At 33.8% G+C, this 576,716-nt stretch overlaps 35 protein-coding genes and 2 long non-coding RNA genes across 39 annotated transcripts; 19 read left to right on the top strand and 18 right to left on the bottom strand.

Moving 5' to 3' along the window:
• Nucleotides 1-72,772: 72,772 nt before the first annotated feature.
• On the bottom strand, nucleotides 72,773-73,506 carry LOC143914691 (uncharacterized). The gene is made up of 2 exons (XR_013260846.1): nucleotides 73,278-73,506; nucleotides 72,773-72,952 (listed from the first exon to the last, which is right to left on the bottom strand). It is a non-coding gene; the product is annotated as an uncharacterized LOC143914691 (long non-coding RNA).
• Nucleotides 73,507-73,555: 49 nt separating this feature from the next.
• LOC143914103 (uncharacterized) lies at nucleotides 73,556-92,150 on the bottom strand. Its single transcript, XM_077434195.1, has 4 exons — nucleotides 92,087-92,150; nucleotides 75,087-75,271; nucleotides 74,827-75,010; nucleotides 73,556-73,713 (listed from the first exon to the last, which is right to left on the bottom strand). The coding sequence occupies exons 1-4, from the start codon at nucleotides 92,148-92,150 to the stop codon at nucleotides 73,556-73,558; spliced, it is 591 nt and encodes a 196-aa protein (XP_077290321.1).
• A 22,868-nt stretch (nucleotides 92,151-115,018) lies between these two features.
• LOC143914102 (baculoviral IAP repeat-containing protein 7-B-like) lies at nucleotides 115,019-115,786 on the top strand. Its single transcript, XM_077434194.1, has one exon. It carries the CDS (start codon nucleotides 115,019-115,021, stop codon nucleotides 115,784-115,786), a length of 768 nt encoding a protein of 255 aa, XP_077290320.1.
• A 22,903-nt stretch (nucleotides 115,787-138,689) lies between these two features.
• Nucleotides 138,690-142,586, top strand: Axs (Abnormal X segregation). Of its 2 annotated transcripts, XM_077434573.1 has the most exons (12): nucleotides 138,690-138,800; nucleotides 138,998-139,271; nucleotides 139,350-139,743; nucleotides 139,824-139,999; nucleotides 140,074-140,232; nucleotides 140,332-140,539; nucleotides 140,608-140,828; nucleotides 141,002-141,034; nucleotides 141,210-141,437; nucleotides 141,510-141,653; nucleotides 141,727-141,981; nucleotides 142,078-142,586. In XM_077434573.1, exons 2-12 carry the CDS (start codon nucleotides 139,056-139,058, stop codon nucleotides 142,150-142,152), a joined length of 2,109 nt encoding a protein of 702 aa, XP_077290699.1. In that variant the 5' UTR covers nucleotides 138,690-138,800; nucleotides 138,998-139,055; the 3' UTR covers nucleotides 142,153-142,586. The 2 variants fall into 2 exon arrangements, with proteins under 2 accessions (XP_077290699.1, XP_077290700.1); XM_077434574.1 differs by lacking the exon at nucleotides 141,002-141,034.
• A 61-nt stretch (nucleotides 142,587-142,647) lies between these two features.
• LOC143914322 (low molecular weight phosphotyrosine protein phosphatase 1-like) lies at nucleotides 142,648-144,065 on the bottom strand. Its single transcript, XM_077434505.1, has 4 exons — nucleotides 143,909-144,065; nucleotides 143,522-143,709; nucleotides 143,296-143,457; nucleotides 142,648-143,213 (listed from the first exon to the last, which is right to left on the bottom strand). The coding sequence occupies exons 1-4, from the start codon at nucleotides 143,949-143,951 to the stop codon at nucleotides 143,133-143,135; spliced, it is 474 nt and encodes a 157-aa protein (XP_077290631.1). The 5' UTR covers nucleotides 143,952-144,065; the 3' UTR covers nucleotides 142,648-143,132.
• Nucleotides 144,066-145,988: 1,923 nt separating this feature from the next.
• Nucleotides 145,989-147,531, top strand: LOC143914672 (GTP-binding protein Rit2-like). Its single transcript, XM_077434966.1, has 4 exons — nucleotides 145,989-146,196; nucleotides 146,454-146,719; nucleotides 146,782-146,919; nucleotides 146,992-147,531. The coding sequence occupies exons 1-4, from the start codon at nucleotides 146,049-146,051 to the stop codon at nucleotides 147,115-147,117; spliced, it is 678 nt and encodes a 225-aa protein (XP_077291092.1). The 5' UTR covers nucleotides 145,989-146,048; the 3' UTR covers nucleotides 147,118-147,531.
• A 2,968-nt stretch (nucleotides 147,532-150,499) lies between these two features.
• Nucleotides 150,500-162,699, bottom strand: LOC143914176 (uncharacterized). The gene is made up of 16 exons (XM_077434282.1): nucleotides 162,449-162,699; nucleotides 158,875-159,006; nucleotides 158,637-158,796; nucleotides 158,410-158,571; nucleotides 158,280-158,333; nucleotides 157,681-157,803; nucleotides 157,288-157,569; nucleotides 157,125-157,198; nucleotides 156,179-156,401; nucleotides 155,859-156,107; nucleotides 155,033-155,133; nucleotides 154,826-154,945; nucleotides 154,447-154,746; nucleotides 152,036-152,095; nucleotides 151,789-151,965; nucleotides 150,500-151,691 (listed from the first exon to the last, which is right to left on the bottom strand). Exons 1-16 carry the CDS (start codon nucleotides 162,677-162,679, stop codon nucleotides 151,569-151,571), a joined length of 2,571 nt encoding a protein of 856 aa, XP_077290408.1. The 5' UTR covers nucleotides 162,680-162,699; the 3' UTR covers nucleotides 150,500-151,568.
• Nucleotides 160,385-162,484, top strand: LOC143914177 (uncharacterized). The gene is made up of 2 exons (XM_077434283.1): nucleotides 160,385-161,503; nucleotides 162,333-162,484. The coding sequence occupies exon 1, from the start codon at nucleotides 160,392-160,394 to the stop codon at nucleotides 160,776-160,778; it is 387 nt and encodes a 128-aa protein (XP_077290409.1). The 5' UTR covers nucleotides 160,385-160,391; the 3' UTR covers nucleotides 160,779-161,503; nucleotides 162,333-162,484.
• A 4,591-nt stretch (nucleotides 162,700-167,290) lies between the features above and the next one.
• LOC143914101 (uncharacterized) lies at nucleotides 167,291-173,541 on the bottom strand. The gene is made up of 10 exons (XM_077434192.1): nucleotides 173,537-173,541; nucleotides 173,292-173,367; nucleotides 172,957-173,185; nucleotides 172,800-172,908; nucleotides 172,694-172,754; nucleotides 171,989-172,109; nucleotides 169,708-169,945; nucleotides 169,449-169,638; nucleotides 167,594-167,764; nucleotides 167,291-167,524 (listed from the first exon to the last, which is right to left on the bottom strand). Exons 1-10 carry the CDS (start codon nucleotides 173,539-173,541, stop codon nucleotides 167,399-167,401), a joined length of 1,326 nt encoding a protein of 441 aa, XP_077290318.1. The 3' UTR covers nucleotides 167,291-167,398.
• A 13,951-nt stretch (nucleotides 173,542-187,492) lies between these two features.
• Nucleotides 187,493-215,925, bottom strand: LOC143914100 (sodium/potassium/calcium exchanger Nckx30C-like). The gene is made up of 6 exons (XM_077434191.1): nucleotides 214,870-215,925; nucleotides 211,024-211,186; nucleotides 207,739-207,953; nucleotides 207,491-207,620; nucleotides 205,861-206,113; nucleotides 187,493-187,733 (listed from the first exon to the last, which is right to left on the bottom strand). Exons 1-6 carry the CDS (start codon nucleotides 215,923-215,925, stop codon nucleotides 187,493-187,495), a joined length of 2,058 nt encoding a protein of 685 aa, XP_077290317.1.
• A 12,282-nt stretch (nucleotides 215,926-228,207) lies between these two features.
• Nucleotides 228,208-230,089, bottom strand: LOC143914099 (caspase-8-like). Its single transcript, XM_077434190.1, has 2 exons — nucleotides 230,042-230,089; nucleotides 228,208-229,742 (listed from the first exon to the last, which is right to left on the bottom strand). The coding sequence occupies exon 2, from the start codon at nucleotides 229,708-229,710 to the stop codon at nucleotides 228,208-228,210; it is 1,503 nt and encodes a 500-aa protein (XP_077290316.1). The 5' UTR covers nucleotides 229,711-229,742; nucleotides 230,042-230,089.
• Nucleotides 230,090-231,865: 1,776 nt separating this feature from the next.
• On the top strand, nucleotides 231,866-252,555 carry Bre1 (E3 ubiquitin-protein ligase Bre1). Its single transcript, XM_077434404.1, has 15 exons — nucleotides 231,866-233,179; nucleotides 234,908-235,094; nucleotides 235,172-235,360; nucleotides 238,937-239,169; nucleotides 239,246-239,512; nucleotides 239,598-239,771; nucleotides 239,846-240,103; nucleotides 240,179-240,382; nucleotides 243,965-244,161; nucleotides 244,236-244,389; nucleotides 244,474-244,644; nucleotides 244,738-244,929; nucleotides 249,820-250,012; nucleotides 250,091-250,185; nucleotides 250,264-252,555. The coding sequence occupies exons 1-15, from the start codon at nucleotides 233,021-233,023 to the stop codon at nucleotides 250,546-250,548; spliced, it is 2,958 nt and encodes a 985-aa protein (XP_077290530.1). The 5' UTR covers nucleotides 231,866-233,020; the 3' UTR covers nucleotides 250,549-252,555.
• LOC143914258 (uncharacterized) lies at nucleotides 237,092-238,320 on the bottom strand. The gene is made up of 2 exons (XR_013260803.1): nucleotides 238,252-238,320; nucleotides 237,092-238,183 (listed from the first exon to the last, which is right to left on the bottom strand). It is a non-coding gene; the product is annotated as an uncharacterized LOC143914258 (long non-coding RNA).
• Nucleotides 252,556-253,351: 796 nt separating the features above from the next.
• On the bottom strand, nucleotides 253,352-333,132 carry corn (microtubule-binding protein cornetto). Its single transcript, XM_077434405.1, has 8 exons — nucleotides 332,998-333,132; nucleotides 285,569-285,651; nucleotides 256,428-257,946; nucleotides 255,993-256,358; nucleotides 255,775-255,916; nucleotides 255,072-255,690; nucleotides 254,903-255,002; nucleotides 253,352-254,828 (listed from the first exon to the last, which is right to left on the bottom strand). Exons 3-8 carry the CDS (start codon nucleotides 257,919-257,921, stop codon nucleotides 254,604-254,606), a joined length of 2,946 nt encoding a protein of 981 aa, XP_077290531.1. The 5' UTR covers nucleotides 257,922-257,946; nucleotides 285,569-285,651; nucleotides 332,998-333,132; the 3' UTR covers nucleotides 253,352-254,603.
• On the bottom strand, nucleotides 258,435-261,836 carry LOC143914098 (CGG triplet repeat-binding protein 1-like). The gene is made up of 4 exons (XM_077434189.1): nucleotides 261,816-261,836; nucleotides 261,242-261,311; nucleotides 259,991-260,224; nucleotides 258,435-259,914 (listed from the first exon to the last, which is right to left on the bottom strand). Exons 1-4 carry the CDS (start codon nucleotides 261,834-261,836, stop codon nucleotides 259,631-259,633), a joined length of 609 nt encoding a protein of 202 aa, XP_077290315.1. The 3' UTR covers nucleotides 258,435-259,630.
• A 2,817-nt stretch (nucleotides 333,133-335,949) lies between the features above and the next one.
• On the bottom strand, nucleotides 335,950-336,572 carry Pop5 (POP5 ribonuclease P/MRP subunit). Its single transcript, XM_077434188.1, has 2 exons — nucleotides 336,478-336,572; nucleotides 335,950-336,394 (listed from the first exon to the last, which is right to left on the bottom strand). Exons 1-2 carry the CDS (start codon nucleotides 336,495-336,497, stop codon nucleotides 335,950-335,952), a joined length of 465 nt encoding a protein of 154 aa, XP_077290314.1. The 5' UTR covers nucleotides 336,498-336,572.
• A 181-nt stretch (nucleotides 336,573-336,753) lies between these two features.
• Nucleotides 336,754-339,469, top strand: LOC143914319 (FGGY carbohydrate kinase domain-containing protein). Of its 2 annotated transcripts, XM_077434503.1 has the most exons (5): nucleotides 336,754-337,165; nucleotides 337,261-338,129; nucleotides 338,208-338,433; nucleotides 338,505-338,717; nucleotides 339,359-339,469. In XM_077434503.1, the coding sequence occupies exons 1-5, from the start codon at nucleotides 336,977-336,979 to the stop codon at nucleotides 339,371-339,373; spliced, it is 1,512 nt and encodes a 503-aa protein (XP_077290629.1). In that variant the 5' UTR covers nucleotides 336,754-336,976; the 3' UTR covers nucleotides 339,374-339,469. The 2 variants fall into 2 exon arrangements, with proteins under 2 accessions (XP_077290629.1, XP_077290628.1); XM_077434502.1 differs by lacking the exon at nucleotides 339,359-339,469 and having other exon boundaries at nucleotides 338,505-339,046.
• Nucleotides 339,470-350,244: 10,775 nt separating this feature from the next.
• Nucleotides 350,245-352,095, top strand: Gas41 (YEATS domain-containing protein 4 Gas41). The gene is made up of 4 exons (XM_077434409.1): nucleotides 350,245-350,366; nucleotides 350,495-350,776; nucleotides 350,852-351,050; nucleotides 351,128-352,095. The coding sequence occupies exons 1-4, from the start codon at nucleotides 350,319-350,321 to the stop codon at nucleotides 351,301-351,303; spliced, it is 705 nt and encodes a 234-aa protein (XP_077290535.1). The 5' UTR covers nucleotides 350,245-350,318; the 3' UTR covers nucleotides 351,304-352,095.
• LOC143914255 (uncharacterized) lies at nucleotides 351,737-373,280 on the bottom strand. Its single transcript, XM_077434407.1, has 6 exons — nucleotides 373,100-373,280; nucleotides 365,218-365,375; nucleotides 357,980-358,217; nucleotides 355,960-356,068; nucleotides 353,831-353,898; nucleotides 351,737-353,754 (listed from the first exon to the last, which is right to left on the bottom strand). Exons 1-6 carry the CDS (start codon nucleotides 373,157-373,159, stop codon nucleotides 352,264-352,266), a joined length of 2,124 nt encoding a protein of 707 aa, XP_077290533.1. The 5' UTR covers nucleotides 373,160-373,280; the 3' UTR covers nucleotides 351,737-352,263.
• Nucleotides 373,281-376,080: 2,800 nt separating this feature from the next.
• LOC143914256 (uncharacterized protein F54F2.9) lies at nucleotides 376,081-381,484 on the top strand. The gene is made up of 7 exons (XM_077434408.1): nucleotides 376,081-376,392; nucleotides 378,780-379,100; nucleotides 379,192-379,433; nucleotides 379,512-379,689; nucleotides 379,772-380,005; nucleotides 380,082-380,252; nucleotides 381,104-381,484. The coding sequence occupies exons 1-7, from the start codon at nucleotides 376,249-376,251 to the stop codon at nucleotides 381,245-381,247; spliced, it is 1,434 nt and encodes a 477-aa protein (XP_077290534.1). The 5' UTR covers nucleotides 376,081-376,248; the 3' UTR covers nucleotides 381,248-381,484.
• A 2,962-nt stretch (nucleotides 381,485-384,446) lies between these two features.
• Nucleotides 384,447-409,844, top strand: LOC143914434 (uncharacterized). Its single transcript, XM_077434650.1, has 14 exons — nucleotides 384,447-384,918; nucleotides 387,580-387,711; nucleotides 387,810-388,007; nucleotides 388,875-388,997; nucleotides 389,107-389,244; nucleotides 389,787-389,930; nucleotides 390,053-390,190; nucleotides 390,300-390,431; nucleotides 405,597-405,728; nucleotides 405,827-406,024; nucleotides 406,602-406,751; nucleotides 406,869-406,985; nucleotides 407,091-407,612; nucleotides 407,691-409,844. Exons 1-14 carry the CDS (start codon nucleotides 384,661-384,663, stop codon nucleotides 407,973-407,975), a joined length of 2,667 nt encoding a protein of 888 aa, XP_077290776.1. The 5' UTR covers nucleotides 384,447-384,660; the 3' UTR covers nucleotides 407,976-409,844.
• Hml (hemolectin) lies at nucleotides 392,514-429,840 on the bottom strand. The gene is made up of 75 exons (XM_077434649.1): nucleotides 429,630-429,840; nucleotides 429,434-429,547; nucleotides 427,494-427,663; nucleotides 425,904-426,089; nucleotides 425,484-425,643; nucleotides 425,181-425,404; nucleotides 424,919-425,110; nucleotides 424,684-424,841; nucleotides 424,448-424,611; nucleotides 424,090-424,226; nucleotides 423,873-424,015; nucleotides 423,627-423,789; nucleotides 423,335-423,529; nucleotides 423,153-423,254; nucleotides 422,837-423,083; nucleotides 422,572-422,767; nucleotides 421,181-421,376; nucleotides 421,015-421,103; nucleotides 420,258-420,477; nucleotides 420,010-420,180; nucleotides 419,640-419,919; nucleotides 419,406-419,556; nucleotides 419,149-419,330; nucleotides 418,893-419,076; nucleotides 418,621-418,751; nucleotides 418,433-418,553; nucleotides 418,218-418,361; nucleotides 417,893-418,142; nucleotides 417,691-417,819; nucleotides 417,397-417,614; nucleotides 417,131-417,313; nucleotides 416,859-417,048; nucleotides 416,447-416,785; nucleotides 415,988-416,062; nucleotides 415,784-415,896; nucleotides 415,552-415,695; nucleotides 414,938-415,341; nucleotides 414,695-414,822; nucleotides 414,427-414,617; nucleotides 414,134-414,358; nucleotides 413,897-414,061; nucleotides 413,402-413,696; nucleotides 413,141-413,324; nucleotides 412,963-413,068; nucleotides 412,674-412,884; nucleotides 412,255-412,458; nucleotides 411,881-412,124; nucleotides 411,656-411,804; nucleotides 410,356-410,606; nucleotides 410,078-410,289; nucleotides 409,173-409,399; nucleotides 408,912-409,100; nucleotides 408,599-408,834; nucleotides 398,755-398,874; nucleotides 398,396-398,680; nucleotides 398,135-398,304; nucleotides 397,921-398,053; nucleotides 397,578-397,812; nucleotides 397,306-397,422; nucleotides 396,999-397,217; nucleotides 396,818-396,921; nucleotides 396,530-396,745; nucleotides 396,315-396,434; nucleotides 396,080-396,235; nucleotides 395,853-396,002; nucleotides 395,660-395,779; nucleotides 395,419-395,577; nucleotides 395,200-395,346; nucleotides 394,985-395,104; nucleotides 394,752-394,907; nucleotides 394,531-394,677; nucleotides 394,239-394,455; nucleotides 393,987-394,160; nucleotides 393,763-393,915; nucleotides 392,514-392,956 (listed from the first exon to the last, which is right to left on the bottom strand). The coding sequence occupies exons 1-75, from the start codon at nucleotides 429,746-429,748 to the stop codon at nucleotides 392,694-392,696; spliced, it is 13,482 nt and encodes a 4,493-aa protein (XP_077290775.1). The 5' UTR covers nucleotides 429,749-429,840; the 3' UTR covers nucleotides 392,514-392,693.
• Nucleotides 429,841-434,375: 4,535 nt separating this feature from the next.
• Nucleotides 434,376-436,787, bottom strand: LOC143914580 (glycoprotein-N-acetylgalactosamine 3-beta-galactosyltransferase 1-like). The gene is made up of 3 exons (XM_077434844.1): nucleotides 435,958-436,787; nucleotides 435,595-435,779; nucleotides 434,376-435,510 (listed from the first exon to the last, which is right to left on the bottom strand). The coding sequence occupies exons 1-3, from the start codon at nucleotides 436,706-436,708 to the stop codon at nucleotides 435,172-435,174; spliced, it is 1,275 nt and encodes a 424-aa protein (XP_077290970.1). The 5' UTR covers nucleotides 436,709-436,787; the 3' UTR covers nucleotides 434,376-435,171.
• A 2,027-nt stretch (nucleotides 436,788-438,814) lies between these two features.
• On the top strand, nucleotides 438,815-442,063 carry LOC143914096 (uncharacterized). The gene is made up of 6 exons (XM_077434186.1): nucleotides 438,815-438,995; nucleotides 439,846-439,979; nucleotides 440,068-440,169; nucleotides 440,274-440,339; nucleotides 440,479-440,622; nucleotides 440,699-442,063. The coding sequence occupies exons 1-6, from the start codon at nucleotides 438,926-438,928 to the stop codon at nucleotides 442,061-442,063; spliced, it is 1,881 nt and encodes a 626-aa protein (XP_077290312.1). The 5' UTR covers nucleotides 438,815-438,925.
• A 1,567-nt stretch (nucleotides 442,064-443,630) lies between these two features.
• LOC143914399 (U3 small nucleolar RNA-associated protein 14 homolog A) lies at nucleotides 443,631-446,285 on the bottom strand. The gene is made up of 3 exons (XM_077434608.1): nucleotides 445,526-446,285; nucleotides 445,226-445,418; nucleotides 443,631-445,149 (listed from the first exon to the last, which is right to left on the bottom strand). The coding sequence occupies exons 1-3, from the start codon at nucleotides 446,155-446,157 to the stop codon at nucleotides 443,653-443,655; spliced, it is 2,322 nt and encodes a 773-aa protein (XP_077290734.1). The 5' UTR covers nucleotides 446,158-446,285; the 3' UTR covers nucleotides 443,631-443,652.
• Nucleotides 446,286-449,200: 2,915 nt separating this feature from the next.
• On the top strand, nucleotides 449,201-451,277 carry LOC143914252 (nudC domain-containing protein 1). The gene is made up of 2 exons (XM_077434403.1): nucleotides 449,201-450,490; nucleotides 450,588-451,277. The coding sequence occupies exons 1-2, from the start codon at nucleotides 449,272-449,274 to the stop codon at nucleotides 451,079-451,081; spliced, it is 1,713 nt and encodes a 570-aa protein (XP_077290529.1). The 5' UTR covers nucleotides 449,201-449,271; the 3' UTR covers nucleotides 451,082-451,277.
• Nucleotides 451,278-453,887: 2,610 nt separating this feature from the next.
• Nucleotides 453,888-460,027, top strand: slv (sugar transporter SWEET1). Its single transcript, XM_077434402.1, has 5 exons — nucleotides 453,888-454,163; nucleotides 454,271-454,348; nucleotides 454,418-454,644; nucleotides 454,721-454,896; nucleotides 454,979-460,027. The coding sequence occupies exons 1-5, from the start codon at nucleotides 454,084-454,086 to the stop codon at nucleotides 455,078-455,080; spliced, it is 663 nt and encodes a 220-aa protein (XP_077290528.1). The 5' UTR covers nucleotides 453,888-454,083; the 3' UTR covers nucleotides 455,081-460,027.
• On the bottom strand, nucleotides 460,016-469,742 carry LOC143914249 (sugar transporter SWEET1). The gene is made up of 5 exons (XM_077434401.1): nucleotides 469,620-469,742; nucleotides 462,615-462,788; nucleotides 461,747-462,026; nucleotides 460,750-460,869; nucleotides 460,016-460,669 (listed from the first exon to the last, which is right to left on the bottom strand). The coding sequence occupies exons 2-5, from the start codon at nucleotides 462,782-462,784 to the stop codon at nucleotides 460,562-460,564; spliced, it is 678 nt and encodes a 225-aa protein (XP_077290527.1). The 5' UTR covers nucleotides 462,785-462,788; nucleotides 469,620-469,742; the 3' UTR covers nucleotides 460,016-460,561.
• A 1,279-nt stretch (nucleotides 469,743-471,021) lies between these two features.
• On the top strand, nucleotides 471,022-472,446 carry Sbds (SBDS ribosome maturation factor). The gene is made up of 2 exons (XM_077434400.1): nucleotides 471,022-471,270; nucleotides 471,480-472,446. Exons 1-2 carry the CDS (start codon nucleotides 471,140-471,142, stop codon nucleotides 472,102-472,104), a joined length of 756 nt encoding a protein of 251 aa, XP_077290526.1. The 5' UTR covers nucleotides 471,022-471,139; the 3' UTR covers nucleotides 472,105-472,446.
• A 773-nt stretch (nucleotides 472,447-473,219) lies between these two features.
• LOC143914095 (uncharacterized) lies at nucleotides 473,220-482,800 on the bottom strand. Its single transcript, XM_077434185.1, has 5 exons — nucleotides 481,206-482,800; nucleotides 475,105-475,295; nucleotides 474,574-475,022; nucleotides 474,273-474,491; nucleotides 473,220-474,188 (listed from the first exon to the last, which is right to left on the bottom strand). Exons 1-5 carry the CDS (start codon nucleotides 482,798-482,800, stop codon nucleotides 473,220-473,222), a joined length of 3,423 nt encoding a protein of 1,140 aa, XP_077290311.1.
• A 1,530-nt stretch (nucleotides 482,801-484,330) lies between these two features.
• On the top strand, nucleotides 484,331-487,072 carry LOC143914093 (protein claret segregational-like). The gene is made up of 2 exons (XM_077434184.1): nucleotides 484,331-484,397; nucleotides 484,741-487,072. The coding sequence occupies exon 2, from the start codon at nucleotides 484,746-484,748 to the stop codon at nucleotides 487,017-487,019; it is 2,274 nt and encodes a 757-aa protein (XP_077290310.1). The 5' UTR covers nucleotides 484,331-484,397; nucleotides 484,741-484,745; the 3' UTR covers nucleotides 487,020-487,072.
• A 3,519-nt stretch (nucleotides 487,073-490,591) lies between these two features.
• LOC143914247 (plasmolipin-like) lies at nucleotides 490,592-516,385 on the top strand. The gene is made up of 4 exons (XM_077434399.1): nucleotides 490,592-490,879; nucleotides 513,569-513,736; nucleotides 513,833-513,946; nucleotides 515,026-516,385. Exons 1-4 carry the CDS (start codon nucleotides 490,736-490,738, stop codon nucleotides 515,110-515,112), a joined length of 513 nt encoding a protein of 170 aa, XP_077290525.1. The 5' UTR covers nucleotides 490,592-490,735; the 3' UTR covers nucleotides 515,113-516,385.
• Nucleotides 516,386-518,688: 2,303 nt separating this feature from the next.
• Nucleotides 518,689-529,732, top strand: LOC143914245 (uncharacterized). The gene is made up of 5 exons (XM_077434397.1): nucleotides 518,689-518,757; nucleotides 526,561-526,707; nucleotides 528,136-528,318; nucleotides 528,401-528,514; nucleotides 528,592-529,732. The coding sequence occupies exons 2-5, from the start codon at nucleotides 526,594-526,596 to the stop codon at nucleotides 528,664-528,666; spliced, it is 486 nt and encodes a 161-aa protein (XP_077290523.1). The 5' UTR covers nucleotides 518,689-518,757; nucleotides 526,561-526,593; the 3' UTR covers nucleotides 528,667-529,732.
• A 629-nt stretch (nucleotides 529,733-530,361) lies between these two features.
• sing (MARVEL domain-containing protein sing) lies at nucleotides 530,362-534,964 on the top strand. Its single transcript, XM_077434805.1, has 5 exons — nucleotides 530,362-531,626; nucleotides 531,695-531,877; nucleotides 533,328-533,468; nucleotides 533,546-533,804; nucleotides 534,640-534,964. Exons 1-4 carry the CDS (start codon nucleotides 531,489-531,491, stop codon nucleotides 533,621-533,623), a joined length of 540 nt encoding a protein of 179 aa, XP_077290931.1. The 5' UTR covers nucleotides 530,362-531,488; the 3' UTR covers nucleotides 533,624-533,804; nucleotides 534,640-534,964.
• Nucleotides 534,965-540,312: 5,348 nt separating this feature from the next.
• On the top strand, nucleotides 540,313-554,943 carry LOC143914246 (uncharacterized). The gene is made up of 3 exons (XM_077434398.1): nucleotides 540,313-540,558; nucleotides 553,611-553,785; nucleotides 554,082-554,943. Exons 1-3 carry the CDS (start codon nucleotides 540,483-540,485, stop codon nucleotides 554,245-554,247), a joined length of 417 nt encoding a protein of 138 aa, XP_077290524.1. The 5' UTR covers nucleotides 540,313-540,482; the 3' UTR covers nucleotides 554,248-554,943.
• Nucleotides 554,815-575,673, bottom strand: r (carbamoyl-phosphate synthetase 2, aspartate transcarbamylase, and dihydroorotase rudimentary). The gene is made up of 11 exons (XM_077434378.1): nucleotides 575,585-575,673; nucleotides 572,571-572,716; nucleotides 572,346-572,484; nucleotides 571,999-572,275; nucleotides 571,614-571,927; nucleotides 568,391-571,532; nucleotides 568,212-568,316; nucleotides 557,889-558,131; nucleotides 555,983-557,764; nucleotides 555,313-555,696; nucleotides 554,815-555,241 (listed from the first exon to the last, which is right to left on the bottom strand). The coding sequence occupies exons 2-11, from the start codon at nucleotides 572,704-572,706 to the stop codon at nucleotides 555,035-555,037; spliced, it is 6,729 nt and encodes a 2,242-aa protein (XP_077290504.1). The 5' UTR covers nucleotides 572,707-572,716; nucleotides 575,585-575,673; the 3' UTR covers nucleotides 554,815-555,034.
• LOC143914239 (uncharacterized) lies at nucleotides 559,367-568,118 on the top strand. Its single transcript, XM_077434379.1, has 4 exons — nucleotides 559,367-561,186; nucleotides 564,773-565,116; nucleotides 565,195-566,969; nucleotides 567,080-568,118. Exons 1-4 carry the CDS (start codon nucleotides 560,870-560,872, stop codon nucleotides 567,623-567,625), a joined length of 2,982 nt encoding a protein of 993 aa, XP_077290505.1. The 5' UTR covers nucleotides 559,367-560,869; the 3' UTR covers nucleotides 567,626-568,118.
• Nucleotides 575,674-576,716: the final 1,043 nt, after the last annotated feature.

The raw sequence follows: 576,716 nt of genomic DNA, 5'->3' as shown, positions 1-576,716 counted from the left end.
CCGAAAGCTGTATTCATCATCGCGATGCGTCCTCCTCTGTCACCGCGTGACTTGGAGGGAACTAAAATGGTACGTTTGCCATTGCGTAACATCGCATGATAGGCGTCGCTGCCTATCACCATATCCACTGTACCGGGAATATCGAATGACGGATCGGCAAGGGGGAGATGAAGCGGCAAATGGCTCCGAATCTCGGACACGTTGCGCGATGGAAGTTGATTCGCGATCTCGGGCATGATTGCGCAATCGAGATCAACACTGGAGCCCTGATTGGGGATGCGCGGTAGAATTCGAATTACCGCGCCACTAGTAATGGACGTCCTATTTGAACCTATTCCTACCAGGTTGACGTCCATCCTTTTCGACTTTAAGGCGAGTCGCCTTCTTAAGTCTTCAGAGATGAGGTTGAGTTCGGAGCCGTTATCTAACAATGCTCGAACCTTGTGCGAACGCCCATCTCCGCCGCGAACTTGTACTTCCACGGTGGATAACAGGACAGTTCGGGCGTGAGAAGGCGATACGCGTCTCACCGAGTGTAAAACCAACGATGATTTTACGGGTTTGGCGTTCTCTGATTTCTTGGGGCTCCGATAATGTTTGGCCTTATTTGAAGGCGAAGTTTGGTATGGAGTTGAGTCATGTAACATGGTGTGATGGGCATGACCGCATTTGAAGCATCTCTGCTTTGTTTGGCACGCGTGAACTATGTGCCCTGGCCTCAAGCAGTTGAGACATAGTCGACGTTTTATAGCGTTCGACCTACGCTCATCACCGCTCATTTGGCGGAATGATGGACAGGCTAGCAGAGAATGACTTCCGCTGCAACTGATGCAGGAGGGGCGTTCCCTCCTCACATGCAGAACTGCTGCCTTCGGATTCGTAATGGTTCTTGGTCGAGGATTCGACTCGCCTTTTAAGACGAAGTCGGCATTTGCCATCGATTGGCACTGGCACGTTAGAAAATGCATTATTTTGCTAAACGTGCAGTCTTCATACTTGGGAGTCTGAAGCTCCCATTGCAGAAGTGTACTCCGGTCGAGTTTTCTGGTGATAAACATCACCAGAATCTCGTTCCAGGTCTCGACCCGGACGCCCAAGTTAACGAGCGCACGTACATGCATGTTGGCATCATCTATGAGACGACGCAGACTGACGTGATTGTTGCTCACGACTGGCTCGGCTTCAAGCAATGCCTGAAGGTGATACTGAACAACAATTTTTTTGTTGTTATAGCGTTGATCCAAAATGGACCACGCGCTCGTAAATGAATTTGAAGCTAATTCCAAGCCGTCAACTAAACGTTGGGGCTCTCCTTTTAGGCTTCCTAGTAAGTATTGGAACCGGGCGATTTGCGAACTCTCGCCGGCCATAGCGGCCAAGAAGCGTTGTGAAAAAAGCGGCCAATTTTGGACGTTGCCTTCGAAGGTGGGCAACTCCAAACGGGGCAATTTTATTGCCGAATTTGATTGCGGTACAGGTGACATTGTGAGGTTAGCGCCATCTAACGGTGAAGCGCTCAATTGCGGCTCACGCAAATTGATTGCTTCGGTGCATCGCACGAAGGCGGCCATATGCTCCCTATCAAATAGGTCCACGACGGATTCGGAGGCCTGCGCCTCTTCTTGGTCCAGCTCGTTTATCTGAGCTTGGATCGCTTCGAATTCAGACAGTAATGGTCTGATTGTTTCGAGCCTGATTCTGAGCTCGAAGATGCTCAGATCGTCCCCCAATTGATTCGCGTTTCTCGTTAACCGAGCGCGAATTCTTTTCCGCGTATTTTTAAGCGTACTCAAAGACGCCATTATTGAAATGCGACGAAATCAAACAAAGGAAAAAATGGACGCGGGAAAAAACAAAATGGACGTTGACGACCAAAAAAATAGCAACAACAACAGAAAAATGCTAATTACGACCAACCTGGATTCGACGACGTTGGAAGACCAGCTCTGAAGACATACGGAATCGAAGGACCAGATGTTCAGACTCCAGGGATGTTCAACTCGAGAGCACCCCGGAAGTCGGTTTCGTAGAAGCTCGTGGTAAGCGTGGGCGGGGCTGGTTTCCTCCAAGGGATCTACAGGTCGTCGTCTGCGGTCTGGTCTCTGCTGCTGTCGGCTCGGCTCGATGTATATCTCTCTCTCTCTCGTACAGTGTGCGTAAGTGAGGGTGATACGGGACAAAGGCGGGAAATTGAATAGTAATGAAAACAGGTTATAATTCTGTTTGTATGGTGACTGTATTTTATATATATATGTATATACAGAGATCAAGCAGGGGGGACAGAAAAGGGGGGGGGGGGAGTCCGACTTGAAATTAGCGCGCACGTGTTCAAGAGGTTATGATAACCTCACTCAACCACGTGGCTACGTGATCTGACTTCGACGAAGAGAGACCAGGAATTCCTCACTTCTCACCGGACGTATACTGAAGCTGTACTTCCAGTATCGTCTGCCGATCAAGGCTGAGCTGATCGGGACTCGGTGGTGGGAACCAACTCGGTAGCGAACAGAGATGTTCACTCGACCGAAGCGGAAAACGAATAGGAGGCGGGGACGCGCGCTCGGCGCCGATCTCCCTCCAAAACGGCTCCTTTGGTCGTAACGCCACGAAAGCTGACCATGAAGACTTGGTCGGAACAGGTGCTAAACATAAACGCATCCACCGAGCCATACTGCTGGCCTATGTACTTACATATATTACATATATTATGTACCTTCGACTCTTCAAAAACATTCTTGAAATTATTCAATATTCATATTTAATATCATATATGTATTTATAATGTGTTAGGCCTATAATACGATATTGCCATAATAAATGGCATATATTGAAAAGTGATGTTCTTTCCCAATAGACAGATGCGCAAGGTAAGCGTTGTGCCTATAACGAAATCGGAAATACTTCAAATATTGTCTGAAGGCTTTCGAGCGGATATTGTGATACTTCTGTTTGAATTCGGCGGGCTATCGACTCGACGTCATATTGAAAAATTGCCTTTCGCAGTGATACGCTCTCTTTCACCCGAAAAACTTATATCAAAATCCAGTCGTCGTCGTCGTTGTCGAACCGGGTTTTCCTCGTCGTCGATGCTTCCAAGATTGATACTGGTAATTTCTCATTGGAGAGGAGAGACCGGGAGCGGGGCGGGGCGGTGGTGTTTCCAAAGTGCGTTTTCCTTTTATTTTTTCCCATTTACTATCCGTCGAAACTCTTTCGTGGGGCGCCCGGCTCGTCCGAATCTCGCCGTCGTAATTCCGTTTTAATATTGAAATATAGAGAGTATTTGAGTCTCGGGACTTGTGAAGACGTCCATCAGACCCTTCCCGATACGGATGGCCTTCATCCCTTACACACCTTTGATCGGTGGAGACAAATTCGAGGATATTACCGTCACGTGCAGGTAGGAGGGAACTAAACGAGCTACATACATACATACATATTTCGTTTATATGTGTATGTCATTGAAATGTATTTGGTTCATGAACAATTACATATATAGCCTATGAGTGAAGTAAAAATATATACGAGGGATAGTGAGAGTCTATAATGCAAATTTTATAAGATACTAGCTGAACCCGACATGCGTTGCAATGCCACTGTAATGCATGCAATTCCCGTTTCCGTTTCCGTTTCTCGATGTGTTTTGATAAGTGAATGTTTCAGTTTCCAATTAATACTTAATAATCAAATTAAATTACAGTAATGATAATTTGTCGGAAAAACTATTGTTTAATTGTTTGTTTGTTTATTAAGAAACGATCGACCTCGACAAACCAAGGGCTGGCCAACAACGAGACTCTAGTGGGAATCGAACCCGTGACACCTTGCACGAAAGAATACAACACTCACCACTAGACCACGCTGTTGGTTATAAAAAAAGTTTGTAAAATATCGCAAAGTGGTTTAAAAATAGTTATTTACTAAAAATAGTGGTTTTAAAATAGTTAATAGTAAAAATAGTAATAGTCAATAGTAAGTATAGTTAATAGTAAAAATAGTTAATAGTAAAAATAGTCAATAGTAAAAATAGTTAATAGTAAAAATAGTAATAGTTAATAGTAGTTTTAAATAACTAAAGTAATAACTAAAGTGGTTTTAAAATATAATAGGTAGTTATTATATGCTTGTAAAAAGAAGCTGTACCTCTTTCGCGCGCTTCTGTGTATGAGAACGCGCCAACTCTCGGTAACAGACCTGTATCCCTTTTGCATTATCTCGTGTTTCATTCTAGTACTTCTTTTGTCTACCTTGTGTCCATTTTCCTAGCTACATGACCCACCCATTCATATGCTTATGGCATTAATTTTGTTAGTACGGGTGCACTCGCCACTATGACGTCATGTCATGCGTGAATATTTCCCAGTGCACAAAGAAACCCGGGTTTGCTTGATACATTTTGGTGACATGTACTGCTCAATACATTGTGTTGGTAGCTGCTGTTTTAATATGTCGCATACCCATTGCGGAACATAGGAATGGATTAAAGAATTTCGTACTACTGTTTACGTGTTGACGGTATAAATGAACCTTTGTAGTAGCAGTTTTTTTTCAACCATAAATTACACTGTTCGACACGAAAAATAATTCAGACACGAGATATGACTTTTCTTATAGATCTATGACCAGTAAACACGAATCTGGTAATAAAAAAATGTTGATTGGCTAGAGATTCGGAGATATATGTATGTGTTTTTTAAATGGCGTGATTTATCTATATCTTGGTGTTGTTCGGTCGATGTCTCAAAATCTGTCAATTTCCTGTTTAAAATGAATATTGGAATCTACATATAGTCAGGTATTTTATCTTTCATTTGTAGTACTTTTTAGCTTTCAAATCTTTCTAAGTTTGTCGTCCAGTTCAAATTAAAAGTCAAAAGTACGTATTTTCACTTGGGACTTTTTCCCACTGTTAATAATATTTTATATTGAGTATTTTTTATTAAAACATGTTTATTAGAATAGTTTTCTGGCCACACTATTTTTTGTTTTTGTTTAAAAGGGTTAATTAGAAGTGTGCTGAATTTTAAATCGGTAAAATTGCGAACTAAAAGCTCGTACTAGTATTTACTCGTATATACTAGTACGACATCGACCGAACGAAACCAAGATATAGAAAATTGCGCGATTAAAAAAGCACATATATCTCCGAATCTCGATCCAATCAACATTTTTTATTACCAGATTCGTGTTCACTGGGCATAGATCTATAAGAAAAGTCATATCTCGTCTCTGAACCAAAAAAAAGTTGTCATTTGTCGAACAGTGTTATTAGTAATTTAATTTCTTTTTCAAGTAGTTCAATTAATATTCAATTTTACAAACATTACGAGCTGAAATTCAGATTCAACACCCATTTTCGCTGATTAATGTTATTTTGAGCGATTTCCATAATAATTAATATTATTTGTGAAATATCCGTAAACATGTTACTAATTTATGTGAATTTGTACAAACTGTAATTAAATTTAAATTATTTATAAAATTTCCGTCATATAACAGTTGAAAATATTAAAATTACATATGTACATACATATATATGTACATACATAGGTGTACTTTACGGGGTCTGCGTCTGTTGAAGTCGGTTCCAATTAACATTTCCAACTTTTATAATTTCGTGTGGGTTCGTATAAATTTTTTAACATCGGTCAAAGTGAGAGGGGATCCTCGCAAATAGGCCAGACATCCTGGGACCAATCAGGGACCTTTTATGCCTCTTTTTCATCCCCCGCCGTACTAATTAGATCACACTCGAACGCGACAAATATGTGAAAGCGCATATTTAATTCGCGGCACTCGTGAATAAATTAAAAGCTGACCAAAATGAAGGTTTGTACGTATTATTTTATAAATACATATGAAACGTTCCATATTTGTATACCGTATGAGCGAATATTAGTCCTGTTGTGTTGTATCGAGTGAATGTGCAGACAAAGTACGATGGAGTGTCTATACTCTATGTATTCTTTATGGTCTCTCTTTTATTCTCTTTTTTTTGCTTACCGCCTCTCGGACCACTATTTTTGTCTGGGTTGTTCATAATGAAGTTACGAATGGAGAAAATGGAATGCTGGGAGATTTTCATAAAAGCTGAATGTGTGTTTTGAAAGCTTACATTTTTTTCCGTCCTAGCTCTTTCTCGTCATATTTTTCTTTACGTTATATCAAATTTCATTTTAGATTTGATTCTTTTTTTGAAGAAGAATAAGACATATCTAACCAATGTTATGAAGCATGTGTTCATTCATATATACATATGTATGTATGTATGTACATATTTCTTAATACATATATACTTGTATATATGTATATGTACATGTATTTAATTTAACCAGCAACATACGTAGATCAGTGCTAGCGTGTTATGTTTTCAATTGTGTGGTCATGGGTTCAATACCGGGTTATGTGCTGGTGGTCAGACCTTGAATATGTGACTCCAAGGTCGATCGTTTCCTATCAGAGTTTGCCACTTTTTCTGATTTCATTGAAACAGTTCAAACAAATTGGCAATACTGTTCAATTTTTTGCAAAATTTGAGTTTAGAGCATATCGAATTTGTTGATTTATACAATGCTGTAAATTTTCCCATAGATGTCTCATACGATTGTTGATCAATGTTTGTTATTGGCCTTGAATAATACTTACAATACTTATTTACAATGTTTGACCATAGATGTTGTGTAAAAATATAAAAATAAATGGGAGTATAAAAAAAATAAAGAAAAAATGCATCAAAATGTTACTAAAGATATGCTACTGCTATTTTATATTTGAATTAAAAATATATAAAACGGAGTTTAGCTATTCAATTTAAATATCAATATATCGTTTTTTAGTATTCTTTGACTGATATTAATTACACTGAGTAACAAAATATTATGTTTTCGAGTTACCAGAGCAGAAATTAATTAATCTTTACTAAGTTTGAGTAACAAAATTCGAATATCATAATGATTGTTGTTGGTTCGCTCTCATTTATGAGATATGAACGATTAAAAAAATGTGTGATTTTTAGCGTTTGCGGTCTTTAACTCAAAATCTACATAATATCTTTTAATACTCACTTGCTGTGCTCAAAGTGAGTATTAGAAGCTATATTTGTAATTTTCTATGAATCGTGGTTTTTTATTGCTTTAAAATACTTTTAACAAGTCAAAAATATTTATTTTACATACATTTGGCCGGTTTTTTTACCACCACGTTTATAAAAATTGTTTTTTCCATTTCAGTATTTTTTTTTATTATCTAATCGTACTAATTCGAGCGGTAAATGATTTTAAATTGAGTTAAACTATGCTCTCGTTGATGCCATAAAATTTAGAATGTGAGATTCAGGTAAATATTAAACGAAACATTATAGGCATGCTATGATGTACATATATGTATGTACATACATACGTTTAATACATATTTCCACAAATAATTTCTATAAAATTTAGTTGAATAAATGGTTTTTCATTCGTGATTTGTTGTTGTTGTTGTTTTTCATTCATGATTTTGATAACTGTTTTTTTCCCAACAAAAAGTTCTTTTACCACATCATCCGCATAAGCGCACCGGTGCGTGCTCCTTCGTATTTAAGGTTATGACTCAAAATTAATTTTGAGTTTTTCACAGTGACATGTAAAAATATCCTGTGATACTAATGAAATTAAAAAAGTCAATATTTTTCGTTAGTTTGTGATATATGTATTCAAGAGGTAATGTCGAGGGTTGGCACTAAATACATAAATAGATATAATAAAACAATCTGTTTCTACAAACGCGTGGCGATATAGTGGTTAAGAAAATAAAATATAAATATTATATTTTTACTTATTTTGTATTCAATAGTAAAATTAAAATATTTAAACTTTTGAGTGTTTGCCGAGCTTCGTTTAGTACACATATAATGTATTGTACATACATATGTATGTACCCAACAAAGTTGCATACAACAATATATTGTTTGGTCGAGCGCATATTTGAATTATTATATTATTACACACGAACAGCAGAATAATGAATGTGATCATTAATCAAAATTTTATTGCAAATTACAATTTTGATAATACTGTCTAAATAACGTCCTGCACCCACCAACGAAATTAATCCAGATTAACAAGGAGCGTGAAAATATTATTATATACACATATCAGACATACATACATATATGTACCTATGTATATGTTATTTCGTGCGTGTATATTTCAAACTGTCAAATTCCCTACGAATTGGAGAAGCGTATATGAAATTTTTGTTGTCCAAAATGGAATACTCTCGTGTATGTTCAATAGTTGTGAACTAGTTTAACACAAGTAGACGCACATAGAATTTCATGGGATTCCACGAAGAGGGAGAGTTATGGGAGATAAATATGGGGTGTGGGCTTTAGGGGAGGCAAAAGCAGGTCCCCAACAAACAAAACTCATATGAACTACCACTTCCTCTTAGAGATTGTGTTTTAAATGATGTATTTTCCACTAGCCAGACACGTTAACTTTAGATTGAACCGACTGCTAACCCATAACAGTCGTTCTCACGACGCATACGCGTCGAGTTAAATTTAAAAGTTGTCATACGCGCGTATACATTATTTATGACCCCCGTGTGCCAAGTTGTTGACAGCGAGTCCTGGTGTGACGTTTGATCGTTGTTAACCCGTTCTCGTCTCGTTGATTGAATTTTAAATTTGTATTTATATTGTAGGCGCGCTTTCGTGCCGAATTACGCGGCCAAATCAAACGTGTAAATCGCCGCAAAGGCCTGCCCATTTTGAAGGGGTTTTATAGGGAAGGGAGGACGCCACGGCAATAGAAATGAATTTCCATAAAAGACCATAAAAAGGGTGGGAAAGTGGGCCGTAAATGGAAAGACTAGGGGAAGTATTGAGAAATATGCAAAAGTTAAGTGTTGAACGAATCTGTTTTTTTTTTCATTCACTTTTGAAAGCATGAAATGTTTGAATTCACAAATTATAATTTTGAAGCAAAAATATATATTTCCTTTGGTAAATCATCGATTTCGTATTTAAAGTTAATTAATTCTGTGGGTTTAATAATTTTTAATTTTTTTCAATGGTTTTATTTAGCTCGATATTTCTGTTGTAATTGTTCAAAATGTTGAAATCAATTTTGGAATCAATTGTCTTGAAATTTTGCACACTTGGACGTTAATACAATATTCTGAAAAAATTGCATTGACCCTCTCCTTATTACCCCCCTCCCGCCCCTGCTCTAACAAGATATATTAAAAAGTATTTGAATTGTTGACGAGATGTATTTAGGGATTTGAATACCGGTACTGTCGATTTTTGGTCAAAACTCGACCTTTTTATCGGGTACTTTATGTTGATTAGTCAAAGAATGAGTCAACACTCAATATCATTTTTCTCTTGTTAGTCAAAGGAGTCGCTAAGATTAAGTATACCGAAAATATACATATGTAAATATAAAATATACATATACATACATATGTACTGAAATTATTTACGAAAATATATATTGATATATTATATAACTGACAATATTCTGATTTATTGTTTTGATCGGAACAAAAACTATACGTATGTACTTAATAATACAATATATGTATGTATGTATGTGGTTTATAAAGTTTTTCTTACATGGTATTACATATGTACATATGTGCACGGTACATTTGAATTTAGAAGATTTCTACGGAAAGAAAGATATAATGATGCTAATGGCCAAAATTAACATATTTATAACGTGAGAGTTTGATCAATTTGATGAATAATGTGTTTATACGATATATACTTTATTAATCTTCAATTTCAGCACTGATTGTGATAGAAAATATGACGTTTCTTAATTAAAAATAATTATTATTGCGGTATTCTTATACTTTTCTATACACTATATTATACATATGTACATATATACATACATACATACGTTTGCCCTATCTCAGTTTGTACAAAACTAACATGAGCTTTTACTCTGGATCTGCAGAAAGAGACAAGTTTCACCATTGCTAATGATGATTGAAAATACTCACTTTAATGTTTGTAGGATGAAATAGTTAGTTAGTAAATCAGAGGTTACATATACAATGTAATGCTTTTATTATATTATATATTCACCTGATGAACTTAATATATCCATCCGTAACTGTTTAACCATTCTTTATTACGTATGTATATTATTTGTAAGTATTTATATATTTAGTATACATTTTGAACGCTACACAAAGAACTATGTATGTATATGTTTATATGTTGGGCTTTGTAATTTATGTATAAAAGACGTTGTAGTGTAATTTTGCATTTTTATTAAATTTTCTCACGCGAAATGGCATTTTGTAGTATGGGGACACGTGCGTCTACGACGAGCGTCCGTTTTCCGGAGCGTCGCGACGCCACTTTTCCGACTCTCGTGATTTTTCACTTCTTCGTTTATTTCCACAGGGACCGACGAACAAATTTTGATGGGGTTTCTCTCCACACTCGCGACCGTCCTTGTTTTCGTTTCGTCATTTCCTTTTTTTTCCTCTCCGTCCGTTCGTAGCGATTTATCGAGTCCGCTCGAATCAATTTTTTACGTATACGATTTCCGGGCCGGGAAAACTTCACATTTTTCTCGCGCGCCGTAGTTTTCAGTTTGCGGACAGATTCTACATCACGTATCGACTCTGAGCCTACCGGCTAGCTATCCATTACTACACACTAGTGGTTCTAATGTGCTTTTTGCTCGCAAAAAGATTACCGGGCATTTGTCGGTCCGGGGGAAGGGTCGCTTTGTGATTCGCGCCGAGACGTCGAGTTCCCGTGACCGTACACGAGCTCGAGAGGAAAATTCAATTAGGCTAATTTCTGAAAGGATCCCATCCTTCATGTACACCCTCGTTCTCGTCCCGCTACAGGCTATGGGGCTAGCGTGATCCGTGCGAAAAAGGATCCCTCTAATTATTTGCACATGGCGGACAAGTGATGCGAGAAAAATGGTCCCGTAACAAGCTCTCGTGAATAATGCGGAATATATCCAGTGTGTCAGTTTTATTTCAACGTAATGCGAGATGGGAAACATCTTTTTTGATTTATTCAGAAGAAAACATATTATTTATGAGTGTGTGCTCATTTTGATTACAAACATTTATGTATATATAACCAGCTATATAGCTCAGTCAGTAGTGGGTAATTCTTTCAATTGTGTGGTCACAGGTTCACAGTTTCAACTACTGACTTTGTACTGCTATGTAGCTAGACCTCGAATATGTGACTCCAAGATCGTTTCCTCTCATTGTTTGCTAATTTATCTGATTTCAGTGAAACGGTTCCAACAAATTGGCAAAATTTCCTGTCCCTCAAATTTATAGCATCTCGAATTTGCTGATATATACCTAAATATGCTGTAAAAAAATTAAATATGATATACATATATACACATTGTATAAATATTGTTTTTAATTATTCCAAATTCCGAATTTTAATATTAAAAGCAAAAAATATACGTATATATATATATATATATATATATATATATATATATATATATATATATATATATATATATATATATATATATATATATATATTCCGAATTTTAATATTAAAAGCAAAAAATATACGTATATATATATATATATATATATATATATATATATATATATATATATATATATATATATATATATATATATATATATATATATATATATATATATATATAATATATAAGAACAACATTTAATCGAAGAATTATTCTGATAATCTAAAAGGGTTGTTTTGATAATAATGTTATGCAAACTGATATAAAAAGTATACTCTTCTTATTAACAACTTTCAGTATGGATTCGTCTTCACAAAGTTTTTATTATTATAAAATTATTATTATAACATCATTCTTGAGAATGAAAATACCTTAACATAAATACAGTAGAATCGAGGAATAATTACGTATAAAGGATTTTATGTAGTACTTGTTTGATTAAATAAATATAACAAGTATTAAGAGGAAATTGGAGATGGCGTATACGGTCTTCGAAAAGTACATGTTAACAACATAACGTTGTATAAATCAGTCCAAACTTTGTAGGACGAGTTCCACATAGAAATATTTTAAGTACTAGGAAGATAAAAAAATTGTAGCAATTTATTTTTCAATTTATAATTTTTTAGAACTTGTTGCAATTTGTGATTAATTTAAGATGCAAAGAGCGGACGTGAGCTACATTCTAGCCAGTGTGCTTTAGATTAGGTCCCCTGATTAATAGTTACATGTGTCTATATACATATGTAATTGGATAATTAAATTGGAATTTTTATATACAATATAATATATCACGAGAGATTTGTAGGCTTTGTAAATTATTTTCACCTGTCATTCCGAACGACGACTTTATGTAAGGAGAACATTAATCGACTAACTTTTCCGAGAGTGTATTACGCACGGTGAGTCAAAAGGAAAACTATATATACTTTATACACACCTAAATATATTGGCAAGTTGGTATAACTTGTCAAAGTCGCTTGATCGACACATCCAAAAGTCTTTAGATTGGCTTTTCCAGCACCGGGGATTATCAATCATACAACTTTTGGACAGTTTTTGTCGTGGCGTGCGTCGGCGTACACACTCGTATATGTGCGTACGCGAAATCCGGCAGGCTCCGATTCAGACGCTCTTTCACGTACGGGCGAGAACACGAGATGATAATTTGAAATATGCCAAAATGCGGTGAATTGACTCTAATTTTCATTGCCGTGGTCGAAAAATTTCAACGTAATCGCGTTTGGCGCCGTCGACAATTTAAAACGTTCTGTAAAGTTGAACGCAGTGTTGTCCAAGCGGTTGATAAGTTAAACAGGTCACGTTCGTTTCCTATTACGGCACTCCGACACTTTACTGGCGCTCACATATCTCGTCTTTTATACACCCCCTCATCCCCCTTCTCCCTCTCAAATGAGTGTATGTGTGTGTAAATTTATTTTTTTATTGCATTTTTTTTATTTTCCATTTTTTTAGTGGAAACGCTCATTTTTTCGCCGCAACATATACGCGTCGAGATAAAAAGTGTAACGATCGTCGGAGTACGTGCCGCTTGGAAATATAATTATTAACCCATTCGGTGGCCGAATAAAGACGAAAAACCTCTATGTATGCATCTTATATAATCTTGAGAATCTTCGGTAGAATTAGAAAGACTAGATTATTAAAATTTTAACAACAATCTTCACTATCATAATTATTACATATTATTTTTAACACTTGCTTTATTGTGCTAAGAAAATCGTTAGCCAACCGCTAACCACTGTGCTGGACGCCAAGCGTCCAGTTGTATTTTTGAAGTTAAAATTATACAAAATCTGTGAGATTAATTATTGTAATTAGCTATAAAAGTCATTACTTCGTATATTTAACGTTGGATAATATAAAATAAGTAAAAAAAAATAAGTGAAGCAGAGCCGTCATTTCATAGTGGATATCATTGTCACACTGACCGTTGAGCACGGCGCGTACTGAATTCCCCCTTTCTTTTACATCTGTGTATAAGGGGCTTCCCACGAAAATAATAATTTATGTTAATATTGATCAATGACTTTATTTCATAATGACATAATTTGAATCATACATGTTTTGATGAGGAGTACACAAAATATGAAGACTCGGAATTCAGTATTTTTGTAAAAATAACATAAAATATAAGTCTTGGTCACTGGCAAGTGTAAATGGACAGGAAAGCCAAAGGTTTATACTTCTTCAACTGAAAAGTTAGAAATGAATATTTATCAAATCAATTATATTCAAAATAAAACTTAATTTATATTATTGATATATACGATTTTTTTTAAATGCTTTTTATTATTACGAAATTATGTTCACAATACATCTTATATCTATTTTAATAGCTACTGATCTACTGATCATTTTCTATTTTACAATTTAATTTAATTTGGTTGGTATTCATAGTATTATATTATTCTAATGTTAATCTACAGCATAATAGGAAAAAGAGCTCAAAAACCTATTTACAATCCTTATAAATGCTTATAATACATATAATACATAATATTAATTAAAGACTCACTAAAGTCGATGACCTCAAGCAGACTGTGTTTATACCTGAAGGGTATAGATATTTTGTTGTAAACTTGTTAATTTTTTTTATTTTTTTAGTTAATATTTATATGTTATAGTGAATCTGTATTCGACTGAGAAATTGTACTTTCACTAGTAGAATAATCAGGACATTGAAAACATGCTGTCAATTTGGATGCTTGATCATAACAGCACCAATTGGAAGAAAGAAGTGAGTTTCTGTCTAATTTATGAATAAGTGGAATTAAGAATAGGTTAGTAAAAGTAGGGCAATCCACTCAGGAATCAAACGGCCCCATATGAAGCTGGTATTTATGTAGATAAACTGCAAAAGTTTGTACAAAACATTATTTGCACCAAAGAAGATATCTAAAAACTTTTTTGGTGGTAGAAGAAGAAGACACAACATTAATAGAAGTATCGGAAGTAAATTTAAAGTATTCGGAATATGAATTCCCAAAAACTCCAGTAAAATAATACTTTCACTGCTAGTATGAAATAACTGAAATATGTATGTATGTACATATTATAGGAAAGAAATAAGAAGAAGATAAAAAGGAAAACTATACCAACGTGCCAATATATTTAGGTGTATTATAGACAGTCGATAGATAAAAACAAAATGTCCTATATTTCAAATCCTACTAAATAGTTATTATAAAATAATTCATTTTATAATATTTTCTGAATGGCTTTTGAATAATATTTGGATGATGCTAAGAAAATTAAACTTAAATTTAAATTAAACTACGAAAATTAAAAGATGTACAGTTAATGTCTCAAGTCAATGTAAGTCAAAGTATATGTACATAGCCGATAGAAAGATTTTCCGTTTCAAATTTTCTCTGATTTTTTATTAAAATCGTTCGAACAATTATCAGCATTAAATGTAAAAAATATTTAAACAATTCAGTATAAATTAATCGATTTAATACCCTGAATTGCTTTGAGCCGTATCTTTATGCAAAAAATTGTCCTTAATTACATGAGCACGGTCAGAACTCGTTGTTAAACTATTCGCATCCGGGGCTGGCCAATATTTGCTAGGTCCAGGGGTAAACAACCCGAGAGCACGCGGTCAAGCGACCTTTTGTTGTTGCCGGTGAGTTTGTTCGAAGATTTCGATGGTATCGACGGTTGATTTAGGCGCCATTAGGGTTTTTGCTCGTTCTATCTGAATATTCGGTCGTAGAACACATGTACTGTATACGCACATACATATTATATGTATCTATATAGGGTGAAGGGATAAATAACGTCACGATGGAAATCAAACTTAAGATACGGGGATCAGAGGTTTATCTTTTTGCTCGAGAAAGTCCTTGGAATGACATCGTTTTCAGATAACGTTGAATCAAAATGACGCAACTTAGATTTCACTAGTTGTACATAAATATGTACATATATTATCACTGATATGAGCCTCTATATTTGAAAGACTTTCACTTTTTTTAATTCGATATGTTAAGAATCTCTGGAAAGCAGAATAAGCGTATTACAGGCCACCAGTATTTTTTATATTGTATTTATTTAATGTTTTGCGAGATATTTCTCGAAATGGAGAAAAGTGGACTTCAAATATATTGGCTTATACATATATTAATATACTGTTAATTTATCAGCATAGAGAATTTTCATTTATATTGCAATTGCTATTGAATGAAAGTTTGAAAACATAGCACCTAAATAGGATTATCGAATTATGATAAAACTTTTACGAAAGAATTGAAATCGGATAAGCAAAATTTGCTTTGTCTTCAAGATTTCGTTCTAAAAAATAATGGACCACTCGTGACGTTACAAAATCAAATGGGACATGTTAGACAAAATCAGACAAGACTGTTTCTCAAACTGTGGAATTATTTGAAAAATATAACAATATTTATTTAAAGTAACTTCATATTATAATTTTTGGGCGAAAGAGCTCTTTATATTTCTGAATTAATTTAATAATAATCCAATTTATGAAAACAAAATTGACTCATTGAAAAAATTAATTCATTCAATGCTTTTTACAAAGTATAATAACCAGCAGAATAGACTAGTGGTTAGCACATAATGGGCTTAAATTCCACTGGTTTCTGATGGCCAGACCTTGGATTTGTGACTCCAGGTCGATCGTTTCCTATCAGAGTTTGCCAATCTATCTGATTTTCATTGAAATGGTTCCAACAAATTGGCAACCTTACCCATTTTCTCGCAAGTCTCGAGTTTTCAGCAATCTCGAATTTCACCGAATTGTATAAAATGCTGCAAATTTACAAATCTAAACATATATGTCTCTGTGGGTGTTAATTGATATGTATTTACTTTGTATAATACTTGTATCAAATGTACAATGTTTCTGGCCAGGAGGGCGCATTGGGGTTACCTGATAGTCCTTTCTGGTTTAGATAAAAAATAAAAATGTATTGTATCTATACATTTTATTATTATTTACATGAATTTTACATTTCTTCATGCTGTTCAGTCACTTTTGAATGAATGAATTTCAAATATTAGTATGGGCTAAGGATCGTTTCATTATACATAGCTGAGGAAAAATGATAATTTTCGCAATTTCGTAGAAATACAGGTGACGTGATGTGCTTGAGAACCAGTGGTTCTGCTAGTGCTGGGGCAGTTATCTGATACATCAACTGCGTAATGATATCAGCCCTTTGTGTTTGGAAGCGGAGCCAGAGGCAATATGGCCTTTGTACGGCTCAACTTAGATGACTGGCAGGAAATGTACGGAAGAGGAAATCTCTACACGGACGAAAAAACTATATATGTGGAATTGTGAGGAAAAAGGAAAAGCGGAAAAACCGCAACGATACGTGCGTGACCCTCTCTCCTATCCGTTGACTATTGACGACCTCTATTTTCAATTTGACGGTGAAATTCAGACTTCGATTTTGTATTGTATGCATAGTCCTAAAATGCATGCAATATTTTTATTGTGTTCGGATGTTTCACTATGTATAAGTGAAACTTTATTTTATTTATTTATTTATTTTATTCTAGACAGACCATTGTGGCATTATAGGAATTCCTAAAGCGCCACAATGGTCTGTTTTTATTAGTAAATAAATTGACGTAATGACAGCTGGCTATTCACAGGTTACATATGTACATATATATTTGAACCGATCTCCGTGACTTGACAGAATGTTAAATGACAGAAAACGCAAATATCGGAAGGCAAAGATCGAAAATCGAAAGATCTTAAGTCGAAAGATCAAAAAAAAAAATGGTGCATGGTAAACGGTACATACTCACTTAATTTGTGCGAGCAGGATACAACAGGAACAAGAGGAACAGGCTTTTCCTCCCGTATTAATGTGCGCGCGCAGAATACGGGAGGAAAAGCATGTTCCTCTTGTTCCTGTTATATTCTGCTCGCGCAAATTAAGTGAGTATGTACGTGAGTATGTACCTTTTACAATGCACCATTTTTTTTTGATCTTTTGACTTAAGATCTTTCGATTTTCGATCTTTGCCTTCCGATATTTGCGTTTTCTGTCATTTAACATTCTGTCAAGTCACGTAGACCCATATTTGAACACAGTATTTTTTTATATTATCTCATATACATATCTAATATATAATTTCAAAAGAGACTTTTTATGTATGTAGCTTTTGGTTCGTAGAATCTGTGACGTTATCGAAAAAATCAAATTTTGTATGACGACGATATCTATTTCGATTCCGTTTTCGATTCAGATTTCCGATTCCGATATCACTTTCAATATCCGATTCCGATTTCATTTCCGATTCCGATTTCAGTTCCAACTCCCGGTTCTGATTTAAATTCCGATTCCGGATTTCTATTGATATTTCAGTTCCTGTTCTGGCAAACTCCATTTGTGCTCAACTGTCAAAAGTTTTAAGTTCTCGTATCTGATGTATGATGCTTGGTAGTGGAATTGGAAAGGATGTAAAATTATAATTATAATCATATATTCTGGTATGTGAAACGATACCTCTCAAACTCTATTAATTAATTTTAATTTACATTCTACTATGATTCCATTACGGATATCTATAGTATTAAACTTGTATATATGTATATAAATTTATAGATCATAAATTTGAAATCATATTCAAATAGTAGGTATAGCTCGTGCAACGAAAGCTGGCACGTACCAATACAAACACGTATATTGTATCCGTGAAGATATGAATAAGATTTTTTGTATCTGTTTTCTAGGACAATCAGTTGGTCCCTTTCATACGCACCCACTTTCCGAGCATGACAGAAACAACAATTATTTTTTGTATTGCTCGGTGATTTTTGCTCAGTGATCAAGTGTGCACTACAGGGTGATTTTTTCCAGTTTCACTGGTCAGTCACCGATCAACCCCCACAAACTGACGTAACGCGTTCTTATATTGTTTGCTAATTGGTTAATTGGAGTTAGTTCATTAGAATTAGTGGATATATGATAATAAAATGCTTTGTAATAAAATTGGATCTGGGAAAACACTAACGGGACAATCTCGCGAAATTGTGTATAATGTTTTCAACTATTTCATGGATTGTGTATTGAATAGTGAAAGTGACGAAAGAAATAGTTTTATGAAAAATTTATATGCTTCAACTGCGGAAGCGACTGGTGTTTCTAAAAGAAGTGTTCAGCGAATTGTTTGTGAAGTACGAAATCAATTTGTGGTGGCTAATAAACCGCCAACATCGCAACCTTCAATATCGGAGCCATCAACGACACAACCTATATCCTATAATAAAAAACAATAAACAAAATCATCAAGAGTTTGTACTTGATAAAATCTTGGAAGCTCACAAAATCTTGGAAACATGAAGAAAAATTTATTGAACTGGAACCAAAACTCGATAATTTAACGGACAATTTCATTGACATTATAAAAGTAGAATATTCTGATAGCGAATATATGGATTCTTCAAGTGATGGAGAATTAAGTGGCGTAGAAGAATTATGATACGACATTGTATAGAAACAGAAGACTATCCAAAACGAGCAAAGAAGTAACTAATTAAAGAAAATCAGAAAAGGTTAGTAAAACTAGAAGTACGTTTAGTAGTAGAGTAGTAAAAGTAAAGTCTTATAATAGAAAAGTTTGAAATTGAAATTCAAAAATTAGATTATAAAATGAACAATGTATTTATTTAGATTAGAAACACTTCCAGTTCGGGTAGACTTTCTGGGTGTAAATGTACTGCGGCATTATCCAAAGATCGCCGCAATATTTTTTTTGTAAGTATATTTTATTATTATTTATGACAAGTTCTGACTTAGCTACAAAATTCTGAAGCCGACAAACAATTCTATGCAAAATAATGAAAAAATATTTTGATGGTCTAGGCACCCAACAGTAAACAAATTTGAAGTGAGCAAATAAACAACAAAGTGTAGCGCTTTCTTTGCGAATTTATTTTATTATCTTTGTAACGGTCGGGACTTAATACTAGCCGACAAAGAAGAATGTCTATACATAATAATGAAAAGGACTGCATTATTATCAAAATTCGAACACTTTTAAAATCACTTATTTCCTGTTTAATATAATTTATATCCTATATTTTTTTCTCATTTTTTAATTCGTATTAATTTTTGCATACGTACGTTTGTTTTACTTATAATTTTAAAAAATTCTATTTATCATTTTATTCGTGGTACGTATTAAAATATTAAATAAATATGCCACCCAAATTATATCATAGATCTTAAAAACATTACACGATCGGTTGAAATAAAATATATAAATAACAGCCTGTATATGAAAAATGCATTTGTATGAGTACTGTGCACGCGCCTTCTGTAGCTAATAGACCTGTAGGATGATTTTTTAATTTGATGTGGAACCGTTTCAACGGTGAAATCAGATAAATGAGCAAACTCTGATAGGAAACGATCGACTTGGAGTCACAAATATCCAATTGAGGTAAACCCAGGGCTTGAACCCAGGAACCTCTCGGTGGTTAGCATTAAAGCAACTATCGAGCTATACTGCTGGCTAAAAATAAAATATAATATCAAGGATCTAAATTCTTTACATTCCGATTTTTAATTATAAATACGCAATTCTTAAAATATAGATCACTTTATTTAATTATGTGATTATAAGATTCCTCGTGCTTATGTATAGTTCGAACTAACATTACATATGTATGTAGGTGTAGAATTCTATAATTATTTACTATCAAAATGCTACTCACATTTTGTTACGTCTAATATGAATATAATTCTAATAAAAGTCTACATAGTTTTATCCCGTTTGAGAAGCACTGTATAAACATTACCAAAAATTTTCTTCGCGACAAGTTGAGCCGAAGAAAAACCTAATTAAAATCGAAATTTACTGTGCATTGTATGCTAATGAAGTAATTAATTTTCTCCCCACGTAAGATAACATCGTCGGAATAAAGCGCCATTCTAGACGATTTTTTTTTATCCGTATTGTATTTACACAAATTCATTAGAGTCGAGAGTTTTAATTCAACTTTTCATGTATAGTGTGTAAGCAAGAAAATATTTACCTATCTGAAAAAGGACAAATAAATTCCGCTGATTTATTAGCTGATATATTCCGGTTACAAAAATACGCGTAAATATATTACGTAGACTGAAAATTTATTATCACATTAGAATCAGTATCACATTTACGACATACAATAGTACCACAAAATTTATTATAGTAATCCTCTATATCCACAGCGATAACTATAATAAGTAGCTAAAGCACCTGACACTATTATTATAATTTTGCTTTAAGTTTTTACAAAAAAGATTTATGAAATTGCGTACGTCAAATAATAATTACTCATAATTCTTTTAATATGTATTTTCAAGCAAATACATACGTATAAGCCGTAATAATTTATAGTATCATATGTCCATTATCTTCACTTCAAAAATATAGGACTAATGTTTTGCATTTAACAATATTTAAAAATACTGATGGCCTGTAATACGTTTATTCTGTTTTTCCTAGATTCTAGACATATCTAATTGAAAGAAGTGATAACGGTTTAATAATTAAGTCAAACAGAAATAGTGTTTTTTGTAACTGAAAATTGGCTTTCCGCCTCTTTCAAATATAACGTCTCATACATTGAATTTTATTAAGAACATTTATAGAATTAATTATTAAAATTCAGGTACTACAAAAGATAGTGGATATGTATGTTCCTACATAATCATACAAAATGCATACGTCAGTTTTAGAGATGAATGATTGTACTGTATTATACTAATGATTGAATGTGTGACTTCAAAATTGATATTAAACTTATTATTAGGTAGTAGACGAATCAACGTCTATTTATACGTATTATATTATCCAGCACTGCACGTAAATAGATCGCCACAACACAGCACTGCAGTGCATATAAAATACTAGTTCTATTCATACTATACAGTACCGTCCTGTTTCTAGCGCGTTAATACTTGTTTTGGACGTGTGCAAGGCAAAATCAGCTTACATATAATATTGCTTGCATCATTTCGTCGAGTCTATAGTGTCACAATATGACGTTTACGAAAAAATTCATATGCGCATAGAAAACACTTTCGTTAGTACGGGTGCACTCGCCAATATGACGTCACGTCATTCGTGAACATTTCTGCAGTGGCTAAAGACAACCAGTTCTTCTTGAATTTCTAGTTATATTATACATCACTGCACGTCAACAACCCAGTAAAGCAGTGCATGGGGACGATTAATTATATTCACACTGTACAGCACCACCCGTTTTTGTCACGTTCAAATTTATTTACTCGGATTACATATACATTACAGAGCGCGACGATACGGCGCAATATTGCTAACATCGTATCGTCGAATCCATATTTTTGAAAATATTCATATGCACCTGGTAACACTTACGTTGGTACGGGTGCACTCGCCACTATGACGTCACATCATGTGTGGATATTTCTACAGTGGCCAAAGAAAACGGTTTTTCTTTATACATTTCGATGACACATTACGGAACATTTTTTATGACTTGCATACATTCTTGCATCATGTAACCGAAAGCTATACTGTGTTCATTATATATTCATTGTACTTTCTGTTCAATAAAAATCGATAGTCTTTCCCCCCTACTGCCTTTCTAAGTAGAATGAAAATTGAATTGATTGAACAATGACATGTCTTACGCATTAGTGTCGGTTCACTTTTTCAATGACAAAAATGAGTGGGACGATCGAATACTACCAATTAATTAAATCACGTCCACCGTTCGTTTGAGGTGCCTACGTACGACCTTTGGTACCTGAGGCAATCTTCTCAAGGCACTCGCTTTACAAAGGGCGGGTTCTAAGATAGGTATAAAGGGAATCGGGCCGGTACTACCGACTCCCCAGGTATACAATGAACACTGCTCAAATTGAATAAACACCCCGGTTAATTACAGACGGGTGTGTTTTTTTTTATTCTCTTGCAGCAGCAACAGCCGAAGCAGCAGCGATCAGAATGCTCTGTAGACGCGAATAATTAGGAACAATAGGGGTTGCCGAGGGTGAGTTTTCCGCCCGGCCTTTGTTGCCGTACAATTCACCTTTATAAACATCTCATTATGGACCAGTAGGAGGGATAGAGGGAGCTTTTGGGGCGTAGGACGGAGGCGTTAGAACCCATTCATCCCCTGAACTGTACCGCGTCGCGACTTGATTAAGATAAATCAAGTTATGTTGTATTAAAATCACGCCGATTTCAAATTTGTAATGGATTTCGGATATTATTAAAATTGACTTAGTGTTAGAAGAATAATACAATAGATATAACGGAAATGAGACGTATCGGTCGGCTACAAGGTATTTATTATATACATATATTATTTCGGTCTCCGTGACGAGCCAGAATGTTAAATTACAGAAAACGCAAATATCGGAAGGCAAAGATCGAAAATCGAAAGATCAAAAAAAAGGGTGCATGGTAAACGGTACATACTCACTTAATTTGCGCGAGCAGGATACAACAGGAACAAGAGGAACAGGCTTTTCCTCCCGTATTAATGTGCGCGCGCAGAATACGGGAGGAAAAGCCTGTTCCTCTTGTTCCTGTTGTACCCTGCTCGCGCAAATTAAGTGAGTATGTACGTGAGTATATACTGTTTACAATGCACCCTTTTTTTATCTTTCGACTTAAGATCTTTCGATTTTCGATCTTTGCCTTCCGATATTTGTGTTTTCTGTAATTTAACATTCTGGCTCGTCACGTAGACCCATATTATTTGTATATTTTATTTTACTCAATCAATCAATCAGGCAAAGTCGTCTGACGGATTGTTCCAACACAACGAGTATGCAATACAGATTGAGAATTATTTATTATACCTAATTATTAATGATTAATTACGTTAATCAGTAGCCTCATATTGAGGGCTTTGGTGGTCAAATTCCTTGACCAATAAAGTGGGCTTTAAATATATTTACGTTAAACACGACATCTGTGGTCAAATATTGTATTGTAAGTAATATATAAGGCAAATACAAACATCGATTAACATCCACAGAGACATGTTTGGATAAATTTTGCAGCATTTATACAAATAAGCGAAAATTAAGATGCTGGATAATTCGAACTTTTGCAAAGGAGATAGAACAGGAATGCTAATTCGTTGAAACCGTTTCAATGAAATCAGATAAATTGAAAGACCTTGAAGGTACATACATATGTATGCAAGGTCTGGCCAGCAATACACACCACGAATTAAACCCGTGACCACACAATTGAAAGCCATTAATATATGATGCTGGTTAGTGTTTATGTAAAATTTAATTACATAAAATTAACGGAGAAATTGATGGTAGTCCAAAAAAGGAATTTCCCTGAATTTAAATTAAATTTGCAATTTCCCATGAGTTTTCAAAACCTCATATTTTTCGAATTATGATGACCACGTTAAAATACTGAATATTTTTTTTATAAATAATATATACAGTGCTTCTATTTCTTTGAGTTCTTGTTTATATACATACATACATGTATATGTAGTAAAATATAAGACATATATATATATATATATATATATATATATATATATATATATATATATATATATATATATATATATATATTTTGGTAATTCGAGTTCTTTAATGTAAAATCAAAAAATACATACAGCTATCTGCTTTTAAGTAAAGTACATATGTATATGTATGTACGTATACATATGTAGATAATTGCTATTTTAATGCATTTGAAAATATTTCAAAGAAAAATTATGATATCTAATCGATTTTGATAAAGTATCGTTTTCGATTTGATTTTAATTTTGTCAAATTTATACCGAGTTGACACGATACGAGTGCATTCAGACCGAGTACGCTAATTTGGTCAATCGGACTCTTAACGTGACAACGTCTGTTACGTGCAAATCTTCGGGATGTACATATGTTTAATAAATGCTTTATTTAACTTCTTTAAATTCTATATGTACATATTTTTTAAATTTGGTTCATTCGTGAAGTTAATTATTGACCTTGACATACCTAATATGAATGAAAATTTGTTTATTACGTGTAATTTTGAGCAATTTACAGAATTAAAATTGACTCGATTGACCTTTTCCGTTTACTCGGACGCTCTTGATTCGTCTTTATTACAGTAATGATGATTTTAGTGAGTATGTGGCTATTTTCGGGTTGAAAACCCCATTAACTTAAAGCTCTTATGCGTTTTCTTATATTACTTAGGTCAGTACATAATCGTGAAAAGCAAATTAACCCTTTCTTATTGCTCGTAAAATATTATTTTAATAACATTAATAAAATGAAATTTGTAGTTTATTATTCATAAAGATTGTAGAAATTATTATAATGATACGTTTTGAGATCTCTTATCATAATTATAGTATTATTTTATTTTTTATACTAAGCAGTGCTAATTTATTAATTTTTTAACTAGCTACTTGCAATAAATAGTAGGTATTACAATAAGTTTTGAAAATCATTTTTACACCATTTTTTATACCACTTGTTGCAATTAAACTGGTATAGAAATTAATCTCAGGAGCTTTAGTTTTTATATCTTAAGATTGGATCTGGATCTTTGGTTGTGTATTGGTATTTGGTTGAATGCTATCGTTTTACCATTTTTGGAAAAATTCCTTAATAAAATCCCGTCGCTAAAGAGAGGTAAAATTTAGCATATATTATACAGGTTTTTCATTCCAAATTGACCCTTTTATATTCCAAATTGACCCTTTTTCATTTAAAATTGACCCTTTTTCATTTAAAATTGACCTTTTTTCATTTCAAATTAAAACTTTTTCAAATCGACTCCTTTTCAATGTCAATTTGAAATGAAAAAGAGCCAATTTGAAATTAAAACGTTTTAATTTTAAATGAAAAAAGGTCAATTTGAAATGAAAAAGAGTCAATTTGAAATGAAAAGGGTCAATTTGGAATAAAAAGTCTATATAAATATAATGAGTGGGTCTAAAGTGTGTGCATATTACAGCCAACTTCGTTCGGTTGCAAATTTTACTTTAATTACATGCTAAAAAAAATCGCATGTTGGCCTCTAGGAAAAGCTTTACAATTTGCATAGCGTACGTGTTAAAGAGGCCACAATGGTACTTTCTAGTGGGTTGCTAGTTGGCTAACGATCCAGTCACGCATTTTTACCCGGTTGCCGCATTGCCGGGTCGCAGATGGGACAATGGACATTCCCGGTTAAGGGGTGAGGGATAACCCAATGTACGAATCTCAATATTTACTAGGTAATGAACAAGGGGTCGACAAATCAAAGCGGCGATACAATGAACAGCTCATCACAGAAATGTGTATGGATTGATACTTCAGGACGTCGTCTAATGCTGATGATCGTATCACTTTGGATATATGACAAAAGCACCTATAAGACATCGTCATACGCATGACTGATATTGAGCATCAAAGTTATAGGATTATGGCGTTAGACAGGATATACAGGATGTCATTAATGCTGATTGGCATTGGATTTGCTCGGGAGATGTACAATTACGTGTGCATACATGGAAAGTGGAGGGGTTGAAGTATGAGGAGATACTAGAATGGCAATACAAGTTGAAAGACACTAGAGCCTCTTAAAAGTTATGGCAATATAAATGAAAATTGAATTGGAGCATATTAAGGCACGTCCAAATTATGTAGGACACAATAGTAAAAGTAAAAACGTGTAAATATGGACGAGGATAAACTCTATGTACATATGTAACTGATAGGGGTGGATCCTCATGCTATAGGGGTTGATCTCAGAAAGACACTATCCTAGTCGGCCAGTTTCCTATCAGAGTTTGCCAATTTATCTGATTTCATTGCTGAAGCGGTTCCTCCATCAAATTGGCAAAAACCATCCTAACCATAAATTAATTATCTATAACATACATATATACGTATGTAGATTTCTCGCTAATTCTTATATATAGTATATTAGTGATTTTACCCGGCTTGGTATTTGTAATATAAACCGCTTAAACATGACTAATCTAATTGTAAACATTTTATTAAATTTCTTTGAATAGTTTTTTTTTTATATAAAATTATTTGAATACTCATTTTTATTTTATTAAATTGACTGTCACGGACAAACAAACAGGCAAATAAAGTCTCTTTCGTAATTATATGTATACCAGAATCTGGCGACCTCCCCCCAGTGCCTTCGCCCCCAGCGCGAAGGCGCCTTCGCCATCAGTGCCGTCGCCCCCTAGAGCCTTTGCCCCCGGCGCTTGCGCCCCCTAGGGCTTGGCCATCGGCCCCTGCGTCCCCGGGGACTTTGAATCCTTTCAATCTAAAATTTTTCAATCATTTGTTCGATGACGTCACGGATTTACGAACGGACCGACCAATGTTACATACAAAATCTCTTTCCAAATTATATATTAGAAGATGTCTTATCCTTATATGTCTGTATTCTTATATACATATAGTATTTGTATTATGCTTATATATATACATATGTCTAATCACAGTGACGCGTTAGTGTTCTGTAATGGCACTGTGAGTAATATGTAAAAAATAAATACATAGTATAGATACATGTGTACATTAGGGTTTCTGACCCGGGTCGACCCGGTACAGACATTCCCGGGAATTCACGGAATTTTTGTTGTCCCCTGTCCCGGGAATTCTTATCTTTAATCCCGGGTATTGTATTTAAAAAAGTCTTGAAAACATACAACATTTTCACGACTGCACGAAGGGAAATAATAAATCAAATACACAAAGAATCGTAAAATATTCTCAAAAAATAAAATCGAAGAAAGAAGAAGCCTGAAAATGATTTTTTAGCACAAATTTTAAATAATTCTGATTTTATACCGAACATAACATTCTTTAAATGTTGCAGTAAAGCGAATGTACATATATTCCACGGTGAAACTATTATGAAGCGAGTATGTATGTATATCCTTCTTGTATTGACGATTCCACAATGAAATAAACTCTTTTAGATTCGGATGAAGATGAAACAATTGTTATTAAAAATAATCTCGACTTTAAAAAATAAATTAAAATATACATGCTGACGGGAGAAAAAACCGATAAATTAAAATAAGAAGAGGTAAGTAAAAATTGTTTTCGTCCCTTTTAACAATAAAACCAACTTCGACCAAAAATGAAAGACATTTTTCCATTGCTGGAAATTTTTGTACCAAATCTAGAATTAGACTTTCGGATTTTCATTAAATATTTTAGTATTCTTAAGAAGCTACTTTAAATAATTTCACTTTTATAATTATATTTTATCAAGTTAATAGTTATATTATGTATTGTTGTATAAATAAATAAATATTTTTTTATTAATAAAAAATTAATTAAATTGAAAAAAATAAGTATTTTACATGTGTCCTGGGATCCCGGGAATCCCGGGATCGATCCCGGGCTCCGTTCCGTGTCCCGGGTATTGGAAAAGTCCGGGAAATCAGAAACCCTAGTGTACATACATGTCATTTTAATTTAAAATACAGAGAAAAAATCCAGCGTCTAACGATACCAAAGATTTTTTTTATGCATTCGCAAACGCATTGGAAATATTCACGCATGACGTGACGTCATAGTGGCGAGTGCACCCGTAGTAACGAAAGTGTTCCCAGGTGTATATGAATATTTTCAGAAACGTTATTTTGTGACAAAATTGACAAACGATATTGCGCCGTATCGTCGCGCTCTGTCATATACATAAAAACCAATTTAACCTTGCACTCGTCCAAAAAAAGTATGAATGTGTCGGAAACGAACGGTGCTGTATAGAATGAATCGAACTAGTCTTTTCCGTGCAGTGTTGTGCTGAACTGTTAATATGGAGGGCTAGATAATATAAATGTTAGATATTTAGATTCTGGCGTCAATTAACACAAGTTTTTAGAATTGAAACCGAAGAAATTGAAGATTCCAACTACAGAATATATGTATATGTGTGTTCTTTCTCGATAGTATTGATTCAATAATGCTTCGTAGATGGATTTACTAATTTATTATGTCATTTATAGCCAAGGGATTTGCTAGAGTTTGCATCTTCTCGCAGGCCTAATGGCAATGTCGACCTAAATGGCATTCCTCCAAATCCCGTCCGTCAAATGTCCGCAATCAATGCTACAATGAATTATATATATTATATTATATACGTATATATATATATATAGTTCACAAACAGGATCGGAATTTTCAAATCCACCTCTACGTCGAAATCGAACCGGTTTACCCTCAACTTAGTACCCGCGATACGTTTCCGACGGTTGACGTTTCGACTTCGGTATGGTAATGTCCGTCTGTCCGTCTGTGCGGAACACGTACGTATCTACGAGCCCGGCTAACAACATTACCATGTAAATATATTGGACGTGGGCCGCAAATCCTTTGAGCGATGTATAATTTCAAACTTGTCGTAAACCGCCCCAGCCTACATCACTCCCTCGCGGCGTCACTTCCGGTGGCGGTTTTCCCGCGGGATTTCCCACCCCTGCGAGAGGTGTCTCTTCGCAAACGGCAAACTTCCGTTTGGCACACGTGTATTTTGAAATTATTGTAATTGCCGACTAGAACATTTGTTGCTTCGCCTGCGTGCATACAAATGCCCAGCTTAAGGCGACGTGACTTACGACCTTACGGCTGTGGAGTCGGTGTGAGTTGGTGAGGGCCTGTGACGTCAAATAGTATATCAGGTAGTGTTCTACGTGTTCGCAATTACACGCGGTGTATTCTTTATTAAATTTATATTGGCATTTTTACACACATAAGTTAATATATTACGTTTTACAATCAAATCATGCAGATGAATATGTGTTATACTTCAAAATTTTATAAGAGAATCAAATAAAAAGGTTCCAATACACTCTGTGAGGAATGATAAAATAGTGACGCAAAACATATATATTTATTCCACTTACAATCTATAATAATATTAATTGCGCACAACATATATCTTTACTCCACTTACATTTAATGGTGCTTACGGAATAAACCAACGACGATTTTGGGCCAACATTTTAACAAGCAGTAGCGTACAACATATCGAAATAAAAATTAAATTTTAAAATTGAAATTAAATATCAAAATCAAGCTAAAGAGTGAGATTGAGCTAAAATTAGATCATCGTTGATGTTTTGAATTACAACAATGTTTTGGATTACGACGATGCGCATTTAAAACCAGAGAAATATTATAATTTCTCTGCTTACGAGCGAAAAAAAAATATTGTTAAAGTCGTCACGAGATGTTACTGTATTTCTACCGTCGAGGATCGATAAAAAAAAACAATTCATAAAAAAACGCGGTGTCGGATGTCGGTGATTTGTCAAAGGGTTTTTTTTCTTTCGTCGAAATAAAATTAATAATCACACATTATCCGATAAAATTTACCTCTGAAATGATTTAATTAATTGATTTATTTCGACGAGAGAAACAATTGAAGACTAAAAAAATTTCATTTGATAAACCGACAACATACCGGGTTGGGACCATCGCTCGGTCACCCATACTTATACATGAGATATTCTCAGTAACTGCGCATTACGGGGAAGTAAAAATAATAATTCTTTGATTTTTTTTTCGATCTTAGTGCGTATCTTCGTAAGTCAAAACATCTTCGACAAACAAAAGTCGAGGATTACCTGTATGTGATTGTTGATGATCTAATTTTAGGTCAATCTCGAAAATTTATTTAAATTGGGCATGTTCTGTTTTAACTTTCAATATTTTATTTTAATTTTAATATATTGATTATAATTTTATTTTGATATTTGAATTTAATTTTAATATAATAATAATATTTTTAATTTTGATATTTAATTTCAATTTTTAAATTTAATTTTTATTTCGATATTTTGTACGCTACTGGTTTTAAAAGTTGGCCTGTGGGCCATTCGTTGGCTTGGTGCGTACGCACCATAAGACAACCTGTAAATGCACATCGTTAAAGGATGATCGTGTATCCTTAATCAGTAATAAAAAAAGATTTGTAAAATTATCTTTATTCGACAACACACTTCAATTATAAAAGGAAAATAAAACATTCATAGGTTCCTGTGAAAATATGAATTCTCCGTTTTTAAATAAGTACTATTGAAAACAGGCTGGAAAATGAATTTTCTATACGTCAATATTTTTGTATGCGATATGTCACCTGTCAAATACATTTTCGCTTTGAAATGGGGAAATTCTATTTATATATATGTACATATCCAAATATAAATTGATATTTTCTACAATTAAATTTCAGATGATATATGTACCTATATTGTATATGTAGATTTGTTTGTATAAGTATGTACGTATGTACATATACGAGTATACATACTCATGCTATGCATATTATATATCTACGTTGTATCATAATTTCTCTTTTTTCTTTTATAAGATATTTCCTTCTTTGTTGTTTTTTATAATTTTTAATTGTTATTATTATCCACTATTATATAGCTTATTATTTTTATGATTGTGTTATATGTGTTGTTTGTGTATATACATACATATATGTTTGTTTTTGTTATGTCTAATTTATTTAGTTATTATTTTGTTTCTTTTCTTTTCTGTTATATTGTGGTGCAATAGGAATTCTTGTAATGCTACAATGGTTCAAACTTTAAATAAAATAAAAAATAATTGAATTATTATATTCCAATATATCAATAAAAGATTTCAAGGAAAAAAACATGGTAAACTAATGACAACAGCAACATACATACATATTTATTTATTTATTTATTTATTTATTTTATTAATTGAAAAATCAACAGACAGGATGTACAGAGATAGGTATAAAAAAAAACAAAAAGTAAATAAATAATATATGTAACATCCGAGTCCAATAATAGATTTTTACAAAAATGAAAAAGATAAATATAAGGAAAACAAATTAAAAAGTAAAGAATAAAGGCATGACAAAATATGTAGTACATTGCATAATTAAACTATAGTATTAAAATATTTGGAAAAGGTTATAAGATAGAATATAAGAAGAAATTGAAATTTACAAATATAAAAAAACAAATGAAAAAGGTAAATACAAAATAAACAAATGAAAAGGAAAAGAATGAAAGCTATAATATGATTAAATAGCACATTACATAACTAAACTAAAGTATAAAAATAATGGAAATATTGAAAAAATAGAATAGGAGAAAAAATAAATCAATCGGTCAAGATTCTCTTGATGTTAGACCTGAATTGATGTAGGGAAATACCAAACAGATCAACCTCATTCAGCTCTCCGTTAAACATACGATAAACGCGCTGCAGATAAAAATATTTTTGGGAATTAGTATTGAAAGGATCAAGTGAAAAGAGTGCAACGCGTCTAGAGTATCGAACTGGGATTCTGAAATTAACCTTATTCAGTAAATCAGAACAATCAAGAAAACCATTTATGAGCTTAAAGAAGAACATAGCATCAGAATGTCGTCGCCTGACAGAAAGATTGTTAAAAGAAAGGATTTTTAAAATGTCGGAAACAGTAGAATGGGTATAGGTAGGAAAAAGGTAGCGTAAGGATTTAATAAATTTAAGTTGAACTTTCTCAATACAATTAATATGGGATAAATAAAAAGGTGACCAGATAATTGAGGCAAATTCAAGGTGAGACCTTACAAAGGAAAAATAAAGTAATTTTAGTACATAAGGATCATTAAAGGGTTTTGTTGAGCGGAGTAGGAATCCAAGAGATTTAAATGCTTTGTTGGTAATAAAAGAAATATGTTCAGAGAAATCTAGTTTATTATTGAGTATTACACCAAGATCCTTAATAGAAGATGACGTGTTAAGGATTGAATGATTTAATTGATATTGATTAGTAATAATTGACTTATTTCTAGTGAAATTTAAAATAGAGCATTTTTCTAGATTAATAAAAAGATCATTATTTAAACAATATATAGAGAATCTATCTAGATCTTCTTGTATCCTATGACAATCGTCTATGGTGTATATAGGTTTGTAAATTTTTAAATCATCAGCGTAAAGAAGTATAAAGGAATGTTTGAAGATGTATGAGATATCATTAATATAGAGTAAAAAGAATAAGGGACCTAAATGCGACCCTTGTGGGACACCGGAAGGAATATGTCTAAGTGATGATCTAAAACCATTGAGAATTATGATTTGGTGACGATTTAGTATATACGAAGTATATACTAAATACTACATATGTATGTAGGTCAGTGGTTAGCATATAATGTTATCATGGGTTCAATTCCTGGCCTGGTGTTGCTGGCCAGACCTTCGATATATGTACGAGTATGTGACTCCAGCTCAGTCATTTCCTACTGAAGTTTGCCAGTTAAACATTTCGAATGATGTTGATTTTATATATATACAGTTTATTCTAAAAAGTATCCTCCATCAGTTTTGGTAACATTTTACATTGATAAGGTATTTTTTCGAATTTTCTTAAAAATATTTTAAGCTTTCTGACAAAGAATTTAAGATGGTTTTGCATGTGATAAAATATAAGGTTGGTAGCAAATTTGTGAGGAACCATTTCAACTATCAAATCAGATAGATTGGAAAACTCAGAATACGATCAACTTGTAGTCACATATGTACATAACCAGCAGCGTGGACTTGTGGTTAGAATATTATGCTCAAGCAGAGTGGTCACGGGTTCGAGTCCCATTAGAGTCCCGCTGCTGGCCATACTTTGATTTGTGACTCCAAGTCGTACTTTGCTCATCAGAGTTTGCCAATTTATTTGATTTTCATTGAAACGGTCCCTGTAAAATTTCTTTCTTGTCTCTCTTGCTAATTTCAAGTTATTCAGCGTCTTGAGATTCGCCAATTTGATTATAAAATTCTGCGAAAATCCACAAAACCACTTAAAATCAAACAACGTATTATTATTTTCATCTCAGTCGCTAATACACGCTATACTGTTAATAATACTTATATAATAATATATTATCTGATTTACCACCGTAAAAACATGGCGTGCATGAATTGCTAAAACGTGCAAAAACCTTCAGTTATAATCACAGAACACGAATTCAGTCATATTTCCAAAGGGGTAAAATCGACCCACCACCATTCACTACCATGTTATAGTGTCCGACGGTCTTTGAACTAAGCGAAAACCCTCCACCTATTTTATTTAATCATCTCAAATTAATAAATATAAGGAAGCGAAATAAATTATGGTTACGCTCTCGAGGGAGAAGAGATCCGCCTCCGCGCCGTCGTTTAATTTTTTATTATTATTATTATTAATACTCCACCATCTTTAGGGTTACGCTAGTTGCTTATCCCGTAGGACCACAGTTATTAGCCCTCGGGGCCTGAGGTCTTTAGCTTTTATGTCGGCGGCCGTTTTTGAGGCCACAGCTGTCGGCGCTGCGGTTGCCCAGCTAGGGGTGGTTGGGTAGCCCTCGCACGACCGAAAGGGGTTTATTAAGCCCCACCGCATACACACGCAAAATTGCGGATATCTTGACCCCAAGCTCTACAGCTTTTGCTCATTTCATAATAGCCACCGTCCGAGAACAAATCGTAGCGTCGTTTGGAGGATCTCTTTGAGTCTCAAATGCTCGATTCTTTCATTGGAGTGATATTTTTTAAAAGTTTCAGTTTTACGGTTGAAGATTTATAAACTAATTTTTATTAGACTTTCACTAAGAGACGAATACTCATCGAAAAACAAAAAAAAAACTATTTTTAATGTGATCTAATGATATTAGGTGTCATGACGGAAGTTACCCCAAGGTAACATACATATGATAAGATTATTTTTTGGACATAAGTACTAGCAATTTCAAACATTACAGTACAATTATATACCAGCAGTGTGGATTAGTGGTTAGCATACATGCTTTCGAACATATTGGACACGAGTTTGAGTCCCACTGGTTGCTGCTTGCTAGACCTTGATTCGTTACTCCAGGTTGATCATTTCCTATCAGAGTTTGCCCATTTATCTTATTTTCATCGAAACGGTTCCAATAGATTAGTAACTCGCAATTTTTGAGTTTTCAGCATTTTGAATTTCCCTGATATCAAATTTGTCCATAAATGTCTCAAAAATTTCGAGCTTTTCCGTAGCTCGAAATTTGAAAATTTATATTAAAAAAAAATGCGCCGAAAATGTATCCATATATGCCTCTATATATGTATATTCTTAAAATTTTATGTAGATGTTTGTAATTGGCCAGGAAGGCGCATTGGGGTTTACATATTAGGCTTTCCTGGTATATACATATATTCGTATATGTATGTATGTACATAAAAATTAAAATAAAGTAAGAAATATAGAATACAATAGAGAATCCTATGGACAAAATTTTATATACAGATAATTTTTTCAGAAATACATTGTACAGAATATGTAGGTAGCATATTTATAATATAAGAGATGCTAAAAACTCGAATTTGTGAGAAACTGAGTGGGAGGGTATCGCTTTATTGGATCCGTGATCCAGAATTTATGCCATATAAATCGTAAAATTCTATCAGAAGACGATCAATCTGTGTTTTAATCACCACCAAGATCTCGCCACCAGCGTATTTGGCCGAGACCTCTCTACCTTTATGCAATTCTGTCCTTTTTTTCTCATTTTTTGCAAAATTTGTGCTTACAGCACCTCGTAACTTATTGATATTTAAAAATGCTGCAAAAAATTGTCCATAGATGTCTCCATGATGATCGTAATAATATTGACCTTTAATAATACTTATATACAATTTTGACGATAGATGTCGTGTTAATAAAATAAAAATGGGTGTATACCCGGATAAAAATAGCACTTGGAGTAAGCTACGCTGTGACTCCATTTCATGTTAAATCATTTTATTATATTTCTTCAAATAAAAAAAATATTATATTATTTATGGCGTGATTATATTATTTATCCATATAATATAATATTATAAACAGTCCAAAAATGATTTATTATTTAATATGCATATAAAATAACATCGACTTCCCAATTTTCGAGAAATCGGTTGTAATCCAACTAATATTTCGCTTGAGATAACATGAAAATATTAAATTCCCAAAAGATAAAATTGCATTTAAATTATATTGTATCCTTATAATGCTCAACGAGAAATAATCGAAATATTATAATATAATATAATAAATTCGTCCCGAAAAAAATACATATACATACATACATACATACATAAGTAATTTTCACTGCGCATGTTATTTATTTTTTTAAGACGTAATTAAAATAATAAAACAATAGCTTATATCAGAACTATTTTAAAATATAGACTGGGTAGCCAAGCTAGCTTATTTGACAGATATTTTTTGCATTTTGAATGACCTTAACTTAACTTAAGCAAGGAAGAATATCATCTTGTTTCACAATGGCAGACAATACAGATGGGTTGAAACGAAAACTAAAAACATGGAAGATTCGTGTTTCAAAATATTGCTATGACATATTTCACAATTCGGCTGATATTATTTACGAAGTACGAGAGGAGCTTAATTTGGCGTCTTTGTGCGATATATTCAGTTGTCTAGTTATATGTTGTCTAAAAATCTAGTTTTATGCCAGTGGAAAGAGTATTTTGTCAAACGTCTATACACTTGTCCAAAACAAGAATGAACGTGCCGAAAATGGGTTGTGCTATATAGTATGAATAGAAGTAGTCTTTTACGTTCACTGCTGTGCCGGGCGATTGAAGTACGCTGCCGGATAATATTGTTGCGTAGGGGTGGGTGGAGGATCCAAGTAAAAGGCCAACAGTCGTTTCACAGCATTTATTGATGATTCAGGAGATACACGCATTGCCAGTGCTAAGTCCAGAATGACATGATATCGCCTACGTACCGCCTTATAAAGGGTAGATCTCTCAGGAGGCCTAATCTGTTTACCTGTTGTATAGTCACGTATTCGGATATGTATTTCCACGACATTGGGTCTTCCCGTACCGATTCTGAGAAATAACTAATAACGGTCATTGTTTAGCCTAAATGCACTTAGAGTCCAGATATAATCTTTGGAAGTAAGTGCATGCATTTAGTTAATCCGATAACAGATATCCGTTGGTCTAAGTGCAATTCGCTCAATCCGCGGCGTACGTAACAATATTATATGAATGACCTTTACACGTCGTAAGAAAAACATGCCAATTTTCATTGCAAAGAACTAACCAACCAAATGAAACCAGGGCAAACTTTCATTGTTACGGAGAAAATTTCCTGAAAAGTACATGTATTTTATGTAGAAATTTCCCTGCAGCTCATTCGTCAGTCAGGTTACGCTACAACGGGAACGTAAATTACGCAATTACGACAAATGCGTATGACGCAGAGTGCTAATATCGTCCGTAGACACAAACACACATACACACATAGGGTTTTATTTCCGGAACGATTTAATGAACCTTGCGATCTTTACGAGGGAATTCCTCGCGGAGCGGTTGAGCGTAACGTTTCAGTGCGTGAGTTACGCTCGTATATTTACGGCACATTTTGCACAACAGAGCAGAACTACATGCAGTATACGTACGCGTGTAATATGTATGTGTATTACATATGTATACGTATGAACACACTAACCCTAGGTATACGTCGTTAAAACGCGTCATCGCTCAACGGCGACCCGGGAAAATTACCCCGAGCGGTTGTGATAAATATTGCACGTTACACCGGAAGCGCTCAAATTATAGCGCTTGGCGGGAAGGGGGTTGGAAAGTTTACCGAAAGTGGTGCTCTAGTTAAGGAAGTATGTACAAATTTGGGGTGCATATTGCAGGTATTGATCTAGGTGCTTCAGTGTATTGTATATTAATTACTAATTTTCAAATGGACCCAGATGAAGACTTGAGAATTCGGATCGAGATCAAAATTAAGGTGGCGCTTACAAACAAGCATCTTAATCTTTGTACGTGGTGAAGTTTCGTAAAGGGCTACGTCTGGTCAGTGCTGCTATTCATACATACATATGTATATACCAGCAAGGCCTACCACGCAAACCCCAATGCGCCTTCCTGGTCAATTATAAACATCGATATACAATTTTTAGAATAATTTTAACAATGCTTCATAGAGACATCTGTAGCTAAATTTTTACAAATTTTTGATAAACTAACATTTTCAAAGCTTTTTTTATATATACATATGTACATATTATATCATCGCCTTCTACAAACAATCATAGAAGGGAAAATAGAAGACAAACGGTGGCTTGGGAGAAAGAAGCTCTCTTGGCTCCGGAACATCAGGTCATGGATGGGACTCGGTCTCGAAAAGCTATTTCGGCTTGCCCATGATAGGGAAGAATTCGCACGGGCCATAAACGATGTCTGCCCATGGTAGTCGCCTACGTCTGAAAACGGATTCGGCATAAGAAGAAGAAGAAGACATATTATAGATCATCAAATTTCGAATTGAAAAACTCGCAACTTGCTAGACATTTATGGACAAATTTGCAACGTTTTTATACGAATTAGCGAAATTCCAGATGCTAAAAACTCGAATATTGCAAGAAATGGGTAATGGTTGCCAATTTATTGGAATCGTTTCAATGAAAATCAGATAAATTGACAAATTCTGATAGGGAACCATCGTGCTGGAGTCAAAAATCAAGGTCTGGCCAGCAGCAAGCAATGGGGCTCGATCCCGTGACCACTATGTTTGAAAGCATATATGTATGCTAACCACTAGTCCACGCTGCTATTTATACGGATGCGAAACGTTGACTCTGAAGATGCGAAACGTCGACTCTGGGTTTATTATATACGTATGCTGAAGATTCCGTGTACCAAAAAAGTCACAAGTGAAGCTGTCCTCAACATGATAGGGAACTTGTTTCTGTCATTAAACGGAGAAAGATGAAGTACCTCGGACACTTGATACGGGGTCCAAAATACGATTTTATCCGTTTAATAACCATAAGAAAAATAGAAGGTTGAATAGAATGGATTGGCAGGATGAATTTATCTTGGCTTTGAAACATGCACATGTGGACTGATATGATCGCCAAAGACTGTTCGTCGGAAGTTGTTCGCCGAAGGTGAGAATATCTGCAAATGATCGACGAGATGGTCGCCAACTAATGCGGACTAGGCATTAGGAAGAAGAAAAGTAATTTTCGTATTGCTTGAGTTGTTATACTTTTTTTGAAATTCTAATTTAGTTTTGAAAGCTATTCTTGAAAATCTCCACAGAAGTGGATTCCGGAGTTGGAGTAATAGAGTTATTATTCACATTTATACACAACTGTATATCTTTGGATACTACATACATACATACATATATGTACATACGTATATATATTTTTTTATTTAATATAAAAAAATATTTTTACCGTGATGCAGTACAGGATCGCCCCAAGGTGACACTTATGACCAACTTTTTTACATGTGCTATACATATGTATATAAATTTATAATATTATTATAAATTTCAAATTAAATTCGAATAATGGTGACAAATAAGGTTGGGTGGCCAATTTAGTAGTAACTGTTTCAATAATGAAATCAGATAAATTGGAAAAATCTGATAGATCGACCTAAAGTCACTTATATCCAAGGTTTGGCTAGCAGCAATGGATCAGGACTCGAACCCTTGATCCCTCAGTTGTTAATATTATACGCATGTTTCTGGTTTGATTAATTTATCATTTTTAAAACTGGATCAAAATATTCAATGACTCCCAACCTTTTTGTTTCATTTCACCATTTTTCAGATTACAGTCCCCTCCCCCTTTTATTATCTCTAATCCAATTCCCAACACAATTTCCACCCATTTGAAGACACAGGGTTTGATCAAAGTTTCCCCAATTTAAAATGGTTTTTCTGCTTTGTTATTTCTAGTGATACAACATAAGAAGCTTCAATAATATTTTCGTTTTTTTCTTAAAAATCTCCTGTTGAATCCAGCTTCATTTTTTGAGAGTATTCACATGAGGTTTATAAAAGCTTATAAGCTTAAGCTTAATCAAAAAGAATTTTTCTCTATTATTGTGTTGTAGATGAACATTCAGTAAATGTTGCTTCAACTTTGCTGGTTTCATAGAATTATTTGACAAACATTGAGGCTTTTCTTCTCCATTGATATAGTGTGTAGCTTTTTAACACATCGATAGTAGCACCGCGCATTTCCAATACTATTTTACTTTATTAAATCTATTAGTATAGTAAAAATGTATATGAGAAAATGTTAAGGCTTGTAGTACAAAGTTTTATGAGAAAAAAGAAGAATAAGACTTCAACAATTCACCCTCTCGAACTCTAAATGTGTGGAACTAACTCTAAACCTGTGTGGAACCCTTGATTTAAATCTTCATTGTGTATAAGCCTATTGTTAATTAAGTTAGAAATTATGAACTTGTATTATAATACAATAGTATTACCTGTTCAAATTTTATTTTAAGTTTTTTTTTATTATTCTCACTTATCCCATCTATTATGTATGAATATATATTTACATATACCTGCATACCTGTTTAATAGTTCACATGTTATATTTTTATTTACGTTATTCAAATGATATATGTATGTATGTATGTACATACATATTTTAACACGCACAGATGGACAAAGGCAGAAATGCACGATATTGGGCTAGTAGCAATGGTTTGGATGGAAAATAAGTTATAATAAAAGTCTATTACAATGTTTCATGTCAAATAAAAGTCGATTATATACATATATAGGTATATTTTAAAAGACTGAAATGTTACTGTCAAGTCAACAGTTGTTCGTCGATATCATGTCAGTGAAAAAAGCTTACACTTGAGAGCTACCATGGAAAATTAATTATTTATATCTGAAATAAAGCTCAAAATATTTGTATTATAATATTTCAGCACCTTTGCATGTATTATATTTAAAATAAAACTACCCACAGCTCTATTTTAAATAGCACACAAAAATATACATATTTATTTCGAACACATATGTATGTGAATGTATTTTAAACAGATAATAAAAATTGATTTTATTTTTAAAGTAACATCTTATATTCCAGAATTCATACGAAGATTGAAAATTATACAAATTAATTTTATTCAATTTTACAATGCGTTCATTCAATCGAGAAAATGAAACGTGATTGAATTTCAGTAGATATTGCAAAAAAAACAATTTCAATCATACAGCAGTGATATTTAACAGTCTTACGTTTACAAATCATCAATATTTTTGTGGAATTTAAATATGAACAATTTAGTCGATAATTTTATTTAGTATTATATTGCTCTCTTTGTGAATTTGATTACGTATTTTTACGTTTAATATATGAGTTCATATGTGTGTGTATATCTTATGTATGTACAGTTGATGTATTTGACAACTTGGAGCGTTTTATCACATTCCATTTACATTTTAAAATATGACTCAAAAGTAAAGGAAAACATACAGATATCCTAAATATGATTTTTTCTTTGAAAAGGGTACCTTATGCGAAGAAAAGTGCGTACGAAACTTTATGCGTGTGAGCTAACAACTTTTCTCATTTCATTACTTTGTACATCCTCGCATAAATGTCACGTTTTATTGCCCTCTTTCTTATTTATATTATTCACTCATTTTGCTCAAATCATTACTTTCAATATACGTGAGACGAAACGGAAAGGGCCAGGGGGAGGGAAAAAAGGCTGAAACTTTCTTCATAACATTCGCCATAAATTTTGTAGATTTTTTTTTGGAGGCCTATTGAAACGCAGGCAGAAACGAGGGCAATAATTCAACTCGTAGCGTATTATGAATAATTTTCGCGATGACCGATTCCCAAATGTATAAAATAAAATACGTATTTTTTCTCATCGGACAAATATTACTACTGTTCAACTCTAAAAGTACACTCGAAAAGTTATATCTCAATATTAATCTTTACCGTTCTAATTTCATGTTCAACAACGTGTAACTCTATTCTTACTAAATATAATATTACAAATACTCCTACTCATCTCCTCTCCTTCCATCCAATCAACTCGAAACCTTCAATATTGTAATTGATATATTGATCAATTTGCCTTTTATCGGCAGGGCTATACAAAATAAGCTTAAACTTCCAGATATGAAATCTCAGTTCAATAAACCAAAAGGTTTCTGAAAAAAACATTAAAAACCTCGATTCTCTATAGGAAAAGTACTACTTCCGGCTGAGGTAAAAATATTCAAAAAATATAAGGCTATAAAATTAATAATTTCTATACATGTAAAAAAATTTCAGTCTGATTTGGTTAGAGGTTTGGGAGATAATTGTATTCAAAAACTTAAAAAAAGAGGATACCTATAAGGAGAGGTACCATTTCCGGTCAACTTAAAAATTTAACGTCGTATCGATAAGAATTTCAGTAACCGATACTAAGTTTCAGTTCGATAAGACTGACGGTAAGACACACACACATTCGAATCAGTCAAATCAGTCAAAATATCGAGTTCAAATCTTCGCATGAAACTTCACCTATTGTTACTACGTACAAAGATAAAGTAAAAATTGAAAAAGCATGCCTTTTTTAATTTAATCTCTAATCTTCATTAATTTCTTCCATGTTTACTATATTATTTAACTAAAAAATACACGTAGAAACTTTGAAAAATAAATTGTATGTTAACTTGATTAAGCATTTAAGTATACATGAGATGCTATATTTTTTTCAAAATTTGCTATAGCTATATCATTGCTATAGCTACATAAATTGGTATTGATTTCTAGAGCTCGACACTATACTTGAACAGGCAATATAATGAATCGTTCCCCGAACAACCAAACCACTAAATTTCACCAACAACACTCAAGGATTTATAAGTCTAAATTGTACATTACAAACTTTATCGATTGTTGTTTAATAATCGAAAACACTCGCACACCTACCCACTCCATAGACGAGAAGAAGGATGAGAATAGGGGGTCTGGTAATGGGGTTGTTTTGACCCTGTTCCACTCCTGGATCGGGAATAAAGGGAGGTAATACGAAACAGGAAACTTTCGCGATTACCCATTGAACCGATTTATCCTGAAACAAATTAGTATTTCGGGATATACCTATAATTGCTGCGAGTATAGTCATCAATTTTCAATTATTGTGTGATCCATTTGTTATTGTTTTTACGCTGGAAAGTCATTATTGAAAACACCCGTCAATATTACGCAATTGGATCTGGCGCAGGGATGGAATAAGCCAATGAGAGGATGAAATTTTTCAAAAAAAATCAATTAACAAACATTTTCATTGTAGAATATGTACAAATGTTGTACTTTTCATTTCATTCTTATTATTATATTAGAAAAATAGACCCTATACCAAAATATTCATGCGTTTTTACATATATATATTATCATATGTTTATGAACACAATTACGGCTTAATTTCATGGTCGTACGATGGGTTCTAGTACCACGTTTGACTATCGCTGACTCGCGTCAAGTATACTCAGCCAACATAATTTCCAGTGGATGGCTTCGAACAAAGAGGCGCAAAACCAACGAACAAGTGTTTTTTTTTTTGTGTGTTCTGTTTCTTTTGACACTTGTCCATAATTTAATTCGTACGCCACAAAACCAAATGGCCATCAACCATCCGAATTTTCTTTCCACATTACTTCCCGCCGCCAAATTCTATGCGAAAATTTCGTAAACAACTTCAATACTCATACGTATTTGTAAATAAATAATTAATCATTATACTTGTCAAAATTTTATATTAAACCTTTATGAGTTGAAAACAGTCCGTGTAATTAAAATGTATTAATTAAAAGTTATAATTTTTAGCTTCTAGAAATTTCTCTTCTAAGTGAAGTGGCAAATTAAAGACTCCGTGTTTCATCTGAACTTCAAGAGTGGTTCAGATGAAACACGGATGTCAGATTTCAAGAATTAACAAGTATGCTGATGTATGATCCTACATTTAACATATTTTTGAGATTATTCACTTTATTCATTACGTTATTTCCACGCATTTTTGCATTCTTCTTTGTATATATTATGTATGTACCTTACATTATTATTTTTTTTTAATTTAATGGTTAAACATTGTATTAAACATATCAATGGCTTAGTGCACAGATATTGTATGTTCATTTTTTAATGTTAAGTTTGTAGATGCTGGAATTATTGAGGTTTTTCCTTTCTATGTAATGTATGTATACCACATAAATTATCTTGAAAGGAAAAAGTTGAATTATTCCAGCATCTACAAACTTAAAATTCGATTCAAATTCAAAAATGGACTTACAATACCAAGTCATCGATATGCAAGTATTGTTAGTACATATTATTACCAAACATCGATAAACAACCATGTTTATACAGTATCATAAAGACAAATGTATACCGACAAATTAGATAATACTAATATTTTCGAGAAATACATAAATACATTTTTACAAAGTGAATACCATATTTATATAGTCAACAAATTCGATATGCTATAAACTTGAATTTGGGAGAGACAGGAAAAGCTTCTGCCAATTCGGTGGAACCGTTTTAATTAAATCAGATACATCTTTAAATTTAACTTAATTAAATTTTCTAACCAAACGCATATACTAGTGGTTAGCATATAATGCTTATGAACAAAGTGGCCACAGGTTCGATTCCCACTGGTTGCTGTTGACCAGACCTTGGATATGTGATCCAAGTTCGATCGTTTCCTATCAGAGTTGACCATTTTTATTTGATTTTCACTAAAACGGTTCCTGTAAATTGACAACCCAGCCCCATCTCTCTCGCGAAAACATTCGAGTCATTCAGCATCTTGATTTTTCGCTGATATCTATAAATGCTGCAAATTTCTCCATAGATGTCTCTGTGGATGTTAATTGTATTCGCCATGTATAACGCTTACAATGCTTCTGTACAATGTTTGTTCATATATGTCGTTTTTAATATAAAACGTATAATAATTATGTATAATTGATATTACTTGATCTGCATAGTACACTGTTCGCATTAGAGCGATCTCTAAGACGAGTGTGCATGAATCATTGAATAAAATAAAATAATAAATTGGCAAACTCTGATCAGGAGGAAGCGATCAACCTGGAGTCACATATACCCAAGGTCTGACCAGCAACACTGGGCCAGGGAATAAACCCCCAACCTAACCTAACCTAACCATTTCACTATGTTGATATTATTTACTCCTATGACTCGCCCGGCCGTCCTCATATGTATAGGCACATATGTATGTAAATATGTGTGTTCTTGTCAGTATTCACAGCACAATCTCCTGCATTCGAATAAATCTGATAATTGCAATATTTATTTTTAGAAACCTCCATACTTGCCCTTGCAAAAAAACATACGTACACCCCGCGATCAACCTGGATACGAACATATATCCGAGGTCTGACTAGTAGCATCGGGCCAGGGAATGAACCCATGACCACTGAGTTGAAAGCATTACACGCTAACCATTTAGTTTTGTTGCTAGTTACATACGTACATATATGCATGACTTTGTATTTTAATCACAGTATTAAAGCTGAAGCTATTTTAAAACTCTTCCCAGCACTTATGTTTGTTAATTATGATCATAGTTTTAAATTCAAACAAACAAATTTTACATACAAAAGTTGTACCATAAAAGTTATAGCTAAAATCTCTCATATTAATTTTCCCGTGTATTGCGAATAAGGCACACATATTCGTATAATATACATGTATGGAAACAATGTCTATATTCAATTCCTTGATATATTTCTGTTTTTTGTGTCTTCCTTTTTGGACTTCGACTTCGGCCTAATAATACCCGAGAGCCGCTACCGAGTTATGATGGAGTATGAAAATAATGGCGTAGATGTAGATTATATCGTCACCGGGGAGAGCCTCCACTACACTTTTTTTTATTACGATAGTAAAAAAAATATACGTATGCCGCAACTGCGAGAAAAGACGAGGAGTCTGAATGAAATATGCGCCGCGAAAATATTCGAGATCGCTGGAAAAATAGAGTGAGGATATCCACCCGTCCGCTTTTCCTCCCTCGTCTAACATTATGTTTTATTGTGGAGATTTCCCGCCGGCCAAAGATAGTGAGAATTGTCTACTGGGTTTTTCTTTCTTCTTCGCCATCGAATTTCCACGACGTGTACGACCCTTCTTCGGCAGTTTGGAAACGTTGACTGCAAAATGGAAACGAAACCCAATATTACATATTCCTTTGTCCTTTACTTACCCATCCGCGTATTATACAAATGCTTAGGCATGTCGAAAATATCGTGATAGATCAGTCGAGCTTGCTTTGCATCGTAAAAATATAATAGCGATTTCTAGCAATATGAATGAACAGGGTGAACTGAAAATAATACAAGTAGAAGCATTTGTTTTATTGTTTGAATACATATTTCAACGCGCAAACATTTACTATGAAATTTGGTTTGATTCGAGAAAACTGTTTAAATATATACATATATTATTAGTCAGAATTAAGTGTTCCACATACGTCTATTCTAAGAAAATTGTTTCCAAATATATATTACCTATGTATATATCGCTTTTGATAATATTTGTTAGCTCTTCTATTCTCCGAGTTTAGCCGTATCTGATTTTTGTGGAGCTATATCTGAATATTGAATCCACTTCCGCGAATAAACTTCTACATATATTTATTGGAAAAACTCTCATATAAAGCTGACATCCGGAAATATGTTGCAATAAAAATTGGAAATATACATATGTAGGTACTCTAAAAATTAAAATAGTGTGAAAAATCTCATAGAACTTATTTGTAGGATATATTTTTTAATATTCCACTAATAATTACACTGAGCAAAAAAAAATACCGGAGCGGAGACATAAATTTTTACTAAATTTTAATATGATATTTTAATATGCAAACTGAACAAAAATTACAACTATAATTTTTGTCGGTTTGCTCTTCTTATTTATGAGATATGAGGGCTTAAAAAAATGCGCAATTTTTTTTTGGATTTTGCAGTCTTTAATTCAAAATCTAGTATAACTGTGCTAAAAGTGATTATTGGAATAAATAGTCAAATTTTTCCTTAAAAATACTTATAAAAATTGGCTTAAAAATACTTATAATTAATTATCTCGTGAATTTTAATTTCAAAAAAAATCAATTGCGGCTCAAATTTAAGTAAAAAAATACAGATAGAAAACCAATCTTTATAAACGTATCGAAATATAATGCAGGCCATGTAATTGCATCAGAGCACATGAAAAAAATGTATAAAATAATATATGTATACATATTTTCGACTTCTAAAATTCGCTAAGTAATTATGTATTTATTTAATTATTATTTATTTATTTAATTATTATTTATTTATTTATTTTAAACAGACCATTGTGGCATAACAGGAATTCCTAAAGCGCCACAATGGTCAAAAAATATAACACAAAAAAGAAAAAAAAACAAAATAACAATTAAACATAAACATAAATACATCCATACATACATAAAAAATAGCATTTATAATAACAGATAAAGTAAAAATATCAAATAAAATATAGCATAAGGAATGCCTTGCACCTACAGCCAGTTTCAATAAATATGTAAGAAACAACTACAAATACAAAACATCCCTGTAAGGCCCAAATGGAAGAGAGTTAATCAAAATTTCACTCATAAATCACAATCAATCATGAAAACAATGATGAGCGCAGACTACCAGATAAATGGGTTAGAGTAATTTCCGACAATTTACGCTCACTAAGGTGGAAAATATCACATTCAGTCTCGGCAGCAACGATTTCATTAAGAAGTCGGATAGCTCTTGGAATAGGAGCCATTCGAAAAAGGACTGTGCGGGCAGGAGGTACAGCCAGCAAATGATGATGTCTACCACGCACATAGTGAATAGGGACATAAAGCCCCAACTGCTCCAGCAACAACGGGCATGACGTATTACCACGTAAGAGCAGGAGAACGAAACGAATTAATGAGAAGTTTCTCCGAAGTTCAAGGGAATTATACCCAAGCATGCCCAAAAGGAAAGGAGTGGGGTAGAGATATGGGTAATACCCATATTCTTTCCTATATAGGAAACGAAGAAATGCTTTTTGCACTTTCTCAATCATCAGAGAGTAATTTGCTTCATGCGGATTCCACACAATCGCATTATACTCTAGCTTACTTCTCACAAGCGAATTGAAAAGCAAGCGAGAAGACAAAGGATTGGAGAATAATCTTGCATATCTCAAAACAAATCCAAGTCGACGAAAGGAAACGTCAGCGACTTTTTTGATATGGTTGTGAAAGGTGAGCTGAGGATCAAAAGTGATACCCAAATCGACAATAGATTCCACACGCTTCAACAAGACGGATCTAATAGAATATCCGTGACAATAGAGTGAATGTGCACGTCCATAGCTCATAATTGCACATTTGTTTAAATTAAGTTCAAGGCCTAAACTAGAACTGAACTCCAAGACAGCGTTAATATCAGCTTGAAGGAGAGAGGCTTGCCTCTCATCCTTAAAAATATTATGTAAGGAATTAAAATCAATAAAAAATCAAAACCATAATTTAGAAAAATCTAACTATTGATTTCAATACTCGCTTTGAGCACAGCAATATTAATTTTGAGTTAAAGACCACAAAAGCCAAAAAACTGTAAAAATTGCTCATTTTTTTAAACGCTCATATCTCATAAAAAAGTGATTCAACAAAAATCATTATCATATTTGAATTTAATGGGTCAAAATTAATAAAAATCGTCTAGTCTCCATTTTGGTAACTTTGTTGCTTATTATATGTAATTACATACACTGAGCAAATAAATATGTAAAATAATATATATTTTTTACATAACAATTCGCTAGATAATTAATTATAACTATTTTGATGCAATAAAAAACAAAATTAAATTGAACATTACTTACTTATTGATTCGAATACTTACTTTGAGCACAGCTATTTTTGGAGTAAGATTTGTAGATAAAGACCACGAAAGCCAAAAACTAAAAAATTCCGCATTTTTTAAACGCCTATATCTCTACCAAAGCGAACCAATGAAATTCATTATCATATTCGAATTAAGTGAGTCAAATTTAGTAAAATTTGATTACCACGGTTCTGGTATTTTTCGCTGATTAATTAAGGATCCAACAGTAAATAAAGCAACAAATTCGTTTGTTATTTGCGAGCGAATCCAAAGGTAGTGCAGATTTCGATATTATAGCCATTCCATCAAAATTGAAATGTTATATTTTTAGCTCAAATAAATCCTCCTCTATTTATTTGAAAACATTTCCATTTAAAGCCCTAGCTATATAAATACAGATTTCGATGTTTACACGCGCGTATATGTGTATGTATAGTGAAATATGAATCGATATTTAAGCATACTTTGAACCGTATGTTATTTTGTACATATTTTTGATCTGAGGCACCTATGTACATGTGTATTTGTTCACTATTTCTACTTATTTGTGTATAAAAACATGTAGATAACGAAAACAATAAGTTTTCACCGTACAGATAAGGCCGTCATAGTAACAAACAACTGTCTTTTATACGATCGTACGAATTTATGGTCTATCGAGTGACGTTTGAAATATATGAGTTTTATAGGACAGGGTTGCCCAGGCGTTTTAAATTTATGGTCACATTATAGACTGGATGTACTCTCACTTTATTCGCCATTATCGAAAGGAGAACTGTAGAATTTGCGAATCAATTCAATAGATGTTCGCTTAAATACGAATTCAATTAAATTTTGGTACTTTGTATTTATATACGAGGAAGAAAATCAATAGGAATCTGCAGTCAAGATTTTACGCCTACTTTGTGCCTTACTTTATGCCTACTTTTTCACAAGCAAAAACAATGAATATACATGTACCTACATATAAACTATTGTAATCTATTATCTGTACCTAAATTTACTTTCACTTTTTTACAAGATTGTATGTATATTATTAGAATTATAATCTGCATTGTTCTCATCACGATATCATACATTATTGAAATGAGCGAAAGGGAAAACTTACAGACTACTCATACAACCAATGGGAAATATTTAAAGTCAACTTTCTTAAGGTGTCTGTAAACCAATCTAGAGTTCAATAAGGTCAATCTCGCTCCCACATCTAAAAATTCTTATATTTCTAAAATTCTCATATAGCAAAATTTTGATCTAAATCTACTATGTTCTATATTTGACCATTTCACTCTCTGTATGGTCAATCTATGGTGGTACATAAAAAACGAATTGCCATAGAAATAAAGGTTAAAGTATGCCATTTTGAAATGTCTATGTATGTGCAAAAAAAATATCATTCAAATAATGAAAATTGTACTAACACATATACATATGGTATCGTTTTCGAAAATCCACATCCACACTTCCTTCCCAATGTTTCCATTTGTCCGATTTGATTTTGTATTGTAGTCTTCAGTTCATCGATGGTTTTCTTTTATTCACATGTATGTACATACTTTAAGATAGCACAAATAAAAATCATGCATGGAAAGTTCAGGTGAGTGGATAGGCCAGGGGACATCACCAAAGTGTGAAATTAGCCGATTAGGGAACAACGCTCGAACTAGCCCAACATTCTTGCTGGAACCATACATTTTCCCTGTTGATTCCTCTTCTTCGAAGTTCTGGTTATATTTATTGTTACTAGCATGACGAATAAATGGCATTGAGTGAGAAGACGAGCAATCATCATCACAGGTTATTGTTTTCTCTAGACACCGACTACTCATTACAAAAACGTCTATTTACCGTGGACCGCCCTGTATGTATGTAAGTATATAATTATACTTCAGTTGAAGATGGAAAAAATTGTCCAAACTTCTCATTTATCTAGATTCTACGTAGAATGTCAGTAGATTAGCATTGAAACGGCTGCAAAACTTTTTTATTTATTTATATAGCAAACTGCTAATACATATAACACAAAATAACAACAAAAAATTATAAATCATCTTCCACAAAGGTATCAATTAACACCCTTCAAGAAAGCATCAATGTTATTAGAACGTCTAATGCTTTCAGGAAGGGCATTATACATTTGAACACCTCTGTGAAAAACACCTCCTGCAGTTTTAGCTTTCTTAACTCTCCCTATAATTAATTTATTATTATTTCTCGTTTTATAATTATGTATATCTCTATTCCTAACTATATGATTATTAAAATATTTGGGTAATAGATATTTATCGAGCTTATATATAAACTTTAAAGTGCTTACTTTAAGACTACTTCTAATGTCCAACCATTTCAATTCATCTAACATACTTCTTACATTCTTACGCTTCCTCACATTCAAAATTGCACGCATTGCTCTATTCTGCACTTTCTGCAGTTTATCAATACACAAACCACTAAATAGATTGAGCACTGTAGCACAGTATACAGTATGAGGCCGTACAATACAATTATATATCAATATTTTTCTTTTTATACTTAATAAATTTCTTAACCTACAAAGTACACCAACTTTTTTTGCCATTTTTTTAATAATATAATCTGCGTGCACCTTAAAACTTAATTTACAATCCAAATAAATGCCTAAATACTTAATATTATCTATGTACTACTTCTACCACTCTCCCATCCATAATCACATCACTCACAACTCTTTTATTATTCATCCACATCATCTTAGTCTTACTTAAGTTCACTTTCAGTTTATTCTCACATAACCAATCACTTAAATACTGTAATTCCCTAGATAAAATATCACTCATAAAATATAAAATTGATTTCAAAGTACATATGTTATTTCAACTATGTACATACATATGTAAATCCATTCAAGAGGAAGAATTTTATCTATAGTTACATACAAATGTAGTACATTGTATATATTTTTATTGAAGATGAAGGATGCTTTTGTACGGTTTTAATTTCACATATGTATGTATGTATGTACATACGTTTCACACGAATCGAGATATTATACCAAAAAACCAATGATAAAAATATATTTAAATAAATGCTCCAAAAGAGATGAATGGATGGGAGATGAGTAGTGAGTGCAACGCCTGAGGCGTTCGGCTTAAATTAACGACTTGAGACTTTAACGAGCTCAAGTGCCAACAAACCAAGCCCACGTTCAAAATTAAACTCGAATCCACTTTGGAATGAAGATGAGTAAAGACACCGCATAATGAGCCTTAATTGAACGCAAGAACGTGACGACAGATATTAAAAATTATATTTCCGTTCTTAGATTTCATTCGATCTTATCACTTACATACATAGCATACGTATAATATAATAATAGAATAAAAAAAAACATACGACTAAGATAAGACTATATTTTATTGATTTGAGAATTTGTGATTTCACCATATTTCAAATTCATTCATAAGAATCTCAAATGTCTTTTGAGTTGTGCAATATTTTTCTGATGTATGTAATATGATACGATCTGGGGCATATTGCACAGCAGGAAAATAATAAAAATACATTGTAGGTCTTTGTAATCCGGGTTTTCCGGCTTTTTAATTCCTTTTTCTGCAGATTGTACCCGCGGGGCCCATAATCCGTCATGTAAAACCAAATTGGATAGTCGATTCAATACGTAATATAATATGTTTACACATATGTACATATGTATGTGCACATACACACATCCATTCTCATAGTAAATACACATATCTGTGTGATATTCGGGCTTAACTCGTATCAATGTTTTAAATTTGAAGTTGAAATAATGAGTTATTATATTTTAATATGCTAAAACCAAATATTTATTTCTAAGTATGGAAAATATAATAATAATAATATACAATGTACATAACATATTTATTTTCGATAAAGTAAAATTGTTTGTTTCCGGAATTGACGTAAGCATGTTCGTTATCTTTCCATTTAAGTATGTATGTACATTATAAGACGATTGTGTAAGTTCGTCCGATTACATTTATCACCATATATGGAAATCAGGCACTAACTTATGCATTTTTCCTATATATGTAAGATCAAGTCTCGTACATAGATATGTATATTCACCAAGTTTAAAATCTTATATGCTTACAACTCATTTGCCAAATTGATCGTATTATAAATAAGCCGGTATTTTATTCCCAATTAATTTTTCCTTAAGTAAGTTAAATGAAGTGTCCAATTATTGTATTAATTCCTTATATAATATGTACTCCAGACTTTGGCAATGATTTATTTATGCTTTGAATTAATCAATAGATCAAAATGTCAAAGAAATTAAATTTTGAAAGGCTTTTATTTAAATTCGGTGTTCCCTCGAATGAAAAAGTTTGTGATATTAAAATAATTTATAAGCCAATTTACTATTTTGCATAATAATATAATCTCTCAAGCTAAAATATTTTTATATAATTTCATTGAACGATATTTAAAGCTTCCATTAAGTATCGATTTTCCTTAATCCCATCAAATTTACTTCTCAGAGCTAATTTATAGAAATAATTCTTCGAGCGAGGTTCTCTTACACTTAAAACAATTACTAGGATTTTAGCCTATCGACTCCCATGCATTGTCAAAAATCTAGGTGTCTGAATTGATTATACATATGTATTCAACCATCATATTGATATAATAATCCAAATTTTGTAATCACACAAATCATCACTATTCACTGCTAGATGGAGGCCTCACCTCATCTCTGTTTTGAGCAAAACTCATTCACCTCATCCAACTTTTTTTTTAATTCATCCACCCATCTCCTCTTTGACCTTCCTTGCACTCTTTTACATTCTCTCGGGTACCATTTGAGCACTTCTTTCGTCCATCCATCGTCCGTTTTCCTAGTCACGTGACTCGCCCTTTTCATTTCTCTACTCTCACCATTACATAGTATATATTTCTATAATCTCAACTTTGTCATATTTCTAACCCACGTATTCCATTTTCTATCTCTCTTCGTTACGCCAAGCATACAGCGTTCTATACTTTTTTCAGTACACTGTACCTTATACAGCATAAAGCTGAAAGATTGAAATGTTCAAATCTAATATATAAGTATAATTTCGAAAGAGACTTTGTAACTACATATGTAATGTTGGTTAGTAACATCGAAAATAAATCAAACTTTCTATGACGACGATTCGATTTTTTTTTCGATTAAAATAAATTTAATAAAAAAACGAATGAATATTAACTATTAGATTCGCCATGTTTAAGCTGTTTATATTACAAATACTGAGCGAAGCCGGGTAAAACAACTAGTATTTTCTTTTTGATTTTTAAATGCTTTTTATTATTACGAAATTATGTTCACAATACATCTTATATATATTTTAATACCTACTGATCTACTGATCATTTTCTATTTTTCAATTTTAATTTAATTTTTTTAGTAATCACAGTATTATATTATACTAATGTTAATGTACAGCATAATAGGAAGAAGAGCTCAAAAACCTATTTACAAAAACAACTAGTATGATATATTTTACTGTACTGTACAGTTGTCCTACCGACTTATTCTTATACAGTTACAGTGTTTAAAAGTTCGTCTACTCAGAGAATACAATCTTGCGCATTTTGTGAGAGGATCACCTTCATTTTCACCCGACCCAATTTTAAGCTATTTTCCGATGCAAACGCGTCAGTGATTTCGCGTCGCTTTAGGGGTTAACGTGCACATAACGTCATTAATCAGGCGTCCCTCCGTAGACCCGAGGTAGTTTCACCAACACGGTTGATTACGTTGCCACAACCGCACTGGTATACTTGGTATATACGAGTATACCATACTGTAGGTAGAAATCAAAATAGAGCCCGTGTTGGCGTAGGTTAAAAGCGACCGTGATGGGATTAGTGAGAACGATGGGGTCCGGTGAGAAGGTCAGTTTTTGTTGCGTCAATTCGGGTTACAGCAGTGTTGCGGTAACCGCAGCGATTACCAACTTATCGATCCGCGTGCTTACGGTTCAATATGTCCAAATTTATATTTGGACTTTAATGCTAGGAATGCCTTAGTCAAAATTCAATGAATTCCGACTAAGTATCGGAAAGTATGTATTTGAAAATCGTTACATTTATAGAGCAATAAATATGCCTATGGCATTAGTATAAAATAAAAAAATTTCAGTCCGATTGAGTAAGTCGTTTGGGAGATAATTGAATTCAAAAACTTAAAAAAAGAGGACAACTATAAGGGGAGGTACCATTACCGGTCGATAAAAATTTCAGTAACCGATACTAAATTTCAGTTCGATAGGGCTAACGGTGTTCAAAAAATCCCCAAAATACACAGCCACACACACACACACATTTTTTCTAGATCATTAAAACGTGATCAGTAATCGATTCCGAGTTCGAATCAGTCAAAATCTCGAGTTAGAATTTTCGCATGATCACAAAACTTCATCTGTTACTACGTACATAGATAAAGTAAAAATGAGAGGAAGGTACACGTGTTTAGTACATGTCTATAATAATGTAAAGTCTATAATACTATAATAAACTTTGTCTTTAGTGGTTTTTCTGTAGTTTCCAAATAAGTGTCCATGCAATTGTAATGCTTTTTTTCCCAACATTATGTACATCCGGTGGAGTGATCCTAAAATATTATCAATATTATCAGTTAAAATATTATCAAACCTAAATTATTATCAAATATTAAAATATTATCAATTGATCATAAAATATTATCAATGGACCGAATATTTTCTTCTTATGATTTTTTTTTTATAAAAGTATAATGTAACAACGAATTTTGGTCATTTTGTCAATGCAATTTCACTTTAGAACAGATTTTTTGTTCGATATAAGATTATCAGATACTAAATCCAAAAATTTATCTCTAGAAATGTCTGTCGTGGCATTTTTAGCTACGATAAAAATCGTATCCAGAAACCTCCAGAGAGATTTGTTTGCAGACTTGGATGGCTCAACATTATATGTACCAACAATAAATTAAGGATTTTTTTAAATCTTAGTTTTTTGTCACTCATTTATAGCTTGACAAGTCTAAAAATATATCTCAACTTCTATATTAATTATATTTTGAAAGGATTATAATCGCGTGAAAGCATATATATAATCGCGTGAAAGCATGTATATACATACATATACATATGTATGTTAATTTAAATAACGTTTTAAAACAATTGCGTTTTTAAATAGAGTATATACATACATATATGTACATGAGGTTTGGAGATTTAATTTTATGCAAAGTCTGAGATAATTTGTAGAGGATTTCTTTCTCGGATTCCTGGGTGATGGGGCTGGAGAATCGTTAATCATCGTCAGTGGCGTTTGTCTCCCCTTGGTCTAGAGATCGTATCTTCCGGTTGACCCCTGAATGAAATTAAAGTTAATTAATGTAAAAGCAACGAGAACTTTCTACACGTTCAAAAAATTACCGTATTGTTGTTTGAGTGTGAATATAGAGGCGAAGGAGTAGGGGGAGGGGGGGATAGGAACAAGATAAATTAAATTTTTCCCATCGGACGCGCTACACGAAGAAGAATTCCATTTTCGTCGCAGACTTTCTAATAATAATTGAAGTGTTCGCACTTAATTAATGACGTCTAATATTAGCCGGGTACAGTCATTTGTAAATCGGTCGTGTCCTCGAGGAGCGATTAAACGTCATTAAATTGTCGAGGGTACCATCTCTCACGGCCTGGGTGAGACGAGACTGTCGATTCGTTTAGTAATGCTCAAATAACACCAAAGGATATTTCAATTTCGACGGCAATCGTGGAAGGACGAAATCGTTATTCAAAGGAAATTGTAAAATAATTACAACACAATAGTATATACCCATTAATAAATAGCACGCGTAAAGGTCTGTTTATGTATACTATTCAGCGGTGCGCGTCAACAGCTCGGCACAACACTGCATGGAAAATACTACTTCTATTCATACGATAGAGCATCGCCCGATTTCAGCACGCTCATACTTGCTTAGAGTACAAGGCAAAATCAGCTTACATTTACATTACAGAGCGCGACGATATTGCTAAATTATTGCTTGCGTCGTATCGTCAGGTCAATATTGTTACAATTGTTTGCTTCTTAAGGTTTGGGGAAGCACTGCGTAAAAGACGATTTTATCAAATTTGTTTTGTCGATTTCGACAAAACAATTTTTTAATTTACTCGTCTCTTTAAGCATTTGTGGAGTATTCTGATTTCCGTCTATTAAACATCATTCTGAAAAAATTTTTTTTGTTAAAATAGCACACATTTACAAATAGATTTTTGAGTACAAATATGGCAAGGAACCCGGCTCGCAAAACGATTCCCTCAGAGTAAATCAGTGTGGAATAAAACAAATAACGAGGCCTTGGAATGTTGCATCCTCGATCGACTGTTCGACAAATCATTCAGAAGATTAAGTTTTGAATACAAACAAAATTTTATTAAGAAATGTTGGGTATTAGAAATTTTACAAGCCTGTTTTAAAAGCCACGACACGCCACTGGTACATATGTTCGTATAATCTTTCCAATGCGTATTTTTATATTTCGTAAAAAGAATATATCCAGCATATATCTTTGATGGGTCATCGGAAAATTTCACGCTAAATAAAACGATAAGCGAAAAACGACCGTTTGCTAACTCTCTGCTTGGCTTGTTACTGACTTTCCGTGTCAGGGGCGTATTTCTTGCCGATCCCATTTTTGGAATGTGTGTCTGTGTGTTTTGGGATAATCCTGAGAATGTTTCCTCAGGCTCACAGGCTAAAGCAAAGGTTCGACTCCGAAGAGCTGTTTTCCAAATGACACACTTTTATAGTCCGGCCAGTGCCTTCTTCGGGCCTGTATTTTTGATTACATATGCAAAATTAAATTCGACTTATATCAAAAAATGAAATTGCACAGGAACAGAAATAAATACTCAAATAATCTATATATATATATATATCAAATATATGAAATGAATACTTAAATAATCAATGAAATAAATACTCAAATAATCAATGTTTGTCTGTTCGTCTGCCTTTCACGTACGCGTTCCTATACCATTCAACCGATTGCGATGAAACTTACACGAGCGATTGTGTGCATGTCCGCGATGGTTTCTGTAAAAATAAATCGGAAACTGGAAAAACGGGAATGAGTGGCATTGCATTAACATTGCATGGCATTAACCAGCAGCGTGGTCTAGTGTGGTGAATGTTGAATTGTTTCGTACTTGATGTTACGAGTTCGATTCCCCGCTAAGTCTCGCTGTTGGCCAGACCTTGATTTATCTAGGTCGATTGTTTCTTATCAGAATTTGCCAATTTTTCTGATTTTCATTGAAACGATTCCTGTAAAATTGGCGTTTCCTTCCCAATTTTCTGTTGCGAACCTTTAGTTATTGTTATATCCTAGGTTTCGCCATATTGCTCACCATAGATGTCTCTGTGGTTGTTTATCGAATATAAAATTCGTATTGTTACATGAAAGTTATTCATCGTTATTTATCGTATTAATACGATGTTTGTAATATATGTATACTGACCATAGATGTCAGATATTGTTAGATTTACATGTATCTATGTAATAATTATGTGGACCAGGAAGGCGCATTTGGGGTTTACCTGTTAAGCCTTCCTGGTATATTTGTAAAATAAAAATAAATAAATAAATTGCAACGCAATAGTTACAAATGTTTTCGCGTCGCTAGCTGCGTTGTGAGGGTAAAATAAAGAAACAATTGCTTAATTTCAAATCAGTTCGCCGCCTGTCTTTTCCCGACAAATTATCATTACTGTAATTGAATTAGATTATTAAGTATTAATTTGAAACTGAAACATTTACTTATCGAAACACATCGAGAAACGGGAACGGGGACGGGAATAGCATGCATTATTGTGGCATTACATACCGGGTTCAGTATAATATAAATAATTGATAATCGGGTATAGTATATGTAATATAAATAATTGATAATCTTTTTTCTATATGTAGTACTAATACAATGCAAGATTTATATCGATTTTTATGGCATATATTCATATATTGGCATACTTTTAACGTATCAAATACATATGTAGCATCATCTCATCATTTATTGAAACTGGCTGTAGGTGCAAGGCATTCCTTATGCTATATTTTTTATTTGATATTTTTACTTTATCTGTTATTATTAAATGCTATTATTTATGTTTATGTATGGATGTATTTATGTTTATGTTCAAATGTATTTTTTATGTATAATTGATGAGTATATTATTTTGTTTTTTTTTGTGTTATATTTTTTGACCATTGTGGCGCTTTAGGAATTCCTGTTATGCCACAATGGTCTGTTTAGAATAAATAAATAAATAAAGCTCCCCTATGCATCAATACAATTATTAATCTGAAATTAGATATAGTCATTACACAAATAGTTGTCGGTGAGAGTATTCGCGATGGTCAAACTAGCAAACACATATTTCTCAGACCCAATGAGGAGCACGCGTCGCTCGGTCATACTAATATGTACCTACCGATTGATAAATTGACCAATAAACATAACGACCCTTTCCTAATCGTCGAAATTGTTGTACAGAGACGGTCGTTTCCTTCAATTTAGCTTGCAATGAGATGGTAGGTCGGTACTGTGGTTCCCCCAGCAAGCAACAAATTAACCAGTTGCGCTCTCAAAGGGGGAAAAATTTATCACATAATTATTATCCCTCGTTTCGAATTAAAATACTGGAAATAATTTGCACATGGGTATGTGTCGTTGAATCGACTGGTTAATTTGCTAAAATTTATCTTGGGTCTGTATGTACGTACATACATACATACATAATTCGCATGTGTAAATATTCACATACATAATTCACACGTGCATTTCGAATAAGATTTTTATAGTATTCATCTTCATGGTTAACCAGCAGAATAGACTAGTGGTTAGCATATAGTGCTTTGAACAAATTGGTCACAGGTTACAAACCCACTAGTTTCTACTGGCCAGACCTTGGATTTGTGGCTTCAGGTCGATCGTTTTTCAGAGTTTGCCAATTTATCTGATTATCCAGCAAATTGGCAACCTTACCCATTTTCTCGCAAATCTCGAGTTTTCAGCAATCTCAAATTTTGCTGAATTGTATAAAATGCTGCAAATTTACAAATCTTACCATAAATGTCTCTTAATTGTATGTATTTACTGAATTGTTTGAAAATTCTGCAAATTTACAAATTGTACCATAAATGTCTCTGTAGATGTTAATTGATATGTTTTTACTTTATATAATACTAATAATACTTGTATCAAATGTATAATGTATCTGGCATAGAAGGCGCATTGGGGTTACCTGTTAGACCTTCTTGGTATAAATTAACAAAATAATAATAAAAAAATAAATTATGAAAGTATTATTCAAATTCTATTTCAATTAAAAAATAATCAATTTACTTTCATATTTAAATGGGCTAGATCAATGTTTCTCAACCAGGGTTTGCTTGGCCTCCTCGGAGTTCCAAAAGATTAAAAGCGAAAGACAAGCTAAAAACCAGCTTTTGGGGAGGAATAGCAAACTCTAATATAAAAATATTTTAACTAAATAAATATAATTTCTAGATAAGCACTGAAATAGCAAGCACATTTCCACAGCTCAAGGAGAGGGCTAGTTTATATTTCATTGCATTTCCCACATTTTATCTCGTTGAATCTGGATTTAGTCGCGATATTTATCTCCGCTGAAAAGCTCGTAACCGTTTTGATATTGTCAATAAAGGCGATTTCCATTTTTGTTGACAATATTGCAACCAGACATTAATAAACCTGTTAGTATGCATTAGGCAAGAGGATCACACTTAATGAAATAAACTTTCAATTTATTACTATTTTTTTTATTTAAAATGAATGTTATTTTTATATTTATTTATTTATTTATTTATTTATTTATTTATTTATTTATTTAACATATTAGCCAAAGTGACATTACAGAGATCTCCAACGCGTCACTGTGGCCGGTCATTCAGTAATAATAACATCATAACAGTAATAATAACTTATAAAAATAACAATATTGACACAACATCATTAAAATCATAAAATCATAAAAAAAAACATAGATAAAGTAATAACAATTATTCATATTTATAATAGGCAAAATCAACCACTGGCATTCCTCAACAACCACTCAACCAGATTAGTATATTTTATATTGAAGAGGTCAATTTCACCAGAAATCCGGTTGAGCAGATATATATCTGCTCTATATATATATATATATAGAGCAGATATATATATATATATATATATATATATATATATATATATATATATATATATATATATATAGATATATAGATATAGGAGCCGTTGTCAACATATTTGTGCGAGCCACAGGAGGAACAAACAAATCACGATATCTCAAGTCCCTGAATTTGCTAGGTGCATTAAACCTAAATTCATTTAGAACCTGAGGATTGTGAATTATCCCATTCAACAGCTTAAAAAAGTGCCTTCCCAGTAACATATTCCGACGAGACTCCAATGAGTTGAAACCTAACGCCCCTAATAGGAATGCACTAGGATATAGCCAAGGATATATATACTTTTTCATTTATTTTTCTTTGGAGCAACTATTGTAGATAGGACACAGAACAATGTTAAGTTCCAAAGGACGTCACAAGCTCAAAAAAGTTGAGAAACGCTGATCTAACTGAACCGTCTCATTATAATAGTTTGGCTCGGTAGAGTGAATCGGTTTAAACGTCTAACGAATCACTGCATAGAATGAAAACTAAGAAGATTACCTCTCAAATTTATAATAAATGATAATAAATGGTTTGGGGAAAAAAATTTCATTGAAGTTAGTGTACGGATTGATTTAATATCACATCTTACTTACCTTTGACATTCATCCTAGCACAGGTTCGTTATCCAAGTTACAGTTACAAATTATCATTACGGTTCGTTTATGACCATACTAGTTTGTTCACACACGAACATGTTAAAAGATGCTTACCTTTAAAAAGACTGACAAGGTGTCGCATGAATCTTTTAGCTGTCAAATCTTTTGAAATGTTAAAGCCATTGAAATGTTAAAATGCCAATTATTTGAAATGGGAAATCTTATGAAAACTTAATTCCCGTTTTCGCTCATTTTTTACATACCTCTTCTTACTTCGCCTTATTAAATATTACAGCCCAGGGTAAGCGTACATATGTCTGTACATACATAAAGGATAGGATAAACAATCGAGAATATGTACTTATGCCAAATAGGTTGTGCATGAACAAACTAGTTCTGTTATGTTATGCAAACCATAACTGGCAGGATTGATTCATATATGAACAAAGTAGTATATATTATGTACATATATGTATGTACATATGTACATACATATATAACGTACATATATATGTATATGCACGATTTTTCTTGGTGTGGATTCTTTCATTTTTTGAGATATGGTTGAAAAAAAAGACAGAAAAGCATCAAAAGCAATAAACATATCCCCAACATGCTAAATCGATTAGTAATTTTGGGGACAGACTGTGATACCTTTTCGTACTGACACTTTTAAATCACGAAATCTATTGTATATTTACATTATCTATAGATGAAGTTTTGTGAAAATTCGAAAATTTATGCTTATACCAAGCTATGTATAAAATTTGGTAAGAATCTGTCAACCGGAAGTGGCAGTTTACTCTTGTTTGATTTTTCTTCCACTATTTTTTTTCGTCCTTTTAAATTATTTTTATTTTCTTGATATTTAATGTGTATAATACGGATAGTGATTTTAAGCATTAAAAAATTTTTAAACAAAATCCGACAACCGGAAATAGAACTTTTGTCTTGTGCAAGTTTCCATACATTTGCGCTCAATTTGTATCGCTGTCATATGTATGTAGTTATTAGTATTTCATAATCTGTCTGTACGGTTCAATATCGAATTTTGTGTTGAAACTTTCTTTTATTCCTCAAATACATAATGTTGTAAAATGTATTTATTGATAGTGATATTAAGTAATAAAAAAATTTTGAACAAAATCCATCAACCGGAAGTAGAACTTTTGTCTTGTGCAAGTTTACATTTTGTTTTGAGACCTTCTTATATTCCCCAAATACATACATAGATAAAGTCATGTGTTGGTCACATCCGAATTTTTTTTATACGCTCCTAATTAAACAAATAAAATAATTAAATATACATATATGAATCAATTGAATCTTACCAATAGGGTAGATAGCTTAAGCTGTCCACTTTATTTTAGTATTCGTATTTTTTAACCATTATACTTGCAGAAATTCGTATATATATGTTATACGTATATATTTAGGTGCTTTGTATGTATGGATTTTTCCTCTGTAGCTACTCCTGGATTTAATTTCACCCTTCACGTCATTTTAATATTAAAGTTCGTTAAATATTTATAATCCGAGAGCGGCGCGCGGATTTTCACAGTCACGTTGTGCCACTGGTGCATTAAAAATATAAAGTTTTGTAAATATTTGTATTTAAGAAAATATCAAACATGTTGGGAAAATGGCTGTTTTGACATGACGTTTCTGGTTTATTTGTATTTTTATATATGTATTTATAATATTTTTATTATTATGAATATTAAATAGTAGTGACATAGTGGGATAAGAAACTGTTTTAACAATTAAATCAGATAAATTGGCAAATTCTGATAGGAAACGATCGACTTGGAGTCACAAATATCCAAGTCCGATCCGCAGCACTACAGAAAAACACTTCAACCTAGGGTTTGAACCTAAGAACCTCTCTTTGGTTAGTATTAACTTAACCATCCAACTATGCTAGACGAGGTCGGAGCTTTTTTCCTCTAATATAATAATAATAATTTACATCTATTTAAATCTTCTTTCAATTCCTTTTCAATTGTGAATAAACTGTTTGCTTAAAAGTTGGAGTAATTTAATATATATTAATATTTATTAACTTATAAATCGTACATATTTTAATGTAAATTTAAATTTTCATATCATTGGAAAAAATATGACTGTATAATATATCTACATATATACATGTTCTGATATAATACAAGAAATTATTTCAAAATATATACATATATATTTTTTTAAAACCGTTTTTTTATCTCATTGTTTCGCAATGTGCTTGCAAAAGCTCACGGTTAGCCATTGACGTCATGAATTTATTTTTAACCAATTCTGACGTATTGTAATTGAAAGGAAAAAACGCGGTTGGTTAAGCAGCGCATTCGATTTCGCAAAAGGGAACGAATTTTCCACTTTTCCGCGGAAAAATGGGGGCGTTGTCGTCGTCGGTCTCATTAGCGATTTCGCAGGCGAGACGCGTCGAATTTTCTCAGCTCGAAAAATTTCCACCGATTCGAACAACACCTGCCAGAGAACGCATCGCGATGAAAGGGGAAAAAATTCGGTCGGAAAATTGAAAATTTTCCACAATTTCATATTCGGAGCCGCCTGAATCAAGGGGAAAAGCGTCGGGCTCGAATCTAATAAGGTGAATGTCATAAATGAAATCACGTGTCATTTACGTGTTAGCATTCGAAAAAACGTCCTACTCGCGAGAAAATTTGATTCTTTTGACTTTTTATCCTAGATCTGCGTATGAAGTTTTTGGTTAAGTTTTCTTTCCAACCATTTTATCTTGAAATATGTATTTTAGAATATATTGAGGGAGATCCAAGGTTTTTCTCGAAAACAAATGAATTTTCAAACAAATTACACAACTATGTATTATATATAGTGTTTAACTTTAAACAGACTCAAGTCCTGTGTAAAACACTTTTAGTATAAAATTAATTTTAATTGAAATCTTCACATTCAAATGAACTTGAATTAAAATTATGTAAGTAATTAAATTACTTTAACTTCAACGACATTTTTTGATTGACATTCAATTTAATTTCGTTATTTCGTTCATGAAAGAACAACTTTTTAGTTCTCAGCTTATTCTTGATATATATGTATATACCTATATATGCATATATATATATATATATATATATATATATATATATATATATATATATATATATATATATATATATATATATATATATATATATATATATATATATATATATATATATATATATATATATATATTGGATATAAAAATCAATGTAGGTCTGTCTGTCACGTATGCGTTCCTATACCATTCAACTTATTGCGATGAAACTTACATGAGTTATTATGTGCATGCCCACAATGGTTTCTGTAAAAACAATATCGCCCAAAAACGGGAACGGGAACGGGAATTGCATGCATTATTGTGACATTGCAACGCGTGCCGAGTTCAGCTAGTTTTATGTACATAGATAGTTTGAATCTATATATGTACATACATAGCTTGAAATATATAAATATATATACATACATAGTACAATAATCAGTAGATTATGTATAAACATCAGTTTCAGGAAATCTATTGTTAAATTTCTTCACAAGTAATACATCATTTGCCAAGAAATTGTTCCTGAATTATAAGCAATGGAATTGTTTTATGAAAAGACGAAATTTTAATTGTAATCTCAATGGCCAAATATAAATTGGTTCCGATGAAAAAACTTCATGTGTAAAAAGAAATCAGTTTGCTTAAAATATTTAGATATTACATTGATAGTATATATGTATGTATGTAATTCAATTGAAAGAAGTAATGTATAGAAGATTTTTTTGTTGGAAACCCATTATGCAAGCTAATGACACCACTTTTTTAAGTATTTTTTTATTATACTTCAAATAAATTGATTTTTGAGCTTAATTTTGCTTTTGATTTGCTGCCGTATAAAGAGAAAATGATTATCAAAAAAAAATCAAAATTTAACGCCATCCAAAGCTGGATATTTTTCCGATGTATAAAACATCCAATCCGTCATTTTTGACGGGCAATTTAGCAGCGAAAACATTATTTGACCGATGCACTCGAGAGTGTCGACCCTGCGATAGCGGTTTTGTACGTTCCGCGTCACTTCAGAGCTCATAAATAAGAAGAACAATGGGGTAAGTTCCCTGATGGGCGGCTGTTTTGTTCCCCAGAACCTATCCAGACGGCGTCAATCTATAAACCCTTTGTCTGCGGCCACTTCGAAAAGAAAAGGCTGCTGGGGGGAAATTGGAACGGACGCGCAAAATTGACGCGTCTAAAATTTCCGATTTAATTTCAAACAGGGCAACTTTTCGACGCTTTGATGCTTTGAATCCAACAACTAACTATCTTTAATGTAAACAAAGGTCGTCGATCTCTGAAAAACCCTTTAGTTCAATGAATTTTTTGAACAAATTTTGATGTTCAAACTTTGCATATATTATATATTATATATTTACATACATATGTATCTAAAGTTTGAACACACATTATTCACAAAGTACAACTCTATAAATTGTTTAACATATAATTTAGCATACGCAGTCGATGAACGTATCGGTAGACCACATATAATTAATAATACAATTCTGTTCGAGAACGATCCATTTGTTCCTCTTAGTCCACGGTGTAATTTACCTATACATTTTGACGTAGATCTTTGTCTGTTTGTTTAAGGTACATTTAATAAGATATTAAAATCGATACAGATCTGATACTATCTCCTATGATATTCACAAGGAAAATTCACAAGACGATGATGACAAATGGACAATGATAACGATGAATTAAATGAATCTTTTTCAAACACATATTTTTATATACATATATATGTATGTATGAATATACAGAGGGCAAATGCATACATAAGCTCTTTCTACCTTGCCTTTTATTCAATGAAATTCGTTCGTGAGAGCCTATCTATGGTTGCTACTGGAATTTTAGTCCCAGCCTTTCAAAAATTAGGTTCTTGTTTCTCGATACTCTTAAATATTTGATCCAACCTAGTAACTTGCATCAATCCCCTGAGATATCTCATTTCCGCAGCCTGAACCTGGATCTGACACTCAGTTCCTATCCAAAATTTATATCCGTGAATAAATTATCTTACCTTCATTTTTGCTTTTTAGCCGAGTTCCTTGTTTTTTGTAACGGTATATTTAAAAACATCGATAACCGAAATTTTAATTTCCTAATCACACTTTTTGTAGCTTATTGTTTGATTTCAATTACTATAATTTTCTAATTTAATTTATTTATGTTTAAAATTAATTTCTTAAGTTTATGTTTCTCTTCGTTCGTAAATAAGGCATCCCTTCCTCTTGCTCTCTACCGATTGCTTTGAAATTTGGCCAACTTTGGCCAACCCACGATTAAAATTCCAATTGCTTTCGCTAGAGAAATTTAATCGTCATAGACATGCTCAAAGATCCAGAATTTTTCGAGATGGTAACAGCTGACGTGACCCCATTTGCCCACGACGATTGCTCACACAAATAAAATAGATAATATTAATAATTTCAAATAAAATAAAAATGAATCTAGATCTCTCCCTAAAAATAATATTCTAAATAATATTCTTATCAATAAAATTCTTCTACATTCTGATATAAAAATAAAACAATTTTCTTCCCCCGTATTCAATATTAAACCCTGAAACCAACTCTATCTCTCCTTCAGCATAATCAAAAGGAGTTCGATTACACTCATCTAAAAAAAAAACTAAAAACTTGCTTGGTTACTTGGAAACAAACGTCGATGTTCTGTTTGTCCGTAATTCAAACTAAATTTCACAATATTTGAGTCGCGTAAAGTGTTGGAGTTTCGAAAAAATTATAATATACATAAACAGTGTACTTAATTTTCATTTGGAAAAACGATGAATTGATAATCAATTGTTTTTTAAAAATTAATTTGAAACATTTTCAATTTAAATTTATTTAATAGCATCGTATTAAAAATAATTGATAGTGAAAGGTTTATTCAACAGATTGAATAAAATATTTAGTGTTTCACAATTGTTTATTCGCATCTCAACATTTTTCTTTACAAGACTGGGCGATGAATATAATGATGTAATGTCAAGACAGTCAACCTACCTAGTTGAATTGAGTGAAGAAATCAACCCTTTAGTTTTACTCGATGAATTGGGAAGAAAAAAATCTATGTACATATGACGGAGCCGCTATAGCAGTTTACGCAGTGGAAGAGGTGAGTGGCAGAAGTTGTCACACAGCGTTTTCAACTCATGTTTTTTTGTGTATAATATGTGTAATTATGTTATTTGGTACTTACAAATATACAAAAGTTTGATCATAGGTGTCGCCTTGGGCAACCTGCAGTGGCACCTATGGTCGAGGCTAATACATTATATATTGGATAAATAAATAAATATGTAGAAACATTTTGGTGTCAATGTTTTGAAAAAAATATTGTAATACTGTATGCTTCTAAGTTCTTAATAAATAAATATCCATATACAAATTTATATATTATAGTTTTAAATTATCTATATTGAATCAGATAATGGTGACAAAATATTGTAATAAGACGCTCAAGATTGTTGGATTGTGTATGTACATATAGTAAATTTTAAACCAGAACGAGCAGCTTAGTTAGAATCAAACTTTCTAATACCGTAATATCTGGGATGTTTTCGCAAGCCACAAGCATTTTGAGATTAATAGTTCGAATTTGTATATCACGAACTTCGTCTACCACACATATTATACTCACTATATACTAGGTGAGGGGCTTAAGACGGGCAATAATTTCCTCTCACTGTAAGCTCTCGGATGGCAATACGATCTCGCCGTAGAGGCGTTTGAAGAAGGAGGGAGGAAATGGGGTGAGTTGAGCATCTCGATACCTTTGTTCTTCATCCCAGGGACTATTTACCCTTCGGTTGAACGACCCTCACGCCCTCTACCGCAATTGAAATCCGATACAAGCAATAACGCATATGTGAAGATGGATATTATATTAATTCGTCCCGTTGGCTCACTCAGAAATTCATCACGTTAGTCGAGAGCTCTCGGGAAAAATCGCACTCAGGTGTGTTCCGGCACAGATTGGCATCGGGGGGAATGATTGATATTTATCGTATTGATTTTTGGCGCTTTCGAAACGAAGACAATGAATATTTTAACACACTTCCGACCGGTCCGTGTAATGGATTCCAATAATAGCGCGCAAGTAACGCAAAGCGATTGATACGATCTCTACACGCATATGAATCATACCGTAAAGCGCTCTCGGAAAAATTGCCAGATTTCCAACGTCGATTTTCGTAATCATCGCTTTTTAATTCGACAAAACAAAGCGTACGATTTTCCAACTCAAATTTCAATGTGTATCAGGGGCGTGCGAACAATAATAAATTTTGAGGCTAACCTTCGGAACATATTATCATCATCATCACCGACCATGAAACTTTCATCCATCATATTTCAAAAATTCGACCTTACTAATGTGTATTATTTGGAATTTTTGAGCACTTCCGTTGACCGATATCCATTAATCAATCTAGCCATATTCTAGTCGTTCTTTAGATCCGTTCTCGGAAAAGCGATGTAACGTTTTCCATATTAAAAAATCTTAGTAAATTATGTTTAAATTATGTGTAATTATAGCTAAGCTACTTATTATAAAATAAAGATCTACAAAACATACTATTTTTATATATGTATATTAGTAAAGATATAGCAATTTAGAAAGAAACCTTGTTTTGGTTAGTATTTCGTTCCTATAATTTAATTGTTCTATTTTTCTATGATGACGGTCTATAATTTCTGGGTCAAATTTCAGTTCCGATTCCAGTTCCGATTTCAGTTCCAATTCCTGATTCAAATTTCAATTCCAATTCCTGATTCCGATTTTCGATTCCAGTTTCAGTTCCGATTTTGATGCCGATTCCTGGTTCAAATTTCAGTTCCGATTCCTGATTCTGATTTCAGTCCAATTCCTGATTCTAATTGCAATTCAAATTCCGGTTTCCGATTCTCGATTCCTTTTTCAGTACCGATTCTAATTGAACTGGAATTTCCTGTTTCCATTTCCTAATTCCAATTTCAGTTCCGATTCCCGGTATTACAAATACCAAGCGAAGCTGCGTAAAATCAATAGTATTATGCATATAAGTATGTATGATTATATCCTTTATATGTAAGATTTAACAAGTTCTTTAAAATTTGTACATTTTATCTTAAAAACGGACCAAAATGAAAATTTTAGCTCCAAAAAGGTGATTTAGCCAGGTCTCAACGGGAAATTTAATTAATGTAAAGGGCGTAATGAGTAAAAGGCGGCGTTTGGACGACGCTTTATGGACAAAAAATGGTTCACTAGTATTGTCAATTAATAATTAATATCAATTAGTATTGCCAACCATTTTTTTTCCTTTCTTGCTTTTTACGATAATGGAGAGGTCTATTGTCTACTAATGGTTCAATTTCTTAGAAAAACCATGATTTTTTGCTTTCCTGCTTTGAACACTAATGGAGAGGTCTATTGTTATTTGAAAAGCATCCATCGTTGAGTAACAGAACTGATATTTACACACCCCCACGTTTTAACCTAATTTATAAATTGCTTGAAAATATTTTACCACAAATCTTTAAAAACTCGGTTGTGGTCAACCTATGACTATCAGAGCGTGAGTTGCACGGTGTGGCCGATCTCATGCAGCTGCATACAATTTATCTGGTCGCGCGACAAGTCAGCTGAAAAAGTTGCACGAATAAAGAATTGCAGACGAACGTTTTGAATAAAAAATAATGATTTATTAATATATTCAGTACAAGAGCTGATTACGGACTAACTTAAATTCTAACAGTATCGATTTTATATACTCTTATTTAAAACAATGAAGCGTTGATGACACGTGTCGTACAATTTCAGTCAGTCAGTGCGTGAGGTGTGCCACAAATCAATGGTGTGTATTATCCCTACTGGTTAGTCGTTTTAATTGTTAACATTGATTACACATCATGTGACAATGAAGGAGTCATACATGATGGTGTCATACTAGTGACGAATTGGTGATATCTGAATATATGTAATGGTAGAGGGTTGTCCTCAGCCCTTAACTCACGCACGTCGCATGGTGTGGCCCAGCTCCTATAACTTCAATGTTTCAACATTTGTCTTATGTAATGCTGTGTATTTTATGTTTAATTCAATTATATTTTTTATTATTTAAAAATAATGCAGTCAGAATGATAAAAAAAATACGTACGCCTCTGAGTGTAGGAATACGGAAACGAGTCGGAAATACATATGTACACAAAATAGATACACATATGTATATTGGTATATATGTAAACGAATATTTGCTTATACATAAATACACATGTGCGCATGTTCGGGACTAAATTAAAGTCTGGATATTGTTTCGGCCAAAGTTAAATGAGGGACCCATTTCCTGTGCGTAACCCGTTGCGCGCCGAAGAAAGGGTCGGCTCGCGCGCAATGTGTTATATTTGATTCACCTTACAAAGGACGAGACGGATATTACAAAATTTCTATTAAACTTGGACAACTTCATACGTATAAAAGCGGGGCAAACACCCTTTTGTAAATTTGAAAAACACACCGTGAACGATGTGCGCAAAAAAAGCGCGGAAAATTTCCAGTTCATGTAAAATGCATGGCGCATACGTAATTCAAGCTCTCGCGTCGAGAGTGCGGCGGAAATGTGGGCGACTTTATTATCAAATATTATTCGAGTATAATTTCACAATGGGAAAAATATTATACACCTTACGTTTATTATTATATACAATTTAATAATAAAAAAATTTTGAAACAGATTTATTACGTTTAATATTGGAAAATACAAGTTATATAATTGTTGCCTCATAAACGTTTTATTATCAGTATTGGAGTAAAAGTAAAATGAATACTAATTCAAGGTTGTTTATTCATTTTACTTATAAATTGCTTAAAAAGGTAAAATTTAATATGTATCAAGGGAAATATTACTTGATATTATACAAAAAATACATTGAGTGTATCCATCACTATGCATTTATATACATACATAAATAAATATTATCATATGGTTTTAGCCGTGTAAAAATCTCAAATCTAATTTCAATATCGGTGTTTTGAAGTTTCAATATTTTAATAATAATATAGTGTATATACATATCAAATCAGATCTAATATTGATAAATTATAAAAAGATACCCACCTGTAAAAAAATACAACACCCCATTTTTCTGCCGCACATTGTTTATAATATAATATGTATAATTAACTTGTCGACATTCTCTCTATCGAAATATCGTAGCTTTAATGAATGTCTTTATTCCAATAGTATTTCAAAATAAGTATGTAATATTCCATACTGACTAAATTTTAAACAAAAAAATCTTCAAAGGAAAACGTCACGCGATTTCGAAATCAGTGCTCAAAATTTGAATGGAATATTTCAATTACTCATTTTTTTTTCAATATTATGACGCGTTATTATGCTGCTATAAGTGTAAAAGTTTGAATATAGTTATGGTGACTCACATCAAGTATTATGGTTTGATTTTTGGTCAGATTATTTCATGTATGAATTACCTGTGATGTAATACAGTTGAAAATATATTTTTATTTTTTCAATCATTTAGACAATTTAAGGTAATAAAGGCAATTCTCATTATAATAAGGATATATTCAAATAAAACAACATATTAATATTTACATTATTTATTTCATATCAACATAAATAATGACGGTGTTTAAAATGAATCAAAAATTAACATCATATCGTCTTTCAAATCTTGACAGTCGATTGATTCAAATAAATATTAATCATAAAAATAATAAATAATCGTTGTAAGCGATCACAATAGAAAAATACGAATAGTTAATAATATAAATACATATAATATATGTAATAAATTACATCTCGTCCTGTTATACACATTCATATTCAATATAGATCGGTGAGATTGCACACGAATAAATTAAACATATAAAAATCTATATAATATATTAATATAACTAATTACACTCAATTTATTTTATATAGTGAGCTTCATTTTGTTTAATATAAATATAATGTAAACTTGTATTTTGTTCCTAGCATTCGCGCATCCTCTTAGGCGCTGACAGATTATTCAAATCATCTGTCGTCTTTGGACGAAATCAAACCTTACGCACATATTGCATAAGACTCACTTTAAAATGGAAAATGATATTTCCGAAAATCTATGTATATACACATAGGTACGTTTATATCATCTAGTCGGTGTGCACGAAAATTCAATTGAAATGTGTCGAAGCTGTCGCGATGACAGATAGGTGGACCTGATCGTGGATTTGAACAAATGGTCATACATTTGTCAATCATATGGTAATCAAAGTCTCCCGAAATTAGTTCATGTCGATTCCAAAATCAGGCCTGCACAACTGACATCGCGATTTTTTCGAATATTTATGTAATTTAAACACGCATATATTTTACCTATACGAGTATATCACATATACGGTAACGTACGAAATACATACAATTGTATTTTTCTTTAAATAACAATATAAAATTATACAAACGAATAATTGACTTCTCGCATGCTGTATATGTGTAAAATATAATAATTATAATGAACAAATTAAAATTACCAAAATAACATACAATACAAGTTTTTTTTATTATACATACATATTTGTATTATATAATGTATTAAATATATTTTTTATTTATTTTATATCATATATATTTGTCTTTGATAAATTTGATATAGCCTTACGTTTGTACCTATAATATCACTTTATACAAATTATGCACTTCATTTAATGTTTTTACGTTTTATTGTACGTTTATTTTAACCAGCTTACAGAATTATTCTGCTCAATAGTTGTAGGCTGATCAATATTACAACGGATGCTGTTGATACTCTTTTTCTAGCTGTAATGTAAAAAATAAAAAAATAATCATTTAATATGTCATTAAAATTTATTAAGTAGTGAAAGTATTACACGCGTATTTTTTATCGTAATACTACAAATATATAGGCGTATCTATGTATATGTATGGCATAATTCACTATTGCAGATAATCCAACACAAGATTGATACGCCGAAGACAATGACTGATCTGATGTTCGAAATTTCGGATGTATTAGCAATAGTAAAAACCGAAACTTCACTCACGAATGAGACAACCCGGAAAAATCAATTAAAAGATACGATCTCACTAGATATCCGGAAGTTTTTTACAAAATGATACTAACCAGCATCGTTGGGCCACTCCAACTTCTGATTGTGAAGCAGTTGATCATCATTAAGGACGGCCATGGCTGCTGAGGATCTTGCAGGAGCAGGAACAGCTGCCAGAGCCGCAGAGCAGACAACTCTGACAGCCCCACCTGTGAAATCGTCCTTGGAGAGGACTTTCCTCACTCGAGCAGACGTACTTGATAAGTCGTCCACTGGTACTTCAATTTTGGTCATGTCGTTTTGCCCCACCTGAATGTATGATATAACAATTAATCATGTGTAGCTTAGACACTTAGACTTCTGAAGTTAGACTTGCCTCTTTATTGTTGACGAACATTGTCAGTTGAGCTGCAGGAGCTGAAGGAGCTGATTTGCAAGTTATGTCTAGAACGTCTCCTATCGTATACGCCGACCTCAGTCCTTCTATTCTAGGCTCCTCCAAAGGAAAAGCTGTAAATATGAAACTCACATTACTAAATTCTGAGCATTGAATTCAAACATGTGGTTCAATGCACTCGAAGAAATATGATACGCTCAATATAACAAGACAGTGGCGTAGCATGAATTCCAGGCGCCCTCCCGCAAAATATTTTAAGGCGCCCCCCCCCCCCCATATATTCATATTATTTCCTTACAGCAGAATAACTTTCCGAATTAATAATTCATACCTTTTTTACGTATATACATATGTATATATCGAAGTACAATAATAGTCTAATCTGGACGACCAACAAGCAGTGCACAAACTGTTTAAACTTTAAAGTAACTGAGTATGTACATTAAGTACATACAATAAAACGAGATGCAAATAGATAATAAAAAATAGAAAAATAAGAGAAGTTTTTAAAAAAAATATTACAAAGAAATTCAGAATAAATTAAAAAATCAGTGAAAAGGGCGCGCCGCTTTGTGGCGCCCTCCCGCATTGCGGGGTTTGCGGGCACGGTAGCTACACCACTGTAACAAGGACATACAGGAAGCGAAATAAAGGAATATCCGATATAGTGGAGCGAACGTACATATGTATAGGGTTTTCAATACCGGACAAAATATCATTACCGGTATTATAAATACTAAAACCGGTATTGTAAATCACTATGGCCGAGCAGTTCGATCCACGGTAGGAAGATTTTTTTATTTACGTCAACTTAAATTCCAGGCTCCCTATAAATTATTAATATTTAAGATATTTTAAAGTGAGACAAATAGATCATAAGCAAATAATTATATTTTTTACAAATACCTTCGATTTATTGATTCTATGAATTAAAATATGACCTTAAAAAGGCCAGTTTTTCAATGCTGGAATCGCTCAATCTTGATGGGATCTTCGTGGATAATTGAATTTACATTCAAGTCTTATTCTTTTGAAACCGGTATTTCGGTATCTGTAAATTGCCTAAATTGACCCCGAGGTCCCGGTTTCGGTAATACCGGTATTGCAAACCCTACATATGTATAGGTTGAAAGTCAATGGGTGAATGTGGACAGAAGAATGGACGAAAAATGAATAAAAAAAGAAAATATGTAAGAAAACCAACAAGTGACTTGAATTTTGCTTACCAGCCACTGTCATATTTCTGGTTTCTATTGCCGTTCTGAAAGTAGGCGCTTCTATAGAAACTTCACAAGTGTAAGCACCCGATGCTGACGGCGACAGGTGCTCCAGTCTCACGCTGCATTGAGATTTTCCGCAAGATTTGTCTCCCAATTCGGCACCTTCGAATGGAAACGTCAGCACGCTGGGCTAAAATTGCATTGCAAGTTTAGTATGTACTTTCTCCAAACGTATCGTATTTACATAGAAGCATACTGTTTTCTACCTTGTGCATGGGCATGTATCTGTAGAATTCGTGATCGTCTTTGTACCATTTGACTGAAAACAGGGCATCTTGTCCAGTGTCGTAGGAGCAAGCTAAGTTAGCCGGTTCCCTCAAATCAGCTAAGGGCGGCACGGCAACACCGACAATCTTCAGAGACGAACAGGTACCTGCTGAAATCCAACACACTTTAACAAATCAAAAATTTGGGAAATTCCAACATTATTTTTGAAAACACATTCTTGTTATGCCTGCATTGATGTATAATACACTAGATGGGCCCAGACGTGTTATTTTGGTCGGAGATCTTGTCTTCACTAACTGAGGGGTGAGGGGGCTTAACTACCGGGGAAGTTGGGTTTTTTTCCCTACGACGCAGCGGTACCTACCTACCTACTAAGAGAAACTGTGCATGCGCCAAGTATTTTGCATGCGCCAAAAGGGGGACAAGTATAACACGTGAGGGCGGATCTAGTATATTCTAGATCTATGTATGTATGCCTGTTGATATTTTAACGGTTGCTTTTTTAGCAGAATTACAGTTTATATGTACATATGTATGCTACAGTCCAAGTGTACATTTCGTTTGTTCATGATCTCACTAGTTTTTTCATGAACTTACTAGTTTGGTCATATGCGAACCAATTTTCCATTCTCTGTCTTCTATGTATGCGTATTCTCGGTTTTTTATTTATTATAACCTAACCTAACCTAACCTAACCTAATTACACACAATTTTTATTACACGACACATTGTTATCATTGCAAATTATTCAAGGCTAATAACAAACATCGATCATCAAAAATTACAATCATCATAGAGACATCTATGGACAAATTTTTGCAGCATTTTTAAATATTAACAAATTAGGAGATTTGGCAAGCTCAAATTTTGCGAGAAATAGGACAGGATTGTCAATTTGTTGTAACCGTTTCAATGAAATCAAATAAATTGGCAAACTCTGAAAGAAAATGATTAGGGCAAAAACACACAGCGATGCACGTGGTACGATAGTTTTAATGCGAAAAAAATGGGCCGTGCCTTGCACATATTCATGGAACGCCCAGCATGCCCCGCCCCAAAATGACTATCTGGAGTGTTTTCGGTAAAATCGTATCCTTATATTTATCTTTGCTTGACAGTGATCGGTAACGGTGTATTTGAAGAAATGTAGGAGACCACCCACAGCGGGGAGCCATGCACACGATGTGCCGTTCTTCTCTGTGTGATTTTGCCCTTAATCTTGGAATTACATATCCAAGGTCTGGCCAGCAACAAAGCCAAGAATAGAACACATGACTACACAACAGAAATCATCACATGTTTACTACTGATCGACTTATGTACATATGTTGATGGTTGAAATGTTTTGAAAATAATTGGAAATGGGAATTATAGCAACGTTGTAATATAGTTTCCATGGGATTTTCTTTTTAAATACTTGGCCTTTTGACATCTCAAAGATTGTGACACCGAAAAGTTTCGTGCGACACCTGGTGAGTCTATTTGAAGATAGTTTTTGACTATTAGCACCAATAGTTCGTGTATGAACCAACTGGAATGTTCAAGAACAAACTGGAGTGAACACTTGGACTGTGACATATGTACATATACATATATAAAATATCTGAATTTGATGTGTCCAATAAACAAACTAAATTGCACAGTGATAGACATCGACAAACACACATTTGTATACAATTCAATATATTTATGTCATTTTTAAAATATTCGTACCATTCTGTTTGTGTGAATATACTACAAAGGTTAAAAAAAAATATAAACCGATAGTGAAATAAAACATTTTATATTTCAAGTGTATTTTAAAGTTTTCTGTGCAAGACCTATGTACATACATATATGTGAGCATATTTATACCTATACATACATTAATAGTTGATTTGTTTTTTTTATACATTGATCCATATGTATGTATGTTTAGCATTTCAAGGAAAGAATGACCACGAGACTTGAAGAATGGACGAAAGGTTGACGAAAGAAGTGCTAGAATGGTACCCGGAAGAATGTAAAAGGATAAAAGGAAGATCGCAAGGAAGATAGGTAGACGAAATTAGGAAAAATTCTGGTATGAGATGGATGAAAGTTGCGCAAAACAGAGACGAATGGAAACGTATTGGAAAGACTTTCATCCAGTTGGTGAATGGCTGTAAATATTGATGATGATGACATACCCATGTAAATATATATGTATATGATTATCAATATTTTAACTGAAATAAAATAATGTAATTATATTACTTATGTATGTACATATGTATGTATATATTAAATTATTGAATTATTTTATAAAATATGTATATGTTTGTTGCACGACGAGATGTGTCCAATTATATTGTTTTATACTGTAACAGGCAAGATCAAAGGAAGCAACTCAGCTATGTGTAATTCTAATTAGTCAAATGATACGGAAATGTATAATATAATGAACGAACAGACTACATACATATATATGCATATATATGTATATGTATATGTAGGTAAATATAGCATTAAAATTTGAGATAAATATAATATTATACCCGGATCACTGAGCCTCTCATCTGTACACAACAATTTATAATACAAGTTTGCTCATATTATAAACCCAATATAACTTTCCCGGTATATTTTGAATTGATATTATACAGATAGAACGCGAGCGCGTAGGGATATTTTTTTAATTAAAAAAATTAAACGGAAAAGTCTATTTTGCAAAACGTTTTTGTGAGTAGTAAATAGCTTAGGATTATGTATTAGTGAATTTTAACACATTCAACTGTACCCACGCACATACATATGTATGTATATATAATATTTTAAAAGTTACCTTTATTACAATAGATTATGCAATATCCTTCTCTTCTTTTCATGATAATGAAATAAAAAATATTACTCCTTCTCAATAAAAAATAAAAATACGATTAATAATATTAAACAATACAGATTTTTATTGACGTACATTTATTCAAAAATATTTAAAAATTTTAAGGGCTCTTGATCTAAACTGTTAAAAATATTTTAAAATTAAATTGAATCAATATAATAATTACCAAAAAAAAAATCTACAACAGAGTTTTGTGAAAACTTATAACGGGTAAAATCCAGCCAACAGAATAGTTCGGTGGTTGCGTTAATTGTAACCACTGAGAGATTCCCGGGTTCAAACCTTGAGTTAACCTCGATTGAAGAATATTTATTCAGAGTATTTCTGCAATGCGACTGGTCAGACATGAATATTAGTGACTCTAAGTCGGTCATTTCCTGTCACAGTTTGCCAATTTATCTGATTTCATTGTTAAAACGGTTCCTCATCAAAATTGGCAAAACCATTCTACCCACTATGTACATATGTCACCACTATTTAAATATTATTTCAAATTTATATATGTAAAAGTTTAATTCCATAGGTGTCGCTCAGGGACAACCCGTAATGGCATCATGGGAAAACATAAATTTAAAAAAGCAATGATTATCATCATCATTTACAGCCATTCGCCATCCACTGCTAGATGAAAGCCTCTCCACACGCTTCCATTCGTTTCTGTTTTGGGCAACTATCATTCATCTCATCCCACGCATATCCCATGTGGCCCTTCTTGCACCCTATTACATTATTTCGGTTACCATTCGAGCACTTCTTTCGTTCGTCTATCGTCCGTCCTTCTATGTACATATGCAGATAAGTGACCAACCCATTAGCATTTCGATCGTTTTACTCTCATAATTGTATTAACCGTGTATAAATAAAGATAAAATTTTCATTGATTTATAAATACAATACTTTCTACTCTATTTTTTACTTATAGAATACAAAAACGTCTTTCGACCTATTATTCTCAAAGATAAAAGCGAAATGTTCGCCGGAAGTATTCACGCGTGCAATACACACTATCCTTATATAGCAGCGTATAACGATCGTAAAGAAAGCGAAACCTGTTAGGTGTTAAGGCATAGGATACTTCTTTTCTTTTCGTCCTTAAAGAAAATCGATCCGCACTTGAGGGGCATAAGGTGAAGTGGGGGGGAGGGTTCTTCAAAAAAGAAGAGTGAGGAAGATAAGGTGGATGGAAGGAAGTTTTAGAGATGCTAAAATTCGATATTTTTTATGACCGCAGACGAGGATTACCGGTGTGGAAACAAACTCAATTGCGTAGATGGAATTTCGTATTAGAGAAGAAGGTGGATGCGGGTGGGGAATTTTCATTTTGTATCGGGGACCACTTTGAAAACTGAGCGTAAACAAATTAAGACGTTCGCCGAAAGAGAATCGATCGCCTCCCTTCCTCCCCATCCCTCCCCTCGCCACCCCCTCATCCCAACAAGACTTTGTGCTTAGTAAGTAAAGCAGAGTATCTCAAATGGGGCGCCACGATAAAATATAGCACTCCATAAACGTCACACTCGGCTTAGGCATTTGGCTAGCTGACGCCAATTTGAGAAACGGTGGTTAATATAGAGCCGTTGCTAACTATTATAGCGTGTGCAGGTTGTTTGATTGATTGTATCTAGAGGGCTATGAAACTGGGCATGCTATGTAATATGAATTTCCCGGTGAATTTTTAATGTGAGGTAGTTTTTCCAACACTTTCCGATTCATAACATTAGTATGAATACTTAATGGCTTATGGGACAAGTGAATGTGTGGAATATTAAAAAGTTTATCATTTTAAATATTTATTTCAATAATATACCACACTTTCAATAATCGGTGTTCTTTGATTCCAAGTACTGCAAAATACAACGTTTAACTCTGAGCGCCAACTTCCACGCCCACAGTGAATAAACTTGTTTAGATTAAGATTATCTTTTGAATGATCTATGTATGCTGATTATCTATACTATATGTATGTTTGAGTTATTATTATTATTTGTTATTTATAGCCAGCAGCATGGATTGGTGGTTGCGGTTCATGCTAAGCACCGAGAGGTCACCGGACTCGATCCATGAGCTGACCTCGATTGAAAAGAATTTATATGGAGATTATAATCTAGATTATAAGCATTGAAGATTATAATCTTCAATGCTGCTGGTCAGACTTAGATATTTGTATTATATTTTTGACTCCAAATCGATCGTTTCCTACCAGAGTTTACCAATTTATCTGATTTTATTGTTGTAACGGTTGGCAAAAACCATCCTACCCACTGTGTCGCCATTATTTGAATGTGATTTCTGTACAAGCTTAAGACCATATTTGTTTTTCAGTATCTCTAAATTCAGCGATTTATCTAATAAAAATGCTGTGATGTTTGTAATTGGACAGTAAGGTGCATTGATTGGGGTTAACCTGTTAGGGCTTCCTAGTATACATTAGCCAGCAACATAGCTCGGACGTTAAGCTTCTGCCTAGCACCGAGAGACGCCGGGTTCGATCCCATGAGCTGACCTCGATTGAAAAGAATTTTTCTGAGTATATATGTAGTGCTGCTGGTCAGACTTGGATATTTGTGACTCCAGGTCGATTGTTTTCTATCAGAGTTTGCCAATTTTTCTGATGTCATTGTTGGAAACCATGTCACCACTATGAGTATGATTAATGTACAATAAATTCATAGATGTCTCCTTAATTACGAGTTTTCAGTGTCTCGTAATTCATTGACTTGTGTAATAAAAATTCCGCATTGTTTGTAATTGGCCAGGAAAGCGCATTGGGGTTTACCTGTAAGGCCTTCCTGGTATATATGTAAAAAAAATAATAATAATAAAATAAATAAAAATATATGTATGTAATATAAAATAAAAAATATCTCCTTTGACTACAATTTTCACAGTTCGACTATTTTCTTCAGAAACTTAAGTTGACGGTCTCCACTTTGAAACAGTCAAACAATTGAAACAATTATTCATTCACAAAGAGTGTTTTTATTTGTTCTACATATTATCTCTTTAAACATTTGTGATTGCCTTAATTTAAATAAGAATTTAATGATAGCGCGCTTTTCAAATTTCACCGACTAACAAGGTGATTACAAACTGACAATATCAATTGCTAGTAAGCATGCAATACTATCACAAGTACCTGATAAAACATGTTCTAATTTGAATTAATTAATTATATATAAAGTTTTCCATTTACGAACAGTTTCAATCAACAGAATCAATTTTTTTAAAGTCTACATTATTGCTGTATGTTAAACATACATACGAATGTACTAGAGATTCCAAAAATAGCAAAATTCGGTAATACCGGTACTACCGAAAATAAATTATCTCCTACCGGCAGAATAGGTATCTTTCGGTATTACCGGTATCTTTCGGTAGTGCCAGTATCTACCAGCATTGATTTATTTAAGAATTTTTTCTATAAAATTTAATTAATTGTCAGTAAAATACTAATATATATATTTTTAAATAACCGATTAATCATTATTAATAATAAATTAATTAAAAAATAATATTTTGAGTCCTTCTACACCGCGAGAATTATCGATCAGCGAGTTTTAAAAATTAAGTACATATACATATATAATTTTTGGGTGCTTCTTGCTTTGAAGAACTAGTAAAAGAGATTATTTTAAATATTATGTGTATGTGCAATGTTCAAATAGTTGTCAAGTGAAAAAATTTTTCAGAAGAAATCGAAAGGTGACGAGGCTTATCATTGATAATAGTCAGTACATGTATTCGGAATCAATACATATATTCGGAAACAGTCTCAGATACGATATTTGCTTCATACTTTACCGTTGAGTTTAAATTTATGTTAAAGTTAGCAGCTCCTTTAAATAGCAAGTCAAAAAAGATGTTGAGTGTTGACTCGTTCTTCGACTTATCCAAACAATTCCAAACAATTCAACTAACATTAAATTGAAATTATTTTATTTCAGTATTACCGATAGTCTATTTAACGCAAGTTAAATTGTGACAAAAAAAACGGTAATACCGGTATTGTAATAACCAATGTGTACATATATCATATATGTATGAAGTATGTATGCAAATACATACATATGTAGATTGCATCAGAAAATGAACTAGTATTTGCAATAGGCAAACTCTAAATCTGCGATTCTTATTGGTCAAAACATCTTGATTGACCAATAAGAATCGCATATTTATCTCCTAACTGCAAAAGACGGTGAAATGAAATTGAATATATTAACAGTAATATATACATTTGTATAGTAATATTAAAAGCGATACTATTTACATTAATATTAATAGGAATAGATTTACAGTAAGCTGGGCTATTTAAGTTAAAGTCACACAAAAAACTTCACTCATAATACAAACGTATACTTTATGAGGGTCTGCGAATAATTTTGAAGTGTCTCTTCTATTTTCACACGACTCTCGGGGGTCCGAAATCTCTTCGCGAAACAATCCTTAGAAAGTTTTCCGCCGCTTAAAAGGATAAACTCGGTAATACTTTAAGGAAAAGGGAGGCGTGTAAAAATCTTAAGCACCTCGCTAAATGATAAGCTAAAATATATCCAAGCTATTCAGACAGCCCAGTATCGCACTTTTCAGTGTCGCCCATCGGACATTTTAACTCTATATTCTTAACAGATGTATGTATTATCTATGCTTAAGTGTCTCGGACAAAGTTTTTCGATTTGTGTTCTAGCATAATTATCAGTGTAAATATAATATACGTATGTATACTTAAGTTTGGTGGCAGCCGGACACTGAGAGCAATTTCTCGAAACATTTTCCTTTCTTGAAATTGTTGAAAATGGGCGACGAGAGAGATAATGCCGAATTTAATTAAAGCATGCCATCTCTGTCACTTGCAACTCGTATTAATCTTGCCTATAATAAATTAATTCCAAAATTCTTGGTTTAATTTGAAAAACAATAAAGCAAAATGTATTCATTGTATAGTGTGCTCTGATTTTATTTTATTTTATTTTATTTTTATTTATATTTCATTTATACCAGGAAGGACTAACAGGTAAACCCAATGCGCCTTTCTGGCTAAAGACAATTATATAAACATATATGTACACCATCCATATATACACAAATACTTACACGTATACACAAATACACATACATACATACATAAATATAAAAATACACATATATACATATGCATACATGCACACCTACACATGCTGTTTTCACTTTGTAATATTATTATTTAGTATAATGTGTATGTATGTTGGTTTTATCTTTATTTATATATGTATGCTATTTTTTATTTTTATATATATGAGTAATTTATCTTTATTTATGTGTTTATGTGTTTATGCATGTATAATGTGTGTATGTATATGGATGTATGTATTTGTATGTGTATGTATGTATTTGTATGTGTATGTATGTATGTGTATATGTATATATATATATATATATATATATATATATATATATATATATATATATGTATGTATGTATATATATATATATATTTATTGTGTTAGAGTGTTATTATTACTCTACATATTTTGATTAATATACATATATGAGAATATTTGAAAACTGTTTAATTTATTTCATTTTATGTTGGTTTGAAAAATATGTTAAATACTTCCCAAACGTTGGTAAATATGCTGAAATTTAAAGAAATATATCTAATAATTATTCCTCAAATATGTACATGCAAATTCTTCTTCTTCTTAATGCATTGTCCGTATCCGGGCGTTGGCGACCACCTCGTCAATTATTTGAAGATATCCTTATCGGTCTTCAGTGGCTCGGAACACATCTTTGGCGCTCATATCGGTTCACATGCGCATGTTTCGAAGCCAAGATAACTTTTTTCTGCCAATCCATTTTTTCCTTCTATTTTCCCCATGGCTATCAAACGGAGAAATTCGTATTTTGAACCCCGTATCATGTGTCTGAGGTACTCCATATTTCTCCGCTTGATGACAGAAACAAGTTCTCTGCCTCTCCCCATCATGCCGAGGACAGCTTAGTTTGATATATTTTTGGTCCATGGAATCTTCAGCATACGCCTGTAGACCCACACCTCAACAGTTTCGATGAGGCTGATCATCTTGGTCTTCAGAGTCCACGTCTCACATGCGTGTAGTAATACTGTCCAGACGTAGCTCTTCGCGAATCTCAACCGCGTATGAAGATTAAGATGCTTGTTTGTAAACGCTGCCTTCATTTTGATAAATGCTGTTCTAGCCATCTCGATTCGGATTCTAAGATCTTCTTCTGTGTACATCTCTTCATTCAACCAGGTGCCCAGGTATTTGAATCTTTTTACTCTTTTTAACACCTCTCCATCCAACGTTAGATCACCGGTGTCTGTTTGCATTCTATCTACTATCATAAATTTTGTCTTCTTTAGATTTATGCGTAAACCTCTTCGATTGCTTTCTTGATTTACATGGTCTAGAGATCTTTGCAGGCCTGCTAAATTTTCAGTGACATGCATATAATAATATGTATAAAAACGGAAGGAATGTGTGTATGTACATACATACATATGTGGGTTTGTGCGTTTTATTGTATCGAAATATGGTGATTTCAAAAAAGATTTTACATGATAATTTATATTTGTACTTTTTACGTGTTAACTTAGAGTTGATGAGATTTTGGTCAGAATTCGTAGGCCGGAAGTAGTCATTTTTTTAATGAATATTTTATTGTTTTATTTTGACCTTTTAAGCTATTTTAATCTTCTTAATATGTTATGTTTATAATACTTTTGCACATTTACATCACTACAATTGCGCTCGATTTGTATCGAAAATACTCTCATAGCCGGTATGTGTGAACGTGTACGTTTGTATGTACATATGCTTCATTATCGAACTTTGTTTTTTACACTTCTGATATTCCTCAAATGCATTGATAAAGTCTTAGGTTGGGCACATACGATTTTTTTTATATTTGGAACGTTTTCAAAAAAATTTGCAATCCATGTTCAAGTTATAGTACACTAATTGTTTCACCCGGCTTCGCTCAGTATTTGTAATATAAACAGCTTAAACATGGCGAATCTAATAGTAAATATTCATTTGTTTTTTTATTAAATTTATTTGAATCGAAAAAAATATATATCAAAACGTCGTCATAGAAACTTTCATTTGTTTTCGATGTTACCAACCAACATCACATACTTACATACAAAGTCTCTTTCGAAATTATATATTAGATGAGATAGAATACAAAAATTTGGTAGCTTTGTACATATACGGCTCCACAAATGGTATTTTAAAATAAATCAAGAATTTTCAATGTGTGACGTCAAAGTTATCATCACTTCTTGTTCTTAGGAATAGAGATATACATACTTATAAAACTATAAATAGGAATAAATTAATTGTAGGTAGAGTTAAGAAAGCTAAAACTGCAGGAGGTACTTTCCACAGAGGTGTTCAAATATATAATGCCCTTCCTGAGAGCATTAGAGGTGCTAGTAACATTGGTGCTTTCTTGAGGTGTGTTAATGGATACCTCTGTGGAAGATGACGTAATTATATATGTAAATTTGATAAAATGCTATGTTTGTTAACTGTGTTATATTATAGTTGTTAGTTTAAGTTTGAAATTGTTAATTGTAAATAATTTATTAGCAATTTTCTCTTTAATAAATAAATAATTTTATGTACATTATCGTTCGAATGATGTTCGTACGATAACAAGGTCTAATCTATTACATTATGACAATGAAAATTGTCATAATAGTATATCGAACCACATCGCGCGATTCATGATGCAATTCAATCGAACGTTTTACTTCGCTTTATCAAAAAATAACCAAAATGAAAACGCATTTAAGCACTAACTCGTGTACTTTACGATACTAACGTTTGAGTAAAGCATCTCGATGTGCAATATGCGGTCGACTTTGAGCAACACATTCGACTCGACCCAGTTTTAGCTTAAGGACGTAAAATTGCGGTTTTACTGCAAACACATAAGACGGGGGGGTAGAAACTGAAAGAGAGATTGAATAAGATGTATACGTTCGGCTAAAGTATGTACATAGAAACGGAAAGAGCCGAGCCCCGAGTTTTCCCACAGGAATCCGCAAGAACTTAAAACAAATATAAAAATGGTTAGACGGAGTGGGAAATACGCACTTTCGAAAAAATAGAAAGTCATGAAAGCAGTACATTAAAATAATGAAAAATTCACGAGCAACGCAAAAGAGTCAGTGGGAATAAAATGATAAAGAAAAAAAGTAGAGACGGCTCTCGTCTCCGAAACGTTTCGTGTAGGTGGTGTCGGCGACGAGTTAATAAGTTCTTTAGGTTTGCTTTAAGTTTCGGTCGAGTTTTGGACAGTTTTGGCGCACTTTATACGTTAAAGTCAGAAGACGTGCAATTTAATACGTGAACTTGTTTCGGGACTCTCGCGAAGTTGATAAATTTCGCACGCAAAAGATTCCCGCTCGTGAAATGTACCCAACGATAATTCGACCGAATCGGTAAATATTTGTCTGCGTATATAATCAGATTATTTTATTTTGCTTTTTCAATAAACGAATATGTGGTCTTTATTTTTAATATTTAAATATCTGGAAGATCGGGCTTCGCTTGACTGGTAACAAATTGTTCATTAACCCATTTGAACCCAGAGCTCGCGTGAAAACACATGTCCCATGTGCCCAGGACTATTTTTTCGTTTATTTTCCAAAATCTTTGAGTTATATCATGGGAAATATTTTTTATAGGATAGGGATGGATAATTAATTGATTTTTCAACATTTTTAATTTTTTTCAAGGTGGTGTCGTGAACGACCTTTGGGGCTAATGAAACATGTTTTTTAAAATAAAACAAAAATCACAATGGAGTCACATAATCAGTTATAATACTTTCTCACTGGTTATTTGTAATTTTATTGTTAAGAAATTTATAAAATTAATTTTAAAAATAACAAACACTCATCTCTTCGATAAAATGATATTTTCAAATCGCATAACATAACACACGTAGGTACATATATTGTGACATATACACATCGTCAACAAAAAAAAGGGTGCACCCTTTTAAAAGAAGAAATGTCATAAACGAGATTTTGGGTTCAAAAGTCGTAAAAACAAAATACATGAAGACAAAATAATTAATTATTATGATACGGTACAAAACATTTGTCATGCAATGGAATTTCACAGTTATCACAAGCGGAAAACGTTTTGTTTTTACAGTGTCCACAATTTCTCCTTTTCTGTTTGATCAATATCAAATGTCTTCCAACTTCCTTTTGATTTTGATTAACTTTGCCGGGTCTGAATGGGACCAATTGTTTTCGTTTTTGACCATAACACTTGCACAACGTCTCTTACCTGTCTGATAAATCCTAATTTATCAAATTTACAACCAAAAATTTTGCTTAGAATCCAAGCGTTATTCACAGCTACATCGATGTTCCAAAACAGAATAGGCATGTACCATTTTTTCCCTCTAATACTTATGTTATAGTTAGAAATATGGTTATCCATTTGATCAACCCCACCCATATATTTATACTAAATGGTTGATTGATTTCCACCCTACTTTTTTCTTTAACCGAATATCAGTTTCCAGGGGTGGTAATATGTATGTATGTGGAATCCGGAAGTTGAGACTCGTCCCAATTATCAATTTCTTCCCGTATCTCTGCAGTAGTAAAATTGCATTCTCTGGAAAAAAATATGTGTCATTATCCCAAGGAGTCATATACGACTCCGTCGACTTTTGATTTTTTTTTTCAGGAATATGAGATATATAAACGCAATTTCTCTTATGCATATTATACAATAAGTCCTACTGTATTAGAAACATAAAGATAAATAAAAAATATGTAAAAATAAAAAACTTACGAATGTTTTCTCTTCGACATATCTGTAAGTCGAAAAGCGCTCGATGTTATTCCCTCAAAACTCCAAAAGGAACTGATTTAATTTCGTGTGACTTTCTTAAAATTCATCACCAACATCTAACCAAGCGTAACGAAAGATTTTACGGCCGGCCTGAGTGATCCCTTTATTTTACGACGCAAAATTGTAAAATGCCGTGAATGACCGCGCTGGCATACATCGTGTAAGTTCATAACTGACCGCGTGGGTTCAAATGGGTTAATATTGTTACTTCATCTAACCAGCAGCGTGGACTAGTAGTTAGCATATATGTATGTTTTCGAATATATGTAGTGATCACGGGATCGAGTCCCACTGGTTGTTGGTGGCCAGACATTGGTTTATGACTCCAGGTCGATCATTTTCTATCAGAGTTTGCCATTTTATCTGATTTTCATTGAAACGGTTGCAACAACATGGTAAAATTTACCCATTTTTCGAGTTTTTAGCATCTCGAATTTTGCTGGTTCGTATAAAAACGTTGCAAATTTGTCCATAGATTGAAATTTGAAATTTGACGATTTATATAAAATGAAAATGCTTTGTAAATGTGAGTTTATCAAAAATTTATCCATAAATGTCTCTATGATGCTTTGTTAAATTTATTCTAAAAATTGGGGTAAATTTATTTTAAAAATATGGAGCGTTGGGGTTTACCTGTTAGGCCTTCTTGATATATAGATGTATGTAAAAATAATAAAAAAAATCTATTTACGTTTGCACAGCCATGCGAAGGGGACGATAGCCATGGGCGCCAAATCTAGGTGGCGCCAAAATCATAAAATGGAATGCGACGAATTTCCAAATTTGACACTGAATTCCCAAGTGAAAAACTTTGACCCAAAAAAAAAGAAAAAAAGTTTGACCCACATAATTTGAATATGATAAAGATTTTTGTAAGTTTGTTTTCGTTTAAGAGATATGAGCGTTTAAAAAAATTGGGCAATTTCACAGACTTTTGGCTTTTGCATTTTTAATTCAAAATCTAGTATTGCAGTGCCAAAAGTGAGAATTGGAATCAATAGTCAGATCTTTTTTTCTATTCCTAGTGATTTTTTATTGCTTTGAAATTTTACAATTAATTATTTAGCGAATTTTAAAAGTCGGATATTTAAAAGGAAAATCATATGAAAATCACGTTACAGCGTAACTATAATTCCCTCTATCAACTACATTTTTTAAAAATTGCAACTCAGGATAAACAAACATATACAGAGGATGAGACAAAGATTGAGAATACTTAAACTTATAAAAAATAGTTAGTGCATCGTTTGTTAATTTGTTATTTTATACTGATTTCTTAATAAAGTATATATTTTATATGATATTTATTTCGTGTACGAACAAACTACATACTCGTAGTATGTTCATGATCAAACGAAATGAACACTAGGACTATGATATACATATATGTACCATAATATAATATATATACATAAAAACGGATGGGATATATGTATGTTTGTGAGTATGTAATGGCGAGTGCATTGACAAGTATGAAGACTTCAAAAATACGAATCTTAGAATACCAGGGGTATACGTAATGCATAGGGATGTGGCGTGACGACCGATCGAGTCGAGGAGAGGCGGGGAAGTGGGGACCTGAGCGCTTGAAATGCGCTCCTGATATAGATCGCCTGATTTGGAACGGGTAACGTCAGCGTCAGATGCGCCAATGCATGCACAGAAGCGTGCACATACACACACATTCATTCATTATTTCGAAGGAGTGAACGGGATGGATCTCTCTACTATTAATATGTTAAATAAATTACGTTACATTATATTTATATCTTCGGGCACAGCACTAAGGATAATAAATAAGAGGGGTAGGGGGGGGGGCGTGCCAAATTTAAGATTTTGCCCCCGGAGCACCTCTTTCTTTGCTCTGTTCGTATCAATAGATGAAATTTTGCGATCATTTTCGCAAGTTTGTATAGATATTGAACTGAATAATTTCACCCTCTTCAAAATTCAATTAAAAATAAAATAAATAATGTATTATTAAAGAAAAAATTACATTTTCACAGAAATTCTTTTCAAAAATAGCATTGATATCAATTTTCTCAAATTCATGCGTTTCATTAGAAAATAAATCATTTAGCATGAAATCTGATAAAAAATATACAGTGTACGAATTTCTCAAAATACATACTATAAATTGTATACAATCTACAAATACACACTCGTGTATTTAAAAAAACACAGACCGTTAATTACGAACCCATCAGTTCTCTGTATTTCCAAAACTGTTATTACGCTTCACGCGTATGCAAATTAAAAATAAAAATAAAACCAACCCAACTCGGACGAGGTTATTTTTTTCAATTTAATACATTTATATTCAGTTTATCTACTATGTACATATGTATATATGTATGTATTTACACACACTAACACATACAAATGTGCGATATCTACTTGTGTAATATATTCGGAAAATTTACACAATACGTTTCCGTGACGTGTTCCTCCCGAAAATATTTTATATGGCAGGGGTAACGAATTCGTTTTTAATTAAATTTACTACGGTCATAAAAGTCAGTGCTTTGTTTTCTAAATAGCCGAGAGTCTTAAAAGTGAATTCCTTTTTAGTTCGGTCCGTTCATAATTTCCTACTATGGCATAATATAAACGCGTAACGACTTTATTCAAATGAATTACAATTTTGATCTACATATTGTATCTATTGCACTTTTCCAAAAAAAAATTCTTGGAAATTTATGTATGTACATGTGTATTTTATCTACATACCTTTGCTATCGCAAAGGTACATATGTAGATAAAAAACAATTATCAATAATAACATACATATGTAATCTTTTTATTGATATTATTCAAATAAATATGAAACTTCTAGAATGAAATTTTCAAAACATCTAAAACGAAATTACATATAGATAAGTGTCATATTTAATGATAAAAAATACTGTACATAGCCAGCAGTATGTCTCGGTGGTTGCGTTTATGTTTAGCACCGAGAGGTTACCGGCTTCGATCCCATACTAATCTTTAATGCTGCTGGTCAGACTTGGATATTTGTGCTCCAATTCGATCGTTTCCTATCAAAGTTTGCTAATTTATCTGATTTTATTGTTGAAACGATTTCTCCATCAAATTGGCAAAAAAACATCCAACCCGCATGTCACAAATATCTGAATTTGATTAATTTACAATATGTAAAAATGTATGTTCAAGTCTACATCCATAACTATCTCTATGGATTAATTCATTAATTGATTAATTGTTAATTTCGTGTTCTTCAGCCTCTCGAAATACAGCGATATGTGTACTAAAAAAATGCTGCAATTTGTAATTAATTGTCTATGAAAGCGCATTGGGGTTTACCTGTTAGGCCTTCCTGGTCAGAGAAATGTTATCTTAATAGAATTTTAGCATCAGTCGTAATTGATGCTTGGTGCTCGACATATGTATGTATGTCCGATAAAAACTTCTCTGTTTGTTTTTATTACTCGCAAGATGGGCAAGCATCGGTAAAAATTGCACAATGCATTCAAAAACACACAATAAACAACATGGGATACATTTTTATAAGTAAATTGATCCGATTATATTCCGTGCGTAGTAGCATATTTATAGAGACGTACCGCGTAATATTGACAACAATTATTTATGCCTAAGGGCCCTTCTATTATTATTACATTTCTCTGTTCCTGGTATATATCTATGTAATAATAAAATAAAAATAAAATAAAATTACTCTTTTGTGTTTAATTTATACCATATAAAGATTTTATTATTCTGACATTACTTTTATTTTAAGAGTCACGCTAATTAAATTGTATATATGTACATACATACATATAGTATTTAGTACCTAATTAAGTTCTAAATTTTTAATGAATGTTAATAAGATGTAATTTTAATACTGTCAGATTAAAAAATTGAGTCAACAGATCCAATCATACGGTAATTCGATGCGAGGTCGTGACTCTTATTACACTAATGGACTCAAATCAACATATTTTTGTTCATATCTACATATGTATATTGCTTATACTGCATTCCTGAATGAAAAATAGGCAAGGAAACATTCATTTATAGACTTCTTGATACATATTGAAAAAATACTATTAGGAATATTAATGTATAGTTTACTCACATTTAACGAGAACATATACATATATTATATTGATGAAACTGAATATGATTATAAGTATGATTTAACAAATATTATGAAACTTTTCTATATAAAAGATTCAAAGCAAAATAAATTTGTCAAATTTTCACTTACCGCATAGTATGACAAGTACGAAGGGCGTGACTGTGATCCTCGTCAAGCAGTCTAAGTTTACCATCTTGAAGTGGTCAGGGTTCGAGGATTTTTACCATCTCACAACACCGTTGATCGTCCCTTATTTCGATCATAACTCACTCACAACCCACGTTTTATCACTCAATCACATTTTGCTCACTTTCACTTGACACTCTGGTACGTGACGCGCTCGCTCTTGAACTCTCCCATGTTTTCCGCTCAATTTCACCTGCGAACAAAACGAAATTCACGCACGTTATACACGTGATAAAATTTCAAAACACACGGAAAATTAGACGTCAGTTTTCCAATTCAATTATCGCACAATTCGTACGGTTCGAGTTGGCTTTGATCGCTACCGCCAAGTGAATGAATTTAATACCCGGAACAAACACTTCAAAGACTTGTCTTCGCTTGTATTCTATATTATACATATACATACATTTACCTATATATGTACTGCTAAAGCATGTCTATGAATCATAACCAATTTCAAAACAGACCCACCGTGAAAGACGATCCTCGAAAGCCTTAATTTCGCCATTCGAGACCGTGGAATGCGTCATAGAATTAATTGCGAACGCGGTTTACGAGACGAAACGTGTACAAATTTCCAGCATAGCATCTCTGAGATCAGGGGCGGGTTTAAACGTCATAACCGGGTTGGAAAACGTCCAAAATTTGTATAGTTGATGATACAACAACTGTAATGTAGATGGATTTAAATTTTGCCGATAAATTCAGTTGGAACAAATCGAGAGAAGTAAAAATTGGATGCGTCGTTTTTGATTGTTAGTTTATAGCAAAAGTGGCATATGCATACATAAATACTTAATTGTTTTCAAAATACTTATTAAACGAAGCGTGACACCACTTATTATTAGCTTCAGGCTTACATTCCTTTGATATTTTACCTGAAACCTTAAGGTTCATATAAGAACAATAGTGGATTATTTGCTGCTCCATTGCGTTGCGTAATTAAGTTATAAACTTTCACATAATTGAATCCGAATGTAGCATAAATTTTACGCATTTTCCTGAATTGTACTTTACTTAAAATTAAGCCTCAATTTGTCACTTGATATAGAAATATATCATAAAAGGAAAATATACGTATTATATAAGGAAAATAAAAATATTTTATACCAGGAATAGTTCAGGTATACAACAATATACTATCCGATTTGTCTCTGTGCGTTCGTTTCACAACGGAAGTTGAGCCTAGGGGGTACTGTGGGTATTCAGCTGGCGTTTCACCGGATAAACCGGATGAATCTTTAACGGGACCATCTTTAGCATCGACCTCACGATCTCAATCTGGATACCGTCCCAAAGACGCCCTCTAATTCCTCGTCGGCTTCCCTCGCAATAAATTTCCAAGTTAGCGGAGTATCGTGCCCTCATTATCATACGTATTGAGCCAAATCTCACGGTGTTTCCGTGAGCGTTTCCAAGGCTAAGTATAGTCACTCCGACTCACACAAAAGTCGTCAGTTGAAAGGGAAATGTCCTGTTTCGATTGAGTTTTGTGTATAAATTCTCCATGAAACACTCGGGAATTATCCCTGACTAATAGTTCCGTCGGGGACTTTTCAATATTACATACATTTATATGATTTATTTATTTAAAGTTTGGACCGTTATAGCATTACAGGAATTCCTAGTGCGCTACAATAGTCAAAAATATAACAGAAAAGAAACTAAATAATAACTAAAGAAATTAGACATGACAAAAACAAAACATACACAAACAACACATTTAACGCAATCATAAAAATAATAAGCTATATAATATCGGATAATAATAATGATTACAAATTATAAAAACACAACAAAGAAGGGAATGTCTTATAAAAGAAAAGAGAAAGAAAAATAAATATAAACATATGTATATATGTTACACCGAATCCATGAAATTGTCTATTACAAGCATTCGGCAAGAGAATTGCCGAATGCGTGAAAAATTCAAGCACGTTGCCCAGTTCACGGATTCCGTAAATTCTTTGCCGAATGCGTGAACTGGACAGCGTGTTATATTATAACCACGTGTCAAAGTGACAGCTGAATAAGGATGTTTACTTTAGTTTAATTTACATATCATTATGTATAATATTTATTTTTTTATTTATTTTATTTTATTGTCACAAATCAATACACACTCGCCATTACAGATTTGCTCCAATGCGACGGGTGTACGTTAATGAAATACATAAACAATCAGAAATCAGAAATACAGTAATACATACATATACAATCAGAATATATAGAATATAACAATTAATCAGAAATAATAATCATAGTGACATCTATGGATTTCAGATTACTGTGTATAATTAATACAAATTATACACAGGCAGATTTTTGTGACAACAGGATTAGATTTAATACCAATTTTCAGGAACCGTTTCAGCAATGATCAGATAAAATTGGCAAACTCTGATAGAGAAACGATCGATTTGGAGTCACAAAACCCCCAAATCTAACCAGCAGTGGCGAGGACACGAACCTATGACCTCAGTGATGCTAAATATATACGCTATCACTAAGCCAAACTGCTGGCCATATGACTACATACATATGTTTCACTGTTAAAATATTGATCAAAATGTATAAACATGGCATTAATTTATGTATAAGTCATACGAGATGATCGAAACATATGTATGTAGTCATATTATACATAATAATATGTAAATTAAACTAAATTAAACATCCTCATTCAGCTGGCACTTTGACACTTGTCCACGCTGTCCAGTTCTAAAAAACAACACCGGAGCGCTGCTGTCTATTTGCCGACTCCATGCTTTGAGCAGACAAGTTCTTGCCGAATACACGCATTCGCCAAAAAATTTGCCAAATCCGTGAACTGGGCAACATGCTTGCATTTTTCACGCATTCGGCAATTCTCTTGCCGAATGCGTGTAATAGACAATTTCACGGATTCGGTGTAACATATATACAGACAAATATACATAAAAAACAATAGCAATTAATAATAGCAGATAACGTAAAAATATTATATTACAACTAGTGTTGTACCCGATGAAACATCATCGCATGGGTGTTGGCGTATTAAATTATTCGATTTAAAAAAATGCGTCGGCCTAAACGCCTTATTAAATTACAACTGAAAATACACCTCGACTGTAGCATATTTTTAATAATATGAAAAAAAATTACATTTATCGTGAAAAATTCGGGTTTGGTGCATCCGCTCTAAAATCGCCAGATTAACTGAATGGCAGCTTTAAACGTAATTCTCGTTTTCTCGAATGATAGATTGCACATCAGATGACGAGTAACCTTTCGATGTGCACAGATGCAATTATTAAAATTGAGTTGGATCTTTCTGGCGAGTTTAATAAGGCAAGATTCGGAACTTATCGAATCTTGCCTTATTAAACTCGCCTGAAAGATCCAACTCAATTTTAATAATTACCATTTTAATAATTGCATCTGTGCACATCGAAAGGCTACCCGTCATCTGATGTGCAATCTATCATTCGAGAAGATGAGAATTGCATTTAAAGCAGCCGTCCGTTAATCTGTCGTTCAATTTGTCTGGCGATTTTAGAGCGGATGCACCGCATCCGAAAAATTCAACTGATTGGTTTGTTCCCCGCTAAATTGTTCAATTAAATTGCCGTTAAGTTGTATTTATAGACCCATCGACCCGATGAAATATTATATGCATCATAATAATTAAAAAAAAATTCGGGTGTGACCAACCCATGACTTTATCTATGTTTGAGGAATATAAGAAGGTTACAAAACAAAATTCGATATTGAACTGATGACTATGATAGCGATACAAATTGAGCGCAAATGTATGGAAACTTGCACAAAACAAAAGTTCTACTTCCGGTTGTCAGATTTTGGTCAAATTTTTTTTATTACTAAAAATCACTATCAGTAAATATCAAGAAAATAAAAATAATTTTAAAGGTCAAAATAAAATAATGAAATATTATTTTAAAAAAAAATACTACTTCCGGTTTACAAATTCTGACCAAAGCCCTACCAGCTCTAAGTAAGTACATAAAAGATAGAAATATAAATTTTCAGCTTAATACGTTCAGGGGTGCGGACAGAGTAGTGGGCACAAAATTTTTGACCTTTCTACGAGGAAAAAAATTCAACATCCGGTTCATTAAATTAAGTAATTTTTTTTATTTTTACTTAAAACCACTATTTTTATTATACACAATAAATATTAAGAAGCTTAAAACAATTTAAAAGGTCAAAATAAAATAATGAAAAAATAATGAAATATTGTTTTTTAAAAAAATACTACTTCCGGTTTACGAATTCTGACCAAAACCCTACCAGCTCTAAGTTAGTACATCATCATCATCATCATTTACAGCCATTCGCCATCCACTGCTGGATGAAGGCCTCTCCAACACGCTTCCACTCGTCTCTGTTTTGCGCAACACTCATCCATCTCATTCCGCACATTTTCCTAATTTCGTTCACCCATCTTCCTTGCGGTCTTCCTTTTACTCTTTTGCCTTCTCTCGGGTACCATTCAAGCACTTCTTTTGTCCACCTTTCGTCCATCCTCCTAGCTACGTGACCCGCCCATTGCCATTTCAATCTCTTCACTCTATCCACTATGTCCACTACCCTTGTCATATTTCTCACCCACGTGTTCCGCTTCCTGTCTTTCCTCGTTATGCCAAGCATACAGCGTTCCATACTTCTTTGAGTGCATTGGATTTTATTTTGCATCTTGGCGTTCAGTGTCCAAGTTTCACATCCATACGTCATCACTGGCAAAACGCATTGATCAAAGATCCTTTTCTTCAGGCAGAGTGGCATTTTTGATTTAAAAACAGCATTCATCCGTCCAAATGCACTCCACCCTAATTTCATACGTCTCTTTATCTCTTCATTTTTACTACCAGACATGTCAATTATTTGACCTAAATATAAATAATTATTTACTACTTCTACTGGTTTATCATCTAAGGGGATGCTATCAGGCATGCAATAACTATTGAACATTAGTTTAGTCTTATCTACGTTAATTTTTAATCCTACTTTTCTACTTTCCCTGTCCAGCTGTGTTAGTCTGATAAGTAGGTCAGCTGAATCACGAGCTACTAAAACTATATCGTCTGCGAACCGAAGGTGACTCAAAAAGCGACCATTGATGCTTACTCCGGCTGTATCCCAATCCAATTTCCTGAAAACTCCCTCAAGCACCGCATTGAATAACTTGGGCGAGATTGTATCTCCTTGTCTTACTCCTTTTCCTATGCTAAATCTATCTGTACCTGAAAAAATTTTAACCGAAGCTGTGGCATTCTTATATATTGCAGCTAACAGTCCCACATAGGGTTCCGGCACTCCCTGTGTTTTTAGAGCGTTAAGTACTGCATTATGACTAACTGTATCGAAGGCTTTCTCATAATCGACGAAACCTAGGCACAATGGCCGTTGATATTCGTTGGCGCGCTCGATTAGTTCGCCAACTACTTGGAGGTGGTCCATTGTGCTGAAATTTGCCCTAAACCCTGCCTGCTCTATAGGTTGGTTCTCGTCGAGGATATTTCTCAGCCTTTCTGTAATAACCTTCGTGAAGAGCTTGTAGACCGCTGAAAGTAGACTAATGGGTCGGTAGTTCTTGATATCGCTTTTGTCGCCTTTTTTGTGTATTAAAATGATAGTTGCGTTATTCCATCCTTCTGGTATAGCTTGGTTCTGGATGCATTTGCTGAAAAGCCTAGCTAAGATATTAATTAGGGGGGGGCCGCCACATTTTAGTAAGTCAATGGGAATATTATCTTCCCCTGGGGTTTTACCGTTCTTTGCAGTTTTTAGCGCGGCCTCTACTTCGCTAGGCAATACTGTAGGAACCCTTTGGCCGTGTGTCGATTCCAGAGCGGGGAATTGGCCGTTGTCGTTCTCGTATAGTTTTGCATAGAACGTGTAAACTCTGTCTATGATTTCTTCTCTATTCCTAATTATTACTCCGCTCTCTGATCTGATTGCGATCATTTGGTTTTTGCCTAAGAAAAGATCCTGTTTGCACTTTTTCAGGCTACGGTTATTCTTAATGGTATTTTCTATTAGCTTGCTGTTAAAATCCCTGACATCCCTGACTATTCTCTTTTTAATTTCCTTATTTACTAGATTGTATTCTTGCTTATTATTATCCCTATCTAAATTCCTTTTATGCTTAATTAGGTTTTTTGTTTCCGCTGAAATTTTGCTTAATTTAATCTGTTTCCTGAATCCACCTAATTTCTTACCTGTTGAGGTTAGAACCGAACTAATTACAGTGTTCAATTCCTCGATGTCTGCTTCTGGGTTTAATTTCCCGTATCGATTTCCAAGTTCGAGTTCGAATTCCTTTTTCCTAGACCTTAGTTGAGCGAAATCTGGAGAGTTACTGCATCCTTTTATTAATTTCCTTCGTTCGCAATTTATATTAATGGCCATCTTGGCACGGACTAATCTGTGATCGCTACCTATATCTACTTTACTTAAAATAAATTTTCAGCTTAATAGGTTCAGGGGTGTGGACAGAGTAGTGGGCACAACATTGTAAACCTTCCTAAGTGAAAAAAATCCCACTTCCGGTTTATAAAATTTAATATTTTTTTTTATTTTCATTACATTGCTACAAGAATTATACTTGATTTTTTTTGTGACGAACACACATGTTTAAGAGGTCGAAAAAAATAGTGGAAGAAAAATTGAACAAGAGTAAACTGCCACTTCCGGTTGACAGATACTTACTAAATTTTATATATAACTTGGTATTAAGCTTAAACTTTTAGATATGAAATTTCAGTTCAATAAACCAAAAAGATTCTGAGAAAAACAAAAAACCTCGATTCTCTAGAGTAAAAGTACTACTTCCGGTTCAGATAGAAATATTTAAAAAATATAAGGTTATAAAAATTATTATTTCTATCATATTTAAAAAAATTCAGTCTGATTCAGTTAGTGGTTTGGGAGATAATTGAATTCAAAAACTTAAAAAAAAGAGGACACCTATAAGGGGAGGTACCATTTCCGGTCAACTTAAAAATTTGAAAAAAAATTACAACGTGTGGATAAGAATTTTATTAATCGATACTAAGTTTCAGTTCGATAGGACTAACGGTGTTAAAAATATCCCCAAAATACAAACACACACAGAAACACACACAAACACACACACAGACACACACACACACATTTTTTCTAGATCATGAAAACGTGATCAGTGATCGATTCTGAGTTCGAATCAGTCAAAATCTCGAGTTTGAATTTTCGCATGATCACAAAACTTCATCTATTGTTACTACATAGATAAAGTAATAATATATAAAATACAAATGTAGTAAAAGAATTGACACATATTAAGCCGAATTGTAGATCCGTAATTATATAGTTCAACGGTAACGCGTTCAAGTCATCAGTCCTCCTGCCTAACGTGTTCGACACTCGCCCTGCGTGAATTTATTTTTCTCTGATTTTTATATCGTAATTCTTATATTTACATCTAATAACAATAATAATAAGTAAGTTTTATATTATGCATTTAATAACGTTTCCACAATACGGAAAAAACAAACAGATAGAATCAGGCTATATAATATCTGAAATTATAATGATTTTATAATAAAAAAATTATAGAAATTTTATTTCCACCCCGCCTATACATAAGTAAGTAATTTCTTTTACATTTAAAAAATTGTCACGTGCAAAATGTCATATTACGGGTGACGAGTGAAATATATGTCTTTCAGACACTTGCGCAGTATAAATTTTTACCTGAAAAGGTTTAATAATGGCCCTGAATTAATTTGAAAAACTGCCAGTTTCAATTTAATCTTAATACTTGTATCTGTGGAAGCCAGCAGTATAGCTCGGTGGTTGTGTAAAATCTATCCACCATTAAATTCTCGGTTAATAGCCCTAGGTTGACCTCGAAAATAATAAATTAAAAATTATTTATTCGGAAGTATTTACATACATATAGTTATGCTAGTCAGACTTGAATATCTGATTGACTCCAAGTAAATCGTTTCCTATCAAAGTTTGCCATTTTTTCTGATTTCATTGTTGAAACGGTTCCTCATTAAATTGGCAAAACCATCTTCACCACTATTTGAATATGATTTCAAAATGTATACTAGTGTTTTTACCCGGCTTCGTTTGATATTTGTAATATCAACCGCTTAAACATGACTAATCTTATAGTAAACATTTTATTAAATTTATTTGAATAGCTTTATTTTATATAAATTTATTTGAACAGTTTTTTTTATAATATTTAATTGAATATTCATTTGTTTTTTTTTTAATTAAATTGACTGTCACGAACAAACAAACATTTATACTGTCTCTTTCGAAATTATATGTATACCAGAATCTAGCGCCTGCACCCCGGGGGCGAAGGCCCGTCCCCCGTCCCCATGTCGTCATGAATACTTTGACTTGTTTACAAAGTTCCCAACGAATGTTACATAATACACACATACAAAGTCTCTTTCGAAATTATATATTAGATTTATATGTATATCATATGTACATATGTATGTCACTCAGGGGCAACACGTAATGGCATCATGAGAAAAATATTGATTTAATTTAAAAAAAAATGTATATCTATTTAAACTTTCACTTCCTTTAACGGATATATTTCAAAAAAATATACAAATACACATACATGTTTTCTAAACAGGATAAAAACGGGATCGGGGATTGATACTCAAATACATATAAATAAATAAATAAATAAATCACAATAAATATTTAATTCATTGATACATCTTATATACAATACGAGTGTAGATTTCGACAGATTTTCGTAAAAAAAAAAATATTTGAAACTAACAACAATAAATCAGATTAGCTTTGTGTTAATTGTGGAACCTTAAGCTTGACGGCCACTATAGTTCGACCCACCTCAACTGTCGATGGTAGGCCGTAGCGATGAGACGCGCGATATGAAACCCTTTTCTTCTACAAATTTGAAACAAATTATAGTAAAATGCACATTATCGGACACCGGGATAATCCGTGTCCTGTTTACGTAATAAATTTCGCAGATAGCGTTCGCTAGGTCGTCGTTATCGTCTCTATTTATCCGTACATAATGTAGTGAACAAGTTTTCGCGAATATTGCCGCCTCGTGGAATATAACACCAGTTGTTGTAGGCAATAAAATAACCCCTTAATCCCCTGAAAATATGTTACAGCGCCTCTATAAACATGCAATAAGGTGTTTGGGCCAGTTAAGTTTAGTCTCGTGCGCGTAAACATTACGCATACGCCGCGTTTTTAATGTGATTTTTTACTCACTCTCCATTTTCCTATTGGAATATTCGTGTTTGCGTTGTGTTAAAATTCCAGGGGTGTGTGCGCTATTTTATTGTAAAATTATCGGTTTGTAGAGTAATATAATAACACCCACGGAACGACGTCGTTTTATGACTAAATTCATAAATTGGGAAAGGGCGTGACGTTTCATCGAAGAATATGTTTACATATGTATAGTAGATATAAAAAGAATACAATTTATTTTGAAAAAATCAAGTTGTTTTCAAAAATATATTTAATTTCAAAAATTTATAAATTTCTTTTCAGATAGCGCTTATCTACGTTTAATATAACTAGTGATAAGCCCGATTAAATGTCATCGCATGTGTAAAGGCAGATAAAACTATTCAATAAAAAAAAATTAAAAGGAGTATGTCGGTCATGCATTCGAATCGCATCGCGGTCGTATTTTTCCAAATACCCTTAAAATATAATTAATTTAATATTTATATTTAATCGTTTGGTTCAAAACCTAGCTAAATAAAATTATCGTTACATTTATATGGCGTGACGTAAGCAATTTCGATTATGGTGATGAAATTTTCATCGGGTGTATTATATGTAAGTAAAAACTACCAATCTATAATATGCCCTATAAACAATATAAAACTACTACTATTATTACACTAATAAGTTACTACTATCAAATATGTAAAGACGGTAATCTGCGTGTGTGTGGCTGTGCGTGTATGTGTGTGTGTGTGTGTGTGTGTGTGTGTGTGTGTGTGTGTGTCCTAACGCTAGCCGAACATAATGAATGAATCGATGAAAAGCCTAAACTTTGTATAAATTCATTCGTCGAGAAAAGGTATTCGACACGGTTTGGCACGATGGACTCATTCATAAGCTCCTTATTAACAAAATACCAAACTACCTAATTCTCATCATCAAATCGTACTTAACTCGTAGAAAGCTAGTGGTTAGCGTAAATAATGAATTATCGTCTCCAAAAATAATCGCAGCTGGCGTTCCGCAGGGGAGCTTGCTTGGCCCACTCTTGTTCTCCATATATATAAATGACATACCTATTCCAAAAAACTGTCACATAGCCCTATATGCAGATGATACAGCTTGCTTCACAAGTAGCAAAAAACCAGACACTATCCTTAAAAATCTTGAATTTGCAATTAAAACACTTCACTAAGTGGAAAATTCAAATTAATCAAACCAAAACAGACGCCATATTCTTTAGTGTTAGAAAACATAAGCCAAGTTCAGATCTGAAAATCCCCTCTGGAGAAAGTCTGAAATGGCAGTCAGTAATAAAATATTTAGGAGTAACGTTTGATAAAAGAATGAGATGGGCACCTCACATTGAGGCAGCGAAATGCAAGGCGATGCGGGGTATATCCTCAATATATCCAATATTTAATCGCCATAGTTCTTTATCAACGCTAAATAAAATAAAATTATATCGCGCGCTCATATTACCATTATTAACCTATGCTTCACCTGTATGGAATAACGCCTCGAATACTAACCTTTCCAAGCTCCAAGTAATACAAAATAAATCCCTTAAAATAATTTATAATACACCCATATATACTAACCTGAAAAAACTGCATGCTATATATAATATTACGTTTGTTACAGACATTACTAACAAACTAACCAGTAGATTCTATGAAAGAATCACTAATAACTATACTAACACACTTGTGAAGAGTCTCGGTGATTACAACAAAATGTCTATACCCTTCAGGTATAAACACAGATTACCTAAACACAATCTGCTTTAGGTAATCGACTTTAGATAGTCTTTAATTAATATTATGTATTAGATGTATTATTAACATTTATAAGGATTGTAAATAGGTTTTTGAGCTCTTTTTCCTATTATGCTTTAGATTAACATTAGAATAATATAATACTGTGATTACTAACCAAATTAAATTAAAATTGTAAAATAGAAAAAGATCAGTAGATTAGTAGCTATTAAAATAGATATAAGATGTATTGTGAACATAATTTCGTAATAATAAAAAGCATTTAAAAATCAAAATCAAAATCAAAATTCGTCGAGACTTGCGGCGGTGTCGAACTGGTGAACTCTCGAACACAAATATCCTCTTATAGGTATATCTGAGTTTGATGAGCTAACCGACTACGCCATCGTCCAATTTTGAAATCGTCCTTTTTTTTAAACATTAATTGAAAATGTTTCCTTCTCGCCATATAAAAATACGTAATTATAATAATTTTATTTAGCGAGGTTTTGAACCATTTTTTTTCTTTTCATATTAAACCATTAAATATACATTAATTGAAATGAATTTATTTTTTTAAGGTGATTTAAAAATTACTTCTAAAGAAAAAAAAATAATAAAGACAATCAGTTTAATAGTATAATTTGTGGGATTTAAAGAATATTTAGAATATAAATTATTTAAATTTAACTTAGCACAAACTGGTTTTTGATAACATTTTCAATGCTTTAGCTCGCATCTAATTTGGAGTCTCGAAAGGGTAAAATAAAGACATGCAACGTATGTGAAACTAATGTAAGTATTAATTTCTTAATAGACGTCAATATTTGAGCAGTTATATTTTATAGTGACATAAGTCCATTTTTATTCGTTTCGATAAATATTTCGCAAAACATTAAATATAATGTTTTACCTTTAACAATATTAATAAATACTGGTGGCCTCTAATACGTTTATTCTTTTTTTCCGAAATTTTATATCAAAATAAAATAAATGATATCAATTTGTAAATTAAGTCGAACATAAATATATGAAGGCAACATCTGATACAGATTGAGCCGTAGAAAAAGCACAAATATTTGCTTCGCAATACTATTGTTCTCGTAGGATGTTACATAGATACTGGAATGGCAAGTGTAAGTATAGAAAACATTGTGCGGTTTATTTTTAAGTCCAATCTTATATTTCTAAAGAAACCCTGAAATTTTTCCATCTCTATTTCCTATACTAGCGGCACGTGACTCGATTGCTCGAGTGGAGGAAAAACACAACCCCCTGTGAAATGATGAGTACGGTACGAGTTTTCCCCGCACGAAAGTTTTCCGTTGATACAGCGAAATTGATAATACAAGTTACGTTTTACAATGATACATACCTAGATATCGAATAAAAGCAAGATTGACGTAATATTTACACAACGAAATAATTATCCAATCGGAAAAATTAATCACATGAAAAATGTACCTGGGCTACATTTAAACATATGTACATACATATATCTTTATGGACAATCGTTTTTTTTTTAATTTGTTAATAATATTACTATGATAATAGTTGAACAAAAAAAAAAGAAAATTTTAATATTGAAACGTAGAAATTCCGGATGAATGTAAAGTGGAGTATTCCGAGTTTGCATGGAATTCTTAGTTTATGGGGAATGCGGGTGTTGTTCAGACTACTGCATGTCCGAACGCTCGGCTACCTGCCTTTAAAAGGAGGGTGCACACGTTTCGTGTGTCGAGCTGTCTTTGTCCTGTCATTTGGATCCCTGAACCTACCTCTACGCAACAATATCATGAACTATTTATCATTCAAAATCATTTACTATATTAGATTTTTTATATTATTTTTATTTTATAATTATCTAAAATATAATTTCGAAAGAGACTTTGTATGTATGTTTGTAAGTATTTTTGGTTGGGAACATCGAAAACGAAACAAAGTTTCTATGACGACGATTCGATTCCAATAAATTTAATAAAAAACAAATGAATATTTACTATTAGATTCGCCATGTTTAAACTGTTTATATTACAAATACTGAGCGAAGCCGGGTAAAACAACTATAATATATTACCATGTATAATATATTACCATGTATAATATATTACTATTGTATAATATATTACCATGATGCCATTAAGCGTTTTACCCCCTAAGCGACACCTATTTATAAATTTTGAAATCATATTCAAATGGTGGTGACAAATAGTAGGTAAAATTATTTTGAAAATTTGGTGAGGAACCGTTTCAACAATGAAATCAGATGAACTCTGATAGGAAACGATCGACTCGGAGTCATAAATATCCAAGTTTCACCAGCAGCACTGCAGAAATACTCTGAATAAATTCTCTTCAATCGAGGTCAACCCAAGGTTTGAACTCGTTAGCCTCTCGGTGGTTAGCATTAACGTAGCCACCGAGCTATACTGCTGGCTTTAAACATGTACAACTGTACATGCATAAAGCCATATACCAGTCATACATGTAAAAAATGTACAACTGGTATGTGTACCTTTTAAAAAACATACGAACAATTCTCCAGGTACGACATAAGCACTAAACTGTAACGGAACATCCTTATACAGAATTAAGTAAAATTTAGAATACGGAACACGGCAGCGCTATTAATTCGAATTAAGCGCGAGAATATGACAAAGGGTCCAATTTGACACGGAAGGGCGGAAGGACAGAATATGAATAGCATAGTCATCTAGCTTCAGAGGGGAATATGTGGAGAGGAAAAAGATAACCGCATGAGTCACCGGGGATTCACTCATTTAACACACACCCCTGTCTAACTAAGAAGTTCGGCTAATGTTTGTAAGTTTAGCACTCGCCGGGGAATGTCTACCAAATTGAATAAGCTCACGGTGCTTATATTACACATATGTACATATGTATATATGTATGGGGTGTGTTTGTGTGTGTCTGTTAATGCCTAAAAGTAAGAGGGGGAGGGGGTGAGATTGTGGGTGGGCAAATTAAAGGAAAACGGTGCTTCGACCGACCATCGGTCAATGTCAACGACGTCCACTTCGGTTCAGAAAAAGTAAATTGTTTGGGTGGGTAATGGGCAGCTGTAACTTCGCATGTCGCTTATGAAATCCAATGTGCGAGCTGCGATCCTCAAACTGTGTTGCGTCTAATGATAATGCGTTCGAGGGTGCGTTTGAATGGTGGGTTGTCGATTTGGTGGTTCGAAATAGTGTATCGTCTGATACGCTAAGTGTTCGAGTGATTTGGGGTGATTTTGTTACGTTTATGATGTTTGGATCTGGATCATGTATCTCTATCTTAGTTCGATTTAAATTTTATCGTTCAAGTTCCAGGGAGCTCGACTGTTTTATTGAACGAACTGTTTTCGGATGTAAAGTACCTAATCGAGATGAAGATTAAATTGGATGAATTCGGTTGAATGTATTTTTTATTGGGTGAGATGCGTTGTATGAAAATATAATTCATGGAATTGTAATGAATGAAATTTCATTTTAATGAATTAATCTTTCTTTACGAGAATAAAAGCTTTTTTATGATACAAGTCTTTGGATAAATTTGTGAAATGTTGTCAAAACGAACGAGTTTGAGTGTATTTTTATTACATAATAGAAAAGCATAATAGATTTTTTTTGTAGGAAAAAAAATCATATAAAGAAATATATGACTTTCTTTTGCCTGAATTCACTCTATAGATAACTAGTTTTTACCCGGCTTCGCTCAGTATTTGTAATATAAACAGCTTAAACATGGCAATTCTAATAGCAAATATTCATTTGTTTTTTTATTAAATTTATTTGAATCGAAAAAAATATATATCGAATAGTAATAGAGACTGGTTTGTTTTCGATTACCAACCAACAATACTTACATATATACATACAAAGTCTCTTTCGAAATTATAATATTATGCTCATACATATTCATATGTAATTTTAAAACAGACTTTGTATGTATGTTTGACAAATGAATATTCAAATAAATTTAAATAAAATAAAACTATTAAAATAAATTTGATAAAATGTTTACTATTAGATTAGCCATGCAGTTTATATTATAAATACCGAACGAAGCCGGGTAAAACCGCTAGCATAAAATAACACGAAGCTTTTTTTTACCAAAATTATTCTATTTTATGCTTTTCAGATTTCCAGAATTTTGTGTTTTGTCATCTATAGTATGCATAGAAGTAGTCTTTTCCGTGCTGTGTTGTGCCAAACTGTCGACGCGCAGTGCTAGATTGTATAATATAAACAGACCGAAGTTGTAAACAAACAGAAGTTGAATGTTCCTATTGGATTTTGAGGATTTTTTTTTTCATTGTCTCAACATTTTCGAATTAGTTTGATGTAAGTTTCTAGTTTCAATAAAATATTATGAAGAAAAAAATAACCAAGTTATTGTCGGTTTCTTCATTTCAGTCTTACATACTCAATTAGACTGCCTACCAAATTGACACAGAGACTTCAAACATTGAAGATGGAAATAAATGTCAAATAAAACTAGATACACATACCTACATACATATGTATGTATGTATACATATATTTACTAAAGCATTCTGCAAACCAGTTCCCAACTGATCCAAACTTTCAAGAGCGTAAACAAAAATAACAATGCGTTCGTTATTTTTACCACTGTGCGAAGTGCACATCTCTTTGTTTGTTTATGGACCACTCCCTCATTCCAATACACAACGCAGAAACTCAGTAGATAGGGGATGAAAACTGACGCCGTTGTTGAGTTTTCATCTGCGAATGGAACCCCAAAGTGCACCCGGTTTTTGTCACACCCCCTTATTTACGGACGACACGTCGATTCCACTGCGAAGTGCACAGCTTCACCACCCCCTCCAAGGGCCATTTTCCGAGCGGGGTGGGGGTTTTCCGACAATGTGAACAAAGATCTCGCCGGTCGTGGAAAACCTCGTCATTTTTTAAGCCGTGATTTATCGAGGCCTGCTCCTTATTGTCGGCGCGGGTAATAAATAAATGAAAATAGCCATTAAGGAGATGACAAGAGCACATTAATCTCCCGGAAAAGCACTCGTTCAACGGTGCTCCAATACCTGCGACGTGTCCGATACACACCGCGACTTCTTAAATCAGCTAGAAACCAGCCTCCATTTTGAAAATCATGACTGTACAAATGCTAGCCGGTCAAGGACGAGGTCGCTTTCTGCTTATTAAGATTTAAGAGAGGTGGTTTTTCCGACGGATGGGGTGAGGGTTTTAGGTGGTTTTCCGAACGATTTTAGGGTGATTCGGTGGGTGTTTGATTTTCACAAGCACCATTAATCAAAATGTTAGATACAATAAAAACAGAGAACGTCCAAGTGTTCGGAAAATTCGATAACAAGAGAGTATAAAAGTTTTATTGGTTTCTCCGGTAATTAGTGCTAAATTTAAGATTATGGATTTTACGGTCCGCAGGGCACAGATGTTCTCTCAGAATTCTCAATTTGAATGGATAATTCGATGCCAGAGGAAATTCTCCTCAAAAATCTTCAAGCGGTATCGATTGTTAGACGAAAACACGTTTAGAATGTTAGAATCTATAATCCATATTGACTTGTGAATTTAATAACAAAGTTAGTGTTTCTTTTATGAAAAAGAATAATATGACTGTTATTTTGAAAACAATATTTATCAAATTGTATGTTTCAAATTTAATGGACATTCATCACATTTATTCATTTCTTGTTTTTATTTTTTTGTTATAAGAATTTATTTTACTTAGTCTAAAGAATCTAGGATTTTTTATGTTTAAAGAATCACCTTCGCAATAGCGTAGTAAGTAATAGCAGAAAATTAAATACAAGCGTCTAGTCGCAACAAATATTGAGCTTAAAAAAGCTTTACAGCCGTAGCTTCCTTACCCGCGATAATCTTTTTTAATCTTCCTTTTCGAAATATATTTTCTAAAGCCTTTTTTCTTCTAGAATAAGAATCACGACAAACAATATTGTGTCGATTTAAATCGTAATGTATGTCTTTCTTAATGTACCAGTACAGTTTACATTTTACTTTACATATTAATTAATAAAAAAATTAATTAAATTGATAATAATTAAAATAAAAACTGCATAACGTACACATAAACATTACTGAAATCATATTTTTTACGTTAAAACAGAGTATAAACTTCATAAAAATATATAATAAATACTGTGATTCTTGAGTGCGTCAGTTTGCTCGAAATATTGTAATAAATATATGGCAATACATCATAATTTTACTTTTAAATAATAATTATAACGGATTGGAAGTCCGGTGAAGACGAACACCTAAAGTTTAACACTTAAACGTTCATGGGGTGCTAATCGCCTATTACTTGACTCTATCACCTGCCATTAATTGGCTCGTTTATAGTCAATTTGCATCATGAACCTCTCCGATTCTAATAAATGGCCTATATAAAACCCTTCTCAAATTTTAACGAGCCGAAAGAATTCGATTCGACGTTGAAAGGATTTTCGAGTAAAATTTTGATTGAAATAAAACGAATTTGAAATTACAATTCGACCCTGTTTTGCGAGACGGTGTTTGGAGACAGGACGAGAACTCGTTCACCCTGAACATTATGCGACGATTTTCAAACTTTTTAACGTTTTAATTAAATTTTATCCTACAATGACTGTGTTAAGAAAAATATATTAACATTTGCACATCAATGATATAAAAAATAAATTGGTTTATTAAGTCTATAAACTGGAAAGTATTATTCCAGATTAGATAAATCTATAGAAAATATATTATGTAGAGGATTTATATAAAAGCGATCGAAAGATTATAGGAAGTTTTTCAGACTAATTGATGAAGTGAAACCTTGTAAAAAATAATGCCTCAACAATAAAATGTGCAACTTTTAGTTATATTTTTGTAATTAAAAAAACAACCGCGCTCATTTATGTGTATTTAATTTAAATAAAATATCATAATTTGGTATTCTTAAAATTTATACATAGATGAATTAATATTGAGAATCTTGATTGCCTTCGAAATATCGTTGAAAACTGCAAACCTTAAACAAAAAACGTAATCAGCTTCAATCTAATCTAATACATTAATTTCGCATTCGCAATAGTACAAACATATTTATTTTATTTTTTAGGAATGTATTTATTACATATATGTATATATTTACTTATCATTAAATTTTAATTAAATACATAAGCACGATTGTAATTTTTAATTTAAAAAAATATTAACAAAAACGTCACGACCTTTTGGGGTTGAGGTTTAATTTTTAATGTACACAAATCATCTACATAATGTTTTATATACATTTTTCTAATCAGATATCTTAAGAAGTTCCTGTTTCATATTATATTACATACATATATATGTACATACACCTATTTCTGTTTTTACACGGTGCATAAATTCTAAAATAAATTCCGTATAAAAAAACACGTTTAGAAGAAGTAAAGCGAAAATAAGAAAATTGTAGATAGGATCTTCCATAATTTTAAAACCACATAATAGTTTAACTTTTTTTTTTAATATGTATTCAATCATCCGGCAAAGCTTTTTCGATAGTTTAAAATTTGATTCTTGCTTGCATGCCATGCAATATATATTAAATATCCCGTTGGCGCAAAAAATCAATAGAAATGAATGTGAAAAGTGTAGCTTTTTTAAAAATAATCTTCCGTGAGAACTTGAGCGTTTGACCTTATTCAAACTAATATTAGAAGTTACATTTCAAATGACAAATATTATAACACCGTCGCTTTTTATATTATTTTTTTTATTTAAAATTCATAATTACCAAATGAATTCCGCAGATGTGTTAAAGACCCACTCACAGTTTAGTATTCTTCGGTCCGTTCCAAAAAGTCACGCACAAACTTCACTGTCACTCTATTTAATTTGATTTCTTCAACGAACACTAGTTTGAGACTTTCGTATTTGGCGCGAAGCTCGTTCGCTCGAGCCTCGGATCGAGAGGGGGTGCGTCGGGCACCACGGTTCGGGAACGACTGGCCAGGACGAGGACTCGGACTGCGTGCGCCACATACACAGATGGCGATCGTCAACTAACGACACGCGTGCTACATCTACGTAACATGTGTCTGTCAGTAATATGGACCTAAAACCACATTCGAAACCTCAATGAAAGATGAGAAGAAAAACCACATCATATATGTACATATGTACCTATACGTATATTCATGGGAATATTGATGACGTTCAAGATCCATTATACAAGATTTTTTTACCTCATTTTTAATTGATGCTCGATTCCGAGCTTAATCATGTCAATCGTGTATTCTCTTTTTGAAATAGTAAAGCTGTCTTGTGAAAGATTATCTCCAGTGGTTTCCCGTTTGCCTTCTAGAGAGGAAAGAATCGAAACCCACATGGTAATATTCATAGTGTTTAAGATCCATTTTTTTACAAGATTTTTTTACCTCATTTTTAATTGATGCTCGATTCCGAGCTTAATCATGTCAATCGTGTATTCTCTTTTTGAAATAGTAAAACTGTATTGTGAAAGATTATCTCCAGTGGTTTCCCGTTTGCCTTCCAGAGAGGAAAGAATCGAAACCCACATGGGAATATTCATGTTGTTCAAGAGCCATTTTTACCTCATTTTTAATTGATGCTCGATTCCGAGCTTAATCATGTCAATCGTGTATTCTCTTTTTGAAATAGTAAAGCTGTCTTGTGAAAGATTATCTCCAGTGGTTTCCCGTTTACCTTCTAGAGAGGAAAGAATCGAAACCCACATGGGAATATTCATGGTGTTCAAGATCCATTTTTTTACAAGATTTTTTTACCTCATTTTTAATTGATGCTCGATTCCGAGCTTAATCATGTCAATCGTGTATTCTCTTTTTGAAATAGTAAAACTGTCTTGTGAAAGATTATCTCCAGTGGTTTCCCGTTTGCCTTCCAGAGAGGAAAGAATCGAAACCCACATGGGAATATTCATTTTGTTCAAGAGTCATTTTTACAAGATTTTTTTACCTCATTTTTAATTGATGCTCGATTCCGAGCTTAATTATGTCAATCGTGCATTCTCTTTTTGAAATACTAAAGCTGTCTTGTGAAAGATTATCTCCAGTGGTTTCCCGTTTGCCTTCTAGAGAGGAAATAATCGAGGGTTTGCTACAAGCTGCATGATCATTTTCAGCATGTACGAAAGACGAGATATTCATGGGGTTGTCCAGATTACATTTCGATGTACAATGTACATTGATGATTGGCAATTCTTAAAAGTGAGTTGGATCTTTCTGGCAAGTTTAAAATGGTAAAAGCTGAGACAAAAGTATGAAATTAGCATGCAGCGAAATGAACGTGGTTTGCAATCATTTGCAGCGGAGCGAATAATCGAACGTGGAAATAGATTAAGATTTTGGTAGCAGTGGTGTAGTGCTAAATTTTTAGGTGCCGGTACGCTCGATTTTGCACAATTTTTTTGCAAAATTTTTTGTATAATTTTTACAATACATGCATTTTTACATAATTAATTTTGACTCTACTTAAATGACTCTAAGCTTGAAACCGCTACATGCCGGAAGGCTCTTCCTTGTCAGTAGATGATTTAAAATTACTGTTCGGTAAGGACCACGTGGTGGAAGGTGGAAGCCCAACACCTTACCGGGAAAGGAAGCAAATGGAAAAGGGAAGTTAATTTAGAAGCTGGAATGCTATTAAAAATTAGTAAACATAATGATACTACAAATAAAAAAGCAAAGATAAACACTATTATACAATTTCAACGAAACAGCTCAAATGTTTCTTTTTGAAAAGACGGTACCATGTATGCCATATTTTTTCTATATGCTTAAAATATCTAAAAAAAAAACCACGTCCCACATCCCACGCTTTGTGATTTCGCACTAAAAGGTGGCGGGGCGCCGTACCGGCGCGTACCGTACTATTCTACAACCCTGCTTGATAGGTAGTTTGGATTTTTAGTAGTGTCAATTTTGACTAGAACCGTCTCAATAATTACTGTTGGAAAAACTCTAATAATCCAAATGCCTATTACAGCTGGACACACTAGGCACACCGTGCCGTACTTTTGAGTGTGTTCTTACCATTTTGTACATTTCGCTGTCCATATTTATTTTTTATTGTGTTTAAGACTATATAAATTGAAAAAAGTATTCGATAACACGTTTTTTACTAAGATTTGAGTATTATTATGGTTAGATTGAAATATAAAGGTGAAAGGCGTCAAGCGTGTCATACTAATTTTTATTTTTGGCAATTCGACTATATTACGATCGCGCAAAGCATGATATGAAAGCTGCGTTGACGTTTGCATATGAAAAGACGTTTATTAAATTTCGAAAAAGGAAGCAATTCAATATACAAAATATTACATCAGAACGTTTCAAATATTATAATATGTATATATGTATGTATGCTGTTCTTTGTCATCATTTATTTTTAAATACATACATACATATGTATATACGTACACTGTATATAAAATAATAACATATTATATTGTAATATACTATATCTACATACAATATAGTACTATGTAGTATATATAAATGTTAAGAGATCAAACGATTCAAATTCAAATGAAGTCTCTTGGTTCAACGGTTCTTTATCACCGTGATGGACATCCTTAATTATATTTTATTTGACTAGTGCGACCATTTTTTTTTGCGAAAAGCATCGTCCCAACGCTGATCATTGCTAATGACTACATTTAAAATAGAATAAATCTTATTGAACTTAAATTCAAGTGATTTTTATTAAAGGAAACATAATAAGTGTTTATCTGGTTTGCTCGTAGATCAAATATTGATAGTATGTATATATTTATACGTAAAAAAATTTGGTTGCGAACAATGACTGTGATAAGTGTCAAAAACAAAATTCGATACGAAGCCTTTCAGTGTATTGAAATGAAACTTCATAACTAAAGGCTTTAACTCAATACTAAGTAACATGTAAAATTTAATGAAGATCCGCATACCAGATGTGGCGGTTTAATCTTGTTCGATTTTTATTTTACTATTTTTCTCCAATCTTTAAATATGCGTGGCCTTCGTGAGAAAATTCCAGTATAATCCTTGTATCCATGTACATAAATTAAAAAATCGGATTTTTTCTTCTTAGAAAAATAAATGTTGTGACCACACGATTATTCCACACTATTGAAAGTATTCAACTAAAAAATTATATTTTAATTTTTTATGTACTAACATACAGTTTATAAGGCTTTGGATATAATTCGTAAGCCGGAAGTAGTAATTTTTTTTAAACAATTAATTTCATTATTTTATTTTGCCATTTTAAATTATTTCCGTGTTCTTGATATTTTATGGTTATAATTTATAATTTATAACCATAAAATATCAAGAACACGGAAATAATTTAAAATGGTAAAATAAAATAATGAAATTAATTGTTTAAAAAAAATTACTACTTCCGGCTTACGAATTATATCCAAAGCCTTATAAACTGTATGTTAGTACATAAAAAAAAAAATATTTTTTTAGTTGAATACGTTCAGTAGTGTGGAATAATCGTGGATAATACTTATGTATAGTGATATTAAGAAACAGAAAAAAAATTGAACAAAATCTGACAGCCGGAAGTAGAACTTTTGTCTTGCGTGAGTTTCCCTACATTGACATCCAATCTTGTATCGAAAATGCCCTCATAGCTATTATTTGTGTATATCATTATCATTTTTTTTATACTTAAATATACACATTCCTCAAAGGTAAACAAAGCCATAGGTTGGTCACAACCAATTTTTTTTAGAATGCCTATGATTACCCGTATCTCGCGATAAGGAAGTCTATATATATGATGTGTGCGATAACATTGTGCAGTAGTGCTTATTAAGAGTTCACAAAACGAACAATACATTTGAATCCCCCCCCCCCCCCCAATTAATGAACACCAACATGGATCCCGCAAATAGAAGAGATCGGCTGAAGACGCTAAAACTGCTTAACCTAAACCCCAAAAATAAAAGAAATATAGCTAAAAGTGGATTCTATTACAATATTATCATTGCGAAAATAGTCTGCTTCACGTGCAACCTCCAACTTGACATAAAAGAACTGAAGAAAAAGAATCCAGGTATTATACACACAACAAGACAACCGAACTGTGATTTCATTAAGAAACCAAGATGCGAAGGACACACACGAATAGGAGTACCCGTTAATCCAAATTACACCACTTACGAGGCTCGGTATAAATCGTTTGAAAACTGGCCGATTCCAATGACTATGTCGGCTGAAGAGCTTGCTAAAAATGGTTTTTACTATTCCGGCATCGCTGATAAAGCCCAATGTTATCACTGCGACAGTATTTTCAAGCACTGGACAGAAGGAGATAATCCTTTGCAGGAGCATGCGAAGGGCTACCCGAATTGTGATTTCTTACAAGTTGTTAAAGGCGAACAGTTCGTTACCGAAGTATTCAATCAATATAACAACAATCAGGAAGAAGAGGAAGAGAACTACGAAGAAGAAGAGGATTACGCTGAAAATTCGGAGGCGTCGGGAACTTCAGATGTCAAATGTTCAATATGCCTAGAAAATGATTTGAAAATTATCCTAGTTCCTTGCGGTCACACAACATGCGAGACTTGTTCTGTTCAAATTACGGATTGCCCAATGTGTAGAGAACCTATAATGCTAAGAAATTTGTTACAATTACAATAATTTCAAGTGCTTTAAGTGTCATCACATTCTTCTTTTCCTATACAATTCATTTGCGGCCTGGATTTACTTTTACAACGGCTTTTTTTGATGTACACTTTTATCTTATCAATATTACGCACATTTTACGTAAAAAATAAATTTGTGATACAATTTTTTATTTTGTTGTTATTTAAATGCGGTATTGTAAAACAAAATGCTAATATCGTTACGTAAAATTATTCCAATATTTGCACGCTTAAATTGACGACTATATACTAAAATTTTACATAATTTGTGATACATGTATGTAAATGCATATGTTTTATTGTGTAAAAAAATGTGGAAAACGTATTTATTTAAATAAATACACAAGTATGCTTCATTTAAAATTAAATTACACGTACACATACATACATACATACATACATTTATGTGGCTTAAGACGAGAGATAAAACAGAGATTGAGTGATATTGAAAGAATTACCATTTTTTTTAATTCAAATTGTGAAACAAAACATGTGTGAATAAGAATGATTTCAATTAATCAGTGTTATCAAGTAAATGCAATGAAGTGCTAAAAATTCGTACTTAGAGAATCATGAAAAGGAATTTGGGTGGAGTGATACGAATAGACCAAAGTAAAATGCAATGATGAACAGATCTTAACACTTGCCGCACTGTGATGTCAATTTGAAATGAAAAAGGGTCAATTTGAAATGAAAAAGAGGTAATTTAGAATGAAAAATCTATATTATTCGACATAATACATGATAAAATGACTTTTACAGCTAATTACAATATTTAACTTTGCAGATTTTGCATTATTTTAACTTAAAGCACACATTTTCAACTGGACGCTTGGCGTCCAGCACATTCGCGAGCGGTTTTTTTTAGCACAGCAAGGCAAGTGTTAATATCTTCGAAGATAAACATTAGTTCACGAAGTAAATACATAATATACATATCATAAACTAAAAAAAAATACTGTGATATCTACAATTGTAGCAATTACATACATATGTAGTTTTAATACAATAAAAAAAACCATAGTAAATCAAAGCTTGATAGGTATTCAAGAGGACTGCAATAAAAATTAAATGAATGTTGATAGAAGGAATGTGTGGAATTCGTTAAAAATATTAACAGTGACGTAAACGAATGTGAAAAATCATAAATCAAGTTTGTAAAATTATGTTTAAATTAAACTATCTCCTCTGGGAGTGAATATATCGACGTTCGGACAAAAGAGGAGTTCCTGGAAACCCTATCTAGATAGGAATCTTTGCCGATAAACAGAGGGGCACCTCCAAAACGACAGAAAGAATAATATACCTACCAGTCGGAGGGGCCTGGGGCCCTTATCGCCCCCGAATATCAGCAAGGGCCTCACTCCAACCTAGGAAAGGGCTCGCACAACAAAAATGACAAATCTTGGACGTCGTCGACGAAATGAAGAGAAACTTCTCGACGACTCTTTCCGCATCAAAAGAAGACGGACACGGTTTGTTTCGATGTTTCCTTTTGTTTCTAACACGAATGTACTTTTTTTCAGTAAATATAAACAGCGTTATGTTCGACAATATATAAACATATTTATACTAGGTATATCGAATTATCGGCCGATGTTTTCTCGTTGATCATCTCTCAAGGTTCTCGCAGTCTGCTCTTCTGCGGATGAATTGGAGCATATCTAATTTACTTAGAGGTCTAGAAGCGGAATCTTCACTCTTTTTTCCTCCCCCGTCAAAGAATTCTTATTGATTTACCGGCAACGGCACAGAGCAGCCGGGTCCAATTCAAAGGAATATATAATCTAATAATGGGATATGGCTCCTGGTCTATTGAATCGGAACTATGGTCCAATAAGTTTCGCTAGACTACCTCATTCTGACGACTGATGTGATTTCGATGCGAAAGGCGAGCCCTCATCGAATTTTCGATCCCTGTCTCGTGAGTGAAAGTATATGTACAACTACAGACGATTTTTTTCTTTGGCGCTCTTTCAATTGTAATACAAAGGATTAAATATTAAACGATTCTATTCAAAGCAGCGATAGGATTGCAAGAGTTAATTTAAAGTCGTACTTTAATGTAAATAGCCTTGCGCGATACTTCTATACATTAATTAATACTCCATTGTCTGGGAAGGATCCTTGAAAAATAGAAGTAACCAAGTAGTGGGTCGCTAGCAAACACGCACATTCTCTCAATTATGAAAAATACCATCACACTTCCGGAAAAACTTCCCCGGGGAGAGTTCATAGTGGCCGGAAAATTGAATTCGCTTTTTCCCTTGTCCGTGCACAATGGTCGCGTAACAAGTGCATATACGAAAAAAAACAACAAAAAACTTTTAATCGTACGCTATTTTTAAAAAATATTAATGTAAAGAGCAAATCTATGACTCTCTTTTCCCATTTAAACTTTCGGGAATTGTGTGTGATTCGCTGCGATAAAAAATTAACGTATGCGGTGATTATGAGAAGATATATAACATTATTAAACAGTCACATTCGATAGAATATTTGAGCACATTCGACTGGCCCAGATCCAAATGCGAACATAAAATCCACTAGAATTGTTAATAATAAATGTATTATGGTCGGCATTATGAAACTGGCTCCTACACGAGACTGCTATTACCGAGCGAAATGCAAATCTACTTCCGTGAAGAAAAAAATTGCAAATCCGATAACGATCGCCCGTAAGTCCCAAAATAGGTGATTTATATATTAACTTTGTGATTAATTATTTAAATCGATACAAAGCACTTAATCATCCTGTGTGTATGGACTCGAAGCATGAACGAATTGTGTATATACGTTTACTATGTATGTTTGTACTTCGTTCGTACCGTCAGTTTAGGGTTGTAGTACACGAAGTGGGTGTGCCTTTCACATTTCACTTAATTGGTAACGTGCAAGGCAGTCGTCGAAAACCATACAGGTTTAGTTCATATAAATAAAATGTATCAAGATAATAATAATTTTACTAAAAAAAACTTATGATGAATAGAGAAACTAAGCCTTGTTACAACAAGGAATATAATTTATAATTTATACATATTTTTTATGGAAATATTAAATCTTAGTATTACAAATAATGCACTTTTCACTATTGTTATATATGTATGTACATTCATAGGTATAAATATTATACGTAATGAGACTCTCATGAAAAACATGTAAGTTTACAAAAACAGAAAAATTTGTATACTTTATTTCTATCGCGAAAAAATTTTATATTTTCAAATTTAAATAAATTTTCAATTAAAAATAAAAATCAATTTTAAATTTTGATTATAACTGCTGGCATAAATAAATTATTGGTCTATTATGTGTCTGGTAGCCTGCGCTCATCGTTATTTTCATAATTGGATGTGATATATGAGTGGAATTTTGATCTTCTCCCTTCCATATGGGCATCAAGGGGATGTTTGGTATTTACGCCTTGTTTTTATATATTGGTGCTAGCTGTCAATACTAAATTAGAGTTGATAAAGTTTTTCTTAGAATTCGTAAACCAGAAGTATTTTTTTTTTAAAACAAAATTTCATTATTTTAATTTGACCTTTCAAATTATTTCTATCTTTGTAATATTTATACTTATAATCAGTGGTGTAGTCGGGCCAGTTCACCACCCTACTAGTTTTTTTTGAGCAAGGTCGCCGCCCTGGCACTTTGATTGATATTAAAATTGTTTTTCGAGTACAATTAAAAAATATTTTGGGTAATATTTCATATAAAATTTTCTATACATAATATTGTGAGCAGACTTTCGTTCTAACATTTGGTGACCACAACTGAATAGCAATCTGAGCATATTCAAAGCTTAAAAGACAACTTAAAAAACGTTTTGATGAAATTCATAGGCTTTTTTATATAAAACCATCCAAAACGTTTTTTTTTAACTATTGACCATGCGCACGTGAGTATAGATAAAATAAGGGAACAGATTAAATAAACAGTCTACTCTAAATTCACATTTTAAAATTTGATAGTTTTTTGACATATATGTACATACATATGTATGTACATCGCTTAAAGTAAATGTAACTGTTGACATACAAACACGGGTTTGCAAAATCAAATATGTTTAAAAGAATGCAGTTTGGATGTTTTTATAAAATATAAAAAACATCAAATAATATCAAAAAAAATATTTCTTAATTAGCATTTGATTTTTTTCATTAATATTTGAACTATCAATTTTAGAATACGTATTTTTTAAGTATCGAAAAAACCGAGAAGGGGAAATCGTAAAAATTAAACATCACCCTGGTCCTTTTTTATTTAGCACTACACCACTGCTTATAATATATATAGTAATATTAAATAATAAAAAAAAATTGAACAAAATCCTACGCCCGGAGTAGAACTTCTTCCTTGTGTGAGTTTCCCTACTTTAGCGCTCAAACTTGTATCGAAAATGTTCTCATAGCTGATAGGCATGTTTAAACGTGATTATGTGCATCATTATCGAATTTTGTTTCCTATACTTAATTCAAATACATATGTAGATAGGTTGGTCACATCCAAATTTTTTAAAATATAAATTTTTCCGATTTTGATTTTTTCTTTTTATTCTTATGTATTTTTTTCTTGTTTTCTTATGTAGACCATTGTGGCGCATTAGGTTCCTCCTGTAATGCCACAATGGTCCAAAACTGCGAATAATAAATATAATGCTTTCTTATGATGAAATTGTTTAATTTATAGCATCACATTATAATTACAATACATTACATAGTATGATGAAATTCATTAAATCCAAATTGACGTCATCATCGTTATCGATGAATCACCTATAAATTTTTATTCTTATGGATTTTTTTATTGTTTTCTGTAGACCGTTGTGGCGCATTAGGTTCCTCCTGTAATGCCACAATGGTCCAAAACTATGAATAATAAATATGAAGCTTTCTTAGGTGAAATTGTTTAATTTATAGCATCACATTATTATTACAATACATTACATAGTATGATGAAATTCATTAAATCCAAATTCACGTCATCATCGTTATCGATGAATCACCTATAAATTGATAACAATTATTGCAATAAAAATTAAGCATTGTTTTTTCATCTTATCACTAATTATAATTATATCCAAAGTCCAGCGCAACATCTCACACATCGGAAATTTGCAAAGAATTTTTCATGTAAGTACGATGGTTTATCTATTAGCAAAAACTACGACGTCGTTAAATTTTGATTAGAGGAAATGTAGTAAATGAACGCTCGACACGGTTGTAATGTGGTTTTGTTTTTGCGCTCGTTTCGTCGACTCTGACATTAAAAATAAACAAAGCGTTTTGTGATGGCGAGGGGGTGGAAATGTCGCAGCACACAATGAGGACTCGTAAAAAATGATACGAAATGAAGAGCAGGAAAAGGGGTGGAAGGAAAGGAGAGTGAGGAGGGACAAAAAGGTTTTGGCAACATCCCAATCCGTGTCTCTACAAAAACTATTATACGTGCTACCATTCTTCCATTACATGCGGCTAAAGAAACAATGTCCTAATACTGCACGAAAGAGATATGAATGCGTGTTAGTAATTAAGCCCAGTGGCGTAGCTACCGCGCCCGCAGACCCCGCAATGCGGGGGGGCGCCAAGACCTGGGGGGCGCCACGAAGCGCGCCTTTTTCACTGATTTTTTAATTTGTTCCGTAATTTTTTTGAAATTACTTTTTTAAAAACAACTCTTATTTTTCAACCTATTTGTACTATATGTGTATGTACTATATGTATGTACATACATTATTATACATATTTTGAATTCATCCTCATTGTGTAATTGATCTATGCCAATAGGGCTAGAAAACTGCCGTCTTTTCCCATCTTTTGAACGTCAGTGCCACTTCAACCTATTTACTGAGAATTCTCTTATTCTTGTATACATTTTTATTTTTCAATGTGTAAACAATAAAACAAAATTATATGATTAAAACCAATAAAATTTATAAAATTTTTGCTCTCACCATTAACCGCTTAGACGCCCAGCCGACGCGCTGAGCGTATAATAGATACGGCTGTTTGCGCCTTAAGGCGCTTTGGGCAGCTAAGCGGTTAACAGGTGGGAAGTTTTTAAGGAAAATCACCATCAGTTACATACTTTAAACAGATGTTGGTCACTGGTGCACTGCTTGTTGGTCGTCCAGATTAAACTTGCTTAAACTCTATTAATGCACTTCGATATATATGTATGTAGATACATATACCGATACGTAAAAAAGGTATAAATTATTAATTTGGAAAGTTATTTTACTATAAGTAAATAATATAAAATACGGGGGGGGGGGTGCGCCTTAAAATATTTTGCAGGGGGGCACCAGGAATTCACGCTACGCCACTGATGAAGCCTGATATTGTGTATATTTTCATACATAGTACTTACCTCATCATATGTCACGTCATAGTATAACCTTATTATTGTGAATAAATTTGGCATTTGATCTGCTCTGCTGTAAACATAATTTTACATCCAAAATGTGGTTTTAAACTCAATTTCTGGAACAACACACACACACGAAGGCTATGAATCTTTCTTATAGAATAAACTTTCGAATATACGAATGATCAAACTTGATATGCATGTATGTATATGTATGTATGTATGCATGTACTACCAAAGTCAAGATAAGCTTATCTACGAAGGTCATATTCATTTTTTAACAAATTGCTATAGAAACCAAACAACAATTAAAGAATTAATACATTTGTATGAATATGATTCAGCTTTAGTGTAGTCTATTAAAAATATATTTATTTAAAATACTTTGGAGAGGTAGCATAGCCAATGCGCCTATGTGGTATGCTTATTTATATGTAATGTCACAAATATAAAAAATAAAAACAGCTTAAAATAAAGTAGAGTGAAAACAAAATCAAAAATTAAAGTAAAATAAAAATAACCTGCAGCACAGATCGATGGTTAGCGTGTAATGCTTTCAATTGAGTAGTCACAGGTTAAATGCCTGTCTGTGCTGTGCTGCTGGATGTGACTCCAAGGTCGATCATTTCCTATCAGAGTTTGCCAATTTATCTTATTTCAATGAAACGGTTCCGACAAATTGGCAACGCTGTCATATTTCTAGCAAAATTCGAGTCTATGTACAGCATCTCGAATGCGCTGATTTATAAAAAATGCTGCAAATCAGGCCATAATAAAATGTTTACTATTAGGTTAGTCATTAGACAACTAACGAATGCGCTAGAGCCGAACAATTTTACCGATTTTTTTTTTACTATTGAGATAATCGAACATCTTCTTCAACGTGTGAAAATTTTATTTTGCATGATGATTTTCAAAGTCACATGATATAAATATTAAATTTAACGCAGCATGCACAGCACAATGTCGTCAGCATCTGGCACGATTGCAGTGATGTATGGTTTTGCAAGTGCAACTTGCACCGACAGGATGATTTCTCGGTTGCATCCACTTGGCATCCGTCAGACCGGGGAGCAGTGACGCCTCCTACCACCCACCCACCCACCCACCCCGTCTCTCGCGCTCCGGTAGACTGCATAATTCAAAAACGCCGCTCCTTATCGTGGGAGACATGCGGTGAACATTTTTAACTGACAACCACACATATTTTTCATACAACCGACTCGAGATAAAAGCCACACACGCCAACTTGGAAAAGCACTACACTACACAAATACAACGATCGATCTGAACACATTCCGGTCTGACTCTATGCGTGAATACACCAGTGCATATTTTTGCATCATATTGAACTGGGTTTGTAAAAATCTCGCACTTTGATTCTTAACCCTTTGAGGGCTGACGTATTTTCTGTTGAAAACCCGCCACGCTGAAAATTTCACCAACATTTCCAACTAGAACTGTATTTGTAGGTACTTATAATAAAATTGTACCTAATCGAAACAAACCCCAGATCACTACCCTAGATAAGTACCACCGAGGATTTCGAGATTTGTAAAGGTGTGTTTAGACTCTCTAATATATCTTGCAATAATATAAAATAAATAAAAGAAATCTATTAACGAATGTATTTTTTTTCCAAAACTAGTTCCATCTTCTTCATTGTTGTTAAAATGTAATGCTCACAATCTAAATACCAAGCGGCAATATAAAATACTCAGCAGTTAGGAATTTCCATCGGGAAATTCTGCTATGGTTATAAATTAAGATATTCCGGTGTAAACCAGCCTTTATAAACGTTGACAAATGAATGACATGGATTATACGACGCATGTTCAATGCATTTTTTTTTCAATGTTACCTGGAAAGGCAGTAGCATAGTAGTTAGCGCAGTAGTATTCTTGTTTATTTTGTATATGTTCAAAATACAACGCCTATCAGCGTTTTTCAGGCCCATGGACATGTTGGCAAAACGCCGATTGACGTTGGTCAGCATTCAAAGGGTTAAAGTGGTATATTTTTTTTATAAAGTAGAGTTTGTAGGGAATACCTTTTGTGGGAAATAACATTTATGGAGAGTGTCGGGGCTATTTGGACTGCTGCGTGTCCAAACACTGTGCTACCTGCCTTTAAGATGAGGTAAACACGGTGGACTGGACACTATCGAGCGAGCGGCAGTTCCATGTGGACTACCAGAGTCTTAGAATAAATGCTGTGAAGGGACCTTGGGCCATCATTTGGATCCCTGAACCTACCCACCCCTACACAACAGTATAACTCAGTGCTTTGCATGTGCGCATTGACAAATATGCTAGACATGTATGGACAAATTTGCAGCATTTTTATGAATCAGCGAATTTGAAATACTGTGGACTCGAAATTTGTGAGAAATGGGACAGGGATGACTATTTGTAGGAACATTTTCAATGATAATCAGATAAATTGGCAAACTCTGATAGGAAATGATTGACCTGGAGTCACATATACAAGGTCTGGCCAGCAGCAACCAGGGGGATCGTTGTTTGAAAGCATTATATACTCAGCACCTGTCTATGCTGCTGGTCTATATACAAGTTTAGCCAATTAGCATAGATTTGAATCAATCTATCATGACGCTATGGTAAAAATAAAATTGAAATAAATCAGGAATTTGAATGTTATCAAAATATAGCGTGATTCGTTAGTACGAAAAATTATATAGAGCCCTAATGATAAATTTGAGTATATGTATTTACATATATGGTAGTTTACGCTCAATATCCTTGTTTATATTCTGATGCCTACCTGCTGGGGGCATATGGATGTAATTCTCCCGAGCCACAAAGTTGAATATATCATATTTGGGATATATATTTGTTTTTAAAAATTATTGGTTGGTTTGGTGAGCAATCCTCAAGTCCTTGAAAAATTGAGCTTCAATATTCCCAGATAACTCAGGTACATTAAATGCCGTAATTTGTTCAGTTTTCCTGTGTCACGTACCAACTTGATGGATTCGTCACCTGTCGCAAGGGGCATCAAGCTTCTCAACAAGTCTTGTGTTAGCTTGAATTTTTTTAATTTAAAACATGCTGTACTGTTTGAGGGGTTGCTAAATTTGAGATCATAAATGTGTCATTTTGAATTTTTGAATTCATATTGAATTTTGATCATATTGAATTATTTAAATATTTTTATTTATTTGTTTCATGCGTTATCTTTATCTTTGTGTCATACGTTATCTTTATCTTTGTTTCATACGTTATCTTTATCTTTGTTTCTTATATTATTTTGTTTTTGCTTCCATATTTTATTAACTGTCATCATTTTTTGGACTGCGATTTTTTTTTAATAGACAGTCAAAACTTGAACGATTTCACACAGTTTAAGTGTAAAACATGAGAATATTTATGCAGTACTATCGCCGTCGTGGTTGCCTTAAAGTGAGTCAACGCCTTAAAAACAACTATGCCACATAAATAAAAAGACCTTATCACGTCCAATTGTGAGTGGTTGAGTGGATTCGTCTGTCGGAAAATCCGTCTCCAAAATTTTTCCGGTGCAGCGCGCGAGTTTTCGCGATTCGCGCTCGCGCTTTTCCCGCCACATGGTGCTACAACGCTTTTATTGAGTATTTATTGCGTGAACGCGCACTTTTATGACGAAAGGAAGTTATTACGTGGGGGTAGATTTATATTCATGGCGTTTTTATTGCGCGGGATGGGCTCGCTTTTCGCGCCACGTGATTTATGGCGCGTTCCATTTTTCAGTTAAACTTTCAACTTGGAGTGCTGCCATACATCAAAACCAGTGAAAAAGTGAGTGAAGATACCGAACCTGAAACCGGTCCCAGAAAGAAGATATCGTTCAGGACGGATGAGATTTGTCCCACCTTGCAACTGGCTATAAAACATCTGGATGGAAAGTTTGACTTTGATAACATTTGTGGACGATTTAATATTTTCTTTAATAGCTCAATTTATTCAATTTTGGATTTATATATGTAATTTCATCATAATGCATACAATTTTTTAAGAATTATATGTTTGTTACGGTGGCTTGCCGTTATAGGACTAGAGGGACTAGGCTAGTTCCCAAAAATCTTTCGAATAAATTTTAAAAATATCAACAATAAATTCAAATCGTTGTCCATATTGAAATTGTTCACTCGGATTGGTAAAGTTCAGAAACCGGAATCAGTCCAACCTGAAGTAGTGGTAGTGGATTGTTATAGTATGGTCCACCGTGTCGTTCGCTTGCACGGACTCGCCGTCTCGATTCTGTTCCCTTCGCGGTACTAGCGAATTGTAATGTTTAGGCATTCCGTCAAAGGTAAACATTTTTTTTAATTTACTCGTCTTTTCAAGCATGTGTGATTTTTTTAACTGAGAATATTCTGATTTGTGTCTATCACACATAATTCTGAACTTTTTTTGTTAAAATAACACACATTTACACAGATCTCCCCGAGTAGAAATATGGCAAAGGACTCGGCTTACGAAACGATTCTCTCAGAACAAATCAACCGATTATGAAGATAATGATGAGCGAAGACTACGAGACAAATAAGTTAAAATAATCTCCGATAACCGACGCTCACTGAGATGGAAAATATCACATTCAGGCTCAGCAACGATTTCATTGAGAAGTCGGTTAGGTTTTGAAATAGGAGCCATCTGATAAATATTATTTATTTATGTAACTTATGACCATTGTGGCATTACAGGAATCGCTGATGCGCCTCAATGGTCGAACACTAATATACACAAACAAAAAGACATTAATTAATACATAATCATAAAAAATGAAAAAAAAAACTAAAGCATTATGATAGTAGCAGATAAAATAAAAATATTAAGTAATAAAATTAAAAATAGGCAATTTCTTGCATCTACACCCAGCACCCATAAACATTTAAGAACCAGCCGCAAATATAAAAAAATCAGTAGGAAATTCAGAAATGCTATTTTCCACAGAGCATTTGTTAATTTCTGAAATATTTTCCACCTCAGTGAGCGTAGGCTATCAGCGTTTATTTGAACCTATTCGTCTGGTAGCCTGCGCCCATCATTATTTTCATAATTGGATGTGATCTATCATTAGAGAATATTGGATGTGATCTATCATTAGAGACTATTGCTTCATACAGATTCCACACAATCCCATTATACTCTAGCTTGCTTCTCATAAGCGAGAAAACAAAGGGTTGTAGAATAACCTTTCATATCTCTAGACCAGGCCTGGGCAAGCTTTCTTACTGAAGGGCCAAATTCGATATTTTATATGAGTCGGCGGGCCGCATATATGTATATATATATATATATATATATATATATATATATATATATATATATATATATATACATATTTATACATACATGTATGTGTGCGTTAAATAACTACAATAAAACAAATTAATAAGGTTAAAATATTAATGACAATGATTAAGTTGCTTAATTTCTTTCGACATTTTCTGTATATCAGGTTTAAATTTGGTAGTAGAAATTTTTAAAACTGCCTATAAGTGTTGATCTGTAATGCTTGATCTTAAGGAGCTTTTATTTAAATTAATTACGGAAAATGTCTGCTCACATATATGTATATGTATATGTATGTATATGTCGATCCGAAAATGAACAACATTTTTCTCGCAGTCTTTAATTTTTCCGAATCTTTCAGAATTCAGGGAATTATAAAATTTGCAGATTTCTTCACGGCGGTATAAATCTTTCAGATCTGTATCGCACTGTAAATCTAAAATTTCCAGTTGTAGTTCACTCGGAATGTTGTCAACATTTGCTAAAAACGGATCACGGGTTATTGCTAGGCTGTTTTCAATTACTCGGAAGTCACTTAAAGCTTTGATGGTGTCTCCGTATTTTTTAATTTTACTTTCATCAATATTTAATGATTTCAGTGTTGGGAAGTGATCCAGTTTCTTAATTAATATTTGACGTTGAAACAGTTGGAGTTTTAAATTAAATGCATTCAAGCTTTTTATCGAATCGTGAGCATATACATTTTTACCCTGTAAAATGCAGTTGAAAGTGTTCTGGTGTGTTATGATGTCCAAAGTAAAAGCAAAATCACAAAGCCAGACATTGTCAGTGAATTCAGGAAAATCAGTTATATGTTTCATTTCTAAAAACAAAATGATATCATCCTTTAATTTCCACACTCTTTGAAGTACTTTCCCTAAACTTAACCATCGAATATGGCTGTGAAAAGGAATATCTGTGTACTCTGCATCAAGATCTTCAAGAAAGCTGATATATTGTCTGTTTCACTACCCGTGTTGGCCAGTCGAAAGATACTCACAAAATGGTCAAAAAAGTCTTAGGGATTATTTTTATGATTTAATACCTGACGAATGGATGGTTCACAATGGAATTACCATGAATTTAGGTAAAAAAAAAGCCCACTTCGTAGGACTTCCAGCGCTAATTCGAATCGCACGAATTGCAGATAAGACTATCCGCACACAACCCAACCCCGTGACAAGTCACAAGTCGATAAATGTGATTGAATTATAATAAATTATACTCACGGATACATTATAATCCATGGGATTGTATTATAATCACTTCACGGATATATTAAAAAAAATGAATAAACACTATTTTAAAAAAATTGAAGGAAAATAAGTTATTTGGAAATAATCACGCGGGCCGCGTGGAATTGCGTGGCGGGCCGAAGTTTGCCCAGGCCTGCTCTAGACAAATCGTCAAGTCGATGAAAGGAAATTTCAACGACTGTCTTGATGTAGTTGTGAAAGGTAAGTTGAGGATCAAAAGTGATACCCAAATCGACCATAGATTCCACACGCTTCAACAAGACGGATCCAATGAAATTATTACTCATTAAAATTCTGAAAATTAATTACAATTACGTATCAAAATAGTGAAATATGCACGCTTTCGTGTTTAGTAACAGTATAAATGGACCATAAAGCACTACATACATACATATTATACATACATCGTAAACAAGTGACATTCAAGAAACTTTATTCGAGGACTTGCTGTAGGCAACAGTTAAGAGCCGGCAAGTTTTAATACGACAAGTGACATAAATGTCATAAAATTACAAAGACCATACCATCGTAAAGGGTTAAATTGGTAACTAGGCTAAGTGAAGTGCTGAAGGATTAATGAGAACAGAAAATTCAAAAATATTTTGAAAATTATGTGTACATACATATATGTCAGAATTAATTTTAAAAAATATAGAATTATTGCATAGCAACTCGTTTCTCTTCACCATTTTTAATGCTAAACCGTATTCAAAATAATATAATTCAAAAGAAACTTTTTCGAAAGTGTTTTTCATTCTATGTATTGTGTTGTATACTTAACTTAATAGAAAGAACATCGTCAGGCTGCGTATGTTATTCTTTTCTTTGGCAACTTCTTTTATTTATTTTATGTGAAAAAAACATATCTTTCCATCTTGATGAGGCTTTTACGTTAAAAGATAACGCTTCCGTTATAACGAGATATTTATATACATATGGGTCTCGTACCATACTTATCGTCAGACGTTCAAAACATATTACCCATAAAATAGTGAACTACATAGACTGCTATGAAATAACATGTTATTACGATACCGAATCTTTATTTTATAAACAGCACCTATGGACGTATTATATATGAACATACATATGTATGTATATATTGATTAAAATCTAAAACGTCTTACACAGACATTAAACATGTAAAGTCGTAATTCAATTTATTTTTACCAAGTTGCCATTAAGAGGGCTGGACACTAGCGCCATGTCCATACAAACGCATTAGACTTCTCCCTTCCTCAATTATGGCACTAGAGAAATTATTTTTTAATATGCTATGGATATCTACCATTGGGATGCATCTATCGTTTTATTTTTTTGATTAGTAATTTTTTACAGAAGCTAGGAACCGCCAAACATCTATAAAATCGCCTCTTTTTACATCCACAAAAGGAGTCCAGCGTGCTTATTTAACAGTCGGTTCAAAAAAAAATACGCGCATAGTTGCACAGAAAATATCTTTCTCATACCAATGATTAAATTTTTTTTAAAAATTGGTCCAGTTTCGGAGGAGAAAATAGGAGAATACGAAACCTCGATTTTGTCGATTTAAAATACGTTTTATCTGGTCGAAGCGCAACTGTCGCATTCACTCAATATATGTATATATATCGAAGAAAGGAACGGCAACAAAATTAAGGTTTTAGGTGTACAGCCCTCTTAAGGGATTTCCCCAAGGCGACACATATGGCCAATTTTGTGCATAATATATGTACTACATATATGTATATATAAATTTATTATATGTATATATATATATATATATATATATATATATATATATATATATATATATATATATATATATATTGGTATTACTAAAATTTGAAATTAAATTAAAATAATGGTGACATATGAAGGTTGTGGCCAATTTGGTAGGAGCTGTATCAACAATTAAATCAGATAAATTGACAAACTTTGATAGGAAACGATCGACCTGTAGTGACTTGAATATATCCTAGGAATAGCCAACAATACTGGATCGGGATTTGAGCCCGTGACCTCTCAGTTGCTAGCATTATACGTTTATCACTGAGAAATGCTGCTGGTTTTACATTCATATATAAAAATATTCCTTCGGTTTGGAAAGAATAAAAAATCATATTTTAGGCACCTCCTCTTTTACGGCGCCTGTGTGTACCAAGCACTTCACTCACGCCATGAGCTGGCTCTGCATAACATCTTCACATCATGATAGAATGAACTGATTTAGGGCATAAATGATATTATAGTCTTCTTACATTTTTTTTTTCAGTATTTTACAATATAATTAGTGCGAGATTTTTTAAAGGATACATATGAAAGTTGATTCTCTGGAAAAGTATGGGAAATATCTGAAAATAAATAATGATTCTCCAGCTCTTTCAGAATGAAGGCAATTTCATTCACAAGCTGTGCAAACATATTTAATATAAGAAAATAGTTCATAAGACACATATCGATGGCTTGGTGCATAAATGTTGTATGTCCATTTTTTAATTTGTATCAATTTTAAGTTTGTAAATGCTGGAATAGTTCAAATTCAAAAATGGCCATAAAATATCTGTGTACCAGGCCATAGATGTGTACATAAAAATGTATAAATAAATATATAATCAGCAGCATGCACTAGTGGTTAGCATATCTTGCTATGGTCAGTGTGATCAGTATGAGTTCAAGTCACACTGCTTTCTGCTGGCCAGACCTTGGTTTGTAACCAGGTCGGTCGTTTCTTATCAGAGTTTGCCAATTTTTCTGATTTTCATTTAAACTACTCCTGCACAATTTGCTTTGCTTCCCTATTTCTCTCGCGAAATCTTGAGTTATTGTTATATCTCAGGATTCACCGGGCTTCTCTCCATAGATGTCTCTGTGGATGTTTATTGTATAAATTCGTATTGTTGTATAAAAATGTTTATTGATCGTATTGTATTCAATGTTTATTGATCGTATTGTATTCGATGTCTTTTGATCGTATTGTATACGACGTTTGCAATGTCTGACCATAGATGTTATGTATGGTTTCAAATTAGGTAAGGATTATGTATTAAATATAGATAATTTCTTGATGTGTATAGTACACTCGTCGCTTTGGAGCGATCTGTAATGACGAGTGTACATACATTTATTGATTGAATAAAAGTAAAATAAAAAATAAAATGATAATAGATAGTTCCATTTTCATTCTGAGGGATGGCATCGATTGATAGATATTTTTTAGCTCAATCTGTGTATGTATGTATGTAGATATAGTGCAAAGAAATCGGTGAGCGGAAAGCCTCGAGGAAACTCGCAAACAGCCGAACCGGCGTCAGGGGTTTCAAAATGAGGGATCGCAGCGGTTAGGGGATGGCAGCATCCGGTAGAAGCACTGGTCCAGCCCCGAAGGGAGGGTAATTGCCGCCGCAGGGGATGACGCATAACACCTCCCCTCCCCGTGGCTACTGACTGTTATCACGCCACCGAGTCCTCCCCTTTGTTTGCGGGCCAACCACAAGGTATTGTTCGGTGGCGAAGGTGTTAAAGCGATACCGGCGCCAATATATGCGGTAAATTTATGGCGACAACAACCCCCCTGGATCTGGTGAGACTTTCGTCACAATGCGCGCCCGAAAAGCTTGATATTGTTTGCGCACCCACGAGACTAAAATTCGAACGAACATAATATAATGGCCGGTGCTAAGTAGCACAATTCAAACATTCAAAGCTAGGATTTAGTGCTGCGCTGGACCTTGAAAACGGTGGTTAAACCCTACCTATGGGTACATTTATACATTAACCAGCAGTGTGGACTAGTGGTTAGCATATTATGCTTATGAGCGGAGTGGGAACGGTTCAATTCCCACTAGTACCCGTTGGCCAGATCCTTAGTTTGTGACTCCAGGTCGATCGATTCTTATCAGTCAATTTTTCTAATCAGTCCGATCTACTACTTCAGATCGGCTTGTCAATTTTTCCGATTTTCGTTGAAACGGTTCCTGTAAAATTGGCAACTAGTTCCTGTCTCTCTTGCTAATCCCAAGTTATTCAGCGTCTTGAAATTCGCAAATTTGATTATAAAATGCTGCAAAAATTTCTCCATAGATGTCACTGTGGATGTTTGTATGAATTCGCATTGTATAAAATGTTTATATATATTTTGTATGGTATCTATGTATATACTTACTCGTCGCTTTGGAGTGATCTGTAAAGGCGGGTGTTCATGTTCTATGAAATAAAATAAGATAAAATATATATGTACGTATATACAAATCTGACTAACGGTTCCTGTAAATTGGTATTTCCTTGCCAATCTCTCTTGCAAATCATGAGCAAATCAAAAGTTATTCAGCGTCTTGAGATTCGCCAATTTGATTTTAAAATGCTGCAAAAATTTCTCCATAGATGTCACTGTGGATGTTTGTTTGAATTCGCATTGTATAAAATGTTTATATATATTTTGTATGGTATCTATGTATATACATACTCACTCGTCGCTTTGGAGCGATCTGTAAAGGCGAGTGTTCATGTTCTATGAAATAAAATAAGATAAAATATATATGTACGTATATACAAATCTGACTAACGTTTCCTGTAAATTGACATTTCCTTTCCAATCTCTCTTGCAAATCATGAATCAATCAAAAGTTATTCAGCGTCTTGAGATTCGCCAATTTCTTTAATAAAATGCTGCACAATTTTGTCTATAGGTGTCACTGTGGATGATATTTGTATGAATTCGTATTGTATAAAATTGCTTGTTCGTATTGTATAAAAGGCGAGTGTACATGTTCGATTGAAATAAAATAAAATAAAATAAAACATACAGAAGTAAAACATCAGTGTGTAGATCAGTAGCTACATACGTCAATTTAGGGCTAACCACAAGGATGGAAAATAATAATGAACCTAGGACAAATTCTTGTTCATATTACGGATAGTATAAGTAGCATACGTTTATTTATATAGGTATATACCCATTTTTATTGACATCTATGTTCAAACATTGTACATACATAAGTATTGTAAGTATTATTCAAGGCTATTTACAAACATCGATTAACAATCATAGAGACTTTGATCGACAAATTTTTAAATAATAAACTCAAATTATGTGATAAATTTCCGACAAAGGACAGGATTGCCAATTTGTCGGAACCGTTTCCAATTAGATCAGATAGTCGAACCGATCTACCAAGAAACGTACATAAAAGGTATATGCTATCGCATTCACCCCCCACTCGACCCGCAAGGGCCAATTATTAAAGAATAGAGATTGACAATTCCAAATTATAGATAGTTACTTCATGGAAGATAATATACTATTGTAATGGCAGAGAGAGTGTTACATACATAGATCCCTTTTTCATAACTTTTGCCAAAAATTGTGACTCCAATAAAAACAAATTCCATTCATACATATATTAAACTACTGGTTTTACCCGGCTTCGCTCGGTATTTGTAATTATAAACAGCTTAAACATGACTAATCTAATCGTAAACATTTTATTAAATGTATTTGAATAGTTTTGTTTTATATAAATTTATTTGAATATTCATTTGTTTTTTTTTTTATTAAATTTAACGTCACGGATTCTACACTCTAAACCTTGCATACATTAAACCTTAGTCACTTTCGAAATTATATATTAGATGTATCAATTACATTTCGGAAACTTTCTACATTGCTATTGTCATTTTACATATTAAGTATACTGCAATAAAATATATTATCAAGGTCTATGTAAATTGATCGAGATATAAGCACTCTCTCTCTGATGATTCGGTCGTACGATTATTAAAAAATAAAAACACCGTCACAATGCATCGAACGATTTCATTTCAAGTATTTCGCCATTGCTTAGTTTTTGATAAGAAATAGTGATAACGTTTAATAATTGAATAGGATTTTCTGAAGTAACATACGTTCGGTTGGCGGAGTCACGTCGTCGCTTTGTTTTCAAAATTCAAAAGTGACTCTGAGGTCAAAAATATTCGCGAATGCCTCACGCAATAAAACTTACAATAGGTGTAGGGGGTAAAAAGGGAGGCAGAAAGGGGTGGCCATTTTGTCGTATCTTTCGCGGCAGCCGAATAAATGGCCGCGTAATGGCGGCAATATGCAAACGGAGCACGTACGCAAAAACAAACAGCCGACCGAAAACAATGTTACAAACTCGAAAAGTGCGCCAAAGTTCTCATATAAATAATCTGTTGTATCATTTCGAGATTAATATCGACATTTTATTGTCGGGCATAAAAATACGGCGCATTATTATTATCTATCCACCTATTCGTGAAAAGATTTCATTCTTTCCTCACAGAAAATAATACAAAACTACCGGAGAATCTTTACAAAGGAAATTTGCTATGTATATTCCATACACACAAGTCACCTGCCGATATTCTTGGATATTAAGTTGGGTCTCAGCATGATATATGTAAGTACTTCAAAACGTGCCATCCATTTGTTTCATTTTTAATATTCATTCATTGATAGAATGCGTGCATACTATGTATGTAGGTACTTATGATATCTCAATTTTCAATTTAAGTAAAATAAAAACGGCACATAAATAAAATTAATTAAAATGATTGCATTTACATAACGGATTTGAAAGAATAAATAATAGTAACATTGACAGAAATGTCGATTTTAGCTATGCTAACAATTACGTATGAATACGTTCAATTTGCCGCCATTTTATTGCGGTTATAGAGGTGACGAGCGTGCTAGGTCGAAACACATCGAATTTATTTGCCCTTACCCTTCTTTCAGGGAAAAATATTAACTTGTATCGAGACCAAATCACGGGGGTCGAGACATATATAAAAGAGTTCCCTTCCGTGAATGGACGTCGCTGCGAAAGGGTGACCAAGCGTTCAAAATGCGAGGACCGCTAGGAGAAAACGTGACCAGAATTCGGAATAAAGAAGATGCCTTTGTATGCCAGCAGTGAGTCGTTCCAACTTGAGACACCCTCTTTTGAGAAAGCGGTTGCGGATGAATCTAATCCATATGTGGATTAAAACACACAGAATCTCACATTTATATAAGAAATATCATCCGATGAGTGTTGTCATTTAAGTTATTAAATGAAAAATAAATAAAAGAAATGTGTCGGTCCTGTGTTCGATCCGCACGCGGTCGAATTTTTTCAAATACCTTTTAAATATATTTAATTTAATTGTTTATTTATATTTAATTGTTTAATATGAAAAAAAAATGGTAAAAGCACCTACCTTCCTACCTACATATAAACAATATGAAACACCAATAAATAAAATTGAAATAGATGGCGCTAAATGCCCAAAGACTTGCCTAGAGGAAACATTGATAGCAAAGAGTCTATATATAATATAAGTTTTTTCTTTTGTTATTATATTCGTACGTTTAGTTGGTATTTTTTTAGATGTAACGTACATATGTATGTCGAATCCAAACGACTATTATAGTACGGTGAGCGTTATCTCGCACAGACACAGACAGAATAACGATATTATATACATATGTGATACAATATGATAATCGAATTGTGAGTATTTATTTAGTCCGGAAATATTTTCAACGATAAATTTCTATTAATAAAATAATAGTCTGAAAATTTACATTACCTTAAATTAAAAATTTAACATCTATACATATTATATTATACATATACATACGTATGTGCATATGTACATATGTATGTATATCTTCAGGCTTCGCTTTTGTAAATATGGAAATATGACTAAAATAACTGATATATCTGAGCCTATATGTACATACATATATACATATTATATACACATACACGTATACATATACATATGTAATATAGCTAATATATCTGCTGAAGACATTGTACATATACGTATTCCCATTGTATGTACACATGAATATACATGTGATATGAATATTAAATTGATACTCTGCTTAAAAACGTAATTTTATAAGTTTCTAAGAGGAAAAGCAACTTCCCGAATATATTATTTGCTAATATACTATTTGTTACTGGTAAGCTAAATAATAACTTGCCATTGAAGGCAGTCATATAGAGATAGATTATTACATATTATACAACACAACCTCCCTGTATTAATCGATCTCGTCGCATCCCATTTCAAAACTACTATATATACAAATACATGTGTATGTATGTATAATATATGATCCTGACACTAAGCAATTACATATGTAATTATCTACACATTGCATGTTCTCATTTTAAATAACCTATAAAATTCTTGAATCGGCTTATTCGATTATTTTGACATGTAAACAAAAGATAAATACAGTATCAGGCAACACATTTATTAACTTTAAAAAACAAAATGAAGCGATATATACCTACGCTATACCAGCCAGGTGTGTTTTGCGACAGTAAGCCTGGCTTTACACGGGCAGGATGAATTAGACCGACACTGTGTCTGCGCCAGTTACTAGGTGCTGTATTGTATGGGTGAGTATGCAATGTTTCAGACGGGCCGTCTGAAACATTGCATACCCGTCAGTGGTGGCTCGTCTATGTGGGCTACGGGGCTACAGCCCTCCCAGTATAGTACAAATTCATGCTATTTTTGCCGTCCATATGGGCTGCAGGGCTTCAGATCTCCCAGTAGAGTACATATGTGTGCTATTTTTGTCTGCATTTGATCACCGGTATGGTCAACGAGCTATTACATCCCGATTAATCCCTGCAGCCCCCCCCCTCTATGAATTCTCACGAGCCGCCACTGATACCCATCCATACAACACAGCGCCTAGTACCCGGCGCAGGCGTAATACCGGTCTAATCCATCCTGCCCGTGTAAAGCCGGGCTAAGTTTACGACGAGAGTTTTGGAACTTCTTCAATTAAACCCCAAAATATATTTGCTTACAACGATACTACTTCAAAGATTTCAAAGACCGTTTAAATTTATGATATTGTATTGTATCCATTTACATATAAAGAGAATAATCATGAACATAATAAATTTATATTATATATGATCGGTTTAAGGTCTGTTCATACTTAACAGCACTGCACGGCTTCAGCACTGCACGACTCTAAAATATGTCATTTTATTACATTTCTATTCATATCTACCTACACGTCGCGGTCACGTCACGCTTACATCACTTTGGCCGAGTGCAAGGCAAAATCGGCTTACTTATACATTACAGGCCATGACGATACGGTTCAATATCGCTTACGTCGTATTTTCGAGTACTTACAATATGAATGTATACACGTGCATTCGTAGCTACGCGTCAGAATACAAGTCAGCAAAAATGTTTCGGCGTTTATGGAACGAAAAATTATGTATAATCGCGTTTTTGTTGGAAGAAGAAGCTCAAGAAGGCAATAAAAAAGCTCGGAGGCGTTTTGATGTGCATCCCATGTTAAAAAATAGAAAAACCGAAGGAGAGTTTTGGACACTGTATAAGGAGCTTGTGGATGATGGACAAATTTTTTTTTTAAATATTTGCACCAAAACCATGTCGAAAGATTGAACAGCTGTCAACTGTCACTATCGATAATTGGTCCAAAACAGCAAAGCGGCAGACTCATGGCACGTAATTCGCGTGTATATTTCCACGATGGCCAAAAAAACGAACACGATACATTGACGGATGTTGTTGTAAGGTATGAACAGGAAATGTCGGGTACTGCTGTAAGCCTGCCGTGGCGTAAACGTGACGGTTGGTATGAATATACCCATACAAAATGTACCAAAGAATACTTTTCGTACGGCCGGATACCTGCTGAAGTCGGTACGTGCTGACTCGGTATGAACAGACCTTTAAGCATTCATAAAGACGAGATCTTTTTTAAGACGTTATTACTCTTTTAGAAACGATTTATCCTAATTCTGAAACCCCTCATTTACAGCCATTATTGTATCCTGAAAAAAATGTCTAGAATAATTATTTTTAAATTGATAATAATAATAATGATAGATTTTTTTCTATTTCACTTTCTTATTCACAAAATTAAAAAGTAAGCCAAAATGAGATTTTGTTAAATATAAAATATTGAGAGTGGTCGAAAAACATAGTCTTGCGGCCAATTATGTCATAATCAAATATGGGGTTATACTATTTTTGACGTTGCTCTTCTCGGCCAGAGAACATAGATAACCAAACAAGATAACTATTTAGCGATGTAATAAATTTTTAACCATTATTGTTGTATTAATTTTGTAGAAACAATTTATAAATATTTCAGTAAATTAGACAAAATTCCTAAGCTAGACATGCTAAACATATCGCTTTATATATACATATGTGTGATGAATCATGTGACGAAAATTACACGTATTGAATCGACCACGTAGGTATAATATTTCTTTCAAATTTCAGGAATATATGAACAAAACTCATGCAATCGTTTATAATCAATATATAAATCATAATAAGCATGACGTCTCGCAATATTAAAACGAAGTTTCGAGATGAAGATGCCAGTTCGTCTGATGAAAGCGTGTGCGTATTTCCTCAAACGTACATAGTCATCAAATTTGCACCTAAAGTTAAAGAAAAAACTTTGGCATGGTTTATAAGTAAAGTACGAGGAGAGCGACAAAACGGAGGAGCTGAACTTTTAGTCCGAAGACAACCTTACAAAGACAAAGAAGTAAGAATTACATATATCAATTGAATTACTAACACTTAAACTGTGTATAAAACATGTATCGTGTGTGAAATATTCCAGGGCCTGATATTGCACATCTCCGCTTCCAAAATAAAGTTCTTACAAATCGCAGAAGAGATCGAAATAGTTAAGAAGGATCGTAGTGGCATACTCAGAGAATTCGTGGTGAGTCGTATGGAAGACTTCCTCGAAGAAGGTATGCACGTGGACGACTTTCTGACCACAGCCGAGCGGCAGACCATAGTGAGGCACGAATTAGAAAATATAAGAACGCTAGAAGGGGAACATTACATTCCCAGTTATAATACAGCCGGCCTCTACACCGGCAAATCCATTTTGCAATCATTCATTCAGGAAGGACTGATAGAAAAGATTTATCCTTTGCACGATTTGGACGCTTTGCGTAAACTCGGCAGCACTTGGTTCCTAACACTGTTCACCAAACAACCATTTGGTATTGGTTTATTTATTTATTTACGCAAATATTGTTTTCCATTTCTTTATTTAATTATCGTTTCATTTGTTTTGTTTCAGAGGATATTAGAGAATATTTTGGAGAATCGATTGCCTTGTATTTTATATTTTTAGAATTTTATACGGTGGCTATGATTGTGCCGATGGTATTAGGTTTCATACAATTTTTTGTCAGTCACGAAACCCTAACATTCTTTTGTATTTTCAATGTTCTTTGGGTTATTGTATTCTTAGAGGTAAATCATAGTAAACTTTTCAATTCAGCATAACTGAAATTGAAACATCTTCATTATAATAATAAACATTTTAGGTTTGGCGAAGAAAAAGCAATGCATTGGCTTTCAATTGGGGAACAATTGGTATGACGAGCTTAGATGAACCGAGAGTAAATTTCCGTGGTAAAATGGGTATAGATTCTATTACCGGAAAAATTCAACCGCAGTCACCTCGTTGGAAGACAAATCTCAAGGTTCATTTTTTGAAGCGAAGTACAATTTTATACATACAAACCGAAAAAAATTATTGCTTCCATTACGAGTGATATAAATGAAATGTTTTTGTATTTCAGATGTATTGCGTATCTTTGCCAATTGTATTCTTATGCCTGTGTGGTGGGTTTGTCGTCATGTTGTGGTCGTTCTGGGCTGAAGATGAAATGAAAAAACACTTCGATCCAGACAGTTGGATGATAATGATACCTAGTATCATTTATACAGCTCTAGTCTACATAGTCAATCTGATGTACAGAAGCTTCTGCACATTTCTGACCGAATGGGGTGAGATTTTCGCATTGCACGGATTAATCGTGTTGCTGAGATTTTAGAATGTTAATACGTTATTTCAGAAAACCACCGAACGCAGTCTCAATACGACCGACACCGAGTCATTAAGCTTGTTTTGTTCGAGTTCGTGAACAACTTTATGTCGTTGTTTTACATAGCGTTCATATTGAAAGATACTGATATGTTGAAACAACAATTAGCCACCATGTTGATCATACTTCAGGCGATAAATCATTTCCAGGAAGCAATTCTACCGCTCATGATGCAAAGCTCATTTTACACGGTTAGATTCCGAGACTTTTTATAATGCTTTCGTCTTAGTTTCAACTTCTATAATAACCCATTTTACTAACACATAGAGTGGTTCTTATTTATTTTTTTCGTTCTAAACTCTAATTCTGCTACCACAAATGGAAATTTGGACTTCTATTGGACATTGCTATATTAATAAATCAGAAACTTCTCCCTAAAACGAATAAGACGAGTTCTGTATGTATAACTTGTTGCTTTTTGATATTAACTATTACTATTTCTAACGCGTGAATATTAATAATAGATATATATATATATATATATATATATATATATATATATATATATATATATATATATATATATATATATATACTCATGCATATTAAATCCGATGAACATATAATTTCAGAAAGAAAACTTGAAAACATTATTCACAACTGAAATTCCAAAATTGCCAACAAAAATGAGTGCATCATTCGACGATGACTTGGCAACTTTGCCTGACGTTCTTCAGGATGTTGATTGCTTAACGTACAATGATCCCAGAATACATCAAGCTAACGTAGAAGGTAAATTGGATGAATTCGAAGGCACTTATGATGATTATTTAGAACTTTTCATACAATTCGGATACGTAGTGAGTAATGTTGCATTATATATAATAATTTTTAATCTGTGCAATTTTGTGACAATGGATGGTTGCCTTCAGGTGCTGTTCTCGTCGGTTTATCCATTAGCAGCTTTTTGGGGAGTTTTAAACAACATATTAGAGATAAGAGCTGATGCTTTTAAATTGTGCAAAGTGTACCAAAGACCGATGAGCAGAAAAGTGAAAGATACCGGTGCTTGGCAGGTTTGTATTACACTCTCAAAATACATTTATATAATATGCGCCATGTTTTATAATAAAAAACGATTTGTTTTAGAGATCATTCGAAATATTAGGAGCCATGTCAATTATGACTAATTGCGGACTACTGTACGTTTCCCCGCAAATAAAATCTTATGCAGCTAGTATTAACATTGAACCGCCAGAGTTGTTCTTTTATTTTATCGTCCTCGAGCATTTATTGCTCGGCATCAGATACATCCTTCATCAGGCTATTCCAGATAAGCCGGAATGGGTTAGAATAGCATTGGCGAAGAAGAATCACATATTTAAAATGGCTCTCAAAAAAGAGGTTCAACTGCTATTATATAGATTAAAACAAATTCACAATTATAGCAAAAGTATATTCAAATAATATTTTTATTACAATATGTTTATATTTTTACAGAGACTACAAAAAGATAAAAAGACACTTTTGAGACGATATCGATCCGTTTATGGAATGTCCAAAATTGATATGTAAAAAGTTTATCTTATGATCCAAATACGTTTGTATGTTTATGCCAAAAATTCGCCAACCATTATCATAAACAAAGATGTGCCTTGAAGTTTATAAATTTATACACTGTCATATTTATATACATACATATTACATAAATATGTACTCCTTTCAATTTTACCATACAAAACCAATTAAAAAGAATTTTGTACCCCATTAATGGCGACTTTTAGATAAAAGGCTACCTCATCCTATCGCTAAGTCACTAACGCTACACTAAAAACTATTAACTTTATAAATATTCAAAAATTATTTATTTATTTATATATTATATGTACGGCAGGCTAAGTCATTAACTGCATTTAGTAATTATACCTGTTCTGATATTAATAATGGTTGTGCCTTATATGTATATTGTTATTTGAAATTTATTGTCTAATATATTGTGTTAAAACATTTGTAACTGTCTTTTAATTCCACATCCATAGTATATATGAAATAAACATAAAAATAAAAAATCATTCCATAATATCATTAAATTTATTGATTCAAAATCAAATTACATTTGAAGCAACATATATATGTAGTAAGAAAAATAAATAAAAACTTAAAATAATTAATTTATCAATAGCGTCCAAGATGAAACGTTTGGTACTTTTCAAAAAGTAAAATATCTTAAATTTGCCAATATTTCTAACCTATGAACTCAAAGGAATTGTAGAACCTACATATCACACGGGAATAGTCATGAGTATTACATATTATATATGCATTATAGGAAGATAGATGGATTCACTTAGCTTCGTCCATTCAATTTAATAATTAAATATAATTTTCATGTACGTTTCAATCGATCGTACATACATGTCCTAACAGGTGTCGTTTCTAAATCTTACATTATCACGCGATTTGTACTCTTGTTAATCGTATAAAGCTTTAAAGCACGTCAATTCCAATATGAACACAATTCTCGATGAGAAAATTTGGCAATGTTTAAGCGTAGTTTATGAATGTTTCTCGAGGAATACTTTACAGCATCGTGTCGATTGCTGATAACACTTTTCAAAACCGTGAGAGTCATCATCCTATTAAAAAAAAAAAGAAATTAGTAATAGAACATTTTCATCCAGCAAATCAAACAAAATTTAGTAGAATAAAAAAACTCACATAATAAGGATCTCTTATAATACGATCACCTTCAGGATCAAAATCACCCAACATCAACAATTGGGCTTTGCTGTTTTTGGGCGACCTCCTCTTCAACTCTCGCATATTCTCTTCATCCATCCCGAATATGAAATCATAATGATGAAAATCATTTTCTTTTATCTAAAAACATAACATACATTTTAGTACCAAAGTATAGATATTGACGATGAAAATATATACATACTTGTCTAGCTCTGTTGCTGTACTGGACATGATGGCTTTTCATTACATCGAGTGCCCTATAATCGGGGTGATTTCCAACATGCCAAGATCCCAACGCTGCGCTATCAATTTCCCATTTATCAGCTTGTCCGCTATCTTTGACGGTTTTTATGAATACGCCTTCAGCTATCGGCGATCTGCAGATATTACCTGCAAATTATAATTTTGAAAATTGCGCAATACGATAATTACATTTATATACTTTTAAATGCCGACAATTGAAGGAAAAATTTGTTCGAATTTTTTACACACATTATTAATAGATTATAAGTAGATTACCAATGCAAAAAATCAATACTTTCAAGTAAAATTAATAAGACATTTCTATTTAAATATGAAAGAAACGAACCAAGACATATGAAAAGAGCTTTCTTGGTGTCAGCAGAGGCCATGGTGATCGTCGAAAGTGAGCCAAAAAGCACCGGAAACAACACGCGGATTAATTATCCTACTAACACTTGACAGCCACACTGCAGTGAATCTTGACACGTCACAAAGCGGCCAGTAACCAATCGATATATCATTATTGTAAAATTTAAAAATATAAAAAAGATTTATAGCTTTCTTATTCAATTGTGAGATTCTAAAATTTAAAAAATATTCAGCTTTCAATATATTTTCTAAAAATTAAATAGTTATTGGAATTTCATAATTTAATATACAATGTATGTTACAGTATAATCAGCCCAATTTTAGTGTAAGTAATGGAATTATTTTTGATCTTGATATAGGATGAGATTAGCCTTCTCCTTGAGTAAATATATTGCTCACATCCACAAAGATCTTTGTTTACGATTTTCGTTGTTAACAACAGTTTTGTTGCTAAGCATCTTCTTTATGACAACTGCATTACCAACACATATATGTCCAATATAACTACTAAAGAGCGAACCCAGAGCACGCTGTTCATTGTTCACATGTTGTAAATGCATCGTTAAAGGTTTGCCGAACCTTTTTTACAAAGCATTTACAATAATGGAACAATAGACGGCACGCTTCCAGTCCTACCTCTAATAATTACATAAATCCCACTTAAAGGTCTGTTCATACCTATACAGCACGACCCGTATCTTGCAGGTGTCATGCAAGTGCGGATAGTATTCTTTGGTACTGTGGCAACCCCAAAGGCTGGCCGTAAACGGAGGTGTTTTTGCCCCGAGGGCGGTCAGCGCGTCACGGGAAGCTAACTCTTCCCTTCGGACCTCGCAACCGACAACACCTCTCTCGTCTCCCACACTCGCTGTACCTGAACCAATAAACATTGTTTCCCGAAGCCGAACACCGCGTTTCAATCAATCGCCTGCTCTCCATAGTACATTATATGGACGTATTCATACTTCATTCGCGCATGCGCATTTACGCATTCATGCGCGTCCATATAGACTGTACTAAAGAATACTGTCCGTACTTGCAGGATACGGGTCGTGCTGGATAGGTATGAACAGACCTTAATTAGCCTTTTTTTTAAATACATTATAAAATTCTACATTCTTAGAAGTTATAGCGTATTTTATTTGTAAAAAAGCAAACTAATAAGAGGCTTGTAAAAATAGAAACAGTCTTGTTGATGTAAATCAATGCTATACTGTATTTTATACACCAATAAAGGTCTGTTCATACCTATCCAGCACGACCCGAATTCTGCAAGTATCCTGCAAGTACGGATAGTATTCTTTAGTACATCCTATATGGACACGCATGAATGCGTAAATGCGCATGCGCGAATGGAGTATGAATACGTCCATATAATGTACCAAAGAATACTAACCGCACTTGCAGGATACGGGTCGTGCTGGATAAGTATTAACAGACCTTAAGGAGTATGTATGTTATTCAAAAAAAGCAAAAAAAAAAATTAATCACCGAAGAAGAATTTTTAAAGATTCATTTGATTTACGGACAGCTTTTCAAAAATGGATAGATATCTTTCATAAAACAACAAATTGGTGTAACACCAAAAACTCATCAACAATTTAATTTACAGTAATGAATTAGAAATATTTTAACTGCTATACTTGTGCAATGAAAGGGTAAACGGATTACTAGTCATATGTGAACCAATCACAGGACAACCGGTCGCTTTAGATCGGTCACACATGATCACCCGTCACACTAAAACTGGTCACGAGAAAACTGGTCACACCCGAAAATTAGTCACGAAAAAACTGGTGACACCCAAAAATTCAACCAATTTTTAATTTTTGGGTGTGACCAGTTTTCTCGTGACCAGTTTTAGTGTGACGGGTGATCACGTGTGACCGATCTAGAGCGACCGGTTGTCCTGTGACCGGTTCACATTTGACTAGTAATCACCGAACCCTTGTGTAAAGGAGGAGAACAAAATGATGGGTTTTTATCAATGATTTTTTTATATGGCAATAAAAGTGGTGACTTTGGCAACCCTGCCGTTGACAGCAATTGTCAGATTGTTGCAGGCGTGCTGCCGGGGAGAGTGGGGCGGGAGGGAGAGTGGCGGAGCGGGGCCACACATGGAAGGGGGCGGAGGCGGCGGGGGCGCCGGCGTGGGGCCGCGTGTCTACAAAGTGGTCGTACTTGGAGATGGCGGTGTTGGTAAATCGGCCGTCACGCTGCAATTCGTCAGTCACAGCTTCCTCGATTATCACGACCCAACCATCGGTGAGTAAATACACCCTACTTACGTATTTTATTTATAGTCATATATTCTATTCAAATTGGCATAATTTATTAAGGTTATGTTTCCGCTATTGTTCCAATTTAGTCATGCAATTCTCGTTATGATCCAGTGATAATTCCAAAGATTAGAAGTGCATATGTATTTAAGAAAAAATGTTACTCCAATTTTGATTGAGAATCGGTCATGCTATTTTATCATGCTATCTGCAATTATGAATCGTTTCTGTTAACATTTTCAGAGGATTCATATCAACAACAAGCCGTCATTGATGGTGAACCTGCTCTCTTGGATATTCTGGATACAGCTGGTCAAGTGGAATTTACAGCAATGCGTGATCAGTATATGCGGTGTGGTGAAGGTTTCGTCATATGTTATTCCGTGACTGATCGACAAAGTTTCCGAGAAGCAGCCGAGTATCGAAGATTGATTGCACGCGTACGACCACATGAAGACATACCGTTGGTTTTAGTCGCCAATAAGCGAGATTTGCACAATCTCAGAAAGGTAACATATTTTAAATTTGACATTTTACCATATGAGATTTATATCGTTTTTATTCATTCTAGGTGACGTTTGAAGAGGGCCGACAATTAGCTGCACAATTAGGTTGTCCGTTTTTTGAAACTTCAGCTGCCCTTCGTCACTACATAGACGATGCTTTTCATGCTCTTATTAGAGAAATACGCCGTAAAAATAATAGACAGGTTGATAATTCATGTTTTGAAAGGAAAAATCGTCATTTTGAAAGTTTTAATTTGATTCTTTCTATTTTTCAGAGTGGTAGTGGACGTAGACGTTGGCGAAGATTAAGAAGCATATTAGCGTTAGTGTTTCGTTGGAAGTCGAGACGCTCTCGGCATCATCCGAACTCTCCACCGAGTCCATCGTCTACCATACCCTGACTAACGCACCCGTACAAATGCTCGACATTTGGTTGTTTTTGAATCCCCCTGAATTGCGAATGAAATTTGAATTTTTTCGGTGTTGAACGATAACGAGCAATGTACATAAATATATTGAAAATTTTTGAAATTTATAATCGTTCAAGCAATGGAACCATGTATCAGTATTAAATTTAAAAGTTGTTAATGTTGAATGTGATGTTATTATTATTATAAATAACTTATTTATTGACGTTCAATTGTATAGTAATTGAACATGAAAAGTTTGCTATTATTACATATGATACATACTATTGAAAATTTTAAAGTTAAATTTCCATTCTAATGCATTCATAATACCTACCGCTATTATGATTTTTTAAATACTTTTTCTATTGAAAATGCTTTCTAAAATTTGCATTAAATTTTCTTCATATAAACTTCTTATATTGTAATTTGAATATTTCCTATTGTAATGAACTCACATTACGTATTTTTAAATCAAAGCTTAATTTTTCTTCCTTTACATTCTTCAAATATCTATACAATATTTTACTATTCGTTCAAAACTACCATTACAATCAGACAATTTTCATTCTTAGTGACACATGATAGTATTATATCGGCTGTGATTTTTTTATTTGCTGTTAATATTGAATCTCTTCATAACTTAGATCTTTATTAAAAACTACGTTAATTTTTAATCCTTTTATGTGCCTGTAAATATTTGTAAAAATATTATTCGGCACTTCAAGCAAGTATGTTTATGCTACAGTCCGAGCGTATACTCCGGTTCATTCATGAACATACTAGTTTGCTCATACACGAACCAGTCTGGCCAGTTATAGTGTACACAAAGTAACTACATAGTTTGCTCATGAACAAACTATTAGGAAGTTTCAGTAATCTCAATCTATACATGTATGTATGCGTAACCTGGTTTGCAATATTTTTAATATTGACGGAAACAGGAATTATAGCAACGTGGTTTCCATATGATTTCCCTATTAAATACTTGACGTTTTGACATCTCAAAGGTTTTGATTGGTTAAATTTTCATGTGACACCGGGTGAATCTATTTGAAGATGACTTTTGACTGTTAGCACCATAGATGTATAATACATAGATACGCCCTCACGCTTTATGCCGGTCTCCCTGCTGGCGCATGCAAAATACATGGCGCATGCACACTTTATCTCAGTAACTAGTTAGCTTCTAAGAAGTAAGGAGTATGCATAAACAGCGGTCGACAAACTCTGCCACAGGTGTTATTAAATGCATGCTTGTGGAAGTTACTAATGTTTAAATATTGTAATAGTTAATGATGGTTTTATTATAGTAACAGACATTTGTAGTTTAATATAGTGTATAGCCAAATATTTTTTTCTTAATATGGCTTTATTAGTTTGGTTTACTGTCACGCGGAATGTCCAATAAAATAAAGTTATAAATAAAATAAAACTTCAGTGCATGTACATATACATAAACTGTATAAAAATTGGTTGCCGACTGCTGCGTCCTTTTTCACCACTTCCCCGCTAGTTAAACCCCCTGCACCCCTCAGTTAATGGCGGCAAAAATGTCCGTAAGGGCGCATCTATGTATTATATATATATGGTTAGCACTTAAACTAAAACCAACAGTTTGTAATAATATATAAAAAAAATACAAACTAATATGTTCAGGAACGAACCGGAGTGAACTCTTGGACTGTAACATATACATATGTATTTATTAAATCTATTATATAAATGTATAGAACCATTAAGCGCAAGAAACGTAAAATGTTCATTGTTGATAGTACGTATTGTCCCTTGAGCTCCCTTTAAACAAAACGTAATTTATTATCAGTTATATGTAGATGTGCCTGTATGACAAATGTTGTAGTTTAAACTTATCGTTAGTTAATAAAGTATCTGTTTTGGAGACATACATAGTATGCAGAACTCCATAGCGAAGGCCTCCTAATATTTAGTAAATGTAATAGCAAAACTGTGAAACGTTTTAATCAGTAGAGTAGACCACGCGTGTACACAGTGATGTCTGCCAAATTGTGAACATTCCAGAAATACCTGTTTCATAATCTGAAAATGTGAACCATCTCCCCAAACCGCAACGATTGTGTAATCCACTGTTGAATATATATATATATATATATATATATATATATATATATATATATATATATATATATATATATATATATATATATATATATATCAAGCTGTACAATGCGAATTCATATCAGTATTTATAATAAGGAAAATATTGAAAAGTCTTCCCACTTACAAATACAATTACAATTAGTGAATGTTTTACCATAGTTTATATTGATTTATCGCGTTATTGTTGAATAGTTTTTATTAATTCTTGCAAACCTTATGGTGCTGAACAGCAATAATTCAAATGTATGCCTATGTATGTATAATTTGTGCAATATTTATCTCGATGTGTACAATTTTATAATAGAAGGGTCCAAAACATTTTAAGATTCGTTTGGCTTTTGATGTAATACATTTTAATTCAGAGTTTGTTGTTATATATGTATGTATGTATACCTTTTTATAATTCATAGTATATGTAGGTTATATTATATGTGTTAGATTTTAGCTGTCAAGAATCTAAACCTGATGATATTGATTTTACATTATTATTATTTTATCTAGTCGTTAAAATTACATAGCAAATAAAAATACAATCATTACAAATTCAAATTACTACATTCATATAATGAAGAGATAAGTTAATATATATGAGCTTATAAACACACGAATATACATTTATAAATTTTTATATTATACAATGCTTTTTTCCAGACTGAAATATAAAGTACAATTATTTGATTCCTGTTTACTGGGTTTTTAACATTAATAATACATACATATTTGAATTTTATTTCGAGTATATTATTTATTTATACATATATTTTGATCAAATTTTGCTGTATTGTTATATATATAGCATATGTGTGTTACTAATCTAGTCTATATGTTGTGATTTTATGTTAATATTGAGCTGTTTTATGCAATCTTGTGTGTATATATAATAAGTATATTAATACTATTTATTAAATACATAGTCACCTGTTTTAGTGTTGTTATATTTTGTAAACTTTATTTATTAGCAAGAGTAAAGTTAATAGCTGTGCTATTTTTATTTAAGTATTTATTAGAAGCAGATTTAGAATATAGTTTAGGTTTTTGGTTTTCATTTTTCCACTGTGAGATGATTTTAGCAAATGTTATATAAATAGTACTAAAATAACTTAAACCCAAATGAGTAATAAATAATCTCGAAAGTTTCTTCCCTGAGAATAATTCCAAATCCCGTATATGTAAATGTAAATGTGTATGTCTCCCCAAAATACGTATTTAGATAAATTCAAACATCAGTAATAGTTTTGTAGCTCGATTGTTAAGTATGTATTTAATTCGTAATATGATGTAGAGTACAAAGTATTGTTGAAGCAATAATTTATCACATGTTTCATTTTATTCACGTTAATAATGTATTATGAATACAGACAGTATGGAGAATGTATGCAAACATGTTATGTAAAAGACAATACGTTAGAACTTTGTGAAAGTGGAAGGTTCATCTTATTTCCACTCGAACTGTAATTTTCAAATGAAATTGTTATTGTATTTAATTGAAAATGTGAATACGGCAAGGTTTTACAAGTTTGGAATAAAAAAATGTATTGCTAGCAACGTCGAGGGACCAAGAATATAATTGCTTGTGCTGGTCACATTTATATTTTTTCTCAAATCGGTTTTATGTACTTTTACATGTGTACACTTTTAACTGACTTATAAGTACAATATATTGCATATGCTAAACTGAATGTGTCAACGATCCTCTGTTTATTAGAGGAGTTCATTATGCTTTGTTTTCAGACTATGGATAAATGCGTGCATTTACATATTTCATTTGCATGACTTGAGTTTACTATTCTAAGGATTTTCATTGTGTAAATGTGCATGTGTACATGCACCTTTCTTCCGACTCATACAAACTAGACATTTATAAATCATACGTACGTTTATGGAATAAAAAATTCAATGTAACTATTGTATTTAAATAAATTGTTTTTGTATCCCCCTATTATATGTTTAATTTATTTTATACTAACTGAAATGCCTGGCGTTGCTCGGCAGGTGAGATCTAGTAAGGAAATTTTGTATAGCAGCCCCTTGTTCGGTTAAATAAAACAACTTTTAATAATAATATTTTTACTAACAGTAGAATGTGTACTGCAAAACGCTAACGATAATTGAATGATGATTAAAAATATTTACAAAATGTCATATAATCATGTCGACATGCATATGATTTACATATATATAGAAAAATTAATTACTCGGTTGTAACGTTTGATACAATACATACTGATCAGTCTTCTTTATCTACACTATTATCATGTAAAATACTAATTTTTGTACAAAAAAAAAACAATGCCAATCTTGAAAATTTATGAATCAGATGATATCGGCGATTGAAGAGATGAATCTGGTTGTGACGTTGAGTTATAACCAATTTCGTGATAGCGCACCGGATACGTCAGCTGGTTTCCTCGATCCCAAGAGTACAGTTCCTGAATATTTATAATGTTTTTATTGTAATTTCATTGGCTCAAATTTGTAACACATTAAAACTACGGTCATATTATTCAAAATCTGTCATATTATTACCTTATTCCTATGATTGTAAGCGAGAGCTGTTGTTTTTCTGAATGGATTTGTAAACGGTAAACTGACTTCTAACAATGTGTTGTGGTATAAGTCTAGAGCTAATCGAACTCGGGTACTCCGTTCTGTTGCTGAATCCACAGCATATAACACGCCACACGTGATAAACATTTCACCAACCTTAAATTGTTCAATTCAATAATAACAATCTAATAAATACGCGTACATTTTATATGTATATATATATTACTTTATGGTGATTTATTGATATGTTCCAAATATACTGCGCTTGCATCGTTTCTGGATCTATCTGTAAATTAAAACTCCATATATTAGAAGAATACTATAAATAATGCTGCGTACGGACCAAACCAACGACGATTTTGGTCCAACGTTTTAACCAGCAGGATAAAACCAGTAGCGTACAAAATATCGAAATAAAAATTGAAATTTAATATCAAAATTAAAACTATTATTATTATATTAAAATTAAATTCAAATATCAAAATAAAATTATAATAAATATATTAAAATTAAAATAAAATATTGAAAGTTAAAACAGAACATGCCCAATTTAAATAAATTTTCGAGATGACCTAAAATTAGATCATCAATAATCACATACAGGTAATCCTCGACTTTTGTTTGTCGAAGATGTTTTGACTTACGAAGATACGCACTAAGATCGAAAAAAAATCAAAGAATTATTATTTTTGCTTCCCCGTAATGCGCAGTTACTGAGAATATCTCATGTATAAGTATGGGCGACCGAGCGATGGTCCCAATCCGGTACGTTGTCGGTTTATCAAACGAAATTTTTTTAGTCTTCAATTGTTTCTCTCGTCGAAATAAATCAATTAATTAAATCATTTCAGAGGTAAATTTTATCGGATAATGTCTTCAATTCTTTCTCTCGTCGAAATAAATCAAATAATTAAATCCATCTCAGAGGTAAAATTTATCGGATAATGTGTGATTATTAATTTTATTTCGACGAGAGAAAAAAAAACCCTTTGACAAATCACCGACAGTTTTTTTGTTTAATGTCTCATCGGCGGCGGAAACAGTAGTATATCGTGACGACTTTTAATAAGAAATAACAACAAGGGTTTTTTCGCTCGTAATCAGCGAAATTATAATATTTCTCTGGTTGTAATGCGTATCGTCGTAATTCAAAACATTGTTGTAATTCAAAACATCAACGATGATCTAATTTTAGCTCAATCTCGCTCGTTAGCTTAATTTTGATATTTAATTTCAATTTTTTAATTTAATTTTTATTTCGATATTTTGTACACTACTGGTTTTAAAAGTTGGCCCAAAATCGTCGTTGGTTTGGTGCGTACGGACCATAAGAGAAATATTTTATGGTTGTGGCTATTTGCAGGTACTGTATCTGCGAATTATTGGCTATTTGCAGGTACTATATCTGCGACAGGCGCAAAGCCTTCTGCGCATGCGCGTGAACTGTCACTGTCAGCGTGTTTATTGTTAAAATTTTGTTTTAAGCCTCTTATAATTTAGTTCGAACTCGTAAAGTGACGTAGAGTAAAAAATATAGTCCAAATTAGTTAATATTATTAATTGTTAGCAAATTATTATCATATACAACGTATAATACCTACATACAAGTACAAGCCGCGAACTAACTAAATGATATAAATCTATTATAATAACGTGCGAAATTTATTTGCCTCAAGTATAATGATCGATTGATTAAACACGTATAGCATAAATTAAGAGGGCTGTACACCTGAAATCTTAATGTTGTTGCCGTTCCTTTCTTCGATATATATATTGAGTGAATGTATATATTGAGTGAATGCAACAATATATATATTGAGTGAATGCGACAGTTGCGCTTCTACCAGATAATACGTATTTTAAATCGACAAAATCGAGGTTTCGTATTCTCCTATTTTCTCCTCCAAAACTAGACCAATTTTTAAAAAAAATCATCATCGGTATGAGAAAGATATTTTCTGTGCAACTATGCGCGTATTTTTTTTTAAAATCGACCGTTAAATAAGCACGCTGGACTCTTTTCGTGGGTGTAAAAAAGAGGCGATTTTATAGATGTTTGGCGGCTCCTAGCTCCTATAAAAAATAACTAATCAAAAAAATAAAACGATAGATGCATCCCAATGGTGGATATCCATAGCATATTAAAAAATAATTTCTCTAGTGCCATAATTGAGGAAGGGAGAAGTGTAATACGTTTGTATGGCGCTGGTGTCCAACCCTCTTAAATATAAGAAATTATGATCGGATTATAAGTTCACGCGCATGCGCAGAAGGCTTTGCGCCTGTCACAGATATGGTACCTGCAAATAGCCAATAATTCGCAGATACGGTACCTGCAAATAGCCACAACCATAATGTATAAACAAGTAATGTTAACATTGATGTATAATACACTAGATGGGCCCAGACGTGTTATTTTGGTCGGAGATCTTGTCTTCACTGACTGAGGGGTGCGGGGGGTTTAACTGCCGGGGAAGTTGGGTTTTTTTCCCTACGACGCAGCGGTACCTACCTACCTACTAAGAGAAACTGTGCATGCGCCATGTATTTTGCATGCGCCAAAAGGGAGACAAGTATAACACGTGAGGGCGGATCTAGTATATTCTAGATCTATGAATGTTAATATCATAAATCAACCTTGGCTACTGCAGTGTTGTTCGAATTCTCCATGGAATAAATAATCCAAATGCCATTATCATCGACACTGAAGTCCATGAAGGTATGACCCGTCGAATACAAAGCAGCCGGGGACTGATATTCTCCGACCAGCGTAGTATTGATGCTTGACTGAGCTGTGGATGATGAGGCAGGAGTTATCACCGTAGCACTAGGTAGTTCCATTACGCTGGTTCGAGTGCGCGCCAAATCCAAACGTGCCACATGGCCGGTTCGTGCATGATAATAGAATGAACCGTTGAACAAAACGTGACCATTACCCTGAATTTGATATACTATTACAATAAAAATCATATTATATTTATCGAATTACGTTTATAATATGTCATTTTTAAATTACCACATATTCTGGATCTAAATTGTAAGTTTTTGTCGGATGATCTCTACGAAAATCGTTTTTATTTGAATATTCAAAGAGGTGCTTAGTGTCCATTTCTCTTGTGACCCATATTTTTTCTCCCTGCGAGTATTTAAAATTTATTATTCATTTTATAAATTACAAGTACATAGATGTTAAGTATGAGAAACATTTGAAAATAGTCGATACAGTTGGTTCTGAAGAGGCGGAGGCATCTCGTAACCAAGCACCGAACGTCTGCTCTGAATAACGATGGTATACTGGTTTTCCAATTGCATATAAGACACAATCTATAAAATGAAACATACAATTATGATATACAAAAATAAATTGGATATTATTCGTGAACAAAATGTTATATTTAATTGATACGAGCCTAAACTTATTGATACTTGTTTTATTTAACGAGCTCAGATTTTATACATCTGTAGGATCAGCCGAGCATTTTAAAAGATAAGCTAAATTTAAGCAAGTTTTTAAATACTCCGCATATAATTTAAATTTAAACGCCAGCAGTTTGGCTTAATGGTAGCGTATATATTTAGCACCACTGAGGTCGAAGGTTCGAGTCCTCGTCAAACTGCTGGTTAGGTTTGGGGGTTTTGTGACTCCAAATCGATCGTTTCTCTATCAGAGTTTGCCAATTTTATCTGATCATTGTTGAAACGGTTCCTGAAAATTGGTATTAGATCATTTCCTGTTGTCACAAAATCTGTGTGTATAATTTGTAAAAATTATGCACAGTAGTCTGAAATCTATAGATATCTCTATAGACATCTCTATAGTTTCGTGTTTATTATATGTATAAAAATTGTAATAATAATTGTACACAAAAATCTAAAAATAATCCATGTATCTATGATTATTATTTCTGAATTGATTAATTGTTATATGCTATTTATTCTGATTGTATATGTATTATTATATTTCTGACCGTTATCGTACACTCGTCGCATTGGAGCGATCTGTAATGACGAGTGTATATTGATTGTAACAATAAAATAAAAATTGCTACCTGTTACACGTGATGGTAAACCTCGATAAATCTTTCCCTGAGCGGCCAAAGGTTCAATGTGCAGATGATCTAGAAGATCAGCCAGTGACAAGGCTGGGTCTGAGCATCGCGGACATGTGGGACAAGCTGGTGCAGCTGGACAGAGTTCATCCAAGGTGACGAGCGGTGGAGGACTTGGTCCCCATTCGTTCCCGTTTGGATTCAAACTCATTTCAATTGATGGTGGAGTACCCAACATTGGATCTTGCTCTGAAATTATAATTCATACATGTAATGTGATGTGAAATTCGCTTGAATACACACAATCCACAATGTTGTACCATATAAAGTAAAGATTCCTTTAGTAAGTCCGAGTTCGTTCTTAGCAATGCAATGGTACATTCCAATATCGCTTGATGTTAATCTGGACAACCTGAGCCTCATGATCGAACGATAAGGAGCTCCTCCTCCTAAAACGTCTGGTTGTGCACCTCGATCTTGTCCTTCCAAAAGTCTACCATCGCTTCGTTCCCAATAACGCAACGGCTCCGGATAAGCCTCTACCTATTATATTATTTATATATTATTTTATATACGGCCGCAAGGACCATTGAACAATAATAATATAGAACATACATAATAATAATACATAGAACAATAAATGATACATATGTAGAACAATAAAACAAAAAAACACAATATTAATATAAGAAAAGAAAAGAAAAAATATGATTTTTAAAACTAATTTAATAAATAAATGAATTAATTAAAAAAATAAAATAAAATTCATTTAGCATTTGTATAAATTAGAAAAATGATGATGCAACAATTATTTTTACTAATATTAAAAAAATCAAATTGGCTAAATTCGTTTCCCAGTTTATGAAGTCGGGGTAACGTTGAATTTTTTTTTTTAACTAGTGGCATAATTTTTTATGTGGAATAAATAGTTGCATCTGGTAAATCTCCCCGGTGTATGAAAATTTATGAGTTCCACTAATTCACTACAGTCCATAACTCCGCCGAGTACACCAAACAGACACAATAAATCATTGATTATTCTCCTGTCACAAAGTTTGATCATATTCAATTTAATATGCTTCTTGGTGACAGGGTCAGATTTTGTAAAAAAAATTAAAATCAATGAATCTAATAAATCTATTCTGAATCCTCCCAATGGAATTACTATGTACCTGTGAATTAGGGGACCATATTGGCGAATCATATTGGATCATTATGGGAATCGTTTTATTTTATCATCTAAAACAAAGTAGGTTATTAACTTACTTCACATTCTAAATGTACAGACGATCCATTGCGAACGGCAATCATTTGATTTTTTATACGAATCAGAGGAGGGACTGTAATATTATAAATTTATTAATCCTTTTAATTGTGAATAAACTTAAGGAACTGTAGAAACGTAAGATTGTCATGAAAAAAGGCTCACAGTGCACCTCAAGATGAATTGTCCGATTAGCTTGGGGTGGTACACCATTGTGTGCAGTGCACGTGTAGGCTCCAGCATGTTGCCTGGATACTTTTGGCATTTCGAATAGTGGACCAGGATGGGCTGAAACACGCCATGGTCCATATCTCAAAGCTCCTCCAGTGCTGCCGGTAGCCAGTGTTCCAGAGGACCACTGCACTGATGGTGGTGGTTGACCAGCGGCTCCACATCGTAATTTAACACTCTCACCTTCTTGTACTATCACAATCTCACCATCTTTACCTATGAAATAGAGAATTATTTAGCTAATAAACTTTTATATCAAAAGTGTCGCATCCATAGTCAAAGAAGATAAATACTTGTAGTTTATGGGAAAAAAACCATAATATTTACCGGCAATAGAAGGAGGCACTAGCAATTGACCTGTAGAATTGTGATACCAAGCAGAAACGCCAGGCAAACCAGGAGAACCATCACTTCCCGGTCGTCCAGCTCGACCTCTAGGTCCAGAAATACCTTTACATAAATACAAAATTCTGATTATTTTATTAACTTTGATATTGTTACGTATACTAAAAAGAGCCGCCGAGTAGTTACAATCGTATTAGCCCGAGTAGCATCCCAGAGACCGTGTGACTGTTATAATTGGTTTCAAGGATTATATCTAGACTCTAAGTGCATGTAGGCTAAACAATGGCCGCTATTTGGTCCCTTCTCAGAAGTGACCTATACCATGGTACTGTGGGACCGAATGTCGTGGGAAGACATATCCGAGTACGTGACCATAACAATAGGTAAACAAATCGGACGTCGAAGATGTCCTGAGAGACCTGCCCCTTATAAGGCGGTACTTGGGCGATATCTGGACTGAGCACTGCCAGTGTGTGTATCTCCTTAATCACCAATAAATGCTGTGACACGACTTTGGCCTTTTACTTGGATCCTCCACCCACCCCTAGGCAACAATATTATTTGAATAGTTATATGCAAACCTCTTGGTCCAGCAGGCCCTTCTGGTCCTCTTGGACCTGGAGCACCTGGTTTACCTGATCAAAAAAAAAACCGATTTAATTAAAATTGGACTTATTTATAATATAACATGAAAATTAAACTTGAATTTACCATCAGTTCCATTGCGACCATCTGCACCATTGATTCCATGCCGTCCAGGCGCACCAGCTATTCCATCAGCTCCACTTCTGCCTGGCACTCCATCTAACCCTGGCTCACCTGGTACTCCATCGCGCCCATCTAAACCGGGATGTCCCGGCCAACCTGGATCTCCTAAATTTCGCTTCACATTATGTTACCAAGTCATTTATTAAACATTTGATAAAATTTATATTTACCTTTTGGACCAGGAGGACCTATGGGACCAGGACCTCCACGAGATCCAGCAGCACCACGTTCTCCTCGTTCTCCTCGAGGCCCAGCTATTCCGGGGGGTCCAGCAGGACCAGGTGGACAGTATTCCTGGGTGGCTCTGCAAAATCCTTGGACGACTTGATACTGCAAATCAAGTATTTTTAATAAAAAAATAATCATACCAAAATTATCATTAATTTATGGGCAATAATATAAGCATACTGGAATTCGAGAATAGCTAGTGAGCCAAACCCATGAGTCTCCATCTGGTGCAAGTTCACCTTTTGCTTGTAGTTCGCCTCGAACTTTAGGATTGAAAAATTCAACATGGGGACCCACTTGATTGTCTTCTACCTTAAAATAATAACAATAAAAAGAATTTCTGATCATTCAGTTTACCTATCACATGAATATGTCATTAATACAATATTTTAGCTCATAGTGCTATTAGTGCTCCATATTTTATATTTCAATTGTGCGTGAAGTGTATGATTTTTAACAAGTCAAAAGGTTATTGGGTTATCGTCCTTTCAATGATGACTGTTATATTTAAGCTTCGTGACATACAACAAAACCCATAAATTCATATCAATATACATATGTACGTGCATACGCATGTGATTTTCATTTTGCTAATATATATATATATATATATATATATATATATATATATATATATATATATATATATATATATATATATATATATATATATATATATATATATATTTATATTCCTTGTACTACAAAACTTCTCGTGGTTTAAATTCAAGCTTTAAACAGATTGAATTTAAAATAAACGACAGTATACTAAGATACATCACAAGTCTTCAAAAATACGACGTCTTCTTTATAACTTTCCTTCCAGTTGAAATAAATAAATTACGTCTATTGAGATTAATTGGATAGCAGTTACTTTCATTGACAAAGCAGGAAGCCGCCGCTTCAATCAATAGTACCAAAGGATCCAACACTCTCGAACTACATTAACGTTTACTAGACAACGTGTAGGCAATACCATTTACAGTTGAGAGCCTCATATAATATTACAAGTCGTACAAGAAACTTTTGAGTTCGTAGAATTTTCTTTCTACACATAAAAATAGTATCCAGATGCCAAATATAGATATTCATTAAGATTTATGACCTCATAAATTTTCATGTACATTATAATTAAAACAAATTCTATTAACATCAACCAATAAAGCTAATAGAAGAAACGAATTAAGCAATTTAAAAGATTGATGGACCTAATTGAGGAACTCTGATATAATTATTATTAAAAGATAGAGGTTTAAATCAAATCAAAAAGATTGATGGGCCTAATTGAGGAACTCTGATATAATTATTATTGAAAGATAGAGGTTTAAATCATATCAAAACCATAAAATTCGATGACCTTCTATGACAATCTCAATACATTTCATTCACTAATTTTTAACAAATGATCTCTTTATGTGAAAAACTCCACATGATATGTACATAGATTCCGATCACACTCATTAATTAATAATGTAATTCTTCAAAAAAATGTTACTTTGGATAAAAATAGAAACAAAAGACAGCCATTGAACTTGAAAGATGTATTTCGAGTTCATTAAAACAATGGAACAGTTGAAATCTGTACTACAAAGTAGAAATTTTGAAAGAATAAATATTCTGTTGGGTATCAGGACACATATCCTGTTTTTATCCATGGTGAGGGTTTTTTTTCAGGGGGTTTTTTGCACGGGGGGTTTATGTCTAACACCTACACCGAATCCATCTTCCACGATGCTCTCCAAGAGGCGGAGGGCATCAAGATGGGCGGCGAGACGATCACCAATATAAGATATGCTGATGACACGGCACTAGTCACTGAAAATTTAGCAGACCTGCAGAGATCTCTAGACCGTGTACATCAAGAAAGCAATCGAAGAGGTCTGCGCATAAATCTAAAGAAGACAAAATTTATGATAGTAGATAGAATGCAAACAGACACCGGGAATCTAACCTTGGATGGAGAGGTGATAGAAAGAGTAAAAAGATTCAAATACCTGGGTACCTCGCTGAATGAAGAGATGGACCCAGATGAAGATCTAAGAATCCGCATCGAGATTACTAGAACAGCATTTGTAAAAAAATGAAGGCGGCGCTTACAAACAAGCATCTCAATCTTCATACGCGGTTGAGATTCGCGAAGAGCTACGTCTGGACAGTATTACTACACGGATGTGAGACGTGGACTCTGAATACCAAGATGATCAGCCCCATCGAAGCTTTCGAGATGTGGATCTATAGGCGTATGCTGAAGATTCCGTCGACCAAAAAGATATCAAACGAAGCTGTCCTCGGCATGATGGGGAGAGGCAGGGAACTTGTTTCTGTCATCAAGCGGAGAAAGATGGAGTACGTCGGACACATGATACGGGGTCCAAAATACGAATTTCTCCATTTGATAACCATGTGGGAAAATAGAAGGAAAAAAATGGATTGGCAGGAAAAAGTTATCTTGGCTTCGAAACATGCGCATGTGGACCGATATGAGCGCCGAAGGACTGTTCCGAACCGCTGAAGACCATTGATGTATAATACACATAGATGGGCCCTGACGTGTGATTTTGGTCGGAGATCTTGTCTTCACTAACTGAGGGGTGCGGGGGTTTAACTAGCGAGGAAGTTGGGTTTTTTCCCTACGACGCAGCGGTACCTACCTACCTACTAAGAGAAACTGTGCATGCGCCATGTATTTTGCATGCGCCAGAAGGGAGACCAGTATAACACGTGAGGGCGGATCTAGTGTATTATATTATACATCAATGCTGAAGACCGATGCAGATATCTTCAAATAACACTGTTCGACACGAAAAATGTTTCAGAGACGAGATATGACTTTTCTTATAGATCTATGCCCAGTGAACACGAATCGTTTATTTTATCGAGGTAAGCCAGTTATCAATAGAATTTTTGTTATTAATCCACAAGAATAGTCGAAATATGATTTTTCGAAGTGGAATTTTATTTAATTCTCATATAAAGATAATTTAATATATTATCCCTATTAATTCAATTCAGATTCGTGTAAATACGAGTAAACACTAGTACGAGCTTTTTGCTCGCAATTTTACCGATTTAAAGTTCAGCACACTTCCAGTTAACCCTTTTAAACGAAAACAAAAAATAGTGTGGTCAGAACACTATCCTAATAAACATGTTTCAATATAAAATACTCAATATAATATAGTATTAACAGTGGGAAAAAATCCCAAGTGAAAATACGTAATTTTGACTTTTGATTTTAACTGGACGACTACTTAGAGAGATTTGAAAGCTGAAAAGTACTACAAATGAAAGATAAAATAGCCGACTGTAGATTCCAATATTCATTTTGAACAGAAAATTAACAGATTTTGAGAAATCGACCGAACAACACCAAGATATAGAAAAATCGCGCGATTTAAAAAACACATATATCTCCGAATCTCGAGCCAATCAACACTTTTTTTTACTAGATTCGTGTTCACTGGGCATAGATCTATAAGAAAAGTCATATCCCGTCTCTGAAACATTTTAAAAGTCGTCATTTGTCGAACAGTGTAATCGATGAGGTGGTCGCCAACGTCCGGATGTGGACAAGGCATTAACAAGAAGAAGATGTGTCCAGGGGGTATGTGTCCTAGAACCATTCTGTTGAGTTGTAGATGTTCAGTTATAACCGACAAGTATATAAACTTGAGTATCACAAGTAATTTGGATTTAGTGTTGATGTTTGTATGTATGTATGTATGTATGTATGTCGGCGAAATTGATTGTTTACCTGGTCGGCGTCTCGTTTGTAGCGATGTTCAGCAGTGGTGGGACAGTGACGACGGATGTTCTCCAGAAACCTTTCCTCCAAGTGTTGGCACTCATTTCGCGCCGCTAGTGTTGCCACACGTTGTGCTGCGGCAAGCGCAAGCAGCGCGCTCAAGCAAAGAAGCAAGCAGAGGCAGAGGCAGGCAGCGGCCACCAGCGCCGCGTACCTCCACTGTCGTCCGCTGCCCTCCATGTGCCTATACTGACCATATCGCATACACAATATCAATGCCCACCACAGGACCGTACTACATAATAACTTCAATTTCACATTTAACTTTCAAATATTTATAAGCCGGGCTTTTTTCCCCATGTAACGCGGTGGAACGGCGTTCCGGCACCTTTTTGTCTCAGCTTTATGTCTCAAACGAATATTCTATATAATATAATATTTTCCAATAAAAAACTTGACAAGAAGTGAGTTCCGGCAAAAAAATCCCTGTTTTTAACCTTCCAGCGGGTGTGCTGTCGTAAAATTTACGACAAATGCGATTTATCGCATCTCCTACTTTAACCACTTAGTGATAAGCATCGAGCTTCGAGCTATTCGATGGTCAGTGTTTCCCGAAACTGCAGGCGAATCGGTTGTGCTTAGAAGTTTTTGTGAGTTATCGATATTTGGGAATTTCCGTTGAGCGTTCCGTTGAATCCTTTATGTACATGCAAGAAGCATTCTGCAGTTGATGTGGTTTGTAATAATTGTAAGGATGAAAATATTAATTCTGACTAATACTAATTGATTCTGATTAATAATTCTAACTGATGATCGAATAATATGATTGTTTTGAAATGTTAGCATATTTAGAGTGTTGTTTAGAAAGTAAAATATATATTTTTTAAATTATTGTCATTTATCATTTTTCATAACCTTACAATATTTCCTTAAGAGGGCTGTACACCCGAAACCTTAATTTTGTTACCGTTCCTTTCTTCGATATATATATTGAGTGTATGTATATATTGAGTGAATGCGACAATATATATATTGAGTGAATGCGACAGTTGCGCTTCGACCAGATAAAACGTATTTTAAATTGACAAAATCGAGGTTTTGTATTCTCCTATTTTCTCCTCCAAAACTGGACCAATTTAAAAAAAAAAATCATCATCGGTATGAGAAATATACTTTCTGTGCATCTATGGGCGTATTTTTTTTTAAATCGACCGTTAAATAAGCACACTGGACTCGTTTCATGGGTGTAAAAAAGAGGCGATTTTATAGATGTTTGGCGGCTCCTAGCTCCTATAAAAAATAATTAATCAAAAAAATAAAACGATAGATGCACCCCAATGGTGGATATCCATAGCATATTAAAAAATAATTTCTCTAGTGTCATAATTGAGGAAGGGAGAAGTATAGTACGTTTGTATGGACAAGGCGCTGCTGTCCAGCCCTCTTAACATTTACATAAAGAAATCACCATTTACATAAATAAAACAGCATTTAAATGGTGAAAACTTGATGACGTAAAATTTACGACATGCGCCCGGTCAAAGGAAATAACTCCGCGCGCCCGCTTGAAGGTTAAGCATTCCTTTACAGCTTATTAACATTATTAGCAAAAAACCAGACACTATTCTTAAAAATCTTGAATTTGCAATTAAAACAATGACTGAACACTTCACTAAGTGGAAAATTCAAATTAATCAAACCAAAACAGACGCCATATTCTTTAGTGTTAGATAGCATAAGACAAGTTCAGATCTGAAAATCCCCTCTAGAGAAAGTCTGAAATGGCAGTCAGTAATAAAATATTTAGGAGTAAAGTTCGATTAAAGAATGAGATGGGCACCTCACATTGAGGGAGCGAAATGCAAGGCGATGCGGGGTATATCCTCAATATATCCAATATTTAATCGCCATAGTTCTTTATCAACTCAAAATAAAATAAAATTATATCGCGCGCTCGTATTACCATTATTAACCTATGCTTCACCTGTATGGAATAACGCCTCGAACACAAAACTTTCCAAGCTCCAAGTAATACAAAATAAATCCCTAAAAATGATTTATAATACACCCATGTATACTAACTTGATGTCATATATAATATTCCGTTTGTTACAGAAATTACTAACAAACTAACCAGTAGATTCTATGACAGAATCACTAATAACCATTACTAACACACTTGTGAAGAGTCTCGGTGATTATAACAAAATTTCTATACCCTTCAGGTATAACACACAGATTACCTAAACACAATCTGCTTTAGGTCATCAACTTTAGACAGTCTTTAATTAATATTATGTATTAGATGTATTATGAGCATTTATAAGAATCGTAAATAGGGTTTTGAGCTCTTTTTCCTATTACGCTGTACATATTAACATTATAATAATATAATACTATGATTACTAACAAAATTAATTAAATATTGTAAAATAGAAAATGATCAGTAGATCAGTAGCTATTAAAATAGATATAAGATGTATTGTGAACATAATTTAGTAATAATAAAAAGCATTTAAAAATCAAAATCAAATTAACATTACGGAACAAATAATGTCTGTACTAGCATTACGGGTTGAACATACACATATTTTAAAATAAATTTACTGCTTAAAATATTAATATCATTATATTGAAGTTAAGTTTGACGATGCTTTTTTCGAATTTATATCAAAATAAGACTATTTTATGTTTCATAGGCGGCCATTATGAAAATTAACCATAGTTAAAGACTCACACAAAGTTTAACTTAGCTTCATATGAAACTTTATTATGCTCTTCAAGATAGCTTTAAATCTTTCTACACGATTAGTTATTTTTAAAGAAAAATATATAATATATCCATTGCATACTTCATTAGAATAATGTTTTCTTTCCAATGAGACTCTGTTGAGTGGTTAATTTCATCATTGTAATAAGAGGGATACCTCTTTGTGTGCTGTCATACGATAACACTTAACGTTGTCATGTAACGACCCTCAAACTTTAATAAAAATAAAGACTGTGTTAGATTTTTATTTAATATATTTATAAATAATAATTCATATGTAGTTGTTCATAGAACTTTTAACAAAAAATCATACATATGTACATATTTATGTATTTGTATAGTATTTATATAGTACATACATATATGTATTTGATAAATTTTTTTAAAGCCAATCATTTAAGATGTGTATTTATAATACATAGAATAAAAATATTACTATGAATATGATATTTTTGAAAAATATTAAATATACATCGTGAATACTAATCATAAAATATTTTGAAATTGGGATTTAATTTATTTTCGGTTGGACGAACAGTGTTCAGTACATAATTTTTCAGAATTTGCAGATCAATTTATGAAAAATATCAAATGCATAAACACCTAAAAAATAACTGTGTTGATATACACTTATACAATATAATTTGTATTATTTTAAATTACTTTCTTCATAAATAATAATATTTCTTCAATATTAAGTGATTTTGTTATTCAAATTTAATTATAAATTTTAGTAATTCGTTTGATTTAGCATTGAATATTTTACAGAATCAACACATTCCTATCTACATATAATCTTATCGAAAATCCAGTGGTACCGTCAGACAAGTGAGCTTAAAACCATCATTTTTAAGATGAAAAGTTTTGAACAATAGTTGGTCCGCAGTAGGATGACACTGTAGACAATAGAACAATGTGAGTACAATATACTATTGGTCGAGATAGGGTGAAAGGAACAGCATGTGTGTTTTATCCTATTTAAGGTCTGTTCATACCTATCCAGCACGACCCGTATCCTGCAGGTGTCCTGCAAGTGCGCATAGTATTCTTTGGTACATTATATGGACGTATTCATACTCCATTCGCGCATGCGCATTTACGCATTCATGCGCGTCCATATAGAATGTACTAAAGAATACTGTCCGTACTTGCAGCATACTTGCAGGATTCGGGTCGTGCCGGATAGGTATGAACAGACCTTTAAGTGTCATCCTACAGCGTACCAACTATAGCCAAACATTAACATAATTTTTATTATCAGTTAGTCCCCCTGGATAGTCTGTAATATTATAAGTTGATATTTTATTTTGGCACAAAAATATTTTTGAGTACAATAGATACAAGGCATAATAGTCATTTTTTTAATACATTAATTATTGTGTGGCGAGAATGTTCCTCAAACCATACATATATCAACAAAATATACCTTTCTTTAACAATAAAAATTTTTATTTGTACATACATACATTAATAAGTATATTTAATGGGGTTTGGTGCAAACGATCGACAAGCGCCAGACAGACTGAACCACAGATTAACTGGATGGCTGCTTTAAACGCAATTCTCGACTTCACGAATGATAGATTGCACATCAGATGACGAGTAACCTTTCGATGTGCACAGATGCAATTATTAAAATGGTAATTATTAAAATTGAGTTGGATCTTTCTGGCGAGTTTAATAAGGCAAAATTCGGAACTTAAGTATCAGAAGCACAGAACGTATACAGGGTAGGTATGTCGGGACTTCGGGTAGATTTCGCTTAGTGTAAGTGCGAGCAGTGCGCACGCATAAGGTAAACGTGTCGTTAATCTGTGGTTCAGTCTGTCTGGCGCTTGTCGATCGTTTGCACCGCATCGCATTTAATGACATATAAGTTATTTTTCAGAACTGAAATTGTTCAAATAAAGAAATTTAATCAAAAGTTTTCGAAGAAATGATAAACGAAATAAACATATATTACTCTGAAATACAATTTCATATAAAATATTACATGCATAAACAAGAAATATTTTGTTTTCTAAGGATTTCTTTTACTATATACATACATAGTCCTTAATAATTATTATCTATATGGGAAGTGTACGTTTGTGTTAGTTTCAACAGTGCTATTTGATTAAGATGGAAATAAATGAAATACTTTTTAAAGTTGTGCAACAATTCTATGAAAAAAATTGGGAAACGGCGTGCTAGAGTATAGTTGGTCTCGGCCTGTGAAGCAATCTGTAGAGACAGATGACAGCGAAAGTACAAGCAGCAGCAACCAGAGCGGCCTCTGGCCCCACTAAAGTGCTCTCAGCGCCAATCACTTGACCCTGCGATAACATAAAATTTGGACAATTTATTTAATTTAGGACTGTATTTTGAGTTCGTTTGATTCTTACCCATCCACCATGTCTGGCAACCCATGGTGTGGCGCAATCGGTAATATGTCTAGCAGCCCAATGCGTCAACCGGCAAAAGTGAGCACGGGCACCACCTCGTAATGCTAACACCGACAAATCACTTAAGAAATAAAACAGAGCCAGTACGCGCTCCCTACTAGCTCCACCTTCCTACAAACAAACAAAGGGAAACATATTATGTAAATTTAGATTAAAATGATTCAATTCAAACAATGAAATGCACTGATGTGTGCATGATTGAGCTATTTATTCCTTGCCACCAATGGCGTATGCTCTTTAATAATGTTATTTGTTGTATGGTTGATGGAAACAATATTGAAACATAGATTGATGGAAAAAGTGAAAAGTGATCGAACTCTTAGTAATAATATATATACATAAATATATATCCAGCAGTATGGCTCGGTGGTTGCTGTTAATAATCGGTAGTTGCTATTAATAATAATAATAATATTAAGAGGGCTGTACATCCGAAACCTTAATTTTGTTACCGTTCCTTTCTTCGATATATATATTGAGTGTATGCATATATTGAGTGAATGCGACACAATATATCAATATATATATTGAGTGAATGCGACAGTTGCGCTTCGACCAGATAAAACGTATTTTAAATTGACAAAATCGAGGTTTCGTATTCTCCTATTTTCTCCTCCAAAACTGGACCAATTTTTAAAAAAATTTCATCATCGGTATGAGAAAGATACTTTCTGTGCATCTATCGGCGTATTTTTTTTAAAATCGACCGTTAAATAAGCACGCTGGACTCGTTTCGTGGGTGTAAAAAAGAGGCGATTTTATAGATGTTTGGCGGCTCCTAGCTCCTATAAAAAATAATTAATCAAAAAAATAAAACGATAGATGCACCCCAATGGTGGATATCCATAGCATATTAAAAAATAATTTCTCTAGTGCCATAATTGAGGAAGGTAGAAGTATAGTACGTTTGTATGGACAAGGCGCTGCTGTCCAGCCCTCTTAAGCACCGAAAAGTCTTTAATGCTGCTGGTCAGAATTGGGTATTTGTGACTCCAAGTCCATCGTTTCCTATCAGAGTTTGCCAATTTTTCTAATTTCATTGTTGAAACGGTTCCTATCAAATTGGCAAAAACCATCCTACCCGCTATGTCACAAATATCTGAATTTGATTTATGTACAATATGTAAAAATGTATGTACAAGTCTAAATCCATAGATGTCTCTATGGTACAATTAATTAATTGCTAATTTCGTGTTCTTCAGCCTCTTGAAATACAGCGATATGTAATAAAAAATGCTGCAATGTTTGTAATTAATTGTCTAGGAAGGCGCATTGAGGTTTACCTGGTATATATTTATTTAAAATAAAATACAATAAATAAATAAATTATGAATCTTTCCCAAGTGTCGTAACCTTCACCCTAGTTAATTTTATGTTAGGTAAGGACATTTTTTTTATTAACAGAATTTATTTGTCTTTTATATACATAGTGATCGAGCTCTTAGTAATAATATATGTATATTAATGATATTATTATTATTATTAACATTATTAATGTTATTATTATTATTAACAGCAACTACCGATTATTAACAGCAACCACCGAGCCATACTGCTGGCTATATATTTATATATATATTTCTATACAGAGACATTAGTCTTTTGTTTTCAGCCAAGGTTATATTTCTGCTTTCGAAGATGTTCAAAAAATGTTTTTCGAATATTTTATGTGTTTTAGTCACACCGAATTAATAAAAAGAAGAGTTGAAATCATAATAGTAGCATTTTGTACTATTTTACCAGTGACGTCTTTCCAACAAGATGCATTCTAGTTGGAAAGACTGGTTTTTCTTACTTGGAAAAGGGTCTGTAGAATGTGCTGAAAGGCTGGGTAGTCGAGTGCAGCTATCTGGACAGAAGCAGCTCTCACTCTGAGGGCAGCTCTTTGTGGAGAGCTTGCGAATTGACGAGCTGCCCTAGAAAGAGCCCGTGCTTCCACCCACGCACGCCACCATCCTCCAGTTTCACGTATCACTGTTTTGCCACTTTACAAGAAAAAGAAACATGAAACTAAATTTTGAGCTGAATGGGTTTTTCAAATGGTTTTTTCATACCTTAATGGCATGAGAGCGCATGGTGGTGGTCGTATGCGATCGTCTCGAAGGCCTCTTAGCAGATGGACTCTGTATAGTCGTAAGCCATCTGCAGCTCCAGGAGTAGCTTCAGCTCCCAAAGCCGCTATTGCAGGAGCCCAGTGACCTCCGCATCCTCTCTCTTCGTCTACAGATAGCTGCCTCCTCAGAGGGGCTCGCTCTGACGAGCCCCTCTCCTCCAACGATAATACACTGCATACTGAAATACAATTTAATTTTCCAATCAATCTTTTAGTTGAGTAATTATAAAACATTTTACAAAATATTACAAAACTCAACAGTATATATGGATGAGTATTAGAATTAGTCTAAATATTAGTACATTGTCTTTTGTTTATAAGTTAGATCATAAGTTATTGCCTAAGTTCTTTGATGATTATATAATAATGAATAGGGACAAACTAGTTTTAAGTAGAGTAAGAAAAAATAAGACAGCTGGGGGTGTTTTTCACAGGGGTGTGCTCATGTATAATGCCCTCCCTGAGTGCATCAGGTCTGCTAAGACCATGGATGAATTCTTGCGAGGTGCGAAGAGACACCTCTGTGAGGGACAGTACAAATAAGTAGAGGTAGGACTGGAAGCGCGCCGTATATTGTTCCATTATTGTAAATGCTTTGTAAAAAAGGTTCGGCAAACCTTTAACAATGCATTTACAACATGTGAACAATGAACAGCGCGCTCTGGGTCCGCTCTTTACATATAAGTTAATTATAAATTTTAGAGTTAAGTAATTAAGATGTATTTTTTAAATTAGCTTGATAACTAAGATAATATATAAATAAAATAAAATCAATAAATATAATATATAAAATAATTATTGATTAGAATTCTGTAGAGGTCCAATCTACATACATTTAATTTATTTATTTTAGATATATGTATGTATGTATATACCGAAAAGATCTAACAGGTAAATTCTAATGCGCCTTCCTGTCCAATTACAAACATCGATATATGTACAATTTTTATAATAATTTTAAGAGAGCATCATAAAGACATCCATGGATAAATTTTTGATAAACTTACATTTTTGAAGCATTTTTTTTTTAACATAAATCGTCAAATTTCGAGATGCTTAGAAACTCGAAATTTGCGAGACACTTATGTACAAATTTGCAGCATTTTTATACGAATCAGTGAAATTCGAATTGATGAAAACTCGAAGATTGCGAGAAATGGGTAAAGGTAGCCAATTTGTTGGTAATGTTTCAATGAAAATCAGATAAATTAGCAAACTCTGATAGGAAACGATCGATCTGGAGTCACAAATCAAGGTATGGCCAGCAGCAACTAGTGAGACTCGAACCCGTGCCCACTATGTTCGAAAGCATATACATATGCTTACCACTAGTCCAACCTTCTGGTAAATACATACATACATACATATAGGTTTTTGAGCCCTTTTTCCTATTATGCTGTACATTAACATTAGAATAATATAATACTATGATTACTAACCAAATTAAATTAAAATGTAAAATAGAAAATGATCAGTAGATCAGTAGCTATTAAAATATATATAAGATTTATTGTGAACATAATTTCGTAATAATAAAAAGCATTTGAAAATCAAAAAAAAAACATGCATAAATATGATTATACAATTAACAACTAAACTTTTTCATAAACAATTATTTTAAATAAATCATTAGATGGATTTTGAGTTATAGTCATCTTACTTGTGTACATATATTATATGTATATATATATGTACATACTATACTAAAATATCACCATTAGAACATTTTCTCATATATCCACATAAATTTGGTAGGTACATATATATATAATATATAAAATAATACAAATATTTCAATTTTCATTAACTTTTCAAATATTTCTTATACAAATATGTATGTATATATCATATGTAAATAATAAAAAAAGTTTTTTAATATCGCATGTTTATTTTCTAAAGGGAATTAATTTTTGACAATAAATGTTGAAATTGTACAATTATACAATGTACATGCATACATATGTACATACATAGGCTAACATTCATCTGTATGCAAACGCATGAGTAAATAAATAGGTCAAGTATTTAACCCAAATTTGAGCGTCTGTGATATCTTTGCAAAAATCAATAATCTTGCGTGCGAACAAGCGGATAGACACGTGTTGAATGAAACTAATAATTGTTTATTGTCACAACGATTCAAATTCGATGTACAGTTTTAGTTATTTTTATTTACCTATTTATTTTTTGTGTTAAATTTGAAAAATTAATATCGCACTCACCTCTGGAGGAGATATCTTGGGGCCGACGCTCGGCCTGGTGTCCCGGGGGCCACATGTGAGGCGGCTGCGCCCCCAAAGCAGCCTCGGCCCCCTCAGGGCCCCCGCGCAAGCGCTCCAACAACTACAATCACTCAAATGCGACCAACCAAACTAAACAGCCTTTTCGCCTTTTACCAGATACAATACTCGATATGCTTACCTGTGTATGGACGTAATTAATTTAAATTTCCGACTACCGAATTATCTGATTTCTTATTTCACAGTTGTATCAAATTCTCTTACCCTATTTTATTAATTGTATCACCAATAATGATGATTACATTATTGGAAATTCTGTATTATATAATAACGAAAAATAGTGTCTAGTACGCGGGACAGGTGTGTTGATCGTGTCCTGGTCTAAGAAAACACCATTTGTGTTTGAAAGAGGATCGTATATTTTTGTTCAATTGTTACAATGGTTATTGTATGTACTGTTGCGTAGAGGTGGGTGGAGGATCCAAGTAAAAGGCCAAAGTCATGTCACAGCATTTATTGATGATTAAGGAGATACACGCACTGGCAGTGCTCCGTCCAGAATGTCTTGATAAGTACCGCCTTATAAGCGGCAGGTCTCTCAGGACATCTTCGACGTCTGATTAGTTTACCTATTGTTATGGTCACGTACTCAGATATGTATTCCCACGACATTCGGTACCACGGTACCACGGTATCGGTCACTTCTGAGAAGGGACCAATAACGGCCAACTCGGTGGCATTGTTTAGCCTACATGCACTTAGTAATCCTTGAAACCAATTATAACGGTCGCACAGTGTCAAGGATGCGCCTCCGTCTAATCCTATTGCACTTAGCTGGCGGCTCTTTTTAGTATACGTAACAGTACGAAGATGTTGAATTTTGGAGAAGTTAGCTGGTTGAACTCCAGAGGTTCACTCTGATGTTGGAGCTGGTGCGTCCCTTTATATACGTTCTGGCTTGAAGCGTGCCGTGTGCATGTGCTTTGTCTTCGTCTCCAGGACACGTGTTTTATCCGTGTGTTGACCTGTTTTCGAGGCACGTGTTTTCGGGACACGTGTGTTGATCTGTTTTCGGGGCACGTGTTTTATAGCTATGGGGTCAGCGCCAGGACGTCGTTCATTTAAATATGTGGTCGTGTGCCACGTGTAAACTTCTTTCAGGACACGTGTTACAATTTTCTGATGACATCACTGTTGGGTTTCGTTCTTTTTACGATCGAGCGATGAACTCTTTCTTCTGGAATGGTCAAAGGAGACGTTGCCCTTGAGTTGTGCATGTTTGTACAGGGGCGATGATGATTGGTGTAAAATGTTTGAGATCATTGGTTTTAATTCGTAATAGTACAAGTTGTGCTATATTCCTAAAAGTGTAAATTAGATTTCCACACATCTGCTTAGTATTCCCCAGATATGTTCTTTATTTTGAAGCCTAAAATTTCCGTCTCGCCAGGTTTTTGAAATACATATGTACATTTGTAAAAATACCGAGACTTTTTCTTTATTCGCCTAGTAAATTAATTATTTGCATACTTCATCTTTATCAAACTGCCAAGAATATATTTTTTGTACACAATTTCATAGATGCATCATATCTACGCTGACCATACGTCCTTCGTTTAAGAGGATAGTTTTTTAAATTCAATGTTCTGTCCTTTAGATTTATTTCTTTTCTAAAATTGCCCCCTTTGTCCTTTATTTTGTAATATTTAAAGATGCAATTCATTCATTTTATCAACTTGTATTGATTACACTGAACAATAAAAATAAATTACCGGAGCAGAGACCAATCAGTCTTTACTAAATTTGACCCACTGAACTCAAATACGAAAATGATTTTTTTTGTGAGATATGAGCGTTTAATTTTTTTTATAGTTTATTGGCTTTTACAGTATATAACTCAAAATCTAGTATTAATAAGCCAAATGTGAGTATTAAAATTAATAGATGGATGTTTTTCCTATTGATTACGAGTTTTCAATGCTTTAAAATACTTATATTTGGTTATCTAGTGAATTTTAAAAGTTAAAAACATACTCATTTTTTCCGTGATATAATGAACTTATTTCGCTAATTCTTTACTAGGATCACGTTTATTAGGATCGGCTTCCTATCGTAATACTTTTTTATCTAAACATACTAATTCGAGCGGTGATTGTCTTTTAAATTTCAATAATGTCTAATAAATATGATTGATTAAAATTCTAAATTTTGTATACTTATATTATATAATAAATTTTATAAACTTGTAAAACATTTTTTTAAGTTATAAACCGATCTAAAAAAAATATGGTCCTAAGTATTATAGGCACGAGAAGATAAAGATATAAATATAATATGTTTGTAGTACCTCGAAGCAGTGGTGTAGTGCTAAATAAAAAAGTAACAGGGTGATTTTTAATTTTTACGACCCCCCCCCCCCCCGGTTTTTCGTTACTTAAAAAATATGTATCCTAATATTGGTAGTACAAATATTTATAAAAAAAATCAAATGCTAATTAACTTGAAAAGTCAATCAAAATGATCTGAGTAAGGCTTATTGTTTTTTGCAATATAATAAACAGTTCTGAAAATTTTGTTTGATGATGTAAAATGATTTGTTATATGATGTAAGGAGACGCTGAAGGTCAATAAACCAAAGTAAAACAATTATAATTATTATATTCCGTTAAGAGGGCTGTACATCCGAAACCTTAATTTTGTTACCGTTCCTTTCTTCGATATATATATTGAGTGTATGTATATATTGAGTGAAAGCGACAATATATATCAATATATATATTAAGTGAATGCGACAGTTGCGCTTCGACCAGATAAAACATATTTTAAATTGACAAAATCGAGGTTTCGTATTCTACTATTTTCTCCTCCAAAACTGGACCAATTTTAAAAAAAAAATCATCATCGGTATGAGAAAAATACTTTCTGTGCATCTATTGGCGTATTTTTTTAAAAATCGACCGTTAAATAAGCACGCTGGACTCGTTTCGTGGGTGTAAAAAAGAGGCGATTTTATAGATTTTTGGCGGCTCCTAGCTCCTTTAAAAAATAATTAATCAAAAAAATAAAACGATAGATGCACCCCAATAGTGGATATCCATAGCATATTAAAAAATAATTTCTCCAGTGCCATTATTGAGGAAGGGAGAAGTATAGTACGTTTGTATGGACAAGGTGCTGCTGTCCAGCCCTCTTAATATTCAATAGCAAATAATCTTTCATTCAAAATGAACTACAAATTCTCAACTAATCTAGATTAATGCATCCTAGTTTCTTTCTCTAAAATATGTTTGTATCTCAAAAATATTTCTAGATATTATGTTTCAGAATAAAATTACAATATAAAAATTTTATAAAAAAAATTCACCAATAATATAAGTACATATCATATTTTTAGAAATGTCGGCTTTTTGAACATTGCCTAAGGGCGCTATACATACATATAGCCTAAGGACGTCACTGATTAGGATTTGGTATAGTTCAAGCTACAAGATATACTCTAAGATCATGAAAAGCCGTTGGCCGTTTGAATTTCAAAGTCAAAAAATTACAACCCTGTGACATTATTTTGTGCCTTTGATGTTGCTTCTATTCATAACTAACTGATAGCAATATAATTATCTACCATTTAATACATAATTTTAATACTTTAAGATTTTAGTTATATGTATTTTCTGATTGTTAATACACTAAACTAAATATATTTTTTTATTTAATTGAGAAAGGGATAGTATTTTAAGGTTAGCACAGACTAATTGAACGTGACAATTACAAATCAAAATACATATAAAAAACATTGTCTTCATATTTGTCATTGATATACATATGTATTTACATATGTTCCTACAATATTATATTTATCAATACTCACCAACTAACGTGCATTAATTTGCACCTTTTCCTTTCAGCATAATAGAATATTTGGATATGGGTTTGGTGCAAACGATCAACAAGCCCCAGACAGACTGAACCACAGATTAACTGGATGGCTGCTTTAAACGCAATTCTCGACTTCATGAATGATAGATTGCACATCAGATGACGAGTAACCTTTCGATGTGCACAGATGCAATTATTAAAATGGTAATTATTAAAATTGAGTTGGATCTTTCTGGCGAGTTTATAAGGCAAAATTCTGAACTTAAGTATCAGAAGCACAGAACGTATACAGGGAAGGCATGTCGGGACTTCAGGTAGATTTCACTTAGTGTAAGTGCGAGCAGTGCGCACGCATAAGGTACACGTGTCGTTAATCTGTGGTTCAGTCTGTCTGGCGCTTGTCGATCGTTTGCACCGCATCGGAAATAAATGTGTGAAGGGGGGGGGGGGGTAAATAAAACAAAGTGTGATCTGGTAATATTTTTATAATATTGTCGGCAAAATGGATAAGACGCTGGAGCGGGCACTAGTGTCGCTGCGATTGGCAATGGCGACTATCTAGAAATATGTCATGTATCGCTCCATTTTACATCACCATCATTTGCAACTAAATTCATTTATACATATACGCATACATATACACACACACGTATATGTATGTATGTACGTGTATATGTATCCACGTTAACAATTAATAGGAAAATATACTAATATTAAATATCTTTTAAATTATACAATGCTAAATAGTCAACAGTATAGGACGTCTACTTTTTAAAAACAAATTCATTGAAACGCTATCACATCTTCTTTTGATTTTTTTTGTTTTTATTTATTCTTTAGATTGCAATGCGAGATAAATATATGATTCTTAGATTGCAATGTAAGATTAATAATAAGAAATTTTCGAGATTGAAAACGTTAGATAAGGGATCAGCTTATTCGTATAAAATGTATAATAGATTTAAGTGTGCCCCGGCACGAGGTAACATTTGTCGTTCGTGCTGCATGATGGAAACTTAAAAATTAATCTAATAAAATACATTTAATGTATATATATAAATTTCTTTTCATAATAACAATAATACAATTGTATAATATGGATTGCATGGCATTCTCATAAAAACTATGTTCTGCTTCAACGGCGCAAAAAAAGGCAACTCTACGTATCGACAAATTTTTGGAAGTACTCATTATCGCTAATGAAATTATTACTATATGTTATTTATTTACTCTCTTTAATTATTTATCTGACAAAATCTTACATAAATATTTTTTCTAAGAATACTCCATATAAAATATGTACCATTAAAAAAACACTGATATGTATTCTTAATATTTATGTAATTTAAAAAACTCTTTTTCAGTAAGTTCGCATCATTCGCACGAGTAGAAAAATTTTCATACGTACCAAATGACAAATGCTACCTTTCACGGTGCACTTAAGTTATCCAAGTACACAAAAATCTTAATGTAAACTGATAAAATTTGCATAAGAAGCGTGAAACAACACCATAAATACATACGGTGAAATTCCGAATTGCATATACAGCAAATTACAAAGACAATATACAAGTATAACAATTGTGTAAGTAATAATATAGAAGAGAATATTTTATGATAGTAAGTAGTTATTAAGTATTACTAAAGAATCGATAACCGAAAATTAATAACAAGTGTAGTAAGTACACATTCAGAGCTTATAACTTTTATGACGACACCGATCGGACTCGTTTCTGCACTCGAAATTGACAATTCAGCGAAACGAGGACTAAGATTACATTCATTGTATGAATAAAGCGTGTGGACAGTCGAAAACTCTTCAAAGTATCTAAATAATCTAATATTATGAATTATTCAATACATATTTTTTTCATCTTCAAACATGACAATTGACATTATTAAATTCAACTGTTGTTTAAAATATACATCAATAACTTTTGCAGACTGTTTAAAATTATAAAATTTCGTTATAGTATTCCGAAGTACGCCATAAAAGTCATAAACCCTACATGTATATGCATGAGTATTTGAGTATGAAGCAGTATGCTTGTGCTATTTGAATTGTGCCTCGTTTTCGATTTTTTTACTTTGTTACACATATATATATATAAGATACGCATTCCAACTAACTATTCACAACTTGTATAAAAAATGTTCAAAAATAGACGAATCAAAAGACACAATATATATATATATTAAATATATATACTGCTTATAATGAATGACCACTGTGTGATCAAAATTGAAAACACGTATCCATTTATGCCTTGTTTTGTAGACTAACAAACACATATTATATAATAAAACTTTCTTTTTGTGTATAAAATATAATATACATATACATATATATAGTATAAGCATTCTAAAGACTTCAGTGTATAACGAAAAGATGTAAGCAAGCGGATATACATATGTATGTATGTATATTCAGTGACTGTTTGGATTTTTTTTCTTAATATTTCATATTTGTGAATGCAATTCACTAATCCATATGTTTACGTAATATTATAAAGATCGAAAACATGCAAAGTCTTACTCTCGAATTAATACATACAATCGTTTGTTTCCGATCAGATTTCAGATGTCAGATCAACCCTCAGATGCTACGTATGCAATACCGATGTTGACGTGATAAAAACTTGAGCTATATAAAACATACTAAATAGATTATATATACTGATTCAATGTCTATAATACATATTTGAAAATTGAAACATTTTTTTGAACAATTACATATATAAAAGTTTTCATTTCATTAAATGACTCTCTATCTATTTTTCATTAGTGATACTGATAAGGAATAGGTAGCTTAATTCAATACTAATTTAGTATTGAATCAAATCGTCTGCATATTGGCTAAGAGTATTTCTAACAATGTACATACATATATGTATATGTATTCAAACTGTAATGCTATTTATTTACAGTGGCGGCTCGTGAGAATTCCCTGATGAATCTGGCTTTAGTAGCTCGTTGATCATACCGATGGTCAAATGCAAACAAAATAGCATATATATATGTACCAAACTATTAGGGCTGCAGCTCCGCAGATCATATAGACGAGCCGCCACTGTTTATTTATCATATTTGTATGTATGAAGTTGAGATTTGAGATGAAATCGGTCTGTTTATATATTGATATATATACATACAAATTTCACTTTAAATATGCTTGAAAAAACGTGAAACTTCTACTTTTGTGGAACATTTAGAAAGTTCATATTAATATCAACAGAATTAAATATCCATGGTAACAAAAAATATATAAATGTATTCACGGGTTTGGTGCAAACAATCGACAAGCGCCAGACAGACTGAACCACAGATTAACTGGATGGCTGTTTTAAACGCAATTCTCGACTCCACGAATGATAGATTGCACGTCAGATGACGAGTAACCTTTCGATGTGCACAGATGCAATTATTAAAATGGTAATTATTAAAATTGAGTTGGATTTTCTGGCGAGTTTAATAAGGCAAAATTCGGAACTAAAGTATCAGAAGCACCGAACGTATACAGGGTAGGTATGTATGTCGGGACTTCGAGTAGATTTCGCTTAGTGTACGTGCGAGCAGTGCGCACGCATAAGGTACACGTGTCGTTAATCTGTGGTTCAGTCTGTCTGGCGCTTGTCGATCGTTTGCACCGCATCGATATTTTGTATTTAAAAAGTACCAAAATCTATTGTAGCCGCACAAACAATCGAAGGGTCAATCCAACATCACTCCTGACCTGATCAGGCAAGAATCAGAAGACTAGTAATTTTGAGACGAGACACACTAGCCTCTATATTATGAAACGAAAATTAACACACACAAACACAACATGTACACATGCCTAACACACAAGTTGACTAATGCAGTGCAGGACCGGCCAGACGAGACGTCCCTACGTCCTACGTCTCCAGCATCCCTTCACAAAGAGACTGCAACATTGGCGAGGAACGAACGGGACGAACGGTCGAACTGATAGTTATAACGGGAAACCGGCCCGATACAAACATACACGTGTAAAACGTAAAGTTTAAAGCTTTGTCCTCAATCTAGTAAGCTGGCGTGCAATTTTATGCACATCGTAACATATACACGTAATAAATATACCGAAATAACTTTACAATATACATCTCATTGTTTAATAATAAATAAATTAACAGAGCTATAACGAAACATATGTATGTATGTATTTGACTAAGATGCATTTGATGCAATACCCATAATATAATAATGATAATATTCATAAACGAGGGCACCGTAACATATACATATATATATTTATTACATATCGACATGGTACATAATTAGTCTCGGTACTTTAAATCTCTCTGGTAAAATACACTGGCCTACTTCGACTAGTGCATACTCCGCGGCGGGAGACTGTCACACTTAAGCGTAAATGAACTTCACCAACTTCTGATCAAATCATTAACCCAGATATGCCTATCGATATATTATATATGTATTTAAAAGAAAAATCAATTTATATTTGGATAAAATGACAAGTCAATATATTTGTTTAATACTCCAATTGAAAAATTGTATTGCTATGGAATCAAAATCATGATCGAAATATTTCATTTCACGACTGAATTTGAAGGGAAATAATATATTGTTTTATCCAATTTATAACTATTGAATTAGTTGCGTTTTGAAAATGAAGTTGAAAATCTTTTAGGCGTATCTGGGTCGACTAAAAAAATAAATTGGCGCAAACTGGCGGTGATTGCGTGAATACTAATTTAAACTCTAGTTAATTGACATGGAAAATCAAAGCTACCGTCATTGAAAATCGAAACGAATCCCTTAACTTTCTCGCAATGGGAAGTCCACGGAGAGTGCACAAACATGCGACGCGCTTTAAGGAAAAGTTAAAATTTTCATTCAACAACAAACGCTAAAAATAAAACCTTAGCTATTCATCATGAATGATAACAAAAAAAATGTAAGCAAATCTAAAAAATATGTATATATTTTGTTGTATATATATATATATATATATATATATATTGTATATATATATATATATATATATATATATATATATATATATATATATATATATATATATATATATAATATGTGAGATTTTATAAATATCATAATAATTTATCATAATCATTCTTAAAAATTACAAAATAATGTATGCATATATATGTATATAATATATAATGTACGCAACAATGTAAGCTAACCCAAATATGTATTATATATATATATGGAAGTCATCAAATACTTCATGCATTTATTTTTTTAATATTATTATTCATTTTTTAAATACAAGAATTATCATAAAGTAATATTTTATTTTTGAGTATTAATAATAATATTATTTTCCTTATTGTTTCTGCGAATAACAACGTGAAGGTGCACGCACGCCCCTGGATATGAAGATGTATTTTATATATGTATATATATATATATATATATATATATATATATATATATATATATATATATATATATTTATACATATATATGTATGTGTGTGTGAGTGTATTATTATATATTTATCGTTCGTATTATTTGTGATCGTTTTAACTGGTGCAAAGAAAATTGTCGTCGTTGTCAAAACACTTTTTGTTTTTATATAATGTCATTTTTCAATTTTAACAATCCAATACATATAAATACACGACGACAAAACTTCTATGTATTATCGTTGATATAATAAAGGAAAACAAATACATACTATGCAACGATTGTAAAATTTATGTTACGATGAAATTTGGCGTTTTGCCTATGCGACAATTTGTGCAAGCCTGCATCTCGTAATGTAATCCACTCCCCAAATCTAACAATCACACAAGTCTCACCTAAGAACATAGGAATTTTTTTTCAATGTCTCAATATGGGACACGGCATGGCAGCACTGCAGACATATCTATGTTGCAGTTTAATGGTTAGCTCTTTTGACAAGTTTTTATTTAAAAATGGAAATCGATTCACTGTATTTAAGCTAGAAATGTTATAATACTGCTGTATAATACCTATGTATAATATATCAATTTTTATAAGATTTGGAGGAAAGCGAAATACAAATAAAGTGCACGCATACATAGTAATACAAATTTTACAATCGCTCACTTTCCATACATATGAGATCTAAAATGTTATTTTTTTTTATTAAACTGAAGCTCGCACGATAAAAATATACCCTATACAATATACAAAAGAAGAAGAAATAAAAAATTCTATGTAAAAAGAAAAATTGTAATATAATTAATCTATTTTTTTTTTTGAGCACCGTAATAATCATTATTTAAAAACTTAATAGTTTTGTACGAAACATAGCCAGGCGTAAGGCGATAAAGGCATTGATCATCGTAAAAATTAACTTTATATATTATATATATATGTGAACGCACAGGGACGAATCCGGCTATTTTTATGCCATCGTTTTTTTTTTTGATTTTCTACAAATTTCTTTTGGGCTAATAATCATAATTCAACTAAAATAATGTAAAAATTAATACAATGATTTTTTAGTTTAATTGATTTTTGGACCCTCTGAGGACACAGTCCTGTGCCTGGTCAGCAATCCGCCCCCGTGCGTCTCACTACCGAACAAATAAACAAAAACATGACACTTTATAAGAAGTGACCCGACTATGTATAATATCAAACGGAATAACACTGAAATCTAATAATCTGCGATAGTAAAACGAAACTGTTCTAAAAAACATCTACGTCAGCGTTAACCCCTGCCTCTACTTTTATATATATATATAATATTTTAATAATACAAATTTCGTGTTTTACAATATATCTAATCGCTTGTAGAATTTATACTTCGTGTTACTTAAGAACTATTTACAAAAACACAAAACCAAAAGTAATACAATATATATATTATAAATATAATATATATAAAGTGTGCGAATCGTTACATGCTTGCAAGCAACAGTCGGTTTTATATTATTTTATTTTTCATTGAAGCCTACGTTTTACAGAGGCGGACTCGTGCGTCTCGCCTCTCATTTTTACATTGATTCAATCGATAAATCGAACCAGTCTCAAAACCATAAAACGAATAACATTCATAATTTGTGCTCCGAATTCATACATCTATAATATTTAATATATATATATATATTCACACACTCGCGTATAAAATACTACATAGTGTATATACTATATAAAACATGAATTATCGACGGGCATAGTTTTACAGTCAAAGGTTAAAAGCGAGAAACAAACCAGATTTTTATTACTTAATAGTACGTACGTTAAAATTTTTCATCGAAAAACCTATCATCGACAGTCTCGTTCAATATAGATAATACAGAATGAGGTGGAAACAATTAAATAATTTGCATCTGAAAATGAACATTTTAATTCAGAAGTAAACATTCACCAGCAAAATAAAATCAATATCTATACTAAACCGCATATTTAGTATAGGAATATGCCTACAAAGTCAGTTTTTGAACATTTTACATCATTTTCTTTTACCTATATATCTGAAATTCTTTGAATTTCCATTCGGATACTATATGTATGTACATCAGCGTTTCTCAACCTGGGTCCACGTGGCCCCTTGGGAGGCCCAGACACTCTCAAGGGAGGTACAAACCAATATTCTACTTTTGTAGAGGCATAACGAGCTCTAGAGGAGTCGGAATAAAATTATAAATTTTTTATATTTAAATAATATCGACAGAAAAGCTTAAATGTTTTATTTGTCATCAAACTGAATATACATACGTTTGTATTTCGGAAAATATTCTAGCTTGTGATCATATACTAGATAGATGGGGGCTGCTTCAATGGTTGGCAAATATCGAGAATTTATCGCATATCTGAAGAAAAATGTGCCAAATATTTTTTTTAATACGGTTGGGAAGGCGTTCACATGAATATGGATTTAGTCGAGTTATGCATCTCCTCACAAAAGCTCTTAACCATCTTGATGTTGTGAAAAAAGATCTCCATATGTCACTAACAACATTTGATCCAGACTCGTTAACTCGCTAATTTACATCAGGCACAAAGATCACACTAAATAGTTATTTTTCAATTTATTATGTTTAAAAATAAATATTACGTGTGTATGTTCAAATTTGTATATATATATAATATTTTTAATATGTACTTCTATTTTCGAGACAAAATGGGGGGGGGGGGAGGCACAAAAAAATATTACACGCAAAAGGGGGCCACGGTCCAAAAAAGGTTGAGTTCCGCTGCTATACATCAACTCCTGGATAGTCTGAGGTCGATGAACAAACACTTTTTTCTTGAAATACCCCCAACCAGAGAGATGTAATAAGAATAGAGGGGCCCTTACCAATAAATAATTGTTGTCAATTTTACGCGGTACGTCTCTATAACTACACTACATCGCACGGAATACAATCGGATCAATTTACTTATAAAAATGTATCCCATGTTGTTAATTGTGTATTTTTGAATGTATTGTGCAATTTTACCGATACTTGCCCATCTTGCGAGTAATATAAACAAACAGAGAAGTTTTTATCGGACATACGTCGAGCACCAAGCGTCAAATACGACTGATGCTAAAATTATTTTGATCTGTCCGTGGACAGAATGTCACTTGACAACATTAATATTACATTTCTCTGCCCCCATCAGATAAATCAGACAACATCTCCAAAATGAGATTTACATACATACATACATACATACAACGGTAATGGTAATGAAATTTTGCGCATTCTGTACCCATCCAGTTGTGCCTCATCTTTTGGAATTAAACCATTCCAGAATTTGGAATCATTCTTAAGAAAATGATGGATCATGTGTGACATTATGTTCAAAGAGTGACATTGTAACATAATGCTAGTTCGGTTTTATTTGAAATGGTGAATATATACTTTTCAATTCAAGTGTTCATTTCGGTCGTCTAATTGCTTCTGTCCCATACTATACCTACTTTTATCTGGTTCGATTTTCCGATGTAAACTGCGAAGAGAGATTAAGAAGATATATATATGTATATATGTAGTTAGATACATGTAAAGATGGAGAGCGCGCGGGATGTCCCAGGAGCGGGACAGGACGCCTTCCAACAAATCTCGAACACATTGCCTTACAAATTAGATTAATCTTAACTTCATAAAACGTCTCTAGTAACAAACTAGTTATGTCTCAATATATGACCTAAGTTTTTTTTTATATATATAATAATTATATATTTATCAATGAAAACAAGAAACGCCTCGGGCGCTGTATACACATTCGATATATACATGTATACGTACACACACACGCACACGCACACACACGTATACGTATACATGTACACACCAAAATTATTTACAAATCCGCTGCGACTAATAAATCTAAACAATTGTATTAGTCGACCCACATTTGTGAATTTATATATATAATATATATGTAAGTACATAATAAAAACAATTTTTTTCTAATAACAATGTACTAACTAATATTATATATATATATATATATATATATATATATATATATATATATATATATATATATATATATATATATATATATATATATATACATATATACATATATATTATTATATATTCGTTTTGGGTAATAAGAATTGCAAAAAAATATTTATATCCTTCACAACCTGCACTTTGCAGTGTGAATTTTCATCCACACTGCACACCTTTGCATATATTTTGTATAAATATATACATATGTAAATATAAATATATATTTATGCATATATCACATAGGTGGAATCCCAGAAATACCAATACCGAATAACCACCGAGAGGAAAATTCACACGCACACTCCCACCCGAACGATTCAAACGCCGACTCTCAAGAACATCATCGCTTGTAATATAATAACAATGACTTATTATTAAAGCGTGAATAGTTTGCAACGAATTTAGCTTGCGTCCATTTATTCATATAAACAGAGAATGTATTTAAATAAGTTGATATAGTATACATATATTTTTTAACAAACCTCAAATAAAGAACGGTGCTATATTATTAAAGAGGTATTTATCTTAGACGAATTTAAATATCACCCGTGAAATTTTCATTGAAAATGGTACACAACAGTGTATGTAATTATCCAAACTGTCGCATAATAATACTCAATACAGTCAACGTTTGAATCAACCTGTATATAAAAACATGCAAAATGCAAATGAAACTCGCTTACGACACATCCACCTCTATTACAATCCACGTTCCACTAATGTATGTATATAAAATTCTAATTACACATTAAGATTATACGGAATAACTGCTATAACAATCCTCGCCATACATATTGTGTCCGTTATAACTAGACTTACCATATGATATCCAAAAGGAGGACATGTCCTTTTTCAATTCATATAATAGTGTTCCGTTTAGGAACTTTCCCAGATTTTGGAAAAGATTGAAACATTTGTTTGATGATCCAATACTGTGTATTGAAATTTTGAATGAAATAGATATAATTTTAGGTGACATTAAATTGTATAACAAATTTTGTAATACATCTTAACATTTTGAATATGAATACGGAAACTTTTATTTTATAATTTAGCTGCAATGATAGCATAGAAAGATAGATACTTATTAAATATAGATATTATCAGTAATTGAATCTCAATAGACATTTGAAGTGATTAATAATTAAATTTGTAAAAGTAATAATATTGAGTAATATTCTTATAACGATAAGTTTTATTTAATAAGAACTTACACTACTACTTTTCGTTAATTGTATTTCATTTCAAATCTGTATAGATCTACCATAACGTCCTCCATTCCATGTTATTTGTCCTCCGATTGTATTTTTTCATCTGGTAAATCTTTGTTATAACTAAAGAGCGGACCCAGCGCGCGCTGTTCATTGTTCACATGTTGTAAATGCATTGTTGAAGGTTTGCCGAACCTTTTTTACAAATCATTTACAATAATGGAACAATATACGGCGCGCTTCCGGTCCTACCTCTAGTTATAACTAGACACCGGATAGTCACAGTGCTATCCATTGCTCCATTGTTGTAAATCCTTTATAAAAAAAAGTTCGGCAAACCTTTAACAATGCATTTACAACCTTTGAACAATACGCAGCACCTTCTGGGTCCGGTGACTAGACTTATAACCGAGTTTCATCTGCGTATACACAAACACACACTTTCGAATCAACAGCAAACCATCATTGACCACCGAGCGGGTAGCACTCGTCTCTACAACCCATCAAGATTGTACCTTGCAAATCTACTAAATCACATTTAACATGATATGTCTCCGCTCTGAGTTCACCGTACACGTACATGTACATACACATACACACATTCGCATGCATAAACACACCGAAAAGGATATACTATATATATATATATATATATATATATATATATATATATATATATATATATATATATATATATATATATATATATATATATATATATATATATATATATATATAAGAGGAGGATGTAAAGGGTGGAATTATAATATAGGTCGTGAAGGAGATAACTTTGGAGATCCTAAATACATATAACACGTGTGACTATTGTCCGGCGGGGGTAGTAAACAGGGGAGGGGATGGCCGCCGGTGGACTTAATCTTTTATCTTTAACATTTTATTGCTTATGTGGCCGGCGGGCGAGTATTACAAAAAACAAACAGGTACGTAGCGTGGTCGGCGATCGACTACACCGGACACACGAGCAGCTCGTACTCGAAGGCCAGACTGACCGCCACAAACACGAAGTACAACAGGAACATGGTGAAGCCGAGACCCTTGTTCATCCTCCAGTGGAAGCAGGCGATCGACATGATCACGAACAGCAGCATCATGAACAGTATCGAAATGCTGCACACCATACCCTTAGAGCTGACCTCCACCGGCTTGCCGTAGAAGATTCCGTACAACAGCCAAGGCACCGGCAGTCTGTAACATGTATTAAACACACAATCAATAGAAATGTTCCATTATTTTCACAATTTTAAATGTCAATCATTAGCAAAACTAATGAATGAAGTGAGTAATATTTATGGTTGTGGCTATTTGCAGGTACTATATCTGTGACAGACGCAAAGCCTTCTGCGCATGCGCGTGAACTTATAATCCGATTATAATTTCTTACATTTAATGTATGCTAGACTTGTTTAATGAATCGTTCATTAAGTAAACGGACTACTATATGTATTACTATATATATACATATATATACGGACTAAACGGTCATATGTGAACCAGTCACAGGACAACCGGTCGCTCTAGATCGGTCACACGTGATCACCTGTCACACTAAAACTGGTTACGAGAAAACTGGTCATATCCTAAAACTGGTCACACCCTAAAATCGGTCACGAGAAAACTGGTTGACCGATTTTAGGTTGTGACCAGTTTTCTCGTGACCAGTTTTAGTGTGACGGGTGATCACGTGTGACCGATCTAGAGCGACCAGTTGTCCTGTGACCGGTTCACATTTGACTAGTAATCACCGAACCGTTCATTATACATGAGGCAAATAAATTTCGCACGTTATTATAATAGATTTATATCATTTAGCTAGTTCGCGGCTTGTACTTATATAAGGTATTATACGTTGTATAGGATAATAATTTTCTAACAATTAATAATATTAACTAATTTGGATTATATTTTTTACTCTACGTCACTTTACGAGTTCGAACTAAATTTTAAGAGGTTTAAAACAAAATTTTAACAGTAAACACGCTGACAGTGACAGTTCACGCGCATGCGCAGAAGGCTTTGCGCCTGTCGCAGATATAGTACATGCAAATAACCACAACCAATATTTAAATTTAGACCATTGTGACATTGCTGTTCAATCCTTGTGCCACAATAGTCATATAACAAATATATTGTAAATAAAAATATAAATTGTAATAAAAATATTGCAAATGAATAATAGTAAGCATTTAAAATGTGAATATGTATATGTATAAATAATACAAATATGGTGGGGGTAGGGGAAATGGTTGGTATTTTGCAGCCAGCACTAATATAGTGCAATCCCGGCTGACAGTGCAAAACACTATGGTGGAAAGCTGTTCAGAAATTTGGCACATTGATATTAATGTATTTCTACAAAAAATATGTGCATACATATATATGCACACTGTTACATACGTATATACATATTTTATAATATATTCACCGGTTCCCGGAAAAATGCACTGAATAGTGGCGCAGTTTCGAGGAGACCTAATTTTCAAAGGCGCTCAAGAAGAACTTACGCAATAGAATTCCACAGAAAAGATTAGCACCCGCGGATAACATACAAATATCCCTTAACGCTTTTTTGTGGAATTCCATTGTGTTAGTTCTCTTTGAGCATCTTTGGAAGTTTGGATGTCTCGAGAGTGCAGCTATCTCGAGTGCATTTATCCGGTCACATTACAGGTTGCCCCAAAGTGACAGCTACACAAGGTACATGTCTATTATATGTGAATTTATATAAATTTGAAATTACATTATATTCAAATTATCATCATCATCATTTACAACCATTCATCATCCACTGCTGGACGACGGCCTCTCCAACATGTTTTCATTCGTCTCTTTTTGCGCAACTCTCATCCGACTCACCCCACACATTTTCCTAATTTCGTCTACCCATCTTCCTTGCGGTCTTCCTTTTACCCTTTTAAATTATCTCGGGTACCATTTTAGCACTTATTTTTTCCAATCTTCTAACTACGTAATCCACCCATTTCCATTTCAATCTCTCCTCTATATCCACTTTCTATCCTCCTCGTTATGCCAAGCATACAGAGTTCCACACTTCTTTGAGTGCATTGGACTGTGTGTAGCATTTTGGAGTTCGATATCCGAGTTTCCCATCACTGGAAAAACAGAGTGATCGAAGATCTTTTTTCTTTAGGCAGTGGCATTTTCGATTTAAAATGGCGTTTATTTGTCCAAATGGTGACAAATTGAGGGTAGGTTGCCAATTTGGTGAGGAACTGTTTCAATAGTGAAACCAAAAAAAAATTGTAAAACTCTTAAAGGAAACGATTGATCTGGAACCACATACATACATATGTATGTATAGTCTACCCAGCAACATTCCGTAACTGAGCTTAACTTATGAACAAATTTTGGTTTGCATATATGTATGTATGTGCATATGCATATAATCAAAATTTGTCAAGGAATATCCTCGGGTAATCCATAATAATACGATTTAATAGAACAATAATTTTTTCAAAGAAATTGAATTTCTGCAAATTTTGATTTGCAGAAACTCAATCTACTAGTACCAGGTTTTAAAAACCAGCACCGGCAAATCGAATACATTGTACATTTATGTACTTCTGAATATTTTAGTTAATAATGCAACACGCTCTAAAGAAACACCCATTAATTGTTATTTTCGTAAGTACATATATCTTTAATTCAAGTAAAGTATAATTGACTTGTTCGTCTGTAGTAACTTAGTTTTATTTATATCGTGACATTTACAAACTTCCAAGGAATCAATTGAATTTTTAGTAGCCTAACACATCCTTTAATTTCCTCATAGTTCGTTTTCGATCACGCAATCTCGAGAGTTTGTCTGTGAATTGATCAATTTTGGGCACGATATGCGCACACCTGTTCGGTTAGTTTGCGCACAACCCTCGGAAAAAATTGCGAGCAGGATAACCTATGTATTATATGTAGTTCAACTGCTGGGCTAAACCGGCCCACGTATAGTTATAAAACCCACGCAACTTAATACACCCACTTAAACGACTTTACGATTATGCTTTCGGCCAATTTCAGATCCAGCGTGATAAGCGATAAAGAAATGCCAGAAGAAAAACTAAAAGCCGAGTACTAAATATTACATTTCTTGTTAAAATTATAGCCACTAATTGCTTTTTTAATGGAGTATAAATTTGAAGCAAGGCCACTATATGGTGACAAAATTGCATACGTACATACATACATACTACATACATACATACATACCTACATGTTTCAAATACATGTATATGTAAGAGATTTCATTTCATTCATATTAGTTGCCATTACGGGTTGCTCATAAACGACATATACATATGTTATTAAAATTGTACATATGTATATATATATATAAATTTATACATTATAAATTTTTGAAATCATATTCAAATATTGGTGACATAGTGGGTAGCATATTTTTACCAATTTTAGGGGGAACCGTTTCAATAATGAAATTAAATACATTGGAAAACTCTGAGACGATCGACTGGAGTCACAAATTTTCATAATTTTTTAAATCATATTCAAATAGTGGTGATAAAAAGTCTTGCCAATTTGGCGAGGAACTGTTTCATCAATGAAACTAGATAAACTGCTAAACTATGATAGGAATCGATCGACTTTGAGTCACAAATATCCAAGTCTGATCAGCAATACTACAGAAATACTTATAAACATAAATACAATCGAGGTCAGCCCAGGTCATGAACACAGGAACCTCTTGGTGTTTAACATTAACGCAACTTCCGAGCTATACTGTTAACTATTTATAGAGGAAATCAGGAAATAACAAAAATAATTACAAAAAAATTCTAATTATAATACAATAAAATCTGTGAATTATGTAATGCCTGAATTTTCCTACAATATTTTAAATATTGAAGTATTTTATACTATGTTATATAAAAAAAAAGCACATAAATAATGTATAGAAGAGGAGCCTTGATTTTTTTTCTGTTTATATTGTAATTTTAAACACCGTCCCTTTTAAGTGGCGTATCTACTTGATTTTAAGTGTCCAAAGATACTTCAATAGGTTCGCTTTACATTTTAAAAAACAAAAGATGAGAGACAACAAGCAGAGAGAATTTCAAGTATAAACAATATTTTAAGGAACCTTTCCAAGAACTAAGATAAAATAAACACTGAACGATACCTACCAGTCAAGTTGTAATAATTTACAAAAAATTTGTAGTTTATTAATTTTTAACACTACATATACATATAATTCAACGATTACACATTTGCTAACAACGATTCTACCCCCTCAATGTTAAATCAATGTTTTTTTCATAAATTCTACAGATTCCGGAAAACTCAAACGTCCTTTGAATTCACATCAATTTATATAATACGAAGACCATAAAATATACAATGTATAATATTATATCATGTGTATACGATAGGTTTGTGCGTTCATATAACTAAACATCGGATTTTGAACGAGGCAGTATCCTTTTGGAGCGGGGTAAGTTGCCAATGGGTATTGGTAACACATTATATAAATTAAATGATTTGTATAGGCTAGCGGAAATATAACAAACGTGATTTTCTTCTTCCACTTTCAACAGAAACATGTCCTTGGCACATGCACCGTTTCTACATGAGATCTTTCGACTGGCTCACTCATGCTCGCGAAGCGAACTTATTTAAATATTATGACCGATAGCCCTGCCGAGAATATCTTATGAAGTCAATTAACATAATTTTCCACTCAAATTAGTACGTTTAGATTAAAAAAAAAATTTGAGATATAAGTCAAATCCTTTTAAACGTAATAATATGTAAAACTGGTCATAGATAAACAGAAAAAAATGTGTAAAAAAAATTTTTTTTTGACTTTTAAACTTCTCTGGATAATTAATTGTTAGTATTTTAAAGCAATAAAAGTCACAATCAATAGAAAAAATCTGTCTAATGATTTCAGTACTTATCTTTGTCACAGAAATACTAAATTTTGACTTAAAGACTGCAAAAGGCAAAAGTCTGTAAAAATTGGGCATTTTTTAAATATTCGTATCTCATAGACGAGAAAACACCAGCAAAAATCATTGCCGTATTCTAATTTATTAAAGTTTGATTAGTCTCCGCTCCGTTAAGTGAAAAAAGTGAATTTGTTGCTTAGTGTAATTACAACCAACATAATGTTCATTTCTTGTTTAAAATAACAATTTTAATTTTATAAGGGAATAGGAACTGAAATTAGAATCGGGAATCGGAAATGGAACTGAAACACGAATCCAGATCCTAAACTGAAACAGGAATCAGAATCCGAATCTGAAAAAAGGATTCTGGTACCGGAACTGAAACAGGAATCCGGATCTCGAACTGAAAAAGAAATCTAGATCCGGGACTGAAACACGAATCCGGATCGAGAACTGAAACACGAATCCAGATCCTAAGCTGAAACAGGAATCCGGAACCGGAACTGAAAAAGGAATCTGGATCCGGAACTGAAAAAGTAACCTAAATTAAAAACGGAACCAAAATCGATATCGATATCGTCGTCATAGAAAATTTGATTTTTTCGATAACGTCACTGATTCTAAGAACCAAAACTTACATTTATACATACAAAGTCTCTTTCGAAATTATATATTAGATAATAATCCCTGAATAATATAGATCAATTGCCCATTTCCGCCTCTTTAGTGACCATTTTTTCAACCGTGTTATTATAGCCAGCAGCATAGCTCGGACGTTAAGCTTCTGCTTACCGTCAAGAAGGTGCCGGGTTCTATCCCTGAATGAAAATGAATTTTTCAGAGTATGCTGTTGGTCAGACCTGGATTTGTGACTCCAGGTTGATCGTTTCCTATCAGAGTTTGCCAATTTTATCTGATTTCATTGTTGAAACGGTTCCCGGAAAAAAAAATTGGCTAAAAATCCTTCCTACCTACAATGTCACCACTATTTGAAAAATTTGATTGATGTACAATAAAAATTTATGTACAATTCATAGATGTCTCGTTAATTTGTGAGTTTTTTCAGTGTCTCGCAATTCAACGACTTATAATAAAAATGCTGTATTTGTATTTGTAATTGGCCAGGAAGGCGCATTGGGATTTACCTGTAAGGCCTTCCTGGTATATATGTAAAATAAAATTTGAATAACCATCCGCCCTCTATTAATTAAAAATAATATTTTCATTTTAACCCACTTGGAGGCAATTTATCATCGCTTTACATATGCATATGAAGTGTAAATAGTAGTATTTGTGAAAAAAAAACCCTCATTGAATTATTGAAAATTAGATTTCCCTACTACTTTTCTAAGCCTTTCTTCTTCTTTGTATGTATGTATGTATATAACCTCGATTCAAGTAAATCAACCACCTCGGAACAACTTGCAAAGTAATTCTGAAGAAGTGAAACTACTCCAATGTAGGCATATAGGCATCGTGAATGGGGAAGTTTTGCCAAGTAAGCATCTGCCTGCCCGAGCTGATGCTTGCGAAAATTCTCACACAGGGTTGGCTCAAACCGTCGTTAGTGGGCACGTGTGCCATAATCGAGTCGTCTGGGTGTGTATATGTCGTAGGATCGGGTCGTCTGGGGTGGCGGAAGTGGTCCGCGACCCAGAAACGGCATCGATCGCCAGCATGACCCTGGCCTCATCCCCCTCAACTACCCCAAACCAGTTCCTGCTACACGGAAACCACCCCGATCCTCAACCAGCGCTCCATTCACACCACCCGTGTGCAGCTGCTTTATCTCGCCACTTTTTACCGGTGTAATCTTCCGACTCGAAATCATGCGAGCGAACAACGTAGGTATCCCGAGTTTTGTGCCCTTAAGGCATAGCACGCGCCGCGAACAAAATAAAGAGAGGAAAAAAATTGAAAGCTTGTTTGCACAGGGTGCGATAAGGGATGCGCAAATTTAGAGGTTCTCGTAACTTTAAATTGGGTTCTCGGTCTCTTCACACACGCCTATGTACATATATGTATATGTGTGTGTGTGTTGTCTCGGAAAGCTTTCGTTTCGCAACTTCTTCGCCTCGAGCTTGAAATTCTTAAATAATCCTTTCGGCTTGTATGTGTCTTTCTTGCATGACAAAATAACGAATAAATATGAAACGAGAATAGCCTACATACATACATACATATATATTGAACATTTTAATGAAAATTGAATTTTTATTTATATAATACTAATGGTTTATAACCCGGCTTCGCTCGGTATTTGTAATATAAACCGCTTAAATATGGCTAATCTAATAGTAAACATTCTATTAAATTTATTTGAATACTTTTATTTTATTTGAATATTCATTTGTTTTTTTACTAAATTTTACATTATGAATTCTAGGAACCAAAACTTACATACATACAAAGTCTCTTTCAAAATTATATATCAGATGATTGAAACCATTAACTATTACCAATTTATGACTGACAAAGATAGCATTAAGAGTATTAAAGCTAAACAGAAGTTTTTACTTCTTTCAGTTCAAAGATCTTTTTAAGAATTTATACAAAATCTCCTACTAAAATAAATCATTGGAAATATCCCTCATCCAAAAGTTAAAAAAAAACCAATATATACATAATTATAACTTATACATACACATATCTGCATTATTTATATATTTAAACTGGTATACACCCATTTTATTTTTACACGACATCTATGGTCAAACATTGTAAATAAGTATTGTAAGTATTAAACAAATTTTAAACAAATGAAGGTAAACAAATTTTAAACGTAAACAAATTCGTAAACAAAATAGTGACCAAACGATGCAATGAATTTGCGAGAAACTGAGGAGAAGGATACCGATTTGTGAAGCTTATAAAAAGCTTGTACAAATCGTAAACTCTAACAGAACGGCCGATCTTGATTAATTAATAATCCAAATCTCACCAGCAGCGTACCGGCTGGGATTTGAACCCACGAACTCTCTATTGTCAAACATTATATTTAACCAGTGAGTTACCCAGTGGCTTGAGAAATCTAAAGTGAAAAACAAATTATAGCATAGTTCAATATTCGTAAGAGTAATTTTTTTAAAACAAATAAAAAAAATTGATTTTTGTAACAAAAAAATACTTATCCAACATTTCTTATTTAAATTTCCTAATGTCAAGCTTCTGAAATCAAGTAGGTAATGATTACCAAGCCCCAAAATCTTAGATGAGTCTTCTGCTACCTAATCTGTCGTTTAAAATATAGATCAGCCGTCTTATGTAATATATGTATGTATGTACATATGTCGAGAGACAGTAAACGAGGAGAAATTGGTACAATTCGTTACTAATTCTACACACAAAATAATTGTCCAATTCTGTCATACCCCCTCCAACAAAAAGCAGAATATTTATATAAAAATCCGTTTGAAAATCTATTTCAATACATTACAAAGAAAAAAGTGTTTGACGTGGCTAAACACTCAGAACAAATATGAAAAAGAAGTCCAAATTTGAAAAGGAAAATGTAAAAGACAATGTAAATTCAGGTTAAAAATTCTTTCTATAAAGTACATCTTTCATAGTATAATACGTATTCGCATAAATTATAAATAGCCAACGTTTGATAAAAAGGTTTTACTGAATATTGCAGTACAACTTTGATAACTTAACAATTCAGACTCGGCTATCATTCAGCTTTGTATATTGTCATGTGTTGTTATTTTTAGTAGACTTTATTATCTTAAAAATTGAATCCACCAAATAACAATACATTGCCATAGAATGAAAACGCACAAGGCGAAGGAAATACAATAATGAAGGAAATAGTGTATTTTCTATACTATATCTCTATCCTCCGTTGATTTCTCAACGGTACACTTAGCTCACACCCTCTCAAATGAACAGACATCAAACACTACACAATATTGAACGTAAGTATCAAAATCAGCAATAAATTCTGAATCTGTACAAGTTACCTATAGGACCAAACCTTACTCCATTTCGCCTTCAACTTTATGAATGCGAATTTTCAATTGAAAACGTTTTATCGTTTCTGAATGAATTTATTGATCATTTTTTCATACCGTAGCATGCATAGTACTAGGCGCTTTTAATTCATATTTCTCACGAAAAACCATAAATTGTTATTATACGAGAGAGGCCCTCTTATGTTCGCAATGAACGAAGCGCTAAAATTCAAATTTGTGCCGAAATTAAATTGAATTAATGCGATGAGAACGCCCAACGCGTTTATTTCAACACGAGAACTAACCCTAATTGAAACTGCAACAAGTGCTACGAGCAATTCAATGAATAATTCAACAATCCATATCCATTGTATAAACACACAAATCGTGCAAGAAAAAACGTTACCAAACCCACAGCAAGTTAATTTCGATAGCGCAGGTACATATTGTACTTTTATTTTTTTAACTGTGCCACTTTGTGGCATGTCACGGAAAACGCAAGTCGGGGACACAAACTACCTGGCACTGAATCTGAGGAATTTACATTAATTTTTATCATTCGATGGGCAACTATTAGAGGGTAAAATGTAAATTAGCGTTCAAAAAATCAATACGGGAGGATAGGAGGTGGGTGGCAAAACAACGGACGTGCAGATTCGATCGTGGTTTAAATTTGGCACGGGCATCGCGTGCCACTTGCGAACGCACCGTTTGCGTACGTACACACACACACACATCCCCCTGGTCGGCCCGATCAATCTTTTATGACTGTTGTTACGTAAGCGAAAAATAAATAAATTCAAGGGTTGAATGTGCGGGGGTCGAAGTGTGCGAATGTACTAGTCGGCGTGTTTTGACGCAACCTGTTCCGTGTTCGGCCGATCAATCATCGAGGTAAACTTTCACGTGGAGTCATTAAAAATGCCGTGCAATCATCGTCCGTTTACTTATTTACATTGATTCGCATTGAGACGTGTGAATTGTTAACGCCATTGAAAATGGGTTTATATACATATTACATATTTCTATTCCTTCGGGGCGCAATCCCTAAATTTCCATACAAGGTGAAAAATCAAGATGGCCGCCGTACGGGTGGATTTGACAGTTCTATTATAGGTCGCAACTCAAAATTCATACGAGCATATTAAAATGTAAATGATGTTAGACTTCTCCGATCATATTTGAACCTGACCAGAAAATTTGAATCACACTTTTAGTAGAGGCTTTACTTTTTCCAATATATTCGTTTTTTAGTTAAAATTCTTTATTTTTCATGTTTCATGTTATTTTTTCCCGCACAAAAAATATATAAATAATTGTTGCTGCAATTTACAACCATCTCAAAATTTCAATAAACATATTGTAGCGTGGACGTGAAGAGGGGGCTTCCAGAATCGGAGAGAAAGACGCAGGAGGCCTGTAGAAGGTGTTTATTCGTGTGCTCTCGTCGGCGCTCCGAAATGGTTTCCAGACCGAGAGCGCCCCATATTTATACCCGTTTGGGCTCCACAACTATTGGTCGATGAGTCAGGCGATCCCATTGGCCGTTGCATATGGCTCATTCATTCGTAGAGGCCATTTTGGCGGGAACGAGAGATCAGGTGATCTGCGCTAGTAAACCATCGGTCCACGAGCGCCACTCACCTAATCTCTACGTTACAATATTAATGTATAATATATCTTTAGCCTGAAGAGCTTAGTGGTTAGGTTGATGCTAACCATCGAAATGTTCCCGGGTTCAAGCCCTGGGATGACCTCGATTGAAGAAAGTTTATTCGGAGTATTTCTGTAGTGATCGTTTCCTATCAGAGTTAAGCAATTGATCTGATTTCATTGCTGAAACGGTTACTCATCAAATTTGGCAAAACTATTTATCACCACTATTTTAATTTAAAAAACTTATAATCAATGTATATATTTACAAGTTTAATACCATAGGTGTGGCTTAGGGATAAAATTCGTAATGGCATTATGGTAAAATATAAATTAAATAATATAAAAATAGCTATAATGAATCTCTTGTAGAAGTAAGTATCCATATGTTCATTTTAAAAGTGTTTACATATGTAAATATGTACAATGTACGTATGCATAATATGTTCATATAATTTTGACGTAGCCATTCAGTATAAATAAATTACATATATGTAATATACATATGAAATATATGTATGTACATATTTATTATGATATATGTATATACACATACATATATTGGTGATAAAACTTGTAATAAAAAATGAAATAAATCATATATGAGATTTTTAAATGTGGCTGTCTGAAAAAATACGTTAAGTTCATTTGTTTTTTTTTTTCTATTTCCTTATTTGAATAATTATTTTCAGATTATTCAGTGATTACGGGATTTTTTAAGGTTCAAATTTCTTAGAGCTATATTTCCTGGTAATTTAATTCTAAATAATATCAATTTCGATTTGAATTTACAAACATATAAAGGTTGCTTCACAATTCAAAATAATATCCAAATATTGATTAAAACTTCTTCGCAGTTGTAAAGATATACTTATATAAACATTTTCATATAGTTTATTAATTCGATTGTCTCTTTCCTCTGCCTTTCCTTACTTTCTTCTTTTGCAATCTTCCTCTTTTTCATCTTCTTTACATTTCTTTGCCCTACATTTTCCGACCTGTTATTACGCAAGCAAATACATACATACGTATGTACATACAAAACAAAGTAAAACAATATACACACACGAAGTCGCGTGTTAACTGTCTGAAAGCGACCCTTATTCTAATATTATATACCTCGTATACGTAATTACACAGCCAGAAAGAGCAAGAATTCTAATTATACTCACACACAATTCAAACGCTTAGTTGAACGAATATGAATAATAATTCTCGCTTCATAAAATTCGCAAAAGTTCAATTTGCTCAAACGACCCACCATTTTTTTCATATTATTTTCCATGAAAATTACTTAAAAGAAATGGCCTCGTTTTTCAGAACTGATTTCAATGAAAGCTCGCCGACTCGAATTTTCCCCTCTAATTTATTTCGCCTAATTAAAAAGTCTCCGAAGCGGAAAATGCGTTCGGCGACACTTATCAACACAATATGTATGTAAATAAGGGCACATTATCCCGAACGACATTGGCGATCAACCTTTTTTTTTCAATTAAGCAATTATCGTCACCGTAAACGCGATAATTATTTAACGATCGACTTGGAAATTGAAAAAAACAAGCAACTTCGGAGCAACTTTCACGATCAGATACCACGATCGCCTACTCGGCCAAGTCTGAAAAACTTTACAGGCCAGGTATAGATATATATTATACGTATGCGAATAAGTGTGGGTGTAAATTTGTATAATTCGACCTCAGCACGCTACTAATTCGAAAGGCTTCGCTTTTAAAGTGGAGAAATATTCCAGCGTTAAGTGCGTATCACCGTGACCCACGATTTCGGCGAAAGATTAGCGACCTGGCCGTTAACGGCGCTGCGTGGGCCACAGGATATTTCGGTCATTTGCCTAATCGACGTGCTTTAATACCGACAAGTTCTCCCCTACGTTTCGGGGGTGTAGGGATACCGATTTATACCGAAATTATCAATAGGCCGAGCCGAAACTCGACGCTCGAAACGTGCCCGTATCACGTACTTAAAAGTTCGAGCGATCATAAATCGGCAAACGAATGTAACAAATCGAAAACCGTTTCAATAATCCAACTCAGCATATTCTCGAATATACATATACATTACAGCACAATGCTATTTCCGTACTCAATATCCGCGGGAATTAGCGAAATTCGCTACACAATGACGGGCTCCCTTCGACGCTGTTGAATCCGTTAAGTACTCCTATAAAACGATACTCGTGTCATTTCCGGGAAAATTCCCGGTGATTTTCCCATTAAGGTCGGCGTTTATTGCGCTCTACATATGATAGTGAGAATTTCCTCATGAATTTCTGATTCGTCATCGTTAATGCAACGTTTTTTTTTTCAGTTACAAACAGTTAGCGCTCTCTTATCAGGCGAATTTGGGCGTTCGTGGAAAACTCAAATTTTTCCGAACGCCCAGCTATATTTTCGAAATTTTTAGGCTTTCAAACTCAACGATGGACTCTAAAAAAGAAGTGAGATGATTTCATACTCCAAAATAGGGAAAAATCAAGATGTTCCACAATGCAATGGTTAAAAGATCAAACACAAACATAAACTGTTTCATTTTTCTGAAAAATTTTCTATTAAAGATAGTTTTATCTACATACCTATATACGAAGAATCAATAGATAAAGTATTGTATCGTGAACAAATCAAACTCTGACCCGTTTAAACACTTGACGCACAGTGACCAGAATTATATTTTATTTCTCCAAATATATTTTATGTATTCCTCATCAAAACCCGTATGATTCGAATTATCTCATAACGAAATAAAAACATTAATCAATATCAACAGGATATTCAGTACGTGCCGCGTTCAATGATCAGTATGATAATGATATCCACCTTGGAATGACGGTTGTACTTCAGCCGCTATTTTATTCATTTCTTGCACTATTTTACATTATTCGACACTTAATTCACGATAAAATGATTTTTATAGTTGATTAAAATAATTGACCTCGCATTATTTCAACTTAAAACACTTATATTTAACTGGACGCTTGACGTCCAGCACAGTGGCAAACGGATTTTGTTGCACAATAAAGCAAGTGTTAAGGTCTATTCATACTATGACATCACGTACCGGCAACTGCACGCAACTAGCAATACCAAAAGTATTCATTGGTACATTTTTTATGGAAACATTCATGTCTAACGTCGCGTAGACGTAACAGCGAGTAACAGCGTTCGCCGACAAAATCTATTCATACTATACAGCAGTCATGTCACCGTAACATATCAAGCAAAACCAGTTATCATTAGACACTGTAGAAATATTAACACACAAGTCATGTTCGTGAATGCACGCGTACTAGCAAAAGTACGCATGCGCGCATATGAATATTTTCGGAAATATCGATGATACGATGGTATGATAGATGATACTAAGCAAGCAATTTTGCGCCGTATCTTTGCGCTCTGTAATGCATATGCAAGCCGACTTTACCTTGCACTCGGCCAAAACTTGCCGAAACCGTGAGGTTATAGATAGTATGAAAATAAGCTGTCGTTTACGTGAGCTGCTGTGCTGTGCTGTAGTCGTGAATTCACTACCATGGATAGCATGAATAAATCTTTAATAGTTTATAAACCTATATATACATACATAGGGACTATAAAAATAGCTCATCATTCATTATTCAATACCATTACCAGCAATGTCTCAAATATACATACATACATATACCACGCTTTCAGTAAACTTCCAGTTGTCACCCACTCACTACCCATAAATGTTATGTTGATAATATGTATTTAATATTAATAAGTCCATAAACATCCAAGATAAACAGTGACTATGTAGATACATACATACATATACGTACGTGTCATAATGTCGTATCAGTTAGTACTAATTTTATCTCGAATTATTCTACGTTAAACTTTGGCACGACACCCCCACTACTTCCGGCGAGATTTGACCCGAAACTTTGTCGCAAAACTTTTTGCTAAATAATTAATATTTAAATTTACACGGAACAAATGGTACGATATACTAACGACCCGCCTAAAATTATACTCTCTACATACGTAATATTACCTACCTATATAATGATATCAAGTCGAAAAAAATTGAGCCTCAAATCTGTCCTTGTATCTTTTCCAAATTAAAGGCAATAAAAATAACGATAATATAACATTGATATCCGTAATAATAGCATGTGGTTTCAATACATGAAACGATAAAAATGTATATTGAGAGAACTATACAAATCATTGGGCATGGAAATGTGTTATGCCCGTAACTTTTAAATAGATCGGCCCAAACTTTATAGAACTTTCGTGCATGCATAATGTTTTTCTAATTGTAAAATGAATGTTCTCGGATTACACGATAGCCATAAATAATGCAGGCATTGTGTTATTGATTTTTATGATTATATAAAGAGTTACACGAATCAAGAATGTAATTCAATCAGTCAATTAATAGTTTAATACAAATTAGAATTTGCATGTTCAACTCGCCCACACTTGTGACCATTGTAATCGTTCTAATTATTTATAAAGAAATTTCATTTTACGGCAGATGTATTTTAGAAATTTAATTCGCCTTGGGTGTACTTAAGAACACTTCAATTTGAGTATCACAGTTTCTTTGTGATAATCATGTACAGTCACTTTCAGGGGCGGCTCGTCGTAAGGAGCACTGGTGTGGTGAACCCGCATTCAAAATTAACAAATTTATATTAATATATTACATACCAGCAAAATAAAATAAAATCACAAAACAAGAGTGGATATTTTTAAGTATTGATGTATTGTAGGACAATATTACATACAATTGTTCGTGCCGAGCCTGGTGCGTCAACGATCTCGATTTCGAGTGTGCGTTTTTCTTCTCGCTCTTATTGAACAATTCTCTATACAAAATTTAATATTAAAATCAACGAAAAAGAAAGAGAACACTCAAATGTTCTCAACACATACATGTACATATGTACTTCCATGCTAAAGAAAGGCTAATATGTATAGATCAGTGCTCTAAAGTCACGATTTTTACGATCGGTTCTGAAAGTCACCGATCCCTCGATCCCTCGTTCGTTAGATTTTTAGTTATCGCCTTTGTAAACGTTTTATAAATATTTACTGATATTAAATACTTTGCCTGCTTTTAAGTATGAAAGCTCTCGTATGAGCGTGTTTCTTATTTTAAATATATGATTAATTTTGATTAAAAAACAATCAAATAAGCATCATTCCACTACTAAGCTTTCTATTAATATATAAAATGGGGGGAAATATGTGAAAATGAATAATCTCGAAATCAGTGGCAGCGTGAATATGAAAAGTAATGCTCGAAATGAACTAATAATACCTAGGTGGAAAAATTGGATCAAGTCCGATACGAAAAGGACCATCGTTCGAGCCGGTGATTGTTCACCTGGCGAAAGTTTCGCCTCCAAATGTCCCATTGACCTCTCGGGTAGGTACTTCTCCCTCTGGGTGACCTACTTGAACCCACCTCGACCCTTATTCTATAAGGTTCACCCTCGAAAATCACAATACGGTGTATTGTAAACAGCTTATGGCGAAGGAGACGGGGGACGTGATATGGGATTTTACGATTCGGACGTCGAATCTCGCTATGCCAGAATCAAAAAGTATCGAAAGGAATCAAAAAAGGGAGCGACCTCAATTTGCAATTCGGGAAAACCGATTGCATGCCCGGAAATCGTATAGCGCGATTACATTATCGAAATTGTCGGTCGTTTATTCGTAAGCTGGAGCGCTCAGAGTCAAGACCGCTACAATACGAAACAAATTGGTATTGCAGGCTTGAGCGTATTGATGAACGATGCAAATAAACTATCAAGCTTTAAAATTGCATCATTTTGGTTTTTAAAAAACATTTTCTTTGCGTCAAAATACTTTTTACTTTTTAACATTGGGGCGACTCCGTTGTTGGAGATAGCGAAATATATGTACGCATGCATAAAACATTATGTCATTTTTTAAATTTACACGACTATGTATATTCAACTAATAATACAATTGGCAAAGTGAGTACTTTTATAAAACCATGAGTTTAAAGTTTTTGTTTTGGGTAACTGTCAACTGACAGACTGCACATGCGCATTACCTGTACGAAGAATCATTATGTAATATGAAGTGCGACGAAATAACCAATTATGTATGTATATACTAGTGTTTTTACCCGGCTTCGCTCGGTATTTGTAATATAAACAGCATAAACCTGGCGAAACTAATAGTAAATATTCATTTCTTTTTTAATTAAATTTATTTGAATCGAAAAAATAGTATTCAACCATATATCGATAATGTCGTCATAGAAACTTTGATTTGTTTTCGACGCTCCCAACCAAATATATTCACACACATACTTACATACATAGTTACAAAGTCTCTTTCGAAAATATATATGAGACTATACAATACGTTGATATCTAAATATGTAATTATTACACTAAAATTATGCTGGGATTTGTCTCAACATATATATGTAAAATTTTCATTATGCGCAAACATACCGAATTGAACGGCACGGGTGCGTTCTTGGCTTCCTGCGGTGAAAAAGTATCTCTTACGCCACAGCTCTTTATTTCGAAAAGCTTCTACTAAACTTCTTTAGATTTGGGAATCACCGTTATCAATCACTGTTAAACCTATGTCAATACAAGGATTTTTGTCCTGGGTACCATAGCACAGATTATGCGTGCTAGCGTTTTTTTGCATGTGTAAAACTATCAGTTAAAAAACCCTGCACCCTTAAAATATAAAAAAACCCTACACCCTTGTTATATAAAATGTAAATAAATCATCATTTACAGCCGCACACCATCCACTGCTGGATGAAGGCCTCTCCAACACGCTTCCACTCGTCTCTGTTTTGCGCAACTCTCATTCATTTCACCCCACACATTTTCCTAATTTCGTCTACTCATCTTCTCTGCGGTCTTACTTTTACGCTTTTGTATACTCTCGGGTATCATTCTAGTACTTATTTTGTCCATCTTTCGTCCATTCTGCCACGTGGCCCGCCCATTGCCATTTCAATATCATTACTCTATCTATTATGTCCACTACCCTCGTCATACTTCTCACCCACGTATTCCACTTCATATCTTTCCTCGTTATGCCCAGCATATAGCGTTCCATACTTCATGTAAATAAATAAACTAACAATATTTATTTACATATTTTTACATTTTGAAAATAAAAAAAGAGAAAAGAAAAAAATTCCAATTAAATTGACGTATCTATTGACATAAATAAATTTGAACAGAATTTTACTCGCAACCCTTCCCAATGTTGTTAGAAAATTTAACATTTTTAAAAGTGTCATTTGTTTTCAAATTTAATATTGAAAAACCGTGCAAAAAGTATGCATATGTTTGGAAAATTTAGATAAAAATATAAAGAAGTCTCTTCTTACAATTTTCTTATTTTATCTAAGATGTTGAAACGTTTCTTTTATTTATCATTATTTCACGTGAAATTCTTTTCATTCCTTTTTTACTTTCAAAAGGTAACGAGATACCACCGGATGAGGTACTTAATTTAATAACGCGCGATATAAATGTTCATCAAAAGTGAAGAAGCGACTCTTAAACTTAAGTATTCCAATTAATCAAACGGACCCCGGGGATGCAACCCGCAACGGAGATGAACACAAAACGAAAGACGGGAGATGATACATGGCTAAGATTGACGGTGACACAAAAATACAAAGGCCCAAAAATGGTACAATAGGTACACCTGACGAAATGTAATGATCGAACGATCAGATGGTGTATCTATGTACATATGTATGTAGTGTTTGTGTATTTATTGTACTGACCCTACTGTGACGTCGAATATGTTGCTGCCGACGGAACTGGAGACGGCCATGTCGCCGAAGCCCTTTCGGGCGACGATGACCGAGGTGATGAGGTCAGGGATGGAGGTGCCCGCCGCCAGGAAGGTCAGCCCCATCACCTCCGAGGGGATGTTGGCAGTGTCGCCCACGATGTTAGCCCACCATACCATCAGGTACGAGTATATTGCGATCCATAATATCGAACCCAGGAACGTCACCGGAAACAACCGCTTGCCTGGCCACAAAAAAACAAACACCGATTAGTTCCACAACCATACACCAAAACTTCGGTCAAAGACTACAATACAAAACTTTTCCTCGAATATTTGTATTGTACCATTTGACATGTAGTGCAGTTGTCTTGGGAATCTGCAATACATAGTTTCCTTTTGGAGTGTGAAAGATTTAAAAGTACGACTTTGGTGGATAGACTGGTTGAATCGAATCTTCTTAGCAATCATTTTCGGGTAAAATCGGCAACAGAAATAAATGGTCGAGCTGGGCTTATAATGATAATTTTTTTTTCAGACGATTAGAAGAATAGTGCAATCCTTATCTTTCATATATAAAAATAGTACAAAAATGAAATTTAAATAAATATAATGATAATTAAATAGTGTTTTAAAAAAAGGTACCAAAACAAAAAACGAAAAAAACGGTGCCGGAAAACGCCGTTTCATTGCGTTACATTACAAAAGAAGCACTGACTAAATATATAAATAAATTCAATATTATAATCTTCCAGAACTTGCTAACCTATGTATGTATGTATATACATATATACTTGTAATTATAGATAAAATCAAATAAATTATTCAATTTCATTTGAAATGAACAAGCGAGTTAAAAAAGGAAAAAAAAACATCTGAAGTAGCTATTTTCAATTCGAATACTTACTCCTTCTATTTCTATTGGTTTGTTTGAGTATTTCTCATTATTTTATCGAATAATTAAATCTTATATATTTCGATTTCAATCTCATACATGATATACATATATGTATATGTACATATAAAAAGCTTTGTCGATAAACCTAATAATTTGACTCATTTACTATAGAAGTTTGATGAAGTACATAAGTCCCGAGTTGTCAAAACTTTGGTTTAGATAAGATTGTGGCAGTTGAATTATGTATGTAGAAACCACAATAATACGCACATGATTCAGTTTTAATGTGAAATCAACTCAAATAAATGCTTATTTATATAACTTAATTGAAATTATGTGATGATGAAACTGTTGTATAATGTAATCTTTGTATTTTGAAATCAATTCCTAGAATAATATAAACATTTTAACATTCATTAAACCTATTAGTGAAGTAAAAATATATATGAGAGATAATGGGAGCCTGTAAGGAAATTGTTTAAAGTTAATATTTTTGGCGATTATGTGGTATACGTGATTATTACAATTATTATTATTTTTCCCCATTAAATTAGCGGAAGCTATTTAAATTTCTATCAGTGACCAGACCGCGCAAAATGGCAAAGTTTCAAACCGATCGGAAGAATGTAGGAATAGTGTCAGACCAATAGGCGAAGTGAAACTAAGAATATCATTTTAATAAAAAAAAAAACTAATACATTATCTAAATACATAGGTAGATTACCTTTAGGTGTCCTGGTGTCTGGCAAAGTAAGCCAAAGTGGAAATATAATGGGTGCCAAGAGTAAATACGTCAACCGCTTGCGACCACTACTTGGCCACGACATGTCCAAAGGCGTCGGTGGTGTTTCATCCTCCTGCAATAAAAAATACTATTTTACAACTGAAATCAATAAGATTTTGGGTCTTATTTGCAATGTAACGAGAATCTTCATTGAATCGTATCAAAAGAAAAATCTGATAAGAAAAAACTTTTGTAACCAGATCGAGTGGGTCGATAGGTTGTCCATTGGGCAAGTCGACTATGGGGACACTGGTGGCACTTGCAGCACTGGCTGTCGTGCTGGCCGTGCTGGCAGCTGCTCCTGCTCCAGAACCACCAGCACCCCCTCCAGGCCTCGTGGCATCCAATAGCACCTTCAGAGACGCGATGGCGTGAAGTTGCGTCGCTTTTTCGTCCACTTTGCCTGCGCCAACAATAAAAAAACTTATGTAATACGGAAAAACGAGAAAATTGATAAAGCAAAGATCCGGCCACGTTCAACCTTGCTTTGAGAAAACATCTACTACATAGGAAAGTCGATTGTGGCAGCTCACTTATTGCTCGCTGCTGGAGAGAGAAGAGAGAGAGAGCATACATAGTTTGAGAGTTGGACACTTGCCAGTCGCTCACTATTCAAACTCCCCCTCGTCCGTAGTGAATCTTCGAGTGGCCTGAATCCAACTCTCATCTATGTAGCACACAAAGTACTGTGTACTCTGCCTGCAAAGTTTTACCTCGACGCTTCCACGTACTACACAATTAGAGTGGGACACATTCATATATGTACATATGTATACCGACACACAACGAATTTTTGTACAAAAGAACGGAACCTCACAAAGGCTGTGAAGGCTGCAAAAAGGCATAGTAACGTCCATATATTCATTCTCGTTTGTAAATAAGTTTTTGAGCTTTTTTTCCAATTATGCTATGGTCTCAAACAATAAAATAAGATAACACTATAGTCCTAACTTTATGAACAATAAAAAGCATTTGAAAAACAAAATCAAATCTTCATTTGTTTTCGAATTTTCGAACTTTTTTTTCAACCTACAGCAAATTCGATGTGCTACATACATATATTAAGATACTGTTAGTATTTTGACCTTTGTAAATTTTTATTTAAATATTTCAGCCAGCAGCACGGCTCGGTGGTTGGGTTTTTACCTAGCACCGAGAGGTGCCGGATTCGATCCCGTGAGTTGACCTCGATTGAAAAGAATTCATTCTGAGTATATGTATATGTAATGCAGCTGGTCAGACTTGGATAGTGTTGAAACGGTTCCTCGACTAAATTGGCTTAGTCGAGGAACCGTTTCACCTTCTATGGTGAAACGGTTCTTCCTTCCTACCTTCTATGTCACCACTATTAAATTATGATTAACGTACAATTATGTTTATTTAAAAGTTAAAATTCATAGATGTCTCGTTAATTTCGAGTTTTCAGTGCCCCGTAATTCAGCACTTATGTAATAAAAATGCTCCATTGTTTGCAATTAATCAGGAAGACGCATTGGGGTTTACCTGTTAGGCCTTCCTGGTATATATGTATATAATAATAATAATTTCAAAGCTCACTATTCGCTACTTTCTAAAGTAAGGACATACATTCATAATGTATGTGTATATAAATTTCATACACAAACAAATCAATTTAATAAAGAAAAGTATGTGACGCAGTAAACAATCGGTTTTGATCACAATACATCTAAATACGGGCAAATCAACGATTTTATTTATTATGTAATTTAAATTCATGATTTTTATAAAGGATTTATTAAATTTTAATTTATTAGTGGATTTACTTCATCGGAATTGGAGACTCTAATTGATACATACCGTGATACTAATTATTAAAGAAAATAGTAAAAAGGAAGTGGAGTCGAAATGCTACGACTCCACGACTCCGACTTTAACTCTACAGCCCTGGTGAAAATGACCGAAATCTTAATCAAAATTTACCCAGATATTGTGATGGTCAGAGTTCTTGAACTTATGATCAATATAATGTGAAGATGTTACATATATGTTAATTAAATTAATTAAAGATACCTATGATTTAACTTATTCTTATTCAAATTTATTTTTCAAAAATTCTAGTCTGCTTGATTAGCTTTTCGTCTCTTTTAGATTTTAGAGATTATTTAACAATATTTGAAAACTGATGAGGAAAGATTTCTTTTGGGAAAATACATACTGTATGTACATACGTTCTAAAATATTTTTGTAAGCTTTTTAAGTGCACCACGTCTCTGTTGAATTCATAAGTCGGGTGAAGTCATGAAAAGATTACAAATATCAGTACAATTTTTCAAGGAGAGCAGCAACAATTTTTCAAAATTTTTTTTTTAGTTTTTTCCCATTGCATTAAACGGCTACCAATCTCATTAAGGCATTAAGAGACCTCCATTTTGTTACAATAGTATAATATTTAGAAATACCGAAAAACTAATATATCGCCATCGGGAACAATACTATTGAGGAATATAGCCAGCAGCACAGCTCGGTCGTCAAGAGGGCTGTACACCCGAAACCTTATTTTTGTTGCCGTTCCTTTCTTCGATATATATATTGAGTGAATGTATATATTGAGTGAATGCGACAATATATATCAATATATATATTGAGTGAATGCGACAGTTGCGCTTCGACCAGATAAAACGTATTTTAAATTGACAAAATCGAGGTTTCGTATTCTCCTATTTTCTCCTCCGAAACTGGACCAATTTAAAAAAAAAATCATCATCGATATGAGAAAGATACTTTCTGTGCATCTATCGGCGTATTTTTTTTAAAATCGACCGTTAATTAAGCACGCTGGACTCTTTTCGTGGGTGTAAAAAAGAGGCGATTTTATAGATGTTTGGCGGCTCCTAGCTCCTATAAAAAATAACTAATTAAAAAAATAAAAGCACAGATGCATGCCAATGGTGGATATCCATAGCATATTAAAAAATAATTTCTCTAGTACCATAATTGAGGAAGGGAGAAGTCTAATACGTTTGTATGGACAAGGCGCTGGTGTCCAGCCCTCTTAAGCTTCTGCTTAACACCGATAGGCGCCGGGTTCGATCTCATGAGCTGACCTCTATTGAAAAGAATTTTTCACTACATATGTAGTGCTGCTGGTCAGACTTGGATATTTATGACTCCAGGTCGATCATTTCCAATCATAGTTTGCCAATTTTTCTGATTTCATTGTTGAAACGGTTCCCGATTAAAATTGGCTAAAATCCTTCCTACCTCCTATGTCACCACTATTTGAGTATGATTAATGTACAATAAAATTTATGTACAATTCATAGATGACTCGCTAGTTTGCGAGTTTTCCAGTGTCTAGTAATTCAGCGACTTGTATAACAAAATAAAATTTTAAAAAATGCTGCATCGTTTGTAATTGGCCAGGAAGGCGCATTGGGGTTACCTGTAAGGCCTTCCTGGTATACATATGTATATACAATTTCATAATTAAATGAGTTAATATAATATTTTACCATCGTGCATGGGATCGATGGTGTGAATCATGAGTTGGAGAAGGCCGTGTCGAAATTTGTGGCCCCCGGGTGGCGGAGCCCCCGGTTGCAGCTCCCCAGGACGGGGGCCCGCACCCGCCCCTGTACCCACGGATGTCTCGCTTGACGTAGCCGCATTGCCGTGCTGCAACACAAAATATCATTTTATATCGAAATCAATACAAAATCTTCATTTGATAAAAGCTTTTAAAAAACATGCATTTATGTCGATATAATACACAAATATATATTCCGACTAAATATGTACATATATTTGCTATCATTAAAACATGTGCATGTATTCAAAGTAAAAATGCACACAAATTCAAAAGCAGTTTTATGATGATGACTTTAGTGACCTAAATTGGATAAAATTTCAGAATTATATAAACCAATATCTTGAAAATGAAAAGTCATCGTTAAAACTGTTAAAACTTATAGAAATAATATACCTACTTTTAATATCATACATGAGTAAATAAAATTCATGCTTTCGTAATATGTAATGTGACGTGAAAAAGAGGCATATCTAAACGTATTTATGGGTTGTAAAAGGAAAATATTGACAATATAAAATACATTTTCACAGAAAGAAAGTTGCGGATCAAGTAAATTCAATGGTTTGGAAAAAGGGCGACGAAAATCCCTTTTGGGATTGGGATACGATAGCTTCTATGTGTACAACGTTCACCTTTGATTTTCTCAATTACAATACACGCTTTGACCTTTTCGCCTATTGTTTTATATTTATGTGTTTTCAAAATCAATATCGTATAATCAGAGATCGTCCAAAATGTAATAATTTAAATAATAACCCGGTCGCGTTAAAAAATGTAAGGCTTAAGACGACTTATTTAATTAATTTTATATGTATATAAGTCGAATTAAATTTACGCAAGGAATTGAAATCTTTCAATAAATCTGAAAATAATATAATGCAAAAAAGGCATTAGATTTAATTTTAATTTTAATATCCTTACTAAATAATTGAAGGTATTTAATATTTGAAGTGGGTTATCGGATTCGAAAGGGTTCAAAGTGAACGTACATGAACTTGTATTTACGATAAAGCGATCATTAATCACAATATCTGAACGTTCAAACTTTGAATAATACATCTGTTCTATACAAATGATACGATATATACGAACAAACATGTATTATATACATAGAGTATGATACATTTCTCGGGACGAAATACTCGCGTTTTTCCCGTTGGAAAATATTTGTGCGAAATTGGGTTACGTTTAAGGTCCATTTAATCTGGGCTATGTTAAAATACATATATAGAAATATATAATATTATGGGAGGATATCGTGCTTGAAAGCCAAAGCGTGTATATAGGCAAAAGGTCGCGATCGCGAAACGAAACCTTTTATCTTTTCTGTCTATCTATAGAAGATAGCATCGCTTATAATAAAATTATACAAAAGAAACTTTAATGCCCGAGCTTTTTCGCGTGCTCGCCTGCGTCTCGATTTGCGCCATAAAAACGTGGCTTTCCAACTTTTACATAATTGGGAAACCCGCCCTAAAATCAATTTTCATCAAGCAATGAGTGAAAAAAATCAAAAACAACCGGAAAAGTCCGTCAAATTAACTTCGCACGAAATTAAACCCAAACCACGACGATTTCGTTAACATATGTACGTATTATAAAAAAATACACAATATGGATATATTATATATATGCACATATATATATATATTTTGAAACCACAGCTTCATGAAAGATTCACGAAATTGTGAATGTAAAGAATTTCCTCATTTGGATTGGTTTCATTACGCAATACTATATCTATAAATTTATTGGTATATAATTATTGAAAATTTCCCTCGATTTACACGGACATTTTTACGCGGCTCTGATGATCTCGGATGTCTTCTCGTGTAGTTTTTATGCTGATTAAAAGTCAGCTGACGATCAATTCAGAAAGAAAAACGTGGTTTTTCATGGGACGTATCTATGGCGTAAATCAAAGAACGGGCGAACATATAAAATCATCTGAAACATCGACAATTGAAAACCTTAAAAATAATAATAAACAATGATATTTAATGGAGTGTGTATTATAATTTCATATGTAGGAAACGCTTTTAAAAACGCACATAAAATATGTAGCAGAAAACTCGCATTTTCCATCCAAAGCCCAAAGATCAATTATCAGTTTATATCTAAAATTATACGTTAGCGTGTTTGAGAATTTTTCTCGAACATCTTACACCCATAATCTAAAATATTTTCAGTAATGTAATATTGGTCTAGTAAAAACTTTTTCCAAACACATCTCATCTCCAGATTGGCAGTGAGAGGGAAATTTCCGTCTTTGTGATCAAATATTGACGGCAATCCGCCCAGATGTAAGATGATATCGGTGTGTACAAACCTTTAGTTAAAATTTGATCGGATCAGTTGAACGAACCTTTGGTTTCATCTTTCGTTCAACCAATCGATGTTTAAATAAAGCCCAGACCCTTCGATTTAATATGCATGAATTGTACGCCATTCGTATAGCTTTATGTAGCTATACGATTGATTTTTACAATTATAAATGATGTTTAAAATTGATATAGGCGAGTGCGGTTCTGCTTTGTATGCTGTTTGGATTGATTTTTAAGAGATATTACAGTTGGGTGAATGTTAAATGTTTACACATAACACAATTTTATATACATATATTACAGATCATACGATGACAGAGTAAGTATAGAATTGTAACGAATTCATACATATAAATAAATTGATTAACTGAATTTTAATTTATTAGCTGAATCTGTACTTTATAATTTAAATAATCAATATTCAGGCACCAAAATAAATTGTGAAATTACTCAATTTGACTTACGAAATTATTAAATGCGTATCGTTGTCGAGAAAATGACTATGCGGGCATAAAAAGGAAAATAGGGGAAAATATATCATTTAAAAAAATAACGAAGGAACTACATATAACAAATAATAGGTTATTTTTATAATACATTGCATATTGAATAAATACAAATACATTGAATATGAATATTGTAGCTTGATACGTTTTCTGATGACAAAACCTTTAGTCAGTAACGAAATAATATAAAAATAATTATATCCAATGGAAGTCACTGATAAATTAGTTCCATACATTAAAAAGTTCACAGTGATAGAATTCAATTAATATTATGAGTTTTGAAATATTTTCAAGAATTACAGGTACTAAAAATATTTTTATATAAAAGTTTTGATATAAATTCTACACATATACTATCATTATAGTAACTTTAAATTTAATTGGCCAATCAAAAACCAAAAAGTTGACCAATTACTTTATTACGTCATTAAACAAACTTCTAAAACAAATTTCACCTACGAAATGAATAAAATACACGTAAAAGCAATCAAAAACATAGCACGACGACATTACAAATAAATATAACGATTTGTGAAACATCAACTTCTAATTTTTTTAAGAAATAATTTTCTCGAAAAAAAAAATGAATCACATCGTAAATATCGAATAAAATTGAACTACTACATCCATTGAAACATTTACGACTCTTTTAACGTGAAACGGAAACAATACATCAAGCGGTATAAATTTCTACAGAAATATTCTACGGGTATAAAATTTTCACGAGCAATTAAATTGGGCGGGTTATTTGCGTTTTTTTTTTTTAATACAATAAACCACGTGAAATTTAAGTATACGTTAATCATGTAACATCTCACGGTAAAATCTACACTGATGCTAAAAGTTACTACCGATAAAATGGTACTACATATAAAACTACCGTTAACATGAGTTGCTACGATTTCATCATGATTCTACATATGTATATATGCTCAAAACTCGATATCGAGTCATAAATTCATTGGTGATAGGTAAAAGCGAATCGAGTGCGGGTGTGTCAAACAGTGCTCTTACCGTGGGCATCAGCTGGTCAGTGCTGCGCACCCTCGTAACTCTGTTTTTGTATATCACTTTTTTAACAAGTCTTTCGAATGTACTGTTCCAGCGCATGAAGCTGACGTAGAGCACATAGAAGCTGAACAGAACGAGCGCCTCCTGCCAGTAGATGTGGTTGTCGCGGAAGAAGTAGATGAGCGTGAGCAGGCTGACCGAGTAGAAGGTGCAGTCGCGGAAGAGCGGCCACCACGTCAGCGTGAGCACAGTCTTCGAGAAGATCGCGCACATCCCGATCACGAACAGAATGTTGAAGACAGCCGATCCGACGATGGTGCCGATGCCGACGTCGTCAAAGGAGACGAACACTCCGATGGCGGACGTGAAGAGCTCAGGAGCACTGCCACCCGCGGCCATGAAGGTAGCGCCAGCCACGTCGTCGCTGATCTGCAGCTTCTCGATGATGACGTCGAGCGACGGCACGAAGAACTCGTCGCAGACGACGGCCAAGGCGACGAACATGTAAACGAGACCGAGCACGTGGAGTACGATGGCACCGCGCCGCCGCTGCAGCTGCGTGAAGAGATCGGGAGGGAACAGCGGTGCCGTTTTGTTGGCGTCGTGCTCGGACCCCAATATCTCGACGCGATCCGTCGTGAGATCGACGCTGTACTCATGGTCGGAGTCGATGTCCGCGTCGCCCTCCAGCTCCGGCTCGACGTCCGAGTCCGAGTCCAGGTCGGGCGGCGGCTGGTGCTCGTCGCGCTCGCGCTCGTGCTCGTGCTGGTGCTGGTGTTGGTGTTGTTGTTGTTGTTGTTGTTGGTGTTGTTGGGGCGCGCCATGTCCTGCCAGCTGCAGCAGCACGAGCAGCAGCGGCAGCAGCCGCAGGGCGCGCACCATGGCGGGCCGCCTCTGGCCGCCGCCGCCGCCACTGCCCCCGGGCCGCTCGATACCGCGCCCGCACTGCGGCCCCAACGCGCGCAGGCGTCTCTCATCCCACATCCCACACACCCCACCCCCCACACCTCACACCTCACACCTCACACCCCCCATCTAAACATCCATTACTATACCTATGTAGCCCTGCTGTGAGCGTGTCTGCGTGGGGCCGACGCCGACGGTCTCCCTCTCCTCACGCCGTGTGCCTCCGAAAATACCTCGCCTCTCGTACTCACGGGTGGCAGCGGTGGGATCGACCGCCGTCGCGCGATCTCTACAAATATACCGAGACCCAACTGATTCGGTTTGGCATGAACATGCACGATTCAGTCAGTCAAACTGATCGATGAATGAAAGTGAACCGTTGTCTGCACCTCTTAAGCATTGATACAAGAAAACAATATAGACTTGAACTTCAACAATATAGACTTGATCAGCAGCAGCATCCAATGCCATGATGCTAAATATATACGCTATCACTAAGCCAGCAGTTTGGCTTAGTGATAGCGTATATATTTAGCATCACTGAGGTCATAGGTTCGTGTCCTCGCCACTGCTGGTTAGATTTGGGGGTTTTGTGACTCCAAATCGATCGTTTCTCTATCAGAGTTTGCCAATTTTATCTGATCATTGCTGAAACGGTTCCTGAAAATTGGTATTAAAATCTAATCCTGTTGTCACAAAAATCTGCCTGTGTATAATTTGTATTAATTATACACAGTAATCTGAAATCCATAGATGTCACTATGATTATTATTTCTGATTAATTGTTATATTCTATATATTCTGATTGTATATGTATGTATTACTGTATTTCTGATTTCTGATTGTTTATGTATTTCATTAACGTACACCCGTCGCATTGGAGCAAACCTGTAATGGCGAGTGTGTATTGATTTGTGACAATAAAATAAAATAAAATAAAATATCAGGCATCGGTGACCTATGATTCGTGGGTCACCAAGTGCAGGCCCACCACGAGGAGCTCAGCCGCCTGTGTCAAAAATATTTTGCCTCCCCCGCCGCCCTCATTTATATTTTTTTTTAAACTATCAAATAAAATTTATTCACTTCGAGGAAAATTATATTAAAAAATTAAATACATTATTGTTGTTTATTACAAAATATTTATTAAATTCGAAAAGCGGTTTATTACAAAAATCTGGATGACGAATAAAATTCGAAAATTTGAATAACGAGTGATGAAAATGCTAATGCTAAAATTACTATCGTAACATTTCAATTTTAAACAAAAAATTCGGATGTGACCAACCCATGACTGTATCTATGTATTTGAGGAATATAAGAAGGTTACAAAACAAAATTCGATATTGAACCGTACAGACACATTCAGACATACCGGCTATGAGAGCATTTTCGATAGAAATTGAGCGGAAATGTAGGGAAACTTGCACAGCACAAAAGTTCTACTTCCGGTTGTCGGATTTTGTTCAATTTTTTTATTATTAAATATATCACTATCAGTATTATACACAATAAATATCAAAAATATTAAAATAATTTAAAAGGTCAAAATAAAATAATGAAATATTGTTTGAAAAAAGATACTACTTCCGGTTAACAAATTCTGACCAACACCTTGTCAGCTCTAAGTTAGTACATAAAGAATACAAATATAAATTTTCAGCTTGATACGTTCAGGGGTGTGGACAGAATAGTGGCCACAGCATTTTTGACCTTTCTAAGAGGAAAAAATCCCACTTCCGGTTTATTAAATTAAGTGATTTTTTTTTATTTTCATCACATTGATACAAGAATTATCGTGAAGAGCACACATGTTTAAGAGGTCGAAAAAAATAGTGGAAGAAAAATCTAACAAGAGTATACTGCCACCTCCGGTTGACGGATGCTTACCAAATTTTATACATAGCTGGTATTAAGCTTAACCTTCTAGATATGTTCAATAAATCAAAGTTCATATAAATTTAAGTTCAATAAATCAAAAGGTTTCTGGGAAAAACATAAAAAAACCTCGATTCTCTAGAGTAAAAGTACTACTTGCAGTTCAGGTAAAAATATTCAAAAAATATTAGGGTATAAAATTTATAATTTCTATTACATGTAAAAATAATTCGTCTAATTTTTTTAGTGGTTTGAGAGATAATTGAATTCAAAAACTTGAAAAAAAAACAGGATACCTATAAGGGAAGGTACCATTTCCAGTCGACTTAAAAATTTGAAAAAAATTACTTCGTATTGATAAGAATTTCAGTAACCCATACTAAGTTTCAGTTTGATAAGACTAACGGTGTTCAAATAATCCTCAAAATACACAGACACACACACATTTATTCTAGATCATTAAAACGTGATCAGTGATCGATTCTGAGTTCGAATCAGTGTTCGAATTTTTGCATGATCATAAAACTTCATCTATTATTACTACGTACATAGATATAGTAAAAAGGCAACAACTTCGAAGATATGTATGTATGTATGTATATATATATAATTTAGATAACAAAAGGGAACTTCAAATTTATTTTAATCGTATTCATTTCATAAAATATTTATGATAAAGTGATGCAGAACGTGTTTGTCGATCCGGATCATTGCATGTTTTGTACCGTCTTTTATTATAATTATTATACACGATGATGCATGCAAGTGACCGTGTTCGGTGCAATAAATTTTGTTTACGACGCACAATTCTTAAAATCAATTTAAGAATTGTGCTTACAACTTACAACACAATATTTAAACGCCACTCGGATGACGTTTTTTTGGCGAATACGCATGTGTTGATCACCCTTGTTGTATGGGTTTGCATTCAAAAATCGTATCTCAATATAAAATACAAAATAATACAAAAGGCGGCCGTGATAACTAAGGGACGGTGGCTGGTTTATATTTAAAGAAAAAATGGGTTCACCATTGTCAATTTCTATTATCAACCTTTTTTTTTGCTCTAACTTTTTAAGACAATAGTAATTGACAATAGTCAACCCTTTTTCCTGGAAAATGGAAACGCCATCGCCGAACTCTAGTGATAACATACGGCAAAACATGTAGAAAAAAGTGTTATTTTTACCATTGTTCGCCTTTTAGATTTTTCTTTCACATCTAGTAATAATTAAAAGGAACCCGAGGATTTTTTTTGGCTCGTGGACGGCAGCTTCAATAAATTCGGCCTTCGTATGATTTGCACAATTCGCACATATGGACGCTGCGGCTCTGCAAGTGACTCATTTGAGCGAAAGTTTTTTGTACGAAATTGAGCAGTCGAAATGCGCATAAAAGTTCCAAATCTTTGAAGATCGGACCAGGCCATTTTTTTTAAGAGCACTTTTCTTTGTTTTTCAGTGTGATGTATTTTGTGAAGGTTTTCTTATGAGGTATATTTTAAAAATAAAATAGAAATAAGTACTTTGGGAGCTCACGTACGGTATACGAGTAAGGCCGAGGGCACACTGGGTACATTTTCGTACAAAATTGAGTAGATCGAATGGGTAAGATTAGATGCATTCGAATGCGTAAGAATAGTACATGGGAGCTCGCAGACCAGTTACTCACGTTGATCCCGTTTTGTTGAGATGTTTTGTGTTTTCCCAATGGAGCCCGGAGCAATAGAACAAGAGGATTTAACTCAGAGTTGGAGCATGGAAAATCTTGTCTGTCCCACTATTCTGGATAAAAAAAAACCTTTTTTAACAAAAACAAATGAATATTTTATATGATCTTTAAAAAAATCGATTTCCGTAAATATATTTCAAAAGAATGACAAATGAGTTATAATTATGTATTTTTTTAAATCATTTTATGTCTCGATGTTTTCTGCAAGTATTTAAAAAGCCTGACAATCATTAGGCTAAAACATTTTTATTCGGTAATAATACTCCTGACGTCTTATTCAGTAATGATACGCTATTATGGCCTGGTCTTCAGTAAGGACATTGACATTTTACTCGCACCGATGCGCTGCATGTACCCCATCACTTATTTCTTCTTCCCATTTGTTTTTCTTCCTCTCGAAACTGTCTATGTAGTTTTATCTCACCTGCTCTTGACATTTCACGTGCACACGGGGACCATTTTGTCTCGCTACAGCGAAACGAAAGACTCCCCTGTGCGGCTAGCTTTAAACAAAAAGTCTGGACCACACAAATGAGCTATAATTGAATCTCGAAAATTACCATCACACATTAATGAACAAGAACAGCCTTTTTCCATTATTGTGCTTAGCCCTCTAACTAATACAAATACCAGTGGCGGCTCGTCCATATAGGCTGCGGAGCTGCAGCTTCCAAGTATAGTAAATATGCATGGTATTTTTGTCGTCCATATATCTAGGCTACGGGGCTGCAATACTCCAGGTATAGTACATATGCATGCTATTTTTGTTTGATTTTGTTTTTTAAATGCTTTTTATTATTACGAAATTATGTTCACAATACATTTTATATCTATTTTAATAGCTACTGATCTACTGATCATTTTCTATTTTACAATTTAATTTAATTTGGTTAGTAATCATAGTATTATATTATTCTAATGTTAATCTACAGCATAATAGAAAAAAGAGCTCAAAAACCTATTTACAATCCTTATAAATGTTCATAATACATCTAATACATAACATCAATTTACATTTTTTTTATTTGCATTTATAATTTACAGCCAGATTCATCTATGCAGCTACCCCACTGGGAATTCTCACGAGCCACCACTGACAAATAACAATACTAAATCAAAACACAGTGCCGTAGATTCTGACGATTGGAGTTCTTGTCTACATATGTATACGTAAAGCTTGAATCCTACATATGTATACGTAAAGCTTAAATCCTACATATGTACATATTCATATGTATATACATACATACATATAATACGATTGTAACACGACAAACAAATGACAAGAAAATACATTTTTATTTAAAAATAAAATAAACCAATATCACGGTTTTTTCCTTAAAATAGAACATTCGACTACATATGTACTTCTCCATGACGAATTTTTTACAGATTGCATGTACATGTACATAATTGCCTTGAAAAATGTTTCCCAGTAATGGTTTTCCGTCCCTTTCTGAAGCTTATGGAGGTTTTGGAACGAAATAGAAATCATTCATAAACATTTTACCCATTTTGAAAATTTTATCTATAGGTACATACATACATACATATATTGAAATTTGATCACTCTTAAAATTATATTTTTATATATGTTTATATAATATTTATATAGCTTTTATATCACATTACACGTAACTATGAATCCTCTTTATGACACCATCTACAAAAAAAGTTTAATTTTCTTAACCCAAACTGACATACAGGCTCTATATGTATGTTCATCTCCATGTACAGCATCGCAAGTATTTATGCATTATTTGTATATCATCGTTCGTATTATTACGTATATATTTTACCAATGCATCGATGGACAGACATACAATTATACAAATACATAGGTTCGTATTTATATAGCAATAATAATAATATTAGAAGGGAAATTTCCGAGTTTCGATTACCCCGAATCTTAAAAAAGTTCAAATCTCAGTTGAAAACTCGAATTAGGGCAAGATCGTTTCGGTCCCAGCAGCCATAACCAATGCGATTTCGTCCCGTACCCGTTGTGAATATTTAATTCCAAGTCTTGAAGTTCGAGTATCGAACTAACTATGCGGAGAAAAGTGAAGTATTCCTGTCTAGAAAACCAGGTGAAACGAAGATCGTCTTCTATAATTAAACGTATGCACTACTAAAATAAGTTCGTATGCACCAGTTCACGGAATCTTGCAGGCGCTCAATGCAGATGTGGAAAACACAAAATTATCATATATACCTATATAAATATCGCTATTCTGTGTGTCTCTGTGTGTGTGTGTGTGTATCTGCGATAATGCTCGCCGTACTATAATAGTCGTTTCGATTCGACATACATATGTATGTATGTGCCCATGGTTATGATTTTGATTTGATTTTTAAATGCTTTTTATTATTACGAAATTATGTTCACAATACACATTATATCTATTTTAATTAGCTACTGATCTACTGATCATTTTCTATTTTACAATTTTATTTTATTTGGTTAGTAATCATAGTATTATATTATTCTAATGTTAATGTACAGCATAATAGGAAAAAGAGCTCAAAAAACCAAAGAGCCCATGGTTATAAGAATGGTCTAAGTCAGGAAGAAAAAAAAATTAAGTTGATTTTATTGTTTAATATCGGTATTGTAATAAATTAATTAAAAAAAAATTTTCTTGACTTATTGTAATTATGGCACGTATGTACATCACAGCTAACACACTGCCAACTTATATATACTGTTTGCTACCAATGTTTCTTCTAGGCAAATTAGTCTCTAAGCATTTAGTGCCATCTATTGAAAATTTATTTAATTCATTAACTTTTCTATTGGTGTGTTATATTGTTCATATTTAGGTAGGTCAAGAAATATCATCGCAAGGGTAGTTTTTACCATTTTTTTTAATATTAAACAATGAAATTAAATATATTTAAAAGGTATTTGAAAAAAATTCGACCGCATGCGGATTGAACATAGGACTGACATATTTCTTTTAATTTTTTTAAATTAATAACTTAATACGCTTACACCCATGCGATGATATTTCTTCGGGTACAACACTAGTATATACATATATAATAGAGATAACGCATAGGTTTTTGAGCTCTTTTTCCTATGATGCTTTACATTAACATTAGAATAATATAATACTATGATTACTAACCAAATAAAATAAAATTGTAAAATAGAAAATGATCAGTAGATCAGTAGCTATTAAAATAGATACAAGATATATTATGAAGATAATTTCGTAATAATAAAAAGCATTTAAAAATCAAAGCAAAACTCACAATTACCTACATAAAAGCGATGAGGATAAGACATATTTAAGCATCATCCATTTTAGCATATTTAAATTAATTTTCGTTCGTGAATTCAACACGACCGAATTCTAACAATTCAATTTGGGGTTTCAGCTGGCAGCACTCCAACTGAAAGTCGCAGAAAACTATTAGGGTGTCGGTATGCGCCATTTCGTGAATATTTAACCAGAGTGCATTTTAAAAGATGAACACTTATGCGACGTGCACATTAAAACAGGCCGACTCGCTGTTTCATTTTCATTTAAATTCTTCATAGTTTGAGAATTACTATTAGGAAGGGGAAGCTATTCATTCAAGCCCGCCTACTACTAAATGTTACATTTCCAAAACTTTTCCTCGCTTTTCGCCGACGCAAACACACCAATGGAAAAATATTTCATGCGGTTAAGTATGTCTCAATAATAAATTTGGACTTGGCCTCCACTAGTACCTCATCTTTCAATAAATGGCCCGTAATTTATTGATCGTTTTTCAATAATGTTCGCCATAAAGCAAACTTGCCAACATTCACGTACATATTGGAATTTCCTACACTCTTATATGTCAAAGATTCTCAACTTCAATACTACCATGACAACGCACATTTCAAAATAACGTTATTAACAGACTTTCACCATACAATAATGGACGCAGGCTTTACCATTCTGTGATTCACCTATTCAACTTATATATCTACAATTCTACATATATTCTTCGGCCTTCCTAGTTTTGTTCTTTATTAAATTTACTAGTTGTTTTACCCGGCTTCGCTCGGTATTTGTAATGTAACCCGCTTAAACATGACTTATCTAATAGTAAACATTTTATTAAATTTATTTGAATAGTTTTATTTGAATACTTATTTGTTTTTTTTATTAAATTGACTGTCATGAACAAACAAACATATATACATATATACTAAGTCTCTTTCGAAATTATATGTATACCAGAATCCGGCGGGCCCCCCGGCACGAAGGCGCCGTCGCCCCCGGGGACTTCGAATCCTTTGAATCGAAAAAAAATCGAATGTGTTGTCTACGAACCAACGAACGAAGGTTACATATATGAAAAGTCTCTTTCTAAATTATATATTAGATAATTGTTGCATTTACTTATTTGTTTTGCATTTTATGTATTATATATATAAAACCGAAATGGTATTCGTTTCTGATTAGCTGTCGTCAAAGACGTTTCTGATTGGCTGTCGTCAAAATCGTTTCTGATTAGCTGGGTTGGTCAAAGACGTTTGTGATTGGTCAGTCGTTAAATAATATAATTGTTTTCGATTCAAATAAATTTAATAAAAAAACAAACAAAATTTTTTTCATGATTTTCATTTATCACCATACATATATTAATTTCTTTATTACCATATATTCATCACTAGTCATTTATAAATGTACATTACCATTATGGCGCAATACTATTATATAATGGTGTAATAATCCAGATTTAAAAATAAATAAAATGACAAAAAAATGTGTATATAAATATTGAAAATTTGTTTCCATCGGTTGGTGAAATCAATTTGGAACACTGAAAAAAAATTTGTATGGAATATTCGGAAAATTCGTTCTAGACAGATATGGTGAATGCAGTGAAGTAGAAAGATTACAGAATGTTTTATTGAATCGAGAAAATGCCTAAAATGAGATTAGATATCATAGTATGCAAGTTGGAAGAAATTTTACGATCGAAAAAAAATTCAGTTGTGAAAAAGCTTTCAGTTCTTCGGGGAGAATAAAATTATTTTTTATGAAAAATCAATTAAAACAAAACATATAGAAAGGAATCGTACCCACGTGGAAGTACCTACGAATATTTTTAGAACAAATAATACGAGTGAAAAAGCCGTTTTATTTCATAAATGATATGTAAAATTTGATAAAATATCAAGCTAGGACCACCCGGACGATTAATTATATATTATTTAAATGGTCAATATTTATATCAATTAATAGTTGGCATTGTATTAACTTTACATATGATCAGGGCCGCTTTAAGGGTAGTTGGCGTCCGGATGCAAATCCAAAGTTTACGCCCTCCCCCCCCCCAAAATTAAAAGAAATTAATGCTTACGTTTAAATAGTGGATGTAATGTGAGGAGGGTGTCATCACAAAGAATACTATACGATTGATATTTATTTATTTTACATATATACAAGGAAGGCCTTACAGGTAAACCCCAATGCGCCTTCCTGGCCAATTACAATGCAGCATTTTTATATAAGTCACTGAATTACGAGACACTGACATCTATCAATTTGTACACAAACTTATTTATTGCTCATTTATTAATCACAAATTATAGGTGACAGGTTGCATAGGAGGGATTTTAGCCATTTTTTCCGGGAACCGTTTCAACAATGAAATCAGAGAAAATTGGCAAGCTCTGATAGGAAACGATCAACCTGAAGTCACATATCCACGTCTAACCAACAGCATACTCTGAAAAATTCATTTTCATTCGAGGCCCATCCCTGCGATCGAACCCGGCGCCTCTTGACGCTAAGCAGAAGCTTATTAGATATTCTTTGTATATATATTTTTTTTCGTGGAGCTTGGCACCCTTTGGGGCTTTGGCGCCCGAGTGTTCTGCACCCTCGAATCACCACTCGAAACGTTCAGTACATATATTATTTATAATTTATATTTTCAGCATGGTGCCACTACAGGTTGCCCTAAAGCGACACCTATGGTTTTAAGTTTGTATATATTTAAATTTTGAAATTATATTCAAAAAGTGGTGACAAATAGTATGTAGGTCGGTTGCCGATTTGGTGAGGAACCGTTTCAACAATGACCTGGAGTCACAAATATCCTAGTCTGACCAACAACACTGCAGAAATACTCCGAATAAATTATTTTTAATCGATTTCAAACCTGGATCGAACCCAGGACCCTTCAGTGATTAGTATTAACGCTGTCTTTGGTTAATATAAGAATCATTATTAATATTTGACATTCGAAAACTATGCCAAGCAAGTAAATTGTAATGACGATCGCTTAACTTTATAGCGATCATCTGTTAGAGTAGAAGTGATTTTTTTAAATTTAGCAGTTTATTATAAATATTGACCTTTGGTAATTTTTACTGGCCATTCAATATTTATACAGACAGCCTTAATATTGATCGCTTAATAAAAACACTGACAATTTATTATAATTACTGAACATATGTATGTGTATATGTACATATTAAAATGCTGATCAAATCAATATAAACATAAAATTAATAATTATAACTTCTATACTCACTCATACATACATATATACATGTATATGGTTACACAATTTCTAAAGCATGAACAGATATAGGTACATATATACATATGTAAGTAAATGCAGATAAATCAAATGATCAATAGATGAATCCTCGCGATTAAGAATGGTATAACTTCTATTATCGTGAGCTCCGGTTGGCTGCACATTCAATTTTCATTATAAAGAAGAAAAAGTATATATACAGTCTTCCTTGAAAAGATTTTTACCGATTTCAATATATGATATAAGTCCCATTTTCGAGTTTTAAAAAATTGCCTTTATAAATCAAATTTTTCGAAAACTATAATATGTAAAAACCCTAAGTATATCAAAAATTAATTTAAAAAATATATAAAAAAAACATCAAAAATAAAGTAAAATTGGAATGTGTGTTAAAATTATGTTAATAAAAACTATTATTATTACTCAAAAAAATATTTTTTGTAGTGCTATTCCGAGAACTATCTCATCACCTTTGAATTATTTTATAAATAAAAATAAATGTATATTTATAAAGTCAATAATTATAGAGCTTATAATAAAATCGCCATTATTGTAGCTATTATACACACATGTACATATGTAATACAAAATATTGTTTGAAATAATGTAGTCGTTTAATATTTAATATAATTTATTCACAATTTTTACATCACATGATCACAATTTTTACATAAATAAACTTTAATCTGGATATGTAAAATAAAACTGTATACTTTAAATATTATAAAAAATATATACATATAATACATATAATATAATTCTTATATTTGATTATATATACATATATACTTATAAAAAAATAATTCATATATTTGATTATTTGTTTAGTACCCAATTATACCACATTGTCTTCACAGTTCACCCCAATGACACTGACCAGAAAATACATATAAGATATTTATATAAAATAATAAAAACAAAAAACCCAATAAAATTAAACATTAAAATATTGTTACTAAAAAATTGAAAATTGAGAATTAAAATTTAAAAAATTAAAAAATAATAATTTGAAAATTATAAAAAAAAAATAATAATTTGAAAATTATAAAAAAAAAATAATAATAGTTTAAATTGAACTAAAAGTAAAAAACAATGAAAATACGGAAAGATTATCTAGTGAAATAATGAAAGTATCGATGTGATTACTGACCAAATCAAGCAACGTAAGACTCGAGCAATTGGTGAAAAAGCAAGAACATTAGTTCTTGCTTTAATTGTTTGGAACAATAGGCGCAACCGATAATCAATGAAACGAGATGGAACCCATAATTCCATTTTTTCCAATATAGTTGGGTTGTAAATATCACCTCTTAATAATTTGAAGAAATAACACACAAGAAGCATATCCCTCCGACAAGATAGGGTATTATAGCCAACAGATCCCTATACAAAAGCACTGGGATACAGTAGAGTGTAGTATCCAAAGTCCCTCATATATAGGTACCGGAGGAACTTCCTTTGAACTCTTTCAATTTTTAGAGAGTGTGTCACTTCCCTGGGACTCCAAATAATGGAACCAGTTTCCAAAATGCTTCGAACCAATGCGCTATAAAGAAGATGCAAAACTCTTAAATCATTGAAATTGTGAGCATTGCGCATAACGAAACCCAACATCTTTGAAGCTTTATTGCACATATTGGAAATATGGATACCAAACTTCCATCTGCTCTCAAATGTAATGCCAATTTCCATTTTTGGATAATGTTCTACACAGTGAAGTTCCACCAAGATCATACCGTTAAGATGGGATTAGAAGAACGAAAAAAAGACATAATATGGCATTTACTAACACTAAAAGGTAAATGATTATAAGTCGCCCAGCTCCATAAAGAGTTCAAATTACTCTGAAAGACCTCACAGTCAAAATCACTTTCAATTTTCATGAATAATTACAGGTAATCAGCATATAGTAAAAAATTCGAATCTGAAATTACTGAACAAATATTTATAAAGATTAATACACATAATGTAAAGCATATAAATAGAAATGCATTTATTTTGTACATATCTAAAACAATAGAGTAACATAAATATTATATTTAAATTTTCATTCAAATATGATGACACTTAAATAACAAGAGAATCGTCATATTAAATAATTTAAAAATTTTATATGTAACAAATTTATTTTTGTACAGAAAGATAATATTTATATATATTCATACATACATACATATATAATATATATTATATTATAATATTTACATACATTCGCTAAGACAACTTTTTCAGTTGAAATATTTTCCTCCAAGTTGATTCAAACTGTGAAATTTGAACTTTCTTTTCACTGAGCACGCTGTTAACTTTGGTGAACACATCGGACAAATGTAACTTATCGCCATAATTCATCATGCAGTTACACAGTGTCTCAATGAACCAAGTTCCCTTCAAAGTGTCCCGATACGACACATAATTGGCAACCGTAGCCCAAAACACCAACAAATCGGCTGGCTCTGGTAAAATAACAAGCGGAGAATCCGTTCTAATGTTTGAATTCTTAGTAAACACCGATTTCATCATTTCCTCGCCTCTGCACGCTTGAATTATTAAAAGTTTCGGTTTACAAATTAAAGCTTCATGATAGGAACATAAAACTTCTTTTATACGGTTCACCTCAACGGGCTTACTGTCGCTTCCGAACACCACATCATTTTGACCGTGTGATAAAATACAAACAGCAAATGCACTATGCGAAGAAGATGTCCTTTTAATGTGTGAAGATATTTCAGGTAAAATTCTGTAATGAGGTAGGTTTTCAAGGACTTTCACGGTGAAACCGTATGCTTGCCAACAGAGTGTAAGTTTTTGCACGTCGAGATCTGTACCTAATCTTTCTTCAAAATGTATTTCACCATTCGATTCAAAAATCTTTTGATTGATAATCAAAAAATATCCTACATCGTTAGAATCCAGAATAGGATATTTCTCAAGAAAATCGTTACTCAAATTATTTGAGGAACTACATGAAGGTTTATCGCTCGGCTTACTAGTGGGCAAATTTACAATTTTATTTAAAATTTGTTTATCGTCTTTAATTGAATTAACTGTTTGATTAATATATTTTTGAGCGGAAATTAAATTTTCATACAATTTCTCAAATTTGGATCTATCGAGAAATTTAGCAAAACCTTCAATATCACATATGGTTTCTGAGAGGAATGTTTTATTTTCTACACTTTGTCTCCACGGTCCCAAATATATAAATTTATTCCTTAAAAGTTTCAATATGAATAACTCTAAATATTTATAATCATATTCATCAACCTCAACATTTGCAAATGAACATTCCAATGACTTAACTAAAGTATGTGTGTCACTTTTTACATGAGCCTCGCATATAGCATAGAGAACTTTTTTAACGGGATGTACAAAAAGTGAAGTCTCAAGCCTATGTGGAAGAAAATGGTCTTTCAGTTTAGGAATGTCTAAGCCGAGAGCGCTCAAATCAGAGTAGGCCTGAATAATTAAAAGCGCTTCGACGAGTGTTTGTCTCCAAGTTGCACCATGACTGCAAGCCCAATCGTGTAATATAGAAGGTGTATTGTCCGGTGTCAACAGCAATAGTGTCAGTCGTTCTTGAGCCACAGCCACTTCGTTATACAGCAAAAATACCAAGGAGATCTTTTCATACAGTTCCAAATTGGATTCCACATCGTGTAAAATATCCAGTTCGATTCTAGCTGTGCCGAATAATGATGATTGAAATCCCGGTAACATGTCCAATGACGGGATTATTTATGAAATGTTATCTTATCTATAAAAAAATTAGAAATCGAGACATTTAAAATTATTAAGTATCACTGAATAAATAGTAAATAAACAAATATAATAAAATATTTATAATGATATATTGATATGTATGTAAATAAATAACACAAGCCAAAGTAACCTAAAATATCGGTCTTATACGTTAGAAAATTATATTGAAAAATAAAATATACATATATATATATATATATATATATATATATATATATATATACATACATATATTTATAATATAAATCAAAAAGAAATTTGAAAAAAATCAGGAAAATAACGTACTTACACATAATTTGCTAAACGTCATATCTGACGTATCGTCGCTTTATTTTACAGTCTAAACAATGCAAAACGTTGACTATAATTTTTTATAAAAGCATGCACAGCTAGCTTGTTTGAAATAAATTGTACATATTTTATTAGAAAAATATTGTTGTTTTTATTTTCAAATACAAACCCCAGAAGGCATTTCAGTATAATTTTATAACTTTTTGATCAAGTGAATGACCATTCCTGTCACACTATCAATATTATCACGAGAACCACGAGTAGCGCGATTCGTTGTAATACTCACAAATACCCCTACAATTTGCAAACATCCACGTAAAATAAGGTAAACAGGTTACATCCCAAATGTGAATCACTACCAATATAATTGCTGCTATGCCGACAAGAAGATTTTTTTGCTGTACTGTTGACGCCAAAAGATTTTTTTGACTGGCACAAATTGTCGATCACTACCAATATAATTGCTGCTATGCCGACAAGAAGATTTTTTTGCTGTACTGTTGACGCAAAAAGATTTTTTTGACTGGCACAAATTGTGGATCACTGTTGTCGAACCAACTTCCACGTTGGATATTAACTTTCTTTCATCGGGACAATTTGAGTTTTATTTCATGTTTTCTCGCATACAGCATTCTCGCTGGGAAGATTTCTCTCTTTTGTAAGAATGCCACGGTAGATGGAAGAGCAAATAAGTTAATTTTTGAATTAGAACAAATTTTTTTTTGTTTCTCAAAAGAGCCCTAGGGGCTTTAGGGTGAAATCATACAGAAAGGCACGCGACACGATGGTTTTTTTTTAGATATTTTTAAACATAGTCCCAAAAATCACCCCCTGTAGTATTTTCGGTGATATTTTGTCCTTGTGTTGATATATGATTGACAGTGATTGATAACGGCAAATTCCGTATTTGAATAAATGTAAGAGAAACTTGTCGAAATAATGACTCGAAGACAAGACCGCGTGCCGTGCCGTTCATATTTATATGTTTTCGCCCTTAGGCCCCAAACGCACTCGCGATTTTCTGTCGCGCGACGGAAACTATCGCACAAAAATATTACAGTGCATACACTTACGACTAAACGGTTGCAACTTTATCAGTTTTATAATGGATTTTACAGAAACGCGTTGCGCTTAAACGCAAAAGAAAAGCGTAAACAACAATATTGAGTACATCCCCTTATTAGTTTGAGGCTTCTAAAAGGACTATTTCACAAAATTCATCCCGATTTGATAAGTCATCCCAAGAAATTTTTCAAATCAATGGTTCGACATTCTTCGTTACGTACTGAAGTGCGACAAAGCTGCAGCAAATGCGCGCTGGTTTATACATACATATGACGCATTTTATATTGTGACAATCACGTTACTCATAGCGGCTGGTTGCATCTTTTTAGTAGCTGCGATTTTTTGGTCGCATGTGCATGATTTTTTGGTCGTATTAAAAACTGTACGTTTTATTTTTTCGACTAAAGGCGCTCTTCCACCGATTACATTGACGCGCACGTACAAATCGTGACTGATGATTGTGACAGAAGTCCGTGAACGCGGCGTATGTGTATTCGTATGCGTCACCGTCACTGTGGCGGTGCGCGCACTCTCATTACAAACCACGTACGTAAGTTGCATACTTTGGCTCCAACACGATACGTGCACGTCAACGTAGTCGGTGGAAGAGCGCCTTTAGGCTTCAGTGCAGTTGTAAATAGGGTAAACGGATTACTAGTCATATGTGAACCAGTCGCTCTAGATCGGTCACACGTGATCACCCGTCACACTAAAACTGGTCACAAGAAAACTAGTCACACCCTAAAGTCGATCAACCAGTTTTCTCAATTTTAGCGTGTGACTAGTTTTCTCGTGACCAGTTTTAGTGTGACGGGTGATCACGTGTGACCGATCTAGAGCAACCGGTTGATCTGTGACCGGTTTAAATTTGACTAGTGTAGAGATATAGCACGACTTGTGATATCACCTATTTCCCCCATCGAACTTAATCTGTACAAATGACATCATCGTGTCCTCTTCTCGTACACGAAAGTTAGCCGTGGCCGAAATACTTCGTCCAGCTTACACATAAAGGCGATTCGACTCGCTCCAGATACGCAATCACGAGTACACGGGAAATCCCAAGGAGCTACGCAACTACGCATCAAACATCGAACACAAAGGAAGACCTCGACCCCGTCGGAATCTTCCAGAACGTGATCTCACCAGCCCAGCCACGCGTTGCTCAAGCAACACCTTTATAAACCAGTGCATCGTCCCCAGATGCCAGTGAGCTTCAGGAACTCGACCTAGCTCGTTCCAGTGAATCCTTTACCTACTTCGCTGTACATACAAATACACCTGTATTAATCGAGTAATAAAGATCCTCTTCAAAATTCAACTGAATTTCCATAGGCTGAGAAACGGTCCAAAACCTTCAACCCCCCTATACTAGTAATCACCGAACCGTAAAATAGATATATCTGTGAAGAAATTTGCGATTTCGTCTAAAGTTTATCATTTTTCCCAGTTCTTCGAATTGCAATTGAGTAATCCAAATGGAATAAGTTATTCGGTGGCAAGCGGTGCAATTTTTAGGAGCATACGGGCGATGTGCGTCGCAACATAAGCGAAAAGTCGCGGTTTTGCCATGGGCTAGCGAACGTTGCCGGCCTGGTGCGGTATCGATTGAGCGGTGCGGGTGGCTGCAGTGCGGGGCGCCGCTGCCGCCGCAGCCGCAGCCGCACCGCACCGCACCGCGCACCCGTCGCTCTACTCGCTGTGGTGTGGCGTGTGGAGTGTGGAGTGTGGCGTGCGGTGTGTGGTATCGGTGTCGGTGTCTGGTCCGCGCCCGATCGCAATCGCTGGCAACATTCGCCGAGAGGCGGACGCGGTCGCGGTCGCGGTTGCGGAAGCGGAAGCGGACGCGGACTGCGACTAGCTCGCCCTCCGCCCCCGCCCTCGCCCCGCCCGCCGCCCCCCCCGCCCGGCGATGGCGAAGCGCAGCGCGGAGGAAGCGTCGGCGGCGCTCCATCAGCTGCATCCGCCCATCAAGAAGGTGCACTTCGAGCCGCACCTCATCGGGCCCGTCTCCACGCTCGAGGAGATGGACATCAAGGTGCTGCAGTTCCAGAACAAGAAGCTGGCCCAGGCGAGTGCTCACCCGCCCCCACTTCACCCCCACAGCCCCAAACCCCACACCCCACACCCCACACCCCACCCACCGACCGCCACTCAACACTCCACCGGCAAATGGCCGCTCCTCGCACCCCCCCCCACCCCTCCCCTGCCCACCCCACCCCGCACCTACGCCCCCTTTTCAAACGTCACTCGCGGACGTTTATCGCGATTTCTACGTTCGCCATACGTCACGTACGCCCCGTTGCATTATTAATTCGCGTCTCTATTTATACGCGACGTATGTGTGTGTGTGTGTGTGTGTGTTTTTGCATTTTATATGTTTTGATTTCAGCTAGAATGCGCCCCGCCCCTCGCCCTCGTCACTCTTCGGCTTCTCGGAGACGGTAAGTGTCGACGCGCGTCACCACCTGACAGCCTGACAGCCTGACAACCTGACAACTTGTTGCACAATTGGACGGATTTTTTTTATTTCTTCTCATGTCACTTTCAGGTTTGCAGGATCGCTGAGGCGGTTTCTTCGCAGGCGTTGGTCGAATTTTGATCTGTTTTCAGCCGGAGCGCTCCGATTGGTCGACGATTCGTTTAAAACAAATGAAATCGATTTTTTTTCAATTGATGGGCGATCAATTTATAATGTTACCCAGATAGTCGTGATATGGCGAAAAAATGGCCATGTCGTTACATTTATTTATTGATGCAGGCTTTGTTTGATTAAATTCGCAGTCGGTTTTCTCAATGAAATGAAAAATGTTAGGGCTTTTAGATTTCATAACAATAACACTGTTTAACAGCTTGATGTTTTGAATGCGAAATTAATGCGCAATACAAAATAAATCAATTTTTTCCCTAATGAATCGAATAATCGCGAGATTAAAAAAACAAAATTCGGCCAAAACGAATATAAATAAATGAAATCATAAATCATGAAAATTTAAACTCGTTTAAATATTTAATTATTTTTCTAAATATTTTATACATCAAAGATACTGAAAAGATGATTTATAATTCCATATGTCGCGTATTAAATTTTTTCTCAGTCTACTTTTTATATTGCTGTTTATATTCATATTCACTATATAATAAAAAGTCAATTGTCGTGAATTTTTCCTACAATTGTATTAAACCTTGAATTCACATAATATTTCACCCTTAAAAAAACGCCACAAGTTGGTAGTCCATATGTGAGAGATTCAGAATATCATCTTATGGGATAGAATAATGATTCCATGTGCCCACACATGACCGAAAACGTAGAAATATCATTGATAATGAATAATTGAGTACAATGGAAAACTTACATAGTTAACAAGGAATATCAAAAAAATCAATAACTGATAGCTACTTGATACATGCATGTTTCAATTAGAACTATTTGACTGTTTCAACGAAATATTTACCAATTTTTATTTAATTTTAAGTTTTTATATATTACTGATGAACTTTAATCTGTCCAAATATTACATGAATGACAAATCGCAATGTTTATCATTACTTTAAAAAAAAACCAATACAAACACTAAATGAAAACACGCGAGGTTAAATTATTTATATCTACTTAGCACGGGCCATATCTAAGCAAAATCGTATTCGACTATAAATAAACATAATTTATTGAAAATTTTATATAATTAAATCATAATATTGTGTATTCACTTTGATACGTATTGTTACTCATCAATCGATGAAAAGAACACTCGATGATGACATTTGATGTTAAATTCGCGAATTATGTCTACAGCGTATTGAACAGCGACACCGCTCGGAAGCTGAACTGCGTCAGAGGATCGAGCAGCTAGAGAAACGGCAAACCCAAGACGATGCAGTGCTGTGTGTGGTCAATCGCTATTGGAATCAACTCAATGAGGATATCAGGGTCTTGTTGCAGAGGTTCGACGCTGAAACCGCCGATGAATCTGAAAACAAAAGTATGTTTGTGGGTTTTTATGTTTGTGAGGTTTATTTGTTCTCCGGGAGAGGTTTAAGTGAACTGCATTTCTTTTAGACGAGAATGAAGCAACGACATCATTTTTGATGCAACTATCAACGTGGGACAAGCAGGAGCTGGAGGAACAATTGGCGCACAGAGTGCAGGTCAGCAAGAGAGCTGTAGCTAAAATTTTGCAAGCGTTTGATCGGCTACAACAGAGGAATGAAAAAGTCACTAGAGCCATCGGGGGAGAGGCTGTTAATGGTAATTCATATTTGCGGCTTAACTCGAACGCTTTATTTCAGACAACTGCTTAAAATGTGTCCAAATCTGCAAACATATTTACTTCTTTTTGGATTCCATTTTATAGGCATATTCATTTTTCGTCTATTCTCATTCTTAATGATTTTAAAATACTACTCAGAGTGGGCCTTGGCCACCTCCAATTTGTCCTATGTTCTAGTTATTTTCTCTGAACATTCATAGATCATTCTCAAAATCTTTCAATCACCGGAGACCTAATCTTTTTACATGCATGTTGTCCTTTTAACTTTGTAGTTACAAGACGTTTCGCCTATGAAATATCCGAAATATACATTAATTTGATTATTTTGAACACATCCAGTTCATTGATATACCTAGTTGGTGATGTAATTGATACCATCAACCCTTCTGAACATTGTATGAGCTTTCGACAGTCGGTAGAGCTCACAGCCAATGTATTCAAGATGGATGTACTCCGTACGACCAATCCTCATTTGACCAAAACATAAATTCTAAATTTCTTGTCTGCTTGAACAGTATACATGATTTTTTGATTTTCAAATGCTTTTTATTATTACGAAATTATGTTCACAATACATCTTATATCTATTTTAATAGCTACTAATCTACTCATCATTTTCTATTTTACAATTTTATTTTATTTGGTTAATAATCATAGTATTATATTATTCTGATGTTAATGTACAGCATAATAGGAAAAAGAGCTCAAAAACCTATTTACAATTCTTTGTATACATGAATGTAATATCCTTAATATACGAGAAATATTAGGAACATTCATATATTTTTAGGCTATTAACACACCTTAAAAATATTTTATAAAACGTTGGAAAGTCAATTCTTACTATATTTTTTTTAATTATCAATGTTTACCTCCTAAAATAAGTATTTCAATGTGTTGAAACGTTTTTAATTATGTTTTCTTTTCTCTAATACCAAGCAGACGACGAATTTATAAATTCAAAGTTTCGGTCAAACGCGAATTCGTTGATTCCAGATATACATCAATAATGGTCTTACAATCAATTTGTAAAACCAAATTCAGATTTTTTTTTTTTTTTTTTTTTTTTCAGAAGTTTCTTTTTAATATTACTTGTTTTAGGATCCATGAGCAATAAGACTCATCCGTTTGCTCACAGGTCTAATGTATTCACATACTCGAGAAAATATAATTATTGGTTTATATCAATGTATCGGTATTCTTTTTTCATTACATTTAACTGGTTGTCAATTGATAGTATAAACCTGGTCGAAAACTGATTCGTGTCTCAACTTCATTCCTTGGTTTTAGATACTGCCTACATTTTGTGACTGTTTTTTTTCCTTTGTCTCTTTGGTGGTTTTTATTTCAAATCTTCGTTTAGACATTAAATTCATCATTGGATCACCTATATCGTCTTCAATAATACTCTAACAGTGTTATTTGGATCCATATAAAGCTTTTACAATTTGGATTTTCTGTAATATTTCTGTAACTGTTTCATTATCAAATGTATATAAAACTTTGATTTTTAAATAGTAAGTGGTTGCAATTGTACCTTTAGAATAGGTTAAAAAAATTATTAAAATATTGTTATATGTATGTATTGTAAATATTGTACTCAAACTGCAATTGCGAAATTTGAAATTTTTTGCTGTTTGCATTCTTTTAAGTCAATTTTATGATTTTATAAGATTGTATATATATATATTTTTTTTTTATATAATTTTCCATTAAAATATAAATGAACTACAGTGTACTCTCGATTAACCAGGCTAATGCTAGGGAGTATGAGACCGGATAATAGAAAAACATGGATATTTTGTAATATCAATTTTTGATATGGTTTCTATTGTCACTCATGCATTGAAAACCTGGATCATTTGAATCGCTATCAGGCCACTCAATGTTTTTCCTATGAACATTTTCAAAGCATTTTAAATTTTCCATTAATTTCATATTTCACTTGCGCCTCGATCCCTTCTAAATCCGATAATTCTATTTCTAGATTGGGAAGAATCTTTCTCTATGATCGAATCAGTGTTGTTATTGGTTTTACTTTCGACCAAGATTACGTTATTCCGCGTATAGCATCCGTTGCACTCATTTTTCTTCCAGAAATTGATCAAGTCATTATCTTCGAAGACTTCTCTATCCATCCGGTTATAATAGTCCACTTAGATGATTTTGCTTTTCCAATTACTTCAAGTTTCATTTTGTGAGTTCCCGATACGCTCTTTGGATGATTTGTGTCCGGAAGTGAACTTTTCTTTTACCAAGCTAGCGTTTTCGTTGGCAAACACTTTCAATAGAAGCCTATATCATCTGCATTGTGGATTTGGTCAGGTTGCAAATTTTGCAATCGCAAATATTCTTGAAATCCGATACATAGTTTATCAGCAGCTTCAACACAATCACTGAGACATTCTTGTATTGTAATGTATACCATATTGTTGCTTAAACCTGATGAAGCCAACCAGATGAGACGTGTAAGTTGCCTTCCAATCTTATCCTTTTCTATGGAAATTTGACCGCTGATGTATGGCTGAATCTTCGTATGACAACATCTTCATACTATTTCTTTTGAAAGAACCTGCAGTACTATCAGAATTCCTCGTGAACGACTCCAACTTATTATTTTGTTTTACTTTATCTTGAACAGTTTGAACACTGATTCGATATTTTTCAGCGAGTTTTAATTTGGATCCCCCATTTTCGATTTTCAACTAAAGTTTTTGTTTTATAGTGAGTACAATTTTCTTGTTATTAATTCTTATCTGCTTATTCGTTACATGTGCCTTCGCCATTTTTAGAGTATTGATCTAAAAATTTTACGTGTTTTTACGTAAAAATTTAATGCAAAAACAATAAGATAAATTATTGAACTTACTGAGGTATCTAACAAAAAATCCTACTGATCAACCAATGCTTCAAATCTACGCACTTGCTACTTGCGTTTGTTTATGTCGCAACAGATGCGACATAAACAAACACCACATTCATCAAAAATAACGAAATTTAAAAAAAAAAATAGTAATTCAAGCACATTTAATCCATAAAGCAGATAATCGAGAGTACAGTGTAATTGTGAAAGTATTGAAAAGATAATGTGTGCTCAATTCCACCCAGAATTAATTCACCAAATACTAGAGCGAATCAATTGCGCATTTTCAAAACCTCACAATGTTTATTCACAATATACCTCATTAGAAATTGTAGTATTTATTTCTTTCAATTTTTTATCCTTTGTATTAAGTAGAGTAGTGATCTGAACATTTTAAATTAATTTATCCAGGGAATTTGCTATATAATGAAGATTTTGTTGATTTTCCCAACATTGTTCGAATTTAATTTCTTTTGCTCGTTTTCAATGGGATTAATCGTTCTATTGTGATCAGTTTATCTCCATTTTTTTATTTTTTTTATTAATGTCATGACCAATATTTGCGGCGCAAATATACTGATTCATATAATCAATTATTTTATCTTTACCACAATTGTATGTATATTATATGAATGTGGTGCACTTTTTGATAATAAGGATTAAAATAAATAAATCTAAAATGTATTCACAGATGAAAGTGGAACTGAAGTTCCTCCTCCGTCATTAGAAGAGGCTGTGCGTTCTTTAAATGCGGAATTGCAAGCGGAGAACAGAAGACTACAAGCGTTAGGAACGAGTTTGCATGAACGTCATCACACAATGACTTTGAGGGTGGCGTGTTTACAAGATGCACTCAACGGCCGTGATACTGAAAACGCAGAATTAAGAAATCAAATTGATGAAACACAATATGAATTGATGAAGGTAAATATCTGTCCCATTCCAGTTTGTGGTAGTAAATTAACCAATTCAAGACTAATATGTTTTATCATCCCGACAGGTGAGATCAAGGAATGATAAATTAGAAAATCATTTTGCAGAAGCGATAGAGAAGTTAAAAAGCTATAATTTGGTCGGTAGTACAAGTAGTAACTCTACGAATGCAGCGTCTAGTGCTAGTGTACAACTTGGCGCAGGACAATTAGAGGACTTGCACAAAGAAGCGGAAGAACTTCGAGAATTAGCTAATAATCGTCTTACAGAATTGGATCGGATTCATCAACAGCACCGAGAAGCACTCAAAGAAGTCGAGAAACTGAAGATGGATGTAAGCATTAATTTCATAATAGTATGTCTGTAGTTTACAATGTAAAATGTTGAATATAAAAATGTGTGATTTAATTTGCTCCTAGATTCGGCAATTACCAGAATCTGTGATTGTGGAAACAACAGAATACAAATGTCTTCAGAGTCAATTTTCCGTATTGTATAATGAATCTATGCAAATGAAAACGGCTTTAGATGAAACACGAACGCAGTTACAGAATAGTAAAAATCAACATCAACGGCAAATTGAAATGATGGAGGTTTGTTTTTTATTCACCAAACTTATACTTATTTATTTAGAGAATGTATGATACAATATGTCCCATTTCCACAGAGTGAAGAACTAACGCGGCAAAGGAGTCTCAGGGCTGAATTGATTCAACTTGAAGATGTTTTAGGACAATTACGCAAAGAATACGAAATGTTACGAATTGAATTTGAACAGAACTTGGCTGCCAATGAACAAACGGGACCCATAAATAAAGAAATGAGACATTTGATTACTTCTCTGCAAAATCATAACGGACAATTGAAAGGCGAAGCTCATAGGTACAAACGAAAATACAAAGATTCGACACAAGAAATTGCCAAGGTATTATTTTATTTTTTTTATCATCAATCATATTTTGTCTCTTGTCAGTGGTACTAACTATTTTCCATTTTATAGTTGAAGAAAGATCTGGAGGATGTGAACGGAACCAATTGTAATGCAAGCACCACACCAAATACATGCACAGTGGTAAAAGAAGAAAAGAAAGAAATTATTAGCACCACTGGAACGGTAACTGAGAATGTTCAACAAACTCCTCCTTCGAGTACACCCCCGACGGAACTATTACAAGTGAAAAAAGAAGAAAATGATACCCATGAGGTATGTAATATATAAATTTTTACAAAGATCTATTCACCGTGTTTTCTGGTGACGCTCATAGCTACGTATGTATGTATGGTTCCCGGAAGAATGCATTGAATCCTAATCCGATTGTCACATTTTTTGGTTCATCAAACATTGCGAAATTTCTTATATGATTATTGTTTTGAGTTTGAGGTTTTCGTATCACAGAGGCATATTTTAAAAATTCTACCAGGCTGGTTTTAAATATATAGGAAACGCGTCTGGATACATCGGAACTGTATTAGTGGCCAAAAATTGTAAATGCTTTATACCTAATCTTGCCATAAGTTCTGTTACAAATACTTTTTATCACAAAACAAAAACTAAAAGACATATTGACATAAAACAAATTTTATTTACAACATAAACATGTACATATAATATGAAACTTAAAAATTTCCGAAATGTCCACCCCCATTTTCTATAAATTCCCCTAGCGTCTATCACTGCACGCACTTCTTCCATTGGCAATTCGTCGACTGCTTTGTTCAAAATCATCTTAAACGACTCTAAAAAGCTATTTGGTTTAGAGCATGCTATGTTCTCAAGATCTGAATATAATTTATAATCCAGGGGATTAAGGTTGGGTCTCCCAGATGGTCATTCTGCCATACTGATAAACGCCTGAATGTTCGCCATTGGTAACGATTTTTCTACTTTCTGTTTTTTTTACGTTGTGCCGAATTCTGTTGAAATATACAACGCTCATTATTAAATAGGCTTGTGTTGAGGGGTTTCATAACGCGCTCCAAGACATTTTAATAAACTAAAACCGAAGTTTTAATCCTTGTTCACAAAAATGCAGTTTTTTCATCCCTTCGTAGGGCACCCCCTCAACAAAGAGAGGTATATATCTTGGTCGACTACCTGAGAAGCTTCCTGGATACTTCTGGCATATACCCGATCATTTTGTTTTTGTATTTATCTTCTATCTTTTAAAAAATTTCGTAGTCCCCAGTACCGTATCGACTAATATGCTCTTTTGATGTTACGAGTCTCATTATCGTTGCAGATGTCGTAAACGGACGACTTATACCTGTCCTAGACCTTGATTTCAGTGCTCAATCCCAATTTTGTGCCATGATTTCCCGTTTTCGGAGGAAATTTCTTCAAATTCGCTCTTGGACTACATGAATTGTATTCGACGATCTAACTGTTCTTGGCTGGCCATTTCTTTCAGTGTTGAATAATGAGTTGGATATGGTGAATCTTTTGATCGTTTGATACACAAACATTCTCGAAAGCTTAGGCTTTTTCAGCGTGTTGAAAATTTAACCTGTCCTCTTCATAATCTCATGCAGCACTATCACAACCATTCGGTTTTCGTAACTGCTCCACTCCATCTTACCAGAACAAAGGATCAACTGATTATGAATATGAATCTAACCCTGATATGTGCCCTTACCAAAAGGAGTAAAAAAAAATATTGTTGGTATATAATATTTATGAGCAAAACGATCGTAAACCTTTGTAACAGAACTTATGGCAAGACTAGGTATCTTGAGTACATTTATGGGATCTTTTCGTGGGAAGAAATACGTCTCTTTAACTGATGCGAATCGAAATTGAGATAAAAAAATGTACAATTTAAAATCTCACGGAATCTGATAATAGTGAGCAGCGACAAGAACAATGTACTGGTTTCTGTGTATCATTTATGAGCAATTATTTTGACCGAGACTCCATATGATTGAGTCAATCGATCATTTATCATACAATATTGTAATTGGGTTAATCGACTGATATTTTGCATACAAAGTGTTTGCATACAGTGCTTACTGAAGTAATGAACTTTGGCCTTAATTGATTCCAGTAATTTGCGAGGTTCAAGATTCAAAGTCTTAAATTTTGCCAAAAACGTAAATCATTAGTAAAAAAATAGTTTTATGTTGATTTTGAAACTGTTGATGGAATGCTTTTGATTGGTAAAAAATTGTATTTCAAATTATAAAAAAGTGGGATTACTTATTGCATGCATAGACAAGCTAACAAAGAACAACATGCTTGCAATATAAATGAAATTGATTGATAAATATGATTCGCAATAAACTTGAGGCCAGCAACGTATACATACACTAAGTGAAAATAATTTTCATTTTCATGTTTTAAATGAAAGAAACATTAACTCATTATGCACTGCCCGAATTTTCTGAAAACAATGAGAGTTCGCATATTTTTCCCAAGGTAACGGTAAAAATAATAGGTGTTCTAAACATAGGTCACTCTGAAGCCCTTCTATCAATTAAATGAAATATAGTATATGAAACGTAAGATAATACGTCTTCAACAATATCTATCTTATAGATCAGATTGGAGAAGTATTTATGCTATGTGAGAAAAAACCAGTTAAATTCGATATCTAGGAATTTGAAATCTTTTCTAAATATTATCGTTAAATTCTTTGGAAAAAAGGTCAAGCTTTAAACCACAGAAATATATATATTTTTTAAATTTATTTATCGATAAGCTATGCTGATATATCTATGAATGCAAGTTTGAAACTAAATTTGTTAAATAGTTTTTTTTCGTATTAAATTTGGAAGATATAAAAACACACTGTTGACAGCTTTTGACATAGTGAGTTACGAAGATTTTGATTAATCTAGTATTTTATTTTAATGAAACAAACATATACCAGTGTCTTGTTTTGTTATGCTAAAATTAATCAACTATTATATGTGTGAGGGTACTATCAACTGGTGTTGCTATTCTTTTAATAAAAGTTGAATATCTAAATCTTAAATATCTTTGGAAAAAAAATCCGTAAAAAAAAATATATTTTTGACTTTTAAAATTCGCTAGACAATTAATTAGAAGTATTTTAAAGCAATGAAATATAACAATTAATAGGAAAAATATCTGACTATTGATTACAATACTCAGTTTGAGCGTAACAATCCTAAATTTTGAGTTTAAGACCGCAAAAGCCAAAAAACTGTAAAAATCGCGGATTTTTTTAAACGCTCATATCTCGTAAACGATCGCCCACCAAAAAAAATAAATATCATATTCGAATTCAGTGGGTCAAACTTAGTAAAGATTGGCTAGTCTCCGCTCTCGTAACTCAAAAACGTGATTTTTTGTTGCTCAGTGTTATCGATTGCGCCCATTGTTCCATAACATGAAAGGAAGAACTAATGTTCTTGCTTTTTCTATGTACTTTTTTAATGTTTTTTTACTTTTAGTTCTTTAATATTTTGGCTAGCATGTGAATGTATGTTATATAAATGAGATGTATATTATATATGTATTATCTGGCCACAGTGTCATATTGGGGTAACTTGTGGTGACACTGGTATATATGTTTATTGAAATAAAATAAAATTATGAACGTTCGCACTGTGTTCATATTCATAAAAGAGATCTCATTGTATCAAAATAATTGCTTAAAAGTAATAATAGGTTGTGGTTTTATATTTAGTTCGGGGATTGACCGATTTTTATATTAGATTTGAGGGATAAATATGCATGTAAAACATTATTTTAAAATGATACATTGTAAAATTAAATTTTAATTCGACTTATTTATTACTATAATTGATCCATCTAAATTTATAGAATGAGGAGCCAGTTGATACGAAAGATGGCATTGTCACTAACCAAATTAGTAACATGGCGGCAGTTGATGGTGTCAAATCTGTAACGCCTCATTCAAAAGGAAATTCCAAACCCAAAGAAAAAGACAGAGTCGACCATAATAGATCAAGCAAATCCCAAGAAGCTGAAATTATTAAGGATCTCAAACAACAACTCAAGTTGGTTTTAGATTTTCACTTTTTTATACTTATCTTTTTCAGATTTAATCTCAAAAATAATCTCAATTTATTAGGAAAGCTGTAAATGAACAAAAAGAAATGAAATTATTGTTGGACATGTACAAAGGAGTTAGCAAAGAGCAACGTGATAAAGTTCAATTGATGGCAGCTGAAAGGAAAGCGAGACAAGAGTTGGATGATCATAGGCAACAGGCTAAACGGCAACAGGTATTTAACGAGTGTTTAGCGTTACAATTATGTACATATATACATTTTTCTAGTTTGAATTTATATTATTTGTTTGATATTTAGGAATGTAAAAGGGAAGAAAAAAGAAAATTGGCTGATGAAGATGCAATGAGGAAAATCAAACAGTTGGAAGAACAGAAATATGAATTACAAAAACAAATATCATCTCAGAAGCCTCCGGGTGATCCTGCTTGGTCAGCAACACAGTTTAATAGACCATTTGCTGGTTCACATGTAATGATAATTTTTATTTATAAATATTGTACAGTATTATATTAATACATATTCATAGTTTCGATGTAATGCTTGTTTCATTTGGATTATTAGGAGGAGGAAGCCCTTCTAAATGAGATGGAAGTAACTGGACAAGCTTTTGAAGATATGCAAGAGCAGAATTCTAGGCTAATTCAACAACTTCGTGAAAAAGACGATGCTAATTTTAAATTAATGACTGAAAGAATTAAAGCTAATTCCTTACACAAACTACTTAGAGAAGAGAAACAACTCCTTCAGGAGCAGGTAAATATTTTAATATTTGTATAATTCGTGCAATGTTAGTATTTAACTGAGTGCGGTATATGTGTGTATTATTATTCAAACTCTTGATTATCCACGTGAGAACCCATTGAATCAAAATAAAAATATGTTGAATATGAACAACTGCTCTATGTTGTCAAATATTTTACTACAATAAAACCTCAATCATCCTGACTGAGTGAAGATAAAGGTAGTCCGGATAACGCAAAATCCTGATAATCGAAAAAATCATAATTGACAGGGAAAGAAAATCACATTTAGTATGAATATGAATGTTTAATTAATTTATGCAGGGAATTCAACTATTGAATTTTGATGAAAGGTACAATGCTATTCTTTTTGAAGCTGCCAAATCATGGATACATGTATAAGTTGTCTCGGGTTACATTCTTCTTTGAATTGACCTTAAACCACTATATGGCGACATATCACCATCATTCACAGCCATTCCCCAACCACAGCTGGATGAGGACCACTCTAACATGCTTCCATTCATCTCTCTTTTGGGCAACTCATCTATCTCCATCTTTTTTTCCGATTTCATCCACTCATCTTCTTGCCGTCTTCCTTTGCGCCCTTTTACGTTCTCTCAAACACTTCTTTCGTCCATTCTTCTGGCTGCTTGACCCACCCATTACCATTTCAATCTCTTTACCCTAACCATTACATCAACCACCATTGTCATATTCTAACCCACATATTCCGTTTTCCATATTTCCTCTTAATGCCAAGCATACAGCTTTCCACACTCCTTTGAATGCACTGGACCTTATGCAGCATTCTGCCGCTCAATGTCCTAACTTTGCACCTGTATGTCATCACTGGCAAGACACACTGAAGATCTATTTCTTCAAGATATGTCAATGATTTAACGTAGATATAAACAATGTTTAACTACTACTGGCCTTTTGTCTAATGTATTACTATCGGGTATGCAATATTTGAAAGTGGCGAAAGTCCAATTTCCAGTTCCAAAAACACTATTTCTATTTCAATTAATTCACAAATTGTTATCACTTAATTTAATTCGATATATCCAGAATCTCGGAAAAGTAGAATAAACGTATTACAAGCCACCAGTATTTTTAAATGTTGTTACTTGCAAAACATTATATTTAATGTTTTGCGAGATATTCCTCGAAATGAAGAAAAGTCAACTAATGCCATCTTCAATTATAATGGCTCATTTATTGAAAAACTTCAGAATATGTAGGACAAATATTACTCCCTCGAAAATCTCCTCTTCTCGATCTTGATTCTAAAAGCCAGACATTTCCATAATTATTTACTCATCATTTAAAATTTGGAATCCAGAATCAGTCGCATTTCAATTTAACCACTCTGTGATTAACCAATCTTCTTCATCGCATATTGAAATTTGTGCTGCTGATTTCGTGACATCTTCTAAATCAATTTCTACTGCACTACTGGAACGATCTTTTCAAAATGTCGTTCCATGATTTTTTCAAAGTTATATCTAAAACAAAATTCAACTCTTGCTATACAGCAACAGTGTTTTGAATTAATTTTCTTGTGGAAGCTAATAACCATTTTTTCATTATCTTCATCTGCAACCTGATGCATTAGTTGTATTACAGATAACCAATGGATCTGGTTGTTGCAAATCCGTAAATTGTTTTGAATGTTCCGGATAATGGAGGTTCTACTGTATTTTGAATTCAGACCATGGATCAAAGAATTATCTCATAAATGAAATATTATAGGTGTTAAGAAGATATATAATATTATAGGTGTTAAGAAGACTGGTACAGTAATATTTCATTACCGGAACATTCAAAAAAATTTATGAATTTGCAATCTTCTTAACACATTTGCAACCGAAAACGATAAATTCTACATATAAAGTAACTCTAACTGGAGTTTCTCAATATATGTATGCATATTAATTACATAATAAAAATATTTTATTGAATTAGGGGGGACCAAGAAGAGAATCGCGTATTTTATTAACAGTATAAATTTTTATTTTTTTCTTAATTCTATTATCATTATTACTATCTCCCATCATTTGAAAACATTGGTTGGTTTTGAATAGAAATACTCCACTAAGTGTTTTTCAACGTCTGCCGTATTTATGAAACGTTTGTCTTTCCGACTGTTTTCTATCAATCTAAAAAGAGGATAATCCGACGAAGCGAGGTCTGGCGAATATGAAGGGTGTGGTAAAGTCTCCCAATTTAATTCTTGGATTTTATACCGGGCCAGTTTCGCTACATGAGGGCGGGCGTTATCATGTTGGAGAATCACTCCCTTCCCGTTGAATAAACTTGGCAGTGTTTCTTTGATTTTTTCATTCAGACGATCTGGCTGACGACAATAAAGGTCTGCAGTAACGGTTTCGTCCGGTTTCAATAACTCGTAGTAAACAATGCCTCTCACATCCCACCATAAACACAAAAGAACTTTTCGCAGAGTTAAACCAGCCTTAAAAGTTGGAATGGGTTTTTGATTTGGTGATGGGCATTGCCTTTTTTGACTGACGTCGTGCACGACCCATTTTTCGTCTCAGGTCACTACCTGGTGTGAAAAGGGATGGGGTTTTTTGTCTCGACTGCAAGTGTTTCTTGGCGCGTCTTTGTTATCCGCAGAGTGTTCATGCGGCATCCAAATACCCATCCTATTTATCTTTCCGATGCTTTTTAAATGTAATTGCACTGTTGATTGTGGAGATTCGAGTTTCTGCGATAATTCTTCATTATCGATTCAACGATTTGAACATATCTTCATCGAAATTTGAGGGATTTAGGCGAGTCCTTCAAGCTTCTGTCTCCCGATTTAAATCTTTGAAACCAAAATTGACATCTTCGAACAGTTAGCACTTCGCCATACACGTCTCTAATTGCTTGCTTCTAAGCCCTGATCAAAATAAAGCAGCATACATACAATGCCTTACGTGTTCTTTGTCAGTTTCGGGCTTCGACATTATACCCTTGTCAATAAAATACAATATATTAAACTAAAGTAATGTAAAATAATAGTTCTACATAAAAAAAAAACTTACAGAGATGTTCACCTGACCGTGTCTGACACAAACTGAGATCAAACGTCGATTCATAAAATGCACGATTTCTTCTTCCTATTATTTTAAAACAAATAAAATTTAATAATTAGGATTAATGGAATTGTAATACAGTATACTCTCGATTATCCGTGCTTGAAAAATATTAATTAATCTTTTTCTTATTTGATTATGAGACCCACCGATTGATTGCGACCGTAAACACACGTATTATTTGAAACAAATGATGTCACACCGAAATGTTTTTCGTTCTCTTTTTAAATGTCTTTTACTATTGCGTTAATTCTTTCAGTCGCTTCTGATCACAGCAGATTTTTTCGTAACATACGTATGTTTAATTATTTTTAATTGCTTAAGAATATTTGCAACCCGATCAAATCTACATATAATGCAGATGAAACAGGCCTGTACTGGAAGTGCTCGCTGACAAATACGCTGACTTCAATGAGAGAAAGGTCCGCTCCTGGACATAAATCGTCCAAAGAAAGGATAACTGTCGTGTGTTGCTGAGACGCATCAAGAACTCATTAAATGAAACTTTTGATGGTTGAGAAAGCAAAGAAACCTCGATCTTTTAATGGAACTGAAATTAAAATTCTTACCGTCGATTATTATAGTCAGAAAAGGACATGGATGAACAGGGAGATTTTTGAAGATTGGTTCAAAAACAAATGGGTTCCAGAGGTGCAAAATTTAAAAAAAAATAAGGGATTGACTTTTGTCATAGAAAGCAGTATTGTTATTAGATAATGCTCCTGCTCATCCGAATAAAAGCATATTGAAAACAAACGATAGACTTATGGTTACAAAACTTTCGCACCCTAATGTGACATCATCAATGAAACGTCTTTATCGACAACCTGATCAATTTCAGGAAAAAATTACGATATTGGATGCTATACACGGAATAACACAATCTTGGTCAAAAGTAACACTTGTTCGATCATGGAGAAAGATTCTTCCTGACATCGAAACAGATTTAGTGGATTCTGAAGAGAATGAAGCAAATGATACATCTGAAATATGTGGATTATTGGAAATTTTAAAATGTTTTGAAAACGTGGATAAGGAAAACATAGAGTGGCTCAAACATGATTAAAACGCATGGATGATACGGATATCGTTTCTTTTTTTTCTCAAGAGGAAGAAAATGAGAGTGACACTACAAGTGAAGAAGATATTCCATTAGTCATACAATGGTACAACACTAGTACTACATAACTACTTACGACCACTTATCTGCTTAGCTATGAGTGTTTTTATTAATAAATAATGAGTATTAAAATTATGAAACAAAAAATTGTGTTGTAAATATGATATTATATTCGAAACCAAGTCAAAATCTGATGATTCAGATTATCCGTGTTTTTTAAATAAGCGTGACCTTCCTCCCCAGCATTAGCCCAGATAATCGAGAGTATACTGTATGATGTATATCTATTATCAGGGCCGACGAAAGGGGGGGGGGGAGTTGGGGTAAATTTCCAGGACCCGGATTACTTGAGGAGCAACGTTTCGGGACTTTCGACTGATCGATATTGATATTTTATATTATTCTACATCAAATATATCTATTCATTTAATGCTAATTGTTTATTATCGATCCATGCATTATTTGTGCCCATGTGAAATCGTACCTGTTATATCATACTTCAATTATTTAAAAAATATATCTACAATACTTTTTTTTTCAGTTTTTTATAGGGCCTAGAATTTTTTTTCGTAGGGCCCGGGATTCCTCTCGTCGGCCCTGTCTATTATAACAATAATCGATTAGTTGTCTCTGTGATGGTGTGTATTATGGTTTCATTCAAATTTAATTTTTGTTTCAGGTCGTTACTCGGGATCAACAAATCGATGCGATGAACTTAGTTACACGAAAATTAGAAGAAAAGGAAAGACTATTACAAAATACCCTAAGCGCAGTGGAGAAGGAACTCGTGTTGAGACAACAAGCAATGGAAATGCATAAAAGGAAAGCCATTGAGTCGGCGCAGTCAGCTGCAGATCTCAAATTGCATTTAGGTGAGATATTTGTTTCGTTTAGCTGTTGAGTACATACTGAAATGGATTTTGTGACCTCAACTTCGGTTTTCATTTCAGAGAAATACCACGCTCAGATGAAAGAAGCCCAACAAGTTGTAGCCGAGAAGACAAGCGCACTAGAGGCGGAGGCGTATAAAACGAAAAGACTTCACGTACGTTACATTTCCATGCCGGCGATCGCTCGTTGTCTCGTCCGTTTATGATTTACCTTTTGTTGTTTCGTTTTTCAGGAGGAGTTGGCTGTGGTGCGTCGTAAAAATGATCGTTTGAAGAAAATGGAGTTGGCTGGGAGCAGCATGGACGAAGTGCTCTTGGAAGAAATTAGAGAATATAAGGAGACTCTCACGTGTCCATCGTGCAAAGTGAAGCGCAAAGATGCTGTCTTATCCAAGTGTTTCCACGTCTTCTGCTGGGATTGTCTGAAAACGCGCTACGAAACGAGACAACGCAAGTGTCCCAAATGCAACGCCGCCTTCGGAGCCAACGACTACCACAGACTCTACCTTTCCACCTAAACTGCATGCGACGGTTAGGTTTTTTTTTTTTTTTCTCCAGATGTGTAATGAAATGCTAAGACTGAGGAATCTACACGAGAGTAAAGAATGCATCTGAGTGTTAAGTGAATGTAAGAAAGCGGAAGAGAGTTTGTCTTCTATGTGTGTATCCTTGTCGGGATACGATTGTCTCGTTAAAAGAATAACTAACATGGCTTACACAATTGTTATATTAACAATTGGGCTACATAATTTTTTGATTTTTCCGATATTTTATCTTGACGTGTCAGATCAAATCTTGATCCTTGAATGTGTTATTATATATATATTTATATGGCTTGAAACATTCTACTAGCATTTATGAAATTTCTGAAAACACGATTTTTTTTTTCGTCATTCGTATATATAACAAACGTTTCGAATTCCGAGCGATGACTGTCAAGTTTGCCGTTTGTAAGATTACATACTTGAACCCCGATTTTATTTATGCATACAGGGACCTACTATAACAGTAGCTATAGGTTTATTTCTGGTATCACGTTGGCGTTTTACCATTAATTGTTCCTTCAAATATATCTATATATAATAATGAGAATATACAGTTTTTGTTAGATTTATTTTTCTAGACGAATTAACACATTTTATTTTATAAATTAATATTTAAAGAATGAAAAAAAAAATCTTTTTTTTTTGTTCGCTATCGAAATGAAAGTTATCGAGCTGGATTTTTGGAAAGATTTACTATATAATATAGATATTAAAAACAAATGTGACCGGCTCTGAAGATATTCGGCCAAATTATTGTGCATTATAAATAAACATCGCATGATATAAATGTATGTGTGTGTGTGTGTGGGTGAATGTTTTAATATATATACGTACATATATTTATATATATCTATGTGTTTTTTTTTTCTATTATTAAATTTAAAATGTCCGTTATTTGAAAATTATTTATCGTCGTATTATTTAAACATCCACAGATTTATTTATTTGCGTTTACGAAATCACTAAGTAGGGTAAGAAATATTGCCAACTGTGTATTTTATCGGTACAATATTCTGAATGTGGTCAAATGAAGTGTGTGTATTTAAAATAGACAACTATCATAAATGAAGTAAGCATATTTTTTTATCTATGACTGAAGAGGAATTAGTATAAAGTGAGTTTAAAAATATGTATGGTTCTCGAATAGTTATTAGATTCATTATATAACAATATATTGTCTCAATGGAAATCAGATATAATGTGTACCTATATTTATGTAAATCTATATATATATATATATTTTCATTACGGCTACTGCTGCTGTGATATCGGTTCGAATGGAAGCTCCGTAAGTGGCTCTACCGTTTGTTCAATTCGTAGGTTTTGAACATGCGTCGTACAGCTTTAAATATATCCGAGATCACCTCTGTAAGACTCTTTTATGCTGATGCATTATTTGTTAGACGGGTGAAATCGACGGTTTCCATTTTGACTGATGAGACTGGCTTTTTAAAAGTAGGATGGAATGCTGCGAGAGACCGATCGTTCGTGCTCGACCCTCGGTCAGTTCCGGAACGGTGTGCCGAATCCCAGTTTTTAGTTTTGACATGGATGTAGTTATCGACTCAATCGAGATTTATGTATGTGTTGATTTAGCGACATGTGAATTAGTTCAATCATGCGACTAGTTTTAAATTTAAGTGATTTTTTCAGTGACACATTTTTATTAAAGGTTCAATAATAGTGATGTTAAATTTAAATGAAAAAAAAAAAAGTAATTATTAGGGACGACCATTGAATATTGAATTATATGTTTGGTAAAAGGTGTAATTTTTTTTTTATTAATTTATTTCGTCGAGGTTCTGTTACGTGCATAATTTTCGTAGCTGTGTGCATACAGATTTATATATGTACATAGGTTCATAAATAATTATTTATTATATATGTGTATGTGAATCTGTTAAATGAATTCTAATCTTGGAATTTTAGCCAGTATATTATCACCTGGATTACTATGCACTTATTTTAATCGTGGTCGAACCCACACTCATTACGTGTCCTGCTCCGGTTCAAGATTACTCGAGTCTCCGAGAGTATTGAATAAGATCAGTATCGAATAAGATTTTCCCATATATAAGCTCACACTATATATATGTATATCTTGATCTCGTTTCCGTTGTGTATTAAATTACGTGTGTGATTCGATGAAAATAATTTTTGTCAAAGAATTTTGTTGGGTGAACTCTTTGGTTCGGAACCGACGGATTTTTGGAACAAATCCGTGACGGTTCCTCAAACTCTCGATGTGTTATTTTTAACGGTATTACTCTGGATGCTCTTGAACGGCATTCGGAGGGTTGATTCAGCTCTCAAAGGGGGGCGTATCATGTGTTTCAGCACCATTCGAAATCATATTCCGGTTTACCTTTGTTCAAATATGTATGTTGTAAATCTCAAGCTTTATTACTATTTTTATTGTCTTTTGCAGCCAATATATGTTTTGCATTAAGTATAATGTTCTCAATGGTGTGAAATGAATTTTACTATTTGAGGACGTTTGTAAAAATTGGTGAAAGATATTGAATAATTGTTTTTATGGTGTTAAACCGAATGTTGTAAACTTCTGTATATATTACAAGTATAATGTGTATAAATATTAAAATTTTATCAGAAAAAATCGTTCCCAACAATGTTTTATTTTTACACCACTTTTTACTACTTCCGAATATCCGTGTGTGTGATTCTCAACACGTTTAAATATATATCCGATGATGAATGACGATGGGGGGATTCATTTTAAACTAGAATTGTGTATTACAAATGAAATAAACGACATGATCCAATCAAAAAAGTAATATTTTTATTTACAAAATTTACACATGTATATAATAATACGAATTGATTTTTTTTTTTAAATCTATTGACCTTTCGAACCTCGTTCACGCTTGTTTTCAAAATCATTTCGTTCAACTCCCTGTATTGTATACAACAATCGAATCGACTTAACAACATATCACAATGTAGAGTCTACGTAGAATGGTGTCATCGAGAAGAAAATTATATAGTATAGGCGAAGGACGGCGCATAGGACGCGGTTTAAAGCCACTCACCGAACGACGGAGAACAACATAAGACTTGGCACACGCTATAAACAATCAGTTTCGGATATTTCAAACGCACCCTTTTAAAAAAATAATTATTTCCATCATATAATATATGTACATAATTGCTCGCGACTACTACAAAAGCGTTTCATTACGACTACTGATATAATGTACTATACATACTATGCAAGCAAATGAATTATTTAATTTTCAATTGATTTCACTCTAAACCTACAGTATACAATACATTTAGATGAATAAAAAAAAGATTGAAATTCCTTCATACTTCCTTCAATGTTTGCATTATTTATATACTAATATAAATTGTACAATCCTTGACATTCACTCTCTCAATACATTTATATAAACAAAAACATGTCAGATGTTAATTAAAAAAAAAATGGAATGACAATATTGAAGCTTATGTATGCGATCATTTAGTTACAATGGATATTCGTATAGTTGGAAAGTTATACGACTGCCCACACTGCTAGGTGGGAATGCTTTCGTTGCCCTCGAACGCTAACAATATGAATTGGGCAGTCTTATAGCCTCCCAAAACCATTATATGATATCACACACATAACATACGAAACATTTATAATATCAAAAAAATAAATTACAATTATAAATTGAGATCTACAAAAAAAAATTAAGAAAAAATTGTTTTGCAAGTCTTTTTCTTTCATAACATAATAAGCAAACGATACTTGTATGGCAGTCATCGGTTAAAATTCATCAGATAAAATCGCTGATTAGTATAATCTAGAAAGGTTTACTGTAAACCTGAGTGTTTCTTAAACATAATAATCGTTTTTCATTTTATTATTTTGGCAAGCCCGTTTGATCACGTAAACAATTAAACTTTTATTACAACTAAATGCTCGACATTAGTAACTTTCATTTCTAAACTAATAAGTCAATATATTTTATCACTCGTTACGTTTCGTATTGTATTTTTAAATTCATAATCGGAGTGCTGCATCAAGCCGCAGAGTCTATGGGCTGCGGAGAGCTGACGTTGCAATCGGCGAGAGCTGATAGTCCGTGGTGCGGACTGTCCGGTTCTTCAGTGTCGTACATCTGCGACGTCAGCTGACTGTCGCTGGCGTAGTTCTTGTGGCACCATTTGTCATCGACTCCATGCTCTTCAGACCACTGCTTTTCATACTGGCACACTTTTCTTGACTCGCATATATTTTCTGCACTCTGCAACATAACATATAAAACACATTAACATACAGCAACGCTATAATAAAGCTGTGAATGGAATTATTCATTACCTTCGAACTCCCGTTCAGATTATGACTAGCGTCTGATTTGAAACATTTTCGTCTCCGACTATCACTGATCACCTCTTCGCAGATGTTATTGAGCTTATCCCTGCAATATAATTTCAAATTAGAACAGACTTCAAATCTACTAAGGCGTTTTGAAGCTTTTTATACTAACTTGGCATTTTTATGCGTTTGTCCGTTGGAATCGTGCAATGACTGTACAATCCGAAGAGTCTTCAATAGTTTCGAAATCAAATTATCGACTACTATCACTTGATCGACGACGGAATTGGACATGTTTGCGTAGGCATCGGCATCTTTGTTTAGAGCGTCTTCCGACATGCTGCATTCAGCCTCCGATTGTTGCCGGTTGAGTATGGCCTGTGACAGGTTTTGAAGTGAATCGTGTTCCGAATAACCCATGTTGAGCAGATCGAAAGTGTCTATATCGGGATAGTAAGACGACTCCGATATGGGTTTTTCGTCGGGTATCGCTGGCGAGAGCTCGTCTCCGCTGAATGTAGTTATGTTGTGAAGTGAACTAAAAGAATCCTCTTTGTTGCCGTTGTGCAAAAATCTAGTACCGTTGATTTGACCGTCGCCGAGGATCGGACAAGTGAGTGGTGCATCTTCCTGGATGTTTTGAGGTTCCGTATTCGGACACGACATTATGCTCAAACCGGACGATACGAAGTTGTGCGAGTATGTATCCTGTAAGGCAACATCTTCGAGCACATTCTCCATCATGAGGCAAGGTTCAGTTTCTGAATCCAATAAATCTGCTGAATTTTCATCTAAAAAGTTCAATCAAACGAAGTATTAAACGATTTACACGTATTAAAGAGTACCCAACAGTGTGTACATATATAAAAATATACCATCGGAAAATCTAGAGGATTGAAACGGAACTGTAGGTCCTGGCAATGAAGTGGCAGGTTGTGATCTGGGAATAGGGCTGCCTGGAGAGCAAGCCTCACTACTGCCGCTTCGGCTGAATGCTTCATTATGGAATATAACTTCCTATAAGCAATAAAGAAAATTAAGTATGTTTCAATGATTAGTATTTAAGTATATAAATATGTGAATAGTTTTAAACCTCTAGATCGTCTGGAGAAATCGAATACGTTTGAATCAGTGTTTGCAGTAAAGATTGAAGACGTTGAGCGAGCTGTGGTAATGCAGACGGTGTAGTCTGTGAAGGGCGACTGACTGCGAGACGAGCACGAGCTGCGAGAACTTCATGCCGTCTCTGTTCGCTGATTCGGACTAGAAGTCGGCATTCGCGTCTACTACGAACTACCTCTCGGTTAAGTTTAGCTGTCATCTCTTCACCTTCACGAAGCGCTTCCTGAAGCGTACTCTTTTCAGCTTGCAAAAATTCCTGCAGTTCGTTCGCCTCCTGCTCCGTCTCCTCCAAATGACTTTCTAACGAACGGAAAGCTTTGACGTTTCTATTCAGTTCCTGAAATTAAATTGAAATGGTAAGTTTTATGAACTGAATACCCATACTATTACATGTTTAAATATATACCTGTTGTAATCCTCGACATATGTTATGAAGTTTGTTGATTTCTTCCTGTTGTTTGACGACAATATTAGCAGAAGTTTGTAATTGGGATTCCAGCAACATCAGACTATCTCCACACGGCTCTGAATCGTTTCCTCCGAGCATGCTCAGTACTCTCTGAGTGTTCTTTTGCAGTTCTTCCTGTGCTGCGATTTTATCAGCTCTCTCCTCTTCAAGTCTATTTTCAATGGCAACTAACTTATCAGCTTGTTCTTTGCAATGGCTTTGAAGTTTAGAATTGGTTTCGGTCAATGTTCTAACTTTTGCCTCCAGCTTTTCTAATTCCCTATTCCTAGTATCCACTTGGACGCTCTGATGAACTTTTTTCACTAAAACTAAATCAGTCCTAATTTCCTTGATGCCTATTCCAGCTAGGGCATTCTCTACATCACCACCACAAAGAACCGTTTGAACACTGGTCTCATGATAGATGCGTATTTTACCAGCATGTTTACCCTTAGGATATGGCGGAAGACTCTTTAGTGGAGGGGAATCTCTATCACGAGCGACGGACCTCTTGAAAATGCTTGAACATTTATTAAGAACATTCTCTATGGAAGATTGACTGTTCTTTTCCTTCTTGAACACTGATAATTCAGGCGAATTTTCTCGTTTCCTTCTCGGAAGAGTGGCGTATTTATCATAAGCTGCTTTAGAATCAGGAGTCATTCGAGATTTAGACGAATCTAGAACTAAGCGCGATGTTATAGGATTGTTTGTGACTGGCGAAGATGCTCCTGGAGTGCGACAACGAACTGATGACGTCTTTGTTGATTTTACTTTCACTGAAGGAGATTCTCTGCAGATGAGCGCTAAGGAATCGGGAGTGGTACGAGGCCGATTTCTAGGTGGAACGATCGGCTTAGGACCGGTAGGCGGTGGTGGCTTTTCTCCCGGTGCAGATTTCTCCCTAGATCTAGCCCTTTCCCGTGTCGCTAAAGACGGGGCACGTCCTTGAGTCGGTCTCGGAGCTGGTGATGGTTTATTTCTAGGAGATTTACCTGGTTCCGTGACGGCAACTCTTTTCTTACCGCCAGACAAGCGTCTAGCCGCAACCCTAGCCGAACCACTGCCAGTAATGGAAGAGCTTTCACTCCCACCTTCGCTCGTTCCATCGTTGGTTTTAAAATCGTCCAACCGATCAGCATTCTTACAAGAGAGGATGTCGAAAGAGTCATCACACCCAGAGCCACAGCTTATGAGGCTGGAAGCGCAGGAAAGTGGTTCTGGAGCACCACTGCTGGCGTATTCGCCCGGTGCAACTTCGACACCACTGTCGCTTCCGGCAACAGCCATAGCTGCTTGTTCGATATTGAAGTTCTGTTGGCACGCAGCATCTTCTTCAACGATGTTAGTGTTGTTTTCCTCGTCTGCGCAAGTTGCCTCTGCTGGTAGTCTCTCAACAGCACTAGCATCGCCCCCTGATATGTCAAAGGGCGCGTCGGCGTCGTCACACATTGCCGTCCTGCAGAATATCTCTCATCTGGAAATAAAATAGCATTCATATAATTATATGTCTATACATTTTTTTTTTTGATAATATTAAACAATTATTACTTTTTATCCGAATTTTTTAGATATGTAAATTAAGGCACAGTTGTCAGAATATGTAATGAATGAGACAATTAATTTATTTAATCATATAAAAAACTAGACTATATAAGCCATAAGAATTCTGAACATCATTAATCGTCGACTGTGTGATAAAGGAAAAAATAACAATGAGTCAAAAAATTACTATATTTTTATTTTATTTATTTATATAACTTTAGATATCTAGCTAATTTAAAAATACATTCTTAATTACTTAACTCTAAAATTTTATATATAAATTTATATGCACTGTCCTTCACAGAGGTGTCTCCTGGCACCTCGCAAGAATGCATCCACGGTATTAGAAACCCTGACTTACTCAAGGAGGGCATTGTACATGAGCACACCCCTGTGAAAAACACCACCACCTGTATTTTTCCTTACTCTACCACCTACAACTAAATTGTTCTTATTTCTAGTATAATAACTATGGATAACTTATGCAAAAATAATTACAAACAAAACAAATATAAATATATATATATTTACGTATAAACCCTTTGCCCGCGGCAATAAATATAGCGAACAAGCCCTGTACGCGGCACCTTTTTCGCGAATTTGGCAATCGAATTTTCGACCTTAAATACAGATTTTAATATTTACTCAAGTAACCAGATATGTTAATTAACACAAAGTATTATTTTAAACAATAAAATACATAATATATCTCGTAGTTTTGGCTGAATTGTCAAATAATTATTCTTCATACAATTGAGACGTATCGTCGCCATTGTTCAACAGACGTGACGTCACATAAACGATGTTTCAGTATGGTTCCACAAAAAACTAATTTTTACTGGTATATATTCATTTTAAGCAAATTGAATAGATGGCATTCAACTCTCAGTAATATATTCAACCAATTTTGAACCTTAAAACAGTTGAAATAGGTGCATATAAGGCTCAAAATCCCGTGCAAAGTTCAGGAATTCTATGGAAGACAGCCGCACTACAGACTTGTCGCGCAAAGTTTCCATAGAAGACGGCCGCGGGCAAACGGTTAAAAAGATACATGGAATGTGTAAATGTGGAATATTTATAAATCTAAAAATCTCACATGAGTCATTATAGTTGAAAGTGAATGTCCACTTTTCTTCATTTCGAGTAAATACTTCACAAAACATTTAATATAATGTTTTGCGTTTAAGAATATTTAAAACTACTGATGGCATATAATACGTTTATGCAGTTTTTCTGAGATTCTGGACATAGCGAGCAGCATGGCTCGATGATTAGGCTTTTGCCTAGCACCGAGAGACGCCGAGTTCGATCGAAGAAAATACAATTTTATATACATCTATATAACAAAGTCCATTGTTGTGTGTGTGTAAAATCGATTCTGATTGGCTGTCGTCAAATTTGTTACCGATTGGCTGTTGTAAATATTCAAATAAATTGAATAAAAAACAAGTGAATGTTTACAATTACATTAGCCATGTTTAAATCGTTTCTATTACAAATACTGAGCGAAGCCGAGTGGAACTACTAGTAATAAATAAAGTTCATGATCATTTTTAGTTGTCGTGAAATATTCATTGAAATTTTACAGATCTTTCTAGAATTACAAATACCATTCATTCGAGACATTCAACTTCTTCATAATCATCAGTTTCTACTTTAATATCTTGCTCTATCTTCTCTTGTTCCAATTCTTCATTACAAATGGGCACATAAAGTCTTATCAATTTTTCAGCACATGGCAACGCTTCAGATCCTTTAATATATTTAGAAAAATATTCACGCATCGCCGGATGGTCTAATTGCTCCAACGGTATACCGGCTTTGAGACACATTTTCACAGTATCGAGTCTGAATTGGGTCACATTGTCTCGTATAATGCTCTGGATGTTAACGACACCTAGAATTTTCGACTGGTGAAAACACATATCGATATTTGGGAGCTGAGAAGTTGATTTTAAATATTTGTGTAATACCTGGTTGTATCTCATGGCAAAAATCACTATTGGAAGCACGAGCAGAGTACTTCATGTGTGTGACACTTTTGAGGTGTTTTTCTAAATTGTCTTTTTTTTTCCATTCTAAATTGCAATCGCAATGTTTACACCGTAATACGACTGTATTTTCAGTATCATTTGTAATGTAAAAACCTTCTTTTTTATATGACTGCGCTCTATCAAAAATTTTGATATGTCTTCTTCCCATATTAACTATAAAATAAATATAAATTAATATGCCTTTGGATGGAAATATATTTTGTAAGTAATGTACCCAATGGTACATTAGATTTTACAATAGATTATACAACAGAACGAGTCTTCATTTGACAGTTGCGGCGGCCCAAACAAATGTTATGAATACGGCCATAGTTTCAACATGTACGTACAATTCGAAATTACATATTATGCATTCTTTGCATTGATTGATAACCCAATAAATAGATACAATATGTATGCATATCATTTGTACTGCGAATTTACATGTTTAATTTGAATTATTTGCAACCACAGCTACTACATATGTATATACATTAAAGGGGTATAAAATAGACCTAATTGACTAATAGATTAAAATATGGCTAAATTTTAATTTATTTTACTTTTGATTGGCGTGCTTCTATCATATCGGTTTCACAGCGAGGAACATTTTTATAGACGGTACCCTTTATTTCCAATTATTTTCATCCACAGCTACTACATACATATGTAGATACATATATTAAAGGGGTTTGGTGCAAACGATCGAAAAGCGCCAGACAGATTGAACCACAGATTAACTGGATGGCTGCTCGCAATGTTCGGCTGGACGCAATTCTCGACTTCACGAATGAAAAATTGCACATCAGATGACGAGTAACCTTTCGATGTGCACAGATGCAATTATTAAAATTGAGTTGGATCTTTCTGGCGAGTTTAATAAGGCAAAATTCGGAACTAAAGTATGAGAAGCACAGAACGTATACAGGGTAGGTATGTCGGGACTTCGGGTAGATTTCGCTTAGTGTAAGTGCGAGCAGTGCGCACGCATAAGGTACACGTGTCGTTAATCTGTGGTTCAGTCTGTCTGGCGCTTTTCGATCGTTTGCACCGCATCGATATTAAAGGGATATTAAATAAACCTAATTGGTTGAGATAAGAATTTGGCTAAATTTTAATTCATTTAACTTTTTGATTGGCGTGCTTCTATCATATCGATTTCGCAGCGAGGAACATTTTTAAAGACAGTACCCTGAGAGTCATGCTCTCTAGTAGTCAGCCGTTGCCTTCTGAAGATAGACAAACTAATTTTAGGTATATACTCCCAATTTTATAAAATAATAAATGAGGTGGATGGAATTATTTATATAATTATTATTTATGCTCCGAAAGGAAGCAAGCTATGTATTTTAATTTTTATTACATATTAGGATAAAGATCAGAATAATTGACGTAATATATGTACAATTAAGTTAATATAATACCAGGGGTTTTTTTTTGAAAAAAAAGGTGCCTGAACTGAATTATTGTTAAGTTTTTTATTGAAAAAATTATATTATATAGAATACTCGTTTGAAACATAAAAAATGCTGAGACAAAAAGGTGCCGTTCCACCGCGTTACATGGGGAAAAAGCCCTGTATAATACCACATATCAATTAGTAGTGAACATGAGCACTATTTTGAGTACACAAGACTCTCATTGATGTTATTTTTTGTGCTTCAATAGATCAACCTAATAAGACACACAGAGAGGTACGCTGCACGTGTTTTTACACATGCAAAAAAAACAACACTAGATGTAATCCGGTACGCTAAATCTATACCACAGTGTCCCACTGTATCATTGGTAGTTTTCAGTGGTATTTTATTCTTGTATTGACAGTGATCGATAACGGCGAATCCTATATTGAAGAAATGTAGGAGAAACTTGTCAAAATAATTAGATTGTACGAATTAATAATGACATGAAGATACGCCTGTCACCACTAGAGTCCACCTACGCGTCCCGTGCCGCACTTTTGAATGTGTTCTTGACATCAATATTGCTCCTTTATTTGGAATTACATACCGACAGATATGAAAACCAATCCCGATATGTATGTGTACAGAAATACAAACTCACTCTATTCCGAGAAAAAGTAATATGTACTTACTTGAAACCCCGAACCCATTTACGTTTTCAGCTTGAATAAATTCATTTTCAGATAAAATGTCAGAACTCTATGTAATGGTATGGACTGATATCAAGTTTCAACAACGACATAATATCAGCTTTCGAACGACAAAAGAAATTTAGTCGACTTGGCAACCCACTAGAATTAACTCTATAGGTACTATAGGAAGTAAGAGGCTTTCACATTTAAGCTAAAAGCAACGAGAGAGGAAAAAACCAGCCACCCTGAAAGAGTCTAAATAAATACCTCTACTAGTGATATTAAATTGAGCAAAAAACAAATCTGTTCAAGTGAAATATACATATTTAGATATATAATAATAGTTTTTCAAAGCGAAAAATATCATTAGCACACAAATGAGTTTCAATGTATGTATGTGCTAATTAATGTAACGGAACACCTAAGTAGACATATCTAATTACATTTTCTTCGGAAAATTTATTGAGAAAAAACAAAAATAACAAGTACAAAACGGAATTCTATAAATACATAGAATCCAATTAAAGAGAAAACACTTGCATAGACACCTTCAGCTACAAGATTTAGCAGTTTAGAAAGGTTTATCTACGTTTACATGTTGGCTGTAGGTATATTATTTTTAAGCCATGTTATATTGTGCACAGAATCGACTTGGCAGTGTCGTTGCACCACAAGTGCTATTTTTTTTTTGCATATCGCAAGTGTTGCATCGCGCAATGAAGTGTGTAGTGTAATAATAACTGGGAAAATAAACGTATGAGTGTACTTAATGCTTTTTTATAACGACCCATTCCGTTGCAATCGTGGGAATCGAACTTTTCTTAATGAATAATAAAAAATAAGTGAACGAGGTAAAAACTGAAGAATTTTTACATCACATCTAGCGTTCGATCGCCTCCACAAAAACGCCTCACGGATACTCATACATATGTAAAAATAACTAAATAAAATAATAAATATATACGTACGAAATATATGTACGAAAACTTAACACTGACAATGGGAATGCTCAGGTATTTAATTACGCTCGTGTATTAAAAATATTACCGAAATTATCGCAAATCTTCAGTTCTAACCTATTGTTCGTTTTATCAGATCTAAAGCACAAAAGAAAACAATAATAAACAATATAAATTCGGAGCTTGCGAATAGAAATAAGAGGTAAAATAGTGCGTTATAAATATAATACGTACAGCACTTTCTATTATTCGATTCGGATCCTTTTGCGATGTACATAACTAATCCATAGTAATGTCATTTTTAGACCGCATAAGATGAATCTGAACGATCGATAAACGACAAATATACTATTTGAATGCAAATTAGAGAATATTCAGTTATAACTTGGTCCAAAAAAATAATAAAAAAAACCACAATATAAAGTTAAATTCACCAAAGAAGTTTGCATGGTATGTATAATGAAAAGAGGCAGGACGCGAAGCACATGAGAGGTTAGGTATGATATAGTGGGGCGAGTGAAGACTTATGTAATGTGGCAATGGGTAGGTCATGTGGCTAGAAGAAAGAAAGACAAAGAACATAAGTGCTTGAATGGTGTATGAGAAGGTGTATCATCATCATCTACAACCATTCACCATCCACTGCTGTATGAAGGCCTCTCCAACACGCTTCCACTCGTCTCTGTCTTGCGCAACTCTCGTCCATCTTCCTCCACACATTTTCCTAATTTCGTCTACCCATCTTCCCTGCGGTCTTCCTTTTACCCTTTTGTATTCTCTCGGGTACCATTCTAGCATTTCTTTTGTCCACCTTTCGTCCATTCTTTAGCCACGTGATCCGTCCATTGCCATTTCAATCTCTTCACTCTATCCACTATATCCGCAACCCTTGTCATACTTCTCACCCACGTATTCCGTTTCCTGTTTTTCCACGTTATGCCAGGCATACAACGTTCCATACTTATTTGAGTGCATTAGACTTGTGCCAACTTGGCGTTCAATGTCCAAGTTTCACATTCATACGTCTCTTTATTTCTTATTCTAGAAGGGCACAAGTTAGGTGGAAAAAAGTAAGGCAAATATATGGAGGTTATTTGGATCAGAATTTCAAAAGGAAAATGCGTATAGGTCGCCGTCATTCATCTAGTCTGGGCGAACTTTTAGAGAGCCCTTCGTCTAGCAATGGATGATGATATTCCAAAAACCATATTTAAATGTCGACGGGCACTACTTCTACGGTCGGTTCCTCAATACTGAGGATCGCGACCTCTAAGAGCTCTGGCACCTGGGGCGTTTCCTCTAGCACTAACCACAACAAGCACATTTTCCAGGACTAACCACGACAAGCTTTTCCAGTCTGCTGTGGTTTCTTCTCACCACATGTCCAAAAATTTGGACAATTCTTCTCAAAAATTGTTGACAAGCGATTTTTTATCCGCAACTCCATCAGAATTGAAACGTTGGTTCGTTTTGCTGTCCATGGGATCATCAAAATTCATCTCCAGAACCATATTTTAAAAGCTTCAATTTTCTTCCATTCGGCTGCCTTTATTGGAATGGCACTAAGCTTTCTTTGTCGTCGTTTTCTTCATATCTGAGGATCGTGACTTTCACGTCTTCTGACTTCCATAATGCGGCCCGTCATGGTCCTCCAGCCTTCTCGAAACTACAGTTTTCACTGAATTGATCACTCCATCTTGTTGCAGATTTTCCTCTTCCACTGCTTCCTCAACGCTTTCCAAAACGACCGATTTTTCCAGGCTATCTTGGTCTCGCCTCGCAATGTGCCCAAAGAAATACAAATTGACGAAAGCCTATCACCAACCCTCAGCTCTAGCAGGATTGAGGTATTGGTTCATCTCACTATCCAGGGGATTCTAAGTATCCGTCCCCAGAACCACATCTCAAAAGCATCTGCTCTCTGTATTTATCAAGCTCGCACCGTCCATGTTTCCACTCTGTATAGAAATACGGAGAAGCTTTTCGTAGACACGGTGATACTCCAGTATTTCCAATTTTTTTCTCAGTTTCAACATTGAGCTTATCACCATACCGATCTGCCTTTTTATTTAAATCCACACCAGTGGCAGCTTGTGAGAATTTCCAGTGGGGGGTTGCAGAGATGAAGAGGGGTTGTAGTAGCTCTTTTAGCATACCGGTCACCAAAAAATGCAAACAAAAATAGCATGCATATGTACTATACTAGAAGGGCTGCAGCCCGCAGCCCACGTGGATGACAAAAATATCATGCGTATTTACTATACTGGGAGGCTGCAGCCCGCAGACCACATGATCGAGCCACCACTGATCCACACCCTCCGTCGTCCAATAACGTTGATCCCAGATAAATTAACCAGTGTAAAACTTCAAGATCAGATCCGTCCTTACGAGTTGACCATGTCGAACCACCATCATAATATCAGTTTTCACCCTGTTCATCTCTAGTATTGTACTTTCATATTGCACTACGGTTTAAGATCTGTTCATACCTATCCAACACGAATCGGCAACAGCAGGTATCCTGCAAGTACGTACAGAATTATTTGGTACATTCTATAGGTATAGAATACTGTCCGTACTTGCAGGATACAGACCTTTATACATATGTACATAAGATCCGCTTTCATATGTATGTACATACATATAAATTTACTCAGAAATTAGTTTTTACACAAAGATTCCAATCATCATTTGCCATCTGTCAGAAATTTTGATTTTATACATAGATACGCTGTACGTCTCTAAATATTTACGCACATAAAATACATCTAAAGATATATTTTCGTAGTATTGTCAGTCTCCAAGTGCGTCTTCGATACGCAGCTTTGAAAGGGTGCGTGACTTGAATTCAATACCAATCGAGTATGTATATAAAGCACCGACTTGAAAGTAAAATCCACCGCATGTAAAATATTTTCAACTATCGAGTGATGCGAATGCGGTATTAACCGATTGAGAGAAAATATTTATAAAATATACATCGATACGTTTTACACTGTCGATTTGAGACTAGCTAACGTAAATATTATCGACAGGTCAAGGGGGCAGTACTTTGCGTCTCGGCTCTGTGTGTCACATTGAAGGGAAGAGTCAGACTGGCAGGCGTCCAAGTGCCAAAAAAAAAATACATGCAAAATGTCAACGTTTTCGGGCAAATTTCACGCATTTTTCAGCGAAAACAATCCATTAAAAATACCGCTATGCGAAATGGTGTCTCTCGCCGCATTTGCATGATGAACTCGCAGACGATTTCGAGAATGTATAGGGTGATTGAACACTCATGGTAAGCATTTAGTTACAGTCAACGTGTATTTTCAGTTGTAATATATTCCAACTGACGTTTTAGGTCAATCGTATTCGAATACAATTCAACTTGTAAATTATATCTCCACAAGCGCAAATATACTTTCAATAATGTGCACCAGTTGTAATATAACAGTTGAGTTTTGACAGTTCAGGTGATTTACGAATGTGCTTTAGAATTCAATAATGCGTTAATACCTGCTAGGTATTACGAATAAATATAATATAATGAGTACCGTATTATGATGTAATGAATAATATACTCTAATACTCTAAGAATGGGTTCAAAACAAAAAAAAATGTGACTTTCCAACTCAATTTACTACAGTCGAGTGACGTTTTCACGAAAACCTAACTTCTCCATCTTACTTATAGTTGACTTGTACATATTTTCAGTTGTAATATATTTTGACCAGTTGGAATGTACATAATTCACCGTATGAATCAACTTACGTGGGTTAGACGGAATATATTACACTTCAACTATAGCGGAAGTTGGTACCAAGTTAGATGGATTATATTCTAACTAGTCAAAATATATCGGAAGATACACTTCAACTGTATCATATATACAGCAACACTGAATGGCAATAGTTATGTGTATGTACATACATATGATGAGATCCAACTTTTAATTTAATTACATACATATGTACAATCTAAAGAAAGGAGTAGTACTCGTTTAAACGAGGTGCTGACAGTTTGTAGTAAATCTAATGGTTTAGAGAAAATTTGGCAAATTCAGCTTGGACAAACGTAAGATGTTTATGCAAATAAGAGTGAATTCAAATGTACATAAAACATATCTACGACAAAAATGGAAAATTATTGGAAACGATTTCATCCAACGGACAAAAGTGAAAGAATGACGATGCGTGTTATTTTTACAAGGCGCTTCTATATTTTTAAACATTTACAAAACAATATTAGGTCAATAAATAACTTTGTTCCAGTTTTTATGGAAATAATTCTAAAAACTATACTCTAAGCGTAGTCACCCATTTAAAACAGGCACATTATTAAGGGTGACACAGGAAGTAGCATATTTATTATGTACGAAAACAAAAGTCTCATAAATTAGGGGCATGGAAATTAGCATTTTTATTACCTACGATAGAAAATAGTTTCAAAAATTAAATTGGAAAAGTTTGCAGTCTACAGCTGTGTCCTAACCTATGACAATAATTAGGTGTTTTACTATGAGCAAACTTTAAATTCATTAACGAACAGTTTCTAATAGTTAAATTAATATTAACCACTATTTTTGGATAGTGTAAATATATGATATACATATATATATGAATACAGAGTGATATACGCAGCAGTAGTGCTAGATGTAGTTTATTGTTCTTGCTCCGAATGAAGCACGGACCAAAACCTCCTAATATTTATACCCAGCGGATACTCTCAATACAGAGATCTCATTGGTTGATGGTTCGCGAGAGCTTATTGGCTTTTGTATACAGCTTGCTCATACGTCGAGGCCTTTTTGGTGCGAACGCGAGATCGGGTGATCAGCGATAGTAAACCAGCGGTCGACGAGCACCAATCACCTAATCTGTACGTTATAATATTATATTATATTTTAAAATCCAAAAACTCGCACGCCATGTTGATGATTTGATTATATTATCCAGCACTACACGTCAACAGCTCAGCACAACACAGCACGGAAAAGACTAGTTATGTTGATAATACACAGCACTGCTCATTTTCGTCACGTTCGTGCTTGTTTTGGACGACTACAAGGCAAAATCGGCTTACAGAACGCGACGATACATCGCAATATTGCTTACATAGTATCGCCGAGTCAACATTCTTACAATATAACGCTTCCGAAGATATTCTCAAGCATATGGTAGCACTTCCGTTAATACTGGTGCACTCGCCACTATGACGTCACGACACGCTTGAATATTTCTACAGTGGCCAAAGAAAACCGGTTCTATTTGATACGTTTCGGCGACATGTATGTACGAATAATATGAATAGATCGTAATGCTGATGTTTCGACACTTCACATACACATTACGGAACATATGAATATATGTATGTATGTAAAATGTACTAAGCAATATTTTTCATACTGCTTGTTTATAATATAATACTAATGAATTAATCTTTGAAAAAACTGATACATCGTTACAAATAAAAATCAGCGACGACAGCTAGCCAATACCCAAGTGCGAAACAATGGAAAAAGTGAAACGGTGAGAAAATTTCAATCGTCTTCTGGTTTATTGTCTTCAAAGTGAAAAAGGGATATCTAATCTCACTTGACGGATAATGCGTACACGACAATACCGAGCAAAAACAGGAAGGACACGACCGACCATTCGATATCGCAATCACGGGAAAAGTAGAGTTAATTCATTTCCTTCTGAATTGACTCTGATCGAACGAACAAAACCACCACCGGTCGCACTACACAATACATATATAATAGATTTAAAAATATTATCGACGATTAAATTGCAGAAAATTAATTGGCCCCCGTTACCGGAGATCGGTTCGCGGTGCAGTCACGTACCCGGTGCACGTGCACAAATCAACAAACACGCATGCGATCCATGCATCTGGTCAAAAGACACGCTGGATGAATCATTTATGGATAATATCGAACTTGTGTGTTGAAAAAGTGTGGGTGTTGAGGGTGAAAACGTGTCCGAGTGCGGTTCTGTGTTAGTCAATAGAAGTGCTATGTGTTTAGAGGAGTACACAGGCTGGTTGGTGAGTTGCAATAAAAATGTATAGATAGATAAATTATACACTGATGATTTTACGAGCGAAACTAATGACCGATGCTGTGTTGAGAAGTTGGTTAACTTTCTTAGTTTGATGTGGGTGCTTAAAATACTATATACGAACGTACATACATACATACAAGAATACAGTTTTGCAAAAAGCAATCAGCCCAATGCCAACACTTTGATAGTGGAAATTTTATGAATTTTATGAATTATTGATAAGATTTGGAAAAGGAACTCTGTTATTTGATGGAAATTTCAAAAATCAAGGTTACAATAGATTTAGCTTCTTTCTTGGGTAGCTGCACTTAAATATTGATGTGCAAATGGAGCGTATCTAGAATAACGATTTTTTGAGTATGTGGATTGGGGACTTGGAGACGAAGTGATTCGACATACATATGTAGTTTATTGCATGAAGAGAACAAGAAGAGGATGCTGGATTTGAAATTCATTTCCTGATTAACTGTAATCTAGTAACAATTCTTCATACTGATGAATCCGAAAATAAATGTGAAGCCATTGAGGAATAAGACTATGAACGATGTAGCTGTAATAATAATTAAAGGGGGGCTACAAGCGGATGCTTTTGCAAATAGCAATAGACCACTCCATTAGTGTTCAAAGCAAGGGAACGAGAAATTAACAATAAATGAACCATTTTGCGAAAAGTTAAGTCTGGTAATAATACAGAATCTTATATGGGTCCGAAAGAAAATAATCGATATAATGACGTGCATTTTATAGATTGCTACTCATTATCATTAGAAGGAAAGATAAAACGATCGACAATGCCTTGGTTCTGGTCGATCTCTTCTGAATCTTAAGACAAAACTTGCATTGGGATATGTCTACCTACGTGCTATTTTTTTATTAAATAAATATATGTTTTTCCCATAATGTCAATATGGGTTGCCCCTCAGTGACATCTATTGTATTAAACTTGTATGTACATATGTATATAAATTTATAAATCACACTTTTTTTAAATCATAACCATCAGCATAGATTAGTGGTAAGCTTGAAATGTTTTCAAACCAATTGGTCATAGGTTAAATCACTGCCCGATGCTGCTGGCCAGACCTTGGATATGTGACACCAGGTCGATCGTTTCCTATCGCAGTTTGCCAATTTATTTGATTTTCATTGAAACGCTTCGAACAAATGGGCAACCTTCTCTGTATCTCGCAAAAAATCGAATTAATGGTTTTCTCGAAATTATTGATATGTAAAATATAAAACGGCAAAAATGTATATAATTTATTCATAGATGTAATGTTGTCGATATTTGTAATTGTCTAGGAATTGGCTAGCATTGCGTTTTACCTGTTAGACTTCCTAGTATATAAAAAAAATAGTAGTGACATTGTGGGTAGGATGGTTTTTGCCAAATTTTTGATGAGGAACCATTTCAACAATGAAATCAGATAAATTAAAAAACTTTGATAGGAAACGATCGACTTGGAGTCTTAAATATCCAAGTCTGACCTACAGCACTCTGATAATACTGGGTATAAAATCTTTTCAATCGAGTAACCTCTCGGTGGTTAGCACTAACGCAACCACCAACATACACTGCTGGCGAATTATATAAAATACATATTACTAATTACAAGAGAATGGTCTATACTATGTAGATACTATCATATTTTATGCTGAGGTAGTTTTTAGCTCATCCCAACACCCTATTTGTATGCAGCACATTACGTACATATGTTAGAAATCCATTGAAGAGAAGGACCAGAAGAAGCAACATCGAAAACTACTCATCGCTCCACTAAACATTCACAGCTGCTGATACAGATATGACCATACAGAATAGGAAAAGCACATAACATTACATTTTACATCCCAGCTAGTATGTATGTAAATGTATCCTCATTACACGTCATTTTAGATATGTACATATCATATCGAACGCCGCTTCCGATGAAAAGAAAATGCGTAGCAAAAAAGGTTATGATTTGATTATTATTACACGGCGGTTACGGTTAGCGAGCGAAATAATGTTGTAAACTTTCTTTTATAGCGAGTTCCATTCAGAGCGATTACGCAATAAATATGTATGTTTATAGCGAGATTTGTGCGTACACACCCGCGCTAACACTCACTACTTACAAAACCGTAACAAAACGTTATTAGAAAAAATACAGAATGAAATTCAGCGATAACGCATCTACAATTGAGAGACATTGGTATTGTGCACAGTGGATCGTGAAGTTTATTTACAAAGAGCGAGTAAAATCAAACGGATCAACCATAGCGTAGCGCACTGATTAAGCCATTTTTTACCAGGAGAGAAGCTGGGGATTCAAATCCCGGTCGGAATCGAGCAATTATTCGATTTATATACGCTACTGGATAGATCTAGATGGTTATTGAACCCAGATAGACCGTCTCCTGTTAGAGTTTGCTGTTTTATCTAACTTAATTGTTGTGACGGCAATAAAATCTGTAAATTCTCGTAAATTCGTCGCAAGTCTGAATTGGTTGATTGTCAAATATACTCAGCGCTTTTTTTTGAAAAGAAAAGGTACCGGAACGTACTTCTTGTTCTTGCACTTTCGAATCCATCCATATTTCATCCTGTTCATAAGGACGCCATATTTTATCATCTTGGCCAATTCATGTGTATAAAAAAAATGGATTGTGATTATGTACGCACGTATTTTGTTTTATCTCATTGCTTTAGAAACATTCAAAATGCCGTGAAAAAATGTGCCGGAACGGGGTTCCCCCGCGTTCTTCTTTTTTTTTAAATTCATACCAGGAAGGCCTAACAGGTAACCCAATGCGTCTTCCTGTCCAGAAACATTGTACATTTGATACAAGTATTATTATACAAAGTAAACACATACCAATTAACATCCACAGAGACAACTATGGTCAAATTTGTAAATTTGCAGCATTTTTTTAAAGAATTCAGTGAAATTCAGTAAATACATATCAATTAACGTCCACAAAGACATTTATGGTGAAATTTGCGAAATTCGGGATTGCTGAAAACTCGAGATTTGCGAGAAAATAGGTAAGGTTGCCAATGTTTTGGAACCGTTTCAATGAAAATCAGATAAATTGGCAAACTCTGACAGAAAACGATCGGCCTGAAGTCAAAAATCCAAGGTCTGGCCAGCAGAAACCAGTAGGATTTGAACCCTTGACCACTTTTTTCATAGCTTTATATGCTAACCACTAGTCTATTCTGTTGGTTTAGGGTAAGAAGGGCGGAATATACCTACATATATTGTAGAATGTTTTTAGTATTTAAGCACAAGTTTGGTCATAGGTGTTACTAAGGCAACCTGCCATGACACCCATTGGAAAATGAAATATATAAAATAAAAATACGAGGCCTGTGATTAAAATTTATGGTCGTTTCCGGATTGCATCTATCAATTTTTATATCGAATGCGTTTCTGTAGAATTTTAAATGAGAATAATACACCGAATATGCACTGAAATTGCATTATTTACTATACACAAATTTGATACGGAATTGAACCGGATTCTTCGAATGCGGTGTTGGAAAGTTTGTGCACGGTTTGACATTTCATTTCAAATATGAAATCTATCACTTTTTTTCGGCGAAACGTGTCATATGTGGAGCGCGATCTATTGAATTTTCAGATCAAACGGAAATATCAGACACGTACAAATTGAAAAATATAGTAGTATAAATCCCGGACCACACAGGAGCGACATTTCAGTATTTATAAAGGTGAACTAGAGATTTGTCTGTAGACATCTTTTAGCGAACAAAAAATCTTTATCAAATGTAAATTTGGATCATATTGATAAAAAAAACTTAGTCATTACATATTATAATGATATACCATGAAGCTACCAGTCAGATTCTGGGCGCGAATCTACTTATGTACATATATAACAAAAGGCTCTGCTCCCGAGTTGAGTGGAGCGAGTCGCTGAAAGCAGTCGTCGGGATCCAGTACGAACCCTGAGGAGCTCCTGAATGCACACCACTTTCTCGAGCAGCGCCGTTGAAATAGCCAATAGTCAGAAGCCATCTCTAGCGAACAAGAAACCTCACTAAGTCCATATTTGACTAGGGTACACCTCGTGACCAGACTCTACAACCTCTCCCGCCAGCTCAGACCAGCTGGTCGATCTTAGAAGAAATTTCCGAACCGGGAAGATCCCACCTAAATATTTGTATCGTCGTTCTCCGTGTTAATCGAAAGTTTTGGTTTAACTACATCTCCGTAATCGTCATATCGGCGCCCAACGTGGGCATGACCGTTATATTGGTGCCCAACGTAAGACTTCCACAAAAGACGATAGTTAAATTGGCTCAAACTATGTACGTGGGGCACGAAAAATTTGATTTAATAATATTGAGCGTTGAATGATACTGACGAAAACAGCTAGGATCCCTCGACCGATTGACTAGATTACTTAGCATACAAATTATGGTTGGAAAGCTAAGCTTTGAACAACTTAATGAAAATGCCGAGAAATGTAAAGGTATCACTGAAATATATTTACTTTACTAACAACATATGTAAAAGTGCATTTTTGACAATCATTCATCGCTTTTTATTAACAAACATAAGCATTAGATATGAAAGCACATACAATTGATGGTGCATTAAGAGCGCTCGTTGAAATGAAAGGATTTAATCTTCAAATAAACGATGAATGTACATAAATACATCATATACCATTATAATATTGACACAGGGTACTATAAGAAGAGTACTATAAAATTGACGACTTCCGCGCAATCAAACGCGTTAACCGGAAATCAATTATACTACAGTCGTAAAATAGAACAATTCAACAATTCAAAAACACTGTAAATCGAAACTTCTCAAACACAATTTACGATTTTTCCTGCCTGATAAAAGTACGTGCAAAATTACCGATCGAAATAAAATTCCGTTGAAAAAAAGATTCAAACGGTATCAAAATATGACCACCAAATTGTGTCATCGGTCGTAACTAAACTTGCAAGTTTGAAAAATCGATCAAAAAATGTATCGTGGGTCCGTTCCAGTTATTTTCACGTCATGGATCGTCAACGATCACACTTGAACGCGTCCAAGATCAATCTATCAAATGGCTATGACACGAAATTGACTATTTCGTAGATAAACTTGCATCTTAACCGCCACAATAATTCCGCTCCGAAACACCGATTGCCAAACCGACAAAAATTGACGGTCTAGACTGGAAAAGGGTTAAGAACCTCGGTCGTTACATGTATTATTCGTCCGGTTAATTGCCGCATGCTAACGACCAGCCAACGGGATGAATCTGAAAATTTCGATATTTAAATTAAAAACGATCAATTTGTATGCAAATTTTATGGTTATTCGATAACGTTATATGTATTTCGAACAAATTAATACCAATTTCATAACATTTCTCTTTAGAATCCATACTTGTATTATATAAAATGTAAGTGTAAAAGATGGTATGGAGATTGTTTCGCAAACAAACGATCAATCAAACCAGAGACACGACTGGTAGACTTTTTACTTTTGATAGATTGAGTCAACTTGTAAGATTTTTTTTTGTATCATTAAAACGAACAAATGGTTAACAACACTAGAAAATTATATATCATATACATAAGTATGTATTTATGGACATTTATATTTAAAATAATCTATTATATTAAACGATTCATATATTGATTATAACATTATTGCAGTATTGAACTATTTTGTTTACATTAAAAATTCATTACGGTTGTCGTAAATCGGATTCATTTGGCAATAGTATTTTCAATGTCGGTATTATACGATGAAAGATATAATCGTAAACATTGACCAAGATGTCGAACACTTAAAGAGATGTTCGTATATCTGATTTTATAAAATTTATATCAGAAATAGCTGTAATTATTTGGACAGTAAATTCATTTGGTTTGGTCAGTAAATAAATGATCAGTTAGTTGAATTATGTATATGTCACTGACTGCTTGACTAATATCTGTTTGTAAAAAAATACTGAAAACTAGAAGCGGATTACTGACCATTCATTTTTACAAACCTCCTTTACGTTTCACATTCAGACGAATTTTTTATATCTCTTATTTTTTATCACTACAATTGTGTTTCAGATATTTTCAGGTTAAATGTTTCAAAATATTTCATGTATTCCTCATCAAAACCTTTATGATTCGAACTATGCCATTACAAAATAAAAAAAATTATCAATATCAACAGAAATAATTATTTTCGCGGGACGCCCTTGTAAACGTGACTCACAGATTCGAGATAGAGAAAAATCAGTAAGCGCCGCGCTCAGCGGTCAGTGTGAGAATGATATCCGCCTTCGATGGACGGCTCTCCTTCGGCCATCTTTTTTATTTCCTAAACATATTTCATATTTTTCGACGTTTAATACATGATAAAATGATTTTTATATTTAATTACAATAATTTGCATAACAGATTTTGCATTATTTTAAACTTAAAACACACGTTTTTAGCTGGAACAGAACAGTGGTTATCGGATTTTTTAGCACAGTAAAACCAGTATTAAAAATGCAGCACGGCGCGCCTAAGTGAACTCAGGCTGCGATAGGCGTGTCTTCACGTCATTATTATTTCGACAAGTTTCTATTACATTTCGTCAATATAAGAACTACCGATATCGATCACTGTCAATATAAGGATAAAATATCACCGAAAACACTCCAGGGGGTGAGTTTTGAGAACGACCGCGACGGTATAGACTAGAAATGGCAGCATTTTCTTTTGCATGTGCGAAACTATCTAAAATTAATAGGAAATATAAAAATACAAAAACGAATTTACATCAAAATAAAGATAAATTTGTGTTACATTAATTTTTTTAGTACATATAACGACAATGCATTGTATAAAGTTTATATTATTCACACGGTGTAAATCACATTGAAAATCATTCTTCATTAAAAATTCCTAAACTATGCACATCCGTATATATGTATGTGTGTACTGCAACCAGACATACTCGGTTCTAAATTGTACCTGTTTATATATAGGCAGTAGATCAACAATATAAAGACTCGAACCAAAACACGCGTGAAATAAAATCCTATCGTAAAAAAAATCCCAGCACAGTTACAAAAACAGCGCGGAGATAAAATCTGAAAATTACGATATAAAAATGTACCCATATAAAAAATCCACGAAGTGTGATGCAACGCTAGAACAATACTCCGCGTAACTGAAACGATCGAATTCGACACGCGATCGAAAATAAGATGAAGTCCCGTTCTCTGGGCCTTACCGGTTTTCTTTTTTTTTACAGGGTCGCGATAAGAACTTGACCTTTCGTTCTGTTTACGCGCCGTTTTCTTTTCCTTCCCAATTTATCTTCTTTCATACATTTGTACACATGTATAGGAACATACCTACGACTGGATAGAGATTTTTTTTATCATTATTTTTATTTAACAAACGATGCAAACGTGTAGAGATGGCTATTTCGGTAGATATTGGCTTCGTGTCGTTCTGTAGGAGAGTGTCGACCTATTTGAGCGCCATATGGTGCGAATGTGGCTCTCTCCCTGTGGGCCTTGCCAGAGACAGGCGAGTCCAATCCAGAATAGCGGTCCAAATTTTAATCGATTTCAACTGAAAATTGAAAGGGCTGTCAACACTACTTTGATGTCACAATATTGCAATTTCTGATGAGCTCAGTTCAGACACTGATGAGGAAATGTGTCCGTGCCGGGTGCGAAAATTCCATTTAATATTACTTTTTTATTTCTTATTTCATAGAACATGAACACTCGCCTCAACAGATCGCTCCAAAGCGACGAGTGCACTTAAACTGATAAAATACAATCAATATACATAAGCATTTTATACAATACGAATTCGTAGTGACATCTATGGAGAAATTTTTGCAGCATTTTATAATCAAATTGGCAAACCTCAAGACGCCCAGAGCTAAAGAGATAGGAAAGGATATGCCAATTTTACAGGAACCGTTTCAATAAAAATCAGAAAAATTAACAAACTCTGATAAAAAAACGGTCGACCTGTAGTCACAAACCAAGGTCTAGTGGGACTTGAACCTGTGACCATCTGCTCGAAAGCATAATATGCTAACCACTAGTACACGCCATTGGTTATATTTAATATACCAGCTGATATAGTGGAGAGAGTGCAGATATTCGAATGGCAATAAGCGGGTCGCATAGCTAGAATAGTGGACAAACCAAGAGCTAGAGAATGTAAAAGAGTAATAAGAAGAGGTTAGTAAAAAGGAGTTGTGCAAAACGGGATGAATGAAAACGAGTTGGAGAGGCCTTCATCCAGAAGTGGACGGTGAATGGCTGTAAATGATGTTGATTTTATATACCGTGACTTGACAAATTTTGTATTATACATACATATGTATATTCAGTGAATTAAATTTTAAAAAGAGTTGTTGCAATTTTATGATATGAATATTGTCATTATAACGCATGATATGAAAATAAATACGTTAAAATCGCTTTATATTATATTTTGCCGACAGTGAGACGTCAATTCCATGTATTATATATGCGTCAATCTTGATAAGATATAAAAATTATAAATGGATTTTTATTCCGAACGTTAAATGAATGAGTTAATTGGCACAACAATGGTTTGTCATAAATAAAAGAAATGTTGTTATAAGCCATTTAAATACTCTTTTTCAATTAAAAAATGTAAAAAACGCAGCTTAGGTAACCAGAAACAAAGAACTAGGTAAAATTATGATGTATTTACACGCCACGGACACGGTATGTACTCATAAATAGACCTTTATGTACTATTCATATATTGTATACGTTAAAATCACAGAATACATTTCAACCGTTCATGAACAAACTAGTTTGTTCATACACGAATCAACCTAACCAGTTATAGTGTAGACAAAAGAACAAATTGACGAACAAACTAGTTATGCACTAACTTCATATTAGGCATAAGCCATTATAACTATGTAATATTTGCAATATTTTTTAATATAAGCGGTAACGGGAATTATAGCAACGTTGTGATTTGGTTTCCATAGGATTTCCCTTTTAAATACCTGTCGTTTTGACAGCTTAAAGTTTCATGCGATACCTGGTGAGTGTATTTAAAGATAGCTTTAAATTGTTTACTTATATACTAAAACTACTTACTAAAGAACTTTTACTAAAACCAATAGCATAAATATACGTCATATATGTATGTATATGTATGCATGTACGTCAAATCCAACGATTAATATTTGAACCAGGCTCTGGTTAGATTCGATCGATGTATAAACAGTCCATTGCATGTAAAAGGCCGAAATACATAGCTATCAATATCTATAGATCTATTTAACATTACCAATCAAAATGCATACCAAGATACATAATAACAATATGAAGCATAACTAATTCTATGACCCAAAGATAATGCATTAATGAACAATATCAATATAAATGCATATTTAATTGACCGAAAATTGGACATCCCTTCAGAGCACACACTCCCATACACAAATTAATACGTTAATGGTGTAAAATAGAAGGGGAAATCGTCAAAGGAACACGTGGGATACACAATTGCACACATACCTACAACCGACCACTATGAATTTGAACAGCCAATGAATATACATCAGCAGAGCTCAATTGGAAAGGGGGTGAGATTACCAACACACATCCACATTATCCACATAATGGGTGGGTGTAATTTTCAGAACAGTTAAATCGACACACGAAACGAACCCAAGGACTCCGGGCTTTGGAAACTGAGACGATCATCAAGGGATAAACTGCCCGTGCGATTTGTCTGAAACAGTATCTAGGACGTGAGACGATTTATCATCCTGAGACTACACGCATCAGTTAAATTACTCGCTTGGTAGACTTGTGTAGAAATTGAAATTGGATAGATACATAGATGGGCAGGCAGATTTGTGGAGATTTAACCCTCGGCAACGAGATCCAAGGTGACCCAGAAGTCCCACGTAAACATACAATCTCTCAACTGGGAGGAGCTCTTAACTGGGTAATGGCGACGTCTCTTGAATTGGAAAAATTATGCGCTTTGTAAATGTGATTGATAGGACTTCCTTTTGTACACGGTTGTGGACTATGACCGAGTCAGAATCTATTATGACATGATTAGTCCATGATTGGTGAAATGGGTCTAATGTAGCACATGCAAAACGCGATACTAACGGTTGTGTATCAGATTAATCAGTTGTGCAACTGACCGCAGACTTCCTATCCACTACAAATTAAGACAATATGTCGGATGTTGATTGCCGTGTTCATAAATCATACACATATGTATGTATGCAGTTGAATTATAAAGCGATTATATGAAACAATTCTATAACTAAAGACACAACAATGATTCACCATTATTTTGTAACTAAAGAATGGCGAACATTGTTGTATTTGATACCTGGCGTTTTATATGTACAACGTGGTTATGTATTAAACTACAGAGACCAAATCATGGTAAAATGGTTTGATTTTGGATTCTATTATATTTATCTGCTTATGTATTTGGAATCATACCATTCTTTTCCTGTTACACTTTGTAGAAAAAACAAACCTTGCAAAATTATTATTCATGCTAATCATCTCTAATTTATTTAATTCCTTTCTATTCCCTACAGAATATAACGGGAAATCACTGAAAAAGTACTTCTCTGAGAACACTCAATTACCCTACAGTCAAGATATTCGTAACGGTGAGGCAGCTACGCTCGAAATCTATAATAGCCTGCTACAGAAAAACAAAAGGATTTCTATCGGACTATCTTAAAAACTCTTAATACAGTAATATTTTATTTGTTGTTTTTTTTTTGTATTAAACATCATATCGTATTTATTGAAAGGGTTCAAAGAAGAATTTCAAAAAGGCCTTTTGAAATTAATACACTACAGGTTTTCCACCTCAAATTAAATATTTTCCACCTCAAATTAAATATTTTCCATTTCAAATTAAATATTTTTCATTTTAAAGATAAAACAGGAATAAGAGAACATTAAATAATTAAATAACGATTTTAAAATATAATAATTTACAACGCTTCTTTAGCAGCAGTTACAGACAATTTCCTGTACATATTTATGTAGTATTTGTTGCAATTTGTCGATGTACATAACAGTGGAGACAGACTCTTGTATGATCTCTACCAAATTTAATCCGATCGACGGGTCTGCAAGCAAATTCCTTGCAAAACATTTAATCTTACAAAATACTTCTTCGATGGGATTCATCATTAGTGAGTATGGAGGTAGAAAAAAAAAAAAAAAAGATTTGGTATGATGGATTCTGGCGTTGTCTAACACTAACCATACTTTTTTAAGATTATTTTCTTCTAATTTCTACAACAATCTTTCAAGAAAATCGCAAAAAATATTGGAATTAACTGTGGAGTGTTCAACAATTTCATGTCACGCAATTCCATCAATATTCATTGCCGCAATCAATACATATTTAATTTGAAATGGAAAATATTGAATTTGAGGTGGGAAACCTGTATCATACGATAAGACATTGAAAAGAATGAATCTTTCTATGTAAATCGGAGACGAGAAGAATGCGAGGCGATCTAATCGAAGTTTATACAATTATCCTGTGATTAACCTCCTAACGTATAACAAAAACACATCTAAGAGGTCGAACTCACAGATTCCTTCAATTCAAATTCAACGTGCTTAAAATTTGAAATAGTCTACCTAATAACTTAGTACATGACTTCTAGTTACCCAAACCCTTTTAAAAATAAACTTGATCGTTTACGAAAAATTAAATGAATTTTTGTAGTTCTTCTTTTTCGGTAAATACTATTTTCTTTCTCTTCATAATAATTGTTTCAATTTGTACTTCAATATTTTCTTTATTTGTATTTTACACAATTTTCTATATATGTATGTATGTATGTTTTATTTATTGCTTTATAACTTTCTAAATTGATTGACAGACCTCTTGGGACTTTCAATCAGCATTTAGCCTCTCTCAAATATTTTGAATAATAACAATCGAAGGAAATCTGACACGAAAGCTTTGGTATCAAATAGTTTTTTTCACTAGGGATGAGAATATTCACCTTTAAGGTATAGACCAGTGGCGTATATTGGGTGTGTGCTAGGTGTGCGGCGCACACCCGTGAAAACCAAAGACCACATAAAGTAGTATTTTAATACAAAATAATGTGTTGTTGTATAAACAGGCATTGATGTGTATGGTGTATTTACCGCGTGCGCTAAATGTATGGTGTATGGTGTGGTGTGCAGTCTGCAGCGTGTTGTGTGATGTTAGATGTAGTTTGTGCGCCGCGACGAGAGAATACCTATGCCGTGCAGCAAATTGGTGGGTTTGGTTGGAGTGTGCAGGCGGATATTCGCTTGTATAGGTTTGTTCGCGATATTAAGACGTACGGTGTGCTACGACTTCAGAGCACCGCGCACCGCACCGCACCGCACCACTCGGCAATTGACCGAATGCGATGCGACACGTGGTCTCGTACTTTTTCGCACATTCGTATTTTTATGGTCATTCGTATCTCAGTCATACCTCTAATAACTAATAATGGCTAACAGTGTTCAAGACATTTTAACTATTCCGTTTTCAAATAGAAGTTTTGAGATAAAATTAAAAATAATTAAAGATGGGAAACCGTGTCCGTCTCTTCCAAATTTATCCAGTTTGCATAAAGAAAAAACAAAAGTTTACACTAGACATTTTTGCGTTTCAAATTATAAAAAATTCGAATGGATTACAGGCTGTGAAATTCGATCCAAACTTTTCTGCTGGCCATGTTTATTGTTCTCCAAAGATATTAATGTGTGGAACAAAGAAGGATTTGCTGATCTCAACCATTTGACAGCAGCACTGAAGAAACACGAAGGATCGCAGGCACACGTTCAATCATTTCTTTCCATACAAATGTTTGGCAAACAACGAATCGACGTATTAATTGACAGTCAACGTAAAGCCGAAATAAGTCGACATAATGAACAAGTAAATAAAAATAGAGATGTTTTAAAACGAATTATTAACGCAATAATCTATCTAGGAAAACAAGAACTGTCCCTGCGAGGTCACGACGAGTCATGTAATTCCGTAAACAAAGGCAATTACATTGAATATCTAAATGCTCTTCGAGAATATGATTCTGTTTTAGATACTCATTTAAATACTGCTACTACCTTTCGTTGTACTTCTCCAAGTATACAAAATGACATAATCGAAGCAATCGCTCATGTTATTAAAGTTCATATAAAAAATGAAGTAGAGTCAGCAAGTTTTGTTGCTATTATTCTCGATGAAACTTCAGATATAATGACAAAATCACAGCTCTCAACAGTTTTACGTTTTGTATGTAAAGGCAATGTACATGAACGGTTTATTAGTTTTACAGACGTTAGTGCTGATAAAACATCTAATGGTCTATTCCGTCACGTGGTGAACATAGTTGAAGAATTTAAAATTCAAGACAAATTGGTTGGACAGACTTATGATGGAGCAAGTGTAATGAGTGGACACGTAAATGGTTTGCAATCCAAAGTCCTCAATGCTTATCCTTTTGCTCTTTTTACACACTGTTATGCTCATGTATTGAATTTAGTATTGCAGCAAGGTCTTTCTGATATTAAAGAAAGTAAATCATTTTTTCAAACTTTAAATGGATTGTCTACATACTTTTCAAAATCTTCCAAAAGAGTATTCGCTTTACAGGAATTTGTGACAAAAAGACTTCCCTCTGTAGCACCCACAAGGTGGAATTTTACATCTCGTTTAAGTAGCACAGTACAACAATACAGAAGTCAATTTACAGATTTTTTTCGACATGTTATAGAAAATTGTGAATTATGGGACACAGATACTGTTATAAAAGCACGAGGGTTTTTAGGCTTTTTAGAGGTTTTTCAAACAATTAAACTTCTTCAAATTTTTTCAAAACTGTTTGGAATAACTGATGTTTTGTATAACATTCTTCAATCTAAATCTTCGGACGTTTTATATTGTTGTAAAAAAATTAATCATGTTTTGCAGCAACTGAAATACGAAAGGGATAATAATTTTGAAATGTTATGGAATAATTATTTAAATGAAAAAAATGATGATCATGATCGTAGGCCACAAAGATTAAAAAATTATTCAGAAGTAGAAGATAAAACTTCATTTCGTCAATTATATTTCAAAATAGTTGATAGCATAATCGCACAAGTCGAATGTAGATATTCTTCACTTTCCAAATTAGAATATTTCCACCTTCTTTGTAATGATAAATATGACGAATATAAAGAAAATTTTCCAAATGTTTTAATTAATAAATTAAAAGATTTTTATGGATCACTGTTTGATTATATTCGATTGAAAAACGAACTCATCGTGCTATATTCCAGCTCTGAATTTTCAGAGAAACCTGTTCATGAATTAATACAATTCATGACAAAAAATAACCTCGAATCTGGTTTTAAAGAGGTGTTTAAGCTGGGAGAATTAATATTAACGATACCAAGCAGTACAGCTTCAGCAGAACGTTCTTTTTCGGCGCTGAAAAGAATAAAAACTTGCTATAGAGGTACGCAAGGTCAAGATAGATTATGTGGCCTTAGCTTAATTTCAATAGAAAAAAAGTTATTGGTGGAATTAAAACAGAAAGACACATTCTATGCATACGTGATTGAAAAGTTTATGTCTCAGAAACGTCGCATTGAACTTATGTATAAATAACTAATAAATTAAACATTTTTGTAATGCAAAACGAGTATTTTTTTTTAATTGCTAATTTTATACCCTACGCCCTACGGCATACACAGCACACCCGGTATTAACACCCACCGTCCGCCACTGGTATAGACACACAATCTTATGCGGCACGTTTTTTTTTTTAGATAGTTTTGCACATGTAAAAAAAACGGTGACCGGAAATATGCACTCCTGATATTTGCACTCTCGAGACATCCAAACTTTCAAAGATGCTCAAAGAGAAATAACGCGATAGAATCCCACAAAAAAGCGTCAAGGGGTAATTGTATGTTATCCGAGAATGCTAACCTTTTTTTGTGGAATTCTATCACGTAAGTTATTTTTCAGCGCCTTTGAAAATTATGACTTCTCGAAACTGCGCTACTATTCAGTGCAATTTAGTGCATATTTTCCGGGAACCAAAAAAACGCTGGCATGCTTAGTCCGTGCCGTCGCGATCTACACAAAACTCACCCCCTGGAGCGTTTTTGGTGATAATTTACCCTTGTATTGACAGTGATTCTCATATTCGAATTAACAATGACCTGAACAAACGAAATCACGAACACACGCATGCCGTAGCTTACACCAATTCACCATGACTATGGAGGAGAAATCAGAATCGGAGTCTAAGACGAAGAATCTATGTACTTATGTATATAAAAGTTGAAGTTTAAAATACATATAACAAGAGTAGAGAAAAATCGAATTCACGTAATTAACCAAACATCCCACGAATCGGATTTCAGATTTTCAAAAATGGTTTTTAAAATCTTTGAAGTTTGAAACCGCATGTCTAATATCCGAGTAAATTCAATACGTCTGTTAAACTAAACTATTGAGCTTTGCATGCTATCTAATAACATAGCTGCCTTTCTTTGTAACCTGATAAGCTTTAATGAGTTATTCAAGTAAATTATTACAATATCACCCAATGAGCTCGAGCAATAAAGTTTCAGCACAATAATTATATTAATGCATAATTACTTTCTCGAAGCGAAAAAGGTCTCGACCCGAACTTTCATATTCCAAAGAAAAATAAATGTGCAAACTTTGATAAAATCGCATCTGAGGGTGAGAGAGACCTTTCCCCCGCCCGACTCCTTTCATCAAACTTTTATAGCAAAATCATAAACTACCAAAGGAAATAGATTATGAACATAAAAATAAACAAACACGAACGGTCAAGGTCGGAGACGGTAGCTCACGAGAGAGCTATTTCGTTCCGGCAGCGAACGGGTTAACCGGACGAACGACTCTTTTTTAACCCGATCAATGAATGCGGTTAACGAACATCTCGTAACGACCTCGATTATCTCTCAGCGCTGTTTTGTTGTTTAATTTTTTTTTTATTACAGTTTCATCAGTACATAACACACAGATGCATATACGTATATTGGAAAACAACACACCTGTCAGGAAGTGTACACCAAAACGATACGAAAAAATATATTACGTACCTACCTGTGCGGATTGTAAAGATATTATCAGACAGGAAAAAAATTCGAACGTTAAACATCTGGGTACTTCTATTACATCATCGCCAACGGATCCTATGAACGTTCAAAAGCTCGATGAGAATTTCAATGAGGGATTTTCGCGTGCCGTTAACGGTGTTCTAAATGTTGAATTTAATTTTTGTACGGGTCGCAAATGTAATATTTTTGCGTGTATTTATCACGCGGGTGCTTTAATGAAACGGCTAAAAAAATATGGTAAAATGTAACTCACTTAATATCAGTCATGCGGAAATTGGCTGCTGAAAAGTTCGCTTAACTCATGAAGTTTTGCTCCGGAAGTATGATGGATTTAATCTGAAAAAATTAAAAACAATAAAATAAGCATACGCATATCAAAATTTCAAGGGATTTTTTTTATTTATTATTTAAAAACGAATGTGTATTTTTCATTGTTTTATTTAGAAGACTTGCTATCTACTAGTTTGTTACCAAATATCATCGCAATAAATTGCTTCACTGATTGATACGACAAATATTCGCCCTTAATTTTAGTAAAATATGTAAAAATTTGGAGTACCATAGAATTAAACTGGGATCAGTAATACTCTATCAGTGACAGTATGTTTGATTTATATTAGTGATTCAATATGCATTTAACTAAAAAACTTGTATAATGTTTCCACCCCACGAAGACTTTTTTAAAATTTTCTAATTTTCATTCTACTGAGCATTTAAGACACAAATATGTGTTTATATAAGAAATAAATCATCTATTTATTAGTGAACAATGATTGTAAATATCGCAGACACAGAGAATGATTAGGCACATGTTTATTTTTAGATAGTTTTGCACATGCAAAAAAAATCTAGCATGCCAAATCTATGCCAAGCCAAAACTCAGCTAGAGTGTTATCGGTGATATATGTTCCTTGTACATATTGACATAGGTTTGACAGTGATCGATAAAGGTGATTCCTATATTTGAAGAAATCTAGGAGAAATTTGTCAAAATAATAATATCGTACGAATTAACAATGATATAACACACCTCCATTGACAGCTAGAGTCTACCTAAGCATGCCGTGTCGTAAGATTCTCCATAAGTGTGTCTGCACCTTTATGGAGACTTTTTGCAAGGAAAAAATACACTTTTTTACATAAGTGAATCACACTTTTTTACATATGCAAGTGAATCGTGATATAAATATGTATTCATAAGATAAAAACAATTTTGATATGTTTGGTGTAATATTATATGTACATACATGAGCCAGCAAACGCCTCGCAACATCATATTGCGATCATCTCCGACAATTGCTAAATTACACGTCAAATTGCCAAAAACAAAATATTTTATTTTATAAATGGATTGTGTGCTTTATTATACAAATTATATATTAGATAGTACAGCATATATAACATCACATTCAAACAAACGCAAAAACTAATGAAATAATCCGTAAACACAACGAACGCACGAAATCAATCATTGATTGTATCGAAAACACGCAAATATGTAAACGTAAATTTTAACTATAGGTATAAACCGAATCGTTTCCGGTTCAGTTAAATATAGCTTATTGTTGTACAGCACACACATTACACAGGACATTCGTGTATAATTCAATAAAACGGAATTCGGTTAAATGGGTGTGCCAGCGAAACAGTGGCACCGGTCTAAAAACGCACGTTTAATAACCCTTTAATGTCCTATAATGTTCGAAAAGGAATTTTATTAAGATCCTAATTACAATCAAGCATTAAAACCGACTGTACTTGAAGATCAAAGCTCTAATGAAATGGAAAAAGCGATCTTAAGATTGATATCTAACTTTGTACAGTACAACTCAACCCCGGCACCTGCACATAAACAGCAGTACGAAAAATATTTTTGGAACATTTTTCATGGACACATTCATGTTCCGTAATATGTACGTGGCACATCGTAACAGCAGTAATCAACACAATCTATTAACATTATACAGCACCAATACTTATCAAGCAGAACCGATTTGCTTTGGTCATTATGGAAATATTCACGCATGACGTCATAGTGGCGAAAGCACCGTAATATCGAAAGTCTTGTCATGCACATGAATATTTAAGGAAACGTCATCGGTGCATACATATTACGCTATCAATATTATCACTAGAGGTAGGATAGCCAAGGGGCCGCTCATTGTTCCATTGTTGTAAATCCTTTGTAAAAAAGGTTTGGCAAACCTTTAACAATGCATTTACAATATTTGAACAATACACGACACCTTCTGGGTCCGGGCTTTAATTATCACACGATCAATATTATCACGTAAGTGTAATAAGTAGACACCGGATAGTCACAGCGCTATCCATTGTTTCATTGTTGTAAATCCTTTGTAAAAAAGGTTCGGCAAACCTTTAACAATGCATTTACAAACTTTGAACAATACGCGGCACCTTCTGGGTCCGGTGACTAGTAATAAGTTAATATCGTGATAATCAGTAGTGTATCCGGACTATTTTGATATGCATGATACTAGAATCACGATCCGTATTGATAGTGTATTGCCCCTAATATTGATTCAACGATACGATGCAAGCAATATTGCGCCGTATCGTCGCGTTCTGTATGGTATATGTAAGCCGATTTCGCCTTGCACTCGTCCAAATCAAGTATGAACGTGCCGAAAGCTGGCGGTGCTGTATAGTATGAATAGGTGTGGTCTTTTTCGTGCAGTGTCGTGCCGAGCTGTTGACGTGCAGTGCTTGAAGTATCCAGCACTGATATAATATTATATTAGCGAACCTTTATGTTTAACACTGGAGACTGGATAGTGTAGAAAAGCTAAATATGTATGATAAATTATGTTGACTTTCAAATATATGTACATGTGTGTTTTTTATAATTTAAAATAAACACAAGCTAGGCTGGCATATATAAAATAATAATTTCATAAATGGAAACATAACTCATTATAAAGAAAACTAATTTCAAAGCATTCGAATTTCCCATACGAATGTGACATTTCTATTACATTTTGGAACAGGCTGTACTACAACGAAAGCTTTCAATATTGATTACTTAATTTCCGTAAACATGTGGAAAAACATTCATCAAGGCGATGAAATAACCATTTCGGTTTTATATGTACGTACATATAACGTATGTATATACATACGTATATAGTATGTACTGGATATGTAAAAGGAACAATGCAAAAATCGATAATATTACGATTCAACCATATATGTACATATGTATGTATGTAAATATGTTTATGTTACAGTCCAAGTATTAACTCTGGTTCGTTCGTGAACATACACTATTTTGTTCACACACACACAAACAAAAGATTTTAATTCATGTGAGTCCTAAGTCAAAAACTAGATTCAAATAGACTCTCACCAGATATCGCATGAAATTTATAGACCTGGGCCCACACTGTGTAAATTTGTCGCTGACTAGTTGTAAAAATGTATGGAAAGTTGAGCGACCGAGAAGTTGATGGGTGTGACACGCTCCATCTAACTTCATTCATCGGTTTGGTCGCTCTCAACCTCGAGTCGCTCGCAAGTCGCACGGTGTGGCCCGGCTATTGGCTGTCAAATCTTTTGAACTGCGTCAAAATGCTAAGTATTTAAAATTTATTTTATTTTTACATACATATGTATGTAGGAAGGCCTAACAGGTAAAGCCTATTGCACCTTCTTGGCCAATTACAAACATCGATATACGATATAAATTCCGAGTTTTTCAGCGTCTCTATTTTCGGTAATTTGTTTAAATGCTGCAAGTTTGTCTATAGATGTCTATGTGGATGTTAATAGATTTCTGTATCTACCTTGTATAATAATGTTACGTACACCGCCGAGTAAGTGCAATCGGATTAGGCCGAGTACCATCCCAGAGACTGTGTGACCGTTATAATTGGTTTCAAGGATTATCTCCAGACTAAGTGCAAGTAGGCTAAACAATGGCCACCGAATTGGCCGCTATTGGTCATTTCTCAGAAGTGACCGATAGCGTGGGACTGAGTGTCGTGGGAATACATATCCGGGTACATGCCTAAACAATAGGGAAGTAACCGGGCGTCGAAGATATCCTTAGCGACCTATCCGTTATAAGGCGGTACTTAGGCGATATCAAGACATTCTGGACGGAGCACTGCCAGTGCGTGTATCTCCTTAATCACCAATAAATGCTGTGAAACGACTTTGGCCTTTTACTTGGATCCTCCACCCACCCCTAAGCAACAATACTTACAATACTTCTGCTGAACAACTCGAATCTTTGCGAGAGATAGGACAGGATTGCTAATTTGTTGGAACAGTTTCAATGAAATCAGTTAAATTGGCAAACTCTCATAGGAATCGTTCGACCTTGGAGTCACATATCCAAGTTCAGGCCAGCAGCACAGCCTGAGATTGAACCCTTAACCACACAATTGAAAGCATTACACGCTAACCATTGATATATGCTGCTGGTATATAATTTCCGTTGGTGAAAAATATTGCATACATAGAGGATGGGACAAACGATTGAAAATACTTAAACTCATAATAGTTTGTGCATGAACAAACTTTATAATTTGTCATTTGTTCCTTTGTGTACACTAACTGGCCTGATTCGTTTGTGAGCAAACTAATGTACATAGTAATTCACAATCGAACAAAATGTACACTTGAACATTTATAATATAATCGGCTACTGTTTTTACTTTATCTATGTACGTAGTTTTTTATATGATAATGTGTAAATGTATTTTGTCTGTATATGTAAATATGCATATGTATATATTTTAGACCATTGTGGCGCAATAGGAACTCCTGCAATGCCACAACGCTCCAAAAACCTCAACTCGAATAAAATAATATAATCAAAGAAAAGTCTTTTATTTAAAGAAAATTATAATATGATTATGCATTTCCGTGATGTAAAAACTTTCCCGTTGGAAAAAATGGGTCGGGTGTGATCTGAATTTTTATATACTTTTCCGGATTTGGGTCGTAATCCCGACATGGCAATCTCCATAGCCCAAAGGCAATTTCACAGGACGAAATTATAATACGGCTATTTTTAAACGTATGTACATGTCTAAGCAGTTATGTATTGAGAATACGTACATATGTATGTATGTAAGCATCATCAAATCAGGGCAAACTTTTACTCGTTTTTCGCGAAGTTATTTGTTCACGTGATCGAACGGTTAATTCTGGCGAACGCGATGAAAAGTTAGCCGGTTAAATTAAACCGAATCGTGGATAACTTATCAATAAACTAATTAAGGTTTCTGCCTGAGCTCGTTTTGTTGACGCAAGAAAGCGGCGGTTATCAAACTTTTCAAACTGACAAACTCAATTTCACTTTCGTTCGTTCGTTACTTGCTTACTTAATTAATAGTAGATAAATTTGATTCAAACAATTCTATTATACAAACGTGTCAGTCAAAATGATTGACGATAAAGACGACTCGATTAATTTAAAAATTCATCAATGGAACAATTTATCATTTAAGTCGGATGAAATGACGACAAAAAAAACCGGAGACTAATGTAATTCCGAATCAAAATCAACGACTACAATTAACTGACGTAACGAGTGTAAAACATGCGATATAATCATCACAATTTCTGTATTCTTTTATATTTTTTCCGGATAAAACGGACACAATGGAACTGTATATATGTATGTACATATCTATAAGATACCTATGTACAACCAAACGCCAAAGATTACGCAATTGAATTAATTAACGCATCGACTCCTAAGCAATCCCATTAAACGAATATCATCATCATCATCGTTGACGTACTTACTATAAGAGTCATTTTCAAAATTCAACAAAAAATATTGTACAGATAGAACAATTGAATTGCGTGGGAAATTGCGTTTTGAACAAAACGAAAAACACCGGATAAAACGGAGTAATGATACAATGTAATTGCTCTATACGAAAAAACCAAAACAAAACAGTAACGAACGTAAAAATTGCGTATAAGGTCGTCTCTTTATGAGTTCAAGGTTGTTACAGATGTTCTGATTTTTTTTAAGTGCTTGGGTATGTTTCCGAGAAAATAACACACATATACAATAGGTCTATGTATTGATAGAAAAGCGATGGAAATACATATAATACAGGTCCACTTCTCGTTTGAAAATATTCAATTAGCACAAAACCGCATTGAGTCCATACGTGGGTTTTCGGACAATGATTTTACTTAAGTTTGACCCAAATCGGTAAAGATTATAAAAAAATATATTGCAAAAGAGTGCAAAAAAGTAGGCTGACCTTATATGAAAGGTAAAAATAATTAATGTTAAATATAATAAGTCTTAGCAATACATAGACAATCGAAAGTATTAAATATATCTGATTTTACTCACTTCAGTAGCCAACTTATGTAGTACTGGAAATAGTCTAGAATTGTATTGATACATATAATATAAAGTATTTGAAAGAAATTTGGTCCGACTTACAATGACTATTTACAATCGTACAACTTGGGGCGCTGACAAACTGAATCGTACGGCACGGCTTGCCTAGGTCGACTCCAGCCGTGATGTGCGTATCCTCATGTCATTGCTAATTCGTGCAATCGTATTGTAACATGGGATAGAGTATCCACTGTATTAATGCATTCGTGGGTGAACAATATAAACCTCGGATTAGGATAACGGGACTCAGTGACCTACGTGTCTAAACAACAGACACGCCAACGGATCGGGAATGCTATGCTGGGCAACTTGTCCTTTATGAGAAAGTACACACGGTAGATCAAGTATTCTGGAGTGAGCGGTGATCTCGTATGGACCTCCCGAATCGTTGAATAAATGTTGTGAAGCGACTTTGGCCTTTCCTTTGGATCCTGAACCCACCCCTACGCAACAATTATTTCTTAAGTTTCTCCTGCATGCCTTCGAATATGGGTATCACCGTTATCACTGTCACACCTGTCAATACAAGTATAAAATATCACTGAAAACACTCCAGGGGGTAAGTTTTGGTCTGGATTGCCAAATCATAGATCTGGCGTGTTAGCTTTTTTTTTACATGTGCAAAACTATCCAAAAAAAAAAAATACGTACTACGTACCACTTAGTCTTTCAGTATGGTGATTTAGAGGAAACAAGGAGGAGGGGCATATCCAAGACAACGATCCAAGTCATAATGCTACAGACTATAAACAGGCGAAGCTCTCGGGGTAGTAAATTATAATTAAGGCACTATTGTTTGCTTCTCAAAGAGATCGCGTTTTCGGAGTTATTTTTTCCTTTAGACCTTGTCGGAGCTGAAAGAAATTCCAGAACATACTGAAGCAATCTTGTCTTCCATTTCCGCATTATATTCGGCATCCCGATAATTTCAATACGAAAACCACCACTGAACTTTTCCAATCATCGACCTTATCTAGATTTAAGGTCGAATTTATTGAGAAAGATCTTATTATCGGATAGACATTGAATGTAATGTACGCGCGTGTGGACGGAAAACCATTGCCAAAAACCGCAAACCAATCAAACGTGAGAACTCGAGATAAACTTAACTGACCCACTTCGTACAGCAGCTCTTACAACCAACAAAGTCACACCATTATGTCTTAACCGAGCCAGTGCGTTTAAATATCATAGTGTAATAAACCTTTTGGTGCAATTTAACCAAAATTCGAAAGTTGCCAATCGACTGCTGCGAATTCGTTAAATAACGAACTGCTGATCTGCATATGCAATTCGTTAAATAACAACATTGCCAACGGACCTGGCTAAATAGAGCGAAATCGATCGATTTAAATACACTATGCAAGGTAACTGTACGTACATATGTACATATCTTCGTCAGTAACCCATTCACCATCATATTTTCTTTCAAATGCAACTAAGCCAGAAGTTGCTCGTTGGTTTCGTCAATTCTAACCACCGAGAGGTCCCAATGTTCGAACCCTGGTTTGACCTCTATTTGAAAGCATTAGATTTGGAATATTTCAGAATTGGATATTTGTGAATACAAATTGATCGTTTCCCATCAGAGTTCGGCAATTTTTCTGATTTGGTTTTAACGGTTCTTCGCCAAATTGGCAACCAATTATATACTTATTTGTCTACTACCTACTATTTGTCACCACTATTTGAACATGATTTTAAATGTAAATATGCATATACATACATATATACAAGTTTAAAAACCATAGTTGACGCTTTGAGCCAGCCTGTAATGCCATCATGGTAAAAATATAAATTAAAAAAAAGTTATTTGTTTTCGACTTTGATTTAATTTCATTTCTAAGCAACCTGCTTTATACTATACAATGAGTAAGTAGTGTGGAGAACATCGGCATATGAAACATAAAAAAATTTCATCCAAAAAGGTCCAGATTTTAACGTATTTCAGTACTTTGGAGACGGAAACCAGTACTATGATTATTCCTCGCAAGGGCATTACCCACACTAGTGTTTTAGCACGTGTATCGCTCACAAAAAGAAACCGCACATAGGAAACCGATTCTAAAAAAAAATCCAAATCCAACCAATAGAAAACCAAAGGCAGCAATGTGTAGGCAATCCTCTTCTGGATAATAATCCGCCCATCTAATAAATAATGTAATATGATGTGTCCATAAACGAATTTCTAGAAAATTTTCCGGATTAAGAATAGATGATAATATCCAGAGAAATTCGTCTCAAAATAACCTGACGGAGATTGAAACCATTCATTGCCTTATATTTATTTATTTACAATTTTGCCATAGTGACATTACAGAATTGCTCCAAGTCTGGCTAAGCAAAAAATATAGATACAGGAATGACGTGGATGTAAAAACAAACTAAAATAAGATCAAATATATTACAAACGAACCAGTATATATGAGATTTCAAATTAGACAATACCTCAATCAGATCAGCATACTTAAGATTAAACAAATATAAGCTTACATCTGGTTGAGCAGCTTTATGCCCCTTACAACAATAGATGACGAAGCCATCAAATTGGTACGTCCCACAGTAATGTTGGTAATGTTGGCTCGGAAAATTGAAATTCAATTATACAAGCATTTGAGGATTGCTCACCAAACCAATGAGTAGATATATGTAAGAAATGGAAAAATATACAGGATATGAAATGCAAATGCGTTCTTTAAAGCTGTTTTATTTCATTTTGTACTTAAACAATGGCGATATTTTCAGTGTGATAAGCATAGACAACGTCGTAACGAAATTCACTTTTGCTTTCGCCGCATACGAGTGGAAAAATGAAAATAAAAGCGAAAATTGTGACGCGGTGAAAGACCAAAATGCATTAGTATAAACAATAATACAATAAAGCATTTTATTATATAAATTTCTTTCAAGTGAAAACGCTTCAATTTATAGCCGTCATCAATCGCGTCTTGATGTAAAAGATTAACCCACAATTTATTGCACTACACATGGTCTTCAATTTAATCCATTAAAGTTCACGGTCGTGTTCTTACATTTCTACACGGTAACGTCTCGAAAATAAAATTATCAGATGTGCGTTGTCATCTTGTGCAATATTTATTGCGTGTCTCGTAAGCGTTCCTAAGTCCCCGAAAAAAATATATATCCTTATAAACCGGCGTGATATCACATATTATATTATTATACGACATGCCGTACTTTAGATATGTGTATTGTTGGGGTAGAGAAAAATTGAAAAGGCGACTACGTTTGATTAATGTTAAAGCTCGGCCGGGATAAAAGAAGAAATTGTTTCAGCTGCTGAAGCGCTTCCAGCGGCAATTTGTCGTTATTCGAACTCTCTTCCTTTTTCTTCCAAAAGCCAAATTAATTTCAGAATTGTGTAATGCAAAACCGGGTAAACTAAATTGTGAATTGTGCCAGGCCATTGTTTTCGAATTGGGCAGGCGAGAAAATTTACATAAAATTCGATGATAAATTACTCACTTCCTTATTTATGTATTATACAATACAAAATTAATTTAAAAACGTTAAAATATATTAAGAATAAATTTCATACACATTCCACAGTCTGAAAGGTATTTTTAATAGTTCTCCAATGTCGAAAACTCGACTTTTTTCAGTGTGGACGAAAATAGCCAGCATATCTTGAAAGTTTTCATAGGGAAAGTTTTACACTTAAAAAATCATCTACGAAAATAGAACTTCAATTATAAACCTTTTCAAAAATACAGTTTAAATTAAAAATATACATATCAAAGCGATCGAACTGCGCGACTATCTCTATATATGAATAATTCATATGCAAATGAAATACATCGAGATCTGCTCTCGTTTATCGACATTTACATTTATAAATTCGATGTTCGAATTTTCTAAATACATACATATGTACATTCGACAAGGAATTTTCAATACCGGTAATACCGAAACCAGTAAAACCGGTTTTTTTAATCAAAATTCAACCTTCGATACTATCGATAGTAGTACATAGGCCCGCGGTAGTATAATAGCACAAATTAGTACAGTAAAAAATAGATAGTACAAAATAAACTACTGAAATATAATACATAATACGTTGAATTGTTTTGAATTTAGAAGAAAACGTTGTCCAGTTTATATAGATTAGTCAAAGAATAAGCCAAAATTCAACATCCTTTTCGACACGCTATTCAAAGGCGCCGCTAAATGTATCATAAAATTAATATCAAAGATAAAGTATCGTACATACTTGTAAACCTGTAACAATTTCCGAATACTAACTATGTATATATTTCATTTTATTGCAGTACTTAATAATACAGTAATAAATCAAAAACCGGTATACCTATACCTGTACTATCGGTAGTGGACAAAATTTTGCCGGTAGTACCGGTAGTGATAAATGACGTTATTTTTGGAATCCCTGTATTCGACTGAATAAAGAAGGAACATCTTTTTAAACGTTTCTATAAATTCAAAATGTAAGTAGCATCTGTCGGTACTGTCATACTAGGACCGAATTAAAAAGAAACTGCAGTCATATCGCAAAATAATCTCAAACATTGTTAAACTTCAAAATATAATACATAATAATACATAATTTCCAATCATGAGAAAAGATGAGAGCAGTCTATGTAGAATCGTAGAAGCAAACTAACTTTTGGGTCAAAGCATTATAGTTGAATTATGCTACTGTCACTTGAAAGAATAAAGATGCACATCTAAGCATAAGAAAAAAATAATCACGTACAACGGATGTGGAGGATTTGTACCTAGAACCATTGTTTATGCTTTGTGACGAGGAAGCGTATGCCTTGGCACGTTCACGTGTCAACACGTGTGTCGTACATCTAATCCCCTAAGTGCAACGCGTCACAATGCAGTACAGTAACTTCCTTTCAAACTCGAGTCTATGTACAAATGTGGATATATTAAATAGTAATATATCATGTCATCGAAAATTTAAACATAGTAATTGCTCCGTGCAATTTAGACTCGAACCAGTTCCGATCGTACCAGTCACGTACTACACGTATATCAGACATGCATAATAATAACCGAATCGATTGGTCGGTTTAAAGTTAGACCGCGAAACTTTCGGGTCACGATCATCGAAAATATCAGAAAATTATGTACATACATACATCCGACAAATGAATCATGAAAACTTTGGTGTTAAAGCGCTAAAATGCACGCTTGCACGTGAGCAGTTCGTGCTTTATCAATTCTGCGATGATGCAATTTTTTATACATGTACTCTCAGATATATAATATAATATTTTAAAATAAGTAACGGCTACTTTGACTACAGTGCAAAAAAATATTCCGATGCTGTGCTAATATAATATGAGAGAACGTATACGATGTGAGTTGAAATAGCAGTCGTAGTGAAATTTTCAAACAATAAACAGGCAGGGAAAAAATAATAAAAACTGGTTGACTACATTACGTATATCATTCAACGATCTAAAAGAATACAAATAAAAACTTGCACATGACATTAATATAATAATCATTTGATGTAGACATAATCATTTGATGGTTGTACCTCTGCACGCACAATTCTTTATCGGATGGATCCTATCCAAAGAGCTATCCGACTTCTTAATGAAATCCTTGCTACTGTGCCTGAATGTGATAGTTTCCACCTAATGGTCTGGTGACCTGCACTCATCATTAATTTCATAATTTAATGTGACGTAGTGGTTTGGAATTTCGATCATTTGGGCTTAGCAGTTTGCGGCTGGTTTTTAATTAATTGGTGCTGGCTGTAGATGCAGAAGACATTCCCTACTATGTATTTTATTATTTGATATTTTTACTTTTTCTCCTGTTATTATAATGATATTGTTTTTTATTATACATATATTATTTTTTTATATCTATATATTTTTATTTTTCTCATCTCTTTGTATTTTTTCGACCATTATGGCGCATTAAGGACTCCTGTAATGCCATAATGGTCCAATTTAAAACATAAATAAATAATTAAGCAATATTCAAGATAATTACATATGTAGCTCTAAAATGTATAGCCACGTTACAAATTATCCCATTTTATTTAAGCCAAATCATCCCTTTCATATTTTGAGCAATAAATCGATTGATTTCGGATTGGAGACTGTACAAAGTAAAAATCAAGAAAATGATTCCCAAATTTCTTTGAATTATTTAATCTGCAAAATAAATATATCTTTAGAGGTTTTGTTCCATTTTGTTCCCGTTATTTATCTGCGTCATTGAATAAGTTTTCAAGTTTATTACATTTTGAAAATCACCAAATTTTCTTACACCACCCAGTGAGCTTAAAAGGATATAAATCCTATTACAATACCTACTACAAATTACGCCTATCGAACACGGCTTGGATTAAGCGGGATTTATAGTCCTCTAGCTCTCATCTAATCCTCTTATCCTACTTCTTTTACATTCGATCGACGTATGATATACAATAAACCTATGTATATCTAAAAAAGAAAAGTATCGATTAATCTCACACAGATATTATTGCTTGTACAATTTCAGTAAAACTTTTTCGTACATTTAAGAATGATACCGGTTTTAAAAATAATTAAGCACACAGTTCGTACGAAAGTTCAAAGGCAAAGTGAAAAAGCGTGGATTAAAATTATTGAAAATGTCGAAAGGTCGAAATTATCATACAACATAACTCTGCGCCGAGCGAAAATAAACAGAAGTAACGCCGTATTTTTTCAGCGAAAATGTCAAAGGTTACATAGAGAATTTCCTAAATATATGTAGTATCAAAGTAAAGTTATACGATTCGAGAGCGAGTGGGCATTACGCGTGCAAAGTTTAACCGGCGAAAGTACCCAGATCATATTTCGAGGATCAAATAAACGCGGAAAGGGTCACATTTGAAGTTTCGCAATTCGACAGGACAGTTTAGAACTTGGTCACATCGTGGTCAAACGGTAAATAGTGACCGAGTGTGGTCGGTAGCAGCGTCGGTCCAGTGGCTCTCTCACGGTGATCTCTGTGTCGCCCTTTACGCTCGTGTGACCACACCGAGGACACCGACAGACAAGCGGATCTCTATAATTTTTCATTTTGGGTATTTCTACATCGGGATGAGACCATAATACATCCTCTTGAATTGGATTCTAATTATTCACGACATACATATGTGGCCTAACTCGGGTAAGGCAAAGACACAATTAATCGTAAGGCACAGCTTGTCCAGGTAGACTCCGGCTGTGATGGGCGAATCTTCATGGCATTACTAATTCGTACCATCTTTTTTTTATTATATACATATATACCAAGAAGGCCTAACAGGTAAGCCCCAGTGAGTCTTCCTAGCCAATTACAAACAATGCAGCATTTTTATTACATATGTAAGTCCGAGAAATTAATGAGACATCTATGAATTTTAACTTGTACATAATTTACATTTTAAATTAATCATACTCAAATTGTGGTGACATAGTAAGTAGGAAGGTTTTTAGCCAATTTAATCGAGGAACCATTTCAACAATGAGATCAGAAAAATTGGCAAACTCTGATAGGAAACGATCGACCTAAATTGGTCGGTTTAAAGATCGACTGGAGTCACAAATATTCATGTCTGACCAGCAGCATTACACATATACTCAGAATAAATTATTTTCGATTGAGATCAACTCACGGGATCGAACCTGGCGCCTCTCAGTGCTAGGCAAAAGCCCAACCACCGAGCCATGCTGCTAGCTAACTTATTATTTCGACAAGTTTCTCCTACATCTCTTCAAATATGGGAATCACCATTATCGATCACTGTCAAACCAATGTCAATACAAGGATAAAGTACATACGAAAACACTCCAGGGGTGAGTTTTGACCTGGATGGCCATAGCATAGATCAGGCGTGCTAGCTATTACAAATGCAAAACTATCAATTGTTCGTGTCGTGTTGCGTCGCACATTTAGCGCCAGTATGCATGTAGCCTAGTCTGCCTACATATAATACCTAAATCTTCAGAAGGTCAATAAAATTCAATATGGACAAATTTTAACTACGTTACTATTCTATACACTTAGTCAATACGTGGAATATAAATACTTAGCAACCTGAAACTGGATTATAAATACTTAACTACCACAACTTCGGGAATATCAACAGTGAGCAATTGTTTAGTAGTAAAGTACGTTGAAATTTGTCTGCAGACAAGTCTATCACAGCAGTTTCCCAGATGTCGGAAATTTATCTGTGAAGAGATACAGGAGGAAACTAACCTCAATATTTAGCGATTGCATACAAAGTTCTGGCGTCTAGCGAGAGCTGCCTCATATGAACTGCCTTTCGTGATTTTGCAGCATTATACATACATACATATATAACAATCTTTCCCACAGAATATTTTTCTCGGAATGACATCACCCAAAAATCCTTGAAGCTTTAGTACAATATATCCGAGGCAACCGGTAGTTAGCGAAGATTTATACAGATGCATCTGATACTTCAATGTGTGGCCCACTTAATGGTATACCCACATCCATTGTCATCGTTAGCAGCACAAAAATGACCGGGAATGTTTTCGAGCAGAGCATTCTTTCGGAGATAGGTAGCACATAGTAATAGTGCATCTCGTAAAAGGCAGGAAACTATACATCAACCGTGAGGACTACGTTCGGAAGTAGCTCGCATGACGATTTATAAACTAGGAGTGTGACTAATTTGAGTTTCCCGATCGAACGTGCATCCCATTTATTCATCCTATCAAAGTGCAAGCTGCGCACCCGTCGCGAGCAGTCTAATTTTAAATGGTCCTGAATGTATACAGAGTTGAGCAAATAAAAAAAGGAAATAGCATATCGCCGTAAATATTCCGCTACGTTTTGAGACAGACGCTCAACGCGAATCGACGAGCAAAATAACCGAGGGAGATTTGGCTAACATACGCAAAATTCACGAGGCGAAAATATCCTCCGAGCGAGACGAGAAAGGAATAGGCGCGCATTAAGTTGTAACGTGACTTGTTGTGGCATCCTTGTTGTGGGAACAAAATTTGGGGCAAAAAGAAAGGAAGCCGCAGAGAGCTGACGAGCGATCTCGGTGGAAAAAAGCCGCAAAAACTGGAGAAAATTCGCCTTGTATTATATTATTACGCGGGAGGAAATGCCGCAAAAAAATAATAACCTTCAATCGCTGCTCAGTTTTTGACCCAACTGTATAGTAGCATGTACCAAATTAATCATTAATAATGTTAAAAAAAGACAAAAAATCAAGTGTGCATTTTTTGTTATACATGTGTATGTAATGTGTGCAGCAGCTATGGACCATATGGTGACCCGCAGGTCACAAACGGCTAAGTGCTTCAAATTTATAGCACGAATAATTTCAGAATCGCCTGAAACTACACACAAAGACACAGCAGAAAATATACGAAGCAAACACATACTCACTAGGTTTTCATAAACCATTCGAATAGCCTAGTTACTAAACTCATTTTATAATATGTAGTAATTTTGATAGCACGCATTGTATTATTTTCCCAATAAATAAAAGTGGATTTACATCAAGTTGTCTATTTAGACGGATTGATAAAATAGCTCGAATAAAAAAAGGGATGACAGTCTTGAGCTACTTACTAGAAAGTGACGGGTACGAAGCAGGAGGGAAGTAATCACCGAAGAGAAACAATCTCCAACACACTGGAATGAAAAGATTCGTTATATGGCAGGTTGTACTCCTATTACACGTTTCCGTACTGAAATACAGACCAAAGACAATAGAAGAATCGTCACAGGCCTTCACGACAACAAAAACAATTAACTAAGTTAAAAAGTAACCTTTCTATTATACTACATACATAACATATTTTAGCTCAGTTTATAAGTATACTATAACCTCTGCAATCATCATGTGTTTCAAAAAGGTCAGTTTATTTTATCGAGCACTGCACGACAACAACTCGGCACAACACGACACGCAAAAGACTACTTCTATTCATACTATACAGCAGCACCTATTTTCGGCACGTTCACATTTGTTCAAGACGATTGCAAAGCAAAATCGCCTTACATATGTGTACATCACAGAGCGTTACGATATGGAGCAATATTGCTTGCGTCATATCATCAGGTCAATATTGTCACTATATGACGTTTCCAAAAATATTCATATGCACATGGCAGCACTTTCGTAAGTACGGGTGCACTCGCCACCATGACGTCACGTCATGCGTGAATATTTCCACAATGGTAAAAGAGACGGTTCTGTTTGATACGTTACGAATACAATATCATATATAATATATCAATAATAATATATCTAATAATCTATAATAATAATATATCGATATCATATGTATGTACATATATAATATAAGATCGTGACGGTTGCTACTTTTTCAAATACGTCACACACAATACGGAATATATAAATGTCTAAAGAATATTTTTCGTATTGTTTACGCGCAGTAACCGGCTTCAGCTGTGCTGATATAAACGAACCTTAAGTAGTACATTAAATAATTAATTATGTTTTTATTTTTAGTAAAAAAAGTTAGCTTAAAGTATGTTTATTTTAAATATGTTTGTTGACTTTTATTCATCGATAAGATTTTCTTTCGTTTAAAAATATATTGCATGTTTATCTCACATTTTACGTATTGCCCGATAAGTATCGAACATCGTAAAAAAAATCTATAGATAAAATCTTTTAATACTACATACATTTCCGCAAACATTACAATTCAAATCTAAATCGAATTTTTCGCGTTGCATCCTAAGATTGCAATCTTAACAATTTAATCATAGAAATCTTACACATATGCCACTGATGGCCAAGATAACGATTGTAAAAATTCATACGATATCATTTCAAACGGTAGAAATTCGGTTTATAAGAATTCTCCAGCTAATCTATCGACCCATCGCTCGCTCCGTCTGAATTCTTTTCATTCTATCGACGTCTATTTTCCGCCATCGTCCATTTTCACAAAGACGTAAAAGAAAATCGTAAAAATTCGTTATATATTATACAAATCGTATATGGACGTAGACGACGACGACAATCGCCATTGTAATCGTCGACACAATAATGACGACAATTAGCCTCAATTACACGTTGCAGGATCCGGAGCGATCCACTCGAATGAAGTGATCACACGACCGTGATTCAATACATATATATTGTACGTTCGTATGGTAAAATGTATACTTAAAAAAAATTGTCGAATTGAATTGTCGTTGTTTTTTTTTTTTTGAAAGTTTTGTCGTGCGAACGGGGAGAGAACGTCCGTGCGTGCAAATTTCGTGGCAGTAAATGGGTTAAAAACTACGCTCCATTTTGACTTTCTCTCCGTACTCTCACTCGCGATCGAATAAATCAGCGTGGAATTTCCGTCGCAGCGTCGGAAGGACGTTAACGACCGTTAGTCGTTCACAAGTTCTGCGAAATCCGACGACCTGGAAGAGGATCCTTCCGGAATTTTCGGGGTTTGCTTCGACATCGGAAACAAAGCGGAGGAGACATGGTAGACGATGCTGAAAATCTGCATGTACAAAGTGGTTCACGGTCTTAAATCAAAATTGTAAGGTGCACAAGTGGTTATCTCCATATCAAAACAGTGCATACAATTTAGTATAAGCTATTCACGTCAGTCATAATCATGAATTCAGTCGAACGGCTGCCATGACAAAGGTGACGCAATCTAGTGTGCCCCAACCACCACCTATTTATTCTGAGATATGGAAGATCTAGTTGTATTTTTCTTAATGCCAAGCTTTGTACATACATATATCTTACGGCTCACTTTTTTTAATTTAAATATTTTAATTAAAAACTGAGCAGGTCTGATAAACGTAACCTTCGCTGAAAATTCAGGGGTAAAAAAGAAACGTTGAAAATAAGTTTCAGGTAGCGCAGATGCGTGATAAGAGCGCGTAAACACAACTCCAGCATTTTCTTTCTCAGTGAAATATTACGAAAAAACTAATATGAAAAGTCTGTCAGTTGAAAATAAACGTTGAAAAACTAAACTTCAATAACTAACCACTGCCACATGCCAACATAAAAGTAAAAAAGCAAGTGTACGAAAACGTGACAATGCTAAGCTCGCGAGATGGATGGGAATCCATCCATCGGAGCGTCAAATATGGACAGAAATTTAGAATGGATTAACCACGGCTGAACCTAATATGCCACACGTGGACAATAGACGAAGACGTTGATGACATCACCTTTTCAAAACACGACGAATTCGTGCAAAAGCGACAAAAGGAGGTTTGGCGAGCAATGTGTGCATTTTCCAACCATTTCCGAACAATAGACCATCGTATGAACGACCGTCGAGTTCGCAAACGTAACAAGACCATAACGTTCGCAAGCTGCGGGAGTTGGGTTTCCCGGGGAGAAAATTGCAAGACACATTCCGTCGAAATATATGGGTCTTTACACAAGTTGAGGATAAATTCAATCGTTGACAAAAAAGCAATTGCCAGTACATTCCGACGCTATATACATAACACGGCGTGGAGATGCTAAAATAAGATCTACGACTAACGAGAGAAGAGGATGGGGACTGCACCACCTTTCTCCCGTATGACACGTCACAAGAAAAGTTCACCGAGATATGAGAAGGCGACACATTCCTCCAAAACCAGCTTGGGAGAGTGCGAAACGAGTATGTCTATTTTTATTAACATTCCATTGGGACATTCAAGATTCAAAACTTACGTACATTCTGCTAATATTTGCTAAGATTAAGTATGTATGTAAGTTGAGATTGGTAGTATTTATGCCTACTCATTAATTCAATCTATCAAATCTATCTCCTTCAGAAACTTCAGAATCACTCAAGTACCTCTATCGTAAATATTCTGGATAAAATTAGTACGTAGCATGGGGTATTTATGTACATACATACACGTTGTTAATAATTTGCTAATTTAGTCATATTCCGAGACAAAAGATTGCCGATCCATGACCCCTAACGAAATCGTGTTTCTCTTTTTAGCCGCGCTAATTGCAATATGCAAGCAAGTTAATGGGACGATGGATCACTGCTATAAGCGAAGACACATTGGATACATCTTCAACTCCAGATGATTAAACTTTTTTATCGTATGTACGAGGACGTTAACACTAACCATACGCATAACATACATACATATACATACGTATCAATCGAGAAGGCGTATTATAAAATCTCTAGATACACAATTGTTTATGCGAGTGGAGAGCGAGCAGTGCAAAATGCAGGGCTTGTGCAATGTCAAAACTATGTAAGCATTCCCCGTCGAGGGGAAACGTTAACGCTTCTGTTGATAATTCAGTGCGAGATCAAAGAAGAGACAAATTTATATCGAAGCAGAAGGCGCACGAGAGATGGAAAGGGGGACGTCGAGACTTGAAAATTTAACAATAACAAATGACGAAAGAGAACTGCATTTGAAAGGTTTGGGTACTTTTGATATCAAAGAAGAGAACGAGGTAAGTGATGCTGCATCGCGCAACGAACTAAATAGACAATGGAAAGTAGGTCTACGAGAGTTCTACGTATAGGTACTACATACATTCTAGTAGAAGTAGAGTGAGTGCTTTTTTCATTAGTACGTTTTTTTCCTATTTGCGGTTTTGGAGAAGTTGTTTACCACAACGACGTTATGATCTAAGCAAGTACTTTTAGTATACGCTCAAATATAAAAAAATATATTAAATTTACATAGTGATTAATTCGGTACATGTATCCAGGTAAAAATCGAGCAACTAATGAACTAATTAAAGTACCATTCTATATTAATATTAGATCAACATTTATATATTTTCATGATTTCGGTTCGAAATACAATCTTATATATACTTCAAACATCATACATACATACATAAATATTTAGTTCAACAAGGATTTAAAGGAGTTACATACATATCTGCAATGCGATGCCAAGAGTTGAGCTATATAAAGCTGAGAGTTTAGTTCCAAAATTTCTTCTACTTCAAAGCTCTTGGGTGTTTTATAGCTACATATGTATTTACTAATTAGCTGTCACTTTCATATTTTCTATATTTCATCATCCCCTTCAACACGACGTGCTTAGCAAAAAACGTCACATGCCTCTACAACCACTCGAAACAGAAATAAATAAAGTAGCATAAGCATTTCGATAAGCTTACTAGCAATTTTATTATTGTTCACATTAAGTGCCGTTAAATTTCACACATTGCCTACCATTTATCAAGTAGTGTATGAAACATTGTGAATTGGCTAAGCATTTACAAATTACCCGTATCATATATATTAGGGTTTCAAACACACTATGGAGGTTATTATTCATCAACGGTTTTCTCTCGCGTGGGTTTTTTGGTGTCAGCGAGCGAGTGGGTCGCATTGAGATTTTTAAGGGATTCATGCAAATGGCAAAATCCGCAATGCACCCAAGTGCAATGCAACTAACTAGGTATAGCGTCATCGATGCAATTATAACAGCTGAGACACAGAGGCGAGAAGAAATTGTGGGCAAACTGGAATAACCTTTTACGCGTCTGCACCGAGAGGGGGGTTGGACCGGTAGATTTGCACTCGATCGTAAAGTTGAATAGAGTTATTGCCGCATACAGGTTCTATGAAACAACAAGTGTAATTAATTATAACAATACAGCATACACACAGACGGACAATTAAATGAGACACGAATAGACGCGCGTGCATATTCATGACAAGGCGTCGACAAATGCACTTCGGTGGATGCTCATGCACGGAAGTGAATCATCCATTGCCGAAATGTATTTCAACGCGAAATTTTAAATGTATTTTAAAAATAAAGATTGTATCATTGGAAATCAAGATAATAAGAGCTTACGCAGCGCGATGGGTCAAAAGTAAATCCAATCTAAAATGACATCGGACTCACTGAACTATCAGGTGATTGTACTGTATGTGTGTGTGTCAGACATTCAACTGCCTCAATGACACTTTAGAACGAAAACACACTGAGTGGTACGAGTTTTTTTTTTAGTACAAAGTCCCAAAAATCGCCCCCTGGAGTGTTTTCGGTGATATTTTATCCTTGCTTGACAGTGATCGATAACAGTGAATCCCATATTAGAAGAAGTGTAGAATAAACTTGTCGGTTGCATATGGATATGCATACACATGCGACCTCCCAAACATATGCATTCTGCACGTGCAACTACACCCGAATTCGATTTGTAGATGAGAAGTCAAGGACGTGAAGTCCCATACCGCTCAGTGTGTTTTCACCCTAAATGTCCGTTTATATTATCCAGCACAGCACTTCAACAACTCGGTACAACACTACACGGAAAAGACAAGTTCTTTTCATGCTATACAGCACCGCTCGCTTTCAGCACGTTCACACTGCAAGTGTGCAAGACAAAATCGGCTTACATATATGTACATTAACAGAGCTCAACAACACGACGCACTATTTCTTGCGTCGTATCGTCGAGCCAATATTGTTTCTGAAAATATTCATATTCACATGACAACACTCGTTAAAAGGGGTACACTCGCCACTACATATTTCCACAATGACTAAAGAAAAACTGTTCTGCTAGATACGTTTCGGTGGCATATAATATGAATAGATGATGACGGTTGCTGCTGTTTCGATAAGTCACACACACATTACGGAACATATGTATGAATGTACTACTTTCGTACTTTCATATATGGAATAGCGTCACATCATACATCGTTTGTTTGGAATATGCGAGACTGATTTCTCAAATTCTCGCGCAATATTCGACTTAATAAGTGAATACAGAGACAAATATGAAAGATCAACTAGTCAATTTTGTAGTTTAAATGTTAGACAGCTCAAAATAGCAAAATTTTATAATAAAATAAACTCTAAAGTGAAGAGGCAACGTTCAAAAAAAAATTTTAAGCTTTCATTAAAACTAATCTGGGAAATTTTATTTAAAATATGAAGCCGTAACTCACTTACAGCTTAAAAATAAAATAATTGGTAGAAAATTATGTAGAAAGCTTATTACTTAACGAGAACGAAAATTGACACAAATCCCTTAGTTACTAAGTTACTAAGGATTAAAAGGTTACAACGTTTATACATAGGTAGATGTAATAAAGAGCATTTTAAAAGCATGTGAATTCGCTTAATTGAACCGTACACAAAGCATATAAGAGCAAAATCCATTAACGTGCACAAACATACAGAACAATATTCAATTACAATCCGAACATTGGCAATATTAATTTCAGACATGGCTAAAAGGTTCGAGCGAAGATTTGTATTTTAAATAAATTTAAACACGAGATAGATATTTGAAAACACCTGCCGTCGACGAACGTCGGAGACAAATGAACAGTTTAAAATACGAATTGACTGAATAAGATAATTACAGTGGTAAATGGTCGAGCTGCGTCTGCAGCAACAGAACAGGATCACAACAGACGAACTCTATTCGAATATATCACGGTCGCACGAGAGGAAGAGGAGGCGCATGACTCTCAGCGACTGATTGACCTCAAGCTAGCAATTGATGGTCTGGTGGAGGATTCGCGTGAGTTCAAGATATTCTTCGCAGATTCCTTACGTGCCCTGACTGCTCAAATGGAGGCTGCAAGGATGGTTTCTACTTTGTCTCCAACCCATGCTCCACCTGCAGCGGCGCGGCCGGCCGATCAGGGCATAAGCAAACGTAAGCGCCGTAACAAAGTGTCAAAGAGCGCTTTGTTGTCCCGTCCGGACTTAGCTGCTTCTCTTGCTGACGCTTCTCCGAAGACTGCTGTTCCTGCCGCCGTTCACAATGGAGCGTCGCATGCCAGCTTTCCATTACCTTCTCCATCACCTGCGCCAACTCCTGCAATTCGGAAGGCTTCTCTGATAGATGCAGTTTCTAAGTCTCCAATTCAATCTCAACGGTCTCAGAGGCAATCTTTCATCCGTTGCTCGGCTACTCACAATGGAGCGTCGCATGCCAGCCTTCCAATACCTTATCCATCACCTGCGTCAACTCCTGCACCACGGAAGGCTTCTCTGATAGATGCAGTTTCTAAGTCTCCAATTCAGTCTCAACGGTCTCAGAGGCAGTCTTTCATCCGTTGCTCGGGTATTGAAGATGAGCATCTAAAAGCTGTCTCCGATAAACGTTTTATTCATTTATTTTATCTGAAACGTGAGTCTACAGAAACTCAAATAAAGGATTATTTATGTAGGAAGTTGGGACGAATTGATCAGAACTTCACAGTTCAATCACTATCAGCTAGGGGCAGTTATGCTTCATTCAAAATAGGAGTCTGCACAGCTGATTTTTCTGTGGTTTTTGATCCTGCTTTTTGGCCGCGGGGAGTCGGGTTGCGTCGGTGGCTTTTTCGGAAGACAAAGGCCGCAATTTAATAAGACCCGAAAGGAACGGGCGCGCCTTTGTGAGTCCTTAAATGTTTACTACCAAAATGTAAGGGGACTTAATTCAAAGACAGACATTTGTTTATCTGCTGTTCTTGCTCAAGATCATGACTTAATTGCTTTTTCTGAAACTTGGATTTGCGATTCTGTCTTAAATGGCGAACTTTTCGATGACCGCTATTTAGTTTTTCGGAGGGATCGTTGCAGCAGAGGCGGGGGAGTTCTTCTCGCTGTACGAGCTGCTAGTTTTCAATCTGTTCGCCTTTTTGATCAGCTCAATACCATCGGTGAACATATTTGGGTTGAACTTCGCTTAAAGAATTTTTCTATTTTAATATGTGTACTGTATTTTCCTCCGAATGAATCTCCTCTTATTATAAATTCATTTTTTTCAAATTTGCAAAATAATTTTAATGTTTTGGCTGGCAGGAAAGTCATGATCTTGGGTGATTTTAATCCTAGAAGTTTGAATTATGTTCCTAATGAATTAATTTTTATGTCAGAACTATTTAATATGAGTCAATTGAACTCAATAACTAATTGTAATAATAATTTATTAGATTTAATTTTCACTAATTTAAATTTTATTTCTTGCAATGTATCTAGAAGCCTATTTCCTTTGCTGCCTGAGGATCCATACCATCCGGCGCTTGAGTTAGAAGTAAATACACTTGTTTCGGCTTCCTCTCATTTTCATTCTGCTAATATACCGGCTCCGGGTGGATGGTTGTTTGATGGTGTTGATTTCGTGATCCTCAATAGTTTGTTTTTTGCTTGTAATTGGGATAAACTATATGAGTGCGTTGATGTTAATTCTGCCGTTGATTCCTTTTATAGTATCGTTAACTCTGTATTTGATAAATGTTTTATGAGAAAGCGTCAAATTAATGAAGCAAGGGTTTACCCAAAGTGGTATAATTCCCGAATAATTTCATTAATGCACAAGAAAAATAATGCACATAAAATATGGAAAAAATATAAAGATCCTACATTTTTTATTGATTTCTGTAACTTGCGTACTCTTTTTAAGCGGATCTCGACTTCCGCTTACGAGGAATACATTACTAATTGTGAAAATTCAATTGCTCAGAATCCGAAAAATTTTTGGAGCTTCATCAACAGCAAACGAATTATAGATTCAAAACTTACGAAAATGCACGATATGGATGAGGACTTTATTGGTCATGACAGCATCGCAAATGCCTTTGCTAACTATTTTCATTCGGTTTTTGATTCGACTACTGTTATGACTTCCCCTAGTTTAGATTCCTCCATGTTTCCATTATTGTCTGTTGACAAGTTCCATTTATCTGATTTACGCTACGGTTTTGGTAAAATTAAAAATATTAAATCTTTTGGACCAGATTTCATTCCAGATTTCATTTTAAAGGGTAGTGAGCCTGGACTCTCGTCTCCATTGATTTTTATTTTTAATCTAATGCTGAAGACTTCAGTTTTTCCTGTATCATGGAAGTGTTCGAAAGTAACTCCGATCCATAAAAAAGGTGATAAGTATTCCATTAGAAACTATCGCCCGGTTGCTATAATATCCTCTTCTGCAAAACTTTTTGAAATTATACTTCATAGGTATATTTTCAATCATTGCCAGAGTATGATTATTGATCAGCAACATGGATTTCGTCCACAACGTTCAACGACCACAAATTTGTTGTCATTTTCTGGTTTTGTAACAGGTTCCTTGGATGCTAATATTCAAACAGATACTGTTTACACGGATTTCGAAAAGGCTTTCGACAAAGTAAATCACTCCATCCTTATCAATAAACTAATTGGTTATGGTTTCTCATATGGTCTCTCTCAGTTATTCACAAATTATCTCAAGGATCGACGTCAGTTTGTAAAATATGGAATTTATTCTTCTGTTGAATACCCAACCTGCTCTGGTGTTCCACAGGGTTCTAATCTTGGCCCCTTACTATTCATTTTATTTGTTAATGATATTAGGGAAATATTCCACAACTGCAACTTCTTATTATATGCAGATGATCTAAAACTTTTTAGGTGCGTTGAATCTTCTTCCGATGCTCTACTGCTACAGAGCGATTTAGATTCACTCGTTATTTGGTCACACTCAAATTGTCTTCCGATAAGCGTTGAAAAGTGTCACATTGTCTCTTTTTCCAGATCTCGATCATCAATTGAATTTGGTTACAATATTGATGGCTCTATTCTTGCCCGTCACACACATATCAAGGATTTGGGAATTACTTTTTCAAATATCTGGAATTTTAATTCTCATATCCAAGATGTGTGCAATAGGGCTACAAAAACTTTAGGCTTCGTCATCAGAAACTCACGCGCCTTTAATAGCACCAGAGTGACGCGTTTACTGTATACTACATTGGTGCGCAGTTTGCTTGAATCTGGTTCGGCCATATGGAGTCCTAATCATTTAAGGTACACGCTAATGTTAGAGAGGGTGCAAAGAAAATTTCTTCGCTATCTCTACATGAGAGAGTTTGGGCGCTATCCCTACTTATTTCCTAGTAAGTTTGTCATGGGCTCCTTGGGCTTTGACTCCTTAGCTTCACGTAGAAACAATCATCTTGGTAAGCTTTTTCTAAAAATTCTAAGGGGTGAATATCATCTTCCTGAAGTTCTGTGTAATCTTAAACTTAGAGTACCTGAGAAACTGAGAGAATCTCGCTCCAGAACTCTATTCCTACCTATTCGGGCCAGGACTAATGTGCTTGATGACTCACCCCTTTCAAGAGCCATTCGACTATTTAACCTGCTTTCTGGGAGCCTTGATGTTTTTACTTCATCATACAGTTCTGTCAGGCAGCATATTTTAAATGACTTCTAGCTACATACATATTTACACATGTTGTTTTCATTTTGTAATGTTATTATTTAGCATAATGTGTATGTATGTTGGTTTTATCTATATTTATATATGTATGCTATTTTTTATTTATATATATATATATATATATATATATGTATATATATATATATATGAGTAATTTATCTTTATTTATGTGTATTGATGTGTTTATGTGTATTTGCATGTATAATGTTTGTATGTTTATGGATGTATGTAATGTATGTGTATATGTATATGTATATGTGTATGTATGTATATGTATGTATGTATGTGTGGGTATATATATATATATATGTATGTGTATATGTATATATATATGTATATATATATATATATAGATATGTATATATGTATGTGTATATGTATATATGTATGTATATGTATATATGTATATATATATGTGTGTATGTATATGTATATATGTATATGTATGTGTGTATGTATATATATATATGTAGGTGTGTATGTATGTATATGTATATATGTGTATTTTTATATTTATGAATGTATGTATCTGTATTTGTGTATACGTGTAAGAATTTGTGTATATATGGATGGTATACATATATGTTTATATAATTGTCTTTGGCCAGGAAGGTGCATTGGGTTTACCTGTTAGGCCTTCTTGGTGTAAATTAAATGAAAAAATAAAAAAATAAAATAAAATAAAATAAAATATACTTTTTTGAATTGATTCTATTTCAATTTCGGCTCATCGTTGAGAATTCGATTAAAATTTTGCACAACAACACTGCGAAAAAATAAATAAAATAATGAAGATACGGTCGGCTTGTCGCGACGGGCCAAACAACAGTTCTCGAGACAGACCGGTCCAAAATAAGAATGGTAAAGAACGAAAAATTATTATATGTACATATATGTACATACCATTGCAAAAATGCAGCGACCTTGCAAAAATCACCTGCCAAAGTTCACAATACGGTCTCATATAAAATTTCGCTAGTTTTTCTAATGCAATACGGTACCTGTACGGTATTATGTAATAAACTTGTAATCATAGTAATGAACGTCGCGTGACCGTTAGACCAGATTTGGAAATACGCAAAAGTAAGGTATGCTAGGTCGAATTTTTCACGTGACTTCACAATTTCAACTAGCACGACCTATTTTAAAACAATTGTAAACAATCCCGGAGAAAAGGTAAACTTAAAGGGCACCCACCATCGACCCTTCTTAATTCCCTAACAATATTATAAATAAAACACTGTGTAAACATAAAAGCGCGTGGGAAGCGTAGGGCGTTATCGCACGTTGTTACGATTAAAAAGATAATATATAAACACATACATATTTGATACGCTTACAAAGATTCTGACGTATTTGTAAATAGGCTTTATGAAAGGCAGAATACCCATTCAATACCAATAACGCATAGTCGTATTAAAAAGTAACACAAAAAAGTGCAAAACATTGTGATTTAAACTCATTATTAAGATCCGTTTAAATTATCCAGTACCACACGTCAACAGCTCGGCACAAAACGGCATGTAAAAGGCTACTTATATTCATACTACAGCACCGCCCATTTTCGGCACGTTCACACTTGTTTTGGACGCGTGTAAGGCAAAATCGGCTTACATATACATTACAGAGCGCCACAATACGGCGCAATATTGCTGGTTTCATATCGTCGAGTCAATATTGTCACAATATGACGTTTCCGAACATATTCATATGCACATGGCAGCACTTTCGTCACTACGGGTGCACTCGCCACGTCTCGGTGACGTGTACTGGTGTTTCAACTACGCTACGTACACATTACGGAAAATATAAATGTGTCCATATATAATATATTAAAGAAAATTTTTTGTACTGCGTGCAGTTGCCGGCTTGAGCTGTACCTACTGGTGTAAACGAACCTTTTATTGTATGATAGACATCATAATATCATCATATGTCAAGTCTTCTTGGTATGTATCTACATATGTAAAAATAAAATCAATATTCAATTAATTCAATTAACATATGTCACAATTGACAATTTATGCCTTGTTATTATCAAAGATCGGCGTTGGGACGATGCATTTTGCACAAAAAATTGTTCACTGTAGTGAATTACGCATTTTTTCTCTCTTGCTTTGTAAACTAATAGAGCGGTCGATTTTTATTTGACAAGCATCCAGCCAACGCCGAAGACTAGTTATTATCCATTCATGATTCACTAGACGTTTATATTTTATCAAAATTTTAATAAAATAAACTTCCAAAATAATAAATACCCCCTCCATTTCATAGGATAATAAGATCGGACGAGCCGAAGTCAATATTTCATAGATGTATAAACATATGTAGTTTCTGATTTTCTTTCTTTCTTTTAACACGGTTTTAAATTGTGCAGAGAGGTTTATAATTAAACGTAGCAAATCAAGGATTCGTCATTTTCTAGGAACACTAGTGGAAAAGCTTAATAGAGATAAGCCCGTGAATCAATTGGCGAAGGAAATGAAGCACAAACTTGTAACCAACCACTTTACAACCCCAACAAAATAAAGCATTGAAGCAAGGTTTTGAGGAAAAACTTTAAGGAGCAAATCGATGCAACGCAAATGAATCATATGTATGTATGTATGTATGTATGTAGGTATGTATTTTTACTAGAAGCTTTTATGAATGCTGGGATCGACGTGTCGAACTACATACATATGTATGTATGTACATATTGTTAGCCATTTCACGGACAATCTACCATTCTTTCAAAGGTATTGTAGAACTTCTTTAGAACGGGCGTCAGTTTATGTTAATTGGTCCAGCGACGTTTCGTTCTCTGTCAGCGAAACAATCGAATCGTATAATAAATGAGAGGTTATTAACCGTTGTGGCGACAATGCACATGTACGTTTTCTAAGACAAAATGCAACAAGAAATAATAATATTAGAAAAAAACTATGCAATAAGAGCGGTTAACGTAAAGGCTTTGACCTCTTGGACGCCTCATTTCATCGACAGATAAGCGTGAGCGATTTTCCACTACTTGAGTCACAATGTACATATGTAATATCGAAATCACAATCTTGATAAAGATTGCACAATTTGTATGTACTTTTTTATATATAAATCAACATTCGGATAAACATATATATGTAAATAACTACATATAACTAAGAAGAATTATTCATTGGAAACAATGTTGTATCTAAGAACCAAGTAAAAACCAAGATACTAGAAAGATTTCCAGCCAAAACTTCGACTCCGACTCAGATTTCGCGTTGAAATAGGATTTATAGTTTTACTTAAAAATATACATATCAGTGACGTGCCGTAGAAAGCTCCTTGTTTCGATCGCACAGCTTCACTTACCCTGTGCGCGAGCGGAATATAAGGGCATTCGGTATGACGTCACCTGGTCTCTTTGTATCCTGCTCGCATTCACATTTCGCATTTATTTTTTTACTAAATAATATACATAAATATCAGTGCTTGCAGTAGATATCTCCAGCACTCAGCTTCACTTGCGTGTTCGCGAGCGGGATACAAGGGGACTTGGTATGACATCACCTAGTCTCATTGTATCTTTCTCGCGCACACATAAGTAAGGCTGTTCGATAAAAGCGCGGAGATTTCCACAGCACGCCACTGGTAATATGTACATGTTTATGAATATTGAATTACAAACTAAGAGTGTCTCACCAATACCCAATGTATGCAGATTAGTAAATTTGCAGCACCTTATACAATTCAGCGAAATTAGAGATTGCTGAAAACTCGAGATTTGCGAGAAAATACATAAGGTTGAAAAATTTTTTGTAACCGTTTCAATGAAAATCTGATAAATTGGCCAACTCTGATAGAAAACGATCGAACTGCAGTCACAAATTCAAGGTCTGGCCAGCAGAAACCAGTGGGATTTGTACCCATGACCACTTTGTTCAAAGTATTATATGCTAACCACTAGTCTATGCTGCTGCCGGTTATGATAGATAACATTTGAAGTCAAGTACATAAGGGCGGCGAGCAGACGCACCTGAAAGCCAGCTGTCATCTCATCGATCTAACAGTCCATTCTGATGATTATTTTAATGATTAAATTCTTCTAGCGTTATGTCGGAGACATTTGCTAACCTAAATTAGAGATAGCCTCCGTATGTCGGTAAAGTATTAAAGCGATCGGAAGAGTGGCATTGATTCAAAATCAGCTCAAATATTGCGCCACGTATGTGCAGCCAATGAAAATGATAAAAGGCTTGTAATAATTAAATATATTACTTAAAGCCTTGGGTCGCGTAAGGATGAATTGATATAAAGGCGACCCAAGGCTTTACGTAATAATTTTATAAAATCAAAACGAGTTGGGAGGCGGAAAGTAAAACATATAAGGTTACAGGCTATCGGCAAAGGGTTAGCCGTTACCGTCTCCAAATTTTTCTGATTCTTAAACGTGTTTATTACGATTATATTTCACCATCAAATTAGCGAAACTAGTTTTAAATCTCTATCGGCGGCCAAACCTCGCAAAATGGCAAAGTTTCAAAGCGACCAGAAGAATGTAGGAGTATTGTCAGACCGATGGCGAAGTAAACCTAATAAAAAATATAGTTTGATTTAAGTCGTCTTTATTACTGTCCCAGAAATATTGGACAATTAATCCAATGGGAAAAGTAAAATAATTTTACATTTCCAAAATAGGAGTCGGAGAGTCGTGTTCATTGAACGACTCCACATCCCCGCTTATCACAAATCCGTCTTCACGAGTGACTTGCTCGCACTGCAAAATCGACCGACACGGTTGAAATGCTTTTCAGAATTTTTCCTCGTGTAATAAGTATAATACGAAACGTACACACATAGGTATCTACATATAGAGTTAGCGAACTGAACCACACCCACTTTCCTCAAATCCCCTTCCAACACCACCTTCCCGGCCATTAATCAGATAATGACGAAAGCTCGCCAAGAATCTAACTATGATTTATACCCAGTGGGTGGTTTCAACGTGTCGTGACCCAACACTGGAGCTCGAGCTAGGTGGTTAGTAGGCAGCGGGTGCAGTTTTGTGCGAAATTATCGACACCGAAAGGTAAACGAACTAGAAAACACACCCACCAAAGGAAGGTGTGCTCGACTACCTGTTACTGCCACTACTATTGTTACACAAACCTATTACCGCTTCTGCATCGTGTACTTCATATCGGCTGAAAGTTGCGACTCCAATCTAACCACCTGAACACACATTACGTATGTAGTTTTAGTGCGCAGCGTGAAAATTGGATGTGACTTTCATACTGAATCATGGGATGAATGGTGTTCGTTCACCCCAGTCATATTGAACATGGTGAACTGTTCCCAGTTTAACTTTAAACTCTCGCAGACTTGGAGATTTGAAATGTGCAAGCAAAAAAGCTGACTCGGGTTTATGAACCTTAGGTGCTACATAGTTCAGTGCTAAAATATCATAACAGACGGGACATTTTCCGAGTTTTTCTGTCAAAAATTAAATTTCGATTATTCTATTCGCACGGATGGAGTCGAATCGACCGTGTCGTATCGCAAATATTGACAAAAAATTAAATCGCACCGATAAAGTTACCGCTTCCGTTCGTGCGATTTCCGGCAAAACACTACAGTATTTGATATTGAATAATACTTTATCGTGCAGACAATTCTAAAGCCGTATATTTTAGTGGTATATACATATAAATCGAACGATTGAATCGAACTACTCGCCGCTTCACTAATCGAAGCCAAACTACGCAATTCAGAACGAGCAAATGAGTTCGACCTGCGAAAGGTTGGGTCTCCATTGGGAACAGATTCTAACAGCAGCATGAAATAAATTCACCTGGAGGTACTTTACCTGGATTTAAAATGTTTATACCCTGACCCAATCTGAGATAAGAAGAAATAAGTTATGTACTAACACTACTAACGTAACTTGAAATAATTTTAAAATAATTTTAAACGTAATTTTAAAAAATATTCAGCGATATACAAAAGCCAAAGTAAGTATGTATGTACATATATGTAACGGTGTCACGACAAATCGCGTACGGACCTAGCACTCAACGATATAACGCGCGCAACATATAGCTCACGGGATAAATCGCTCATGCGACAAAACGCCCACGGAATTATTCATACGTACAAAAACGTTATATTTCACACAAAAATTATTCCAAAACTCAATTAAACGTATCGTGACGAATTAATTTATTCACAAAGTATAGAGATTTTTTAATTCTTCGTATTAATAAGGATTTTCATTCAGTTACGCTAGCACGTCTGATATATTTATATGGACATCTATGACATCCGGGACAAAACTCACCCCCTGGAGTGTTTTCGGTGATATTGTATCTTTGTATTGACATAGGTTTGACAGTGGTCGATAACGGTGATTCCCATTTTTGAAGAAATGTGAAATAATAAGATCGAACGAATTAAGAATGACAAGAGGATACGGCCATCACAGCGTATCACAGTGTGTCTAAGCCTTACTAAGTAAATATTGATTATTTTCTTGTATTTTCGCATTCAAAATTTATAATAAATGTAGGACAATTTTAATTTCGAATGTAGTTCAAAATAATTTAACGTGCAGGGAACTTGTGTAAGTATTCAAAAGCAATAGATTTTTTGAATATACATACATATATGTATGTATTGTATACATATGTATGTTTATGTAGTTTTATAAGAACGGTTAGAATTTGATCAAAAAACATAAAAATTAATTCCACAATATAATTTCAGTCTATTACATCCAGCAACATCGTCACATCATCACGACAACAACCATACTTTCTAATGCGATCGTATGAGAAAATATAGAGGGGCGTTGCTACGCAATAAATTGTAACCGAATTTAAGGGTCAACTTAACCATAAAACATCCCTCGAAAAAATTGACAATTTACGTACACATGTGCATATACTTTTATAAAATTCACAAACCTGATTGAAGTTCACCGTACGTAGATACAGAAAAGCGCAGACGAGACGAATTGTCTACGTACACCCTATTCAGTAAAGACTCGAACCGAAAACGGATCATATATGTACATACATGCATACATATAAAGAGAAGATTTTCGCGAATTTTCCGAAAAACATCGGCATTGCGGAAATCGCGAATTGCGAGCGTCGAGTGCAAAATTAAAATTAATTTACCGCAAACAAAGCCCGGCAAAACTCATTCATATTTATGTACATATATAAAACGGAAACAAACAATACCTAAAGCGATTTGTTAGAATGTCGTCGGAACCTTTTTAAAGCCACCGAAATTAGTTAACTTAAGCCCACAATGTTCAATAATTTACAGGCGTATATATGTACTTATATATCTCGAAAACACGGGGCGTTTTTTTTATTTAACCCCCCCCCCCCCCTCACTGAAAACTCGACATTGTTCACATTAATAAAATATCGCAAGTATAAATTCAGAAGTAAATTAACAACACCACATACATACATACGTACATATAAACTAAATACGATAATACACACTATAAATTCCGAATCGTAATAAATACTTCATAGCAAGTGATATTAAATATAGTCATAAATATCTTATCGAATGACTTATGAGCGATTAGCTGGAAATAAACTATTGAAACAGATTCCGAAGTAGTCTGATCTGTCTGAATCCTTACGCAAAATCATCTCGATATTTCAACATCTAAATCAGGTTCTTCCAAGTAAACCTACGTATGTATGTACATGCGTGCTTTCACAAATTGAGCTTATCTGTATCTCCCAATTCATTCTGGATGGCTGCACACATACATACATATATGTATACATATTCGAATTCTTTCAGAATACATCTTCAATGTTCCCAACCAACTCAAGTACATTAAACGCCGCAGTTTTTTCTCTTCTCCTGTGGCACGTACCAATTTGATGGCATCGTCACCTGTCGCAAGGTGGATCAAGCTCCTCAATCAGATTTCTGTTAGCTCGGATTTGTTTAATCTAAAATATGCTGAAGGATTGTTTAATTTAAGATCGTAAATTATTGTATTTGTTTGTATACATATATTGATTTATTTGTTTCACATTTTATCAGGGGCGTCATTTGGGTCTGGGCTGGGCAGCCCCCCCTAGATTTGAACGGGACTATCCAAGTTATTAAATGTATTATTATGAATTTGAATTATAAAATACTAAACTAACAAAAATAGAACATTGAAATTCTTAAGAACACTGTCAGGTATAAACACGTTGATTTTTCTCAGAAAAAAAATTTTAACTCCCAAATATATTTTATTTTGTTGTTTACCTTGCTTTGAAAGATATTTTGATATTCAAAATTTTGCCCGCCCCTGGGAAAAGCTAAAATGACGCCCCTGCATTTTATCTTTATCTTTGATTCTTATATTATTTTTATTTTTGAATCCACATATTCTTGTATCCTTCTTTTGCTTAGTCACAATGACGACTTGCAGCAATTCTGTAATGTCACTAAATTGTAAATAAAATAAAATATATGAATATAATGAAACGTTTCTAATATTCTGTAACTAAAGATGAAGCCGTGTTATCGGAAAATCTACACCAGATCAATTTCGATCTGTATGAATAATTTTTCCACAATCCAAATGAGGAATTGGAAAAGTGTTACATCTGACGGCATTCTTGATGTGAGATCAATCAATCCCGGTAAGGCAACATTGAGAGTTAAATCCATTAAATTCAAAGAATTTGTTTTATTCTTGAAATTAATAAGCAATGCACCAATGCATCCCAAATCTAACCATGTTTTTATTTTAATTTTGTTTAAGTTCTTTACTTTCATTTTTAAGCTTCCTACATATGTATGTAAATATAAACCACAGCGTAGTGCACTGGTAGAGCTATTACATACCAGTAAAAGCCAGTGGTAGGTTCAAGTCCCGGCCAAATACGCTACTGGAGAGCTCTTGTGTTTATAAAAACACAGATCGACCGTCTTATGTTAGAGTTTTTCGAGTTTTATAGCTTAATTGTTGAAGAGTCCAATAAATCGGTATCTTCCCCCTCAGATTCTCGCAAATTCAAGTTATTAGCATCTTGAATTTGTTGAATCTTACGAAGATATGTACTACCAACATAATGTATTTCTCGCAAATTTGCTGTGTATCAAAAATGTTGTTGATTATCAATAGATGTCTCTATTGTTTGTATTATATTTTATTTTTATTTTACATATATACCAGGAAGGCCTTACAGGTAAATCCCAATGCGCCTTCCTGGCCAATTACAAATACAAATACAGCATTTTTTTTTATTATAAGTCGTTGAATTGCGAGACACTGAAAAAACTCGCAAATTAACGAGACATCTATGAATTGTACATAAATTTTTATTGTATATCAATCAAATTTTTCAAATAGTGGTGACATAGTAGGTAGGGAGGATTTTTAGCCAATTTTTTTTTTCCGGGAACCGTTTCAACAATGAAATCAGAGAAAATTGGCAAACTCTGATAGGAAACGATCAACCTGGAGTCACAAATCCAGGTCTGACCAACAGCATACTCTGAAAAATTCATTTTCATTCAGGGATAGAACCCGGCACCTTCTTGACGGTAAGCAGAAGCTTAACGTCCGAGCTATGCTGCTGGCTATATGTATGTTCTGTCGTGATTGAAATATTAGTACTTATGTACAATAATCTAATCATGTGTATCCCCTGGGGTAATGTATGTATGTATGTAATACAATAGAATATGTTACCTAACTACCAGTGGCGTGCGGTGAAATTCTCACTCTTTTTATCGTACAGCCTTACTTAATGTGCATGAGCAGTATACAAGAGGAACTGGCTGTTCCCCTTGTATCCTACTCACGCACTTAAGTAAGGCTGTACGACAAAAAGAGAGAATTTCACAGCACGCCAATGCTAACTAAATTAAGTGTTTGGAGCATTCTTGCATCACATACTCTTTATGCTCCAACTGTTATCATCCAAATAAGTAAATATGTATGTCCTTATGTATGTATGTACGAAATGCATATAGTAAAATAAGATGTGGGAGGATACGTATTGAAAAGTCATATATGTACATCTTCAAATCATCACATTTTTCTTCACATCAGGAGTAGGGATATATCAATTTTAGACGAGGAAGCTACATATCATCACGAATGACTGGAATGTAATTGTGCGGAAAAAGGCTGTAGGCGTTCGGCTCCAGTTTACGGTACCGCCGATCTCTCACCACTCGTACAAAAATCAATTCCGGTTTCGGGAAGTGAACCGTTCGAACCGGTCGATTGCATCAAGACCGAAAACATCAAAAGTGCAACGATTGATACAACAAAAAATAAACAAAAGTTTGGGTGCACATTTCAATCGAGGGGGTTGACAACCTTTTCACTTTATGGACGGGGAGCGACGAACTCAAAATATATATGTATGTATGTCTATATATGTAATACATATATACTTCCCGGTGTGAGGAGATTTTCGACAATGCATTGTTGCGAGTTCGTTGCATCCGAACTGAATTTCAATTAGATATCATAAAAAGTGGCATAAAATTCAATGCCGAGAAAAAAAATTCTAGCCGGTTATGAAAATATGAAAATCCACCTTACAGCATACGAAGAAATTTCCAACTAACTGTAAATTACCTGGCGACAATTTCATTACACACATTTAATAGCAGAAGATTTGTGATAAAACAGCGGAAGGCAACGATACTTACCTAGAGGCAGTTGAAGATCTTTTATCTAACGCACCAATTCCAAACGATCGTAAGGGCGAAAACACACTGAGAAGCACGCGGTACGTGTTTTTTTTTCAGATAGTTTTGCACATGTAAAAAAACGCAGGCCCAAAAATCACCCCCTTGCGAGTGATTTCGGTGATATTTCATCCTTGAAATTGACATAGATTTGACAATGATCGATAATAGTGATTCCCATATTTGAAGAAATGTAGGAGAAACTTGTCAATGAACTGGGAACGCCCTTCCTTAGCGGGAAGCCACGAAGATGTGCCGTGCCATTCACTTCAGTGTGTCTTCAGTCCGGATTGTACAGCACAGGCGCGTTATTGGCCCCCTGTGGTGATAAAAAATCATGCCTCACACCGAAGGGATCGTTTTTTTACGATAAGTTTCTCCTACGTTTCTTTAAATATGGGAATTTTACCGTTATTGATCATTTTCAAACGTATGCCAACACAGGGATTTTTGGCCTGGGCGCCATAGCATAGATCATATATGCTAGAGTTTTCTTTTTACATTTGCAAAACTATAAAAAAAGACGTGCCGCGTACCTTTCTGTGTTCTGCGCCTTAAAACGATGCTTAATCTAATATATATTTTCGAAAGAGACTTTATATGTATGTATATATCTTTGGTTGGGAATTCCGTAAACAAGTCAAAATTTTATGAAGACGAGTCGATTTTTTTTTTTTGATTCATTTAAATTTAATAAAAAAACAAATGAATATTTACTATTAGATTCGCCATGTTTACGCTGTTTATATTACAGATACTGAGCGAAGCCGGGCAAAACAACTAGTAATAAATAAAGAAATTTCGGTAGAATTTAATTAAAAAGAAATCGATGCCGGCTAGTTACTCTGATTCTACGCTGAATCAGCAAAATTGACACGCGATATCACAGCTTATGTTTGGTACAGATTTCGATGTGTCACACAAATTTGTACTTTATACATTCTTGTTTACCTGAAAAATCCCTTATCGTATCCAAATGTCTTACATACATATGTACATATATACGCATACATTTCTCTCGGAACTGTAAATAGGTTTAAAATTTATTACCAATTATCTAAAAATAATTATTTATTTGCTACGTACCGTTGTTCTATCTGTTTGCACGACACTTCTCCAAACCTGTCGAGATAAACTGGCTTCACTATAAATGGTCCGGAGCGAATGTAACCTAAACGGCTATCATTTAGTCATAATTGAATATCAATATTCAATACTATTATTATTATCCAACGATAGTTAGAATTTCGAAACGTCTGCAAATAGAATAATACCGATATCATTCAAGCATAATGTAACTTTAATTTTCAAAGTTCAAGACCCAAATCAATGTCCAGATATTATATTTAGATTTGCAACTCATTCAATTTATGAATTTATCCCATAGACGATTCAAACCGATGAATTATACATATTTATTTATTTATTTATAGTAGTTTTGGACCATTGTGACTTTAAAGGAAGAACCTAATGCGCCACAATGGCCTACAATAGCATATACATATGTATGTACTAATACATATGTATGTACATATACGTGAAAGATATACCGATATGGAAAAAATAGCTGAAAACTGTGTCAAGGGTGTGGAAATTGCGAGAAATGCTGAAAAAGCTAAAAAGAAATCCGCCAGTGTCACAAGTCAAGGTTGACGTATCGAACAAGTTCACCTCTCTAGGTCAGTAAAGGTCAATAATTAAAAAAAAATGCACTTAAAACCAAAACAAGAAAATTGAGTGCAATTAGAATAGCGAAAATGAAACAAAAATTATATACCCAAACAAAATTCACAAAGAGACGAGACTATTTATTCCAAATTCTCACGCAGTCATTGACTGCTTTCCAACTTCCACTGACGTGCATATTCTTGGATATTGATCACAGTCGAAAATTCTAATGCTTCATTGTTCTGGTGCATTCGAATAAACGAGAATGGTTCAAATGAAAAGTCGGACATTGTTATCGACGTTCCAGAACCGTTTTGTGTTCGGTTTGAGATGCAGTCGACTATTCCAGCCCTGTCTATGGATAGATAGATGGATGCCATACAAAAATACTATCCTGGAATCTTCCGATCGACCGACAACGCAACTTTTATACCATCACCACAAAAATATATAAATAACCCTGCATAGCAAAAGCCACAGCTTTACATATGTGAATGCGGTCAGGATTAGTGACTGTAGACCGCAAGGTTTTGATTTCGAGTGCAAATATGTAAGTAGGAGTTGGGTCTTCAATTCAACTGCGTGTGCACATATTTCCACTATAAAATAAAACTCAACACACAATTATTGAAGAAACGGTCCAATATCTGAGTATATGTAGAGTTGGGTGTGTCTCTTTATCAATGTTTATTCAAATACTAAATAGATAACAAGATGATTTTGTCAACATTTGTATGACATTTTCGTTCTAACTATCAGGGTACATTCTAGTCGATAATAGATTTCTTTCAGTGTCGTGTTGTCGTGCCGACTGCAAAAGTTGTTCCATACAACCATATTTATTTGTCACAACAGCCACTAGTATGTACATATACATATATACATAGATATGTATGCACTAAACAAGACCTCGATACATACTTGAAAATGTCTACTAGCTCTAGAAATTTTGCGTTTATAATCTTGCTCTCCAGAGATGGGATTCTTACAGGCCGTGAAAACTTTCCACTAATTAAGGGTTTCTGTCATTGAGAGAACATAAATATATTAGCAATAGAAAAGTAATTACAAACATTTTGGAGTCAAGCAAGTAATAATCCCTGCCACTTGCTCACTGTATCCCAAGGGGGCTTTACTCTGAACAGTTGACTAACTTGATGCCAAGTATGTACAACTCCAGTAAGTGACATAGCAAAAAGAACTTTGATGCTATCAAGGGACTACATAAATTAATGAACAAAAAAACGGCGTAGCAAATAAATAATAATAAAATAAAAATGTATGAGTTTTCTAAAAATTTCAGTTTGTCCTTGAAATATTTTTTATTTCTCTAGATTTGCTGAGCAACTAATTCATCACATTCCAAGAAAAGTGCATCTACATACATATGTACAATCACATCACCTTTAAAGTTTGTTCGGACCAAGAAAATCATTTCCTCAATGACAACCCGATAAAGTATACGATAAAGTGCAGCTGGACGAACGAACGCCAATTTTTACTAGCCTCTTAGCTCGCAAACGATTTGGTCGTGTGACGAAGTTTGGGTTGTTATTCGATCGTTTTCAAACTTTGCCATTTTGTTCGGTTTGGTCATCAATATAATTACAAGCCTATTCTTCTACATATATATATATATTTCATTAAATAATAAAAAATAACACTTTGCCTGAAGAAAAAGATCTTCGATCAATGTGTTTTGCCAATAATGACGTATGTACCTATGTGAAACTTGAACATTGGACGCCAAAATGTTACACAAAGTCCGATGCATTAAAAGAGCTTTGAAACGCTGTATGCTCGGCATAACGAGGAGAGATAGGAAACGAAATACGTGAGTGAAGAGTGTGACAAGGATATTTGATACAGTAGACAGAGTGAAGCGATTTCAATGGCAATGGACGGGTCTCGTAGCCAGAAGAGTGGACGGTAGCTGGACAAAGGAAGTGCTGGAATGGTACCCGAGAGAATGAAAAAGGGTGAAAGGAAGGCCGCAAGGAAGATGGATGTCCGAAATTAGAAAAATGTATGGGATGAGACGGATGAGTCAATTTCGATTTTAATGCATTTATATCAAGTATCGATTCTTGATCATGTTTTAATGGTTTCTAGTTTCAATTGTAATAGAGACTGTTGGATTCAGACTACTAAGGTCCTCATAAACGTAGAGACTTGTCGGAAAACAAATTTAGGAGAAATTTGTCTGACTAAGCGGTTTCTCGAGAACAGTAACTTATCTGCCAACAGATAGTGCATTTGTTCACGACACGATACAATCAATCGGATGAAAATAGTTGATTTCGTCGATAACTTTCAAGAATTCGAAATATTTAAATGCAATATGTAACGACGAATTGTGGCGTTTTGTCGATATGACCCCGAAATTGCATTTGACAAAAGATTTCCAGAGTTGTATTTCTCGATTTGTCATAGCGAGAGACCCTAGGAAAGACTTATCTGCCGATACATCGATATAGCTGTATGTATGTGAGCTCTTCGGATTCTAAGGACGAAAACACACGGAGTGGTGTGGGACGTCACGCCCTTCTTTTTTTTGCTTGAGCTTCCCGCTGTGACCGTAAACAATGAATGTTCCCCAAACCGAATTTGGGTATACTTGCACATGCAGAATGTACTTTTTTGTAAACAATAAGGGCGAAAACACACAGAGTAGTATGGGACGTCATGTGTCCTTGGTTTCCTGCTGTGCACATGCAGAATGAATAGGTTTGGGAGGGCGTACGTGTACGCATATTCATAATGCAACCGACAAGTTTCTCCTACATTTCTTCAAATATAGAATTCACCGTTATCGATCACTGTCAAGCAAGGATAAATTATCACTGAAAACAATCCACGGGGTGATTTTTGGGACTGTGTACCATGTATGTATATGGCTAGGGGTGTTGCGTTTTTTTCGCATGTTTACAAGTATTTAGAAAAAACACGTCCCACGTCCCACTCAGTGTTTTCGTTTTCGCCGTAAAGAGCTTCTGAAGAATAACAGAAACATTACGTTATCCCTTTGAATGCTGACCAACGCCGATCGGCGTTTTGCCAAAAAGTCCATGGGCCTAAAAAACGCAGATAGGCGTTGTATTTTGAGCACTACCCGCTAAGCCTTTCCAGGTAACATTGAAAGAAAATGCATTGAACACGGGTCGTGCAATCCGCGTCGTTCATTTGTCAACGAATGGTTTACACCGGAATTTCTGAATTTATAGCCATAGCAGAATTTCTCGATGGAAATCCCTAACCGCCGAGTATTTTAAATTGTGGCTTGACATTTATGTAGATTGTGAGCATTACATTTTAACAACAATGAAGAATGTGGAACTAGTTTTAGAAAAATACATTAATTAATAGATTTTTTTTGGTTTATTTTATATTTTTGCAAGATATATTAGAGAGTCTCAACACGCCTTTACAAAACTCGAAATCCTCGGAGGTAGTTAACTAGGGTAGTGATCTAGGGTTTGCTTGGATTAGCTACAATTTGTATTACTAACCTCCTTTACGTTTCACATGGTCTTCGTTCTAAGGATTGTAAATAGGTTTTTGAGCTCTTTTTCCTATTATGCTGTAGATTAACATTAGAATAATATAATACTATGATTACTAACCAAATTAAATTAAATTGTAAAATAGAAAATGATCAGTAGATCAGTAGCTATTAAAATAGATATAAAATGTATTGTGAACATAATTTCGTAATAATAAAAAGCATTTAAAAAAAACATGGTCTTCGTTTAATAAGTCATTTTTTATATCTCTTATCTCTTATCCGATCGTTTTCATACTTTGCCATATTGCTCATTTTGGTCATCAACATACGTTAATGTATCGTCGGCCATTACGTTGGAGTTAAATTATCGTATACAACGCGTTTCAAATTTCTGATTTTTCGGGTTATTATACCTGCTTTCTATTGGATTTATATGTAGATAATTCTAGTTGGAAATGTTGGCGAAATTTTAAGCGTGGCGGGCTTTCAACAGCAAAGACGTCAGCACTCAAAGGGTTAAGAACGTTTTTTCGAGATACAGGCGGACCTCAACTTTCGCACATTCGACTTTCGCACAATTCGCTATTTCGCACATTTTTCAAAAATCGTTTTTTTTTTTTTTTTTGGTGATAATGCAAAAATGTTTGTTTGCGTGCAATTGTTTCCCTCTCCTCCATTCCCTGTCGCACTATAAAATGCGTATGAACGAGCCCGTACTGTGAAAAGTGTTACATCCTGCACGGCATAATGATGGATGAAATGGAGAAATCTTTGTCTTATTGGATAAGTGACCAAAATCAAAAAACTTCAATAATTCAAGCTAGAGCTCTTAGTTTGCATAAAGATTGGAAGGATAGACTAAAAGAAGATTCTAACACGGTGTTTCATGCAAGTCACGGCCGGTTTTCAAATTTTAAAACAAGATATTCTTTACACAATATTAAATTCACTGGAGAATCAGCTGATGCGGATGAAGATGCTGCAAAAGACTTTTTTTGTTCATTGTCCAAAATTATTGAAGATGGTGAATATTCCTCTAGTCAAATATTTAATGTAGATGAGACTGGTTTATTTTGGAAGCAGATGCCTAATCGTACATTCTTATCAAAGGAAGAATCAGTTGCCCCTGGTCATAAACCTTCTAAAAACCGATTGCTTCTTGGTGGAAATTTAGCTGGTGATTTAAAATTGATGCCAATGTTAATTTATCAAGCAGAAAATCCTAGAGCATTGAAAGGGAAAGATAAAAAATTGTTTCCAGTCATTTGGAAATCAAATAAAAAAGCCTGGGTTACTGCTTTAATATTTAAAGATTGGTTCACTTAACATTTTGTACCAGCAGTAAAGCAATATTGTGAAGTTAATAATTTACCATTTCAAATATTATTAATCTTAGATAATGCTACAGGACACCCAAAATCTCTACAAAATTTATATCCAGAAATCAATGTTGTGTTTCTTCCCCCCAATACTACGTGTCTCATACAACCCATGGACCAAACAGTGATAGCTACGTTTAAACGATATTATATGAGGTCGATAATGAATCAGGCCATCAAGACAACTGACATGGAAGGTGGGCCCACATTAAAAGATTTCTGGAGGAATTATAACATATGGAACGCAATAAACAATATTGGAGACGCGTGGGCTGAAATAAAAGAGTCAACAATGAAAGGTTCATGGAGAAAACTATGCCCACAAATGATGGGTGATATAAATTTTGATGAAACTCCAGAAACTATCACACTTGAAATAGTCCTCTTAATGAACGAACTTAACCTAGATGTTAACATTGAAGATATTAATGAGATGATTGAATCTCATTCTGAACCCATGACCAATGAATTTCTAATGGACCGGCAAGAGAACGAGAATGATATACATATTGAAAGTGAGGAAGAAGAACCAGAAGAAATCATTAATACCTTAACTATAAAAAATATGAACGAAGCTTTTACGCGTCTCGAAAAGTTTTTGAACATTATGGAAGACTGTGATCCCAATGGAGAACGAATATCTCAAGTACGTAGGGCTATTCATAAGAGTACTGTCTGTTACAGAACTCTCTATGAAGAAAAAAAAAATGTCATATTCAACTAACTCTTGACAAGTTCATTACGAGATTATAATTTGCCGTGCCTGAATGCGATCTTTTCCACCTAAGTGAGTGTAGATTATCGGATGTTATTTTAACATATGTATCTGGCAGCCTGCGCTCATCATTATTCTCTTAATTTGAATGTGATGTATGTGTGGAATCTTAATCTACTCTCTTCCATTTGGGCGTCGCTGTGATATTTTTTTTACTATTTTTCTTTTGCAGAATGTAAAACTAAGAATAGGATTTGAGTATTTTATTTACGTATTATTTTTCTTTTGTTTTTATTTTTTATTTTATCGTGTTTTTCTGCTTTTGCTTTTTTGCTTTTTATTTTATGTATTTACTTTACTTTTTAATGTACATATATAAATAATTTTTATTTAATACATACATTTTTTGCTTTTTTTTTTACATCCCTCAACTTTCGAACATTTAACTTTCGCACACATTTTCAGGAACCAATTGTGTGCGAAAGTTGAGGTCCGCCTGTAGTAGTACTCCCAAACCAACCTTTCAACCATTCCACTCACAATACAGGACTATAAGACTCCCTCGCTCTGAAAGAAAGGGATGTTTTGACCGATCGAAACATGTAAACAAAAATATGCACGCGTGTGTCAGTCAGCCGAAGCTGAGAGGGGGCCGCAATGCGGCAACCACCGAAGGTTACCGGTTCGAATACGGAAACACCTCTCCAGTTGCGCTTTTATCGGTGGGGGATCGCAATTGAAAGAAAAATAATAAATGGAAAAAAAAATTCACATTCACTTCACCAGATCGGTGGCCTCAGATTGGACCGACCTTTTTCCTATCTCACGTTTAAACGCGACTATTGCTACAGGTCGTCGAAACGCGCCTCTCAGTGCACACAAAACATTCGAAGAATTCGAAAGGGAAGGAACAATATCAGGTGAAACTATAATTGATACCATATTTCCCAACCGCACGGATAACTTCACGTGTACGTGAAACGTAACAGGTAAAATTCCGATTATTCACTGACAAATTGACGCCAGACACGAGACGTCTATAATTCACATCACATAGCGGCACATAGCGGCTAAATCATTCCAAAATATCATTTATCAGTCATTTTGCAATTTTATGTAAATTCTACATATGTATATCTACATATCTCTGCTTTGGGTCATCGACTTTAGAGAGTCTTTAATTAATATTATGTATTAGATGTAATATGAGCATTTATAAGGATTGTAAATAGGTTTTTGAGCTCTTTTTCCTATTATGCTGTAGATTAACATTAGAATGATATAATACTATGATTACTAACCAAATTAAATTAAATTGTAAAATAGAAAATGATCAGTAGATCAGTAGCTATTAAAATAGATATAAGATGTATTGTGAACATAATTTCGTAATAATAAAAAGCATGTAAAAATTAAAATTAAATCTACATATCGACGCTGAAAAACATCAAATATGTGTGGCAATATTGAACACTACGTACATCGTACATATTTGCCGAAATATTTATGGGCAAATTAATCCTGATGATTCTGTATTATAAATATGTATAATTTTATTGATGGATCCGCAAAAAAAAAAACGCCTATTCTAGACGATACTTCATAGCAGTCACACTTTTTTTTTCATTTCTGCGAATTTTAGCTCAGACATCATGTAAAAAAAGACACAGAAAGAAGTTATTATATTGAAAAAATGATATTGAATCAAAAAATTAATATACAATCGATATAGGAAAAGTACACCAGACATAATTGAAACAATAAATTAATGCCGAATCAACATGGGAAAAGTGCCATATTCACATCCATTCGGATGAATCCACTGCTGCCTCTTCAACCCACTTTAATTCGCCTCTGTTTTGAGCAACTCTCTTCCATCTCATCCCACACATTTTTCTGATATCTTTCACCCATCTCCCCGAGGGCCTTCTTTGCACCATTTTGCATTCTCTGGCGTACAATTCGAGCAATTTTTTCGTCCACATGTCGTCCGTTCTTTGAGCTACGTGATCCGCCCATTGCCATTTCAATCCAATTCCCCTAACCATTAAATCAACCACCTTTGTCATGTGTACATCTAACGCACGTATTCCGTTTTCTAGCTTTCCGGGTTCTTATGCAGCATTTTGGCATTCAATGCCCAAGTTTCGCATCCATACTTCATCACTGGCAAGACATATTGACCGAAGATCTTTTTCTTCAGCCATAGTGGACATTTTAAATTTGAATACGGCATTAAAATGCACTCCAACCTAATTTATTTCCTCTACTTTACTACCAGGTATGTCAATGATTTGACTTATATATAAATATTTTTTATAAAACTTCAATAATGTTAACATATACTCGACTTTTTTTATACAATCATAGTATACACAGAAGAGATGAATATCAATATTCGTATTTTAGCAATGTTTCTAATTCTAAATATATAAATATGAAATATCTTCTGATGTATGATTTACATATGTATTGTTATATTGATATATTGTTTTAAAACAGACCAATATAAATATGTACATATATATGTAGCTGGACAATCGTCTAGTACTCCAACGGAAAATCTTTCAGACTAAATATATTCGGTGGGGTAGGGGGTTGATCCCATGTTGCAGGTTTTATGGGTCAACTTCATTAACCTTTGAAACGACTTAAAATATAAAACATGTAACAAAAATTTACTCCCCTGTCTAAACCGAGTTTCGTTTGTACATTTATACATCAAATTTCCTATAGATTCAAATATATTATTTGTCACATTAAAAAAATCGCTACCTTTCGTATTGTACAATCCATCAAACTTTCGTGAATTGGTGTGTAAACAATACCAAACTAAAAATGTTACAAAATACGTAGTGTGGGTAACACCCCTTCGGATAAGCGACCTAACTTTGAGGTTATGTTTTCACATGAATTTCGATCGTTATGGGGGTGGATACTACACCATAAAACCAACGTATGAAAACTAAAAATAAAACAAACGTTTCAATTGTGAAAAAATGTGTGTGAATTTCGGAAGACGGGTGCGAAATTATTATTGAAAAAAAATGTATGTAAATGAGAATATGAATTGAAAAAAGTCGGTTGGTTGTCAAGGGGGTTGCGATAGTAAACGAGCTAAACATGAATTGAAGAAATGTTATAAATGCGTTGAAGACTCACATGCGGTGATGACGATTCTGGTTGATGATAAAGGTGATTAGCGAAGGGTCCAGATGCGGCAGGTGCACAACTTCCGGTTGACACGACTGGCAAAAAACACACACAAGCGAACGCCGCGACTGACAACGGCTGACTGATTTCAAGCGCCGCCGCACTACCTATGGAACCCCAGTGATACCAACTTGCTTTACGACTATTTGTTTGCTTTTGCCACTACAATCATGTAATGTGCAATGCCTCCTGTTTACTCATTGTACACTATTTTACTAGTTTTGATGTGGTTTCTCGAATGTATACGTGCGCGAATGTACGCTCAGTATTTGTACGTGTGTGTGTTCGCTCAGTGCTGTAGCCAGGGCCGCACCTAAGAGTTCAGCAGTTTAAATCGGCTCCTCTTTAATTTCATCAGCATTTGTGTAAATCGTATTAATAAAAAAAAAATTAAATGCATGCGAGTAGTGCAAAAATATTCTTCGGGTTAATGCCTTGTCCGCATCCGAACGTTGGCGACCACCTTGTCGATTATTTGAAGATATCCGCATCAGTCTTCAGCGACTCGGAACAGATCTTCAGCGCTCATATCGGTCCACATGCGTACGTTTCGAAGCCAAGATAACTTTTTCTTGCCAATTCATTTTTTTCCTTCTATTTTCCCCATGGTTATCAAACGGAGAAATTCGTATTTTGGACCCCGTAATCTATTTGGACCCCAAAAACTTACCTTGTGATAAATATTGTGTGAGAAATAGTGTTGAAAATTTAATCACAATAAAAATTAACCAGAAAAACAGACATAAAACCAAAACGTTTAGTTCTGAACAGGACCAGACGACAAGAGAGACAACAAGTTCATTCATGAAAGTATAGTATTTTTACCCTCAATCCCACATCTAGGATATTATTCTTTCGATGACCAACCAATACTCAGCATCCTTGAAGAAATACATCTGGCAGTCGCAAAGATAATAGAACATAAAAGATCTAGCTCTATGCTATATACGAAGCTATACCTGCTATCCCGTTATTTCTCCGAATTATAGTTCGGGAGTGTTACAAGTTATAACTCGCAACAGAAATCAACAAGTATACAACAAGACAACCTAAATGCATTTTAAAAAGTACGATATCTTGTTTCGTATTTTTTAAAGAATACAATTTTTTCGACTCGAATTTCTTTCGGTTGCCCGTGTGCGTTGCAGACATTTGTACATACAGGGGCGTCATTTTGGCGGGGGGGAAGGGGGGACTGAGGTGGGCAACCGCCCCCCTAGATTTGAACGGGACTATCTGTTGTTTAATTTATTGTTATGAATTTTAATTAAAATACTAAACCAACAAAAATAGAATATTGAAATTCTTTAGAACACTGTCAGGCATAAACACGTCAATTTTTCCCAAAAAAAAACTCCCAAATATATTTTACTTTGTTGTTTGTCATGCTTTCAAAGATATTCTTAAAACTCGTAATCCTTTAAAATTATTTTACTATTAATTTTATTGATAAAAATATATAAATAAAAAAAATTAACAAAAAAAAATTCATATACTCATATATATTTAATATAAAAAACTCCCCCCCCCCTCCACTAGAAAGTCATTCTTTACTGATCAAAATTTTTGCCCCCCCCCACTCCTGAAGACCGCTGAAATGACGCCCCTGCATTTAAGGAAAGCAAAATATTAAAATGACGGAGTAGTTTATGCACAACTGGTTTCTATAAATAACGGGGAGTGATGTGAGATCCACCAACATGCTTGGTGCTAACATACAGGTCCAAGAGTTTTGTTAGTGTTGGCCCTTTGTGAGCCGGAGGCGGAATATGCCCACAAAACAAATTAGTTTCATACTGATCATTTATTGATCATTTCAATAGCCGTAGTTTTCTTTGTATTGTTATGTGAAGAAAAGATTCTTACGTTGCTGCCATTACTGCAGTGGTGTCACCCCAATTTTGGAACAACGGGTTTCCAAAATTTTTTCAATATATACATATATATATTTCGAATAACGATCTTTTCTCTTTACATGTTATGTAATTGACTGTGAACTTTTCGAAGATGTAACCGCCCGAAGATGTAACAATTTTCTAGATTTGTATAATTTTTGACAAAAATTTCATATGAACATATTTTAAAATTACTACTTAAAGAAAGATACGCCAAATTGGAGAACGAAGATTCAAGATGTATTCAATGATAGGGAGCACATTTTCTGTGATGAAATTCGTCAAATTAAATTACAAATATTATTGACAAATAAATATCTTTGCAAATAAATAGCAATCTTTATCAGAACTATTATAAAATTACCCATGTTGGTTGATATTTTTTCAAATAATTAAATAAGCAAGTATGATATAACAGGTACGATTTCACATGGTCACAAATAATGCGTGGATTGAAAAATAATAAACATTTAACATTAAATAAATATAAAATATCAATATCGGTCAGCCGGAAGTCCTCAAGTAGTCCGGGCCCTGGAACTTTACCCCGGCTCCCCCCCCCCCGGCCCTGGATATACCTGAGTATACGTATGCTAATAAACGAAATTATCGAAGTAACAAAAGAACTAACTAACTAACTACCGTAGAGTTACCATTAAGGTAAACCATTATTATATGTAAATTTATATTGTTTACTATGTATTTCAATAAAAACTATTATAAGATTACTTTCTTTTCTTTCCTATAATTTTTATTCTTACCAAATTTTCTTAATAATTAGTAAATCTGACTAAGGATAAACTCTTTTAATAATTTAATTCTGGACGAAGCCCACAAATAAAACTTTTTTCTCAATACGGTTCTCGGGTTACCTAAGGCGGTGCAGATTTTATTTAAAAATTGTAACGTGACGATGAAATCACCACTGTTCGAAAAATTATTTTAAACGTCAGTAAATTTAATTATTTTATTAATATAAAAATATAATAAAGAAATACAAAACAACTTAAGTATTAGACACATTATTAGGATCGGCCATTGTTAAATCCATAACAGCGAGTTCAAACGCTTTTCTTTCATCGTCTGTTCTTAATTTACTCCAAGCTTGATTTAAATGTTTCCTTTGATGCTGTTGAATGAATTTAAAACACTGTCTCATTGTTGCGCCTGTGTATATGGTATTGAGAGCGATAGACTTGCCTTCCAACGTGTTTACAAATGGCAATGAACTAGCCAAAATTCGATATGGTTCGTGTCGAGTCTTCATTAGGGCTATCCTTGTCATTTCATTGCAGTACTTTGTCATGAAGCCAGGTTTAATTAACGCAACACCATAATCACCATGCAGCTGTTGCACCTTTTCAATGACTGCTTCATAAAGGACATATGGCTTTAGTTTCAGAGGTGCGTGTATTGGCTTGCCGTCGATTTGAATTTCTACTACAATATATCTGAAAATCATCAAGTTAAACAATATTAAGGTAAATTACTCGATTTGTGATTAATTATAAAAAATGAATAATAAAATATTTACCTATGCTTATATCGCACCATTGCCAATTAGAACTATAAAGTCTGCGATTATTGAAATGAAAACAAAACGCGGCACATGTCAACTGTCAGTTTGACAGACAATTAGTGTTACCCTTGTAAATGTTGCCATATTGAAAAATAATAAAAATCGTAGCCTTTATAATATATTCCATTTTCAATGAATTAATAATTTAAATTTTGAATTCGAGGCTAAACGAAAAGACTTAAAAAAAAATAAAAAAGGATAAATTTTCTGGTTGAATTTTTACTGTTCGTTACACGTCAAATTTGACGTTTGTCGTCATAACATGTTATTGAAGTTGGCCTTTTGATAAGGAAAAAATGTAGTTTATTGCTGCCAGATAAACTTGAAATTCTTACTTCATTATAAGTGTTATCAGTGCGCGGTACTTCAGTTACGCATGTAACTGAGACGATTATAAAGCTTACATAAAACATTCACGTGAAACAATTTACAACTATTAAAAATTGTGGAGGAAATGAAACCTTACAACGCTTTATTTGTTGGAGTCGACATTGGAACTGGAAGTGCAAGGGCAGCTCTGGTAACTGATGAAGGAAAGGTTTTAAAAACTGCTGTAAAAACTATTCAAACCTGGAATCCAATCACCGATCATTATGAACAATCGTCGGAGAATATTTGGGAATCTTGTAAATATGTAGTTAAAGTATGTTTTTTTTTAAATATATTTGATGTCATATAATTGTGTTAATTTAGTTGAAATTGATAATATTTATTTATTTACACTTATTGTGTTTTTAGGAAGTCATAAATGGCTTTCCTGCGGACGATGTTAAAGGAATTGGTTTTGATGCTACATGTTCGCTTGTTGTGCTATCAAAAGAATTGAAACCGATCACGGTGAGTCTATCTGAACAAGATCAGCAAAATGTCATATTATGGATGGACCACAGAGCAAAACTAGAAGCCGAGTTTATCAATAATACCAAGCATTCCGTTTTGAAATATGTGGGTGGAAACGTTTCATTAGAAATGCAAATGCCTAAACTTTTGTGGCTAAAAAAAAATCTTCCTAAAACTTGGAATGACATAGGTTTTGTTTTTGATTTACCTGACTATTTAACCTGGAGAGCTACAGGTTCAAATAGTAGATCATTATGCTCTGTAGTATGCAAATGGAACTATGAAGCCAATGATTCAGGAATGACGCAATGGAATGCAGAATTCCTGGAACAAATTTCTTTAAGAGAACTCACAGATAACAATCATAAAAAAATTGGAAATTCAGTACTTGCACCCGGTGCACCATGTGGATCTGGACTTACAAAAGATTCTGCAACTGATTTAGGACTTTTACCAGGAACTCCAGTCGGCACGTCTATCATAGATGCACACGCTGGTGGATTAGGAATGCTGGGATGCTTTGCTGACAATGTTTGCAGTGATTTTGAATCCCGTCTCAGCCTTATATGTGGAACGTCTACATGCCATATGGCTGTCAATAAGTTACCAATATTCACTACTGGAATCTGGGGACCATATTATAGTGCAATGGTACCAGAATTGTGGTTGAACGAAGCTGGTCAAAGCGCATCCGGTGCTTTGATCGATCATATAATTAGCAGTCATCCTGCTACAATCACTATAAAAGCAAAGTGTCCTAAATATTCGTAAGTTCATTTTGCCATTTTGTAGTATTTTTTTTATAATATTATAATTTTTTTCTAACATTTCGACTAATATCATAGATTAGTTCAAGACTATCTCAACAAATTAATAATCGACATGGTTGAAGAAAAACAATATGATGATAATTGTTATTTAACTAAAACTATTCATATATGGCCTGACTATCACGGAAATAGATCTCCAATTGCTGATTCGAATCTATTAGGTATGATTTCAGGACTTACTTTAACCAACGATGAAGAAAATTTAGCACTCATTTACCTGGCTACTTTACAAGCATTGGCTGTAAGTATGTACAATTTGTAATGCATTACATTCTCACTGTAATACAAAGTAGTTTTTTTTTTACATTTCAGTATGGAACACGCCACATCATTGAATCTTTAAAAACGTCTGGGTACGATGAATTTAAATCTTTGCTTATATGTGGTGGACTGTCGCACAATAGCCTGTTTACACAAATTCAAGCAGATGTTGTGGGCTTGCCACTCTTGTGTCCAATTGAATCCGAATCTGTTTTGATGGGAGCAGCAATCCTCGGTGCGTGCGGTGCAAAATATTTCCCCAACGTAGGTACAGCTATTCACAGCATGGGTGGTAAAGCGAATATAATAAATCCCAACAATGCTGTTAAGAATTACCACGATAAAAAATATAATGTATTTTTAAAGATGTTGAACGATCAATATTCATATAAACAAATAATGGAATCGACTTAAATAATCGACCTGTAATAATATAATATGTACATTAAAAGAAATTTATATATTAGAATGTTTGATTAGATACACTATACTTATGTTATATATTTTATATTATATTTTGTATATCTTTATTGATTGTTTTTTTTTTAAATGAAATACATGTTTTATCAATATCAATTTAATTAAAAAGTTTCAAATAGAGGGAATATTTCTTTTCGACCACATTTATCATAATTTTGGTTAATGATTGTAATATTCCACAATTTGACATTTAACGCCACTTGATTTATTATGTCCTATTACGTATTTCTCTGAAATGGTATAGGTAGTTCTTTATTTTGAATGGTAGGTGTGGGAGGATAATTTGCGATTATTACGACGAATTTTTTGGTGCCGTAATTTAGCTTGAAACTCATATTACGTGTGGTGTGTCAATCTTCACATGTAATGACTTTCCTACTAATTCTCAAACCAGCCAAACTAAATTTATTGTTTTTTTTTTTAAGAATGAAAGTTGCTGATTCACCATGATAGACATTTTTCACATGTAGAAAATAAATTGGTTAAGATACCTTTCATTTTTCTATGACAATAAAAGTAATGATGATTTATTGGAGAAAAATAATATTTTAATTTATATTTTTTTCGTCCCCCTAATATAATATAAAAAAATCATTAACACTTTTCAATGAAGTATTATCCTTCTTATCCAGCACAACTTATATTCATTACGATTCTATACATTTTCCCAATTCTGTTCTGCAGTCTTTTTGTTTACATCTTGGATATCAATAGACCACTTTCCTTATATGATTCATTTAACTTGCGGCATGTATAATGTGACCATTTATTTTTCTCTTCAAAACGGGACATCTACCAATTTTTACGTAATAGTATGTGTATTCAAGAAAACGCGTATTTTTTCATAGTTTTTATTTATTAATAAAAAGAACAGGAATGTTGATGAAGAAAAGAAAAGATCAGGAATGAATAATATAAATATAAAAAAGATTATGTTGTTTTATATTTTTCTGATGAACAAATTTTCTCAAGTATTACTGGGTTTGCTTTTAAATAAGAATGAAATTCTTGGCAGGATTTCTTAAAACTGATTTTAATTAACAACATCGCTTTAAGAACCGCTACTTGCAATTGCATTTTTTTGGTCATCCACAACTTGTTCATCTGTGAAAAGACTCTTTTTACGGGTGCATTAGTTCCGGGCAGGCATAAAATGTATTCAATAATTATACGATATATATATATATATATATATATATATATATATATATATATATATATATATATATATATATATATATATATATATATATATATATATATATATATATATATATATATAATAATTCAATAAATATACTCTCTTTTTGAAAACGGGACATTTCGACGTCCCGAAGCTGTGCTTGGGGACAACGGGACAGACTACCTAAAAACGGGACGGTCCCGTTCAAAACGGGACGTATGGTCACTTTAGGCATGTACTTAGTCTCTAATATTGTTTTGTTGTTTTTCAGTTTCTTAATCTTCTTTTATGCTTCAATTTCAATACCATTTTGTTCTTCCAAACAAAATATTTCATTACTTTTTTTTGTTTTGGTTAAAATTAATTGTTTACTTGCTTCATCACACTTTTCTTATTTAAGATTACTTAATAATTTTGTAATGCAGAAAGTATACCAATGCTATGTTCCAAAGTTTCCTTCCTTCGAAATTGAATTTCGAACTTTTGAATGTCCTATTAATTGATTTCCCCTGATTCACTCAACCCGCTTGGAAAGGTCTAGTTGAAATTTGAGATTCACTGTTCACAATAGTTTTTCGATGGTGAGTACTTATTGATTTTGTTGGACAAAGGACGCAAGTACAAAACTTATCGCGTGCCGTGTCTCACCAACTAAAAATCGATTGATTGCTATATATTATTCATCGGCTCACGCGTTTCGCTGAAAGTTCACCAGGGTTGGTCGCATACTTCCGCATGACCAATACTTACTACGACATTCGCGCGACTTAATGAGCAGGGGTTCTGAACGGTTTCGATTAAAAGCTATTGGAAATACTTCAGACTTCACCATAATTCAGATGTTAGCTTATTGTGCATCTGAAAATTGATTTTAAATTTCATTGAATCATTAGAATTCAGAACTTTTCGTTGACAAACTAAGGTACAAATGAAATGAAACTCATTTCAACAATGATCCATCTACTCCCTACATAACTTTCGTTTCAGTAGTTCACCTGTAATAGGTAAATTTTTTACATAAAGGAGTAGATATAAAAGACTTGGTTCCAAACATACTCAAAACTGAAGATATGTGGGGGAAAGAGAATTTGAGTTAGTCAGAGTATATGATATATTCAGTATTTTTCTATTATAACAAAGTGAAGCTAACAAAATCTTGTAAAATAAGAGTGCTGGAACTCGTTTCTTGTCAAGCTTTTTATTAAAGAAAAATATATTTAAAATTAAATTAAAAGCAGATTTTTCTATACCATGTACTCTGCACATGTGCTTTGCACATAAAAATTAAACCTAATTAAAAAAAAGTAATAAAGGTAAAGGGGGTGCTGAAACGTCATTCTAGTGCGTTACATTGCAAGGAAGCACTGGAGATATGTATGTGATTTGTATAAATAAAAAAATAGTTGGAATCCTCTCAAAAATTAATTTTAAATTACAAAAAGCGATCAAACATCCTTTTCAACTGTTATAAGATATATTGAGTTTCAGTACTTTCATCTCTACCGATTAGAAGATCATCATGATTTGCACAAGGCTGACGAATCAAACCATTACATGATTGTCAATTTTCACAGATATTTTGATTTCATCATCCATGAAATCTTATGGTCCGTACACATTAAGCCAACGAATGCAAACTTAGTTGGGACCAGTAGTGTACAAAATATCGAAATAAAAATTAAATTGGACAATTGAAATTAAATATCAAAATTAAAACTATTATTATTATATTAAAATTATTAATAACATAAGAATTATATAAAAAAATATTTTTTTTGATAAAATATCTTGGTTTTCGATTTGAAATAAATGGTCACCTTATTATATAGGTATATTCATAGTACATACATATGTAGGTACTAGGGATCCCAAATATTCGTCGACTTCAACTATTCGAATATCGAATAGTAAATCAAGACCTATTCGAATATATTCGAGTAATTACATATGTATGTACCATGCATAAATTTGAATGAATCGTCTTATCGGTTCGGTGATTACTAGTCAAATGTGAACCGGCCGCTCTAGATCGGTCACACGTGATCACCCGTCACACTAAAACTGGTCACGATAAAACTGGTCACACCCTAAAATCGGTCAACAAGTTTTCTCGTGACCGATTTTAGGGTGTGACCAGTTTTAGTGTGACGGGTGATCTCGTGTGACCGATCTAGAGCGACCGGTTGTCCTGTGACTGGTTCACATATGACTAGTAGTCCGTTTACCGTCTTATCATAGTTGCCATTGAATTCCACCTCGTTTTTACAGCCAATAATAATTCATTATGATTTCTTGTAAAAATGTATATTTCGCCGGTGACTTCTTAAATATTCGTATTATTCTAAATCTTTTCTAAAATTTCGTAGAGATCGAAAAGTGATTTTCTTCAAAAATTTCCGTATTTAATGAATAAAAATCCTTTTCTTCACATGTAGACATTTCATCTTCTTCATTATCTTCATTTTTATCATTATTATCCCCATTATATATTTCATTTTCTTCATAATCCAGCAGTTTGGCTTAATGGTAGCGTATATGTATATTTAGCACCACTGAGGTCGAAGGTTCGAGTCCTCGTCAAACTGCTGGTTAGATTTGGGGGTTTTTTGACTCCAAATCGATCGTTTCACTATCAGAGTTTGCCAATTTTATCTGATTATTGCTGAAACGGTTCCTGAAAAATTGGTATTAGATCTATTCCTGTTGTCACAAAAATCTGTCTGTGTATAATTTGTAATAATTATGCACAGTAATCTGAAATCTATAGATATCTCTATAGACATCTCTATAATTTCGTATTTATTATATGTATAAAAATTGTACACAAAAAAATCTCTATGATTATTACTTCTGATTAATTGTTATATGCTATATATTCTGATTGTATATGTATTATTGTATTTCTGATTTCTGATTGTTTATGTATTCTGTATTTCGTTAACGTACACCCGTCGCATTGGAGCGATCTGTAATGACGAGTGTATATTGACTTGTAACAATTAAATAAAATAAATAAAAATAAAATAATCGTCGGCTTCTTCGTCATCACTTTTTTCATGTTGATTTTGTGTATTTAATTTATAAAAAAAATATCCGAATAGTTGATGAAATATTCGAATAACGAATGGCTGAAAAATCAGAAGAATAATTCGAATACTCGAATAATCGATTGGGATCCCTAGTAGGTACTACAAAATGAGCAATTCTTATGTATTTGAATATTTGTTGATTTTATATTTGAATGGTTTAGATGAAATGGCATGAATCTATAATTTTTGGTAAAGCTCATTTCACTCGATGACGCCGAAACTTTCAGGGCAGACTTGGCGATCGCTGACCTCGCGTGAATTGAACCTCGGTTTTCCAGCGAAATTCGTAGCATGCGATTGATCCGCAATTTAGCTGACAGTGGAGTTGGCCACTGGAACAGATGGACACGGACGGTCGCGGCGCACGACCGCCTCCTCAACAGCCCTCGCCAACAATCGATACACAACAAACACTGTTAATAATTCAAGCAGTTTACCTATCAATCATCTTGAATTATGGTGTCACTAAACCAGCTTTTTATGGACTCTGCTACGTCGGATCACACGCGCGCGTTCTCCGACGCGCTTGATGCTTCAACACTCGCTTGACGAATGCGAGTCCTCGACGAACATCTTAAAAAACCAACATGTCACCTCTACCAGGACATCCCCAGAAGACCCCACCGCCTTGAACTTCATCAACAAGAGAAGCAGTGCATCGCGTCCAAAGACTCAGAGTTACATACTGAAAATGTTAGAAACGGAAACTTTCCACAAGGAGACGCTCTCCCCGTTCAATCCGCTGCCGAAGATTGGGCAGAGGGTAGAAAACGTGTGGGAAGACAAATTCAAAGACAGAACGATAAGATCGATGAACGAATTGATACTCAATAATCTAAATAAGAGAAAGAAGAGCGCTCAAATCTACCACGTGGGCGAAGACGAACTTTCCGATAGTGACAAGACAATGCCTACTCTGAACGAAGTTAATTTGAGAAACCACAGACTAAGCATCATACAAACCGGCCACGAAGAAAAGCATACAGATCTTCTCAAAGAAATAAAGGAAAATAAAGCGAAAATGTTGCTGAGACAGCAAACTTATCATGTCATAGATCCAGTGTTTGCTTTAGATCCAACGCAACACTCAGATTCAGAGTCAAATCGAAACGTCGACGGAAGTTTGCCAGATTTAAAACGTGATAAAAACAATAATCTTGAACCGTTGGAAAAGTCTTGCACTTCAATTATGTTCGGTCCGAAGACTTTCGAAACGAGAAGAAGACTTTTGGATCGTAGGGAAAGAGAAGTGATACCAATGGTCATGGACCCATCAGATATAGAAAAGGACAAATTGAATTTTAAATCAATTCGCCAAAGTAAGTCAGATGGACCCAACGACACCGGAGGACCGGCAAAAATAAACGACTTGATAGAAATTTTTGACAGTTTACAAATATCTAGAAAGTATAAAGAAAAAGTGAAAAAACCGAACCATTGGTTCTGATATTTTAGTACAATTAAAAATAAATAAAATCTATAAATCTGAAATTAAATATTTTTGTGAAGTGTGTTTGTTGCGAAGAGTTATTTACTATTTTATATACGTGTGTTTTTATATGTGTAAAAATAATAATATGAATTTTATAACGATTTGTATGGATTGAAAATATTTTAAAATAAAAGTATTAAACGTTTTTCTACCTTTTATACTTAGTAGCTTTAATGCAAATTACAAAATAACATGTGAGGTTATAAAAGAAACAATCATAATTATAACCAAGTCGTTTATTACGATCGTTTGAAAGTTTTTTTATGCATTCATATGTATACTGTGCCTCATTCATATGGTTGCCGATATTACGCTATTGTACTTGAAATTTGGTTTCTACATTGGTTATTCAATACAACGAAGTACGTATCAAATTCATCAATTACGCAGAATTTGCTTCGGTGGGGTTCAAGGACGTTACACTAATCGTTATTATCGTGTATATTTTTCAACCCTTGTAAGTTGTGTCAGATGCTTTCAATCGTTTTATTGAAAAGTTTTAAATTTCCTTTAATGCTTATCATCAAGCTTTGTACCTTTTCATAAAAACTTTTGTATATTTGTATTTCACTTAGCACATAATTGAACTTTCTTCAAATAATTCTTAAAATAAGCTTACCTTAAGAGGACTGTACACCCGAAACCTTAATTTTGTTGCCGTTCCTTTCTTCGATATATATATTGAGTGAATGCCACAATATATATCAATATATATATTGAGTGAATGCGACAGTTGCGCTTCGACCAGATAATACGTATTTTAAATCGACAAAATCGAGGTTTCGTATTCTCCAATATTCTCCTCCGAAACTGGACCAATTTAAAAAAAAAATCATAATCGGTATGAGAAAGATATTTTCTATGCACCTATGCGCGTATTTTTTTTTTAAATCGACCGTTAAATAAGCACGCTGGACTCTTTTCGTCGGTGTAAAAAAGAGGCGATTTTATAGATGTTTGGCGGCTCCTAGCTCCCATAAAAATAACTAATCAAAAAAATAAAACGATAGATGCATCCCAATGGTGGATATCCATAGCATATTATACTATAATTTCTCTAGTGCCATAATTGAGGAAGGGAGAAGTGTAATACGTCTGTATGGACAAGGCGCTGGTGTCCAGCCCTCTTAAGTATATTTTTATTTATTTTTATTTTATTAATTGAAAAATCAACAGACAGGATGTACAGAGATAGGTATAAAAAACACAAAAAGTAAATAAATAATATATGTAACACCCGAGTCCAATAATAGATTTTTACAAAAATGAAAAAGATAAATATAAGGAAAACAAATTAAAAAGTAAAGAATAAAGGCATGACAAAATATGTAGTACATTGCATAATTAAACTATAGTATTAAAATATTTGGAAAAGGTTATAAGATAGAATATAAGAAGAAATTGAAATTTACAAATATAAAAAACAAATGAAAAAGGTAAATACAAAATAAACAAATGAAATGGAAAGGAATGAAAGCTATAATATGATTAAATAGCACATTACATAACTAAACTAAAGTATAAAAATAATGGAAATATTGGAAAAATAGAATAGAAGAAAAAATGAATCAATCGGTCAAGATTCTCTTGATGTTAGACCTGAATTGATGTAGGGAAATACCAAACAGATCAACCTCATTCAGCTCTCCGTTAAACATACGATAAACGCGCTGCAGATAAAAATATTTTTGGGAATTAGTATTGAAAGGATCAAGTGAAAAGAGTGTAACGCGTCTAGGGTATCGAACTGGGATTCTGAAATTAACCTTATTCAGTAAATCAGAACAATCAAGGAAACCATTTATGAGCTTAAAGAAGAATATAGCATCAGAATGTCGTCGCCTGACAGAAAGATTGTTAAAAGAAAGGATTTTTAAAATGTCGGAAACAGTATATATTTATATGACATGTTAAAACATTGTATCAATACTATATTATATTTATTTCTATCATTTTAATATTTCATGTCATTTATTAAGTTATTTTAAAATTCTACTATGAATTGAAAAGCTCTTTCATTTTTTAATAACTACAGTTGTTCATTTCGCATTTCTAACTATAGTTGTTCTTAGAAATGCGAAATGACGCGATTTTCCCTTTCAATACACCTTGCTTCGTTTCATAAGGAAATCGCGTGACCACTTGTTTTTAAGCAGGCTTTCTTCAAATTTTACACTTTCTCGTTTTTATTGCTGCACGAAACTTTTTCTTTTTCTTTTAACCATCAGTTTTATACCAAAAATGTTTAATAACTAAAATTTTAAGAATCAGGTAAAAAAATCTATCAATCAACATTATGTTGACAATATAAATTTGTTGAGCCGTTAAAGTTTCCATGGAAAGCAGATCGATATTTTACCAATTATGTACATATGTATGTATATCTATTTACGTTTTAAGTACGGCAATGTGAAAAAAATCAATGATATACATATGCACATACATGCATATGTACATAAATATGTATATTGATGGCTTTACATGCAATTGGTGCATAAATCGTATGTACATTGGAAATATTGATTTCCTTTAGACAATACGTTCCATATTATTATATGTACTCGTAATTGCAACACGCATACATTAGCAGTTGACCGTTTGAATTGTCCCCTTTTTACAATATGCAACAATTGGGTTACTGGGTTAATATGTTTTTGATGTGTGCATAGGATGTTTACATAAATATAAGGAACATCTACACATTTTTATGTAATGTATTTTTCCACTTAAAAGGCGTAGCGAACACGTTATGGTGTGTACAAAACGTAAACTTGATTGGTCTATAAGGTCTTATACTATCTACATTATTATGTAGGTATTTGATTTATTTAATGGACGAAAACCAATTATTGATTACAAAGTTTGCTTACGTCACTCGATGACATTGAACTGACCGTTCATTAACTGGAAAAGTTTACTTTCAGTGGCTTGACCCCCCCGTCGTGACGTGTTACTTGGAGACGGTTTGTTACACTCACATATGTGTATATTTAATGGTGAAATGTAAATTTCATATGTAAGAATTTATTTGTTATGTTGTCTTATTATAAATAAATAGATATGTTTGTTCACGATTGTAAAAAAATGTTAATTGAAATGAATCTAAATACGATATTTTTCAAATAATAAAAGACATTGACTAGTTAATAGGATGGCATTAGAGATGGTCAAAAATGGGAATTTTGAAAGAACGGGAAAAAACCGGAAACTTTGGAAAAATTGGGAAAATTTCCGTCGCCCAGTTCCAGTGGCGGCTCGTAATAATTTTTAGTGGCGGGGCTGCACTGAAAAGATGTCTAAAAAATGTCACCATAATTGTTCTATCATGTCATAACAGGACAAAATAAGCACAATTTTTGGCGTACGACCACTTACATGTGGATTTAAGTATTATTAAAAAAAAATTAGCAGTTTTAAAAATAATTAAAAAACTAGATGAGGGCTCGTACACAACCAATTAAGAGTAATGAAAACGAATAAAGCTGTGATCGTGCGATTCAACTAATCAAATGTAAGATCAAGCGCGCGAAATCTTACACAAACTGACAGATGAATGTTGTTTAACAGGCGAAGGCTGCCGACTATCCAGCCCAAAACGGCAGAGTGAGTGAAAGAGAAAGAGCTATCTGCAGTTGCAAATACCTCTTTCTCTTTCTCGTTCCGAAACTCCGGGCTGCGTGGCGTTCAGAGCGGCGCTGTAAAACTTTACAGCCAGTACAGCAACATTTTAATTCATCTGTCACCATACAAGTTAGTGGGGTCTTCGAAACGGTCAACATTTCGAATTTTAACTCTGTCGAAGGCCCAATAGTTCGTCCATCCAACTAATAAAAAAATATGATTAATAAATAAAATATTAAATGTATTATTAAACATATATTTTAGAATTTTATAGGAGGGGCTGCAGCCCGGCAGCCCATTAGGACGAGCCGCCACTGCCCAGTTCCCAGGGAAAAAACCCGGTTTATTCCTGGGATAAGCTTTATACTACACAGAGCAACAAAAAAAAATACCAGATATGATAATGGTTTTTGTAGGTTGGTGATCGTTTACGAGATATGAGCGTTTAAAAAAATGCGCGATTTTTACAGTTTTTTGGCTTTTGCGGTCTTTAACTCAAAATCTAGTATTGTTGTGCTTTAAGTAAGTATTGGAATCAATAGTCAGATGTTTTTCCTATTGATTGTGATATTTCATTGCTTTAAAATTGTCTAGCGAATTTTAAAAGTCAAAAATATATTTTTTATGGATTTGTTTTCTGTGCTATTTTTCATTTATTTGGCAAATTTTTTATTTCACCACGTTTATAAGGATTGGTTTTCTATCTCAATATTTTTTTTTTATCTAAACATACTAACTCAAGCGGTAATTGCAATTTAAATGCTTTCGTTGTGTATACGGTTGTAACGCGAAGTGTGTTGGGTGCAAGCGAGATGGCATGTAGTCCGACCGCTGTACTCTGTGAGGTGGATTATTTTGCGAAATATAACTTTCCAAATTCTACAAAAATGACAAATCATATATCTACGTGCGCTAAATATCAATAAAATAGAGAAAAAAATCACGTAATTGAAACATCACTTTTAATGGATACCGATATTATTGACTTGCAATGTAGATGCAATAGATCAGCTCACTACTTCTGAATCTTCATGGATTGAATCTACTGCATGTTTGCCTAGCATAAGACGTAGGCCAGGGATGGCGAACCTAGAGCACGCGTGCCCGAGGTGGGGTTTGAGAATTTGAATGGTACGCGAACGATTTCCTAAAAAAATTTTTTTGAAATTATTAAATGAGGTAAGCAAAAGTTCCCAGGGAAAAAACCCGGTTTATTCCCGGGAATAAACCGGGTTTTTTCACAATCTATTTGGATGGCACATCTCTAGATAGCATATCATTTTTCTTGTATGAAATAATCTCAATTTTTGTAATATACTAGCTGAACCCGGCATGCGTTGAAATGCCACAATAACGCCTGCAATTCTCGTTCACGTTCTCATTCCCGTTCCAGTTCCCGTTCCCGATTTTATTTTACCAATCAAATGGAAATGTCTAGCACCGCCTCAAATTTTCGTTACATGTCAAAATAAAATAAATAGATACAATGTAACCTTTAATATTTGGACTCACGGAAATACATGTCTACATATACTCTTCCCATAGCTTCACCAGCATATGCAGAGCTTGCGGTAACGATAAAATAATTTTCTCTTGTCAACGCACTGTGATCGAATGACAAAACGTTTGTTTTGCCTAGTGATTTGATGTCTTTCGCCAATATTGTCATAAATGGACCTTCAGAATCTCCTTTGTGGTGTGTACGTTTACAAAGCGTCTTGTTAATTTAGTTTTAGCCTGTTCTACTACAGCTTCTCGGACATGCATACAACAAATCCTGAAAATTACATCTTAATCGGTTGAATGTTTTAGACGACCCTTTGATTGTTAATAATGTCATTTTATTCATTCTAGAATTGTAATTTTAAATAAATTAATTTGTTTTTACTTTTGTGCTGCCAACATTGAATGCTTATTTTTGTCAACGGCAACACTCAAAGTTTGACAGTTGACGTTTGTCAAACAAGCGTACCGGTTCTCTGGTAGACATTCGTTGTAAAATGAGTTTACCAACCGATTTCGGGCCGGATTCAGGTGGGAGAGTAAAGGTATACATATTTTTCTACAAAATTATTCGGAGTATGTTGTTTGAAATAAATATGTAAAATATATTAACCAAAAACATAACCTCAAATTATTTCCAATAAAGAAAAGCATTTTATGTTATACTTTCAAGGGACTTACCATTGTCAAGCCTATTGTTTACGGCAACATTGCTAGATATTTTGGCAAAAAACGAGAAGAAGACGGTCACACACATCAATGGACGGTGTACGTTAAACCTTACCTCAACGAAGATATGTCTAGCTATGTCAAAAAAGTTCATTTTAAACTCCACGAAAGTTATGCCAATCCTAATAGAATAGTCACAAAACCACCATATGAAATAACAGAGACTGGTTGGGGTGAATTTGAAATTGTTATAAAAATATATTTTCCGGACCCTAATGAAAGACCTGTGAGTAATAATGGATTACTGATTTCTTTTTAATTTAATTTAATAGTGTGTCTGTATTGTATATTTATTTTTTAGACAACTATGTATCATATTCTGAAATTATTTCAATCGCCTGTGGTTGAAGGCAATACATCGGCAGCCAGTGGTGGTAAAAAAGGTCTAGTTTCTGAAAGCTATGAGGAGATTGTGTTTCAAGAACCTTCTCAGATGATGCAGCAAATGCTCGTGTCAGTCAAACCTATAACTCACGGAGCGTGGACTCATGACACAGATTGTATGTACATACGTATGCTCTTAAAACTCATTTATCTCAATTTATATTCTGTGTTAATGATTTATTTTTGCTTACAGTCGAAGAAAAGAAAGAACAGGCGCTACACAAAATTATCAATGCGAAAGGAAAAGTACAAACCGAAATTACTGAACTTAAGGATAAATTAAAACTTGCGAGGGAAACAATTGTTAAATTTAAGGATGAAATATCAAAATTGCAAGGCCACCAGTTGAATAACAGCACTTCAGCTTAACTCTTGTTTCATTTTAGTTCTCTTTTATCTCATAATTTATGAAAGCATATACATAAGTATGTACCTATATACATTTTCGAATTTAATGCTATATACATACATACATATTTCCGATTAGTTTTTGAATTATCGCTAACTAAACATTTAACAAACTGATTTGTTTTTCAAATTTGACTGTGAAAAATAAAAATAAGAAATTATTCTATGAATAATTTCTAACAATTGTTAGTTTAGACTTGGATATAATTATTATTAAACTGTATTATAATTTAAATTTGAATATTAGAAATTATTTTTGTAAATTTTGAGTCATACATGTCTATAAATATGTAAATTGCTGTTCTTTTGGGGTTACAGGTACTCCTAAACAGTGGTTCACCTAAATAGATCATTATATTTTATAAAACTGAGTATCATGTCAAATAATTTATAAGAGGTGTGCTTAAAATATATTTTCTTTTTTACTATAACTTGAAATCATTGAGTACAATTGTGTTCAGTATTATTAATGCTATAATAATTAAACATGTATTGTTTATAAGAGAAAAAATGTTATTGTATTTTGTATTCCACTACATTGAGCAATTGATTTTTTTCTATTTGTGTGTTGTTCAATATATCACTACGCGCTCTACATGCATATTCATATACATATTAAATTCAAGCCATCTTCCCTGCCGTGTATATGCAAAGCCATAGTGTGTAGCCATGTTGTGATAGTGAGAAAAAGTACGTTTAAAACACTCATAACTGCTCGTTCGAATCATCCAAATAAAAATGCCATGTTCATTTATTTCATCACTCTTTCTAGATTTTTTTTTATTTAAAGGCTTCTCTTAACAATGGTCCTTATTATATTATTTAGAATGAGCACGATGATTGAATTTCGAACAACCACAAAAATACTACATAAATATCTCGCACTACAGTTCAATTTAAAACATTCCTCACGTCAATAATTTAATGTTCCATATCGTCAGCCGGATCGTCTTTTTCATTCAGCAAAGGATCGCCGTCCGGTTGACTTGTCTTACTCAATCTGGACGCTCTGCCCGAATTAGAAGCACCATTACGCTGAGATACTGTCAAAATATTTGGAACGATGCCGTTTCCACACGGCGTCGTCGGAGCCGATCTCGACAGCCATCCCTTTCTACTGAACTGACGCTTAAAACAAATATTAGAAGTAGGCGATACCTTTCCGAGATGAAAGGTTTTTGAACTTGGCACCAAATTAAGTGGCATATATAAACTATTTTTACGGGTTTTACAAAAATAACGTTTAGCTTTGTTTACATCTGAGGCAAAGTATGACTCTTCATTGCCACTGTCGTCCGCCTCATTAGGCAGCTGTTGAATTTTGTCCAATAATTCTTTGAACTCTGATGTTGGGCTAGTTGCACGCGGCGGTGAGTCTGGAGTGCCCAGATTTGCCAGACTGCTCACTTCAGACCCCGTCATGGAATTGCCAACGCTGAACATTCTTCGTATTTCTTCCTTTGATCCAAAATTGTTGAGATTCTTTGGATATATGCTGTAGTCGCTGGATATATTTTCATTTTGTACGCCTTCAGCTATGGAATGGGAGAAAAATGAACAGAATTGATTTTCTTCTAAACTATTCAAGTTGGATATTGAGGTGTTTCTTTCACAGGCACCATCATGGAATGAAAAATCTCTTTGCTTCTGCTCGCTGATATTAGATTGCTTTATATTTTCATTGCATTCTTCATTGGTATTGCTTTTGAAGTATTGTGGCATTTGATATGGAACATTAGACACTGGTTCACTATTGTATTGCATATTAGATCTTTGTGGCGATGGATGGTAATTCGAATACTGCAGATAATCTGACTGATCATTTTCATCCAACGATTCGCTGGATATTCTACCGAAATATTTATTAGTCGACTGTCGTGGTGATTTATTATCCTGCGAGTAATTTTTCTGTACATTGAAAGATCCTTTAAGATTCAATGACTCCTCGTTTGTAGAATATTCCCAAACGTTAAAGTACTGATGATTTGAAGGATTGGAAGCTTCTGATGTGTCGTTCAGTTCATTGGAATAGACTCTAGTCAACGATGCGGCATTCGAATTCGTCTGATGACTGTTAGGAATCGACGACGAGTGAGCTTGACCCGCCTGGATAGACCTCTGTGTTGAACATTGTGAATTTCCCGACGAAGTTTGTGCAACCGGACTATGTTGGCATTCATTGACGTTGTCTACGGTGATTGAATTCGGTATTCCGGTAGCGTCGCATCTCAATTGTGTGCCCGTAGAGTGGTGTAAAGATCTGCGAGGTGATGCTGCAACTTGAACGTATTCATGGCACGTTACTGAAGAAATTGATCGTAAGAGTGCTTGTCGCTGGGCTGCGGTGGTTGGCACACTGGACCACTCAACACTTCCTGCACACGAGTACGGAGGTGGGATGATTGAATTTGCCTGAAAATCAATAAATACAATTAAATTGCGAGTTCTTCATGTCTACCATATACATTTTTTAGTACTGATAACTGACTTCATTCGCTGTGTTGCATAGGTAACTGGAGCTGAGAGAGTCGGCAGTACTCGTCGCTGATAGAGTACCTACAGTAAAAAAAATATTAATATAAAATCAGTTTAAAATGAATAGACACATTTAAATTTTATCGTTGTGAATATTTTTTTATTACTTTAATTATGAATTAACTAAAAATTTTTTTTGGAAAATTCTTCCCTCTTCGAGGTATTAAATCGTAGTTTTATAATAGTATTTATATTCTATTTTAGAATGGTTTCTTTTACACTAATGCATTTGTACGCGCGTACAGACCTTGGAAATTTAGCTCTATATAAAATAGTATACAATTGAAATAATTACATTGTGCTGAAGTTATGTGCTTGTTTTAAAGTGTTACGTCATTGTATTCAAAGTAATCAAAATACTTGTATGTTAATGGCGTGCTGGAGGTATATTAAAGCCTTCTTTAAAAGAAAGCTTACAACTTTTTTTAAGAATAAAATCAAAAAATGTCCGGTCGATGGATAAAAATGAGTTACTTTTTAGAGTTAATTTTACTTTTTAGAGTTAAGTTGATATTCAAGGCTCATTGGTTATTTTGGGTTTATTCTATATAAAAAAATAGCAACCTTAAGAGGGCTGGACACTAGCGCCTTGTCCTCACAAACGTATTAGACTTCTCCCTTCCTCAATTATGGCACTAGAGAAATTATTTTTTAATATGCTATGGATATCCACCATTGGCATGCATCTGTGCTTTTATTTTTTTTATTAGTTATTTTTTATAGGAACTAGAAGCCGCCGAACATCTATAAAATCGCCTCTTTTTTACACCCACGAAAAGAGTCCAGTGTGATTATTTAACGGTCGATTTAAAAAAAAATACGCTCACAGTTGCATAGAAAATATCTTTCTCATACCGATGATGAAATTTTTTTTAAAATTGGTCCAGTTTCGGAGGAGAAAATTGGAGAATACGAAACCTACGTATTATCTGGTCGAAGCGCAACTGTCGCATTCACTCAATTTATATATATTGATATATATTGTCGCATTCACTCAATATATATATCAAAGAAAAGAACGGCAACAAAATTAAGTTTTCAGCGGTTTACAGCCCTCTTAAGCATACATAATTAACAAAATATATTCTCAATGTTTTATAGTCATATACCAGAAATAATCGCATTTAATAATTAATCACTTCAGAGTGGTAACAGCTTGTTTATATGGAAATAATTTCAATGAGTTTTATTATATGTCTATTGGGAAAGCTGATACCTGAGTAACGTTCAGTTTTATTAGCCGTATGGCTCCACCCCGCTTTTTAACAACCTCTTTTACTGGCTCCATTTTATCGCCTCTTTTACTTGGCAAAGTACAAATCGACACTGAACGTATGTCGGCATTGTGTCACGAATAAATTCAAAATACGTACGCACAGAACATGCTTATCCAATTATAGTGAAGCCTTACAACTTTCAAAGGCAAATGATTATGACAATGTGTAATATAATAATCAACATCAATTAACACTATATTAATTTGTAACCAATATATAATTTCGAAAGAGACTTTGTAAGTTTGTGTCTTTTGTTGGGAACTTCGTAAACAATACAAAATATCTATGACGAGAATTCAATTGGTTGAATGTTATATTTTTTTCGATTCAAATAAATTTAATAAAAAAAAACAAATGAATATTTACTATTCGCCATGTTTAAGCTGTTTATATTACAAATACTGAGCGAAGCCGGGTAAAACAACTAGTATACTACATATACGTATACTAAACATTATTAGGGCGCGAACACACAGCGAGGGATGCGGTATCTTGTACGTGGGATATTTTTTTTAGATAGTTTTAAACATACAAAATGTCAAGCTCCGTCCGAAGGGACGAATTGGTGTATATCATCGTCAAGTTAGTATAAACAATTCTATAGAATTCCAACGAGACCGCTCCAATCAATAGACGATCCCATGTATATACTGCACGATACCGCGTATACGACGCCGTATACGCGTTTTTTTTTGTATGTTTAAAACTATCTAAAAAAATATCCCACGTACAAGATACCGCATTTCTCGCTGTGTGTTCGCGCCCTTATCCAACTGATTTCAAGTACAGGTTTTATATTACTCACCAGTAGGTCTCACTATGTAATTTTTAAAATATTGCACCATGAGATCTCCATCACCTTTGTCGGCTCCAAGGTATATCACCATTGGGTAGAGGTCTGGCTTTGACGTCACCTTTAAGAGTACAAGAATAATATCTGATTAATCAACATTCTGGGTCAATGATGAAATTCATTGGATGAAGATTGCTTTACCCAGTGCCGTAGCAACACATCAGCAACAGGGCGGTTATCAAGGGCGCCCCTCGCATATATTTTTTATTTTTTCAAATTATCAAAAACCATTTAAGATCAAAAAACTGCGGTCAAGATCGGACATTAAATTTAAACATTAACTAGGGCTGTGGAAAAAATCCACCGACTCTTGACTCCTTTTTTTATTATTATTTTTAAATAATAGTATTACGGTATGAATCTACTAGGGTCTAATTTTATTGCAGTAATAAATAAATAATAAATTAAAATTTAATAATTAAAATAAATAAATAATAAATTAAAATTTAATAATTAAAATAAATAAATAATAAATTAAAATTTAATAATTAAAATAAATAAATAATAAATTAAAATTTAATAATTAAAATAAATAAATAATAAATTAAAATTTAATAATTAAAATAAATAAATAATAAATTAAAATTTAATAATTAAAATAAATAAATAATAAATTAAAATTTAATAATTAAAATAAATAAATAATAAATTAAAATTTAATAATTAAAATAAATAAATAATAAATTAAAATTTAATAATTAAAATAAATAAATAATAAATTAAAATTTAATAATTAAAATAAATAAATAATAAATTAAAATTTAATAATTAAAATAAATAAATAATAAATTAAAATTTAATAATTAAAATAAATAAATAATAAATTAAAATTTAATAATTAAAATAAATAAATAATAAATTAAAATTTAATAATTAAAATAAATAAATAATAAATTTAAATAAATTAATAAATTGAAATTTAATAAAAATACTAAAAATACTAATTGACTAATAAATTGAAATTTAATAATTCCTTTATAAAAATCGTGAAATTAAATTACGTTATAAATAAAATCATTGAATTGCACATATTTTGATGTATTCTGGCAAAAACCGATGTTTTCTCCGTCTCATTTTTTTAATAAAGTGATTTTTATTTATTTATATTTGAAAAATATTTTAGTTTTGTTTTTAAATCTTCCATGGAACCTCGGCATCTATTTGACGCTTTCGTTATACTTTTTTTTTACTTAGTTGTCACTTTCCGATACACTGTTTTCATTCGTACATACATGTTTTAGTCCTCAAAATTCAACAACTCATAGATTTATTGTATTTATTTGAAAAGAAATATTTCTTGCTTTCTTTTCCTTATTTCAGACAAATCTATTATATAATTTCGAAAGAGACTTTGTAACTTTGTATGTAAGGTTTGTTGGGAACATCGAAAACAAATCAAAGTTTCTATGACGACGATATCGATATCGTTGAATATTATTTTATTTCGATTCAAATAAATTCAATAAAAAACAAATTAATGTTTACTATTAGATTATTTTGCCATGTTAAAGCTGTTTATATAAAAAACACCGAGTGAATCCGTGTAAAACCACTAGTAATAAATACATTTAAAAAAGAAAATACATATTGTTTCATGTACAATTTTTTTTACTGTCACAAAACATTTCAAATTATATTGATGACCAAACCGAGCAAAATGGCAAAGTTTGAAAACGATCGGATAAGAACCCAAACTTCATCACACAACAAAATCGTTTCCAAACTAAGAATAGGCTAGTAAAAATAAAGATGTTTTCATTGTTGCGACATTGTCAACATGGGGTATATATGTACATATAATAACAAAAAAAGTTTTATTTTTATTTTTGTGGTAATTTTGTTTTGATAAATTGAAATTGAATGTAAAATTTTTATACTTTTATAAATATATATTTTTATTCAATAAAATTAAAATATAAAGGGGCGCCTAATTAGACATCTGGCAAAAATAATGCAACGGCTTTGCCTTTACCTCATTGTAAGGTGGTGGTGCCGGTTGGGCAGCAACTCTGCAAAGAGATCCGCAGCGACTGTACTGGGGTGGGTAGTAGCAACTGCCTGCACTGTCAGCCTCTGATGCGGGTGGAGCACCCCCACAGCCCCCGAGGCCTCCACAACTTCCGCAGCTTCCACATCCCCATCGCCAGACGCGCCGCAGCCGGCAACACCAGGCCAGCGACAGCGCCACCACCACCATCAGCACAACCAGCCTACAATCAATCGTTCATCAGTAACAAACACAGTGTGAAATTAGTTTACTAGTTCAACTATGTACTACTACTTACTAGACTACTTTTCAGAAAACTTTAAAAGTAGAAACTACATACATGCATAATAAATGGGGTGACCGTGAAAAAGTCGAAAATATCATGCAGACATATGAAAAACGGTTAGTATATATATCAGTGGCGTGCGGCAAAACTCTCTCTCCCGCCGACGTACATCCTCACTTAATTTGCGCGAGCAGGATACATCAGGAACAAGAGGAACAGGATTTTCCTCCAGTATCCCGCGCGCGCACATTAAACAAGGCTGTATGACAAAAAGAGAGATAATTTCACCGCATGCCACTGATATATAATTTATATATACATAGTACCGTTTACCGTGCACCCTTTTTTTTATCTTTCGACTTAAGATCTTTCGATTTTCGATCTTTGCCTTCCGATATTTGCTTTTTCGACCTTTTCACTTTCGGTCCCGTGAGGTAGACCCTAATAAATGATACCACACAATAATATGTATGTATAACAAAGTTGAGAATTTCGCTACAAATTTTCAAAACAAAACAAAAGCGTTCTTTTTTTGAGAGTTTATAAAAAGAAAAATTTCAATATACATATGCTTTAAATATCATTGCAGATGAGCACAAAATCTGCGAGACTATTCAGGCCGCATAGCATTTCGTGGAAACGGCGAGATGGCGTCGAAACGAGTCAGAGCAAACAAATCGACTATGACTATCATTCTTCATCTCACCATTGTTCATTATATAATGTTGTTTCCTTATTATTTTTGTAAAAATAATATTTTTAAAGAAATTTCTGCCAGCACCGTAATCCCGGTATTGAGACTAGTTCCAGCACCGGGATTTATGTACGTTACCAAAAAACACCGGGATTCATCGGATTCATTCAAAAAACATCGGATTAACATACCCTTATATAGCAATGATTTGCTTATGTCAATATTTTATATAAGTCGTGAGAACAAGACGAATTTACATAGTAGCGGTATGTGGTATTCATCGATTTTATGCTGATGTCAACGTCTGGCATTTCTGCCTTATCTCATATAAGTCTCATATTATTTAATCTAGACCATGAGAATTTGATAATGTCGATATTTTCTTCGCAAAATTGCTGAAACAACATTGTCTCAATCACATTAACAATGCCAGCTTCACAACTTTTTACTAGTCTAAACTTTGTTTCAAAAATTAATTTAGATTAACAATTTGGCAGACTTGAAGTTGAGATTGTGAATAGCAACATGAAATGCAAAAGTTGTTTCGTTAGCAGTTATTAAGAATTCTTTATAACCTGGATCGATATCCGTAAATACAGTTTATTTTTGGCATTTTAAGGGGTTGAATTAATTCATTGTATAGGTATAATTAATAAAATTCTTATCTATAGTTACATTTACACAAGCAGTGGCGTCGTTAGGGGTGACACCAAATTGTTCAAATTGAAAAACGCTAATTCGACATATTCGTTGTATGATGGTCCTCAAGCGGCTACAAACTTAATTGCAATTTCTGTATATATACAGCTTCCTATATTTATACAGCTTCCTATATTTATACAGCTACCGCGACATCCGTCTGGGGCAGCTAAATATACATAGCATCAAATTTGAGCCATAATTTTTTTCGAATTCCTGAGAAATCAGTGTATGTATGTACCTATGTAAATGTAAGACGGTTAACAAATTCAGTAGAGTTGTAAAAAACATAGAGGAGAACGGCAAAGAAATAGAAAATAGGGATTAAACGTGGAAAAATTCATCCACTAAAACGTTATTCCCGAAGTAAATTGGGAATTTTCCCATCCTTGCAGAAAATTAATGTGCGATGACCGTAGCGATGTTTTTGGCGCCCTTGACAAATATCAATTTTGCCACCCCTTTATTATTTTGTCATTAGATTAATAGAATTTATTTTATTTAAAAAATACATTTTTATTGAAATATATAATATACAAATATATAAGCACAATTAAAATTTCATGATTTTTATTTTTTCGTCGTTTATTTATTATTTATTTTAATTATTACTAATGTTTTTTTCAAATAAATTTTTTTATATCTAAAAGAATAAATGTGTCTAGGTCGATAACCTATTACATTATTAACAACTTATAACTATTAATTATTACAGATAGAAAAAACTAAGGACGAATTTTCCTTGAATTTGGCGTTAGCAAAGTTTGTTATTATATTATCAAAATTTATATTACTTGCTTATTCATTTTATATTGATAATATGTATACTTAGGATTTAATAATCGCGTTTGACCGCTGGTCGATCTCAAATAACTTATTATTTTAATTTACTTATTATTTTTCTCCTTTCTGTCGAAGCCACTGTCGCAGGCACTGTGATAAATATACGTATCGCTAATTCGATATTGGGATAGGATTCTTATAAATCCCATCTACCCAGTATATTTAAAATATCAATGTGATACATTCTCCTGGGATCTCTATCTTCGCAAAAAATGTATAATTGATGTTTTAAACATTTAAGTTCATTGAGTCACAATCTATGTATTTCCAAGTATTTTTGAGAAAGTGTTATCCCCTATTTTTACTTATTCTAAATTTTATTCAGATAAAGGCAATAAGCCCGCACCATTTAAAATATAAAATTAATTTACTTGTAGAATACATTGAAATCTTTCTTGTAATTGCATTATAATATTATCAATGATATTTGATCAATTAAGTTTATATTCAATTTAGTGAAATGTTCAGTAACTTTAATATAAACAAAGACAAAAATTTCATATAAACTATTATCTCGAAAATTTTAAATTAATAACGATGATTTATAAATATCCTGTTATTTCTTCTTAGTTGCAATCTTAACCTTATTCAATTTATTAAATATGAGGCTCCAAAGACTTAAAAATAACAGAAACTTATAATTGTACATTTAATTATAATGGTTTCTCAATTGAATTTGAATAAACAAAATTATGATCTTTTTTTATTATGTTCAAAACTGAAAGTATATCCTAATATTGATCGTGAACTTTCGATTTTGAGCACCATCTTGTATCCGAATGTTTTTTCAAGCTAATTATGATGAACGGTGATATTTTTCCCCAGATATTAGTAGACGATGAAAAAAAAATTAAAAAGAGTTTGTAAGGTTCAAAAATTTTCAATCGTTCGTTCAATTTCTCAGAATTTAAAAGTATTAAAAGTAAAACATGCATATCGCTGCCTCGAACAAAATACATAATTGATATGTATGTATGTATGGATATTGAATATTTCAAAAACACGTCGAATTCGTCTTAAATTTAAAATGTTTTATTAAAAAATAAAAATGAAATAGGTGAGGGGCGTTTTACTATTTAAACATATAAAACACATGTTTATCATTTTTTCGCATTGGTTGTTTGTTTAGAGCACCTTAAAAACGACGAATGTTATTTACTTAAAAATATATAAAAAAAAAACCTGCTTGGTCTAAAACGACAGGATTCAGAGAAATTTCATAGGGGGAAAAAACAATTGTTTTACCGCACCAGATGACACCACCCCTAGCGACGCCACTGACACAAGTGTTATATTACTGTGGGAATTAAATAATTTGTGTGGGGTCCATAACAATACATACAGGAACACACCCACCATGTACATAAATGTGTGCAACGCACACAGGCGGCCGAAATATAAAGGCGGCCGAAAGAAATGAGAGTTGAAAAAGTTAAATGTATTCCTTAAAAAATACGAAACAAGATATCGTACTTTTTAAAATAAATTTAGGTTGTCTCGTTGTATACTTATGGATTGCTGTTGCAAGTTATAACTTATAATTAGTGAGCGGACCAGAAATGTGCCGTTAAAGGTTCGCCGAACCTTTTTTTGCACTCTAGCTTTGTAAATAGACCCAAAACGCCCCGATTCCTGGAAAAAGCACGCTTCCTATCCGCCCTTTACTTATATATAAAGCCCGGATCCAGATGGTGACGCGTATTATTCAATTGTTGTAAATGCATTGTTAAAGGTTCGCCGAACGTTTTTTTTTGGACTATAGCTTTATAAATAGAGCGAAACCACGCCGATTCCTGGAAAAAGCACGGTGTCTATCCGCAGTCTACTTATAACACACCCTAACTATAATTCGGAGAAATAACGGGATAGCAGGTATAGCTTTGGTCTTCATAGAGCTAGGTCTTTTATATTCTATTATATTTGCGACTGCCACATGTATTTCTTCAAGGATGTTGAGTATTAGTTAGTCATCGAAAGAACACTGTCTTAAATGTGGCGTTGGGGGTAAAAACACTATATTTTCATGAATGAACTTGAACACTTTAAGTCTCTCTTGTCGTCTGGTCCTATTCAGAACTAAAAGTTTTGGTTTTCTGTCTGTTTTTCTGGCTAATTTTTATTGTGATTAAAATCTTCAATACTATGTACATTTCTCACACAATATTTATCACAAGGTAAGATTTTTTCCAATACACGCATGCACTTTTTTTTTATTAATATGATTCATACAAATGCTGATAAAATTAAAGAGCGGCCGATTTAAGTTTGCACACAGGCGGCCGAATTCCCAGGCGCGGCCCTGAATACATACAAGTTAGTTTCCACTGTAGACAAAAAAGCACGCTAAATTTATATTGAAAAACACGAGTGAAAATATCCAGATAAAAATATTCTAAACCCTCTAAAGATTATCGGGGACTTCGATTCGCTACTTTACATATAAGCACTCGACCTTTTCGTGAGGTCAGAAAGACAAATCGCCTTATAATACTTGGGCGATAAATATCCACACGGTATTCCACGGTCTTCCACCCATTCCACCCAAAGCCGACAATTTTTTTTATTTCAATATAAGATGCATACAACATGTACATATACCAAAATTTTCATCACCTCCCCCCCCCCCCCCCATCACGTTTTGTACGCACATGTTTATTTCGTTCCAGGTCAAACTTTATAGCGCGATGGAAGTGTCTAGATTTTTTCACGTTTAGTAATTTAATGAAGGGTAGTAACCATAAACTTCTTATGACTTGAGAAAGACACTTTGTGTGACATTTGTGTTCTCTATTTTCCTGACTTACTTTATAGACCGTTAACACAAAATTAATATTATGGAGTGCAACAAGCTTGTTTTACATATAAATTATAGTGGTGTAGGGGCTCTACGAGATGGTCCAGTTTGGGACCGATTCGACCTGCAAGTTGGGACCGATTTGACCATGTTGATTGCTACCACTTTACTTCCTTGCCGACCATCATATTGTGTGCATTACAGATGTGGCGGCCATCATCCTGCGAGTTGAGACCAACTCGGCCAAGTTGTCTGTTGCTAATTTACATTCTTTCCGCCCATCAGAATAAACAAACGTGCCTTAACATATCCGTCGTTTAACTCAATACAGTCCCATACAGTCATGTAGTCATGCATTAAACCACGCCATTCATTTAATTCTTTTGGAAATAGCATTCAATTATATTATCTCATACCAAAATCAAAATTATACTATCTAACATCTACATACTTGAGCTAACACTGCATCCCAGGAAAATCATTAATATTTCGAAAAATTTTTACATTAATCTTGTCTCAAACATTATATTATAAGACTTCGTGACCATAGTCGGACAGAGTCGGCGTTGCGCTTTATGTAAAGTAATAAATACATATTACATTATATTTACGTATACAAATATATGTACCACAATCTACTTGACTGGCGTGTAGTATAAATCTCCCTGTTTTTGTCGCACAGCCTTACTTACGTGTGCGCGAACGGGATATAAAGGTACCAGGTATAAATAAGGCTGTGCGATAAAAACAGAGAGATTTCCACGGCACACCACATTCTAATTGTTAGTTAGAAACATCATATATTGTACATACGTATGTATATCATGAAAATCAATAATAATTTTAAGCTATATGTAGTTCAGTCAAATAATTTATCAATAGCAATTTATCCCATATTGCAACCTGTGGTTGCTATTTAGGAACTGGATATGGATATATCGGTAGTAGATATCGTGTGTGTAGACGGCGCCAAAGGTTAATCATTTAACGACGAAATTCAAGCGTAAAAACATATCGGATTTGTAATTTTCCAATATCTTCATTTCTTTCTATATTTTCGTTTTCTTTTAGTTAATTTTATCATTTTACTATTCTTACTTTTATCTTTTTGTATTTTCTTCTATTTCATTATTGCTTTTTCTTGTCTTATTTTTATTTTATTGTCGTTATCTTGAATTTTTTTATTTTTTTATCATTTAATTTATACATAAAAGTATATGTATATATGTATGTGTAAGTCAAACTTCTTGGGTTTATCGGCTTTGCCGCCTCCCCAAAGTATGTATGTTAAATACATAAATAATACGTAGTTATCAAGTGATAAACACAACAATGTATTACGAGGGTTCTCCGTTTATAACGTTTTCAACCCACATAGACGTAAATGCTTAACTTATTCAATATTTGGTTTACCTTAATTACCGGTAGACACTAAAGTATCGTAGAAATTCCTACCGATACGAAGTGTTGCTGAGAACACGCACAATGGTAAACATTAATTTCAATTAATTTTGGTGAAATTGGAAACGAAGCCACGAACACGTCACAAAGTGACTTATGGAATTAGAGCGACTTAATTCCGAGTTGAAATCGATTGACCGTGAAATGAAAGTTACGTGTCGAGGACTTAAGGATCGTAGTTCACAGTCGATGTGAAATTGCCGAATCCTTGAGTCGGTGCCAAGTTAAAACATTATTACCGCAATGCATATATTTGTATGTACGTGAAGTGCGTGTTTTCGCAATAATAAATATGTATTTTGGCGCCAATGGTTCTGTACATACATACATACATATATACATTGTATATCCAAGGTGTCTACGCTTCTCTGGTACATAGATATTGAAACGCTCGAGAGCAGACCCCTCGGGAATATGGAGATTGGGGGCGGGGGAGGGAAACTCACCATAGGTAGTATTTGATGGGCGAGTTGATGACATAGTAGTTATCGACTGGATTTTTGGGGTTGTACCCCGAGGAGGGTACGTACAGGCAACAACCCTGGGCACAACATTCGTGGGGTGCCGTGCAGTGGTACCCTCCCGTGCACACCTTACTCCACACCTGGAACAAAATGATTATTTTATTGTAAATAAATAAATGAAACAATAAATAATATATACATATATGGATGATGACAAATGGATTTTGAAAATAGTCTTTACAAAAATGGGTTAAACCAGTGTTTAATCTGTAATCCCAAGCTTAGTGAATCAAACTGGTGCATCTTGGCGGATCGAATAAGAATTTGAATTATATTACAAAAAAGTAATGACTAGAGACTTTTGGGCACTTTGCTATTAATGTTTAATTGATGCTAAAATTTATAAAATTAATAGACAATTTAGAAGGGTCTTCCTATCCCTTCGCCCATTTATTATGTGAAGAAATTGAGGGGATAAAACAGAGCTTGCAGTTTACCATAGACGGTGTTTTTCCTGTCGAAATCAAGCAACTGCTTCTGTCTACTACTGTAAACAAAAGAAGACAGTTGGAGCTGTGTATACAAAAGGATGCTCAAAAAAGTGTCTTAATACTAGACTCGCACTCCAGACTTAATCTATTAAATCTATTCCTCCGAACATTGAGTAAACTATTCAATCCATCTGTGGCAGGTTCAAAATCTAGTATTAAAGTTAAAGAAACAGTTTTGTTTTTTAGAAACCTGCCATTGTTTAATGTATTAATAGAGGCTCAATGTTTGGAAGGATATCAGCACTTTTTAGATAATTAATAGAGATTATAAAAAGTGAATCCACGCCGGATATATTGCTATTATTGATGGCAACAAAAATTAAATATGAAGAGTTTGGTTGTGCCGCTCTAAAATCTATTTGGTGTCCCGTCAATAGTGTGGATGCTGAAAGGTATTTTAGTAAATACAATATAATTGTTACCGATCGTCGCACGAATCTCAAAAAAGAATCTGTAGAAATATGCTCCATGTTAAGTTTTAATCAATTTTAATTGGTATTATATTTTTATATTCATATTTTTTGTCTTTGTATTTTTATATTCATGTTTTTTTCATTGTATAATTTTAATTTCAAAACATTTTTGAATTTTTCTATTATTTTTTAATGGTTATGTTGTCTTCAAATTGTATATTCTGCGCGCGCACATTAATACGGGAGGAAAAGCCTGTTCCTGTTGTTCCTGTTGTATCCTGCTCGCGCAAATTAAGTGAGTATGTACCGTTTACCCTGCACCATTTTTTTTATCTTTCGACTTAAGATCTTTCTATTTTCGATCTTTGCCTTCCGATATTTGCGTTTTCTGTAATTTAACATTCTGTCTCGTCACGGAGACCGCTATAATAGATGCTGTGTTAAGTTGACTATTATATTTAAGTTTAATCTGAGTGCTGTAATATAACATAAACGTGTGTAATTGGCTTAAAAAGACAATGAACTAATACTTTATATAAACATATATAATTATTAAATAAAAATAAATTAAACTTATAAAAGAAAAACAAGTGAACATGTGAATAACAAGTGAAATAATATGTATAATAATAAGTAATAACAAGTGAATCGAAGTTCATTTATTTTTTATCCTTTAAAATTGTTTAATATGTTTCATATATGTATGTATGTACAAGCCAAGGCAAAAATTTAGATAAGATTATGTACTGTATTATTAGGTATATACATATGTACATGTTTAGAAAAAATAATGATCGAAAATAGAATATGACCAATATTTTAAAATTATTAAATTAATTTTTCACAAAATAAATATATTATATCATTGATACATTTATAACTTTTTTTTAATATAATTACAGTTTATGAAGATTTTTTCATTTTAATAATAGTTGTTACATGAAATGTTTTCATTGCAAAATACTTGTATATTAAAGTTGAGTACCTGGGATTTATTATCATCATCACTCGTCACGATCATGGTGTAAACTTTACGAGGGTTTCAGGTTAATGTGTGACACGACTCACTGATTAGCTGTGAGTTTTTGAGTACACTATGGGAAAAGTCCACATGTCGAATGAACGGTTGAACCGAAACTACAACGAAGTTTGCATTAGGTCACTGAAATCCCAGCATCCATATTACTTTCAGCTAGATAATTCAGCGGTCAACAACATTTATAACAATACAAAAATAATTGCTATTACTATATGTATCATTTATTAGTTATAAACTATTTGTGTATATACATATACAAATTAAAAATGCTGACGGAATTGAAAGGAAGGTGGGCGGAAGTGGTAGGGCTGATCAATTAACGTCACTCATACTAATGTTTTACGTGTTGAAAGCTTCGTAATTACTGAAAAGTTTTCGTAGGCTGAGAACTACCCGTAAATTTACGATCGAAATATAACATCACCAGTATTCGGTTTTGTATTAATGATATTATACATATGTACATATTTAGGTTATTAAATTCAAAGGAAAATAATGGTTCTGCTATATATATACATACTAATACTAAATACCCAATATTACTTGAGATGATATTATAAATAATAAAATAATATACTAAAGGAAAATAATGATTATTAATGATGAGTTTTCAATAATAGTGTTACCAATGCTCAAAAATATAAATAAAAATAAGTATAATACATAATTTGTGAAAAATGCATGCAAACAAATAAAGTAGCATTTTTTCGTCCGTTTTTTAATACATTTGTATGTATATTATTTAGAGATAGAAAACGGAATGCGTGAATGACAAAGTATGTATGACAAAGGTGGTTAATATAATTTTGCAAATAACATTATACCATTCCATTTGTGTTCAAAGCAAGAGAGCAGAAAAGTATGATTTTTCTTCTTAGAAAAACCATACTTTTCTGATATCATCCACTGATCTCCCCAGTGGCTTTCTTTTTCTCGGGTACCATTCAAGCACTTCTTTCGCCTATCTATCGTCCATTTTTCTAGCTACGAAACCCGTCCATTGCCATTTTAGTATATTTACTCTCACCATTATATTTAGACTTCGGTTGACGTCAGTTGCTTTTGGCTCAAAAAAGGGTCACTATTGTTAATTAAGAAATTAACAATAGTGATCCTAATTTAGAAATTAACAACTCTCTCTTTTTTGAGCTAAAAGCAACTGACGTTAACCGAAGTCTAAATATATGGTGAGAGTAAATATACTGAAATGGCAATCGCCATACAGAAGAATGGACTATAGATAGGCGAAAGAAGTGCTTGAATGGTACCCGAGAATAAAAAGGCCATTGGGGAGATCAGTGGATGATATCAAAAAAATATGTGGAATGAGAGCTGCCCAACACAGAGACGAATAGAAATGTGTTGGAGAGGCCTTCATCCATAGTTGGCGAATGGCTTTAAATTATTATGATAATAATGTTTATTTGTATAAATTATTATGAAACCGATTTTTTATATAATACTTGTATTAATGTAAATTCTTTAATTTTTTATTTTAGCAATTTTTTCAAAATATTCTATCGTTTCCCATCGATATGAACGAAGAAATACTAAAAACAATCGTGCATGTTTTGAAGAAGAAAATTTCTACATGGTCACGAAAAACTTGAATTTTCCGTCGAAAAAAAGGCATTAAATAAAAAAAAAATTGTTCAAATATATAAAAAGATAATGGAATCCCAAAAGTTACATTTTAACTACATCGTTTTATAAGAATTCTTCTGTTTACTCATAATATTTCGCCCTATCTGTCATATTCACATTCACAATGGGAATGTTAAGGATACATACAAATATAATATAAAAAATCAATTTGAAAAGTGATCAACGATGAAAACTCGTTAAAAATTGTCCAATAAAGAAAACGAATCTCGTGTGTCTAGCTTTGCAACCCCTGAAATAAATATAGTGAAAGAGGCGTCTGAACGTCGCGTGTGCCCAACCCATCCTCCAGCCGAATGGGAGATATTTGAGGGGGATGGTGAAAGAGCAAGAGGGGGGGAAATGCGCCCCCATCACGACGATCGATATCCGCAAACGTTCCCATAACCCCCATAAGGGCGATTTCGTAATTTCCCACAGGGACTACCGCTGCGTTGTAAACAAAGTCGGCGCACTAACTCAAGTATGCCACGTGTGCGTAACACGTGAAACACTGCCATTGAAATGTGAGGGTTAAAACCTGTCAAATAAGGTATCCAAATTACAGGAAAAATGTGACACCCCTAGCCATAGCATTTTTCCAAGAATAATTGACGTTTAACTTTTCCTTTTTTATTTGTCAAAAAACTTGACTTGTTCACTGAACACGCATGAGAGTAACTAAATGTATTGTATATATGTATGTATGTATGTATTTACTTGAAATTCAGTCTCATTTCTTGATGACAAGTACGTATGTTTTCCAAAAGCTGTCTAGAAGTATTAAAAGATCATATCTTCCAGTATTGCTACCCAAAGTACATATATGTATGTATACAGGTTTTTTTCCCATATAATGCGGTGGAACGGCGTTCCGGTACCTTTTTGTCTTTCGAAAGAGACTTAGTAACTACATATGTATGTAAGGTTTGTTGGGAACATCAAAAACAAATCAAAGTTTCAATGACGACGATATCGATATCGTTGAATATTATTTTTTTATCATTGAATATTCAAATAAATTTAATAAAAAAAACAAATGAATGTTTACGATTAGATTGTTTATATTACAAATACCGAGCGAAGCCGGGTAAAACCACTAGTATTCTATATAATATAATTTGAATATATTCTATTCCAATAAAAAAACTTGACAAGAAGTGAGTTCGGGTACCTGTTTTTTTTTTCATAAAATAGCCCTGTATGTATAATATGTATGTATGTATATATAAATTTAATGTTTTTTTTTAGAATGTCATCAAAATATTCAATTATATTGAAATCGAATTCACCGTGTGAAATTTTTAGATAGTGATATTTATTCAAGAAAAAAGAGGTGGAATATGAAAGATTTATGTTTATATTTTATTATGTAGATTTATGCTTATATTTTATTATGTAGATTTATGTTTATATTTTATTATATAGATTTATATTGTGCAAGATTATTCTTCACATTTATTATTTATATGATTACAGAGAATCATGTTCCTCACGACCGGGAAAATTATATAAATTTAGTAAAAAAAAAAAATCCACTAATATTTTTTTTTCAAAACTTTTTTTCAAAAAATGATAATCTTTCCTGACTTGTAGAGGTCTGATCGCCAATCATATTTTTGTTCAAAGGATCGTTCATTTGAAGTCACGATCGTCACAAACAATCGGAATCAGCTTTATAAACCTCGGGGTGACGGCCGCCCGCGTGCATTTCACTCTTTGCACATATGGATGATGCGGCCCTGTGCCCAAGAGAGTGTAAAAGAGTCAGTGCCGGTTTTAGGGGGGGGGGCTGGGTTGGACGGCGCCCTAGGGCGCTGAGTAAGTTGGGGCACCAAAGGCGCTTTAAAATTTAAAATTAGAACGCCGAAAGTGCTACAAAATTTTAGATCAGAGCGCTAAAGGCGCCTCTACATTCTAAGTTCAAACATTTGTACTCAGTAAATTCTATTCATTGGGCGAAAGCGCATTCCCTTTTATATTCTATTATGCTTATCAAAAAAATTAACTTCACATCCGCAATTTAAATCTTGTGCTGACGCTGAGAAATCTTCTGTAACATCACAAACTTTTTTCGGTATTCTCCAAAGATTGTTTATCCTATTTTCAGCTTCAATATATCGCTGGAAGATTCTAACTGATCACGTGCAATTATATTCCGTAAAAAAATAATTTGGCACATGATGGGAAGCGAAAATAGTAAGTTAAGATAGAGTCGGTATTTATACAATTAAAAAGTGAAACGGCAATTTCTCGAAAGTACACAAAACGAGTTAATCATTTGTCCTGAGAAATAGTTAGAGGTTGAATTTTTTAATCCTCTCATAATCCTTAACATTTGTGTCAATGAAAGAAAGATTCGAGCAGTTGAACGAATAATCAAAGACGTGGGGTTTTTTGTATTTTGTAAACAATCCACCGGAAAGAAACGAACTTCGTAAATGTTGTGCCGATCTTCAAATTAAATTCACCACGAATTCAAAATCTGATATCATTAGTAATGAACTTTGAGATGAACTTATTAGTTAAAAAGCCTACCTTTCAAATAAAAGGTAAAATTAATTTACTCATTGTATTAAATGTCATAAAACAACATTTACAAGAATTATATCCGAACATTTGGGTTGCTATGCGAATTTTGTTGACATTAACTGTAGCAAGTGGTGAACGTAGTTTTTCGAAACTTACAGCAGTACAGATTGGCCTACCATCGTTTTTTTGAAACTGAAACTCTATGTATCTTTTTTAATAGTTATGTTTATTTAGTTTTAAATAAATCATAAATTGACCACCAATTATCAATTTGCACAATCAATTTTGAGTGTATATTATCACGTCAACTGCCATGCAGTACTACTGCTGTAGAGTGAAGATTTATATTCAGTAGTTTTTCGTTGCCCTTTGATAGAATGGCATAGAATGTTTGAAGAGATATTTATTTTGATGGGTAAGGTGTAAAATTTATTTCTTATTTAAATCTGTCTAAATATCACGTTTTTTTGTATTATTATTTATCACAAAATCCACATATACATATGTACATTGTTTAAATAATAGAACAATATCTTATACCTACTAAGTTAATGCTGTATTAAATTGTGTACTAGAAAATGTAAGAATAGAATCATACGCCATGTGTAAAAGAATCACGTAGGGCTATTAATGACCCATGAATCTTTGAAAATAAGAGGTAGAAAATAGGTCTTGAATAACGAGAAATACCTGCAGAAACGTGTGCTACAGTGATCAAAATAAAAAATAATTTTGTAATCATTTTGCGCAAAAGTGAAAAAAAAGGAAAATTGTATTATTTTCGATTAATTGTTACGTTATACAAACATTCAATATGAAAACTATATGCATTAGTTCCATTCTCGTTTTAAAACTACAATACGTGTATAAAAAAATAATTTTTATGCGGTTCTATCACGCACGACTGTAAAATTTTAAAGGAAAGCTTTTTTATTCATATAACCAAGAAAATTTACAGTATTTTACTATCGATTTTCAGCAAGTACATGAGTATCTATAAATATTGCCTCATACGTAAATGCTATATTTATATTTATTATTATGATTTATTGATATTGGCAAAGCTTTTAACCTAACGATCGAGTTTATAGGGCACTTATCGGAAAGCTTATCTTTGTATCTAGTAATACATACACAAATTGTCTTTGAAAAGTCACGGTCTACAATTATGCTCATTATTTTTATAATACATAAATACAAAATCTTATACATATTGAATTTATTGCACATAACGAAAATTGGGATGAAATATTTGCAAATAATTAAATGAATTTGATAAGAAAATATTTTGATCTTATCAAACTAAACAAGTGGCCTAAATTTTATTGAAAAGTGTTACATTAAAAATATTATTATTGTATATATATTTTATTTATTATTGTATATATATTTTTTCTTTGTATTAAGATTTAATAAATTTGCATTGTCTTTCTTGTTCTACATAGTATACTGTGACTTACATATATTCAATTTTAATTCATGGTTATAAATTGTAAATTAAAACATGTCCATAGATGAGTTAGGAATTCTTTCATATTTGTAACTGACCAATGAGTGATTTGTATGTGATGGGTCACTGTACTCCAGTAATATGAATGGCAAATTGGCGACAAAGAGACTGGGAGAGGGGGAGACAGTGGCTGGGGTGCGCTTTTCCGCGTGTGCGAGAACAAAAGAAAATGACTTACCTTAACAGGAAACGTGATGTATGATCCGAAGACGCATATCTGCCAGAGTGCTGTCTTCATATTCTTCCGCCGCTAAGAAGTAATATCGCGACGCTAACATTGTTTCTGTTTTGCCAGCACCATTTATGCGGGTTTGAGAGCGCACGCGCGCCCGCCATATTGCGCAAGCTTTCCATTTCCCCCGGTGCGTTTTCCACGCTTTCCCCTCCTGCCACTTATCCGCATTCTCGCCTTATTTTCTATAAACGTAGACACACAATTATAGCAATTTCCAAAGACAATTATCAATTTCCAAAGAATCGTTATATTGCATTTCGTCTCAATTTATTATTTACGGGCGATTTTTTTGCTATGAAAATGAACGTGACGATACTATGTGCCATCCTTAGACCTACATACATAATTCAAAATGCCACTGATTCTAAAAATATGACAATATTTTTTTAATAGTTCTGACAAATTTTTCGCATATTAAAAATATATCTAAAATATATTTTTTTTTTAGTTCCGGAACTATTTTTTCCAAGGCCCAGAATTCCTTTCGGCAGCCCTGTGCATATGTACATACATATTGACTTTACTTACAATATTAATAACGTAGATCTTACAGCAAAAAATTGTGCCAGAGACTTAGGTATACTTATAGATTCCAAACTATCATTTAATGAACATATTAATCATATTGTTACTAAATCTTATAAACTATTGGGATTTATTTGCCGAGTTGCGAAGCCCTTTAAGAATCCCCATACTCTGATTCTACTCTATTACAGTTTAGTTCGTAGTAATATGGAGTATGCCTCAATCATATGGTCTCCCTATTACCAAACTCACATTGAGCACTTAGAAACAATCCAGAAGCGTTTTCTGCGCCATTTATCCTATAAGACTGGTCTTAAAAAACTGTTACCATCTTATAATGACAGACTTTCTTTTTTCCATATTGCAAGTTTGTCTCAGCGTAGAAGGGTTTCTGATTTGTTAATTTTATATAAGATTGCTAATGGTATTCTTGACACGTCTGTTTTAAGCGAGATTAATTTTAACGTTAATGCCCGATTCACCAGATGCACAAATCTTTTTTATCCACCTATTTGTCAAAGCAACACCTCTTTCAATAGTGCAATCGTTCGTATATGCCGTATTTACGATAGCTTAGATGATTGTCCTGACCTCTTTAGAGACTCTTTTAGTATTTTTAGGACAAAGGTGAAGAAAATAATATGTGGTTGATTTGCTTCTTCACCCTTATAGTCTTTCTTTTTCTTTTTTACTTTATCTGTATCTTTTTCTTTATCTGTTTCTTATCTTTTTTTTAAAATCTTGATGTTTTTGTAATTTTACTTTTTTATATCACCATGTGGTGCTCACTGTAAATGGAATATTATATTTTTATTTATGTTTATTATTATTTTTTGTCTCATTATACAACTTTCTTTTTATATTTTATTCTGTATGTGTGCCTATTTAAATAAAATAAAAATAAAAATATCCATGTAGCTAATGATATCTACATAGTTTTATTTTATACAAATTCAAAACATAATTTTCCTTTTAAAATTTCACACTAACTTAAGCGTTTTTTTTATAGAAAAGCTAATTTGTGCAAGCAAGGCCGGCCTTTTTCATAAGCGGGCCCGAGGAAATTCGTTTGTTAAAATTTGTGCAATGTTTAGAGTCGTAATAAAATGTCGTTAATAAAAAATCTAAATATTTTTTGAAAGAACACGCAGTCGGAATTACTCTCGGTTTCAATCCTCGGGTACCTAAAACAATAACGCAAAGGTTTGGGTTTTGTAAATAATATTTTTTTTAAAAATGCGACCAATTTTTAATTTTTGGGTGTGACCAGTTTTCTCGTGATCAATTTTTGGGTGTGAACAGTTTTCTTGCGACCAGTTTTAGTGTGACGGGTGACTACGTGTGACCGATCTAGAGCGACCGATTATCCTGTTGCCGGTTCACATATGACTAGTATTGCGTTTACCACCGGTCTCCCTCACGGGCCCGAAAGTGAAACGCCCGAAAACGCAAATATTGGAAGGCAAAGATCGAAAATCGAAAGATCTTAAGTCGAAAGATAAAAAAGAGTGCATGGTAAACGGTACATACTCACTTTATTTGCGTGAGCAGGATACAACAGGAACAAGAGGAACAGGCTTTTCCTCCCGTATTCTGCGCGCGCACATTAAACAAGGCTGTATATAGACAAAAAGAGAGATAATTTCACCGCATGCCACTCATGTATTATATATATAGTATAACGAACGGTTTTACGCGCGCTTATCTGATCTCGCGGTGGGAAATCCAGAGGGCGGATACGTCGTTCTTCTTCCAAGGGTCGAGTTATAGGGAAACGTGAACTCAACTTGGAATACAGTTTATATATAGTCGGGGAGGTTCCTGACTGCAAATCGTCTCGTTGATAACAGCTTCCTCGTGGTCGGGACGCTGGCTCTGCGGTCTTCTCACGGCTGATGTTTCTCCGGAAACGGCGTGAGGAATACAGGGGACGTAGTGCTGGAACTCAGGGGAGGGAGTGATGCTGCACTCGAGACCTCACAGCGGTTCTTCAGCAAGATGGCGGATCTCTGGGCCCCGTCTCCCCGTGGAGACGTGCACAGGAGAGATCTTTCTTCGTCGGTGGATGGCGGGTGAGAGAGACTCGCTCTCGATGCGCTCGAGATGAGCATGGTAGTTGGCGCGGTAAAGCCACGGGCGCCAACCTAAATATTACTACCGCTACCAAATGAAGGGACACTCGGGAGAACGTCGCGTTACAATAGTATATACATAGTACCGTTTACCATGCACCCTTTTTTTTATCTTTCAACTTAAGATCTCTCGATTTTCGATATTTGCGTTTTCGGGCGTTTTACTTTCGGGCCCATGAGGTAGACCCATTTACCACCTATGTATGTAGTTTCTGTTTTGTCCCCATAAATAATTCGATAATGTGCACTGGCGTAAATGTCGCAAGTAGTGTAGACGGAGGAAGGAAGGAAAAGGAGGAGAGGGGGGAGAATTCGATGATATGACAGCGTGTCGAAAGTAAACAAAAACGACAGTCGGAGTGCAGAGCGCGTGGTGAGGGGGTCGGGTTTGAGGTTAGGTTAGATGCGGCTGCAGCGAAGACTACAATAACGAGGATGCAGATGTGGGGGTGGGCGTGGGCGGGTCTCCTCTCGCTCTTGGCGACGTCAGCGTTCGCTTGGGACAATGACGACATGGAAGTCTTCGATGCTGTCGAGGAAGTCAATCAGAACTTCTATCAGTTCATGGGTGTCGTACAGGTACTGTCATTACGTACTGTCATTCAATCACATATCTAATCCGGTCAATCTGTCTACGTTTTGATTTCGCAATCTTTATCTTGTGCAATTTCATCTACAGCTGTTCATCGTGGAGCTCCACATCCACGTTACGTTGACAGTAATAATATTAAACTATATTGCCCATATGTTTCGATGATACATTTAGCGCAATAATCAATATAATCTTGCAAAATATATCAACGTTTAGTGTCATGTGTATTCAGATGAAATTTTAATAAAAAAAAAATACATTTGCATTCATTATACATGTACGTATGTACTTGATTTTATTAGATTTTCGTTTAAAAAAACGATTAGTAATGCAGACATTGTATGTACTTATAGTTTCAAATACAATTGGTTTTGAATTGTTGTTTGTGGCATCCAAATATTCATTTTGCAAATTTGACATTATACCGTGGTAGTAAAATAGCAAATTTATAATTTTATGTTATGAAGTTATATTAACAGTTACTGTTACATGTTTCCAATCCCACATACATGAATGAAAATGCATCTTATTCACATAACACGTCATCTTCTATTAAGGATCTTGGTGTAATACTCAATAATAAACTAGATTTCTCTGAACATATTTCTTTTATTACCAACAAAGCATTTAAATCTCTTGGATTCCTACTCCGCTCAACAAAACCCTTTAATGATCCCTATGTACTAAAATTACTTTATTTTTCCTTTGTAAGGTCTCACCTTGAATTTGCCTCAATTATCTGGTCACCTTTTTATTTATCCCATATTAATTGTATTGAGAAAGTTCAACTTAAATTTATTAAATCCTTACGCTACCTTTTTCCTACCTATACCCATTCTACTGTTTCCGACAGCGACAAAATCCTTTCTTTTGACAATCTTTCTGTCAGGCGACGACATACTGATGCTATATTCTTCTTTAAGCTCATAAATGGTTTCCTTGATTGTTCTGATTTACTGAATAAGGTTAATTTCAGAATCCCAGTTCGGTACTCTAGACGCGTTGCACTCTTTTCACTTGATCCTTTCAATACTAATTCCCAAAAATATTTTTATCTGCAGCGCGTTTATCGTATGTTTAACAGAGAGCTGAATGAGGTTGATCTATTTGGTATTTCCCTACATCAATTCAGGTCTAACATCAAGAGAATCTTGACCGATTGATTCATTTCTTCTCCTATTCTATTTTTCCAATATTTCCAATATTTTTATACTTTAGTTTAGTTATGTAATGTGCTATTTAATCATATTATAGCTTGCATTATTTTCCTTTTCATTTGTTTATTTTGTATTTACCTTTTTCATTTGTTTTATATTTGTAAATTTCAATTTCTTCTTATATTCTGTTTTATAACCTTTTCCAAATATTTTAATACTATAGTTTAATTATGCAATGTTCTACATATTTTGTCATGCCTTTATTCTTTACTTTTTAATTTGTTTTCCTTATATTTATCTTTTTCATTTTTGTAAAAATCTATTACTGGACTTGGATGTTACATTTATTATTTATTTACTATTTGTTTTTTTTTATACATATCTATGTACATCCTGTCTGTTGATTTTTCAATTAATAAAATAAAATAAAATAAATAAAAATAACACTACTTTTTTTTCAAATTAAGAGGGCTGTACACCCGAAACCTTAATTTTGTTGCCGTTCCTTTCTTCGATATATATGTATATTGAGTGAATGCGACAATAGATATCAATATATATATATATATATTGAGTGAATGCGACAGTTTCGCTTCGACCAGATAAAACGTATTTTAAATCGACAAAATCGAGGTTTCGTATTCTCCTATTTTCTCCTCCAAAACTGGACCAATTTTTAAAAAAATTTCATCATCGGTATGAGAAAGATATTTTCTGTGCAACTATGCGCGTATTTTTTTTTAAACCGACCATTAAATAAGCACGCTGAACTCTTTTCTTGGGTGTAAAAAAGAGGCGATTATATAGATGTTTGGCGGCTCCTAGCTCCTATAAAAAATAACTAATCAAAAAAATAAAACGATAGATGCATTCCAATGGTGGATATCCATAGCATATTCAAAAATAATTTCTCTAGTGCCATAATTGAGGAAGGCAGAAGTGTAATACGTTTGTATGGACAAGGCGCTGGTGTCCAGCCCTCTTAAGTAAAAAAATAATAATCGGCTGTTTTTTTCCATAATATAGGTTTTCAGTATTAATTTTAAAGCAATCCAATTTCAATTGTCAGTAATGGAAAAAGCTGTAAAATTTATGAATATTTATAAAAAAAATAATAAACTAATACAAATCGCCCGAGCCAAGAGTTTAATAGAAAGTGTGAAATTTGATTGCAAAATAGCAACGTATTGAAGTTTGTTTTTTAACTTTCTTTTTAGGACGCTACATCTACAGAACTTCGTGTAGCATACCGAAATCTTACTCTCAAATTACATCCAGACAAAAACGATTCACCCGATGCAGATGAACAGTTCAGAAATCTAGTCTCAATTTACAATATATTGAAAGATCCCGGAAAACGAGAAAAATACAACGATGTTCTTAAAAATGGCCTTCCAAACTGGCGATCAGCCGTATATTACTATAGACACGTTCGTAAGATGGGTCTCATTGAAATGTCAATAATATTATTCATTATAATATCGATCGGACAGTATGTTGTAGGTTGGTCTGCTTATGCCGAAAAACGATATTTTACTGTAAGCTATATATTCATTGAATCTTATATTATATTATATTCATTGAATCTTATATGTATTATTTTATATGTAACCATGTTTTGTGAATTAGGAGCAAATATTAGGGACCAAACTGAAAAAAATCCAAAAAAAATCAGTTCGAAGTAATGCCACAGGAGGAGATGAACTGATGGATTTAATAGCTGAAATTCCAACGCCCAGTGTCAGAGATACACTTCCCTGGCAAATAACTCGACTTTTTATATGGATAGTTACAGGATTTCCACATATGATTAAATCTATTCCTTCATATTTTGCTGAAAGAAGAAGAAAACAATTGGAAGAAAAAGAAAGGTGTGTATATTTCATGTAATATCTTCTGTATAGTAAAATATTACTATTTAAAAAAATGTTGTATTAATTCTTGTATAGATTGCAAAAGGAAGAAGAACGACTTTTAAGGGAAGAAGAAGAAGCTGCTAGAGAAAAAGAGGCTCGTGGATTGCGGCGTAGAAGACATGGCTTCAAACCGCCAGAACGAACTGGTGCTGATGATGTCGGTTGTTTCTTGGAACCTGTCGATGAACCAGAGAAACCAGTTGAAAGCAAAGTACATACATACATATTTTTATTTATTTTTGATTATAATGGGATCCAATATTTTTTAAATTAATATATTGATGCATTTTAAGCCGACTCCTGTTTCTGGTGGCTTGTGGACTGATGATGATCTAGCAGAATTAGTAAGACTTGTAAAGAAATATCCTAGTGGAACGTCCGGAAGATGGGAAAGGATAGCTGACACCATGTGCCGGAATGTAAGTGAAATTACCCATATGGCTGCCAAACTTAAAGAAAATTGTTACAGAGTGCCCGGACATGAAAATACAACAGAGGAAATTCCTGGTTTAGAAATTACAAAAAAGGTGGAAATCTCATTTCAATTATTTGCTATTCTAAACGAAAATATGTCGTTACACTATTAATTTGCAATTCGTTCAGGTGAAAACGAAAGGTGGTCGTATGAATCCGACAATTGTCAATTCGTCTTCAGAAGCTGTTTGGTCTCAGGTGCAGCAAAAAGCATTGGAAAATGCGCTCGCTAAATATCCCCGCGGTGGAGCTTCAGATAGATGGGACAAAATAGCCAAAAGTGTTCCTGATAAGACTAAGGTTCGTTTACCCAAGAGTTCGTTTCGATACTTACAACGGGGACGCGACAATTGGTGCAAGTCCAAAAGTTTCAACGACAAAATGTACCCGAAAATTAGTGCACTGACAAAATGTACCCGCGACAAAATGTTCACGCGACAAAATGTCCACGGAAATAATGTTCAAGCGACAAAATGTTCAAAAATCCTAAATTTTCCTATTTTAATGGAAAAAGTAACTTTTTATTGTATTATATGTTATATATCTATCGTTGTATATGGTACTTTTTATCGTATAGATCGCGGATGTTATTAAATTAGTATAAATTACAAGTATTCTCAACCGCACCAACATATTCTTATTTAAATTGAACAATTACATTTTAAGCGAATGTCATTGTGACTCATTGAATATCATTTTAAGATGTCATTGAATTAGTTTAAATGTTAGGGGTTCTTAGCCGTATCCAATATTTACTTATTTAAATTGAAAAAAAAAACTTAAACTTAAGCATATGAACTGCAGATTACATTGAATTAGTTTATATGGCAGGGCTTCTCAACCGTCTCCAAAATTATCTTTTTATCGTATAGATCGCGGATGTATACGATAAAAAGTACCATATACATCGATAGATATATAATATATAACACAATAAAAAGTTACTTTTTCCATTAAAATAGGAAAATTTTGAATTTTTGAACATTTTGTCACTTGAACATTATTTCCGTGGACATTTTGTCGCGGGTACATTTTGTCAGTGCACTAATTTTCGGGTACATTTTGTCGTTGAACCTTTTGGACTTGCACCAATTGTCGTGTAACCACTTACAACTGATCACAGAATTTATTCATGTTTATATTAACTTTAGGAGGAATGTATGTTACGATATAAATATCTTGCTGATATTCTAAAAAAGCAGAAATTAGAAGAATCTGGAGAATCGGCTCAAACAGATCAACCAGAATTATGTGATATCACTAAAACAGACGAAGAACAAAATCCCTCACAATAATATAACAGTTAATATATATTTTTTTATTTTTCAATTTGTTAAATACTGCCCACTTATTCACTGTACAACTTATCCACTATACAAGACAAAATGCGATTTTTTTTCTTTGGAACCCTGGCTGTGAATTTCAAGATTTCAAACCTCGATACTTTTAAACAGTACAACCACGCATACCTATGAATTAGTTCAATATTTGAATTTATTTATTCATTTTTTTAATAAATTGGGAAAATATTGAAAATTTAGTTTTATTGCAATATATAATATTAAATTAATATATGTATATATGTATGTAATAATATGTAAATTTATTCTATAATTTTATATTTCACTAGAGTTCAAAAGTAAGTAAAATCAATTTATTTAATATTTAAAAAAATATATTTTAAAACTATTATATAAATTTATTTGAATCATTAGCGACTAGCGACGCCACTGCATTTATGCAATTATATTGTATGTCCAATCACTAATTTAATAAAACTTGAAATAATTCATAACAGTTTTAGAATATGGCACTTTAGAAAACATACTTTAAAAAGTAAATAAATTTTCAATGGACTGGTATTCATAAATTACCTTAAAAAGAAAAACCTGAATTATCCCAGCATCTACAACAGTGGTTCTTAACCTTTTTGAAGTCACGGTGCACCAGAATATATAGTATTATGTCTACATATTTTTTATTACAAATTACACTATTAGACAAAAATTAAAAACGGAAAGAAAATAAATGTGCAATCGTTTCTTCCAACAAAGTTAAATGTTCTGTTACAGCGGAAATAATTCCCTCGACAATGTTTTCAGCAAATGAAGGAAACATATCTACTTTATTTTTCTCTATTCAATTTTTTCAATAAGATATTTTTCCGAAATCCTGTCAATTTGTTAGTGGATGTGAAAAAAAATTCGTTTTTTCCTTGAACGCTTGCTTACGTTATTTAAGTAATTAAAATATCTGCTAAATATGCCATTTTAGCACACCAATCATCATTCTGAAGACATTTTACAAAATTATCCATACCTTCATTTCGGAATGAGATTAACAATTCTTAAATTCTATGAATTGGCATAAAACTTAAACCCTAAATAACAACATTATCTTCCATAGAAATACAAAGTTTTATAAAACTGCGTGTTTTTAAAGGTCTCGATTTGCTGAAATTTACAACTTAGTCTAGTACAGATATTTACAACTTTATCTAGTAGAGGAATTTAAAACTTGGTCTAGTACAGGAAATTATTTTGAAACTAGATATTCTCTATGAAAAAAACAGTGCGTAGATATAATATGAGGGCTATTATCTTTGCGAGAGTAACAAATCCTTTAATCATGAGTAAGCTTCAGCGCGACCCTGTGCACCATTTTTCATTTTTAAGATGAACCTTTTTTTTTGCTCTCCAGCTTTGTATAATAGTTTGCCCTCTTTCCTGGAAAATTGCCCCAAAACTTCCATTTTTTGTTCCAAAAGCACGCTCGACCGCCAAAGATTAATCATGAGCCTACCATTGAAGGAGCACCATCTGTTCAAATTCCTACACATAATTCCCATGATATTTTAAATTGTTCTAAATATGAAGAAATAGAATCAAAAACATCTTGCCCTGCCGCACCCATGATAAGTTCTTTACAGCATATAATAGATATATTGATTCGTTTTGTTTTCATTTATGAAACGAACGAATCCTATTTTAACTATTTCGAGGATTTTTCTGTTTTTGCCATATTTTTCGCAGTGCATCGGTGAAGAACCACTGATCTACAAACTCAAAATTCGATTATCTCAAAACATACAATATCTGTGCACCAGGCCATCGATATATTTGTGGAGGACCAAAATATAATGAAATATATATTATAATAAGATTTAAAAGAGCGCCACTGGAGAATTTTTTCATCAAGACATCCAATATTAATAGAATTTATACGAAATTAATAAGAAATACCAAAAATATGGATGTTCTGTCCTAGTCAAAATAAAACAATTGGGTGATTTATTTCTCATGGAAAACGATTATAAGCACCCCAGAGTTTATTTTCCACGAAATATACCAATATTAATGTAATTCGATATGAAAAAATCATGTGTTTGAGAATTTATTTTTTGTATATTCAAGTGTTCGCAACCTTCCAGGGTCTCGTAGTTTTTAAACCTCAGCTCAACGTGGAGTGAACAGATGATGGAATTATTCATTGGTTCGGTGATTACTGGTCACAAATTACTCGTCACAAAGTCACTAAAATCTCTATAACGGAACATCTGGCAGCCGAAAAGTCCATCATACTAACGATAACTATCATAGTAACGAGAACTTGAGTGCCAAATATTGTGTATTCGCGATTTTCATGGCAAAAATTGTCTTTGTGACCACCCCAATGTGACGAATAGTCCAATTACCTTATTCATTATACTCCTTTCAATTGTTCAAATAAATTTTTAAATTTTCTTCTAATTCACTAATATGTTCTTTAAAAAAAAATTTCCATTATTAAAGTTATAATTACTCTAAACGAACCGGTTCTGTGATTATTCCACAAAAAGCGATCTCGTTCACGGAACATCTGGCACCATAGATATAGAATACATAGATACGCCCTGACGCTCTAAGCCGTTCACCCTGTTGGTACATGCACATACAAAAAGAAGTACAATGCATGCACACTCTCTCAGTAGCTAGTTAGCTTCTAAGTAGTAGTAAGGTCGATTGGCCTTTTTTCGAAAATGCCAACGTGTTCAGTGAAATTGTGTTACAATTACTCAAGAAAACATAAAAAGGCGGATGGCATCACATATCATAGGTTATTCTATATCTATGTCTGGCACCCAAAAAGTCATCAATCGAAATATACTTTAATAACGAGAACTCGAGTGCCAAATATACCGTATTCGCGATTCTTGTGGCAACGATTGTCGTGCGCGCGATCGCAATTTGCGAAATAATCTGTTTACCAAAAGAACTACGTCAATATTTTTTTTTCAAAATAATTTTTATTGTCATCTTTGAATGCCGTATTTGAATATGCCATCGCTAAGTGTAAAGTTTATGAGTATTATCGTTTCTGGTTTTACCGTTTACGACTTTACCCTCGCTTACTTTGGTATTTTCGAGTTTGCGTCGCAGATTTTACGCGTAAAATATACCCCGTCCATCGATGTATTACGGCCAAATCTGTGAAAAGCTTTTCACACCAGTCCCCAGATGCCGCAATTTTCTTCAAAGCTTTGATGCTGTCAAAAACGTGCTGTCAAAAAAGCTCGTTAGTTCGTGCTCGCGTTTCGTGTTTTGTTATTATTAAAGGTTTTATATAAGTTTCACTTCGTTCGTTAGTAAGACACCTCTTCCTGAACTGTTCCAATCGCATTGGAACTTTGTCAACTTGCGAGGTTTGGCCAATTTCAATATTATTTACTATGGAGTCTAAATACGAGCGTAGAACACGTTTGGCAAAGGCGAAACTTAAGCGACAGCTTAAACTTGCAAACGAGGACGAAGAGTCAAAACAAAAAAGGAAACTATATCAAGCTCGTATAAGTCGTGAGTATTACCAAAGGAAACTTAAATCCTCAGATTCATTTAAATCACCAAAGGAGAGATGCTGTATAAGGAAAGTCACTGGCCAGAACGAGTTTGAAAGTGAGATCCACACAGTTTGTGATAAAACATGCTGGGTATGTACAAAATAATAATTAAGTAAAATTGTAAATAAAAATAAAATTCTGTAACACTAAAAGCAATAAAAAAATATTTTGCTAAAATTCCACAATAGCGTCGGTTATTATTTGACGTAAAATCCGACATGGCAGTCATGTCAGTATACATTTGTGGTTTACCATGATACCTTTGTGGATCCAAATGATAGTGAATTGTATGCACAAAACGTTGAGAATATGTGGATGCAATTGAAACGTCAATTCGGCACAATTCGCGCATTATTTATGTACAACGTATTTGCAAGAATTTGTATTTAGGAATTTGTTTCGCTCCTTCACCTACATATATCCTTCACCGAGTATTTCTGACGGTAATTGGAGAGAATTACACAATATAAGTACGTTATAATGAAAATTACGGCCATGTTCGATTTGACGTAAAATAATAACATACGCTATTATGGGATTTTACCAAAGTTTTATATTAGTTTTGTATAAAAAGTATTAAAAAAATACAGTAAGTCCTCTACAATGGTTATCGTGTAAGTCGGGGAAAACTTAAAATTGGGCAATTTTTGAAAGAAATGTATTAGTTTCAAAGGATAGATGAAAATAAAATGTACATTAATATACATAAAGATTTTACACTATCATATATATAAAGACGGTAATCTGTGTGTGTGTGTGTGTGTGTGTATGTGTATGTGTCCTAACGCTCGCCGAACATAATGAACGAATCGATAAAAATCGATAAATACTATATAAAAACGGACTGTCGCTAAATATATTTGTATATTTGTGACGGACGATCAACCGTCAACCAGTATGGGGATCAAATTTTTTTTTTTTTCATATTTTTCATTTTTTTCAGTTTTTTAATTTTTTTTATTTTTTCAGTTTTTTAATTTTTTTCATTTTTTCAGTTTTTCAGTTTCCCAGTTTTTTCATTTTTTTCATTTTTTCAGTTTTTCAGTTTCCCAGTTTTTTCAGGCCCCGGGGTGCCGAAGGCTTCGGGGGCGCTGGGGGCGAAGCCCCCGGGGTGCCGAAGGCATTGGGGGCGCCGGCGGCGCTGGGGGTGAAGCCCCCGGGGTGCCGGAGGCATCGGGGGCGCTGGGGGCGAAGCCCCCGGGGTGCCGAAAGCATTGGGGGCGCTGGGGGTGGTGCAGCCGCCGGAGGCGTCGGCGGCGCTGGGGCCGAAGGCCCCGGAGCGCAGGCGTCGGCGATGCACAAAATGTAATTCGTAATTCGTAATCACTTCGTAATTTGTCATTCGTAATTCGTGCATCAATTTCTTTCCGAAACCAGTCGATTCAATATCTTTAACTTTATTTTTATTCGAGTTTCAATTCCTTTTCGAAACCACCCGTTGAAATCAACGGGTCCAACACTAGTAGAAAATAATGGTGGAGATATTGTAGTGCTATTTCTCTCACATACGTGCACACAATATTCATTTTATATGTAAAATATAAATAAAAACTGGCAAAAAAGTACGAATTCACGTAAGTCGAATTCGCGTAGCTCGGGGACTTAATGTATTTGTATATGTATTAAAAGTACTAAAAATGTTTTTTATAAATTAAATTGAATTATAAACATTATCAACTTTCATAAGATCATTATTATATATTATTATTACAAATAATACAATTTGTATTATATATAACAGCCGTAAAATGGCAGATCCTAAATACGCTTAAATAATTAAATGATTAAAAAAAGGTACTATCAAGAATATATTATTAAAAAAATAATGTGTAACTTCGCAGAAAAACTATAATTATGGAATCGTGAATAGATACTAAGAACTGCTGAAATTCGCTCTGAGGTGCGCTCAACGTTGAGGTATTTCCATCTTTCAAAAGTTGTATTTACGCATCTGCTTTAGCTTAAAAATCCAAAAGCTTAACAAACCGTTGCAAATTTCGAAAACAAATTCATTAGAAACGGCATATCACAAACATTTTAAAACCATAATAAAAGTAGGTATGTGGCCTCAATATTTAAAGGGCTTCCAATTCCTTCGAAGAAAAATCAATTATATTCCGAAAATTCCCACGCATTTTGTATAAATATTTGAGTTTAGGAATACTTTTTTGTTGTCAAATAAAAGGTTTTGCGATAATAATGTTTTCTATACCTGAAGTTGAGTAGATCATTGAAATTACATATGTACTTTCAATAATATTTTATTGGTTTATGACCTGGTCTTTATACATTACTAAATCTCAAAGACCGCTCTAACGAAAGTGCTCAAACTTTTTTTTGTTCAAAGAAATATACGCCTATTACCTAAGAGAATTTAGAAGTACACATTCATTTTGATCTTTCATAGAAATTCGAAATTCATAATTGTTAATTTTGAGGAAAAAAACATTAATCAAAGAAAACCTTAAAAAGCCGGTTGATCGAGCCAAAAAGCCGGCTTTTCGGTTTCGGTTTAAACCGGCTTGGAAGCCCTATCCCAGCCTAAATAACAATCTTGGAAGAATATCTTTATATGAACCAAATATAATATGTATACTAGATGATATACAATGCAATGATGATGAAGATTTCAAACATAATTATAATATTGTAGTATTAATTATATATTTTTTTTTATATTTTACTACTTATAATATAGGTATACACATTTTTTATATATTTTTTTAATCATTATCTCATATTACATTTTAGAAACCTCCAAAACAATTAACAGTAGAAGAACGCGAAAAAAAATTAGCTTATAACAGAGAATATTATTATAAGATAAGAAGAGTAACAAAACCAAGAGTTAATGTGGAGCAAACTACATCATGTACAAGTGAAGTGAGAGAAAAATAAAAGAAATTTTTCTAGATTTATATTGACATTTAGATATGGTATTTCAAATACATTTCTAATCATTTTTTAACACTACATTTTAGAAATTACTTGACAATAACAAAACTTCCGAATCAAACTCCAATCTTCCAAAGAAGCTTCGTGGGCCGCCTAGACAAATGACAAAAGAAGAACATGAAAAGCGATTGGCTTTTAAAAGAGCGTATTATTATAAGACGAGAAGAACAGATAAACCAAGGGTTATTGTAGAGCAAAATAAAAGTATCACATGCACAAGCGAAGTGAGTGACAATGAAAATAAACTTTTGACTACAACCTCTAATTTTGGTTTCAACTAACACCCCAAGCAAAAACGTATTAGTAGTAAACGTAAACGTATCCTTCATTACCAACAAAGCATTTAAATCTATACCCATTATACCCATTCTACTGTTCCCGATATTTTAAAAATCCTATCTTTTAACAATCTTTCTGTCAGGCGACGACTAACTGATGCTACATTCTTCTTTAAGCTCTTAAATGGTTTCCTTGATTGTTCTGATTTACTGAATAAGGTTGATTTCAAGATCCCAGTTAGGTATTCTAGACACGTTGCACTCTTTTCACTTAATCCTTTCAATACTAATTCCCAAAAATATTCTTATCTGCAGTGTGTTTATCGTATGTTTAACGGGGAGCTGAATGATGTTGATCTATTCGGTATCTCCATACATCAATTCAGGACTGCCTTCAGGAGAGTTTTAATTGATTAATCCATTTTTATTTCTATTATACATATATTGTTTATCCAATTATATTATATCACGTTATGTTTAATTATGCATTGTCTTATTTAGTCGTATTATAGTTTTTATTCTTTTCTTTTTCATTTGTTTGTCTATATGTACTATGTAGATATTAGCATATTATGTATTTTGTAAAAATCTATCATTGGGGCTCAGATGTTATTTTGTTATATTTATTCTTTATTTTTATGAAATTCTACATCTGAGGCCTGTTGATTTTTCAATAAATAAATACATCATGTACAAGTGAAGTGAGTGAGGAAAAGAAAAGAAATGTTTCTAGATTTATATTGACATTTAGATATGGTATTGCAAATAATACATTTCTAACCATTTTAATCATAATCTCATATCACATTTTAGACAACAATAGAAGAACGCGAAAAAAAATTAGCTCAATACAGAGAATATTATTATAGGACAAGAAGTGTAAAAAAACCAGGGATTAATGTGGAGCAAACTTCATCATGTACGAGTAAAAGTAAAGTGAGTGAGAAAAAGAAAATAAATTTTTCTATATTAATATTGACATTTAGATATGGTATTGCAAATACATTTCTAACCATTTTAATCATTACCTCATACTAAATTTTAGAAATTACCTAAACAATTATCAATAGAAGAACGCGAAAAAAAATTAGCTTATCGAAGAGAATATTATTATAAGACGAGAAGAGTAAAAAATCCAAGGACTAATGTGGAGCAATATATGAGTACAGCATGTATAAATGAAGTGAGTGAGAATAAAAGCCTTGTAAAAAGAAAAGAAACTTTTGCCTATGATATCAAAAATTATAGTTTCAACAAAAGCTCAAGCAAAAATGCATTAGTATGTTAAATATACTAATGGAACTCTAGGAAGTTAGCCAAAATCGCGATTATCGTAAACGAAAGACACCAGTCAAACTAAATACAAGTTTTTTGTAATTTTTTTTTTCTTTTTGAGTATGACCCCAAAATCACATTCAACTTGCTAATATTTTGTTTGTCAAAAGCTACTCCATTAGTAAAACTTCATTCACAATAAAATGCATGTGTGAGAGCAAAACGCCTAGACGTTTCGATTGCGATTTTTGTCACAACTCAATCAAGATAGAGGGGTCACTAAAAAATTTACAATAATAGATTTTAGTGATCAGAAATTTCATTATTCATAGTTAAATTTTAAACTTGAAATATTACATATTTTTTTAGAAAAATTTTCTAGATATATATTGACATGTAGATATAGTATTGCAAATACATTTTTAATAATTTTTTAACACTACATTTTAGGAATTACCTGACAATAACAAAACTTCCGAAACAAAACCGAATCTTCCTAAGCGGCATCATTGGAAACAAATAACAATAGAAGAAAAAGAAAGAAGAATGGCTTGGCAAAGAGAATATTATACGAGAAAAGTAAAAAATGCAAAGGTCAATAAAATATTACAAGTTTTTATTTAGAAAAAAATTCTAGATTTATATCGACATGTAGAAAAAATGAATTGCAAATACATTTTTAACCATTTTAATCATTTTCTCATATTACATTTTAGAAACCTCCTAAACAATTAACAATAGAAGAACGCGAAAATAAATTAGCTATTCAAAGAGAATATTATTATAGGACAAGAAGTGTAAAAAAACCAAGGATTAATGTGGAGCAAACTTCATCATGTACGAGTAAAAGTAAAGTGAGTGAGAAAAAGAAAATAAATTTTTCTATATTAATATTGACATTTAGATATGGTATTGCAAATACATTTCTAACCATTTTAATCATTACCTCATATTACATTTTAGCAACGTCCTAAACAATTAACAATAGAAGAACGCGAAAAAAAAAGAGCTTATTTAAGAGAATATTATTATAAGACAAGAAAAGCAAAAAAACCAAGGATTAATGTGGAGCAAACTACATCATGTACAAGTGAAGTGAGTGAGAAAAAGAAAAGAAAATAAATTTTTCTAGATTTGTATTGACATTTAGATATGGTATTGCAAATACATTTCTAAACATTTTTTAACACTACATTTTAGAAATCAACTGACAATAACCAAACTTCCGAAACAAAACCCAATCTTCCAAAGCCGGTTTCTGGGCCACCTAAACATAGAATAATAGAACAACAACAAAGAAGGTTGGACCCTCAAAGAGAATACTATTATAAGGCGAGAAAAGAAAAAAAAACAAGGTGTAATGAGGAACATATTCATAACACAGTTGAAAGTGAAGAAACAACTATAAGTGGAGAGAATACAACGAATGATCAGCAACTAATTCTTGATAAAACTAAAAATTGTAATACTTCTAAAACGAGTCTTTTTGAAAGCAATGAAAATCACGAAACAAAAAAAATAGAACCAAAAAAAATTTACGTCAGAGTTATTGTAAAAAAAACTACATCTTCAAAAGAGGGTGAACATAAAGCGAAACAAAATGATCACCATAAAAAACAGAAGGACACCCTCGAGCAACCTCTCATTTGGGTGGGAAATAGCAAATATACACAAGTATGTAGAGCTAACTTAACAACAACAAAAAATTGTATGTCAATAATAAATAGTTAAATGGTTCTGTATTGCTTTCAGGTAACTGACATTAATAATATACAAAGAATTTTGCCTGGTCCTTCCAATGTAAAAGAAGGCAGCAACAAGTGCCACGTGGTGTTTACAAATGAAATTTCTGAATTTTCGGATGACATGAGAATTTTGATATTGGCTATAAGTTCTATGCCTAAAAATCAACAAGTATTAGCTTTAAATTTGATATTCAAAACTATTAAAAACGGTGTTTGCGATAAACTACTAGAAAATACCGCAGTGGGTACGATAACATGGGCTATCCCCATAAATTTCGTTCCTAATATATAAATAAATTGAGAAATTACATTTATAAATCATGACACCATGTTTCTGTAAATACTCAACACTATTGGTATTTAAAATAAAACGGTAAATTAATTATTTAGTGTAAATCTTTATCTACTACTATTTTTACTTAATATATGTATGTACATACATAGTAACAATAGATGAAATTTTGTGATCATGCGAAAATTCGAACTCGAGATTTTGCCTGATTCGAAATCATAATCGATCACTGATCACGTTTTCATGATCTATCATCATCATCATCATTTACAGCCACTCGCCATCCACTGCTGGATGAAGGCCTCTCCAACACGCTTCCACCCGTCTCTGTTTTGCGCAACACTCATCCATCTCACCCCGCACATTTTCCTAATTTCGTTCACCCATCTTCCTTGCGGTCTTCCTTTTACCCTTTTGCATTCTCTCGGGTACCATTCAAGCAATTCTTTTGTCCACCTTTCGTCCATCCTCCTAGCTACGTGACCCGCCCATTGCCATTTCAATCTCTTCACTCTATCCACTATGTCCACTACTCTTGTCATACTTCTCACCCACGTGTTCCGCTTTCTGTCTTTTCTCGTTATGCCAAGCATACAGCGCTCCATACTTCTTTGAGTGCATTGGATTTTATGTAGCATCTTGGTGTTCAGTGTCCAAGTTTCACATCCATACGTCATCACTGGCAAAACGCATTGATCAAAGATCTTTTTCTTCAGGCAGAGTGGCATTTTTGATTTAAAAACAGCATACATCCGTCCAAATGCACTCCATCCTAATTTCATACGTCTCTTTATCTCTTCATCTTTATTACCAGACATGTCAATTATTTGACCTAAATATAAATAATTATTTACTACTTCTACTGGTTTATCATCTAATGGGATGCTATCAGGCATGCAATACCTATTGAACATTAGTTTGGTCTTATCTACGTTAATTTTTAATCCTACTTTTCTACTTTCCCTGTCCAGCTGTGTTAGTCTGTTAAGTAGGTCAGCTGAATCACGAGCTATTAAAACTATATCGTCTGCGAACCGAAGGTGACTCAAGAAGCGACCGTTGATGCTTACTCCGGCTTTGTCCCATTCCAAGTTCCTGAAAACTCCCTAATACAATAACAGTAAATAAAAACAATTTATATAAAATTTAAAAAAATATATTTCAAAAATACAAATTCATTTGAATCATTATTTATATGTATATTGATTTGAATATACACTCTCACTTAACTATAATATAATACATGTTATTAAAATTAAATAAACAACTGCTATACATAATTTGGGTCTCTCAGTTGCCATATGTAAACATGTCGAGTCATCAATTCAACAATTCAACATCGTCGAACTCTGAACCGTGTTCCGATGAGTAACCAGATCTCGAGTTAAATTTCGGCGGTGTCTTTCTTCCATATTTAGTATTCTTGGATATCGTTTCACCACTGCAAATTTGACAATCACATGCCATCGGAACCGCCACCTGTTTCTTCAAAACGTAACCGTCCTCGCAAGTCATTTCAACCACCAAACCATCATACTTTAAAGCTTGACAGCATTTACAATCAGATACATGCATGGACGTTTCTATAACATTATCACATAAAATTTAAATATAGGCTCAAATTTTTCATAGTATAGTAAGTTGTGTGCCGTCTATATGTGCTGTTCTTGCAGAACTCGAACAGAATCGCTCTATGCAAGTTTCAATATGAGCCGAGTGGTTAAGGAGGGAGACTACAGCATCCCCTTTAACCCTTTGAATGCTGACCAATGCCGATCGACGTTTTGCCAACAAGTCTATGGGTCTGAAAAACCCGATAGGCGTTATATTTTGAGCATGTAAAAAGAAACGTGAATACTACCCCGCTAAGCCTTTCCAGGTAGCATTGAAAAAAATACATTGAACATGGTTTTTGTCAACGTTTATAAGGACTGGTTTACACCGAAATTTCTGAAATTATAACCATAGCAGAATTTCCCGATGGAAATCCCTAACTGCTGAGTATTTTAGATTGTGAGTTTTACATTTTAACAACAATGAAGAAGATGGAAAACTATTTTTGGGAAAATACATTCATTAATAGACTTTTTTTTTTATTTATATTGTTGCAAGATATATTAAAGAGTCTAAACACACCTTTACAAAACTCGAAATGCTCGGCAGTAGCTATCTAGGGTTTGTTTGGATTAGCTACAATTTTTATACCTGCCTTCTATTGGATTTCTAAATAATTCTAGTTGGAAATGTTGTTGAAATTTTCAGCATGGCAGGCTTTCAACAGAAAAGACGTCAGCATTCAAAGGGTTAAACACTCGGGTCCCATTGACACTTGCAAAGCGTATGCTTTAGATTTGGCATATATAGACGGACGTAAGTATGTAACTCTTACCTTGATTGAATACTGTTCCTGAATTGCAAATGCCTTTGCACTCTTTAAAACCAATTAATGGTTTCTTGTTTGTGCATAGTCCATGGTGTGATATCACTTGTTGTATCAAACCAATAGTTTCCTTGACTGGTAAATTTGTCGCCATACATGCACCTATGAAAGAAAATTATGTATACCTCATCAATTCAAGTATTTTGATCAAAGTCACTCGTCATCATACTTACTTTGAGACATGGCTGTAATATTGCATTGCTTGCAGCATCCTACGTCGTATATGTTACTGGGATCACATCCGGTAATATCAGGACACACGTCTTGATTGCTAGACACTAAGAGACTGCCTGCTATTTCATCGCAGGAGAATTTCGTGCAGTTGTCTGCAGAGTACCACACTTGACCTGTGCAATTGTGAAAACACTGTAAACTCATCTTATTGCATGATATTTTATCGCACTGAAGAAAAAATGGAACCTTACCTGGTTTATATACAACTTCTTCAACAATACAAGCGTATTGAACACATTGACCACAGCAAGCTAGAGGGTCATTGGAAGGCTTATATTCCCAACCGTGCGAGCAGTCCATGCTGCAAGACTCCGAAGTTTCCTTTTTAACCAATTCACCGTTATTATCTCGCGTGCAAGTTATATTTTTGCACGGATTTCCGTCGAGAGACTTCCACGTTGAACCTTCCTATAATGATATAACTCAATTTATATTACAAATACCTACAATAGGAAAGCTAACAAAAAAAACAATTAAACGGACCTGATAAATCTCTCCATCTACTTTACATGCGACGGGCACAATTTTTTTGCAACACTTTCCATCCACGGGGATTTCTTTGAATTCATATTCCTGTTTTTGATTGTCTGATATTGACGGACAAGTTACGTGCGTGGATTGTACTTGAACCTGTGAAAAGTTATTTACATTTTATTTATGTATTTTTCATGTGACATTTGATCATGCATTTGATCGACGCTTACAGATCCATTCTTATTTAGACAGAAATAATTTATGCAATGATCCGATGAAGTCCACTCTTCTCCAATACTACGCTCAATCCCGTTAACTGCACAAGCGAATGGTACGCATTCTCCACAGCAAACTTTGGGGTTTGAAGATGGTATATATTTTGAACCCTACAAAAAAAGAGCGTTGGATTACATAAATGATAATATTATACAAAAAGTAAATGATTCAGATCTATCTAACATACCGTACTACACCTGACGTCACACTGTTTTACACTAGTCTGTTTTTCGAGGATGCCGTCATCTTTAGAAACACATTTGAATGAAACGCATGGGTTTTCATTAGAAGGCCATGTTTCACCAACCTAAATTTTTCAATAACATAAAATAATACGTATGCATATTTGGCGTAAAATACTATACATATGTGTATTTCAATCGTCTATCACACAAAGTATACCTTAAATATTTTTCCATTGACTTTACATGCGACTATTTTGGTTTTCTTACAGCATTGTCCCTTCACGGGAATCTCTTCTATTTCGTAATTCTCCTTTTGATTTTGTGAGATCAATGGACAAGTTAATCCGACAGATTGAACTTGCACCTGATGGAGTAAAAAATATTTTTACAATATCATTGAAACATTTACAATACAAAATAGCTTAACGATACCTACCGCTCCATTTTTATTCAAGCAAAAGAAATTTGTACAATGATCATCAGAAGTCCATTCTTTTCCAATGTCGTGTTCAACTCCGTTAACAACACAAGCGAACGGAACGCACTCTCCACAGCATATTTTTTTAGGATTTGCAGAAAGTGTATATTTCCAACCCTAAAATTGAAGTTTTCATATTATTACTTTCCAATTATAATGTATTTACGAATGTACATATATGCAGGTGTGATTTTCGTACCGGTTTACATTTAGTTTCGCATTGTTTGACGTTGATTTGCTTCTCAAGAACTCCATCCTCTTTTGAAGTGCACTTGTACGATTGGCATGGATTCTTTTCAGATGTCCATACTTCGCCAACCTAATTTTTTTCAAATTAAACATTAAAGAACAACATGTTATACTTTAACTGTGAATCGTTTCATAGATTTTACCTTATATATCTTTCCCTCAGCTTTACAAGCAACTGGTTTGATTTTTTTACAACATTCTCCTGGCACGGTTATCTCCTCAAATTCATATTCTTCCCTTTGAGTAACGGACACTTTCGGGCAATTGGCTTGAATTGTTGATTGAACTTGAACCTGCAAATATATTTACTTACAATCAAATAATCTATACATAATAATGGATCTATAAAAATATTGATAAAAATATCTACCGCTCCATTCTTTTCCAAACACACATAATTTGTACAATGATCAGCCGACGACCACTTCTCCCCTATTTCACGTTCTTGGTCATTAACAACGCATGCAAATGGTACACACTCACCACAACATTCTTTTAGATCGTTCGATGCAACGTATTTCGATCCCTAAAAACGCATAAAATACACTGCCGTAAATACAAATGTAATATGTGCATGTATTTTTGATCATCAATAGTAATCTTACCTGTTTACAATCAGTATTACAATCCTTAATATTTTTCTGTTTTTCCAAAGTTTCATCTGCATTCAAAGCGCATGTGTACGATTCACAGGGATTTTCTACCGAGGTCCACGTTTCATTAATCTTAACAAAGAAAAATTTAAAGGAGCAGTTAAAATTGGTAATGTCTTTTAAATATACATATTTATATGTCTAATGACTAATATGTATAAAAATACCTTATAGGTTTTGCCTTCATGTATGCAACTCTTATATTTCGGTTTCGGGCAACACGTAAACGGTATTCCAACTGATTCCAATTCAAAGTCTTCTGTAGATGATATTTTAGGACATTGAGTTAAAGAACATGTAGCTCGCAATTTATTAACACCGCCTTCAACAGTTTTTTTGCAAACGCATGTACGACAAGGTCCATCTTGCCATATTGCACCAACCTGTTAAAAAAATCTTATTTCAATACATCTTTAAATAAATTATAATTTTTTCAAAATGAAATAAAAGTTAACCGCTTTGGGAATTGTTTCAATGTGTTCTGGATCTCTCTTGACTTCCCCACCACTGGGTTTCGAATCGTATTCCATATCATATAAACATCTATTAGGAGGTGGTTCTGAAATCATAAAAATATATTATAATATTTCTTACCTTATTATCTTATTTATTTAAAAAAAAAAAACCACAACTTACCACAAGTATACTTTGGACAACAATCACCCTTCTTCTGAGCGGATTTAACCAAGTGGAACTTGGGGCATTCTGGTCTTTTTGGGCATAATTCTGTTTTACAAACGTACTTGGCTTTAGGACAACAGCCAGATTCGTCAATTTCCTGTACCATACCCGGATCTAACATTTCAAATTCAGATTTGGGATCGATCTCTTCGCATTCGCCTGCGGGTTTGCATTCTAATTAAAAGATAAAAGGCATAATCAGGAGGTGGTGTCAAAAGATCATTCAAATAACAAAATTCATATAACGAAAAATAAATCATACTGCAAATATATTGAACGCAGTTGTTGGACATTGTTTCGAGTTTCATCACCTGACCGAAGCCGCAAGACATTTTAATTGGATCAGGACATTTCAGAGAGCTTTCTGTGGGAACTGGCACTGTAATATATTCAATATAAATATTAAAAATGGTGACTTCATCAAACTCGGGGGCAATAAAAATATAAACATATAATATAACATATATGTATGTACTTGTTGCATTATGATTATGACCTGTGAATATAAATATGTACATTTGTATAAGGTATTACCGCAGATAAACTCGGGACAGCACTGTCCCGGTGGCTTGGCGATTTGTTGGACCCGAGACCCGGAACCACATACCATGGCTTGAGCGCAAGATCGTTTCGTGCAAGTCACTCCACCACGTTTCGAACATGTGCATTCAGTACATTCATCAACTTGCCATGTATCACCGACATAATGTCCTATGGAATCGCACGGGAAGCACTTGCTCGCTTCTATACATGTTTCGTTAGATGATACCTATTAATAAAAATTATCATTAAATTGCTATAGAGTAAGCGAGGCACTTCGCATGATTTTTTTTTTAATTATTGAGCTATATGTAATATAATGAAAATTTGCTCCTACCATTCCTTCGGGGCAGAAGCAACCTTCAATTGATGACTGTGTGCACGATTCTGGATGCTTTGAATACTTTTCATAATTTTCACATGTTACTTGACAGCCGAGATTACATGATTTGTATTTCAAGCCAGGTTTGCTATTGAAATTAAAATTTTAAAATTAGCCCAATCAAACAAACATCAATAGTGAGTGATGTTGGATGAATGATATAATTTACCAAGTATAAGGACACAAATCACTTCTTCTCCAATCCAAACAAACTCCATATACTCTGCATTGTTGTGTGTAAGCTTCCAAAACATTGCAAATGTCGACTTTTTTCGTTTCAGAGCACAAATCTTGCTGACAAGACGATATGTACGGTTCAACGTCAACTATAGCATGACACTATAATGGTATAAAATTAGTTGAGAAATTAAAAAAGCTATTATAGTAAAGTGTAGGCGTAACGTAAGTGAAGTAGTGGCTTTAAACAAACCTTTCCAAATCTGTTTTGATCTAAAATTTTCAAGCAGGGGTCTTCGTTTGGTGGTGGCGGCCAGCATTTTTCTTTTGGTTTTTCCATACATTCATCTTCTTGAATGCCAAGCTTTTCCAATACCGCTGCTGGAGCTCTAAACTTTTTAATGTCCATTTCTGTCATTTCCTTATCCTCAGGTTCTAAAGGACCAGCGCATTGACCGCAAAGTCCTTCAACGGCAGAGCGATGTAAAATGGGAGGAATTTTAACAGAAAACGCCATATTGTGGAAAAATAGTGATACCTAAAATGCCGATTTAAATAATAAATAATAATAATTTTGACGGAAATCACTAATTCGATAACAAAATAACGAACCTCAATATGGCTCGATATTAGATCTATATTTAAGTCATCCTGAACTGCTTTGTCAATTTTAAGCCATGGATTGGATACTGGGAAATGAGTTGTTTTCAATCCATCAATGATAACTGCAAGCTAAATACAACAAAAAAAAAAAAAAATTGTATATAAGTAAAATCATCACTTCATCCATAATACGCTTAGGGGATGGTAAATAATTAATTCCATTATTTGCTATTTTTTATTCAGGCATTTTATTTATTTCACTTGATGTTTTTAACGAATCGAAATTTGCGATATGAATTTGAACCACTTTCAGACTTGAGATCGGTTTGAAATTTAACATACATGCAGGGGCTAGCTAACAATACAACAGGCATATATCTCCGACGTGAAGATGGAGAAATTTAATCATCAACGAAATCATTTAAAATTACAGAACAGGTAAAAGGTTTAATAAGCAGAACTTTTTAAAAAAAAAAGGTGCTGGAATGAAATTCTTGTTCTTGCACTTTCAAATCCATCCATATTTTATCCTTTTCATAAGACACCATATTTTATCATTTTGGCCAATTATATAAATATGGATTGCGATAATGTACGCACGAATATTGCTTCATCTAATTGCTATTGGATCATTAAAAATACCACACAAATAAAGTCCCACCGCGTTCTTAGGGAAAAAAGCCCCGCCTATACATATGTAAGCCAGCAGCTTGGCTCGGTGGTTGGGCTTTTCCCTAGCACAGAGAGGCGCCGGGCTCGATCCCGTGAGTTGACCTCGATTGAAAAGAATTTATTCTGAGCCTATCTGTAATGCTGCTGGTCAGACTTGGATATTTGTGACTCCAGGTCGATCATTTCCTATCAGATTTCTATAATTTCCTATCAAATTGATAGATGTCTCGTTAATTTCAATTTTCCAGTGTCTCGTAATTCAGCGACCTACGAAATAAAAATGCTGTATTGTTTGAAATTAGCCAAGAAGGCACAATTGGGGTTTACTTGTCAGGCCTGATATATAATATATGCATATAATAATAAAATAATTAAATATATAGGAAATATTTATACCTAAAGAGTATTCCCGATATAAAAAGTTCATCAAATTTTGAACAGTTTCTTTTAGCCAATTCAGGAAGATATTAGTTGGACCCGCAGCGCATGTTGTTATTTAGTAGAGAATATCAAACAACGCGAAGGGAAATGTTTTTACTCTCCGTCATTTGCTCAAATAAACATTGAAATTTTCTTCTAATTGACTATTTTGTTCTTTAAAAGCCGTATTTGCATTATTAACTTTATAATTCCTCTAAACTAACCAGTTCGGTGATTATTCCGCAAAAAGGCGATCTTGCGCACGTCACTAAAATCTCGATCACGGAACATCTGGCACCCAAAAACTCATCAATCGAAATATTTTACTAACGAAAACTGGAGTACCAGATATTCCGTATTCGCGATTCATGTGGCAACGATTGTCGTGCGCGCGATCGCAATTTGCGAAATAATCCGTTTACCAAAAGAACTACGTCAATATATTTTTTTCAAAATAATTTTTATTGTCATCATTGAATGCCGTATTTGAATATGCCATCGCTAAGTGTAACGTTTATGAATATTATCGTTTCTGGTTTTACCGTTTACGACTTTACCCTCGCTTACTTTGGTATTTTCGAGTTTGCGTCGCAGATTTTACGCGTAAAATATACCCCGTCCATCGATGTATTACGGCCAAATCTGTGAAAAGCTTTTCACACCAGTCCCCAGATGCCGCAATTTTCTACAAAGCTTTGATGCTGTCAAAAAAGCTCGTTAGTTCGTGCTCGCGTTTCGTGTTTTGTTATTATTAAAGGTTTTATATAAGTTTCACTTCGTTCGTTAGTAAGACACCTCTTCCTGAACTGTTCCAATCGCATTGGAACTTTGTCAACTTGCGAGGTTTGGCCAATTTCAATATTATTTACTATGGAGTCTAAATACGAGCGTAGAATACGTTTGGCAAAGGCGAAAATTAAGCGACAGCTTAAACTTGCAAACGAGGACGAAGAGTCAAAACAAAAAAGGAAACTATATCAAGCTCGTATAAGTCGTGAGTATTACCAAAGGAAACTTAAATCCTCAGATTCATTTAAATCACCAAAGGAGAGATGCTGTATAAGGAAAGTCACTGGCCAGAACGAGTTTGAAAGTGAGATCCACACAGTTTGTGATAAAACATGCTGGGTATGTACAAAATAATAATTAAATAAAATTGTAAATAAAAATAAAATTCTGTAACACTAAAAGCAATAAAAAAATATTTTGCTAAAATTCCACAATAGCGTCGGTTATTATTTGACGTAAAATCCGACATGGCAGTCATGTCAGTATACATTTGTGGTTTACCATGATACCTTTGTGGATCCAAATGATAGTGAATTGTATACACAAAACGTTGAGAATATGTGGATGCAAGTGAAACGTCAATTCGGCACAAGTCGCGCATTATTTATGTACAACGTATTTGCAAGAATTTGTATTTAGGAATTTGTTTCGCTCCTTCACCTACATATATCCTTCACCGAGTATTTCTGACGGTAATTGGAGAGAATTACACAATATAAGTACGTAATAATGAAAATTACGGCCATGTTCGATTTGACGTAAAATAATAACATACGCTATTATGGGATTTTACCAGTGGCGGCTCGTCCTAATGGGCTGCCGGGCTGCAGCCCCTCCTATAAAATTCTAAGATATATATTTAATAATACATTTAATATTTTATTTATTAATGATATTTTTTTTATTAGTTGGATGGACTAAACTATTGGGGCCTTCGACAGAGTAAATATTACTTACAATATCACCCATATCCAAAAGGGTGATATTGTAAGTAATGTTGACCGTTTTGAAGACCCCACTAACTTGTATGGTGACAGATGAATTAAAATGTTGCTGTACTGGCTGTAAAGTGTTACAGCGCCGAGCTGAACGCTGCGCAGCCCGGAGTTTCGGAACGAGAAAGAGAAAGAGCTATTTGCAACTGCAGATAGCTCTTTCTCTTTCACTCACTCTGCCATTTTGGGCTGGACAGTCGGCAGCCTTCGCCTGTCTGCCGTCTACAGTCGGCAGTCTTCGCCTTCGACATTCATCTGTCAGTTTGTTTAAGATTTCGCGCGCTTGATCTTACATTTGATTAGTTGAATCGCACGATCACAGCTTTATTCGTTTTCATTACTCTTAATTGGTTGTGTACGAGCCCTCATCAAATCTTCGGTGAGTCGTTTTCATTTTGATAACAGCAAACTTTTTTCAAATCTGTTTAACTTTTTCTCGTAATTTTTTATTTAAATATATTAAGATTTTTTTTCTTTTAAAAATGGAAGAACAAAAGAATTCAGTAAAATATTTACAAAATTTGCACTTTTCGCGACTAGAACTTACCGAAAAAGTCGCTATAAAAGCATTAGGCTGCCTCACGCCCAATTTAATTATTTCACAGCCTGCAACTAGTAGATCTTTTAGTTACTCGCGAAAATTTAATCCAGACATTTATAAAAAATACAATTGGTTAACGAGATGTACAGAAAAAAACACGTTATTTTGTTATCCGTGTCTTTTGTTTGGAGGCGAGTCGCCAGGCGAAGCATCTTGGACGAAAACAGGAGTTATTGACTTAAAACATTTAAACGATAAATTTAAAAACACGAGGGAAGTGTCGAACACTTAAAAAATTTGTGTAATCTCACGATTTTGGGAAGCTTGTCGGCGGGAAATAGATAAGCATAACGAAAACGTCAAAAAAAAATCGGGATGTTTTATTTAAAATTATTGATTGCGTTAAATTTGAAATGCCAATGAGGGGACACGATGAAACAGATAATTCAAAAAATCCAGGAGTTTTTCGGGGGCTTCTAGAATATTCACAAAATTTCGACGATTCTTTAAAAAAACATTTTCAAACTTCTTCGGTTTTTAAAGGGACATCAAAAACTATTCAAAATTAACTTTTAGATTGTATTTTGAACGTGTGTAGGGAACAAATAAGTGCTGAAATAAAAAAAAAACAACTTATCTAGCTGTTATGGCAGACGAAACAACCGATGTATCGATGCATTGTCAACAGGTTAATGTTTTTCGTTACGAATTAGGGGGTTAAGTTTTTGAAAGGTTTTGGGGTTTTTTTTAATCCGCGTCGCGAAACCAGCAAGAACGAATTTTTTTAGCAATCTTACTGGAGTACCAGCGTATTTTTCGAAATCTTCATCGCGTTTGGACGCACCCCTTTAATGGGTGGTGAATTTTGCTAGTTTTTTTTTCAATAATACTTAAATCCACATGTAAGTGGTCGTACGCCAAAAATTGTGCTTATTTTGTCCTGTTATGACATGATAGAATAATTATGGTGACATTTTTTAGACATATTTTCAGTGCAGCCCCGCCACTAAAAATTATCACGAGCCGCCACTGGATTTTACCAAAGTTTTATATTAGTTTTGTATAAAAAGTATTAAAAAAATACAGTAAGTCCTCTACAATGGTTATCGTGTAAGTCGGGGAAAACTTAAAATTGGGCAATTTTTGAAATAATATGTATTAGTTTCAAAGGATAGATGAAAATAAAATGTACATAAAGATTTTACACTATCATATATATGAAGACGGTAATCTGTGTGTGTGTGTGGGTGTGTGTGTGTGTATGTGTCCTAACGCTCGCCGAACATAATGAACGAATCGATAAAAATCGATAAATACTATATATAAAAACGGACTGTCGCTAAATATATTTGTATATTTGTAAATTTGTGACGGACGATCAACCGTCAACCAGTATGGGGAACAAATTTTTTTTTTTTTTATATTTTTCATTTTTTCAGTTTTTTCATTTTTTTCAGTTTTTTCATTTTTTCAGTTTTTTCATTTTTTTCATTTTTTCAGTTTCCCAGTTTTTTCAGGCCCCGGGGTGCCGAAGGCTTCGGGGGCGCTGGGGGCGAAGCCCCCGGGGTGCCGAAGGCATTGGGGGCGCCGGCGGCGCTGGGGGTGAAGCCCCCGGGGTGCCGGAGGCATCGGGGGCGCTGGGAGCGAAGCCCCCGGGGTGCCGAAAGCGCTGGGGGCGGTGCGGCCGCCGGAGGCGCCGGCGGCGCTGGGGCCAATGGCCCCGGAGCGACGGAAGCGCCGAGGGCGAAGGCCCCGGGGTGCCGGAGGCGTCGGCGATGCACAAAATGTAATTCGTAATTCGTAATCACTTCGTAATTTGTCATTCGTAATTCGTGCATCAATTTCTTTCCGAAACCAGTCGATTCAATATCTTTAACTTTATTTTTATTCGAGTTTCAATTCCTTTTCGAAACCACCCGTTGAAATCAACGGGTCCAACACTAGTAGAAAATAATGGTGGAGATATTGTAGTGCTATTTCTCTCACATACGTGCACACAATATTCATTTTATATGTAAAATATAAATAAAAATTGGCAAAAAAGTACGAATTCACGTAAGTCGAATTCGCGTAGCTCGGGGACTTAATGTATTTGTATATGTATTAAAAGTACTTCAATATAAAAAATAATTATGATCCCAGCCTTCGGGGTTCCAAAAAACCGCCCAAAAGAAAAAGCCGGTTTTCGGGTTTTTTTACAAATAAAAAGTTGGCCGGTTTTCACTGGTTTCAGAAAATTAAGATTTTTTTAAGTTTAAAATTTTTATATCGAAAAAAAAAATGTAAATATATACTACATATATTATGCAAAAAAAATGTTTTTTATAAATTAAATTGAATTATAAACATTATCAACTTTCATAAGATCATTATTATATATTATTATTACAAATAATACAATTTGTATTATATATAACAGCCGTAAAATGGCAGATCCTAAATACGCTTAAATAATTAAATGATTAAAAAAAGCTACTATCAAGAATATATTATTAAAAAAATAATGTGTAACTTCGCAGAAAAACTATAATTGTGGAATCGTGAATAGATACTAAGAACTGCTGAGATTCGCTCTGAGGTGCGCTCAACGTTGAAGTATTTCCATCTTTCAAAAGTTGTATTTACGCATCTGTTTTAGCTTAAAAATCCAAAAGCTTAACAAACCGTTGCAAATTTCGAAAACAAATTCATTAGAAACGGCATATCACAAACATTTTAAAACCATAATAAAAGTAGGTATGTGGCCTCAATATTTAAAGGGCTTCCAATACCTTCGAAGAAAAATCAATTATATTCCGAAAATTTCCACGCATTTTGTATAAATATTTGAGTTTAGGAATACTTTTTTGTTGTTGTCAAATAAAAGGTTTTGCGATAATAATGTTTTCTATACCTGAAGTCGAGTAGATCATTGAAATTACATATGTACTTTCAATAATATTTTATTGGTTTATGACCTAGTCTTCATACATTACTAAATCTCAAAGAAACCGCTCTAACAAAAGTGCTCAAACTTTTTTTTTGTTCAAAGAAATATACGCCTATTACCTAAGAGAATTTAGATATACACATTCATTTTGATCTTACATAGAAATTCGAAATTCATAATTGTTAATTTTGAGGAAAAAAACATTAATTAAAGAAAACCTTAAAAAGCCGGATGATCGAGCCAAAAAGCCGGCTTTTCGGTTTCGGTTTAAACCGGCTTGGAAGCCCTATCCCAGCCTAAATAACAATCTTGGAAGAACATCTTTATATGAACCAAATATAATATGTATACTAGATGATATACAATGCAATGATGATGAAGATTTCAAACATAATTATAATATTGTAGTATTAATTATATATTTTTTTTATATTTTACTACTTATATTATAGGTATACACATTTTTTATATATTTTTTTAATCATTATCTCATATTACATTTTAGAAACCTCCAAAACAATTAACAGTAGAAGAACGCGAAAAAAAATTAGCTTATAACAGAGAATATTATTATAAGATAAGAAGAGTAACAAAACCAAGAGTTAATGTGGAGCAAACTACATCATGTACAAGTGAAGTGAGAGAAAAATAAAATAAATTTTTCTAGATTTATATTGACATTTAGATATGGTATTTCAAATACATTTCTAATCATTTTTTAACACTACATTTTAGAAATTACTTGACAATAACAAAACTTCCGAAACAAACTCCAATCTTCCAAAGAAGCTTCGTGGGCCGCCTAGACAAATGACAAAAGAAGAACATGAAAAGCGATTGGCTTTTAAAAGAGCGTATTATTATAAGACGAGAAGAACAGATAAACCAAGGGTTATTGTAGAACAAAATAAAAGTATCACATGCACAAGCGAAGTGAGTGACAATGAAAATAAACTTTTGACTACAACCTCTAATTTTGGTTTCAACTAACACCCCAAGCAAAAACGTATTAGTATGTGAAATTTCATATTGATTTAAGTATGGGAAGTGGACTAAAACCGCGATTATCGTTCACGAACGACACCAGTCAATTTTTTTATATATATATATATTTTTTTTGTGCATGACCCCAAAATCACATTCAACTTTCTAATATTTTGTTTGTCAAAAGCTACTCCATTAGTAAATCTTCATTCACAATAACATGCATGTGTGAGAGCAAAATGCCTAGACGTTTCAATTGCGATTTTTGTCACAACTCAATCAAGATAGAGCGGTCACTAAGAAATTTTCAATAATAGATTTTAGTCGGCATTTTTTTTGAAATAATTAAAGAAATAAAGATTATTAAGTTTGTAATTAATAAAATAATTATTATTAAAAATTTTATTAAGAAGATTATTTATATTAATTATATTAAACTTTTTAATTGGAAATTATATATAAAATAAATAAATTAAATATAGTATTGCAAATACATTTTTAATCATTTTTTAACACTACATTTTAGGAATTACCTGACAATAACAACACTCCCGAAACAAAACCGAAACTTCCTAAGCAGTATCATTGGCAACAAATAACAATAGAACAAAAAGAAAGAAGATTGGCTAATGCAAGACAATATAAGAAAATAATATTAGCAAATAAAATTAATGGGGTAATTTTTTGTTTGTAAAAAGTTACTCCTTGGCAAAAACTTTGTACACAATAAGATGCGTTATAATACATGTAGATATGGTATTGCAAATATATTTCTAACCATATTTCATTTTAGGAATCAATAGAAGAGCGCGAAAAAAGATTGATTATAGGCAGAAAATATTATTATAAAACGAGAAAAGCAAAAAAACCAAGGATTAATGTGGAGCAAACTACATCATGTACAAGTGAAGTGAGTGAGAAAAAGAAAAGAAAATAAATTTTTCTAGATTTATATTGACATTTAGATATGGTATTGCAAATACATTTCTAAACATTTTTTAACACTACATTTTAGAAATCAACTGACAATAACCAAACTTCCGAAACAAACCCCAATCTTCCAAAGCCGGTTCCTGGGCCACCTAAACATAGAATAATAGAACAACAACAAAGAAGGTTGGACCCTCAAAGAGAATACTATTATAAGGCGAGAAAAGAAAAAGAACCAAGGTTTAATGTGGAACGAAATAAAAGTACAGCATGTGAAGTGAATGAAAAAGAGGAAATGAAACATATTCATAACACAGTTGAAAGTGAAGAAACATCTATAAGTGGAGAGAATACAACGAGTGATCAGCAACTAATTCTTGATAAAATTAAAAATTGTAATACTTCTAAAACGAGTCTTGTTGAAAGCAATAAAAATCACGAAACAAAACAAATAGAACCAAAAAAAATTTACGTCAGAGTTATTGTAAAAAAAACTACATCTTCAAAAGAGGGTGAACATAAAGCGAAACAAAATGATCACCATAAAAAACAGAAGGACACCCTCGAGCAACCTCTCATTTGGGTGGGAAATAGCAAATATACACAAGTATGTAGAGCTAACTTAACAACAACAAAAAATGGTATGTCAATAATAAATACTTAAATGGTTCTGTATTGCTTTCAGGTAACTAACATTAATAATATACAAAGAATTTTGCCTGGTCCTTTCAGTGTAAAAGAAGGCAGCAACAAGTGCCACGTGGTGTTTACAAATGAAATTTCTGAATTTTCGGATGACATGAGAATTTTGATATTGGCTATAAGTTCTATGCCTAAAAATCAACAAGTATTAGCTTTAAATTTGATATTCAAAACTATTAAAAACGGTATTTGCGATAAACTACTAGAAAATACCGCAGTAGGTACGATAACATGGGCTATCCCGATAAATTTCGTTCCTAATATATAAATAAATTGAGAAATTACGATACTAAAATTATGTAAATATGATCGCTTTATGTAAAAATAAATGTAATTATACAAGTGTGTAAATCTGTTGATTGCTATTTGTTTTTAAAATTCAAACAAAAAATATAAAATCTTTTTACAAAGCTTTTTGTAGTCATGTTACAGTAAAAATTTCACCAAAGTAGTACTTATTGAACTTGTAAATAATTTAAAAATGATTTCATTTATATTATATGAATTTAAAGATTAATCCTTGAGCATTTTCTTCAAACAAAATTAATCAAAATTAATCATATCTCACTTTAATTTAACATTAATGTCCAAAATAATTTGCTTAATACACACACATATGAATCATTTAGTTTATGTTATTATTGTTCTGATAATTATGACAATTAAAATGCACACATATGTTTGTATCAGCATTTTCACAGATCATGTCTGAATTTGATACACTGGGTTATTTGACCTTAGATGTTTGCATGTTCATAAGGAACTTTTTTTGTAAATAGTCATTTTTCAACTTACATGGCATGCAAAATTCAGCGTACATAAATTTAATGTTGTCAAACTTTGTAAGTGAAACATGCAGTATAATACTAAGTTAATACATCAATGACTTACCTTATTTTTAATTTTCTGCACGTGCAAAGTATGATCATTGATAATAAAGTACAGAGCCGAAGTACAAGCAGACTTTTTATCTGTCGGACACTTATCATGAACAGCATAAATCTGGAAATTTAAATCTTTTCCCATGTCCGTATCTTTGACTACAGTGTAAGCACATTTGCCGTCAAAAGTAAAATTTCGTCTATCGAACGTTAAATACTGTGGTTTTCCAAAACTTTCGCACGCACCTATGTGAGAAAATAAAATTAGCTTTCGATAAAACAACACCTTAAATATGTATGTTGTGTAAAAACAAATCACTTACAATCTCGGCAATCCGTATGAGGTATGCAATTATCGCCTTTACGTACAAGACCCTCGGGGCAGAAGCAACCGGAGAAACAAACTCCAGGTGCTATCGGACAAGGATTGACTTCCATAAATGAATTACACGACCGTTCGCAAGTACGTCTGAAGCAATCGTTATGTATAAGAGGCGATGGACAAGTAGCGGCTGAAACAATAAAATTAATAAGCATTCGGAATATCTAGATTATAAATAAACACTAAAACAAACAAAACTTACGGCAATTCAAATAAGTACGCCATTCCAAAAGATCTATCGTAGGATCAGCAGCCAGACAATCGGTGACATATTTTTGGAAAGCATCACACCTACAAATTGCAGCCAGTTCCCTCGTATCATTTTTAGCTCTAGTATCGGATTGCAGACAATTGCAAACGTTTTCCAAACAGCGTGTCTTACTCATATCTTGATTTGTAGAAGACGCACATTTTTCAAATAATCCACCACTGAAATATAGACCCAATATTATATACTCCATGTTATCATTTTAATTATTTCTATTAAACATATACATATGTCATATTATATAACCCATTTTCGATTTTGAACATTTTACTATGTGGATAAAATAGGGAACGGTTCTTTTTTATTTCTTAAATATTTATTGTATTTATAGAGGGAAAGAAATGGAATAAAATGGGAAGGGTTCAAAATGTTTTGATATTAAAATTTTCTCTAAATAGGCAGAAACAAACAAAACAAAGCTATATTAACTATCGGATATTCCAATGCCCTATATGTTTTAAGATTAAAGGCGCAAACGCACTGAATGGAATGAAATTTTTTTCTGGCCACAGTGTCATATTGGGGTGACCTGTGAAGATACTGTGGTATACTTGTGTATTTAAAATAAATAAATAAATGGGAAGGGTGTTACTTCAGATCATTGCCAATTCGTACGGTCGTATTATTTCGATAAGTTTCTCCTACATTTCTTCAAATATGGGAATCACTGTCAAACCTATGTCAATACAACGATAAAATATTACCGTAAACACTCCAGGGGGTGAGTTTTGGGACAATCGCAACCGCACAGACTAAGTATGTCAGCATTTTTACATGTACAAAACTATATATAGAAAACACCTTGATAATTTTCATTGGAAGTAAATTTAGGTATTAACCTCAGTCCACATATTTTCATTGCTTCTTCTTGAAGATGTTTGGGGCATACACGAACGTCGCATATTTCTAAACTGTCTTTGTGTCTCCAACTGTCTCCAAATTCCTCCGTTGATAGAGCTTGAACTCCATCTGGCTTACGTCTATCGTCTTCTTGCTTTCCATTATAAAATCCACACAAACCATCAACTCGACCGTATAAATGACCAGAAACCTACAAAAATACATGTTAACCATTCCCAAAAATAACAATTCTAACACCTGATATCAATTTACTTACTCCAAGTTTAACGTTTCCTTCATGATCGTAAATAACCCAATAACCATACTGGGTAGAAACAAAGAACAGACTGTTACCGAGCTTAGAAATAACAAACGTATTCGTCTGCATACCAATCTTTCGGGTTTGATCGATGGTGTACAAGTATCCATTGAATTCCACACTCAAGTCGGGTCTGAATTTGATGTGATCTGTGTCTTGAGATATTTCGATTTCGTTGATGCACACTTTAGCATCACAGTTCTTTTGCACTGCAAAAAATATTTTCAATTAATAGAACTATGTATAACCGCTTATAGTCTCCGTTCTAACAACTTGCTTTTACTCGAGACTCGTTTTCTCAACCTTTCGTCTGCTTAAACAGGAGTTTATATATCGTATACAAAAATATTTTTTTGTATACATGTACAAATATAACATACAAGACATATTATGACCATTCATAGATTTTTAAACTATTAACACACCTTTAAAATATTTCAAAAAACGTTTAAAAGTCAATTCTTACTATATTTTTTTAATGCTTAATGTTTATCTCGTAAAATAAGCATTTCACTATGTAAAACATTTTTGTATGTGTTTTTACTTTATCTATGTACGTAGTAACAATAGAAGAAGTTTTGTGATCATGCGAAAATTCGAACTCGAGATTTTGACTGATTCAAACTCAGAATCAATCACTGATCACGTTTTAATGATCTAGAAAAAATGTGTGTGTGTGTCTGTGTATTTTGGGGATTTTTTGAACACCGTTAGTCCTTTCGAACTGAAACTTAATATCGGTTACTGAAATTTTTATCGACACGACGTAAATTTTTTTCTAATTTTTAAGTTGACCGGAAATGGTACCTCCCCTTATAGGTGTCCTCTTTTTTTTAAGTTTTTGAATTCAATTATCTTCCAAACCACTAACTAAATTGGACTGAAATTTGTTTACATATAATAGAAATATTAATCTTTATAACCTTACATTTTTTAAATATTTTTATCTGAACCGGAAGTAGTACTTTTACTCTAAAGAATCGAGGTTTTTATGTTTTTCTCAGAAACCTTTTGGTTTATTGAACTGAAATTTCATATCTAGAAGTTTAAGCTTAATACCAAGTTATTTATAAAATTTAGTAAGCATTTGTCAACCGGAAGTGGCAGTTTATTTTTTATATATACAAACTCGACTGAAAAATACTCGACTGACGAAATACACCGAAAACGTTGGAAAACGAGTCATGAGATATTGCAAGCTGGTGGAATGAGGTAGTCTCCACTATAAAAGCATTATACATATATGTATAATACATACCTGATACGTCCCATAAATTGTCATCTGCGTCTCTGGCCAAAATATGGTTGCATATATCGTATTGATATTCAGTGCCATCGAATGTATTGAAACTGCGACAGGTCACATTGCACACTTTATCTGGACGGGGTGGTGGTGAACAGGTGTATCTAAAAAACATCAGTAATACACAATTAAAATCATGGATACATGATTGAAGTCAATGAAGCAATTTGAAAATATTACTTTGGACAGTCATATTCATCAAGTTCTTTGTTGTCCAACTTGAGAATATAATCAGTTGGACATTTTGGAGGTGGACACGGGGGCAAAGTCGGTTTTACGCCGGGAACTGGAAGACCGGGCATAGGACGAGTCAAAATACATCGCCATTGGTCACACTCTTTCGGCTTAACTTCCAATGCCTTCACTGGTTTCCCTAATGTTTTTCTTCGATTAGGTGTTTCCAATTGATATTTCGTTTTAATTCCTGCGAATATACATTCACAAAACGGTTAATAACCAGTACTCTGATATACAATACATATAATTTTATAATTTCTTATACATACATATGTATGCTCATGTTCATGAAAATCGAATATAAAATAGACAATTACCTTGGGTACCTCTAGTATTTCCAGTTTTAGTTCCACCTTTATAATAACGCATGTAACTTTGCTTCGCAGCACTGATAGATTCACCAAATAGTGAATCTGATACTATTGGACTCTCCTCTGACATATCATACTTTTTAATAGCCGCTTTTTTCTTAATTACTGATTTATATCCTTTTGGACAGTGTGGTACAGGACATTGTTTTTCTATTGATAAATGTAATTAAACAGTGTTAAAATACATATGTTGTAATAAATATATTATATTTGTGTATATGATTGGATTCAATAAAAAAAAAACACGTTTGCGAATACAATGGATGAAAGTTGCCTAAAGTAATATCATAAAAAGACTGAAACACTATCAGATTATTCTAGTAATGTATTAATAAATGGAATTTGGCAGTGAACCATTGATATACCTTCTTCTGTCGGTATTGTGGTAAATTCTGTTATTGAAAGTTCATTTGTGGTAGATTCTTCACAACCAGTTTCATCATCTGGACAATCTTTAACACCATTACACCATAGCTCTTCTGATATGCAAATATCACTCGACGGACAGATTATTTGCCCAGTCGGACACGGAACACAAGAACAATCACAACTGACGGTAGTAGAACGAATCAATCCCTACAAAACGACATAGTTTAGCAGAAGTGATTTAAACAATTTGAAAAATCTATATATTTTTCACCGAAGCTTAATTACCGATTCACAATCTGGACATGTTTTTTTATTGCAATGCGGAACTCCACCTAATTTGCACGTACACTCTTGACAATCCTCTGTCTCATATGTTGCACCGATTTCATACCTAGTAGCAATATTTTAAATAGCGCATACAAATAATTTAACGAAAAGGTAACTAAATAAAATTCGAACTTACTTCACATGATCTACAACACAAGGACACTCCAAAAGCAAAACGCATTTATGCCCATCAAATGCTTTCGGAGCGGTACAATCACAACCCTCCTCAGGAATATTAACACCTTTACAAGTATCGCACGATTCATCAATTTCGACTTCAGGACCGATTGTGAAATCTAGAACAGCTTCATTTGCCTCCACTGAAAAAAAAATCAATTATTACTCGGGTGTTTGTATGTATATCATTATATATGTATGTAAAATTTAAGCGACTGACCTATCGGATATGGTAAGAAGCATCCGAGGGGTTCGATTCTCATTTGAATGTTGTCTTTCCATTTCATCGGTAACACTTTGATATATTTACCTTGTATTGGGATGTCGAAGTAATTTGTAACTTCAGTATTTTTGTCAAAATTGCCGGGGAACACTTTTTCTTCTTTCTTTTCGTTCAAAATTGTATTCCAATTCGTACTATCTGGTGAATATTGAACAGTGTAAGCTGTTACCCAGCCTTTAGGTCCACCTTTCGATTTGATCCCAGTCAAATTTCTGGGTCCCATGAAGTTGATCTAAAAAATGATAATATTTCATATATACGTAGATATTTTATAATATCAAAATCTTGCCAGAAACTAAAAAAAAAATCTTTAATGGGGATTTCTATACCCCAAACCTATAATTGGGAGCTAAAAGCTCTGCCACCTGAATCATCCCCTAAATTAGAATTTATTAAAGACATGCTATTAGTACCATAAAAATTAATATATACCTTAATCCATTCTCCGGGCGAGTTTGATAGTGGTTGCCATGCATCAGCTTGCATAAGACTAAGTTCATCAATCGAATTTGTAGGTTTGTGAGAACTTACAGTAATAGAATTTACTGGAATAACTTTTTCACCAATACCCATTGGATCAACACATTTCTTAGTAATCTAAAAATAAAACATCGTACATGTATATTTTAAACAAATAAAAGAAATATGCATAATGTACAAATCAATCACCTTTACAGGACTTCCTAGTTCATTATACTGGTTGGTAACGCTTTCAAAAACGTTTTCAATTTCGTTGAATGTTGTACTTTCGTATCTACTACATCCAATCAAATCCAATCGCACAGAAATACTGTCGTGCCATGTCATGGGTTGTATTCTTACGTATTTAGCTTCGAATGGAATAGGAAACATTTGCTTCATCGGTGTTGCACTATCTATCGGACCTCGGAAAACCTAAATTTAAATGAAAAACATGAACAGAAATTCTCCAAAGTGTACACAAATAAAATAAAATAAATTACCATGGGATCTTTTTTCGAATTTACGTATCTGAATTTATGCCCGTCATCACTATACATGACTTTGTAGCTAGTGACGTATTGATCGAATATAGGACTTCCTTGCATTATAACTCCATAAAGTGGTTCTTTACGGTCAAATTTGACTTGTAAATACTGCTTCGTGTTCAAGTCTTTAGGAGACCAACTGCCACCTATAAATTAAAAAATATACAATACATAAAATGAAATAAGAATAATGTATTTCCAAATAACGAAACGTGCGTATTACTGGAGTGTTCGTTGCTCTTTCCGTTCAACTTGGCATATTTCGGTTCAAAGGATGGTCCCATCGAAGAACTTGCAGAGAAAGCTTGATCTCCCATTGGCAACTCGTCATTCCACAAAGCAGATGTATATCTAATGTATGTGTGTAAAAAGTATGCACACAATTAATAATATTTTATACATATGTATGTTCAGGTTAGTCACATGATCCTATTTATGAGTTAAAATAGATAACGGTTTTGATTACCTGTCGGGGAGACATTCGGGAGGAGGTGATGGTTTTGGTCCAATTAGTGACAATCGCCTCTCGTCCATATCATCTGGATTTTCTGTTGGTGAAAACTGTTCTGAAAATATTTCGAATGGACTCAATGTTTTTGATCCAGTAGATATCGGTCGTTCCTCTTCAATATCAATCGAATCCAAACGATCGTCAGTTTTCTCCGTTGTTGAAACATGTGACTTAAACACTCCAAATGGGCCCAAGCCACTACTCATATCAAATCCAGGACCTCCTTCAAAATCGTAACCAACAGGCTTTTCCAACGGTGATAATTCTGATGTTTGCACACACGCTGAACGGTCACAAGAATATTGATTTTGCAAACACTGACAAATTTCGCAATCTGATTCTTTCACTACTTCTCCTGGCTATTATAAAGAAAAAAGATTTTTTTTGGGTTGAGAAAATCAATGATTGATAATTTAATAGAAAGGCTTGGATTAATGGTTTTCAGTAAAATTGTATTAGTTACCGAATTACTAATAAATAAATTTGCATGCCCTTTTTAATACTACATATTGCAATCGTATGTTCACACTAAAACTTTATTACCATGATCGACATATGTATGTATGTACCTTGACAAGTTTTCCTTTGCGCGATGTACAAGTGCAATCTCCTGCAGCGACACAAGTATCCACGTCTCGCCAGAAATATCCATTTTCATCACATTCCACTGCAGATTCTTTTTTACAACCTGGTACACATCCTCTCTCATCAGTCTATATATAAAAATCATAAAAATTACTATTAATGCACATATGTATGTCTTTAGAATTAACGTTTATCAAATCTCTACCAACAACTTACTTCTGCGAAGTAAGTACAGTGCTCTAGAACTACTTGGTAATAAGAGTGACACAGCTTTTTACACGCAACACCACATTCGGACCACACTTCACCAATATCACATTCATGGATTGCTGAAATTCAATCAAAACAATAAGATCAAATTATAATGGATACACTTTTTACACAGATATTATACATATATTTAACAAAATAATAATTCACATGATTTTGTTTTCTTCCCAGGCTTCCTTCCACGTCCACGTGGTTTTTCAGGTAAAACTGTTGTTACTTGTAGTTCTACAAATGTAATAACTCAATGTTTATTAATATTATATACATATATATGTCAATGTACTTATATTTTTTTAATATTTTAACATACATGCATATTAAATACATATTAAGGATACTGATGTATACATATATAGGTACATACCAGTGGCATACAATGAAATTCTCCCTGTTTTTGTCGCACTGCCTTACTTGTGTGTGTGCGAGCAGGATACGAGAAGACTTGGTATGACGTCACCTAGTCCCCTTGTATCCTGCTTGCGCTCACGTAAGTAAGACTGTGCGACAAAAACTGGGAGAATTTCACGGCACGCCACAGATATATACATAGTATGTGTTCGTTAATTCATTTAACATTATTATATTATGTATTAATTCATGAAAATTCACCTCCACACTCTGGTTTTATAACGATGACATTCTTAGCCCAATCACATGTCATAGATTGAGGATTGTAAAGCATATCCTGACCACAACTCTTAATGACCATATCGGGATGCTCTTTAGGACCCATACCTGGAGCACAGTGTATGAATAAAGTACAATTATCAGGATGTTCTTGATGGGGTCTCATTGAATCACAAATAACTTTAGATGGGAGGAATGGTGCTGTTGTTGTAACTATCCCATGTCCTTTAGTAGTTTTCTCATTGAACACATTTACAACATCAACGCTTTTATATTTCATATTTGTTGGAATTTCTGTGCTTTCAGTCTCGTCGGGTTTTTCTAAAAAAATATTCTCATTATTATCGATAGAAACGAACAAACGAAAATTTGTTTGAAAGTGTACAAAATTTACCGCATTCACAATAAACCCTAATTTCAAAATCAGGACAAGGTTTATTTTGAGGTTGTCGACAATATAATCCTTTTTCTAGACTACACTCTGCATTCAATCCAGTTTCTTTTGCTGTCAATTTATCATCGACTGTTCTACATTGAATGGTTTTGATGTCTTGCGATTGACAAATAGCTCCATTGAGAGAATGCTGTGAATATAAACAAAGATATTAATTTTAAAAATGTAAATAAATGTATAGTCCTAGTTATATATGTACGTAACATAAATACCATTTTAAACAATGATGGAAGACTTTCTTTTTCAATTGAATAAGGTTTACTGGAAAGCGACTTAAAGTCTGATGATTTCGCATCTTTCAAATTTTCCGGTATAGATTCGCTTATCCATTGTGTCCACCCTTCTTTGCATTTAGTCTTTTCTTCCATCATTCCACTTTCGGTTGTTGAAAATGGCTGTACAATAATTATTCATCATATAATTATATAATAATACCAAAAGTAATACATATTAATTTTCTTTTGATATTCCTTTATACCGATATAGTAGAGCACGGTTGTCCTTTACAAACTCGTTTTCCACGAGAGCAACGACATGTGTGACAGTCATCTTCTTCCATCACTTCTCCTTCCAAGACAATGCGCCCACCTGGTAGAGTCATACAAGTGGATTTACAGGAAGTACGTGGTACACATTGATCCGCAGTGTTGTTGCTATAAACTTGTCCTGGAGCGCATTTTCGATTTCTTTCACATCCTGAAATGATTGAATTGAATTGAAATGAATGATTGAACAGTGATCAAGTGATTTTTACAAATGCAATATTACATACCTTCTATGCACGTATCTTGAGGACACATAGTAGTAATTTGTGTGTATGTCAATGTATTTTCGCAAGTTTCAACTGGACACGCCGAAACACATGGACTATAGTTGGAACATGTTTCATCACACTGTATTGCTAAAATTTAAATATTCCATATGAAATAGTTCGTAATTTTTAAATATAGTGATTATAACCAATTTCAACTCACGACACATCTGTTGGGATCTCCATTTGATTGGCACTCCTCGTGAAGCACACTCGTGAGCGTATGCCGCCAAAGCTGTACACAAGCATTCACAATCTCCACCTGTTCCACAAGCACAAGTATCTCTTTCACAACGTTCTAAAAAGTCTCCTGGAGGAACTTCTGAGTGACACTGCGAGAACGGATAGCTTTTCAATACCGAACACCGCTGAGTCGACCAAGTTTTTCTTTCCGGGTGTAGAGCGCATGTATCCTAGTAAAATTCAAATTCAAATTAATATCACAGAATGTTTTATACAAACACAACAGTAACTGTACAAATTCCCACCTGCACTTCTTGTGCACGCGGACACTGAGGTTGCAACTTCCACGAATCGCCAAATAGTCTCGCTGAGGCTTCAGTCATACCGCCAGAAGGAGTTTGGAAATCGTCCATTTCATTTTCATTGTAATTACCACACAAGCCTTTCATCTGAATACGAAAATTTAGTCAATTATTACTTCAATGAATGGATTTCAACAATTTTTATTGATCAAACTCACTCTGCCTTTCCATTTCGGATCAGCTTTAACATATACTCTCGTCCCTTTATCCCATTGCAAAACGATACCTAGATGAGGAACTTCTGCGTATATGAATAGACCGGCTTTTCTTATCTTGATCCTATAAAGTTGGTTGGTTAGTTAATTGTTTGGTTATGTATTTAACTTAACAATATATTTTATAATACCTTTTAAGATCATTTACATTTGGCAATGACTTATCTTTTGTAAATGTAATCGATTCCATCGTAGGAGCAACTCCAACTTTCATAGTTATCGATTTAGAACAGGTCACACCTGATGTACCACAAACTTCATTCTACGAAAATAAGTATTATGTTTAAATAGATAAAAATAATAATTTTATTTGCTATCTTTAAATAAAAATCAATCAAATATAACAAGCTACATAGATATAATCACTGGTGTACAGTAAATTTAATAAATAAAATTTGTAAACCTGTATTTCAATATTAAATTTATCGTCATCGCCATCGAGACATCCTTTTGCTAAGAGATAAGTACAAACTCCTTGAAAATCATAATGCCGGCCGTCAAATGTGCGGAAATGAGAATCTCCCCAAGCACTACACACTCCAGCACACGGTCTTTTTTCGCAATTCCATTTTCCTCCATTACATTTACTAAAATCATCGATAATTTATTGTGTATATATACATATTTATTGGATTGTCATAATTTATAGCAAATCCTACCATGTGTTACAATCTTCCTGCATCTGTTGACCATCGGAATAGCTTCTACCACCGTGATGACACGGACAACTCTCGGGTTTGATACACGTCTTAGAAATGCTGTCCAGTACATATCCTTTCTTGCATTGACATCCAGGATGACATTCAGCTACGGTATTTCCTGGATAACCCTCATGCATATTCTAAAAATAACGTTCAAAAATTAAAACGTACGTAGTAATGACTTTAATAAAATTATTTCGATTCAATCGATTTACTTTGCATGTCAATGGCACTACTGGCTCACAAGGTGTAAATTCTTCATTATGGGATGCTCTACATTTATCTTTTATATCGGCTGCTCTTGGATATTCTATGACTTCATTTGCTGTAGCTGGTCTGCATTCCCATTGGGCACCGATACATGTACTAAAAATACAAATAACGTATTTTTAATCATGTATTGTATGTAATAAATTAAAATTAACTACCTAGAAATTATGAAATTCTACCATAATTCTTGTTGTTTTGATCCTGGCCTAACTTCCTTGTATAGAGCAGGGAAATCTAATCCAGCATGTCTGCATGGACAGCTACCAACAGGAATACATTCTCCGAAATCGTCTAACGTCTGTCCTGGTGGACAATTGCAACCTTCTACACACGTCGAATGACAACGAGCTTCATCAGCAGCATCAGCCAAGTCTTCATAAACACCAGACAGATCGTAACAACTTCTCAAGCACGAGTCACCACATACTTGATACGTCTGACCCCCAGGACAATGAATCTCTACAAACAAAATAAATGTTACATTAATTTTAAATTCTAACAAGCTGAAAAGAGGCTAGTAAAAAGCCTTAAATTTTCAACTTTAAATACCGCATTCTTTGACATTGTATCGCCATTGAATCTGAATATCCTTTAGAGCGCATTCTGTAGCATATGCTCCTAAAATCGGACAAAGACAACGATCAATGGGGCCTTCGCATGAACACATATCGTACAGGCAATCTTCATAGTACGGTTCGACGTCTACACTCCAGTTGCAATCTAAAAAATAATAATCACTAGTAATGTAATGGAAATATAATACTAAGTTTACTAAAATGTGACGAATTTCAATTCACCTTCGAAGAGTTGGCTTTTTAATTTTCCACACAATTTTTCAGCGGCGATTTTATTATGTACGTTTACTTCACATGGGTGAGGCTTTTCTTTGCTCGGAGCGTCTTCACATTTTTCTCCGGTTTTCCACTTGTTTGCAAATGGTATTATCGATTGTTCTATGTCACCCTCAGGCGTTAGGAAATCATCTTTTTGGTTTGAATTAAAGGTGCCACACAAACCCTATTTGAAGTGTATGAAAACGTATACAATACATACAATATTTGTTGTAACATCTAACAAATTTTAATTCAACGGTCATTGCTTAAGTAAAAACCGTTTTATAACAACTGATAACAATTTATTGGAACATTTGGCATGAATGTTAACATTCAAACATTTTTGAGATTGGAAAATGAGCTGTGTGATCCTTTTATGGAAAAACTCAGCCGTTTGATTTTTGAAGCAATTGGTGATAGTTTAATGGACATCATCTTCAGTCTATATACACTTTCAAACATTGCTACAATTTTAGGAAGAGATAAAAATCAGATAACGCCAAATCCAGACAGTATGAACAAAGTCCCTACTACTGAAACTTTTTCAAATGTTCTACCGTTTTTTTTTTAATCGGATAACCAATTAGCGGAAATTACGATCAACATGAATGAAATATTGACTTACAGACCAGGTTGCATTGCAAAGCATTAATTTGTATTGTTATTAATATGCAGAAGATTAATGCTTATAAAAATGACTCATATTTTCGATAAACGTTACCTTAGTTTTTCCTTGGAAGGAGGCCGGTGCGTCGATATGAAGTCGGGTCATTCCGTCCCACCAAATTTGTAGTCCCTCTGGCATTTCAACTGAAATTTTTTTCATTGATCAGAAAAATTCATGATTTCTATTTGTATATATTTTATATCTTATGTGTAATATGTACCTTTCAAAAACAAGGAAGACACAATGCTGATTTTCATATCACAAAATCGAATCGGTAACTTTTCCACATCCTTTCCATTAATCACAACGGCTCTACCTTGTTTCAGTTGAACTATCGAATCTCCAGTTCTGATTGAAACAGTTTTAGTACAAGATGCCAATTCATATAAATTTCCAGATGCAGGTAAATTCATTGCCTGAAAATTAGTTTTACATTTTTAGTAATTAGAGGTTGCAATTTACGTATAGCTGTATGTGGTTACTTTTCCTTAAAACATTAACATAGATTGAATCGTAAATAATTAAAAATAAATCTCAATTGAATAATGTCAAATTAAATTCATAATAATAAATAATTATATTTTTTTACTTTTAATTTTTAACTAATTATATTTATTTATTTAAAGTTTGGACAATTTCAAAGTTTCGATCGTAATTGAAACAACCGTTTGATCGCATTTATTAATCGCCACGCGTTTTTAGAAACCGATTCGATTATTTTTTTTATGTGAGTTTAGTGTCAACCCTTAAGAGGTCTGTACACCTGAACCTTAATTTTGTTGCCGTTCCTTTCTTCGATATATATATTGAGTGGATGTATATATTGAGTGAATGCGACAACATATATCAATATATATATTGATATGAATGCGAGAGTTACTATTTTAATACGTATTTTAAATCGACAAAATCGAGGTTTCGTATTCTCCAATTTTTTCCTCCGAAACTGGACCAATTAAAAAAAAAAAAAAATCATCGGTATGAGAAAGATATTTTCTGTGCAACTATGCGCGTATTTTTTTTTAAATCGACCGTTAAATAAGCACGCTGGATTCTTTTCTTGGGTGTAAAAAAGAGGCGATTTTATAGATGTTTGGCGGCTCCTAGCTCCTATAAAAAATAACTAATCAAAAATATAAAAGCACAGATGCATGCCAATGGTGGATATCCATAGCATATTAAAAAATAATTTCTCTAGTGCCATAATTGAGGAAGGGAGAAGTGTAATACGTTTGTATGGACAAGGCGCTGGTGTCCAGCCCTCTTAACAGTACCTATTGAATATATCACAAACTAACGAAAATATGGACTTTTTTCAATTTCATTAGTAGCACATGATATTTTTAGATGTCGCTGTGAAGAACCCAAAATTAATTTCGAACCATAGCCGTAAATACAAAGAAGCGCGCACTGGTGCGCTTATGGCGATGAAGTTGTTGAATGTAATTATTCGATAATATAATACTTAATTCGCGATAAAATAATTAACGGTAAATTCTAAAAATTACCGGATTTTAAATGGCGGAATTTTGGCGATTTACCAGTATAACGGTATTATAATCCTTAGTGGTAATATAAATTTAATACATTAAATAAATTGACTTCCATTACCTCAGATATAGCACCAGGACAAGCCACGTTTTCACCTTCGATCGTAAAATTGTGCGATTTCAGCAACGTGTACGAGCATTGGCCCATAAAATCATAGCGTTTGCCATCGAACGTCTGATAATGAGGATCACCAACAGCCGAGCATCTAGCGCCGCACAAAGCTTGAGAGCATTTCCATTCACCCTTTTCACATGTACTGCAAAAACAACCGTCAGTAAATCAATCGGTAATAACTCAACACAACAACATAATGCATTAAAAGTACCAAGTGTTGCAATCTTTCGGTATGGTTGAACCTGGCGCGAATTGTTTTCCTCTCAAACGACAAGGACATTCTTCTTTGGTGACGCATTTACCGTCATGATACAGTGTTCCCGCTGGACAGAAACAACCTTCCATGCAAGTTTTAAGATCGGTTTGCCCCTGTGGTTCATCTGTATTTGCACTACCACATGCTATCTGTACTGGAGGTCCGCACGACTTATACACTCGACCTCCGGTGCATTCCATCACTATAAACAAGTTTTCTTGTATGAATTATCATTCAAATGCTATCTTTAAATCAATATTATTAAACTAACTGCAAGTGTCTTCATCTCTCCACTTTGCCAATGAAGTAACCCCTTGAAGAACACATTGAGCGGCATAAACAGCTAAGCTATCGCACCCGCAGGTCTCCCGAGCTTTAATAACAAAACAAACATGTTCGTATTAAATTAACAAAATAGTGTACCAAATACTTTAAAAGTATATATGGACTCACACAAATGAGCCGGACACCCGCAATAATCCCATTTGCAAGATTCCAACAAAAGCGATATATCCATTACTTTACTACATGCACTGAATCTCGATTTTGCAACCAAGTTGTTGCAATACTTCTCTGCCTTATTAACAATATCTTTTGATTGTAAAGCACATGCGTGTTGTTCTGATGGTTTATCGTCACAAATATCATCTAATCATAAACAAATGAAGAAAAAAAAAACATTTTTTAAATACATAAAATGCATATTGTAAGTGTAGGATCAAAAATAAATGTATTTATAATATACCTCCAATTTTCTTGACCTTCCAACTGTTTGCAAATATGGCAATCGATTTTGGAACAATTCCATCTTTAGTGCTCATATCGTTCTTCGGATCACCATCAACACGTCCACAAAGACCCTCAGTTCTATTCCACATGGACTCGGTCACTTGAACTTGTACGAATTGCTAAAATAAATATGCATATACATATACATACATCTCCATATTTAATAATATTATAAACATATTACTATGTATTAATGTATTACTAATCCATTCCATTTTATTGACACGCCCAGTGCTTCCAAAGTCAGCTGAACCATATGACCAGCCATTTCCACCCTTAAACCTGACAGTTGAGCTGGTATTGGCAACTGCCTCTTTGTACTTTTAAACACAATTCCTCCATCTTCTAAAGAAATATACATACACATTCAAGCTTTATATAATTATACAGAAACTTAATTTAAGCTATATTTTACTTACTTGCTGGTTCTAATGTATATTCTTTGTCTTGTAGAAAAACTGTAACTCGTCTACGTCTATTAACATTTTGTATATTAACACTAAATGTATTGTCTTTCGCATCGCGTACCAAAACGTGTCGGCAATCAGAGTTAAAGCTATAAAAGGAATTCAACACTGTATGTATTATTCATTTAAACTTTCATCTATCTACATACATACATATATGTATCTGGAATTACTCATATATATACATATGTATATATGTAGTAAAAAATTAGATTTTTTTGCTTAGAAGGAAATGTGAAAAAATTGTACATAATAATAGTTAAGAGCTTATTTTCAAAATAAAATTTAAATTTTCAACATCACCACTAACCTGTAGACTGGACCATCAAACGTTTTGAAATGTGCTCCTCCCCAAGTAAAACAAACGCCAGGTTTTGGTTTTTGATGTTCTACTAATATTGACTGTATTTCTTTATTTGATATTGTATCGGGATTTCCATTTTCCATTGAAGTGTCAACGAAGAAACCTTGACCCTAAAGACACCGTTTAAATTAACTACATAAAATATAGTTTTCAACAAATATTTACGATGGTGTAATATGTACCGGTCTGGATGATCCAGGACTTGCCCCATAAGTGCCTCCACTTTCAACATAACTTGGCATTCCGTGTCCATATTTTGAGTGACCAGTATTATGTGACATATTCTTAGACTTATAAGAAACCTTTGTTGATGCTCCCAACGTAATTATATCATTTACACCTGAACAAAAAACAGAATTTTAATTAAAGTTATTATTAAAAAATTCAATTGTAATAACGCAATGTGCCAAAATTTACCAAAGATGCACTGCGGAATCGGCTGTGGCAAAAATACACCCATGGAATATAAGCAGGTGTACATTGGCATTATTGGTGTATCAAAATGAATTCCCATAGGACATGAAAGACTACACGATAATCCGTTACCATCTCCTGAGCAATTATAAGCACCGTTGAATCCGAGTTTACTAGCGGCGCAAACGTCAGCCGCTAAAATTTTACAAAACATTTTATACCTTGCATGGTAAAACATATTTAAAATAATCTAGTTAAAGCTTACAATATTGGCATTGAGGTCCTCTATAATCTTTCGGACATTGGCAGACGTTCAGAGATAAGCAAACACCACCGTTTAAGCACTCGGGATCACATACCGCTTGACAATTTGGTATAGTAGGCATATCATTTCTCGTCGATACCCAATTGCCTTCTTTGCATACTAAATTCGTTACTGATGAGCCATCGGGAAACTGATGACCTTTCGCACATGAAATTGTGCAGCTTCTGTTAAATTTAATAACGATCTTACACTATTGTGTTTAAATAACAATTGTTATAAATGTATTACAAGAATTGTACATACGTTTGAGTACAAGTTCTTCTACTGTTTTTTGGTAGAGGTGGATAATTGAGACAAGGCTTCTTTTCAAACTGGCACTGTGGTCCACTGAATCTATCCGGACAATTGCATTCATTGGGTCCGATGCAAATTCCGTTATTTTTACATTCGGGTAAACAAATTGCTATAATAATAAATTTGTATCAAACACATATTTATCTTTATTCGATTAATCAAAAAGGTTCAGTATGAAATACAATCGAAAATTTATTTCTTTGATTAAATGATTTTATCTGTTTTCGTATTTTATCCATTTATTATTTACAATTAATCTTTTGTCCCGTAAGATTTAAAATAACATTAACAAATAATGAGGGGATAATGCCCGAAATGAGGAGATAATCTAATCATTCGATTGTACTTCGCATTATTTCATATCCATACGTTCACAAGCCGGAGCTTCGGTCCATTCTGAATCGTCCACTTCCCATTCACCGCCAACACACTTGATTAATAAAGCTTTCTGTCCATTAGGAAATTGATGTCCTTCGATGCATGTCGATCGACATCCAGAATACATGCTGCATCTGAGTACAGCATTGGCTGATGTTTTCGGCATATCAGAACAGCCTAGAAACATTTTATTTATTTTTTACATATATACCAGGAAGGCCTTACAGGTAAACCCCAATGCGCTTTCCTGGCCAATTACAAATTACAATTACAATGCAGCATTTTTATATAAGTCACTGAATTACGAGACACTGAAAAAATCGCAAATCAATGAGACATCTATCAAAATGTACACAAACTTATTTATTGCACATTAATCAATCACAAATTAAGGTCTGTTCATACCAATCCAGCATGACCCGTATCCTGCAGGTGTCATGCAAGTGCGGATAGTATTCTTTGGTACATTTTATGGACGTATTCATACTCCATTCGCGCATGCGCATTTACACATTCATGCGCGTCCATATAGAATTAGCCAAAGATTACTATCCGCACTTGCAGGATACGGGTCGTGCTGGATAGGTATGAACAGACCATTATAGGTGACATATTGTATAGGAAGGGTTTTAGCTAATGTTTTCCGGGAACCGTTGGCAAGAAAATTGGCAAACTCTGATAGGAAACGATCAACCTGGAGTCACAAATCCAGGTCTGACCAACAGCATGAATTAAAATAAAAATTAAATCAACCACCAAACCGATAATGGTCTTAGCGAGATTGGTACCTATTATCGACACAAAAAGTGGGTCAAATATTTACCGTTCACATGTCCCAATTTAACATACTAATCTAACTACATATAGTCAGCTTCCTGTACAGTATCATTTGTTAAATAAACATATAAAACGATTCAGTGAATTATACGATAACGAATGGCTATTATCAATGAAAAAAAAACATTGTTATAAAACCGTTACAAGTTCAAAATATGTATTATAAATTTGTTGTAAAAATACTTCATAATACTACTATATGTATTTATAATATTACTGCATATAATACATATATACATTGATGAAACTTTATCTATTTATTTTAAGGATTGTAAATAGGTTTTTGAGCTCTTTTTCCTATTATGCTGTACATTAACATTAGAATAATATAATACTATGATTACTAACCAAAATAAATTAAATTGTAAAATAGAAAATGATCAGTAGATCAGTAGCCATTAAAATAGATATAAGATGTATTGTGAACATAATTTCGTAATAAAAAAACCATTTAAAAATTAAAAAAAATACATTAAAAATAAGCGCGCGGTTGGGGCTCTGAAACGGGCCTTTGCTACCAAAATTTACAACTTAAAAAAATCTATTTATTTTTTACTGTTTTTCAAATTTGAAACACCAAATTATATAAATACTATTTTCTGAAACGTTAATTTTTTATTTTCGCTTTCAACTTTCGCCCGACCCGAGCAACGCCACACAATATAACCAATATAAACATATCAATTTATGATTTAAATTTATCATAGTTATAGTCACAGTAAAAAATTATAAAAACATATTTACCTCCTTGATATTTCATATTTTTTACGTCGACAACTTCGTGTGAACCCATTTGACTTGGAGAAACTCCATAACCATGACCTCTTTCATGACTCGTGAACACACTAGATGACATTCCAGGGACGACATATGAACTTCCCGGCATCGAATGCATTCCACCAAAGTACGTTGGCCTAAATATTAATTTTTTAAACATTAAACGAGGAAAATAAGATGGACTTACGTATGTAAATTAAAATAAGGCTTTTACAGAGTTAAAAATAAAATGGTATCTAAGCCTCGTTTATCCATCCAATATATTATATTAGTAAATTCAGTTCATTAAGATGAGAACCATTCTTAATTTCCTTGGAATGCTTAACAATTTGGTAGAGTAGTGAAATTTATTTGAAATTGAAATTTAATAGTTGTATTTAAATGTGTGATTTCTTAATATTTTTATTAAATATGAATTTTAACTCATCAACTCTTACATATGTATGTACATAGATGTATACATATGTACAAGTATAATAGTATTATATAAACATAAAAGCTAAAATTTCAGCACAGGAACCAAACGGATGAAATAGAAAATATTTAATATTACATTTACTTATTTGTTTTATTTAATCGAGATTGCTGATATTACTAAATACTTATTTGTTTTATTTGATCGAGTTGATGAGATTGCAAAATTTTACTTTTTATTTTATTTTTTATATTTTCCAAAATTTCACAATAGTTGTTTAAATTCTTCTGATTATTATGGATCGAGTTATTTTCATAAAATTTTTCATGTATTTTTATTTCAAAAAGTAACATAGAATAATATAAAATAATAATCCTAATAATAATAATGAAAATTAGGTCCACATTTTATCGTTTGTTGAATTTTTACATATTATTTCTATCTGGATAATAAGGATTGCCTATTTACCGGTGAGAACAAATATTAATATTATTATTGAAAAATATTAAAATTATAATAAATATTTAGAATTTAAACAGAGTTAATTGTAAATCATTATTACTTAATTTTAAAATGTAAAATATAGTTCTCAATTACATCAAATATAAATTTAAATTTAACTATAAACTTTGATATTTGTAAGTATTAAAGATATTTGACAAATTTCGTAAAAATATGTTATTTTTAAAACCAATTGATTGTATTTAAACTGATTTAAATACAATCAATCTCTTTTATTAATCTTATAATTTCATTGTATATTTTATTTTTATACAATGAAATTATAAGTTAATCATAAATAATAAATAAATTATAGTTCCTTTCAAATATTTATTTTCAGTAATAGAGAAGTATTATTTCTCTATTAATGAAAAAAAAATTGGATTTGATAGATTAATAGTTGAAGCACAAAATCCAAAATATGTACATACATATTTTATGTATTATAACAAAATAATATTTGTAAATTGTAAGCCTAATATACATTTAAAAATCAGAAATATTTATAAGAAATATAAGAATGGTTTTATTACTTTTTCATAAACAAATATACCTATCCCTAGTTTTATAGAGCCTCTTGTCAACAGAGTTTCAATAAAATTAATTTAAAAAATTCGCTTCACAGAAAAAATTCAATATATGAAAACAAAATAAAAGTTTCTAGCACGTTTCTCAAAACTTCGAAAATTCAAAAATCGAAAATTCAACTCACTGAGGAATGATTTCGAGAGAGCTTAAAAGCAAAATCATTCAAACAAACAAATTTTGGGCAGATCCTTTCGGTGACACGAGGGATACACGTAATTTAATTCAAGAACTTTTTAATAACAAGTATGTATATACATACATATGTATAAAAACTTTAAAAAATGTGAGAAAATTAAAATATTACCTAACATATGTAATTTAATAACTAAAGAAATCATTGAACTACAAATAAATATTCTAATAAAAGTTGAATATATGTATAAAAAAAAACATGTAATCTTACTTCATAAATGTTTGAAAACTAGTCTTGATACCAGGAGTTTTTGCATAAGCAGCCGCCCATTTTTCGGTCTTGAAATTTTTCGGCATATATTCAGGTACCCCTACATCTGCTTGTCTGCATTTTTTTTAATTTATCGTTAGCTCTTCTATGATAAATATTGATATGTACATTAACAAGTTTTCGCAATGTTACTTACCCTCCAGGACCCTGTTCCATGTGATGAAAACCGTAATTGTGGGGTTCTGGTTCTGCATGTCCCTCGTTGGGATAGTGCAAACACAAAACCAAAAACCAAACTTCATAAATCCTCAACATCGTCAATAATCGCGTTACGCTTTTTCTTCGTTACAACATGGCGACCGTTTAGGCAGCCAAAGTTCTAATGATTAATTATTTAACGGGATTACAATTAATATGAAATTCTACTCGGAGATTTATCTCAACGTACGTTCAAATTAATTACTACACGTCCTGTATTCCCAAACTGTGGAAATACGATATATATTTTATTTTTATTTTAATCTTTAATTTATACCAGGAAGGCCCCAATGCGCCTTCCTGGCCAGAAACTTTGTACATTTGATACAAATATTATTAGTATTATTATACAAAGTACATAAGTACGGGTGACCGTGAAAAAGTCGAAAATGTTCGTTTACCATGCATACATATGAAAAACGGTTAGTATATATATGTATATCAGTGGCATGCGGTAAAAGTTTCTCTCCCCCCCGTCGTACATCCTCACTTAATTTGCGCGAGCAGGATACAACAGGAACAAGAGGAACAGGCTTTTTCTCCCGTATCCTGCGCGCGCACATTAAACAAGGCTGTATGACAAAAAGAGAGATAATTTCACCGCATGCCACTCATATATATTATATATATACATAGTACCGTTTACCATGCACCCTTTTTCTTTTGATCTTTCGACTTAAGATCTTTCGATTTTCTATATTTGCCTTCCGATATTTGCTTTTTCGACCTTTTGACTTCCGGTCCCGTGAGGTAGACTCATCAACTGACATCCACTGAGACATTTATGGTCAAATTTGTAAATTTGCAGCATTTTATACTATTCAGCGAAATTCGAGATTACTGAAAACAAGAAATTTTGTGAGAAAATGGGTAAGGTTGCCAATTTTTTGGACCCGTTTCAATGAAAATCAGATAAATTGGTAAACTCTGATAGGAAACGATCGACCTGGAGTCACAAATCCAAGGTTTGACCAGCAGCACCGGACCAGGGATTGAACCCATGACCCCTCAGTTGATAGCATTATACGCTAACCATTGAGCTATGTTGCTGGTTAACGAATAATGCATAAGATGAAAGTTAGCCCAATCTCATCCAACCCCATCAATATGTATTTATAAAAAAATTATAAAAGTACATATGTACATATACTATACATTTCAGCTCAAACTTGACATTTTATTACACATCTTCTTCTTCTTCTTTCTTGCTTGCTCAATGTTGAGCGTTATGGTAATTAACGTCATCTTGGATTTGATTGAGGATCCGCTTCTTTGCCAAGTACTAATTGTATATTATTTATGTTCCGAAAACAATTAAAGGTATTGAAAAACTTTGAGGATCAACATAGGAAACAATAATGAGTTTGGTGCATTTGATTGATAAACAAGAGCAAAATAATGGTGGAAACAGGAAAAATGTGGTTAGTGTGGGAGGAAATGCGAAATTTTGCAAAATATCGATTAAGCACAACATGATAACAAATTAGTACACAGTGATTCCACAATTAAAAGAGCGTTGTGCAATTTTTCAAGGTTTGTTTTCAATTTGACCTCATCCGGTGTAGATTTTTTTTATTAAAAACTTATCAAACATGCAAAAGTTTTTAATTGTTTGTTAAATGCACGTTAGATTAAAGAATGAGTTGATATATTAGAATTATTCGTGTTCATAAAAATTATGCATCAGAAAAGCATAAAATAATAATAATCTGAAAGAAATCAAAAAAACTATTTTCCCAAAAAAAAAAACTCGAATACAATTTTTGCATTTATTATAAAATATAAATCATATCTATAAAAACTATTAATACAACTTATTTTATGACTTATTTCGATGTTAATAACATAACTAATAAGGCAATCTAACTATGGAACTATGAGAAGTAATATTCGATATTTTTCCATTTATTATACATTGTATATATATATGTATTATATTATACACACATTTTATAAATCCGAATAGAGCATTAATCTCATCCACTAATATATAATGTATATCAACCTTTCTCATCAAATATTTATATGTATATTCACTTCAATAGTTGTACAATAATAGAATTTATAGTGTAAAAATTACAAAACTTATAAACATTTGAACCATCTAACGACAACAGAAATTCAAATACATATGTATTAATAATTTACATACATACATATGCACTCTTAAGTCGACTATCACAGTTGAAATCAGTTTGTATAATGTATAATATTTTTTGTGTCACAACTATGTATGTATTTTATAAAATAATCATTTTGCTTACACATTGTGTTATAATAATTCATTTGTGCACATACATATATGTTATAAACAAATATTTCAAACCCTTCGAATAGGTTGTATTACATACATAAATACGTACATAACATATTATGAGGAAAATATGAATTCTGTAAACCAAATCAAAAACATCAAATTTATGCATATATGTAGATGAATAAATAATAAACTACGTTTAAATAAAACTGGCCCACATATCAAAATATGATTTTAAATTATTTACAAAATAGAAAAGGGTCGGTTATTTGACCTCAACTAAAATCAAAATTAATGGCAAGCTTGAACAAGATCGAGTCCTTTGAAATGTGAAATTTTAAAATCTTATAGTCGGATCACGTGAGGAACGAAACAGTCCTTCAGCTTCTTCATAAAAAGAGAGAGCTTCTTGACACGGTAAAGCGCCGTGGAATATTTTGTCTACGTTATTCATGGCCCCAAGTATCACCTTCTACAAACAATAATAGAAAGCAAACGGTGGCTTTGGAGAAAGAGGCTCTCTTGGCTCCAGAACATCAGGTCATGGATGGGACTCGGACTCAAGAAATGGTTTTCGGCTTGCCTATAATAGGGCATAATGTGCGAGGACTATAAATAATGTCTACCCATGGTTGTTGCCTATACGGATTTGGCATTATAAGAAAAAAATATAAAAAGAAGAAGAAAAATTAATTTCCACCAAATTTTGCGTACTGCATTAACTTCAGCGTAATAATATTTTACCTCATAATGAAATACATGCATATAACAACATATTCAATAAAACAGTTGGATTACGTTTAATATGTCGAAGTGAATTTATTATTATATATGTATGTATACGAATTTGAACCTACTTAAACAAAAGTAAGCACTTTCACTAATCAAAACAATACTGAATGTACAGCTGCCCAGAATTATGCCTATAATTGAAATAACATTAACAATATGTAAAGGCAATACCGAATATGTATAGGCATATACACAGATGCATATAATAACTGCTAAAATAAAATATATCAAAATAAAACATATAAGATCTTCAAAAAATAGATTCACACAAGTATAAATAAAAAAGCTACAGATTCAAATTTACAACTAGGCAGTGTTATTATTAATCCTATATAAAAAAATTCTAATTATGTAGCCTTTGAATTGTAATTATAATGTATTTTCAAACCTAAATGAATGAGTTTTCCATTAAACAGGCATTAATTTAAATATGTATATTCGAAGGTAGCAATACTTCTAAAAATGCAAAAATTAAGTACAATTTTTAAATAATTCGCATTTCAAAATCGCAATGACTATCGAAACGTGTACATAACATTTTTAAATGTGTTGAAAAAAAATTTTTTTTATAATACTTTGATATAATACTTTTATTTGAATTGAATACAAAGTCAAATACTCTCATATAAACTTTGAAACATAATAAATATGATGTTGTATTCATTACAAATGTTGTGTTAAAATGGACGTATAAAAATTATCACGAAATATATAAAAATATAAAATATAAGCACTATTCTAACTGATAACAATTTATATGTCTATAATGGTAATTTCTAAGCACCAGGGACTAAAATGGGACAATATTTCATTAGTTTCTGATTGGAAAATGTTTCGTTTATATTAGGGTTGGATCGAGTAACTTCACTCCCTAAATGAGTCAAGAAATTCATTGGAATTTTCAGGCTAGAATTAGGAGGGGGGGAGGCGAAAACTTTCGTCAGTCATTTTTACAAAAAAAAATTACATTTAATATATTATACATATAAAAGATTGAAGTTTTTGATTGATGCTTTATAACATTTTGTAAAATTGACATGAAATTTAGTAAAAGTAATGATAATCAGAAATATTTATTGGTTGTGGCTATTTCCAGGTACTATATCTGCGAATTATTGGCTATTTGCAGGTACTATATCTGCGACAGGCGCAAAGCCTTCTGCGCATGCGCGTGAACTTATAATCCGATTATAATTTCTTACATTTAATGTATGCTAGACTTGTTTAATCAATCGTTCATTATACATGAGGCAAATAAATTTCGCACGTTATTGTAATAGATTTATATCATTTAGCTAGTTCGCGGCTTGTACTTGTATGTAGGTATTATACGTTGTATATGATAATAATTTTCTAACAATTAATAATATTAACTAATTTGAATTATATTTTTTACTCTACGTCACTTTACGAGTTCGAACTAAATTTTAAGATGCTTAAAACAAAATTAACAGTAAACACGCTGACAGTGACAGTTCACGCGCATGCGCAGAAGGCTTTGCGCCTGTCACAGATATAGTACCTGCAAATAGCCAATAATTCGCAGATATAGTACCTGAAAATAGCCAATAATTTGCAGCTATAGTACCTGCAAATAGCCACAACCATATTTATTTCGTTTTAGTTCCATTTTAAGGTATATTCATACTATCCAGCACTGCGAGGCAACAGCCCAGCACAGCAGTGCACGGAAAACGCTGCTTCCATTCATACTATACAGCAGGGCTCGTTCAGACAAGTTTGGATGAGTGCATGGATAAATCGGCTTACATATTGTACATTACAGAGCGCGACGATATCGCGCAATATTGCTTGCTTCGTATCGTCAATATCAAAAATATTCAAATGCGCATGCACACTATCATCAGTACGCGTGCAATCACTATTTTCACAGGAGCCAGAAAAGAAACGGTTTTGCTTGTTGCTTCACGGTGACATGTACTGCTGTATAATATGAATAGATTGTGGTGACATGTACTGCTGTTACGTCTACGCTACATACACATTACAGAATATATGAATGTGTCCATATAGAATGTACCAAAGAATACTTTTCGTACAGCTTTTTACGTGCAGTTGCCGGTTTGAATAAAACTTTACTCCTTGCGCAAGAACTACATATTCAAATTCACAATAAATCTACATAAACCATATAAAAATCTATAATTTTCAAGCAAAAGCTGTGCTTCTGTGACATTTCGAGGAATGAATATTTCGAGCACATCCCTATTGGAAGAACATAAATTACACACTATCACAAACGTTAAATCACCACACTGTGGAATGTATTTTAATCACATTAAACTCTAAAATAGGTAAATAATTCTAGCTATAATGACCAATGATATGCCAAATTTTGTAAATATCAAATCACTATGATCTAAAATTTCATCTTGAAATTGGTCTTTTGACATACATACACAATTTAAAATTATAATTTTTTTGGAGAATAATTCAATAAAATGTCAGCTAAGACTTCAGACATACTAGTTAAATTTAAATACTTATCGGAAGACTTCTTTTTCGACCTCAAGTGTTTATCAAAAATGTGTTTAAATTCTGTAATATTATAAAAGTTAGTGTACCAACTGGTTTCGTATTCTTTTGATGAAATATTTAGCGGAAGACCCTTTTCCCGTAAAAAATCTTTCCAAACTTGATCATCGGGCATAGGCGTTGGAGCGGGCTGATTCCCAAACGACCCTTCCAAAAATATTCTCATAGTATAAATCATATAGTAATAACGATACGTTTCGGTGGAACTCAATACCTGAAACAACAATTTAATTTTTAAAAATAAAGATGTGAACCAGATTTCTGCTAAATTATATAATAACCAAAAAGATAAAGGTACCTGAAATGTTATCACTCGATTTCCACAACATTTTACAGGATATAGAGCCCTAGTATAATAATTGGCAAATTCGTGTATTGAGTTTGGGAACATCATCTTGTCTAGGTCATAGCCTAAAAATAATGTATTTCCAAGGCCATCTCGCGTATCCACTGGATGAACATTCATACTTCGAAGATGCTTTCCTACAAAATTTAAATTTATTTTAGCACACGTTAACATCAATACTACGTTGGATTAGTAGATAAATACTATAATAAGGGTTTTTATTTATTTTTACTGAAACAAACGTACAGTTTACAACTTAATGAATGAACTTTTAACTTACACTTTCTGTCAAGTTGACTTTAAAATCATACTAACCTAAATATAAATCTTCTTGTTTCCAATATTTTCCTCCGGAAATGCAGGATTTTGCGTCTGGAAATTTACCGAAGAGACTTTTTATAGCTCCTCGACTCAACACATACCCTGCCATAGCTATATTATAATCAACACCCCAAAAATTAATAGGGTGTCCCAAATAATAATCATCGGAAGCGTTCAATGGTGCTACCAGATATCTCAAATTTTCAGGAATCACAAACATATCATCTTTAACGAATATCGACCATTCCATATCACTGTGGTATTTGTGAATGTTTCTTATAACGTCGCAGAGAACATGAAACGACGACTTGGCCTTGACTTTGAAACTATTGGGCTTTTGCCTATCATGCCCGATGGTGTTGTTATAAAAGAGGATTCTATTGCAAGACGTTCCCCACGTGAAGTTGACGGCTGCGGTGTACTTCTCGGTACTAGTTAAAACCACGCAAAGTACTGGAACAGTGTTGTACAACCATTGAGATTCAGTGTTGAATGAAGTCAGGGAATATCTGAGCTCGTCGTCTGATATTACGTTCCGTTGATAGTTGTTGTGTCGGAACCAGCGAGCATAAGTCTGGAGTAAAGGTGTCGAGGCGTGCGGATGAGGAGGTTGCACTTTTATATGCATTTGCAGTCGATGATTATTTTGCATTTGTAGAGTGTATATGAAAATGGCGAGCATGCAACCTAAACATGCACCACACATGAAAGTTAGCACACGCCAACATCCCCAATTAGCCGTCATGTTAAATGACGACGGCAAAGACAAACTCCTACTTTAATGTCAACTGTCACTTTGACAGAAATTTATCGGGTCGCCAAGTAAACAGCGACCAGTGGTACCAGTTCATTATTTTAAAGATAATTATGTGGTGAGCGATAATTGGATTATTAGTCACATTGCGATAGCCCAAAAGACAATTTTTGCCATGAAAATCGTCAATACGGAATATTTGGCACTCGAGTTCTCGTTAGTTTGATGGACTTTTCGGCTGCCAGATGTTCCGTTATAGAGGTTTTAGTGAGTTTTGGGTGAGCGCTTTGTGACCAATAATCACTGAACCCTTGTTGCACAGGATAATTGCCATACAGAAAATTGCCCAAATCTCGTGAAAAAAAGCATTTGCTGAGCAATATTTAGGCAGTTTTTTGTACAGCAATTTTCCTGTGCGACGAATTTTCGCGCAACAGAAGGCCGCGCGAGCGATTTTCGTAGCGGCGGTTATTCTGGAAGCGATTCACATTTGGGATGTAACCCGTTCACCCAGCATATATATGCGGTACGGTTTTTTTTTTAATTTTGACGAATTACATTATTGAGTTAATCTCAATATTTGTCCGTTTCACTTCCCATCCTTTTCATCTGTGCGGAACGCCGACTGTTCATTGTGCAGAGTGCAGAGGCTATATGTTAATAGGCGTCAAATCCTTATGATAGAGAACACTTTAGGACAGCTACATCATTGTTAATGGAGAAAAAAGATAACTTGATTGAACTCTCAGGTGATAGCACCAGTACCAGCCTTACACCCGATGGCACCCTCGGGCAATTTTTTCTAAACACCCTTAGAAAAAACTTTCACCTTTGGCGCTCTAATCTAAAATTTTGAATGGCTTTTGGCGCTCTAATTCTAAAATTTAAAGCGCCTTTGGCGCATCGTTTGGCGTCCAAACTTATTTGGCGCCCTCGGGCGCCGCCAATCCAACACCCCCCCCTAAAACCGGCACTGGATAGCACTCTAATGGTCGATTAAAAAATGTATAGTTAATCATATCAGTTTGGTTAGGTGCCAGGAGAAGTCAGTGATTAAATACCAAGCACGTTATAATTATTGTGTTTTCACAAACATCTACTAACCAGAGTCTATTAAGTTTGCTTTGCTCTCACGCTCCTTGCTACGCAAATCCTATTTAGTTCTATTATAATCACAACAAATAATGGTAATGATAGAGGTACTGCTAAGGTCTGTTCATATCTTCCATGTTGGTTGTTGCAGGTTGAGTGAGTCTGGCTCTGTTGCTGTTCGGCTGCTTCTAGCTGACTGGTTGTTGGTGTAGCATGGTCTGCTGCTGATCGTTGACTGTTGGGCCCGCTGGCGGGTTTATATAGTAGTCCGCTGTATGCGGCTCGTGTGCAATAAATGCAAGGAATGCGGTTCGTTCCGTTCGATTTGTTAGGGTGGAATATTCTCGAATATGTGGCGTCGTTCTACTCGATTTAGTTTTTATCACCCTTTGTTTCAGTGAGTCTGGATGTTTGTTCAATGGGTTACAATGTAGTTATTGTTTGTACAGCTGCACTTTAATGGATGCAGGTGTACTTCGACTTCGCGTCGTTCCGCTTGATTTGTTGGGGTGGAAGTTTCCCGACTCGAGATGACGTCAATGGTTGAGCGTGAGGAATGTATCCTCCGTCGGAATAGATGTTTCGATTGCGGTGACGAGATTCCTACAGGTACATTATATGGTCGTATCCATACTCCATTCGCGCATGCGCATTAACGCATTCATGAGCGTCCATATAGAATGTACCAAAGAATACTATCCGCACTTGCATGACACCTGCAGGATACGGGTCGTGCTGGATAGGTATGAACAGACCTTTAATGGTAAAGATTCAGGCATTGCACACAAATAAATGGCCAAGAAACTACCTCATAGGATTCTCCCCTTTTTAGAAATAATTTTAACCAATATGAAATTCACGAACGAAAATAAAAGTATAGATAAACATTCAAGAGCACACCTTGGGAAAAATGTATAATTAATTAAAGCTGTTCGTTTTTAAAATTAGTTTATCTTTGAATATAAGAGAACATGCGGTACAACTGATAAATTGGCAAGCCTGTTTGACGGACGCGGCGTCACTTGAAAAGTTGTCGCGGCGTCACATCGAGTAGTTCGCGATCTGCAATCCGCAATCCGCAATCCACATGTTGAATTGAATCGATTTGAATCCGAAATGTGGACGACGCGGCTTTCACAGTCCACCTTCTGCTCGGAACTTGAGCCATCCGATTCAGAGCTATCTAGTGCGTCACGTGCATATTCTGATTTGCATCGCATCTTATTTTTTTGCCATACCAAAATGTTCCAGACTACATATGCACAGATATTGTATTGCCCGTATTTGAATTTGTATCGAATTTTAAGTTTGAAGTTGCTGGAATAATTCAGGTTTTTCCTTTCAATGTGTATGTGTTATAAATTTTCTTGAAAAGAAAAACCTGAATTATTCAAGCATCTACAAACTTAAAATTCGATACAAATTCAAAAATGGACTTACAATATCTGTGCACCGAGCTATCGATATGTATATATAAAAAATATGACGATTTGAAACTACTGCATAGCCGGCTTACAACTAGAATATTTTCTAAATAGGGATGGGAGAGGAAGCTGAAACCTAATCCAATTATTTTTTTGTTTAAACTATATAATAAGATCTGTTAAACAAAGATCTTTTTATATATATATATATATATATATATATATATATATATATATATATATATATATATATATATATATATATATATATATATATATATATATATATATATATATATATTGATTATAAAATGCTTTTCATTATTACGAAATTATGTTCACAATACATCTTATATCTATTTTAATAGCTACTGATATACTGATCATTTTCTATTTTACAATTTAATTTAATTTGGTTAGTAATAATAGTATTATATTATTCTAATGTTAATCTACAGCATAATAGGAAAAAGAGTTCAAAAACCTATTTACAATCCTTAAAAGATCTTTATATAAAAATCTCTCCAACAAACAAAACCATAAAAATTATTATTTATATCGAAATTACCTTGATTAAAGTTTGTCATTACATTCTAAACGCAAATATTTCAGATTATAATGATCAAATTTATACAAGAAAAAAAGGAAACTGTGTTGTTGTCAGGCGATCCCAACGGATCAAAAATATTGAAATAATGGCAAAAGAAAATTGTATAAAAAATGATTATATATATGATAATAAAAAGGTGAAGTAAAATTTATATATAAATTATTAATTATTCACTTTTTTACTTGTTAATGTAACCTACGAAACATTATCTATTAAAATTTCAGGTAGGTCGTTCAAGAAAAATGAAAACACCAACCACTATAGTTAAAAAAAAAAGTATACTTGAAAATGATACTCACAAACCAAAGAGTAATGAGATTAAAAAGGTAAAATATAATATATACGGTACATGCATGTGTATATATGAGTTTTATTTTATTTTCACTTTTAATGCTTTATACTAATGAAACTTTATCTATTAAATTTTCAGTTAGGTCGTCCAAGAAAAACAAAATCCCCAACCAAAATAGTCAAAAGCAAAATGATACTTGAAAATGTGAGTTACTCCAAACATTTGTAGATTCTAACCGAAACATGATGATTTAATATGAACAGAAAAAAGTGCCCCCCCACATTTTTCTGTTAATAAAATTTCGTATACACAATAATATTTTACATTTTTATTTTTTTTTAAGATGAAATTTATACAAAACACAATGATGCAGTGCAACAGAATTATATGCAATTATATATTTAGCACGCAGAAACAGAATATTTTCGGTACAATCAATTCAAAATTCAATGAAATCATTACTAAGTGTAATATTCATGCATTAAAGGTGGTTTTTTTTGATATTATTGTTTCTATATAATATAAATTAATTAACTAATTATACATTCCCGTTTTTTTTTCAGTGGAATGCAATCAAATCGAACATAAGTAAAGCTAATGATAACAGTAATGAAAATTGTGCATTTCTTAACAATTCTCAGAGCGATATTCGTGAAAATGTTGTTAAAAAAATACCTGTCATCTCTAAAGAGTTATATTGCTTTCAACCTGTCCACAAATTTATCACAGACGCAAAACAACTACCTAAAGGAACATCCGAAGAACCCGTAAACAATAACTCTGATATTAACTTGACAACATGTCAGAGTGAAAGCGTTTTAAAAGGATTTTCACCCACGTATACTAACATTACACCAAATATGGAAAAGATAGACGATAATTGTAAAGCATCTTTTACTACAAATGCTCTGGTTGGTGCAGTAAATAGCGCTAATGATATCGCTACTCTCTCTCAAGATATGTTTTCTCAAGAGTCTTTAACATATAATGAAACTGAGAAAATAAAGTCTGACAAAGCCATAAAATTGAGCCACGCAGTATCTAATGAGTCAAAAGAAAACTTAAAAAAGGAAAAAAGCAACGATGTTAAAAAACCAAGCCAAATCAAACAACCTCACATAACGAGCAATATCAATACTAATAATAATACCATTCAATATGATTTACAAGAATTTTCGAAGGAAAAAACCATTGATACAAATATTACATGCACTCAAAACTATGAGAGTACAAATACCTTTAATACGAAAGAAAGAAATATTATAAAAAGTGCTACTGACTTTATAATTTTAAATGAAAAGCCTATTGATCTTGACGAGGATGAACCAAATATTAATCAAACTACCTCATTTGAAAAATATCACACTAAAAATAAAAACAATAACCATCACGTTGAAGATGAATCATATATGCACTTTTATAAAAATTATGAAAAAAGTTCAGCATCCAAACAATGCAATCATTCAACACCCGTTTCATATCAACAAAAACAAAAAACAACACAAATAGACACCAATTCCAAAACCTCAAAGAAAACTGAAAAACATGCAGATGTGCCGAGTTACAAAAAAAATACATATATAGAATGTAATAAGCCTACTTATATCTCAAATTTTAACGAACAAAATACTCAACGCAATCCACTAATCCTGCATTCCGTTATTGACAAAAACAATTCAAATAAAATCGAAGAGGATCGCACAGATCATAAACTCCAAAATGGTTCTTCGAAAAAATTAGAAAATACTACTGTTGAAATTAACTATGAGAAAACATTTAAACAGTACGACTGGTTAAAACCAATCAAATATGTGCATGTCTTAAAAAAAGACATTAATAACAAACAAAGGAACAAACATCCTAAAGAATTTTGGGATAATCCCAATGCAGAAATACCTGAAGATTGGCTCAAAGATTTTGATGATTAACACAAAAGTTGTGTGAATGTTTATGTTATTTCTCTTCTCGCGGATTTTCAATCATCTTTTTTAGTATTTGTGCGATGTGCTTCGGACCACAAATATTAATTTAATATAAAATTATTAAGCTATTCAAACATTGCATGTATGAAAGTAAAAAAAAACTTATGATTCCTATTTTCATATTAAATGAATTATAATTAATATAAGTACATATATTAGTATATTATGTACATACGTACGTATGTATGTGTAAAAATATTATAAAATATATTTTTGTAATAATTTCATTTAACTTTTTTCTAAATGAAATTAATTAGGTACTCCAAACTTATCTACTTATTATCCTATTTATAAAACAACGACTTGTGTTTCTAATTGATTATCTAATTGGTTTCTGATTGGCTGTTGATATTCAAGTAAAAATTAATAATAATAAAAAAATGTTGTGAACACTGAGCGAAGCCAGGTGGAATCACTAGTCACTCATGAAATAAATGTTTTATGTTATTTTATATCAATTAATCATGCACACTCGTCTAACAGAGATTAAGAATAAGATAAAGCGACGAGTGTGCTAAACAGATTAAGAACAGAAGAAAAATCAAAAGAAAGCTTATAAAAGGCATGTAAAAAAAATACATGAATTCATGAAAAATTTTTACAATATATAAAAAAAAGTAATAACAGCCGAGTCAAAAGTTAACAATTAAAATTCTCAACTATTAACTGCTCTAGTTGGTCACAACCCCCGTAACCGAGGAAGCGGTGCAAAGAATGAAAAGAGATATGACAAATGTCAATGGCACCATCCAGTGAATTTAAGAAACGGAGGCCTCGAGGAATGGGAGAATTTAAATATGCCACAATCCTTGCCAGAGAAATATGAAATAGGGGACGATGGCTGGGCCAGATCAAACTCCGGAGCATGAAGGCCAATCTCCGCCAGAATAGACTGGCATGAGATAAAACCTCTTAATATAGAAAACAAGAACTTGATGACAGCAACATTCCTCATGTGTTCAAAAGAAGTGTAGCCGACCATACCCATGACAAATCTTAAAGGAAATAAATGAGTAAATCCCATATTGCTCCTTATAAAGAAGCCGGAGAAAGCGTCTTCGGATAAGTTCAAGTTTAATAGATTGTTAATTTAATCAAGTCTTAAATTGAAATACTTTCCTCAATAAAAGTGCTGGAATTGGCAAATTCTATAACTTGAAAACAGCTCTTAGAGCTATAAGAGAAAATTAAATAATTGTGTAGTTAAAAAATGTAATATATATTTTAGTCAAAACATGTATATCATTGACTTAAAATAAAATACTGATGTAGTAGCTGAATTCATGAACATTCCATTTTGGTAGTTAAGTGACAGCAGAAAATAATATTTATCTCCAAGATCCGCAGCACAATAATGTGAACATGTGTACTAATAAAACATTTCTTAATGAGTGCATTTTATTTATTAAAAAAATTAATCTTACTAATAATGTATAATTAATAAAATCATTCTCACCCAAAATAAATATATATTTTTTACATAATTATATTATATAATTTTCGGAGTCAAGAATTTTCAAATCATACTTATTATCTTATTTATTATTCACTTTTTGTTTTCCCATGGTTTTTTTCTTATTTATATTTATTCTAGATTTTCCTTTCCTTACTTTCTTATTTACTATAGATTTTCTCTTGTCTGGTCGATTGTTAAAAGCAAGTGTATCTTTCGACTTTTTATCGTTTACCAGTTGACTTTCATCCATTGGTTTTATTATAACTCCAGTCTTTACAGTTACAGCTGGCTGCGTCAATTTTTTATGAGCCGTTTCTGGTATAAATGTATTCCCTATCGGCGCTCTTATGGTGCTCTCAAAATCTTTCACACTGGTGAATGGGAACGGCAATTCAGACACAAGATGTGGTTTCAATTTTTCACTTGTATTATGATTAATTATCAAATTGTCCTTTTTATCATCTTTTCGGGGCAGTTTTACGTTGGCGTTAGCGAAAAGCCGTTTGCGTTTTCTACGAGGTACAGAAATATTTTTCCCCGTCCACAGACCCCAGCCAGGCAAAAACGCGTCATCGATTTGTGGTTTGTCTCTATCGATGTCGTCTTGTTTCTCTTGTCGAAAGTTGGCTACGATGTCGTCGTCTTCAAAAGCCTCAGCTATTGTCATTTGCTTGTCATCGATATTATTTTCATCATCTAAATGATCTTCGCCCAATTCTGCATCGGGCAACGTTGTCTGGAGATGTCTTATTTTCGGTGCGACGAATTTATTTGGATCGATTTCAGCTACTGTTTTATTTTTTTCGACATTTTTAACCATTGGAGCTTTGAATTCAAAATTTTCTTTTTCATTTGGAACTTTATTTATATTGGTTGTTTCTTCATAAAGTTCTTCATCTATACGGGGTTTGTTTTTCTTAGTTTTAAAACCGAGTTTAGATAATTCACTTTCCTCTTCTTTCTTATGTTTTTTCATCTTCATATTTTTCTTAACAGGTTCTTTTTGTGATAAAGAAGACATTAAAGATTTAAGTTTAGTTGAAAACTTACTATTTAATTTTGAATCTAATTCATCAAATATGCCATCGACAGATTTATCATTAGAAGAAATTTCGACATCCCAATCTGATGTTGCAACGACTTTTTTTAGTTTTGGTTTCATTTTTGAATTTTGCTTGTTTTTATTTTTTTTTACATTGGACTTTTTATCAAGAACAGGTTTTTGCATGCTAATTTTATTATATTGTTTCCCATTATGCTTGACCACATCTAATTCTTCCATATCATCAATTTTTAAAGGTTCGGCATCCTTTTTACTTTCAGTTGCGTTTTCAATATTATCTTGGTCTGTAAGAGATTTATTATGTTCTTCCCAATATTTTTTATAACCGCCAACATATTCTGAATAATCCATAGTATCATTGTTAGTTTGCAACCAAGGATTAGAAGAATCGTCAACCAGCTCTTTATGATTTTCAAGGTCAACCTCTTCATCCGAATCTAATCCATTATCAACATTGATTTTTTGAGTCAGTTCTCTACTGATTGCCAATTGCTGAGCTAACTCTTGACGGGTCTAAAAGTGGAATGAATCAATTAAAATAAAATTTAAAAATACCAAAATTTATTATCTAATAGAACAAAAAACTTACATCTTTATCGTATTTGGCTCTCACTAATTTATTTTTTGCCCAATGACCGGTACTTTTATGCCGCAAAGTAACTCTTTCCTCAGCTCTAGTTTTCTCTAATTGCTCCAGTTTTTTAAGTGCTTCTTCTGGATTAGTTTTCTGCAATGTTTCGAAATCTTTCATTTGCATTTTAATTTTTTCTTTCCTCTGTATTCTGAAAATCATAATCATAATGTTAAAAGCAAGAAATATTTGATCTCTACATACAGAATTTATCTTCAAGTAAAACCATAACTGGTTCTTTGCAAGAGAAAAACATACCTGTGAAACTTTTTACTTTTAATCTTACTCTGCCTACGAGCTTTTGCTTCCATATAAGATTGCTTGGCTCGCAGGCGAGCCGCTTGATTTCTGTGCTCGATCATTTCTGCCATAGTCAATGGAAAAAGTTTCTCTTGTTGCGGTTCACTGGGGTCAGGGTTAAGAGATTCCAATCCTAATTCGAGCTCCGATTTAATCATGTATTTTGAAATGGAAGCTTTCATTGGTTCGCCTTGTTTGTCTTCCACATCCATCAGGGGGAACTCTCTGTGTTCGGAGGTTCTGTTTTTGGCGACAACGGAATTCCATCGATCTAGCGTAGCTTTAACTTCTAGGAAACCTGTTGACCGCTTAATCTGCTCCGCTTGGCGTTTCTCTAGCGGCTTCACTAGAGGCGCCTTGTTTTTGTTGACGTCGCGAATGTTTCTTCCGACATCAGCGAGATCAGACGTTTGGTTAAGTACGCTGAGGAGTCCCTTAACGCGGACAGTTCGACCACCTGTAGGGGCATTTACTCTGGTCGCTGATCTAATGTGTTGAGTTTTGTCCAAACGACCAACAGCTTCGGCCAACCGATCACCAGCTTCTCCAGTATCCCCATGATCAGAGTCTTCAATGTATTCTTCATCCATCGTATACTATGTCAATTGAATATGTCGATAGAATATCAGACCGATTACAACCAGCGTAACCTAACCTGTTTGATACCGCGTGCGATACACAGCATGCAACATGGCAAAGTGACAACTGTTAGCATAATAACATTATTTTGCACGGCCATATACCTATCTAATAAATTTCAGTAAAATTTCTACATACATATGGTTCGGTGATTATTCTTATTATAAGCATGTATAAATTATAAGTATCACTAACTTATACTAGCACTAATGATGCATTTACACGAGTCCAATGTTTAAGACATTCCACTAAGCCAAGCCAAGTCAACAGTTGACAGCTGTTCAATCTTTCGACATGGTTTTGGCGCAAATATTTAAAAAATCTTTGTCCATCATCCACAAGCTCCTTATACAGGTCCAAAACTCTCCTTCGGTTTTTCTATTTTTTAACATGGGATGCACATCAAAACGCCTCCGTGCTTTTTTATTGCCTTCTTGAGCTTCTTCTTCCAACAACAACGCGATTATACATAATTTTTCGTTCGATAAACGCCGAAACATTTTTGCTGACTTGTATTCTGACGCGTACCTACGAATGCACGTGTATGCATTCATATTGTAAGTACTCGACAATACGACGTAAGCAATATTGCGCCGTATTGTCATGGTCCGTAATGTATAAGTAAGCCGATTTTGCCTTGCACTCGGCCAAAGTGCTGTGAACGTGACGTGACCACGACGTGTAGGTAGATATGAATAGAAATGTAATAAAATGACATATTTGAAACGGAGTCGTGCAGTGCTAAAGCTGTGGAGTGCTGTTACGTATAAACAGACCTTAATACATACATACTATCACTATTCCGTGGATCAATAAACCTATATTGATTCTGATTAAAGAAAAACGGAAACTTTGGAACATTTATGCTAAACATAAAACCCATGAGGGTTATGCTAATTATAGAAAACTTAATAATGAAGTCACTAAACAAATAAGAAACTCAAAGCGTGACTTTGAACTTTCAATCGCTTCTGGCGATTGCAAAGTTTTCTTTAAATACTTAAACTCTAACCTAAAATCTAAAATTGTAGTTTCCACAATCATGAATGAAAAAAAGGAGCTTATTACGGATCCCCTCTTAATAGCCAACACTTTTGCTAAGGCCTTTAGCAACTCATTCATCAAAGAAGACTCTACAAATCTGCCGATGCTTCCTAACTTGTCCCGAAATTCAACAGTAATTAATAATATAATGTTTTCCGAAAAAGTCGTTTCAGAGGTTTTACACAACCTGGGAGACAACTCCGCCCCTGGTAATGATAACTTACCTTCACTTTTTTTTAAAAAAACTGCTCTATCCATATCTCGTCCCCTCTTTAAACTCTTCAATCATTCCTTTATATCTTCCTTTATACCCAACGAATGGAAAACTTCTAACATTATTCCTATCTACAAAAAGGGAAACAAATTAGAAGCCACTAATTATCGTCCTATCAGTCTTTCACCCATTTTGCTAAAATGTTTTGAAAAAATCATCGCCTCTCAACTGACTAAATTTCTTGAGTCTTGTAACCTTTTATCTAAATACCAGCATGGTTTTATAAAAGGCCGATCAGTACTGAGTAACCTTTTAACCGTGCACAATGATTGGTCTCTCCTTCTTAATAATAATATACCCGTAGATGTCGTCTATCTTGACTTCGAAAAAGCCTTTGATAGAGTTCCTATCGATCGGCTTTTACTAAAAATCGAGCATATAGGTGTGAGAGGAAGGCTACTTGACTGGATCAGAGTGTTTTTAAAGTCTAGATACTTCTCGGTGAGGATTGGATCCTGCTCTTCAGAATCTCATCCCGTCCTTAGTGGTGTTCCCCAAGGCTCTGTTTTAGGGCCAATTCTTTTTTTAATTTTTATTAATGATATAGCAAATGACCTCACTTGTAAATATTCTATTTTCGCTGACGACATTAAACTTTATTGTCCTGCCAACTCAGATGGCAGAAATTCCCTTCAAAGCGATTTGGACACAATTGTCACGTGGTCTAAAACTTGGCTTTTAACTTTAAATGTTAAGAAATGCTCTGTTCTCCACCTAGGAAATAATAACCCAAATCTTTCCTACAAAATAAACAGCCTTTTCCTGAATTGCGTCCAATACCAATTAGACCTTGGTATCATCACCACTTGCGACCTAAAATGGTCCGCTCATATAAATCATATTGTCAACAAAACTTACTCATTTTTGTATGTTATAAAGCGGGTATTCAATTTTCTAAATTTAACTATTTTAACAAAAATATATAAAACTTTCATCAGACCTAGACTTGAATACGCTTTTTGCATATGGAATCCTCATTTTAAAAAGGATATTACATGTATTGAAAGGGTTCAAAGGAGAATTTCAAAGATTCCTTCTGAACTCAAATCACTTTCTTATAATGAAAGATTGAAAATAATGAATCTCACTACATTGGAGACGAGAAGATCTAGAGGTGACTTAATCGAAGTCTTTAAAATTCTTAATAATCACTATAATTGTCATATGTCTAATGTTATTTCATTCAACATAAACACTCACCTCAGAGGTCACACGCTTAGACTCCAAAAAGATAAATCTAATAAATTGATCAGAGATACATTCTTTTCTAACAGAGTGGTTTCAGTTTGGAATAGTCTTCCCAACGATTTAGTAACCTCTATTAATATTAATATTTTTAAGAATAAACTTGATACTTTTTTTAAAACCAAAGGATTTTTGTGATTCTTCTTTCCCATAATCATATTTCTGTATTTTTATCTTTTTTTGTTTATTTATTTTATATTTTTTTTTCTTCTCTTATTTTATTTTATTTTAATATTGTTTTTTTTTTAATGTATTTTAATTTTTCTCATTTTTTTATTGCATATATGTATAATTTGTAAAATTATGTTTATTCAAACCCCTTGGGCCTATCGGCTTTGCCGCCTCCCCCAAGTATATTAAATAAAATAAATAAAAAAAAAAAAATTAACCGCACTGGCGGAAATTTACGAAAAAATATTATGGCCACAAATACTGCGTATTTGGTATGAGTGTGAATAGGTCGAAGCGTGAAACGTCAGACGTGTTTTGACAGTTGAAGGTTATGTTGGAGCAACGATGTATCGTGCAGTTAGAGCTGGAACGGCGGTTATTACTGCCCGATTTCCAAGGCTTCCGGTTATCAGTAACCGGAGGTTCACCCTCTCGTCATATTTTACCGGCTCGTCCTCCTTCCATTACCATTCCTCATCACTCTTCGTTACTCCATGCCCGGCTTCATGCCTTGCATAATGCACTCTACGCGGATCGCAGCACTTCGACGGTCTATTTCACATGCAACCAAGGACAGATTTGGCACGTCTTTTGGAAAGACTCTAACCTACAATTCATTCCTCTCCTAACTGATCCTCTTCAGTTGTCATCACAAGAAGGCACTCACCCTTCCACCTTGATATTCTGTGGTCCACGTCGTGCCATATTTTCTGACGGGGCAAAAACAATTATTTTATTTGCTACTGGGGAACGAGATCTCGACAAGCCTGAAAAATGGACTGTAGAAGCTCAACTTCAAATCGGGCTTGATGATATTGGATTTACTATATTGGATGCTAGAATAGACAGTGATAAAAACATTCACTGTCTAGTATATCGTATCGAACCAGAAGGTAACCTATGTGTCGCCTTCATAGATTGGATTATTTTAACACAAAACAAAGACTCTTGGGAAATTAAACCTTACCGTAAATTAAAAGGATCTGGAGTTATTCATTACTGTGCCTTAGAATCTGATTGCAGTTCTATTTATGTAGCTTCGGAGCGTCCAGTCCAATTTATAGAAAAACCTTCAAACGGTATTCCTGAAACTTCAAACAGTGTTGAAAAAAAATTATTGTATTCATGGATGCAAAATGCTGAAGATATAACGTTAACTCTCAAATTGAATGTAGATCATCCGAATTCGTCCCTCACGGTGGAGAGTTTGAGGGATTGTATAGATATTCGTCATGGAACTATTGATCGCATCAAAGGTAAACTATTTGGTTTGATCGATCACGAATTAACCACTTGGAGTATTGATGATTCTAACAAATTGAACGTTCTCCTGTTGAAACGTGAGCCTGGAGTCGTTTGGCCGAGTCTTCTTAAAGACGGCGATGAAAATGGTGAACAGATCATGGATCCTTCTTACGTTGCAGAAGTCCACTCACGACTTGCTCATTTGTGCTCTGAAACGGAAGTTACTGCCAGTAATGATGCGCCTCTTTTCAACAGTCAGCAATTAGAAGAGTGCGATTTTGTATCTGCAGAAGAATCTTGCTTGTGTATGTAAAAAAAAATAGCTTTTATCAATCATGTGTATGTATGTATTTCAATCAATATTTTTTTAAATTTTTAATAACTTCTTTTATTTTCTTATAGTAAGACTGGATTCTGAAAGCTACAAAGTTACCCATCAAGTGTTTTTGAGCGCTCATCAAATAGTATTAAACGTACAACTAGATTCTTCAGAAGTCTCAGCACTTGGCTTAAGACACGATGCAGATACTTGTATTTGGCAACCGTATAAAAAGACACAAACAAACATTTGGCCAATAAAACATGACGGCACTTTACACGCTTTCGGTTACATACAATCATCAAAACCGCAAAAAAAGTACACAGTCTGTTCGCCAGATTTAAAATACAGCGTTGTATGTGAAGCAAGCCGACACGCTTTCATTTACCAACAGGACTCCACTTCAAATCAACTTCGCCGTAGAACAACTTCAGGTGAAAGCCAACGAGTAAATATGGGAAAGCAACAACTTATCTCGTTTGAAAGAGACGAAGAAGTGTTGGGTATTTGCGCAACTAATGAAGTTCTTTTCATTTTAACTGATAGTTCTATAATTACTATGAATATGACTGAATAGTTAATCAAATTTTATTGAACTGAAATTCAGCAATTCTATTTTACTTTGTGAATGGAATTATATTTTTTATATAAAATAAAATACATAATTTTGTTCGTTTTTCACTTTATCTGTATACCTATAAAAAATATAATATGTACATATAAAACCTTTTTTTTATAACATCTTCCTTCAATAACAAACCTTTTCCAGCTGGAATTACTTGTTTCCTTCAAAAACGAGACTTGCTAACTGAATTTTATTTCTCAATTTGCCGACTGTCCAAGATTATTTGTCAGTTTTTAAACTGAAACCAAGAGTTCATGTGTGAACAAACTACTCTGTTCATGAATGACCGAAATTTACACTTAAACTATAACATATACTATACGTTGTGATGTCAAATTCGATGTCTATTCTCAGATACAGTTAAATTCGGACTTTTAAATAAATGAATAAAAATTCGACACTGTTAATACATTTCGAACTGTCTAAAATGGATGCAAACACATATACATATGTAGACCTTTTGAAACAAAATATATTGCATATTTTTAAATACCTACTTGAGAAAACTAGAACCCTGAAAGCGAATTGTATATGGTATGTATTATAGGAATATTTAAATTGAGATGATCAACATTTACATATATCAACCAATGGTTCATATTTTATCAATAAAATAGTCCGTTTAAATTAACTATATATAAAAATATATTTATTTATTTTATTAGGGGGTGCGTCCCCTGCGGGATCTTTGAAACCTTTAAATCGAAAAAAAAATAAATCGAACGTGTTATTCCCACCCAACCAACCAGGATACATACAAAGTCTCTTTCCAAATTATATATTAGATATTACAACATTGGTCTAAGAGAAATTTATCGACACTTTACAGGCGCTAGTTTTAACACGCGGTTTAGTACGCGGGACAGATGTGTTGACCGTGTCCCGGTCTGAGAAAACACCGTTTGTGTTTGTAAGAGGATCAATTGTTACAATGGTTATCGTATGTACGAAGAGGTTGAGCTTGAAGCGTGCCGTATGCAGATGCTTTGTCTTCGTTTCCAGGACACGTGTTGACCTGTTTTCGGGGCGCGTGTTTTATAGCTATGGGGTCAGCGCCAGGACGTCGTTCATTTAAGAATGCGGTCATGTGCCATGTAAATGTCTTTCAGGGCATGTGTTGCGGTTGCCTGATGACATCACTGTTGGGTTTCGTTCGTTTTACGATCGAGCGATGAACTATTTATTCTGGAATGGTCAAAGGGGACTTTGCCCTTGAGTTATGCATATTTGTACAGGATCGATGATGAGATCACTGGTTTTGATTCGTAATAGCACAAGTTGTGCTATATTCCTGCAAAGGTTTCACTGGGGCTTTTCACCGATTCGAGTAGAGAAGTAAAGCACAATATAACATTGGTGCTGTTCAGGGTAGTCTGATTTGCTGAGGTTTGGACGTCCTCTTTTATGCTAGAGGGATGATGTTATTGTTAGTTATCCTTATCGATAATGGTTTCCGTTCGTCGTTACTTTGATATCTCCTTTGGTTATTAATTTTTCAATTGATTTCGTACGTGGTAATTTTTACGTGGATGTTTAGCATCAACTATTTGGTGATGGTTGTTTGTAATCGACGTCTAGAATTAGTGGTGGAATATGTCCAAGATATTTCTGAATCAAATTTTTACTGTGTTTAGCAAATGGAACCTGAATGATATTTTCGGGGAAAAAAAACAACAAATCCATTCATTGTTATGTACATTAATTTCACAAGCAGAAATTAAATTGTCAACAGGATATAACGATTGGAAAAAACATAACGTGCAGTTTAATTTTGGTATCTGTTTTGATTTCTTTAGCTTTTTTAGCCTATAGTTTATTTAAACGGACGGAAACGTCAAATTGTAGCCACTACGCAAGCAAATTTGGGCCTTATCGTCGCGCTCTGTAATGTATACGTAAGCCGATTTTGCCTTGCACTCGGCCAAAGTGCTGTGTCGGTAGATATGAATAGAAATGAAATAAAATGACATATTTGAAACGGAGTCGTGTAGTGCTGTTATGTATGAACAGACCTTTATAGTGACTTTTGAGTGATTCAATTATTTCTTTCGATTCAATTACAGCTGCCATTTCTCGTCTCAAAGAAAGCCACGCGCCAGACTGGGAGGTCGAAAAATGGTTAAAAAAAAAGGCTGCGTTTAATTCAGCCATATCTACTATGAACGATAGCTTCAGCAGCTGTAATGTGTGTAGATGTATTGGATGACCAATGGCTGTGTGTGTGTGTGTGTGTGTCGTCGTCTCTCGTTCAGCTCGCTCTGGAGCACGTGCTGGAACAGGGTGGGGTGGGGAATTAGACACGTCAAGTCAGTTTATCCTTGTTTATTAAGGAGTAGATGGCGAGCCGGGGAGTTTCTCGGCGCCTCTCGCCTGTGCCCCTTTATAGCGGGGGCTGTGGATGAGTACGCTGGCTGGTCAGGCAAGGTAGACCAGCCACGCCAAGACCGTCTCGGCCGGCGGATGGCGGGCGTCTGTTTTGACAGATGAGCGCGCCTCGTAAAATGAGTGCGCGCCCGTAAGAGCCCAAAACACGGCCATGTGGGTTTTTTGGCTCGGACATACTATTTGTGATTATATACATATGATGGCACTAACGGAAACATGGTTGACTTCATCATTTTTTGATGCAGAACTTTTTGATTCTTCCTGGAGGGTGCATCGTAACGATAGAGAAGAATGACGTGGTGGTAGAGTATTATCTGCTTCTCGTGATTGGTTGCGGTCCGTCGGGATGAACAATTTTGAAACTCTATCTACCAGTTTTAGTGTGACGGGTGATCACGTGTGACCGATCTAGAGCGACCGCTTGTCCTGTGAATGGTTCACATATGACTAGTAGCCTGTTTACCAAAATATGATCGACGTCAGCGTGTATGGTCATTATTAAAGCTGTTAAGAGAAATGTCAACGTGACAGCAAACTGATAGTGTCAGGTGGGAAGCGGGTGGATTGATATGTCTGATTGGCAGGTATGGAAGGCTCCTGTGGCGGCGGCAGCAGTTATAACAACTGTTGTACAATTCCTCGCTGGAACGTAAGCCCCATTTTACTATCGATCTTCCATTTAATCAATTTCTTTTTACCGCGTTTCCTTCTGCTATACGTGTTAACTTTCTGAAAAACAAACGTTCTATATTTCAGCATCGTTTGTCGAAAGTATGTTCAAAAGGGTACTGCAGGTGAATCGTCAGGGTTTCCTTTCGTGTGCGGCATCCTATTGTAAGTATTCATATTCAAGTTGACTAATCAAATCAGTACTCGCATCTAACCAATATCATACACACGCAGATGTGGTCTATGGCATCGGTACGGGTGGCTCAAGGGAGATAACTCGATCATACTAGTCAATAGTATAGGAGTTTTGCTTCAATTGTCGTACGTATTTGTATATTATCGCTATACCATAAGAAAATCTATCGTGCTGTATCAAGTGTTGGCCGTCTTTACAATACTTGGAATAGTCTACAGCTATACGCTATATGAAACGAATGAAAAATTGGCTATAGAACGAACTGGCATGTATTTTTCCATTATTTTCAACCTCCAAAAATCATTATTTTAACAAACTTTCAATTGTGAATATATTTACAGGTCTGATAAGTAGTGTGGTGACTTTGATTTTCATTGCTGCTCCGTTGACAATGCTGTTACACGTAATGCAAGTTCGAAGTACCGAAACTTTGCCGTTTCCTATAATCCTAATGTCTTCGATAGTGTCTATCCTGTGGTTTTTATATGGTTTGATTGTAGAGGATCCATTTATGGTGGTAAAGTTTTTTAATCATGTGATTATATTAACTATTCACTGTTTATTTAAACGTAAATGAATAATTCTATGTATTGTTTCAGGTTACAAATGCGATAGGAGCAATACTAGCAGTTTGTCAATTATTCTTATTTGTAATATATCCCAACAAAACATCATATAATAGACTGAATCAAATTATGTGAATTATATGACGTATGTAAATTCAGTTAGATATTGCATTTAACTAACACGGTTCAAATAATTAATTTAAATTTGGATTGTTTCAAATCAAAAACTTTTCACTTGAAATGAGTCAACTTTTCTCACGTTGTATTGACCCTAATAACACATTAGGATTTTAGTGTAATTAGCTGAACTATCTCGCCATAGGTTGATAAATATTAAATTATTATTCTAAAATAGTATCTATAACAAAAGAATTGCAATTCCAAAGTTATATTACAACTATCATATGATTAAGATAAAATCCATTGGTTAAACTTTTCCTAATAACTTATTAATTTAAGTATTTATCAATTATAAATGTTCAATTTCCTAGTCAATTTTTGCAGTCAAATAACTTTATACCATAGAGTATTTGTCTAATAAAATTATAATTATACATTCTCATATATTGATAAGTTTTTGAATAATTTGAATAATCTCAGCATTATTATTTTAAAGTACAAATAAGACTCATTTTCAATTGAGCTAAGGAAATAAATGTATCATACATTATTAATAATTAATATTATTAAACTGCTATTTGCCTTGAACTTATATAGATATATTTTTGAATAAGTTTTGGCACAATCATAGTATTTTATTTTTATAAGGGGAATACAATTTTCATATATAATTTCATCTCATCAGACTGAAAGTTTGCGAAAAATATTGCATGCAATAGTTGTTAACTTATTATAAATGCTATTTTATTGTGTTCGATTATTTTGTATAAAATATAAAGTTCTCAGAAATGAAAAAAAATCTTCAACCGTTTTTATATCATGAAGCCGTATTTTACATACAATTCGCACTATTAAATGTAAATGCACAAAAAGTCTCCATAATTATACTTGATATATAAATATTGTTGCGTAGGGGTGGGTGGAGGATCCAAGAAAAGGCCAACGGTCGTTTCACAGCATTTATTGATGATTAAGGAGTTACACGTATTGCTAGTGTTCAATCCAGAATGACATGATATCGCCTACGTACCGCCTTATAAGGGGTAGATCTCTCAGGACGTCTAATCTGTTTACCTACAGTATAGTCACGTATTCGGATATGTATTCCCACGGTATGAGAAGTGCAATCATTGTTTAGCTTTCATGCACTTAGCTCGTCGCTAATCCCTAAAACCACTTACACCGGTCTCACGGTCTCTCAGGACGTCTACCCGTCTTAATCCGCTCGCAGTTACTCGGCGGCTCTGTTTAGTATACGTTACATTGCCCCCCACTTAGGTCAAATCGTCCCGATTGACCAACAAATCATAACTGATAAATCTGCAGTAGTTACATTTATCTTCGATATCAGTCACAGTTACATTTACCATTACAGTCGTTATCTTTACAGTTACAATGGAAACAATGACATTTAAAATCTATTCCCGTTACATTAACGTTACCTTTACAATTTAAATTCTGTTACAGTTAGATTAACGTCACCTTTACAATTTAAACAATTACATTAAACCTTCGTTAAACTTCAATTTACGACACCTTTACAATGTAAACAAAAACATTTAAAATTTCGTTACACTACGATTTACGTCACCTTTACAATGGAAACAATTACATGAAAACTTTCGTTAAACTTCAATTTACGACACCTTTACAATGTAAATTACATTAAACTTTCGTTACACTTCAATTTACGTCAACTTTACAATGGAAACAATTACATTACACTTCATTTTACGTCACCTTTACAATGGAAACAATTAGATTAACTTTCGTTAAACTTCAATTTACGACACCTTTACAATGGAAACAATTACATAAAACTTTCATTACACTTCACTTTACGTCACCTTTACAATGGAAACAATTACAGTTATATTTCTAATCCCCTAAAATTAGTCATCCGATGTTTTACATTTGGAAATCATTCTTTGTCAGCTCTTCGGTCCAAAATTTTCTCACGTGTTTGGTCCATGTTGCTCGTATCACCAAAGTCCAAATTTGCTATGGCAGCCCCGTATTCCTGTCATGTGGTCCAGCATCCTGCTGCAGACCAACGTTCAACCCAGAACGTGCTCCAAAGCCATGTCCCACAAGAATGGCTCCCATCCTCACAAAAGTGACTTGGTCCATGTCTCTCGTGTCACCATCGTCCAAATTTGCTACGGTGGCCCAGTGTTCCTCTGTCATGTGGCCCAGCATCTTGCTGCAGACCAACGTTCAACCCAGAACGTGCTCCAAAGCCATGTCCCACAAGAATCGCCACCATCCTCACAAAAGTGACGGTTGACCCTGGAAAATGTGCACCCCTCAGTCTGCCACTCTGCTGGTGGTGCTTCTTTTCCGTTCCCTTGACCCTGGAAAATGTGCACACCTCAGTCTGCCACTCTGCTGGTTGTGTTTCTTTTCCGTTCCATTGACCTTGGTAAATATGCACCCAACAGTCTGCCACTCTGTTGAATGTGCTTCTTTTCCGTTCCATTGACCCAACTGAAATCCATTTCTTTCTGATGTATTTTCCCGTTACATCTGCGAGATGATCTAAACACTGCTGCAACTGTCCATGTATTTTTTCAGGTACTCGTGTTTCCACTAGTTTCCAACTAGATTTTTTTCGATGTTGACGTATATCAATTGTTCCACTCTCTCTCGTTGAAGTCGCGATCTGGCGTTTCTTCGGTTTCAAATGCCCTCACGTGGTTGATCCAAGTCGCTCGTTTCCCCAACGTCCAAATTTGTTGCGGTGGCCCCGTCTTCCTCTCATGTGGCCCAGCATCTTGCTGCAGACCAACGTTCCACCCAGAACGTGCTTCCGTTGCCATTCCCTCTGAAGCGGTGCCTCTATCCTCCCAAAAGTGACTTGATTGACTCCGCCGACTGACCAACCAACATTTATCCAATCTGATAAATGTGCCTCTCTGCCGTTGCATGGTTCCGATTGAATTCCATTTCAATCCGTTTACTTTCCGACTCTTCCAATTAGACTCGACTAGTTTCCAATTAGATTTTTTTTTTCAGTTCGTTGACATCTGCCCTCAACAAACAGTTGAAGGGAATAGTGGCTTGTAATCGACATCTCTCAGTTGTAGTCGATCTCCGCTCCTCTTCTGACGACGACGCCCTCCCGTGGATCGACGCCACCTACAGCCGCTAATTCCTGCCACCCGCGGTGAATTGGCGAACCGCCCTCGTTCCGGTCGCCCCCTGGACCACTCTGCAACTGCCGGATGCCGCTCTCCGATGCTGCCCTTGACAACGCCTCAAGTTGTCCTCTCCCGGCAGCACCTGCACGAAACCTCCCGTTTCGCAACCTCCCTCCGTCATCCCGATGAATTCTTGCTCCTCCCCATTCCTGATCTCCACTCCTCTTCTGACGACGATGCTTTCCCGTGGATCGTCGTCACCTACAGCCGCTAATTATTGCTACTTGCGGCGAATTGGCGAACTGCCCTCGTCTCGGTCGCCCTTTGGATGACTCTGCAATTGCCGGATGCTGCTCTCCGATGTTGCCCTTGACAACGCCTCAAGTTGTCCTCTCCCGGCAGCACTTGTACGAAACCTCCCGTTTCGTAACCTCCTTCCGTCATCCCGATGACTTCTTGGCGGCCACCGCCGATAATGTCAAAGTCGAGTTGCAGTGATAACTGCAATTCGACAACCGAAAATGTGATGACCGATTCTGTGTGTTGCAGTGAAAACTGCATTTTTTTGTTTCGTGTCTCCATGGCTCGAACTCTCTCCTACAGCTCCCGAAGATGGCTTCGCTGTAGCTTCTCTTCCTTCGCTGGTGACTTTGTTCCACGGCCCATCTTGGATCCCACTTCTGACGACCAGTGTTGCGTAGGGGTGGGTGGAGGATCCAAGAAAAGGCCAACGGTCGTTTCACAGCATTTATTGATGATTAAGGAGTTACACGTATTGCTAGTGTTCAATCCAGAATGACATGATATCGCCTACGTACCGCCTTATAAGGGGTAGATCTCTCAGGACGTCTAATCTGTTTACCTACAGTATAGTCACGTATTCGGATATGTATTCCCACGGTATGAGAAGTGCAATCATTGTTTAGCTTTCATGCACTTAGCTCGTCGCTAATCCCTAAAACCACTTACACCGGTCTCACGGTCTCTCAGGACGTCTACCCGTCTTAATCCGCTCGCAGTTACTCGGCGGCTCTGTTTAGTATACGTTACAATATTTACAATATTGGTCATTGATACAATATTTTTATTTACAATATTGGTCATTGATACAATATTTTTATTTACGAATATTTGTTTTCTATGCGTATAAAGGTTCATTTATACCAGTACAGTTCACGCTGGCAACTGCAGTTCGAAAAATATTATTTATTACATTCTATATGAACACATTCCGTAATGTGTTATTGAAGTATCAAAACAGCAGTAACCGACACGATCTATTTATATTATAAAGCAGTAGATGTTACCGAAACGTATCATGCAAAACCGGTTTTCTTTGGCTGCTATAGAAATATTCACGCATGACGTGACATCATAGTGACACGTGCTTCCGCAGTAACGAAAGTGGTGCCATGTGCATATGAATACTCTTGAAAATGTCATACTGTGACAATATTGACTCGCCGATACGACGCAAGCAATATTGCGCCGTATTGTCACGCTCTATAATGTATATGTAAGACGATTTTGCCTTGCATTCGTCCAAAACAAGTATGAACGTGCCGTGCTATATATGTAGTATGAATAGAAGTAGTCTTTTCCGTGTTGTGCAGATTTGTTGACGTGCAGTGCTGGGTAATATAAAGACCCTAAAACTTGTCCACTGGTTTTTTTAAATACGCCTTCGTGAGGTTAAAATACTGAAGATGATTATGTGCAAATCCAGACGAAATTGAAATTGTTTGATAATCATCAGTACTTAATAATTTGAATGCTAAATTTTATACCGTACATAATGAATTAATAAACTGCCATAAAACTCATTGTATTTATTTTATTCATGCATATATGTATAATATATAAAATTTCGGAATTAATCATTATACTAATATATACTATATAAAGATAATACTAAAACATAACAAATTTTTAGAAAACATTTCGGCTTATTTTATTCATCTTTATCTATTCATAGTCATATCATTTAATTGTTTCACTTAGAGCGCATGATGTTAATCACATTAATCGAGTAATATATACATAACATGTTTCATTAATCACATTCAAGGTACTATGACGGGTGATAATATGCAAACACATATTTTATATACATATGTACATACATACATGGTATACATAAAACTATAAAACCCAATTTATGCCGCATCGTTATTGTCAATATTCAATCTTGGCTGAATTTGATCGATATGTTAAAAAAATTTCGCTATCCCAAAATATATTGACTTATATTTTTAATTTATTTATTAAATTGAGCACAATCGATACTATCCTACTTTATCAAATGCAACACATTCATACGTATGTATATTTTTTTTTATCATTTTAAGACTTGACCTTAGTTAGTTTTCTTCTTCTTCTTTGCATCTTTCACTGGCTTTGCGGGATATATAATCATGAGTCCGATCTGAATAACACTCAAACCCAAACCAATAACGTTTTGGAACTAAAAATTAAACAAATTGTTATCAACGTCTTTAAATATTTGCATAAGTGAAATAAGATCTCAAAATCGAATGTACGTACCACGATGAAGTCGTTTCTAATAATTATGCCATAAAGCAACCACAATATTGTGACGACTGTTCCAGAAATAATTATAGGATATGGCATTCCAGCAGTGCTCTTCGTTCTTATGATTTCACCCTATTCACGATACAAATAAACACATAAAAAAAATCTAGATACTTGAACAAATATGTATATGTATTTATCATAGATATAGAATACCATAGATACGCCCTGACGCTCTAAGCCGATCACCCTGTTGGACCATGCACACACAAAAAAAAGTACAGATCATGCACACTCTCTCTCAGTAGCTAGTTAGCTTCTAAGTAGGAAGGTCGATTGACATTTTTCGAAAATGCCAACGTGTTCAGTGAAATTGTGTTACAATTACTCAAGAAAACATAAAAAGGCGGATGGCATCACATATCATAAGTAAGAATTAATATAGAATGTCTTCAATTATAGTAGTATTTTAACATATATTGAAATATCGGCGCGATTCTATGCACTGATGGAACAGCGGTCGACAACCTCTGCCACAGGTATCACTAAATGAACGCGTATATCTTGTTGGCACTCAAGGAAATTCAGAAATCGACATTAAACTACAAACAATGAACTAAATATTAAAGTGTCAGCTTTAAAATTGATCCTTGTGGAAGTTACTAATGTTTAAATATTGTAATAGTTAATGATGGTTTTATTATAGTAACATACATTTGTAGTTTAATATAGTGTGTATAGCTAAATATTTTTTTCTTAATATGGCTTTATTAGTTTGGTTTATTGTCACGCGGAGTGTCCAATAAAATAAAGTTATAAATAAAATAAAACTTCAGTGCATGTACATAAACTGGTTGCTGACCACTGCCGACCGCTGCGTTCCTTCCTTTTTTTTCACCACTTCCCCGCTAGTTAAACCCCCCGCACCCCTCAGTTAGTGGCGACAAGATCTCCAACGAAATTTGTATGTAATGGCATATCTAGGTTATTCTACATCTATTAAACTTACAAGACTGAAAAGCGGCGATGCAATCAACAACATCATGAAGACCGTAACAATGATTCCGAGTTTGTGTTTGCCTGCTTCTGGCTCTTCGGATAATATATGCATGACTATCATTGACGTAAATGCTCCGGCGAGGCCTATGTAAAGCCAAGTAGTCATTTTAGATGTCGTGTAATAGTAATAGCAGGTCAGGTAAAGGACGTTCAATATGAAACCAATAACGCTTACTTTCACCATGATGTCGTCTTGTAATAGTACACCATAGAAGAAATTCAAAGAGGCGCTATAAATTTAAACACACATTTGATAAAAGCATTACAATGGTAAAAACATCGTATTAACCGTTTGCCCGCGGCCGTCTTCTATGGAAGCTTTGGGCGACAAGTCTGTAGCGCGGCTGTCTTCCATAGAATTACTGAACTTTGCACGGGATTTTGAGCCTTATATGCGCCTATTTCAACTGTTTTAAGGTTCAAACTTGGTTGAATATATTACTGAGAGTTGAATGCCATCTATTCAATTTGCTTAAAATGAATACATACAAGTCAAAATTAGTTTTTTGTGGAACCATACTGAAACCTCGTTTATGTTTATGACGTCACGTTTGTTGAACAATGGCGACGATACGTCTCAATTATATGAAGAATGATTATTTGACAATTAAGCCAAAACTACGAGATATATTATGTAGTGTATTGTTTAAAATAATACTTTATGTGATAATTAACATATCTGGTTACTTGAGTAAATATTAAAATCTGTATTTAAGGTCGAAAACTCGATTGCCTAATTCGCAAAAAAGGTACCGCGTACAGGGCTTGTTCGCTATATTTATTACCGCGGGCAAAGGGTTAAGTTGAACGAAACTCACATTACTAAACCGCCGATGAATGGCATTGCAGGTATATTTTCGGTATTGCCCTGTTTGCGTATATCATTGCAAATGAATGCCGGTGCAAAAAATTGACACACTGTTGTGATGAGTGCCGCATTTCCGACCAAATCCTTATAGTCTTGCAACGAGTCTGCTAGCATCTCCATTTTGCTGTGAAAAATACAGGATAGTAATTAGATATAAATACATAGATAGATTTTAATTCAATGGTTACATCATTAGGCCAAAAATCAATTCAAATATTTTTATAATGTTTTCATTATATGTAATTCTAATATTAATAATGTAATTTTAAATAGTATGTATGCAGTTAATATTTTTCAGACTTTAATGCAACATAAACCTAGAGTATATGTACATATAATAAACTATATATGTATATGTAAATAGCATGAAAATTTATAAGAAACATTATTTATTATTGTATGCTTATTATCACAATTTATTGTTGCATAAATCATACATTGCATGTGCATCATAAACATTGCATTTAATTTGCATGATGATTGTGCCAGAGCAGTGGTTCTTAACCTTGTTGGAGGTACTGACCCCCACCAGTTTCATATGAGCATTCACCGAACCCTTCTTAATTGGAATCCTTCTTAATTGGTACCCGAATCATATGAGTCGGGTGTGTCTTGACCTCCACCGAACCCCTGAGACTGGCTCACCGAACCTCTGGGGTTCGATCGAACCCAGGTTAAGAACCACTGTGCCAGAGAAATGTATATTGTTACATTTCTCTGTAACTAATTATACACAGCTACTCACGTTTATTTTAATTTATTATTATTATGATCATAACGACAAAACCGAATAACGAGCAGTGGTGAACTATCTCGATTATCTAGAAAGGCCAATGGGTTAGAGCGGATGGACATCTTGAACGGACTAAATCACGTTCGACGCATCCATTTACTAGTGGACAACAGCACCAGTAGTACTGAATGGCCGAATAAGATAGTAGTCGGCTGAGCTTGATTCCAGATAGTCACAGGCGGAGTTGGACTCAACTGTACGGCTGTGACACTGCGATACAGAAGGCAAGGGGAAAACACTGTATTAATATCCCAAGATGTATATATCATCATCAAAGAATTTAGAATCTGACTGACGCTCAGCGCCACCGTGGGTCCGGGCTTTGGGGTGTGAAATCGGATTCCGGACATACTGGAGTGGAGAAGTAGACTTCAAATGGAAAATATATAACTGAACTCAAGGAAAATACATCATAACCATTAAGGAAAAATCTCAATTACAATTTGTATGGGGCAGAAGAATGTAAGAGGGCTGTACACCCAAAACCTTAATTTTGTTGCCGTTCCTTTCTTCGATATATACATATATTGAGTGAATGCGACAATATATATCAATATATACATTGAGTGAATGCGACAGTTGCGCTTCGACAAGATAATACGTATTTTAAATCGACAAAATCGAGGTTTCGTATTCTCCAATTTTCTCCTTTGAAATTGGACCAATTTTTAAAAAAATGTCATCATCGGTATGAAAAAGATATTTTCTATGCAACTGTGCGCGTATTTTTTTTTAATCGACCGTTAAATAAGCACGCTTGACTCTTTTCGTGGGTGTAAAAAAGAGGCGATTCTATAGGTGTTCCTATAAAAATCCTAGCTCCTATAAAAAATAACTAATCAAAAAAATAAAAGCACAGATGCATGCCACTGGTGGATATCCATAACATATTAAAAATAATTTCTCTAGTGCCATAATTGAAGAAGGGAGAAGTGTAATACGTTTGTATGGACAAGGCGCTGGTGTCCAGCCCTCTTAAGGACGTAAAAAGAGAAGTATTATAAAAATAAATGAAGGCTCATAGAATTAGCATACTAGGCATTTCTGATACCCATTGGACTAAAGAAGGATACTACACAACACGGGATGGAAACGCAATCTTCTCAGGAAGAAATAACTCAAAATTATCCGGTATTGCCATACTGATAGCACCGCTATCTAAAGCAGTGTGTGCTAGGTTATAATACAATCAGTGATAGAATCGTTCACTTGAAAATGAACGTTTCTCCATGCAAACTCAACATAATGCAAACATATGCACCTACATCTTCCGCTGATGAATTGGATGCTGGTGAATTTTACGTCAACCTAGAGACCGTACTAAATGCTATTCCTAAAAAATAATTAACAATGGTAATTGGATATTTCAACACAAAGGTTGGGAAAACAATAGATTTGGATCAGCCATGAGACATTGTTGGATACTATGGAATTGGCGCACGTAATGATAGAGGGGAAAAGTTGATAAATTTCTGCACAGAAAACGAACCGACTATTATGAACACATAGTCCAAGAATCATATTCGAAGATTATACACCTGAAAATCACCTGGCGATAGATATAGGAACCAAATCAATCACATCATGGTCAATAAGATATGGAGATCCCGAAAAACGATAGGGGAACGCCGGAGGGAAGGCGAGTGAGAGGACGGTCTCCCAAGAGATGGTCTGACCAAATCTAAAAACTTTAACTTGAAACAGAACCGGGAGGAGTGGAGGCAGATCGTACATAAATCAAATTTAAGCAAATTTGTATTACAATAGCAAGTATTGTAATACAAATAATCCGGGTTTGGTGCAAACGATCGAAAAGCGTCAGACAGATTGAACCACAGATTAACTGGATGGCTGCTTTAAACGCAATTCTCGACTTCACGAATGAAAAATTGCACATCTGATGACGAGTAACCTTTCGATGTGCACAGATTCAATTATTAAAATTGAATTGGATCTTTCTGGCGAGTTTTTAATAATTTAATAAGGAAAAATTCGGAACTAAAGTAACAGAAGCACAGAACGTATACAGGGTAGGTATGTCGGGACTTCGGGTAGATTTCGCTTAGTGTAAGTGCGAGCAGTGCGCACGCATAAGGTACACGTGTCGTTAATCTGTGGTTCAGTCTGTCTGGCGCTTTTCGATCGTTTGCACCGCATTGAAATAATCCATATACAATATTTATGGAAGTGCATTTAATGATTATAATCTGAATCAGTGCCGGCCTTACACCCGATGACGCCCTCGGGCAATTTTTTCTAAACACCCTTAGAACTTTCGCCTTTGGCGCTCTAATCTAAAATTTTGAATGGCTTTTGGCGCTCTAATTTTAAATTTTAAAGCGTCTTTGGTGCATCGTTCGACGCCCTAACTTATTTGGCGCCCTCAGCGTGCCGCCCGGCCTAGCCCCCCCTCCTAAAACTGGCACTGATCTGAATGTTTCATCCAGTAATTTATTTGTATCAATTTATACAAATATTTACATAGGAAGTAATATTAAAAAAAAAAACCAGCAAGTGAATTTACCCCTAATAGTACATATTTTCGCAATCACCAAAGAGTATTACGTAAATATTATCAAATTAATAAGATGCTTAAAATGATTAATACACCAATCGTCGTCAATCCAATGCGAATCGCAAACAACGGTGGAAAAATAAATTTTTTAAGACGAGAAAGTTTAACTGTGAATCCACAGTAGAAATTTGACCGGTGTGAAGTCTTATTGAATTCACATTGTTTATTGAAATTAATTGTGAATACTCGAGTGTGATTGTTATTAAAATAAATGATAATGTCATACCATAATAGTGCATTTCAATTGTAAAAGACGTGTGTATTATGGTCTGGTGAAAATATGTGGACTGTTATGGGTCAAAGTAATAATGTCAGTTACTATGAGATAAGATAAGAAATTTTTAAAAAATTAACATGATATAATAATATGTATGTATGTCTAGTAAACTGAAGCAGTAATATTGAAATCCAGACGTGGTGTATCAATGCTAATTCGATTTGAATTAATTAAATCAAGAGCACAAAAGACCTCTTAGGTTGATTGTCCAACTTACCACATTTCTATTGACCAATGAGTGAATAACGTGTAGTATAACATTCTATTTCTTGTCCTTGATTTGCATTGTGTCTTGCATACTACTACTACTAATCTATGTATAATGAATTTGTAGAATTAATGAATGGAGGCGACACAAAACCACTAAACCAAAAGCTATTTTGAGTCATACATTGAGTAAATGACATCCTCGACGATGAAGTAAAATCGATTTGCCAATTAATATAAATTACAGATACAGTGTGTATTCGAACAATACATATATGTAAATTTATAATTTACATTGTAAAAAAAATTCAATCAAATCAGTTGAGTGGTTTGGGAGATAATTGAATTCAAAAAGTTAATAAAAAAAAGAGGAAACCTCTAAGGAGAGGTACCATTTCCGGTCTAATTAAAGATTTGAAAAAAATGTACATGGTATCGATAGGAATTTTAGTAACCGATACTAAGTTTCAGTTCGATAGGACTAACGGTGTTCAAAAAATACACACACACACACATTTTCTAGATCATGAAAATGTGATCAGTGATCGATTCTGAGTTCGAATCAGTCAAAATCTCGAGTTCGAATTTTCGCATGATCACAAACTTCATCTATTGTTACATAGATAAAAGTAAAAATCGTCATATCTAATAAATATGTGAACTGTATAATTAAGTTTTATATTCAATTATCTCCTAAAAAAAATATTTTATACAATACTAGCTGAACCCGGCATGTGTTGCAATGCCACAATAACGCATGCAATTCCTATTCCCGTTCTCGTTCTCGTTCCCATTTGTGGGAAATACGCAGGCAGCGAACATATTTGAAATTATTGCGTTGCAATGACACTCATTCCCGTTTTTCCCGTTTTTTTTTTCACAGTAATCGTCCCGGACATGCATACAATAAATCCTGAAAGTTTCATCATAGTCGGTTCAGTGGTTTAGGAGCCTATTCGAGACACACAACATACAGACATTCATTTATATATATATATATATATATATATATATATATATATATATATATATATATATATATATATATATATATATATATATATATATATATATATGTATATAGACGGAGAATGCCAAAAAATAACAACAATACGAGCCATCATTATGAGAAAATCTCAAACTGATAAGATCAAAGATTATATATTTACAAGGTGAAAGATATTGTAATAAAATAAATATTGAATCACTGCTTTATGTTAAAAAACACCCTAGAGTAGCAAAAAATCTTGTCTGTGCGTAAGTCTAATATGGGAAAAAATATAATAAAAACAAGGAAAAAGCTTTATTGAAGAAATTTCAATAATATATTTCGAAAACAATTCTTGTGTAAAATTATCTATTATGTACAAGTGACGTTTGTAAACACTGCGATCGACCGATTGTGAGAAATGTAGCTCATTGTCAAAGTTTAAACCGATGAATTTCCACAAATATCATTATCAGTTAAATGCGATATACAATATTACAGCGGTCGGTCGACAGCCTTTTAGATGACTGGATAAATTTAATGAAAACATAAAAAATTCGGCCCATACAATCTATATACATATATTTTTGATTTTTAAATGCTTTTTATTACGAAATTATGTTCTGTGTTACTGATCTATTGATAATTTTTCTATTTTACAATTTAATTTAATTTGGTTAGTAATCATAGTATTATATTATTCTAATGTTAATGTACAGCATAATAGGAAAAAGAGCTCAAAAACCTATTTATAATTCTTATAAATGCTCATAATACATAATATTAATTAAAGACTCTCTAAAGTCGATGACCTAAAGCAGATTATGTTTAGGTAATCTGTGATATACATTTATGAGGAATATAAAAAGTATCAAAAAGTGACAAATACCCATTCTGGCCATGAGAATTGTCTCGATACACATTTGAGAGCTAATGTCGGGAAACTAATACATTTTAGATTTTCAATAAGTTTAAAGTTTTAATATCATTTAAAGTTTAGTATCACTATAAAGAACAAAATACCAAGAAAATAGAATGAATTTAAAAGGTCAAAATAAAATAATAAAATATTGCTTTTTAACTAAAGCCTTATAAACTATTGAATAGTACGTACATAAATATAGTTTTTCAGCTCGATATATTTAGTAGTGTGGAAAAAATCGTGTGATAACATTTTTTACTTTTCTAAGAAAAAGTACCACATCCGGTTTATCAAATTTGTTAATTATTTTTATTATTTAGATGTTATTTATAGAGGAATTATACTGTAATTTTTTCCGAAAGGATACTAACATTTAAAAGGTCGAAAAAAATAATAAAAGGAAATGTGATCAAGAGTTAACTGCCACTTCCAGTTGACAGATCGGAACCAAATTTATTATGTTGCTTAATATTAAGCTAAAATTTGTAGTTATGAAATTTCAGTTCGATACAATAAATGGTTTCAGAGCAAAACATGGAATCCTCTAAACTCAAGAGTAAAAGTCTACTTCAAGTTGATAAAAAAAAAATATTGTATGAAATTTATCATATCTATTACATGAAAAAAAAAGTCTCGACTCAAACCGCCGAATAATTTAGGAGATAATTTTATCCCTTAATATTTTGAATTTGTTTATAAGTCAGTCATTCATTTTTAATAGCAAAATCACCGACCCAAAGTCATACATTTTACATCGATTATATTGACGATAATTGAACCTTTGATATCATATTACCAAACGACATATTGTACACGTATCAATCTCGGCAATTAAATTGTTTACGGTTTACTTTATGACTTTTTGAGAGTTAATTGAAAAACGCCTACATGGCTATGAAAAGTTTCCCATTAAAAAGCAGATATTTATAAATGAACACCTCACCATATCAATTACTTTCTTGTGTTAGAGATTTGACTGTGGGATTTCTACGTCTAGTCATCAATATAAGAATAAAACGTTGCGAGAGAGATGATTGTGCAAAGATTGCGGAACTACTACATAAGTAAGTGAAGGTCAACGATTTGGATGAAATTGTTTATTTCGGATAGATTATCAACTATAATATTAGAGTTGATTGAAGTATAAGTTGGGGAAAGGCACGAGAGACCTTCATTAGCCAAATGGATCTCACCTTTCGCTTTATGATAACTCGTGTGTGACAGACAGAACCAACCGGAACCAACCCACCTGACAGACTGGCATGGAATATCAAAACGGAACACGGCGACGACGAACGACAATTCAGTATTACCATAACAAATATTAATACATACAATAAAACTGAAATTATTTTCAAATGGCAATGTAGTATTTTTCAAGCAGCTTAGGTTCACTATGTTGATATTTCTCCAAGGTAGGCCCTAATTAATGGCGCTAAAGATACTAAAATATCACATAAAATAAAGATAACGGAAAACTGTTATGGAGTGTATGGAGATTATTATTTTGTTATATGCATTCCCTGTTGTATTTTCATAATAGAAATAGAATGCATAGAATGGTCATTGCTAACAAAAGTATCGTCGGAAAGCGAGCCATCGAAGAGAGAGACGGAAAGTCAGAAGATAGACAAAAGAGTGAGAAAAAAAATTTGTGAAAGTGATCGTCCCTTAGCAAACAACTGAGCAAACAGCTGATAAACTCTGCCACGCAGAGTTTTTGTATTATAGGGGGGTTGAAGGTTTTGGACCATTTCCCAGCCTATGGAAATTCAGTTGTGTTTTGAAGAGGATCTTTATTACTCGATTAATACAGGTGTATTTGTATGTACAGCGAAGTAGGTAAAGGATTCACTGGAACGAGCCAGGTCGAGTTCCTGAAGCTCACTGGCATCTGGGGACGATGCACTGGTTTATAAAGGTGTTGCTTGAGCAACGCGTGGCTGGGCTGGTGAGATCACGTTCTGGAAGATTCAGACGGGGTCGAGGTCTTCCTTTGTGTTCGATGTTTGATGCGTAGTTGCGTAGCTCCTTGGGATTTCCCGTGTACTCGTGATTGCGTATCTGGAGCGAGTCGAATCGCCTTTATGGGTAAGCTGGACGAAGTATTTCGGCCACGGCTAACTTTCGTGTACGAGAAGAGGACACGATGATGTCATTTGTACAGATTAAGTTCGATGAGGGAAATAGGTGATATCACAAGTCGTGCTATATCTCTACAGTATCAACATTTTTGGAGGCTGAGAGCGATTCTATGCATTCTACTTCTATGATTTTCATTTTAAATTCTATGCGATAGATATTTTGGTAAACGAGCTATGTTGGAAAGTGAATCGATACCAGAATAACCGCCACTACGAAAATCGCGTGCGCGAATCTCATGGCGTACGAAAATTCGGCGTACATAAAACTGTGCAAATATTAATGCGCAAATGTTTTTTTACGAGGTTTTCATTATTATCATTAAAAAAACATTCGCGCAATAATGTTACATCACTTTTGCGATATAATCACTGAGACATTTCATATATCTGATTTAATTAACATTATCGAGTCGATTGTCCAATTTGCTTTATTTCGACATCTATGTTTGACACTGCTCATGTTTTTAGTTGTTATGATCAGTATTCACATGTGAAAAAGCATTTGAGCTGTCAGATTTGCGTATCGTGGTTTTTTGTCGAGCATGTAATCGTTCTTCAAATACAATAAGATGTCAAAGATATTTACACCCACAAACCAAATACGACTTACAAATGTCGCCGTCGTTAGACTCAAAAAAGGAGGGAAGCGGTTTGAGATCGCCTGTTACAAGAATAAAGTTATGTCTTGGAGAAACAAAGTGTACGTATTTTCTTATACACCTGCTTGCCAGCAATCCTATTTACAATGTTCATCCATGCAATTTCAAACGATGCGTTTTGTCCGTTAGTTCTTCGAATTTTTCTCGCTATTCAATTATTGCACAATAATCGCTTATGATGAATTGCGTCGTTATTTTACAACCATAAATTTATTAAGAATTATGTACAAACCTTTTATTATTTTTACAGAGAAAAAGATATAGACGAAGTGTTACAATCCCATTCAGTATTCATAAACGTGTCGAAAGGTCAAGTCGCTAAAAAAGAAGACCTTGTCAAAATATTCAACAAGGAAGATCAAACAGAAATATGCAAAGAAATTTTGGACAAAGGCGAGTTGCAGGTTTCCGAAAAAGAAAGGCAATCACAACTGGACGCGTTGCTCAAAGACATTGCCACTACAGTAGCCGATAAATGTATTAATCCGGAGACCAAAAGGCCCTACCCCGTTTCTATAATCGAGAAAGCCATGAAAGACGTGCATTTTTCGGTGAAAACAAATCGCAATGCCAAACAGCAAGCTTTAGACGTAATACCAATGTTAAAAGCGACAATGCCATTGGAAAGGGCCCAGATGAGAATCAAGGTGACGATATCTGGAAAAGAAGCCAGGAAGGCTCGTGAAAAGATCAGTCCTTTGACAACGAGTATCGAAAATGAAGATTGGGAAGGTGGAACGGTCACAATGGTGTGTCTCATTGATCCTGGTCATTTCCGAACATTAGATTCCATTATTTCTTCAGAAACTAAAGGCAACGGTCAAATGGAATTATTAAATTTGAAAGAAATGAAAGAAGGTGAACAAGCTCTCTAGAAATTTCATTCAGTAATATTTAATGTTGAAATAAAATATTTTTGTATAATTTTTCTTTCATTTATAATACTACTATTAGTATATATGTATGTATATGGGTAAATTAAAACTCCGATTGTTTGTGAAGATCATTTTTTACTCCATTATAACAAAATGAAAAAATTTAGTTTTATAAAATTTTTACTTGCTCTTCACATAAATAATATAGTGATTTTTTTTACAATATGGCAATGTTTAAATATTTTCAAGTAACCAAACTTAATATAACGCACTTTTAATTATGAATAAAAATAAAAAGAAATAAAAACACTTTGTATAATTAATTATGCATTGAGATCGCAAAGTATCTTTGGTTCAGCCGAAAAATAAACTCGACTGAAACTGAAAAAACAAAAAAAAACTTTTATACACGCCCATAATACAAACCAAACAGTATTTAAAGTGACAATATACACTTTGCTGGATCAACACTGTATGCGAACAATGAATTACATTTAAATGCAGATAACTTGGTCACTGTAAAATAGTCAAAACCTATTGTATTTGAAGTAGTATTAGCCAAAAAATCTCTAGCCCACAACACCGAATAATATCCCATCGATTATGCATTGCGTAAAATATATACAAAATAAGCTACATTATTCAATAACTCTAAAAACATGTAAGTATGTATGTATATTTTCAAATTAAGGTACCCAATCAGATAATTGGGTTTTGGCCACTATAAAAACACATATACTATTTGTATTGATCAACTTATTTAGATTACATATGTAGTATATGAATATGGGCCTGAGATTTTTTGAACATACCTATTAATGGTATGTGTCACTATTACATTATTTGAATTTCATTATATCACATAAGAAAAATTGAGACTCGGCAATGTCCAATGGCATTTCATACGACATATATTTAAATATTCACAAAAATATACAATTTAAAAGCCACTGTTTTAATAATAAAATCTAATCACAATTTCACACTCACAACAAATCACATATTTATAATATTAATATTTATTACGTATCTAATTACATATATGTAAATGGGCTTTATACAAAAAAAATCCTTACTGGTAAATATATATATATCTATAAAGTTTATGAACACCACTACTCGACATCAAAGGACTCTCTGGGGCTACTGTGATGTTCTACATCAGGATTGGTCAACAAATCGCTGGATGGGCTGGCTGCAGGCGTGACATGTTCGGATAAGCTTTTCACCTGAGTGGAATCATTACTGTTGGTATTTTCTACGTCGGTGACTTCAGGTAAGGGGCACAATGTGGAACCGGTATACAGTGGGGAGTATCCGCCTTGACGAGACGCTCCAGCCACGCTTGGGGAATATATCGGATGACCCCTGCCATTCGATCCCACGTCTTCGTGCGGTGAATGTAATGAAGCATATACTTTTTTGTTTGCTGGGTTGGCGTCATAGCTTGCGGAATGAGACGGGGTGAAAGGATGACTAGGGGTCGTAGAATTGCCAGGCGAGGGTTCCAAGAACGGTGATGCTGGAGATGCCATGGTGGTGTAAACGCCGCTGTGCGGCGGCACGCTCCCTCCACCTTCGGAGATGTGAGACGGTGTACCTCCGTAGTCACTTTGCGGTGAACTTAGGCTTGCGTACACAGTTTTTGGTCGGTCTGAACTAGAATACGAAGGCATGTAACTATCACTACGGGGATTATAAAACGGCGACTCTTCCGTCGAATTGTTCTCTTGGAAGGCACACGGCGTGGCGGCTCCGTACGACGGCGTATTGTTTTCGCTCATTCTCGTCGAACTGGGATGATAACTTGGAATGACAACGTAGGCGTACACTTTTTTAGGTTGCTCTTCGATGTTTAGATCGGGCTGATGATGCGATGGAGCGTAAGTGTCCGACCACTGCACTTTACTCGGTGTAAAATCACCTTTTATATATAAATGAATGGGTCGTCTAAAGCCTTTGCTTAAATGTTGAGGCACTCCTAAAACACAACATTTACTAAATCCTACTTCAGGCGATAATAGATATTCCTTAAACTTATGTGGGAAAAATTCTATTGATGAAAAGTTTCTATATATGGTTTCCTGGAACAAAAACAAACAGAATGTTACGAAATGAAGAACACAATTCAATTACATAAACTTGGTAAAATATTTTAAAATACTAACTGTTAGTTTCTTCTTCTTTTTATAACTACTCCATCCTTGAGCTTCCAATATAAGTTTGCCGCCGGGACGTAATTGAGCAAACATTCTTTTGAAGGCTAATTTAATACCTGCATCTCCCCAATTGAGATGAAGCCATTTTGTAACAGATAAACACATTATTAGATCGTATTGGGGCGGTTCAGCGTTTATCAGATTTTCATCTTTCAAAATATAGTTAGCCTGCAAAAATATTATAATAAATCAATTCCTTCCTAAATCTATAATCCTATTAGATTAAAATTCAAATTAAATTACAACATACCTGTTTAAATGCAATATTTTGCGGAAAAATATTGGATTTACCATCAATAGGACATCCAATCACCTCCGTCGGTCCGTAGAGAATGGGACAAGATATGGGAAAATACAGTTTAGTCGCATCTCTGGCCGGTTTGTGGTGTGCTCTTCTGTTTCTCTTCATTTTTCTGAAATGGCGATGTGGAAACGGCTTATCAGGCTGATTCGACTTATTTTCCATTTCAGGCTTTGTTTCTTTGGAATCGGTTTCGTTTTTAGCTTCTATAATATCCGCACTGGTATTGATAGATTCGTTTTCATCTCCGGTACTCTCGACACTAATATTTCTATCGAGTGAATGATTATTGTGAGACGTAGACGGCTCTTGTGCATCACCCGGTGGTTTATCTTTAGGAGGCGAATCGAGTGTCGGAGGCACAATAACAAAATTACTAACATTTTTTCTGGCTCGAGCTGAAATTTTAAATATATGAATATAATTAAACTACACATAATAAAACCGAATGGAAAAAAATAGTGTATAATATTTGTTTACCTATTAGTTTATTATCAATATCGATGCCCATCACCGATTTGGCGCCAAAGTCTCTGGCCACAGCTATGGAAATGTGACCAACATTACATCCAATGTCTAGAACATCTTTGTGGTTGAACAAGTGGCGGTTCATCTCGAACACCTTCAATCTCACATCCATAAATGCATTCAGATTTCTATATCCATAATATCTGCGAAAAATAACGTAAGCGTAAATATAAATGCGGTGCAGTCGACATATGACACTTATGTTTATCAATTATCAAGTTTGACCACAATATCAAATGTGCTGACGATTTCATTGTATGAATGGGAAGACATTTCTATAGATATTAAATTTAAAAATACAGATATTGAAATACGATTCCATTCTAGCAATATTTCGTTTATGTATGTATAATTATTTCAAAACAAAATGACTTGAGCATACATATTTGCATTATGTTCGTAACGTTTGTAACACAATATCAAATGTGCTGACGATTTCATTATATGAATGGGAAGACATTTCTATAGATATTAAATTTAAAAATACAGATATTGAAATACGATTCCATTCTAGCAATATTTCGTTTATGTATGTATAATTATTTCAAAAGAAAATGGCTTGAGCATACATATTTGCATTATATTCGTAACGTTTGTAACATAATATCAAATGTGGTGACGATTTCATTGTATGAATGGGAAGACATTTCTATAGATATTAAATTAAAAATTAAAAATACAGATATTGAAATACGATTCCATTCTAGCAATATTTCGTTTATGTATGTATAATTATTTCAAAACAAAATGGCTTGAGCATACATATTTGCATTATATTCGTAACGTTTGCAAATAAAGATCACACTAATATAACAAAATAAAACAAAAATTGCTTATTTGAAAAGCAAATAAACACATTGGTTGAATTTGTTTACAATAGCGTACATACATATTTCACAAATGTGTATTAAATGATCAATATTGACAGATTTTCTGATAACATAGGCTTATTTTTAATTTCACATTTCATTAAATTCTAGGGAGTTATTATATTATACTATAGTATATATATGTGATAACGTCTTAAATTTTGAATGCACTCAAAACGCTATAAGAGTAAATAATAAATTTTAAAATGTTCCTATTACAAAACGAACGAGCGAATTCAATTTCTGAATATGTCATCAGGTGTGTTGAAACCTGATTCGATTAAATACGAAATTGGAAAAACAACTAGCATTAATAAAATTTTCCATTACACGCAGATTGATCAAACTACATAGTGTCCAATGACGCCTTTTAGCCGCGTCATTTCCACAGTGAGTATCATTTTAGATACATAATTGAATGTTGAAAGTGGACAATTTATTTTTAAATATGAACTCGAAGATCAATCATAGCATAGAAGTATCCCGGGCGGAAATATTTGTTTTCAGTCAATAATGAATATTATCTGTGTGGTTTCTTATTTATAAAAACTTATTATTAACATTAGGTTAACCACTATTTGTGGTCATTACATATTACTGAGAAAAAAGAAAATCATGCATATGTATGTGAAAATTGAGAGACATAAAACTAAATAAACTGAAGGTTTAAAAGTAGTGTGAGAAGACATAAATAACGATGTAATTTTTTTTAAATTATTTACTATTTACGGCATATTTTTAAAGATAAAGATAAGACAGATATCTAAGTATTCCGATAGCGTAATTATTTTGGAAAAATTACAGTTTTAATACAATATAAATAATAATAAAATATAGTTATTTAAAAGATAAACCATTTATAAAAATTTTCACGTATAAGAAATGAAAAAAAAATTAGATATTAATAAAAATAACAAACAAAAAAGAAAAAAAATTGAGCAATAAGCTAGGTGGATTTAAATTTGACGCTACTCGAGTGACAATATCTGAATGTAGTTTTGCCTAATGGAACCAACGCACATAATTTTTATACGATATAAAAGTAACTTGACAACAGTGATCACTAGTCATCGGACCCAGAAGGTGCCGCGTATTGTTCAAAGGTTGTAAATGCATTGTTAAAGGTTTGCCGAACCTTTTATACACAGGGTTTACAACAATGGATAGCACTGTGACTATCCAACCTCTAGTGATCACTATCCATTGTTCCATTTATGCTATCCATTGTTCGGCAAACCTTTAACAATGTATTTACAACCTTTGAACAATACACGGCCCCCTCAGGCTCCGGTGACTAGTGATCATCATCGCTGCTCATAATAGAAAAAAATCAAACAGAACTTGGGTTAGTTCTGTTAAGATGTTCACTCAATGAATACATTTCAAGTATCTGGAGGCATTTTTTAAAAACAAAATATATATATTTTTTGGTATTTAAAAATAGCTTATTCGGTCTACCATCTATTGAAGATGTCGTGACATTCTCACAAGAGGATTCTCTGGAGCAAACATTAAATCAAATTCTAATTGTTCAGTTGAAAGAAAGTATACATCCAATATGGAAATTGGTGCGGCAACAGTTGTTAACCATTCAATTTGTAAAATTGTCGGGTCGGAGAATTGATGTTGGTCAAATTGTGCAAGGAGGAATTAGGCACAACTGACGACTGGAATAACTACACGATCGAAATCTGCACTGAGAATCTTAACAAAGAGAAAGAAGAATGCTGGAATAGTACTCAACAGTGGATTTTTGGAGGACTGTGTCGAGAAATTCACGAATATTTTTGAGTCAAATTGGATGGCTGTCGTTGAAGAATTGAAAAAAATTTAAATCGAATATTGTACAATCAATCATCGCTACAGTTTGGTTGATCCGAAATTTGCTGTCTGTACTTAGTGTTGAGCGCGCAAATAAGTGGAATTGGGAATAATCTATCGTCGTTTGGAGTCCAATCCACTCGCGAGACAGATGGTTAGAAACTACAAAGTATTCAAATCGCTTTTGGACGCAGATCGGATTAAATTGGAATTAAATTATTTAAGTTTTTGGAATTTGAATTGTAATTAACCCACCAGAGACGAGAGATTTTTTTTCATTAATAAAAGAATATTTCAACCATATTTCTTTGACAAATATTCATCTTAATCAAGCAAAAATAATAAAAAAAAAAAAATTAAAGCGCTTTCAGTAATTCCGCGCGACAACAGATCGCAATACGCGAGACAAATATCCTGCCCTCCAAAATATTTTTAGATAAAAGAAAAAAATCCAAGATGCCTTTAGTTATGTACTTAGTCTATTTATAACCCCATTTTTTTTTTCTTCATAAAATCAATATATTTTTTTTTTTTATAAAATTAGTATATTTTGTCAGATACAAAATATACCTGCAAGCTAAGGGTTTGAGTAAAAACAATAATTCTGTGAATTGTTACAAACATACCACACCCCAAAACATCGGAATTTGACCAATTTATCTATACCAAACCCTTAAAAATAATCATTATATATGTAGGTACTTTGAAGGACCAAGGAGAAATAAAAAGCAACCATTTACATAAAAGAAAACATTTATTTAATATATATGATCTAAATCTCCATCAATCCATATGCGTGTTGTACTCGCTCGTAGCTCATAAAGTTGTCGTTTCCTCCGACCTGTCTCCCTCTAATTCGCATTTCTGCATTTGCAGCAAGTTGACGACGACTAAGATTATTTACAAGACCTCCATCATCTTCTTCGGCACTGTCTTCATCGGTCAACACGTTCGATTCGGGAGGACAAATAAATATATCCGTTTACATCTCCATCTCCATATCGAGCAAATCGTCATCGTCAGTCCCAGGTTCTTCTAACAAAATGTCTCCAACAGTTAAGTCTTCATTAGATCTGAAATGGGCCCAAAAATTGGCGTTAGAATTTGTGTATATATAACAAAAAACACACCAAAAACATCGAACAGTAATCAAAATAATTTGACACGGGAAAAGACTAGGGTAGCCATATGGATACGCAAGCATTTGGGATTGAATTATAGCTATACAATACATATTTGAAAGCACCTAAGTATGTACATTTATAGCACTACACATTGACATAATCAATGTATTCATAGAAGTAATGAAAGGCGTTTAAAAGTTTAAAAATAAATGCACTTACGTTTTCGAACAGTCCATTTTTGGTTAAAAATTTCAACCGCAAATTGTAACTCCTCTCTTTGTTTCTGGTAGCTGTTCCCTCCACTGTAGCACACCAATAACTGTCAAGCGTATCCAAAGGGACAAAATTCGCGCAAAAAAAACCGTATTCAGGTATAAGTGGGGGCGCTGGGGATTTAGTTTCACCATTGCATATACTGTTGCCGTATGGCTACGTTCGTACTTGGAGGGGTCTCTAATCTAATCTGTGTCCATCGATATTTCAATGAAAAGGAATTGATACATAAATTAAAATGAAAATTGAATACCAGGAATAAAAAATGATTTAAGTGTATTTTTTATTTTAATTTTGAGATGCCTTGGTTTTTATCACTGCATTGTAAATTATTGTATGAGCGATATAAATTTGTCTCCGATATACACGATAAAAAAAATTATTTTGGGGACTGGGCCATGTTTTAAAACATCATTGCTGGCATATAGAACATATTTCTGGTATAAAACCGATTTTAGCTGGCACTCAGGTCTGGTATTTAACTGTCGTAATTGTAATCATAACTGAAGTAAGAAACAATGTCCGAATTGAAGTCACAACTGAAGTTGTAATTTTAATCAGAATTAAAATCGATGTAATAATTCCTGATAATTCCCAGAGTACTCTGGTGCAAGGGACAGATTGGAGCGCATCCAGAAGAGATTCTTGAGGTACATCGACAGCCGTTTTGGATTATCCTATACATCCTATGAAGATGCTTGTAGGTGTCAGCATCTGCTTCCACTTGTCAAAAGAAGGGAGATAGCTGACATCTCAACAATTTTGAACATCCTTAACGGCTCGATCCACTGTCCTCAATTATTGAGTGGACTATCGTTGCGTGTGCCAAATAGAATGACCAGATGTAATGAGCTCCTTTACATGCCTAATATTTTTCCTAATTATGGAAGAAGCTCATTCATCTGGCGTGCAAGCTCCATCGTCAACACACTAATTTCTACAATTTCTATGTTTGACTTATTTAATATTAATGCTATACAAGCTAGAGTGATTATTGCAAATTTTTTTTTCGATGATTAATTTTATTGAAAATTTACGATTGTGATTATGAATTTTTATTTTGATGTATTTATTGTCTTTTTGTTATATATTATATTATTATTCTTATTATTTTGATATTTTTATTATACTGATATTTCTATTTTTTTTTCTTTTTGTTCTCTCTAATTATCTAACTCTATTATCATTTTTGTTTTTTATTTTAAATGTTCAAGCTTTTCGTTTTTTACCTATATGCGAAAATTCTTAATGTTTTACTTAAAATAATTATGTTTTTTACTATCAATCTGTGTAACATATTAAATTGTCATTTTCCAAATAATAAATAATATTTTTTTTTTTTTAATTTTCATTTTTGGCACTCATCACTAGAGCCCGGATAATCAAGTTGCCGTTTATTGTTCAAACATTGTAAATGCATTGTTAAAGGTTTGCTGAACCTTTTTTATAACAATTGAACAATAAGCGGCACCTTGGCTATCCGTACTCTACTCATCACATACATTCCTTTTTTAATATTTAATATATAATTTCGAAAGAGACCTCGTATGTAACTATGTATGTGAGTTTTGTTGGGAACATAGAAAACAAATCAAAATTTATATAACGACGATATTGATATCGTTGAATTTTTTTTTTTTTTTTTGATTCAAATAAATTTAATAAAAAACAAATGAATTTTACTATAAGATTTTTATGCAATGTTTAAGCTCTTTATATTGCAAATATCGACCAAACTCAGATAAAACCACCAAGTATTATAATATTCAAAAATTACTAGTCTAAGTTTATTCAATTTTTATTCAAACGATGGATTAGATTTTGTTTAAAAGAAATTAAAAATTACTTGGAATTTTTATTAAACAAATAAAAGGGTGCGTTAGAAATGAAAACAAAACAATTGAAAAACAAAAGTGGTCAAGTTGGGCAATAGTAGAATAATGTAATGAATGGCAATGATAGTCACCTGTCATAGTTGCCGTACTGGTATCGGGCGTCCGCGTTTCTGAACTTGGGCAGGGTGAGGGGCGGCGGCGGAGGGGGCGCGCGGGGCGGAGGCGCTCGCTGGTGGTGCGGGTGGTGGGGGTGCGCGTGGAACCTCATCCACGCGCCCGGCTGCGGCACCACGGGGCTCACGATCTTGTCGGCCAGCTCGCTCGCCAGCCGCTTGCGCCCCCTTCCCGGCGGCGCGGCGGCCGGGGGCGCAGGCGTCGGCGCCGCCTCTCCTGGCTGGCCGGGGGGCGGCGCGGGGGAGGCGGGCTCCGCCGGGGGGGGACTGGACGAGGGCTCGAGCGGGGGCAGGTCGCTGCTGCCCCCGCACGGCGCTGCTGCCGCCACCACCGCCAGGCAACCACCACCACCGCCACCAGCATCGGTGGCGACTTCCACGGCAGCGACCGGATCGGCAGCCGCCCCCGAGGCCAGCGCAGGCCCGAGTCCGAGTCCGAGTCCGAGTCCGCTGGAGGTGTTGCGGCGGCGCCTCTTGCGCGGGGGCCGGGCGGGGGGCGCCGCCTCGATCTGCTTCTCGTACTCGTCGTTGTCGAGGGGCGTCAGCAGGTTGAGCGGGTCGCGGATGTTGGGCGGGATGATCACCTCGATCTTGTTCTTGTGGCGGGGCGGAGTGGGCAGTGGCGAGGAGCGCGGCGTCACGGCGTTCACGGTGCGGTTCACGTCTTCGTCGCGCAGACTGTTCAGGTTGAGCGGGTCGGAGATGTTGCCGCCCAGCAGGAACTTGGTGGGCGGGATGATGGCCTCCTTCCGGGGCCGCTTGTAGGGCAGAAAGAACTTGGAGGCCGTCGGGAAGGACATGGCGCGTTTGCGGGCTCCGTTCGCGCCGCCGCCCCCACCCCCTCCCCCGCCACCGCTGCCGCCCCTCTGGAAGCCGCCCCGGTGGAAGCCTCGTCTGCCGCTGCCGCCCTCTTTACTGCCGCACGGAACGGCCTCCTTGTCGACCGTCCCCTTCTTCTGCTTGCTGTAGCGATTCTTCCTGTTCTGCTTCGACTTCTTCGACTTGGCGGTGACGGCGGTGACGACGGTGGCCGTAGCCGTGGCCGTGGCGGACGGAGGGGAGGGAGAGGGGGAGGCGGGCTGGGGAAGGCGCAGGGGAGGTGGAGGGCTAGAGGGAGGGGGAGGGGGAGGGGAAGACGAAGACGGAGGTGGAGGTTCCGGGCCGGGCTCTGTGTGTTGTTCCATGTTTGAATTTGGCGCGCTGGGCGCGGCGCGGTCGGCGCAGGCGCACTGCGAACGCGACGACGCGTCGTTCGACGTCGGGTCGGAGCCGCGACGCGGACGCGGGCGGGGGGCGCCGGGGGGGCGGAGCGCTTCGAGGGGGCGCCGCGAGACGAGTGACGGGCGCGAAAGTGCGGGGTGAAGCGCGAGGGCCGACCGCCCCGAGCGAACGACGGGGAGAGCGCGCGTCCAACTGTCGCGAAGACGCGTGCGGTCTGAGCTGTTGGCTCTCGATTCTCGTAGCGAACCGCACTCGGCCGACGAACGCTCCCTCGCCGACCATCTCCTCTGTCGTTTCGCCGTGCGTCCGCTACGTTCGATCGCTTTTCGCATCGTTTCGATCTATATTTCGAACACTAACAGACGAATATTAAATGCGGTGATCCAGTCTACGTCTCCTCCTACGATAAAAGTCATTTTGGCTGTGAAAACGAGCGATTCATCGATAATTTCGCTTTTATGATTTCCAAACGAGGCGAAAAAATATATTATGCGAGCTCGTTCAACAACGGTATCAAGGTCTGTTCATACCTATCCAGCACGACCCGTATCCTGCAGGTGTCATGCAAGTGCGGATGGTATTCTTTGGTACATTCTATATGGACGCGCATGAATGCGTAAATGCGCATGCGCGAATGGAGTATGAATACGTTCTTATAATGTACCAAAGGATACTATCCGCACTTGCATGACACCTGCAGGATACGGGTCGTGCTGGATAGGTATGAACAGACCTTCACTCGTATCCAGCTCCCATATAGCCACCACAGGTGACTATGTGGGAGCTTTATGTGCTCACGCTTTTTTCTTTATTTTGTACTCTGGCTTTTTTTTTCGACAAGTTTTGAAAAGTTTCTCCTACATTTCTTCAAATATAGAATAACCGTTATCGAACACTGTCAAACCTATGTCAATATGAGGATTTAAGCCTGGGTGTCATTTGCGTGTTAGCGTTTTTTTACTTGTGCAAAACTATCTAAAAAAAAAAATCAAGTGCTGCTTTCCGCTCTATGTGTTTGCGCCCTAAGTTGCTTTAGACTTTACAATAATAATACAATTCTATCGTTATATCTTCGTTTATTAAAATAACAAGTTAGTATCGATGCTAATTTAAGACTAATTTTGATTTTTTAATCGGACTGTGGAGTACATATTCAAAAAATACTCTAATATTTATTACGCTCTTGTAAATCGTTAAATTTTAATTAATTTTAGTTATTTTTTCATTCAATATTCTATATTTTTTATTCACGAATAAAATTGACGTAACAAAATAATTGTAAAATATTATCAACTTGACCTAAACATTAAAAAAAACAAAACACTGTGTCGCTGCATACGTTGGGTATTTCGTTACTTTACTTTGCAAAGGTTCTAATTGACAATTAGCACAGGTGCAGTTAGAACTCTTTCGAAATAGGGTAACGATTTGATAAGTCAATCTTTGTTGGTATATCTATGTACATATATATAAACATATGTACATATGTTATCAACAGAATTTGAGGGAAGAGGAGGGGGGGGAGGTAGAAGGGAGAATCCCCCCCCCCCCTAGAATTGACTAGGTCGGGAGCATGCGTCTTATTTAATGAAATACTACGAATCTTAATCAAATTGAAGATTCGTTACTAAAAGTTCAAAATATCCATCAGAAGTTTCTTCTTCAAAAAAAAATTAAAAGCATTTAAAGCAACCACAAAAAAGATTTAATTGAGAGTTTAGTGACGATTATTATAAATATTACACCACATTTCATTTTTTCCGATAACTACATACTTTAGCATTCGATGAATAGAAATAATTGTCGAGTATGCATGGTCGAGTATATTCGTGTGGAGACCTCACTCGCCGATGTTTGAATTTGGCGTCCGTTGATCGCCGTTGACGTTCCGTTTATAACATTTACTTTACTTGTTCGTCTTATTCTCTGGTTAGTTCGTTTTTACTTCACATTTCCAATATTTTTTTAAGCTCGACTGTTCGAATAATCAATTCCATCATTAAGTTTATACATATCTTGAATTTTAACAGAATTAATGAATGAATGAGTGCGCACCGTTGCGTTGTTGTGACTTATCAATTATGATTAAAAGTTAAACTATTTATATATTGAATATAATCACTTATCACGGCAATTATTATTTAAGTTTTGTAATCTGAAGATCCCGTTTACTTTAATGTTGTTTTTCCTAATGTATTGAACCTAACCTAATATACCTATACATAGATTGCAATTTTACACTTTTACTAATAAATTTAATTTTTAATTTCAGTAAAAATGTCCAGGATTCCAAGATCACATTTACCCAGTGGAATAAAAGCGCCTACAATATTATCTTCCACTCCTATGGAAGTTTCGAAGAAGAACTGTGTAAATGCAAAAAAGGAACCTTCCAAACTAGAATTTAGTGTAAGCGCTGAAATTTCTGTGATTGAAAACAATTTGACCATAAAAACTCCCAACAACGAAAATCTAAATAACACAAAAGTCCTTCGTAAATGTGAACCACTCAAACTGAACAACACGGGTACTCTCAAGAGAAGTGCTTCTTCAACTTTACCAAACTTCCCCAAGAAGCAAATGAAATTGGCACCAAAAGTCACCAATGCTGCGGCTAAAATTCCAGCGTATGATTATAAAGCTCGTTATAATGACTTGTGTGAAAAGCACAAAGATTTGGAATCCAAACATTCTGATGTTGAAAAGAATTATAAATCATACGTTGAAGAAATGGAACATATGAGTTCACAATTGACATCAGAATTGGCAAAAATATCGACCGATAGTAAGAAGTACGAACTGGAGTTGCTCGAACTTTCGAGTAAGTATGATTTAATTAAAAAGGAGAAATCGGACGTTGATAATTTATTAAAAGAATCAGAAGCTCGCTCGAGTAATGGTATGAAAGAAAATTGTGAATTGTCTTCGCAATTGTTGGATACTAAAAGTAAATTGACTTTTAAATCTCACGAGTATACTTCTCTCAAAGACAAACTCGGTGAACAAATTAAAAGAAATTTAGAACTGACTACAGAATTCGAAGAAAATCAAATCAAGCTGTCGACTTACACAAGCGAAATTGAATTTCTTAAGGCGAAACAGACGATCACCGAGCAAAAAAATAACGAATACATTGTCACTATTGCCGAAATAAGAAAAGAGAACGAAGGTTTAAAAGAAAACATTTCAAAACTTGAAATGAGTGAAGAGTCTTTAAAAAGCAGTTTAGAATTAAAAACTAAAGAATGCAATGAATTTTCCGTTTTGTATAATTCTGAATCATTAAAATGCACAAATTTGAATTCAGAACTTAGTTTGAAGCGTTCGGAGATTTCAGAGCTGACTAGAGAAGTAATTGATTTGAAACGATATAAGGAACATATGGACATGAAAAACGAAGAGCATTGCAATGAAATAAAAAGTTTAAAATGCAAAATAGAAGAACACCAAGAGAGTATCGAGGCTATGCACGAACGGGAAAAGGTTCAACGTAACACAATTCAAGATTTGAAAGGTCATATTCGTGTGTATTGTCGAGTTAGACCCGTATTAAACGAAGAAAAGTCAAAACCTTCAGTCGACGTAGATATCGTTGACTCTTGCACGATGGAAATCGAAAAAACTCTCACAAATTCGACAGGCGGTCTCACGAAGAAACAAAATTCCAAACATTCGTTCGCATTCGATGGAGTATTTTCGTCAAGTTCAACGCAGGTGGAAATCTTCGACGAAGTATCATCTCTGGTTCAATCGGCCCTCGATGGATATAACGTTTGCATTTTTGCTTATGGCCAGACGGGCTCTGGAAAAACTTACACTATGGAAGGCGAAAGTTGCTCCAATAGTTCCGGAATTATTCCACGTGCAATCGATATGATTTTTGATAATATTCCCAATTTGAAGAAGGTTGGATGGGAATTCAATATTACAGCTTCTTTCATGGAAATCTACAATGAAAACATATATGACCTTTTGGACTCGAGCAAAGAGCAAGTCGAACATAGCATAAAAATGGCCGACAGTAAAGGAACCGACGTCTACGTTTCCAATTTGAAGGAAGAACTCGTTTCTCATTCTCACGAACTGATTAAATTATTTGCCCTGTCGCAAAAGAACAGACAAACGGCGGCCACTATTTGCAACGAGAGAAGTTCCAGGTCGCATTCTGTGACAAAAATTAAAATCAACGCCGTTCACAAGAAACGAGGAGAAAAATACAGCAGCTGTTTGAACTTTGTGGACTTGGCCGGCTCTGAAAGTGGCAAAACCTCACAAAGAATGGAAGAGACCAAATCGATAAATAAATCTCTCTCCGAATTGTCAAAAGTGATATTGGCGTTGCAAGCCAAGCAGACGCATGTGCCGTATAGGAATTCAAAGCTCACCTATTTGCTAATGCCCAGCTTAGGTGGAAATTCAAAAACTCTCATGTTGGTTAATGTATCTCAACTGGACGACTGTTACAGTGAGACGCTGAACTCGTTGAGGTTCGCTGCTAAAGTCAACAGCTGTCGAACTGGGGTTTTGAAGAAGAATATATCTTCCGTGTAGGATTATATGTATTTTCAATTAATTTAATCATATGTACTTTAATTCGACTGAAATACAGCTGTCGTTTAATAACATTTTAAATTGACAAAATCAATGAATAATTTTTAGTTATAAAAAAATGTTTCTTAAGCCTTTGCCCGCGGCAATAAATATAGCGAACAAGCCCTGTACGCGAATTTGGCAATCGAGTTTTCGACATCAAATACGGATTTTAATATTTACTCAAGTAACCGGATATGTTAATTAACACATAAAGTATTATTTTAAACAATAAAATACATAATATATCTCGTAGTTTTGGCTTAATTGTCAAATAATCATTCTTCATACAATTGAGACGTATCAACGCCATTGTTCAACAGATGTGACGTCACATAAACGAGGTTTCAGTATGGTTCCACAAAAAACTAATTTTGATTGGTATATATTCATTTTAAGCAAATTGAATAGATTGCATTCAACTCTCAGTAATATATTTAACCAATTTTGAACCTTAAAACAGTTGATATAGGCGCATATAAGGCTCAAAATCCCGCGCAAAGTTCAGAAATTCTATGGAAGACAGCCGCGCTACAGACTTGTCGCCCAAAGCCTCCATAGAAGACGGCTGCGGGCAAACGGTTAATACTAATTTTTTCAATTGTGTAGATTCGAATTAAATCTTTGTTTCAACATTTACATTTTATTTGTATAAATATGCTGTAAATATGTACGGTGCATATACATGTGTATATATATTCGTATATAATATTTGTCATACTTTCGCCTTACGGCACAAACTGTGAGTTGATGAAGACTCGAAAAATGACCTCAAAAAATGATAAAATGACTGAGTGTGTATAAGCTGTAAGATTAGGAGTGAGGGTAGACGGTTTCGTCGGTTTCTCCCATACATACACGCGTACTTGTCCCGTATTAAATTTCAGCCTGGGATGGTTTCCAGGTGCAAGTTCATTTTTCGAGTCTTCATCAACTCCGTTAATGCCGTAAGGGTCACCGCTTTCACCTTTAACTCCAAATCTCGATTTTCTGATGAGAAGGCGAAAAGCATTTTTTTTTTAATTTTTGTAAATAAAATACATACATAATTATATAACATCTACAACTTTTTAAAATTTCAGGCCATTTATAATAAAATAAACATTTATAGTGTTTTATATTTTTAATGAATAAGTTATAATATCACTTGCAATATTTGAAAATCAATATAATATATGTATTAACTTTAAAAGTGAATTTATATTATATGTAAAAGTGTGCGATATGTGTATTTGAAAATGTAATTATGGTAGTATTTTTACGCAATCTTTTTATAAATAAATGATTTATCATATTGTATACCTACATATGTAGTGTTTATTTTACAATCATTTTCAGTTAATCCCCTCTTCGCAAAACGTGCTTGTAAAACTAATTGAAAAAAAAATGTATAATTATTACATATTATAAAATAATTTAAATAAATTGCATGCCTAAATGCATTGTTGATTTGGGTTACGTAAATGCAAATCATGGAAGATCCCAAAATAAATATGCATAACGTGAAAATGGATAAAAATAATGGTTTAAATCTCCCATGACCGACCTAACCAGAGCTATCGAATTAACTGTTGTTTCGTAGTTTTCCCCGCCACCTTCTACAGGAAAATCACACGTTCCACGCGTGGTTCTCAGCTGTCGTCAACCATTATTTTGCAAACATCAATATGTGACAAAAGTAATTAATATAATAGTCGAAATGATTTATTGTTTAATTAAAAGGTTTAAATGTTTATCAAACATTATCCTTCATACTGATAACATGCTTAGCTTCTGGATTAAATTTATTTCATAAATCTAATAATCCAATTATAATTTATAATCAAATATTATCTATTATCGATTCTTTTTACAGACACATCTCCATATTTTATATCATATTCCATATTTTATAGTTTATATCTTTTTATAGACACATACATAGGTCCATATTTTATATTAAAACGATGAACTAAAAATATTGTAACGTAGAGATTAGGTGACTAGCGCAGATCACCTGATCTCTCGTTCCCGCCAAAATGGCCTCTACGTATGAATGAGCCGTATGCAATGGCCAATGGGATCGTCTGACTCATCGACCAATAGTTTTTAAGCCCAAACATGTATAAATATGGGGCGCTCTCGAATTGGAAACCATTCCGACCTGAAGCGTCGACAAGAGCAGACGAATAAACGACTTCCACAACCCTCCTGCGCCTTTCTCTCCGATCCTGGAAGCCCCCACTTCACGTCCACGCAACAATTTTTTTTTGCAAAAATGAAAAATTATGCAAAAATGTTTATATGATTTATCAAATACATATTATATAAAAATTTATGTGAATATAAAATGATGAAGAACACATATTTTTCAACTAATTTTTAATTTTCAAATCTATGTATAATGCGTTAGATCTGTTCCGCAGTAAAAAAGATAAAAATATTGAAATTAATTAATTGATAGTGCAATTGAATTTTAAAACTAAAACCTTTAAAAAGAAGAACTTTCTTGTAGGCATAGACAAGAAATGTAGCACATTTTGAGGGGCGGCAAACCAAAGACGAAAATATTTATCAAAAATAGTTATTATAAATAAATTATTATATTCCGTTTATATATATATTTTTAATAATTTGTCATTTAATAATGATAATCAACCGATTCATTAAAATATGGTATGAAATTTTATTTAACACATAGTATTATTAAGAATTTATTTTTCATTTGAATTTTATTTTTAGAAGGGGCGATAGACCAACGTCTATTGTAAAGCCAAATGCCTAGTGTTTTACTTTCATAATATGAGCCGTTATATTTGAAAGTGGCATAAGTCTACTTTTCTTCATTTCGAGAAATGTTTCGCAAAACATTAAATATATTGTTTTGCTTTTAACAATGTTTAAAAATACTGGTGGCCTGTAATACGTTTATTCTGCTTTTCTGAGATTCTCGGCATATCGAATAAAAATAAGTGATAACAATTTGTGAATTAAATCAAACAGAAAGTGTTTTTGAAACTGAAAATTATACTTCCACTACTTTCAAATATAACGACTCATATATGTACGGTAAACGGACTACTAGTCATATGTGAACTAGTCACAGGATAACCGGTCGCTCTAGATCGGTCACACGTGATCACCCGTCACACTAAAACTGGTCACACCCTAAAATCGGTCACGAGTGACCAGTTTTCTCGTGACCAGTTTTAGTGTGACGGGTGATCACGTGTGACCGATCTAGAGCGACCGGTTATCCTGTGACCGGTTCACATTTGACTAGTAATCACCGAACCATATGTACATATGTACATTTTGGTAATAGAACAATTTGATAAGAGGCTAGTAAAAAGATGACTTGACGTGAAACTTTTAGAAGTGTTGATCATAGTTATTTGGATTTCCGCAATAATAAAATAAATACTGAACGCATTTACGGTTCGATCTGACAATGTTGTCCGGTTTTTTTAGGGACCGGTTTTAACGGTTGAGTATACCTGAAGAACGTTACCATAGAGTGGTGGGGACGCATTTACGGTACCGGAGCCTCAATTCTCGTAGCCGGACCTCAGGGTAGTACTCTGTAGTAGTCTTCCGCGGCTCTCGTCACGGTTGCCGGTCTACCATTCTGGTTCTAGTGGCCGGTTGTGTTCCAGATACTTTCCGAGGAGTCCTCTGGGTCGGCAGCACCCCGCAGCATGATGGCTCCAGAGACGGTGGTCACGGTTGAAAACAACCAGCAAGCGAACAAAGCTCCCGAGGGTGAACATGCCCTCAGTTGGCTCAAACCCAACATCGAATACTTCAAGACTCTTCCTGGCATCATCAAGCTCGTCGAACTGGTCAGTCTAATTGTTATTACGTATTATTGTACCGAACAATGTCAAGGTTCAACGCAGAAACAAACAACACAGGTGCAACATTCTACTTTTTCCTTTTTCCTCTCGAAATTTGTACGAATTGAAATTACCGCTCGTTGTACTTTACCTTGTTTTCTAATAGTATTCGAAAATTATTGTTTCTTGTTATATAAAATTTGAATTATACCTACTGTTGACAATTTTTATGCGTCAATCCTCCCACTACGCAAGGAAATGCTATTGAATGTATTAATTTTCACCCACTCAATATTCCAAACATTTGATTAGTCGACAGCTCCAAGTGCCATTCTTCAATGTTCAATATATTCCTCATAAGCGTTTCTATGTACTTACCAGTGGCGGCTCGTGATAATTTTTAGTGGCGGGGCTGCACTGAAAAGATGTCTAAAACATGTCACCATAATTGTTCTATCATGTCATAACAGGACAAAATAAGCACAAATTTGGCGTACGACCACTTACATGTGGATTTAAGTACTATTGAAAAAAAAACTAGCAAAATTCACCACCCATTAAAGGGGAGCGTCCAAACGCGATGAAGATTACGAAAAATACGCTGCTACTCCAGTAAGATTGCTAAAAAAAATTCGCGCTTGCTGGTTTCGCGACCCGGCTTTCTCAACAACTAAATTAAGTTGATGAGCATAACAGTGAACGAAGTGTGCATTTTTATAAGTTGGTTTCAAAATTTTCTGTACACCTCCCCTCTCTCCGCTCATTACAGCGGCACCGTCGTAAGTTTGAGCAATAAGTTTTTCATTGTCATCGTTTAAAACTAGTTTTAATTGTTCAGTAATGCATGCGCTTTTATTTTCCGGATTAAAAAAAACCCCAAAACCTTTCAAAAACTTTACCCCCTAATTCGTAACGAAAAACATTAACCTGTTGACAATGTATCGATACATCGGTTGTTTCATCTGCCATAACAGCTAGATAAGTTGCTTTTTTTTATTTCAGCACTTATTTGTTCCCTACACACGTTCAAAATAAAATCTAAAAGTTCATTTTGAATAGTTTTTGATGTCCCTTTAAAAACCGAAGAAGTTTGAAAATGTTTTTTTAAAGAATCGTCGAAATTTTGTGAATATTCTAGAAGCCCCCGAAAAACTCCTGGATTTTTTGAATTATCTGTTTCATCGTGTCCCCTCATTGGCATTTCAAATTTACCGCAAAATTTAATCAATAATTTTAAATAAAACATCCCGATTTTTTTTGACGTTTTTTTTGCCGACAAGCTTCGCTTAAATGGGTTTTTATATTAGCCGATCCAAAAATCGTGATATTACACACATTTTTTAAGTGTTCGACACTTCCCTCGTGTTATTTAATTTTATCGTTTAAATGTTTTAAGTCAATAACTCCTGTTTTATAAATGTCTGGATTAAATTTTCGCGAGTAACTAAAAGATCTACTAGTTGCAGGCTGTGAAATAATTAAATTGGGCGTGAGGCAGCCTAATGCTTTTATAGCGACTTTTTCGGTAAGTTCTAGTCGCGAAAAGTGCAAATTTTGTAAATATTTTACTGAATTCTTTTTTCTTCCATTTTTAAAAGAAAAAAATCTTAATATATTTAAATAAAAATTACGAGAAAAAGTTAAACAGATTTGAAAAAAGTTTGCTGTTATCAAAATGAAAACGACTCACCGAAGTTTTGATGACGGATCGTACACAACCAATTAAGAGTAACGAAAACGAATAAAGCTGTGATCGTGCGATTCAACTAATCAAATGTAAGATCAAGCGCGCGAAATCTTACACAAACTGACAGATGAATGTCGTTTAACAGGCGAAGGCTGCCGACTATCCAGCCCAAAACGCCAGAGTGAGTGAAAGAGAAAGAGCTATCTGCAGTTGCAAATAGCTCTTTCTCTTTCTCGTTCCGCAACTCCGGGCTGCGTGGCGTTCAGGGCGGCGCTGTAAAACTTTACAGCCAGTACAACAACATTTTAATTCATCTGTCACCATATAAGTTAGTGGGGTCTTCGAAACGGTCAACATTACTTACAATATCACCCTTTTGGATATGGGTGATATTGTAAGTAATATTTACTCTGTCGAAGGCCCCAATAGTTCGTCCATCCAACTAATAAAAAAAATATCATTAATAAATAAAATATTAAATGTATTATTAATATATTTTAGAATTTTATAGGAGGGGCTGCAGCCCGGCAGCCCATTAGGACGAGCCGCCACTGGTACTTACACACGTTTTATTACATTTGTACCGAAAAGTACAAACTTTTATTTTAATTCAACATACATATAGGTAAATTCGTTTATGTTTAAAGGTGAAACAAATCAGGTACTTCAAACAGTACATACAATAATATTTCGTCATCTTTTCGAATCCATATTTGTCCATATTTGAATCCAATACTCATAACTAAGGGACGGCGGTCGCTTTCTACTTGGACAAAAAAATGGGTTCACTATTGTCAACCTTTTATTTGCTCTCTAGATTTGTAGGACAATAGTAATTGACAATAGTCAACCCTCTTTCCTGGGAAATGGAAACGCAACCGCCGATCTCTACTCATAACTATATAGCGGGTAGTGCTAGAAAACTTTTTTTGCTCTCTTGCATTCAGCACTGTTGGAACATGTATTGTGAATGGTCCTCTAATCACCATCAATCTTATACTCATAACTAGACTTAGGCATTGGATTTTGGTGCTCGTCAAATAGCAATAGTTCGCTCCATCAGAATACAAAGCAAGAGAGCAAATAAAAAGCATGGTTGACAATAGTAATTGACAATAGTGAACCATTTTTTGTTTCAAAATTATCGTTCCAACGCCGATCTTTGCTCATAACTAAGTATAGGCGTTCAGGATCTATTTCCCAGGAAAGAGGGGTTGCCTATTGTCAATTTCTTTTGTCCTACAAAGCTAGAAAAGGTTGACAGTAGGCAACCCCTCTTTCCTGGGAAATAGAACCCGAGCGCCTATCCTTACTCATAACTAAAGCCCGGACCCAGAGGGTGCCGCGTATTGTTCAATTGTTGTAAATGCATTGTTAAAGGTTCGCCGAACGTTTTTTTTTTGGACACTTGCTTTATAAATAGAGCCAAACCGCCCCGATTTCTGGAAAAAGCACGGTGTCTATCCGCAGTCTACTCATAACATATTGTAAAATGAACTAAGAAAAGGTTACAGAAGATATGTACATATATAAGTGACCAATAATTTTAAAAATCTTATGTACTTATGGGTAAATTGATGGGAGATTTTTTCTGAGTGTGTATCGTGAGATAAAAAAAACACTACGTCAGTTCTTAATTTGGATCCACACATTAATGTTTATATTTTATATGCATATGCATATATTTTCGCTTATAAAATTATTCATGGAGTCCATTAGCGAAAACTAAATCCAATTGATCACTATCCTAACGTTATTCAACCTTGGTTTCATTAATGACTTCTCAGTACTTGTTTTTGCTAGACATCCAAAAAGGGATATTTTCAACTGCACATATTACTTGACTTACAATTTAAGTACGTAAAATGGATTGTATTCAAGAAATATGATCCAAAATCGGGTACCTTGAAAAATATCACCAGCTAGATTGGTTGCTGCAATTGAATTCACTAGAACAAGTGTAGTATATACAAACAGCATGGTTCTATTCATCGTCATTCAAAAGTTCTGATCGAATATAACTGCATAATAACCAGCAGTATTTGAGACATGTACAGTTATTTGCATTCATATTACAAGTACGTATGCATATTTATCTTATAATATGTCATGAGTTCTTGTTGAGCGATGTCGTTGTGCATATTCAAAATATCATTTAGATGCCGATAAGAAGCCACACCATTAGCCATAAAATGTTGATAGTGTGCAGGGGGTGGCGTGGCGGTTAGATTGAAAATGTATTAATATCGTCATGAATATTGAAATACTGCGTATCAATGGCGGAATTTTCACCCTCTTGTCGAGCGACAGTTCGAAAGCGATTAGGCCATGTTTATCACGACTTCGTCCGTTATGCCTGCTTCGGAATGTGAACAAGTGGTGTTTGGTCATGTCGGCCTTCGCGCACTTCATTTTATTTATAGAGGTTAGTAGTTGTTCGTATTTAAATTTTTTTTTCTCCTCCATGGCTTTCACGGCACTAATGGCGACCCAATCGGTCCCGCGGGCAGGTAATCAGCTCGCCATTACTTCAGCCGTCACGAAATATGACGTTATTCAAGGTTGCTTCGATCAAATTTTAAAATCAATCACTGATTTATGTTTCTGTATGACAGCCTTACATTATCTCTACAACCCAAATTAGTATCATCCTTAACGGGAGTTGTGCAATGATTCCAATCGTTGTGTTGTTTTATTTTAGTTAAAACCATAGATGTAGAATAACCTAGATATGACACTACATACAAATTTCGTTGGAGATCTTGTCGCCACTAACTGAGGGGTGCGGGGGGTTTAACTAGCGGGGAAGTGGTGAAAAAAAAGGTATATGTGTGTGTGCGTGGTCCAACAGGGTGATCGGCTTAGAGCGTCAGGGCGTATCTATGGTATTCTATATCTATGGTTAAAACACGTCTTTGTTTTGTTATATTTAATGGAAGAAAGTGCTGTCAATAATATGTATGTATTATGTACCAACTTTTGAAGTGTGCAAAGGTTCGATAAAAGTTACCGTTCACCATCTTGGATCCCTTCTAATTTGGATACATTTTGATTTCTGTCGAAAATAAACATAATTTTGTTCAAATTCAAATCGTTTTATAGAGATTAAGTAACTACATATATTTTTGCTCTCTTCTTATAGCGTTCAATTTTAAAGAAGTGTCTAAACCAGCGTTTCTCAGCGGGCCCATGTGGCCCTCTTGGAGCCCCAGGACATTTCCAGGGAAATTCAATTTATAGGGGGAATAGCAAAATCTAGGGGAGTCGCAGCTAGAATAAAATAATAAAAATACTATATTTAAACAATATTCAGATTAGATACATTTAGTGTGAATGCTTTAGTGTGGTACTAATATTTAACTACATGAAAGTCTTACTTACATGTACATATACATGTATATGAGAGCTCAAGTTATATTTGCACCAAATAAAGATAATTTCTGGATAAGCACTGTAATGGCGAGTACTTTTCCACAGCTCTGGAAGAGGGCAAGTTTATATTCCATTAAATTTTGCACATACTATCTTGTTGACTCTGGATTTAGTCGGGTTATTTATCTCCTCTCAAAACCTCGTAACAGTCTTGACATTATTAATAGAGGCTTTTTTCGCTGATAACATTGCAAACAGATATTAATAGACTTGCTAGTTTGTATCGGGCACAAGGATCACACCAAATAAAGTAAACTTTTAACCCTTTGTCAGCGAATGACCGCTATAGAAGTCATGCGTAAAATGCCAGTAGCGAAAATAGCGTGACTCATTTAATAAACAAAATACTTCAGGCGTGATTCACTATTTAAAAACATATACTACTTCAGGTGTCAATTGACATATTAGGTCACTTGAATAAATCTTATATTTGTATATTTATGGTCGAAAACCCGATTTACAAATTAGCTAAAAAAAGTTGCGTGAAAGCTGCCGCGGGCAAAGGGTTAATTTATTTCATATTTTGTTTTATAAAGGTATGTAAAATATATTTAATAAGATACATATTTTATTTTAAAATAACCGATGTAATTTTCAATATATACTCGAGCAACTATTGTGGGGAGGGGGCACAGAAAATTAATAAACTCAAACAGGGAAAAAACGCTGATCTAAACTACCCTAATTTTTGTTTTGCTAAATGCTATTTGAGCATGTTTAGTTGCATAGAGAGATTTCAAAAATAATTATATGTATATACCATCGGCGATTTTCACTAAGAATTTTCAGACTAAAACTCACCCCCAGAGTGTTTTCAGTGATATATTTTCCTTGTATTACCATATTTACTTGAATTCCCACATTTGAAGACACTTGTCGAAATAATAAGATCGTACGAATTAACAATGACATAAGACACACCCATTCACAGCTGTAGTCAACCTAGGCATGCCGTGCCGTATGATTCTGTGTGTCTGTGCCTTTAACCTACCTGGCACGATGCTCCTCGAATCCGTGAGAAGTTACATACCTACATACATCTAGAATACATAATTGTAATTTTAGTATATGGTACTTTTTTACTACTTAGTTTGAGCTATTTTCTCGATAACTAAAATAAATCAATGTTTTAGAAGCAACTTATGTAATATGAATATCATAATTTGAAAAAGCAGTGTTAGTAACAGTGAAATCAAATGTGCAAATGTGTCATTTATTTGTTTCAATTGTGGTTTAGAGTTTCAAACAGTTCATCCTGCTCTTGTTATTCACGCATGCCTCATATGTAACTCATATGAAAATGATATAAAACTCAATCACTCGAGGCTATCTCGTATCATGAATCACTTTCACTTTGAGAATTGTCAAAAGTTGAACCTGTTGTAATAAAGCGCTTGTTCTTCACCGCGATATTGAAAGTGTTAAGAAAATTATGCGAATCGGCTGACTCGACAAGTTTTTACTTTACTTTATTATGTATCCGTGCGGAAAATCAGAATCGTTTTTCTTTTTACTTTATTTTGTGATAAAATTAAAATTTTCTGAATAAAGGCCGAAACGCACGTGATATTTTAATTAATCAAATTCTCAATACGCGGAACGGTATCGATTAGTGAGTCAGGAATATGACTTTATAAAAAAAATGTGTACTTAGAAATTGTATATGCCTGTACTGTACATTACACTTTGTATTTCTCTAGAATCACCCAGAAACTGCGACAACCTACACAAGGTTTAGAACCAAGTTGTGTGCCGTACCTCTATGATTATCAATTTCACCAACTAAAGTTCTTGGAAGAATAATATGTGCCTACATATACATACATTCAGTGGCGTGCTGTGAAATTCTCTCTATTTTTATCGTACAGGCTTACTTAATGTGCGCGAGCAGAATACATACATTGTATATATGTATCCTGCTTAACATTGCATCCTGCTTAACATTGTATCCTGCTATACATTGTATCCTGCTCGCGCACATGAAATAAGGTTGTACGACAAAAAGAGAAAGAATTTCACCGCACGCCATTGATACATATATAGTACTAGTGTTTTAACCCGGCTTCGCTCGGTATTTGTAATATAAACCGCTTATACATGACCAATCTAATAGTACACATTTTATTAAATTTATTTGAATATTTTTATTTTATTTAAATTTATTTGAATATTCATTTGTTTTTTTTATTAAATTGAACATCATGGAATCTACGACCCAAACAAACATACATACATACAAAGTCTCTTTTGAAATTATATATTAGATGACATCTGGAAAAGGACTACTCTTGTATCCTTGACTATTTTCTTCCATTTGTTTAAAAAAGTTTCACTAATTCAATTTCAATGATTTGCCTCTACCAATCTTTCACGGAGGTCTACAATTCTTTAAGGATGAAGCTATTTATGCTCATTGTTTAGATTTGTTTTCACTATCATTGTTCATCATGGAGACTTGTTTACATAGTGTAGTGGTAAGTTTTATGACTCCATGTCTTATCGCAAAAATTGAATTCTCCAAATATTGGTTGTAACTTGAAAGTGTATGAGTTCTCAGTAAAATTTTATCGAAAACGCTTCCTCTTGTCTTGAGTCACCTATTTGCATTCGGGCTTGGCACTTTCACACTTTCGGTTCTAAGTATCATAAAATTTTTCTAGACACGCAACGTTTCAGTCTTTTTCAACTTGTTTACTGACCTCTGCCGTATCGATTGAGCTTATCCGTCCGAATATCAGAAGTAGCTTACGTGTGCTGAGGTTTTTTATTACAATTCGCTTGCGTGACGTCGACATTTGACCCTTTGACTGTGTACTTTTCAAGGGGTCAATTAGCTATTTAGACGGAATTAATAGTCAGAATTAAGAGTGACCCCTTCGGCGTCTTCTCCTCACCCTCCAGTTCTAAAAAAAGAATCGCACAAAGGCGAATTCTAATTACGCATGTATATATGTACATATTTGCAAGACCGTATTCGCACGTTTACTTGTTAAATTACGTCTTAAAACATTTTCAAATTACGTCAGTATGTGAATTGTTAGGTGCATCTTGTACGATGATCTCACATACATATTACGACATGATGTTGCGCAAGGTTTCACGTCAGCGTGTCAATTTTTGATCTGAATTAGCATTGCTTAAATATTTATATACTTTGTCTATCTTGTTGTATTTTGAATCTAAATAAGATAAAACTATTTATGTCCGTTGTGGTCACCACTGTGTTAAAATTACAATCGCGAAATTGTTCGATTACGATCTGACCCATATTCTCCATGATGATGTGTTCAAGTGGGTCAAAATAATGTTTTGGCACAGTGTTCTGGGGAAGCGCGAATGCCCCATCCAATCGGCTCGCTCTTGACGATTTCGCAATCACTGTGAAGAAAGCGAATCTGCTCATGCTGACCTTTATTCGACTGCATCAGCAGTAATACCAGCACCAGGTCTAGGCCTAGAAGTAGAGAAATTGCCACGGGTTCAATGTCCCACATCGTGCGTGCAGGCTGACTTGTGTACCGTTGTTCGCCGTTTACCGTTCCTGACTCCGAGAGATGGTCATCATGACCCACACTTTCTTCAGAGGACAAGTCGATCAGGTGGTCAGGCGACCAGATCCAACAGTCCATTGACGAGACAGTACGGTATCGATCACCAAGCACCACTGTGGTACATATATATATTAAATACGTTTCAAATGATAAAAACGTAACTGGATGATGTTTTTTTAACAGAATTAAATGCACTATCTCGAATTCGATGCTTTAAATCTGAGATGAGTACCATTTTAATTGAAAAACAAAATTTTCTTCTGCTCAGTATGTTGCTACACTTTCTAAACAAGGGATTTTTTTAATGTATTAGTTACATATTGACAAAAAAAATTCACCAAAAATAATCCTGTCCTCGAATGTGTATATTCAGAAATAATGGAACAAATTTGGAATGCTAACGTAGACCTCACGTTAGAAAGAGGCACGTGTCAGTCGAAGAGCCCCCCTGTATTACGCGGTGTGTGAGTTTTAATCTATTAATAAACCGTTGTATACGGAGGATTGAAAGATGTCGTAAATGCCTCCGCTAGACAGTGCATCTGTAAACTATAATTTGTAACCAATTTATCAGTAAATAGTCCTAATCTCCGTTGGGGATGTCTCAGGGGATCTTTTTTAGTCCACGCTCTAGGGGGATGGAACGCTTGAATTCGACCAGTTTTTAGAACAAGTCCGTTTCAAAAGAGTCATATTCAAGTCTAAAATAAATATGTGAGCAGTTGCTTTTCTTGTTATTCGATCTTTATCGACAATAGCAGAGCGACGCTTACACATGTGTCCATACAATGTTTGCATCGAAACTGGTTGAAAATGGCATAACCGATGAAAGAACTCTCATGATTGCGTTACAAACTACCGAAAAGCTAACCGGTGAAAGTGTAAGTTCACAGTTTTGTCAACCGGAACTGTGTCACATCTTCGCACGCACTGTTCAAACTGGTTCATATGTGGACATTTTGCTTTCTAATCCAATTACCTAGCTGAAGTGTATTTAGTATGTGAGCGTTAAACTTTTTACCCAAACCATGTATGAACAATTTAATCGCACCAAATCGACCGGAAATAACCGCTTTTATGTACATACATATTGTATGGACCGAATCGGGTTTTTTTTGCTTGCGCTCGTAGTAACATGTAATTTGAACTCGAGCTGCCTCCGTATCGCAATTTTTTAATACTTACTACTATTACTATTTGTACCGTTATATACCCACTATCAATTTGTGCAAAATTGTCGCACATATGCACAAAATGGGCGCTTCGTGAAAATACTAAACATTTGACGAATTTTTGCGTCATTATATTATAGATCGAAAATGTCAAATATGAATCTCTTGTTTACATTCGTATTATTTATAAACCTAATTTGTATTAAAAAAAAAAACAAATATCTCAAGCGGAAGTTTCGTTAATTATTTATCGTTATCTGTCTAATGAGTGTGCTGTTTGAAATGTTTTACTATTTATCAACCACCGATAACCAATGCATTTAGTCATCGTATTTGTACTGCATATAAAAAAGTATAGAATCTTATACTTCAGTCCAGCATTCAATGAAGTTTTCTAATGATTTATTTTACTATATTTACCATGGTGCCATTACAGGTTCTCCCAAGGCAACACCTGTCAGTGGTGTAGTCGGGCCAGGTCACCGCCCTGGTACTTTGATTAATATAAAAATTGTTTTTCGAGTACAGTTAAAAAATATTTCGACTAAAATTTCACATAAAATTTTGTATTCCAAATATTGTGAGCAGACTCTCGTTCTAACACTCGATGAGCACAATCGAATAGTAATCTGAGCACATTCACAACTTAAAAGACGTTTAATGAAATTTATTGGCTTTTGTATCTAAAACCACACAAAACTTCGAAGGAAAACATAAATTAATAGTCATCTCTAAATTCACATGTTAAAATTTGATAGCTTTTTCACATATGTATGTATACATATGTACGTGGTTTTAGCATTGCTAAAAGGAAATGTTTCTGTTGACACACCAACTAGTTTTGCAAAATCAAAGATGTTGAAGAGGGTGCACTATGGAAGTTTTTATAAAATAATAAGAAATTACATCATAATTTCAACATGTAAGAATATTTGTTAATTATTATTTGATTTTTTTATAAATATTTGAACTACCAATATTAGGATACAACTTTTTTTTAGTAAGGAAAAAAGCGGGAGGGGCGGGGGGTTGTAAAAATTAAACAACGAACTGGTTCTTTTTTTATTTAGCACTACACCACTGATCATAGTACATACATGTCACCTCTATAGTTCATACATATGTATGGTTACACGACAATTGGTTCAGGTCCAAAAGGTTCAACGACAAAATGTACCCGACAATTAGTGCACCGACAAAATGTACCCGCGACAAAATGATCACGCGACAAAATGTCCACGGAAATAACCTTCAAGCGACAAAATGTTTAAAAGTCCTAAATTTTCCTATTTTAATGGAATTTCCGTGGACATTTATTCACGTGGACATTTTCGCGTGAACATTTTGTCGCGGGTACATTTTGTCAGTGCACTAATTGTCGGGTGCATTTTGTCGTTGAACCTTTTGGACTTGAACTAATTGTCGCGTCTCCGGTTTTTCTATGTTTCACTTTGCTTATTGGTCACAATGCCTATATTCTTCCGATCGTTTTGAAACTTTGTTTCTTATATTCCTCAAATACATGGTTGGTCACATCCGAATTTTTTGCCTAATAGAACTTTGTTATCTAATATATAGAAATCAAAGCCTTCAGAGAAAATGATGTCTCCTAGAAAAATATTGGCAAATTAGTCGAATGTTGTCTCCGTTTACCAGGAACAAATAATACACCTGCCGAAGGACATTTTTCTTCGGTGAACAATATGTGGTCCAGTGGTAAAACGCAATTGAATGTTTAAACATTTAATTGCGTGATAAGAATAATTGTAAACAAGTAAGTGATAAGAATAATTTTAACCAGTTTTGTGTTGCATTTCAAGAGAGCATTCAAGAAAATGAATGAATTTTCTTGAATGTTTGACATGGTTTTAAATTTGAGAAAAGTGGTCACCTTCAATCAGAGGATATGAATCAGATAAATTAATAGGAAACGATCGACATGTAGTCACTAGGTCCAGCCAGTAACACCGCTGGACCCTTGACTCGAACCCGTGCCCCTCCAGTTGCTAGCGTTTATAATTTGAAACCAAAAAGAAAACTTATAATCAGTTTATTTTTCCAATCCAGAATTTAATTTCGGTTTTGTTATAAACAACAGAATTAAGCTCAAATGAAACACCGATTTAAGCATATTTTACTACGAATCCACAGAACTGTGTCACGATGCACCGTTAGCGGATTTAGTGTGAAACCGAGAATACCACCAAATAAGCTGTTGTAAATAAACACCGTCAGAGTTTGTACAAAAAAAAAGCACAAAAGTACATACATTTATTTTAATTTCGACGTTAAGTAAACCAAGATTAATTCAAACATCAAATTTGACATGTATACACAATATTAGTAAATAAACAAACGACCGGAATACTATCACGTACCGATGCTCTGGAATTGGATTGCATGCATTTATTTTGAATCAACTTATCAGTATGCACAAGGGCACACGACCCGTCCCAGTGGCCGAGTCACCTGGGCCTACGCCCTCTCCCCACCCCCCTTCAACTCACCTTCAGTTTGCTCCATATCGGATGCTCTGGTGAATTCAAAAACCAGGTGTTCGGTTACGGATAGCACAATGGATCGAGTTTGTAGCCTGTCGACAATGGCCGGCAGGAAGCTGCCGTTGACCAAAAAGGGTACGTAGAAATCCAACACCGTGCTCGGACGAGCTGCAATGAACGTGCATGTTGCACAATTTTGCAATTTTTCGTTCCGGTATGCATCAATTTAATCAAGTCAAGTCTTAGTACCTATTCATCTAGGTACATAATATGTATAGTTATTACTAGTGAATTCACTATACAAGTACTATTTGAACCGTTGGAACAGTTGACTATTACCAGAGCGAATGTAGTTAATAAATAACAATATTTAGAAAGAAAAACCGTAAAAAAAAGTTTTTTAAAAACATACCTCTTGTATAATTTGTATATAAAATTATTATTTTGAATAAAAACACCAATATTTTTTTTTTACTACCGCCATCTATGTTTAAAATTAATGATTACCAACTGTCACCGAGATTAAAAATCTTCGGACCTGAAATGCTTCTTATACGATATTTTATCTCTATCGTAATGGCGGAGGCGCCATTTACTTATATTGATGACCAAAATGAGCAATATGGCAAAGTATGAAAACGATCGGATAAGAGGCAAATTTTTTCCTGAATTGTAATTGTAAGTGAAACGTAAAGGAGGTATGTATGTAAAAATGATCAAATCGCGCAAAATCGCGCAAAGTTTCAAACCGATCGGAAGGATGTAGGAATATTGCCTGAACCATTAGCGAAGTGAAACGAATAAAAGCCTTGTAAATGATAGTAATGACACCAGTGGTGGCTTGTCTATATGGGCTGCGGGGCTGCAGCCCTCCAAGTATAATACATATGCATGCTATTTTTGTTTGCATTTGGTCACCGGAATGGTTAACGAGCCACTACAGCCCGATTCACGAGCCACCACTGAAATACACGGAGATATTGCTGATTAGTTTCTACGGAATTGTCTTTCATTTTGTTTTCAAAAGTACATTTCAATACGAATACATTTAGCACTACATATGTACGTAAACTGAGAAAGATAGTGTCGCCTGTCTAGTGGCCTTAATTGCTTGACGTATAAGCAATATATTATACATATACATAATAAATATGTATACCCAATTGAGAGTACTATTTTTAGTAAACGTAAGTATAAATACATACATACAAGAATTGAGATTATGTACATTATGAATTAAAGCATTCACCATTTATCAAGGATGTATATAAGTGTATAATTTGATTTTGGCCATAAAGTCCCATATGCACTTACATAAATACATGGCATAGAAACACGTGGTTAGAATGTTATTCACAGTTAGTTATGGTGTTTACATCTTAACAAAGTCGAAATGAACACAGTGAGGGAACTGTCTCATCTATTGTTTGATGAAAACTGTTAAAAAAAATTGTCTACGAAAATACTACAGTTATGTAAAACTTGGCAACGATTCTTTCTTTTCAGGTTCGTTGCCTCTCTACTAACACACGTGCGAGTTTTTGTTTTTTTTTTTTTTTTTTTGATACGCACATTCTGTTGTCTCATTGTTTAAATTTTTTAAAACGATTTATATCTACAAATTTTTGTGAATTTTCAGACAATTCCTTGAATTAAAACACTGCTGAAGAGTCGATCCACTCGAAGCAACTACAATATTAAAACAAAGGATCACTATTGATCGAACTGCAATGATAAATTTCCACAATTTATTTTACATACACATTTACTTGGGTGAAATATGAGATATAAGAATGAAAACAACAGTAACGACATTTTGAAGGTGAATGAAAATTAACACAAACATCATCTTCTAAAATATCCTCAAGTGTGTCCCAAATGTTTGGAGAAATAGAACGATCATGTTTATTTTCGAATTACAGTGGCCTAGTCTAAAGAAAGTGACTACATCTGAAATACCAATTAATACCGCATTACTTGGAAAATCGATTTTATACCATAATAAAAATTAAACTTTCCAATTTCTTACGCGAGTAAAAAAACTGGTCAAAGCTATTACTAGCTCCCATTAGCTCATTTCAAAAACACATAAATTAAATTTTATGCGTATACACGCTAATAGCACTTGCTTGTAAACTTAGATCAGACCAAATAAACGACATACTAAGTCTTCTTCACAGCATACCTATGTAGTTAGAACTATGATGCGTTAATTGATGTATGCGCCGTAAATGCATTCGATTCATCACGAGTACAGCTGCCCCTTTCAAATGTACAAACGGCCTGGCAGCTGTTGTGTTGCAGTTCTTAAATTCTAGGAACATCTGTACTAGTCTCACTTCTTTTGCACAGATTCTATATATGAAGTTTCTTCGCCCACCGACAAGAAAGAACGGGTCATACGCGACCAAATATGGCGACTCGGTCGATACTGGTTGATTCACACAAGACCCGCTATCTTCATTGCTTGATTTGTTTAGAATTCCATTCGTTTCGATACTTCATTCTGACGTTACTATAAATATAATAACTCATCAATCGTAATGAGTTTAAGTGAGTTTAAAATGTATATGTAAACATTTCTTAATCAAATATGTAGATAAACTACTTAAGCCAATACTTTTGAGACACCATATCTTGCAATATTAATAATTGACGATGGTAGACCATGAATCATCACGCTTGATAGACGTCGATGATCACATTCTGTCTGCATCACTGTATGTCGCACGCTCTATCGAATTCGAAATTAATCCAAAATGGTAGGAGTCGTCTGTCCTCGAGGAGTGTCGTCTAGGTGCACGTGGGTGTTGATCCCAATAAGGACCCGTGGAAGTGGGTGGTTATCTCAGACCCACTCCTTCCTAGTGGCGTAACCCACCTGAGTTTGCATCATCGCTTCTAAAACATTCCCAAAAAGAAAACTCTGTTGAGGTGTGACAATTTTGAAATAGACGCTCCACTGGCCGTGAACATTTTTACTTTTTTTATTAGAATCTCCCAACCATTGTGCTCGCACAGCTGGCAATCAGGATGTGAATATCTTCGGAAACCTCCTCCGTGGACGATTGCCAATGATCTATTCTGTTGGGTCGATTTCTTATTTAAATAAATAAAAAAATGTTTTATTCCGTCCATTCAGATCCATAGAACAGCTGGCGACGTCTGTTAGACCCAACATTTTTTTTATCAGTTTCACTTTTTATGTCATGAAATGAGAATATTTTTTTTTGGTACTGTAATGTTAGACGCTTTTTTATCTTTCATTTCTATAGAGGTCAATTAGTGCTTACGTTAATTTAATTACACCAAACGTTTCCTTAATTAAAGGCAACTGTGTTAATTGAAGTTTGCTGGCCGACCCATCAATACTAGTAAATAGCTCGGATAAACAACTTCACAACCGATTTTCGATTTGTTTGACTTTCGCTTTTGCCCGGCACACCTGTTAGAACTCACTTTACTTAATAAATCAAAATGTCTTGGATCATTGGAGGCGACGTTGAAAGTTGATCTAGTGATCAGCGGTATTCCACCACCATACATACGATTCGATGTCCAATGAGATCAGCCACCACAAACTGAGAAATTCATTTGTTTCTAGTGGGATTCTTCTCTTGCCTTTCGCAATTTCTAAAATACGCTTCTAGTTTTGCAACATTCACGTGCTTGACCAGCTGGTGGGTGGGTGGGGTTGGTGTGCCATTCTCCTAAAACCCAGAGACGTTGGCGCCGAGAGAGCACTGGGAACCGTGTGAAGGACGACTTCTTTTTTTCTTCTGTTTATTTTCTGTTGTCTTCTAGCCGAGTGGCCAGAAGGCGAAGTCGTGTCCACCTGCATTGGAATGCTTCGAATATTCTTAAGGTTACGTCAATAGACTGTCATCTAAAATGTTTTTGTTTTGCTTTTTTAAGAATGTCACTACAAAAAAAAATCAATATAACATTTCAATAACTCAAAATACTTTTTATTCCTCTTCTAAGAATTTCTTCAAAATTTAAATTACGCGTGTGATATTTTCTCTCAATTTTATCGTTGTTCGTTCTCAAGAATTTTCATGTTTCAACACATCATTGAAATATTGTGGATCTTTTATCCTTAAGAGGGCTGGACACCAGCGCCTTGTCCATACAAACGTATTACACTTCTCCCTTCCTCAATTATGGCACTAGAGAAATTATTTTTTAATATGCTATGGATATCCACCATTGGCATGCATCTGTGCTTTTATTTTTTTGATTAGTTATTTTTATAGAAGCTAGGTGCCACCAAACATCTATAAAATCGCCTCTTTTTTACACCCACGAAAAGAGTCCAGCGTACTTATTTAACGGTCGATTTAAAAAAAAATATGCTCACACCTGCATAGAAAATATCTTTCTCATACCGATGATAATTTTTTTTTTTAAATTGGTCCAGTTTTGGAGGAGAAAATTCGAGAATACGAAACCTCGATTTAAAATAAGTATTATCTGGTCGACGCGCAACTGTCGCACTCACTCAATATATATATTGATATATATAGTCGCATTCACTCAATATATACATTCATTCAATATATACCTATATGGTAATATAGGTAAAAATTCACTAATACCTATACCTATAAGAAAGGAACGGCAACAAAATTAAGGTTTCGGGTGTACAGCCCTCTTAATAACTATTATTATACTGTAACGAACGTTCAGTAAGCCAATGTTACCATACCCACGCTCTGTTTGAGTAATTCGATTTTTTTGATTAATCGAGTTGAAAAATGAAACAAGACACTTATTAACGGAGCATTTTTTGTTTGGCGATTAACCAGATAATTTGAAGTTCCCATCTTCATCAGATCAGATATAAAATAATAGAGAAGTCTTGTTCAGGTCGTCGCCTTTTACGGCACTTTCGTCTTATACGGTGCTCGAACACTTGAAGTAGAAGGCATCGAAGTCTTACGATACCGTTGTCGCGATATTATGATTTAAAAACGACGAAAAAAAGCAGCGCGAAAACCTCTTACGTGTCAATCACCGTTTCCAAGTTTGGTCAGAAATACGTAGTATGCAACTAATTCTTATTCGTAACATTTTTTCGAGATGATGCGTAGATTCTGAAACATTTTGAGTGAATGATTAAAAAAAACTCAAAATCGCTTTCCAAACAATAAGAATTTGATAGCGAATTATTTGAACACCTTATCTATTCATCTGCGACGTCTCCAACGAACTTAAGTTGAAGCAATTTTTGTTGTTCAAATCATATTTAGTTAACCCTTTCAATGCTGAACAACGCCGATCGGCAGTTTGCCAACAAGTCCATGGGCCTGAAGAACGCCGATGTGCGTTGTACATTGAGCATGTATAAAATAAACAAGAATACGGGTCTACCTCACGGGACCGAAAGTGAAAAGCCCGAAAAAGCAAAGATCTTAAGTCGAAAGATCAAAAAGGGTACATGGTAAACAGTACTATGTATGTAAATATAATATATATGAGTGGCATGCGGTGAAATTATCTCTCTTTTTGTCACACAGCCTTGTTTAATGTGCGCGCGCAGGATACGGGAGGAAAAGCCTGTTCCTCTTGTTCCTGTTGTATCCTGCTCGCGCAAATTAAGTGAGGATGTACGACGGGGGGAGAGAGACTTTTACCGCACGCCACTGATATATATACTAACCGTTTTTCATAGGTATGCATGGTAAACGAACATTTTCGACTCTTTAATATTTGTTGCGGTGACGGTCACCCATAAAATAAACAATAATACTACATGCTAAGCCTTTCCTGGTGGCATTGAAAAAAAATCATTGAACATGAGTCTTGTAATTCGTGCAATTGCTTCGTCTACGTTTATAAATCCAGCAGCATAGCTCGGTCGTTAAGCTTCTGCTTAGCGTCGTGAGGTGCCGGTTTCGATCCCATGAGTTGACCTCGAGTGAAAATGAATTTTTCAGAGTATGCTGCTGGTCAGAATTGGATTTGTGACTCTAGGTTGATTTCCTATCAGAGTTTGCCAATTTTCTCTGATTTCATTGTTGAAATGGTTCCCGGTAAAAATTGGCTTAAAAATCCTTCCTATATATAATATGTCACCAATATTTCTGTTTGATTAATGTGCAATAAATAAGTTTGTGTACAATTTCATAGATGTCTCATTGATTTGCGAGTATTTCAGTGTCTCGTAATTCAGTGACTTATATAATGAATAAAAAATGCTGCAATATTTGTAATTAGCCAGGAAGGTGCATTGGGCTTGCCTGTAAGGCCTTCCTGGTATGTGTGTAGAAAAAAAAATAAAGACTCGTTTACACCGGAATTTCTTAATTTATAACCATAGCAGAATTACCCGATGGAAATCCCTAACTATTGAGTATTTTAGATTGGGGCTTGGTCTCTTGTTGCACATAGAAACGATAAGATTGAATCGAATAGGTGATTATTAGAAGAAGTATCACTTATTTTATGTACTGGTATTTTCCCAATACAAGCCACGCGATTGATTTTTATTAATTTTAAGAGCATTACACTTTAACAACAATGAGGAAGATGGAACTAGTTTTGTAATAATACATTCATTAATAGACTTATTTTGTTTATTTTATATTGTTGCAATACGATATACAATACTGATATAAGGAGAGTCTAAACACACTTTTACAAAACTTGAAATTCCCGGCGGTATCTATCTAGAGTAGTCATCTAGGCTTTGTTTGGATTAACTATAATTTTTATTGGATTTTTAAATAATTCTAATTGGAAATGTGGGCGAAATTTTTAGCGTGGCATTTTAACATAAATTACTTTAAATTAGCAATCAAAGGGTTAAACATGTATTTTTATTAGTATTAGTTATATGTATTAACTATGTATGGTTAAAAAATCAAGTTAGCTTGAGATAAATATTCATTCAGGGGTGGATTGTGCTACCGGTAAAACCAAGTACATATTTACTAGTTTCTTAATCTCCAGAACGGAATATGTACCTTTGAAACGCAAACCTTATTTTACATTTGCTGTGCTGGGTGCGGATGTGCATACTTTCCGGCGTATAAAATAATTAAACAGAACCATAAATATTAGAATTGATGTCGTTCATTCTAAACGCATTCATTAGTTGCACCAATAAAGCACTCTGCAGTTTTATGCAATTTCACAAAACTCGTAAAACAGTCGTAATTTTCTGATGTCATTCTGTGTAACTAGACTATGAGAGCCATAATAGTGCATGATTCAATGCGTCAATTAGGTATGGAAGATAAGTATTGCGAAACCCACTTGTTTCCGATGATGAGAATGACGTCTTCACGTACTATAACTTGATCCTCAGTTAGCTCAGACTCGCTTGAATCAAAGGTCAAGGTTGATAGGTGTTTACGGCGGCCATTTTCACCTCTGACGACTCTTAATCACAATGTTTTGCCATGCGAAGGAAACGTAATCACAAAACATAATGATCAAATCGATGTGATGCAATCGAACAAAATAAACAAATTTACATTTTTTGCTTTTGTTTTTTCATGTCACGTATTTAAATTTTAGTGCAATTAGTTTGGAAAACGCCGTAACTCAACGAAAGTCATCCATGACTAAAACATTCGCCATCCACGGCTGGATGAAGGCCTCTCCAAAATGCTTCCATTCGTCTCTGTTTTGCGCAACTCTCATCCATCTCACTTCACACATTTTCCTAATTTCGTCTACCCATCTTGCCCGCGGTCTTCTTTTTACCCTTTTACATTCTCTCGGGTACCATTCTAGCATTTCTTTTGTCCATCTTTCGTCCATTCTTCTAGCCATGTGGCCCGCCCATTGCCATTTAAATCTCTTCACTCTATCCACTATATCCACAAACCCTTATCATACTTCTCACCTACGTATTCCGTTTCCCGTCTTTCCTCGCTATGCCAAGCATGCAACGATCCATACTTCTTTGAGTGCATTTAATTTTTGTAGCAACTTAGCGTTCAATGTCCAAGTTTCACAAACATATGTATATATGTAGGTCATCACTGGCAAAACACATTGATCGGAGATCTCTTTCTTCGGGCAAAGTGGCATTAAAACATATTTCTATGAACTCATATAAAATTTAAAGTGTCTTGGGAAAATACTATAGTTTTTATCCATTTGGATTAAATTACACAGATTGACGGTAAATTCATATATTTCTATCTGTTAGTGAATAGACTATTGAGGGCACGAAAAATACTTGTAGTAAAAGGCATTATATATTATATACTATAATATATATGTGTATATTGTATCGCCAGAGAAATTCTAATGGAAAATAGTTGTCTCACCATAATATATCAGCGGGTGGGTAATGTATAAATAATCTAATATATAATATATACATATATGTATTTAAGTAGTAGTGTATCGATCTTGATGATTTCGAACGATACACGAACGTTTCAATACTAATTCCAACGGTCTCAGACTTAATTGAAAATTACTTGAAAGAAACTATTACAATTAACGACTACACATTTTACAATTTGGGCACTGGTGTAATTAAAGCGTTGCTGGCTGTGTTTACAGTCGTTAATTGCTTTGAAAACAAACAGAGACAAAGCAGACCCAGTTTGTGAACGGCGAACTTTTCACTAGAATGAAACTATCTTTCGACAAATTGACACACTCGATTTTATAATTCTAACAACCTTTTTATTCTCAAATTTGGTAATCATTGATGCAAGACTCCGTATTGATTTTCGCTGATGCCGCCGAAATGGTGATGAAGCTCAATTTCGGCCCACACCCACAATAAAAATAGACGCGTGGGTGTATATAAGACAGAATTCCTTGTTTTGAAACAAGCGTGGCGTCCGTTAATGCATCTTTATTTGATAAACAAACAAAACGATTCGAACACAGACGCCAAACAAATAAAAAGATGAATTAAAATAAAGGTTGTAAACTGCTGGATCAACTTAATATGGGAACGGCTAGTCCAACGACCCGTGGTTCCCTTAGCCGGAATGTGTCCCGGAAGCTACCTCTTCAGAATGGAAATCATCAGAGATCCGATTATCCATTCTGTGTGTTCGAGTGGAACGGACAGCTCTTCCGAAATGACAGTGCTCGCTTCCGGGACGTTCCAAAAGGAAATTTCAACTTCAAACGCAATAGCAATTGGATAAAGTGTGATCGTAGATTCGACTGTTGCAATATAAGACAAAACTTTTAATAGTAGAATAAAAATAACACGTATGTGTGTGTGTGAGGCCATACACGGTAGAAAATAAATTTCAATCATAAGTTGATATTCCACAAATGTATTGATGTCTGAGTGACGAATTCCCTTAGGGCCGGGCTGCACCGTGCAACTTTGTCGGCCGACTAGTCGCGCGACACGAAAAATTGTATGGAAATGTGTGCGACAAACAAGCTGACGGGTGTGGCATGTCCCATCTACCTGCATGCATTGGTCTGGTCGCCCTCAACCAAGTTGTTCGCGAGTTGAGCGGTGCGGCCCGGCCCTTACAACTCGGTATTGCGTGCACCATTGCCACTAGAACATGAAAACATCTAAAATAAATCTACTCATTATTTTTTAGGAATAAAACAGTCCACCTTTTGACTTATTTATTTCGGCAATTAATTAAAGAAACCTGTCTACCCAAGATCCTCTTACCGGTCACAAGAATCTGGCACTATTATACTGCTAACACTTTCTTCGAGATACGATCTTCTAACATCTCAATATTAAGCCAACACAGAATTAAGGTTCAACACATGCTTTCTTCTAATATCATGTTTACTCTAATAATTTACCTCGAAAATTCCACAAAGAGACTTCCGTTAGATCAAACCTTGTTAATATTATGTTTCGTAATATTGTACCCGATGAAATATCATCATATGAGTGTTGGCATATTAAGTTATCAAATAAAAAAAAATTCAAAGAAATGTGTCAGTTCTTGTTTAATATAGTTAATATTATAAAAAAACATTAATATTATAAAACACCAATAGAAAAATTAATTAATTAAATAAATTATCAATAGATGGCGCTAAATGCTCTAGACTTGACTAGAAGACACATTGATAGCAAACAGTATATATATTTATATAAGTTTTTTTTTGTTATTATATTCGTGCGTTATTTTGGCAGTAGTTTCGCTGTGACGTGCATATGTATGTCGAATCGAAACGTCTATTATAGTAAGGCGAGCGTTATCTCAGATACATAGACAGACACACAGACAGAATAGCGATATTATGTATATATATATGATTAATTGTTTATTTTTAATCGATTTTATTCGAATTCACTTTACTGTGTTCATATATATATATATTTAACTTGTTTATATTCTTGTTTGAATGTTCAATAAATTAATTTTTTTTCTGTTTCGTTACAGCTATTCGGATTAATATGCATGGCGACAGCTTCTCCAGCATTATTGTCAGGCACACATTGGTTTCTATTCGTAGTAGTTACATCTTTTATATCGACCCTTATTTGGACGTTTGTCTACTTGTTACGCATCAGAGAAGCTCTCAAATTACCCATTAACTGGATATTGACTGTGAGTATAAAATGTGTTTGAAATGTACATATGTACTTATATTATATGTGGATATGAATGAATAATCTATAAACTGTATTATATTTTTAATTTCAGGAGTTACTCAATACTACAATCACTACAGTTTTATACATAATCGCATTCATCGTACAATTGTCTGTGTGGACTCCACCTTATGGTTCATACCGAGCCACGAACTTAACTGCCGGTGTAAGTATTTTTATTTTTCCACATATATGCATATATTATAATATTAGTATTGAGTTCGTTGTTCAAATTAAAACATTGTAAAACTATGCGTTGATTGAAAATTCATTACTTTTTTTTAAATGGTGTCAATTTATTGCACATTGTGCAACTGAGTATTTATTACCTCATTGTTTCCCATGTCAAGATTAGAAGAGGTCGAAACCTTGAGTCGAACATGCAAGTTTGCCTGAGTAATTATTGTATAATATCAGTGTTATACTATGCTTATGTATTTATTACATATATTTTCAATGCTAACCAACGAACAATTCAAGTTTTGTATTTTTTAATTTTTTCTTAACCCTTTGCCCGCGGCAATAAATTCATATAGCGAACAAGCCCTGTACGCGGCACCTTTTTCGCGAATTTGGCAATCGAGTTTTCGACCTTAAATACAGATTTTAATATTTACTCAAGTAACCAGATATGTTAATTAACACATAAAGTATTATTTTAAACAATAAAATACATAATATATGTCGTAGTTTTGGCTTAATCGTCAAATAATAATTCTTCATAGAATTGAGACGTATCGTCTCAATTGTATGAAGACGTGACGTCACATAAACGAGGTTTCAGTATGGTTCCACAAAAAACTAATTTTGAATGGTATATATTCATTTTAAGCAAATTGAATAGATGGCATTCAACTATCAGTAATATATTCAACCGATTTTGAACCTTAAAACAGTTGAAATAGCCGCATATTAGGCTCAAAATCCCGTGCAAAGTTCGGAAATTCTATGGAAGACAGCTGCGCTACAGACTTCCATAGAAGACGGCCGCGGGCAAACGGTTAAAAGTTAGATAACTAAATAAATTCCTGTGCTGTTTGGGAGTCAAATTGTGCAAATATTAATCGAAGCCTGTACAAACTTCTTTATTATCGCAAATGGAATGAATTAAATTTGAAAATGTATGAATTTGTATGAAATTTTAAAATAAATGAATATAACTAAATAATGTATTTCAAAATTGTCCTAGATTCTTCCAGATACTATGAATGTAATTATAATCGAAATTTTGTCTTTTTGTTTCAGTCTTTCGGATTGTTCAACACAATAGCTTATGCGGCTGGAGTTTATTTCCTGTACCAGGATCACAAAGGAACGGCGCCTGCTTCCTGAGTGTCGCCAGCTGGGCCGGGTCCTGGTATCGCAAGACAACGATACTAATACTCGTCCAATTTTATCACTGCCCAACAAATTATTACATTTCAAATCGAATCGAGTGCTAGATGTTTGATTTTCAGTAAAATGCAAATTGTGACTCAAAATAATATTCAGATTCTAGAAGACGACAGACCGTTTGATTTTCTACTTAAAGATCAATTATGCAATGTTAAACTTTATTATGTTAAAAAGTGTGAAGTATTTTTTTTATTTATGGATTGTTTGAAGTGTTTGTTAGTTATTATAATCAAATATTATGTGATGAATTTTAAATTAATGACTGAAAATAATTTTTGTCACAATTCAAGACAACAGTTTTTCACCCTTTGACGTAAACAAGTATTTCACTAGTCTATATTATAGTTTTTCTTGTCGCTAACTTATTTTACAATTGCCAATTATAATGATTTTTATACGAGGTAAATTTCTATTTCAATTAAATTGTAGGTAGATAGGAGAGGAAACTCTGCAAATTTTATGACATTGGTAATTAAGCTGCAGTGTAGAAATATCTCCTTCTCATGACTGAGTCAATGAAACACTGTGGCTTGAGTTGACTGATGTATATACATACATATATAATAAAATTGGTAGAATTTCCAATACAATCAACGTAATGGGTGAATCATTGTAAATTATTAAAATATATAAAATTCTTCACAATTTATATATTTAATTAAAATAATATTTATGAAATAAGCATTGTAGTGCACGAATGATAATAAGTTTACATACATCCAGTCTCTTGGATATGTACATACATTATTTTAGAGGATTTGATTGTATCGTGGAATAAATCCAAACAAATATTTACAATATACCTCATTTATGTTTTCAATATTTAAATTTTCACATTCTTAAAACCAAATCGAATTTCAAAATATTTTTTTGTTGTATTCTATATAGTTTTATGCAATCTAAACATTATTTTAGATGATCTGATTGTATTGCAATGAAATATGTAGTATTTTACACCTATACGATCGTACATTTAGAACTTATTGTAATGTTTGTTTAAGGTATGCTTTGCTGACATATAGATGTATTTATTAATAAATTAAATATTAATTTTAAGATCTATATGGAGTATTAAGTCATTGTAAATTAAGCATATACTTTAGCATATGAATTATATGTATGTTGTTTGTAAGGTAATAGAATTATAAGTAATAATACTATTGCTGTTACTTTTGTATGAAGATGTTGATATAAACCCATTTAAAATTTAATTTTGTTATTATTTTTCCACCACTAAAATTGTTAATATAGTTTCTTATTGTCATAAAAATGTATTTTATCGCAATTTAAACTTTATTACACATGTACATATATCCATGGCGACTACTATTCGTATTTCATCAAATGCTATTCTTACTTACCGTGACAATGTGAGTATACCTTCTCTTGTCAGAGTACTTTTGACAACGTGTATCTGCTTGATTTTGCACCCTTGCTCGAAATCATAAATACTGGTCATATTAAACCATACATTTATTTATTTATATGAAAAAGGATTTTAAAAATCGTTGTTATTGTTTTGTGATTAAACTATAAAAAAAAATACATACATATGTATGTCTGATTTTTCATTAATAATCTCTGATATCAGATATTTTGTATGCATATATATAGAGGGCCACTACTCAACTCGTGGGCGCGGCTCTCTGTACACACACATATAAATCATTTTCTAAAATAAATAAGATTAAATTAAATTGTGTGCAAACATTATATGAGTTATATACAAGCATTATTGAATGATTGCTTAGTAATCTTTATATAATTTTATTATATGTGGATTTACAGACTTCGCTCATCATTTTTTTGAGCCTTTCAGTTTTGAAATGCAAATGACTTGCATAGTGGACAAACACACTTGGTAGACGTCGCCCAAGCGTTTTTGTATGATAGCCCTACAATGATTAGATCGAAAAAGTCTTATCGAACCTACTTTAAAATGATTTCAAACATAAAATTTGAGCATTACATGGTGGAAATTAATATAGTTTATAGATATCCTCATCCTTTAAAATGCCAGCCTACTGAGAAAATCTCAATTTCCCATTTGACAAGCCCTCTGATCTTATTTCATGACTAATCTTTTATTTTGTGATTTAATTTAGAGAAATTTAAAATTTAATTTAGAGAGATTTAAAATTTAATTTAGAATCAACATAACTGGGTCCATTTTAAAATCATATTATTAAATATTTATTAAAAGAAAATATTCTTTTGCTATGTTTTTTTTTGATTTTTAAATGCTTTTTATTATTACGAAATTATGTTCACAATACATCTTATATCTATTTTAATAGCTACTGATCTACTGATCATTTTCTATTTTACAATTTAATTTAATTTGGTTAGTAATCATAGTATTATATTATTCTAATGTTAATGTACAGCATAATAGGAAAAAGAGCTCAAAAACCTATTTACAATCCTTATAAATACTCATAATGCATCTAATACATAATATTAATTAAAGACTGTCTAAAGTCGATGACCTAAAGCAGATTGTGTTTAGGTAATCTGTGTTTATACCTGAAGGGTATAGACATTTTGTTGTAATCACCGAGACTCTTCACAAGTGTGTTAGTATGGTTATTAGTGATTATGTCATATAATCTACTGGTTAGTTTGTTAGTAATGTCTGTAACAAACGGAATATTATATATGGCATGCATTTTTTCAAGTTAATATATATGGGTGTATTATAAATTATTTTTAGGGATTTATTTTGTATTACTTAGAGCTTGGAAAGGTTAGTATTCAAGGCGTTATTCCATACAGGTGAAGCATAGGTTAATAATGGTAATATGAGCGAGAGATATAATTTTATTTTATTTTGAGTTGATAAAGAACTATAGCGATTAAATATCTTCATCCTTTAAAATGCCAGCCTACTGAGAAAATCTCAATTTCCCATTTGACAAGCCCTCTGATCTTATTTCATGACTAATCTTTTATTTAGTGATTTAATTTAGAGAAATTTAAAATTTAATTTAGAATCAACATAACTTGATCCATTTTAAAATCATATTATTAAATATTTATTAAAAGAAAATATTCTTTTACTATGTAAATGCTTTAACAAAAGCAAAAACCACTAAAAATTTTTAACTCAGGAAGCAAATGTACATAAACATACTGACAATAACCGTTTATTTTCCTATGTACATATGTGTGGGTCTGAATCTGCTTAATCTTAGCTTATTTTATATATACGTATATATGTATAAGAATGCACATATGGTATATAAGCAAAATAATTGGTAATAAGTCGTTGATTATATTTTTTTAATTTAATTGAAACCTTACCCATAGTCTAGTAAAAATCAAATCACTGAATATATTTGATCAATTGCATTTACATAGCCATACATACATATGTACGTAAATTCAAGTTAATGTCTTATTTAAAGGGTTCACAATACTTTATTTTCTTAATCGTTTTTATGTATGTACATATATTTGTTTTGTGATAAATACACACATACATATTTATGTATACAGAGTTTGAGTCATGCTAAGCGTATCAGACGCAGCCAGTTGGTTGTGATACTTTGACCGGTTTGGTTGTGCTGTTCAATTTTTGAGGTAATTTTTTGGACCACCTGTTATATTGGAAAAGATTCACGTATAAAAGTGCACGTTCCACAAATAAAACATTAATCATTCCACAATTACGAAAGCGTCATTAATTTTTCATTAAGAAACGTCTTGCATTTGGGAAATTTTTCTACTAATAGCATTAATTTGTCTGATTTTTATTTGTTTCGGAATACATTTGAATTAAATTTTTATTATTATTGGCCTTAGGTTCTTAAACAGTTCAATTCGAATATATTTTCCACCGTTTTCCGGCTGGTAATTTTTTCAAGCACTTGCGTGAAAACTCACGCTTCTATTTTTATAAAGTGATCCATGTATTTCAGCGTTTTCTTGTTCGTGCAATTATTCTATACCTACAATATACACACAGTCGTTTAAAATGGACCAGTGCATTTATGTACCTGGGTGTATATATTTTTATTTTCTGAAATACAATATTAGTCACAGGCTATTTTAGACATTTGGGTCAATAAATGAGTTTTCCGTAATAATTTAACGTCCATAGGTGAAAAGTCACAGACGTCAGTTATATTTTTAGACCAATCTCGACATTACTTATCACTTTTATTCGACACTTTATATCGAGAAATTAGAGGACACTTTATATCGAGAAATTAGAGCACATTTCGGCCATTTTATATATTTTCTTATTCAGAAAGAGCGCATCCTTATTTTTTGGAAAAAATGTATTGGTGTTAACCTCAAAAAATATATATGTCACACTACATATTACATTTCACTAAATATATACATAAATATATGCTTTATTCTGCCAACGGTATGAATAAGAGGGGATAATGGCAGCTCAGTTCCAAATAGAGAAAGAGTGGGAAGTGGAAAATGACGTTCAGACGTCCGGCGCCACTCCTATTCTCACCCCATAGCACTACCCGTCATAACAAAGAGAAAGAAAGTCGGCAAAACAACCCCTATCGATTTTTCGAAACAGGGAAATTCTTTGCCATTTTCTCACTAATTAGAATCGTATCTTTGTTTCGAGTTGGGTAACAATATGTACACCATCAGAATTTTCCAAAATGAATCCACTTTTGGACTGATACTAGTAGTCAATATATATATATATATATATATATATATATATATATATATATATATATATATATATATATATATATATATATATATATATATATATATATATATATATATATATATATATATATATATATATATATATATATATATATATATATATATATATATATATATATATATATATATATATATATATATATATATATATATATATATATATATATATATATATATATATATATATATATATATATATATATATATATATATATATATATATGCATGCAATTAGATGGGACATGCCACACCCATCAACTTGTTTGTCGCACACTTTTCCATGCATTTTTTCGTGTCGCGCAACTAGTCGGCCGACAAAGTTGCACGGTGCATACATATATATATATATATATATATATATATATATATATATATATATATATATATATATATATATATATATATATATATATATATATATATATATATATATATATATATATATATATATATATGTATGCACCGTGCAACTTTGTCGGCCGACTAGTTGCGCGACACGAAAAAATGCATGGAAAAGTGTGCGACAAACAAGTTGATGGGTGTGGCATGTCCCATCTAATTGCATGCATTGGTCTGGTCGCCCTCAACCAAGTCGCTCGCAAGTTGCACGGTGCGGCCCGGCCCTAGGCGTGGTAATGGACACATTAAAAAAACCTACATACATACATACATACATGGATAAAAGGGTGTGATTTTGTATTGAATTTTCCTTTAAGAATGCGATTAATTGAGTTCATAATGGGTTCATCCATACAAGAATTTATTTACAGAATAACATCCGATTGGATTTTCTAATCATATATGTATAAAATATCGCCATTCTGTGTGATTGTGTGTGTGTGTGTATCTTCGATAACGCTCACCGTACTATAATAGTTATTTCGATTCGACATACATACATATGTACGTCACAGCTAAAGCACTGCCAAAAAAACGTACGAATATTTTATTTTTATTGTTACAATCAATATACACTCGTCATTACAGATCGCTCCAATGCGACGAGTGTACGATAACGGTCAGAAATACAATAATACATATATATACAATCAGAATACATAGCATATAAAAATTAATCAGTACAGAAATAATAATCATATTGACATATGTACATATATGGATTATTTTTAGATTTTTGTGTACAATTATTATTACAATTTTTATACATATAATAAACACGAAATTATAGAGATTTCTATAGAGATATCTATAGATTTAAGATTAGTGTGCATATTTTTTACAAATTATACACACAGATTTTTGTGACAACAGGAAATGATCTAAGGGGCCGTTCAAGTATTACGTAAGCACTATAGGGGGGCGGGGGGTCTTTGCTTTGCTTATTTTTGATGACATGGGGGGTGGGGGGGTCGAGATGGTGATTACGTCAGCAGTAGTTATTTTTTTTTTACACATTGGCAACCCACACATTGTCTATGCTTGAAAACCAAACACATATTCGGGGATTCCCACAAATAATGAATATGCATATATGTATCAATGTTAACGTAAGCATGGGAGGGGGGGGGGGGGTAAGAGCTTTGCTTACTTTTGCTGACAAGGGGGAGGAGGGGGTTTGAACGGCCCCTAATACCAATTTTCAGGAACCGTTTCAACAATGATCAGATAAAATTGGCAAACTCTGATAGAGAAACGATCGATTTGGAGTCACAAAACCCCCAAACCTAACCAGCAGTTTGACGAGGACTCGAACCTTCGACCTCAGTGGTGCTAAGTATATACGCTACATATATTAAGCCAAACTGCTGGCTGAATATATGTAATAACTAAAGAAAAGTATATACTGTTTGCTACCAATGTTGCATCTAGGCGGCGCTATGTCTCTGAGAATTTATCGCCATCTATTAAAAATTTAATTAATTAATTAATTTTTCTATTGGTGTTTTATATTGTTTATACATATGTAGTTAAGTAGGTAGTTTTTACCATTTTTTTTCACATTAAACAATTAAATTAAATATATTTAAAAAAACTTCAACCGCGTGCTGACACATTTATTTTGATTTTTTATCATTTAATAACTTAATATGCTATAACCCATGCGAGGATATTTCATCGGGCACAACACTAGTTATTACATACATATATAAAGCTCTTGAATTTCTGCGATTTTATTTTATTTTGGAAAACCTTCTATTGTATTTTATTTATTCTTTTGTTTGCGTGGGTGTGCCATTAGGTTGAGACAATTTAAAAATATGTTTGTTTATTTTACAATTCAAAACAAAAAAAATTGACTGCGAGAATGAGAATATCGGAATGTACATTGTATGTATATATTCGTACGTATCATCATCATCATCATTTACAGCCATTCGCCATCCACTGCTGGATGAAGGCCTCTCCAACACGCTTCCACTCGTCTCTGTTTTGCGCAACACTCATCCATCTCATTCCGCACATTTTCCTAATTTCGTTCACCCATCTTCCTTGCGGTCTTCCTTTTACTCTTTTGCCTTCTCTCGGGTACCATTCAAGCACTTCTTTTGTCCACCTTTCGTCCATCCTCCTAGCTACGTGACCCGCCCATTGCCATTTCAATCTCTTCACTCTATCCACTATGTCCACTACCCTTGTCATATTTCTCACCCACGTGTTCCGCTTCCTGTCTTTCCTCGTTATGCCAAGCATACAGCGTTCCATACTTCTTTGAGTGCATTGGATTTTATTTTGCATCTTGGCGTTCAGTGTCCAAGTTTCACATCCATACGTCATCACTGGCAAAACGCATTGATCAAAGATCCTTTTCTTCAGGCAGAGTGGCATTTTTGATTTAAAAACAGCATTCATCCGTCCAAATGCACTCCACCCTAATTTCATACGTCTCTTTATCTCTTCATTTTTACTACCAGACATGTCAATTATTTGACCTAAATATAAATAATTATTTACTACTTCTACTGGTTTATCATCTAAGGGGATGCTATCAGGCATGCAATAACTATTGAACATTAGTTTAGTCTTATCTACGTTAATTTTTAATCCTACTTTTCTACTTTCCCTGTCCAGCTGTGTTAGTCTGATAAGTAGGTCAGCTGAATCACGAGCTACTAAAACTATATCGTCTGCGAACCGAAGGTGACTCAAAAAGCGACCATTGATGCTTACTCCGGCTGTATCCCAATCCAATTTCCTGAAAACTCCCTCAAGCACCGCATTGAATAACTTGGGCGAGATTGTATCTCCTTGTCTTACTCCTTTTCCTATGCTAAATCTATCTGTACCTGAAAAAATTTTAACTGAAGCTGTGGCATTCTTATATATTGTAGCTAACAGTCCCACATAGGGTTCCGGCACTCCCTGTGTTTTTAGAGCGTTAAGTACTGCATTATGACTAACTGTATCGAAGGCTTTCTCATAATCGACGAAACCTAGGCACAGTGGCCGTTGATATTCGTTGGCGCGCTCGATTAGTTCGCCAACTACTTGGAGGTGGTCCATTGTGCTGAAATTTGCCCTAAACCCTGCCTGCTCTATAGGTTGGTTCTCGTCGAGGATATTCTTCAGCCTTTCTGTAATAACCTTCGTGAAGAGCTTGTAGACCGCTGAAAGTAGACTAATGGGTCGGTAGTTCTTGATATCGCTTTTGTCGCCTTTTTTGTGTATTAAAATGATAGTTGCGTTATTCCATCCTTCTGGTATAGCTTGGTTCTGGATGCATTTGCTGAAAAGCCTAGCTAAGATATTAATTAGGGGGGGGCCGCCACATTTTAGTAAGTCGATGGGAATATTATCTTCCCCTGGGGTTTTACCATTCTTTGCAGTTTTTAGCGCGGCCTCTACTTCGCTAGGCAATACTGCAGGAACCCTTTGGCCGTGTGTCGATTCCAGAGTGGGGAATTGGCCGTTGTCGTTCTCGTATAGTTTTGCATAGAACGTGTAAACTCTGTCTATGATTTCTTCTCTATTCCTAATTATTACTCCGCTCTCTGATCTGATTGCGATCATTTGGTTTTTGCCTAAGAAAAGATCCTGTTTGCACTTTTTCAGGCTACGGTTATTCTTAATGGTATTTTCTATTAGCTTGCTGTTAAAATCCCTGACATCCCTGACTATTCTCTTCTTAATTTCCTTATTTACTAGATTGTATTCTTGCTTATTATTATCCCTATCTAAATTCCTTTTATGCTTAATTAGGTTTTTTGTTTCCGCTGAAATTTTGCTTAATTTAATCTGTTTCCTGAAACCATTCGTACGTATATACATACATATATGTGTAGCTAAAGATTGTTATTATGCATTTTCCTGAGAAAAGCGTTTCAATTTATACTGAATATTGACGGTTTGTTTGCAACTGTTCAACATACGCAGTGTTACTAATTTTGAAGCATTACTAAACACGTCGATTTGCATTTAAATAAAACTCCTATATGATAATTGTAATGTTTTACACGTTTCGTATATTATAGTTGACCGCGTGTTTCCTTTCTAAACCCGGATGTACATACATATGCTCTTTCCTTTGACGTTTTATCAGCGTTGAAAATCGCGCGTTGCATTTCAAATTTATCAAATTTTGTTGATTCCACAATTCCTATTGTATAGTATGCATTTGCATATGAAATGCAGCAGCAGACGCTGGACGCGATCATCTGGAGGCCCTTGCTCTACATTCATACATCTATTTTGATCCCCAATCTAAAAATTCCGTGATCCAATAGTCCAACCCACCATCTTAAAGAAGATATATGTATATGAACTGTTTAATAATTCACCAGCCCAAAGCTACAGCTTTTGAACATCCGATTAAACGATGGACTAAATTTTTAAAACGACACCACACCCAGCCTATGTAATTGATAAGGAATTCTCGCTAAGCCGTGATATCATCATCGACCTTGTCCTCATCTTCATATTAAATTCTTTACATATGAACAATTAATATATTATAACACGTACTCGCTGCAAAAGTTTGTCGTCGACTGCCGTTTTACATAAATACATATTTCCAAAACGTGCGATATGTCGGCGTAATGATGCAACTGGTAGTTTTTAGCCCAAGTCCATGATCGGACGGACGTGCATCACCTTGGAGTTTTCAGTCGGTACTCCAATTGCATCATCCTGCACTCGGCGTGGGTGGATGTATCATTGTCGAATGGTAGGGATTAATGACTTGCTTCTACAAACCATCCGACTAATGATTTCCATTCCCGAAATAATCTCAGATTATTTAAATTGTTTTTTTTTATTATTTTTAAATGCTCTTTATTATTACGAAATTATGTTCACAATACATCTTATATCTATTTTAATAGCTACTGATCTACTGATCATTTTCTATTTCACAATTTTATTTTATTTGGTTAGTAATCATAGTATTATATTATTCTAATGTTAATCTACAGCATAATAGGAAAAAGAGCTCAAAAACCTATTTACAATCCTTATAAATGCTCATAATACATCTAATACATACTATTAGTTAAAGACTCACTAAACTCGATGACCTAAATCAGATTGTGTTTAGGTAATCTGTGTATATACCTGAAGGGTATAGACATTTTGTTGTAATCACCGAGACTCTTCACAAGTGTGTTAGTATGGTTATTAGTGATTATGTCATATAATCCACTGGTTAGTTTGTTAGTAATGTCTGTAACGAACGGAATATTATATATGGCATGCAGTTTTTTCAAGTTAGTATATATGGGTGTATTATAAATTATTTTTAGGGATTTATTTTGTATAATGCATAACGTGAAATTGTTTAATGTTTTTGAAAAATATTGCTGATATGGTTTTGATTTTTTTTGCCTATTAGAGAAAACGCCCGCATGAAACTTTAACACTTTAGGAAACACTGTCGTATGTGATAAGACTGATAAGTAGAGGTAGGATAGTCACAGTGCTATCCATTGTTCGGCAAACCTTTAACAATGCATTTACAACCTTTGAACAATACACGGCCCCCTCAGGCTCCGGTGACTACTGATAAGCATAAGCTTGAGTAATACCTATGTTACAGTTTAAGTGTAACTTCCAATTGTAATATAATTTGACTCGGTCTCCGTGACGAGCCAGAATGTTAAATTACAGAAAACGCACATATCGGAAGGTAAAGATTGAAAATCGAAAGATCTTAAGTCGAAAGATAAAAAAACGGTGCATGGTAGACGGTACATGCTCACGTACATACTCACTTAATTTGCGTGAGCAGGATACAACAGGAACAAGAGGAACATGCTTTTCCTCCCGTATTCTGCGCGCGCACATTAATACGGGAGGAAAAGCCTGTTCCTCTTGTTCCTGTTGTTTCCTGCTCGCGCAAATTAAGTGAGTATATACCATTTACCATGCACCATTTTTTTTTTTTGATCTTTCGAATTAAGATCTCTCGATTTTCGATCTTTGCCTTCCGATATTTGCGTTTTCTGTAATTTAACATTCTGTCTCGTCACGGAGACCGGAATTTTACATGCGTTTTTTTATTAGTCAGTTTATTTTCTTTGACATGGTATTGATATTAACACGTATGTGTCCTCGTCATTGAAGTGTTTCGGATATGACGATTTCGCACTCTGTATTTCCAAAAAAATAAACTTATTAAACTTAAATAAAATGCGGTTTCGTATGAGCCATGACCCAAGCATTCGAGCATTTAGGCTCTTAGATTGAGATTTACCATGTAAATTGAATAATTTTCTGTTTCAGATTAAGTAGTAGATTACCTACATCAGCTTCACGATGTCGCACAGCGTGACGATAACAAGGACTACAACCACCACCAATACATCAGCCATCATTGTCAATACCGGTTATCTGAAAACGCTGCCTGGGCTACTCAAATTTGGACAGTTGGTTGGTATCGGAATGAATAGAGAGCATTTTATTAAACTTTGATAGATATCTTAATCCCCAACAGTGTAGTTTTTATCGCGATATGCAATTACAAAGTTTCAGTACGTCTAAATGTAGAATGTTTGTCACCAATGGCCGTGAATTTTATAGCTTTGGGATGAAATCACGTATTGTTGTTGATTGGAAAGTTACAAATATGTATATGTATGCATATAAATTATGGCTGGAAGCACGTAGGATGACCAAAAAAGGGCACGGCCCAGCGGCTGTCTGTGTTGTGGTCTCGCGTAATTTTCGCATCTGACCTCCATTTTGAGTGCACACAATTTGAAAAAAAATCGTTATAAATCCAAAAGCACGATCGCAATGACCCCATTCTAACTCGAACGATGATCGAATCCTTCCAAAATAATCGCACATGCGTGGCGTGGCGCGCGAAAGTATTCGGAGGTTTCGCAATTTTTAAAAATACATTAAAATCAGCTTACGTCAATACTGCTGTTTTTAACAATATTGATGTTTGACTAGCATCGAACGTTCATCACTTGAATAGCATTATTGTATTTGAGATGTATTTATTTTTGAAATATTTTGTATTAAAAAATGAGAAAAGTGACATCTATGAATATTTTTAATCTACTAACATAGTTTTAGAAAATTTTATATAGATGTCACTTTACACAACTACAAAATGCAGACATATTTTTTAAACCAATAAATGTATATATAATTAAAATTTCATTACATACAATATTTGTTACAATTTAATTTATTTTATATTTATTATAAAATTTTAAATAATAAAAATATAGCTTCAATTACATACTGGTTTTTTTCTTTGCCTGGAACCTAAACCTAGGCAATTTTTTCATTAAAATGCAAATAAAGAAATTTAATAAAACATGCAGAGAGATGTAATAAGAATAGAGGGGCCCTTACAAATAAATAATTGTTGTCAATTTTACGCGGTACGTCTCTATAAATACGCTACATCACACGGAATACAATCGGATCAATTTACTTATAAAAATGTATCCCATGTTGTTTATAGTGTGTTTTTGAATGTATTGTTCAATTTTCACCGATGCTTGCCCATCTTGCGAGTAATATAAACAAACAGAGAAGTTTTTATCGGACATACGTCGACCACCAAGCGTCAAATACGACTGATGCTAAAATTATTTAGATCTGTCCATGGACAGAATGTCACTTGACAACAAAAGAACACCTAAAGCCACTTCTATTAATATCACATTTCTCTGGAAACAGGTCTTGGATTCTGGATTTTGTTGAATTGAAAAGTGTATTAAAACAATAAAGTGTAAATGAGTGTATTGAAAATAATATAAATTTTATAAATAAAACAATGAAAAAACAAAACTAAATTACATTGCATTTATGATAATTGTAAATTATTTAAAATTTCAGATATTGGGTGCAGTGTGTGTCGGCATCGTTAGCTATTACATCAGTCATTATAATTATGCTAATCAAACGCCAGAACTCTTCTTCTTATTGATGAGTGTAACTTTCCTGATTGGAACTTTTTGTTTGTTAACTGCCTGTCTAATTTCATTGGCTACATCTTCCATAATAGCCAAAACGATATACGTTAGTAAAATTCATATATTTCTTAATTATTTTGAAATAATGTTGGAATTTGCTATTAAAATTGATATTATATCGATTATAGGAAGTCGTCTATCACCTTGTCGCATGCATTTTGTATTTCGCGGCTGCCTTAACTCTCCTCATTGAAATATCGCGCAGGAGACGATATGACCACGAAGCCTATATGGCTGCTGCCGTAAGTATTATACAGTATATTAATTTGAAGTGAAATAAAAATATAAGATTTGTAATACCTTTTTATTATAATTTCAGATAATTGGGCTAATTGTTGCTGTCTTATACCTGTTCAGTACAATTTTTGCAGTAAGGTCCTATCGAGGAATATAAAAGACATTCTGAGATTTTTTATGTCATTGCATTTAAATCATTACTTGTGTAAACCAATCATGTTTTTATAGTTTATTTTTCTTTTAAAATTATTTATTCGATCGAATTAGTTTTACTTTAAATTAATGTGTGCTAATTAAATTTTATGTTATGTATGCTATGGCGATATAATTAATACATGTAATTAGATTACGTATTAGTATAATGTATATTTATATTCCTACTATTATGATATAATATTTAAGACAGATTCATTTTCTAATGCAAATTAGACATAAGAATCCTAAAAAAATAATTAAAAAACATTAAATTATGTTTTTTTATCCATTTTATTTATAAAAAAATTACTCAGATTCATATATTTTATCAAATTCTTGACCATTAGCCCAAAGCAAAAATCACTGCCAAATGTATAAAATATGTGTATTTTTAATGGAAGTTATTCACAATGTGTCTTAATGTTATACTGTTGCATGTTATACATATATGTAAAAGTGTATGTATGATTATTTTAGATAAACCATACATGTCTACCACTAACGCTAAATGTGTATAAGTTTTTAATGTATAACGTTATAAGTGTAATACTTTGAATCTATGTACTTCTTTTATAAATGTTAACATACTATTGCTTTTAAAATACGTAGTCTAATTGATAAAGATATTAAATTAAACTAAGCATCAACTGAAAATAGACTGAATAACAGAGTGGAACTGATAAAAAGGTCATAACTACATATTTCCAGAAAATTTATAGCTTTTAAAAAGCCGCCTATACGAGTGCATATGTATTAAATGTATTATCCATCATCTAAATATTTTAAATGTGGCATTTAATAATAGTATGTATTTTTATTGTGACGTGTCAATAAACTATGAAAAAAATATATCACGCATTTTACATTTCATGTGAATTAAGACTTTTTACTAGCCTCTTTTTATTTTTTCATTCGCTAGAATCAACTGAGGTTTGGTCGAAATTTTGTATTATAACAATTTATCGATCCTTCAACTACATCATCATACTGTCGTTGAATATCTTCATAAATAAAATTTTACTTGCCAGAAATATGTTTTTGAATCATTGGTAATGTTGAAATTAGATATTGTTCACATTTTTCTTCTTCTCTCGACACCTCGCAGCTCGCAGTTTCTCGACACCCTTTTCCCCAGTAGCAGTCTTGATCTGTTCACTCCATCTTGTTGGAGATCGTCCTCTTCCTCTGCTTCCCTCAACGCTTCCCATAATGACCAATTTCTCCAGGCTGTCCTGGTCTCGCCTCGCGATGTATCCAGAGAACTTGAAGAAAACCTATCACCCACCATCAGCTCATTGTTGAAACAAGTTAAATATAATAGTAGTGTTGCGTAGGGGTGGGTGGAGGATCCAAGTAAAAGGCCAAAGTCGAGTCACAGCATTTATTGATGATTAAGGAGATACACACACTGGCAGTGCTCAGTGCTCAGAATGTCTTGATATCGCTCAAGTACCGCCTTATAAGGGGCAGGTCTCTCAGGACATCTTCGACGTCTGATTTGTTTACCTATTGTTATGGTCACGTACTCGGATATGAATTCCCACGACATTCGGTCCCACGGTACCATGGTAACGGTCACTTCTGAGAAGGGACCAAATAGCGGCCATTGTTTAGCCTACATTCACTTAGAGTCCAGATATAATCCTTGAAACCAATTATAACGGTCGCACAGTGTCAGGGATGCGCCTCGGCTTAATCCGATTGCACTTAACCGACGGCTCTTTACTAACCTCTTATTTTAGTATACGTAACAGCAGCATATTATGGAGGCGAAAGGTACGAAATTACGGTTTTATTGTAATTGTTGTAAACACGCTGTTTAATATGACGGGCGGGAAGGAAGTAAAGTAGTAGCCACCGACATGGTCGAGTCGGTCCCAACTGGCAGGATGATGCCCCAAACTTGACCATGTAGTACAATATTATTGGGTCTCAATGGGAGATATAGATTAGAATGTGCCACAATAGCGTATTAAATCACTCTGTAATGCCTTTGCAGTACATAAATATTAAAATAGCATAAAATATTGTTTTCAACCAAGCTGGATTTATGTGCTTTATGTAAGATATCTGATATGGTAACGATATATATTTCATATAAAGGAAAACATGTTACGAAATTGAATTCATCCATCCACAGAAAATTTATGTTCACATAATGGATTTTAAAAATCGCTGTTTTGTATATTACCCTTCTTTCTGGCACATATGAGTCTTTCAGAAGCCAAAATTAATAAGAAATTTTTGCTAAGCTTTGAATTTTGGGAGCGTAAAATATGTTACTACTGTAAAATATGTACCTACTGGAATGTATTTATTTATCCAACTTGAATTCAATATATAGCGTTTCGAGGGTAGGCACATTTGATACACTGCTTTACCCTAATGTGTTTTCATCATTCAATTTGGGCATTGTTAGTGGATTCCGCTTCTAAGAGATTCATACTCTACTTCAGGAAGTTGTTGATTTATATTTTAAACCTCGATAACCTTTCCAATGATAATATTTATGTACTGATGAGGAGCCCCCCCTGTTAACTCTATTTTTAACAGTGAAGAGGTGCGATGAACGCGACTTCTATTTTAGAACAGCACGCTCCACACTTCCAAACTGGAAGCCAGACGATCGTCACTAGTGTCCGATGTGTAAAATGCGAACAATTTTAATTATCGACTTCCTTCCGGTGTGACGATAACTAATTAAGGAACAACCAGCATCAGTACAATTCTGCTTCGGAGCAGTTGAACCAGTGTATCTGAAGTGTCCTGTAAAGTGTCATCACAATGGTCAGCAGAGGACCAACGGTGAGAATGGCATCGAGCGGAAATCAAGGTATTCGTTGTTGCTGCTGCTCCTGCTGCAATTGCCTCAATCTCACCTTCCTCACATCGAGAAATGGCCTCATAAAATTCGGTGAAGCGGTAAACATAACCACTGATGTTGCATACACTATGGTGTGCTTTGTGCTAATGTTCCATTGTTATTTCAGATTTTAGGTAGCCTATGTCAAAGTTTACTGATAGAATTTGGTATGTCTGAAGCGACAATTATGGGTGCTGCCTTTCATGGTTTTCTAACTACTGCTTCAGCATGCGTCCTCACCACATCAATACTCATAGCAAGCTATGTTTTTTCAGCAAAAAGTGAAAGCCTAGTGCGACAATCTATATTCGTGAGTGCTATTTTTTGTATGTATTTAATAATGTATATAACATGCGAGAGTGAATAAGGCTGAACTGGGCCACCAGGGAGCAAATACTTCCAGTTCAGGTATTAGACGAAAGTATGTACATATTAAAATTTCCTTCATAGTGTATCCTCAATTGTTTGGCCTAACGCTAATAAAGTAGGCCAAATTTCTATTCTTCTCAATGATATTACATTATATATGCATCTTTTTGATGGCCAATTCTTCCTGTAATGATATTCTAATAAGATAACTTACATAGAAAATAGTTACTAATACTAGTCCACACACATTTCAATTCTCATAACAAAGCACCATTAATGTATTTCAAATTTACTATCTGGTATATATAATATATAGTTGTTTTACCCGGCTTCGCTCCGTATTTGTAATATAAACAGCTAAAACATGGCGAATCTAATAGTAAATATTAATTTGTTTTTTTATTAAATTTATTTGAATCGAAAAAAATAGGTTGTGGCTATTTGCAGGTACTGTATCTGCGAATAATTGACTATTCGCAGGTACGGTGTCTGCGAATTATTGGCTATTTGCAGGTACTATATCTATATATAAAAAAATATAATATTCAACCAATTGCATTGTCATCATAGAAATTTTGTTTCTGTATCTGCGAATAATTGGCTATTTGCAGGTACTGTATCTGTGAATTATTTGCTATTTGCAGGTACTATATCTATATATAAAAAATATAATATTCTACCAATTGCATTGTCGTCATAGAAACTTTCTTTTGTTTACGAAGTTCCCAACCAAATATGCTTACATACATATATACATTCTTACATACTTACATACATACAAAGTCTCTTTCGAAATCATATATTAGATGTGGATAAAATCTCACAAATGACTCAAGATCGGAAAGTCTTATGCAAGTAATAAAAAGCATTACACTATTTAATTTATACATTTCACAATGCATTATTTATGCAGCTTGAAGAAGTTTATAAATAGTGATAAATTATTGTTATGAAAACATTGACAAATGGGGCGAAGAATTGAAATTGCGAATTTACGTCAAAAACTTGTTTATAATAAAATGGAATCATTAACCTTGTACAGAACAAATATCAATAAGTATTTTATAGACACGAAACATATGTACGAGTATGTATGTATATGTAAAAATATCACCAAATAGGAAAAACCTAGTTTGTATACAAAAGTTTCTTTTGACATAATATGTACATAGGTATAGACTTATTACTTTCGCCATTACAAAGCATCATTAAAATAATTTACCAATATGAGTAATCTCAAATTGCCACCATAATAAAGCAATTCAACCAATTAATATTATTGAGTCATTCACTAACCATAAACTACAATTATACACTTATTTATATACTTATTTTAAATAGAGTAAGATTGATTTCAATTTATAATTAAAAAGCTGTAAAAACTTTTACAGGAGTTTATGTTCAACTTGGTAGCTTGTCTATTGTATTTGAGTGCGTCTTCGTGTATGGCAGCTTCCGTTAACTTCTTCCTATATCCAAAATATGCATTGGTCAAAATGTATTCGGCTTATCCAGCTATGACTGCTGTATATGTAAGATTTTTTCTTTATTTTAATTGTCAAATACTCATAATAACGTTCAATGAAATATTGTTTTTTTTTATTTCCAGTACATTGGAGCAATAGTGGGCGTGTTGCACGGAGTGGATGCATATTTTGCCATGAGATACTATAAAGGAATTAGATAAATAGATTCAGTCCATTGTGTTGCATACGGGTCTAACCTCAGATGGGTAAAATTGTAATAGTAAAATAACAATTTACTAGAGGTTAAAATATTTTCTTGTGACTACCGTTGATAATAATTTATGAGCCTTTGCCCACAAGTTATAACACTTCAATTTTAAGAATGGTTATGGCTATTTGCAAGTACTACATATATCTGCGACAGGCGCAAAGCCTTCTGCGCATGCGTGTGAAAATTTCTTACATTTAATGTATGCTAGACTTGTTTAATCAATCGTTCATTATTTTAATCTTATATGTTTAATCAATCGTTCATTATTTTAATCTTATACATATTTAATCTTATATATATATATATATATATATATATATATATATATATATATATATATATATATATACAAATATACCAGGAAGGCTTAACAGGTAAACCCCAAATGCGCCTTCCTGGTCCACATAATTATTACATAGATACATACATGTAAATCTAAACAATATCTGACATCTATGGTCAGATATTACAAACATCGTATTAATACGATAAATAACGATGAATAACTTTCATGTAACAATACGAATTTTATATTCGATAAACAACCACAGAGACATCTATGGTGAGCAATATGGCGAAACCTAAGATATAACAATAACTAAAGGTTCGCAACAGAAAATTGGGAAGGAAACGCCAATTTTACAGGGATCGTTTCAATGAAAATCAGAAAAATTGGCAAATTCTGATAAGAAACGATCGACCTCGACAAACCAAGGTCTGGCCAACAGCGAGACTTGAATCGGGAATCGAACTCGTAACATCAAGAAGGAAATAATTCAACTTTCACCACTAGACCACGCTGCTGGTTAATGTTTAATCAATCGTTTATGTTTAATCAATCGTTTATACTGCGTCACTTTACGAGTTCGAACTTAGTTTTAAGAGGTTTAAAACAAAATTTTATCAGTGAACACGCTGACAGTGACAGTTCACGCGCATGCGCAAAAGGCTTTGAGCCTGTCGCAGATATAGTACCTGCACATAGCCAATAATTCGCAGATATAGTACCTGCAAATAGCCAATAATTTGCATATATAGTACCTGCAAATAGCCACAACCTTTAAGAATTGGACATCTATTTATTGATTGTTTACTAAAATCATGTGCCGAATGTGTATAGACTTTCTATAATGTATCACAAATGTGATACATAGCTAGGAAAAGTTCTCTTGTAATAAAATAACGAGTAAATGTGATATTTGTTTTTACAATATTAAACTTAAGTTTAATTTAGATTTTATACATTGAAAATGTATGTACAAACAATACGAATAAAATAATTTTTTTATGTATGTTTCATCTTTTATTGTTCTATATTTTTATGATTGCTTTCCCTGTATTGTGATTTTGATTGTATCTATTCTAAAAATTATAATTCAATTGAAAATTTTTATATACATACATACTTACGTCACATATGAACATTAGTGTGACATCTGTTTTTTACGTGCAAGCAAATGAAATTTTTACATATTTCCATATTCTTTTATGCATTTGCAAATTTATTTCAGATATTTGATATATGTACTAAATTCTCTTTTGTTTTAATTATTTTTGGAATTGAATTCGTATATATTTTGTATTCAATTCGCCGAACTAATTCGATAAATATTAAAGTAATATTCTGACGCTAGTCGAATATTACGCCAATTTGGCACCGAATTTCATAACTGCCGTTTCATTATTTATTTAAATTTACCGAATCCGTTAAGCCCCCATGTCACTTATCAACCAATTATCGATGCTTTCTTTATCATAATTTTCACGGCTTTGTTAATTTGATACGTATGTACATATTGGGGTGACCTGTAAAGACACTGTGGTATACTTGTATATTAAAATAAATAAATAAATATAATATGTATGTTTATTCGATGTCGGCCGAATTAAAGTCATCATTGCAAAAAAGAAATTGGGTCTATCGGCTATGCTACCTTTCCTAAGTATTCTTAAGTAAATCTATATATGTATTTGTATATAATAAGAGGCTAGTAAAAATCAATATACCGTTCCTATACCATTCAACCGATTGCGATGAAACTTACACGAGTTATTGTGTGTATGTCCGCGATGGTTTCTGTAAAAAAATCGCCCAAAAATGGGAACGGAAACGGGAAAAAAGGGAATGAGTGGCATTGCAACCCAATAATTTCAAATGTTTTTGCGTCTCGGCCTGCTTTGTTAGGGTAAAATAAACAAAGAATTGAATAATTTCAAATTCACAAAAACGGGAACGGGATGATTGGCATTGCAACGCATGCCGGGTTCAGCTAGTAAATATATAAAATATTTTGTTTTAGAAGATTTTGGGTTGGTTATATTCCTATTTATATTAAAATTAGAATGGAAATGATGTGTAATGTATTTTAAACTGGACAGGCATACAAACATATATAATTTAAATATTACATACATATATGCATATTACAAAAACAATTTTATTTAAATTTTTTTTCAATCATTCACAAATTAAAACTCTTTTTTTTTACTGTTATTATTTTCAGAAACTCCCTTTTTTTACAACCCTCTTTTACGTTTCACATTAAGAGTTCATTTTTTATATCTCTAATCTCTTATCCGATCGTATTCATACTTTGCCATATTGCTCATTTTTTACAAACCTCTTTTACGTTTCACATTAAGACGTCATTTTTTATATCTCTTATCCGGTCGTATTCATACTTTGCCATATTGCTCATTTTGGTCATCAATATACATATATTGATGTACGTACGTTAATGTATCGCATTATCGTTAATGTACATATGTATGTACGTTAATGTATCGTCTGCCATTAGGTTGGAGATAAAATATCGTAAGTTTCCAATTTTTCGGGTTATTTGACGTTTTTATTGTTTAAATTTTATTTGATTGTAAGATACTAGAATATGAAATCGAATTCTCAAATTTTCAGGATTATATACATTTTGGACATTCAACGATATGAAAGTTGTTACTTTATCTACATAATACATATATTTACTATTATATGTCCGTATGTACGTAGTAGGAATATAAGTTTTGTGATCATGCGAAATTTCGAACACGAGATTCTGGCTGATTCGAACTCACTAATCACGTTTTCATGGTTTAGAAAAAATGTGTGTGTGTGTCGGTGTATTTGGGAATTAATTTGAACACCGTTAATCCAATCACTTATTTAAACTTAGTATCAGGTACTGAAATGCTTATCGATACGGTGTTTTTTTTCGTCTAATTTTAAAGTTGACCGGAAGTGGTACCTCCCGTATAGATTACCTCTTTTTTTAGTTTTTGAGTTCAATTATCTCCTAAACCACTCAACGAATTGGGATCAAACTATTTTACACGTAATAGAAGTAATAAAATCTAGAAGTCTTAGCTTATTACCAAGTAATATATAAAATTTAATGAAGTTCCGTCAACCGGAACAGTTTACTCTTGTTCGCTTTTTCTTTAAATGTGTGTGGAAGTATTTTCTTTAAAACAATATTTCATTTTTTAATTTTTTTTTTTACTTTAAAATTATTTTTATCTTGATATTTTATGTTTATAATATGCATTATGATATTGAGTAATAATTTTTTTTAATAAAATCTTACCACCGCAAGTAGAATTTTTGCCTGAACATCCAAAATGCGTGATTCTCTACATTAGCGCTCAAAAGAGAACGTTCTTATAACCGTTATATTATGTAACATACATATGTATGTATGTACATACATACATACGAGTACATACATGTGTACGTCATTATTGTATTTTGTTTTTCATACCTTTTGTATTCCCCGAATACAAAGTGCATACAAGATAAAGTCATGGGTTAGTCACATTTGATTATTTACATACCTCTTATACAGTTCACATGGTTTTTTTTTAAATAATTTAGATTAAAAATCAGAATGTGTTGTGAGTCAATATTTGTAAAGATCTCAACAGACCTTGATGCGTATTCGCAATCAAAAGTTGTAATAAACACGTACCATTTGTATTTCCCGGCTTCATTCAACGCCCATAAATATCGATTTTCATTTACGTTTCGAAAATATTGATATAATTGATATGCGAGAGCATATTCGACCTATAGAAATCAACAGATGTTGTGACGTTTCGACGAAACGCAATAACATTAACAAAAAAAAACATTCGTGCACGTCAGTAATTATTCAAGTGCATTATCATCATGATAGGCGATTCATCTGGTGTTTCAAATGGAAATCACCAAAAATTCAAACAAACTTCGGCACGACACATTTTAGAAATTATATACAATGACCGTTTTTTGTGCATAATTTTTTGAAAAGTTTTGAATCAGTTTATTATATAAAAAAGCTTTGTAAAAAACTGTATGTCGTAAATGATATTCAAATGATTCATGTCGAACAATGTTGTATGTACTATATATCCAGATGTATATAAACAATTTTCATAACTGTTTGTTTACTGTTTACAAATATTTTCATGCATTTAATGTTTTGAAAATATTAATTTTCAACAATAAACACCATATTATGCAAAATCAACATATCCAATATATTTAATAAGTAAATTTTCATTGCAATATGAATGTACATCCATATATATGTACATAAGTTAATGATTAATTTTCCCGTTGTCCCTTTACCATATATTTTATTTTATATGTCTACATTTTTCATACTTTCATTTTGAAGTTTTGCTGCTTAGTTCATTAACTTATCTATCAATGACGGTATGTTGATCATTCAGCAACCATTATTATAATGCACGTTTTATGTATACCAGGGTTACTCAAACTATGTTCCGCGGAACATTGGTGTTCCGTGGAGTGTGTGCAAGTGTTTCGTGAAAAATTATCAAAATATATATGCGCTGAAATGGTTTAATTGCCTTTTAACTGCCTATCATCTAATATATAATTTCGAAAGAGACTTTGTATGTATGTATTTAAAGTTGGTTGGTAGTCGATATGTATGAATATTTTTTTTTCGATTCAAATAAATTTAATAAAAAAACAAATGAGTATTTAGATCCGCCATGTTTAAGCTGTTTATATTACAAATACTGACCGAATCCAGGTAAAACAACTACTATAAAATAACCAAAGTGCTCCGTGATAATTTTTGGATCGTCGAAAATTTGAAAAACCCTGGTGTTTATAATTAATTTCGAAAACAACGATTCTTACTTATAGAACGTGATCGCAGGTGAAAACACACCAGACCAGTGCCGTGCCATCATTGGATTAGAGGGACTAGGCTAGTCCTCAATTACAATATATCAACAATTCAATTACAATAAATTCAAATCGTTGTCCATATTGATATTGTTCTAAACCGTTCAGAACTGTTCAGAAACCGGAATCGGCCCTAGCTGATGTAGTGGTAATGGATTGTTATGGTAAGTTCCACCGCTTTGTTCGATAGCACGGACTCTCCGTCTCAATTCTGTTCCCTTCGTGGTAATGGAGAATTGTCATATATGTACATACATATATAGTCGTTCCGTCGAAGACTTTTAAATACAAAATTTACTCGTCTCTTCAAGCATTTAAGGAATTTCCACAAAGAATATTCTGATTTGTGTCTATCACATATAAATAACACATATTTATATACAACTTTTTGAGTGCAAATCGGCTTGCGAAACGATTCTCACAGTACACTTGATTGTATCCAAACAGAAGATTAAGTTTTGGATACAATCAAGAAAATTATTAAATAATTTTTTTAATCATATACATATATAATATTCTGTGTGTGTATGTGTGATATAACGCTCTCCGTACTATAATAGTCGTTTCGATTCGAAATATGTAAAAACACTGCCAACAAAACGTACGAATATAACAGATCAACAAAAAACTTCTATGTATATATGTATACCACTGTTTGCTACCAATGTTTCCTCTAGGCTAATAAGTATCTGAGCATTTAGCGCCATCTATTGTAAATTTATTTAATTAATTAGTTTTATATTAAATTAAATATATTTAAAAGGTATTTGAAAAAAATACGACCACGTGCGGATCGAACACAGGATCGACACATTTATTTTTTATTTAATAACTTAATATGCCAACACCCATGCAATGATATTTCATCGTGCACAACACTAGTATGTACTTATATATATTTTGCCCATACCTAGTCCCCTGTTTTAAAAGTCACGGCACGCCACTGCACGAGACCGTTAATTATACAAGGTTGTAGTTTTATTTCAGTTTTGCTTTCATTGCGATTTGGAATTTTAGTCATATTATTGTGTAAGTCCATTAGCTATTTATGTATATTGAATGATCACTTTAATTGGTTGAAGTTAATGACCAAAATGTACGTTTTTCAATGTTTGTAAGTACATACATACCCATAAATAAAACTACGATGCAAAAGCAAACGGAGAAATATTCAACGATACAATTCCTGGAATCGTTCAGTATCTTCCGGAAAGACCAGCATTCTCGTGGTTTGGGATCCAATTGGGCTTTCAGAGTAATCTAATGTTTATTGTACACAATTTGTCCTATCTAGTGGGAGTTATCTCAGACTCTCGGTGAGTTCTATAGTCATAGGCATGACCCAAATGCTTCCTCGTTGTCGTCAAATCAGTGTTGGCGCCATGGAACGTCGACTGTTGACTTTCTCCCTCACCTGTCCACAACCTCAGGTCGGTCAGGTCGGCAGTTGGCGCCTGGCCACCAGTCGAGGAAGACGCTTACCACTTCCACCACCATCGCCACCACCATAACAATGTTCCGTGACGTCACAGAATCGTGATGCAGCTGACGTCGTCCGTTGCGACAGTCGAACGGTGCTCACAGCCGAAGACCAACACTCTGTAGTCTTCACACCATGGACGAGGTCACCAGACAGAACCTGATCTCGAGGAGTAGCGGCCTCAACAACGACGAAGGCCCCTGGGGTGATGGTAAGAGCTAACGTTATTTGAAAATCGGTGTACATATCTACATATTATCCTCAATGTTTGGATTCGATACGGTTTTGCATATGAATATGAATATCTATAAGGACTTTGAATAGATAAACGACGTATACGTAGATAAAGGTAGATAACAACAAAAATGATTATTATTTGCTCAATTTCCTGTATAACTTTCGTGTACAAAAATACGAATCGTGTCGCGGAAGTTAAAAATGTAGCAAACAATTCACACATTTTTGTTGAGAAAATTCACACTGCTTACAGAAATGAAACTCGACTATAACGGCAAAGCATTTCCTGGTGAAGAAAATAAATTCAATTTTAATCGAAATATTAATTAGGAAAAGATAATCTACTCACCATCCCAATTATTTATTTATTTATTTAATAGGAAAATCTACAGTTTTTTCTTTTCAATTTATTGTCTGATTATGATTAACTATAAAAGAAGAATAATCATCTTTTTTTTTTAATCTATACCAGGAAGGTAATTCAAATGCCCCTTCTTGTACATTTGTATTATACAAAAGTAAATACATATAAATTAATACCCAAAAAGACATCTATGATCAAATTTGTATAATTGCAGCATTTCAACAATTCAGTAAATATATACATATATCAATTAACGTTCATAGATACATTAATGGTCGGATTTGTAAATTTGTAGCATTTTATACAATTCAGCGAAATTCGAGAATGCTGAAAACTCGAGATTTGCGAGAAAATGGGTAAGGTTGCCAATTTGTTGGAACCGTTTCAATGAAAATCAGATATGACTCTGATAGTAAACTCTGATAGGAAACGATCGACCTGGAGTCACAAATCCAAGGTCTGGCCAGCAGAAACTAGTGGGATATGAACCCGTGACCACTCTGTTCAAAGCATTATATGCTAACCACTAGTCTATTCTGCTGGTTTAACCACCAGTCTATTTAATAAAAGTCAAAGATTTTTCTACTATTTGCGATTATAAACCTCTAGCAATAGTTTTCAATAGTTACTAAAAAAAATTAAGGAAATAAGGTACATTTGAAAATCCTTGACAAGGAATTACACGTCGTTGATTCTCTGATACTACACATACCTCATCATCAAGGTATAAAGAAATTTTAAGGTATGCATATAAATATTGTTCAGTGCATCATGACGCGAAAAAGATTAAAAAGTACCTATAGCCTTAACAAACGCATATAAATAACATTTTATTTTTGTAAGAATGTGTCAGTTTAATTTTAGACTGTTGACAGCACATTTTTGGCGCGTTTTAAGAGTGTGCAAAAATGCATTTGTATGTACATACATATATTTACTGTATTTATATTTTTCGAATGACGTACGCGTTATCTTTATTTGTTGGGTCACTGACTTCATTGTTTTGACACTTCGAAACTGCATAAAAAAGCAATACAAATTCAAAACTTGAAATTCCTTTTTGCAAAAAGTCGCATTTTGTTGCGTGTCGTTGATTGCAACTAACAATTCCATCCAGAATATGTGAAGATAAGTACAAACATATGTCCATACATATAATAATTAAACCAATAACATATTTTTTATATATAAGTGTATGTAAGTTCGTATTTATTTTTTTTAATTTCCATAATAACGAATCAATCACATGCAAAACCTGTTTAAATAATTTTAAGAATACTGGTATAGAAAAAAATATTTTTGCGTAATCTGCAGCAACTCGTCGAATGAAGAAAGATGTTTGTGTGCGTACGTTTTTAAATTTAGAAAAATATAAATATTTATTATTCGAAATGTATTCAAAAGTATGTTGTCTGGCAAATGAAAAAACATTAGTAACACAGGCTAACAATGTTTTCGGTACTTCTACTCTCAAGGTCCATTTATCTAGTATTCGCGCAAACGAAGGTGATTGATTTTTTACAATCTGTGCATATTGTACGTAGAGCAATGACATTCAAATGTAGATATGTATGTACAATTGGAGAATATATACAGTATGTTCGTATTTTACATAGATACAATACATAGGTACTTACATATATATTCATATAAGTAATGTATACATTAACTGAACTGTAAACTACTGATGTTATACATTATATTTACATTAAATATAATAATACGTTTGTCTATATACATACACACGCATGTATATTCAATGATTCCGATAAATTTTAAATACATTTACGTACTTATTATTTTTCATTATAAGTGAACGTGCTTACTATTAAAACCGCAATATTTATACCCAACTTACAATATGATTGTTGTAATTTGTTCGAATTAACCTATGTATGTATGTATGATTCAGCTGGAATAATGCTATGGAAGTGTGGATTTAGCAAAAAAGCGATGATTCACCAAAATACTCGCTATTAATATTGAAATGAGTGTTTTCGCAGACTTTGATACGGAATGCCCAATGTAATCGATAAAAATTAATATCTGTAATTTTGTGAAAAATTTTTGCTAGTTATTTTTTGTATTGGTGATTAATTAAATACATTTCATCGTTTTAAGAAATTCCGATAAACTGCATAGTTCTTATCGATCGTTTGTCGTGAGAACCTTAACCTTTTCGGGTTCGATAAAGTTTGTGATAGTTTTTAACTTCTATGGGGAATTTTGAAGGGCTTGTATGTTATTGGATTTATTTCAAATTTCTATTTAATTATTTTTCCTTCAATATAATTAAACTGAAATCAGAATTATCCAACACCGGAAAGTTAGCAAATGAAATAAATGCATGAATCATTTCCTATTTCAAAAAAATGTGTGTTTTGCCAGTGATGACGTATGGATGTAAAATTTGGACAATGAATACTACATAAGTTGCTACACAAAGTCCAATACAAACAAAGAATTATGGAACATTGTATGCTTGGCATAACGAGGAAAGACAGGAAACGGAATACATGGGTGAGAAGATATAGTGGATAGAGTGAGAATATTGAAATGGCAATGGGCGGGCCACGTGGCTAGAAGAATGGACGAAAGGTAGACAAAAGCAGTACTAGGATGGTACCCGAAAGAATGCAAAAGGGTAAAAAGAAAACTGCAGGAAAGATGGGTAAACGAAATTAGAAAAATGTTTGAGGTGAGATGGATGAAAGTGGAAGCGTGTTGGAGAGGCCTTCATCCAGCAGTGGATGGTAAATGGCTGTAGATTATGATGATGATGATTTGTAATAATTTTTTTATAATAAATAAATAAATTTTAATTTTGTTCAATGTAAACAAAGAATGGGATTTATCGATTTTATTTTTGATTTTTACACATATGTATGTTCATTTTTTTTTCTGATGTATTATTTTCCATTTGTTACTTTTTTTATTTTATTTTACCATGTTTTCTGCTTTTGCTTTTTTCCTTTATTTTATATTTTACTTGTTTTTATATATTTATCAAATGTAGGCCATTGTGGTGCATTATGTTCTTCCTGTAATGCCACAATGGTCCAAAACTATTAATAAATAAATAAATAAATTGATGAAGTACAAATATATGTGCATATATCCACTGTCCAAATTTAGCAAGTATTTAATGTGATTGGTAAAAATTTTAATTAAAACTTAGGTATCTCAAATTTCTGATATTTTTTTGAACTTTTTCTAAAAATTAACAAATAAATCTAAATGGTAAATAAATTCTGATGGTTTTGAACTTTTTCTACAAACTAACAAATAAATTACTGTTTCTGAAAACAATTGAATTTTCACTTGTTTTAATTTTTAAAAACTAATTATTTTTGATGGTTTTCACGTACTACGTATGTAGGCGAGAAAGAAAGTGCCCGTGACCCGATTTGACCAGGTAGATTCGTCTGCCAACGACATAATGACCCGTTTCCGATCTGTGATCGTCTTGGACGATTGCACCAAGTCGTCCTTAACACTTTGGCGACAAAAAAAAAACAATTGACAAAGTCACGACGGTCACAAGAGTTGTTATCCAATTTACGTTTAGTTTTCCGACAATTTTTCCACGCATTTGAGCACGCGGTGGAAAATTAGACAACGCTATCGCAAAACCGGTACATGCAGTTGAAAACCGGCAGATAAAAAGCTAAGTTTACACAATCAAACGAAACAATGGCGAGGAAAATATAGTCACAGTGGAAATTACGGCCGTAAAATTATGATTAACCATTATTTACACCGTAAAAGTAAATTTATATATATAGGAAGTCCGCTGGGTAGTAGGGAGGATTGCAGGAGAGAGAGACAAGTAAAGACGATCTCAATTCAATCTTATGTTTATTTAGAACAATAGGTAATCGATGCGCGTACGCAACCGGCGCGTCAAGGCGCGACGCCAACTACTACTACTGTCGCTACCGCACACGGTTCAGGGGTACCAACCTTAACATTAATACATACGTGTACCAACTGTTCGGCATGAGCCACATCATTATACATAATTGTAATCATTTTTATATTAATATCCTACATATATGAACGTCGTTCAAAAGATAAAATACATATAATATATTACAGTGGTCTTTAGGATATTACGTATATTCGTATATTCACAAAGGGATGAACACTGAATCCATTATAATACAATTGAACGTTTGGACACAGAGAAATGTTATAATAATAGAAGGGCCCTTACGAATAAATAATTGTTGTAAATATTACGCGGTACGTCTTTATAAATTACGCTACAACGCACGGAATACAATCGGATCAATTTACTTATAAAAATGTATCCCATGTTGTTTATTGTGTTTTTGAATGCATTGTGCAATTTTTACCGATGTTTGCCCACCTTGCGAGTAATATAACCAAACAGAGAAGTTTTTATCGGATATACGTCGAGCACCAAGCATCAAATACGACCGATGCTAAAATTATTTAGGATTGTCTGTGGACAATCGTCACTGTGACAACAATATGACGCCTAAAGCCACTTCTATTATTATAACATTTCTCTGTTTTGATGTATACAGTGGAGGGCCCCAGTATACATACATACATATGCAAATGGGGGTCCCCAGGCACATTTGAAATTTGAGGCCCCCACTTCAGTAAAAAAATGCTATCGTCGTTATTTACCATACTTTTCAGTATATGGTTTTTCATTAGGATTTTACAAAAATATATTTTATTTATTTACTATATGTACTTGAAACTTTAACAGTTTTTGAAATAAAATAGGCGTTATTTTAAAATACTATGTAAAATAGGTATTGATTTATTCTTGGCTTACAAACGTATTGTGGACAATGATAATAATTTTTAAGTTGTAAATTTTGGTAGCAAAGGCCCGTTTCAGAGCCCCAAGCGCGCGCTTATTTTTAATGTATTTTTTTTAATTTTCAAATGCTTTTTATTATTACGAAATTATGTTAACAATACATCTTATATATATATTTTAATAGCTACTGATCTACTGATCATTTTCTATTTTACAATTTAATTTAATTTGGTTAGTAATCATAGTATTATATTATTCAATGTTAATCTATAGCATAATAGGAAATAGAGCTCAAAAACCTATTTACAAATTTTTAATGTATGATAAACCGCCACTGTATGAATACATATATAAGTGTTTATAGATAACGTTTAATAAAATTTCTTATAAAATTAGTAATATCGAATGGTATAAATTGTAATAGTTGACTGATTTCAAAACGTCTCCTTCTCGAGGAGCAAAGGCATTTGAAGATAAGTATATTTACATACATATGTACATAAGCAAGAATTTAAATATTTGTCATATTATAGAGTATAAATCATGTGAATTCTCCCTGTTTTTATCGCACAGGCTTACTTACGAGTGTGCGAGCAGCATACAAAGGGACTAGGTGACGTCATACCGAGTTCCATTGTATCCTGTTGGCGCCCACGCAAGTTAGATTAGGTTTTCAAGGAACGCCAGAATAAGCCAGCCCCGGTCGTCTATATCTAATATATAATTTGGAAAGAGACTTTGTATATACATATGTATGTATGTATGTATCTTTCGTTCGTTCGTAGATCCGTGACGTCATTGAACAAATGATTCGATTTTTTTTTTCGTTTCATAGGCGTTGATTCGCCTTAGTTCAGGGGGGCACAGGGGGTGTAGCCCTAGACGGCGGAGGTTTAGGGGGGCGCAGGAGGCGTAGCCTTAGACGGCGAAGATTCAGGGGGGCGCAGGTGGCGTGGCCCTAGGGGGCGTACATATATATTTTTTATAAGAGACTTACTATATATATTTGTTTGTTCGTGACAGTCAATTTAATAAAAAAAAAACAAATGAGCAATCAAATATTTTTATATAAATTAAAACTATTCAAATAAATTTAATAAAATGTTTACTATTAGATTAGTCATGTTTAAGTGGTATATTTTACAAATACCGAGCGAAGCCGGGTAATACAGCTGCTTCTCTATAAAATTCGAAAAAATACGACACAGTCAACGTTTTTCAACATTTCAATTATATCTTGCAAAGTATGCTTACATTGTCAATCAATTCTTTAATTTTTATCATTAAAAATTTTTTAATTTATCACATTTTTTTTAAACACAATGAACCAAGTCGTCCAATGAACCAATGTCACTAAAAATATATTAAGTTCATTATTTTTGGAAAAAAAAATATGGAGGGGGATTAAGCCTTCTCGTGCCCCACCTGTTTTTAAAGTCACGAGCCGCCCCTGATCATTTCATTAAACCGAAAATAAAACGTTTTAAATTTAACAGATGACACGTATAATACATCCATTTTCTCTTCCCCAGTTCCATTTATGGATAGTATTTTTTATAAAACTACCGCCTCATGGGGAATAAGATAAATCAATTGGCAATATCAATTGCTCTTTGGTAAACACTAATAAATTTGGCACAGCTTCAGATCGAAAGAGTCACGTATTAATATTGTTTGAATGTAATCAAATGAAGCCATGGGCGAAAGTGGTGACTCGAAATTGTTGTTTCATACTTACTGGATTTGAACGTTGCTTCTCAAACTTTCACGACGATTACGAATCGATTATATGTAGGTATGTCGTTTTGTGTACATTTTCCAAGACGGTAAAATCGACGCTAAAAGGGTTAGCGACGTAAAATAGAACGTAAAAGTGTGAAAGGCACTTTCACTGGTGACAAACGAAGTGTGGCAATTTTGTCGAAATTCTAACATTGATATTACGAAAACGTATCATCGATTTTAAACTATTTCAGACAATCGATTGTGTTATGTTATCTCATCTTTACATCTGTATAGATTTCTCAACGTTAAACGAAGTATTGTTCCATTGGAATGAAAAAGTGTTTTACAAAGTTTTACTAATATTGCTCGCATTCTTTAGATTGTTTTGTTTCTTACTTTTGTAACCAGGCGATTTGGACAAGTATAATACTTAATTTACATCGACGAATGATATGCACATGTCGAATAATAGTCATGTGACTTATTTGAAAGGTGTGAAGAATGTGTAATATGTATGTTATTCAAATACATAGTTTCAGCATATTGAGGGTTTCATATGAAAATAAATAATGTCAATTTAGAGCTCCTGTCACTGTGTTGAAATGTTGATAGTAACCTATGTTTGTATCATAGTTACTACTTATATAAAGTATGTATGTATGTACATATATATTGAACAATTTGAGAGGCCGATGATATGTATGTAAGGGCATAGCCTTCATTTTTAGGACACATTACTGTGTCAAGATCAAATCAACGAATGAAATTGTAATGCCAGTTAAATCTTTAGGATGAATCCTAAATGTAATCGTTATTATATTTATTTATTTACATATAGCCTTATTGTGTCCAGCCATTTAAGTGGTTAAATGTTCATATAACGTTCAAAATATTACATATATCCTGAAGAAATTTCGATGTAATATAATATATATGTATGTATGTACGTCAAGGAAAAAACTTTATATTGGAGATGGATTCATACATAGATGAGAATGTACTGAAAAAAAAAGGAATATATGCAGGTAAGTAGCGTGACCAAAGGAAGTGAAGTCACTTCCTTTGTTCTAATAAATACAGCCTCAAATGGTACTTAAGATTATGTAGAATGAAGACGTAGAAAGCAAGGACGTTTAATAGATGAACTAAGGAAAATATGTCGATGGACAGAAATTGAATTTAAGAATTGGACTCCAAAAAAAGGAGATAATATCTATATATACAGTGTGTGCGTATGTATAATAAATCATACATGCATTCACTGTATTGATTTATATCTTGTATATATTTCGTAAGCAATTCAATTTATTCATAAATTGAATCACTATCACAATTTGTGTCGGAACTTGAAAGTGCGGTAAAAGCGCGTGTAGATACATATTTATGTATTTAAAATACGTACGCTTATGTTAATATTATCAATTGAGCGCCGTACTTACATACATACATATGTATGCACATTGTAGTAGTTGTGTAATATCTCTACGAACGTGGAATAAAACATTAGCAGAGACCTTGCACCAGAGCGCCGAGGATAGTACAGAGTGGTACGCATACAATTTGTTGTAGTACCCATTCGTTAACGACATGGCGCGGTTCAACGTTGCTCGTTGCAATCGCCCGTTTATTGCAGTGAAATTCTTGCTGATCTTAGCAAAGTCGAACCGGTAAACTAGTCGATCGAGTATCTACCCAGGGCAACGTCTTAAAATAGAAGAGAAACTCTTACACGCTCCTGCACAAGTACATACAAGAAGATTTTTCAGGCATGGAAAACGGTTGCCTTTCTAGCAAAGCCGTATCTACATATGTGAATAATGAATGGCGAGTGAAAGTTTTTGATTGGAATTTAATTTGAAGATGGATTTGATTTTATAAAATAATTTTCGGAATTGCCTAGATACAATCCCTTAAAAAAATAACTTGCTATTACGCTTAAACTTCTAGATATGCAATTTCAGTTCAATAAACCAAAAGGTTTCTGAGAAAAACATAAAAAAACTCGATTCTCTAGAGTAAACTACTACTTCCGGTTCCGATAAAAATATTTAAAAAATATAAGGTTATAGATATTATTATTTCTATTACATACATGTAAAAACAATTTAATCCGATTAAGTTAGCGGTTTGGGAGATAATTGAATTTAAAAACTTAAAAAAAAGAGGACACCTATAAGGGGAGGTACCATTTCCGGTCAACTTAAAAATTTGAAAAAAATTTACGTCGTGTCAATAAGAATTTCAGTAACCGATACTAAGTTTCGGTTCGATAGGACTAACGGTGTTCAAAAAATCCCCAAAATACACAGACACACACACCTTTTTCTAGAACATGAAAACGTGATCAGTCATCGATTCTGAGTTCGAATCAGTCAAAATCTCGAGTTCGAATTTTCGCATGATCACAAAACTTCATCTATTGTTACTACGTACATGGATAAAGTAATTAAGTATTAATGTAGCTGAGAAAATTACTACAGTTAAGTAAAGTAACCTTGTAGTACAATTTACTTACGTAGTAAAACCATATTGAACATAAATATGTTTAATTTTGCTTGCCAAATTGAATTTATGTATGCTGTAGTGAACGGGTGACCGTAAAAAAGTCGAAAATGTTCGTTTACCATGCATATATATGAAAAACGGTTAGTATATCACTGTCAAGCTCCGTCCGAAGGGTCGAATTGGTATATATCACCGTCAAGTTAGTATAAACAATTCTATAGAATTTCAACGAGACCGCTCCAATGAATAGACGATCCCATGTATATACTGCACTATACCGCATATACGACGTCGTATACGCCTGTTTTTTTTGTATGTTTAAAACTATCTAAAAAAAATATCCCACGTACAAGATACTGCATCCCTCGCTGTGTGTTCGCGCCCTAAAACTCTCTCTCCCCCCGTCGTACATCCTCACTTAATTTGCGCGAGCAGGGTACAACAGGAACAAGAGGACAGGCTTTTCCTCCCGTATCCTGCGCGCGCGCATTAAACAAGGCTGTATAACAAAAAGAGAGATAATTTCACCGCATGCCACTGATATATATTATACATATATATACATAGTACCGTTTACCATGCACCCTTTTTTTTGATCTTTCGACTGAAGATCTTTCGATTTTCGATCTTTGCCTTCCGATATTTGCTTTTTCGACCTTTTCACTTTCGGTGCATAGTAAACATAGTTAACTAACTAAACTAAAATTAATACATAGTAGGGGATTCTACTTTATTTATGTACGTAGTAACAATAGATGAAGTTTTGTGATCATGTGAAAATTCAAGCTCGAGATTTTGACTGATTCGAACTCAGAATCGATGACTGACCTGTTTCCATGATCTAGAAAAAATGTGTGTGCTGTGTGTCAGTGGATTTTTCGGGGTTTTTTGAACACTGCTCGTCCTATTGAACTGAAACTTACTGAAATTCTTATCCATATGACGTAATTTATTTTAAATTTTTTAAGATGGTAACCGGAAATGGTAACTCTCCTTATAAGTGTATAAGTTTTTGAATTAAACTATCTCCCAAACCGCTAATCGAATCGGACTGAAAATTTTTTACATGTAATAGAAAGTATAAATTTTATACCCGAATATTTTTCTAACCCTGAAGTAATACTTTTACTTTAGAGAATCGAGGTTTTTTATGTTTTTCTCAGAAACCTTATGCCTTATTGAACTGAAATTTCATATCTAGTAGTTTAAGCTTAACACCAAGTTACATATGTATACAATTTTGTAAGCGTACGTCAACCGGAAGTGGCAGTTTACTCTTGTTCGATTTTTTTCCACTATTTTTTTCGACCCCTTAAACATGTGTGCTCTTCACGAAAAAATTCAAGTATAATTCTTGTATCAATGTAATGAAAATAAAAAAAATCACTAAATGTAATTAACCGGAAGTGGGATTTTTTCCTTTTAGAAAAGTAAAAAAATGTTGTTACCACGATTGTTTCCACACCTCTAAACGTATCAAGCTGAAAATTTATATTATTATTATCTATGTACAAACTTAGAACTGATAAGGTTTTGGTCAGAATTCGTAACCCGGAAGTAGTCTTTTTCTAACACAATATTTCATTATTTTATTTTGACCTTTTAAATAATTTTTATTATCTTGATATTTTTAAAGTAATAAAAAAATTTTGAACAAAATCCAACAACCGAAAGTAGAACTTTTGTCTTGTGTAAGTTTCCCTACATTTGCGCTCAATTTGTGCCGAAAATGTTCTCTGCATTTGTATGTGTAAACGAGTATGTATATCTAATTATCGAATTTTGTTTTTTGACCCTCTTATATTCCTCAAATACATAAAGTCATGGGTTCGTTACTTCCGAATATTTTTTTTTTTTAAGTATAAAGTACTTGTATATTAGATATTTGCAGACCGTTTTAAACTTGCATAGTTACTCAAAATTGAATGTACATACGCGTTGGTTGGGTGAAAGTTGAAAAAAAAAGTTGAAATGAAACAATAATTCTAAAAAAATACTAAATAAGAATAGCCATTATATGTATGTATATGTACATGTTAGCAAAATGTTTAGGACCATCTTTTTGTATATGTAAATTGAAATGGCAATCTGCTCCAATAAAACTTATTTATTCATCGTCTCAAGGGTTTAGATACGTTGTAACTACATACATACATACATATGATACATATGTATGTACATACACAACAACCTAACAAATTGACTAAAGTATCGTTTATTATTCCAAAAGCAATCGCACTGTTATAAATGTAACTATTCCTAATCGAAAGAAGGACGAGGTCGCCATTACGCTCCACGTGCACGTATGCTTTAGTGATAAGTGAGCCTTTATCACTTTGGATGCACCCTGTGTACGTATGTATGTGTGAAAATGACAAAATGGCCAATCCGACAAAAGGTATTTGATGAGCCAATGGTGGTTGATGTCATACAACAGCGACAATTGCGATTCCAACACAAAAGGTTTCGTTGACAGCGTATGCTCAGTTACATGTTTGCAAATAAAATAATAAAAACCAATCATAAGAATTTCGCAAATAATTGCATTGATATAAAACTCCAGATTTTTATCTGCCAGATGTCTCCCGATCAGTAAAAACACAGTAAAATGTACATCCTTGTTATCTTTTTAAGATAAAATGAATTATATATAATATATATATACATACATACATACTATCGACAGATCTTAAAGTATATTATGAGATTAATTTAAGGAACACGCGATTTGAGCATGAAATTTTACTACGAATTAATACAATACATATGTATATGAAACGACGGAAAAATTTGAGATAAGATTTAGCTCAATTCAGAATGATCAAAATTGGATGACGTTATTTAAAAGATACCTCTTTTATTTTTGGCGATATTTTAATTACTATTTATAGGTATTGTTTGAAGTTTTTTTTTTAATTTTTCAGATTTCATAATTGTTTTTATTGTGGGTACGTGACATTTCCACATACAATTAATTCATTTTTATTATTGAGTAGAAGTTGCATTATCTTATCCGACATAATATTTTAGATAAATGGAATTAAACAAACATAAACCATATGTACATATTTACGTATGTATTACCTTATAGCACAAAATTGATAACTTTACGAAACACAGATTACCTAAACACAATCTGCTTTAGGTCATCGACTTTAGAGAGTCTTTAATTAATATTATGTATTAGATGTATTATGAGCATTTATAAAGATTGTAAATAGGTTTTTGAGCTCTTTTTCCAATTATGCTGTAGATTAACATTAGAATAATATAATACTATGATTACTAACCAAATTAAATTAAATTGTAAAATAGAAAACGATCAGTAGATCAGTAGCTATTAAAATATATATAAGATGTATTGTGAACATAATTTCGAAATAATAAAAAGCATTTAAAAATCAAACCAAATAACTTTACGATTTGGTTAAGTTGAGTTATTGATGTTAAATGCAATTGCATTTATAACCCCAACTTTAATTATTTAAAGATAATCAAATAAATAACTTTAACAAATAAATAAAATAATAATTTGTAATAAAATAATCACATATGCAAATAATAAAATATATTATACAATATTAGAGATAAATGTGATCATAATTTATACGTTTTTTATCTTTATTTACAGAGTTTTTAAATAATAACGAAGAGTTGGAAATATCAATGGGAAGTACGATAGCACCGAGCGTAATCGCAGCTGGATCTACAAGTATCATCACTACGATAGTTGTAATAGCTATAGTTGTGATTATTATCGTAGCTGGACTATTTGCTATGGCGATATTCATAGATTATAGGCAACAGTGAGTATACAAAGATGAATTTATAAAACGGTTAAAAAATTAAATCCTGGTATTTAGGTTTTTACATTATTTATATGTAAATACTTTCATGCAACTACATATACATAAGATATTTGGAATAAAATCTTTCAATTAAACAATTATATTTTATTATGGCGATGGAGATAAGTTTTCACGTGTTACTTAATTTATTCAGCATGGGTTTCAAATTAATGATATATAATATAAGCGTGATATGTGAATGGTGTCATTTATATTAGAATATTTAATCTACAATGACATATTTTTCGTTTCAGAAATTACAACGAACGACAACAGCAATGTATAGTGAAGAAGAGAAGATCGATGAGACTGAAGCTACCACACTGCAGACGGATAAGAGAACCATCTGGAATAATAGAAGATGCTGAACAACCTGGCCAGAGCAGGCCGCCGTTGGAAACAATTACAGAGGTTGTTTAGCTCACAATAACCTCTCAAAAAGTACTTGTGACAAGTGAAAAAAAAACTATGTTGAATACTTGAAACGTATGTTTAATCATACAGGAATTAGTGCATATTATATAGTAAATGTTTTAATTTATAAATATAAAAATTGTGAATGTTTTATTAAAATAAGAATGATTATTTTATTTAATATATAAAAAGAGAGGAATATATTTTGTTAAAGAGATAGAACACTATATAATATTTTCTCAATCTGTGATTTTAATAGTATACCTATTTTTTAATACTAAAAATAAATTTATCTCATACATACCTAATGTATTATTATTCTATTTAAACTTTTTGTTTTACGCTTAAAGTGTTGATGGACCTTGAGGAGTTTGTTGATAAAAGTTTATTGACATATTTGAGATTAAAAAAAAACTGGCAAATTTTAAACGATCTTTGATATGGAATTTTATCCATTTTTGGAATATTTTAATTTTACTTTTTAATCTTTATATAAAACAATAAAAGGCTATTCAAAAGAGCAGACTACAGAAATTAATGATAAAGAATTGATTGGTTTGATGTGTATGTTTTAATCAAATATTTATTTAAATTAACTACATACAATTTTCTCAGAAAAAATATTGTTATAAAAATGTAAGCAAATGAATTATCAAAACTTATTTTAATTATGTATAGAAATAAAAAAAAAATGGTTTCTCCGAAACAAGCAATTTATTTGCGATAGTATAAAAGTATATAAAAGGAATGATCATAACAAAATATTTGAATTTGAAATGAATTCTCAGTTTACCTAAAAAGTATTATTTGCACCAAGAACCGATGCTAACAGAGCCATTCTGACATACATTCCGTACTCAGCCTGGCGGAAGTAAGCAGCACGAGGATCGTTATCAAAATCTTTACTTATCTCATCGAGCCGAGGCAGAGGATGCATGACGACCATCCTTTTTTTCGCTTTAGTCATCATCTGTGGCGTCACCACATAATGGCCGCAAACCTTAAACAACAATCAACAATTAAAATATTTTGAACATTTGCATACGATCCAACATACAGAATCTAAATTACCTTGTCATACTCCTCTTGGGTTTCGAATCGTTCACGTTGTATTCTAGTCATATATAATACATGCGTATCGAGAAGAACGTCATTCAAGTTATGATAAACTGTTTGCGATATGCCCTTAGATTGTACAAAGTCTGTAATGTGCTTTGGCATACCGAGTGATGGGGGGCTGACGTATCGTAATTGAACGTGGTACAGAGTTAAAAGCCTCGCTAGTGAATGAACGGTCCTTCCATTCTTCAGATCTCCAACCATTGTTATAGTCAGGCCGTTCACAGTTCCGATTTCCTCTCGGATCGTGAATATATCCAAGAGGGCTTGGGTTGGATGCTCACCAACGCCATCGCCAGCGTTAATAATTGGCTTTCGACAGTGAAGAGCTGATCGCTACAAGACATATATATATATATATATATATATATTATATAATTTTTACATACATATAATATAATAAGAAATATATCAGTTTTAGTATTTCATATTTCAAACAAGTCTGTACCACTGTCATCACAATGGTACAGGTTTGTTTGTTTTTAACAGTTCTGTAATATGAACATTTGTAGAATATGTTCAAGCCTCCACCACAGAGATAAATTCTTATTTCTTTAAATAAGATAAATTCTAAATTCTTATTATACAAAATTCTTATTATACATATGTATACAATACTTACAGCTACTGCTCCAGGTTCTGGGTGTCTTAAAACGACAACATCAGCATAACTAGCCATTACTGATACGCTATCTTGAAGTGTTTCACCCTTCTTAGCCGATGAAGTATTGGCATCAGTGTGTATGACCGTACCTCCTAATCTTTGCATTGCAGCTGTAAAGCTACAGCTAGTTCTTGTGCTCACTTCGTAAAATATGGACGCCATAACTTTACCTTTAAGCATGTCGTCTAAATACCGTCCTTTCAAAACTGATACACGCATCATTTGTGCCAAATTGAACAAATCGTTCAAATGCTCCTTTGAAAACATATCCACTGATATTATATTCTTTCCCGTTAGGTCAATATTAGAAAGCTTTTGCCTAGGGATGCTATCTTTAGGAGTGATGTAGTTTGAAGAACTGTCACATCGTTGTCGACCGATGGACAGTGGAATCGGTGATAGACTCCTATAAATGTCCGAAGCAAAATGTACACCTAATTTAGAATGGGCATCACTGCTGTGATAATCATGTTCTATGTCGGAATCGCTAATTTTGCTTATATCCAAAATCTTTTGACCGTCATTGTAGAACATGTGATTATCTTGCGCTGAGCTTGGACGGCTGTGGTCTTGCTTGTCTTGTAAATAAGACGAAAGCACGATGGATTTTGTTGCAGGCCATTCTTTTACGTTTTGGCCAAATCCAGGAGGAACTAAAATTTGTCCTTCCACGTATGCTACCTCTCCTCTTAACACTACTCTATGAACGGCGCCTCGCACTCGCATCCCAGCAAAAGGAGTCCACTTAGATTTGCTGAACGACATTGATTCTGGTATTATCCACTCATCATCAGTGTCGACTTCAATGTAAGTGTTTGGTTGTTCCGGTAAATTGAATATTTTTCTGGGATTTTTATGGAATTTATTGATCAAATCTTCCATAGTTAAACGACCTTCATGGACTGCGTTGAGTAAAAGCGGAAGTATAGTTTCAAGGCCTGGAAAACCGGGTGGTGGTGTATTCGAATTCTTTTCATCGACTGAGTGAGGAGCATGATCAGTTGCAAACACATCAATTATGTCTAAATTGTTCCATAGTTCAGCTTGATCTTCAGGTGTACCGAGAGAAGGTCTGACTTCACTTTTGCCAAGACCCATTTTATCCACATCATCAGTGCTTAAGAAAAGATGATGAGGACACACTTCACAGGTCACTTTAATTCCTCGTTCTTTAGCAGCTCGAATGATTTGAATTTCTTGCTTTCTAGCTACGTGACATATATGAACTGAACGATCTACCAGTGACGCAAGGAGTAGAATAGCTGGGACGGTTTCTTTTTCGGCATGAACGCATATGGGCGATTTTTTGGGCCAGTTTGTGAGGTGCTTCTGCCAGATAGACATATCGTTTAGTTTGAGCGTGGTAAAAGTTTGGTTCAAATACATCTTTAGAGCGACTGTTTTATGAGCTAACTCTGATACTGTTTGGTAATTGTCATAAGAAGCTCCTGCGAACAAGGCATAGTCGCAACGAGCTCCAGCACTAGCTCGTTCTTCAGCAACTTTATAAGATTCGTCATCTACAACTGCCGGATCGGTGTTTGGCATAGCACAGATTAAAGTAATACCACCAGCTAAAGCTGCAGCTGTAGCAGTGCTAAAATCTTCTTTGTATTCAGCACCAGGTTCGCGGACGTGGACATGAACGTCAATGAAGCCTGGCAATTTTACAATATTTCTGGACGTCATACAATCAGTATGAGTCTTCATAGGAACTGAAAATCCTATACGACGAATTGCCTAAAAATTCATTAGTGCAATATTTTATTGAAACAAAAAATCATATGGTGGTGATGAGCAAACTCACCACCTTAGAGGTGACCTAAGTAGGTGTATGTAAATAAAAGTAGTATTATATAAAAACCTCGACTAGAAGTTTGGCACATTTGACATCAGTGACAAGTGGCACACAAAAATCAACAGCAAGACGGCGAGTGCGATAACCATGTGTGGTGAATGCTCCTCCACGTTTCGTACCACCGTTCCTCATGGGTAAATTTATCACAAGATGGATCTGCTTCTTTTCCAAAAACTCACTAAGATGCATCAGCTCTCCTTGAGACTTCATACTGTCTATATTTTCAAACGTCCATTGAACACTCTCCACCTAAAAGGAAAAAAAATAAGGTAAATCAAGAAAAATATGTAATTTTTATGGTAAACGAATCATTCCGCAAAAAGCGATCTCGCGCACATCACTAAAATCTCGATCACGGAAGATCTGGGACTCGAGTTCTCGTTAGTACAATATTTAGTACAACTCTCTATTTATTTCTCGTTAGTACAACTAATGTGCTTGATGACTCACCCCTTTCAAGAGCCATTCGATTATTTAACCTGCTTTCTGGGAGCCTTGATGTTTTTACTGCATCATACAGTTCTGTCAGGCAGCATATTTTAAATGACTTCTAGCTACATATTTTCACATGTTGTTTTCATTTTGTAATATTATTATTTAGCATAATGTGTATGTATGTTGGTTTTATCTTTATTTATATATGTATGCTATTTTTTATTTTTATATATATGAGTAATTTATCTTTATTTATATGTTTATGTGTATATGCATGTATAATGTGTGTATGTATAATGATGTATGTATCTGTATGTGTATGTATGTATGTGTATATGTATATACATATATGGGTGCACCTCACGGGATCGAATTATAAATGCACGAAAAACCGAATATCGGAAGGCAAAGATCGAAAATTAAATTAAAAATTAAATCGAAAAAGTAGACATATATATATGGTAATATATATATGTGAATATATATATATATATATATATATATATATATATATATATATATATATATATATATGAGTGTAGGTGTGTAGGTGTGTATGTATGTATGAATATGTATATATGTGTATTTTTATATTTATGTATGAATATGTATATATGTGTATTTTTATATTTATGTATGTGTATTTGTGTATACGTGTAAGTATTTGTGTATATATGGATGGTGTACATATATGTTTATATAATTGTCTTTGGCCAGGAAGGCGCATTGGGTTTACCTGTTAGGTCTTCCTGGTATAAATTAAATAAAAATAAAATTTCGCATGTGTTGCTTTAGATTGATGGAGTTTTTGGGTGCCAGATGTTCCGTGATCTAGATTTTAGTGGCGTGTGCGAGATCGCTTTTGGCGGAATAATCACCGAACCAATTTTTATATGTATGTAACATATATATATAAGGGAAAAATATATTGTGGTGATTGAAGACCCCTGATTTTACATATGCGTTGACCGTTCAAAAATATGTAGATGCCCGTTCTCAAAATAATATAGTGATTTTCATAAGGAAAGTGTTTTTTTTTTTTTTGTGTGTGTAGCAAGTGGCTCGAATGGTTCATAATTGACGTTAAAAATTATAATTTATACAATTAATCGCGGCTGGCCGACGTAAAAAAATTAGATTTGTATAACGGCGCCAATGAGAATCAAAATGGACACTTTTTTTCGAGGAAAAATCGAAAGCCATCCAGTTTGGACGTCAGCCTTACCCCAACAAGACGTGTGTTAACAATTTTCGCGATTGCTAAAAACGTGCAATTCTAAAATTTCGGACCATCGAAATTTTGTGAAACTCTTAAGGTACATTTAGTGTGCAATCTCATAACCATGGAATTCGGGCTCAATAAGTATTATCATTTCGAATAAGTGCTAGTTTTTTTTCGAATATCGAAAATTAATAACTACATATAATCGTTAATTATACATATTTACATACGAAGTAATAATGCTCTTATTACTTAATTTCAAACATTCGAGTATCTTACAAAATAATTCAATGCACAAATATGGTTCACTTTAACACCATGTTATCTCTTTAATACAACAACTCTTATCGATCTTCATAATGTGTTGAGTTTTCCAAATACCAAAGACATTCCAAATGTCGCGAAACAATTAATTAGTATTATAATCGATCATAAGCGTGACTTTGATCGTAAATTTTGAGGTTTAAAAGCATATGTAGTCAAAAAACTGATAAATTTCATTGTACGTAAGCTATTAGATTAAGAATGGTTTAACTAAATTACACGCTATATTTAATTAGGTATAACATTAATATGCGTGTGCTAATCGTGGAAAGACAATCGTCAAATCCAAAATGCCGGAAACACCTGTAATACAATCAATATATCAAATCATCAATTTGATTGATTGTTTTTAAAGTAATCAACATAAGTATCAAACAAATACTAAAATCAAGCACAATGACTTGATTTGTTGACTTTTAGCAATAGTTATTGTCAGCAAATTTTCAGAGTTGAAATTTCAAATCATTCTAAAAAAAAATTAGTTACTAAATCCTATCTCCGCCAAATTTTGCTTGCATTTTAATCCAAACTGGATACTTTTACTATAATTTAAAATGGAAAAATTGTCACTTAATTAAATATAATAACGTCATAACAGTACGATGATATTAGTAGTATAATTAAAGATTCAGATCAAATATCAATTTCTTAGACGCGTGTAGATCAAACTGAGAATATCAACAGTTGATAGCTGCTGAAAAAGGTTGAAGTCTAAAATACTATTCTCTCATACGTCAGGCTATTAATCACTAATCTAAAGGAATAAAACTAAAACCAATCTAAATGAATACAAAGGAATGCCACTGATGACAAATTATATTTTGCAGTACATATTTAAAAACGATAACAATAAAAACGTTTAGTATCTTATCAACTGATCGCCGATTGATATTAGTATTTCAGATGTTGGCGATCAGCAGTACCAGTCGGAGTGTAGTGAGAGGAGAACGCGAGCGCGATCTGAACATGCGATAAGTGCTGAAGTGGAATCGAGACAAGTTTGAACATGGGCAATTCCAAGTCTAAGAAGAAGTTGAAGCAGGATGAGCCGAAGAGTTTCTTCGATAGGATGCACAAGCAGGAGGCTATACAGAGAGAAGAAGTAAGGAAGCGGCCCAACGACAGCATAACGAATCAGCAGACACCGAACCAAAATCCTGGAAGACCACCACCTCGACCTCCGAGGACTGATCCTCAGCCTGCGAGCGTACCTTACGATAAAGAGGCCATTGACCGGATGAGGATCCAGCTCAAACAGAATCCAACGGCATTCCTTCTCAACAATATTATGCTGTCGATACAGTTCCTCGACAACTACGAAAGGTTAGTGATACAAATTTATGCAAATACAATTTGGTAAGGAAAGCAAGTACATTACTTTCAATACCAAATTGCTATACTTAATTAGCATTTAATTTACTTAATTTTCCTTGTTGCTTTTCCATTTCATTTCAAAATATATGTAATGAAGATAATCATTTAAAATTTGTTTTGATTCAAGGATTTATGTATTTTTAAAATAATGAGATTTTTCATTCAAGCAAATTACATACAATGGTTAGATTTTTTGTACGAATGAGATCATTTTTACTTTGACAGAAAAATTAGCCCACCTTTAAAATATTTTACGATGATAAAGAGTGAGAATACAATTTTAAATTATGTCAATTTGTCTTAATTGATGATGTACTTAATTAGATCATCATTTACAGCCATACACCATCCACTGCTGGATGAAGGCCTCTCCAACACGCTTCCAATCGTCACTGTTTTGCGCAACTCTCATCCATCTCACCCCGCACATTTTCCTAATTTCGTCTACCCATCTTCCCTGCGGTCTTCCTTTTACCCTTTTGCATTCTCTCGGGTACCATTCAATCACTTCTTTTGTCCACCTTTCATCCATTCTCCTAGCCACGTGGCCCGCCCATTGACATTTCAATCTCTTTACTCTATCCACTATGTCTACTACCCTTGTCATGCTTCTCACCCACGTGTTCCGCTTCCTGTCTTTCATCGTTATGCCAAGCATACATCGTTCCATACTACTTACTTAGATATGGACATTTATATTAAAAAAAAAACGTTTTGATAATAGTGTTACGATAAATAATAACAAATCGCGCTTTCAAAACGACATTGCAGAAATTTTAATACACATAACATAAGTTTTTCCGGAAATTTAACCCATTTTGGGGTACATGTAATCAAGATAAATATTGTTGATTTAATTTAATATAATACGTGTAACTTTTAACGACTTGCAAAGAAAGCAGCTTGACCGATTAAGATCAAGTTCGTTAGGCGTTATTTATTTTGAATTTTATTATATGTACATACATACGTATACACACTTCAACTTTTATTACGTGAAATTCACGCTAATGTGATCTTGTAAAAATATAACAACACATAATTTACATATTATTAATTACAAATTTGAATGCACGTTTTTGAAACAATTATAGAAAGTTATTTTTGTATACATATGTATATGAATTTTAAATGTTTTCTTTAAAAAGCGTACATATTTATGTACGTACGTATAACAGCTAAAATATATATATATATATATATATATATATATATATATATATATATATATATATATATATATATATATATGTATGTACATACATATAATATACCCCACACATATCCAACGGAAATAGAAAATGTCACGTTGAATCTCGCGATTTAATTTCGAGTGTTCATTTCAAAGTCTAATGAAATGTGCACGATTTCAAATTCATTTTTCACATGTGCATTGCACGCTATGTGATTAAAACAGCCTCTCAAAATTGGTTACGCCGATGTGATCACGTACCACGAAAAACTACCACCAAATCTCAAATAACACGACTGACTCTCCCAACTCTCCCAAGTGTACACACCTTTCACTTATCATTTTTACATCGTCTCTCTGCTAAATATAACCAAACGGGTTTGGTGCAAACGATCGACAAGCGCCAGACAGATTGAACCACAAATCAACTGGATGGCTGCTTTAAACGCAATTCTCGACTTCACGAATGATAGATTGCACATCAGATGACGAGTAACCTTTCTATGTGCACAGATGCAATTATTAAAATGGTAATTTTTATGGTAATTGAGTTGGATCTTTCTGGCGAGTTTAATAAGGCAAAATTCGGAACTAAAGTATCAGAAGCACAGAACGTATACAGGGTAGGTATGTCGGGACTTCGGGTAATTTCGCTTAGCGTAAGTGCGAGCAGTGCGCACGCATAAGGTACACGTGTCGCACTGCTCGCACTTACACTCTGTGCTTCTGATACTTTAGTTCCGAATTTTGCCTTATTAAACTCGCCAGAAAGATCCAACTCAATTTTAAAAATTAACATTTTAATAATTGCATCTGTGCACATCGAAAGGTTACTCGTCATCTGATGTGCAATCTATCTTTCGTGAAGTCGAGAATTGCGTTTAAAGCAGCCATCCAGTTAATCTGTGCTTCAGTCTGTCTGGCGATTGTCGATCGTTTGCACCGCATCGGACCAAACATCACAAATAGTCTAATTTTTGAAAGAAAATATAGAGTAACGGAGTTCACAGATAAAGCGATTTGTCTGGCGTAGAAATTTTCGTATTGTATTATACATAGGGATTCCAATCGAATATTCGACATTCGAATATATTCGGCCTTTTTTTGTTACTCGAAAAATCGAATATTTTTCATTTTATTCGATTATTATTTGTTAGAATTTAATGGGGTCATTTTTCGGAAACAATGACCCAATTTGCTAAGACACAATGAAAAAAACAAAAAGTATGTTCGACCATTTTAAAAAAAGAGGTGAGACGTTAAATATATTCTATAATTCTTTATTAACTATATTAACACGTTCAACCCAGCGTGTACCACCGGTGGCCACGCGGATAGTGCTACAGCAGACTATAATTTTACGGTTCCACTTCATTGAGCACCCCAACACAAAAATTCCTATAAAATTCTAAAGATTTAGGGCCAACCCATTATATAAAGTGATTTAACTTTATATAACGCGTGACAGTGCCGCCACATGGGCAAATGTATGAAATCATGCGCCGGGCTGAATGTGTTAAGCCTACATCAACTGCAATTGCATGAATATTTACTACAGCGGAATCAATCAAAACGAAACTGCGAACAAATCTGAAATTTTTTATGCACTTTTATTTTTAAATACATTGTTATTTTATTAATATTAATATTGTTATTGTTTATTTTCTTTTGGTTATTTTTTTTTCAACTATATTCGAATTCGAATACTTGACTATTTCATGGTTTTAATATTCGATAATATTTGGAATCCCTAATTGTACAGTATGTGTAGCGATTTTATTCACTCAATCTTGGTTAAATAAACAACTTACTAACATAAAAAAACTGCAGTTATCTACCCAAATACCTATTTCATGTATTACTATTTAATTAATTTACATAAAGTAGAATCAAAGTTTTTTGCAAGTGTATTAAAGTGTGTATTGAGAGATGTTCGATTATGTATTTAACAATCAAATGAATTATACTATGAAGACAAAATAAATCAGTCGAACGATATATTTTCAATTACGCACACTTAAATTTGGGGAGAATATTTCTTATCGACCTTGCCGCATATTTTCGCGATTACTAATGATTCGCGATTTCTTATCAACGTAAAGGATTATCGACACACGATATTGGCATCCAACGGCCATCTCAAAGCGATTTTTTTTTTAATTGACGCAATCGACAAGAACAATACCATCAGATAACATGTTCAATTAAAAAACGATGTACTAATATGTCTACATATGTATGTACGTACGTGCCCATAAAAACGAACTTTCAACTTAATATATTATGAAATCGTTAGAAGATGTTTAAAAATTTCTATACATTAAGTATCAATTTTATTTTTAGGGTTTTAAGCTACTTAAAGAACGATTCAATAACTGAAACCGACAGACAATTGAACGACGACATGGCTCAACATCAAAAGCATGTTTTCCTACCTGACAAACTGCAAGAGATTGTGGATGCACATATCTATTTTTCTGATCGTGTACCGGTAATGGAAAACGATGAAATTTTTCCGAGAAAGATGTATAGGGAGCCAAAAAAGAATATTCAAGTTTTGCAACCTCAACGAATGTATATTATTCATGACAATATTGAAGTGAATGATCCAGGGGAATCATCTGACTATTCGACAATAAATAACGCCCCACACTACAGTTTTGTAATAGAAAGATCTGAAGAGTCAGGTAAATAGTGCTTACAAAATACTAATTTATAATTTGGATCGTTTTAATTTATTTATGTAATATATTACATTGTTTTAGGTTTTGTAAAATTGCGAAAACTAGATACAAACCGAAAAATAAATGACAACTTGAATTTCAATGATAGTCCACCAAGTGTTAAATTAAATCAACTTGATCATATTGAATCAGGAGCTGAGTCGGATATATCAGATATTTCAAAGGATGAAAGTGAAACAGTTGGGTCTAGTTTTATGAACGAATTAAAGAACAAAGTAAACAAACCACCCAAAGCAGCTTTCAAAGAGGATGAAAATTCGTACGATGTGAATTCCAATAAAATAATACAAAATCATCCAAAAAAGCCATTCACAGTACATAATGAAAACGAATCGATTGGTGAACGCCGCCCTAGTGGGATATTAAAACCAACTAGTAATTTAGTAATGAAAGGTACATTGATTCAAACCAAGAATGTAAAAAGAAAAATTAAACCCAAAGAGACAGAAGAGAAGAAAAGCATAACTGAGAGTGAAAGTTCAGGTTATAAATCAAGCCACAGTCCTCAAACGGAATCAGATTATGGTTATGCTACTATAACGGCGGAAGGAACTCCTAAACGTTTAGAAATAAGCCAATTAGCTAAAGTAAACGAAAGTACGAGTGAAATTCCTACAAGATGTATATCAATAATTGAAGTGAAAAGAATAGAAGTTGATGAAGACGACGAAAGCGATGAACCATATGAAACAAGATATGGAGAGTTTCAAAGAGAATTGTTCAAAAAAGTACACTATTTAAATTCCAGAATTTTCATGTTGAACTTTTCTGATTTATTTCAATTAAAATTGGCGCATTCCCTTAGATTTAACTCTGATTCTCTACTCAATGCACTCACCCAAGGAGCGAGTATATATTGTAATGCAAAAAATTTTGGATCTTTCGAAGTGCTGCCAGCAATAAGTGTAACGTGGCCTTCTGAAGCTAACGAATGGTTGCATCGAAGTAGGAATGTGATCAGAAATCCCAGAACAAGTTTCGTATATCAGTGGCCTACACAAGATATGATCGGAAAATCTCGAGCACTCGGCGGTTCCATTGTGCCGTTGGGATTTGTGCCAACCCGGGGCATGAACCCACAACAAGGCTTGCAGTGGAAATTGACATTTCCAACTGTGGAAAGATATCTTGAAACATGCATGGCTCATTCGCATGTCAGATGTTACATATTCAGCTTAATATTATTCAAGAAATTTATGGAAATCAAAACCTCGAACATAGGATTTAACTCGTCGCACATTAAGAATCATTTATTTTGGCAAATGGAAGAAAATTATGCGAGATGGCCCGAAGATAGGCTTGGAGAAGTTTTAATCATATTTTTGAAATCGTTCTATGAGCATTTAATGAAATCTAGTCTACCTTATTATTTCATACCGAAATGTAACTTGGCCAAAGGCATACCAAAAACAATACTGTTAAAACAACAGAAGAAATTAGCAGATATATTAGAATCACCAGTGATGCATTTGCTTTCGGCACTCAGAAGTGTGAAATCTGTTAAGAAAGAATTCTACCCGGTGCTAAATTACAAGAGGTTATATAGGATATTAGCATGTGATGATGCTTTGAGACTTATAAATCCTAATATACCCCGTGAAATAGAAGGTGGATCTGATGGAGAAGATGATGAGTATAATACTGATAATAAAATAGGATTTTGGGAGAAAGCAAAAAAGGAAAAAAATCCAGAATATCACTGGAAAAGACAACAATTACGTCAAATAGAAGCTAAAAAAGCAGCTGCATCAATGGTTACAGCTCAAACTGCACCAAAAGAATTAATCGATTTGAAGGTAAGAAAAAATTGAATGAATTAAAATTATTTAGTTTATATTTAGATAATATAATATGCACATATTTAACAAAATTATGCTACAATATTTTTTTAATTTTATTGTTATAGAGAAAAATCCCCGTTTTCGACATCAATAGGAAGAGATTGGTATTAGAAATGTTCATTCCACATTTCATTTCAATAGCTGAATTCAGCATAAAATTTGAATCATTAAAACAAGCCTTAATGTATTTGGAACATGCAAGACGTCTCTCAACATTGATGATAGAAGAATCATCGGGCGAGGGGCAGGGACGAGAGTACATGGCGGTAATAAATGAAAAAATCGAAACGCTAAAAACAACCATGATAAAGCCTACCGTACCCAAAGTACCCCGACGCAACGAGAGTTTCACAAATCTGCCAAGCGTAAGTGGAATTAGGCAGAAGGAAGCGGATCAGTATGTGAACCTCCATGACACTAGTCAAAATATAGACCACCATGGAAACTATAGACATGGACCAGAGAGTCCAACGACGAAAATGGCTAGTGTTGTATTTGCCGATGTTCACGTGGAAGTGGATAAACCGAAGCCCATTCGAGTCGTTTCATTCCAGAAGGTAGAAGAAGAATCTGAAGACTCTGACGATGATTTAGAAGAGTCAAAATTATAAAAATTGAAATATGATTTTTATGTGATATTGCTATTAGACTTTTCACGTTTCAGTAATTGTTTAACGAGTTTAAACAATTTTCTTGATTTTTTATTTCAAAATATAAATATGAGTTTATTAAAAACAAATAAATCGTTATTTTTTTAATTATTAAAATCGGATAAAATTAAAAATATGAAACGTATTTGGATCTGTAATTTTTTGTATCAGATAATTATTGTATTGAGTACATTCATGCTGAAAAATGAGTCGTGTTACAAATTGCAAACATATTTTTATAATCTGATTATAATTTAAAGTAAAATTATATGTAAATAGTAATTCGAAAGAAAGTATATTTAAATTATTTATGAATAAATTATAGTGTAAATTTAAATATTTTGTATCCATATCCATAAATAATGTCTGTATTGAAAATTGTTGGTATGAATGTGCCTGTATTTAAAATTAATGAATGTGATATTGAATAAAGAATTTACGTTTGTACTTCTTTAATTTTTTGTTTCATTTTTAATGTGTAATCTGATTCAAAAGAATTATAAAACCTTTCAATACTATTCAAATAAAAAGTAAATATAATACTTACTTGTACACCATGCTCGTTGTAAAAATCACCAGTTCCCATACTTGCATATAATTTATAACCTAACTTTTGTAAGGTTCTAACGCATTTTAATAATTCCATTTTATGCTGAAAAAAAAACATGCATATTTAATAAATCATTAACTAGGGTGACTCTCAAACGAAATATAAAATGTTCTTACTTTAAAACTTCCGACAGATAAAAGAATACCTTTCCTAGGTATTTGAAATCCAGTACTCATCAGTGCCTTCAGATAAGCCTCATAAAGGTTATCTCCAAAACAGGCGACTTCACCAGTCGAAGCCATTTCAACGCCCAACATAACATCAGCGCCAGTCAATCGCGAAAATGAAAACTGAGCAACTTTAACACCAACTTTACCACATCCAGGTAATACATCAACGGGTTCAACCTTTTGACCGATAATAACTCTGGTTGCCATCGCAACAAAGTCATGATCCAATGTTTTCGATACGAAAGGAAACGATCTAGACACTCTCACGTTGCACTCAATTACTTTCAATTCGTTATCCTTGGCAATCAGCTGCATGTTGAATGGACCCGTGACGTCCAATAAACCGGCGATAATTCTGGCAATTTCTTTTATCTTTACTAAGGTTTCTTCATTTATGTCTTGAGGTGGTGTAACAAGTGTGGCATCCCCCGAATGTATTCCCGCATTTTCGACATGCTCGCACACGGCCATACAGAGGATTACACCATCAGCTGCTACTGCATCAACGTCAATTTCTTTAGCTTCCAAAATAAATTTTGATATAACAACAGGATGATCTTTACTGACGTTACTAGCAGCATTCAAATAGCCTTCGAGATCTTGATTCGAATACGCTACATTCATTGCGGCGCCGCTCAAAACATACGAGGGTCTCACCAAACAGGGATAGCCGACTTCTTGGCAAAATTCAATGGCAGTTTGTAAATTGGTCAACTCTTTCCAACGCGGTTGCATTATACCTTTCCTATCAAGCATACGTGAAAACTTAAATCTGTTCTCGGCACCATCTACACTTTCTGGAGAAGTTCCCAAGATTTTTGCTTGCTGCCGATGCAAATCCATTGCGATATTATTTGGAAGTTGACCACCCATAGATAAAATAACACCATCTGGAAGTTCTAAATTATATATATCCATAACAACTTCAAAAGATATTTCCTCAAAGTACAAACGATCACACATATCATAATCTGTACTGACAGTTTCAGGGTTGTAATTAATCATGATGGTCTTTTTTCCCAAATGGCGTAATTCACGCAAGCAACCCACAGCACACCAATCAAACTCTACAGAACTTCCAATACGATAAACTCCAGAGCCGAGTACCATTATATGATTTCCATCAAAGGCTAGATCATGAGTTGTTGCATTGTATGTGACGTAAAGATAATTTGTACTGGCTGGCCATTCTGCTGCAACTGTATCGATCTGTTTCACGAAAGGAGTGACCCCACATTCAATACGCTGTTTCCGTACGGCAAGCTCGGTACTTTTGACAGCTCCAGCTATCTGTTTGTCTGAGAATCCAATCTGTTTGGCCATCAATAGCACATCGTGTGTCAAATCTTGTTGATTCAAAGATTCCAAGGTGATTTGAAAATCGATAATGTTTTTCATTTTTTGTAAGAACCATTTATCTATTTTGGTAAGACCGTAAAGTTTCTCCAATGAATAGCCCATCTTTAAAGCAGCAGCTAAAACAAACATTCTCTTATCAGTTGGTTCCAAGAGTTCATTATCATTTACATTTTTCAAATTAGGATCAAATCCATTGACATTTTCGTCAACCATTCGTAAAGCTTTTTGAAACGCTTCCTCAAATCTACGTCCAACTGCCATTACCTCACCGACACTTTTCATGGAACTGCCAATTTTTGTACTCACTCTGCTAAACTTTGATAAATCCCATCGAGGTATTTTCACAACGCAATAATCTAGACTTGGTTCAAAGCAAGCAGTAGTTACTCCAGTTACAGAATTTTTAATGTCGGCCAGTGATCTGCAGAGTGCCAACTTTGCCGCAACGTATGCCAAAGGATATCCAGTCGCCTTACTGGCTAAAGCAGAGCTTCTTGATAATCTTGCATTCACTTCAATTATGAAAAACTCCTCTGAAAATGGATTGAGTGCATATTGGATGTTACATTCTCCGACTACTTTAAAATGCCGAATAACTTTTATAGCCGTATTCCTCAGTAAATTGTATTCTCGATTTGATAATGTTTGACTTGGAGCAACAACTATGGATTCGCCTGTGTGTATACCAAGTGGATCAACATTTTCCATATTGCATACGGTGATGCAATTGTCGAAAGCATCACGCACAACTTCATATTCAACTTCTTTCCAACCTTTTAACGATTTGTCTATGACTAATTGTCCTGTATACGACAAAGCTTGATGGGCCAACACTTTAAGTTCTTCTCTATTATTGGCAAAGCCAGATCCCAAACCTCCAAGGGAAAAAGCGGCTCTGGCCATAACTGGATATCCAATTTTTTCTGCTGCTTCTAAAGCTTCTTCTACCGATACAACTGCAGCACTTGGCGCTACTTTTTCCCCTATCGAATTAATTCTTTCGGCAAAAACTTTTCTATCTTCAGTATCGATTATAGATTGAATTGGAGTTCCTAATATTGATACATTGTATTTCTCAAAGACTTTCGATTTCTCCAATTCGATACCGCAGTTCAGTGCAGTTTGACCACCAAAAGTTAGCAAAATCCCATTTGGTCTTTCTGATCTTATTACATGTTCAACATACTCTGGCGTTAATGGTAAAAAGTATACTTTATCAGCAAGACCTTTAGATGTTTGAACTGTGGCTATATTTGGATTAATTAAAACGGTTTGGATTTTTTCTTCCTGAAGTGCTTTGATGGCTTGAGATCCGGAATAATCAAACTCTCCAGCTTGACCTATCGACAAGCCACCCGAGCCAAGTATTATTACTTTTTTAGGTTTTTCAATAGGAATTGTTTTATATAGCAAAGTATCATTCAATATATCTTTTACAATTTGATTTTGGTTAGTTTTAAAATTTTCTATAGATTTTATGAATATATCGAAGAGAAGTTCTAAATCTTCAGGGCCTGCTGTGTGCTCAGGATGAAATTGAACACTAAAATATGGCAACTTAGAGTGTATGATTCCTTCGTTAGAATTATCATTTTTATTAGTAAACAGTGGTTCCCAGTCTTTGGGCAAACAACTTGCGTCTACTGCATATCCATGATTTTGAGATGTCATAAAACATCTTTCAGTACCATGATGACTGCATGGAAGATTATGACCACGATTTCCATACCTAAAAATCAGATTCATTAACTACTGTTAAATTCTTTGAAATCATTCACAAATCATTCAAACTAAAAAATAAAATGATTGCCTCATTTTATATGTCTTGCATCCAATTGCAGTTGCCAAAATTTGATGTCCAAAGCAAATTCCAAATATTGGTTTATTAATGTTTGACATCAAAATATTACGCACGTTAGTGACGGGCTCTACACACATTGCTGGATCGCCAGGACCATTGCTTAAAAACAAACCATCATATTTATCCATATTCACGGGGTGGTTCCATGGGACTACCTCAACTTTCGCATTTCTCTTCAATAAACACCGGATTTGATTGTACTTTAAGCCACAATCAACCACACAAATGAATGGACTTCCGGTATTGTTAAAGGTAATTGGTTGCTAAAATTATTATAGAAATAAGTTTCAAGCTTTTTAATGTTGAATTAGAAACATTTATTTTAATTTAATACCTGAATAGAAACTTCGGCGACCAAATTTCTGTCATTGGGGTTAAAAAATGGTCTCGACGGACCAGGCTTGGGAACACCTTGAATAAGACGTCCGAGAATCGATCCCGATTCTCTAAGTTTTTTTGTTAGCGCTCTTGTATCAATTCCGCATATCCCAGGAACATTTTGTTCTTTCAACCAAGTATCTAATGTTCTTGATAAGCGCCAGTGGCTTGGAGAATGACACCATTCACCAACAACGAGACCCTTTGCCCATATGCGATTAGATTCAAACCAACTGTAAATATATTCAAAAATTAAGTACAAAAATATTTAATACTAAAAAATATATATAAAACTGTTCCAACCGTGGTAGTCCGAAATCATCCAATTCATCTGCAGGCACTCCATAGTTTCCTATCAGAGGATAGGTCAATACAAGTACTTGACAGTGATAAGATGGATCAGTGAGAGACTCAGGATATCCAACCATACCAGTCTGGAATACTGGAAAAATTGTATATAATTAAATTTGAATAATACTATGTATATATACAATAGATAGCTTTTAAACTATGTGAAATAAAACTTACCAACTTCCCCATCTACATCTATTGGGGCTCCAAAACTTTTTCCAGGAAGAACAGTTCCATCTTCAAGTTCGAGACAACACACACGAGTATCTTCATCCATATAAAGAGTCATTTTATCTTCTTTTTTATCCAACATTTTACGCTTACTAAAAATCGATAAATTGAGTTTTACACATATATTTTATTCAATTTATTGATGAATGCCAATGTACATAGTTTCGAAATGAAAAAAAATGTTTTGGAGCATCGTAAAAAATGACAAACTAGAATTTCTAGTTTTTTTTGTGCATAACAGGTTTCCGCCTAACAACAAAATATTAACTGACCTAAAAAATTGGTGGCAGATAAGATTTTTTATTGAGTGTTGAGCTGAACAATTGGTACAATCAGTTATAAGAAATAAATGTAGTTGTGTTTCAGTTTTCAAAATAGTTGGTAAACAACAGAAGTTTTATTTCAAATCTAGCCTATAAAAATTTCTAATTGACCAATTTTTGAGCTTGCTTTTATATATCAGATTTGTTATGCGTATATGTATATATGATTCTATGACAACTGAACGCATGGAAAGAGAGTTGTAAATAGGTTTTTGAGCTCTTTTTCCTATTATGCTGTACATTAACATTAGAATAATATAATACTGTGATTACTAACAAAATTAAATTAAATTGTAAAATAGAAAATGATCAGTAGATCAGTAGCTATTAAAATAGATATAAGATTTATTGTGAACATAATTTCGTAATAATAAAAAGCATTTGAAAATCAAAGCATGGAAAGAGAACACACGCCTATTGAAGGCACGACAATTGAACACAGCAACAAGTTCACAGTAACATGTAAACTTATAGACCACTGAACACAACTCGCAAAAAGTTTGAAATAGTACGTAATACAAATGAAGCCAATTATTGATATTATCTGTTTAATGTAAGCTGCGCTGAACTGGTTGAGTGGTTGTGGAGCAACGCCCGTGGTTGATTTTATCAATTATAAATATCGTTGAGCACGGATGTTGTATATACCTTTATTTGTGTTATGATTGTGTGACGCGTTAGAGTACTTTGTAATGTCACTGTGGCTAATATGTTAAAAATAAAATAAAAAAAATCATTTTCTTTTGTCATGCGTTCAGTTGTCTGGTCCCCATTAATTTTAATCATAGAAGTACATAGAATGCATAGAATGGTCATTGTTAACATAAGTACCTTCTAAAAGCGAGCCATCGAAGAGATAGACGGAAAGTCAGAAGAGAGACAAGAGAGAGAGAGAGAGAGAGACGAAGTTTAGCAAAGAATGAACAAACTCTGCCGCGCAGAGTTTTTGTAGCAACATTTTTGGAGGCTGAGAGCGATTCTATGCATTCTACCTCTACGATTTTAATATATATTAAATACCATATCCCATAAATAATTTTTTTTTTTTAAATATTGATAAGCTTACGCCAACCTATGTATATTTCACGGAAAAGTCGATGAGAACCCATTATTCATTTACCCAAATGATAAAACATTTGAAGAGGCAATACATATCTACATATGTATGTATGTAGTTCCACTACGTAATTAAAATGTTTCAAATCGGTAAACGCACTAATTTCAGGAAAAATTTCAAATGAGTGCACACATTTTCATAAAACTTACTAACACTAACGCCTATCGCGAAACAATTAAATTTAAGTTAATAAATAAAAATTTGCAATCGACAAAGTTAAAGGCTTTTTTTATTTATTAAATGTCACATGTGTACTAGTTTATTGACAACACAGAATAGTAGCCAATATTGAAATGTGCACATTTAACGACTATCTTAGCAAAGCTATCTACTCAGGTAAAAATCTAATTCTCCAGGTAAGACGATTTTACCCAATGGAGTGTTTTTTTTTTCATTATCATGATCCTCAAAAGCATCGTTATAGAGATAGCAGTTTATCAAGTTGCAGATTTTCAAAAATAAATACGAATACAAAATATACTTAATAATTACAATTGAATATAAAATCAATCTTTATTTTTAAATATATAATGCATACTACATACAATATTGCTAAAAATAATTTATAATACACCCATATATGTATACTAACTTGAAAAAACTGCATGCCATATATAATATTCCGTTTGTTACAGACATTACTAACAAACTAACCAGTAGATTCTATGACAGAATCACTAATAACCATACTAACACACTTGTGAAAAGTCTCAGTGATTACAATAAAATGTCTATACCCTTCAGGTATAATCACAGATTACCTAAACACAATCTGCTTTAGGTCATCGACTTTAGTGAGTCTTTAACTAATATTATGTATTAGATGTATTATGAGCATTTATAAGGATTGTAAATAGGTTTTTGTGCTCTTTTTCCTAGTATGCTGTAGATTAACATTAGAATAATATAATACTATGATTACTAACCAAATAAAATAAAATTGTAAAATAGAAAATGATCAGTAGCTATTAAATAGATATAAGATGTATTGTGAACATAATTTCGTAATAATAAAAAGCATTTAAAAATCAAAATACAATATTGTGAAATGCAACCAAAATGCTATTCACGTATCACGTACATTTGTAGGTACAAATTTAATTCAATTAAATAAAATACGAAATGTATACAAAGACGCAATATTGCGTCTAGAAATCCAAGAGCAAAGGACAGTTTTATACATAGTTTAAATATTAATTATAGTTAATTTATTCCTCGTGCCGTTTGACAAAATACGTAGTAAATAAAATAGACACGTGCGTTTAGTATTTGATGCGTGCAAATATTTAACATAAACAAAATAAACACATGCAAAAAAAGTTTCCCTTTGGTTTCGGCGTAGGTCGTGGAGTGCGCACTACATCGTTTGATCAGAAAAAAAAAACGCGAGCTTGTACGGGTTTTATTAACCACAATCAAAGCAAAATATTGTCTGCAACGGTGTATTTATATGTAAATTGATTGTATTTGATCGCCAGACAAAGTGTTAAGAAGTAGAGACGACCACGTGGTTGACTTACCGCCTCCACCAAACAAAGAAGTGGTCTGACTCCGGCGAAGTCCACCGGCGGACTGGCTGCAACACCAGATAACAAAACCAACCCAGACCTGCAATACCAGACTGCAAAACAAACCACAAACCATATGCTGACCCCATAGTGAACGTCTGGGGTATTTTTTGTACATATATAATTCCCAAAAAAACTAAATGAAATATTGATACATTTTTACTTTTGTTATGCATTTTTTTTACACATTTATACCCTGTGTCGAGTCAAAATTGTTAATTATTAAGCAAATAAATATCATATAACCTAAAATATATATATTTTTTAATATAGATATTAAAAATCTATTAACGATAATGTATATAACTGCTGAAGCTAAAAAAATATTTATAAAAAAAATAAAGTCAGTGAGATAATTTCGTCTTGGGAAGCGCCGAGTGCCAGTTTCTAAGACCATATTACAATTAGAGTACGGACCCAAAACGCGCTGCTCATTGTTCAATTGTTGTAAATGCTTTGTAAAAAAGGTTCGGCAAACCTTTAACAATGCATTTACAACATTTGAACAATGAACGGCACCCTGGTTATCCGGGCTTTAATTATAATAAACAACTAAATATTATATCATCGATTAATGTTGTCAAATAGTTCCTGTATATATGATCAATTATTTTTCACGAAGAATCTATTGATATTTAATATTGTCTAATAGAATGTATTGATATTTAATATTAATATTGTGTTTGATCATTTAATATCATATATATATATATATATATTATATCTAATCTATAATTTGGAAAGAGACTTTGTATGTAAATATCCTTGGTCGTCGTCGTCGTCCGTAGATCGGTGACGTCATCGAACACGTGATTCGATTTTTTTTTTTTTCGATCCATGGGCGCCGATTTGTTTTATTCGTTTCGCGAGTAGCTTCATGGGGCCCCGCCAGGGGCGCCACAAGGGGCGCAGCCCCGTGGGGCCCCGAAGGGGGCCCGGAGGGCGCAGCCTCATGGGGCGCAGCCCCATGGGGCTCAAAAGGGGGCGCAGCTTTATGGGGCACAGCCTTATCGGCCGCAGCCTTATGGGGCGCAACCTTATGGGGCGCAGCCTTATGGGGCGCTGTCTTATGGGGCGCAGCCTT

The sequence above is a fragment of the Arctopsyche grandis genome, chromosome 7 (assembly GCF_051622035.1).
Source record: "Arctopsyche grandis isolate Sample6627 chromosome 7, ASM5162203v2, whole genome shotgun sequence".
NCBI lineage: Eukaryota > Metazoa > Arthropoda > Insecta > Trichoptera > Hydropsychidae > Arctopsyche > Arctopsyche grandis.
This window is presented reverse-complemented; position numbering and strand designations above follow the sequence as displayed.

Coding starts and splice junctions, on each gene's coding strand:
- slv (XM_077434402.1), top strand. CDS start 454,084: ATGTCTGATTGGCAGGTATGGAAGGCTCCTGTGGCGGCGGCAGCAGTT. Junction 454,164..454,270: donor GTACAATTCCTCGCTGGAAC/GTAAGCCCCATT, acceptor TCTATATTTCAG/CATCGTTTGTCGAAAGTATG. Junction 454,897..454,978: donor TAGAGGATCCATTTATGGTG/GTAAAGTTTTTT, acceptor GTATTGTTTCAG/GTTACAAATGCGATAGGAGC.
- LOC143914256 (XM_077434408.1), top strand. CDS start 376,249: ATGCAGATGTGGGGGTGGGCGTGGGCGGGTCTCCTCTCGCTCTTGGCG. Junction 376,393..378,779: donor AGTTCATGGGTGTCGTACAG/GTACTGTCATTA, acceptor CTTTCTTTTTAG/GACGCTACATCTACAGAACT. Junction 379,690..379,771: donor AGAAACCAGTTGAAAGCAAA/GTACATACATAC, acceptor ATGCATTTTAAG/CCGACTCCTGTTTCTGGTGG.
- LOC143914176 (XM_077434282.1), bottom strand. CDS start 162,679: ATGGAGGGCAGCGGACGACAGTGGAGGTACGCGGCGCTGGTGGCCGCT. Junction 158,572..158,636: donor AGGTCCTCCTGGTCCAAAAG/GTAAATATAAAT, acceptor AGCGAAATTTAG/GAGATCCAGGTTGGCCGGGA. Junction 154,946..155,032: donor CCGCCTCTTCAGAACCAACT/GTATCGACTATT, acceptor AAATACTCGCAG/GGAGAAAAAATATGGGTCAC.
- LOC143914096 (XM_077434186.1), top strand. CDS start 438,926: ATGTGGACGACGCGGCTTTCACAGTCCACCTTCTGCTCGGAACTTGAG. Junction 439,980..440,067: donor ATATATATGATAATAAAAAG/GTGAAGTAAAAT, acceptor TTAAAATTTCAG/GTAGGTCGTTCAAGAAAAAT. Junction 440,170..440,273: donor AGAGTAATGAGATTAAAAAG/GTAAAATATAAT, acceptor TTAAATTTTCAG/TTAGGTCGTCCAAGAAAAAC.
- Hml (XM_077434649.1), bottom strand. CDS start 429,748: ATGTTGAGGATTTATGAAGTTTGGTTTTTGGTTTTGTGTTTGCACTAT. Junction 419,920..420,009: donor ATACAATGTCAAAGAATGCG/GTATTTAAAGTT, acceptor TTTTGTTTGTAG/AGATTCATTGTCCTGGGGGT. Junction 414,823..414,937: donor CCCGAATGTCTCCCCGACAG/GTAATCAAAACC, acceptor CACATACATTAG/ATATACATCTGCTTTGTGGA.
- LOC143914101 (XM_077434192.1), bottom strand. Junction 172,110..172,693: donor CAGAAGTGACCGATACCGTG/GTACCGTGGTAC, acceptor GAGTGATTGTAG/TTGTTGGAGCGCTTGCGCGG. Junction 167,765..169,448: donor TTCTACAGACCCTTTTCCAA/GTAAGAAAAACC, acceptor GTTTGTTTGTAG/GAAGGTGGAGCTAGTAGGGA.
- corn (XM_077434405.1), bottom strand. CDS start 257,921: ATGTGTGACGACGCCGACGCGCCCTTTGACATATCAGGGGGCGATGCT. Junction 255,003..255,071: donor CAAACGCATAAAAATGCCAA/GTTAGTATAAAA, acceptor ATTATATTGCAG/GGATAAGCTCAATAACATCT. Junction 254,829..254,902: donor ATCTGAACGGGAGTTCGAAG/GTAATGAATAAT, acceptor GTTATGTTGCAG/AGTGCAGAAAATATATGCGA.
- LOC143914249 (XM_077434401.1), bottom strand. CDS start 462,784: ATGGAGATGCTAGCAGACTCGTTGCAAGACTATAAGGATTTGGTCGGA. Junction 460,870..461,746: donor CATCGCCGCTTTTCAGTCTT/GTAAGTTTAATA, acceptor TATCGTGAATAG/GGTGAAATCATAAGAACGAA. Junction 460,670..460,749: donor TTAGAAACGACTTCATCGTG/GTACGTACATTC, acceptor TTTAATTTTTAG/TTCCAAAACGTTATTGGTTT.
- LOC143914319 (XM_077434502.1), top strand. CDS start 336,977: ATGAAACCTTACAACGCTTTATTTGTTGGAGTCGACATTGGAACTGGA. Junction 338,130..338,207: donor GCAAAGTGTCCTAAATATTC/GTAAGTTCATTT, acceptor CTAATATCATAG/ATTAGTTCAAGACTATCTCA. Junction 338,434..338,504: donor CTACTTTACAAGCATTGGCT/GTAAGTATGTAC, acceptor TTTACATTTCAG/TATGGAACACGCCACATCAT.
- LOC143914255 (XM_077434407.1), bottom strand. CDS start 373,159: ATGAAGACAGCACTCTGGCAGATATGCGTCTTCGGATCATACATCACG. Junction 365,376..373,099: donor ACATCACGTTTCCTGTTAAG/GTAAGTCATTTT, acceptor ATTTTGTTCCAG/GTGTGGAGTAAGGTGTGCAC. Junction 353,899..355,959: donor TTACATAGTGAGACCTACTG/GTGAGTAATATA, acceptor TTTTTACTGTAG/GTACTCTATCAGCGACGAGT.
- LOC143914098 (XM_077434189.1), bottom strand. CDS start 261,836: ATGATACAGTGGGACACTGTG. Junction 261,312..261,815: donor TGATACAGTGGGACACTGTG/GTATAGATTTAG, acceptor TAAAATTGGGAG/TATATACCTAAAATTAGTTT. Junction 260,225..261,241: donor TAGAGAGCATGACTCTCAGG/GTACTGTCTTTA, acceptor TTTATTTTATAG/TTAATATGGGAAGAAGACAT.
- LOC143914245 (XM_077434397.1), top strand. CDS start 526,594: ATGTCGCACAGCGTGACGATAACAAGGACTACAACCACCACCAATACA. Junction 526,708..528,135: donor TACTCAAATTTGGACAGTTG/GTTGGTATCGGA, acceptor TTAAAATTTCAG/ATATTGGGTGCAGTGTGTGT. Junction 528,319..528,400: donor TAATAGCCAAAACGATATAC/GTTAGTAAAATT, acceptor TATCGATTATAG/GAAGTCGTCTATCACCTTGT.
- LOC143914103 (XM_077434195.1), bottom strand. CDS start 92,150: ATGGTAAACTTAGACTGCTTGACGAGGATCACAGTCACGCCCTTCGTA. Junction 75,272..92,086: donor CGTACTTGTCATACTATGCG/GTAAGTGAAAAT, acceptor GATTTGTTAAAG/TGTGTTGGATTTCAGCAGGT. Junction 75,011..75,086: donor GATACATGCCCATGCACAAG/GTAGAAAACAGT, acceptor ATGCAATTTTAG/CCCAGCGTGCTGACGTTTCC.
- sing (XM_077434805.1), top strand. CDS start 531,489: ATGGTCAGCAGAGGACCAACGGTGAGAATGGCATCGAGCGGAAATCAA. Junction 531,878..533,327: donor TAGTGCGACAATCTATATTC/GTGAGTGCTATT, acceptor AAACTTTTACAG/GAGTTTATGTTCAACTTGGT. Junction 533,469..533,545: donor CAGCTATGACTGCTGTATAT/GTAAGATTTTTT, acceptor TTTTATTTCCAG/TACATTGGAGCAATAGTGGG.
- LOC143914399 (XM_077434608.1), bottom strand. CDS start 446,157: ATGGATGAAGAATACATTGAAGACTCTGATCATGGGGATACTGGAGAA. Junction 445,419..445,525: donor AAAAGTAAAAAGTTTCACAG/GTATGTTTTTCT, acceptor TATGATTTTCAG/AATACAGAGGAAAGAAAAAA. Junction 445,150..445,225: donor GAGCCAAATACGATAAAGAT/GTAAGTTTTTTG, acceptor TTCCACTTTTAG/ACCCGTCAAGAGTTAGCTCA.
- LOC143914247 (XM_077434399.1), top strand. CDS start 490,736: ATGATGGCTCCAGAGACGGTGGTCACGGTTGAAAACAACCAGCAAGCG. Junction 490,880..513,568: donor TCATCAAGCTCGTCGAACTG/GTCAGTCTAATT, acceptor GTTTCGTTACAG/CTATTCGGATTAATATGCAT. Junction 513,737..513,832: donor CCATTAACTGGATATTGACT/GTGAGTATAAAA, acceptor TTTTAATTTCAG/GAGTTACTCAATACTACAAT.
- LOC143914672 (XM_077434966.1), top strand. CDS start 146,049: ATGGAAGGGGGCGGAGGCGGCGGGGGCGCCGGCGTGGGGCCGCGTGTC. Junction 146,720..146,781: donor ATTTGCACAATCTCAGAAAG/GTAACATATTTT, acceptor TATTCATTCTAG/GTGACGTTTGAAGAGGGCCG. Junction 146,920..146,991: donor GCCGTAAAAATAATAGACAG/GTTGATAATTCA, acceptor TCTATTTTTCAG/AGTGGTAGTGGACGTAGACG.
- LOC143914252 (XM_077434403.1), top strand. CDS start 449,272: ATGTTGGAGCAACGATGTATCGTGCAGTTAGAGCTGGAACGGCGGTTA. Junction 450,491..450,587: donor TGCAGAAGAATCTTGCTTGT/GTATGTAAAAAA, acceptor ATTTTCTTATAG/TAAGACTGGATTCTGAAAGC.
- Gas41 (XM_077434409.1), top strand. CDS start 350,319: ATGAGTTTACCAACCGATTTCGGGCCGGATTCAGGTGGGAGAGTAAAG. Junction 350,367..350,494: donor ATTCAGGTGGGAGAGTAAAG/GTATACATATTT, acceptor TATACTTTCAAG/GGACTTACCATTGTCAAGCC. Junction 351,051..351,127: donor GTGGACTCATGACACAGATT/GTATGTACATAC, acceptor TTTTGCTTACAG/TCGAAGAAAAGAAAGAACAG.
- LOC143914102 (XM_077434194.1), top strand. CDS start 115,019: ATGGATCCCGCAAATAGAAGAGATCGGCTGAAGACGCTAAAACTGCTT.
- LOC143914322 (XM_077434505.1), bottom strand. CDS start 143,951: ATGGCCTCTGCTGACACCAAGAAAGCTCTTTTCATATGTCTTG. Junction 143,710..143,908: donor AGCTCTTTTCATATGTCTTG/GTTCGTTTCTTT, acceptor TATAATTTGCAG/GTAATATCTGCAGATCGCCG. Junction 143,458..143,521: donor ACAGCAACAGAGCTAGACAA/GTATGTATATAT, acceptor TTATGTTTTTAG/ATAAAAGAAAATGATTTTCA.
- Bre1 (XM_077434404.1), top strand. CDS start 233,021: ATGGCGAAGCGCAGCGCGGAGGAAGCGTCGGCGGCGCTCCATCAGCTG. Junction 240,383..243,964: donor AAGAAAATGATACCCATGAG/GTATGTAATATA, acceptor CTAAATTTATAG/AATGAGGAGCCAGTTGATAC. Junction 244,162..244,235: donor GATCTCAAACAACAACTCAA/GTTGGTTTTAGA, acceptor TCAATTTATTAG/GAAAGCTGTAAATGAACAAA.
- LOC143914100 (XM_077434191.1), bottom strand. CDS start 215,925: ATGTGGGATGAGAGACGCCTGCGCGCGTTGGGGCCGCAGTGCGGGCGC. Junction 206,114..207,490: donor AGACACCAGGACACCTAAAG/GTAATCTACCTA, acceptor TTTTGTGGCCAG/GCAAGCGGTTGTTTCCGGTG. Junction 187,734..205,860: donor ATATTCGACGTCACAGTAGG/GTCAGTACAATA, acceptor TACATGTTACAG/ACTGCCGGTGCCTTGGCTGT.
- r (XM_077434378.1), bottom strand. CDS start 572,706: ATGTTGGATAAAAAAGAAGATAAAATGACTCTTTATATGGATGAAGAT. Junction 572,276..572,345: donor GATGATTTCGGACTACCACG/GTTGGAACAGTT, acceptor ATATATTTACAG/TTGGTTTGAATCTAATCGCA. Junction 557,765..557,888: donor GTGCCAAACTTCTAGTCGAG/GTTTTTATATAA, acceptor ATGAATTTTTAG/GCAATTCGTCGTATAGGATT.
- LOC143914246 (XM_077434398.1), top strand. CDS start 540,483: ATGGACGAGGTCACCAGACAGAACCTGATCTCGAGGAGTAGCGGCCTC. Junction 540,559..553,610: donor CGAAGGCCCCTGGGGTGATG/GTAAGAGCTAAC, acceptor CTTTATTTACAG/AGTTTTTAAATAATAACGAA. Junction 553,786..554,081: donor TTCATAGATTATAGGCAACA/GTGAGTATACAA, acceptor TTTTCGTTTCAG/AAATTACAACGAACGACAAC.
- LOC143914580 (XM_077434844.1), bottom strand. CDS start 436,708: ATGACGGCTAATTGGGGATGTTGGCGTGTGCTAACTTTCATGTGTGGT. Junction 435,780..435,957: donor ACAAGAAGATTTATATTTAG/GTTAGTATGATT, acceptor TAAATTTTGTAG/GAAAGCATCTTCGAAGTATG. Junction 435,511..435,594: donor ATCGAGTGATAACATTTCAG/GTACCTTTATCT, acceptor TTGTTGTTTCAG/GTATTGAGTTCCACCGAAAC.
- Sbds (XM_077434400.1), top strand. CDS start 471,140: ATGTCAAAGATATTTACACCCACAAACCAAATACGACTTACAAATGTC. Junction 471,271..471,479: donor ATGTCTTGGAGAAACAAAGT/GTACGTATTTTC, acceptor TTATTTTTACAG/AGAAAAAGATATAGACGAAG.
- LOC143914093 (XM_077434184.1), top strand. CDS start 484,746: ATGTCCAGGATTCCAAGATCACATTTACCCAGTGGAATAAAAGCGCCT.
- LOC143914434 (XM_077434650.1), top strand. CDS start 384,661: ATGGAGTCTAAATACGAGCGTAGAACACGTTTGGCAAAGGCGAAACTT. Junction 384,919..387,579: donor TTTGTGATAAAACATGCTGG/GTATGTACAAAA, acceptor ATTACATTTTAG/AAACCTCCAAAACAATTAAC. Junction 390,432..405,596: donor CTACATCATGTACAAGTGAA/GTGAGTGAGAAA, acceptor ATTACATTTTAG/AAACCTCCAAAACAATTAAC.
- LOC143914095 (XM_077434185.1), bottom strand. CDS start 482,800: ATGCGAAAAGCGATCGAACGTAGCGGACGCACGGCGAAACGACAGAGG. Junction 474,492..474,573: donor AAAATATTGCATTTAAACAG/GTATGTTGTAAT, acceptor ATATTTTTGCAG/GCTAACTATATTTTGAAAGA. Junction 474,189..474,272: donor AAAAGAAGAAGAAACTAACA/GTTAGTATTTTA, acceptor TTTTTGTTCCAG/GAAACCATATATAGAAACTT.
- Axs (XM_077434573.1), top strand. CDS start 139,056: ATGACGTCTCGCAATATTAAAACGAAGTTTCGAGATGAAGATGCCAGT. Junction 140,000..140,073: donor GGGTTATTGTATTCTTAGAG/GTAAATCATAGT, acceptor TAAACATTTTAG/GTTTGGCGAAGAAAAAGCAA. Junction 141,654..141,726: donor AAGATACCGGTGCTTGGCAG/GTTTGTATTACA, acceptor GATTTGTTTTAG/AGATCATTCGAAATATTAGG.
- LOC143914177 (XM_077434283.1), top strand. CDS start 160,392: ATGTCTAACACCTACACCGAATCCATCTTCCACGATGCTCTCCAAGAG.
- Pop5 (XM_077434188.1), bottom strand. CDS start 336,497: ATGGTGCGATATAAGCATAG. Junction 336,395..336,477: donor ATGGTGCGATATAAGCATAG/GTAAATATTTTA, acceptor GATGATTTTCAG/ATATATTGTAGTAGAAATTC.
- LOC143914099 (XM_077434190.1), bottom strand. CDS start 229,710: ATGTTACCGGGATTTCAATCATCATTATTCGGCACAGCTAGAATCGAA.
- LOC143914239 (XM_077434379.1), top strand. CDS start 560,870: ATGGGCAATTCCAAGTCTAAGAAGAAGTTGAAGCAGGATGAGCCGAAG. Junction 561,187..564,772: donor TTCCTCGACAACTACGAAAG/GTTAGTGATACA, acceptor TTTTATTTTTAG/GGTTTTAAGCTACTTAAAGA. Junction 566,970..567,079: donor AAGAATTAATCGATTTGAAG/GTAAGAAAAAAT, acceptor TTATTGTTATAG/AGAAAAATCCCCGTTTTCGA.